Raw genomic sequence first — 576,716 nt, 5'->3', positions numbered from 1 at the left:
AAAAAGCAGATCCAATAGACCCTGGACAGAGCAGTTTCTGTGAACACCCAATAAGAACCAAAGGATAGGGAGACAAAGGACTCTGTAAGACCAAGGACTTAAAAAGGGACTCTAGCTGGGTCTATGTCCTCAGTAGAACGCAGTGTTTCAAAGTGTTCACTTTGAGACACACTCCAAGCCACATAGCATCCCTGTAGTCCGCTGGGACAGGGTATGTCTCTCTTATGTTAATAAGAGGTTTCATTCATGTTCTCTCAATGTTGCCACATTTAGCTCTGACAGGCAGGGGCACTGTTCTTCAGGCCCCTCACTGAATGTGCTGAGTGAAGGGAGATAGAGAGGGAGAAAGAGAGAGGGAGAGTCAGTGACAGAGAGAGAAAGGGAGAGAGTGACAGAAAGAGAGAAAGAGATATGAGAGTTTTTTAAAGTGTAGTCTGGAGCCAGCCGCAGTTGGCACTGGGGGAGAGCTTGATCGTCCCTCTGCCATTAAAGGTAAGATTTGCTGATGGTGTGTGTCCCTGCGGAGGGTAAAGATGCTATGAAGAATGTCAGTCTCTTAATGATCACTGTACCTGTCTGGTAAAAGGGGACCTTTAATATCTTTAACATCTTAAAAGACACGCTTTAATGTGCTCAACAGTGTTTCCACTACTCTTCATTCAACTGCCATTTCAGAGGACATTTACTCGGTTGAGATGAAATGGATGAACTTGATAAAAATATTTAATGGAGATTGGAGACAGGTTTTTATCAATACAAGCTCCGAGGCTCACCCTGCCTCACTATTACCTTCTGATGGTGCCTGGTTCAGAGTCAGACAGACAGGGGCCAGGGGAGAGTTAGACAGACAGGGTCTGGGGAGAGTTAGACAGACAGGGTCTGGGGAGAGTTAGACAGACAGGGTCTGGGGAGAGTTAGACAGACAGGGTCTGGGGAGAGTCAGACAGACAGGGTCTGGGGAGAGTCAGACAGACAGGGGCTAGTGGAGAGTCAGACAGACAGGGTCTGGGGAGAGTTAGACAGACAGGGTCTGGGGAGAGTCAGACAGACAGGGTCTGGGGAGAGTCAGACAGACAGGGTCTGGGGAGAGTCAGACAGACAGGGGCTAGTGGAGAGTCAGACAGACAGGGTCTGGGGAGAGTCAGAGAGACAGGGTCTGGGGAGAGTCAGACAGACAGGGTCTGGGGAGAGTCAGACAGACAGGGGCTAGTGGAGACTCAGACAGACAGGGGCTAGGGGAGAGTCAGACAGACAGGGTCTGGGAAGAGTCAGACAGACAGGGTCTGGGGAGAGTCAGACAGACAGGGTCTGGGAAGAGTCAGACAGACAGGGGCTAGGGGAGAATCGGACAGACAAGGGTTGGGGAACAGGAGTAATCGTGGTTAGGGGGGGAAATCGGAGTAAGGGAACAGGGATTGAACAGGGACTGGGGTGAGGGGAACAGAACAGGCCATCTGAGCGAGGCGTGACTGAGCATTCCCCAGTAGGTGCTTAGTATTCCGACACACCGTGTGAAAAATGAAGAAGCTGGTTAGAGATCACAGGGGCTGCTGCTTCCTGTGCCCAGTCTGCCTTCCAGACCTTCCTACCGGTTGTAAAGCGGATTAACCTCTCCCACTTCACAGCTGCCACAACGGCCACCCGCCCCCTCTCAACCACGCCATCGCCATAGCGACTCCGTGTCATCCCTGTGCCTCTTAATCCTCGGGGTCAGGGGGCAACGGTACGGCAAGGCAAGATGAGGGGAGATGAACACGTTATCTAACATGGCACCTCCTGTATCTAATGCTGGCGTCAATCTGTTAATTAATCAACACATTACAAACTATTACACTCAAGTAGAATAACAAGTGGTAGTTATCAGAAGCTTGAAGCTTGTGCTAATTGACACATAGGCATTCAAAAATGCAACGTTATAATGTTGTGTAGTAGGTAACAATTCCAGTTACATCAATGAATAAAAGCCACACAAATAAACAGCAGTTCCATGACCTTGCCGTCCCGAAGCATAAAAAGACATGCATAATGCTTAATTTACTGTCCCAGCACTAGGGGTCTGCCATTTCTCACATATTAATATTAGATTATACTTGTCGGCCACTTATGCCTCTGCTCTCTCCTCTCTCCTTGATTAATAGGAACACTTTGTAAATACAAATATTTCATAGCAGCCTTGTAAAGAGCTGGATCTCTGTCAACTCTTCCCCGTAAAGTAAGCACTTTTCCCCTTCCCCCTTCTTCCCCCCTTTTCTATAGTTCATTTGTGAAATAAACTCAATTACGTTTGTCAGTGGGGCAGGCCTGTAATGTCGGAGGCTCTTTGGAGGCTGTCAGAAAAGGTTTATAGATGACCAAGATGTCCTGTAATGTTGGCTTGTGTCCTCCTCCTCTCCTCCACTGCAGCATTCCCCCTCTTCTCTTCCTCTCACAACAACTGTCCTGCTCTTTCTCCCCAGTCTATGCTGTTGTCGGTGCACATCAAACGCGAGGGAGAGTCACCGGTGGTCTCCCCTCTCTCTTCTGAAGATGCCCACCACTCCGACAGATACCAGGTGAGCTGCCTGCTCTGTGCCCTGCCTGGAGAAACGGGGTGCATTCCAAATGGCAGTAGTACACTATGTAGGGAATAGGGTGCTAACTGGGACGTAAGCCAGGATGTTGCTCTTGGCCCACATATTAAGCATCATAATCCCATTTTCATATCCTGTCACATGACAAGAAATATGGATTAAAGCCACTATGAAATGTACCTCTGGGAAAATAAAAGGAAAAGTCGAAGGAAGAACAGCAATGGATGGACCACATACAAAAACTACCCTGCTACTCTCTGTTAGGGAGGTTAAACTGATTCACATTAGGCAAACTCATGCGGCGATGGTTGAGATGATGTTGAGGTGGTAATTTGTTGTTTTAGTGTTGAACACACAGCATTGACTCAGCCAATCATCTGGCTCTCACATCTTATCATGGAGTGGATCAGGCATCAGCCCAGCTGCCTACCTCCCTCTATCCTCCCTGCTTGTGTCCCAAATGGCACCCAATTCCCTTTATAGTGCACTACTTTTGACGGAGCCCATAGGTAGTGCACTGTATAGGGAATAAGGTGTCATTTGGAATGCAGCACCTCCCACTATCTCTTGCAAAGATTTGCCCAGGCTGTAATGTGTTTCCCTGTTCAGATAGGTAATCACCCACAATTTACCTCAAGCAATGCTCTTATGCTCCCTAAGCCTGGATGGTATCTCTTCTGGTCCACCACGTCCTTGACATGTCTCCCACCTCATTCTGCTGGAGGCTTCACCACTACAGATAGGCTTGCGTCCCAAAAAGCACCCTACTCCACACACAGTGCACTACTTTTGACCAGACCCCTATGGGCCCTGGTCAAATGTAGTGCACTATATAGGGAATAGGGTGCCGTATGGGACGCTGGCATAGATTAGTTAGGATTAAACTGCTTCATACAGCACAGTGTTTTAACCTAAGTTATAAGGTTATGATGGAGCTTTCATTTTTTTTACATCTCAAAGTTTGTTATTTCAAACTCATACGGCAGTGATTTATTATTTGGGTTAAGTGGCTTTTTCCCTTATACCATAAAGTAAGAGCTATGAAGTGTAAGACATCATATCCATACATTGACACGCCTATTAAAGGGGCTGTGGTGAAAGTATATATTTTCATTAGTAAAGCTGCTGCTGAAACCATTTCATGCAAACGATTAAACAGATGCTTTTCCCCACTTAAATGTTAGATTCTTTTCTCTTTTTTTGTAACATGAGCTATCATGTAGTTGTGTAAGCCATTTAGATAGTTTTCATCCAAAATGGCACCCTATTCCCTGTATAGTGTGCTATATTTGACCAGAGTCCTATGAGCCCTGGTCAAAAGTAATGCACTAAGTATGGAATAGGGTATAATTTGGGACGCTGCATAGTGGATCATCATATCATGGGCAGGTTGTATATGAGCACAACTCAAGTGTCAGTGTAAGAGGCCTCTCTGGTATATGATGGACGATCCACTCGCTAGGAGTTTGAACTTGTGCCCACACTCTGTGCCATTGTCAATGAGTGGGCATCCATCCATTGCCCTGACTGGCCCTGCTGGTGTCAGCACATAGCCTACCCACTCTGAAAGAGAGGGGAGAAGAAAGATAGGTGGTCCCATTTAACCCATATCGTAGTGGTATACACAATCACTGATCATGCTTGTCAGTTTCAAACAGGTTTAGATGGGGAGAATTCATAGCCTATTTTGTGTCACTTTCATATGATAAGAAAATGATTAAACACTAATTTTCATGAAATAAAATAAAAAGTTTTAACTATTAGTATTGTCTGCAAAAAAACTACGTTTAGATATGATGCATGGAACTAGTTTACCCTACAAGTTGCTTGAGACACACTTGAATCAATCTTAAAATCTAAAATCAAATTAACTTCCATTGAAGTCACTGTATTACGTACTGCTGCTCCCTAGTGGCCAATAGTGGAACAACATCGGGCGTCCTCTGAACTTTCACTCCTATGTTTAGTCACATGACACGCGTCAAGCCAACATGGCGACGGTGATTAACAAAGCGGCTTTGTAGGCGCCACATTCAATCCTTTGGCATCCTTATAAAATTATTGATACAAAAGTGTATTCATGGTGCGGTGTACTACCGAGAGGCTGAAATGATAGACGTGTAAAAGTGAGTTTGTCGGTTTGAAAAGGCTTTGAACAAAAACTTGCGACCCTGTTATGGAAGAGACGATACAGCCCATAAAAGAAGTACGTTTTTGTTTACTATCAAGCTTAAACTTGCAGGGCACTCTGTAGAATCCAAATCAATCCAGCCATGAACTGCTACTAATGTATCTATAAACAATATAAATTGAAAGGTCCATATCTAATGCATATTTTGTGTGTTTCCTTTCTTCCTACTTGTAGACATTTTTAAGAGTGCGAGCAAACAGGCAAACGCGGTTGAATGGTATGTATACATTTCCTTTTTCTTTTAAAGTACTAATTATTCTTCATAAACATCTTACACATTTGTATTTTTAAGTACATTTCTGGTACAATATCCTGTAGAATTACTTCAAAAATATTGATTAAGCCAGGTATATCTTAATCTGCAACTTCTCACAGCCAACTTGTATGCAATGACATGATTGGAGCCTAGTTTATCTTGGTGAAAATGGTGCCAATGGCTTGTGAAATTATTAAGGCTATTTCCTAAAACAAAACATTTCCTCATCAAATAATCTTCTGTTCATTTTTATTGAGTAGCCTATGATTGTCATAAAACATTTTTTTTATTTTTTTTTATACATTACACTACTGAAAAAAACAGATTGCTCAACCAATATCATCCGCACTACATTTGGTGGAATTGTCAATCAAAGTTGAAGCAGCAAGCAACTGGGGAGGCGAATGTGCATCTTCAGAGTGTGAGAACAGAGTCATAGCGTAGGTCTGGATGGACCGGCTGACAGTCAGTCCGTGGACCCTTGACCAGGCTGTGTTTGGTTTGACCATGCATTTCTACCCTGCATAGCCATAACCTTGGCTCTGCCATCGATATAACACATTATGGTTAAGTATAGCCAGAGGCCCATGTTGAACAAAGCCCTGTGTGGCCTTGCTGACAGCCCTTCACACTGTGGACCAGCTCCAGGCTGTAGCTTACATTACAGCTACAGAGCCAGGCCTGCCCCTTGTTGCCCAACTGAGTGTGATTTCAGGGCTGGCTGGTGGGGGGGTCGGGAGTCCTGGCTGCCGTTGTGTGTCTCCGTCCCTGCTGTTCCCTTGACCTAGCGCCTACACGAGCAGAGGATCTATTAACCCTTGACCTTCTTGATATGTTGACAGTCGATGACCTCTGCTGGTGCAGGCGCTACGCCAAGGAAAGTGTCAAAAATGCTCCCCTTGGACTGCACAATGGAGCCCCCCTTCCCCCCTGCTGCATTGGCCACGGTAAGAGCCTGCCCCCACGTCCTCTCCCAACACCCACTCTGTCAGCCAGCAGTCCCAGGCTCCCTCTCTGCCTCCATTGGCATTTGCACCATCCTCGGCAGCAGCCTCAGTGCTGCTATGAAAAGAAACGGTGCCGACTTTGTTTAAACTCAAGCCTCCATTAATGTCTATTACCTCTCATGTGGAACCTGAATGATTCTGAGGGGGGGGGGGGGGACGACTCGTGCCGGGCCTAATTAATCGTCCCTTTCTGTCTGCGTTTAATGAAGCCCTACTCGATTACCATCACCCGTTCCCTGGCCTGGGAGAGAGATTATTAGTCGCTGTCCCAATCTCCCCAAAGTTATGGCGCGTTGTCCTTCCTCTCACCGTCCCTCCTCAGGTCCCCCTTGGCCCCTTTCGCAATCACAGCCACCTAAAAATTAATGTCCCTGGACGCCATTTGCAGTTAAGAAAAAGCGACAAAGACTTACGGCGCATTGGCCACTGTTCTGCTGTGTTAAATTTCAAATTATGCAGTGGGGGGAGTTGTCGACTAGTGCTATAGAAGGATTGTTGAGTCACGTGACCTAGACCTACAGTAGACCATCCTTACCCGTCCTATGGAGAGAGGAAACCAAGTTCAGGCCTATCGTCTCCTAAAACAATGTTAGTTTCTATGAGGAGAGTAAATTACCATATCCTGTGAAAGAGGAGGAACCTTCTCAATGTTTAGCTTCTCCTCAAACACTGGTTGAAGAGAATAGATTGCCCTCTCTTTTTTGTCATCACGGCACGGTGTTAGAACATTAGACTGTAGTCTCCTAGGCATCTCTGAGTAAGAGTGCTGGTCTAGGATCAGGTTCCCCCTGACCATGTAATCTTATTCATTTTTTGTCTAAAAGGAAATACTGAGACACGTTATGAATCCTGACGTTAGACTAGTTGTGGCGCTGAGGAGGATTGTCACAGCGGCATCTCCACTCGCTGTTGTAATTCCTGATCTTCTGGTACCGGACACTGTGGCATCTTCTAAGAGACCTGGGGCGCATCGATTCCTCACCACTCCGCTGACCCACGTTATTGCCAGTGAGACAGCAAACTTCTCTGACATGTTGTGAATGCCAATAGCGTTCACCGCTGCTCTTCTGCCAAGCAGAGGAGAGACGCACATTACACAGCTGGAGGACAGAGGAGAGACGCACATTACACAGCTGGAGGACAGAGGAGAGACGCACATTACACAGCTGGAGGACAGAGGAGAGACACACAGTACACAGCTGGAGGACAGAGGAGAGACACACAGTACACAGCTGGAGGACAGAGGAGAGACACACAGTACACAGCTGGAGGACAGAGGAGAGACGCACAGTACACAGCTGGAGGACAGAGGAGAGACACACAGTACACAGCTGGAGGACAGAGGAGAGACACACAGTACACAGCTGGAGGACAGAGGAGAGACGCACATTACACAGCTGGAGGACAGAGGAGAGACACACAGTACACAGCTGGAGGACAGAGGAGAGACACACAGTACACAGCTGGAGGACAGAGGAGAGACGCACATTACACAGCTGGAGGACAGAGGAGAGACACACAGTACACAGCTGGAGGACAGAGGAGAGACACACAGTACACAGCTGGAGGACAGAGGAGAGACGCACATTACACAGCTGGAGGACAGAGGAGAGACACACATTACACAGCGGGAGGACAGAGGAGAGACACACAGTACACAGCTGGAGGACAGAGGAGAGACGCACAGTACACAGCTGGAGGACAGAGGAGAGACACACATTACACAGCGGGAGGACAGAGGAGAGACACACAGTACACAGCTGGAGGACAGAGGAGAGACACACAGTACACAGCTGGAGGACAGAGGAGAGACGCACAGTACACAGCTGGAGGACAGAGGAGAGACACACATTACACAGCGGGAGGACAGAGGAGAGACACACATTACACAGCGGGAGGACAGAGGAGAGACACACAGTACACAGCTGGAGGACAGAGGAGAGACGCACATTACACAGCTGGAGGACAGAGGAGAGACACACAGTACACAGCTGGAGGACAGAGGAGAGACGCACATTACACAGCTGGAGGACAGAGGAGAGACACACAGTACACAGCTGGAGGACAGAGGAGAGACGCACATTACACAGCTGGAGGACAGAGGAGAGACGCACATTACACAGCTGGAGGACAGAGGAGAGACGCACATTACACAGCTGGAGGACAGAGGAGAGACGCACATTACACAGCTGGAGGACAGAGGAGAGACACACAGTACACAGCTGGAGGACAGAGGAGAGACGCACAGTACACAGCTGGAGGACAGAGGAGAGACGCACATTACACAGCTGGAGGACAGAGGAGAGACACACAGTACACAGCTGGAGGACAGAGGAGAGACACACAGTACACAGCTGGAGGACAGAGGAGAGACACACAGTACACAGCTGGAGGACAGAGGAGAGACACACAGTACACAGCTGGAGGACAGAGGAGAGACACACAGTACACAGCTGGAGGACAGAGGAGAGACACACAGTACACAGCTGGAGGACAGAGGAGAGACACACAGTACACAGCTGGAGGACAGAGGAGAGACGCACAGTACACAGCTGGAGGACAGAGGAGAGACGCACATTACACAGCTGGAGGACAGAGGAGAGACACACAGTACACAGCTGGAGGACAGAGGAGAGACACACAGTACACAGCTGGAGGACAGAGGAGAGACACACAGTACACAGCTGGAGGACAGAGGAGAGACGCACAGTACACAGCTGGAGGACAGAGGAGAGACACACATTACACAGCGGGAGGACAGAGGAGAGACACACAGTACACAGCTGGAGGACAGAGGAGAGACACACAGTACACAGCTGGAGGACAGAGGAGAGACGCACAGTACACAGCTGGAGGACAGAGGAGAGACACACATTACACAGCGGGAGGACAGAGGAGAGACACACATTACACAGCGGGAGGACAGAGGAGAGACACACAGTACACAGCTGGAGGACAGAGGAGAGACGCACATTACACAGCTGGAGGACAGAGGAGAGACACACAGTACACAGCTGGAGGACAGAGGAGAGACGCACATTACACAGCTGGAGGACAGAGGAGAGACACACAGTACACAGCTGGAGGACAGAGGAGAGACGCACATTACACAGCTGGAGGACAGAGGAGAGACGCACATTACACAGCTGGAGGACAGAGGAGAGACGCACATTACACAGCTGGAGGACAGAGGAGAGACGCACATTACACAGCTGGAGGACAGAGGAGAGACGCACAGTACACAGCTGGAGGACAGAGGAGAGACGCACAGTACACAGCTGGAGGACAGAGGAGAGACGCACATTACACAGCTGGAGGACAGAGGAGAGACACACAGTACACAGCTGGAGGACAGAGGAGAGACACACAGTACACAGCTGGAGGACAGAGGAGAGACACACAGTACACAGCTGGAGGACAGAGGAGAGACACACAGTACACAGCTGGAGGACAGAGGAGAGACACACATTACACAGCTGGAGGACAGAGGAGAGACACACAGTACACAGCTGGAGGACAGAGGAGAGACACACAGTACACAGCGGGAGGACAGAGGAGAGACACACAGTACACAGCTGGAGGACAGAGGAGAGACGCACAGTACACAGCTGGAGGACAGAGGAGAGACGCACAGTACACAGCTGGAGGACAGAGGAGAGACGCACAGTACACAGCTGGAGGACAGAGGAGAGACGCACAGTACACAGCTGGAGGACAGAGGAGAGACGCACAGTACACAGCTGGAGGACAGAGGAGAGACGCACAGTACACAGCTGGAGGACAGAGGAGAGACACACAGTACACAGCTGGAGGACAGAGGAGAGACGCACAGTACACAGCTGGAGGACAGAGGAGAGACTCACAGTACACAGCTGGAGGACAGAGGAGAGACGCACAGTACACAGCTGGAGGACAGAGGAGAGACGCACAGTACACAGCTGGAGGACAGAGGAGAGACGCACAGTACACAGCTGGAGGACAGAGGAGATGGAAAACCCCCAATAGACTACCATGAATTTACAATGTATTTTTCGTCCATGTCAAATGCAATAGCGGTTGCCATATTGAAAGAGAGCCTGGTTGTGACAGAGGCATTCTGCTGGGCTGTATTGCCTGCTATGAGCCTGTTATCCACACTGACAGGGGGTTTAATTTGATCAAATAACTAATTAGGTTATATCAGATTCTAATCAAGAACATTCAGTTGATTTGTGTTTTTTGGGTTGCGTACTCTTTTACTGCATTTCAACCAATCATGTCATTGTAGCCACATCGCTGTCTGCTGAAGTCAATGGACCTACCCATGTGATATTTTAGTACGGCACTTAAAACAGGAATACAAAAACAAGTCCCAGATTGCTGTGTATTTTTTCATGATTCTAACCACCTCTTCCTCTGCTTCTTTGTGTTTCAGCCCGGATTGGGAAGATGAAGCGCCGGAAGCCAGAGGATGGGCAGGTATGTCCACTGTGCAGCGCGCCGCTGGCAGGGACTGAGGAGGAGATGAGTAGGCATGTGGAACAATGTCTGTTCAAGGTAGCCTCACGTCCCTACCCGTACCCTCAGCCTCGGGCCTCTAGTCAACCAATCACCATCTTTCTAGTCACTAGTCACCACCACGCTATCTAGTGTCTATCCACTCTGCTCTCCCTCTTTCCACTGGATCTGACAGAGCGTACACACTACTTAGAAATTACACAGACTCAGAACACATGGAAACAGTAGCCACCAGGGCTTCGTTGCCTGACAAGCTCTTATTTTACTTGTCCTCCAAGCACTGAATCTAGCTTACTCCAGTCTTAAAAAAGGAGCTTTCCTCTTTGCTCTATGCTGATGACTTGTAGTACCAGTTTGATGTTCAACAGAAATAATCATTACTCTAGGAAAACAGCTCTTTCCTGTCGAATAGTTAGCCCACCTCGCTCCCCTGTAGGAAAATCTTCTTCCTCCTCAGTCTCTGCTTCCTAAATAGAATAGATGGCAAGTGAGGCCTCCTGACCAGCACAGATTCATGCTCACTGTCATTGTAACCATTTCTTCTTTGCTCACAGAATAGGATCGATGTATTTATAGTAATCATGCTCTCATAAACTTGGCTGTAACGTTGGTCATGATGCTCCACTTGACCCCCTACTTTGGTGATGGTCTTTCCAAATCTTACAGATGTTTTACTAACACCAATTGTGCATCATAGCTAGTTTTGTATTAATCTATATTATTCAATATTTATATTTTAATGAATACAAAGATTACTGATCATTTTCTATTTAACATTTAGATTATTTCTGACAGGAGACTGTTTTTTCCACTCCAAGCCCTACCCTGTGTCTGGGTCAGTGTTGACAGTGTCTTTGTTCTCTCAGAGGGAGGGTGCGTTTGCTGAGGATGACTCTGCAGACATTGACGGAGAGAACGGGACCCGCTTCGAGGAGTACGAGTGGTGCGGCCAGAAGAGGGTCAGAGCTACCACCCTGCTGGAAGGAGGCTTCAGAGGTACACTATGCACTACCCGATCAAAAGTAATGCACTATAAAGGGAATAGGTGCCAATTGGGACGCAAATCAATTTTTCACTCTAAAAAAATCCGTCTACTTTGGTTCTTACATTAAAATGGCAAAACAGTTGTGCAACATTTGAGAAATAACAAAGTGTTTAGGGTAGTTGAAAGTATCCTAACGATAAGAGTCTTAAGCCAGTACACCAAAATGCCTTCCAGCACGCAACAGGACCCACTCTGAACAACATTCCCTGCTAGTCACAATTCTCCTTCAGTATAACAACAGGTTGACTCTGTGCATCATTGCCTTTTTAAAAGGACGTGGCTGGGTGCAGAGAGGCTAACATGCCCAGGGCTACAGCCAGACATGGTGGACAGCTTTGGCTCTGTTTACCAAATTACACCCTATTCCCTACTACATAGTGCACCCTATGGGTTCTGTACAAAAGTAGTGCACTGAATAGGGTGCCATTTGGGACACGCTACATCTGTCTCTCCAGCTGCAGTGTGGGGCCATGTGGCCCCGGTCCAGACGGGGGACAGCCCAGTCCGGTCCTGGCCCCAGCCCTTTAGGAGGGAAAGGAAAACACATTTAGCTGTGCAATTGACCCGTCTGAACCTGTGAGGAGTGGTGTGTGGAAGGGAAATGGGCCAGTGACCCCCAGGTTCCCCTCAGCCCAGCAATGCAATTATAGCCCTGTCCCTAAAGCTGCCCACTAGGGACCATGGCCTGCTCTCTCCTCCTACCCCCCCCCCCCTTAACTTATCTTATCTTATGGGAGGGCTAGAATTGAATATCAAATCGGTAATCATTGACAACAAGACATCAGTGGGATATTGACTGGAATGTTCAATAACCTGTAAGTTATGTATTTTTTATTTCCAAGTACAATACAGGGACTTTGAAATGTAGGCTGTGATTTAGATGCTGTAATGAATTGATCCAGCCTAGCCACTGTGTGCTCACCTAAATGATTTGTGAATATTTAGAAGGCCATTGGTCCATGGTCAATAGCTAGTGTAGTCCGCTTGATTGGACAAGTGTATGATTTGGCCATAGGTCAGCATTCATTATCTCATGTCCAACAGACAGGCCTTTGCTTCACTGCTAGAGAGAGCTATGAAAATGAATTGGCCACAGGTCCTCATGGTGTGAGTCTACAGATCACAGGAAAGCAAAGAGTCCTCATCTTCTCTAAGGGCCCCTTTAAAATTCTCAAAGTCCCCAAATTTCATCCAGGCGGTAAAACTGCATTACAAAGCCCAATAAGACGTGTGCCTTTTGGCCCCTCTCTCGCTACAAACCTGACCAGACAGACAGCCTACAGATCAATTTGATATCTTGATTGAACCTCCTGAGCAGGAGGCTGTCCGTCTGTCTGTCCATTCATCTAATGAGCAGCAGACCCCTTCTGGCCGGCTGTGATAGCCCGGCGTCCTGTGATGTGACACAGATAAGGGCTGGTCAAAGCCAGAGGTGCTTTCTGCTGCTCTTAGCCAGCCTGGGGAGACCACTTGAAAGCAACCCCCCGCACCCCCCTAGAAGCTCAGAAGGTGGATTTGCCTTGAAAGCTTTGCTGCAGTCAGCCTTGGTTCAATGGGCCCAGCCAGGCAGAATCCACCATCTACCCAGCCCAGGGGGGGTGGTTGATGCAGGGAGGAGAGACAGAGATGAGGGGCTTCAATGGGATAAGAGAGGCCTATCCTCTGTGAGCCACCAGCACCACCACCGCCACCTCTCTCGCTTTGAGGGGAGGGAAGAAAGGCAAAGGGAAGCCGTTTAAACACCACAGAGAAGTCGAGGACCAGGAGAGAGAGGGAGGAAAATCGAACAGGATCACTTTCTGCTTGAGACGTGTGGGGCCCAGCCCTCACGTGGTCCTCCTGTGTACATGGCTTATGAGGGCCTGGGAGAAAAGCACTAAAGGCTGATGTATTGAGGAAGAGGGTCAGATCTGATCCCAGCAGCCTGATAGTGAAGACCAAAGCTAAGTGAGCCGATCCTGGGAGAGAGGATTTGGGGCCGCTGACTGAAGATGACAGCGGGGACAGAAAGCACTCTCTGCTTTGTAAACAGGCTTCAAAGATGGTGGCCATCTCTCTCCCATCATCTCTCCAGACGTGTCCTGTAAATGCCAGAGAGATATGATGGATATGACCAGAGCCGACTGGGGAGGCCTGATCAGGGCTATAAGCACCATGGCAACCGGCTGTTATTGGTCAGACTGTCTCATGTTGATTGGTCCCTTGACCCTCCCTCGCCACTCGCTCAGAACCTTAGCTTTGTCTCTGTCTCATCTCCAGATGGTGGTGACATATGAAGATAGGTGTTCCGTGTCACAGTCACGTCTGTGTTACACAGGGAAGAACACATGTATTTGACATGTTCATGTCAATAAGATGCACAAGATTGGTTATGATAATGAGCGTGGAGGATATGCGAGGGACGGGTGCCATTTAGGTGCACCTGTGTAGTGTGTGTGTCAGTGTGCACGGACGTGTGTGTGTGTGTGTTAAGGGCTGGAAAGGGTCAGAAACTTTCCAGTAAATTTCCGGGAATTTTCCATGGGAAGTTAAGCCTGGGAATTTTGCTTAAATTCATCAAAAAAGTTAGCTTATAACAGTGAACCTTTTTTGTGGGATACAGAAGGCAATTCTAGGTCTTGTGGCATATTTTGGTTAAACTATCCCCAATTCAATTGAATTGCAACCCTCTGCATGCACAGTGCATTCTTCCATCACATGTACAGCTGATTCTCAAGATCTTACATTGTCTGAGCCAAGGACTACATGCTTTATGGTAATTTGATTACGATACTGGGTGGGTTGAATATATTTTATATGACATACATTATTTTTTGTTAACTTCTCTAGGGTAGGGGAAAGCATTCGGATTTTTGGATGAAATGCATGCCCAAATTAAACTGCCTGCTTCTCGGGCCCAGAAGATATGATATGCATATAACTGGTAGATTTGGATAGAAAACACTCTAAAGTTTCCAAAACTGTTGAAATAGTGTCTGTGAGTATAACAGAACTGATTTGGCAGGTGAAAACCTGAGAAAAATCCATTCATGAAGTAGATTTTTAAATAAAAAATTGTAGTTTTCTATTCAATGCCATTGCAGTATCCATTGACTTAGGACTCAAATTGCAGTTCCTATGCCTTCCACTAGATGTCAACAGTGTTTAGAAATTGTTTCAGGCTTGTATTTTGAAAAATGAGGAAGTAAGAGCAGTCTGAATGAGTGGACCCTAAAGTGTCACAGAGCTTTTTCATGCGCGAGACTTAGAGAGTGCCTTTCTTGTTTAGCTTTGAAATATTATTGATTATTTAGGCTAAAAACAACCTGAGAATTGAATATAAACATCGTTTGACATGTTTCTATGAACTTTACGGATACAATTTAGATTTTTTGTCTGCCTGTTTTGACTGCGTTTAAGCCTGTGGAATACTGAAGAAAACGCGCAAACAAAATGGAGATTTTGGGATATAAAGAGACTTTATTGAACAAAAGGAACATTTATTGAGTAAATGAATGTCTGCTGAGTGCAACCATATGAAGATCATCAAAGGTAAGGGATTAATTTTATCTCTTTCTGACTTGTGTAACTCTTCTACTTGGCTGGTTACTGTTTGTAATGATTTGTCTGCTGGGCTATGTTCTCAAATAATTGTACGGTATGCTTTCGCCATAAAGCATTTTTTAAATCTGACACCGTGGTTGGATTCACAAGAAGTTAGTCTTTAAACCTATGTAAAATATGTTTTTTCTGAATTTTTATATTGAGTATTTCTGTATTTGAATTTGGCGCCCAGCAGTTTCACTGGCTGTTGAAAGGTGGGACGCTAACGTCTCACGTACCCAAGAGATGTTAACTCGTAAAAGAGTAGCCTACAGCAAAGTGTGTTTAAATAATTTCTAACTTGTTAACAATTTCTGCTGGTTAGTTTTTGCTACCATGTGGGTTTTAGCTTGCTTGAGCCTGCTAACTGAGTGTTAATTCACCTGTTTCCATACATTTATTATAAAGGAGTTGTTTAATCTAACTGTTTAACTATTTATCTGTACATGGAATTGTATTTTTTATAAAAAAAATTACTCATTTTTTTCTAATCTTCACAGCAATCTAATCTAATCTTCATGCCACGGGCACTATCTGATGTGTGTAGACATTTCACTGCAGCTAATGTTGAAGGAAAAGCTGTGTACATTTGCAAATACTGTGCCAAATCATATGTGAAGAATGCAACAAAGATGTAGAATCATCTGGCCAAGTGCATAAAGAATTACTGATGAAGAGAATCAGAGAATTGCTAATGAATGTCCTGCTCAAGCTGTGTATGCAACTGGTTCACCTCTGATGCTCACAGGCAATGTATATTGGAAGAGATTTCTGAATGTTCTTCGCCCAGCATACACCCCTCCAACCAGACATGCTTTATCTACTCATTTGCTGGATGCAGAGTTCAGCAGAGTTCAAGTGAAGGTCAAGCAAATCATAGAGAAGGCAGACTATATTGCAATCATCTCTGATGGGTGGTCGAATGTTCGTGGGCAAGGAATAATTCATCCCGCAACAAGTATTCTACAAGAGCACAGACGCCAGGGACAACAGACACACCGGCCTCTACATTGCAGATGAGCTGAAGGCAGTCATCAATGACCTTGGACCACAGAACGTATATGCACTGGTGACAGAAAATGCTGTGAACATGAAGGCTGCTTGGTCTAAAGTGGAGGAGTCCTACCCTCACATCACACTCATTGGCTGTGCTGCTCATGCATTGAATCTGCTCCTCAAGGACATCATGGAACTGAAAACAATGGATATACTCTACAAGAAAGCCAAGGAAATGGTTAGGTATGTGAAGGGTCATCAAGTTAAAGCAGCAATCTACCTCACCAAGCAAAGTGAGAAGAATAAGAGCACCACATTGAAGCTGCCCAGCAACACCCGTTGGGGTGCTGTTGTCATCCTGTTTGACAGTCTCCTGGAGGGGAAGGAGTCTCAAGAAATGGCCATATCACAGTTTGCTGATATGGACACCCCTATCAAGGGGATCATCCTGGATGATGTATTTTGGGAGAGAGTGGTAAGCAGCCTGAAACTTCTGAAACCTATAGCAGTAGCCATTGCACGGATTGAGGGAGACAATGCCATCCTTTCTGATGTTCAGACTCTGCTTGCAGATGTAAGAGAAAAAATCCGTACTGCCCTGCCCACTTCACTGTTGCTCCAAGCCGAGGAAACTGCAGTTCTGAAATGAATCAAAAAGCGTGAATACTTCTGCCTGAAGCCTACACACGCCGCAGCGTACATTTTGGACCCCCAAGTATGCTGGCAAGAGCATCCTGTCTGGTGCAGAGATCAACAAGGCCTACGGTGTCATCACTACCGTGTCTCGCCACCTTGGCCTGGATGAGGGCAAGATTCTTGGCTGTCTGGAGAGGTACACTTCCAAGCAAGGGCTTTAGGATGGAGATGCAATATGGCAGTCGTGCCAACATTATTTCATCAGCCACCTGGTGGAAGGGACTTTGTGGATCTGAGGCTCTTTCCCCTGTTGCCTCCATCATCATCCAAATCCCACCAACATCAGCCACCTCAGAGCGCTTGTTTGGGAACACACACACCAAAGCACTCTACAGGCAGACCAATACAAGGGTTGAAAAATTGGTGACCATCTGGGCAAATTTGAGGCTTTTTGAGCCTGACAACGAGCCATCCTCAACAAGGTTGGAAAGTGACAGTGAAGATGAGGCCTCAGTCTTATGTTCAAGAGGTGGACATTGAGGATGTCCAGGGAGAAGACATGGAAGCCTGAGAGGAAGACAACCATGGCTTTAGTTTCTAGACTAAGTTTAGTTTCTAGACTGTGTTGAAAACGTTTTTGGGAGATGCGATGGATCATTGGGGATCATTCAATATTCCCTTTTGTTGTTCAGTGAAATCATCCCATGTGAAGAGTCATTTAATTAAAGATACAATTGGTAACTAAATTCTTTTTATTTCTATTGGAAGGATTTAATCATTTGCAATTATGTCTACTTATGATAAGGTAAAAGGTTTCTGTCTTGATATGGTAAATGTATCCAATGCAAAAAAAAACATCTACATTTAAATGGTAATAATATTCATTTACATATTTCTGTTAAATCCCATGTATTCCCGTTAATTCCAATATATTCCCATTAATTCACATGGAAAGTTTCCACCTCTGAATATTCCCCAAAATGTGCAACCCAAGTATTGATCCTAGATGATCTGCCAGGAGTAGGGGCAAAAAGGGAGTAGCCTATCCCCTGGGGTCGGAGAGAGAGATGGAGGGGGTGAGAGAGATGGAGGGAGAGAGGGAGCGCGTGCAACAGCGTGCATAATGTGACTGAAAGGCAGTTATAGTGGCGCTGACCTTTTCAGGGGAGATTAGATTGCCTGCCAAGACTGGTTAAAGGGAGAGATGGGGCCTGAACTGAGCTGAGCAGCATGACCAGGCTGGGCAACCCAACAGCATCTTTGCGTCCTAAATGGCATCCTATTCCCTATTTAGTTTTTGACCATGGCCCATGGGGCTCTGGTAAGAAGTAGTGCACTTTAATGGTGAATAGAGTGGCATTTGGGACACTACCTGTTACTTCAGACTGCTGTAGTCCTCCTCCTCTCTGCTCATGGGACATCAACCGGGTCGGACTTTGGGCAATCCAATTTCAGCCGGACGGTTTGGCTGCATGCCACTTGCTTTTACAGCATCCCCTCGTTTTAGTTTCTATCAGTCAACTATCAGTGTGATGGGGATCTTGTTTTCCCTACTTGTCTTTATAGTCTTCTTCCACACTTACCGCTGTGGTGAATTGAGATTGAATTGGATCGAATGCAGCAGTTGTAGGCAGCCCACACCTGTCGGTTCCAGTTGGGGGAAGTATATTTGAGAGAAATATTTCTCCATGTCCCACTGGGTTTAAGGCTAATCCTACCTAGTAACACTTAGCAGTGGAAAGTCCACTTCTTAGGGGCAACAGTGGCCCCGGCCTTGTCAGTGGGTGGGTCGGGAACAGTGAAAGCATCTAGAGCCTCTCTCCTCAGCCAGTGAGCCACCACACCACAGCCTTTTGAAAATCAATGCTGTGCTGCTCTGCCTCTGTCCCTCCCATCTCCTGGCCCCAATCCCAGCCATGCATTGCTAACTAGCCGCAGGATCCATACCCTGATCAATTGATTGGATTAACAGTGATTTCAGGTTCCTTCCAACCCTCTGCCACTTTCTCATCCCCAATGTGCCTGGCCAGCGGCCGCCATTAGTGGTCGGGACTGAGGGACTATCTATTTATTTATTTTAGCCTCTCCTACGTGTTGCCACTCGTTCACAGTAGATGAACTGCAAATGATGCCCTGCATTTCATTTATCTAATTTACGACCTTACCACCAGACCTGGCCCGGCCGCCATACCTCCCTTCCTCCCCTCCTTCCCAGCGGCCTTAGAGGCATCCCCCAGGTCCAGGTGGTTGACTGTGCTGTGGGAGAGACAAAGGCTTGGACTTGAAAAACACATTATTAGCCCATCCCTTGCTCTATAGTATTTCAATCATCTCAAAGTCCATGAATGGTGGTGGTCTATCTGGATAGGATAGGCTTCCATGCTGCCCGCTGGTCCCCGCCGTCTGGTAATACTTCCTCTGCCACCAGCAGCTGAACAGACATTTATGCACCACAGCCATTGTTCGCATATGCTCCACGCAACCACAGGGACCAAATAAAACTTAAAAGGTCCCTTTTTATGTGATCACTAAAAGCATGGGCACATTGTAAAAAGGGTTAGCCTTGGTGGCAGGCAGGGACAGAGTTTTATCCTCCTCGAGCAGCAGCTCCCTCAGCACAGAGCTTCCTCCAGCCTTCACAGAGGGAGGGGAGGAGGCTGCCTGCCTTCTGGGTCTCTGTGCTGGGTTGACTTTAGGACATCTATCCATGGCTCTACCTATGTCTCCACATGAGCCCAGTCTGTCTGTACCCCACCACAGCCCTATACCATCTCCTGTTCTGACACGTCAGCTGTCAGTGTCCAGTCCTAGACGAGTGAGAGACTCGGTCCCTGACCACTCAATCAGCCCCCAGCGCTGTGTGCGTCTCCGTGGCAGCACAGGCAGGGGGAGAGGCAAGTCCTAAGTGGAGCTGAAAGAGCCAGCAGTCAGGCAGGAGTTTGTCTGGTGGGCCGCTCATCACAGGGTTTATAGAGGTGCCAGTCAGATCTACCGCCAGTCAGTCAGCCCCCCCCAGACTGCCACGCTCTCATAACCAGATAACCATCCACTGGCAGCTGACAGACAGCTGACACAACCCAGTAAACCTCTTCCCTCTGTCTGCCGCTGACAGCCAACAACACTTTACAGGGAGGGAGGGAGGGGGAGATTGCAGCATCTCAACATGTCTATTTCAATCAGTTTGCTTTAGCAGCAGGTTAATAGCTAGCTCAGATCTTTCTTACCCTGCTGGTCTACATGTGTAGAGAGAGCGATAGGGAGACGGGGTCTGGAAGAAGGGCTTGCTGCTTTTGGAGCCCTGCTTTGCACTGTCATCCTGTCTGACATGACAGAACTGCCTGCTTCAGAGGTTGTGAAGTGTATATACAGTGTTTAAACGCATTTGTATTTCCCTCCACAATATTAAGGACGGTTGCATGGTCTGACAGAGCCTAGGCAATGACTCTGCCCCCCTCCCTCTCCCCTCCCTCCCTCTGCCCCCCTCCCTCTCCTCAGGAACAGGCTTTGCCATGTGTAGCACGAAGGAGAGCCACGACAGCGACGCCGACCTGGACGTGGATGGAGACGACACGCTAGAGTACGGCAAGGCCCAGTACACAGAGGCAGACATCATTCCCTGCTCCGGAGAGGACCAAGGAGAAGCCAAAGAACGGGAGGCCCTGCGCGGGGCGGTGTTGAAGTAGGTTCTCACTCCTACCACTCTACTGAAGTCCACTCTGGTCTACTCTACTGACTTGGGTTTTGTTTGTTTCTGCTCTTTCAGTGGTGGAATGCCGTCCAACAGAATAGCAGCAGAGTTCTCCAAATGGGCCAGTGATGGTGAGTTGAGGCTTGGAACAAGATATCATCTTCTGTTTTTATGGTTACCATATTGAAATCTTTTGACCGTATTGATTTAATGTCAAGGTCAGTTGTCATAGTTCCCCATCTCTCTCTGCAGAGATGCCCTCCACGAGCAATGGCGAGAGCAGCAAGCAGCAGCTGCCTCAGGACCCCAACGCCGCCTGCTCATCCTCCAATGCGCCCCGGACCTGTAAAAACAGCGAAATAGAGAAGTAAGAATCATCTCTCCATCCCGTCCTCCCCTCTCTTCTCAGCCCCAGAGCACACACACACACACCTGCCCAAGCCCTTTCCTATCTCGTTTCTATTACTCTCAAATTAGTTTTCTTTCCTTCCTGCGCCCGGCCGGTTCGGTCATAAATGATGCATTTTGTGTGGTCGTTTTTCCTCCTGCGGTGAGATAGCCGGTGAATCTGTGCTTTGACTCACTTCATCCACTGGTCTGATCACAGAGAGGCTCCAATGGTATTGATCCTCTCTCTGTAGCCGTGTGCTCCATCTGGGCCAGACACACAGCACCACGCAGGAATCCTAATTTCACCACATAAGCACACACACTACCTCCCTCCTGCTACCTACCTAGCAGCAGACCTCCTAGTAGAAGCCCAGCTCCAGTCTCTCCAGCCCCTCCCTGCCAAGCAGCAGATAAATGTGAATAACCTGTTCATGTGAAAGGGCAGCCCCTCTAATTCCCTCATCTCCATGTCCTCATCCATATTCCCCGACAAGCGGCGCCCAGAAAACAATTTCCACCAGCAGCAGCATGGCCGGCCCCTCTGAATGGGTAATTGGGGTCAGAGCAGCACAGCTAGTGGAGAGAGAGGGGGATTTTGGTTGATTGCTTGCTTCTGCATGTTTGGCATATTCCATGTTCTCCCCCTTTGCTCCTCTTGCTCCCCATTTTGTCTCAGTTGCTTCAGTTTCCCCCCACCCCTATCTTAAACATGGCCACAGGTCAAAACTGCAGTCTGCCACTGCCTTCCATCACAATCCCTCTCTCTCTCTTCCTTGCTGCCTTCACTTGTCCAAGCCTCAGAGACTGACTGACTTACTGACTACTTCTGACTCCTTCCTCACATCTCATTTGGCCATTTCCTTTCCTCAGTGTCCATTTCCCCTGCTGACTCTGACTGAGATAAATGATTGTTTTGGTTTCAACAAAGCAGCCAAACGGCTCCGTTTCTTATTCTCCCTCAGCCGCCATCGTCATCATTGACTTCCTGTGAAGGGCTCATGTTAAAATGCCTAGTAGTACGAGAGTAGCAAGTGTTTTCTAAATCCACACACACATGTTTATTTCCTCTTTCTCTTAGCGCCCGTAGTGTCACACACACACACACACACACACACACACACACTTCTCCACACACACACACACACACACTTTTCTACACACCCTCTTGTGTGTCTGAATTTAAATGAATCAATCAGGAGGAAGTTGCTCAGCTTAGAGTAGAGCTGGTCTAGCCACATATTAAATATCAGCCTGCTGCTGGAGATCTGAACTGGTGCATAAGCATAGCAGCTTGAGGTGTATTGATCTGGGTTGTATCCCAAATGGCACCCTATTCCCTTTATAGTGCACTGCTTTTGACTGGAGCACTATGGGCCCTGGTCAGAAGTGGTGTACTATAAAGGGAATGATGGCCCATTTGGGATGCAACCCTGATCTGGCCTCATCAGTACACTGTGATCACGTATCTGGCCCTATCCCTCCACCCCTCTTCCTGGGTGACTGTGTGTACCCAGGATGAATGTGTGTGTGCAGAGTGGGAGGATGAATTCATCAGCAGCACATCCTCTGGGGCAGTGTGGTTATGATCCGTCTGTGTGGCAGACAGACCGATGCAAACACAATGACTGTCTGAGGGTTAGGGATGGAAAGCCTTGTGTCCATAAGGATAACAGTGTTGGGGGTTTAGGCTTAAGTGAGTGTAGGAATAGCGAGTTGCTCTTTTTTTGTTGTGTGTGTGTCGGCATGAAGAAAGACAGGTGAGCGCTCCCTAAGTGGTGAAGCCAGGAGCATGACAGCTTAGGTTGATTCATCACTGTAACCCTGTTGAGGCTCCCTGCCTCCCCTCTTATACACACATACACACATGGTTCATCTCCTTCCCACACACACACACACACACACACATATATTCGTGACAGCCACCTCTCTGTGCCATTATGTGGTGGAGAGGGGCATTAGGTGTGTTAGGCGGGCAGGCCATAGATCACTCCCGCTGGTTGTCAGACAGAAGGAAGAGTAGGCCTAAGCCATGAGAAGGGCCTCCCGCCTGCCTCCTGAATTAGCTATCAGCTGCTCTGCTCCAGATGTGACACGCCCGTGTATTTAATATCGCAGGCCATGTTTCCACCAACCAGTCTGCTCTGGGGCACATACTCATTGGTTGGCACACTATTCCCTATATAGTGCACTACTTTTGATTGTGCCCAATGGGGAAAAAGAAAGTCAAACGTAGTGCACTATACACGGAATAGGGTGCCGTTTGGGACACCTCCACAGACAGTCACTCTCCAGCTGAACCTGTATTATTCCCAGATATTTCTTGTTTTTCTCCCTCCTTGCCGTTGTTTTCTACTTAAGCAATAAGGCACCTCAAGGGATGTGGTATATGGCCAATGTACCATGGCTAAGGACTGTTATTAGGCATGACGCATTGTGGAGTGCCTGGACACAGCCCTTAGCCGTGGTATATTGTCCATATACCACAAACCCCTGAGGTGCCTTATTGCTATTATGAACTGGTTACCAATGTAATTAAAGCAGTAAATATATTTGTTTTGTCATACCCGTGTATACGGTCTGATATACCACTGCTGACACCCGATCAGCTTTTAGGGCTCGACCCACCCAGTTTAGAAAAATCCTTATTTGATCAGGTTCCAGGGGATGTTTGGAGGATATTTTATTATACGCCGGAGGGGAATGATGTCATTCATCATAGAGAGAGGGTTGTTCTGGGAATTATAGTTTTTAACCATTCCTCCTCAGTGTCTGTTGGCTTACTGCAGGTATTCCCAAACTGGAGGGGGTTTTCTGACCATTTCAACTGATGGTTCATAATCATTTGGTGGGGATCAATAATTTTCAAACAGTACATTTATATTTTCCAACAGAGCTATGCATTTTGGCGCGTTTTTTTCTCTCGTCTGAGCAGCCTCGTTTCAAATATAATTAAACCATCTAGTGTTCAGCGAAATAACAACACAATGTCAAATACAGGTAGCCTAGTCAAATAATTAACATCCAATCACATTAACCGTTCCTCTCTGGTGGGAAACCTTCACTGTTGCGCAGACATTTAGAAACAAAACATGACAATTTGAAAAATAAGCCATGGGATTTTCTTGAGCAAGAATAACTACGTCTTTCGAGTAGTAAGACATGTATAAAAGCAGCAGATACCATTAATAAGAAAGGGCTAGAAGCGTCTTATATGGTGAGCTACCGAGTAGCTACGGCAGGCAAGCCCCATACTATTGTGGGGGACTTAATTCTTCCTGCTGCGGATTTGGCTGGGACAATGCTGGGGGAAACGTCCAAAAAAACTATCCAGACAATGCCTTCAACAAACAACACTGTTTCACAATGCATCAGTGACATGGCAGGAGATGTTTTGAAACAATTACTGCTTCGCATACAAGCCAGTGAGTTCTATGCATTACAGCTGGATGAGTCAACAGACGTGGCAGGCCTGGCACAACTCCTGGTATATGTCTGTTATGTTTATGGGGGGTCTATTAAGGAAGACATCCTCTTCTGCAAACCACTGGAAACCAGGACAACATGAGAGGATATTTTTAAAGTACTGGACAGCTTGTGACATCAAATGGAATTTGGTGGTCAAGATGTTGGTATCTGTACTGATGGCGTAAAAGCCATGACAGGGAGACATAATGGAGTGGTAACGTGCGTGCAAGCAGTTGCTCCAGGCGCCACTTGGGTACACTGCAGCATCCACAGAGAGGCTCTTGCTGCCAAGGAAATGCTTGACAGATGTTTTGGACTCTACAGTGAAAATTGTTCACTTTGTTAAGGCAAGGCCCCTGAACTCTCGTGTATTTTCTGCATTATGCAATGATGTGGGCAGCGACCATGTAATGCTTTTACAACATACAGAAGTGGTCTGGTTATCAAGGGGCAAAGTATTGACACTTTTTTTAAAATTGAGAGACAAGCTTAGTTTTCTTTACTGACCATAATTTTCACTTGTCTGACCGCTTGCATGATGACGAGTTTCTCACACGAATGACCTATCTGGGTGATGTTTTTTCTCGCCTGAATGATCTGAAACTAGGATAACAGGGACTCTCCGCAACTATATTCAATGTGGGGACAAAATTGAGGCTATGATTAAGAGCTCTTTTCTGTCTGCATTAACAAGGACAACATACAGGTCTTTCCATCATTGTTTGATTTTTTTTGTGTGCAAATGAAGTCAAGCTTATGGACAATGTCAAATGTGGTATGTATGGCGAAGCAACTGAGTGAGCTGGGTGCGCAATTACGCAGGTACTTTTCCGAAACGGACGACACAAACAACTGGATTCGTTATCCCTTTCATCCCCTGCTTCCAGTGCATTTATCGATATCTGAACAAGAGTGCCTCATCGAAATTGCAACAAGCGGTTCTGGGAAAATTTAATTTAATCAGAAGCCACTGCCAGATTTCTGGATTGGGCTGCGCTCAGAGTTTCTTGCCTTAGCAAATCCCGCTGTTAAGACACTGATGCCCTTTGCAACCACGTACCTATTTGGATTCTCGGCCCTAACTATTATGAAAACTACATACAGGCACAGACTGTGTGTGTAAAATTATTTAAGACGGAGAGACTCTCCAATACAACCCAACATTGCAGAGTTATGTGCATCCTGTCAAGCACACCCTTCTCATTAACCTGTGGTGAGTTATTCACCATTTTTGATGAACAAATAATGTTTTATATGTAAAATGGTTCAATAAATAGCAAAATTATTGATTATTATTATTTGTGCCCTGGTCCTATAAGAGCTCCTTGTCACTTCCCACAAGCCGGGTTGTTACAACTCACACATTCTTATGTTTAATAAATGTATTGTATAGTGTGTGTGTGTGGCAGGTTTACAATGATGGCAAAAAACAACATTTGAGAGTGCGCTGACCCTGGTGCTAGAGGGGGTACGCAGCTGGAGGTAGAATGTTTGAAGGGGTACGGACTATAAAAAGTTTTGGAACCACTGGCTTAGTGGGAGGAACAAGACCAGTATTATTAGTATTGTCACGGAAGAGAAAGAGATGTGGTAGTGATTTTATTGAAATACAAATAAATCATTAAATTACATTTTTTATTTATTTAACCTTTATTTAACTAGGCAAGTCAGTTAAGAACAAATTATTATTTACAATGACGGCCTAGGAACAGTGGGTTAACTGCCTTGTTCAGGTGCAGAACCACAGATTTTTACCTTGTCAGCTCGGGGATTTGATCTAGCAACCTTTCGGTTACTGGCCCAATGCTCTAACCACTAGGCTACCTGCCGCATGTTGTTCCATTTGGATCTTTCTGTTGGCATTCTATGAATTTTTGTGCCAAATTCTATAAGTAAAGAAATGGGCATGCAGTGTGACAGTTTTATGGGCAATTTCCTGATACGAAAGAAGTAGGTTTAATCTGAGAATCCCTTTAAGGAGACCAAATAAGGGATTGAATGATTTTAGAAGAACGAGGCTGAAATTCCCTCCTTGCTGTTTGCAAAATTCATGTATTTGTAGGGACTTTCTCAGCCCTCGTTCTCAAATGAAAATGAGGTTTGTCTCCTTTCGTTATGCTGATGCATTGTGTGTGTGTGTGTGTGTGTCGGTAGTGAAATCTCTGATCTCATCCCAGATGGGTAATGATCTCTTGGCATTGGGGTCGTCTCCAACCCCACTCGTTCCCAACAAGATAAATGACCTCTCCAATGCCGCCAATGTGATTGCTGCAAAATGTCATGCTCAACATGAAACAATGGCAGAGATTTCCGTGTAGCTTCGCAAGTAATTGAATCTGTCCTCAATTTCTAAGTGAGGACTCTACCTCACCTCCTCCCTCAGACCCTGTGAGAGAAAGAAGCCCTCCCCCTATAGCCATCTGAGACCTTCCTCACACACAAGGGCTGGAGCTGAAGAAATCAATTGTGACTTCAATGTTTTATCTGGTGTCAGTTTAGTTAAAGATGCACAATGCAGAAATCGCTCCGCCATTTCCTGGTTGCAAAAATGTGAATAGTTTGCTTAATTTCTTTTTGTGACTTTTTATTACGCTGATTAGATTCACGTGCTGGCGTGGACATTGCCTTAAGGGATTACACACACGACCCGATAATGTCAAAGTGGAATGATGTTCTTCTATAATTTTACAAATCAATTACAGATTAAAAGATGAAATGTCTTGAGTCAATAAGTGTTCAACCCCGTTGTTATGACAAGCCTAAAGAAGTTCAAGAGTAAAAATGTGCTTAAGTCATATAATAAGTTGCATGGACTCACTCTGTGTGCAATAATAGTGTTTACCATGATTTTGTAATGACTATCTCCGCTCTGTACCATACACATACAATTATCTTTAAGGTCCCTCAGTTGAGCAGTGAAATTCAACCACAAACACCTGGGAGGTTTTCCAATGGTTCGCAAAGAAGGGCACCTATTGGTAGATATAAAAAAATGTAAATGAAGAAAAAAAGACATTGAATATCCCTTTGAGCATGGTGAAGTTATTAATGACACTTTGGATGGTGTATCAATACACCCAGTCATTACAAAGATACAGGCGTCCTTCCTAACTCGGTTACCGGAGAGGACAGAAACAGCTCATGGATTTCACCATGAGACCATTGGTGACTTTAAACCATTACAGAGTTTAATGGCTGTGATAGGAGAAAACTGAGGATGGATCAACAACATTGTAGTTTCTCCACAATACTAACCTAATTTACAGAGTGAAAAGAAGGAAGCTTGTACAGAATAACAATATTCCAAAACATGCATCCTGCCTGCAATAAGGCACTAATGTAATGCTGCAAAAAATGTGGCAAAGGAATTAACTTTTTTCCCTGAATACAAAACGATATGTTTGGGGCAAATCCAATACAACACATTACTGAGTACTGCTCTCCATATTTTCAAGAATAGTGGTAGCTGAATCATGTTATGGGTATGCTTGTAATCGTTAAAGACGGGGCAGTTTTTCAGAATAAAAAAATAAACAGAATGGAGCTAAATACTGGAGGAAACCCTTTGGTCTGCTTTCCACCAGTCACTGAGATTAATTCACCTTTCAGCAGGACATTAACCTAAAACACAAGGCCAAATCTACACTGGAGTTACTTACCAAGAAGACGTGAATGTGCTTGAGCGGCTGAGTTAGATTTTCAAGCATATTTAAGTTAAAACTATGGCAAGACCTGAAAATGGTTTTCTAGCAGTGATTAACAACAAATAAGATTAATGTTGCATAATCCAGGCGTGGAAAGCTTTAGCTAGACTCACAGCTGTAATCGCTGCCAAAGGTGATTCTAACATGTATTGACTTGGTTTGAATACTTATCTTTACAAATGTTAAAATATTTCTTCCACTTTGACATTACTGAGTATTTTGTGTTGATCGTTCACAAAAATGACAATTAAATCAATTTTATTTTGTAACACAACAAAATGTGGAAAAAGTCAAGGGGTGTGAATACTTTCTGAAGGTGAATGGTGGTGGTTGTGGATTATTCCCCATTGTAAAAGGTTGTCAGTCCCCTGGGTCTCTCTTTCCGTCCTCCTCCCTCTCTCCTGAATCTAACTGAAATTACACCAGCCAGTAATGTGCTCAGGAGGCCCTCCCTACCTGCCTCCCTCCCTGCCTGAGAGATGAAAGGCGAGGATGTAGATGGACGCTAGATTAAGATAACGGGCTGATGGAGATGGATTGCAGGGGTGCAGTGGCCCAGGGAGCCTGGCAAGCCCGGCTAATGAAATGAGAAATGGGCACACGGCACAGCCTCCACCGCCTCCCGCAAACGTTCAGACTGAACACAGGACACTTAATGGGGAAGAAGGACAAGTTCTCCCTCGCTCTTTCTTTCTCGCTCTCTTTCTATATTTCTGGATCTTTCCAGCCTGTGGCAGTGAGAGGGGAGCATCTCAACTGAGATGACATATATGAACTGTTCTTTGTTTCCAGACTCTTTTTTTTTTTTTTTACTAGGTACTCTTGTATGTTCAGTGTGGAGAACTTTTGAAACAGTACCTCATAATATTTTAGTTTTCTGTTATGTTCTGTATGTTGTGCCTTTCTGAACACAACTCCAGTTTCTTTGTAGTTCTCGAAGATAGGCTATTTTGAAATATAGACGGTGTGATTTTCAATACGCCACTGCTTATAAGTTAAGTACAATTATAAGATATATAAGATGTCATAAATTATATGCAGCTCAGGGCTCAAGCTATGCATTTGGCTTGCTAACTTGCTAGCTAAGTGGCTAGTGGTCAAGATCAAACTTTTTAGTTGCAGCAAAAACAACAAAATAGCGCCCCTTGTGTGCACTTCCGGTAATAGCGTATACCCCAGTATGGTTCTGAAACAGTATGACGATATGAAAATATGGATACTGCCCAATATACACTGGAGTTGCTTACCAAGATGACATTGAATGTTCCTGAGTGGTCTAGTTACAGTTTTGACTTAAAACATCTTAAAATCTTTGGCACGACGTGAAAATGGCTGTCTAGCAATGATCAACAACCAACTTGACAGAGCTTGAAGAATTTCCAGAATAATGTGCAAATATTGTACAATCCAGTTGTGCAAAGCTCTTAGAGACTAACCCAGAAAGACACATAGCTGTCATCACTGCCAAAGGTGATTCTAACATGTATTGACTCCGGGGGTTGAATACTTATTTAATGAAGATGTTTTATTTTTTAATAGAATGTATAAAAAAATTTTAAAAAAAACGTTTTTACATAAATTGTGTAGAATGTGGACAAAAAATAGTTGCATTAAATCACTTTGAATCCCACTTTGTGACACAACAAAATTTGGAAAAAGTAAAGGGATGTGAGTACTTTCTGGAGGCACTGTTTGGGGAAAGTGGTATATAGATACTAATAGATGGTACAATCCAGTTTGCTAATGCCTGGTGTCCAGCTGGCCTGTCTGGCTGGGGTTGGGTTGGGGCTGGCCCACCTGATACAATCGTCAAATGGTTGATTATTTTCATCCCAGTGAGATCATCCAGTCCCTTCTGCCTAGAGTGTAGTAAACTAGGGGCACACAAAAACCCACATTCTATCGGCCATCCATCGCGCCAACGGCTCAGGCCTCTACATAAAGAAAGACTAAAACCCCCTTTTATTGCACGAGGGAATTAAGTAACTTTTAGAATGTGGTTTCTTATAAATCACCGGCTAAATTAATATTCATCGTCAAACCACGTTGTGCCTGAGAGCGAGAGAGGAGACGAGGGTTGTTCTTTTATAGGGAAAAGTTTTACTCAGTGCCGCCCAATGACAGTGTTGGTTGAGTAAACCACCACAGGGATTTATGATGCTGTTAAAGGGAAAACACCAGGCTACGGAGGACACCGCTACTGGGCCTTCTTTATAAGCAAGCACGCTAATCAAGGCTAAATGCCTTTTTACAAGCGCCCTGCTAATAAGAGGAGATTTTAAAGCTTTATGGCCATGGTGTTGCAGATTGGAGTCACAGGAGAGAATGACTGGCCTGGTCTCTCTCTTCTCTGGCTATCCTTTGCCAAGGTCTCTGTCCAGTCAAACAAGAGTTTCAAGTTGACTCGAGTCACAAGTGTCTTGTAATGGACTAACACCAGACATAGGAACATTTTAAGCTCTTGAAGTCACATTCAGCTCAACTCAAATGATGCTACCTTCCGATGAGAAAACAGCATTGGTGTGTGTATATCTAAAGACAAAAACAATGCTTTATTCAGTGTAGCTATCGGGCTAGGTAAGTTGAACTACGTTGTGTTGACAGTGGTCAGTCTAGCACAACTCCTGTACTGTCTCTGTGTTCCTCAGGGCAATCCACTCCTCATTGAAGAACCACACAGGGCCAGTAGTATAATAAATGAAGCTATAGATAGCCAAGGCACTGGGCCCTCCGACTGGCCAGTAATCGGAGTGGGGGAGCGCTGTGCCTTGCTGCGTGTCTCCCGCTGAGAGCTGGTCCAATGGTAAATCAATACTGTAGATCAGCGCTCCATCTGGCTGGAAAATGAGCGGATCACCATAAACATCTGGCCAGCGCCGTGTCCCGGCCAATCACTGGCGGACATATTGACTTAGTTATTGCTCGTTCATATGCTGCAGGACAGTGTTAAACGTACATTCTCCAGGCAGGGGCATTAATCAGGGGATATTTAGTGGAGGGCCTGAGAGGTGAGGAGGGGAGGGAGCTGTACATCCTGGGTCAGTCAGTGTAGGGATAGGACCTGGGAGGATACAGACCGATAGACAGATGTTAAATGGGGATGTGTCATGTACAGTATAAAGACAGCTCAGTGTCCTGACAAGGAAGGACTGAATATAAAGCTTGCCAGCGAGAAATAACTCTCAAAGCAATCAGATCCTGGGACTGAGGAAGAAGATTAAGAGTGATTACGTATTAAAATGGCCAACAAATACCTTGGCCTCTGGATTCCTGCAGTGCTGCTACCATAGAGACAAAACAAGGGATTCTGTGATGTAATGGTGAGCATCCTTTCTCTTTGAGTGTCACTGTGACCTGACCCAAGCCTCTTCCCGTTTGTTGCAGGATCACAGAGGGCTCGAAAGCCACCACGTTTGAAGCACTAAAGGCTCGTATCCGGGAACTGGAGAAACAGATCCTTCGAGGGGACAGATATAAGTGTCTCATCTGCATGGTAAGCAACCAACTTAGTCCTTTACCTTCTCTCTGTCCATCCGTGTGCTTTTCTCTCAGCCTCTAAGCATGTTTGCCATATCAGAGTGTTTGAACCCAGGCAACCTGCCCAGCCACTAGTTAAACAACTTTTGGTTGTGTCACAAATAACACCTTAGCCCCTATATAGTGCACTTCTTTTGAGTAGGGCCCTAATTGACACTCTATTCCCTATATAGTGCACTACTTTTGACTAGGGCCCATAGGGTATATGGGGTACCATTTAGGATGCAGCGTTGCAGTTTACAGGCATGGGCTTTGTATTGACATATTGTCTGGTGGTTGAAGTGATTCCTGCATGGCCTGAAAGTCAGCCATCTCTCCTCCACCTGATTGATTGTGTGTGTGTGTCAGAGAGATTCTGTTGCACCAACTGTCATATAGCTCTGAATCCCCAGCTGCAGGATGGCTTATTACCATCCGGCAGCTTTGAGGGGTTTTCTGACCATTTCAACTGATGGTTCATTATCATTTGGTGGGGATCAATAAGCAAACTTCTGTCTTTGGTTATTGATGTCACCATGGTGATTTGACATCCATCAATGCATCCGGTTCCTGGAGATTTGATTCTGTCCTGTCCCAAATGACTGCTCGGCCATCCGCTCCCCCTGGTCTATGTGAGAGAATCAGACAACATGGATTAAGAACAGAACACCACATACCTGAGCAACCCTTTCCTAAGTGTGAGTGTGTGTTGTGGTTGTACTTCCTCCATTGTCACTCATAGCCACACACACCCCCACCCCGCCATCTTCTAGTCTCACCTTGAGAATGAGTGAAGAGTGAAGAAGCCAGATTCCTCAGCTTTGGCAGCTCCTTCTCCTTCTCCCTTGCCCGGGCCCCACGACTCTTGACTCTGTGAAAAGCAAGCAATTACTGACGCCTGTCCCTCCTAAAGGTCGTCCCAGCCCCGGGGTGACGGAGAGGAGAGGGGAAGAGATGCATATTGATCACTCCTGCCCTCCAGCGACCACCGTAAAGCTCATTTGTCATTGCTGTCGTCTCCTCCCGTCACAAATCTCACTCAGCCAGGCTGAGGAGTGAAGACGCTTTTCCTCTTCTGCTCTGACGAACACGGCTGCTTGTTGACGGGATTTTGATTTTATTTTTTTTAAAGATGGGTGAGGAAATAGCCTCTGCAATAACCTGAAAGTCTAACCCACCAGCCAAGGTGGTGAAGAGTCATATTTGACTGCTAACACCTCATCACTCATTTTGAAAGACAAAATGTTGTGTGCTTGTAAGGCAGTAGAGTTGAGTATCTTTCTCTGCAGGAGTTTGTTTTGCAATCTGTTTGTGTTCTCTGAACACTTGTTAAAGAACCATACAGGCAGACTGAGTCCTTATCAATGGATCTCTACCACCACCTGCTGTTGCTTTAAGGAACTGGGCACTAAATGGATGCATTGGATTTCACATCACATCATCTTCACGTTCAGTGTTCTCTGTTCTGTTTCAATGCATTTCATAGAAACAACGTTCTGGCTTGTAATATGATAATCTATGACATGTGTTGGACATGGTACATGGTGCTGATTATTTTGCTCAGAGCCTGCTACAAGTCTCAAACACATCACACGAGCTGCAACAGAAACTTTAGTGGGTCTTTCTCTCCAGTGCCTAGTGCCGCCCAGGTTGTGTTTGAATGCATGTGTCGGTGTCCAGTGCGTCCGTACCTGTTTCTTTCCATGCTTTGTAGTCCGCCACATTCTAGTGCTCAGCGGTGCCCCCTCTGTACTTCCCTACAGAGGAAGAGATTCCAAACAGACAGGGCTGAAGACAAGAATCTGGGCCAATCGGGGCGGGCCCTCGCGGTAACAGCGCCCAATGAGAGGCGGGTTGCTGAGAGCTGTTCAAAGCCCCTCCCCCCGCTCAGCATTTACTGTTTGTATAGAGGCTACGTTATGGCCGGCGGCGGGATTAAACGGCTGCTCCCGCTCCGGAGGGTAAGGCTCTCTGTGCTCCCTTCCTACCCACCCTCCCTCGCCCCTCTGCCTGCCTGCCCTCTCACCCGGCTGGGCTGGCCACCCCCCTCTTCCATGCCTGTGCTTTGGTTTGGTGGCGTCGTTCGTCAGGGCCTGTCCAGTGTTGTACCGTGTGTGCCTGCGACCAGCGTTTGTCTATTTGTGTCAGTCCACACAGTTCTCCTTTAACCTCTTTATATTAATGCTCTCTTTCGCTCTCTCCCCCCTATGTGGCAGGACTCGTACACGATGCCCCTCACCTCCATCCAGTGCTGGCACGTCCACTGTGAGGAATGCTGGCTCAGGACTCTGGTGAGAACCCAATGCCAACCCAGCCTCCACAACACATCACAACACTGCTGTTGCATGGCAACACTACTTCATCACATTACAGCCACTGGTTTCATAGTGACTGAACTCTCTCTCGCTCTCTGGTACATTACGACAGGAACATGGTAACATAAAATGGTCCCCCTGAAATCGGTGGTTACCTAACCCCTGGGCAGGTCTCCTCAACCTTTATTGTGCAGTGCCCGGTTTCCCAATAGCAGTGGAACTTAGGCTTACGAGTGTTTTTTAACGATGCGTCTTTCCTACAACAGCTGAAGATGTAACATGAGTTTCCCAAAACACCACGTAGAGAGAATGGTCGCTAAGTGCGTTGTTGGAGCATGAGTTGATACTGTTGGGATCGAAAGAGAGTGCTGCTCTCAGATCAGCTTTCTCCATTCAAATCTTACCTTTAACATTCTAATTATTCCACAATACTGATGACGGATCAGCTCCTAGAGATATTACCACCTACAGCTGCAAATAGTCATGTAGCTTGTTCTAATGCTTACCCTATAATAATGCACTAAATCAGATTAATTTGGCACATTATTGAAATATATTGAAGCAAATTCAAGACAGTTTAGCCTACAATAAAACTAATTGTCTGAACATGACATTTATTTCAAAATGATTTTAAATATAAAGGCCTATGTAGCCTTCAGGCCAATTTTTTTTTTTTTTTTTTTTATACGTTCATCTCGGTTTTCCTCTTTTTAGCCTTCGCTTGCGCAATTGCAAAGACATTGGCAACGTTGTATTTGTAGTCAACTTCGTTTCCAAGTTATCGTCAGTTCCAGAGAGATAGTAAACAGCTTGATTGTATGTTTAGTGGAGATGTTCTGTGTATGAAGTGACGTGGGAGAGTGAAAAGGCATCTAAAAACACACTGAGCTGTTCTTAACTGGTCTGGGCCAAGCGCTAAATAACCAGCGTTTTCAACTAAAACTTTAATAACGATGGTTTTGGAAAACCGCTCAGAGATTTAACGATGTTCCTATGAAGGTTCTGACGATGAACTTAGCCTTAAGATGCTCTTGGGAAAGCGGGCCCAGTACGGTATGCCCAGCCAGGCAGAGAAACCTCCAGGACCACTGCTGTAGCCTTTGTTTTTGGGAGCATTTGTTGTTCCTGATGCACTATGACCTCTGCTCTCTCCTCCTCTCCTGTTTTTAGCTGCTCTCTCTCACCAGGAAAACGGATGGTGTTGTCCACTAACACGTTTTGCTTCTTCTACACACGGAAGCAATTCATAAGAAAATGCTTCCCAGCCACAGTTTAGCCCTCCTCTCTCCTTCACCAATATACAATATATTAAATCCGCTGCTGTGTTTTTTTTATTATCACAAAGCCCTGTGTGTGAAAGACAAAGGCGGTGGAGGAAGAAGGGCTGAGAAGGGGACCACGGAGGGTTGGTTAAGAAATGTGTGCCTGCTGCAGCAGCTTGTTCCTAATGTGGGTATTAAAATGTTGCCCGAAGACAGCAATAAAAGCGTTGCGCGGCAGGGCTCCCCGCGTCTTGATCAAAGTAAATGCATGTAATCTAGTTACCGTCGGGCATTTTTGGGGGGATTTAATAGAGCGCGGCAGCTGGTGTGCAATGTGAGAAGCCCACACCGTACACCAGGCTCATTAAGATCAGGTAACTCCTTTATTTTATATGAAGAAATGCAAGAAAGGCCGTAATTTCTTTGTGTAAAGAGGGGAGAGATGGAGAACCTGGTTCTCATTGGAGCCAGGGTGGAGGAGGGGGGGGGTTCTTAGTGGAAATTCAAGCAGTCTGGGTGAGGTGTACAACAATATACAAAGACGATACGGTATGGTAGCTCGTCTGTCTGTCTGCAAGGTGGTTAGGCACTAATTTAAAAGTTCAGAGCGATCTTTATTCACTTTTGAAATCAACCTGAAGGCTGTTAAGACATAACAAGAGAGCTTATCAGTTTGGGCTTGGTCCAAGACTCCCTAACAGTTTCTCTGAGTGCGTGTTACTGTTACGGAGACCAACTCCACTCAAGGCCCCTCCGCCCCTCTACTTAGCCTGGTCATCATTGGTCTACACATGAGCAGACCTGTTGGGAGCCACAAATCCTCTTTGCACCAGGGGGAGAGAGCTGTCCAGGGCTACCCGGGCCCCCCAGCTGCCCCTTGACTCTCGGTGGGAGAGTTGTCCAGGCCCCCTTGACTCTCGGTGGGAGAGTTGTCCAGGCCCCCTTGACTCTCGGTGGGAGAGTTGTCCAGGCCCCCTTGACTCTCGGTGGGAGAGTTGTCCAGGCCCCCTTGACTCTCGGTGGGAGAGTTGTCCAGGCCCCCTTGACTCTCGGTGGGAGAGTTGTCCAGGCCCCCTTGACTCTCGGTGGGAGAGTTGTCCAGGCCCCCTTGACTCTCGGTGGGAGAGTTGTCCAGGCCCCCTTGACTCTCGGTGGGAGAGTTGTCCAGGCCCCCCTGACTCTCGGTGGGAGAGTTGTCCAGGCCCCCTTGACTCCTGGTTCTGGCAGCATGGAGACTCCACTGTTTGCCAACAGCTGAATGTCTTGAGGAAAGATGTAACACTGTGTACTTACATACACACACACACAGGGCAAACCCAGCCCACCACATGAGTGTGTCAGGGCTCAGTGTATGAACTCTGCCCCCTAGTCCAGTAACTCAAACGATTTGCCCTCTGCATTCATTCCAGATAGATCTCATGTCAGTCTAGATCACCTGGGTTCATTCCAGATAGATCTCAGGTCAGTCTAGATCACCTGGGTTCATTCCAGATAGATCTCAGGTCAGTCTAGATCACCTGGGTTCATTCCAGATAGATCTCAGGTCAGTCTAGATCACCTGGGTTCATTCCAGATAGATCTCAGGTCAGTCTAGATCCCCTGGGTTCATTCCAGATAGATCTCAGGTCAGTCTAGATCACCTGGGTTCATTCCAGATAGATCTCAGGTCAGTCTAGATCACCTGGGTTCATTCCAGATAGATCTCAGGTCAGTCTAGATCCCCTGGGTTCATTCCAGATAGATCTCAGGTCAGTCTAGATCACCTGGGTTCATTCCAGATAGATCTCAGGTCAGTCTAGATCACCTGGGTTCATTCCAGATAGATCTCAGGTCAGTCTAGATCACCTGGGTTCATTCCAGATAGATCTCAGGTCAGTCTAGATCACCTGGGTTCATTCCAGATAGATCTCAGGTCAGTCTAGATCACCTGGGTTCATTCCAGATAGATCTCAGGTCAGTCTAGATCACCTGGGTTCATTCCAGATAGATCTCAGGTCAGTCTAGATCACCTGGGTTCATTCCAGATAGATCTCAGGTCAGTCTAGATCACCTGGGTTCATTCCAGATAGATCTCAGGTCAGTCTAGATCACCTGGGTTCATTCCAGATAGATCTCAGGTCAGTCTAGATCCCCTGGGTTCATTCCAGATAGATCTCAGGTCAGTCTAGATCCCCTGGGTTCATTCCAGATAGATCTCAGGTCAGTCTAGATCACCTGGGTTCATTCCAGATAGATCTCAGGTCAGTCTAGATCACCTGGGTTCATTCCAGATAGATCTCAGGTCAGTCTAGATCACCTGGGTTCATTCCAGATAGATCTCAGGTCAGTCTAGATCACCTGGGTTCATTCCAGATAGATCTCAGGTCAGTCTAGATCACCTGGGTTCATTCCAGATAGATCTCAGGTCAGTCTAGATCACCTGGGTTCATTCCAGATAGATCTCAGGTCAGTCTAGATCACCTGGGTTCATTCCAGATAGATCTTAGGTCAGTCAGCTAGTAGCTGTCACTCTACATCCACAGGTCCCAGTGTGCTGGAAGTTAACTCATGCTCGGAGCACACACACAGGTAGTAGGCTACACCTCTTCCTCACACATCAGTGTGGTTCCAGTAACTTTCCCCGTACCCCTCCTTCCTGTTAATGGGTCAGTGACAGGAGACCCGTGAGAGTTCAGTGACAGCAGGTATGTCCCATATCTTTTGTGTTTGAGCTGGTGTCAGCCCTTGTAGGGTGAGAGATTCAGCTAGATGAAATTTGGCAGGCTCAATCAAACTCTCAAAGCATTTGAAAGAAAATTATATTTGAACCCAGGGCTGATGCAGAGTGAGTGTTCAGGTAGAGACTATGCTTGGCACTTTGCATATTGTTAGGTTGCGTAGCAGCTCTGCCGCGGCAGATGCCCACACCCGTCTCTCTCCCCCACCCACACAGGGCACCACCACTAGGGTTGAATATATTCCCGTTACAAATGTTCCATCCCGAGAATAAATCACTTTTCAGTTTACCTCCAAAAACCGGAAGTGTCATTCAAAAGCATTATAAAGCATATTAATATACACTGCTCAAACAAATAAAGGGAACACTTAAACAACACAATGTAACTCCAAGTCAATCACACTTCTGTGAAATCAAACTGTCCACTTAGGAAGCAACACTGATTGACAATAAATTTCACATGCTGTTGTGCAAATGGAATAGACAACAGGTGGGAATTATAGGCAATTAGCAAGACACCCCCAATAAAGGAGTGGTTCTGCAGGTGGTGACCACAGACCACTTCTCAGTTCCTATGCTTCCTGGCTGATGTTTTGGTTACTTTTGAATGCTGGCGGTGCTCTCACTCTAGTGGTAGCATGAGACGGCGTCTACAACCCAGACAAGTGTCTCAGGTAGTGCAACTCATCCAGGATGGCACATCAATGCGAGCTGTGGCAAGAAGGTTTGCTGTGTCTGTCAGCGTAGTGTCCAGAGCATGGAGGCGCTACCAGGAGACAGGCCAGTACATCAGGAGACATGGAGGAGGCCGTAAGAGGGCAACAACCCAGCAGCAGGACCGCTACCTCCGCCTTTGTGCAAGGAGGAGCAGGAGGAGCACTGCCAGAGCCCTGCAAAATGACTTCCAGCGGGCCACAAATGTGCATGTGTCTGCTCAAACGGTCAGAAACAGACTCCATGTGAGTGATATGAGGGCCCGACGTCCACAGGTGGGGGTTGTGCTTACAGCCCAACACCGTGCAGGACGTTTGGCATTTGCCAGAGAACACCAAGATTGGCAAATTTGCCACTGGCGCCCTGTACTCTTCACAGATGAAAGCAGGTTCACACTGAGCATGTGACAGACGTGACAGTCTGGAGACGCCGTGGAGAACGTTCTACTGCCTGCAACATCCTCCAGCATGACCGGTTTGGCGGTGGGTCAGTCATGGTGTGGGGTGGCATTTCTTTGGGGGGCCGCACAGTCCGCCAGAGGCAGCCTGACTGCCATTAGGTACCGAGATGAGATCCTCAGACCCCTTGTGAGACCATATGCTGGTGCGGTTGGCCCTGGGTTCCTCCTAATGCAAGACAATGCTAGACCTCATGTGGCTGGAGTGTGTCAGCAGTTCCTGCAAGAGGAAGGCATTGATGCTATGGACTGGCACGCCCATTCCCCAGACCTGAATCCAATTGAGCACATCTGGGACATCATGTCTCGCTCCATCCACCGACGTCACGTTGCACCACAGACTGTCCAGGAGTTGGCGGATGCTTTAGTCCAGGTCTGGGAGGAGATCCCTCAGGAGACCATCCCGCATCTCATCAGGAGCATGCCCAGGCGTTGTAGGGAGTTTATACAGGCACGTGGATGCCACACACACTACTGAACCTCATTTTGACTTGTTTTAAGGACATTACATCAAAGTTGGATCAGCCTGTAGGGTGGTTTTCCACTTTGATTTTGAGGGTGACTCCAAATCCAGACCTCCATGGATTGATACATTTGATTTCCATTGATCATTTTTGTGTGATTTTGTTGTCAGCACATTCAACTATGTAAAGAAAAAAGTATTTAATTCATTCAGATCTAGGATGTGTTATTTTAGTGTTCCCTTTATTTTTTTGAGCAGTGTATATGGATTTGACTAGAGCTTTGATCAGCTTGAAAATTCAAACCTGATGCTACCTGAGCCTGATGAGTCATGTATTAAATACATTTTATGATCCCTACGTTAATGACAGTTAATGAGCCCAAGCCTAAAAAAGCTCAAATGATTGTGCCGTTATCCAATACATATATGATAGGCTACTGCACATTACCCACGACAGAAAAAGATAAAAGCCCATAGGTGTAGCTAGCTATATGCTCTCTATCGTAAATACATGAAACTAGCTCCAGTAGACTGATCTTTTTGAGTGTGAACTGTATTACAGTATTGTATTATTTGGACTAGAATTACGCATATCGTTCAAGCCATGATAAATCAGAAGAGAACATGTGATTCTGGTGCAGCAAATGCAGCCTACATAGTTACAAGTATAGGCTAGCAAATTTTATTTTATTTTCTACAGTACAGGTCAAAAGTTTGGACACACCTACTAATTCCAGAGTTTTTCTTTATTTTTACTATTCTCTACATTGTATAATAATAGTGAAGACATCAACACTATGAAATATCACATATGGAATCATGTAGTAACCAGAAAAGTGTTAAACAAATCAAAATATATTTTATATTTGAGGTTCTTCAAAGTAGCCACCCTTTGCCTTGACAGCTTTTCACACTCTTGGCATTCTCTCAACCAGCTTCATGAGGTAGTCACCTGGAATGCATTTCAATTAACAGGTGTGCCTTGTTAAAAAAAACAAGGTGACCCCAGAAAGACAGATAGAGATGGGTAAATTAGACCCGCATTTTGTCTTTATATTACTGTATCATAGGCCTAGCTGTCACAATAAAATCAGTTACCATGATGAGATGATACTGTAGGTCTACATGCATTGTGAAATGGGCTCCATCTTGAGATCCAGAGTTAGACAGCGCAAATAATTTAACAGTTCCATTTCACGCCATGCTGTTCATATAAATCATTTATTATAATTTACCGGTTTCTTGCAGTTATTTATCCCGGGGAAGGGGAGTGGTTTTGGATGGTAAATCCTAGTAAATCTTGTTTACCAGGTTTCCACCATTCTCTAACCACCACCACCTATTTTGGCACAGCGCGAGGAGACCACACAGCTTACCTTGCCCTGTTCTCAGCTTCTGCACCCGCTGCCTTTTTAATTACACCCACACAACACGGCTTTATAGGAGATGGCAGTGATTCAAAGTTGCAGAACAGAACAGAGCAGGAGTCCTGGAACAGGATGATGAGCAGGCTTTAATGATTCACGTGCTCCAATGTAGGCTGTCTGTCTGACTGGCGGGATGCATGCATAGGTCTCTACACTCTGTGGCTGGATGTGGGCTGCATGCCAGTATAGTTTGGTTAGCTACTCTTTTATGTGGTTTTATACCTGTTCTTTACTGATGTGGTTGTTTTGATCTATTACAGGACTATTTCTGTACTGTCAGTCAGTTTAAGTACCGCATTTCACCAGGGTTGTTTGACAAGCATTCTCTGTTTTACTCAAACCTTTAACTGCTCATATTGTGACCTAAACAATGACCTTTTTCTCTCTTTCTCTCCCACAGGGAAATAAGAAACTGTGCCCACAATGCAACACCATCACATCGCCAGGAGATCTAAGGCGCGTCTACTTGTGAAGAAGACTACGCCTGCCCTGACCGGCCTCCCCCTCCAACCCCCCCTCCCTCCGTGTTTTCTTCTTTTTATTTCCATTTGTTCTCACCGTTTGTGTTTTGGGGTTTGTGAAGCCCCCCCTCATAGCTTAAAGAGACAAGACTGATGTCTTGATTGACTCTTCCGATCAGGGGAGGATTGACTGATTGATCAACCAACCCGGTTGGGAACAGAACCGAACCCAGTTGCCCATTATCTCTGAGTGTTCTCAGAATGACAAATAAACCAACCACCCCTCTCTGGCTCCTCCACCCGCCTGCCTGCCCTCTAGTGGTGAGTGGTCCACTCCACAGTCAAATCCCCTCCACCCTGGCTCACACTTCTGGTTCTGTGTGTTTTCATCCTTTAGCTCTCAGGCAACCCAGCTGTACACTGTTGTGTTACTCATGGAGCCCTCCTCACTTGCTTGCCTCACCATCGTCTTACCATGCTGAAAGGTGTGTACAGGTGGGAGGAGGTGGTGCTGTAACTCCCCCCCATCACTGCTCGCTGTGTGTAGAAAGCCCATCTTGGTTCAAGCCATCAGGACAGCCATGCTAGATATTGAGCTGGCCGCCAGTCGTCGCACCCTGCTTGAAGGCCTGGTAAGGGGGAAAGGAAAACGATAAACTCTGAGCTTTCTACCAAACTGACAACCTCAGAACATCCAGAGGATCCTCTTCTTTTCAGACTCTTTTTTTCCCTTCTTCTTTTGTGGTGTTAAATCGTGAAGTCAACCAAATCCCAAGAATCAGTGCAAGCACATGTATAATAGTGTATGTTAGTTTACAGTGTTGTGTGTAAATGACATAGAGCTTACACTTGTATACATATGTGCACACATGCTTACACACATTCACACATATGCGCGCGCGCACACACACACACAAACTCACAAAAGTATATATTAATAAAGTCCAGTTTTTAGTTAGAGTTTTGAGGAAGGGTAGGGAGTGATGTTTAATCAATGTGAAAAAGAAAGCCCTCTGTATTTTTCAACCGATGTTGTCGTCTTGAGGTTGAAGTTGTATTTCATTGTACAGGAATAGATTTAAGTCACAATAATAATAATAAACTACTCAACTAGAAATTCAAGGTTTAGATGGTGTACATTTTTTTCTTCAACTATACAGTAAAAGCTAAAAGTTTTAAACCTAAAGAAAGGAGTATATGTTTTTTGATTTTATGTTTTAATGGAAAGGTTCACATCACTCTAACCCTAGACGAGGGGAAATGATGGCTTTAAATTGTTACGTAACTGCAACGCCGGTCAAATGAACAGCTGTTTTCTATATCACAACCGGGATCACAGTTGTTAACCTCCACCTCCGCTGCTTGTCCTCAGTTGACCAGCCTACCTGTTGATTATATCACATTACTGATCACTTAGGTTTTCTGTTTTGGCCTCCACTCTGATAAAGCCTCATAAGATGCGTCTCCAGAAATGTTTTTGAGTGTTGCTTCCATTGTGTGACCCAGCCAGGCTTCCAACCTGGCAACTCGTCAAGGCAGGTCCTTCCCAACTGTGAGGGAAGGCGCAGTGGGCCGACATGTTGTCCCAGCCCACAATGACTGCCCAAGCCCAGTTACTGAACACTTCCCCACAGCAAGGTGATGTGCTTTGTAGTTGTAAAACAATGTATCCTGTGATGTCTGTATTAATGTAAACTGACAAAAAAGAAAGAAGAATTGAAAGGTTTCTGACTGAATTCATACCCCTAACAGAACGCCAACAGATATATTACAGGGTTCAATTCCCTGTCACTGGGACGGATTTCCATCATAGAATCTTTTTTTCTTTGTATTTTTTCTCCAATAATGAATAGGACTGGAATTGGTCAAATTCCGAAATTATCCTCTTTTCCTAAATGCATGATGGTCATGACTTTTTTACATGAAAGGGGAGGTTAATTGGCCCCAGAAAGTCGATCTGAGATCGACTGAAGTTTCAGCCATGGGATTATTTTGTTGCTTTAACCCCTGTATATTAACACATGTACTGAACAGAAATGTTACATTTTCAGTGAAGGGGAACAATAGATGATGGCTTTAATCACATGCAAAGCGTTGGATATTTATTTCAGTCCAGACCTTCTGGTTTCCATTCACATCCATTTTCTTCACGGACTAGCGTTTTCAGAACTGTCTCCAGTTTAGTGTTTATTACGGGGGGGGGTTTAGGTCTAAGATTGTCTTTGATCATCTCCCTACATTGTGGATTTAGATGCTATTTTACAAGGATTATTTGAGTCATAGGGATGGCTGCAATGTAGACATACAGCAGATTTGTTTTCATAAAAGCAGTATACAACATCTTTAAAGTATTATTGTTCCTGTAAAAGGAATGTTCTGGAGCAACCTGTTAGAAGGGATGATCACAGGCTCGTAGAACTTCAAAGGATCTGTAGAACAATTCTACATTGTTACACAGATTTCCCCCCCCCCCCCCCCCCCCCAATACCTCTGTTCATTCATACAGTACGTGTGTGTGTATAGGTTTGTGTTCTAGTTTCACTTTGTAGTCACGTGTACAGGTAACCATGCATAGGCAAATGAACACTTAGAGCTGTGCAACAGTATTTGTGGGGCACCTTTGAACCCGTAATAGGATGTTTGAGCTTACTGCACTTGTGTGTCAAGACAAGTTGTGTGAATCTGCTTCACAACACTGTTAAGGGTTAAGGTCTTCTCTCACTTTGTGGTTCCTTCAACTGGAGATTTATTTCAACCTGCCCCAAAGATGACAAATTGCACAAGATGATTGTGTCAAATAATTTGTGTCTTGCATATTCTTGAAAATGGTACGTGTCTTTCCCGTTTGTAAACTACATTTGACATTAATTAAATGATTGTAAATCAGAAGTGTGCTGCCTCTTCACAGATCCCATCACTCACTGTACTCGTTGCACATTACTCTCTTTAGGTCCTGAATATGAATTAACATTAAAAACATCTATACTGAACAAAAATATAAACACAGTCAGCAACAATTTCAAAGCTTTACATGAGTTATAGTTCATATAAGGAAATCCAGTTAATTTAAATAAATTAGGCCCTAATCTATGGATTTCACATGATTGGTAATACAGATATGCATATGGTTACAGATGCCTTCAAGAAAAGCTAGAGGCGTGGATCAGAAAACCAGTCGGTATCTGGCGTGACCATTTGCCTCATCCAGGGCGACATGTCTCCTTCGCATAGAGTTGATCAGGCTGTTGATTGTGGCCTGTGGAATGTCCTACTCCTCTTCAATGGCTGTGTGAAGTTGCTGGATATTGGCGGGAACTGGAAGACATGTCTTACACGTCGATCCAGAGCATCCCAAACATGCTCAATGGGTGACATGTCTGGTGAGTATGCAGGCCATGGAAGAACTGGGACATTTTCAGCATCCAGGAATTGTGTACAGATCATTGCAACATGCGGCCGTGCATGATCATGCTGAAACATGAGGTGATGGCAGCGGATGAATGACAACGGGCCTCAGGATCTCATCACGGTATCTGTGCATTCAAATTGCGATCAATAAAATGCAATTGTGTTTGTTGTCTTTAGTTTCTACCTGCCCATACCATAACCCCACCGTCACCATGGGGCACTCTGTTCACAACATTGACATCAAACCACTCGCCCACATGACGGCATAAACGTGGTCTGCGGTGATAAGGCCAGTTGGACGTACTACCAAATTCTCTAAAAAGACGTTGGCGATGGCTTATGGAAGAGAAATTAACATTAAATTATCTGGCTAAAGCTCTGGTGGACATTCCTGCCGTCAGCATGCCAATTGCACTCTACCTCAACTTCAGACATCTGTGGCGATGTGTTGTGTGACATAGCTGCACATTTTAGAGTGGCCTTTTATTGTCCCCAGCACAAGGTGCACCTGTGTAATGATCATGCTGTTTTATCAGCTTCTTGATATGCCACACCTGTCAGGTGGATGGATTATCTTGGCAAAGAAGAAATGCTCACTAACAGGGATGTGAACAAATTTGTGCACAAAATTTGAGAGAAATACGCTTTTTGTGCGTATGGAAAATTCTGGAATCTTTTATTTCAGGTCATGAAACATGGGACCAACACTTTACATGTTGCCTTTATATTTTTGTTCAGTATAGTTAAACCAGGAGAATGTTTCATATGACATGATGAATGATCAGAATTTCTATGTTTCCCAACAGCCAAGCCAGTGATTAGCAATTCCTCTAGAATCAAGTTATTCAAAATTAGACTGCTGGAAATAGCAGCCTCCGTTGCCATCTAGAGGCAAAAGGTGTCCACTAACTCTAAAGTGTTTCTAACTCCCAAACCCCCTAATTATGGGTGCTCTCCAGATGGTGCGGCAGGCAGGCAGGCTGAGTCAAGGGAAAGTGTGTGTGCTTGTTAACATAACTAGAACAATCCAGCCAAGGAACACTGCCCATTCAGCAGAAACCTGTTACAGTAATTTGGTGAAATTACTACAAGATGATGACTGAAGGTAATACTTTCTCCTTGCCGCCGCTTAGATCCATGGCCAAACCTTGAATTCAACACATATTGCCTTTCTGATGCCGAGGTAAATAAAGGCACATCGAGTAAAAGCTAAACAATCCCTAAAATTCATGTAAGTGTTATCAGATGCTAATGAACTAGTGATAAATAAGTTGGAAAGGAGGCAGGGGTTCCAAAAAACTTCTTGTGGAACTTCACCTCGTACTCCTGCTGAAGGTTATGGAGCCCCAAAGTCAGGGTTTTTGCATCTAAATGGTAGCCTATTCCCTATATAGTGCACTACTTTTGACCAGAGCCCTATGGGCTATATAGTAGACTATATAGGGAACAGGGTCAGTGCCATTTGCCTGGTAGGTTGTAGGTGTTTACCAACCCCACAGTGAGCCTGAGTCTTCTTTCCTCATGGGTTTTATGACTGGGGCCTTGCCCAGAGAGAGGTTGACTGGCTATGGGCCTGTATATAGCAATCTGAGGTATGGTCAGTCTAAGACCATGGGAAATCAACACTCAATCTTACCCCAACAAGCAAGGAGAGGACAGGATGGGGTCAATCAGATTAGGGTTGACCAGTGGCTAAACACACGCTTAACACCCCCTGAGTGTGAAGTGTGTGGGGGTCAAAGTGGAGAAGGAGTGACCGCTAGGCTGGAGGGGAGGGCTTAGGGGTTTGGGGGCAGGAGGCCAGATTAAATGTGCCTATATGGTTGAATGAACGTTACAGAGCCTGTATCATTTACCCCCCTGCCCAGCATGTCAAGAGGTTGCAGGCCAGACACCCAACCAATCCATAACTGGTGCATTAGAGGAGCTGTGGCTGAGGGTCGGGTTACGGCTAGTCTTGGAGCCTGAGTGGCTCTGGACCCAGGAAGTGGGGGCTCCAAGTCAAGGCAGATCTATAGAAATTGCTTTTGGAGGTCAAAGCTTGTCCTGATGGGGGAGTATAGAATGTGGGGGCCATTATTGCTAGTTTACAAACATCTCCACAGACCGATCAATAGGACAGGCCTTCCCTGCTGTGTTCGGTAATTGCTCTATTGCATTGCCTGTCTGTACCAATGGTAATTTACACCTTCACGTGGGAATTTGACTTGGACCCCCTACCCTACCTCCCCCTACTAGCATCCTCCTCTTCCTCTGGCACTCAGCATATCGCTCCTGGTACATCTCATTCAATTAAGGGTCTGCTCTCCACCATGGCCTTTTTACAACATCGATCCAACCTAAGGTGGTTCATCGGAAAAGGATTTGGTCAGTCAGGGGATCTCTGTTTGGAGAAAAGGGAAGGGAGAGTGTTTGACATATTCCACATGGTGTTGTGTCCTTTTCTGTTTCCGATCATGGTGGTGCCAGAGATGTCTGACTTATCGCGAACTTGAGGCGCCTTCAGAAAGGGCCATTTGAACCAGTTAAGGCAGGTCAATCAGCTGATCAAACAGCCAATCTCTCCTATATACCACCTATCATTATCCTAATATTACGGGGGCAGTTATTGAATGGTTGTATGGGCTAATCACCTTGAATTTACTATCTTTTACACAGGTGTGCAGGTGTTTTTCATTTCAATAATCACCTTTTTCAGATATACGAACTCTCAAAAAAAGAAACAACTATTTCAAACAAGTGCAAAAAGAAACTCTTATCGTTTTCCCTTCTCCAGAGTAATTACAGGTAAAGAGAAAAAGCAGCCCATAGAAGCCAGCGTCTTTACTAAACCCTAGCTAGCGTGGTTGTCAATGTCTTCAGAGTCCTCTTCTCTGCCTAGCTAATCCCATAATTACAGTTTCGATAAATTGCTTTCATATCCATGAATGCTTAAGAGATTGGAGAATGACGTTATGTGGGTTTAGAGCGGGGATGTATTTTCAATAACAAGGCGAGGTGAGACTGCTACGGTGTGTGTTCATGTTCAGGATTACTGTCATCCGCTACGTGTGCAATGAGACATTAAGTCGAAGCCACCAGAGAAACCTAAAACCTCCATGTGGGAGTGCGCCAAAGTTACCTCCCTAATCTCTCCCTCACAAAGTTGTGACTGATTTACATTAGCTGCCTTCTAATGCTTCACAGCTATTGTGGTGATATTAAAAGTTAGCAATTTGGCTGCCCACACACACCCACATCCCACACAGTGTTGATGCCTAGTATGAAGTTATCACACTATTACATTTCCGTTATTCAGCCAACTTGGAATTTACTATCACTGTCCACATGGGGGCACTAAGAAGCAAGACACAATGTTTTTTCAAGGAGACAGTTCATGCCACATGTTTGATCAGGCTGTCAATGGTGGAAGTAGCCTACTGTAGGTTAAAAAAAACACCCTTTGAAATCAGATTGATGATCAATTAAATAGTAGCTGTTTTGATAATAAACTAATGTGATCGAAGAGATGGAGTTGTGAATACATTTACATTTTAGTCGTTTAGCAGATGCTCTTATCCAGAGCAATTTACAAGAGCAATTAGGGTTAAGGGCTCATTGACAGATCTGGGATTTGAACCAACTACCTTTCCGTTACTGGATCAACGCTCTTAACCGCGGAGTAGTTGGAGTAGTTGTGTTCTTGTTCAACTCAACTAACACAGGCATATGATAATAATAATGTTTTCACACTTACTTTAGTAAAACAACATCGAAAATTGAAGTATTATTTTCAGTCTATGTTAAATACAATAGAAAACATCGAATTGCAAAACCTTTACCTCACTTAATCTTCTGTCCAGAGTTCAAGTTAACCAGGCCAGGCCAGGGCAGTGTTATGTTATGTTATATTAACCTACTGCCTGGCCTGCCACTCCCCACATACACAGGAGCATGAACCTGCCACCCCCTGTCACCCTCAGCCACCCCCTGCCAAACCCCACAGCCACCCACGAGAGACAGGTTCCAGACAACGAAGGCCTTTGATTGGGCCCCCGCAATGAAGGCTGAGATGCTCTCACAATTATCAGAGACATTTCATCTTCTCCCCTCTGGCCCCTTCAACACACCGCCTTTCATCTCCAGTTGGCCTCAGGGGGAACACTGAGGGTTTTGTGTGTGGTGATGGGGGAGAGGGGATGGGGGTAGGGGAGAGCGGTGGAGGGGAATGGTAGGGGGTGGTCAAGGTTGCTGAGGGATTTCTTCGTACAGGTAGAGGTAGGAGGGAGAGAAAGGGGGGGGTTCTTAACGTAGTATCCACCTATTTTCCTATCTTGAAAGGGGGAGATGACAAATGGAGATCAGTGGGGTTGGGAGGGTGAAGGTGAGAGGGTTGGGGAGATGACCCCACACCGCTGACTGTGGCTGTACTTGGCCAACTGTGCGTGACGTTCAAACGTCATGGCTCTGCTGGAGAGAGAGAGAGAGAGAGAGAGAGAGAGAGAGTGAGAGAGAGAGCTAGAGAGAGAGAGAGCTAGAGAGGAAGAGAGAGAGAGAGAGCTAGAGATAGAGAAAGAGAGCTAGAGAGAGAGAGAGAAAGAGAGCTAGAGAGAGAGAAAGGGAGAGAGAGAGCTAGAGAGAGAGAAAGGGAGAGAGAGAGCTAGAGAGAGAGAAAGGGAGAGAGAGAGCTAGAGAGAGAGAACAGTCTATGGTTCCTTGTGGGCAGCTTTAGGTCTTAAAGGGAGAGTCAAGTTCATTCACTAGTTGTGTTCTAACATTATGACAGAAACATACTTCAGGTTAACGGCAATGTTAATGCTTCACAAGCACTCCTCTAAGGTTACAACAGACAGGATCAGAAAAACGCATATGAAGTAAAGGTAAATCTTTGCTCACTCTAATGTAAACAGTCAAAGCAGTTGGCCAAGGCAGTTAGTCCCCTTTAAGCCATGTGTAAATGACTGGAGTATTACCACTACACATTCTGTATTGGCAGAGTTGACTGTAGGCTAAATAAACCTGTTGTTTCTGAATGGAAGGTAAATTTACAACACCAGTCTGTTTCTACTCTTTCCTTAAGTTGCTGCATAAAGTCTTGATGGGATATTCCCCAGTAATTGGATGATAATACCTCTAACAGCACTAATCCGTGTGATAAGTCTGCCACTGGGACATGAGTTGGTTTAGAGGGAAGTGTCTTGTAAGTGGGCTATTGTTGTTGAGGCTTTTACAAGGCAGAGTAAACTTCGCACTCATACCCCAACACAGGAACACAATGCATGCTTAAGGAGGACTTAGGTTCGATAAAGTCCACTACAATGTGTTATCAGAGTTCTACAATGTTGTTTGACTAGAAAACACAGTGCTTTGTGCCAGCTCAAAGCTTAACATGCAAATGGATTAAATGAAGAAACACTCATTTCAATGCAGTGCTGTCTATGAGCACTAACCGGTCGAGAGTCTGTCTAGGGACAATGTAAAGCTGATTATGTAATGCATGCTTATAGAAGTGTTAACAAGAAGTATAGCATCAGTCAGAACCAGCTCTTTTAAGAACAGCTGCGAAAAGGTCTTGAGGTGCTGAAGAAACTTTAAAGATACCGGTGCCAAGTAATAGCCCTATCTATCTCAACATTTCTACTTTCTAGAATTCTATTTCTACTTAGAGTTACTGGGTAGCGGGTAGTTGGCTCATTACACTAACTACTTCAGGGAGTGACGTCCCTGCCATACATGAGTCACAGGCTCAGCTGGCGCCGGCTGTCATTAACAGGTATGGGCCCCCCCAGGGTTACGAGGGACCACTGCTATGGGTAAAATAGTATGCTATGGAAACAGGCTGTTTAGGGCTATTCACCCGCACAGTTGCCAGAACCGAAAACTACAAAGAAGAATCCATGATGGCAGAGTAAAACTCCTTTTACCATGGGCCTCTTTGAACATTTTGATGGTTGACCCTTCACCTCTAATCAAATAACTGTTTTGTCTCATGCGCCGGATACAACAGATGTAGACCTTACAGTAAAATGCTTACTTACAAGCTCTTTCCCAACAATGTTGAGTTAAATAAGAAAAGAATAACACATGAAAATTAAAACACACATGAATGAAGCTATATACAACGAGTGGCAATATAATATCGTTGTGCGAAGTAGTGAAAGTGGATACACTATATATACAAAGTATGTGGACACCCCTTCAAATTAGTGGATTCAGCTATTTCATCCACAACCATTGCTGACAGGTGTATAAAATTGAGCACACCGCCATGTGATCTCCATAGACAAACATTGGCAGTGGAATGGCCTTACTGAAGAGCTCAGTGACTTTCAACTTGGCACTGTCATAGGATGCCACCTTTCCAACAAGTCAGATTTCTACCCTGCTAGAACTTCCCAGGTCAACTGTAAGTGCTGTTATTGTGAAGTGGAAACATCTAGGAGCAACAACGGCTCAGCCACGAAGTGACAAGCCACCGAAGCTCACAGAACAGGACCGCCGAGTGCTGAAGCATGTAACGAGTAAAAATCGTCTGTCCTCGGTTGCAACACTCACTACCGAGTTCCAAACTGCCTCTGGAAGCAACGTCAGCACAATAACTGTTCGACGAGAACTTCATGAAATGGGTTTCCATGGCGGAGCAGCCACACACAAGCCTAAGATCCCCATGCGCAATGCCAATCGTTAGCTGGAGTGGTGTAAAGCTCACTGCCATTGGACTCTGGAGCAGTGGAAACGCGTTCTCTGGAGTGATGATTCACGCTTCACAATCTGGCAGTCCGACAGACTAATCTGAATTTGGCGGATGCTAGGAGAATGCTACCTACCCCAATGCATAGTGCCAACTGTAAAGTTTGGTGGAGGAGGAATAATGGTCTGGGGCTGTTTTTCATGGTTCGGACTAGGCTCATTAGTTCCATTGAAGGGAAATCTTAATGCTACATCATACAATGACATTCTAGACAATTCTGTGCTTCCAACTTTGTGGCAACAGTTTGAAGAAGGCCCTTTCCTGTTTCAGCATGACAATGCCCATGTGCACGAAGCGAGGTCCATACAGAAATGGTTTGTTGAGATTGGTGTGGAATAACTTGACTGCCGTGCACAGAGCCCCGACCTCAACCCAATCAAACACCTTTGGGAGGAAGCCAGGTCTAACCACCCAACATCAGTGCCCGACCTCACTAATGCTCTTGTGGCTGAATTGAAGCAAATCCCCACAGCAATGTTCCAACATCTAGTGTAAAGCCTTTCCAGAAGAGTGGAGGCTGTTATAGCAGCAAAGGGCGACCAACTCCATATTAATGCCCAGGATTTTGGAATGAGATGTTCGACGAGCCGGTGTCCACATACTTTTGGTCATGTAGCGCATGTCACCTCACCACTGGGCCAGTGGAATGGCTTATTGAGAAACCATCTATAGAAGCACCACCACTGTATCCACTTGACAGGCCAGAGATGTATAAAACAGGAAGGGGATTCCTCTGTGTGTTTTCTCCTGTATCTCCCATCTCCAGGATGACAACACACTAATCCGTCCAGTAAATATGAAGATAGAAGGACACCAGTGGGACACTGTTGACTCTTCCTTGTCCGTTATCCTCATAGGGGGCTATTGTTATCTGATGCATAGTCATAGGATAGACTGACACACTTGGCACCCTGGTGCTTATACCGCTGTTATGTTAGCTACAGTACTCTCATTTATTTACCTCTATTATGAAAAATATTACACACTCTACCTGGTTATTCAGTGGTTATTACTGAATATCATAGGAAATAATGTAAGTGAGGGGATTATTTTAGTTAATGTGGAGTTGTGAGGTAATGAATGCTTGAAATCCTAATTCCAAATCTACAAGCCTGTAATGGAGAGCAATAGAAACAGATGAAGATTAAAAGATTCCTGGCTGCTGTATTGGATGTTTGCATAAGGTTTAAAAGACCTACTAAAATGCAAATGTTGGTTTTGAGTTATGAATAGATGTTGTTTTAGGATAATTCAATGAGTCCAGTGGGTTTAGTTGTCAGCTGTCATTCTGTACATGCCTCTGGGTTATGCACTTATCATAATCTTTGGGACACAGGCTATGGCTTTTTATCAGCATGATACTGTACATTGGTGTACATTAGGTGTGTACATTAGTGTATGTTAGTGTACATTAGATATAGAATTGCAGCTGGAAGACAAGAAGTTCAAAGCCTGGAGTTGAACTAATCTTATCCTTCCTTGTGCTCTTCTCATGTTTATGTTTTATGACAGACAGGGCTCTAAATCAACAAGAGGTCGTTCAAAACGTACCTAGCTATAAAGGCCAGGACACTGTTACAGCCTGCACCCCTGTCTCTGTCTGTATGTCTGTCTATCTGCCTCCCTCCCTCCCTGCCTGCCTTTAGGGGGTGCCTCCACTGTCTCTTCTTCCTGGAGAGGGTCAGTCCTGGGATGGCACGCTGGCCACTGGAGAGGGTCAGTCCACGCTGGCCACTGGAGAGGAAATACTACAGTAGCTATGTTGGTCTATTGTATATATATATATACGCCTGGCACCTACTACCATACCCTGTTTAATTCTTATGGCTGCAATCCCGTTAACGGGAGGATATGACAACAGCCAGTGAAAGTGCAGGGCGCCAAATTCAAACAACAGAAATCTCATAATTAAAATTCCTCAAACATACAAGTATCTTATACCAGTTTTTTTTAGTTTTTTTTATCCCCTTTTCTCCCCAATTTTCGTGGTATCCAATCGCTAGTAATTACTATCTTGTCTCATCGCTACAACTCCCGTACGGGCTCGGGAGAGACGAAGGTCGAAAGCCATGCGTCCTCCGAAGCACAACCCAACCAAGCCGCACTGCTTCTTTAACACAGCGCGCCTCCAACCCGGAACCCGGAATCAATCTTTAGGATGTTGTTATCATAAATATTCAATAACGTTCCAACCGGAGAATTCCTTTGTCTGTAGAGAAGCAATGGAACGCAGGTCACTATCATGTGAAATGCGCTTGACCAGGACCTGGCTCTCTGCCAGACCACTGACTCAAACAGCTCCCATCCGGCTCCACATCACAGTAGAAGCCTCATTCAAGGTTCTACAGACTGTTGACATCTAGTGGAAGCCGTAGGAAGTGCAAACAGACCCATATCCCACTGTGTATTCAATAGGGGCTGGGTTGAAAATCGACCAACCTCAGATTTCTCACTTCCTGTTTGGATTTCTTCTCAGGTTTTTGCCTGCCATATGAGTTCTGTTATACTCACAGACATCATTCAAACAGTTTTAGACACTTCAGAGTATTTTCTATCCAATACTACTAATAATATGCATATATTAGCAACTGGGACTGAGGAGCGGGCCGTTTATTCTGGGCATCTCTGGGCACCTTTCATCCAAGCTACTCAATACTGCCCCTGCAGCCATAAGAAGTTAAGGTACTTAAATATTTTGTCTTGCCCATTTACCCTCTGAATGCAAGACATACACCAACCATGTCTCAGTTGTCTCAGGGCTTAAAAATCCTTCTTTAACCTGTCTCCACTTCATCTACACGAATTGACAGAATTGTCTAGAATGTCTTGTATGCTGTAGCATTAAGATTTCCCTTCACTGGAACTAAGGTGCCCAGCCCGAAAAACAGCCCACCTAACTTTACAGTTGGCACCATGCATTGTGGCAGGTAGCGTTCTCCTGGCATCCGCCAAACCTAGATTTATCCGTCAGACTGGTGAAGCGAGATTCATCACTCTAGAGAATGCGTTTCCACTGCTCCAGAGTCCAATGGCTTTACACACAGCCCCCACTCCACCATAGCCTTGGCCCACTTATGTGGCGCCTTTCAGCGGGCCCCGAATAGACGGGAGACTCCGGCAGCGCCGGATAGGCGCGCGACTCCGGTTGCGCCGGAGTGACAGGCAGCACCTGACTGACGGGCGGCTCAGGCAGCTCCTGACTGACGGGCGGCTCAGGCAGCTCCTGACTGACGGACGGCTCTGGCAACTCCTGACTGACGGGAGGCTCTGGCTGCTCCGGACAGGAGGGAGACTCTGGCTGCTCCGGACAGGAGGGTGACTCTGGCTGCTCCGGACAGGAGGGAGACTCTGGCTGCTCAGGACAGGAGGGAGACTCTGGCTGCTCCGGACTAGAGGGCGACGTTGGAGGCTCCGGACTAGAGGGCGACGTTGGAGGCGCCGGACTAGAGGGCGACGCTGGAGGCTCTGGACTAGAGGGCGTCGCTGGAGGCTCCGGACTAGAGGGCGTTGCTGGAGGCTCCGGACTAGAAGGCGTTGCTGGAGGCTCCGGACTGACGTCCTTCGTTGGAGGCCTCATGCCATGGATCCTCACTGGAGGCTTCATGCCATGGATCCTCACTGGAGGCTTCTTGCCATGGATCATCACTGGAGGCTTCGTGCCATGGATCATCACTGGAGGCTTCGTGCCATGGATTATCACTGGAGGCTTCTTGCCATGGATTATCACTGGAGGCTTTGTGCCATGGATTATCACTGGAGGCTTCTTGCCATGGATTATCACTGGAGGCTTTGTGCCATGGATTATCACAGGAGGTTTCTTGCCATGGATCATCACTGGAGGCTTCTTGCCATGGATTATCACTGGAGGCTTCTTGCCATGGATCACCACAGGAGTGGAGAGATACACAGGAGGCCTGGCTCTGGGAGAAGGCACAGGACTCACCAGGCTGGAGAGACATGCAGGAAGCCTTGTTCTTGGCCGAGGCACCGGATGCACTGGACCGTGGAGGCGCACTGGCGGTCTCGAGCGCAGAGCTAGCACCACTCGTCCTGGCTGGATCCCCCCTGTAGCCCGGCAAGTGCGGGGAGATGGAACAGGCCGCACTGGGCTGTGCTGGCGAACTGGAGACACCGTGCGTAGGGCTGGTGCAGTATACCCCGGGCCGAGGAGACGCACTGGAGATGCGCTGAGCCGCCATCATCCCTCCTGGCTCGATACCCACTCTAGCCCGGCCGATTCGAGGAGCTGTGATGTAGCGCACCGGGCTATGCGTGCGCACTGGGGACATCGTGCGCTCCTCCGCACAAGACGGTGCCTGCCCAGTCACTCTCTTGTCACGGTAAGCCACCCCCAATAAAAATTCTGGTGCTGCCTCTCGTGCCCGTTACCTCGCGCCAATTCCTCGTAGTGGCGCCGCTCCACTCTAGCTGCCTCCAGCTCCTCTTTCGGACGGCGATACTCCCCCGGCTGTGCCCAGGGTCCTTTGCCGTCCAAAATTTCCTCCCATATCCAGGAGTCCAGAACCCTCTGCTCCTGGTTACCACGCTGCTTGGTCCTTTTCTGGTGGGTGGTTCTGTAACAGATTTCCTCTTCGTCTGAGGAGGAGTAGCAAGGATTGGACCAATATGCAGCGCGGTAAGGGTCCATAATGAGAATATTTAATAAATCCACAGAACACTGAACAAAATAACAAAAGTACAAACAAACAACCGAAACAGTCCCCTATGGTGCAAACACTAACACAGGAAACAACCACCCACAAAACACAATAGAAAACAGGCTACCTAAATATGGCTCCTAATCAGCGACAACGACTGACACCTGCCTCTGATTGAGAACCATACTAGGCCAAACACATAGAAATATAACAACAGGACAAAACATAGAAAAACAACATAGAATGCCCACCCCAACTCACGCCCTGACCAACTAAAATAAAGACATAAAAAAGGAACTAAGGTCAGAACGTGACACCTTGATTATTTCCATGTTTTGTTACGTTCCAGCTTTATTCTAAAATTGATTAAATTGTTATCACTCATTAATCTACACACAATACCCCATAATGACTAAACAAAAACAGGTTTTAAGATTTTTTTGCACATTTTTTAAATAAAAAACTTAAATATCACATTTACATAAGTATTCAGACCCTTTACTCAGTACTTTGTTGAAGCACCTTTGGCAGCAATTACAGCGTAGAGGCTTCTTAGATATGACGCTACAATCTTGACACACCTGAATTTTGGGAGTTTCTCCCGTTCTTCTCTGCAGATTCTCTCAAGCTCTGTCAGGTTGGATGGGGAGCGTCGCTGCACAGCTATTTTCAGGTCTCTCCAGAGATGTTTGATTGGGTTCAAGTCCGGGCTCTGGTTCGGCCACTCAAGGACACAGAGACTTGTCCCGATGCCACTCCTGAATTGTCTTGGCTGTGTGCTTAGGATCGTTGTCCTGTTGGAAGGTGAACCTCCGTCTCAGACTGAGGTCCTGAGCGCTCTGGAGCAGGTTTTCAGCAAGGATCTCTCTGTAGTTTGCTCTGTTCATCTTTCCCTCAATCCTGACTAGTCTCCCAGTCCCTGCCACTGAAAAAAAATCGAAGCATGGTGCTTCCAACACCATGCTTCACTGTAGGGATGGTGCCAGGTTTTCTCCAGACGTGACGCTTGACATTCAGGCCAAAGTTCAATCTTGGTTTCATCAGACCAGAGAATCTTGTTTCTTATGGTCTGAGAGTCCTTTAGGTGCCGTTTGGCAAACTCCAGCCGGGCCGTAATCCGCCTTTTACTGAGGAGTGGCTTCCGACTGGCACCTCTACCATATTGACCTAATTGATGGATTGCTGCAGAGATGGTTGTCCTTCTGGAAGGTTCACCCATCTCCACAGAGGAACTCTGGAGCTCTGTCAGAGTGACCATCGGGTTCTTGGTCACCTCCCTAACCAAGGCCCTTCACCCCAGATTGCTCAGTTTGGCCTTGAGGCCAGTCCTATGATGAGTTTTGGTGGTTCCAAATTTCATCGATTTAAGAATGATGGAGGCCACTGTGTTCTTGGGGACCTTCAATGCTGCATGAAATTGTTTGGTACCCTTCCCCAGATCTGTGTGTAATGAACACGAGGGAGACAGAGAGCTCGTTTCAAGCGCAGGGCGCAGCAGGTGTGTAATGTTAAGGACCACAGGAGGAGGCAGGTAGCTGGGTCCAGGGGCAGGCAGAAGGTTATACACAGGGGGTCCAAAAAGGCAACAGTACAGGCAGGGAAAAGGCTAGTAACGTCGTCCGGGAGATCATGCAATAGGTTGATAACATGAAATCCGAGGCTAAAGTACAGGCAGGGAATAGGCAAAAGGAGTTGTTAGTGAGGCAGGCAAAAACTATCATACACGGGAGGAGTAAATTACGGGAAAAACAGAGCTCCGAAGAGAAGTGTGTCAAAAACAAACAATACCTCACAAAGATGGGCTGCAAAGAATTTAACTAAATAGTGTGTGATAAGGACATACATGTGTGTGAACAGGTGATTAGAATTCGGGTGATTGGGATCTGGAGAGTGACCTGCATTCAGGGGATCTATGTGTGTGAGAGTGTGAGCTGGAAAGTGGGCTGGAAAGTGAGCTGTGTTCAGGGAATCTATGTGTATGACAGTGTGAGTTGGAAGCAGACGTTACACTGTGCCTCGACACAATCCTGTCTCGGACGTCTATGGACATTTCCTTCGACCTCATGGCTTGGTTTTTGCTCTGACATGCACTGTCAACTGTGGGACCTTATATAGACAGGTGTGTGCCTTTCCAAATCATGTCCAATCAATTGAATTTACCACAAGTGGACTCCACTCAAGTTTTAGAAACATCTCAAGGAATCAATGGAAGCAGGATGCACCTGAACTCAATTTCTAGTTTAATTTTTTTATTTTTTATTTGACCTTTATTTAACTAGGCAAGTAGGTTAAGAACAAATTCTTATCTACAATGACGGCCTATACAGCGGACAAACCCTAACCCGGACGACGCTGGGACAAAGGTCTGAATACTCATAACAAAGGTCTGAATACTTATGTAAATAAGGTATTTGTTATTAATTAGATTTTTAATACATTTGCAATCATTTCTAAAAATCTGTTTTCACTTTGTCATTACGGGGTATAGTGTGTAGACTGATGAGGAAAAAAATTAATGTAATCCATTTTAGAATAAGGCTGTAATGTAAGAACATTTTGAAAAACGGAAGGGGTTTGAATACTTTCCGAATGCACTCTAGGCCTATTATAAATGTGTATTATTGTAGTGTCATCATCTTTATTGCAAAAAGAAATACAAACACACACATAGTTTTAAGCTACTTAGTCATTTGACAGAGGTAATGATCAGTCCATTGATCAGCACAGCAATTAATAAAACAGGACCATGATTGCAGATCAAGTGTTTCTTGTGTCAATATTACACAGGTAAGCTAATGCTTACACACCACCTGTTATATTGGACACCTACTAACCCCCCCCCCCCCCCCCCCCCCCCCCCAAAGTTGCTTATTAATTGTTTTTATCTTAATGACATGTATCGTTTAAATAATGTTTTAAGGAAATATAGGCAGGCACCACATTACTACAAGACAAACAGGCTCAATCAAGCCTGATCATCTTGTAAGTATAAAAGCAACGCTTTCAAATCCTTTAAAAAAAGTTTGAAAAGGTAGTGGAATGAGATTAGTGTGGTGTGTGAAGAATCCAATACTTTAACTCGTATGCCGTACAAATCACATTATTGTGGGAGCCCCTCCTCTAAGAGTATCAATTATGCTGTTTGAGAAGGTTTGAATCCTAAGCAACCTGCCTACACATTGTTTGAAGTACAATAGACCAACATAGCTACTGTAGTAGGTCAAAGCTGCTGGAAAACCTTGCTAGAGCATGGGTGGAGTAGACATTGTGGTGCTCATGTGAAAGACTAATGCCTACTTTTCACTGAAAACATAGTTTGTAATTGTCATATAGATAGACTGACACACGTGGCACCCTGGTGCTGTTATCTTAGCTACAGTAATTACATTTATTTACCTCTATTATGCAAAATATAATACACTCTAACTGATTATTCAGTGGTTATTACTGTTGTTATTAATATCAAAGGAGACAATGTAAGTGAGGGGATTATTTTAGTTAATGGGGAGTTGAACTCCCACCTCAATCTACGTGCCTGTAATAGCCACTGGAGGGCAATAGAAACAAATGGAAATTCCTGTTTGCTGCACCGAATGTCTGCATGAGGTTTAAAATACCTACTGTACTAATAGGCAAATGTTAGTTTTGAGTTGTCTCATGATAATTCAATGAATCCAATGGGTTTGTGTACATGCCTCTGGGTTATGCACTTATCAATCTTTGGGACACAGGCTATGGCTTTTTATCAGCATGATACTGTACATTGGTGTACATTAGGTGTGTACATTGGTGTATGTTAGTGTACATTAGATATAGAATTGCAGCTGGAAGACAGCAAGTTCAAAGCCTGGTCATAAGAGTCAATGAACTAATCTTGTCTTCCTCATCCTTCCTTGTGGGGGAATTTTTGTGGAGTTGTTAGATTACTTGTTAGATTACTTGTTACTGCACTGTTGGAACTAGAAGCACAAGCATTTCCCTACCCTCGCATTAACATATGCTAACCATGTGTATGTGACCAATACAATTTGATTTAATTTTGATCTGATTGATTTTGTGCTCTACTTATGTCAGTGTTTCATGGCAGACAGAGCACTAAATCAACAAGAGGTTGTACAAGATTTAGCTATAAAGGCCAGGACACTGTTACAGCCATCACCTCTGTCTGTCTGTCTGTCTGTCTGTCTGTCTGTCTGTCTGTCTGTCTGTCTGTCTGTCTGTCTGTCTGTCTGCCTGCCTCCCTCCCTCCCTCCCTCCCTCCCTCCCTCCCTCCCTCCCTCCCTCCCTCCCTGCCTCCCTCCCTCCCTCCCTCCCTCCCTCCCTCCATGCCTGCCTCCCTCCCCTCCCTCCCTATCTGCTGTAGGGGGTGCCTCCACTGTCTCTTCTTCCTGCTCTCTCTCACATTGAAAAGGACAGAGCTGGTTGCCTGAGGCACACCTAGATGGGACTGTACTCACCTGTGCAAACAGAGATAGGCAGGCAGTGCACTCTTAGAAAAAAAGGTGCTATCTCGAACCAAAAAGGGTTCTTCAACTGTCCCCATAGGAGAACACTTTGAAGAACCCATTTTGATTCCAGATAGAACCCTTTTGGGTTCCATGTAGAACCCTTTCCACAGAATCCTTTTGGAACCCTTTTTTTCTAAGAGTGTAGACTGGATTGATTGTGGCTGGGTTTGGAGTAGGAGCAACAAGGCCCTGTGTGTATGGAGAGATAGACCGGTTTTAAATCAGCCTAACTCATGTCTGACCTGACCTGTCACCACCTGGAAACCTGGATCCCAGTTTTACTTCCCCAAAAATGGGTTGCATCCCAAATTAGACCCTATTCCCTATGTAATGCAACACCTTTAACCAAGGCCCATTTGGGATGCAGCCATGATGTATTTCTATTTTATATTATTGATTAATAAATTCCTGAAGTCACCTTCAGTTCTACTTTAATATACAGTATACTGCAGAAGGTGATGGCACATAAGTTTTTGTGTTATTCAAATATTTGTTTACAATATTTTCGGGGTGACCTAGTGGTTAGAGCATTGGGCCAGTAACCGAAAGGTTGCTGGATCGAATACCCGAGCTGACAAGGTAAAAATCTGTCGTTCTGCCCCTGAAAAAGGCAGTTAACCCACTGTTCTCCGGTAGGCAGTCATTGTAAATAAGAATTTGTTCTTAACTGACTTGCCTAGTTAAATAAAGGTTAAATATTTAAAAAAAAAAATGAAATGGGGGTGTAGGATGTTTGTGTGTTGCTGTAACGTCTTCGTCCTCCTCGTCTGAGGAGTAAGAAATGTCGGACCAAGATGCAGCGTGGTGAGTATCCATTTTAATAGGAATACGTGAAACAAACAAAATAACAAATAAACGAACGAAGACGCAACAGTCCCGAAATAGTGAACACTAAACACAGGAACACACGAACAGGAACAATCACCCACAACCCACAATACAAAACAGGCTACCTAAATATGGCTCCCAATCAGAGACAACGACAAACACCTGCCTCTGATTGAGAACCATATCAGGCCAACACATAGAAATAGACAAACTAGACATACAACATAGAATGCCCACTCAGATCACACCCTGACCAAACAAAACATAGAAACATACAAAGCAAACTATGGTCAGGGCGTGACAGTTGCAGAATGCAATATAATGTCTGTTGAAGTTGTCACTCTACCGTGCAACTATATACATACATAACAAACAGATGAATAACAATAATTCTGTTGACTAAGAAATTACTAAATATATTCTCTCTTCAATAACCAGTCTGCATGCTAATAATATACTAAGACAAATCTTTGTCATAGTTTTTGTTTTCTTTGCAAATATTGCTTTTGAAATGATTCTGCTTTCATTTTCCCTCGTCTCCAGAATGTGGATGTGGATCTGAAGTCTCCTATGACAGGTAAGTTCAAATTCATTATTCAGCTGCAGGGAACATCTACTATGCCTAAAAGACATCCTATCAAAGAGTCTAATTTTAGTGTCTCTGTCTTTTTCCCTTCCCCCAGCTCTTTCTTTTTGTGATGAAAAACGGATTTGATGTAGCTGGACAATGAGTGTGCGATTTAGAGATTTCCTGTTTGAGAGTGTCAAATGATTTGTCCTGAGGCAGTGCTGTTTCAGAAGACTTTGTGTTCCGGTCGGAACAGTGGAAACCAGACGTCCTAAAGGTTCTTTAAGTCACCTGTTGAATACAGGGTTGCAAAGGCATTGTGGTGGGATTTCTACAGGTATCGCTGGCTCCTATGACCTCTGCAGTGTGAACAGTCTATTTGATATGACGCTCCCTTCTTCTATACAATATGTCCTGAAGAAAAAGTGCACATTGAAGCAGACAATAGCTTTAGTTCAGTTCGATAATGAAGGGGTTTCAAACAGCTATTTATGTTTCTCCTGTGATTTTAGACACATTCATGTTAAGTTACATCAGGCAGATAGCTGAGACTGACGATAATTCTCTATTAAATCCCTTTCATTTAAAATGGGATGTTTCGTTTGTTTGTGAACAGTTGCATTACAGCAACCAGGGTATTCAGAATGGAATGAAACATGAATCACTGGCATACTCAGTGAGGTAATTTTCTTTCACATGGTACGGTCTGCATGGAGGAACAGTACATTCGAGATGGATTGCCTTTTCGGGGGTTGAGCATTATATTATGGAACTCAGGCATTTTGTTTACTTCCATGTCAGAGTCGCTTGCTTGAGGAGTTCAGACAGGGCAGCTAAACAGACAGTAAGGAATCAGCACTAGGAAATGTTAAAGAGGGATTCTGGGCTTCTATCTGTCCAAACATGCCCTTAACATTTTAACAATGCTTTTACACCTGCGGAAGAAATCTATTATAAGTGTGTTGGAATGCTTCTTGCTGATCCAATGTGTGTATGTGTGCGTGCGCGCGCATGTGCCAATGTGTGTGTGTATACATACATTTGTGTACGTGTGCACGTGCCAGTCATTAACCTCCATCCCACAAACCGCATGTCTTCTTTGAGTGCATTAATCCTCTAAGGCACAATTCTGTATTATATCCGCAGGCGTGTGATACACAGAGATGAAAGGTTAGAGGAAGTCAATCAATTGAGCGATGGCCTTTCTCACTTTGCATCCTTCACATCATTACCCTGCCATTCAAGTCGGGTGCATTTGAAAGGAGATGCCTATTATTAGAGACATCAAAAAGGAAGGAACAAGGACTGGTTTAGCCAACCTGTCACTCTAGCTCCCTCAAGTTGAGCACCTGACTTTGTTGAACACCAGGAGACAAGTGAGAATCTCTCTCACATTGTGCCACATGCACATTGCTTTCTGTCTTTTGTCTCTATGCACGTGTAACAGTATTACTTCCATTCCACTCCTTGTCCCAACTGGGGCTTGAACCAGAGACCGTCTGTTCACATTGACAACAGTCACTCACAAAGCATTGTTACCTACAGTATAGCTCCCCGAAAGCCGCGGTCCATGCAGAGCAAGGAAAACAACTACTTCAAGGTCTCAGAGCGAGTGATGTCACCAATTGAAACGCTTCTAGCGTGCACTGCTAACTAGCTAGCCATTTCACACCGGTTGCACTCATTCCCCTTTGACCTCCTCCTTTTTCGCATGAACTCCAGCAGCTGGGCAGAGCCCAACTGAGTGATCCGGGTCAACAGCATCTATAGCCCTGTTTATACCTGTTCCTAACTTGCATACTTTGTCCTGATCTGTGCCCAAGTTGTTTGACAGGTGTCGACAACCAAAAGACACACTGTGATCTGACTGTGGTCTGGTCACAATGCAGACACAGTGGACAGATAACAGACACATTGTAGCCCTTTCCTACAGTCAAATTACCAATAGGTTGTTTTTTGGGGAGGGGGGGGGGTTTATGTCAAACTGTTTTATTATATTTCAGTCTTCTGTAATGTACTGTATATAAAGTGTAATATTGTGATGCAAACTCATAAGTGAATAGATTTAAACTCTGACATGGTACAGGTGTCTTCTTTTTTTCTAAGCCCATAACCATGTGTGTGAAGTATATACTTTTGTTTCCAGAATAGATTTAAGACTACCAAAAACCACTCTTCTGGGGTACTCCTCTTTACAACTTTGATCAAGTGTAGAGAGTCATGATAAACTGATTACAACAGACAAACAGTATGTAGCCTAAATCTCGATTGCCCTATTTTTATTTAAATTATTTTTATTTTTAATCCCAGCCCCCATCCCTGCAGGAGGCCTTTTGCCTTTTGGTAGGCTGTCATTGTAAGTACATTTGTTCTTAACTGACTTGCCTAGTTAAATAAAGGTTACATAAAATAAATGAAAAAGCTGTAGCTGGCTCCCTTCTGCTAGAGAGAATACGAGCAGCAAGAGATATGAATCAGTCATGCGGTCAAAATGATTGGCATGTACAGCATGCAGCTATCTGTCATAGGAAATAAGGTATATCTCTTGGTTTAATATGCTTAATCATCAGCTGGAGGGAATACTTGGAGAATACCATTCACAGTCCCTTCACACACACACCTCCAGTCTCTAGACTGCTTCGGGGTTTCTCTGCCCCACTTATGGAGTGAGGGTTATTACCCCAGCCAACCATTGCAAGTGTTTTGGCCATAGAAATAGAATCTAGATTCCAAGTACTGTAAGTAGGCCCTTTTTAAAGTATCTCGTTTTACACATTGATAAGATTTGTAAGAAGGATAGAGGAGCTCCTCCTATTACCCCTGATCAAAATACATACTTCTGAAACATCATTCCCAAAATAGGAACACCTGTTAACTAGGTGTCATCTTTTATCGCTTTCACATTATCATTGACTTATCAAGTTTCCAACCGTGAAGATGCCTTAAGATTGCACAGTATAGGTTACAGGCTATACATTTCAATGAATCTAGAATGTGACAGCAAAACCTCTTCCTCACACACTGCACTAGTAAGTGCACAGTATAATTGATGCAGGTGCCATTACACTGTTAAAAACAGGGTGCTTTGTGGGTCTATATAGAACCTTTTTCAGGACCATATTTCAAGTGAGTCATTGGACCCTTTTTGGTTCCATATAGCTAGTACAATTTATTCTGTGTAGCCTACAACTCAACTATGCACCCGATTGCTTCGACAATACTTTGTGACGAGTGGGATGAAAAGTTGTGTGGTGAAGAGGTTTGAGGGTTGACAGAGAGAAGGACAGGTGAACCACTTAACAGTAATTGTCCCAGAGCAGAGCTCATGTATATGTGGAGTGATTAATGCATGTAGTCCTCTGCTGAACACTACAGAGGACCTGCCTTCATCAGTGACACCATCAATCTTAAAACACAAACGTAAATAACTCAGGGAAAGTTGACATATAAAGTACCTGGCCCCATTTCTATCACCAAGTTACATACCATCTCTAATTATGACATCGCATACATGTACATGTCAGACGAGCCTATACATCATGATGATGTGGCAAGTGACACTTTGTTTCTTGAATGTCCAATATCTTGAAAACCTCACTGCTGACATGCAAAACATTTTGGGACTGTATTAACAGTGGACTAATAAAAAACACCAAAATATCGTTTTTTGTGTGGATTTTTCCTTTAAAGTATCACAGCCTGTTTTATATAAAGTCTAATATTGGGATGCAAACTAAACATTTAAAACATTTCAACTCTATATCTGACATGGCACAGGTGTCTTATTTTTGTAAACCCATAACCATGTGTGGGAGATGTATACTTTTGTTTCAAAGTAGATTTGTTTGACTACCAAGAAACACTCTGTGTGTCCCTGATTTAGGCCACTGCAGTAAAAGGCTTAAATATTGACATACATAACAGTATCCCGGAAGTATGTTATATCCTGAAAGAGCCAAACACTCAATGATCTGTACTTTGTGCAACTACTACAGACATATTATTCTGGCAAAAAGGAAGGTGATCTGTTCATGACTGTACAATGACCTGTGCGTGGATAGTTTTGTAGGTGACATCATGCCGATTACCTTTCAAACTCAATGAACTGTATCAGTGATATGGAACAATTAGCCTCTATCAGAAACAACAGGTTTGATATGGAACAATTAGCCTCTATCAGAAACAACAGGTTTGATATGGAACAATTAGCCTCTATCAGAAACAACAGGTTTGATATGGAACAATTAGCCTCTATCAGAAACAACAGGTTTGATATGGAACAATTAGCCTCTATCAGAAACAACAGGTTTGATATGGAACAATTAGCCTCTATCAGAAACAACAGGTTTGATATGGAACAATTAGCCTCTATCAGAAACAACAGGTTTGCCTTGAACTCTATGAAAAAAGAACTACCATTCAAGCAATGAGGCATGAGGTGTTGTGTGTAGTGTACTCTGCATTTAAATAACATGTGCTTGCGACATATTGTGATGTCATCCTACCAAAACCAAACAGTCCTGGTAATATCCCAGTAAAACCACCTCAAAATGAGAGGAAGAAAAAAAGAAATCAGATGACCTGTATTGCTGAACAGAAATAACCCAATGGTCTTGTCTAGTTATGTGCTTATAATTTGATGATAGTAGTGTCACTGCCCCTTGTGTCCTAAACTTTTTAATTTTTTGTTATCCTTCTGGCAGCAACCACCAGAGCTGTGGCATTGCAGAAGAATGCTCTACTAAAAACTACCACTGGGAGGCAGTATATTTCAGTTGTATTAAAACAAAACAGGCTTTATAATCCAATGTAGAATAAAAACTCTTGATCAAAATCTTAATGATTTATTTACATTGAAAGATTTATAGACATTATCACTATTTTATGTTGGCATGCTGTTATGCACCAACAGCTTAGAAATGTAAAAGAGTGATATTGTTATCATATATTTCACTTTATAGTATAATTGCTCTGTTATCAGGACATTGCTTGCCTGAGTGTCTCCCCTGTCTGTTGACTATGTGACTGTTGGAATTAAACAGCCGGCCGGATGTCTGACGGTAATCAGGTTGCTTTACTTTCCATAGAAATGTTACCTGACAGGCAGGTTTGTGTAAACTTCATGTCACAGTAAGTTCACTTATAACACAACGATTGGCACTGCCTCTGATGGTTGTTGCCTTGTGTCTTCCTTCTCTGAGAAAGGTACGAGCCAGCCAGGTACACGCTTAGGAAAAAAGTGCTATATAGAAGCGGCTGTCCTCATAGGAAAACCTCACAGGAAACCCCTTTGATCAACCCATTTTGGTTCCAGGTAGAACATTTTAGGTTCCAGGTAGAACCCCTTTACACCAAAAAGGGTTCTACCTGGAACCGAAAAGGGTTCTCCTATGGGAACAGCCGCAGAACCCTTTTAGAACCCTTTTTTCTAAGCGTGTATATGTGAACTTTGTGTATTATTGTGTATAATGTATTCTACCGTACCCATAAGATAAATACACAATGCTTGGTGCTGAGAAAAGGTATGTGCTAGCCAGGTATATGACAACTTTCCCTGAGTTATTTTATTTTCCAGAGATAGGGGTTACTGTCCAGTATATTGATCCTGTATCTCAGATGTTGGCTGTTGATTACACAACTGACTGAAATTTTCTGGAAACAAAAACAGCATTTCCTCTTCAGTCCTCATACTGTATACCCTTAATCATCAACTATGTTCTCTATCCACTCCTTATATCCCTGGAAGTCCTTATCACCGGATCTGTTGCCTGACGTTGGCAGTTATTTATCATCCACAAATTGAACGACAGTGACAGCAAGATGCAAAAGGACCTTTGCCAGTTTGTTTGAAATCAAGTGTTATTTATTATGAGCTGCTGTGCCATTTCTTCCTGTGTGTGTGCTAGCACTCCCTGGGGACGCGTCGTCACGTCTGCAGGTCCTTATCACACCATCGTGTTGTTCAAGGCCTATTGAATCATTCAGGGGCAATAATGGTATTATGGTTTCCGCTGCAACCGCCAACGAGACTCCGTCTGACGGAATCCAACACTCCAAGATCCTTGCAGAGAAAGTAAGAGACTGAGAGAGAAAGGTGATGGAGAGAGAGAGAGGTAACAGCAGGACAGAAAAAATTATAAAATAAGTTGAGATGGATATTAAAGCTGAGGGCAAACAAACTGACCACTTATCAGAATCTCAGATGTTTGTATCATTTTCATTTTTATGTGTGTACTGTAGAGTCATTTTGTCAGGCACGTGTGTATTGTACACCACTCTTTGCCTGGCTGAGTGTAAACTTTGAAGGGTCCGTCACAAGAGAAAGAATAAATGTACAAATTTTTCTTTATGAGAGAGAGAGAGAGAGAGATGGGGAGGGCGGACTCTTAGATATTAGATACAAAGGTGCCTCTGCCACTGGTGAAATGGGATCTAAACAGAAAATCACCAATGTAAATTGCGGTCTCAACTCAGTGCTTTGGAGTTGCGCAGTAGCGAAAACCTGAATTCCCTCTTTTCATTTTGTAAGCAGCCCGAGTCCCGCGGGGACCTCCGATACATGCTGTGGCCCATGCTCCAGCAACTCTGGAGAGATGCCACATACCTCCATGCCTTCTGGGTTCAGAGGCTCTCTCTTTGTCTATTCTCCCTCCTTTCTCTCTGCTTATCAAACGTACAGTGTATTCACACACTAGAAAGCATTTAAACACAAGTGCACACACCCATACACATATACATAACTAGGCAAACACATATACACACACATCTGATGTGAAAAATATCACATGAAAATCACTGTACTTCCAATCGCATGTTCTCGTGCACCAAATGTAGATTGACTTGTTTGTCAAACTCCATAAATCCTCTTAAGTATAGGGGGCAGTATTTTCGTTTTTGTCTAAAAAACGTACCCATTTGAAACTGCCTATTTCTCAGCCCCCAAAACTAGAATATGCATATAATTGTCAGATTAGGATAGAAAACACTCTAAAGTTTCCAAAACTTTCAAAATATTGTCTGTGAGTTTAAGAGAACTGATATTGCAGGTGAAAACCTGAGGAAAATCCAATCAGGAAGTGCCTCTTTTTTTGAAACATCTCTGTTCTTATGCATGCCTATCATCCATTTAAAGGGATATCAACCAGATTCATTTTTCTATGGCTTCCCTAAGGTGTCAACAGTTTTTAGACATAGGTTCAGGCTTTAATTTTGAAAAATGAGCGAGAACGATCACATTGCGTAAGTGGATGGGTGGGGGCTCTCAGAGTGAGTTTTGTGCAACAGAGAAAGGCGGCCATTGTTTCTCCCGGTCCTATTGAAAAACCAACACTCCCGGTTGATATATTATCTAATATATATTTGAAAAACAACCTGAGGATTGATTATAAAAAAACGTTTGACATGTTTCTGTGGACATTATGGATATTATTTGGAATTTTTGTCTTCGTTGTCGTGACCGCTCTTTCCTGTGGATTTCTGAGCATAACATGCCAAACGAACGGAGGTATTTGGATATAAAAATAATCTTTATGGAACAAAAGGAACATTTGTTGTCTAAGTGGGAGTCTCGTGAGTGAAAACATTCGAAGATCATCAAAGGTAAATGATTAATTTGATTGCTTTTCTGATTTTCGTGACCAAGTTACCTGATGCTAAGTGTACTTAATGTTTTGTCGAGCGATCGATAAACTTACACAAACGCTTGTATTGCTTTCGCATAATTTCAAAATCTGAGACGACAGGTGGATTAACAAAAGGCTAAACTGTGTTTTGCAATATTGCACTTGTGATTTCATGAATATGAATATTTTTTTGTAATATTATTTGACTGTGGCGCTATGCTATTCAGCGTTGCTGATGACAATTATCCCGATACCGGGATGGGTAGACCAAATGTAGATTGACTTGTTTGTCAAACTCCATAAGGGAGTCAACTAAATGAGTAACATGGTGATACCAATATTCCTGTCAATTGAGAGTGAATCGAATTCATAAAGCACATTGGGTAAATCTTTACATGACAGTGTACTTATTACTATGTAATTATTTCTGTAAAGGTTGAGCTGGGGTGTGGACATGAAGCCAGGTTACACTGTAGGCCTAAGGGTGGCAGTCTGTAATCCCAACATGTTTCAAGCGGACCACCATTGTCCCTATTCCCAAGAACTCCAAGGTAACCTGCCTAAATGACTATCACCCTGTAGCACTCACATCTGTAATTATGAAGTGCTTTGAGAGGCTGGTCAACACTATCATCCCATGACACAATCTCAATTGTACTTCACACTGCCCTCTCCCAGGGAAGTTAGAAACCAATATACACAGGCAGTTAAGAAAGCAAAGGCTAGCTTTTTCAAACAGAAATTTGCATCCTGTAGCACAAACTCCAAAAAGTTCTGGGACATTGTAAAGTCCATGGAGAGTAAGAGCACCTCCTTTCAGCTGCCCACTGCACTGAGGCTAGGAAACCCTGTCACCACCGATAAATATATGATAATCGAGAATTTAAAAAATAATTTTTCTACGGCTGGCCAAGCTTTCCACCTGGCTACCCGCTCTGCTCTGCACCCCCCACAGCAACTTGCCCAAGCCTCCCCCATTTCTCCTTCACCCAAATCCAGATAGCTGATGTTCTGAAAGAGTTGCAAAGTCTGGACCCCTACAAATCAGCTGGGGTAGACAATCTGGACCCTCTCCTTCTAAAATTATCCGCCGCAATTGTTGCAACCCCTATTACTAGCCTGTTCAACCTCTCTTTCATATCGTCTGAGATCACCAAAGATTGGAAAGCTGCCGCAGTCATCCCCCTCTTCAAAGGGGGAGACACTCTTGACCCAAACTGTTACAGACTTATATCTATCCTACCCTGCCTTTCCAAGGTCTTCGAAAGCCAAGTTAACAAACAGATCACCGACCATTTCGAATCCCACCATACCTTCTCCGCTATGCAATCTGGTTTCCGAGCTGGTCATGGGTGCACCTCAGCCACGCTCAAGGTCCTAAATGATATCATAACCGCCATCGATAAAACACAATACTGTGCAGCCGTATTCTTCGACCTGGCCAAGGCTTTCGACTCTGTCAATCACTGCATTCTTATCGGCAGACTCAACAGCCTTGGTTTCTCAAATGACTCGCTCGCCTGATTCACCAACTACTTCTCAGATAGAGTTCAGTGTGTCAAATCTGAGGGCCTGTTGTCCGGATCTCTGGCAGTCTCTATGGGGTTGCCACAGGGTTCAATTCTCAGGCCGACTCTTTTCTCTGTATACATCAATGATGTCGCTCTTGCTGCTGGTGATTCTCTGATCCACTTCTACGCAAACGACACCATTCTGTATACTTCTGGCCCTTCTTTGGACACTGTGTTAACTAACCTCCAGACGAGCTTTAATGCCATACAACTATCCTTCCGTGGCCTCTAACTGCTCTTAAATGCAAGTAAAACTAAATGCATGCTCTTCAGCCGATCGTTGCCAGCACCTGCCTGCCCGTCTAGCATCACTACTCTGGATGGTTCTGACTTAGAATATGTGGACAACTACAAATACCTAGGTGTCTGGTTAGACTGTAAACTCTCCTTCCAGACTCACATTAAGCATCTCCAATCCAAAATGAAATCTAGAATCGGCTTCCTATTTCGCAACAAAGCATTCTTCACTCATGCTGCCAAACATACCCTCGTAAAACTGACTATCCTACCGATCCTTGACTTCGGCGATGTCATTTACAAAATAGCCTCCAACACTCTACTCAGAAAATTGCATGGAGTCTATCACAGTGCCATCCGTTTTGTCACCAAAGCCCCATAAACTGCCTACTACTGCAACCTGTATGCTCTCGTTGGCTGGCCCTCGCTTCATATTTGTAGCACGTGCTCCAGCAGGTATATTTCACTGGCCACCCCCAAAGCCAACTCCTACTTTGGCCGCCTTTCCTTCCAGTTCTCTGCTGCCAATGACTGAAACAAATTGCAAATATCACTGAAGCTGGAGACTCATATCTCCCTCACTAATTCAGCTGTCGGAGCAGCTTACAGATCATTGTACCTGTACATAGCCCATCTGTAATTAGCCCACCCAACTACCTCATCCCCATATTGTTCTTTTTTTTCCTCCTTTGCACCCCAATATCTCTACTTGCACGTTCATCTTCTGCACATCTCACTCCAGTGTTTAATTGCTAAATTGTTATTATCTCGCCACTATGGCCTATTTATTGCCTTACCTCCCTAATCTTACTTCATTTGCACACACTGTATATAGACTTTTCTATTGTGGACTAATAAATATTCTATTGACTGTATGTTTGTTTATTCCATGTGTAAGTCTGTGTTGTTTGTGTCGCACTGCTTTTCTTTATCTTGGCCAGGTCACAGTTGTAAATGAGGCCTACCTGGTTAAATAAAGGTGAAATAAAAACTAAAAACATTTCAAACTTGGAGAGGGGAAATGACTATGTGAGAATACTGTACATAGACTACAGCTCAGCGTTCAACACCATAGTCCACTCCAAGCTCATCACCAAGCTCGGGACCCTGGGATGGAAAACACCTCCCTCTGCACCTGGACTTGCTGACGGCTCATCCCCAGGTGGTGATGGTAGGAAACAACACCTCCGCCATGTTGACCCTCAACACTGAGGCCCTTCAGGGGTGTGTGTTTAGGCCTTGTCCACGCATGACTGCGTGGCCATGCATGACTCCAACATCATCCTCAAGTTTGCTGACGACACGATGATGGTAGACCTGATCACTGATGGTGATGAGACAGCCTACAGGGAGGAGGTCAGTAACTTGGCAAGGACAACAACCTCTCCCTCAACGTCAGTAAGAACAAGGAGCTGATCGTAGACTACAGGGGAAAAAGGGGAGAGCACACCCCAATCCACATCGACGTTGCTGTAGTGTAGCGGGTCTAGAGTTTCAAGTTTCTTGGTGTATGCATTACTGAGGACTTAACATGGTCCAAACACCCGCACAGTCGTGAAGAGGACACAACAGCGCCTCTCCCCTTCAGGAGGATGAAAAGATTTAGCATGGGCTCTCGGATCCTCAAAACGTTCTACTGCTGCACCTTCGAGAGCATCTTGACTGATATGGCAAATGCACCGCCCTCAACCAAGTGCTACAGAGGGTGGTGTGGATGGCCAAGTACATCTATATCAGGTGGTGTCAGAGGAAGGTGTCACGCCCTGACCTTAGAGAGCCTTTTATGTCTCTATTTGGTTTGGCCAGGGTGTGATTTGGGATGGGCATTCTATGTTTTGTTTTCTATGATTTTGTGTTTCTATGTTTTGGCCGGGTATGGTTCTCAATCAGGGACAGCTGTCTATCGTTGTCTCTGATTGGGAACCATACTTAGGTAGCCCTTCTTCCCTCCTTTCGTTGTGTATAGTTGTCTTTGTTTGTGGCACTATAGCCCTTAAGCTTCACGGTTGTTTTTCGTTTATTGTTTTCTTGGCGTCATTCCAAAATAAAAAGTTATGTACGCTCACCACGCTGCGCTTTGGTCCACTTCTTCCTCCACCGACGACTGCGGTGACAGAAGGCCCAAAAAATTGCCAAAGACTTCAGCCACCCAAGCCATAAACCATTCACCGTCCAGCAAACAGACTGTTCAGGAGAAGAGAAAAATCCATTGCAAAATAATGATTTTTAGCTTATACAGTCAATGTAAATACATTTGACCAGTCATGCTTATCAGTCTATGGCTTCATTTACATCATTTAGTGGAATTTAATTGGCGCTTGTGTATTTTCATTGGTCGTTATGATTCTTATTTATCACATGTGCACAGCATACAGATACAGAGCCTAGTTTAACTGGAAAATATTTTGAAAACATACACTCATACACATATTATGAGGCATGTTTACCTTGCACCAAAGTAGCCTAGAGAAACTACGACCAAATGTGGAGACAATTATTTTATAAAGACTTTGAAACCAATAGCCCATTTCTCTCATGTTCTCATGTTGGGGCTTCCGAGTGGCGCAGTGGTCTAAGGCACTGCATCTCAGTGCTAGAGGTGTCCTTACAGACCCTGGTTTGATCCTGGCTGTGATCGGGAGTCCCATAGGGTGGCGCACAATTGGCCCAGTGTCATCCGGGTTAGGGGAGGGTTCGGCCGGGATAGACCGACATTGTAAATAAGGATTTGTTCTTAACTGACTTGACTAGTTGAATAAATAAAATTGTAAAAAATATTTGTTTTTAAATTAACTTTCTTTCATTGTCCAGTAGCCAAAAGACACAATCCTAGTCATATTAGTAACCCATGCAAGTTGTTGCATCTTTAGATCTTGTAAAGGCAGTCAATGTTGTTCTCCCCCTTAGACGAGAAGGAGCATGGATAGGACCAAGATGCGGATTGAGGGAAATAAGCCATCTTTTAATGACAACAGCAAACAAGACACTACAAAACTACAAAACAACAAATGTGACTAACCTTCAACCGTCCTGTGAGGGACACAGGAACAAACACCCACAAAACCCCAGTGAAACCCTGGCTGCCTTAGTATGACTCTCAATTAGAGACAAACGATACACACCTGTCTCTAATTGAGAATCATACCAGGCCGAACACAAAAACCAACCTAGAAATACAAAACATAGACTACCCACCCAACACTCACGCCCTGACCAATAAAGACATACAAAACAAGAGAAAACAGGTCAGGAACGTGACAGATCTCCCCTCTTTAAAAATGTCTAATATATTTTAATCTCTGTCTCATGAAACTGCTCACATGTTCGGTGTGCTCTCGACAACTGTGTTTCCCGTTAATTGCATTATGTAAGGAACATGCCTACTGCCTTGTGCGCATTACTGCGCTTATAATGTGAAAAATGTATAGTTTATCAACATTTTAAGCTGAACGTTCTGATCTGCTGCATCAGCCTCATTGCTTTTTTTGTAGCTAGGCCAACTAACTGTATGAATTTGGGATCTATCGTCCCAAAACTATCCCAGAGTTTGTTTGGAAGAATAGGCTATTTCTTTCCAGCACAGATTGACACACTGACCAATAGACTACTTTCTTTGAAAAAAAGGTGCTATCTTGAACCAAAAAGGTTTCTTCGGCTGTCCCAATGGGAGAACCCTTTGAAGAACCTTTAATATGGGGGATAGTAGATTGACAGAGATGAGTGATTTTGCTATTCATTACTGGTCTTGTAGGCTGAGGAAAAGTAAATGTGGACAAAAGTGCGCATCGGAATTCCTTAAGGAAGCCCTGTTACCCGCTACATACACACTCACTCACTCACACACACTACACTGACACTATCATATAAAACCCACACACATTCACATTCACTACTTACGCACAAACACATACACACGTGCATACTGACACAACACACACTCACATGAACACACACACACACATACAAACACACGTTCACACTCATCATATGCTGCTTCTACTCTGTTATTGTTATCTATTCTGATGCCTTGTCACTTTAACCTGCCTTTATGTACATACAGTATCTTCAGCAAATACCTCGTAACTCTGCACATTGATCTGGTACTGGTACTCCCTGTATATAGCCTCATTGTTGTGTACTGTATGTTATTCCTCTTACTAAGTTACTAGATCTTTTTTTACATTTAAATTAACACTAACTCTGCATCGTTGGGAAGCATTTCACGGTAAAGTCTACATCTGTTGTATTCGGCGCATGTGACAAAAAATTTGTTATTTGATTTCAGTGGTGTATATTCATGGATGCCAAGTGAAGCCAGGCTTCCCCAAATATTTTACCAATAAATAAATTACAATGATAAAATAATTCCTCTTTCTTCTCTCTATGTGTTTTAATAATTTTCTGTGAATTCGCAAGTGGCTGAATCTCACCAAAGAAATCATCAGAGCGAGGGAAACAGCGCCCCTCTGTCTCGGTATGTGTAGCCCATGTATCTGATGCTGTCTGGACCAAAAGAGTATAACATGTTGCCGCCATAGCCTTTGATTGATTGATGCCAGCAAGCATTTGGCCTCCTTTGGTAATTAAAAAAAATACAATTATTAACCATCAGCATTGAGCTGGGCTCAACTGTGGGTTGTCCCGGTGCAGAAAAACACCCCCAAAGGGAGGCCAGTTTGGATCTGGCTTCAGACCAATCAAATCACTTCCTTTGTAAAACCACATTTTCTGAAAACGTGTCTGTTTCTGGTCTGCTTGTGTTGATGTCCTGCAGTAGCTAGCTTGCTAAATTGGGCATTTCCTAAGCCATGGATAGGGATTTGGACTTGTGATTTTGACTTCGTTCTCTGTACAGGCCTATGATTATGACACCAATTCTGATCTAACCCATGAGTGAATATGTTGTGCCATTGGCCTGAGACAATTGAAATGCAATATGTAACCTAGATGTAGCTTCGTAGGCTCACATTAACTAACGTTAGCTAGCTAGCTAGCTAACTTAGCTGAATCATTGTTGCACATGTGAGAAAGTCAGGCTAGCAAGAATTTTAGCTAGGTAGCCTATGACAGCAAAAACTGAACGTATATTGAATGACAGCGCCATGAAAGAGAGGAGGGTGGCATTGGCATTCAACTAGTCTACAAGTAGGGTGAGTCAACAAAATATATATACAAAAGTATGTGGACACACCTTCAAATTAGTGGAATCGGCTATTTCAGCCACACCTGTTGCTGACAGGTGTATAAAATTGAGCTCACAACCATGCAATCTCCATAGACTAACATTGACAGTAGAATGGCCTTACTGAAGAGCTCAGTGGCTTTCAACGTGGCACCGTCATAGGAGGCCACCTTTCCAACAAGTCAGATCGTCAAATTTCTGCCATGGTAGAGCTGCCCTGGTCAACTGTAAGTGCTGTTATTGTGAAGTGGAAACGTCAAGGAGCAACAACTGCTCACCCGTGAAGTGGTAGGCCACACAAGCTCACAGAGCGGGACCGCCAAGTGCTGAAGCATGTAGCGCTTAAAAATCATTTGTTCACATTTCCACAAACTTCAAAGTGTTTCCTTTCAAACGATACCAAGAATATGCATATCCTTTCTTTAGGGCCTGAGCTACAGGCATTTAGATTTGGGTATGTCATTTTAGGCAAAAATTGGGGAAAAAAGGGCGGATCCTTAAGAGGTTTTAAGGGTTATGGCTAGGATTTGGGTTGAGCCGGGGTGTGGACATGAAGCTAGGTTAAGGGTTATGGCTAGGGTTTGGGTTGAGCCGGGGTGTGGACATGAAGCTAGGTTAAAGGATTATGCCTAGGGTTTGGGTTGAGCGTGTGGACATGAAGCTAGAGTAAGAGTTATGACTCACTTCCCTAGTCAGTATTTTTCATACTGCAAGTCACTTATCTAATGCCAGACCATATTTGTCCTATCTACAGGCAAGCCACTCTCAGTGTCTTAGCAAATGAGATGGCGCAAACCTTTGTCAGGGTTACTGTTATAGCTAGCTTAGCTATATGAAGAACGCACGTCTGCACGGTTTTACATTGTACATCACTCTGACGTTTAATGACCTGTCCCACTCATTCTGACCACCCATTCGTACATACAGCAACACACTATCATAAACCATAAGAAACGCACAGCACACCGTACAGTACATAACAGTTACAATATATCTGTCCTCTATTTATTTTGTATATTAGTTATGGTTGCTAATGATCAGCGTTCACCTTTCTGTCTTGAGGGCAAAGGTGTACAGTACAGTGTGATCCAAAACAATCAGCCTAAAAAGAGAAACCCCCAGTTCTATCAATCAATTATGATGTTCTTTACTGCAGATTAGATTGCAAATTGCATGATAACTACATCCTGGACCTATTTAATATTATATCATTGGTTCTTCCCCTGGTCTCAGTGCATTATGCAGGAGCAGGTGATTTGTTGTAACTCTACACTCTGTATGGTGTGATAATGTGATGTACAGTGCCTTTGGCGTATAGATAGCGAGGATCTGCTGTGTCTTCAGCCTTGTCACTTTCCCTTTTCAGTCAAATTGGAAATACCTCTCTACGTGCCCTGTCTTGCTTTGCGCATTAGATTCAGTTTGATCAATATCTCATCTAAATTGTATTTCTTCACCCAATGTTTTCGGTATAATGGAGAGTTTAAAAAAATGCTTTTGAGCAATAGCTTTTTACCAACTGAGGAACATTGCCAAGGTGTGGCCGTTTCTCTCACAGGCTGATACAGAGAGACTCATCCATGCTTTTGTTACAAGCAGGCTTGACTACTGTAATGCTCTCCTGTCTGGTCTACCCAAGAAAGCCATTGGTCAACTGCAAAACATACAGAATGCTGCAGCACGGGTACTGACCAAGACCAGACGTAGAGCACACATCACATCAGTTTTAAAGTCTCTGCACTGGCTCCCTGTGAGTTTAAGAATGAATTTTAACATTCTTCTATTGGTTTTTAAATCAATCCACGATTGTGCACCTCAATAGATGTCAGACATGCTTTTAAGTCATGTACCCAGTAATTCCCTCAGGTCCTCTGGCACTGGCCTTTTAACTGTTCCAAAGCCTAGAACCTAGCGGTATGGAGAGGCAGCCTTTAGTTATTATGCCCCCAGCCTCTGGAATAACCTGCCAGAAAACCTGAGGGGGCCGAAACTGTGGACATATTTAAAAGAGATCTTAAAACATCTTTTTAGCTTTGCTTTTCCTCAGGGTGCTTTTAGTTGTTCAGTTTGTGTCATTCTCTTGTTTTTTATCTTATGTTTGTTGTGTAGTAATTATTTCAGCTTTTATGTTCATAGTTTTTTATTTGTTTTTTTCTGTGAAGCGCATTGCGTTGCAGTCAATGTCTGAAATGTGCTGTTCTCACCGAACTCTCCTTTTTTGTCATTTTACCAGACTGATTTTGTCAACTTGAATTTATTTTTTGTAGGCGTCCATCAATATTATAAATCCATGTTCCGGAGTGAACAGGAATCCATGTATGTTCATGTGTACTCTCTTACAGTTAACCATACATTCAGGTAGTAGAAGGAAACTCCTTTTTAAGTTCATGGAAGAAATTAACAGGAAGCCCACTCAAGGTGCATTGGCAAACATTTAACACAAGCTTTTTGATCTCACCTCAGTAAGAGCTTCTTCTTTTTTTACAGTATAATTTGTGAATACATGTTGTGTTTCTTATTCCTATATTTACGGTCAAAGTTCAGTTTGCTGAGGGGGAATAAAGTGTTGATTCAGAGGCTGATTGTAGCAGGTTTGCACAGCTGTGAACTTGTGCATGTTGTAGTAATCAGAGGCTTTCTCCACCCTGCTGGTTGGTGCAGGTTGGACGCACAATATGCACTGATGTAGAATAGACTGTTTAATTGCTTTACTCTAAAACAATAGTGCGATCATTAACAAGAACAGTATCAAAACTTAGCATGCAATTTTGAGAAAGGGCTTTTGAGAACCAAGGTACTGTCTTTGCAGAACAAGACAAGCAAGGCATGTGACCAGTACAGTATCACTAATTTCTGCTTGATTTTGTTAGCAGATAATAAACTGTCAATCTATCGTCATAGAAACAACTGACCTGAAGTTAGCGAGGGAGCGTTCGGTTTGTAGAGAGTGGCATAGCGGTTCATGACTCACGACGAGCTCCACCCTCTTCTCCAACCTCAGCCCTGCTGTTTTCTGCCACTGGACGGACCAATGAGAAGACGAGACGACAATGTAGAGGTGTGTATGGGTGCAGAACAGTAAGGGTGGGGACCCTAAAAGGCAGCTTAAGTTTCCTTCGCGTGAGTCATCATCCTGTCAATAAGATCGGGTTTGGACTGAGAAACATACTACCGGTATAGGACTGTAAAACAACGAAGCAAGGTGACATAGCACTATAAAAATTCAACAATGGCTTTCTGTGTAAGTGTGGCAATAGTCTTCCATGCATTATTACATTCTCTTCAACAGCTGCAGCAGTTAATGAGCTGCTAATCAATGAAGACATAAGATGAGCATCACCATGGGACTACAGTACCTGTGGTACTAGACTGATCACAATCAAACGTGAGATAATGGTTCCATTTCTCATGCAATGAGGACTGCCAGACCCATTCCCACATTCACTCAATCCCTTGCACATGTCTTAATAACTAACTATTACTTGACTAATTTAGTGGCCATTTAGTGGCCATCCTCTATAAACAAGACTTATCCACCAGCCAAGAGAACCACACCTCGGAATGGGCCCAAGTATAGAGAGCAAGGAACTCCCATAAAGCTGGCTTTACTCCAAGCTAGCAAGTATACATTGCTAACTCCTGTTTATTCTACTATTTGAGAAGGTTCGTTTACACAAATTTCCTAGGTGGCAAAGGTCCAGATGGATATTGTCATTTATCGGCGTCGTAACAAACCCCCACCTCGGAACCCATGCCACCCCAAACTGTTCAAACTTTTCACACCCCTCTTGTTAGCAGAGAGAAACATGTTCAATTTTAAAGCACATTTTCTGCAATTCTACACATTACGCCATGGAGCAAAAGGAAAAATGTAGCAGTTTTAAAGCTAATTTCCTGCAATTCTACACATTTTCCATGTGCTGGACTAAGGGCATATTCAAGATTTCTGAACCCTTTGCACTATACAGCTACAGGTAGATTTCCGATGATATCTCAGAAAAGTCATGAACAACCCAACATCTCTCTCTCCCTCTCTCTCACTTTCTCTCTCTCTTTCTCTCACTTTTTCTCTCTCTCTCTCTCACTTTCTCTCTCTCCCTCTCTCCCTCTCCCTCTCTCCCTCTCTCCCTCTCTCCCTCTCCCTCTCTCCCTCTTTCTCTCTCTCTCTCTCTCTCTCACTTTCTCTCTCTCTCTCCCTCTCTCTCACTTTCTCTCTCTCTCTCTCACTTTCTCTCTCTCCCTCTCTCCCTCTCCCTCTCCCCCTCTCTCCCTCTCTCCCTCTCCCTCTCTCCCTCTTTCTCTCTCTCTCTCTCTCACTTTCTCTCTCTCTCTCCCTCTCTCTCACTTTCTCTCTCTCTCTCTCACTTTCTCTCTCTCCCTCTCTCTCTCTTTCTACTTATGGCACAACGAAAGACAAGTTGATGTCACTGGGGTTCAAATCAGGTGCTCCATCTACCTTTCATGTGTATTGTTAGTATACTTTGTGGTAGGCCATGGTTAGTCGTTATTTGAACGGCTGCTATGTGCTATGGCAAATCTGGAAACCTGATATCTATATCAACCCAAAGTGCCTCTAACAAGAGCCGTTTGGATCTGTTTGAACAGAGTAACCCATGACTGCTAAGTGTTTGATTTTGCTGAGTGTTTGTTTTCCAAATATTGTAATCAGATCTCAGCCCAAAAATTACCTTAAGGCTGTGTTCACACAGGCAGCCCAATTCTGATATTCTTTTCCACTAATTGGTCTTTTGATCAATCACATCAGATCTTTTCACATCATGTTAAAGGTCCTCAAAGCACACACATCCCTGCGTCGTTCCTCTTTTCAGTTCGCTGCAGCTAGCAACTGGAACGAGCTGCAAACAACACTCAGACTGGACAGTTTTATCTCCATTTCTTCATTGGGGTCCCGAGTGGCGCAGCGGTCTAAGGCACTGCATCTCAGTGCTAGAAACATCACTGCAGTCACCCTGGTTCAAATCCAGGCTGTATCATAACTGGTTGTGATTGGGAGTCCTGTAGGGCGTTGACGGTGTAGCCCGTCATTGTAAATAAGAATTTGTTCTTAACTGACTTGCCTGGTTAAATAAAAAAAAATGAAAGACTCAATCATGGACACACTTACTGACAGATGTGGCTGCTTTGTGTGATGTATTGTTGTCTCTACCTTCTTGCCCCTTGTGCTCAATAATGTTTGTACCATGTTTTGTGCTGCTACCATGTTGTGCTGCTGCCATGCTGTATTGCTACCATGTTGTTGTCATGTTGTGTTGCTACCATGCTGTGTTGTCATGTGTGGCTGCCATGCTATGTTGTTGTCTTAGGTCTCTCTTTATGTAGTGTTGAGGTGTCTCTCTTGTCATGAATTGTATTTTGTCCTATATATATATATATATATTTTTTTTTTTATCACAGCACTGTCCCCGCAGGAGGTATTTTGCCTTTTGGTAGGCAGTCATTGTAAATAAGAATTTGTTCTTAACTGACTTAGCTAGTTAAATAAAGATAAAGAAAAATATATTTTTCAGAGCTGATCTGATTAGTTAAAAGACTAATTAGTAAAAAACAATATCTGAATTGGGCTGCCTGTATAAACGTAGCCTATGTGTGTATATTTTGGGGGAACTGAATGAGTGTACAAAGATGTACTGGTGGTATAGATTGTAATTCAGGTAAGGTGTCTCAACAGTACCGAGCATAATCAACCAAGTCCCATGTACAGGCCAATACCTTTTCACGTACTACGCATGACTGTAAAAAGGAGGCTGAAGAAATTTGGCTTGTCACCTAAAACCCTGAAAAACAGATGCACAATCGAGAGTATCCTGTTGGGCTGTATCACCGCCTGGTATGGGAACTGCACCGCCCTCAACCGCAAGGCTCTCCAGAGGGTGGTGCGGTCTGCACAACGCAACACCAGGGGCAAACTACATGCGCTCCAAGACACCTACAGCACCCGATGTCACAGGAAGGCCAAAAAGATAATTAAGGACAACAACCACCCAAGCCACTGCCTGTTCACCCCGCTACCATCCAGAAGGCGCAGTCAGTACAGATGCATCAAAGCTGGGACCGAGAGACTGAAAAACAGCTTCTATCTCAAGACCATCAGACTGCTAAACAGCAATCACTAACTCAGAGAGGCTGCTGCCAACATAGAGACCCAATCACTGGCCACCTTAATAAATAGATCACTAGTCACTTTAAACAGTGCCGCGTTAATAATGTTAACATATCTTACATTACTCATCTTATATGTATATACTGTACCTTATACCATCTATTGCATCTTGCCTATGCCGCTCGACCATCGCTCATCCATATATTAATATCCACATATTCTTATTCCATCCCTTTAGATTTCAAATCAAATCAAATGTATTTATAAAGCTCTTACATCAGCTGATATCTCAAAGTGCTGTACAGACACCCAGCCTAAAACCCCAAACAGCAAGCAATGCAGGTGTAGAAGCACGGTGGCTAGGAAAAGCTCCCTAGAAAGGCCAGAACCTAAGAAGAAACCTAGAGAGGAACCAGGCTATGAGGGGTGGTCAGTCCTCTTCTGGCTGTGCCTGGTGGAGATTATAACAGAACATGGCCAAGATGTTCAAATGTTCATAGATGACCAGCAGGGTCAAATAGTAATAATCAGTGGTTGTCGAGGGTGCAACAGGTCAGCACCTCAGGAGTCAATGTCAGTTGGCTTTTCATAGCCGATCAGATTTGTGTGTATTAGGTAGTTGTTGGGGAATTGTTAGATTACTTGTTAGATATTACTGCACTGTCGGAACTAGAAGCACAAGCATTTCGCTACACTCGCATTAACATCTGCTAAGCATGTGTATGTGACCAATACAATTTGATTTGATTTGATTTGAAGCAATTGTGTCACTACCTGCATATTGTTGTTACAGCTTATTGTGGTGAACTCTTAGCCTCCTGACCTGTCTGTGTGAGGACTGAGGACTGCGGAGGTGGTGGATGATCATGTTCTTGTAGTAGTTCATGCGCCCCTAATGTGCCACTAGTTAATGGTCTCCAGAACAGAGGCATTTCCTCCTCTGATGCTTGCCTGCCCGCTAGGGGACCAGGTCCCCTTCCGTTAGCCTGCGTGTCTCCATCAGTTAACCTCAGATCTTTAACTACGTAACGCACGGCAACAGGGGGCTACTTTGTGGTCGTGTCTACTCTACCTCTGCATCCAGAGTTTATAGGCCACACAAAGCGAACAGAAAACAAGGGGTTTCCCCACTTTTCGACCCCGGTTACAGCAAGAAAAAAGGGAGGTGAAAACCCACAGCAAGCAATAGCCATATTTCTCCCATAACAGATTTCTAATTGAATTCCGTTGCAAAGGGACATCTAATGTGTTCAGAATTGACAGTACAGTTCCAGTAGTTGTGCAGCGCTACAACTTCAGATCCCAATACAATGAAATGGGCGAAGCTCTTTCTTGCAAAGTACAGAACGACTCACTATGATGACTGTGGAAACACAAGGGCCGCCCATTTCCGTCTCTGCCGAGACCTTTGGACTCCGTTAACGCTTTAGCAATCCCCTGGTCCTCGTGCATATGCCCCTGCAGACACATACTTCCTCACGCACCCTGTCAGCAGTGAGCAATCTAAGCCGAGTGTCAGTGTCAGCCTGTTAATGACATCAAAAGGGGAATGTTTGTCTTGGTACTTCGTGGTTTAGCTCCAGGCTAATGGGAAAATAAATGGTGCGGGTTGCTTGGAAATGTACCGTATCAACATGCTCCCCCAACACGTATACACTGTATTACTTTATTTGTCTATAAAGTATAATTTCTTGGATGCAATTATGGTGTAATCTGTGTTTCTTTTACGGAGAGCACATAGACAATGTGCATGTCTATACCTTCCTTTCTCTGCTGCAACTTCTCGAAACTTATGTGTGTGGGAGGGGTTGGGTAAAGCGGAACTGTCTTGTATGGATTATTAATCAAGTAATTTTCTTCCTTATTACCTAAACTGACGACAAAGTGATACAGTTAATATTATCAGGGAATTGGGCCTAAGTGGTACCAAATATGTACACAGAGTCAGTTTAGTCAGAGATTGTGAATGTTTCCGCTTTATGTGGCACCTTTCTGAGATTGCTTTTCTTTATGTAACCAAGTCATTTCTCTCTGGCCCCTGGCCATGTTAATAGGGTCTCTTAATGATATACTTGGTATGTGATGTTAGGTAAGGCTGGGGACTTACAGGCTGAGGAGTGTAAGCTAAGGGTCAGGCAGATTGACAGACATGGCTCGGAGGTAAAACTCAGAGACCAAAGCTGGCTTCCTCAACTCACTGCCTGCTGCAGAATTGTAATTACTACTGTCAGTAGTGTGAGGGCATGCAGGAAGCTGGGTGGTTTGGGAAGCTGATAGAGTAGATAAGGATCATGATTCCCATAGCAGGGGGTCAACTCTTATTGTAGCCTAGGCTACAAGAGATATGAGATATGAATCCATTTATAGCTGACACTTCCATTGTTTGTTCTATAGAATAAATCCATGTTGATTATTGTTACTATGTCTTCTGTAAGGAATTGGCCACATAAGGCTATGTTACACATACAGTACCAGTCAGAAGTTTGGACACACCTACTCATTCAAGGGTTTTTCTTTATTTATACTATTTTCTACATTGTAGAATAATAGTGAAGACATCAACACTATGAAATAGCATATATGGAATCATGTAGTAACCAAAAAAGTGTTAAACAAATCAAAATATATTTTTTATTTGAGATTTTTCAAAGTAGCCACCCTTTGCCTTGATGACAGCTTTGCACACTCTTAGCATACTCTTTATAAAAAAATGAAGAAAAACCCTTGAATGAGTAGGTGTGTCCAAACTTTTGACTGGAACTGTACATATCTTTTTTTTTAAAGGGGGTAATGCTAAGGGGGTAATGCTAACTATTGCTCTAAGTTGGGCTTTTTTCAAAAGGAGACATCCTTCATATTCTGATTTTTACACTACAATGGAGGTTATGTTACCAGGGCAGTGGTTAGAGGACCAGGGAAGTGGGTTCCCTCAACACTATAGCTCCGGTTCACTCTGAACATACATGAAATTGTCACTTTAGCTTAGTTACTGTATATAAGGCCTTTACTGCAGGGGGGTAAAAATGCAGTTTGACCAGACTCACAACCAGTTGATTTGATGGTGGAGGTATTTCTCCTTCACTATGGCAGCCCCAGGCCCTGACTGTGTACCCACTACCCTGCAGTCGATGAGTCCAGACATGGCCAGATCCTGATCTTTACCTGACTCTCGTGGGCCTCACTGCTGCTGCTGACGCCTTCAGGGATCCCCTGATTTCGCTTGTCCTCTGCCTCCATACAACACCTTTAAGTGGCCCCGTAGGCTGCCTTGGGACAGCTAAACCTTACCTTTACCTCTGTCTGTTTGGAAAGTTCAATCAAATCAAAGTGTTGACGGCCTCCTGAGTGGCGCAGCTGTCTAAGGCACTGCATCACTACAGATCCTGGTTGGATTCCAGGCTGTGTCGCAGACGGCCGTGATCGGGAGACCCATGAGGCGACGCACAATTGACCCAGGGTCGACCGGGATGTCCTTGTCCCATCGCGCTCTACCGACTCCTATGGTGGGCCGGTCGCAGTGCACACTGACACAGTCGCCACGTGTACGGTGTTTCCTCCGACACATTGGTGCGGCTGGCTTCCGGGTTAAGCGAGCATTGTGTCAAAAAGCAGTGCGGTTTGGCAGGGTCGTGTTTCGGATTGTGTACGACTCTCGACCTTTGCCTCTCCCGAGTCTGTACCGGAGTTGCAGCAATTGGACAAGACTGTAACTACCAATTGGAAATCATGAAATTGGGGAGAAAAAGGGCAAAAAAAAAGTATAAATAAAAATATATATAATTAAAGTGTTGACATTTGTTTGTGTATCACGTCAGGCTATGCTTGAATGGTGAGGACAGACCTGCTCATAAATTGTAATCTACATCAACTGTACATACAGGCTGGATAAAGAGATGTAATTAACATTTTAAAGGCCCAGTGCAGTCAAAAACTAGATTTGCCTGTGTCTTATATATACTTCCACACTATGAGGTTGGAATAGTACTCTGAAATTGTGAAAATAATGATAATGCCCTTTTAGTGTAAAATCTGATTGATAAGACTGAATTTCAGGCTGTTTTGGTGGTGTGGAGTTTTGGCCTGCCTGGTGACATTGCCAGGCGGTAAATTGGTTAATAGACCAATAATAAAGAGAGTTCCAAACCTCACTGCCAAAAACAGCTAGTTTTGCCCTCCCCAATCAGACCGCGCCAAAGCTAAATTCTTGCTTGAGAAATTACTCTTTACTAAGAAGCTATTCTTGTTTCTTTCTGACAATTTTCATTAAAAACAATCACAGTAAGGTACATAATTGTTACCGAGAAATTATTTGAAATTGAATTAAAAACGGCTGCATTGGACCTTTAATGTTAAATCATACATATTACTTGAAAATAGCTTTATCACACAGCTGACTATTAGCATTTCTACTCCATGCCTCTCCTACAATGTATCCCAGGAGGTGATAGTGGCTCTGGCCTGGCCTAGGCAGGAATGTATCAGGCAATAGTGCTGAGTTATTATAGTGTTGATGGGGGGGAAGTGCTCTCTGGTGCAAAGTTCTTCACTGCTAATCAGCTTATTTGCCAGAACCAGAGCCAGGTACTGTAAGCCTGGCTGGGACTGCCCTGCCCCTCTCTCTACAGACCTGACCCAGGCAGCTGGTGACGTGGAGACAGGGCAGGAAGGCAGGGCATCCCATCTTCCCCTGTCTGCCATCCAGGATGATGATGCTACACCTCAGCCTGAAACAACCACCGACAACCAGCTGTGAAAACACAGAGAAGAGCCAAAAGAGGAGCATGAGTTTAGCCTTTGTATCAACTTTGATCAGTCATTCTACTGACATGCTAAAATCAGTGTGACGTTCTCTATTTCCTAGGGCTTTCTAGAAAACTCTTGTTCATCTTAATACAAAGCGTGTGACCATACATAACACCCATACATTCAGAATCCCTCTTATCTCAAGCCTATGCTATGTGAGACACCTCATGATAGACATTTGAGATGTTCATTGTCTGACTCCTAAGCTCTTACCATCGGGGACCCAGCCCTTTTATGTACACAGTGCAGAACTCTTTGAACCTCTCTGTTTCGTTTTAGCACATCCTTCATTCACAGTGGGATTATTGAGAGTATTTGCTGTTGCTTTTTGGCTGTTTCTGTTACTATTGAAGAGTTGAAACTATAACTACTTGTTGTCATTTGCATGTGATTGGTGTGGTGGGGACTTGCTTTCATGTCCTTCTTGAGGGACATCTCTACCGCCTCTGATCTGGCGGATGCACTAAACATAAATGCTTTGTTTGTGAATTATGTCTGAGCGATGAAGTGTGCCCCTGTCTATCCGTCAATAAAGAAAACAAGAAAATTGTGCCATCTGGTTTACTTAATATAAGGAATTTGAAATGATTTATACTTTTACTTTTACTTTTGATACTTCAGTAAATTTGATCAATTACAGGTTCCAAATCTCCCAACCTCATAACTAGCTTCCAATAAGCCTTTTCAGGCTATCAATCAAGTTAATAGTTTGTCTAACTATCTTAGCTGGCATGCCTGCAGGCAAGTTTAATAGACCTTAGAAAAGCAAGCAAGTACTACATGTACTGAATAAGACTCACATTCCTTAAAATATTTACCCAGATTTTAGCTGAATTGCAGAGAAGAATATTTTGTTTCTTTAAAAAAAGAACCACCAGACAGGAGGATACAGACAGCTCAAGAGGTATGCTTAGATATACAGAAAGATTTACATATTACAGTATTTACATAGAATTAAGCATGGCTCTAGATTGCAGGAAAAAGCAAAAAATTCTCCACCATCCTCACCTACTCTGTGCCCCCTCAGATTTTGGGGGTGCATGATGCCCCTGCTACTTTTTCTTCCATAGAAACTCCACCTGTGTAAAGGGAGCTCCATTGCCAAATCCTGACTAATGAATAAAACATTTGCTTTTTCTGTGTAGCTCAGTTGCCAAGTCCTGACTAATGAATAAAATATTAGCTTAATCTGTGTAGCTCAGTTGCCAAGTCCTGACTAATGAATAAAATATTAACTTTCTCTGTGTAAAATATGAGTAATATTAAATGAATCATATTCGCATTCTTTATGTCTGATATGGCCCAGAGAGTACAGTCAAATTAAACCCACGTTTTAATATACAGATGTAGTTTATTTAGTAAAAATGTCTTATTTAGTAACATTGTCTTTGTCCCCACACATCACAAATCCTTATTCAGGTGCAATATACAAGACCAAACAGGCATAGAAGTAGTTGGAATCCAGTTGTGTGTGTTTGGAACTGGAGCAAGGCACCAACGGTGTTTGATAAGTTCCCCCGCTGTGCCCTCTTTAGCTCCTGGCAGAGCAGGCCAAAGGCTAGGGCTGGCCTGTGATTGTAGCCCCCCACGGAGCCTGAATGAGGGCCTGCCTTACTTCAATTACCTGCCCAGCCCCATGAAACACAAGGGTTTACAGCTCCAATCCAATTGAATCCCCGGGCAATAGAGGCCAGGGAGAAAGACAGCTAGCAGGTAGTAATGGCCGCTTAAATGGCAACAACATTCCTCAGTGTGCAGCCCCTCCTGACTCCTGTTCCAGGGGGAGATCCCAGGGAAGCCTGCTGGCACACTGCTGGGAAGCCCACAGAGCAGACAAGTGGCATCAATAGTCCCCAACCCAGTGGCCATCAATCATTAGGCTTCAATCAACCTCCTGGTCAGAAGTAGCTTGATAGCTCTCATATAGGCCTACTTCCTCTATTAGTCCTATCATGCTCCATTATGGTTTTGTAGGCCTAGTTCTACTGTATGTACAGTATGTCGGTAATCCATGTGCCACGTTACATATCATGAAATTAGTTCAATGTTAGTCATGATAAATGTGCATTATAGCCACTTTATATCAAGACGCATAAAGGTGAAGCTTTCTTATTTATTTTATTTAACCATTATTTAACAAGTCAGGCAAGTCAGTTAAGAACAAATGCTTATTTACAATGATGGCTTAGGTGACAAGTAATTGATGACACATCCAACAATTTGTTAATGGCATATAAAACGCAGATCTTTTATATTGCTTTACTGGGCTTAACCCCTATGACTCAGCCACCAACTAGCTCACCTGTAGTCAGTATCCAGCTGGCCTCACCCAGGTCTCAAGGCCTGAGACAGGGCACAGTCTATTCAGGATTAAGGAAACCTACAGGAAACCTTACAAACTCAGCCTGAACTTGCATAAGACTGATCTGCTTGACAGCTTGCCATTTAGGAACTTGTTCAAACCAATGACCCTACTTTTCTTCAATTCTATCCCCACTGTCCAACAGGATCTAATGTGATCTAGATTGTCCATTTGGCAGCAGCATTTGCATTGTTAATCTATGGCGTCGATAATGCATAGTTATTTTGGATCCTATTTCAGAACATGTAATTGGTCAGAATGGGTCTGAGTAAAGTAAAGGGTATTCTGCACTAGCTGATCCATATTTGGCACTTGGGTGTATTTACGTCACTAGCTGTTCCCCTAAGAACAGTGTGCTGGTAGTGGCATCAAAGGGAAATTACTGCTGCTCCTTTGGCTGTAAAACTCAGTGTTGTTTTTGGCTTCAATCTTTCCATCTGATCCACTGGAACATTGCCCGTTCCGTTATATTGGTACTTCTACACGTCGCATTTGAAGCTCAGTCATGGAAACATGTCGTCCCTGCCAGGATAGATGCAGGACTCCATGACTTCTTTAACTGATTTGTTTTGAACTCTTATCACAAGCGTGAACATTTACCAATGTGTGTGGCACTTCTGTTGACAGCATGTTATTTATTTAAAAGAAAAATAAGTTATTTTAGCGTCTCAAGAGGAATATCTGAGATCTGTATGTGGTTATGGAGTAATTATAACAATAAACTGAACCGCTCGACAGTTAACGTTGAATGGTTAGACAACATCAGTTTGCTTTTGTAACACATTCCATGATGTAATCACTAAACCGGTTGTGATTTTGACACGTAATAGACAGCAACACATTTCTAAACACATTTTAATCAACTTAACTGATTTAGGAATGTCTAAATTAACCAAAATTAAACATTACAATAGTTATCAAAATGTATATATTTCTGGAATAGAAAACAGAAAAAAATGCAAGTCATAAGTCCTAACAAGCACAAGTTATTCACTAACCAATCATTTTCTTTAGAACTTTCTGAAAACATTACACAATGTTAGTTTTGATATAAGAAATAGTACATTAAATTACACTAAGCATCAATGTGCATTTCTTAGTTTCCCTTTTAGACAGGTATAAAAGAGTGTTTGGCAGTGGTGCTGAGCACCTAGATAGAGACTCACCTGAGAGACTCACCTCTGTGTGTGTGCTGAAGCATCCAGGCAGGTTTGAAGGTCTGCAGGGGGTCGGTGCTGTAGTAAGGGACCCTGCGGAGAAGGGAGGAGGGCTCCTTATGACCCCCAGCAGGCAGCTCCACTCCCTGCCCCAACCCTGCTCTGCCCCAGGCCTGGGCCTACACCACCACCAACACACTGCACGGCAGGGGACACGTCCACTAGCCAGACCCAAACACCTGTGGGCAGGTAGCTGGGCTCTGGCCCCCTGCCCTCGGCCACACCATACACTCTGGCCTGTAATTTACTTAGCCCCTAAATTACCGATGCTGTCTGCCCTGGCGGCCGCAGGCAATGGTGATCACTCATGTTAGACTGACTGTTTTACATTCAATTTATATTTGATTCGACAACAACATTTTCAAACTGTAGAGTAGTGCACTTTATATAGTAATAGTCATATTTGGTGATACATTTACTGTAGCTACAGTAGCGTGACATTCAGTACAGCAATACTGTAAGTGGACCTCGTTTCAATATGAATAGCCATCTAAATCAATTGGGGTTGTAACAACTCAGACATTTTACTGATGCTATGATGTAGTGTTTAAACAGCTGTAAACTGGTTTTAAACTGTAAACCTGATTCCAATGGGGGCACATTAGAATACAGCCCCTTAAACTGTCCACTCGACCCACAGAGAGGGAGAGAGAGACGGACCTGGGCAGGTCTCTGTGAGCTCCACAGGAGGTCCTGGGATAGGAGCAGCTTGGACAGACCAGACTCAGCAAGGGGTAGCCTCACCTTTGAAGAAAGGGCCGGTAGATGAGGGCCACGCCAAGGAAGAAAGCTGTTATTTTCCTGCAGCTCTGATGAGATTCCTATCGGTACTCTAGTCTCCCCGGGAACAACTGAGGATGCTTTAGGGTATATTTGGGCGTTTGCTTTCAGTTGATTGATTCATCGTAAAGAATTGTGCACAGACACCCACTTAGGAACATGGCAATGATAGATGTACACGCACATACATGCTTACAAACAGAGTCATAACTGTTGGTATGGCCTGAGTCAGCTTTTTGTAGATCTTTCGATATAGGCCATGACAGAATAAGGCGTTTTCTGAAACACAGTGAGAATTGTTAATTGTTCTGACACACCTAACATGCCTAAAGACCCACAATGCAGGTAAATGCTGATAAGCAACACAATAAGCGCATGCCAGAATTATATTTTTGACTTATTTGCTGACACTTACCCCACCAGACATGCCACCAGGGGTCTTTTCATAGTTCCCAGATCCATCACAAATACAAGGAAACATACTGTTTTATACAGAGCCATGAGTGCATAGAACTCCTTTCCATTTCATATAGCGCAAGTGAACCGCAAACCTAGTTTCAAAAAACAAATAAAGCAACGCTTCTCCCCCATATGACCTACTTGTTGTGTGTACGTACTGAAATGTAACTGATAGATGCACACACACGCACACTACATGTTAAGGTTTTTAAATTAACTGTATGTAAACTGTAAAGTATTTTGTGTGTATTTTTTGTTACGCTAACGGAGATTCTAATGAATCAAATCAAATGTAAACCTTTGCTTTAATTTTAGCTTCACTCCATTTGATTGCATTTCGGGAAACAAAGTTTATGCACCATGTCACTTTGTTTTCTATTCTGACATGTGGATAAATGCCTCTGTAAATATTTACAGTTTATTGCTTGTTTCTGGGTATAGGTCTTTATCACCAAAGAGCAGTATGTGTGTCTATTCTGGGGCTCAGTGTGCGTGTGCAGGCTGACCTATGGCAGGTGTAATAACCACAGTTCAGTGGTAGGCCCTTAACCAGATAGAAAGGTGGGTTGACCTCTTCCATGGCCGCGCGAGTGGAGGGGCTTCCGATTTCCAAAGGGGCTGGAGAGAGTTACTGCTATGTGGTATGAAGCTAACAGTCTTCACTTTCCATAGCTCCCCCAGACCAATGGAAATATTATATTCATCCTACAGTAAATACTCTGTCAACAAGCCAGATAACTCCCTAACAGATTTATAGTGAACCATTTGTAAACAGAAGAAGTGTATTTGAAAATAATATTTTGAATGCATGTTCATCTACATAATACTGATAGTGAAGAGTGATAATTATGACAGCGTGTGAAGGAGGGTCGTCTTTTTTCTATAGGTTTTGTCATGGTCTGATGGGGGTTTATTATATCTGTGATTGGGGTATAATCTCACATTATAATTTCTGTGAAGGCCATTGATGAGTGCTTGTGTGTGTATCTGATTCAAACCAAAATATATCCAGGCTTTTACTTGGCTTCACAATTATTTAGAAATAATAACCCTTGAGTTTTGTCTCCCTAAAAAACCTGTGTCCCCTATATTTTGTAATTATATGATTGCTCCATCAAGTGGGTTTTTGCTGTGAGGGGCTGTTGTCACGATCGTGTGGTGGATTGACGGACCAAAATGCAGCTCTTGGAAAATAAGCCATCTTCTTTATTAACACACAACACGAAGATGAACACGACACAAAACACTTTAACAAAAACAACAAAACGACCGTGAAGCTACAAACGTTGTGCACAAACATACAGGCTACTAACGTTCTTACATAGACAATTACCCACAATTAATGAGAGCCTATGGCTACCCTAAATAAGGCTCCCAATCAGAGACAACCGACATCAGCTGTCTCTAATTGGGAACTCATTCAGGTAACCATAGACTCTTCTAGATCACTCACCAACATAGACAACGCTAGACATCTACACTAAACACAAAACCATATTTTACACCCCATAACCCCTTTACCAAATAAACATCAAAAACCAACAAAACATAAACATTACCCATGTCACACCCTGACCTAACTAAAATAATCAAGAAAACAAAGAATAATAAGGCCAGGGCGTGACATAACCCCCCCCTTGAGGCGCGAACTCCGGGCGCACCATACACAGTCTAGGGGAGGGTCTGGGTGGGCTCCCCTCCACGGTGGCGGCTCCGGCTCTGGTCGTAGTCCCCACGTCACCACAGTACCTAACCACCTCCTAGGCTTCCTCCAAACGACCCCCCTCCACCTTAACCCCATTGCATTCAGGGGCAGTTCCGGACTAAGGGGCAGTACCAGGGTAAGAGGCAGTACCAGGGTCAGGGGCAGTACTAGGGTCAGGGACAGTACCAGGGTCAGGGGCAGTACCAGGGTAAGGGGCAGCACCAGGGTAAGGGGCAGCACCAGGGTAAGGGGCAGCTCCAGGGTAAGGGGCAGCACCAGGGTAAGGGGCAGCTCCGGACTGAGGAATGGCAGCTCCGGACTGAGGGACTGCAGCTCCGGACTGAGGGACTGCAGCTCCGGACTGAGGGACGGCCCATGGCTGGCTAACTGATCTGGCTGCTCATGGCTGGCTGACGGATCTGGCTGCTCATGGCTGGCTGACTGATCTGGCTGCTCATGGCTAGCTGACTGATCTGGCTGCTCATGGCTAGCTGACGGATCTGGCTGCTCATGGCTAGCTGACGGATCTGGCTGCTCATGGCTAGCTGACGGATCTGGCTGCTCATGGCTAGCTGACGGATCTGGCTGCTCATGGCTAGCTGACGGATCTGGCTGCTCATGGCTAGCTGACGGATCTGGCTGCTCATGGCTAGCTGACGGATCTGGCTGCTCATGGCTAGCTGACGGATCTGGCTGCTCATGGCTAGCTGACGGATCTGGCTGCTCATGGCTAGCTGACGGATCTGGCTGCTCATGGCTGGCTGACGGATCTGGCTGCTCATGGCTGGCTGACTGATCTGGCTGCTCCTGTCTGGTTGGCGGCTCTGGCAAATCCTGTCTGGTTGGCGGCTCTGGCAGATCCTGTCTGGTTGGCGGCTCTGGCAGATCCTGTCTGACGTACGGCTCTAGCGGCTCCTGTCTGGCTGGCGGCTCTAGCGGCTCCTGTCTGGCAGACGGCTCAGTGGGCTCATGGCAGACGGGCGGCTTTGCAGGCTCATGGCAGACGGGCGGCTTTGCAGGCTCATTGCAGACGGATGGCTCAGATGGCGCTGGGGAGACGGATGGCTCAGATGGCGCTGGGGAGACGGATGGCTCAGATGGCGCTGGGGAGACGGATGGCTCAGATGGCGCTGGGGAGACGAGCAGTTCAGTCAACGCTGTGCAGACGGCAGACTCCTGCCGGCTGAGGCGCACTGTAGGCCTGGTGCGTGGTGCCGGGACTGGTGGCACCGGGCTGGGGACACGCATCTCAGGGCTAGTGCGGGGAGCAGGAACAGGGCATACTGGACCCTGGGGACGCACATTAGGCCTAGTGCGTGGGGCCGGAACTGGTGGTACCGGACTGGGGACACGCATCTCAGGGCTAATGCGGGGAGCAGCAACAGGATGCACAGGACTCTGGAGACGCACAAGAGGCTTAGTGCGTGGTGCCGGAATTGGTGATACCGGGCTGGAGACACGCACCATAGGACGAGTGCGTGGAGGAGGAACAGGGCTCTGGAGACACACTGGAAGCCTGTTACGTGGTGTAGGCACTGGTGGCACTGAACTGGGGCGGGGAGGTGGCGCCGGAAATACCGGACCGTGCAGGCGTATTGGCTCCCTTGAGCATTGAGCCTGACCAACCTTACCTGGTTGAATGCTCCCCGTTGCCCGACCAGTGCGGGAAGGTGGAATAACCCGCACCGGGCTATGTAGGCGAACCGGGGACACCATGCGTAAGGCTGGTGCCATGTAAACCGGCCCGAGGAGACGCACTGGTGGCCAGATATGTAGGGCCGGCTTCATGACATCCGGCTCAATACTCAATCTAGCCCTGCCAGTGCGGGGAGGTGGAATAACCCGCACCGGGCTATGCACACGTACAGGAGACACCGTGCGCTCTACTGCGTAACACGGTGTCTGCCCGTACTCTCGCTCTCCACGGTAATTACAGGGAGTAGGCGCAGGTTTCCTACCTGACTTCGCCACTCTCCCTTTAAGCCCCCCCCAAAGAAATTTTTTGGGTTTTCCCACAGGCTTCCTACCGCTTCGTCGTGCTGCCTCCATTCGCCGGTATCCCTCCTCGCACTGCGCCAGAGAATCCCAGGCGGGCTCCGGCACTCTCCCTGGGTTGATCGCCCACCTGTCGATCTCCTCCCACGTAGTGTAACCCAGATCCTTTGTAGGTTCCTTTTCCTGCCTCCGAGCTAGCTCCTCATATCGCCGCCTCTCTGCTTTCGCTGCCTCCAGCTCAGCTTTGGGGCGGTTATATTCTCCTGGTACCTCCCGGTCTAAAATTTCCTCCCATGTCCATAAATCCTTGTATTGCTCCTGTTGCCGCTGGTCATGCCGCTTGGTCCTATGGTGAGTAATTCTGTCACGATCGTGTGGTGGATTGACGGACCAAAATGCAGCTCTTGGAAAATAAGCCATCTTCTTTATTAACACACAACACGAAGATGAACACGACACAAAACACTTTAACAAAAACAACAAAACGACCGTGAAGCTACAAACGTTGTGCACAAACATACAGGCTACTAACGTTCTTACATAGACAATTACCCACAATTAATGAGAGCCTATGGCTACCCTAAATAAGGCTCCCAATCAGAGACAACCGACATCAGCTGTCTCTAATTGGGAACTCATTCAGGTAACCATAGACTCTTCTAGATCACTCACCAACATAGACAACGCTAGACATCTACACTAAACACAAAACCATATTTTACACCCCATAACCCCTTTACCAAATAAACATCAAAAACCAACAAAACATAAACATTACCCATGTCACACCCTGACCTAACTAAAATAATCAAGAAAACAAAGAATAATAAGGCCAGGGCGTGACAGCTGTATTCATTTTCATTCATTTCATTTTTTATGAACAGTATTGTTATCTGCAGGGGTGTTATGCACCCCAAAAATCTGAGGGGGCACAAAGTACATGAAGATGGCTCGGGGGTGGAAGTTGGAGAATTTGGCCTGAAACAGTTATTTCCTGCAATCTAAAGCCATAATCATTATGCTTAATTTTATGAACAAAAAAATATATGTTTATTTTTCTGCCTATGCCAGGTAAGACAGTTAGACAAGCTAGCTACTCTAACTTGATTGATAGCCTGAAATGGCTTATTAGTAGCTAGTTATGAGGGTGGGAGATTTGGGAATCTATCTGAGCTAGCTAAAGCCAACTTTTAAAAAATTGCTAGGTCTGTTAGTAGTTTTACAGAGAAACAACCACAACAAAAATTACTATTATTAAAACTAGACACACTGTACTTAGCTGTGTCAATACTACAATGTAAGGCCTGTCAGTATTACAATACCAGATTTAGGGCATGCAAGAATCTTATAATTGGGGTGATTTTTTATGAAAATAAATTGTTTGTCATGAAGCCTTTGGTTTTTAATCAGATAAAATGTGACTTGTATGTATCAGCAGCAGTGACTCACGATGGCCACAGACTCATAGAATGTTCCCCTGATCCTTCAAAGCTAAATCCTCGCTGCCCAGAGCTTCAGAATTCCACCACCTCCAAACAGAATGTTGTTTGATCTCTGCTGCTCCCCTAAGTATAGTGCTGCTTTAAATATGATGACACCGACTGAGAAAGTTTGAGAGTTTGAGACTGAGAGTTTCTGAAGCAGCTACAATTACACAGAACACAATGTGTCACCTATCATTGGAGCGGTGTCACTCTGGGAAAGTGACTGGTGAAAGGAGTCAAAGTTAAAAGGGATGTATGTTAGGGGAAGGCAACACCTCTGAGCAGCACTGTAACAAATTGCTCCATGTCTTCAGGGCACTCTTGTTGTTCTGCGGTCGAAGATGAAGTCTATTTGCAAAGGGTTTGTGGAAGCAATTGCATCAGGTGTTCATACTTTGTGTTACTTGACTATGATTCCCAAGTGTATTTTATACTTTCAAACAAACTATCTATGAGCCATATAGTCATGGCATAAGGCTAATTGAAATGTTTGAATTCAAATGGTGTATTATACCTCTGGGTCAAGTATAGGAAAAGAGTTTAGGTTAAAGTCAATGTTTCTACGGTAGTATCGCTGGAGGAAATATATTTTAACGTCTTTAAAACGGACACAAAGTCCATAAAGGAAGTTATAAACTGTGTGGATCCAGCCCTGAATTCTGATTGGCTGACAGCCATGCTATATCAGACCGTATACCACGGGTATGACAAAACATTTATTTTTACTGCTCTAATTATGTTGGTAACCAGTTTATAATAGCAATAAGGCACCTTTGGGGTTTGTGGTACATGGACAATATAACATGGTTAAGGGCTGTATCCAGGCATTCCGCATTGCGTTGTACATAAGAACAGCCCTTAGCTGTGGTATATTGCCATATACCACACCCCCTCAGGCCTCATTGCTTAATTATACCATGGAATTGTTGAATACTCATTTCTGATTGGCTTGAAGGGCATTCTAGAGTGTGCATCATTTCCCTATAGTGCATGGCAATAGATCTCGCCAGCTTGTAGTCCTAAAACCCGGAAATGAGTTACCTCTGGTTCGTTCAGCCATCCCTATGTGGAAAATGAATGGGGAAAGAATAGGGTTTTGTAATAAACACATAAAACAAGGTCTGAGGTTAACACAGGCTTAGGAGACCTTAAACGTCTTGTTCTATGAGATAATTCCAGCCAGTTAACATTACCTTTATGAATTATGAAGGCTTTATGTGCTTTATGTGCTTTATGTGCGTTTTTTTATTACACTGAACAAAAATATAAACGCAACATGTAAAGTGTTGGTCCCATGTTTCATGAGCTGAAATAAAAGATGCCAGAAATGTTCCATATGCACAAGAAGCTTATTTCTCAAAAATGTTGTGCACAAATTTGTTTACACCCCTGTTAGTGAGCATTTCTCCTTTGCCAAGATAATCCATCCACCTGACAGGTGTGGCATATCAAGAAACTGATTAAACAGCATGATCGTTACACAGGTGCACCTTGTGCTCGGGACAATAAAAGGCCACTCTAAAATGTGCAGTTTTGCCTCACAACACAATGCCACAGATGTCTCAAGTTTTGAGGGAGTGTGCAATTGGCATGCTAACTGCAGGAATGTCCACCAGAGCTGTTGCCAGATAATTGAATGTTAATTCCTCTACCATAAGCCACCTCCAATAGCGTTTTAGATCCTTTGGCAGTACGTTCAACCGGCCTCACAACCACAGTCCACGTGTGACCACGCCAGCCCAGGACCTCCACATCTTCACCTGCGGGATCGTCTGAGACCAGCCCCCGGACAGCTGATGAAACTGAGGAGTATTTCTATCTGTAATAAAGCCCTTTTGTGGGAAAAACTCATTTTGATTGGCTGGGCCTGGCTTCCCAGTGGGTGGGCCTATGACCTCCAAAGCCCACCCATGGCTGGGCCCCTGCCCAGTCATGTGAAATCCATAGATTAGAGCCTAGTGAATTTATTTCAATTGAATCTCCTTATATGTAAATGTAAATGTTATATGAACTGTAAGTCAGTAAAATCGTTGAAATTGTTGCATGTTCAAATCAAATCACATTTGCATTATATATTTGTGCAGTATACATAAATGCTTCACAATTCACAAAAAGTTAAGTTCGCTGATGAAGATGATCTCATAGAAGAAAACGTATAAGACCTTCTAAGCCTGTGTTTACCACAGACCTTATTTTCGGTGCGTATCCAACAAAAATGCCATTCATTTCTCCATAGGCTTTATCCAACGAATCATGGCAGAGTTAGTGCCTACAAAAAGACGCCATATCTATTTCTCTCTATAAACAACGGCTATGCGTTTGTTGGTTATTTATTTAACAATTTATTAACAATTTTCATAAATAGTTAGCTAGATGATATTTAAGAGGGCTGATGGTTTGGTTAGCTAGTAAGTCTGTTTGTTTGGTTACCGGGCAACTACTGTAGCTATCTAGAACACTTGCTAGCAACTTCAGTGCACGTTGAACACATTTCTACTGGCAAATGAACACACTACTATCGGCAAATGTGTGTTTTATAGCCGTGGTATAAGCGGGATAATCAACTCGGGGCTCTATGCGTTTTATAAAAAATAATGCAACTCCGCGGAAGGTGTGCATTATTTTCCATGGAACGCATAGCCCCACTTGGATTATCCCTTACATATCTGACTACCCATTCAGAAAGAAAGAACACATTGTCAACAAACAAGGATATGGTAAATATATCCTAGTCTTGCTAGCACTGTCCCATTCATTCAAGAGGAGATTCATAGCCTGTGAAAAATGGGCCATGGGCCATGAAAGTAAGGAAACTATCCTCAGAGGGAACAAGACCCTCTCAGGGGCCACAGTGTAATGTGAGGGAAACTTTCTTTCTCACAGCCTCAGAAACCAGCCTTACCTGGTTATCCTGCCCCAAAGCCCCTGGAGCAGTCTCTAAACCCACATCTCCACTCCTCACAGCATGGTCAAATCACCTCAGTGTCCTGTTACCATTTGATGTTTGAAGTTACAAAACAACAATGGTGGAAGAAAGGAGAGGACTAGCATTACAGTTTTCGTGTCCATGTGTTCGCTCTTAATTACCGTTTGTTTTAAAGGGGCTATGGTTTCAGGCACCAGGGAGTTCAAGCTGCTCAGCTCATAGAAAACTCATGTGTCACATTGCCTTGGGGTGGTGGCGATAGATGTCACATTGAAGCAGGGCTCCAGCCTCCAGCAGTAGGCCTACTGTGATTGGCTGGGCATCCAGGGACAATACACCAGGTCAGACTAAAGTAGCCATAAGTAGGTACCTCTGCTTCCTGTTTTTGGATGTGCTGTTCTGAGAAGAGACAGGGTGATTGAGAGAGGGTGATTACAATCATATCACACGTGTGCAGGGCACATTTGGAGCAAAGTCGCTTTATAAATTGGGGAGAACTTTCGATGGGTCATGCCAGGAAGCTAATGCTGAAGATAGATGCTATACCATCAGTGATAGTGGATCTTGCAAGCGCTGACCATAATGTACTTATCAGAGTTTGATGAGTCTGACACTGTATCCAACATTTTGAGGGGATCGGGGGGCTAACGTTAGATAATACAACTGTGTCTGTGGCTGCTTTGACTTGTGAACGGTATAAAGTACATTCGGAAAGTATTCAGACCCCTTCACTTTTTACTTTTATTTATTTATTTTATTTAACCTTTATTTAACTAGGCAAGTCAGTTAAGAACAAATTCTTATTTACAATGACGGCCTACCAAAAGGCAAAGACCTGCGGGGACGGGGGCTGGGTTTAAAAATTACTAATTAAAAAATGGTACAAACATTATTGGGCACAGACAACAGCACAAAGGGCAAGAAGGTAGAGACAACAATACATCACGCAAAGCAGCCACAACTGTCAGTAAGAGTGTCCATGATTGAGTCTTTGAATGAAGAGATTGAGATAAAACTGTCCAGTTTGAGTGGTTGTTGCAGCTCGTTCCAGTCGCTAGCTGCAGGGAACTGAAAAGACGACCGACCCAGGGATGTTTGTGCTTTGGGGACCTTTAACAGAATGTGACTGACAGAACGGGTGTTGCATGTGGAGGATGAGGGCTGCAGTAGATATCTCAGATAGGGGTGAGGGAGGGCTAAGAGGGTTTTATAAATAAGCATCAACCAGTGGGTCTTGCGACAGGTATAAAGAGATGACCAGTTTACAGAGGAGTATAGAGTGCAGTGATGTGTCCTATAAGGAGCATTGGCGGCAAATCTGATGGCCGAATGGTAAAGAACATCTAGCCGCTCGAGAGCACCCTTACCTGCTGATCTATAAATTATGTCTCCATAATGGGTAGGATGGTCACCTGAATCAGGGTTAGTTTGGCAGCTGGGGTGAAAGAGGAGCGATTACGATAGAGGAAACCAAGTCTAGATTTAACTTAACCTGCAGCTTTGATATGTGCTGAGATAAGAACAGTGTACTGTCTAGCCATACCCCCCAAGTACTTGTATGAGGTGACTATCTCAAGCTCTAAACCCTCACATATGTGAGGAGCTGGGCGTTCTTCTTACCAAACCACATGACCTTTGTTTCGGAGGTGTTCAGAACAAGGTTAAGGGTAGAGAAAGCTGGGAGGGGCCAGCTGAGTATAAGACTGTATCATCTGCATATACAGTAAATGGCTGACAGAGCTTCCTACTGCCTGAGCTATGTTGGTGATGTAAATTGAGAAGAGCGTGGGGCCTAGGATTGAGCCTTGGGGTACTCCCTTGGTAACAGGCAGTGGCTGAGACAGCAGATTTTCTGACTTTATACACTGCACTCTTTGAGAGAGGTAGTTAGCAAACCAGTCCCAAGACCCCTCAACATTGCTTAGATTCAAAGGCAATGGTGACATCATTGAGGACCTTCAAGGTTGCAGTGACACACCCATAACCTGAGCGGAAATCAGATTGCATACCAGAGAGAATACTATAGACATCAAGAAAGCCAGTCAATTGATAATTGACAAGTTGTTCCAACACTTTTGAGAAACAGGGCAAAATAGAAATTGGCCTATAACAGTTAGGATCAGTTTGATCTCCCCCTTTAAATAAAGGATGAACCGTGGCTGCCTTCCAAGCAATGGGAACCTCCCCAGAAAGGAGAGACAGGTAAAAAGATCAGAGATAGGCTTGGCGATGATAGGGGCAGCAACCTTAAAGAAGAAAGGGTCTAAACCATGACCCAGATTTTTTTGGGGTCAAGTTTCAGGAGCTCCTCTAGCACCTCGGACTCAGTGACTGCCTGCAGGGAGAAACTTTGTAGCGCGGCAGGGGAAAAAGAGGGAGAAGCATCGGGATAGTCGCATTAAAAGGGGTGGGAGATGAGGAAATGTTGGACGGGCAAGGAGAGACGTTACAGCCTTATTCTAAAATTGATTAAATATTTTATTCCCCTCATCAATCTACACACGATACCCCATAATGACAAAGCAAAAACAGATTTTTTTATATGTTTGCAAATTTATTCAAAATAGGAAACTGAAATATGACATTTACATAAGTATTCAGACATTTTACTCTGTTACTTTGTTGAAGCACCTTTGGCAACGATTACAGCATTGAGCCTTCTTGGGTACGGCGCTACAAGCTTGGCACATCTGTGTATTTGGGGAGTACCTCCCATTCTTCTCTGCAGATCCTATCAAGCTCTGTCAGGTTGGATGGGGAGTGTCACTGCACAGCTATTTTCAGGTCTCTCTAGAGATGTTTGATCGGGTTCAAGTCCAGGCTCTGGCTGGGCCACTCAATGACATTTAGAGACTTGTCCCGAAGCCACTCCTGCATTATCTTGGCTGTGTGCTTAGGGTCGTTGTCCTGTTGGAAGGTGAACATTTGCCCCAGACTGAGTTCCTGAGCGCTCTGGAGCAGGTTTTCATCAAGGATCTCTCTGTAATTTGCTCCGGTCATCTTTCCCTCGATCCTGACTAGTCTCCCCGTCCCTGGCGCTGAAATACATCCCCACAGCATGATGCTGCCACCACCATGCTTCACCGTAGGGATGTTGCCAGGTTTCCTCCAGACGTGATGCTTGGAATTCAGAACTAAGATTCAATCCTGGTTTCATCAGACTAGAGAATCTTGTTTCCATGGCCCGAGAGTCCTTTAGGTGCCTTTTGGCAAACTCCAAGTGGGCTGTCATGTGCCTTTTACTGAGGAGTGGCTTCCGTCTGGCCACTCTACCATAAAGGTCTGATTGGTGGAGTGGTGCAGAGATGGCTGTCCTTCTGGAAAGTTTTCTCTGGAGCTCTGGAGCTCTTTCAGAGTGACCATCACGTTCTTCGTCACCTCCCTGACCAAGGCCCTTCTCCCCCAATTGCTCAGGTTGGCCGGGCGGACAGCGTTTGGTGGTTCCAAACTTCTTCCATTTAAGAATGATGGAGGCCACTGTGTTCTTGGGGACCATCAATGCTGAATTCTTTTATTTTTTTATGTCAAATGATGTCTCATCATTATTTCCCATGTGTGTTCATGTTCATGTTAAACTGTAAACTTTATCAATATTTCTGCTATGCTGGCCTATTGTAAATGATCAAATAAATGTCTGATCAATACATGCAATTCTGAACATATTGTCATTTATAATGCTAATACAGAGGCACCAATAAATTGTCCAGTACACTTATTTTCTACTGTCTTCATGTACATTCCTTTATGTCTAAGCTTCTAAGGTGACTCAGGCTTTACTAACACTTGTGAAGAAGTGTATCAGGGAACTGTATTCTGTAATAAGTTACAAAACAATATAAATGGAATTGTGTATTGCTGCTGTTTGTCTGATATCCAACAGTCCATGATCAGCTCTGTTGACCATGAGAGCATTTTGCAGAGAAAATGGGTTAAGGCATACTATTTAGGCTCTCAATGACATGTGATCCATTGTTTACCTTGACATCAATGACATGTGGCCCATTGTTTACCTTGTTACCTGGCAACAACCACAAGGTTCAAAGAGCTGTCAGTCAAGGCGAGCTCATGCGTATACTGTAAGCTCCCCGCCCACTCAGCCTGCTCTTTCAGGCTTCCTGATAGTTAGAGATGAGAGAAGAGGTACAATTTCTTCAATTCTCCTTTTTCATCAATTAAGGCTCCCGAGTGGCGCAGCGGTCTAAGGCACTGCATCTCAGTGCAAGAGGTGTCACTACAGTCCCTGGTTTGAATCCAGTCTGAATCACATCCAACCATGATTGGGAGTCCCATAGGGCAGTGCACAATTGGCACAGCAATGATGTCCGGGTTTGGCCGAGGTAGGCCATCATTGTAAATAAGAATTTGTTCTTAACTGACTTGCCTAGTTAAATAAATCTGAGCATTTTAATAGTGTAACAATATTATGGGGGATGTTTTGGTCCTTCAAAGGCTATTTTTACTTGGGAAATAGGATGACTATTTTGGGACCTTTTAAGAAAGTTGAAGCTCATTTACTGCATTTCTATACAATCTGAAAACTCTCAAATGCTATTTGGAGAATAGCAAAAACAAGCCAAAATGACCCCAGCCATTATCACATTGGTTGATGTAGTTACAATTAGCTGCTACACATTAACTCACATGAACTCAGCACCAGACTAAAAACAAAAATTTAATACTTACAGAGGGAGCAGAAAAAGTATTTTATGAACATAAGCTAAACAAATAAGTTTGTTTTACATAACTTATTTTTTTGCAGTTTTACAGTCAATTCTATACATTTTGCAAGGACTTACTATGTAGGGTGTTCACCCATAAAATGATTAATTAATTCAAGGTTTAAATAAATATGTCTATGGAATGGAGAATTCAGTCAGAAGTCCAAACCCCATGTATCTACCATATATGTTTCAAAAGTTAGAGACAATTTTTTTAATGGAATGTCATCACAGGCATAATCAAAAAGTGGTCACTTACGCAATAAGGCCCGAAGGGGTGTGGCATATGGCCAATATACCACGGCTAAGGCATGTTCTTATGCACAACTCAACGTGGAATGTTAGCCATTAGCCGTGGTATATTGGCCATATATCACAAACCCCCGAGGTGCCTTACTGCTATTATAAACTGGTAACCAACATAATTAGAGCAGTAAAAATAAATGTTTTGTCATACCCATGGTATACGGTCTGATATACCACTGCTTTCAGCCAATCAGCATTCAGGATTTGAACCACCCAGTTTATAATGCTCAATAGAACTCTGTGGTGCTGCTCCATGGCGCCAACTTCGAATGTCAACTGACAAGCTAACAAGTGGCTGCAGTTTCGTGAGTGAAAATATCGTATTTTTCGAAATAAAATCTGCAGAAAACAAAACTAAATGTATATTTATTTACAAAGCTAACAGGCTGAATTTCAATATCCACCCTCTGTGAAGACAATCTGTTTTCCTGTTTTCATTGTGTATTTCTGAGTCTTTCCCTTTAAATTGTGATAGAAACGGCCCTCTCAACGTAACGGCCCTCTCTTTTGGTAATGTAGTACATATATATACAGTGCATTCGGAAAGTTCTCAGACCCCTTGACCTTTTCCAAATTGTGTTACGTTACACTATTATTCTGAAATTGATTAAATAAATGTTTTTCCTCATCAATCTACACACAATACCCCATTGTATTGAAAAAGTGAAAACAGTTTTTTAGAAATGCCTTGATGACAACTTTGCACACTCTTGGCATTCTCTCAACCAGCTTCATGATGAATGCTTTTCCAACAGTCTTGAAGGTGTTCCTCCATATACTGAGCACTTGTTGGATGCTTTTCCTTCACTCTGCGGTTCAACTCATCCCAAACCATCTCAATTGGGTTGAGTTCGAATGATTGTGGAGGCCAGGTCGTCTGATACAGCACTCCATCACTCTCCTTGGTCAAATAGCCCTTACACAGTCTGGAGGTGTGTCTTGGATTATTGTCCTGTTGAAAAACAAATGATAGTCCCTCTAAGCGCAAACCAGATGGGATGGCATATCGCTGCAGAATGCTGTGGTAGCCATGCTGGTTAAGTGTGCCTTGAATTCTAAAGAAATCATAGACAGTGTTACCAGCAAAGCACCCCCACACCATCACAACTCTTCCTCCAAGCTTCACGGTGGGAACCACACATGCAGAGATCATCCGTTCACCTACTCTGTGTCTCACAAAGACACAGCGGTTGGAACCAAAAATCTCAAATTTGGGTTCATCAGACCAAAGGACAGATTTCCACCGGTCTAATGTCCATTGCTCGTGTTTCTTGGCCCAAGCAAGTCTCTTCTTCTTATTCTTGTCCTTAAGTAGTGGTTTCTTTGCAGCAATTCAGCCATGAAGGCCTGATTCACGTAGTCTCCTCTGAACAGTCGATGTAGAGATGTTTGTGTTACTTAAACTCTGTGAAGCATTTATTTGGGCTGCAATCTGAGGTGCAGTTAATTGCTGATTTCCGAGGCTGGTAACTCTAATGAATTTATCCTCTGCAGCAGAGGTAACTCTGGGTCTTTCTTTCCTGTGGCGGTCCTCATGAGAGCCAGTTTCATCATAGCACTTGATGGTTTTTGCGACTGCACTTGAAGAAACTTTCAAAGTTCTTGAAATGTTCCATATTGACTGATCTTCATGTCTTAAAGTAATGATGGACTGTCATTTCTCTTTGCTTATTTGAGCTGTTCTTGCCATAATATGGACTTGGTCTTTTACCAAATAGGGCTATATTCTGTAAACCAACACTACCTTGTCACAACACAACTGATTAACTTTTAACAAGGCGCACCTGTTAATTGAAAATTGAAATGCATTCCAGGTGACTACCTCATGAAGCTGGTTGAGAGAATGCCAAGAGTATGCAAAGCTGTCATCAAGGCAAGGGGTAGCTACTTTTAAGAATCTCACATATAAAATATATTTTGATTTGTTTAACACTTTTTTTGGTTACTACATGATTCCATATGTGTTATGTCATAGTTTTGACGTCTTGACTATTATTCTACAATGTAGAAAATAGTTTTAAAAAATTAAGAAAAACCCTTGAATGAGTAGGTGTATCCAAACTTTTGACTGGTGTTGTATATAGTTAAAGTCAGATGTTTACATAAACCTTAGCCAAATACATTTAAACTCAGTTTTTCACAATTCCTGACATTTAATCCTAGTAAAAATTCCCTGTCTTAGGTCAGTTAGGATCACCACTTTATTTTAAGAATGTGAAATGTCAAAATAATAGTGGAGAGAATGATTTATATCAGCTTTCATTTCAGAAGTTTACATACACTCAATTAGTATTTGGTATCATTGCCTTTAAATTGTTTAACTTGGGTCAAACGTTTCGGGTAGCCTCCCATAAGCTTCCCTCAATAAGTTGGGTGAATCTTGGCCCATTCCTTCTGACAGTGCTGGTGTAACTGAGTCAGGTTTGTAGGCCTACTTGCTCGCACGCACTTTTTTAGTTCTGCCCACAAATTTTCTATAGGACTGAGATCAGGGCTTTGTGATGGCCACTCCAATACCTTGACTTTGTTGTCCTTAAGCCATTTTGCCACAACTTTGGAAGTATGCTTGGGATCCTTCTCTATTTGAAAGACCTAATTTGCAATCAAGCTTTAACTTCCTGACTGATGTCTTGAGATGTTGCTTCAATATATCCACATTATTTTCCATCCTCATGATGCAATCTATTTTGTGAAGTGCATCAGTCCCTCCTGCAGCAAAGCACCCCCACAACATAATGCTGCCACCCCCGTGCTTCACGGTTGGGATGGTGTTCTTCGGCTTGCAAGCCTCCCCCTTTTTCCTCCAAAGATAACGATGGTCATTATGGCCAAAAGTTCTATTTTTGTTTCATCAGACCAGAGGACATTTCTCCAAAAAGTACGATCTTTGTCCCCATGTGCAGTTGAAAACTGTAGTCTGGCATTTTTTATGGCGGTTTTGGAGCAGTGGCTTCTTCCTTGCTGAGCGGCCTTCCAGGTTATGTCAATATAGGATATACTGTGGATATAGATACTTCTGTACCTGTTTCCTCCCATATCTTTACAAGGTCCTTTGCTGTTGTTCTGGGATTGATTTTCACTTTTCACACCAAAAAACGTTAATCTCTAGGAGACAGAACACGTCTCCTTCCTGAGCGGTATGATGGCTGTGTGGTCCCATGGTGTTTATACTTGTGTACTATTGTTTGTACAGATGAACGTGGTACCTTCAGGCATTTGGAAATTGCTCCCAAGGATGAACCAGACTTGTGGAGGTCTACAATTTTCTCTCTTAGTTCTTGGCTGATTTCTTTTGATTTTCCCATGATGTCTAGCAAAGAAGCACTGAGTTTGAAGGTAGGCCTTGAAATACATCTACAGGTACACCTCCAATTGACTCAAATGATGTCAATTAGCCTATCAGAAGCTTCTAAAGCCATGACATCATTTTCTGGAATTTTCCAAGCTGTTTAAAGGCACAGTCAACTTAGTGTATGTAAACTTCTGACCCACTGGAATTGTGATACAGTGAATGATAAGTGAAATAATCTGTCTGTAAACAATTGTTGGAAAAATTACTTGTGTCATGCACAAAGTAGATGTCCTAACCGACTTGCCAAAACTATAGTTTGTTAACAGGAAATTTGTGGAGTGGTTGAAAAACTACTTTTAATGACTCCAAACTAAGTGTATGTAAACCTCCGACTTCAACTGTATACATTATATATAATTGTATTTTTACAGAACTCCGAACCTCGATGTCCTCATATGTAGCTTCGGCCCTGATGATGACTGATATTCTGATAATGCCTTGCTCAGGAACGTAGCTTTGATAAGATCTAATACTGTACTTTTGAAATGGTGAATGAATCATTGTCACTGAAGGAAAGAGAAGGGAAAGATAGTTTGCAGAAAGACCAGAGTTCTATATCTATTTTGAAAAAAAAATCATCTGGCAGTAACAAGCACACTATAGAAATTGATGAGAACCAAACAATAATTATATTTTGAGCAGAACACAACATGCTAGGATGACTCATTTTTGTCTGACATTTTCTTGGACCACCCAAAATTCACTGTGGATTTCTGACTTGAGTGTTCTCTGCTTATCCATATGCAGGTTTCACTGCTTTACTGAGAGAGTTCTGCCCAGTCTGTAATAATAGACACATGTCTTGAACACCTAATTCAAAGCCTTTGTCAGCTGCCTCAATGACTCACAACATTTCTATAACTCAAACTGTCATCCACCGCCCTCCAAAGAGAATCTCCAAGAAAGAGCCTCACAGGATCCACATCCTTTTAAGGCAGAACCTTACTCTCGGCTTCTGCCAAAGAAAATACACTATGTTTTTGCCAGTGGCTGTGAACATTGATAATGGGCTTGTTTAAAAAAATATATGTATAAAAAAATGTAACCTCTATTTAACTAGGCAAGTCAGTTAAAAACAAATTCTTATTTACATTGACGGCCTACACCGGCCAAACCCGGATGACGCTGGGCCAATTGTGCGCCGCCCTATGGGACTCCCAATCACAGCCGGTTGTGATACAGCCTGAATGCAGGTTTCATTATCTTGCCCTCATCCCCATCTGCCTAAATTGGATAATTAGATGTTGGTTTTTCTATTCATGTGGTCATGGTACGATCTTATCATGGGCGCCATTTCTGGAGAAGGACCTGTGGAATATGGCAATCTGCTTTCTGCTTTTCCATTGATTACACTGGCGAATTGTGTGGTCTGTGGTCCGGTATGGGAACTGGCATGGTGTCGCTCGGTGTGTGTTTGTGTAGGGGCTTAGTTCAGGTCCCAGTTGTGACATAAGTCTGTCACTTCTCATTTCTACATCCCTGGGGACAGCAAGGAGCCTCAGATCTGGTATACAATGAGGCAGGAACAGGGTACAGGGCTGGCTACAGGGCTGGCTGGCTACCGTTTTCCCAAACAATTATATGGTTTAGCAAGAAATGGGGACCTCTAGTTTTGTACAGTGCCTTTGGAAAGTATTCAAACCCCTTGACCCTTTCCACATTTTGTTACGTTACAGCCTTATTCTAAAATAGATGAAATATTATTTTTTTCAGCAATCTACACACAATACCCCACAATAACTGAAATACCTTATCACTATTCAGACTCTTTGCTATGAGACTCGAAATGAAGTTCAGGTACATCCTGTTTCCATTGATCATCCTTGAGATGTTTCTACAACTTGATTGGCATCAACCTGTGGTAAATTCATTTGATTTGACATGATTTGGAAAGGCACACAACTGTCTATATAAGGTCCCACAGTTGACAGTGCATGTCAGAGTAAAAACCAAGCCATGAGGTCGAAGTAATTTCCCGTAAAGCTCAGAGACAGGATTGTGTCGAGGCACAGATCTAGGGAAGGGTACCAAAGCATTGAAGGTCTCAAAGAACACAAACGGAGGAAGTTTGGAACCACCAAGACTCTTTCTAGAGCTGGCCGCCCGGCAAAACTGAGCAATCGGGGAAGAAGTGCCTTGGTCAGGGATCTGACCAAGAACCTGATGGTCACTCTGACAGAGCTCTAGACAACCATCTCTGCAGCACTCCACAGCACTCCACCAATCAGGCCTTTATGGTAGAGTGGCCAGACGGAAGCCACCCCTCAGTAGAAGTCACATGACAGCCCACTTGGAGTCTGCCAAAAGGCAAGATTCTCTGGTCTGATGAAACCAAGATTAAACTCTTTGGCCTGAATGCCAAGCATCATGTCTGGAGAAAACCTGGCACCATCCCTACGGTGAAGCATGGTGGTGGTAGCATCATGCTGTGCAGTGGCAGGGCCTGGGAGACTAGTCAGGATTGAGGCAAAGATGAATGGATTAAAGTACAGAGAGATCCTTGATGAAAACCTGCTCCAGAGCACTCACCTTCCAACAGGACAACGACTCTAAGCACACAGTCAAGACAAGGCAGAAATGGCTTCGGAAACAAGTCTCTGAATGTCCTTGAGCGGCCCAGCCAGGACTTGAACCCGATCGAACATCTCTGGAGAGACCTGAAAATAGCTGTACAGCAATGCTCCTCATCCACCCTGACAGAGCTTGAGAGGATCTGCAGAGAAGAATGGGAAGAACATAATCAAACAAAATGTACAATAGGTGTAATGCATTCATTTGAATATCTACTGAATTACCAGAATTTATGCAATTTGGACATGAATTTGATCCTCAGGCATGAAGAGTCTATCTGACATAATTTTTTCTCACCATCAAAAAGTATACACCATAAACTTTTGCTCCCAAAAATGTTGATTCATGATCTAGCATGGCTTTTGGTCTTCAATAAATGTGGTTCTGAGAGCGCATCTTTTCAATGCTACATCAAATGAATGTGCACAACTCATCATTCTATAAGTCATCTCTGCTCAACCCTTGAATAACATTGAAGTCGTGCAAATAGGCATCAACTATATTGCTATAGCATAGCAATAAGAAGTCAGTTTTGTACAGTGGCGCAACTTTGGTTTAGAAATGGGGGGGACATAATTATTATTATTATTATTATTTATTTTTTATCCAGTCAGATAAACACTCCAAACAGCCTACCCGACCGCTCAGAGGCGTACGCGTGGTCCTAAAGCACGCTCTTGCCTAATTGTGGATCACATTCCAATGATAAAACTGGGGCGGACAAAAATGCAATTTCAGAATGTGGGGTGGGACATGTCCCGTCCCCAGTGAAAGTTGTGCCCCTGATTTTGTACATTGACTGTGGTGCTCCATTCTGGCCTGATCTCTACCTCCATATCTGTAAAGAGGAAATTATATGCCCAGTACACAGCTTTAGAGTTGAAGAAGTTGCGCCAGGATGAGTATTTTTCTGGTGACATGTACAGACAACTATCTGATTTCTTCTGCTGCCTGATTGTTGTTTTGCATTCTCTTGTCATATGTTCAATTGTTTTCTGACTACAGAGATGTCTGGCATGCTGATGGGCCTACTGTTCCCTTTGAACGGCATCTAGTAATCCATACAGATATGTCTGAGGTGAAGGACTGTGACCTGATCCTTACCTCAGTCAGTATTGTCTTTTCAGGAACTGTTTTGGTGAGATAAACTATATGGTATGAAGCCACATGGCTCTTGAGGTGTATCAGCATGTTATGATAAACAGGACGTCCTTGTTAGTGAATGATGTTGCTACTGATATTTTTTTCTACGATGATTCAGATGGTCAGAGTAGAGGACCGATTTAGAATCCAAACTGTCACAACTGACATTCTACCAAGAAACAAGATAAACCACCAACAAGATTATTATGTTGTGGTAGATTGGTTAGGACCCATTTTAGATTCATCCGTAAGAAGGCTATGTAACAAACCGTTGGAACCACAGAGCCGGATCTACCGCATTTGTCTTTTCCTACTAGCACTGATAACTAGATGATAACTTCTTTATTGAGGAAAAATGTATGACTGTGAAATGTGGCTGTCTCACCTCGCTCCGAATAAGAGCATCTGCAAAATGACTAAAATATAAAATGACCTATTGTCCCCCTAGTCTCAGTACTGTCTTGCTAAGAAATACAGCAGGTTCTGCTGATGACAGCTTGGCATTAGAAGAACATCTTGTAGTTAGCTGGAGTGTGTGGCTGCTCCTGGTAATCGACGGTACAGCTATCGCTCGTACACAGGCTGGTCAGGCCAAAGGCAGGTGGAGATAGCGCTTCAGCACCAACGGAAACACAAGAGGGACTGCCAGATAAGGGGCTACGACCACTCTCCCCAGGCTCCAGGTCTATGTGATAGGCAGAGTGAATTCTCAGAAAGAATGACACTGCTCAGGGAAAAGCTTTGCGCTCCAACCTCTTTTCACTTGTTCTTTACGGACGAATGTGAAACACACTATGGTAGAGAGATCTACCATAAGAGCGGCTTTATAATCAGCAGCTGCTCTACAGAATTTGTTGAAGACAAACAATTATTCCCGTCCCCATTTTACTAATCTCTTTCCCCCAGGGGACTGTGTCCAAACTTCTTAGGTCTGGGGGAGTGGAGACTGAAACTCCAGTCACCAGAAACTCACACCCCCAGATGACATCTATACTTGTATGTCTGGTATTAACATCTTGGATTCAATAATGCCTATGCATAATGATGGACAACCACTACAGTGTCTTTAAAAAATCCACTCCTGTCCAGCATGTTCTAACTTCTGCACTTAGTCACGCTTTTCTGAGGAGTGTTTATGACCCAAAACTGTTTACAGACTGTTAGAGGAGGTTGGAGACAGAGAGACCAAGACAAACATTCTTATCTGTAGTGGACCCATTTACCTTTACATCTGTGTTACTCATGTCTGAGTCTTTAGCATGTCTATAGATAATGATACATTAGATGTATGGAAGAAAACATTCCTCCTATGGAGAAAACTGGAAGATTTCAGTGTACAAGACATAACTGTGGATGCCTTTAATGTTTTGTTTGAGAGAAGTTTCTCAGAACAAATTATTATTGAGTCTGTCATTTGAATCAACAGGTTATTAACATGTTCACATCACATTGTTAATGGCTGTGTTACATCAATCTTCCATAAGGTGACATGGCTTGGCCCTGATATGGGAGATGCCAGTCATATTTTATGGATGAGGAGATGATAGCTGTGAGCAGCACTATTATTCTGTTAATCTAGCCCTGGGCCAGACTTATCCTGTTCACCATTCCAATTAAGACTTTCATTAACTGGTCCAAATGATAGACTGGTGATCTCTGTGTTCCCGTGGAACAGGCTTGGCCTCTTTTAAGAAGTTTTCCTGCTTTTGTTAGATTGCAGTTGCATCACCAAAAACATTCTAATGTGAATTAGTTGTAGCCTAATAATTAGCTATATTTTAACGTGTGTTCTCTATTCTGTTGTGGGTCATGTTTTACATGAATTTTTTATAGATGCTACGTAGTAACAAATCATTTGAATTCCTTGGTGCAATTACATGCAAGCAGCAAATAGTAAATATACAAACGGAATATTCATGCACCTTATCAGAGCAGTTACCATGTACAGCTGAGTAACTTCATTCTGTACCAAAGAAGTTTTCAAGTAGTTGCATGTTATAAGGGCTACTGAATGCTGTCACGTCCTGTGTAGTTTTGTATGAGATATTCTGTAAAGTAACAGAAGCAAAAAATGAATAAAGACATCAAAGGAAATCGTTTTACAAGGTTTTATCAAAATTGTATCCAAAATGCTAACATAAATCATGTCTAACCAATGCCAGCTCTAATTACTAGTTTGAACATGAGGGGAGGAGCTTGTGTGTGACAAGTAACACTGAGCACTTGCACTTTCAAACACCTGAAGGGAATTCAGTTCTAAATCTCATAATCGGTTAAATAACAGGCTCATCTTCCTGTCAGCATTTCAAAGGCCAACAGATTGAATTTACAGTAGACTTGGTGAAAAGGGGAGGCATTAGATAATAACATTATGAAACAGCTTACTTCAGCAGAGCCATGCACAAGATTCAAACAGTACCCTACATCACAAAAGTATGTTACAAATTACCATATTCATAGATTACATAATGCCAACCCTACAATTTACACGTTTGCTATACAGCTCAACAAGTATTTGCATACAGACACGTTTCAGCTTTATAAACCAGATATAAATCAATCAAAAAAAGTCATGTATTTCCCTCCTGTTTGGCCATCACCATGTAGCCACTCAAGGGTGTGTATGTTTTCTACTGATAAGTCTATATTGCGCTCAACATACAAATTCACTTGAGAGAGTTGACAACTGTCATTCTCCTTGAATCTAGGTTGAATGAGTCATGTTCATTCCCGGGGCCTGGAGAACAGAGCACAGAGCAGAGCACATATTACCTGAGTAGGCTCTTTCTGTACCTGACAGCCTGCTCAGCCATGTCACATGCCCAAGACATGCCAGGGCATGGGCATTCACATGCTCTCACTCTATATCTTTAACATCACAAATAGTTTGGGCCAATGGGCAATAGGACCGGGTGTCAGGTTTTGAAATCAAAAGCCACATGAGTGTGAACATTGCCAGGTTTCGACTATGGGAGTTTTACACCCAGTGCTTTAACCTAAAAACCAACAGCTTGGCCCCGGGCAAAGACTGCAATTAATTTATTATAAGTATGGAGCGGCAGGTAGCCTAGGGTGGCAGGTAGCCTAGGTAGCCTTTTGGGGCGGCAGGTAGCCTAGTGGTTAGAGCATTGGGCCAGTAACCAAAAGGTTGCGAGAATATATCCCAGAGCTGACAAGGTCAAAATCTGTCATTCTGTCCCTGAACAAGGCAGTTAACCCACTGTTCCTAGGCTGTCGTTGTAAATACAAATTTGTTCTTAACTGACTTGCCTAGTTAAATAAAGGTTAAATCAAATTTTAAAAAATGTAAGTGTTTGTTGTAAAGACAATATTTGGCTTCTCAGATGATACCATGGCTTTTCTTCCAGTTTGTTCCTTCACCCAACGGCATTAGCTACCATACTGTAGAGTACCAAGACCACACACAGGATGCTCATTTGAGTGTCTTAACAAAAAGATAAATACTGTATAAAAAAATTGCTATTAACAATTGTAATGTTAAAAAGCTCTTTTCAGTGAATGATCAGTCTCTTGAGATTCTTGTGAATAATAGAAAGGCAATGACACACACATCTGATAAAATAGACATCCCAGAGTCTCTGTTGTGGATAAGGGCCTTGCTTTGTCCCACGACACTCAACATGACAATGGCAACCCCATTGACAACTGAGTATATGCATTGGTTTCACGGGGAACCGTATTAAACTAGTGAGGTGTTTGTCGACAAGGGTATGTAGAGTACTTATACTTACACCTGGTAGTCATTAGAATGGTCATGAGTATCACTGCAATAAACCCCACTGACTGTGATATATTGAATTTCTGTCACAACATCCCTTCAACACAGACAATTGAATGGAAATTACAATGGAAATGCAGATGAAGAACATAGGCTAAATATTTGAACATCTATTTTAAATGCCTCATCCAGTCATTGCGCTAACACTAGTTAGCAATTGCGCTAATTCACGTTAGCAACTTCCTTCAAACTGCAAGCACATACATAAAAATTGTATCCACAAGTTAATCTGAATCTGGGGATGTAGATAAAGGGCCTCATTGCCAAAATCCCAAACTATCCCTTTTCTATCCATGTTGCTCTCAGCTCAGTGGGCTAAGGAAATAATTGTGGGTGACAATGCCAGAAAGTCTATGTCCAATGATCATAATATTAGCATGTGGTACACTATCCACAAAGGTTTCAGCTTAGTCAGGTCAAGTGTGAATGGGTAACAGTTAGGGTAAAGCAGACAGAGAACAACCGAACCTGCAGCTATCACGGAGTCTCTCTGGGCGTCTGCCTATTAGCAGCCCAAAGGCTACCATGGCAACCTGCAGGATTATAGGATGGACCGGTTCCACCTGTTTGGTTCAGGAGCAGTGCCACAAGTCTGCTCTGATGAACTACCCAGGATTATTCTGTCAACTGTCAATATGAGTTTGTTTTATCCAGCAAGAGAGAGCCATTAATAGTGTACTTACAGCGCCTTCAGAACGTTTAATAGTGTACTTACAGCGCCTTCAGAACGTTTAATAGTGTACTTACAGCGCCTTCAGAACGTTTAATAGTGTACTTACAGCGCCTTCAGAACGTTTAATAGTGTACTTACAGCGCCTTCAGAACGTTTAATAGTGTACTTACAGCGCCTTCAGAACGTTTAATAGTGTACTTACAGCGCCTTCAGAACGTTTAATAGTGTACTTACAGCGCCTTCAGAACGTTTAATAGTGTACTTACAGCGCCTTCAGAACGTTTAATAGTGTACTTACAGCGCCTTCAGAACGTTTAATAGTGTACTTACAGCGCCTTCAGAGCGTTTAATAGTGTACTTACAGCGCCTTCAGAACGTTTAATAGTGTACTTACAGCGCCTTCAGAACGTTTAATAGTGTACTTACAGCGCCTTCAGAACGTTTAATAGTGTACTTACAGCGCCTTCAGAGCGTTTAATAGTGTACTTACAGCGCCTTCAGAACGTTTAATAGTGTACTTACAGCGCCTTCAGAACGTTTAATAGTGTACTTACAGCGCCTTCAGAACGTTTAATAGTGTACTTACAGCGCCTTCAGAACGTTTAATAGTGTACTTACAGCGCCTTCAGAACGTTTAATAGTGTACTTACAGCGCCTTCAGAACGTTTAATAGTGTACTTACAGCGCCTTCAGAACGTTTAATAGTGTACTTACAGCGCCTTCAGAACGTTTAATAGAGTACTTACAGCGCCTTCAGAGCGTTTAATAGTGTATTTACAGCGCTTTCAGAACGTTTAATAGTGTACTTACAGCGCCTTCAGAACGTTTAATAGTGTACTTACAGCGCCTTCAGAATGTTTAATAGTGTACTTACAGCGCCTTCAGAACGTTTAATAGTGTACTTACAGCGCCTTCAGAACGTTTAATAGTGTACTTACAGCGCCTTCAGAATGTTTAATAGTGTACTTACAGCGCCTTCAGAACGTTTAATAGTGTACTTACAGCGCCTTCAGAACGTTTAATAGTGTACTTACAGCGCCTTCAGAATGTTTAATAGTGTACTTACAGCGCCTTCAGAACGTTTAATAGTGTACTTACAGCGCCTTCAGAACGTTTAATAGTGTACTTACAGCGCCTTCAGAATGTTTAATAGTGTACTTACAGCGCCTTCAGAACGTTTAATAGTGTACTTACAGCGCCTTCAGAACGTTTAATAGTGTACTTACAGCGCCTTCAGAACGTTTAATAGTGTACTTACAGCGCCTTCAGAACGTTTAATAGTGTACTTACAGCGCCTTCAGAACGTTTAATAGTGTACTTACAGCGCCTTCAGAACGTTTAATAGTGTACTTACAGCGCCTTCAGAACGTTTAATAGAGTACTTACAGCGCCTTCAGAACGTTTAATAGTGTACTTACAGCGCCTTCAGAACGTTTAATAGTGTACTTACAGCGCCTTCAGAACGTTTAATAGAGTACTTACAGTGCCTTCAGAACGTTTAATAGTGTACTTACAGCGCCTTCAGAATGTTTAATAGTGTACTTACAGCGCCTTCAGAACGTTTAATAGTGTACTTACAGCACTTTCAGAACGTTTAATAGTGTACTTACAGTGCCTTCAGAACGTTTAATAGTGTACTTACAGCGCCTTCAGAACGTTTAATAGTGTACTTACAGCGCCTTCAGAACGTTTAATAGAGTACTTACAGCGCCTTCAGAGCGTTTAATAGTGTACTTACAGCGCCTTCAGAGCGTTTAATAGTGTACTTACAGCACTTTCAGAACGTTTAATAGTGTACTTACAGTGCCTTCAGAACGTTTAATAGTGTACTTACAGCGCCTTCAGAATGTTTAATAGTGTACTTACAGCGCCTTCAGAACGTTTAATAGTGTACTTACAGCGCCTTCAGAACGTTTAATAGTGTACTTACAGCGCCTTCAGAACGTTTAATAGTGTACTTACAGCGCCTTCAGAACGCTTAATAGTGTACTTACAGCGCCTTCAGAACGTTTAATAGTGTACTTACAGCGCCTTCCGAACGTTTAATAGTGTACTTACAGTGCCTTCAGAACATTTAAGTGTACTTACAGTGCCTTCAGAACATTTAATAGTGTACTTACAGCGCCTTCAGAACGTTTAATAGTGTACTTACAGTGCCTTCAGAGCGTTTAATAGTGTACTTACAGTGCCTTCAGAAGGTTTTCATACCCCTTGACTTATTTCACATGTTGTTGTGTTACAGCCTGATTTCGAAATGGATAACATTTATTTAATTTTCTCACCCATCTATACACAATACCCCATAATGACAATGTGAAAACATGTTTTTAGAAATATTTGCAAATGTATTGAAAATTAAATACAGAAATATTTGATTTACATAAGTATTCAGACCCATGAGTCAATACCTGTTAGAATCCTCTTTGGCAGCAATTACATCTGTGAGTCTTAAGAGTTTTGCACACCTGGATTGTACAATATTTGTACTTGCCATAGATTTTCAAGCTTATTTAAGTAAAAACTGTAACTAGGCCAATCAGGAACATTCAATGTCGTCTTGGCAAGAAACTCCAGTGTATATTTGGCCTTTTGTTTTAGGTTCTCCTGCTGAAAGGTGAATTTGTTTGTTGGAAAGCAGACTGAACCAGGTTTTCATTTAGGATTTTGCCTGTGCTTAGCTCAATTTTTTTTTTTTAAACCTCCCTTGCGGAAGACAAGCATACCCATAACAAGATGCAGCCATCACCTTGCTTGAAAATATTAAGAGTGGTACAAGGTGATGTGTTGTGTTGATTTCCCCCAAACATGACGCTTTGTATTCTGGACATAAGGTTAATTTCTTTGCCACATTTTTTGCAGTATTACATACTGACCAGACCAGACACGTCGCGTTCGCGAGCGTTGCAAAATAAATTTACACATACATGTTATTCAACCATTGCGCGAGAGTCTGTGTGGCAAGGCGCTAAAATAGAAGAAGTCCTGCCTCTCAAATCTCCTCATTGGTTTTTAGGAGCATATACCCACGTGGGGGATTGAAAGATTAACTGACGTCCACACTCCAGTCGGTTGTAGTAATGCACCATAAAGTTGATTGCCAACCGCCATATGAAGTCCAAAGAAGAAAAAGAAGCGAGTAGAGATGATGAGAAACTAATTCGGTTTACAGTTTTATCTGTGGATTAATTGTTGGAGTAGAGGACCTTGTGCATTTCAGGTAAAATAACAACCCATGTTCATATCCCAGGACAAATTACATCCCAGGACAAATTAGCTAGCAACAACAAGCTAGCTAGCTAAATTGCCATAAATGTTTAATGGTTTTCGAACGGTCTGTGGTTCAGAGTTTGTTTTGATATTTCAACATGTGTGTCCTGGTCATGTCTGGTGTGGGGGTATAAAATCAACATTCGCACGCGCGCGAGTGTTTTGGTCAGCATGTTACTTTAGTGCCGTATTGCAAACAGGATGCATGCTTTGGAATATTTTTTATTCTGTATAGGCTTCCTTCTTTTCACACTGTCATTTTGGTTAGTATTGTGGAGTAACTACAATTTTGTTGATCCATCCTCAAATTTCTCCTATCCCAGCCATTAAACTCTGTAACTGTAAAGTCACCATTGGCCTTATGGTGAAATCCCTGACCAGTTTCCTTCCTCTCCGGCAACTGAGTTAGGAAGGACACTTGTATCTTTGTAGTGACTGGGTGTATTGATACACCATCCAAAGTGAACTTAATAACAGCACCATGCTCAAAGGAATATTCACTGTCTACTTATTTTCATGTTTTACCCATCTACCAATAGGTACCCTTCTTTGTGAGGCATTGAAAAACCTCCCTGGTCTTTGTGGTTGAATCTGTATTTGAAATTCACTGCTCGACTGAGGGACCTTACAGATAATTGTATGTGTGGGCTACAGAGATGAGATAGTCATAAAAAAACAAGTTAAACACTATTATTGAACACATAGTGAGTCCATGCAACTTATTATGTGAGTTGTTAAGCACATTTTTATTCCTGAACTTATTTAGGCTTGCCATAACAAAAGGGCTAAATACTTTTTGACTCAAGACATTTCAGCTTTTCATTTTTTATTAATTTGTAAAAATGTCTAAAAATATAATTCCACTTTGACATTATGGGGTATTGTGTGTAGACCAGTGTCACAACATCTCAATATAATACATTTTGAATTCAGGCTGTAACACAACAAAATGTAGAAAAAGTCAACGGGTGAGAATACTTTCTGGAGGCTCTGTAGGGAATGTACAAAATAAAGAGCAAGGATATTACATAATGTCTATAGCCAAAGTTAATTGATTGTATCCAGACAACTGCAACACATTAGCTAATATCGAACTAAATGAACCTTCTGACTACCATTTCTAAACAATCATTCAGTAACACTAGTTTTTTTTAAATGGACATAGAGAGGATATCTCGTCAGTAGGCCTGGTGTGTGTTTTATAGCTCTTCGGTTTCCATTATTAGAAAGCCCTATCATTACAAATTGGTTTCTCTTTTGAGAAAAACAACTGAAAATGTACACCTTTTTCAGTACTGTAATATAATGCACAGTGCAGTGCAGCTGTAGAAACACACTCTCCTCAACCTCCAGGGCAATAACTGATAACCATCACACCAACCATCTCAGTTGCTACAGATGGGTCCGTTTTCAACTAGTAGCTGGCTTGTTCCATGAATAGATTACATTTTGCATCCCTTTTCAGTAGAAAACATGTTTTCTATGAAGTTGAACATGTGCTCTTTGTGACAGAATGTTAAAATTAGGAGAACATTTATATGTTTTACCAAGTAACACTACCCAAAATCAGTAGTGGCCGCTGATTGGCTGAATACCGGGCTTGAGGTGGTTGGAGTTGTCAACAAAGCACCATGACAGAAATATGATCGCAAGTTTTCAAACTACTGGTAGTTTCTTTGAGAAAATATATAAAGCGATCTGTACATTTGAACAACAGCATAAATACGCCTATTTCACTTTTCATGTCAAAAACCGATGGCCACTGCTGCACATGCAGCCACTGTTTTGAGCAGATTAGATTAAACTATTTAGAATGAGCAGCCAGCTCACGAATGAACGAGTGCACCAGGGAGAACGCAACAAGCATGCATACGCAATAAGTGAAAACATATTATCTAACTGGGGATAGCTAGTTAACATAATGTCACAAAGCATGATGCACTAGCCAATTAACTTTCTCCTGAGTTAGTCAGATATTAGTTTAGAAAGACTTGAAATTGGCATGGGAGCGAACTGGCTAGCAAGCTGCTTGTCAAAGATAACTAGATAATTTGACCCCCCAAAAAATCGACCAAACTATTTCTCAATGTTCCCAACAATTACTGTAGCAGGCTAATTCATTTGATGATGCTTTGTGATACACACACTTTTATACTGTTTTAGTCCACATAACATGTCGCCCTGTCACCTACAGTAGAACATGATGAACACCATGGAAAATAATACAACTGGTCATGCTTTTTTTGTCCTACTAGATCTGCAATGAAAAGGTTCTAGTGTATCTCTCTGTCCTTAGACTCTTGTTGGATGTAGTTGTCCTAAGCTCCCATGACTGTTATGATAATTTATTTACAATTTACTTTTTGTTTTAGCACCATCTGTACATGATAGAGTAGATCTAGTCTCACATGTGGAAGTAAGCCGTTTGGCATGAGAGACTCATTGGAGGGAGGAGATTAGAGCAGACCCCGAAGTTCTGACTGAACGGACGCACATTTGAGCATCTCAGAATTGCCCATTTACTTTGTGCTGTTATAATTTATACTTTGAAATCCTGTGATTTATTGGCAGTTTCACCTCATAGCAAATAGCTGGCAACACAATCCAAGCAATCTATGCACGGCTATGTGCCCACAGAGGCAGATCTGCTGCTGCTGGCAGTCACTGAGGGGCAGAGTAGTAAGTAACAGAACAGCTTGTTTTGAACAATAGCTTATAACAGGAAACTGTACACATTTACAACAACTTTATGAGCATTTTAAAGATAATCCATGAATTATGGAATATATACAGTTAAAGTCGGAAGTTTACATACACTTAGGTTGGAGTCATTAAAACTCGTTTTTCAACCGCTCCACAAATCTCTTGTTAACAAACTATAGTTTTGGCAAGTCAGTTAGGACATCTACTTTGTGCATGACACAAGTAATTTTTCCAACAATTGTTTACAGACAGATTATTTCACTTATCATTCACTGTATCACAATTCCAGTGGGTCAGAAGTTTACATACACTAAATTGATTGTGCCTTTAAACAGCTTGGAAAATTCAAGAAAATTATGTCATGGCTTTAGAAGCTTCTGATAGGCTAATTGACATCATTTGAGTCAATTGGAGGTGTACCTGTGGATGTATTTCAAGGCCAACCTTCAAACTCAGTGACTCTTTGCTTGACACCATGGGAAAATCAAAAGAAATCAGCCAAGACCTCAGAAAAAAAATTGTAGACCTCCACAAGTCTTGTTCATCCTTGGGAGCAATTTCCAAATGCCCGAAGGTACCACGTTCATCTGTACAAACAATAGTACGCAAGTATAAACAACATGGGACCACGCAGCCGTCATACCGCTCAGGAAGGAGACGTGTTCGGTCTCCTAGAGATTAACGTTTTTTGGTGTGAAAAGTGGAAATCAATCCCAGAACAACAGCAAAGAACCTTGTAAAGATATGGGAGGAAACAGGTACAATATATATCCAGAGTTAAACGAGTCCTATATCGACATAACCTGAAAGGCCGCTCAGCAAGGAAGAAGCCACTAATCCAAAACCACCATAAAAAAGCCAGACTATTGTTTGCAACTGCACGTGGGAACAAAGATCAAACTTTTTGGAGCAATGTCCTCTGGTCTGATGAAACAAAAATAGAACTGTTTGGCCATAATGACCATCGTCATGTTTGGAGGAAAAAGGGGGAGGCTTGCAAGCCGAAGAACCACATCCCAACCGTGAAGCACGTGGGTGGTAGCATCATGTTGTGGGGGTGCTTTGCTGCAGGAGGGACTGGTGCACTTCACAAAATAGATGGCATCATGAGGATGGAAAATTATGAGATGTTGCTTCAATATATCCACAAGACATCAATCAGGAAGTTGAAGCTTGGTCGCAAATGGGTCTTTCAAATGGAGAATGACCCCAAACATATTTCCAAAGTTGTGGCAAAATGGATTAAGGACAACAAAGTCAAGGTATTGGAGTGGCCATTACAAAGCCCTGACCTCAATCCTATAGAACATTTGTGGACAGAACTGAAAAGGCGTGTGCGAGCAAGGAGGCCTACAAACCTGACTCAGTTTCACCAGCTCTGTCAGGAGGAATGGGCCAAAATTCACCCAACTTATTGTGGGAAGCTACCCGAAACATTTGACCCAAGTTAAACAATTTAGGTAATGCTACCAAATACTAATTGAGTGTATGTAAACTTCTGAACCACTGGGAATGTGATGAAATAAATAAAAGCTGAAATAAATCATTCTCTCTACTTTTATTCTGACATTTCACATTCTTAAAATAAAGTGGTGATCTTCACTGACCTAAGACAGGGATTTTTTACTAGGATTACATTTCAGGAATTGTGGAAAAACTGAGTTTACATGTATTTGGCTAAGGTGTATGTAAACTTCTGACTTCAACTGTATACAGTACCAGTCAAAAGTTTGGACACACCTACTCATTCAAGGGTTTTTCTTTGTTTTTACTATTTTCTACATTGTAGAATAGTAGTGAAGATATCAAAACTATGAAATAGCACATATGGAATCATGTAGTAACCAAAAAAGTGTTAAACAAATATTTTTGAATTTAGATTCTTAAAAGTAGCCACCCTTTGCCTTGATGACAGCGTTTCACACTCTTGGCATTCTCTCAACCAGCTTCATTAGGAATGCTTTTCCAACAGTCTTGAAGGTGTTCCCACATATGCTGAGCACTTGTTGGCTGCTTTTCCTTCACTCTGCGGTCAAACTTATCCCAAACCATCTCAATTGGGTTGAGGTCGGGTGATTGTGGAGGCCAGGCCATCTGATGCAGCACTCCATCACTCTCCTTGGTCAAATAGCCCTTACACAGCCTGGAGGTGTGTTTTGTGTCCTGTTGAAAATCAAATGATAGTCCCACTAAGCGCTAACCAGATGGGATGGAGTATCGCTGCAGAATGCTGTGGTAGCCATGCTGGTTAAGTGTGCCTTGAATTCTAAATAAATCCCTGACAGTGTCACCAGTAAAGCACCTCCACACCATCACACCTTCTCCATGCTTCATGGTCGGAACCACACATGCGGAGATCATCCGCTCACCTGCTCTTTATCTCAGAAAGACACGGCGGTTGGAACCAAAAATCTCAAATTTGGACTTATCAGACCAAAGGACAGATTTCCACCGGTCTGTTTCTTGGACAAAGCAAGTCTCTTCTCATTATTGGTGTCCTTTAGTAGTGGTGTCCTTTAGCAATTCGGCCATGGAGGCCTGATTCACGCAGTCTCCTCTGAACAGTCGATGTTGAGATGTGTCTGTTACTTGTACTCTGGTGAGCATTTATTTGGGCTACAATCTGAGGCTGGTAACTCTAATGAACTTATCCTCTGCGGCAGAGGTATCTCTGGGTCTTCGTTTCCTGTGGCGGTCAACATGAGAGCCTATTTCATCATAGAGCTTGATGAAACTTTCAAAGTTATTGACATTTTATGGATTGACAGCTCTTCATGTCTTAAAGTAATGACAGACTGTCATTTCTCTTTGCTTATTTGATCTGTTCTTGTTATAATATGGACATGAACTTTTACCAAATAGGGCTATCTTCTGTATACCACCGCTACCTTGTCACAACACAACTGATTGGCTCAAATGCATTAAGAAGGAAAGAAATTCCACAAATTTACTTTTAACAAGGCACACCTGGTAATTGAAATGCATTCCAGGTTACCACCTCATGAAGCTGGTTGAGAGAATGCCAAGAGTGTGCAAAGCTGTCATCAAGGCAGTGGGTGGCTACTTTGAAGAATCTCAAATATAAAATCTATTTAGATTTGTTTAACACTTTTTTGGTTACCACATGATTCCCTATGTGTTATTTCATAGTTCTGAAGTATTCACTATTATTCTACAATGTAGAAAATAGTAAAAATAAAGAAAAGCTCTTGAATGAGTAGGTGTGTCCAAACTTTTGACTGGTACTGTATTTAGTTTTTTATAAAAACAATTTCCCTTTTTTTCCTTTTTTTTCCAGTCACAAGTGGGGCACCACCCTTAACACCCTAATGGTGGGCCACTGCTGTCCAAAATGTACTCTAGTCATGGAATGACCCAGCTACTGTATTTTAAGGATACTTATATTTTAGAACTATCCATGACAATAACACAAAATGGAACATTGTTGTTGTGCTGTGTGAGTTTTCTAAGGAAAGTGCCAAGTCTGCAGACAGACAAAAAGCTACTTGTTTAGATCCAGGTGTTATCTTTAGCGTCATAAGTGTTTTTTCCTGATGTATTTCAGTGTTTCCAACTGAAATCAGTGCAGTATTTTCATGGAGTCAAGAGGCCTAAGCAGAAAAAGAAAGTGGCTGAAGTGTCAAAAGCCAGATAGAGCATTGCATTTTAGCAGAGACTTCAGTTAGTGACACAATCTTTCTTTTGCGTGACTAAATTATTACTGCAGCAGTAGAATATGAAAAGCTGTAGAACAGATAGGAGAACAAATAATGTTTTTTCCAGGTATTTCCCCCATTGTTAGTAAGTAGGAGAGGAAGGAGACCTGAAACAGGTCCTATTGGGCTGTCTTTTTGACCCCAGACAGATGCAGACACACAGAGAGACGGTTTTGTGTCCCCAGACAACGGTTCATACAGAGCCGGCAAGGGCAATTACATCCCAGGACAAAGGACCCAAGAGGGGGATGAGTGACTGAGAACAGGACCCTGGCTGGGTCAGGGGCCACCAGGAGCCAGTGAAAGCAGCAGAATGTAAAACTCTGTGGAAAGAGATGGACATCCCTGCAAAATAACTGTGCAAAGAGACAGTGAAGGCCAAGTCAGCTTCAGTATCATTATATTGCCATACACCTCCACTCAACCTTCTCCACTCAAAATCCCAGAAATGTTCAATACGCACAAAAAGCTTATTTCTCTCAAATTGTGTGCACACATTTGTTTACATTCCTGTTAGTGAGCATTTCTCATATGCCAAGATAATCCATCTACATGACAGGTGTGGCATATCAAGAAACGGATTAAACAGCATGATCGTTACACAGGTGCACCTTGTCCTGGGGACAATAAAAGGCCATTCTAAAATGTGCAGTTTTGTCACACAACACAATGCCGCAGATGTCTCAAGTTTTGAGGGAGCGTGCAATTGGCATGCTGACTCCAGGAATGTCCGCCAAAGCTGTTGGCAGAGAATTTAATGTTAATTTCTCTTCCATAAACTGCCTCCAATGTCGTTTTAGAGAATTTGGCAGTACGTCTAACCAGATTCACAACCGCAGACCACGTGTAACCATGACAGCCCAGGACCTCCACATCTGGCTTCTTCACCTGCGGGATCATCTGACGGGGGTGCTGAGGAGAATTTCTGTCTGTAATAAAGCCATTTTGATTGGCTGGGCTTGGCTCCCCAGTGGGTGGGCCTGGCTGCCAAGTGGGTGGGCCCAAGCCTTCCAAGGCCCATCCATGGCTGCACCCCTGCCCAGTCATGTGAAATCCATAGATTAGGGCCTAATGAATTCATTTCAATTGACGGATTTCCTTATATGAACTGTAACTCAGTAAAATCTTTTAAATTATTGCATGTTGCGTTTATATTTTTGTTCAGTATAGATAGTTAGGGGTTTGATAAACAAAAATATGAAATGTACTAGATGTTCACAGAAAGCCAGCAGGTTCCAGCACAGTCCACACAACAGACTATTTAACAAAGCAGGCGTGTGCGCTCAGGAAGAGCTGAATTACTGATTACCAAGTCAGCCAACCGGCCACTTCCCAGCCAGTGTTATTGCTTTTCTTTTCCCATGATTATTCCAAGATTCTGTATTTGTTCCTACTTCCTCTCTCCTTGACCAATGGCCTCACCTCCTTTGATATATCAGAAAAGGTAGCGCTTCAATGTGGCTTTTTCATGTCATGCAAAGCAGCGTATTTATATTAGATAGCGTGGGTTTTCCCTCTGCTTCTGTGATGGAGGATAATTACTAGTGACTGGAGTCACCAGATTAGATTGTAATTGATTTGTCAAAGTGCCTGAGTGAAACTACAGGAAGACAAACAGAACAGTGGGAAAAGAGGGGGAAGAAGAAGAAATACAGACTACAGCGTGTCCCAACCACTTCTAGGTTTTTATTATCATGCATCAAAGAGAGAAAAGAAGGATGTAGGATGACCAACACAACACACCATGATGAAAGGCCCAACAACATTTTAAATATGTTCAAATTAAAATATATTTGAAAAGGTTTCCGAAGCAAAACAGGACAACAATCAGTAAAAATCTCTAATTGTGTGCTCTGTCCTGAGATTGTTGTGATATGGGGTATCTAGGCAGGCTGCTCTGCTTTGTCCACACACACAAACACACACACACAATAACACACGAACACACACCAGTAACCTGTGTCTGTTTCTCTCATTCTAGCAGACAGGTCTGTTGGCTCCTGGTTGGGACATTTAACCAGTCATGTGGTGATTGAGATCTCGTCTCAAGTCTTTTCTCCTCTGGCCTTTGTTATTGTCAAGTCTCCTTCAGGAGACAGAGAAGAGAAGCCTTCTAGGCTTGTTCAGACAGATAACATGGTCAGCAGGCTAAGAGAAGATTGAACAGGAAAGCGGGCAGTGATGGTGGGCACAAATATTTACTTGGTCACACGAACACACTTTTGTCCAAAGAGAGAGGTGTCTCTCCATTGTCCATGGATGGGGTAGAAAGAGTGATATGGCTGCCATGGACTGTACAGTAACCTTAACTACTGCTGTACGGGAATCAACCTCCATATTGCTGAGACAGTGTGATATTTGATTTGATTTTGAACAGACATGGTCCATCTGTCTTAGTTTGTGATGACTGACAGTCATGTGGTAGAGAGGGTGAACTAATTACAGGGCAGAATGTTGAGTGATTCAAAAAGAAAAGGTAGTCATCATCAATCAGAGAAGACGTGGAGTAGATTCTGCAGAATGTATGTGACTAAACCACAAAATATTTGATAAAGCCACAATGTGTAATCTTGACAGTTGTCTTTGAGTGTGAAACAGCTCTACAGTGCATTCAGAAAGTATTCAGACCCCTTGACTTTTTCCACATTTTGTTATGTTACAGCCTTATTCTAAAATGGATTTTTTTAAATCTACACAAAATACCCCATAATGACAAACCAAAAACAGGTTTTTAGAAATGCTTGCAAATTTATAAAAAATATAAATTGAAATATTACATTTACATAAGCATTCAGACCCTTTACTCTTTGTTGAAGGACCTTTGGTACTGATTACAGCCTCGATTCTTCTTGGGTAGGACGCTACAAGCTTGGCACACCCGTACTTGGGGAGTTTATCCCATTCTTCTCTGCAGATCCTATCAAGCTCTGTCAGGTTTGATGGTATGTGTCACTGCACAGCTATTTTCAGGTCTCTCCAGAGATGTTCCATAGGGTTCAAGTCTGGGCTCTGGCTGGGCCACTCAAGGACATTCAGAGATTTGTCCCGAAGCCACTCTTGCGTTGTCTTGGTTGTGTGCTTAGGATCGTTGTCCTGTTGGAAGGTGAACCTTCGCCCCAGTGTGAGGTCCTGAGCGCTCTGGAGCAGGTTTTCATCAAGGATCTCTCAGTACATTGCTCTGTTCATCTTTGCCTCGATCCTGACTAAAAATGAAAAACAATCCCCACAGCATGATTCTGCCACCACCATGCTTCACTGTCGGGATGGTGCCAGGTTTCCTCCAGTTCGTGACGCTTGGCATTCAGGACAAACAGTTCAATCTTGGTTTCATCAGACCAGAGAATCGTATTTCGCATGGTCTGAGAGTCCTTTAGGTGCCTTTTGGCAAACTCCAAGAGGGCTCTCATGTGCCTTCTACGGACGAGTGGCTTCCGTCTAGCCACTCTACCATAAAGGCTTGATTGGTGGAGTGCTGCAGAGATGGTTGTCCTTCTGGAAAGTTCTCCCATCTACACAGAGGAACTCTGGAGCTCTGTCAGAGTGACCATCGGGTTCTTGGTCACCTCCCTGACCAAGGCCCTTATCCTCCAATTGCTCAGTTGAGTCTCCAGCAAGAGTCTTGGTTGTTCCAAACTTCTTCCATTTAAGAATGATGGGGGCCATTGTATACTTCTTCAATGCTGGAAACATTTTTTGTGCCTCGACACAATCCTGTTTCGGAGCTCTACCGACAATTCCTTCGACCTCATGGCTTGGTTTTTGCTCCACATGCACTGTCAACTGTGGGACCTTACATACTGTAGACAGGTGTGTGCCTTTCCAAATCATGTCCAATCAATTGAATTTACCACAAGTGGACTCCAATCAAGTTGTGGAAAGATCTCAAGAATGATCAATGGAAACAGGATGCACCTGAGTCTCATAGCATTGGGTCTGAATACTTATGTAAATAAGATATTTCAGATTTTTATTTTTAATACACTTACAACAACAAAAAAATGTTTAACTGTTTTTGCTTTGTCATAATGGGATATTGTGTGTAGATTGGCGAGGAAAAACATTTATTTGATCCATTTTAGAATAAGGCTGTAACGTAACAAAATGTGGCAAAAGACAAGCGGTCTGAACACTTTCCGAATGCACTGTTCTTGCCATTTGAATTTAATTAATGCTATGATGCCTTTCTTTAAATCATATTTGTAAAACACATTGATCAGCAACAGATCCTGCATGATTAAAGAACCTTTTCACATATATTCATTAGTAGAAACATTACATCCATTCAATTTTCCAAATCTGGTCAAAATAAATGCATCATATACAAAGCCCATTGAAACTGTGCTTTGTGGTGTGAATGCAAAAACGCCAGTGTGTGGTGTGAATGCAGACTAGTCTGCAAAAAAATATTTATCTTTGGACATTAACCCATTTGTGTAAACAGTATGTATACTGTACATGTATGACCATATCATGGGTGTGGACCACTCACTGGCGCTTTTGTAAACTCAATAAAACGTCAACTACTTCCGAGTGCTGAAAGATCTGATTGAATGGTTGTTTGTCCATATTTTACAAATGTTTGCATTTAACTTTTTGTTTTTAGAGGCAAAAATATTTGTCTAGAGTATCTGTTTGTCAACTCCGTTAGTGGCTTGTCAATGCTATTACTGATGGCTAACCTCCATAAGATGTTTTTGGTCAAAATTCTGAAAAAAAGATTGTAATTACTGTTCTGCAACATATGCTTAAACGTTGAAGTATTTGCTATGCTAGACCTAATGGATAATGTTCGCTTTCTACATATTGTTTGTGTGTTCTAAATCTGGCAGGCCCCGGCGAAACTGCGCTATGCCACTGGGACCACAGCTGTGTGGAAACAAATCAGACTTTTCCACAACCTCTGTTATGTTATTTTGCAAGCTAAAATGTATAATCACAATAATAGGTCATTGTGAGATATGGTTTATGTTATTGAATAATTACAGTCCATAGAGAACAAGACGAGTTCTGTGTTGAGCTGCTTGCTAAATAACAAATGAAGTCCCATCATAGATTTCCTTGTGAGTAAAATGAAATGTATCCAAGAAGGTAGGCCATGGCACTGTCTGCCAAACTGAAATCTTCTTGTTTAGAAAACAGGAGGAGACTTACTCTCTTAGAACACGGAGAAATACAGAAGGAGAAACGTGACCAGCCATTCTTCTCTTCATTTCTATTTGTTCTAGATGTCTTGGGCTGATATTGTATTTGATCATACAAGTTAGGAATTAGCTTTCTATTTTTGTTCATTTACATCTAGAAATAAACCCTTTAGAATAGGCTGGTAGAAGTTATATCATGAACATCATCAACATTTGGTTTCGTTTTGGTTGATATTGAGCCGAAACACAAAAACGGTTATCTGCTGGTCATGACATGGTTGAGTCTGTATGACACCGTAAAAAATAAAGCACGTGGAGCGCATGTGTAGTAGGCGCGCAGAAGAGTGAAAGTGAAGGAAAAAAGTCCCGTTTTTCCTCAGGAAACTAACTCCATTTCCACTTGGCTCCAGACACAACCGTTACTCCGGAATCTGATTTGCGTAGGACATTTAAAAATAACGGGGTATAAAGGCATGGTCACACATAGGAGGAATTGGGCAGTCCACTCCACACATGAGCTCTAGATAGGTTATGGGTCTCTGGTTTAAAGATGATTCACACATATCTCTAACTCATAATGTTTTATTTAAATTAGAAACTCCTTATTGTATGTTTAATGTAGTCTATTTAAAATATATATATAGCGTGATGGTGCATGGCACTTGAACCACAATTTTAGCTGTTCAACAAAAGTGTCATATATCTTTTATGCAGCTGGTCACATGTTGAACATAAGACACTATTTGTTTAATTTCTCTTTAAACTGTTTATTTCCAGGTTAAAAAAAACATTATGCGATTCTTTATTATATTTATACAAATACCTAACATATTTGTACAATTCAACCTTGTCATCAGGGTGGCATGCCTCGCAGGAGATGTTTTAACCACCTGTAATGCTCTATGCGCCAAGCACCTTGATGTGCATGTTAATCAAGCCAACGAATGGGCTTGTTTACGTAAAGGTCATTAACACACGTGTACACTAACAGCTTTGTCTACCGTCAAGATTAACACATTGTTTCGATGGCCCTGTTAATGGCACAAGTTCACACATTTCTTAAATGTTAAACAACTAGTGGATCACGTTGAGACAAATTAATGGTATTAGGCCTAGCCATAGATTATCAAATCGTTGCAAGAAAATAAGGTCTGTCACAGAGGGGTGAATCGAAACTCTAGAAGTAGCTGGATATTTAACTTTCAAAATAATGCATTCATCAGTTGTTCCACTTAACTCAATGAGGCCTAGGATTGCTTCTTTTAAAACACTTGAAATATGTATTTTTGAGTGGTCTAATTTAGAAGACCATACTGTCATATTGAAGTTTAGAAACGTTAGAAACATGATTTCAGATCAATTATATCAGATAAACCCTCAGATTATTGAACTAATTACATAGCAGGTTCGCACAGGGTGAGTGTCGCCCCCTTCGGTTATACATGATGGAATCTTATGAGGAGCGGTTGGGTTTGTTTTGGCAAGGTCTCAAAAATACTTGGTTTTGAGTGGGAAAGCAAAGGGAACAATGATTCAAACGAATATCAATAAATATACATGTAGGACACATCTCCTTATAATATATAATATGGTTAGAATAATATTCTACTAGAATCATATTAATACATGGTTATTACCTGATTATTATTATTGATTAATCATTTATTTGAAATATGAGTGAAGATTTGCAGCTGTACAAGTTGTACTTCACAAATCATAATGACAAAATAAACTTGGCTTTGTAAAAATGTAATATCATGACAGCTTTATCTGCAGTAAAACTTACTGAAAAGAATGAGTGTTATATGCCCCATACAACCTTTCTTATATTTAATTAAGCCCAACATGCTATGGCTTTTACTAAATTATATTTTTATATTTTGTAAGACTTTAAAAATGCATTTCGCTAATTCAGACACTGGCATTTGGTGACAATACAGGACATGTAAAATAGTAGTTAGCCTACCTCAACACTTCACCCTATTGGTCGACAGGTGAGACACCCCCGCAAAGTCCTCCCAGTACTGGGCTATAACAAGCTGGCCCTAGTCATCAGGACTTACATCGTTTGACTTGGATCGCAACCCATCGTATCGTTAGGTGTTTGGGGGTAAATCTGACGGTTTCGTTTGGCTTACTGAATTTGGACAGGGGTAAAAGGTTGAATATAATAACATTTTGCAATGGCTCTCGCTGATGCGATGCTGCAGTCGATTACTACGTTTTCCAGCAGTCCGACTATGGAGGAGAAGCAGTCTGCAATTTTCCATGTAAGTGTAATTTTGTCTATGTCATTTCTTCAGCTGAAATTTGCTGAACATTTTTATGTAATTTGGACGATATGTATAGCCTAGTACACAAATAAAAATATACAACTGTTTCGGAAAGAGGTTCTTGACTGAAACTATGTTTGAATGCCAATTTCGTTTTATTTGCATTATAGGACTGGAAAGTTGATGGTGTCCATACCAGCACAACAGGTGACGATTTGAAATCCCAGATCGAAGTGGAGTTCAGTATTGTTGAATCACCTGCGGTGACCAGAGATGAAGATGATCTGGGGAAATTCTTGGATTTAGAGTTCATTTTATCCAACACCATTGGATCTGAAAGTGGAACCAATAACAACTTATCTTCTCAGCAGGCATACTCCTACTCACTGCCTGAGTCCCCGGAAAGCTGCAGCACAGGGCATGACAGTGACGGCTCTCAATTTACACCCAACGCATACGGCACCAGCAATTTCAACACAAGTCCCGGACACAGTCTGGTAGCCGAGCTGCTGACCCCCGAGATGAACTATCATAGCGACTCACTGCTAGACTACAGCCTGAAACAGCCTGCCACGGACAGGCCGGAGTATACTGAACTGCGTGCCTTGAACGCAGCCACTGCCACTGCAGTGCACTTTCAACTGACTAACTCTCATCCCATGGGATATAAAATAAAGACAGAAAACACTGAGCAGTCGTGCATGATGGCAGGTGACTTCGTGGGGCACACGTATGAACAGAAACACATGCGTCCCATGCACACAGGGTTCGCGCACCATCAACATACCGCTCACGGGTTTGCATCTCACGACATGCAACAGAGTATGTCCCGAGACGGGATGGGACGCAAAGACTGTCACTTGGCAGAGATTAGCTCTCATCACCAGCATTCTCACATGGCACACCCGCAACAGTATGCCCCATATCCACCACAGTACGCCCATCACCAAGGTGAGCAACAGTACGGGATGTTTAGAGAGCCCATGCGGGTGCACCATCCGTCCATGCCGGGGGTGATATTGACACCACCATCATCGCCACTTTTGGAGTTCTACGCACCAGAAGACAGCAAACCCAAACGGGGCCGCAGGTCTTGGGCGAGAAAACGCACCGCGACGCACAGCTGTGAATTCCCTGGATGTGGGAAGACTTACACCAAGAGTTCCCACCTAAAGGCTCACATGCGAACACACACAGGTAATTATATTTTTAATTTTATATTTTTTTGTTGATATCTGCTATGATGTAAAAAAAAAAATGTTAGGCCCATTTTTCTATTGATTTCACCCACAAAATGTAGCCTAACTGTATTTTCTTTGTTATCCATAGGCGAGAAACCATACCATTGCAATTGGGAAGGCTGCGGGTGGAAATTCGCGAGGTCTGACGAGCTGACGCGTCATTATAGAAAGCACACGGGTCACAGGCCTTTCCAGTGCCACTTGTGCGAGAGGGCATTCTCGCGCTCCGATCACCTTGCGCTGCACATGAAGAGGCACATGTAAACAGAGAAAGTTGGATCTGACTTCCTACGTTCTATTTGTGTATCATGGCGCATGACATGACATGTAAATGCTTGTACATATTATCATTGTATTCTAAATTATGGTAGTACAGTATTTAATTAAGGAAAAGGAGAGCCTTTTGTGCTTGCTCTTCTATTTATGAGTGTTGGTGACTGCTGATGGTTGCTATTTTGGATTTTGAATTAAAACACTGAACAAGGGCAGGACCCAATATGTCTTTACATACTGTACATGTTAATGCCCATCTATCACTTATGCCTACTGCATCATTTTGATACTTTCACATCAGGTCAGGGTTTTTCCTTTTTTGTTGTTTATTATAAGAAACACCATTATTTTTTCTATGGTTTTCTATTGTTTTTACAATAAAATGATGTACATTTAAAAACGGATAGTTTTTTTCTATTTAATAGTTTGAATGCTTTTTATGCTTCTCAAAGTGCTCTTAACTAAATCAGGCACTAAACATTGCTTTTCAATGTTTTATACATTTTGTTTAAATAATTATGCTAAAGTTGTATGGAAATATTGTCCGAAAACTGTACTAGATATACTTGAAGTTCTGGGCAAAATATTTTAAAAAGTATACTTGTAAATGCAATGCATTTTTATTCTTGGACAGCATCAAATTGTTTTTTACTCTGTAAGAGCAATACCTCTTAATTCGGATACTTTAAACTGCATCAAAGCAAATATAGTTTTGTAAAATCACCAAGACAAAGTGTTAAAAGAGCTCTGTGTTTTATGAAAATAAAATGATATGGAAATATATAATTGTTTTTCCTTTTTCATTTAACATGAATAGTGTTCACATTACAGTATCCAACAAAGGTCTGGCCCAGAAATGGATCTAGTATGAGTTCTAACATCCTTTTTGTAATAGTAACATGTAACACTTTTATTGACGCTTCCTAAGACGTGGTGGCCTAAGGAAATACTACAGAATGTGGCCTATACCGTAGATCTAAATATGTATCATTTACACCACAGACAGATTTGCATAGGCATAAAAGTTGTACCAATGTAGTTGTCCCAGTTAGATTTGGGTATGTCATTTTAGGCGAAAATTGAAAAAAACGGTCCGATCCTTAACACATGGGTATTGTTTTCTATTTTTCTCACATATTTGAATTCAAAATGAGGAAACCAAAATATATGTGGCTCTTTAGACTGATATCTTACAATCTTAGAAAAATAAGTGCCATCTAGAACCTAAAACGGTTCTTCTGCTGTCCCCATAGGAAAACCCTTTGAAGAACCCTTTTTCGTTCCATGTAGAACCCTTTTGGGTTCCACGTAGAACCCTCTGTGGAAAGGGTTCTACATGCGACCCAAAAGAGTTGTACCTGAAAGCAAAAAGAGTTTTACTTGGAACCAAAAAGGGTTCACCTATGGGGACAGCCAAAGAACCCTTTTGGAACCCTTTTTTCTAAGAGTGTATTGTCAGTTGAGGGCAGGTTCACATTTTCTCTGAGTAATACTAATAATACTCTATTATACAGCATTTCACGCCAAAATGTTTGTACTTGTTGCCTCAAGACATAAGTCATAAGACACTTAATTTATTTTTTGAATGTCAGCCCCATAAAGTACACTGCAATTGACGTTAATTTCAGTCTATAATCCCTGTGCTCAAATTCTGAGCACAGGGATTATAAGAACGGCAGGTTGGAACCTACTTCCCTGCTTCAGAACCACCTATGTAATTTAAAATTATTGCAAAACCAAATGAAGAGACGCCATAGCAACAGTTACGACTATATTTATAGTAATACACTGTAAATGCGTGTATTTTTGGGTGCCACTATCATGATTGGCTGAACAGAAGGCAAATGTCGCCCTCTCGTGTTCATTGTTCCAACCTCCATTTATTAGGCTACATTTAAAGTGAAAAATGCTTTAAATTCTATCACCTACCTCACGAGGGCGGTCTTGCACCATTACACTGATATAACCAAGCAGTAATACCTCCAGAATTCAATTGAGCCAAGTCAAAGCAAGGATATCCCTTTTTCCTTGGTCTTAGTATTCATGAAATGGAGTATACTTGTTAACTTTAATTTACAAAATTACATTAGCTCACACTTATCTAAATAGAAATACAAACACATGTCCTGACAAAAACTGATGATCTACACTGTAATATTATTGCAATTATAATATGGTCTCTTTATTCACGATTCATTCAGGATTATCCATAATCATGGTTGCATCCACATTAATGTAGAAAGGTTTAGAAACATATCCTATTCTTTTTTTACAATAAAAGTCACTCCAAAATGACACAATGCATTATTTACCATTCATTTCTATTGGGCTCAAAATAATCTGAAACACAACCAAAACAAACTGCAAAGTCACAAGTTTGTAAGCATTGTGTGCTAGGAATACGGGACCAAATTTTAAACTTTTCACTACTTTAATACACATACAAGTGAATTTGTCCCAATACATTTGGTCCCCTTAATGGAGGGACTATGTACAAAAAGTGCTGCAATTTCTAAACTGTTCACCCAGTCTGCACTTTAACCCTTATAGTCATTGTATCATTTTAAATCCAAAGTTCTGGAGTCAGAGCCAAAACAACAGAACATGTGTCACTGCCCCAATACTTTTGGAGCTCACTATACGGTGGGGCAAAAAAAGTATTTAGTCAGCCACCAATTGTGCAAGTTCTCCCACAAAGATGAGAGAGGCCTAGAATTTTCATCATAGGTACACTTCAACTATGACAGACAAAATGAGAAAAAAAAATCCAGAAAAATCACATTGTAGGATTTTTAATGAATTTATTTGCAAATTATGGTGGAAAATAAGTATTTGGTCAATAACAAAAGTTTATCTCAGTACTTTGTTATATATCCTTTGTTGGCAATGACAGAGGTCAAACGTTTTCTGTAAGTCTTCACAAGGTTTTCACACACTGTTGCTGGTATTTTGGCCCATTCCTCCATGCAGATCTCCTCTAGAGCAGTGATGTTTTGGGGCTGTTGCTGGGCAACACGGACTTTCAACTCCCTCCAAAGATTTTCTATGGGGTTGAGATCTGGAGACTGGCTAGGCCACACCAGGACCTTGAAATGCTTCTTACGAAGCCACTCCTTCGTTGCCCGGGCGGTGTGTTTGGGATCATTGTCATGCTGAAAGACCCAGCCACGTTTCATCTTCAATGCCCTTGCTGATGGAAGGAGGTTTTCACTCAAAATCTCACGATACATAGGCCCATTCATTCTTTCCTTTACACGGATCAGTCGTCTTGGTCCCTTTGCAGAAAAACAGCCCCAAAGCATGATGTTTCCACCCCTATGCTTCACAGTAGGTATGGTGTTCTTTGGATGCAACTCAGCATTCTTTGTCCTCCAAACACGACGAGTTGAGTTTTTACCAAAAAGTTATATTTTCGTTTCATCTGACCATATGACATTCTCCCAATCTTCTTCTGGATCATCCAAATGCTCTCTAGCAAACTTCAGACGGGCCTGGACATGTACTGGCTTAAGCAGGGGGACACATCTGGCACTGCAGGATTTGAGTCCCTGGCGGCGTAGTGTGTTACTGATGGTAGGCTCTGTTACTTTGGTCATAGCTCTCTGCAGGTCATTCACTAAAATCCTGTGTGGTTCTGGGATCTTTGCTCACCGTTCTTGTGATCATTTTGACCCCACGGGGTGAGATCTTGCGTGGAGCCCCAGATCGAGGGAGATTATCAGTGGTCTTGTATGTCTTCCATTTCCTAATAATTGCTCCCACAGTTGATTTCTTCAAACCAAGCTGCTTACCTATTGCAGATTCAGTCTTCCCAGCTTGGTGCAGGCCTAAAATTTTGTTTCTGGTGTCCTTTGACAGCTCTTTGGTCTTGGCCATAGTGGAGTTTGGAGTGTGACTGTTTGAGGTTGTGGACAGGTGTCTTTTATACTGATAACAAGTTCAAACAGGTGCCATTAATACAGGTAACGAGTGGAGGACATAGGAGCCTCTTAAAGAAGAAGTTACAGGTCTGTGAGAGCCAGAAATCTTGCTTGTTTGTAGGTGACCAAATACTTATTTTCCACCATAATTTGCAAATAAATTCATTAAAAATCCTACAATGTGATTTTTCTAGATTTTTTTCCTCATTTTGTCTGTCATAGTTGAAGTGTGGGAGAACTTGCACAATTGGTGGCTGACTAAATACTTTTTTGCCCCACTGTATATGGCCTATATTGAGCTGAATTATACCATCTGATATATGGGTGGTTCAACCTGGGTTTCACATGATTCCATATGTGTTATTTCATAGTTTTGAAGTCTTCACTATTATCCTACAATGTAGAAAATTGTACACATTTAGAAAATCCCTTGAATGAATAGGTGTTCTAAAACTTTTTACCAGTAGTGTATCTTGTCTGTATATACGAGAACACACGGGATTGCCCAGGTGGAGCTCCTGATCGACATGTTTACTTGGTGCATTGACTTGGTTGGAGCCTCTCCAGCGTGCTGATAATAAACAATGATTAATTTAAGAATGACTTTGAGTGTCCCTGTGTAGAATTTCCACGACAATTTGATGATTGATTCTGCCTACTGAGCTTTCCAGTGCGGGTCTGCGAGGAAAACCGGGGGTGCGTTTTATGAAGTGTGAGGGAAATTCCCGTCTGACCAAAAGTTGACAGACCCGACCAGACCCTTACTATGAGCTGACCAGGAGGAGACACATCATCCACGACAATTGAGGGGCATATCTTCTGATTTCAGTAACTCAATTTAAATGAATGTGTATAAAACCAATAAAACTAAAGATATAAATGGAGATGGGTACCACTAGTCCTAAGTCAAGTAATTGCACAAAGTGAATGTGGAAATGAGCGTATGAAAGAGGTGCGTGTCTGAATGGATACCCCAACCAGTTCTGTTAGCTGAGTTTTTCAATCTATAATGTTATCTACAGTTATTTGTATATGTATAGGAAGTATGCGGCAAGCTAGTCTTAGGAGAAGGCTAGAGTGAATGCAGGAGGCCCCACTGACAATTGTCTGTAGGCATTTATAAGAGAAGTGTCTACGTGGTCTGAGAATCACTGGCTAGTCTTAGAGAAGGCTAGAGTGAGGGCAGAGAGGCCCCACTGACAATTGTCTGTAGGCATTTATAAGAGAAGTGTCTACGTGGTCTGAGAATCACTGGCTAGTCTTAGAGAGGGCTAGAGTGAGGGCAGAGAGGCCCCACTGACAATTGTCTGTAGGCATTTATAAGAGAAGTGTCTACGTGATCGAGAACCACTGGAACCGTTGAAAATACATACATGAAGATTTATAATGTTATATAGGGATTCTGTATGGAGATTTTAAATAAGAAAGTATTATTTCTGAATATGAGCTATTCTATATAGAAATATACATACAGTATATCACAAAAGTGAGTACGCCCCTCACATTTTTGTAAATATTTGAGTATATTTTTTCATGTGACAACACTGAAGAAATGACACTTTGCTACATTGTAAAGTAGTGAGTGTACAGCTTGTATAACAGTGTACATTTGCTGTCCCCTCAAAATAACTCAACACACAGCAATTAATGTCTAAACCGCTGGCAACAAAAGAAAGTACACCCCTAAGTGAAAATGTCCAAATTGGGCCCAATTAGCCATTTTCCCTCCCCGGTGTCATGTGACTCTTTAGTGTTACAAGGTCTCAGGTGTGAATGGGGAGCAGGTGTGTTAAATTTGGTGTCATCGCTCTCACACTCCCTCATACTGACTGGTCACTGGAAGTTCAACATGGCACCTCATGGCAAAGAAATCTCTGAGGATCTGAAAAAAATATTTGGTGATCTACGTAAAGATGGCCTGGGCTATAAGAAGATTGCCAAGACCCTGAAACTGAGCTGCAGCACGGTGGCCAAGACCATACAGAGGTTTAACTGGACAGGTTCCACTCAGAACAGGCCTCGCCATGGTCGACCAAAGAAGTTGAGTGCACGTGCTTGGCGTCATATCCAGAGGTTGTCTTTGGGAAATAGACGTATGAGTGCTGCCAGCATTGCTGCAGAGGTTGAAGGGGTGGGGGGTCAGCCTGTCAGTGCTCAGACCATACGCCGTACACTGCATCAAATTGGTCTGCATGGCTGTGGTCCCAGAAGGAAGCCTCTTCTAAAGATGATGCACAAGAAAGCCCACAAACAGTTTGCTGAAGACAAGCAGACTAAGGACATGGATTACTGGAACCATGTCCTGTGGTCTGATGAGACCAAGATAAAAGTATTTGGTTCAGATGGTGTCAAGCGTGTCTGGCGGCAACCAGGTGAGGAGTACAAAGACAAGTGTGTCTTGCCTACAGTCAAGCATGGTGGTGGGAATGTCATGGTCTGGGGCTGCATGAGTGCTGCCGGCACTGGGGAGCTACAGTTCATTGAGGGAACCATGAATGCCAACATGTACTGTGATATACTGAAGCAGAGCATGATCCCCTCCCTTCGGAGACTGGGCCGCAGGGCAGTATTCCAACATGATAACGACACCAAACACACCTCCAAGACGACCACTGCCTTGCTAAAGAAGCTGAGGGTAAAGGTGATGGACTGGCCAAGCATGTCTCCAGACCTAAACCCTATTGAGCATCTGTGGGGCATCCTCAAACGGAAGGTGGAGGAGTGCAAGGTCTCTAACATCCACCAGCTCCGTGATGTCGTCATGGAGGAGTGGAAGAGGACTCAAGTGTCAACCTGTGAAGCTCTGGTGAACTCCATGCCCAAGAGGGTTAAGGCAGTGTTGGAAAATGATGGTGGCCACACAAAATATTGACACTTTGGGACCAATTTGGACATTTTCACTTAGGGGTGTACTCACTTTTGTTGCCAGCGGTTTAGACATTAATGGCTGTGTGTTGAGTTATTTGGAGGGGACAGCAAATGTACACTGTTATACAAGCTGTACACTCACTACTTTACATTGTAGTTCAGTGTTGTCACATGAAAAGATATACCCAAATATTTACAAAAATGTGAGGGGTGTACTCACTTTTGTGATATACTGTATGGTGCATAGGAAGTAACGACAGGAAAATGGTTGAAGTTGCACATGGAGTAATAAGGGAGATTACTGAGTGTTTGAGAAAAGTGAATGTGGATGTGAAACTTGTGTGAGTGTGGAAAGGACATGTTAAGTTGATTGAAATTTGGATATTAACTTTTTAAGGCTAGGGGGCAGTATCCTGAATTCCGGATGACTGACATAACCAAAGTAAACTGCCTGTTGCTCAGGCCCAGAAGCTAGAATATGCATATAATTGGTAGCATTGGATAGAAAACATTCTAAAGTTTCTAAAACTGTTAACATAATGTCTGTGAGTATAACAGAACAGATATGGCAGGCAAAAACCCGAGGAGAATCCACCCGGAATTTCTTTTTTTGAGGTCACAGGCCATTTCAATGCAATCCTATGGGATATTCAAAATATTTCCTCCCAGATTGCAGTTCCTATGGCTTCCACTAGATGTCAACAGTCTTTAGAAAGGGTTTCGGCTTGTTTTTTCAAAAACAAACGAGTAGTTGTAGTTTTTCCAAGGTGTCTCTCATTAGCAAAGTAGTCTTGTTGCGCGCATGAATGAGGTGTGCGCTCTTCATTATTTATCTTCCTCATTGAACATACTATTCTTTGTCCTAAATTCTATTGTTTATTTAGATATTAGAGTACCTGAGGATTAATTAGAAACATCGTTTGACTTGTTTTGACGAACTTTACTGGTAACTTTTAGGATTCGTTTGTATGCATGTTGAACGAGTGCTTACTGAATCAAGTGCGCCAACTAAATGGACATTTTTAGGATATAAAGAAGGACTTTATCGAGCAAAACAACCATTTTTTGTGTAGCTGGGACCCTTGGGATTGTAAACAGAGGAAGATCTTCAATGGTAAGTGATTTATTTTATCGCTATTTGGGATTTTGTGATGCCTGTGCTGGTTTGGAAAAGTATTTTGTTGTGGGGTGCTTTCCTCAGATAATCACATGGTATTCTTTCGCCGTAAAGCCTTTTTGAAATCTGACAATGTGGTTGGATTAACAAGAAGTTAAGCTTTAAAACAATGTAAGACACTTGTATTTTAATGAATGTTTAATATTACGATTTTTGTATTTTGAATTTCACGCTCTGCAATTTCACCAGCCCAATTAAACAACAGGTTTCATATTTTTGACTAGCTAATGTCCCAGGGACAGTTTGTACAGAACTTTATATCAATGCAACAGGCCAAAATGACAATGATTACAAATGCATTAAACTTGATTAAGTTTATTTTCTTTTTTCCAGGACTAATGGAATGTCCACTACCATGTTTATCAATGATTCTGAATCTCTCCCTTCGAAAGTCTTCCTGAGGCAGGTGCCTTAGGAGAGCAGTTATTGAAACTCTGTACTATACAGTATATTCATACCCGAATACAGCTGTTAATGGAGCTCCCAAATTAAGTAAAGCCTGGCCAATTTGTTTGTTTTTACACTACAACTTTTATCACACACACGCCAGCACCCACACACAACTCACCTTGATAAGAAATGTAGTCAAAAACCCAATGTAAACCTGATGCACTAAATATTTGAAATGTTTGAAATATCTTTAAATAATGGCAGAGGTACAGGGAAACAAACACTCATTTAATGGGGTTGAATGACCTCTGACCTATGTCCAGACTTCCTAGTGAGACCTGATCACCCTCACTAGAAAAACTAGAGACATTGGGTGAGATTTAAATGGGCTATGTAAAGACTAGATAATTAGGAAGAAGTTTATAATTTCTCAACAGTCCTATGTGTGATTCGGAACAAGAGAAGGAGAGAGGGAAAGCGCTGCCCCTGAATGAAGGACACCTGTCTCTAGTCTATTTTACTATTCCTTGAATAACCTTATGGGATACAATTAAGTTAAGATTGAGTCATCGAGGGTTGTAATATTTTTAACATTTTATTTAACAGGCAGTGTTGTTGTTCTTTGGACGCATGAATCACGATGTGAGTCGTGTCCAAAGGAGGAATTACCAGTCCCTTGCAGCCCTTTGGTAAATTGATTTTCTTCACATGCCTGCCTGTAAAATAAAAAAATATATGTTGGTAGTGGTTGAAAGTTACTCCAAATGGATTGAAGTTTTCCCCACCTCTAGTTTTATATGAAGAAGTGTATTGCTGTTGTGTTATTTGTTTTTGTCTTGCTTCTATACAAATCTCACCAGATTGGGTCTGCTGGATGGTTGGGATTTCTCCCTAAGGATTAGCTCTCTGACTCCCTAATCCTGTAACGTTGTAGTGAGATCGCCAAGATAATAGGGTATAAGTATAAGCTCATTTGGGGGGGAAATGGTTTCAACCGTGGGACGTTATTCTCTTTGACATTTGTCTTAGAAATTTGTATTAAGAATATTGGTAGCAGTAATAATTTGTCATACAGTGAATAATTTGTCATTTGTCATACAGTAAATAATAAGTCTGGATTTCCTGAATCAGAAATGCCCTAAACTAAACTGTTGTTCTGGTCTGTCCTCTCTCTCGGTTATGGCGAATGTGACCACAGATGGTATCTAGATGCATGGAAGGGATACTTTAGCTGAGAACAGTGTGAACCTCACCCCCTCTAACTGGTTGAAGTAATGCCGAAAATGGCGTTCAGTATGGTCCTTCACCACTTCTACCGTGAGACCTGAGTCCGAGCCAGCAACCTGTACACAGCATCCAGTTGAAGCTATCAACTGCATTTTCTCTCATTAATTTTCTCTCAGGAGAGCGGCATGCCCCAAAAATGCATTTTTTGGGGCAGCAATGCCTTCTCGAACTTGTGAACTTTCATGTGCCTTAATAACAAACTTGTATGCCATCTGTAAATACAAATACATTTTTTAAATTATGAGCCTAGTTGGTTTAGCAACAGAAAAAGTCAGCAACCTTCCCGTTAGCCATGATTGGCTGAGATAATGAGTGGGCTGGATATGCTTAGAGATGAGTTTGGATTGGTCTGCCATTTAGCACGCTTCTGTCTATTTGAGCTGGTCAGTATGTCTAGGTAATCCTGTCTAATGCAACTTATTTTTTTATTTATTGTGATGTAAAAATGCATAAGCCTAATGCCAAGTTAAAGTGTACTGTTAGCTAGCTAATGATCCGTGTATGCTCTCCACTTTCTGGAGGACCGAGTTTTGAAAATTAGTGGAATTCAAGTTTGATAGCTGAGGAGATGGAGAAAACACCTGTCTCTGGATTACATCTTCAAACTAAGGGCAACCATCTGACAGGAGACGTGCCCATCCATGATGTATACGGGTAAGGTAGTCTAGCTAGCTACATTTTCAGATATTACACATTTCTAATTTTGACAGAAAGTGGTTTCATTTCAAGTTAAAGGGTACTGTTAGCTAGCTAACGTTAGCTGGCTTGTTCGCTAACTAACATTACGTGTATGGTCTGATTATTCGTATCTCAGAGCCATTTGCTTGACTAGTTAGCCATTTGCTTGACTAGCTAGCTAACATTGAACCTGGTTGGTTAGCTACCTGCAGATTCATGCAGGATAGTAACGTCATGTGTTGGGATTATGGTTCATTGTTTAGCTAGCTAGCTAGCTACATGTCTTAACAAAACCTCTCTGGGATAGGGGGCGGTATTTTCACATCCGGATGAAAAGCGTGCCCAAAGTAAACTGCCTGCTACTCAGACCCAGAAGCTAGGATATGCATAGTATTAGTGGATTTGGATAGAAAACACTCTGAAGTTTCAGAAACTGTTTGAATAATGTCTGTGAGTGTAACAGAACTGATTTGGCAGGCAAAACCCCGAGCACAATCTATCCAGTTTTTTTTTTTTTTAGGTCAATCTGTTTTTCATTAGTTTTCTATGGCAAGTCTGTTTTAATATAAATATGCTTGCAGCTCCTATAGCTTCCACTACATGTCAACAGTCTTTAGTAATTGGTTGATGTTTTTCTTTAGAGAAAAAAAAATCCTTTCTGGGTGTACAGCCAAGTGGACTGTTTTGTTTGGGGCACGTGACCTGAAGCTCGGTCCACTTTCATTTTATCCGCTATTGAATGCAGTTTATCCCGTCTTAAATTTTATCGATTATTTACATTTTAAAATACCTAAAGTTGGATTAGGAAAGTTGTGTGAAATGTTTGGACAAAGTTTACAGGGAACTTATTAGATATTTTGTAGTCATGTTGGGCGAATTGGAACCAGTGTTTTTCTGAATCAAACGCGCCAAATAAATGGACATTTTGGAGATATAACGACGCAATTAATCGAACAAAAGGACCATTTGTGATGTTTATGGGACATATTGGAGTGCCAACAGAAGAAGCTCTTCAAAGGTAAGGCATGAATTATATCATTATTTCTGAGTTTTGTGTTGCGCCTGGCGGGCTGAAATATGATTGTCATGTGTTTGTTTGATGGGGTGCTGTCCTCAGATAATCGCATGGTTTGCTTTCGCCGTAAAGCCTTTTTGAAATCTGACACGGTGGCTGGATTAACAAGAAGTTAAGCTTTAATTTAGTGTATTGCACTTGAAAGTTAAATATTTCTAATAATTTTTGGTAATTTCGGGCTCTGCAATTTCACCGATGTTGTCAAATCGATCCCGCTAACGGGATTTGATCCATAAGAAGGTTTTAACAGACAGAACATGGGTAAAATAATCTAGCTAACTACATTTTCAGATATTACACATTTCAAATTTTGACATAAAGTCTAGCTAGCTAGATAATGTTAGCTGGCTGGCTTGCTAGCTAACGTTACGTGTATGATCTTATTAATCGTATCTCTGAGACATTTGCTTGACTAGCTATAGCCTAATGTTAGCTAACTAACATAGAACCTGGTTGGTTAGCTACCTGAAGATTAATGCAGGGTAGTAACATCATGAGTTGGGATTATGGTTCATTGTCTACCTAGCTAACATGTCTTAACCTGTTCTGGCTGCACGCTGAATATTGAAAAAACTGGAAAATATGTGCACATTTTCAAACGGCCTCCTAAGAAACTTTTTATTTTCCAATATGCATATATTTACTACTGTTGGATAGATAACAGTCTGTAGTTTCTAAAAAGGTTTGAATTGTTTCTCTAAGTCGAACAGAAATATTTTTACAGCCATTTTCCCAGCCGAATTGAGTTTCCCAAAATGCGATGTGTCTCTTTAAGACCTTCTCTATAAAAGGCCATTTGACTTAGGACCATAGGGACACGTCAGAGGCGTACCTCAGACTGTAATGCGGAAGTGAGAATTGAAAGGGGTCGAATATCTCGTCCCTGGACTGAATAACAGAACTTCTTGTGAGACATGCGCAGTTAAAATAAAAATCCGGGCGCGAAGGATAATTTGATCTCGGCTTCTGGAACAAGGTAGGTTACTTTGAATATGATGCCTGACTACGATATTATTTGCTACATGTCACAAAATCATCCTAAAGGTTGTTTTTTCAATATACTTTAATTATATTATTGCAATTTATTCTGGACTTTAGATGTGAAACGACGGAAGAATTTTTTGAAGAAACGCTTTCTGGCGCAGCAATGCTACCGTGCTAGCTAACCAAAGAGGGGAATCCTTCGTTCTGGAACCCAACTAAAGACTCTACTGGACATTGGACCCCGTTACAACATTCTGATGGAGTACCAAGAAAGATAAGACCCAATTTGGGATGCTTTTTCATATATATGTCGAACTGTTGAATGCTAACGCTGCTAACTATGCTAGGCTAGCGCTTGACTAGAATCAATGCTGCCTTATGCTAGCTTATGATGTTAGCTAATATAACGATATATTGTGTTTTCGCTGTAAAACACTTCAAAAATCGGAAATGTTGTCTGTATTCACAAGATATCTGTCTTTCATTAGTTATCCACCATATGTTTTTCTGAAATGTTTTATGAGGTGTAATTAGTAGCCGACGTTGGTGTATGTATTTTCTCTGGCTACTCCCGGCTGGATTCAGACTCTAGCTATGTGTTAGCATTTTTGGGTAGCATCAATGTAAAACAGATTTATAGCTAAAATATGCACTTTTTATGAACAAAACATAGATTTATTGTGTAACATGTTATATGACTGTCATCTGAGGTCGTTTTTTCTGGGCTCTTTAGGTTGGTTTTAGTTTATTTCGGTTGGTTGTGCATGCTACTTCAATCATAATTCATACTTCATAATCATAATTCATACGTGTCTGTCCACTTTTGTATTTGGTGGTGAGCTAACATAAATATATGTGGTGTTTTCTCTGTAAAACATTTAAAAAATCGGACATGTTGGCTGGATTGACAAGATGTTTATCTTTCAAATGCTGTATTGGACTTGTTAATGTGTAAAAGTTAAATATTTTTAAAAAATAGATTTTGAATTTCGCGCTCTGCAGCTGTTGTCATTTTTGGTCCGAGGTCGGGCTTGCACCCCAAACAGGTTTTAACAAAATACTTTCGTCTGAGTGTGCCAGAGCGCAGAATAACTGATGAATTTACGAACGCTCAACACCCCTTGAATATGGCCAATGTCAGTAAACGTTGGCAAAAAAGGTAATTAAATTGTTGCCAGCAGCACAGTTACAATCATCAACGCTCTGGATAACACAAAAACAGCCCAACCAGCTCTGCTAGGGTAAGTAAAATGGTCAGAGTGGGGTGTTCTCTTATTATGTGTCTGGAAGTAGCTAGCAAGCTAGCCAATGTTAGCCTGTTAGCATCGGCCAGAGCGTCTAGTGTGCGCTCTGAATGCTCAGAGAGCGAAAACGCTCTGAATTTACGAATGGACAATCTGACAGCACAGTTGTAGTCACCAACGCTCTAGATAACATAACAGCCTAACCAGCTCTGCTAGGGCGAGTAATGTTCAGTGAGCTGTTCTCTCATTTGTGTCTGGAAGTAGCTAGGAAGTTAGCTTGGGTGCTTGACTGAATTTTTTAAATATATTTTTATAAAAAATATAAATGTTGTATTATTATTATAAACAAAACAAACGCAAAAATATACAGAAATATACAAACAAGTGTACATAAACCTAACAGACAGGGGTATTACATATCGAGATACATTTTCAATTTGTCAAAAAGTTTTATGGTACGTATTGCTTTTTTGTTTTTACACTTACTGATAGAATTTAAATATTATTTTGAAATTATCTTAAACAATGTGAAGAGTGGTTTGTTCTCCGCCCACTTCATTTTATGGATAAAGAATCTGCCATAAAAAATAAACTAATTAACAATGAAAGTTAAATCAGGGTCCATATGTTTTGGATCAAAATAAAACACAATATCAGAGTCTTTCGTATTAACATTAATAGTAGTTTCTTTTGAAATAAAATCTTCTGACTCACTCCAAAATCTTCTGACATAAGAACAGTCCCAAAACAAAGAGTCTCTGGGTCATAACCACAAAATACAAATTTGTTATCAATAGCTATTTGAATCTGTGTATAATAAAGGTCTTTACAGGGGTGCTTGACTGCTGTTGTTAGTACAGAATACTCGGATCAACCCTTAAATAGACAGGGTGGGGCTAAAGCTGAAGAGGGTGTGAATGACGCTGAATGGGTGTAGACAAAGAAGGGCACTCCAGTGGTAGTACCAAAACTTTCAATGCCATTTTCTCAAAAGTGAGTTTACAAGTTTATCAACTTTCAAAGCAAAATTACTTTCCCATTGTTCCTCAACTGTAGTGTATGATATACCACTTGTTGCTCTGAGTCTCTACTTTTATCCAATGTAAAAAATATAATTTCAAATTTTGCTACATAAGACCGATTTGAGCCGGTCGGTCACATTTGGGGTATCTAGTTGATTGTGGTCTGCACACTGCAAAATGTATAGTACTTTAGGCTAGAAATGCATTGAGATAGTGATCTGTCATTTTTTTACAGTTTTTAATTTTAACTTTATTTAACTAGACAAGTCACTTCTACTTGCACACAATCCCGGATCCGGGAGCACCCCCATCAGTAAAAAAGCTGACTAGCATAGCCTAGCATAGCGTCACAAGTAAATACTAGCATCTAAATATCATTAAATCACAAGTCCAAGACACCAGATGAAAGATACACATCTTGTGAATCCAGCCATCATTTCATCATGATGCCATCATGATTTTTAAAATGTTTTACAGGGAAGACACAATATGTAAATCTATTAGCTAACCACGATAGCAAAAGACACAACTTTTTTTTCCCACCATTTTTTTCCTGCATAGGTAGCTATCACAATTTCGACCAAATAAAGATATAAATAGCCACTAACCAAGAAACAACTTAATCAGATGACAGTCTGATAACATATTTATTGTATAGCATATGTTTTGTTAGAAAAATGTGCATATTTCAGGTATAAATCATAGTTTACCATTGCAGCCACCATCACAACTCTCACAAAAGCAACTAGAATAACTACAGAGAGCAACGTGAATTACCGAAATACTCATCATAAAACATTTCTGAAAAATACACAGCGTACAGCAAATGAAAGACAAAGATCTTGTGAATCCAGCCAATATTTCAGATTTTTTAAGTGTTTTACAACGAAAACACAATATAGCATTATATTAGCTTACTACAATAGCCAACCACACAACAGCATTGATTCAGGCCAACAATAGCGATAACGAATAAACCAGCAAAAGATATTATTTTTTTCACTAACCTTCTCAAACTTCTTCAGATGACAGTCCTATAACATCATATTACACAATAGATATAGAGTTTGTTCAAAAATGTGCATATTTAGCGGCACAAATCGTGGTTATACAATGAGAATAGTAGCCAAGCTGCCAACAATATGTCGGGAGAAATCTTGGGAGAGGCACCTAATCTAATCAGTAACTAATCCTAAACTTGACTAAAAAATAGAGGTTGGACAGCAAATGAAAGATACATTAGTTCTTAATGAAATCGCCGTGTTAGATTTTTAAAATTAACGTTACTACGACATACAGCGTGCGTTAAAGCGAGACCGCACCAAAATTAATGGCGGAATAGTAGTTTGACATTTTTCAACAGAACAACGAATTAACATCATAAATACTTCTTACTTTTTGATGAGCTCCCATCAGAATCTTGGGCAAGTTGTCCTTTTTCCAAAAGAATCGTTGCTCGGTTGTATCGTTGCTCGGTCGTTGCTCGGTTGTCGCCTTCAACGTTGGAATTAGCAGTAAACATTAGCCATGTGGGCCAGACGTGTCCAACTCCCTAGAACGCAGCACAAATAAATACACCAAAATCGCAATATACTGATATTAACTGATATAACTCGGTTTAAAATAACAACATTATGATGTCTTTAACACCTATATCGAATAAAAACAGAGCCGGATATATCTAAGGGCTATAGCGGGAGCTTTCTAGAACGACATCCTGAGGTCCTTTTTGCGTCATGGCGAAGAGAAGAAAGGGAGGACACCACGTTGCCAGCCTATTTATAAGGCCTCAGATCTGCCTAGCAACTCCATTCCAATTCTCACTATTCGCTGACATCCAGGGGAAGGCGTATGCAGTGCATCTCAACCAATAGAATACATGCAAATTAATAAACCGACCTCAGAACAGCCTGCAGATTTCAGCATTCTCACATCCTCATAGGAAAATTGCTCCAACTCAAGTTCTGTTTTACTCACAGATATAATTCAAACGGTTTTAGAAACTAGAGAGTGTTTTCTATCCAATAGTAATAATAATATGCATATTGTACGAGCAAGAATTGAGTACGAGGCAGTTTAATTTGGGAACAAAATTATTACAAAGTGCAAACAGCACACCCTATTGAGAAAAGGTTTAAGAACAAATTATTTTTTTTCAATGACGGCCTAGGAACAGTGTGTTAACTACCTTGTTCATGGGCAGAACGACACATTTTTACCTTGTCAGCTCGGGATTCGATCTTGCAACATCTCAGTTACTAGTCCAATGCTCTAACCATTATGCTACCTGCCACCCCATTAACATGTCACTCGCAACAAAAGCTCCAGCTGACATGTCATTTAAATTTCCATAAATTAAATTGTGTATTGAAGCATATGTGTAACTGTATGAAGCGAAGGTCTTAAGCCATGGTTTTACAAGAATGATTGTACAACCCAAAATGAAGGGTTTGAAATTATGAAGTGTCTAGTTTTATATAACTCCTGATCGACACGTGTACTTGGCGCATTGAGTTGGTTGGAACCTCTCTAGTGCGCTGATAATAAGCAATGATTAATTTAAGATTGAATTTGAGTGTCCCTGTGTAGATTTTCCACGACACACCCCTCCCCTAATTGGAGTAAACTAATGACCAACAACAGTTAGGCTTCTACTTCCAGCTTTTACATACTATATATATTTTACGGGCACAATCTATTTTACAATAGTTATCTTTTGTTTGTTTTTACTCCTATCCTTCCGCTACCCTCAACCCCTCACATCTATTTCTGAAGACATTTCATTTTGATTTATATTTGCTATATATTTTTAACTGTGCTGTGATCGATTGACTATGACTTTTCAAATCACCCAGTAGTGCTATCTGCAGAGTTAGCTCCATGTAAATGTTACAATTCTTCAGCCATTTCTGGACCTGCAACCAAAAACAAACTACAAGTGGACAGTGCCAAAACATATTATTGAATGATTCTGTCTCTTTGCAGCAAAATCTGTAAAGCTGGGATGGTTGTATCCCCCATATACTGTACATAAAATTGTATTGGTTGCAAGAATTTTGTTTAATAATTTAAATAGAAAAATGGTAAGTTTTGAATCCGGCGTTGCTTTCCATATCAGTTTATAAACCATGTGCCAAGGAATCTGTATATCGAAAATCTCTTCCCAAGTAGTTTGCAATCTATATAGCACAGCTGTCAATTTTTTGGGTGCTTAAATGAAACTGATATACTTTTTTACTTATCACAATTTCTTCAACCAATTTTGGTCTTCAATGCAGGGCCGAAAGACAAGTTCCTTACTTTTCCCCCTTCCACATGCCTCTTACATTTTTGCGGTAATGCTGCAATTAGTTTGTTGTAATTTTGGTTAGAGAAGACATTCCCATACATTTTTGATAGCTGCATGTGTGACATAAGCCAACCACTTAGCTAGATATGTAACTAGCTACTAAATTAGCAAACCAAATTAACAACTGCAGAGCATTTAGCACATATTAGACAGTTAACTTAATAGTTCTAAGATAGCTAGCTGGCAAATATTGTTGTGAATTCCATACTAGATCACCTGGCGTGTACTGCACAAGAGTGAGTGACTCACATGGCTCAGGTCTCTCAACATTGTGTGCTTGTAAACAAACACCATGTGACTGGGGACTACTGGTAAACTCATAATGAAAAATGATGTGGCAGGTGAAATAAAGAACACATTCTTCTTTATCTCCTAATGTATTGCACAAGTTGACTGCAGGAATTTAATTAAAAAGTAGCTACAAAAATTAAAATGTATAAAAAAATGTAAAATAAATCATTTTGCCGGTATTGAAAAACCATACCGTGGCTATTTCCAAATACCCTGGTATATGTAATACAGTGCATTCGGAAAGTATTCAGACCCCTTGACTTTTTCCACATTTTGTTACGTTACAGCCGTAAAAGAAAATGGAGTCAATAAAAAAAAATCATCAATCTACACAAAATACCCCATAATGACAAAGCTAAAAAAGTATGTATTAAATTATACTAAAAAAATGTATTAAAAATACAAAAGAGAAATATCTTATTTACATAAGTATTCATACCTTTGCTATGAGACTCGAAATTCAGCTCAGGTGCATCCTGTTTACATTAATCATCCTTGAGATGTTTCTACAAATCATCCTTGAGATGTTTCTACAACTTGATTGGAGTCCACCTGTGGTATATTCAATTGATTGGACACCAAAGATGGCGCCGGAAGAAATGGCAGCCATTTTACGGGCACTTAGCCAATTGTGCTATTATGTGTTTCTTTTATAGCATTATTTTTAATTTATTTCGTACATAATGTTTCTGCCACCATATCTTACGGCAAAAATAGCTTCTTGATATCAGGACAGCGATCACTCACCTCGGATTAGACAAAGATTTTTTCTTCAACAAGCAGGACGCACAGGATGTACTTCAGACACCCGACAGGGCCAACATGCCTGTCATTGACAAGAGAAAGAGACGCAGGTATAGAGGACACAGACGAGGGGGGGGGGGGGGGGGGGGGGGGGGGGGGGGGGGCGGTCTGTGTATATTTGTACACAACAGCTGGTGCACGAGATCTAAGGAAGTCTCTGGATTTTGCTTGCCTAAAGTAGAGTATCTCATGATAAGCTGTAGACAACACTATTTGCCAAGAGAGTTTTCATCTATTTCTTACGTGGCCATTTATTTACCACCACAGCTGGATGCAGGCACTAAGACCGCACTCAGTCAGCTGTATAAGGAAATAAGCAAACAGGAAACCGCTCACCCAGAGGCGGCGCTCCTAGTGGTCGGAGACTTTAATGCAGGGAAACATAAATCAGTTTTACCTAATTTCTATCAGCATGTTAAATGCGTAACCAGAGGGAAAAAAATTCTAAATTATATCACCTTTACTCCACACACAGAGATGCATACAAAGCTCTCCCTCGCCCTCCATTTGGCAAATCTGACCATAATTCTATCCTCCTGATTCCGTCTTACAAACAAAAATTAAAGCAGGAAGCACCAGTGACTCTGTCTATAAAAAAGTGGACCGATGAAGCAGATGCTAAACTACAGGAATGTTTTGCTAGCACAGATTGGAATATGTTCCGGGATTCTTCCGATGGCATTGAGGAGTCCCCCACATCAGTCTCTGGCTTTATCAATAAGTGCACTGAGGACGTCGTTCCTACAGTGACTGTAGGTACATACCCCAGCCAGAAGCCATGGATTACAGGCAACATTCGCACTGAGCTAAAGGGTAGAGCTGCCGCTTCACGATGCGGGACACTAACCCGGAAGCTTATAAGAAATCCTGCTATGCCCTCCGATGAAGCATCAAACAGGCAAAGTGCCATAACAGGACTAAGATTTAATCGTACTACACATGCTCCGATGCTCGTCGGATGTGGCAGCGCCTGCAAACTATTACAGACTACAAAGTGAAGCACAGCTGCGAGCTGCCCAGTGACACGAGCCCACCAGATGAGCTAAATCACTTCTATGCTCGCTTAGAGGCTTGCATTAGAGATCATCAGCTGTTCCGGATGATTGTGTGATCACGCTCTCTGTAGCCGACGTGAGTAAGACCTTTAAACAGGTCAACATTCACAAGGCCGCTGGGCCAGACGGATTACCAGGACGTGTGCTCCGGGCATGTGCTGACCAACTGGCAGGTGTATTCACTGACATTTTCAACATGTCCCTGATTGAGTCTGTAATACCAACATGTTTCAAGCAGACCACCATAGTCCCTGTGCCCAAGAACACTAAGGTAAGCTGCCTAAATGACTACAGACCCGTAGCACTCACGTCCATAGCCATGAAGTGATTTGAAAGGCTGGTAATGGCTCAAATTAACACCATCATCCCAGAAACTCTAGACCCACTCCAATTTGCATACCGCTCAAACAGATCCACAGATGATGCAATCTCTATTGCACTCCACACTGCCCTTTCCCACCTGGACAAAAGGAACACCTATGTGAGAATGCTGTTCATTGACTACAGCTCAGCGTTCAACACCATAGTGCCCTCAAAGCTCATCACTAAGCTAAGTATCCTGGGACTAAACACCTCCCTCTGCAACTGGATCCTGTACTTCCTAACGGGCCGCCCCCAGGTGGTGAGGGTAGGTAGCAACACATCTGCCACGCGGATCCTCAACACTGGAGCCCCTCAGGGGTGCGTGCTCAGTCCCCTCCTCTACTCCTTGTTCACCAATGACTGCATGGTCAGGCACGAATCCAACACCATCATTAAGTTTGCAGACGACGCAACAGTGGTAGGCCTGATCACCAACAACGATGAGACAGCCTATAGGGAGGAGGTCAGAGACTTGGCCGGGTGGTGCAAGAATAACAACCTATCCCTCAACGTAATGTGGCGGATGAATCAGAGTTAGTTGGGTAACATAGATAATTAAGATGTTTTATTTGCATAATATGCTTATGGGAGATACTTGTCATTAGAATGTATCCTTTTGGACTATAGTGTTGGCAGTTGCACTTTTCCCTAAGCTGGGGCTCAGTCACTTGGGGCCCAGAGAGGGGAGAGGTCAGGCTTGCCTGGTGCTATGCGGAATATCAGAAAGGGAAGAGAACAGAATGGAACATTGTCTTAATATGTGAATGTGTCTTTAACTATTCTTAAACCATGTGAAGGGATGGAGTGATTAATGGGGAACCAATTACTTGTCTCCACAATGTCTGTGCGCCAGTCACTCCCTCCTTTTCCCATTGGGGGGAGGTGTATGGCAGTGTCTGGAAACATTGTATGTCCTCTATGATCTTACACTTATCCTGGGACAGTGTATGACCTAGAGGCTCACTCCCCTCAGTGAGCTTGTCCAGGAGTGGGGTCAAGAGGGGGTTTACTTGAGATGGGAGTATCTAGAGATGATAATTGATATATGCCATTGGATGAGTTGGTGTTTTTGTACTATGAAATACCAGGAACGAGATTAGAACCTTGTCTGAGGGACCAAACTGAACGATAATTTATAGCAAATGTTATCTGGCTAAGGGATTCTCCTTTCTCAAGAAAAAGTATTTATTTGTGAACAGTTCCTAAGATCTGTGGTTCGTCATGTAAGTTGAGAGGGGTGTATCTTGGCTATAAAAGATCTTTGTATTTTTCTGTAGTCACTTTTCAATGGTTCATTACAGATAGCGCATCATTGAAAGTCAAAAAGGCTATTGCAAAGCTTATTATTATTAAAGATGGAGTTTAAGTATAACTCTGACTGGTGTGTAGTTTGTAACTCTCCTCATTTGGTAAAGCAGAAATATGCCACCATAGTAATCAAGACAAAGGAGATGATTGTGGACTACAGGAGGAGGACCGGACACACTCCCATTCTCATTGATGGGGCTGTAGCGGAGCAGGTTGAGAGCTACAAGTTCCTTGGTGTCCACATCACCAACAAACTAGAATGGTCCAAACACACCAAGACAGTCATGAAGAGGGCACGACAAAACCTATTCCCCCTCAGGAGACTGAAAAGATCTGGCATGATCCTCAAAAGGTTCTACAGCTGCACCATCGAAAGCATCCTGACTGGTTGCATCACTGCCTGGTGCGGCAACTGCTCAGCCTCCAACCGCAAGGTACTACAGAGGGTAGTTCGTACGGCCCAGTACATCATTGGGGCTAAGCTGCCCGCCATCCAGGACCTCTACACCAGGCGGTGGCCCTAAAAATTGTAAAAGACCCAGCCACCCCAGTCATAGACTGTTTTCTCTGCTACCACACGCCAAGTCTAGGAACCAAAGGCTTCTCAACAGCTTTTACCCCAAAGCCATAAGCCTCCTGAACAGGTAATAAAATGGCTACCTGGACTATTTGCATTGTGTCCCACCCATTGACTCTGTGCCGGTACCACCTGTATATAGCCTCGCTACTGTTATTTTCACTGTCATTTTACAGTTTTTTTTATTTCTTTACCTATATATTGTTTACCTAATACCAATTTTTTACTTAAAAATTGCACTGTTGGTTAGGGCTTGTAAGTAAGCATTTCACTGTAAGGACTACACCTGTTGTATTTGGCGCACGTGACAAATAAACTTTGATTTAATTTGAATTGGAAAGGCACACACCTGTCTATATAAGGTCCCACAGATGATGACAGTGCATGTCAGATCAAAAACCAAGGCATGAGGTCGAAGGAATTGTCCTTCGAGCTCCAAGACGGGATTGTGTCGAGGCACAGATCTGGGGAAGGGTACCAAAACATTTCGGCAGCATTGAAGGTGCCCAAGAACACAGTGGCCTCCACTCTTAAATGGAAGAAGTTTGGAACCACCAAGACTCTTTCTAGAGCTGGCTGCCAGGCAAAACTGATCAATCGGGGGAGAAGGGCCTTGGTCAGGGAGGTGACCAAGAACCCGATGGTCACTCTGACAGAGCTCCTGAGTTCCTATGTGGGAGAACCTTCAAGAAGAACAACCATCTCTGTAGCACTCCACCAATCAGGCCTTTATGGTAGAGTGGCCAGACGGAAGCTACTCCTCAGTAAAAAGCACATGACAGCCCTCTTGGAATTTGCCAAAATGCACCTAAAGACTCTCAGACCATGAGCAACAAGATTCTCTGGTCTGATGAAACCAAGATTGAACTCTTTGTTCTGAATGCCAAGCGTCACATTTGGAGGAAACCTGGCACCATCCCGACAGTGAAGCATGGTGGTGGCAAAATCATGCTGTGGGGATTGTTTTTCATTTTTAGTCAGGATCGAGGCAAAGATGAATGGAGCAATGTACTGAGAGATCCTTGATGAAAACCTGCTCCAGAGCGCTCAGGACCTCAGACTTGGGCAAAGGTTCATCTTCCAACAGAACAATGATCCAAAACACACAGCCAAGACAATGCAGGAGTGGCTTCGGGACAAGTCTCTGAATGTCCTTGAGTAGCTCAGCCGGATTCCGGACTTGAACCTGATCAAACATCTCTGGAGAGACCTGAAAATAGCTGTGTAGCGACGCTCCCCATCCAACCTGACAGAGCTTGAGAGGATCTGCAGAGAAGAATGTGAGAAGCTCCCCAAATACAGGTGTGCCAAGCTTGTAGTGTCATACCCAAGAAGACTCGAGGCTTTAATCGCTGCCAAAGGTGCTTCAACAAAGTACTGAGTAAAGGGTCTGAATACTTATGTAAATGTGATATTGCAGTTTGTTATTTGTAATAAATTAGCAACAAAAATCTAAACTTGTTTTTGCTTTCATTATAGGGTATCGTGTTTCATCTATAATTTCATCCATTTTAGAATAAGGCTGCAATGTAACTAAATGTGGAAAAAGTCAAGGCGTCTGAATACTTTCTGAATGCACTGTATACGATATAACGCCCAAGCCTAGCTGGGACCTGCGCTTTTATATTGCTTTGCCTGGGGAGCAAAATCATGTTGTAATGTCATTGACATGGCACAATAGTAACCATGCCATTCCAATCACGTAAACTGGTAAAGTAAACAAAAATACCAACACTGCGGAATATAAAGTTGACAGAACGATGTGCTTATTTTATGAGTAAAATCAAGAAATTGTGCCCAAAATTGTAGGAGGAGATCCTCCCGAGTCATTTGTGTATTATAATATAGTAATATTAATATTATTTAGCTTTAAAACAGCAAAATGGCTATCCACCAGTGGTGAACCGTGACTATTGGAGCTAGGTCCTCAGCTGTGGAAAAAGATCTGACGTCATACATATAGATAGAGAACTCAGATGCCTGTGTATACAGAGCATGACTGAGACTTTTCTTTTGCAAATCTTTGTAGGAGAAGTAATTATTTGATGACAGAGTCAAACGGTCCTAAGCCACGCCTCGGCTGTGGCTCACAAAGAAACATTTGCTAAAACAAACAGTCACTTGAAATAGTGGCGGAATAAATTCAACCACACAACTACTCACATTGTTTCAAGACCACAGACAGTCTATGCTGTCAGAGAGAAACAAATTGCGCTGTATTTGATGTTCTATCTCCAGCATACAACAATAAAAAAATGCACCATAACACGAAATGTCATGTCCCCAGTACTTTCAATTGCAACATCATTACTGTTGTTTTTACCACACAACCAGTGATCTAAAGTTTAAATAATATTTTACACATTGTATTCAAATTTATATGAACAAGATAGCAACAAAAAGCAAGCTGTAGATTAAAACAAAAGGTCCACTCACCATTATGATAATCATTTAAAAGCGAAGTCCATTCTCATGTCCTTCTTTATGAAAAGGGCAATGGCAGGTTCATATAACTTGTCTTTTGATTTTAAATCCAAAATAAGTTATTTTTCGATTGAGATCATAGCCAGGGCTGACAGTCGGGGCTGTCTAGTGGTATTGCTGGAATATGTCTTGATCCTTTTTAGTGCATAAAATGTTCTTTCTACTGATGCAGTGGACACTGGAATTGACAAAACTAGACTGGAAAGCAGATACTATTGTTGCATACTATCAATTAGTCTCTGCTGCTGGAGAAAGTGGAGCAGATCAGCCGGGCTCTTGTGTCTTGCATCCCCTTGGAACTCCGGTCTCACTCACAGTATCCTCGTAGATGGAATCAAATTTTCCTTTTTCCCTCTCTGTGGTGTTGCAGAACAACACAGAGACACCACAAGCAGAACTGCATGTCAAACTCCCTGTTCTGCAAATATTCCAAATAGCACGTCGGAGTACGCAAATATGGAGTAGAACGCGGATAGCAGGAAGCAGAACTGGAAGCTTGTCAGGTGCATCATGTATCCATCTGCGCTGTGAACGGTGTCTTCATCAGAGTCATCGTGATGGTCTGCTATGTATTCAAAGAGTTCAATGAGTTCCGTCTTTTTTTCCTACACAGTGTAAACTAAGCGTGAGGAGAAGTTCCATCGTGTTGGCGCCACTCTGGGTAGTCTTCGCTGGCATATTTCATCCAGTAGTTTTGTTCGTTTGACAGATCTTGAGAAAAATGTTGCTAGGTCACCAAGATGAGAAAAAAATCTTGACTGACCACCGCAATCTGGAGTACATCTGGGCGGCGAGGAGACTGAACCCTCGCCAGGTAAGGTGGGCCATATTCTTTAACCGTTTTGTTTTCACTCTGTCCTACAGACCAGGTTCCCAGAACGCTAAGGCAGACGCACTGTCCCAGATGTATGACACAGAGGAGCGGTCCATGGATCACACTCCCATACTTCCGGCCTCTTGCCTGGTGGCACCGGTGGTGTGGGAGCTGGATGCGGACATCAAGCGGGCATTACGCACAGAGCCCACTACTCCCAGCTGGGCGCCTGTACGTTCCGTCTGCTGTCTGCGACCATTTGATCTATTGGGCCCACACGTCACCCTCCTCTGGTCATCCTGGCATTGGTTGGAGGGTGTGTTTCCTTAGTGGGAAGTACTGGTGATCCACCTTGGCCAAGGACATGAGGGTTTATGTTTCCTCCTGCTCAGTGTGCGCCCGGTGCAAGCCTCCCAGGCACCTGCCCAGAGGGAAGTTACCTGTTCCACAACGGCCGTAGTCGCACCTGTCGGTGGACTTCCTGACGGATCTTCCTCCCTCACAGGGCAACATCACGATCCTGGTTGTTGTGGATCAGTGTTCTGCCGTCTCCTCCCTTTGCCCGGTCTCCCTACGGCCCTACAGACTGCGGAGGTCCTGTTCACACACGTCTTCCGGCACTACGGGGTGCCTGAGGACATGGGGTCCCCAGTTCACGTCCAGGGTCTGGAGAGCATTCATAGAACGTCTGGGGGTCTCGGTCAACCTCACCTCAGGTTTTCACCCCGATAGTAACGGTCAGGTGGAGAGAGTAAACCAGGATGTGGGTAGGTTTCTGCAGTCGTATTGCCAGGACCAGCCGGGGGAGTGGGCGGCGTTCATCCCCTGGGCAGAGATGGCCCAAAACTCACTCCGCCACTCCTCCAGTAACCTCTCTCCTTTCCAGTGCGTACTGGGGTATCAGCCGGTTCTGGCACCTTGGCATCAGAGCCAGATCGAAGCTCCTGCGGTGGACGAATGGTTTAAGCGCTCGGAGGAGACCTGCGACGCCGCCCATGTTCACCTACAACGGGCCTGAGGCGGCAAAAGGCGAGCGCCGACCGCCACCGCAGCGAGGCCCCGGTGTTCGCACCGGGGGACCGGGTCTTGCTCTTGACCCGAAACCTGCCCCTCCGCCTGCCCTGCCGGAAGCTGGGCCCGCGGTAATTGGGGCCATTCATAGTCCTGAGGAGACTGAACGAGGTATGCTACAGGTTACAGCTTCCCCCAGATTACTGTATTAATCCCTCGTTCCACGTGTCTCTCCTCAGGCCGGTGGTGGCTGGTCCACTCCAGGAGTCTGAGGTGCGGGAGGTTCCTCCGCCCCCTCTGGACATCGGGGGGGGCCTGGCATATGCTGTTCGAGCCATCCTGGACTCGAGGCGTCGGACGAGGGGCCTTCAGTACTTCGTGGAGTGGGAGGGGTACGGTCCAGAGGGGAGATGCTGGGTGCCGGTGGAGGAAGTCTTGGACCCTTTGTTGCTGCGGTCAAAGTCAATGTCATTGGCTGTTGTCTTCTATTCAAAGCCTGAGGGCCTAGCCAATGAGCGTTGAGCACAGCCAGATTATTTCTACCAAGAGATGGCCAAAGAAAAATTCTGATTGGATATTTTTTTCTCTTGGATATTAACCCTTCTTTTTCCAACCCAAACTGAATAAATTCAATAGGAAGATCATTACAATTAAGACACAATTACAAATTATAATATATAAAAATATATACAGATTTATGGGGTGGCAGGTTGTCTAGCGGTTAGAGCATTGCATTGGTAACAGAAAGGTTGCAAGATCGAATCCCTGAGCTGACAAGCCAAAGATCTGTCATTCTTCCCCTGAACAAGGCACTGTTCCTAGGCCATCATTGAAAATAAGAATTTGTTCCTAACTGACTTGCCTAGTTAAATAAAGATAAATGTATTTTATTTATCCTTAGGCCCTCTCTGAGGGTGTAGAGGGCCCAGACTGCTCTCCACCCAATGTCAAAATGGGTAATTGCAGGAAATTTGCTGTAAAACAGAGATTGCTTTTGTTAATCCCTGCCCCTTTGCGAATTAGTAGGTAGAATTGCAGAAATCTTGCTTTAAAACGGTAACATTTTCTTTATGCCCCATGGCAAAATGTGTTGAATTGCAGGAAAGGAAATGGTCCCCACCTTCAATAGGGGGACTTAAAATGTTTTGCAGCGAGGTGGAGGGCACCCCAACCAAATACCTTTAACGGCCGCCAAAACGGCTAGAGCAAGCCCTGGAACGAAGCAAAGCTGCATTTTATAATTATTACAACAGGGAACAGGGCCTAGGTAATACAATGGGAAGCCTCTCTCTCTCCCCAGGTTTCGACTGTATTGTCGAAACCTGCCACTACGCAGCGCACTGCCTTCTCTGAAATCCCCCACGACTCAGCCTCCCGCCTGTTTTAACAACGAGGTAAAGCATTATCCATCGCTGAATTAGATTTCATCCTTTAGCCTACTCATTTTCTTAACCTCTTTTTCTGAATGAAATAGCTGTCTCTCTTCAATGACATGTGGATGCCATCATCATCATTTGAACACCACACCTGTCTCTCCACTGACATTGGCAAGACATCCTGTGAATGATACGTACATACATACATACATTGTAGACAGCTAACGTTATTATATTTGATATTATCCTGAGATTGTCATTAGCGTTGCTCATTCCATGATATAGGATGGCTAAATTACAATGCATAGTAGACTATTGCATAAGGTTTTCTGTTTCTTGCAGCCCGATTTAACACACAAAGGACCTATTTCGTTCTCAGCATGTGCACGCACGCAGGTTACAAAAGCATGTCAGAAAACCTACATGACCTAAAGTGTGATCCTGGTGAATGATAGTAGGCTATCGCTTATCATCATCATCATCATCATCATCATCATCATCATCATCATCATCATCATCATTTGTTGGAGGGGGGGGGGGGGGGGGGGCTAAAATTGATTTATTCCACCGTTTCAGTTCAGCCGGACAATCTTAGCCTAGGCTACTTTGTTGTGATCATTTACACCACAGGACAAGACATGTCCATTCTAACAGGTCGGTGAAGAACAAAGTAGCTTACTAGAAATGGGGTCTTGCATGGGACTTTGATTAAACAGGTTGTGGCGGCCATATAGATCATATTAAATGAATCATTTTAATTATCCTATTAGTATTATATGTAGGTGGCTGGATCAATGCACGTGCAGCAGCTCATAATTCAAGACCCCTTGTGGGCGTAGAAAATGATTGGGGAGAAAAAGGAGGAGGGACAGAAACTCCGCGAAGAGGAAGACTCCAGACAAGGTGATGCAACTCTGAAAATTCTGAATTGACACAACCTGCCACCAGATCTATACGACACCACGCTATGGTAAGCAATCAATGACACAAAACATTGCAATAAGATGATCATACATTATTATAGCTATCTTTCTTGGTACGTTCAGTAGTTTGAAAAGGAGCATCAATCAACTTTAATGTTAACCCACAGTAAAGACATGGGCACGTAACTTAGGCTAGCCATGTGTGGATGCTGAAATATATGATTTTTGCCTTGACTTTACTAAAGTTAATTAAAATTAGCTTGCTAGTTAGCTAGTTGTTTACTCTGAGAATGATACACATTTGGTAAGAAGGACGAGATAAATAGCAATGTCAACGCTAGCCCATACAGTGTTAGCTTATTCACTCCAGTTATAACAGGTTATCTGCAACTGGCTGTACTTGCTATTTGTAATATCACCGTTACTTCTTTTTGGATAAACTCATGCTACAGTTGTGCCTTGGTTACAGATATTTAAAACCAATTTCAACATTGCTACTCAACACGTGGCAGTGTCAGATAACGTTAACCGTAGGCTACTTCCCTAGTTGTTGTTATGACATCATGGAATGGATATGTTGACGATTCTCACAGCGTATTTTAACAGACATTAGATGCTGTGAGAATCATCAACATATCCATTCAATGATGTCAGGGCTTCATCAGTATAGAAGAAGTCTCTGTGGTTTCATAAAGTAACGTTGGACATTTCTCAACAAGTTAACTTAGTTTAAGAAGTCAACAAATATTAAAGGCACATTTTGCCGTTTCAACATCCTGACACTGTTTGGTAAACTGCGGGATTGGGTTTGGTCAGCCTGGGGAAATAGCGTAGCTCATCATCCTATAATTCATAGATCAAGCTGGTGTTATTAGACATATTTCGGGGCCTGTTTGTTTACACTCAAATTATAGGAAAACATAAACAATGGACTAATAGAGCCTGAGATCTTCCATTATGATAATATGATACAGTTATACTAAGCATGAGACATGTGTAAGTTATATTTAACTAATTTCACCCATTATAATCAATGTGTATCATTCCATGCGACTGCTGTAAATATTGGACTGTAGCTTTAACTTAACACCTGTAATCCCTATGAACATTTGTGGATTTCCCCTATTTAATGTGTTTGTTAGTAACAGTAACCTTTGGTTATTGTCAGTTGTTGTCTATAACCATACTCACTCTGATTCTTGTGTAAAAGCTGGGAATTAGACTATGTCTTTAAAAGTCTTGTGAGAATTTTAAAATGGCGAAACAATTATTTGGTTTATTAGTTCCTGAGTGACTGTTATTGTTATTAGTGGCAGTGTGATTTTTTCAAAAGACCTATTTCTTCCGTGCTGCTGCTGTGAAGTGGTGCTACCCCCAGAGGTCAATGTTGCCATTGCAAATGTGATGGTTGTAATGGTGTAATATCACTTGTCTCAGTATTTCAACAGGTTGGACCGAAACCAGTTTAAAATAATATTATGCATTCATGTCAGTTTTATGTATAGTATGAGTTTTTTCTTTTTTCATATTCTAAAAATAGGGTACTTTGTCAAGTACAGGTATGTAAACTACTACTATGGCTTATGAAGTCATCTAGGTTTCTTTCATTTAAATATCCACCCCAAACGCCGCCTTGTTTAACAGGATTATTTTCCAAACGTCAAAAATACTCTACATAAAACATTTGTAGTAGCCTAGTATAACTGCTACTATGGTTTGGAGATTTTGTTTTTACATTCATCACTTACACTGAGTGTACAAAACATTAGGAACACCTTCGTAATATTGAGTTGCACCCCCTTTTGCCCTCAGAACAGCCTCCATTCGCTGGTGTATGGAAAGAGTTCCACAGGGATGCTGGCACATGTTGACTCCAATGCTTCACACAGTTGTGTCAAGTTGGCTCAATGTCCTTTGGGTGGGGGACCATTCTTGATACACGCTGTTCAGTGTGAAAACCCCAGCAGTGTTACAGTTCTTGACTCACTCAAACCAGTACGCCTGGAACCTACTAGCATACCCCGCTCAAAGGCACTTAAATATTTTGTCTTGCCCATTCACCCTCTGAATGGCACACATACACAATCCAAGTCACAATTGTCAGGTGTTCCTAATGTTTTGGTCCAATCAACATTTTTGTTTTAACTGTTTGGACTAATGATTAGCCTACACCCCTGGGGTGTATTCATTACGGAAACTGTTCGAGAACCAAACTGACGCAAATGGAACGAAACGGGACCTACATTAATTTGTCTAATAGAAACTCTTGCTTGCGTTTTCCGTTTGGAGTAAACAGTTTGTTACAAAATGTTTTGCAACAGACTAAATTTTTTGCCACAGAATCGGCATGAAGAAGGATTTTTCAGCTTTGTGACATGGATGACAATTGAGACACGGATGTGTGCCATTGAGGGTTAATGGGCAAGACAAAATATTTAAGTGCCTTTGAACGGGTTATGGTAGTAGGTGCCAGGCGCACTGGTTTGTGTCAAGAACTACAACACTGCTGGGTTTTTCACACTCAACAGTTTCCCGTGTGTATCAAGAAGGGTCCACCACCCAAAGGACATCAAGCCGACTTGACAACTGTGGGAAGCATTGGAGTCAACATGGGCCAGCTTTCGAAACCTTGTAGAGTCCATGCCCCAACAAATTGAGGATATTCTGAGGGCAAAAGGAGGGGTGCAACTCAATATTAGGAAAGTGTTCTTAATATAGGCCTAAATCAAAGGCATGTGTGGTAGGCCTAGTAAGCTTGTAATACATACAGTTGAAGTCAGAAGTTTACATACACTTAGGTTGGAGACATTAAAACTTGTTTTTCAACCACTCCACAAATTTCTTGTTAACAAACTATAGTTTTGGCAAGTCGGTTAGGACATCTACTTTGTGCATCACACAAGTAATTTGTCCAACAATTGTTTACAGACAGATTATTTCACTTATAATTCACTGTATCACAATTCAGCCTTTCAGGTTATGTAGATATAGGACTTGTTTTACTGTGGATACAGATACTTTTGTACCTGTTTCCTCCAGCATCTTCACAAGGTCCTTTGCTGTTGTTCTGGGATTGATTTGCACTTTTCTCACCAAAGTACGTTAATCTCTAGGAGACAGAACGCGTCTCCTTCCTGAGCGGTATGACGGCTGCTTGGTCGAATGGTGTTTATACTTGTGTACTATTGTTTGTGTAGATGAACGTGGTACCTTCAGGCATTTGGAAATTACTCCCAAGGATGAACCAGACTTGTGGAGGTCTACAATATTTTTTCTGAGGTCTTGGCTGATTTCTTTTGATTTATCCATGATGTTGTTGGAATTGGCCAAACTTTGATCATTGAGATAGTAAATGAATGATAGGAAATGAAAGAGACTGGGTTATGTCAGAAGTTAATGGTTCTATGAAGAAAAACAATGGACATCTGTGGATTAGATGAAGGAACGTGTTGAGGTCAGAAGGTGAAGACAGATTCTCTTAAGGCAGTAATAAAGGTTTATCATCCTGTTACCCTCTTTATTAGCTTCTTGTGGAGCCATAAACTGTAAGGATTGGAGGAGGAGTGTCTTAAGTAGGATGTATATAAACTGTAATGGAGAGAAATGTTTGGCTGTCTGATTACAGCTGTACAGAACATTTGGGAATAATTAAACTTGGTTAAAGCTTCTCTAGTGTCCGTGAGTTATTTACTCTGAAAACCTGAACCTAACAGTGTCAAGCAAAGAGGCACTGAGTTTGAAGGTAGGCCTTGAAATACATCTACAGGTACACCTCCAATTGACTGAAATGATGTCAATTAGCCTATCAGAAGCTTCTAAAGCCATGACATAATTTTCTGGAATTTTCCAAGCTGTTTAAAGGCATAGGCAACTTAGTGTATGTAAACGTCTGACCCACTGGAATTGTGATACAGTGAATAATAAGTGAAATAATCTGCCTGCAAACAACTGTTGGAAAAATTACTTGTGTAATGCACAAAGTAGATGTCCTAACCGACTTTCCAAAACTATAGTTTGTTAACAAGAAATTTGTGGAGTGGTTGTAAAACGAGCTTTAATCACTCCAACCTAAGTGTATGTAAACTTCCGACTTCAACTCTGTATATATATATATATACAGTTGAAGTTGAAAGTTTACATACACTTAGGTTGACATTTAAAAAAAAATGTCCTCTGGTCTGATGAAACAAAAATTGAACTGTTTGGCCATAATGACCATCGTTATGTTTGGAGGAAAAAGGGGGAGGCTTGCATGCCGAAGAACACCATCCCGACCGTGAAGCACGGGGGTGGCAGCATCATGTTGTGGGGATGCTTTGCTGCAGGAGGGACTGGTGCACTTCACAAAATAGATGGCATCATGAGGATGGATATGTATGTGTATATATTGAAGCAAAATCTCAAGACATCAGTCAGGAAGTTAAAGCTTGGTCGCAACTGGGTCTTCCAAATAGACAATGACTCCAAGCATACTTCCAAAGTTGTGGCAAGATGGCTTAAGGACAACAAAGTCAAGTTATTGGAGTGGTCATCACAAAGCCCTGATCTCAGTCCTATAGAAAGTTTGTGGGCAGAACTGAAAAGCGTGTGCGAGCAAGGAGGCCTACAAACCTGACTCAGTTACACCAGCTCTGTCAGGAGGAATGGACCAAAATTCAGCCAACTTATTGTGGGAAGGTTGTGGATGGTTACCCAAAACGTTTGACCCAAGTTAAACAATTTAAAGGCAGTGCTACCAAATACTAATTGAGTGTATGTAAACTTCCGACCCACTGGGAATGTGATGAAAGAAAAAAAATCTGAAATAAATAATTCTCTCTACTATTATTCTGACATTTCACATTCTTAAAATAAAGTGGTGATCCTAATTGACCTAAGACAGGCAATTTTTACGAGGATTAAATGTCAGGAATTGTGAAAAACTGAGTTTAAAGGTATTTTGCTGAGGTGTATATAATCTTCTGACTTCAACTGTATATATATCATATATTTGTAATAATGACAATTACAACAATACTGAATGAACAATGAACCCTTTTATTTTAACTTAATATTGTCACGCCCTGACCTTAGAGATCCTTTTTATGTCTCTATTTTGGTTTGGTCAGGGCGTGAGTTGGGGTGGGCATTCTATGTTTTGTGTTTCTATATGTTTCTATTTCTTTGTGTTTGGCCGGGTGTGGTTCTTAATCAGAGGCAGCTGTCTATCGTTGTCTTTGATTGAGAACCATACTTAGGTACCCCTTTTTTCCACCTGTCTTGGTGGGAAGTTGACTTTGTTTAGGGCACATAGCCTTTAGCTTCACGGTTTGTTTTTGTAGTGTTTATTCTTTTGTTTTAAAATCCGGAAGCTATCATTTCGAAAACAAAACGTTTATTCTTTCAGTGAAATACGGAACCTTAACGTATTTTATCGAACGGGTGGCAACCCTAAGTCTAAATATTTCTGTTACGTTTCACAACCTTCAATGTTATGTCATAATTATGTACAATTCTGGCAAATTAGTTCGCAATGAGCCAGGCGGCCCAAACTGTTTCATATACCCTGACTCTGCGTGCAATGAACGCAAGAGAAGTGGCACAATTTCCCTAGTTAAAATTGCCTGCTAACATGAATTTCTTTTAACTAAATATGCAGGTTTAAAAAAAATAGACTTCTGTATTGATTTTAAGAAAGGTTTATGGTTTAGGGTTAGGTACTTTCGTGCAACGATTGTGCTTTTTTCGTGAATGTGCTTTTGTTAAAACATCACCCGTTTGGGGAAGTAGGCTGTGATTCAATGATAAATTTACAGCCACTGCATTGATTATATGCAACGCAGGACAAGCTAGTTAACCTAGTAATATCATCAACCATGTGTAGTTAACTAGTGATTATGTTAAGATTGATAGTTTTTATAAGATAAGTTTAATGCTAGCTAGCAACTTACCTTGGCTCCTTGCTGCACTCGCATAACAGGTGGTCAGCCTGCCATGCAGTTTCCTCGTGGAATGCAATATAATCGGCCATAATCGGCTTCCAAAAATGCAGAATATCGATGTTATGAAACTTGAAATCGGCCCTAACTAATCGGCCAATTAATCGGTCGACCTCTAGTATAAATGTGAGTTTCTGTGCCTCTGCTTCCACACACATTGTTTTCACCATATCGTTTGTGGCGGTAATATATAAGTAGGAATGGTTCAAATGGGAATGATTTTCCCATGATCTAAGGGCGCTCTCTGGTTTATATTTATCTTTTAGATTAGAATAATTTTCATTTGGATTTTTAAGGTTAACCACTTTACAATGATTTTCGCGATCCCGTTTTTCATATCAGGTGAGTCATGACCCCTAGTTTGGTAACTGCTGACATACAGTAGGGTCTCATGGTCCCCTTCTGTGTCTTCATCTGTTTCTTTCTTGTTAACCATTTCCCATCCTGGAGTCTGAGACCTTATAGGAATCTGTGGGAGAGAAGAGGCATAGCGTAGACACTACACATAACTCTACTATCATCATCATCATGATTTATACCATGTTATCCACTCTTACACTCTTAGAAAAAAAGGTGCTATCTAGAACCTAAAAGGGTTCTTCGACTGTACCCATAGGATAACCCTTTGAAGAACCCTTTTTGGTTCCAGGTAGAAACCTTTTGAGCAACCGTTAATAATGTAATTACAAACCCTTTATAAACTCTATACAAATAGAACCTTATTGAAAAGTGTTACCCGATTTTCTTGTCATTTGCTACCAATACATTTAACTATCACTTAATAAAACCGCTCAAAACTGATAACTATTGAACCAAAATTGTGTAGTGCCTAGTTTACGTATACATTTTGAGAACTGCTGAACACTACAAAAAATTGAGTCGAGCATGTCAATTACTCATTCAGTTGTAATGGTGTGCATGCAAATTTGCTACATTCTCCTCTATGCCAATCTACACCTATGATTTTAAAATCCTGTCTTGCAATGGATAAGAGTATCTGCGACTAACGGGTAAATGTTATGTATATGTAAAATTATAAATGTATCAATTGACAACAATTTAGGTTGGTATAGGGTTAGTTTAGATTTAAGCAATAAGGCCCAAGTGGGTGTGGTATATGGCTAATATACCTCAGCTAAGTGCTGTTTTATATGGCCAATATGCCCTTAGCCGTGGTATATTGGCCATGTACCACAAAACCCAGAGGGGCCTTATTGCTATTATAAACTGATTACCATCTTAATTAGAGCATTCAAAATAAATGTCTTGTCATATGCGTGGTATATGGTCTGATATTCCGTGGCTGTCAGTCAATCAGCATTCAGGGCTCGAACCACCCAGGTTATAATACAACTACTAAGCTGTTTCAGTAACCGCATCAACTATATTTTCTATCAACTTCTGGAAACATCTGTCTGGAAACACTTCTGGAAACATTTTGACCACTTTCCAAACAACTTAGACAAAAAAGAGCATATGAAATCTTAGTCTATAAATAACTTAAACCAATCAAGAGAGACAGCTGCTTTAGTAACCACATCAACTACTTAAATTAGGTTAACTTTCCGCTGTTGAATTTACTGCCTTGGAACTTTCAGAATTGTCAGAGGTAGAGCACAAGGAGGAGCACATTCTAAGACTGATTATGCCACACAGCTCACTCCAACCCACTAAAATAGCCCACTATAACAAACCTACACTCACTAAACACTACAATAGCTATCCCACATAGTATAGCTAACCCTACCTATCTACAGCAATCACTACTACTACTGCTGGGCTACAGTCACTATTTCCACTACAACGGCAGTCATTACGTCTATTGTTACTATCCAATTAAAGGCTACTATCCCACTGCTTATTATACAGTCAGTACTACACTAGCCTACATTTTTCAACACTAGCCTCTAAAAACTAACATAAATACTTTGACAGCTAAAGCTAGTCACACAATTTTACTTCATGTAAAATTACCCTTTCTAGTTTGTATCAGATCATTTGCATAATGCTGTTAGTTAGGCTATGACACGACACAAGTAGTCTGCTCTTACATAAGGCCAGGCCAATGTTCACGGTCACCGACAACCGTTGTAGGGGGGGCTTTTCCCTGTGGCTTTTCTCTGCAACTTCACTATTACTATTACACTTCGTTATTATCAGTAACATTTAATTATTATTCAAGTTATTACTTCTAAATATGAGTCTAGTATACAAATTAAGAAATGTCTGATTGGAGAGGAATTCCCCAAAAATACAGATTCCGATTTTGACCCACGAAACCATTCACACCAAGTCCGATAAGTTTTTCTCTCCACTTTTCCGAACAATTCGCATAACGGCACCAACACTGTGGTCATTCTCTGTAAAAATATTAGGTTAGAGGCTATACATCCTATAGGACGAATCATGAAAGGAGCTTGGCTACGTTTAATTCACTTGCACCCCATTGAATAAGAAGAAATGTAAAACTGGCATTTTAGGAAACTTTTTGAATGGACATAGAGAATTAGTGAACTCATACACACCCACCTAAAAAACCATGAAAGCCGCCTGCAGCGCTTCTCACTCAGAAACATAAGCAAATCACATTTGTCCTTTCCCAAAAATGTATTAAAAACCTTGCCTTAGCATCAACTCCTTTCTGTCGGATATAAAAAAATTGTCTACATAATAGGATGATACAAAATCAATGTAGCCTATCATATAAATTGAAAGGCAAAGTTTTAAGGGGGATGTATAGAAACAGCTGTGATAGGCATGAAGATGAAATTGACAACCATTAGAACATTGAAACACATGCACAACAACCTGTCCATAGCCTATTGATCAACCTGTCCATAGCCTATTGATCAACCTGTTCATAGCCTATTGATCAACCTGTCCATAGCCTATTGATCAACCTGTCCATAGCCTTTTGATCAACCTGTCCATAGCCTATTGATCAACCTGTCCATAGCCTATTGATCAACCTGTCCATAGCCTAATGATCAACCTGTCCATAGCCTATTGATCAACCTGTCCATAGCCTAATGATCAGCCTGTCTATAGCCTATTGATCAACCTGTCCATAGCCTAATGATCAACATGTCGATAGTCTAATGATCAGCCTGTCTATAGCCTATTGATCAACCTGTCCATAGCCTATTGATCAACCTGTCCATAGCCTATTGATCAACCTGTCCATAGCCTATTGATCAACCTGTCCATAGCCTACTGATCAACCTGTCCATAGCCTAATGATCAGCTGTTGATTTTAGTGAAGCAATGGGTGGTAATTCTGACACTACATTTTCTTTTGATTGCTTTATCTAAATCTGTGCAACCACTTACTGATAGGGGTAAACGCCGGCAGATATTTTTTTATTTTAGGGTTGCCTATAGCACAGGTAGTCGCCTAGATTCACTTTAGCAGGTCTATAATATGTAGCATAATATATAGACTATATGAAGGATGCATTCATATATTAATTCACTTCTAACTTAAATATCTCTCTGTCTTCACTGTTTCCTTCTTGCACAATTCACGCCACTCCACTGACCTATCTCTTTCTTCTCTTTCTAGCTCTTGAACAAGTGGCCTATTTATAGACAATGAACAGCAATATAGTTTGAAACATATTTTGAGCTATTTTTAAAAACAAATATAGGCCTATTTTAGGAGACAAGCATCGATCGATCCTCTTGCTTGCTGAAAGGCTATAAAATAGTGTTACGTCCGTCGTCGGAATGAGACCAAAGCGCAGCGTGGAAAGTGTTCATCGTACTTTATTTGAATGAACACCAAAAAACAACAGGGGACAAGGTCTTGTCCCCTGCCATAATCTCCTCCCATGTCCATGATGTCCTCCACTCACTTTTCTCCCGAGCCCAGGATCCCTGCTCCTCCTGTCCACGCTGCTTGGTCCTTTGGTGGTGGGATGTTCTGTTACGTCCGTCGTCGGAATGAGACCAAAGCGCAGCGTGGAAAGTGTTCATCGTACTTTATTCGGATGAACACCAATAAACAACAAAGGATAAACGAACGTAAAGTTCTGCAGGGCTCAACAGCTACTCTGCAAAAACAGCATCCCACAAACTAGGGTTGAAAACAGGCTGCCTAAGTATGATTCCCAATCAGAGACAACGATAGACAGCTGCCTCTGATTGGGAACCATACCCGGGTAACAAAGAAATAGAAATCTAGAATGCCCACCCAAATCACACCCTGACCTAACCAAATAGAGAAATAAAAAGGCTCTCTAAGGTCAGGGCGTGACAAATAGGCTACAGCATTGGCAATGCACTGGCAGGGAAGTTTGAATGGCGAGAGCGACGTGTAGCCTAGCTCTGGTGTGATGTGATAACATTGGTTACATTGATACCTTGCTGCACGGATGCATTGCAAGCGTAAAAAACAGGCAGAGAGAAATTAATTAATTTATTCACATCACGAATCCACAAACCTGTCAGTAACAGTGCATGGCCTGTTAGTGGCGGTGTCCCAGATAACAATTTCTATTGGTCAATATCGTATTTTTGCATGCAAAGACGCAAAAATCGAACCTGTTACGAATAAATAATTGATTGATTGTTGGAAAACAATATTCATTTATCGTATAAATATTTTTCTTCCAAATGTGTCGGACGAAAATAACGGACTTGGTGAGAAAGGGCCTTTCCAGAAAATAGGCCTTTTACAAGATTAAATCATGACAGGAGCGTTTGATTCTTATTAAAGAGAGAGAGTCCAGACAGGCTACTTTAGAAAACTTTCTGAATGGACATATAGGCCTATAGTGAGAATCTGTGAACTGACACGCACACCCGCGTAAAAGGATCCGTCAATCAAAGCCCCCAGTATGTCAGACTCAAGCAAATATTTCTCCTTTCCTTAAAACATATTAAAAAACCTATGCCTACCATAGGCTTTCTGAAAGTAAGGTATAAGATAATGAATTGACAAGGAATGTTTGAAAGGGAAAGAAAGCTATGCGATAGTATGAAGATGAAATTGACAATCATTAAAATAGAAACAAATACATGGAACATGTCCATAGCCTTTTTATCAGCGTTGATTAGTCTATAAATTAAGAAAAGATTCCGTATCAAATTACTTCTTGCCAGGCTGGATAGGATTGGTAGCATTGTCCATTTGGCACAACATTAGTGCATTATAGACCTCCGAGCCAGAACAACTTTGTCGGCTGCTGTTTAATAATTAATGAATAGTCAGACACATCCAACCTTTTTTAAAGGTGCACTTTTTGAAATTGCTACACCCTTTCCTGGTTGCAAAAATTATAATAGTTCGCCTAATTTCAGTTTCTGACAAAACAAGCAAGTATAGTGTAAAGAATCATTGTACCATCTTAACCACTGTGAAATATATTTTCCATTACCAAAAATATTGTATTTTCAGCAGTTTGAACCTGGTGTACAAAACCAAAAGTAAACCACACAAAAACAAAACTTAAGAACGGGAAACATAGAAATAGTGCACATAGAACAGATCTACCGCTTCATAGACTTGCTTTCAATGAGAATGACAGATCTATAACTCACATTTTATATGTGGATTTGGTCGGGTCGCTCTCAAAAGTTACATATTGCAGCTTTAAAAGAGACAAGCAAGCAATGAAAACATGCATTGTATAAAAGAAAGTCCACACATCAAACATTTTTTTTACTGAAGTGCCATAGCCTATGGGCTAGCGCTTCTACATCCCCACAAGTCTAGCAGATTAGCTGCTTGAGCATCAAACAACAGTTGGAATGAGGAGGAGATGTAGACAGACTACGTTAGCAAAACGATTTCTTATGATCACTAGTAAACAGTACCGCTATTAGGTCAAGTTTATCTACATGAAAATAAAGTTAATAAAAATGAATGAAAAATGAATGTAGGCCTATTTACAAGCATCTCGCTACACTCGCAATAACATCTGCCAATCATGTGTATGTGACCAATACAATTTGATTTAAACAAGTTTTAACTTATTTATGTTTCTCATGGTGGTCTTCATCCATAACCATCAGTTAGAAAGTTATTCAATTACCGTCACAGACATAGCTGCATTGAAATTCAACAATGCACTACATCAAAGCAGTGTGTAGCCTAGACCTACTGAGTAGACTACATTCCAGTTATCACAGTGTGTGAATGAGGAAAGTGTCTCTGTGACACTCACTTGTGCATTGTGGTAAGACGCTCAAGAGGAGGTATGGGTGAGAGACAGACAAACAGAAACAGCACATAGGCCCTAATGGAAATTTTCCAAAGCTCTATAATGAATCTGAAAGTAGATTGCTGTGTCCACTGTGTACTTTTGCTTTCATTGTTGTTTTCGGGAGGGTGTTAGCGGTGCATATCAAACAACTAACCAGGCGTATACAAGAGGACATTTCAGAATGCCAGCCATGCAGTATTTTGAGTAGCAGGGATTAGTGTTGCCACGTAGGGCTGTGGCGGTCACGACAATTCGTCAGCCCGGTGATTGTCAAAGAAATAACTGTCGGTCTTATGGTAATTGGCGTTAATTAACATAAACACATTTTGCATTTCCTGGCTTCCACACAAAGCCTACAAGCCACTGATGCAGACCTTTGGAACATCTACATTTTAAAAAGTCTAATACATCCATGTAATATAGCCTACACCTTCACAATGAATCCATTATTTATTTTAGACAGGTCTGAAGAAGCATGATATGAAGAAAATGTAGTCTATATTAGAAGAACAGAGTTGCATAGTTGTCCTGATCTGGCTATGCCAAATGGCTGTGGGCTACACTAGTTTCTTAGAATTCCATGGCATTATTTTATATTATTTTATAGTATGAAAAATACAATTGAACAAAGCTGAATAAAATAGAAAGGATATTTTCTCCAAATGATTTGAGAGAGTGCGCACATGAGGCTATTCTGTGTTCAGTGGTTAACAAAGAAATAGGTACTCCTATATGCTTAATTTAGAGTTATTAATGTAACTTTAGTTGTTCTACAAATGATGGGCTATATGTTTAGATTTGTAATACGTTGTAAAGCTGCATGATGCAACACTAGTGATGCTCTTCGTTTTTTTGTGCAGGCTGTACACACTTATCAGTCTCTCATTCACAATTTGACAAGCACTTGATATTGCCTCGAATTTCACGGCTGCATCCCTTTTGTGTGGCCGTAATGCACCCTTAAAAGATCCATGCCTTTTGTGGCCATTGTGCCCTTGGCCCGGTGTGCTGTGTTGTACCCTTCTCCCTGAGTGCTGCGCGCTCTGAAACACCTCTCACATGGGTCTGCATCACGTGATTGGGTTGTTCTCACAGGCTACAAGTGAAGACAGATATGGGACGCAACTGCGCGTGTCCTTCTACAATTCCGAGGTGCATATTGAACTGTCCACATTTACTTTTCGTCAGCCAACAAGATGAGTAGGTCTGACGAACAGCAAAATGTGTCAATGTCAGTCTACTAACCCCCATAGTACAAAAGTTGACCTATTCTGTGCGTGAAATAAATATTCCAAACATAGTCTGGGACTATTGTGGAATGCAATAGATCCCAAATGAATACAACCACTAGCATCAACAACAAAAAAATGCATTGTGGCTGACGCAACAGATTAGAACGTTTAGCTTTAAATGTTGATAAACTATTAGGTTATTTCTTCACATTATAAGCGCAGCAATGCACACATGGTAGTAGGCTATAAGCGCAAATGTTCCATTAGCGGAAAACACCAATATCAAAAGTGACCGCAAATGCAATTTTGCATGTAATGCTTTTATTATAAAGGTGCATTTTTATGGTGAAAATTATCTCCCCCAAACTTGAAACTCACACACTGTTTATGTATGTGTCACGTTCCTGACCTATTTCTGTTAGTTTGTTGTATGTGTTAGTTGGTCAGGACGTGAGTTTGGGTGGGCATTCTATGTTTTCTGTTTCTATGTTGGTTTAAGGGTTGCCTGGTATGGCTCTTAATTAGAGGCAGGTGTTTGTCGTTCCTCTAATTGAGAGTCATATTTAGGTAGGTTGTTTCACAGTGTTCGTTGTGGGTGGTTGTCTCCTGTGTCAGTGTTTGTCGCACCATACGGGACTGTTCGGTTTGTTTTTGTACATCGTCATTTTGTGTAGTCTATTTTCCCTGTTCGTGCGTTCTTCGTGTTTAATGTAAGTTCGTCGTCCAGGTCTGTCTACTCCGTTTGTTGTTTTGTTAGTTATAGTGAAGTTCGCGCCTTGGTTCCATCACTACTCCTCCTCTTCGGTTGAAGAGGAGGAGGACCACCGTGACAGTATGACAGTTAGGCTCTACACCCCTTGTAAAGCAGATTAATGTGCTTAATTTTAGTTTGGTCACTTTAGTTGTGACACAAACCGTATCAAACATATAGGCCTATGGGATAGGCTACATGAGGTGTGGGACTATGATTTGAAAAAGTCGTCAAAAAAAGTATTTATTTGTTGCCTTATGCTGGGCATAATTCACAAGTGATAGGCTAATATTGTCACCCATCACACTATTCTTGATGTAATCTTGTCTTTACATATATTATTTAGTATATGTGTGTATGTTGGCTACTAATGACTGTTTCATATGATACTACAACATTTTTCAGCCATACTGATCTTAAGAACCCGCTGCCGGCTGTTATATAATGTTTATAATTTTTTTTAAATAAATTCTGTTATGTTTTTTAGGCAACAGCAACTCTTCTCTTGTATGTGCCTGTTCAATAATGTCCACTTCACTTTCATGCACATATCACGTGTGGCAGCTGTAATCTGCCAGCTACATCCACTTCCAGCCATCACTCACCCGTGCTTCTCTCCGTCTGCTCTTCATGCACATCTATTCCATCAGCTTTTAAAATGTGAAGTTGGAGACCCTGATGAGTCTCCCGTTGTTAAATTTGTACATTTGATACATTGGAGAAGCGCGCAGAGCGAGAAAAGTTGATACATGGTATATCGTTTAATCCCTGTGTAAACATATAGGCCTAATGTAAGCCTAAACTATCAAAAATCTATCTCTTTCTGGTGCTCCTTAAATTCTGTTTGGTGCCCAGTGGTCTAAATCAAGGTCACACAGTGATTTTTGGTAGTCTTAAACAAATCTACTTTGAAAACAAAAGTATACATGTTACACACATGGTTATGGGCTTAAAAAAGGAGACACCTGTACCATGTCAGATATAGAGTTGATTCAATTTTACACTTTATATACAGTACCAATCAAAAGTTTGGACACACCTACTCATTCCAGGTGACTACCTCATGAAGCTGTTAGAGAGAATGCAAAGAGTGTGTTATTTCATAGTTTTGATGTCTTCACTATTATTTTAAAATGTAGAAAATAGTAAAAAATTTAGAAAAACCCTTGAATGAGTAGGTGTGTCCAAACCTTTGACTGGTACTGTATATCAGAGGGAGAGAGAGAGAGATTTCCTCTTACTGACACAATGGCATGTATATTACTTTCTGCCATTCCTCCAGCCAAATCACAGGAAGGCCTTTGCAAATAGGTAGGCCTTTGCAAATAGGTAGGCCTTTGCAAATAGGTAGGCCTTTGCAAATAGGTAGGCCTTTGCAAATAGGTAGGCCTTTGCCATTATATGCAGTATTCTATTATACAGTGAACAGTGGGAAGTTAAATGCAATATGTGTTGTATTGAGTAGAAGTGGGAATATCAGTGACAGGTTTTTTTGTGTAGCACATGCGCATCGCGTTTAAAAAACTGGAACAAGTATGGAACAAGACGCTATGCCACTGAAGTTTCCTCCCCGTGCTATCACAATACTATGTTGTTCAACAGCCATGTTTTGCTGGCCCATAATTGCATGTTTTTTGGCCATTTTTATCATCGTCATTCATGCTGGTATGAAATGATCGGCCTACCCTCATCTGATCTAGTCAAACATTTGAATTATCTGTCCTGCCTCTTCTGTTTGTATTGATTTGAGATTTTATGGCAATAATATGTTAATGTTGTCATTGGTTGAGTGAACTAGTGGAATGCAGGGGGATTTGCCCGAAACCACATCGACTCAATTTCAGAGTAATAACTCACGCATGGCTGTCAATTAGAGATATGCACCAAAATTCAGGGGCCTCACACAGATCTTAGGTTATTAGCAGTTACTAAGGTTAGATTCAAACTACAACTTACATAACTGTGTGGTAGCTAAAAACCTAAATGGACAGTGGGGAATTTACTTTACTTTTCCGCTGGACTGGTGGATAATCATTAACAGGTTATCTGATCGAAATTGGAACCACTATTTTTTTAAATTTTTAATTTTTATATTTCACCTTTATTTAATCAGGTAGGCCAGTAGAGAACAAGTTCTCATTTAAAACTGCGACCTGGCCAAGATAAAGCAAAGCAGTGCGACACAGACAACAACACAGAGTTACACATGGAATAACATGGAATAAACAATAAACAAGCCAATAACACAATAAACAAGTCAATGACACAGTAGAAAAAAAGAAAGTCTATATACAGTGTGTGCAAAAGGCATGAGGAGGTAGGCAATAAATAGGCCATAGTAGCGAAGAATTACAATTTAACAGATTAACACTGGAGTGATAAATGAGCAGATGATGATGTGCAAGTAGAGATACTGGTGTGCAAACGAGCAGAAAAGTAAATAAAAACAGTATGGGGATGCGGTAGGTAGATTGGGTGGGCTATTCACGGATGGACTATGTACAGCTGCAGCGATCGGTTAGCTGCTCAGATAGCAGATGTTTAAAGTTGGTGAGGGAAATATAAGTCTCCAGCTTCAGCGATTTTTGCAATTCGGTTGAAAAGCATGCATTTGGTTTTACTAGTGTTTAAGAGCAGTTGGAGGCCACGAAAGGAGTGTTGTATGGCATTGAAGATCGTTTGGAGGTTAGTTAGCACAGTGTCCAAGGAAGGGCCAGAAGTATACAGAATGGTGTTGTCTGCGTAGATGTGGATCAGGGAATCACCCGCAGCAAGAGCGACATCATTGATATATACAAAGAAAAGAAATCGGCCCAAGATTTGAACCCTGTGGTACCCCCATAGAGACTGCCAGAGGTCCGGACAACAGACCCTCCGATTTGACACACTGAACTTTGTCTGTAAAGTAGTTGGTGAACCAGGCAAAGCAGTCATTAGAGAAACCAAGGCTATTGAGTCTGCCGATAAGAATGTGGTGAAAGCCTTGGCCAGGTCGATGAAGACGGCTGCACAGTACTGTCTTTTATCGATTGCGGTTATGATATCGTTTAGTACCTTGAGCGTGGCTGAAGTGCACCCGTGACCGGCTCGGAAACCAGATTGCACAGCGGAGAAGGTACGGTTGGATTCGAAATGTCAGTGATCTGTTTATTAACTTGGCTTTCGAAGACTTTAGAGAGGCAGGGCAGGATATATATAGGTCAGGCTGGTAATAGGGGTTGCAACAATGGCGGCGGATAGTTTTAGAAAGAGGGGGTCCAGATTGTCTAGCCCAGCTGATTTGTACGGGTCCAGGTTTTGTAGCTCTTTCAGAACATCTGAAAGAGCTGCAAAACCAGATAGTTTGGCTATCTGGTTTTGGGTGAAAGAGAAGCTCAAAATGTACTTGTCACATGCGCCGAATACAACAGGTGTAGGTAGACCTTACAGTGAAATGCTTACTTACAAGCCCTTAACAAACAATGCAATTCTAAGAAAAATAAGTGTGAAGTAAAAAATAGATAAGTAAAAAAAAATGAATAAAATAAATATAACAAAAATAAAAGTTACAAATAATTAAAGGGCAGCAGGAAAATAACAATAGCGAGGCTATATACAGGGGGTACGGATACAGAGTCAATGTGCGGGGGCACCAGTTAGTCGAGGTAATTGTTTTCAATCAGAGCACGACGGTAAATGCCGTTGAGGCTGGCGGTGAAAACTGTCAGCCACCACGGTAGACGGGACATGCCACCAGAATTCAAATATTTCAACGTCTGAGCGTAGCGTTGTTTTCTACCGGATGTTGATTTGCACTGTTTGTTTACTGAAATCACCATAGCAACGCATACTGTCGTGCTTGCTTGCTTTTCCTGTCACCCTCTTTCTTGCTTTCTTGTCCTTTTATACCGACTGGTATGACGTTTTTTGCACCCCTCGTCTAAACGCAGCATAAGTGGTTTGTCAGTATTGAGGTCAATATTTGCCAGGTTCCAGTCTGACAACAAGCCCCTACATTACCCTAGCCCTTAAGAACAACCCCCCAGCAGTAACCACAGGAGGCAGTTCTGACTTAAGTTTGATCCTCTTGAGGTGGGTTGTGAAGATCTGCACCTACCACTTGCAGACACAGTTCCCAGTGATATCAACAATACAGTCAGTGCCCGTTACTGAGCCAAGGCCTTATTCCACTAATCCAGTGAAAAGATTAACCACGACTGGCCTAGCGCACGTGCTTCTGTGTGTGTGTGTGCTTGTGTGTGCTTCTGTGCACGTGTGGGGTGTTCAGTGCATGGAGGGCCCGTAGATGGTAGCAGAGATTATGGCCTTGAAAAGAGATTCCACATTCACAGCATTCACAGCATTCTCAGCAGCATTTGGCTAGAATGTCTGGCGTAGAAGGAGTTCACAAAGTGATCTTCGTATGTCATCACTGTTCATTCAACAATAGCTAATTAAACCACCCCTACCCGCATGGCCTGAAACTGACATTTCCAACTTGTTTATGTAACCCATTATTCTTTGTTGAGTAACATCTAAATGTTTGTTGTACCTCTTATACCACAAAAACATACATTAGATATATATACAGATACCATTATATATATATATATATATAGCCTTTTTATATAAAAAAAAAAAATATATATATATATATATATATATATATATATATATATATATATATATATAAAGGCTACATTAATTTCTCAGCTGAACAGATACCGTTACATTGTTCCATGAGTTTGGATGCTTCTTGATCATGCTGTAAGTAAATGCCAATGTACAGTTTGAGCATGTACCAACCTGTGTCTATGTCAGTCTGAGTTGTGGTTATTCATAGGTTACCTCAAGCTTCTGTTTACTTGAATAAACTCTGTCATACAGTAGATTCAGATTGATTCTTTACATTTCCACTCGTCCTCATCAAAGTTATGGCTCTTGCTCCTGTTTTACCCTCTTAGCCAATATTTAGTGTGTCTATTTTGAGATTGCCTTATTGTTAGTTGGACTGAAATGAGCTTGTATTTTGTTTTCAACCATTGCAAAGTAAACATTCCAAAGAGAATATGCTTGGCTTTATTACAGCCAAACATCCTTAGCAGAAACCGTAAACCCCAGAATAGTGAAATTCAATGCTTTGTGCAGCTCCACTAAACCACGAGGCTGACACTAGGCCTAGCTCGTATCTGTCTGTGCCTGGTGTAGTAGTGGGGTGTGTGGTGCTCCATAAACATAGTATTTACTGGCTTAATGCCAGTAAATACTATGATAATAACTTTAAGAAATTGTTTCTAGAATGTGTCTTTCCCAATTTCACACTTAGCTGGTTCAATTTGGTTTTAGTAAACTCCTTCAGGAGGTGTAAAAACACAATCCTAGGCAACACAGTGACTACGGTCTGGTTTTAATGATGGACTCTTTTGGCATAGAGAACCTACGTCACTTCCTACGTCACTACTTTATCCGCTGGAATAAAATGCAGAATAGTAGCTAGCAAGATGGAGATCACAGAAGTTATTTTTAATGAGTGCTGTTCGCAAGTGGCTAGTTGGCATCTAGTACCTTAACTAAAACCACTGCAAAGGTTTTGCGTGCAAACTTTGTTTTTGAATTGTGACCGTCTGGATGGCTGCCTTGGTATTTGTTGGGAGAGCCCTGATCCCCCCCCTTATTGATGTAGGCAGTGATGTAGTTCCTCTATGCCAAAAGAGTCCATCATTGAAACCAGACCCTAATCACTGTGTTGCCTAGGATCGGGTTTTCGAGACTAAGCAGAAAGTGCCATGGGCCTAGCCCAACAAGCAGCAGTGAGGAACTGTAGTGTGAGCCCCCAGTGCTATCTATAGGGTGGTGGGTGGGTGGAGGGCATGTGAGGAGGTGTAGTATCAGGTAGCTACAGAGACAGTAGGAGGAGGCCAATCTTACCATAGCAGATTGTCATTACTGCTTGTCCTGTAGTGATGAGGGAAAATCTATACAGTTACATATTGCAATATTAAGTATTGATTTATTTTTATTTTTAATTATGGGTAGCGTTAGTCGGCTGTACCTGGTTATAAACAAATGTGCTCATGCTCTCTGTCGTCTCCCTCAGACATATAATGAGTAATATGTGTGGAACATCCAATCGCAATAAAATCACATTGTCGAATCGCAATACATATAGAATTGTGGTAATCGCAATACATATCGCATCGACACCTAAGTGTTGTGATATTATCATATCGTGAGGTCCCTGGCAATTCCTAGGCTCATTATCCTGCCATTGCTTAGGATAGGAGTAGTGGAGTTGGAGTTCAGCTAACACCATTTAGCCTAAAATTGACCACTAAGAGGCTAAAGGACAAGGGCCAAGTGAGTTTTAGGACCTGTCGACTGGAGAAAGCCATTGTATGAATGAATCTGTTTGATGTTATGGCAGACATCCGCATGCATGTTTTACCCATTTCTTCTATAATCCCTGCCAAAGCCAATAATGATATCATTGTCGTTAGTATATATTATTGTAGCCTACTTCAAATGATTGGGTCTCAATTCGAAGACCATATCTGGATAATATGTATAAGCCACTTCTAGATCCATTTGTTTGGCAACAATAACTGGGTAGCATATCTATCTTTTTTATTATTATTATTATTATTATTATTATTATTTTTTTAAAATACATTTTATCCCCTTTTCTCCCCAATTTTCGTCATATCCAATCGCTAGTAATTACTATCTTGTCTCATTGCTACAACTCCCGAATGGGCTCGGGAGAGACGAAGGTCGAAAGCCACGCGTCCTCCGAAGCACAACCCAACCAAGCCGCACTGCTTCTTAACACAGCGCGCCTAAAACCCGGAAGCCAGCCGCACCAATGTGTCGGAGGAAACACCGTGCACCTGGCCCCCTTGGTTAGCGCGCACTGCGCCCGGCCCGCCACAGGAGTTGCTGGAGCGCGATGAGACAAGGATATCCCTACCGGCCAAACCCTCCCTAACCCGGACGACGCTAGCCCAATTGTGCGTCGCCCCACGGACCTCCCGGTTGCGGCCGGCTGCGACAGAGCCTGGGCTCGAACCCAGAGACTCTGGTGGCGCAGCTAGCACTGCAATGCAGTGCTCTAGACCACTGCGCCACCCGGGAGGCCAGCATATCTATCTTGACTGAGAACACATGAGGGCATCCAAACTGTCCACCGGACTTTGAATGCTTTAACATGATTGAATAGAGTTAACAGCACCACCCCGGAATGGCTATTCCTCAACAGTTGGGTGGCTAAGCATAATAAACATTCAGTTTGTGATAAAAGCACCAAATTTGGCACACGTTAATTCATTCAACATTCTCTCCCTTGTTTTGAGCCGGCATATCAGGAAATTGACCAAGAAGTTGTTCCTGTAAGTTGTGTGCTGTTTACTCCTTCATCATTGTTAATGCACAATATTTTCCGCATGTGATTCAAGCTGACTCAAATACAGCTGATTCAAATAACTAACTCATCATCAAGCTTTTTGAATTTTTGAATGTTATTTTTTTTTTTTTAAGGAGCAGATCAGCTATGATATTGCAGATTGTGGCTTCTATCAATGTAATTGTCTGCATCATTTCCAATCCCCCATATATTTTTTTCTATCTTTATTATTTGCCCCTAACCCTACCGCCCCTCCGTTAATTGGAGTTAACTAATTAACAACAATACTTAGGCTTCTACTTCCAGTTTATACATACTATATACATTTTACGGATACAGTAGATTTTGCATTCGATATCTTTTGTTTGTTTTTAGTCCCAGCCTTCAGCTACCCTCAACCCCTCCCATCTATCTCTGAAGACCATCCAGTTTTGATTTCTAGCTGCCATATATTTTTCCACTGTTCTGAGATGTTTTACAAAAGTTCTTAACCTTTCTATTATAATAATTTCTACAGATTGTATGTTAAAGATAAACATTCATCAAGCATTGACTATTTGAATCAGCTGTGTAGTGCTATGGCAAAAAACAAAATGTGACCCGTTTCAGGGAGCTAGGCGTATGTCACACGTCACTACTTCACAGGAGAGGCATTTGAAGCGTTATCAAAATGCTTTTTTGGGCAGAAATTATTTCGGGAACTTAAACTTTCATGTGTCTTAATAACAAACTTGTATATCATCTGTATATATGAATACAATTGTTAAATTACTAGCCAAGTTGGTTTAACCATTGAAAAAAGACAGGAACCTTCCCGCTAGCCATGATTGGATGAGATAATGAATGGGCTGTGCATGCCGAGAGATGAGTTTGGAATGGTCTGCCATGTAGCGTGCTTCTGTCTATAACATGAGATGCTCAGTATGTGTAGATAATCCTTGCTACCGCAGCTTTTTTGAAAGATATAACGTTAGCCATGGAGAAAAGTGTTTCTACCGCTCTCAACAACATTGCCGCCCTGAATTTAGCAGGCACTATCGACAAAGATCAATAGGAAAACGTTGTGATGGACTACTTTCTGCACACGGTCAGTATGAATCGGGGTGACTTGGGACCATGTAAACAAGCTGTACAAACAAAACGGAAACGACACAGGACGTCTTACTTATACATTTTCAGATATTATACATTTCACATGTTTCAGAAGTCAAAAGTGTTGAAGTGTACTGTTAGCCAGGTAGTAAATGTTAGCTTGCTGGCTCGCTAGCTAACGTTACGTGTATGATCTGCGTTTTGTATGATGATGAGCTAGGGCTAGGCAATATGGCCAAAATATTATATCACAGATTTAAAATAAAAAAATGGACAGTATTGATGGTATTTTCTGTTTTTGAATAATAAAAGTTCTACATTTGCTTTATGAGTAGTGAGTGATCCTAGGGTGGCAACACATACATTCTAAGTGATTTCAATGAGACTTTCTCCATTGTGATTGTTTTATACTGTTCAATTCAACTTCAACCAAAACAAATTTCAGCACTTGTATAATTACTGCATTTCTTGCACTCAATTGCAGTGGTGGAAAAAGCACCCAATTGTCATACTTGAGTAAAAGTAAAGATACGTTAATAGAAAATTACTCAAGTAAAAGTGAAAGTCACCCAGTAAAATACTACTTTAGTAAAAGTCTAAAAGTACTTGGTTTTAAATATACTTAAGTATCAAAAGTAAAAGTATAAATCATTTCAAATTCCTTGTATTAAGCAAATTAGATGGCACAATTTTCTTGTTTTTTAAATTTACGGATAGCCAGGGGCACACTCCAACACTCAGACATAATTTACAAACAAAGCATTTGTGTTTAGTGAGTCCTCCAGATCAGAGGCAGTAGATGACCAGGGATGTTCTCTTGACAAGTGCGTGAATTGGACCATTTTCCTGTCCTGCTAAGCATTCAAAATGTAACGAGTACTTTTAGGTGTCAGGGAAAATGTATGGAGTAAAAAGTACAGTATTTTCTTTAGGAAAGTATTGAAGTAAAAGTTGTCAAATTAAAATAAAATTAAAGTACAGATACCAAAAAACGTTACACACTGCTCAATTGAGATAATTTCCACACTGCCACGTTGGGCTGCACGATATGGGCTAATAATCTAGGACTCATTTTTAACCAAATGTTAGAATTGCGATTTGACTTAAGAATTAGAGCAAAACTGTTGGAATCATGGAAATAGAATGACTATTCTAATTCTATAGTTAGAATATAATAGTGGGCACTTTGAATACAGTGTTTGAGATGACAACAAATTAAAATGCCAGAGAGGAATTATTGTGACAGGACGGGAACTAAAGTGTTGATAAGTGTTTCCTAGGGGACCCTATAAGCTTTGGCTACATTGCATGTTTTCTCTTAGCTACTTCATGTAGCTAAAATATTTTTGCTTTGCGTATTCCTCTTTGATTTAGAAGATACTGTTGCACAAACAACATGCTGATTTAGGTCTACACCATCACTGGTATTATCAGGCTGTATTAGCTAGCTACGTTTGCTCTTACTCAGTACATTTATTAGCTAACTAGTTAGCTAGAGATAGGAGTGGTCGGGAGACACTGTGGCCCCATCCGACGACACCCCCGGACAGAGCCAAACAGGCAGGATATAACCCCACCCACCTTGTCAAAGCACAGCCCCCACACCACTAGAGGAATATCTTCAACCACCAACTTACCATCCTGAGACAAGGCCAAGTATAGCCCACAAAGATCTCCCCCACGGCACAAACCAAGGGGGGGGCGCCAACCCAGACAGGAAGATCACGTCAATGACTCAACCCACTCAAGTGACGCACACCTCCCAGGGACGGCATGGAAGAGCGCCAGTAAGCGAGTGACTAAGCCCCTGTTACAGGGTTAGAGGCAGAGAATCCCAGTGGAGAGCAGTCAGAGACAGCAAGGGCGGTTCGTTGCTCCAGTGCCTTTTCATTCACCTTTACACTCCTGGGCCGGACTACACTCAATCATAGGACCTAGATGAGTCTTCAATAAAGACTTAAAGGTTGAGACCGAGTCTGCGTCTCTCACATGGGTAGGCAGACCATTCCATAAAAATGGAGCTCTATAGGAGAAAGCCCTGCCTCCAGGTGTTTGTTTAGAAATTCTAGGGACACGTACGCTACGGTCTTGTGACCGTAACGTACGTGTTGGTATGTACGGCAGGACCAAATCAGGAAGATAGGTAGGAGCAAGCCCATGTAATGCTTTGTAGGTTAGCAGTAAAACCTTGAAATCAGCCCTTGCCTTAACAGGAAGCCAGTGTAGAGAAGCTAGCACTGGAGTAATATGATACAATTATTTGGTTCTTGTCAAGATTCTAGCAGCCGTGTTTAGCACTAACTGAAGTTTATTTAGTGCTTTATCCGGGTAGCCGGAAAGTAGAGCATTGCAGTAGTCTTACCTAGAAGTGACAAAAGCATAGATACATTTTTCAGCATAATTTTTGGACAGAAAGTTTCTAATTTTTGCAATGTTACATAGATGGAAAAAATCTGTCCTTGAAACAGTGTTGATATGTTCGTCAAAAGAGAGATCAGGGTCCAGAGTAATGCCGAGGTCCTTCACAGTTTTATTTGAGACGACTGTATAACCATCAAGATTAATTGTCAGATTCAACAGAAGATCTCTTTGTTTCTTGGGACCTAGAACAAACATCTCTGTTTTGTCCAAGTTTAAAAGTAGATAATTTGCAGCCATCCACTTCCTTATGTCTGAAACACAGGCTTCCAGCGTGGGCAATTTTTGGGCTTCACCAAGTTTCATCGAAATGTACAGCTGTGTCATCCGCATAGCAGTGAAAGTTAACATTATGTTTGTCAGAGGACAAATCATCCACAGAGACAAATTGATATCTTTCCGACAGATAAGATCTTAACAAGGCCAGAACTTGTCCGTGTAGACCCATTTGGGTTTTCAATCTCTCCAAAAGAATGTGGTGATCGATGGTATCAAAGGCAGCACTAAGGTCTAGGAGCACGAGGATAGATGCAGAGCCTCGGTCAAACGCCATTAAAAGGTCATTTACCACCTTCACAAGTGCAGTCTCAGTGCTATGATGAAGTCTAAAACCAGACTGAAGCGTTTCGTATACATTGTTTGTCTTCAGGAAGGCAGTGAGTTTGCTGCGCAACGGCTTTTAATTTTTTTTGTGCGAGGAATGGGAGATTCGATATAGGCCGATAGTTCTTTATATTTTCTGGGTCAAGGTTTGGCTTTTTCAAGAGAGGCTTTATTACTGCCACTTTTAGTGAGTTTGGTAGACATCCAGGGGATAGAGAGCCGTTTACTATGTTCAACATAGGAGGGTCAAGCACAGGAAGCAGCTCTTTCAGTAGTTTAGTTGGAATAGGGTCTAGCATGCAGCTTGAAGGTTTAGAGGCTATGATTATTTTGTGTCAAGACATATAGTACTAAAACACTTGAGTGTCCCCCTCGATCCTAGGTCCTGGCAGAGTTGTGCAGACTCGGGACAACTGAGATTTGGAGGAATACGCAGATTTAAAGAGGAGTCCGTAATTTGCTTTCTAATGATCATGATTTTTTCCTCAAAGAAGTTAATGAATTTATCACTGCTGAAGTGAAAGCCATCCTCTCTTGGGGAATGCTGCTTTTTAGTTATCTTTGCGACAGTATCAAAAAATACATTTTGGATTGTTCTTATTTTCCTCAATTAAGTTGGAAAAATAGGATGATCGAGCAGCACTGAGGGCTCTTGAAGACTTCAAGTTTGATGTGGCGCCATTTACGTTCCAATTTTCTGGAAGCTTGCTTCAGAGCTCGGGTATTTCTCATGACAAATGTTTTTAGTTTTTAGGGGTGCGACTGCATCTAGGGTATTGCACAAGGTTAAATTGAGTTCCTCAGTTAGGCGGTTAACTGATTTTTGTACTTTGATGTCCTTGGGTAGGCGGAGGGAGTCTGGAAGGGCATCAAGGAATCTTTGTTGTCCGAGAATTTATAGCATGACTTTTGATGATCCTTGGTTTGGGTCTGAGCAGATTATTTGTTACAATTGCAAACATAATAAAATGGTGATCCGATAGTCCAGGATTATGAGGAAAAACATTAAGATCCACAACATTTATTCCACGGGACAAAACTAGGTCCAGAGTATGACTGTGGCAATGAGTAGGTCTGGAGACATGTTGGACAAAACCCAATGAGTCGATGATGGCTCCGAAAGCCCTTTGGAGTGGGTCTGTGGACTTTTCCATGTGAATATTAAAGTCACCAAAAATTTGAATATTATCTGCCATGACTACAAGGTCCGATAGGAATTCTGGGAACTCCATGAGGAACGCTGTATATGGCCCAGGAGGCCTGTAAACAGTAGCTACAAAAAGGGATTGAGTAGGCTGCATAGATTTCATGACTAGAAGCTCAAAAGACGAAAACGCAGTTTTCTTTTTGTAAATTGAAATTTGCTATCGTAAATGTTAGCAACACCTCCGTCTTTGCGGGATGCACAGGGGATATGGTCACAAGTGTAACCAGGAGGTGAGGCCTCATTTAACACAGTAAATTCATCAGGCTTAAGCCATGTTTCAGTCAGGCCAGTCAAATCAAGATTATGATCAGTGATTAGTTCATTGACCATAACTGCCTTGGAGGTGAGGAATCTAACATTAAGTAGCCCTATTTTGAGATGTGAGGTATCACAATCTCTTTCAATAATGGCAGGAATGGAGGAGGTCTTTATTCCAGTGAGATTGCTAAGGCGAGCACCGCCATGTTTAGTTTTGCCCAACCTAAGTCGAGGCACAGACACAGTCTCAATGGGGATAGCTGAGCTGACTACACTGACTGTGCAAATGGTAGACTCCACTAAGCTGGCAGGCTGGCTAACAGCCTGCTGCCTGGCCTGCACCCTATTTCATTGTGGATCTAGGGGAGTTAAAGCCCTGTCTATGTTGGTAGATAAGATGAGAGCACCCCTCCAGCTAGGATGGAGTCCGTCACTCCTCAACAGGCCAGGCTTGGTCCTGTTTGTGGGTGAGTCCCAGAAAGAGGGACAATTATCTACAAATTCTATCTTTTGGGAGGGGCAGAAAACAGTTTTCAACCAGCGATTGAGTTGTGAGACTCTGCTGTAGAGCTCATCACTCCCCCTAACTGGGAGGGGGCCAGAGACAATTACTCGATGCCGACACATCTTTCTAGTTGATTTACACGCTGAAGCTATGTTGCGCTTGGTGACCTCTGACTGTTTCATCCTAACATCGTTGGTGCCGACGTGGATAACAATATCCCTATACTCTCTACACTCGCCAGTTTTAGCTTTAGCCAGCACCATCTTCAGATTAGCCTTAACGTCGGTAGCCCTGCCCCCTTGTAAACAGTGTATGATCGCTGGATGATTCATTTTAAGTCTAATACTGCGGGTAACAGAGTCGCCAATGGCTAGGGTTTTCAATTTGTCAGAGCTAATGGTGGGAGGCTTCGGCGTCTCAGACCCCGTAACGAGAGGAGTAGAGACCAGAGAAGGCTCCGGCCTCTGACTCCGACTCGCTGCTTAATGGGGAGAACCGGTTGAAAGTTTCTGTCAGCTGAATAAGCGACACCGGTTGAGCATTCTTATAGCATTTCCCTCCAGAAGCCATGAGAAAGTTGTCTGGCTGCGGGGAGTGTGCGGGGATTTATACTACTATTTGTACTTACTGGTGGCACAGACGCTGTTTCATCCTTTCCTACACTGAAATTACCCTTGCTTAACGATTGCGACAGAAGATGGGCTTGCAGCACAGTTATCCTCGCCGTAAGGCGATTGTTCTCCTGTATGTTATGAGTACAGTTACTGCAATTAGAAGGCACCATGTTAATGTTACTACTTAGCTTCGGCTGGTGGAGGTCCTGACGAACCACGTCCAGATAAAGCATCCGGAGTGAAAAAGTTGAATGAAAAAAGTAGAGCGAGGGAAAAACTAAAAATATAAAAGTAATTAAAAAGTAAAAAAACATCAAGTTGTCAGGTAGCAAAGTAAGGTTAGCAACAAAACGCACAGCAGCACCTAAACAAGTCTGCAAGTTGTGACCGGAAGTTGTGACACAGGCCGCTCAGCAAGGAATACCGGTATATTATAAAATACGGTATACCGCCTAGCCCTTTGATGAGCCAGGTGTGTCTCGGGGTGATTACAGCCATCTATTGTATTTCATGAACATGTCTAGACAATAGTGACCCATCCACTACATGTGGCTGGGGTGTGGTTATAGCATTTATTTCACATGACCCATCAATTTAGACGTGTGCCTGAGTAAGCATCATCTAATAATTATAAAATATCTTTATCTGTACACTTTCTATTTTTTGTATTGCTACTATGCAAATATGCAAGTAACTATTTGACTGTATTGTTTACACCTTCTGTATCCTGTGCATGTGACACACACAATTTTATTTTATATAGTGTCTCTTTACCAGAGATGGTAATGTAAAGAACAACATTACCTTCACCAAAGTCAGATTAGGATATAGGCGAAAGACTAGATAGTGTTTGTTTACCTAGAGTTTTTCCTTTATTTTTTTATTTTTTTTATTTAACCTTTATTTAACCAGGTAGGCAAATTGAGAACACGTTCTCATTTACAATTGCGACCTGGCCAAGATAAAGCAAAGCAGTTCGACACATACAACAACACATAGTTACACATGGAGTAAAAACAAACATATAGTCAATAATACAGTGAAAAAAATAAGTCTACAGTATATACAATGTGAGCAAGTGAGGTGAGATAAGGGGGGTGAAGGCAAACAGATATATGTATAAATAAATAAAAATATAAAAAGGCCATGGAGGCGAAGTGAGTACAACACAGCAAGTAAAATAAAAACTAAAAAAAACACTGGAATGGTTGGTTTGCAGTGGAAGAAAGTGCAAAGTAGAGACAGAAATAATGGGGTGCAAAGGAGCAAAATAAATTAATAAATAAATACAGTAGGTAAAGAGGTAGTTGTTTGGGCTAAATTGTAGATGGGTTATGTACAGGTGCAGTAATCTATGAGCTGCTCTGACAGCTGGTGCTTAAAGCTAGTGAGGGAGATAGGTGTTTCCAGTTTCAGAGATTTTTGTAGTTCGTTCCAGTCATTGGCAGCAGAGAACTGGAAGGAGAGGCGTCCAAAGGAAGAATTGGTTTTGGGGGTGACTAGAGAGATATACCTGCTGGAGCGCGTGCTACGGGTAGGTGCTGCTATGGTGACCAGCGAGCTGAGATAAGGGGGGACTTTACCTAGCAGGGTCTTGTAGATGACCTGGAACCAATGGGTTTGGCGACGAGTATGAAGCGAGGGCCAGCCAACGAGAGTGTACAGGTCGCAGTGGTGGGTAGTATATGGGGCTTTGGTGACAAAACGGATGGCACTGTGATAGACTGCATCCAATTTATTGAGTAGGGTTTTGGAGGCTATTTTGTAAATGACATCACCGAAGTCGAGGATTGGTAGGATGGTCAGTTTTACAAGGGTATGTTTGGCAGCATGAGTAAAGGATGCTTTGTTGCGGAATAGGAAGCCAATTCTAGATTTGACTTTGGATTGGAGATGTTTGATGTGGGTCTGGAAGGAGAGTTTACAGTCTAACCAGACACCTAGGTATTTGTAGTTGTCCACATATTCTAAGTCAGAGCCGTCCAAAGTAGTGATGTTGGACAGGCGGGCCGGAGCAGGCAGCGATCGGTTGAAGAGCATGCATTTGGTTTTACTTGTATTTAAGAGCAGTTGGAGGCCACGGAAGGAGAGTTGTATGGCATTGAAGCTCGCCTGGAGGGTTGTTAACACAGTGTCAAAAGAAGGGCCAGAAGTATACAGAATAGTGTCGTCTGCGTAGAGGTGGATCAGAGAATCACCAGCAGCAAGAGCGACATCATTGATGTAAACAGAGAAGAGAGTCGGTCCAAGAATTGAACCCTGTGGCACCCCCATAGAGACTGCCAGAGGCCCGGACAACAGACCCTCCGATTTGACACACTGAACTCTATCAGAGAAGTAGTTGGTGAACCAGGCGAGGCAATCATTAGAGAAACCAAGGCTGTCGAGTCTGCCAATGAGGATGTGGTGATTGACAGAGTCAAAAGCCTTGGCCAGGTCAATGAATACGGCTGCACAGTATTGTTTCCTATCGATGGCGGTTACGATATCGTTTATGACCTTGAGCGTGGCTGAGGTGCACCCATGACCAGCTCTGAAACCAGATTGCATAGCGGAGAAGGTGTGGTGTGATTCGAAATGGTCGGTAATCTGTTTGTTGACTTGGCTTTCGAAGACCTTAGAAAGGCAGGGTAGGATAGATATAGGTCTGTAGCAGTTAGGGTCAAGGGTGTCCCCCCCTTTGAAGAGGGGGATAACCGCAGCTGCTTTCCAATCTTTGGGTATCTCAGACGACACGAAAGAGAGGTTGAAGAGGCTAGTAATAGGGGTGGCAACAATTTCAGCAGATAGTTTTAGAAAGAAAGGGTCCAGATTATCTAGCCCGGCTGATTTGTAAGGGTCCAGATTTTGCAGCTCATTAAGAACATCAGCTGACTGTATTTGGGAGAAAGAGAAATGGGGAAGGCTTGGGCGAGTAGCAGAGGGGAGGGCAGTGCTGTTGTCCCGGGTAGGGGTAGCCAGGTGGAAAGCATGGCCAGCCGTAGAAAAATGCTTATTGAAATTCTCAATTATAGTGGATTTGTCGGTGGTGACAGTGTTTCCTATCTTCAGGGCGGTTGGAAGCTGGGAGGAGGTGTTCTTATTCTCCATGGACTTTACGGTGTCCCAGAACTTTTTTGAATTTGTGTTGCAGGAAGCAAATTTCTGCTTGAAAAAGCTAGCCTTGGCTGTTCTAACTGCCTGTGTATATTGGTTTCTGGCTTCCCTGAAAAGTTGCATATCACGGGGGCTGTTCGATGCTAATGCAGAACGCCATAGGATGTTTTTCTGTTGGTTAAGGGCAGTCAGGTCAGGAGAGAACCAAGGGCTATATCTGTTCCTGGTTCTACATTTCTTGAATGGGGCATGCTTATTCAAGATGGTGAGGAAGGCATTTTTAAAAAATGACCAGGCATCCTCTACTGACGGGATGAGATCAATATCCTTCCAGGATACCCCGGCCAGGTCAATTAGGAAGGCCTGCTCGCTGAAGTGTTTCAGGGAGCGTTTGACAGTGATGAGTGGAGGTCGTTTGACCGCTGACCCATTACGGATGCAGGCAATGAGGCAGTGATCGCTGAGATCTTGGTTAAAAACAGCAGAGGTGTATTTGGAGGGCAAGTTTGTTAGGATGATATCTATGAGGGTACCCGTGTTTACGGAATTAGGGTGGTACCTGGTAGGTTCATTAATAATTTGTGTGAGATTGAGGGCATCAAGCTTAGATTGTAGGGTGGCTGGGGTGTTGAGCATGTTCAAATTTAGGTCACCTAGCAGCACGAGCTCTGAAGATAGATGGGGGGCAATCAGTTCACATATAGTGTCCAGAGCACAGCTGGGGGCAGAGGGTGGTCTATAGCAGGCGGCAACGGTGAGAGACTTGTTTTTAGAGAGGTGGATTTTTAAAAGTAGAAGTTCAAATTGTTTGGGAACAGACCTGGATAGTATAACAGAACTCTGCAGGCAGTCTTTGCAGTAGATTGCAACACCGCCCCCTTTGGCCGTTCTATCTTGTCTGAAAATATTGTAATTGGGGATAAAAATGTCTGAATTTTTGGTGGTCTTTCTAAGCCAGGATTCAGACACGGCTAAAACATCCGGGTTGGTAGAGTGTGCTAAAGCAGTGAACAGAACAAACTTAGGGAGGAGGCTCCTAATGTTAACATGCATGAAGCCAAGGCTATTACGGTTACAGAAGTCATCAAAAGAGAGCGCCTGGGGAATAGGAGTGGAGCCAGGTACTGCAGGGCCTGGATTCACCTCTACATCACCAGAGGAACAGAGGAGAAGTAGGATAATGGTACGGCTAAAAGCTATGAGAATTGGTCGCCTAGAGCTACCAGAGCAGAGAGTAAAAGGAAGTTTCTGGGGGCGATAAAATAGTTTAAAGGAATAATGTACAGACAAAGGTATGGTAGGATGTGAATACAGTGGAGGTAAACCTAGGTATTGAGTGATGATGAGAGAGATCTTGTCTCTAGAAACATCATTGAAACCAGGTGATGTCATCGCATATGTGGGTGGTGGAACTGCAGGGTTGGATATGGTATAGAGAGCAGGGCTAGAATCTCTACAGTGAAATAAGCCAATAAACACTAACCAGAACAGCAATGGACAAGGCATATTTACATTAAGGAGAGGCAAGCTTAATCAAGTGATAAATAAGGGTCCAGTGAGTAGAGGTTGGTTGGGGTCGTGGCGATCCAGACAGCTGGCCGGGTATATGGCTATCGGTAGCAGCATAGGATGGAGGTCTGTTTGTAGATACCTCGTGCGTTTCCGTCGGTAGGTTCCGTGTAGTGGGGTTTTGTTCAGATAGCAGCCGATAAGACAGCTAACGATTAGCGGGCCTCAGATGAGCGTTCAGGTAACGCCGGGACGGAGGTGCCGGTTGGATAAATCCCTCGGGCAGATAACGTCGGCAGTCAGTCGTGAAGGCCCGGTGGGGTTCCGTATCTGCAGCAGCAACAAAGAAGCGGGTCCGGATGGTGATGGAACTCCTCAGCTGGCTAGCTCCAGCATGATTTGAGTTAGCTCCGGGGTCGACGTAAGCCAATAGTCACACGGTATGCAGCTAGCTAGCTGCGAAATCAAGGTGCACGTGTCCTGCTTACTGCAGGCTACTACTTTCACCACTTTTAGTCTTGAAATCTTTGGTTGTTTACTACACTACATCACTCACTCTGTAATATTTAGTATTAAAACTAACTATGCATGAGATTTTGTTGCAAGCAGAACACATCAGAGTAGGATTAGGTCTATACAGTGCCTTCGGAAAGTATTCAGACCCTTTGACTTTTTAAACATTTTGTTACGTTACATCCTTATTCTAAAATTGATGAAATAGTTTTTTCCCCTCATCAATCTACACACGATACCCCATAATGACAAAGCAAAAACAGCATTTTAGAAATGTTTGCTAATTTGTAAAGTAAAAAAAACATGAAATATTACATTTACATAAGTATTCAGACCCTTTACTCAGTACTTTGTTGAAGCACATTTGGCACTATTACAGCATCGAGTCTTCTTGGCTATGACGCTACAAGCTTGGCACTCCTGTATTTGGGGAATTTCTCCCATTCATCTCTGCAGATCCTCTCAAGCTCTGTCAGGTTAGATGGGGTGCATTGCTACACAGCTATTTTCAGGTCTCTCCGGAGATGTTCGATCGGGTTCATGTCTGGGCTCCACAGAAGAACTCTGGATCTCTATCAGAGTGACCATCAGGTTCTTGGTCACCTCCCTGAACAGGGTCTTCTCCCCAGTTTGGCTGTTTGGCTGGGTGGCCAGCTCTAGGAAGAGTCTTGGTGGTTCCAAACTTCTTCCACTTAAGAATGATGTGTTCTTGGGGACCTTCAATGCTGCAGAAATACTTTGGTACCCTTCCCCAGATCTGTGCCTTGACAGAATCCTGTTTTGGAACACTATGGACAATTCCTTCAACCTCATGACTTGTTTTTTTTTTTCAAATCCTTTGCAAATCATGTCCAATCAATTGAATTTACCACAGATGGACTCCAATGAAGTTTTAGAAATATCTCAAGGATGATCAATGGAAACAGGATGCACCTGAGCAAAATTTCGAGTCTCATAGCAAAGGGTCTGAATACTTATGTAAAAATATTTTTTTGTTTGTTATTTGTAAATAATGTGCAGAAATTCTTAACCTGTTTTGTCTTTGTCATTTTGGGTATTGTGTGTAGATTGCTACGGTATGAATTTAAAAAAATCTATTTTAGAAGTGTCTGAATACTTTCTGAAGGCACTGTATATCACGGTCACAAGGCATATATGAACTAACAGGTTATAGAGCAAACACTGCAATTAACACAACACATAGGTTGTAATATGGCTTCCCCAGTGATTTCTATCCATGCACCGCTACTGTATCAAAGCCAGAGTTACATTTGTTCATATCCTTTGCTAGTTAGTGAGTTATTAGCCTAGTTATAGATCATTTGAAGTCAGCAATGGGGGAGTGATTGCTTCTTACGAGAACACAAAATGTGTACATTTCTAGACATCTGTGAAAAGTGAGTCAGGTAAAGAGCTTTTTTTTGGTCTTAAAGGGGCGATGTTGTATTTTGAGACAGGCTTGAATAAGCTAAGTAGCCAATAGGCAGAAGTTAGCATAATTCGTCTGATTCTCTGTAATAATGTTATGGAATAATAATACATTTTATTTTGTAAAGTAGTTTCTTGCATCAAACAACACAACATTTTCAATCACCTCCTTGTCTGAAGGACAAGTGGAAACAGGTTTTTTCAAAAGTCTCATGGAATGTAGGCCTAAATTGAACACCACACATTGGCTGCTACTGTAGGCTGAATGATACAACAGCTATTTCCATGTAAAAATGTATGGGATGCATTTTCTCTGTTGTTTTTGATAGTAAGCCACTCTAGTAGGCCTACATTATGATCAAATAGCCTACTTAACCATTGTCTGATACTGTAACTCAAAGTGGGTACAGCCTCAGAGTTCACAGTAAACACACACTGGAAGTTGCACAGAATTTTCACAACGTTCAAGTTTGCGCTCAGCAGACCTGAAATTTGGTCAGGGCCGAATTTCTTCTGAGGGAACATTGGTGTGAACGATGCTGAATAGGTGTAGACAAAGAAGAGCTCTCCAGTAGGTGTACCAAAACATTCAAGGGCCAACCTTTCTCCAACGTCGTATAGACTACTCAAAGAAATGCATCAATTATTTGTACATACTCATTCTAGGAAATGGGTATTGAAATTGAGAACACAAAAAAGGGAAGGAGAAGAGACCTGTAATTTTCCACCAATAACTCACTTTCACTCCTCCCAGGGGTGGAGCAACACTCGTATGTGCTATACATACTACTAGAGCAGACCTGAGGGAAATGAACAGAACTGACTGAGCAGAGTGCATGGGATAGTTATAGGTTGGTCCACTCTGCAGACCAGTTAGTTCTTCATTGCTGAGGCCATCTTATCTAGTAGCTCCTTTGAATGCCAACACTGTCTGGTAAAACCCAAAGCCTGTTCTATCTTTGAGGGGAATTGCTCCTTCTGTGACGGTAAGACTTGGCTTTTAACCTAGTTTTATTTTTCTTGTTGCATTAACTTAACTATTTAACCCTGGGGCATGTTTGATTATTTTGTGTCTTACATTGGAATGGGAGCTACACATTGAGTGTACACAACATTAAGAACACCTGCCCTTTAGTGACCAGGTGAATACAGATGAAAGCTATAATCCCTTATTGATGTGACTTGTTAGATCCACTTCATTCAGTGTAGATGAAGGGGAGGAGATGGGTTAAACAAGGATTTTTAACTCGAGACAATTGAGACTTGGACTGTGTATGAGTGCCATTCAGGGGGTGAATGGGCCCGACAGGATTTAAGTGCCTTTGAACGGGGTATGATAGTAGGTGCCAGGCTCACCGGTTTGTGTCAAGAACTGTAACGCTACTGTTTTTTTCACGCTCAACAGTTTCCCGTGTGTATCAAGAATGGTCCACCACCCAAAGGACATCCAGCCAACTTGACACAACTGTGGGAAGCATTGGAGTCAACATGGACCAGCATCCCTGGGGAACGCTTTCATCACCTTGTAGAGTCCACGACCCGACGAATTGAAGCTGTTCTGAGGGCAAAAGGGGGTGCAACTCAATATTACGAAGGTGTTTGTTCCTAATGCTTTGTACACTCAGTGTACATCATTAATCCTAACACACTGTCGGGTCAACCGACTCCCAACACATTGATGCTGAAGATGATAAAGAGAGATTTTACCCAAGTTACAGAATGACACATTGGTTTTGTTACCGTCTAAGCAGTCCCTGGCACAGGTCCCACATGCTAACTTTTAAGCAAAAGTTTATCAAAAGCTAACTGTTGGGGTTCCCGAGTGGCGCAGCGGTCTAAGGCATTGCATCTCCGCGCAAGAGGCGTCACTACAGATACCCACTAAAGACACCCTATTCCAGGCTGTATCACAACCGGCTGTGATTGGGAGTCCCATAGGGCGGCGCACAATTGGCCCAGCGTTGTCCGGGTTTGGCCGGTGTAGGCCGTCATTGTAAATAAGAATGTGTTCTTAACTGACATGCCTAGTTAAATAAAGGTTAAATAAAAGTATAAAAAAGAAAATACATGCATTTGTTATACAAATCCCATTCAAGTCATGGGACTGATATTATCATTTTTTGCGCATCATGTCCAAATCTTCCGAAAGTATCAAAAATGTATTGAGAAGCTCAACAATCTCCTATAGATGTTTTGAGCATGATGAGCATGGATTGCTGTTATACCTTGTCCATAGACTGCTTCTAGGGTAAGGAAACCAATATGTCAAAAGATATAGATCATCCTAAATATGTTAAAAGGGCATTGTGTCATTGTACTTTTTTCCCCTTAGAATAAATAGGCATAACAGTTTTGTAATGCCCATATTTGACTCCTGGAAGGAAGCCTTTTTAAATGGTGTAATCATACCTAGTTACATTGTATTATCATGTACAGTGCCTGCAGAAAGTATTCACTACGGCTGTGGCGGTCATGAAATTTTGTCAGCTTGTTATTGTCATGCAAAAGCCTGCCGGCCTCATGGTAATTGACCGTTAATTAACATAAACATGTTTAGCATTTCCAGGGCTCCATGCTTACAAGCCACTGATGCGCCTTTGGAACATCTATATTTAAAAAAAAGTCGAATAAATACATTTTATATACTGTACACCATCACAATAAATTCATGATTTATTTTAGGCAGGTCTAAAGAAACATTATGATATGAAGAAAAGTTATTTCAGAAGGACAGAATATGAGTTGTCCTACTGTATGTTATCTGGCTATGCGCCATGCCACAAGCTGTAGGCTTGTTAATTTAGGAGATAAGATATGCGTGAAGTCCCATGCCTTTATTTTTATATTATATGATTTTATAGTAAGAAGAATAGAATTGAACTTAACTGAATAAAATAGAAAGGATATTTTTCCCATTCTGGAGCGAGTGCGCATATGACGTGCATGAAAGTTGAGCGTAAAAGTGATAATTTGAAACGTCCTATACGCTAGCTTTAGAGTTAGGTGTCAATTTTAGTTGTGAATGATACAAACCTTAGAATGACTTAGAAGTGAAATCATATATCGACTGCATGATGCGACGATAGGCTATTGATTTGAAAAATTATTTGTAAAAAGCTTGTGCTCTGTTCCTTGCCTCAGGCTGCACACGCTGTTTGCTCAAGTGATCATATTTTCATAGTGATCATATTTTCATATTTTCATATTTCCATTCTAAAATGGGTTAAAAATAAAATTCTCATCAGTCTACACACAATACCCCATAATGACAAAGCAAAAACAGTTTTTTAGACATTTTTGCGGTGGTGCATCTTCGCCCGAGCCTGAGGTCCTGAGCGCTCTGGGGCAGGTTTTCATCAAGGATCTCTTTGTACTTTTCTCTGTTCATCTTTTCCTTGATCCCGACTAGTCTCCCAGTCCCTGCCTCTGAAAAATATCCCCACAGCATGATGCTGCCACCACCATGCTTCACCGTACGGATGGTATTGGCCAGGTGATGAGCAGTGCCTGGTTTCCTCCAGATGTGACACTTGGCATTCAGACGAAAGTTTGATCTTGGTTTCATCAGACCAGATAATCTTGTTTCTGATGGTCTGAGACTCCTTTAGGTGCCTTTTGGCAAACTCCAAGCGGGCTGTCATGTGCCTTTTACTGATGAGTGTATACTACCCCTACCTTGTCACAACACAACTGATTGGCTCAAACGCATTAAGAGGGAAAGAAATTCCACAAATTAACTTTTAACAAGGCACACCTGTTAACTGAAATGCATTCCAGGTGACTACCTCATGAAGCTGGTTGAGAGAAGGCCAAGAGTGTGCAAAGCTGTCATCAAGGCAAAGGTTGACTATTTTGAAGAATCTCAAATATAAAATATAGTTTGATTTGGTTACTACGTAATTCATATTTGTTATTTTATAGTTCTGAAGTCTTCGCTATTATTCTACAATGTATAATATATTCAAAATAAAGAAAAACCCTTGAATGAGTCCGTGTGTCCATACTGGTACTGTATGTAAGTGTGATATTTCCGTTTTTATGTTTAATTTCATTTGCAAAAATGTTTTTGCTTTGTCATTATGGGGTATTATGGGGTATTGTGTGTAGATTGACGAGAAAAAAATAACAATTTAATACATTTTAGAATAAGGTTGTAACGTAACAAAATGTGGAAAAAGTCAAGGGGTCTGAATAGTTTCCGAATGCACTGTATCTCACTTTCTCCCAACATTCTCCCACATTTCATGTTGGCAACACAGGGAACCCAAACATGAGCAAAATACGGTACTATTAATACAGAAAGTATTGCCTCTTTTTCACAGCAACTACTTAACTTTTTCTCTGACATTGCAGTCAAACTAGGACCAAGAATAGTAGCCTGCCTCTGACTTGTAGCCCGCCCCTGAAACTTGCCCATACTGGTATATAAATTCATCAATATAACGCCAACCAACCTCTTTTGTACCATGTATCTTAATTGTTCATTACCATGTTATTTTCATGATCCACATCTATACCATTGTATAATGGTATAATGGCAGTACAATGGCAGTACCATGGAAGTACCATCATACTTCAAGGCCAAACCATTTCCATCGTTCTCACAGGCTACAAGTCAGCCACATCCGGGACGCAACTGCACGTGTCCGTATCTAATTCCCGAGGTGCATATTGAAGATATTGGAAGAACTGTTGAAATGTACTTTTCGTCAGCCAACAAGATGAGTAGGCCTAACAAACAACAAAAGCACTAGCCTATGTCAATATGCTATCACCCATAGTACAAAAGTCATCCTATTCTGTGCGAGAAATAAATATTCCAAACATAGTCTGGGACTGTTGCGGGATACGATAGATCACTTAATACGATAGATCAATTAATACAACCACACGCAACAGATCAGAACGTTTAGCTTAAAATGTTGATAAACTATTAGGTTATTTCTTCACATTATAAGCGCAGCAATGCACACATGGTAGTAGGCTATAAGCGCAAATGTTCCATTAGCGGAAAACACCAATATCAAAAGTGACCGCAAATGCAATTATGCATGTAATGCTTTTATTATAAAGGTGCATTTTTTGGCTCAAAATTATCTTCCCCAAACTTGAAACTCAGGCGCTGCTTATGTATGACAGTTAGGCTCTACACCCATTGTAATTAATGTGCTTAATTTTAAGAAGTTATTTGGCGACTTTAGTTGTGACACAAACCTTATCAAACATATAGGCCTATGGGATAGGCTACATGGACTACAGGAAAAGGAGGACCGAGCACGCCCCCATTCTCATCGACTGGGCTGTAGTGGAGCAGGTTGAGAGCTTCAAGTTCCTTGGCTTCCACATCACCAACAAACGAACATGGTCCAAGCACACCAAGACAGTCGTGAAGAGGGCATAACAAAACCTATTCCCCCTCAGTAGACTGAAAAGATTTGGCATCGGTCCTCAGATCCTCAAAAGGTCCAAGACGCTTCTATCCCCAAGCCATAAGACTCCTGAACGGCTAATCAAATGCTGCTGCTCTCTGTTATTATCTATGCATAGTCACTATAATAACTACCTACATGTACATATAACCTCAATTACCTTGAAACCGGTGCCCCCGCACACTGACTCTGTACCGGAACCCCCTGTATATAGCCCCGCTATTGTTATTTACTTGTGCTTTTTAATTATTAGTTATTCTTATCTCCTACTTTTTATATATATTTTTTATAATTTTTTGTATATTTACATTTTTTTTGTATTTTCTTAACTGCATTGTTGGTTAAGGGCTTGTAAGTAAACATTTCACTGTAAGGTCTACATGTAACGATGTACACTGAGAGTCAGTGAACAGCGCACCAACATGACAAACAGAAACAACGATAACTGGGGAAGAAACCAAAGGGAGTGACATATTAAGGTCAGATAATCAAGGAGGTGATGGAGTCCATGTGAGTGTCATTATGCGCGTAACGCTGGTGACAGGTGAGCGCCGTAACGAGCAGCCTGGTGACCTAGAGGCCGGAGAGGGAGCACACAGTGACAGTATCCCCTCCCAGATGCGCGGATGCCGACCAAGATGACGACCCCGGGGATCAGGAGCGGACCGGTCTCCTCTGCTAGGGTGCGGGAACCTGTCGATCCGGCTGAGGCGCGGGAGCATGACAACCTAGAGCGCCGGAGAGAGAGCATACGTGACAGCACCCCCTCCCCGACGTGTTCGGCTCCAGCCGCAGGACGCCAACCAAAGGGACGATCCCGGGGATCCGGAGCTGACCAGTCGCCTCCGCTGAGGCGCAGAAACCTGACGAACCCGGCTGAAGCGTGAGAGCCTGATGAGCCGGCTGAGACCTCCCCGGTTGCCTCGGTCGAGGCATGGGAACCTGTTCACCCGCTGAGGCATGGGAGCCTGTCGAACCCACTGAGGCATGGGAGCCTGTCGAAACCGCTGAGGCATGGGAGCCTGTCGAACCCACTGAGGCATGGGAGCCTGTCGAACCCACTGAGGCATGGGAGCCTGTCGAACCCGCTGAGGCATGGGAGCTTGTCGAACCCACTGAGGTATTGAAACCCGTCGGGCCCTCTGAGGCAGGGGAACCTGTCGATCCCGCTGAGGTATTGAAACCCGTCGGGCCCGCTGAGGCAGGGGAACCCGACAAACCGCCTGAGGCCTCCCAGAAAGCTCTGGTTCAGACACCCGGACCCGACATCACCTCCAACACCAAAGCAAAACAAAAAAAACAGTCTCTGATGCTTCCCTTTGTTGAGTCGTCATTCTGTAACGATGTACGCTGATAGTCGGGAAGCAAGTTCAGGGAGTGAATACGTTTAATAAATAAACAAATAGCGCACCAACATGACACAGAAACAGAAACAACGACGACTGGGGAAGAAACCAAAGGGAGTGACATATAAAGGGCAGGTAATCAAGGAGGCGATGGAGTCCAGGTGTGCGCCATAACGAGCAGCCTGGTGACCTAGAGGCCGGAGAGGGACACACGTGACACTACACCTGTTGTATTTGTAGCATGTGACAAATAAAATTTGATTTGACATGGGGTGTGCGACTGATTTGAAAATGTTGCTAAAAAAAGGCTTTGTTTCTTATGCTGAGCATCATTCACAAGTGATAATTTATCATTCACAAGTGATAGGCTGATATTGTCACCCATCAGACTATTCTTGATTTAGTCTTGTCTTTACATATACTAAATAATATATGTGTGACATTTGTTTTGATTTAGAATGGACCATTATCATGCACCTGTATCGAAACAGGGGCAGTGGAAAAAATACATGTCATCTATGCACTTAAATAGCAAGTGGAGGATGCTTTTCCCCGTGGTTCATTTTCATGCCAGCCAGGTAGGCGATACTCCTGTTGTAAATATAAGCAATGTGCATAATATTAGGAATGTTGAGTAATACATATCGTAGGCCTAGCCTGTAGAAAGCTGATGGGATCCTCCTCTTTTTATTAGCGGTTTTCTCCCACGATTGCATGGCCTATAGAAATGTTGTGCAACATGAGCTCATGGGCTCTCAGGAAGTGTTTGATTAGATTTTCGAAACACATTTGCATTGATGTCAGAGTGATTAGAGGGACAATAGAGTGTTGATTACCATGCAGTTAGCAAGTTTGGTAATTTAAATAGAGCAGCATCAGAGCTTAGAGAAGTCTAATGACTAAACGGGCATGTGGAATTTGACTGCCTTCATGACTCGTGACCGCCGGGGTGGCGGTAATACGGTCACCGCAACAGCCCTATGCTTAAACTCTAATATGCATATGGGTGTTTTGACTTCTTCATCATCATCTTAGAAAGCGTTGTCCATTTCATTGTGTTAGGCTTTGAAACAACAACCACAATGAACATGTTTTCCACTCAGTTTCAACCTGTTTTAGAACTTCTTTCTTCAAATTGACCAATCACAGTGAGGTGAGTTTTTAAAAGTATGATAGGCCTACTGTTTTGATGATAACATAACAGTAGTATTAATGTCAGAGTGGTTAGAGGGACAATAGAGCCCTGAGTACCAGGCCATTAGCACCTGATGGTTGTTAGCAAGTTAGCAAGTACTACCAACGCATGTCCAGTGTATTAAGAGAAGATTACTGTGACTCAACGTTCAAGTTAAATTTTACTGCGGTCATGACTCATGACTGCCGGTGCGGCGGTAACACGTTGGCAACACTGCAACAGCCCTAATGTTCATACCCCATTTTTTTTATCCATATTTAGTTTTGTTACAGCCTGAATTTAAAATGTATTAACATTTTATTTTGTCACTGATCTACACAGTACCGCATAATCTCATAGTGGAATTTTGTTTGTCTAAATTTTTTTAAATTAATACAAAATTGAATGCGAAAATGTTTTGAGTCAATAAGTATTCAACCACTTTGTTACGGCAAGCCTAAATAAGTTCAGGAGAAAAATGTGCTTCACAAATCGCATAATAAATTATAAATTAGGCCGTGGATGGTGTATCAATACACCCAGTCAATAAAAAGATACAGGCATCCTTCCTGACTCAGTTGCCAGAGAGGAGGGAACTGCTCATGGATTTCACCTTGAGGCCAGTGGGGATTTTAAAACAATTACATAGTTTAATGGTTGTGATACGAGAACTGAGGATGGATCAACAACATTGTAGTTCTTCCACAATACTAACCTAATTGACAGAATGAAAAGAAGGAAGCCTGTACAGAATAAAACATATTACAAAACATGCATCCTGTTTGCAACAAGGCACTTAAGTATACAACGCGTTATGTTTGGGGCAAATCCAACACATCACTGAGTACCACTTTTCATATTTTCAAGCATGGTGGTTGCTGCATCATGTTATGGGTATGCTTGTCATTGGCAAGGACTAGCGAGTTGTTTAGGATAAAAATCAATGGATTATAGCTATAAGCACAGGCAAAATCCTGCTTTCCAACAGACACAAATTCACCTTTGAGCAGGACAATAACCTAAAATAAAAGGCCAAATCTACACTGGAGTTGCTTATCAAGACAATATTGAATGTTCATGAGTGGCCTAGTTACAATTTTGACTTAAATCGACTTGAAAATCTATTGGCAGACTTGAAAATGGCTGTGTAGCAATGATAAACAATGAACTTAACAGAGCTTGAAGAATTTAAAAAAGATTATATAAAAAAAAAAATGTTATTTTAATTTTATATAGGATTTTATGAAGAATAATATTGTACAATCCAGGTGCGCAAAGCTCTTAGAGACTTACCCCAAAAGACTCAGGTGTAATCACCACCAAAGGTGCTTCTACAAAGTATTGACTTATCAATTAAATGATCTAATATGTTTTCACCATGTCATTATGGGGTATTGTGTGTAGAGAAAATATATTTAATCCATTTTGAATTCAGGTTGTAACACAACAAAATGTGCAATAAATCAAAGTGTATGAATACTTTCTGAAGGCACTGTATGTATGATATTAATTATTGTTGTGTAATTAAATTAAAAATGGTGAATTTTAGCTTTAGGGAATGTTAATGAATTTCCCCATGGAATTAATTAGCTTATAGGATAAACAGCATCTTCCCCTAATACAGAGAGTAATTGATTTCCATGTGCTCCAAATGTAAAAAAGTGTTTCTGACTTGAACAATTTTACCATTGTCACATAATTGAATGAAAGAGAAGAATGCAGACATCAAATTTCAATTCAATTTATACTGGGAAGTCATTAAACACTGTTAGTTTCCCATGTTCTTGGGTTCATTTCGATTACTGCTCTCTGCACTTGTTGTGCAATGTGCAGTCAATGACAAGTCTGAGCTTTTTCTCTAACAGTCGACTAATCTGTTTGTACACTAGCACATTGTTTCAGCGATTAGTTTTCAGAAAAATTTCAATCTAGTTTTCTCTCCAATCTGTGGCATATATCAGCATCCTCACCACTGGTGCATTTGGTCAGCTAAAGACAAGTGTCTTCAACCATTAGAAAGGGAGGGAGTCTTTTACCCAGTGATGAAATTTATGTTTGAAATTGGGAAAGGAACTAAAAGTGTTGCCTCCACCCCCCTCCTTGTCACATGTCCCTTTCACAGCATAGAAAAGTTCCTGGATTAGTGGAGAATTAATACAAAGGAGAGACGCCACTTCAGCTTCGGTCGGAAACAAGGGAATCGAGAGAGCAACGGGGCGACGTCGCACGCGAGCCGCTGTTACTGCAACATACCAGTGTCCAGAAGAAGACGAGTCCCCAAAAAGAGACGCGCAGCAGCACGGACTTAGACTACATCCTCACGGAAGAGAAAGAGGTCCCTCTGCTTGAAAGCGCTCCTGACTGAAGCATGGAGGAAAAGCAGTTTTCGGGGATTCTGGTGAGTTGAAGTTTTTGTTTATTGTATTTCTATTTAGTCTTTCCCCCTCCCTCCCATAGTCATCTCCTCACACACCCCGTCATAGACTGAGGTGAGTAGGACGCCACACAAGTGTCTGGTGGGAAGACTAGAGGAGTCTTGTTTAGGACTGGTAAAATAACTTGTGGAGGCTTCTCTTCTTTAAGGGTGGCAAATCACACTTGAGCTACAGTATTGTTTTGTCAATGATGAGGAATAGCAGTGTGCAGCTGTTGCCCAGCAATTGAACATTAGTTGACCTTATGCTGCTGATCATGTATCCCTTTGTGACTTGGTCACTGGTCTAGCCCTATAGACCAAGGATCAGATGACAACTGGAAAGACCTATAGTCTACCTAACAAAATGTAGGCTAATGAAATAAAAACATGTCGACTGTTTTTGTTGCTTTGTTCACAATACTGTCAAGGCCAGTAGTGAAGTAAAGTTTGTGTTATTTCCCAAGTTTTCTGTTAATTTCTCTCTGTAGCCCTATTGCCACTTAAAATTTGTAGTCCACACTGAAATGTCAGTAAACACTACAATTTCTGGGGGGGTACTTAATTTTCTCTGAAATATAGTTTTTCTAATGTAATGATTTTGGGTTATAGTGCCACATTTATAATGTTTGTGGGAGATAATCCAATGTTTACTTTAAAGACTAAATTACATCCAGTTAAAATATAGAATTATTTTGGTAAAGGAAAAATAAATCATGTTTCATACCAAAAATAAAATGTTATTGCATATCAACCAAATATCTGGTTAGTGACTTGAAATGTCCTTTAGATAATATATAGTATGTACTTGGGTTAAAGTAATTAAATAGCACTTTCATTTGAATTAAATGTTTTTTTGTGTGTGAAGAATTATCCTTTTGGTTTAGCCTATCATTTGAAGCCATAGAATAGGCCTATTTATCAAGTCGACAAGGTGTTACCTGTACTTGATCAATGAGATTTTCCAAGATTCTTGCTTGAATTCAGCCAAACATTCCTAAGTGTCCTGTCTATTGTTTTATGTATTTTGTATGTGTTTAATGTTTGTATAACTTGTATGAAATTTGTTTTTGACTATCCCTAATATTTCATTCCATGCCTTTATCCCTTTCGATTTTGACTACTGAGAACACTGGGGAACACTGGGGATAGTGGCTAGCAGCCACCCCTGGCCACAGTATTAGTACTGAAGTTACTGGACCTTGGGTGGCTTTACCCAACCGGACCCCTTGGGTGGCTTTACCCAACCGGACCCCTTGGGTGGCTTTACCCAACCGGACCCCTTGGGTGGCTTTACCCAACCGGACCCCTTGGGTGGCTTTACCCAACCGGACCCATGTGTCTGTCAAGCAGGTATACTGCAGGCTGATTGTTTGACTTGGCCGAGGTGGCTTTCGCAGCAGCCACTTCTGTAATTGTCTGGACAGTGTGTCCCTGGCTGAGGGCCACAGAGAAACTCTCCACTGAACTCAAATACAGCTTACTCACCACTTTAAAACTGCCTTAACTGTAATACATTACACATCTTGCTAGGTTAAATGAAATGATTAATTCATTTAATTGTAGAGGTTATGATGTAATTTTCCAGGAAACTAGCGTAACTTGATAAATCATACACAAAATACATATTTTGAAAAAATTTACAGGCTCTTGCAGGTTGTTCCAAGGTTATGCAGTTGAAAGACAATTTGATATAGAGTTAGCTTATAGAATAAGCAAATAAAGATCGCAAGTAGTCACAAATTATTTGTATTGTATTTCATAAGTGAGTCCTACTAGTCCTAGTCATCAAACCACACTGTAAATATTTTTCGGCCAAGACGTCAATAACAACATCACATGTTCTTCACAAGAACATTTTCAAATTTCACACTGCTGTTAGTAAAACAGAGAAATGGACAGAGAGAGATAGTAAAACCTCTCTTATCTGGACAGGAAAAAAACATACGAGTAAGGTCAAACCTTGAGGTTTAAACGTGAAGTCAAAAGTAGAAAGAGACAAAATCCCTCAACAAAGAAAATCCCTCCAAAAATCCCTCCCCTCTTGTGATTGGTTCCCCCCTGCTCCGGTCCCCATTGCTGAGTCTGTTGTCTTCCACTGAGAGACAGTGATGCTAATCATTTCACAGGACCGAGCTCTTCTCCCGCCATCAATAACTGCCACGGCTCCCCTACATACAGTGTATTATATTAATTGCCTCCATCTTTAGATTTTGACATGATGTATTACTGATTTATAATGTTTTGTTCTTATACATAACCTACAGTAAATGACGTTTTAGTACTTGTATACTTATTTTCACTTACTGCTAAAATTGCTCTTTCTTTCTAGTTTTCTATCTATTTGAGAGCTTACTTGCCATGGACATGCTGCATATTCTGCTTGGGATTGTGCATTAGAAACCCAAGTCTGACTCTTTCCAACCTTTCTAAGAGAGGCATTATCTTCTGAATTGCTCTCCTGCATCTTTTATAGCGTATGGACTCACTTTCCCTGAATTGGCAGCCGGATGAGGTTTTGGTGCACCGTTTTACGAGACAGCTAGCTGTCTTATGCATTGAGAGAGGATATGTTGGGGAAGGGACACGCATCACGTGTCGTTGTGCCTCTTCTGTAAGCGTCTAAGACAGTGTTTGCCCTCTCCAGTCCTCCAGTACCCCCAACAGTATACATTTTTGTTGTAGCACCAGACGAGCACACCTGATTCAACTTGTCAACTAATCATCAAGCCTTCAATTAGTTGAATCACGTGAGTTTATCGGGGGCTACAACAGAAATGTGTGCTGTTGGGGGTCCTGGAGGACTGGAGTTAGGAAACACTTCTCTAAGAAAGCGAAGAGAAAGAATGCATGTGAAACAGACATTGAAAACATATGTGCCCGGTAATGACGGGGGTATTTCTGCTTGCCTGTCAGATACGAAAGACTAAAGATCAGTAGCAGAGCGACTGTTAACGGTGGTGACTTCTTGCACCCCCCTCCCCTGGGTACTAGGGTAGTGCTGCAGTGAGTTGCATTTCCCATGGGCTGCCTGCTAATGTGGGCTTCTTTGAAGGGTCCCGCAGGACAGGAGCCATTTCTGCCATGTTAAGAACCATTCTGCCATGAAATGATTTACAGTAGGTTAGCTGCAGACTAAGAGATACAAAAATGTCTGTTCCTTAGCAATGAAAAAGGGGAAAAAATAAGTATATTGCGAATATTGATGTAGTTTGTCTTTTATGTTTCTTACTTGTTAACATTCTCACCTTGGAAAACTGGCAAGACATTTAGTGTAGTATTGAGGTGTTGAGGATCTAAACGACTTGTATGTTGTACATAATTGCCTTGCCATGTGAAGTTTGTGTAAAGACAACGGGTGGCAAGCATAAGTTCGTCTGTCCGTCAAGTCTTCAGTCTGCTTAAAGCTTTTCCTTCCCTTCTTATGTAAGGAGGACCATATTGAGCCGTCAGTCATTCACTTGAATTAGCTTGAGTGTTCACATCTTTGTAACTGTGCAACTGTGCTGCCTTCAGGGGCATGGGAACAGATGTGACGGAGCAAAGGGGAAGTCAAAACATGATTTCTGTTTGTTTGAGCCTCTGACTGTACAGTGCAGTGCACCAAGAAGCAGAGCCAGGGAAAATGCAGCCACTGTGGCGAAGGTACAATGGGGGGACAAGGGCCACCAAATGCCAAACACGTCCACTGCTGCGCTTCCTTTAAAAAGTTTCCCCAACCAAAGGGCCCATTGAGTTTCGGCCTTTAGATTTCATTTGAAGAAACCACTCAGGCTGAAAATGTAGTTTTTTCCTACTTTTCTTCCTCTCTCTTCTGTTTAATGGCAGCCCCCTCCAAATAAAGGATAAACAAAGTTAAAAGAAAAAGGGAGAGACCCACTTTCGCTGGCTACTGTGTGAAATTATGGACAGCAGTTGAGCATTGTGTTCCCTCGAGGCCTCTTAAATCTTCTCATCTCTTTTATTATTATTATTTTCAACGGTCCAATTGAGGTCCTTCAAAAGGCTTTTCACCCCATATTTAGGTAATTTGTTGCGCTTGAACTCCACCTGCTCTGCCCCTTGTCTCGTGAATGGGAGATATAGGCATGGGACGAAGGCGGGTCTGCTGTTCTCAGGGCTCCCTCACAGGAACACCGCCTTCATATTATGTATCACTTTGATTCCGTCCATGTCCAAGGCCCCCCGAAAGCATCTCCAAATGTTTTCTCTTTCTTGCTCAAATTCCATTGCACTAGTTTTGCAGCGGCAATATGTGCATACACATGTAGCCTAATATATTAATTATTTCTCCAAAAAGGTATTGTTTTGAAGTAATTTACTAATACAACTAATTATTCTGTTGAGTTGTTATCATGACTTGACAAAGACAAGTCTTCCTTTTTAGCACATAGCAAAACATTTCATTTTGAAATGATTAGAATTAAGCTTTTTTGTCTCCTTTTAAATTTTTCACATGTTCACTAACCCACATTATCTCCCTTACACATGTCCGTTACTAGAAATCTGGCATCATTTCAAATACTAGATAAAATCCTACAACCACCCTGGACCAGTTCTGTTTACCTAGCTAGATAAAGGGCCTTCATTCACCCTAGCATGTATGCAAACAAATGTCAATTCTACTTTTGAGCCCGTGTGAATATATATATATTTTTTAATGTAGCCTAACTCTTGAAAAAGCACCTGTACTAACCTTGTGGTAGCTATTTCGGACAAAAATTATATTTGGAGTTAGTTTTTTCCCTATAAAGCCCTCTTAATTTTGATCACTTCTCAAAAAAGTCAGGTCGACAACAATTTCTGCTGCTGCTCTTCTAATTTGCTCATTGGTTAATCCACGTGAGGTGAACTAAAGTCACATGTACCTCACTTTCATCCCCAGCAATGGTCCCATATGTTTGTCAAAATGTGTATGTTGTGTGCTTTATCTGGCCCGATTTGTTCCCCAGCTACTCCACTGAGCCCCATTCTCCCTGGAGGCAATCTGAGCTACACGCTATTTATAAAGAATTAACAGCTGGGGCCCTTCCAGCTAAATTACGGAGGGGAGATATTATCATGAAAACTTCATGTTAACCCAAGCGTTAGAGATTGCTCTCCTGTGTCCCTGAAAGCTGCCAGGCTAAGCAGAACTCGCTCTTCTAACTGGAAGAAATGCTTAGGACGTTGTTTTCCGACCATAGCTTAATGAATTTGTCCTTTTGTTGTCCTGACAAAGACTGTCAGATGCGCCAAAAAAAAGGGAAGTTTCTGACCTCTCTGCTTTCTGTCCTCCACGTTACCTAGTCTGTCCGGCGAGAGAGATTCCCCAGAGCTATTTTCAGTCACTTTTCTGTTTTTCAGTCTGAACTGTTGAGAAAATGTAGGGTTATCCTAATTTTCCTTGTACCAAGCCTTCACGCACCCCATCACTTAGGTGAAACTAATCAGAGGTGATGAGCTATTAAGTAAATTGCAATAATGGACAGAAATCTAAATGCAGGTGGATTTAATAGGACCAAACATCATTACCATGTCCACGGGAGAGCTGAATATCTCTGAGCACTGCGCTGGGTACTAGATGTATCACTGAAGAAGACTAGACCGAGAGATCCATCATACCAATCTACTGAGAGGCCTCTATGATAATATTGGGAATGATTACTAAAAGCTTCCCTGTGACCCTGTCTACACCTGTATTAAAATGTGTAGTGTATCAGATTCTGTACAGTGAGATCAGATAACACTCAATAGTTATTTTGATCCCAATAGTTAGACTATTGTTACCTCTGGGCAAAAAACAAATCACTATTGCTAAAACATTTAAAATGAGGAGAATGGTAAGAATGATTCCTACATTTTGAGCAAGGGCAGCTCAGTGTTTCCCTATATTCATTGCCAAAAAATATGATTATGGGGAGGGGAAATACTTTTTGGGATGGTAAAACGTTTTCAGTGTAAACTTAAACGACTAAAGCCAGATATAAAATATGTAGAAAAGATAATGGTTCTATATATTTTTAAATAAGATAATCTTTGAGAACTAACAATTACTATCTAAATCACTACCCAAATGTCATGGCATGGGGCCCCTATTGATTTTCTTATCATGTTTGAGTCATAAGCCATGGCAAAATGTGTAGAGTTGCAGGAAATTAGCTTTAAAATTGCAATTTCTTCTCATCCCCATGACAACATGTGTACAATTGCATCAAACTATCTTTAAAACTGTAACATTTTCTCTCCGCCCCATGCCAAAATATGTAGAATTGCAGGAAATGATGTCTCTGCGCCAAGAGGAGGGCCTTTAAAATGTAGGATTGGAGACCGCACCATTGGCCATGGCCACTACGACGCACCCCAGTTGTGTATGTTTCACTCAAAACTGAATGAGATTGCTCACAAATGGATTTTCTATGTGTGTGCTTTCCTATTATTTCAAATCAATCAGCAACAAGCTTTGTGTGTCAAGCGGTGGGGTAACAGTCATGTTGGTTTGCGCTTGCTTTTGCAATATTTGTGTGTGCGTGTCTGCGTCAGTATCTCTAGTCTGCAAACCAACTGAGTGAGAATACGATCCGGAAACCGCACATCAATAGGGCAGTAAGTTGCGAAAGTGACATGTTTGGTCAGCAGTAGTAATTTAGCCCACACTGAAGTCCCTTGTTTGGCTTGTCAATAGAGGCAGCGCGCTTTGAATAGGAATGAGTCCCAAAAGGCGGCTCATTTCAAACCGTCCTGGAACCATTCTGTGTCACTTCAGTGATTTGTTTTGTTTGAATAAGATTGAGATGTTGTTGTGTAATAATAGAGGGATTTTCTATCTTATACCTGATATAACGCTAGCCATACCCTTCCAAGAAGTAGTTAAAAAATGCTTGCAGATGTGATGGGCTAGACTAGAACTCAGATGTTCTCAACAAATGAAATTGGCATGTGGTGAGATCTACTCTCTGATAGGAGCGTAGTAGGAAATAAAGACTGCAAGTTAAGAATTTAAATGGAACACCCAGTGTTAATCCACACACTGCCCGCCCCCCCCTCTGTCACTCTCTCTCTCTCCCGCACGCTCTGCCTCTATTAGGACTGTGGCCTACTCCTGCTCTCTATAGCAACTGGGCTTTTCTCAGGCTGCCGGGCTGCCTCATTGATGGGCTGTGCACAGCCAGACGATCCTTCCTTAATTCTTGCATGCCTTAGTCGGAAGTTGTCCCGTCCCAATGGCCCCCCTCACCCTGCCCCCTCGCCACTACCATATTCAGTATCATTAGTATGAGGAGTGTAGTGATGATGATGATGGTGAGTTCTCAGGGAGGTCCCGGTCTCCCTGTCTCGTTTGGGGGACCTATGTAGCCTATGTATTCTTAGCAGCAGGGTTGTGTGTGATGGGCAGCGTATGACCCAGGTATGACTGACGCCCAGTAGGGAGGTGCCATGAAAGGTTTAGTTTTACCTGTTAACCCCAATCCTCTGTGGAGTCAGAAGGTTGAACTATGCTGGAACAGTCCACATTTACTTTTCCTCTGCAAACAAAATTAGTAATGAATACAAAAATCCAACACCCTATAGTTGACTAGTTTATCTATTGATCTAGTCGGCTTGTTGTTGTGTGTTCTATACTAAATAAATATTCCTCTCGAGGCACGTTCAAGTTATGAGTACCGTAGTCAGTCAATGCACAATAAGTCTTGCAATCGCCGGGAAAACAGCAGTTTTGATGGACTTTGTTAAAAAGAAGAGTATCCCAGGGGAATTGTGACAGGAAGTGGTTTCTGTGAGAAGTACAGGCAGTGTTACCCTGGATGGCAGTTTACCCCAAACTACCCTTACAGGTCGGCCTACATTATATTAACTGTGTTTAAGCAAGTTTTTGGGACATACAATTCATCAATAGGATGCTAACTAATTAAAAGATCACCCTAGCCCACTAGGGTAAGTGCAGATAGGCTACCCCTTGTTTGAGACTTTATTTATTTCTAGCCACTATGCTGCATCAGTTGGGCTACAGGTGATAATGCTTATTGCTGATAGCATACCTGATAATATGGACCATGCATAGGTTGTAAAGTGCATTCGGAAAGTATTCAGACCCCTTGACTTTTTTCACATTTTGTTACGTTACAGCCTTATTCTAAAATGGATTAAATAAAACATTTTCCTCATCAATCTACACACAATACTCCGTAATGACAAAGCGAAAACAGAAATATCTTATTTACGTAAGTATTCAGACTCTTTGCTATGAGACTCGAAATTGTTTCCATTGATCATCCTTGAGATGTCTCTACAACTTGATTGGAGTCCACCTGTGGTAAATTCAATTGATTGGACATGATTTGGAAAGGCATACACCTGTCAATATAAGGTCCCACAGTTGACAATATATGTCAGAGCAAAAACCAAGCCATGAGTTTGAAGGAATTGTGTCGAGGCACAGATCTGGGATGCTGCAGAAAATGTCTGCAGCATTGAAGGTCCCCAAGAACGCAGTGGACTCTTAAATGGAAGAAGTTTGGAACCACCAAGACTCTTCCTAGAGCTTGAACCATTGCGGGAGAAGGGTCTTGGTCAGTGAAGTAACCAAGAACCTGATGGTCACTCTGACAGAGCTCCAGAGATCCTCTGTGGAGATATGAGAACCTTCCAGAAGGACAGTCATCTCTGCAGCTCTCCACCAATCAGGCCTTTATGGTAGAGTTGCAAGACGGAAGCAACTTCTTAGTAAAAGGCACATGATAGCCCGCTTGGAATTTGCCAAAGGGTACCTAAAGGACTCTCAGACCATGAGAAACAAGATTCTCCAGTCTGATGAAACCAAGTTTGAACTCTTTGGCCAGATTGCCAAGCGTCACGTCTGGAGGAAACCTGGCTCCATCCCTACGGTGAAGCATGGTGGTGGCAGCATCATGCTGTGGAGACGTTTTTCAGCGGCAGGGACTGAGAGTTTAGTCAGGATCGAGGGATAGATGGAACGAAGTACAGATGAAAACCTGTTCCAGGCGCTTAGGACCTCAGACTGGGACAAAGGTTCACCTTCCAACAGGACAACGACCCTAAGCACACAGCCAATACAATGCAGGAGTGGCTTCGGGACAAGTCATTGAATGTCCGTGAGTGGCCTAGCCAGAGCCCGGACTTGAACCCGATCGAACATCTCTGGAGAGACCTGAAAATAACTACAGCTACGCTCCCCATCCAACCTGACAGAGCTTGAGAGGATCCGCAGAGAACAATGGGGGAAACTCCTCAAATAGAGTTGTGTCAAGCTTGTAACGTCATACACAAGAAGACTTTAGGCTGTAATCGCTGCCAAAGGTGCATCAACAAAGCACTGAGTAGAGGGTCTGAATAATTACTTCCACTCCACCATAAAGGCCTGATTGGTGGAGTGCTGCAGAGATGGTTGTCCTTCTGGAAAGTTCTCCCATCTACACAGAGGAACTCTGGAGCTCTGCCAGAGTGACCATTGGGTTCTTGGTCACCTCCCTGACCAAGGCCCTTATCTCCTGATTGCTCAGTTTGGCCAGAAATAATATTTCTGTTATTTATCTTTAATACATTTGCAAAAATGTCTAAAAACCTGTTTTTGGTTTGTCATTATGGGCTATTGTGTGTAGATTGATGAGGAAAAAAACAATTAAATTAATTTTAGAGTAAGGTTGTAATGTAACATAATGTGGAAAAAGGGAAGGGGTCTGAATACTTTGCGAATGCACTGTAAGCATGGTCCAATATGTTAAAATAATTTCAACAAATAACTTTACCAATATGGTGTCAGCATTGTTTTATTTCAATTCATTTTTTCCACCCACTGCTACACATTTTTCTAGAGGAAACACTGGCCCATGCCATTACAATGAGAAATCATTATGTGTGAATGTTAGTTTCAAATTTTCTATTTACATTCCTGCAGTAAAAGATTTGAACAGATCCGGGCAATTACAGAGCATGGCATCTGTGGTGTCTAATTGGAGCTAAATAGCAGACATAAAAGGACAATTAGGAAAACAGGTTCCTCAACATGTCAACTGGCTTTTATAGTAAGTAATCTTGTCTCTTTTCCTGGTCATAGTCACCCCTCTACACAGCTCTCTCCGTTCAACTATTGATAAGCGTCAGGAAAAATAGTGCATCGCAAAATCCTCATTAATTCTGACCTATTCTGGGTCTGACTAATAGGAGTTGGCTGTGTCCCCTGTAGAGTTTTTAATGACCTACAGTGTCAAACTCCCCCACTGCCACGCTCGTGGCTGCCTGGGCCTCATATGGAAGCCCAGAGGAGCTCTACATGTGTGTCATTTATTCCACTATCCCCCGCACACACCACACACTCGCTTGTCTGCAGACCTTTACTACTAAAGAGCATGCAGAAAGTGTGCTGTCGCCTAGCTCAGGGTTTCCCAAACTCTGTCCTGGGGCCCCCACTGGGTGCACATTTTGTTGTTTTCTGTAGCACTACACAGTTGGTTCAAATACTTATGACTTATTTATGCTTTATTACTAGCCTAACTTGCCCCTTTATGTTGTTCAATTCAAAAGCAATGTATCTGCTAATCTAATTTTAAATGTTGTAAATTACATTTGACTAATAGTAGCGTAATTGTTGGAATATTAGTTTTTCTCTTTAAAAAAGCTATATAGCACAACTACTTTATTATATGAGCCAACTTTGTTTACTTCCCTTTTTAAACTGATGTGTGTACATCATCATTTCCTCCAATGAGGGTATGGCAATTTGCCTTTATGCAACCTCGTAATGTAATGCAACGTCATGTTCCAACGCTGATAGAGAAACCAGTACCTTCTGTCTTGGCTAGCCAAATAACAGCGGGCACCGTAATAACTGTTCAAATAGCAAAAAAATTAGGGGGGGGGGGCATATTTTCTCTTCAGCTACACTCCTGACTGCATGTCCTGCCATAGAAATAGAATGAATAGATTGGTATCCCCATTCAACTCAATGATGACATAATGGGTGGACTGGCATGCATTGCAAGTGTAACTATAGGAGCAAAGCAGGAAGTAAAATATGTGCTAAAATATGTGCAGAGTTGATTCAACTCAACTGAAAAATAAAAACATATCCAAAGCATGAGCCACATCAGTTATCATCATTTGAATGAACATTCTACATTACCATGGAAATTATTGCATCACAATACCAGGCAGCCATAGATGTGGTAAAGGACTCAATAGAACGTAGATATTCTATTACCAGATTGGCGCACATTCAACAAATCTGATTTACCAAAGTGGATATTTGTCAAATCCATCAAGATTTATGTATTATAACAGGCACACAATCTGGTCACTTACGTCCGATTTGAATATATTTGTGACTGCTAAATGTTAACTCCTGTTCGTATAAGCTGGTTGGCATAGCTAGTATACAGAAATCGGTAGTGATAGTCTAATTCATTTTAAAATGTAATCCAGTTGATTGGTAACGATGACATGAACATGTGTTGGGGTTGACATCCATAAAAGCATTATACTCCGATTTTTACCTCAACATAGTGTAAAATACATATAAACAATAGCCTAAATGTAGGCTAATTTTCCTGGGGGGCAAAAAGGAGACTCAATATATTTTCCCCATGGCCCTTTCCCCCACGTATTTCCATGGCAATTACTTTGTTTTGGTTGAGTTCGATTTACCTATTTATCTATTGCAAGTGTACCCATGAGTTTACCAGTCAAATTGCCAGGGTTAGTTATTTTATTTTCATGATGTCTTCATCCATAACCGTCGGGTACACGGTTATACGATAATTGTGCCAGCCCTACTCATGGAGTCTATCCACTGAAGCGGTTGCCACCATTGTCCCCCACTATCAAACATCCATTAGGATCCATGCCAGGTGTCTGTCAACTTTTGACACCACTAACAGGATACTCTTTGGAGGACTTGGCCAAAAGCAGAGTTTTGAAAGGCCTCCTTTGTAACACATTTTGGCATTTTGTTGAACCCTTCCTTACATTGTGATGCAATTCTAGTTCTCTCACTTAATGCTGTCTTTGTCACGTATCGGTTGGCCATACATTGTCAAGAGCACAAATAATATGGTATCTTTGGACCTCTGAATAAAGAGGAAGAGCATGAATTAAAAATGGGTGGGGGGGACCCTGCAAGCATGTTGTAGGCAGTGAGAGAGGTATGTGCCCCTGTGCCTTTTGCACTACATACAGGAAGGAATTGGCAATGTCAAGGGACAAGGATTTGAGAGTCAAGTGTTCATGAATGAGAGTGTTGGTGGTCTGGGTGCAGCTGCCTTGAAAACAAGTGGAAGAAATGGAGAGACAGCAAGGGTAGTGAGTCCAGTGGAAGCACACGGCTCCTCACTTTTTCTTTAATCTCTTGAGGAAGGTTTGGCAGGAGCCCTGACTCCAGGCAGCTAAACCAGCAGCTCCCCTCGCTCTGTATGCAGCCAAGGTGCTGGAATGACAACAACCCATTCATTGTGGAGGTAGAGGCAAAAGCTGTGGATCTCTCCTGTCTTTTTGGGAATGGGAGGGGGGCATTTTCCTGAAATCCTGAAGTAGAACAGAAAGGGGACACAGAGAGGGAGGGCAATAAAAGCGAGAGAGGGGAAGGAAGGGAGGGTGAGTGAGAGTGTGGAGGGAGAGAGAGCGCTACCATGCCGAATGATTGAGAGAGGCGGAGAGGAAACAGAACTCCATCAGATGAAATGAGGTGAAAATAATTCAGGCATTAATCAACCCAGGGCAAAAAGAGGCTGTTCTCTCCCCCCCTCCCCTCTTTCTGCGGAACCGAAAGGAAAGGTGTGAATGAAGAACTCAGGAGTGGAAACGAGAGAACCACTGGGCACTATCAAACCATGTCAGACTCCAACAGCAATGCAGCCTGTACAGCTGACCAGGTCAGTTTCTTTTTACTAATTCTTTTTATCTTTTGACCTATTTGATACACAGATGTATGTGATACCAATGATCTCGAGCAAAATGTTGTAATTTTGTCGACTCGTGGAGAAAACCTTAGACAGTTAACTGTTTTTAAAAAAAAATGGATTGGATTTTTTAGATTAGACGGAGAGAGTGAGTTTATCCAAACTATCAAAGCAGCAATTGTGTGGAGCTGCCCGGACGACGGTACAAGGTCCTGAAAGAATTGAATGAATCAAGAAGACCTATTGTCTGGACCGCCTTATTTTTCGGCGATCATTCAGGGGGTCTGTGACGACTCAATAGCCCCCATACCACGTGAGAAGGGGGATACAGCTCTTTAAAAACCAGACCACGTGTGGCTGGACTGAAAAGTTTTTATAACTAATTGCAGTGGGAAGTTCTGGTGGTGCTGGCTGAGGGGTGTGTGATAAAGTTTCTAAGGAAGTGGGCAGGCTAACTGTGTGAAAGAGTGACAGAGTGGGAAAGGGAAAAGTGTTCTAAAAGGGGGGGTTGGCTCATATTTATGTTTTTTCTCTCTTCCTTTGCCACTCTCTTTAGTGGCCAAGGAACTTGTCAGTTAAACAATTCCACCAAAAGATTTGTTTAAAATAAAATATATACATATCCGTTATGGCACTTTGTTCTTTGCCGATTTATGCGGAGCGCCAAGTCTTGTCACATCTTTTGGTTGGCCGCTGTGAAGACTGAGCCTCCTAGAGATCAGTAGCAAACACAAAGAAACGGGCCGCTGAGATCATTGCACATACTTTTAAAGAAACATTTCTATGAAGATAAAAAAATGGCGTTGCTTGCGGTAGGTAAAGCTTTAATTTAGCCCTATTTTTTCAGAGATATATATTTTGTTTGTACGTGTGTATGACCCTGTTTTGGTGTGTGTGTGTGTGAAGTTAATGTAATGCAAATTTGTCAAAGCCATGCATCTAAATGAATGTACCGTGCTCCTAGAAGTGTAGGAGCACTTAAAGGGTTGACAAGGAGTCATCTAGATTTCTCATCTGTAGAACAATTCTTCATTTACAATGGAAAGAAAAATGTTGCTTGTTGCACCACAAAGTTGTCAAGCCAATATTCATTGATATAACTCTCTTAAAAGGCCCATGGCCTGTTAGGTATAACGCTTATCTATTTGGTCTAATTTTAGGCTTGGCTGTTCTCAATGTATCTTTTTTTGTTCTGCTTGCTGATACTGAACATCCTATCCATTTTTCTAGTGTGTCCACAAACAGTCCATTTAGAACGTTGAGTTCCCTATGCCCTGTTTGCAGACTGTTCTTATCGTTCACTTTCATTGAGCGCCTCGCCTCCCGTCGCCCCCTTATTAGGATGGATACAGATTTGAGTGAAAGCTTTCTTATCTATGTAGGGCGAAACAGCCTCTATTTACACAGATGAATGGATGGCCCTTGGTGCATGTGACAAAGGATGCAATCAATGTTTGTGCAGTTATTTCCTTGAATGATGCAATGTCCCTCTGATTCAGTCCTGGTATGTGACATGCTCTAGAATCTATTTGATATTGTGTTCTTCAGAAGGTTCAGGTTTCAGATAGCATTAACATCAGAGTCTACCTGGTGATGTATTTCTGCTGGAAAATGTATGTGTCACATTGCTATAGACATATTCCTAAAAGTGTATATAGACCACATACTGTTTGATTGGTGAATTGCCTACAAAGCCGTTGGCGATTGTTGACGTTTTATGTTGAAGTTATACTGAGAAGTCTCATTGAATAAGTTACAGTAGTTGTTAGAGGTGAACTACTGCTGGCCTGTGTCGACTGGTTTATCTGACAGGATGATGGGTCACAGAGAGAGCTCTAGGATCAGGTGCACCTGACACGGCAGACCCTTCAGACAGACAGACAGAGCCTTGTCGCTTTGTATAGGACAGCTACCTACCTACCTACCTACCGCACAGCCACGCTCCCCTGACTGACTATCATGTGTCATAAGTGACTCTCTATGTACCAAAGGGGATGTGACTTTTTCTATTGCTGTACTTTTATGGTATAGGCTACTGCTGTCCTCTGTATCTCAGTTGGTAGATAATGGCTCTTGCAACGCTTGGATAGTGGGTTCGATTCCTGGGACTACCCATAGGTAAAAGGTTTATGCACGCAAGACTGTAAATCACTTTGGATTAAACCATCTGCTAAATAGCATATATTATTATAAAACCATTTTTTCAGCGGATATCCCATTTCCTTATTCATAAAGGAGCCGGTCTAGCCTACATGAATTCTCTGCAGTAGTTTGACCCCGCTGTTAGGAATACAATTGTCTAAGGTCATCTGTGATTATAAAGCATGCTTGAGTGATAATTGAAGTAATAAGAACTTCAGAAGGATGTGGTAATTGTGTGTCAGACTAATTGACTTAGTCTGACAGCCTTTCACAATGAGGAAAAATGTAATGGCACTCTAACGTCATCCCTTGGTTTCCTAAAGACAGTTTGGTGTCATTTGATGGTGATATTGCTTGAAATCTGCTTGTGTTGCCGGGTACGGAGTCATGACAGATTGTAGTTTGGGCATAGGCTCAACTTGCAAGATTTATACATTGATTTTGATGTAAACATTTGCCCTCAAATTTAATCCTTATGTATTTGTCTTTCTTTTTTCTTTACTGAATTGTAGTGGGCTGATTTTGTGCCTTGAAGTAAGTGCCTAGATATAGCCTAGATATCACGACACAGAAGTCTCTTTAAATTGTCCGAACAGTTTTCGATTGGACAAGAACATATTGCAGTTGAAAACATAGCTTGAAATGATTGACCCAAATGATTTCACTATACATAAACAGATTTGCTAGATCATGAAAGGCAGTGCCAGAAAGCTAATGAGAGTTGCAGAGTTAAAAAGCAGATATTTTTTTCCCTTGGAGGCTTTAGAGCAGATTACTGTTGTTCCTAAATCTGGGTATGGCTCTGTTATGTTATTGTACTGCATATTTAACTTCAATACCCTGCAGAGCAGTTTGGCTGCAATGTTAGACTAATTCTGTAACACTGTAATAAGATGATTAACTCCTGTAAAAAATATCCCTCCTCATTCAAATATGTTCTTTCACCAATTGCTTCTTATTCTAGAGGATAAATGAATGAATTAAGAGGATTCTCTGAAACGATGGGATTGATTTAAAATACCAACAGTACTATTTAAGCAATGGGTGTTAAATTATCTAAATTAGTGGCTTTCGCTTTTGAAACACATCCGACTCCAATTGAACATTCATTTCCCCATTTTTCCCGGCCTATTTTCAGCCCTTCCAACTGGGTGCAGGTGGTGTTGAGAGGGCCAGTATATGGAGCGGAAGTCAGTGGTTGGAGTGTTTACACGCAGGGAGAGATCGAGGGCAGACAGCAGAGGGGCGAGTGCACAGACATATGTGTGCTCGGGGCCTCTGGCTCTCCCAGTGCTGTGGGCTCTGTCTCCAGCCATGTTGTGCTCCTGGACCCACAGCTGGCAGCAAGGAGAGCAGAGGCAGCTAGCCCCACACTGCAGTACAACACAGCCTGGCTGGCTGGGTGCAGCCTGGCCGTGCTGCAGACCATTGTTGGGTGTTCTATACTCTTCACTGATGTATAGAAACGATCTAATAATTCACTGCTATTGAGTTTCCTTCTATGTAAGAAATAGTAGGTTGGTTTTGGGCATTTTCAAACATAACATAACTTTTCTCAGTGTGGTCATCTACCTAGCATGACAACGATAAACAATATACAACAATAGCAGTGATTGATATGTCTGGTAATTGGTGTTAAATAATTTAGCTGAGTACAGACATCTAGGCCTAGTTCTTAAGATGGTCATAACATTCCTGAACTACGAACTACACTGACCTGTCACATTCCACCAAGAATATAGATTATTGTAAACATTAAAAGTGCAATATGCAGAAATCACTCTGCCATTTCCTGGTTGATAGAATTCTAATAGTTTGCCTAATGTCTGTTTATGTGACAAAACATGCAATGTGGAGAATCATTGTACCATCTAAATTGCTGTGAAATATATTTTTAATAACCAAAAATCGTGTATATTCAGCTGTTTGAAGCTGGTGTACAAAACCTGAAATAAAAGACGCAAAAACTAAACTTAAGAGTGAGAAGCATAGAAATAGCACACAGAACAGATATACCGCTTTTTAGACTTACTTTCAATGAGAAGATCTATAACAAACATTTCTATGTGAATTTGGTCGGGTCATCCAGAAAGTTACATATTGCAGCTTTAACCACCCGTGAATCATCTTATTGGGTGTCAAACCCCATACACTACATGGCCAAAAGTACGTGGACACCACTTCAAATGAATGAGTTCAGCGATTTCAGCCACACCCACTGCTCACAGGTGTATAAAATCGACCACACAGCCATGCAATCTCCATAGACAAACATTGGCAGTATAATGGCCCGTACTGAAGAGCTCAGTGACTTTCAACGTGGTACCGTCATAGGATGCTACCTTTCCAACAAGTCAGTTTGTCAAATTTCTGCCCTGCTAGAGCTGTGGAAAGTGGAAACGTCTATAAGCAACAATGGCTCAGCCACGAACCGGTAGGCCACACACGCTCACAGAACAGGACCACCGAGTGCTGAAGTGCGTAAAAACCATCTGTCCTTGGTTGCAACACTCACTACCGAGTTGCAAACTGCCTCTGGAAACAATGTCAGCACAATATACTGTTTGTCGGGAGATTCATGAAATGGTCGAGCAACTTTCCATGGCCGAGCAGCTGCACACAAGCCTAAGATCACCATGCGCAATGCCAAGCATCGGCTGGAGTGGTGTAAAGCTTGCCGTCATTGGACTCTGGAGCAGTGGAAACGCATTCTCTGGAGTGATGATTCACCCTTCACCATCTGGCAGTCCGATGGACAAATCTGGGTTTGGCAGGTGCCAGGAAAACGCTACCTGTTCCAGTGCATAGTGCCAACTGTAAAGTTTGGTGGAGGAGGAATAATGGTCTGGGGCTGTTTTTCATGGTTCGGGTTAGGCCTCTTAGCTCCAGTAAAGGGAAATCTTAACACATACAATGACATTCTAGACGATTCTGTACTTTACTCAACTTTGTTCCAACAGTTTGGTGAAGGCCCTTTCTTATTTCAGCATGACAATGCCCCTGTGCACAGTGAGGTCCATACAGAAATGGTTTGTCAAGATTGGTGTGGAAGAACTTGACTGGCCTGCACAGAGCCCTGACCTCAACCCCATCTAACACCTTTGGCATGAATTGGAACGCCGACTGCGAGCCAGGCCTAATCGCCCAACATCAGTGCCCGACCTCACTAATGCTCTTGTGGCTGAATGGATGCAAGTCCCTGCAGCAATGTTCCAACACCTAGTGGAAAGCCTTCCCAGAAGAGTGGAGGCTGTTTTAGCAGCAAAGGGGGGACCAACTCCATATTAATGCCCATGCTTATAGAATGAGATGTTCGACGAGCATACTCTAACAGTGAGGGACTCTTCCTATTTTTTTGTGGAATATAACAGACTTCGTTTGAAAAGGCCATATGGGACTCCTTTTGTCTCCACTGGATGTTGTGAAGTGGATTCAGTTACTAGTTGGGTGTCATTCCATTCTAAGCATTGATGTTTTGAGTGGTTGATTAGCCTGGATGTCAGTGAGTGCATTTCCTCTGGATGACTTGCTGGCAAGGGGTCTGTGCTAAAAGTGCTATGGCTGCCGACGACAGCTGCATGATGAAAGGGATTTATCACTCTTTACTCTGTTTACCACAGAGGACCATCATCAAAACATAGGTCTTTCCGATTAGATGGTCCAGTGCTTATTCAAATCCCGTATTTGGTGCAGACATTAAAGAAGAAGGTTTACTAGGTTCAAGAGAAGTGTGTCAGTGTGTTAAGTGTGTGAGAGCTAGGTGACTAGAAGGTTGGTTGTACGGCTCTATTTCCTCAGGCTCCAGACCTTTGAAGGAATTGGGTGCGTCCAAAATGACACCCTGTTCCCTATATAGTGCACTTCTTTTGACCAGTGCCCATAGGGAACAGGGTGCCATTTGGGACACAGAAACTGGCAGGTCAGGTTCAGTGTGAATGGCCTAGGAACTTGAAATAGAGTACTCTAGCATACAGTAGAGTCTTATGACTTCTCTACCACAGCTCAGTGTCTTGATCTACGGTGCAGTGTTGTTAATGACATGATAGACCATGCCCTGGAGACAGGGAGCACTGCTTGGAAGAAGCAAATTAGTCCTCAGATTTAGGATTGTCACGAATGGAAGGAAAAAGCATGGAAAGGGAAGTCTCCATCTCCTCAAAACCTGCTTTTTGGGTTGAATGCTCATCTCTCTCAACCAAACATCTTAAAAACAGATTGTGCAACACATCTAGGATGTAGTTGGCTGAAGATATTTTTGAAAAGTCATTGGTGCAGATGTTGATAGGCCCAGCACACTCTCAAAGTTATGTTAGACTTCCAGTCATCTCATTGAGAAGTTCTCTATAAGTCAGCATAATTAGTCTAGTTGATGTGCTTACCTGCATGTTATTGTCTATTGGGTACTGGCTGAACTAAATATCTGTGGTTTTCTTTAAAATTATAAACTGACCTCCCCTGCTCCCAGCGTACTAATCCAAACCTTGTGTACGTGATGAAGGGAGGCTGTAAGGACCTGATGCTAACAGACTTTGAGGATGTTTATGTCCTTCTTATCATACCGTCTTACAGTATTGCATGACATTTTCTTCTCTTGTTTAAGGAGAGAAAAAACTGGGTCAATTTATGTAATCCTGAAATTCTTGAGAGTACTGTTATAGTGATGAAGACTCTTTAAATTGCCTCACCCTGCCTTGAATTGAATTGGTCAGCCTTTAAGTTTTTGTCAAATACTACTGTGAATGTAGTCTGCCTTGTCTACATTGTCAGTTTTCTGGAATAACATGAGATGTCTGTTTTAAAGTGTACTGTAGCTCAAAGCTATACAGTCAAATGATGACCAAAGAACAATGCTCATTCATGGTTGAGCAGTGTGGCCAGTTACATGTAGCTACCTGCTTTGTCAACCGCCATGGAGTTCAAAGTATTGCTGGGTGAATTGTCATAAAAAGGAGTTTATGATATATTTGATGTCAACTGAATATTTTTGTTAGGGAGAGAGAGGGATGGATTTGGGGATGAGGTGGGATAAGGTGTGTGTTTGTATATACAGTATGTGTGTGATTAATGGATTCTCTAAGTGTATGTGCGGTTGGTTATCTCTGTGTGACTGTGGGAGCGAGGTGGAGGTGAACAGCTTGCTTTGGCCAATAGCTCCGTAGGCAGTCTCCCGCATCACTTAACGGCCATGCCCAGTGCACAGTAATTTAATTATCTAGTTAAGCGATCCGCGTGGCTGAAGCGAGACCTGGTTGTCTGCACAAATTAACGCTAACAGTTTTTTCTATAGGAGCGTCTATAGCTCTCAGCCATGCAATCCTTTGTTTCATCTGCAAAATCCATCCAGTTATTGGATTTGAACATGAGTCTGACAACCCGAGACTAGTGGCAACTTAACTACTAACATTGTCAACTGTCAAGGCAATTACTCATAGCTATTAATTAGCCTAATGCTGTCTTGCATTTTTAAATCAACCCCTCCCTCCCCAAAAAATCTAAATGCAACAAACATGATGTAGTTGCTAGTCACTGGCTGTTTTGCCCAGAACTTGGTTCCTGACTTGGAAACCACTCCTACTGCGCCCCAGACTCCTAGGCAAGGGTAGCTAGATGCAGCATGGAGCCCTAGGGTGTATTCACTAGGAACCAAACAGAACCAAACGGAATGAAATGGGAAGGGACGTTTTCCATTTGGAGTAAACGGTTTCTGTTGCAAAATATTTTTGACTAATGGTTACACCACTGGTAGACCCTCCCTAAGTATAAGTCAGATACTCACGTTGCTCAGCCACTGACTGACTGACCCAAGTGGCTTTTGCATCAGTGTTGGGAAGTCCATTGGTGTGTAAGGGGTATGTGACGAAACAGTTACTATGGAACTTTTTAAGGTAAGGCTATTGCAGTGTTTTTGGAATGTAGGCCCATTTTTTGGGGATGTACTTAACAATTGGGGATGTACTTAACATAACAATTCACTGTGTATTGTGGGATTTGTATTTATCCATTCAGTTTGTATTTTTAATTTTTTTGCTGTTTCTATCTCATTGGGATTTTTGTGATTGGATATTTAATTGAATTATATAGTTGTTTATTAAAGTTAAGTAGATTTGGGTTGGTACAGATTATTTGCCTAATAATTTGCATATTGCTTGTTTTTATTTTCAAATTTGATGTGTTGCTTTTGTGGAGAAAACTGTTAAACTGTCAATCAAAATATTTGATTTAATGTTTTTATATCAACATATTAAAAATGTATATCTACAATTTGAAATTCAATCAAAATTCGGTATGACCAAGATATGACTTTCAAGAACTTTTAAAGCACACTTTCTCAGATATTCTAAACAAAGTCCTAGTTTAATGATTGAAAGGGATGTTTTGCTGTCCATGATGCAGTAGCCTATAGGATCAGGTCTTCCAGCCAGCTACCCAGGGGATCTTGATGTGATTGTGACTGTAAGCAGTGCTTGAGTGATGTAACCCAGAGATGACCCCTGCTTCTGGGAGGCCATCAAAGCACCCCATTTGCTGTGACTGGGCCCAATTTTCTCCTGTCTTTCCTGACAACTCACCATTACACCTAATTAATCAACCATGGAAAGTAGGTATTCACACCATGCCCAATGGGATCTGGAGGAATGTGGCCCTCCGCTAGCCGGGTGAGAAGCCACAGTCTCGCTGTCTTTAGTTGAATTACTTTCACCTCACATACATTTTATAATGCTGCCTTTGAGGACATTGAGGATCCAGGTCTATTTAATCACAGTTGAGTACAACTGAACCCACCTGTGTTTATTCCCAAGGTGAAGTTAGTTAGTTAGCTAGGGTATCTACGTGTGCCACTTTAAAATATTGGTATTGGAATGACTGTATTAGTCACTCTTGGTTGACTTTGATTTGAAGTTCGATAACAACCTGGTCTTTTATCAGCTTTAATTATTTTCAAATGACATTCAAACTCCGATAGAATGGATGGTAGAAAGGGTGTTAGGCTACTGAGTTTCCAATGTTAGAGTTGTTGGGAGGGTGTTCTATTGATGGAAGTCTTCCCTTCTGATCAATAATGGGATTTAAAAAAAAAAAACTTTTTATTGAAAAAGTTTCAAACCAACATGTTTCCTTGTTGTTTTTAAACTTATTTTTTAAATATAACTTTTTCTAAATGCATTTTAGATTTGGCCTAGCTATATGAAGGCCAAATCACACAGGGAGGCGTCCTTCAACTGCGTGATATTTTTGTGCGAGAGTAGCAAGCTTCAATTCACATACACTGTGTAGCTTATGCCAACGTACAGCGCATTCGGAAAGTATTCAGACCCCTTGACTTTTTCCACATTTTGTTACATTAAAGCTTTATTATAAAATGGATTAAATTGTTTTTTCCCTTTCGTCAATCTGCACACAATACCTGATGATGACAAAGCAAAAACAGGTTTTTAGACATTTCTGCACAAAAAAATAAGAAATCACATTTCCGTAAGTATTCAGACCCTTTTACTCAGTACTTTGTTGAAGCGCCTTTAGCAGCGATTACAGCCTCGAGTCTTCTTGGATATGAAGCTACAATCTTGGCACACCTGTATTTGGGGAGATTCTCCCGTTCTTCTCTGCAGGTCCTCTCAAGCTCTGTCAGGTTGGATAGTGAACGTTGCAGCACAGGTATTTTCAGCTCTCCAGAGATCTTCAATCTGGTTCAAGTCCAGGCTCTGGCTGGGCCTCTCAAGGACATTCAGAGACTTGTCCCGAAGCCACTCCTGCGTTGTCTTGGATGTGTGCTTATGGTCATTGTCCTGTTGGAAGGTGAACCTTCGCCCCAGTCTGAGGTCCTGAGCACTCTGGGGCAGGTTTTCATCAAGGATCTCTCAGTACTTTGCTCTGTTCACCTTTCCCTTGAATCCTGACTAGTTTCTCAGTCCCTGCCACTGAAAAACATCCCCACAGCATGATGCTGCTACCACCACCATGCTTCACTGTAGGGATGGAGACAGTTTTCCTCCAGACGTGACGCTTGGCATTCAAGCCAAATAGTTCAATCTTGGTTTCATCAGACCAGAGAATCTGTTTCTGATGGTCTGAGAGTCTATAGGTGCCTTTTGACAAACTCCAAGTGGGATGTCATGTGCTTTTACTGAGGAGAGGCTTCCGTCTGGCCACTCTACCATAAAGGCCTGATTGGTGGAGTGCTGCAGAGATGGTTGTGCTTCTGGAAGGTTTTCCCATCTCCACCGAGGAACTCTGGAGCTCTGTCGGAGTGGCCATTGGGTTCTTGGTCACCTCCCTGACCAAGGCCCTTCTTCCTCGATTGCTCAGTTTGTCCGGGAGGCCAGCTCTAGGAAGAGTCTTAGTGGTTCCAAATTTCTCCCATTAAAGAATGATGGAGGCCACTGTGTTCTTGGGGACCTTCAATGCTGCAGAAATGTTTTGGTACCCGTCCCCAGATCTGTGCCTCGACACAATCCTGTTTTGGAACTCTACGGAGAATTCCTTCGACCTCATGGCTTGTTTCTTTTTCAAATCCTTTCCAAATCATGTCCAATCAATGGAATTTACCACAGATGGACTCCAATGAAGTTTTAGAAATATCTCAAGGATGATCAATAGAAACAGGATTCCTTCTACCTCATGGCTTGGGTTTTGCTCTGACATGCACTGTCAGTTGTGGGACCTTTATATAGACAGGGGTGTGCCTTTCAAGTCTCATAGCAAAGGGTCTGAATACTTATGTAAATAAAATAAAAATCAATAAAAAAAAATCAGTCTGTTTTTGCTTCATCATTAGAGGGTATTGTGTCTAGATTGATGAGGAAAATGTTTTATCAAATGTAAATGTAGGCTACATGTACACGGTAGCCTAGTGGTTAGAGCATTGGACTAGTAACCGAAAGGTTGCAAATTCTAATCCCCTAGCTGACAAGGTACAAATTTGTTTTTCAGCCCCTGAACAGGCAGCTAACCCACTGTTCCTAGGCCGTCATTGAAAATAAGAATATTTTCTTAACTGACTTGCCTAGTTAAATAAAGGTTAAAAAAATGTACAGTAGTACAGTCTTGTTTTATGCATTCTTATTCAGCTCTTTGGCATAGGTCTTGTAAATATGTAAATATGACTCCTCAGTAAAAGACACATGTCATCCCAATTGGAGTTTGCCGAAAGGAACCTAAAGGACTAGTGGTACAACGGATCACAAAACTCACGGTTTGGATTGGATCACTGTTTTGAGTCACGGATCGGATCATTTTTCGGATCAGCAAAAAAAAAGGGAGACAAATATAACTTTGCTTTCCATTTATTACACAAAGAACACTTAAAGCAAGGAACTTTTCAATGTTTAAATAAAATCTTAAAATAAAATATTCAATACTCAATTGTTAATTAAAGTGCAATATGAGGCATGATACCTTCTTCCTTTGAACAATAGTGAATGTAAAAATAGCCTGAAAAATAACATAATCAAAAACAAGTAAAAAAAATAACATAATCAAAAACAAGTAAAAAAAGAAACCAGCAAACCAGCTTATTGTCGAAGTTGAAGTCGGAAGTTTACATACACTTAGGTTGGAGTCATTAAAACTCGTTTTACAGCCACTCCACAAATTTCTTGTTAATTCTTACGGCTGAAATCCTTTTAACGGGATCGATATGACAACAGCCAGTGAAAGTGCAGGGCGCCAAATTCAAACAACAGAAATCTCATAATTAAAGTACCTCAAACATACATTCATTATACACCATTTTAAAGATAAACTTGTTGTTAATCCCACCATAGTGTCCGATTTCAAAAAGGCTTTACGACAAAACCATACCATGCGATTATGTTAGGTCAGCACCTAGTCACAGAAAAACACAGCCATTTTTCCAGCCAAAGAGAAGAGTCACAAAAAGCAGAAATAGAGATAAAATTAATCACTAACCTTTGATGATCTTCATCAGATGACACTCATAGGACTTCATGTTACACAATGCATGTATGTTTTGTTCGATAAAGTTCATATTCATATCCACAACTCTCAGTTTACATTGACGCGTTATGTTCAATAATGTTTTGCTTCCAAAACATCCAGTGATTTTGCAGAGAGCCACATCAATTTACAGAAATACTCATAATAAACATTGATAAAGGATACAAGTGTTATGCATGGAATTATAGATAAACTTCTCCTGAATGCAACCGCTGTGTCAGATTTCAAAAAAGCTTAATGGAAAAAGCACACCATGCATTAATCTGAGTATAGCGCTCATAGACCAAAACAAGCCATACAGATACCTGCCATGTTGTGGAGTCAATAGAAGTCAGAAATAACATTATAAATATTCACTTATCTCTGATGATCTTCATCAGAATGCACTCCCAGGAATCCCAGTTCCACAATAAATGTTTGTTTTGTTCGATAAAGTCCATAATTTATGTCCAAATACCTCCTTTTTGTTCGCACGTTTAGTTCACAAATCCAAATTCATGAGGCGCGAGCACTAGGTCCAGACGAAAAGTCAAAAAGTTCCATTACAGTTCGTAGAAACATGTCAAACGATGTATAGAATCAATCTTTAGGATGTTTAACATAAATCTTCAATAATGTTCCAACCGGAGAATTCCTTTGTCTTTAGAAATGCAATGGAACGCAGCTAACTCTCACGGCTACGCGCGAGACTGAGCTCATGGCACTCTGCCAGACATCTTACTCAATCAGCTCTTATTCTCTCCTTATTCACAGTAGAAGCCTGAAACAAGGTTCTAAAGACTGTTGACATCTAGTGGAAGCCTTAGGAAGTGCAATCGGACCAAATGTTACACTGTACATTGGATAGGCAAAGACTTGAAAACCTACAAACCTCAGATTTCCCACTTCCTGGTTGGATTTTTTCTCAGGTTTTTGCTTGCCATATGAGTTCTGTTATACTCACAGACATCATTCAAACACTTTTAGACACTTCAGAGTGTTTTCTATCCAAATATACTAATACTTTGCATATCTTAGCTTCTGGGCCTGAGTAGCAGGCAGTTTACTCTGGGCATCTTATTCATCCAAGCTACTCAATACTTCCCCCCAGCCATAAGAAGTTAACAAACTATAGTTTTGGCAAGTCGGTTAGGACATCCACTTTGTGCATGACACAAGTAATTTTTCCAACAATTGTTTAGACAGATTATTTCACTAATCGTTCACTGTATCACAATTCCAGTGGGTCAGAAGTTTACATACACTAAGTTGACTGTGCATTTAAACAGCTTGGACAATTCCAGAAAATTATGTCATGACTTTAGAAGCTTCTGATAGGCTAATTGACATAATTTGAGTCAATTGGAGGTGTACCTGTGGATGTATTTCAAGGCTTACCTTCAAACCCAGTGCCTCTTTGCTTGACATCATGGGAAAATCAAAAGAAATCAGCAAAATTGTAGACCTCCACAAGTTTGGTTCATTCTTGGGAGCAATTTCCAAACTCCTGAAGGTACCACGTTCATCTGTACAAACAATAGTATGCAAGTATAAACACCATGGGACCACGCAGCCTTCATACCGCTAAGGAAGGAGATGCGTTCTGTCTCCTAGAGATGAACATACTTTGGTGTGAAAAGTGCAAATCAATCCCAGAACAACAGCAAAGGACCTTGTGAAGATGCTGGAGGAAACCAGTACAAAAGTATCTATATCCACAGTAAAATGAGTCGTATATCGACATAACCTGAAAGGCCGCTCAGCAAGGAAACAAAAATAGAACTGTTTGGCCATAATGACCATTGTTAAGTTTGGAGGAAAAAGAAGGTATTGGAGTGGCCATCACAAAGCCCTGACCTCAATCCTATAGACAATTTGTGGGGAGAACTGAAAAAGCGTGTGCGAGCAAGGAGGCCTACAAACTTGACTCAGTTACACCAGCTCTGTCAGGAGGAATGGGCCAAAATTCACCCAACTTATTGTGAGAAGCTTGTGGAAGGCTACCCGAAACGTTTGACCCAAGTTAAACAATTTGAAGGCAATGCTACGAAATACTAATTGAGTGTATGTAATCTTCTGACCTACTAGAAATGGGGTGAAAGAAATAAAAGCTGAAAGAAATCATTCTATCTACTATTATTCTGACATTTCACATTCTTAAAATTAAGTGTCTTTGCAGTCACTATGTCCCCTGCCATGGAGAACACTCTCTCGCTGGGATCTGAAGTGCCAGGTACAGCCAGGTAGCATCTTGCCGTCATGGCATTGTGAGGGTATTTCCACACATTGCTTTTCCACCATGCCAGTGGATCACCGTCCACTGGAATGCCGCTTGCTGCCTTGTAGGATACCACCTCCTCTTTGATGGTGTTGGCAAACGTCTTGCCTGTGTCCTTGCTCGCAAAGGTCTCCCCGAAAAGCTCCTTCGTGGCCAAATTATTTTGTGGAGGAGATGCCTCTGATCTGTGACTTGACCCTGCAGAAAAAATGACTTGATCTATTAAACAAACTAATATTTAATATAACTATAATTGTGGCAATAACATTTTAATAAAAGCCATTATTATTCAAAATCAAAAATGGATGATTCTAATAGCAATATTATAGACTAAGATTAGACTGCACTATATTTATTATTTAAGTAATTCACTCTTATTTTTTGTTTACCTCTTCAGTGGCCACGGTCTCAGTGGTGAGATCACTGTATGTCCTCCGGTGTAGGGCAGGTTCTAGGTGAGACAGGGACTTGAACCTTGGATCCAGTGCAGTAGATCTATGAAGGTAGTCCTGGACATTAGGGGGGTATCTGGGGTTCAGGTCCTCTCTAATGGCAGCCTTGACATCTCTAGTGAGGGTGCTGTCTTCCTCACTTGGGGCCATGGATAGTAGGATCCTTGTTTTCAGAGGTAGGATCATGGACACAGACGGTGCAGGTTCAGTGCTCAATAGGGTTGTAACTGGTTTGAGAGGTTTGAGCACCTGGAGGACCTCCTCTGCCACGTTCACGTCATCATCAGACAAGGTGACGATGTCTTTATTTTTTCCCAGGGTCTTGTCTATCAGTGCAGAGTATACAGCTGCCTGCTGCTCAAGATAGCTCTCCAACATGTCATAAGTGGAGTTCCATCTTGTTGTGACATGGTGTATGAGCTTGTTGGTCTGTAGCTGTAACATTTCTTGCTTGGTCTTAAGCACATGAGCGGCTGTTGTGCTTCGGTGGAAAAAGGAAACCACTTTCCTGATCCTCCCAAGGAGGCGGTCGATCTGGTTCACTGAGATTCCCCTCTGGGATGCTAAATTGATCACATGTGCAAAGCAAGCTATCTGCTAGCACCGGACTTCGCATCTCCCACTCCTCTGTGGTGAAGTGAGCAGTCATAGTCACGTAGCTTTCCGTTGCCCTGGAGGTCCACCCGTATGTGGTGAGGGCAACAGAGGATGCCTTGGATAATTTGTCGACAATTTTTTAATTTTCCTGTTCATAAAGATTTGGCACGATCTTCATACTGAAGTGGGTGTGCCAGGGGATTTCGTAGCGTGGCTCAAGCACTTGCACCATATGTTTAAACCCTTTGTTTTTCACAACAGAGTATGGCCTCATGTCTGCAGCGATAAACATCCCAAAAAATTTGGTGATGGCTTCAGCCCGGTCTGATTCTGCAGCAAAGGGCTTAAATGCAGCGGTGAGAAGTTGTCTCTTGGCTGAGTTGGCTCCCGTCACTGACACACCAGGGTGATGACGCTTTAAATGTGTGGCCATGCTCGATGTATTTCCATGATCATACGGCTTTCTTGTGGCACAATGCCTACACACAGTAATGGTGGTGGTGTCCACCCCCCTTCTTCCGTCATCATATTTGACAGGGAAGCCAAAATGCTCCCATACATGAGACTTAAATGAAGTGGGAGGCTTTTCCAGTTCTTCAGCTCCTCCGCTAGCCATGGCTGTCACTGCTCTTTCTTCTTTGCTTTTTGCAACGCGAGCATCCAGGATTGATTTGTTGGGATTCAACATGCCCCGTTCACGTGAACAGAACACACAACTGCTTAACAAAATAATCAAATCAACCTCCTGGCTTCAGAGTAAAACACAGCGTCTGTCTTGTCTTTATCTTTTCACTGCATCGAGATTTAGGGAATTATTACTTTAAAAAGTTACAGCGGCAGTAAAACTGTATTCCACAGTATGATGGTTAAACTCTGCAATTGATCCGTGGTTCACATGCGTGCCGAACCGTGGGGGGGATCCGTACGGATCGTAGTATGGATCAACTACGATCCGTTACACCACTATAAAGGACTCTCAAACCATGAGAAACAAGATTCTCTGTTCTGATGAAACCAAGATTGAACTCTTTGGCCTCAATGCCAAGTGTCACGTCTGGAGGAAACCTGGCGCTATCCCTATGGTGAAGCATGGTGGTGGCAGCATCATGGTGTGGGGGTGTTTTACAGTGGCAGGGACTGGGAGACTAGTCAGGATCGAAGGAAAGATGAACGGAGCAAAGTACAGAGAGATCCTTGATGAAAACCTGCTCCAGAGCGCTCAGGACCTCAGACTGGGGACGAAGATTCACCTTCCAACAGGACAACGACCCTAAGCACACAGCCAAGACAGCGCAGGAGTGGCTTCGGAACAAATCTCTGAATCTCTTTGAATGGCCCAGCCAGAGCCCGGACTTGAACCCGATCGAACATCTCTGGAGAGACCTGAAAATAGCTGTGTAGCAACGCTCCCTATCCAACCTGGCAGAGCTTGAAATGATCTGTAGAGAAGAATGTAAGAAACTCCCCAAATACAGGTGTGCCAAGCTTGTAGCGTCTTACCAAAGAAGACTCAAGGCTGTAATCGATACCAAAGGGGTTTCAACAAAGCACTGAGTAAAGAGTCTGAATACTTATGTAAATGTGGTACTTCCGTTTTATTTATTTTTAAAGAAATTAGCAAAAAATTCTGGTTTTTTTTTGTTATACCCATTTTAGAATAAGGCTGTAACGTAAGAAAATTTGGAAAAAGTCAAGGGGTCTGAATATCTTCAGAATGCACTGTACATACAGGCAGATTTGTTGGTTTGTCAGTATTGTTCATTCAGTTATGGTCAGGAGTCTACAGTCCCCAATAATAGTGGTGGAACAGGAGGTAACTAGCTGTGTGAATCAGGTGCTGGGGTACATGTGCAGAAGTGTGTTAAGGTCTTTTGGTGTGTGTGTGTGTGTGTGTGTGTGTGTGTGTGTGTGTGTGTGTGTGTGTGTGTGTGTGTGTGTGTGTGTGTGTGTGTGTGTGTGTGTGTGTGTGTGTGTGTGTGTGTGTGCGCGGCATATGTGTACTCAGCTATGATAAGTGAACATGCACAATCTCCCCCCATCTACAGTGCAACATGGAATTGTGCAGTGCTATAAAATCTCTCATACATAGTGATGTAAAACGCTATGTTTTGTTTTCGTTCTCAGTCTCCTCTTCCCCTTTTCCGCCCCTTGCTGATCTTGTATTAAATGAAAATGAGTTGAATCCTTAAACTGTAGTTCACAGCCTATCACTCAGTCATTCGGGCCAGTCCTTCAAATAGTTATTGGCACAACAAACAAAGTTTAGGTAAAATGTGTTATGTCTCACTCCCAGGCAAGTAAACAGTTCAATTTTGGGGAATAGTGTTGCTCATCGAGGCGCAGTGGGCTACATAATGACTTGTGATGGTTGCATGCCTAGTGAGGATGCAGGCAGGGGTTGTCAGTAAATGCCAGGGAGCTCTGGGCCGCCAGCCGGCCTTGTAGGCTGGAGCTTTACAATAACAGACACAATTCTGGCTTTTCCTGTTGGCAGTATGGCATGCAAATCAGGTCTCATCTACTATACTGTGTGTACTGTAGTAGCAAGCTGCTTCTCTGGGACTCTGGTCAGGCCCTAGGTTGGTCTTACACTCAAGTGAAGATGGAGCATGTCTATCACCATGACAGGGTCACAGCTGTCATTGGCCATGCTTTGTAAAGTGTGTGCCACTGTCCATCAAATTAGCTGGAATGGTAGAGTGCATTGGTCGGTGTGTGTTTTAGTCATGTTTAAGTTATTAGCGTGTATTAGCATGACAAGCCAAAAAGCCATGTTAGCACCAACTGACCCATAATCAGACCGACTCATTTGAGAGCTAGCCCAGTAGTCATTTCAGAACTATCACCTGAGTGTATACACTGCATTTGGAAAGTATTCAGACCCCTTCCCTTTTTCCACATTTTGTTACGTTACAGCCCTTTTCAAAAATGAATTAAATACATGTTTTTCCTGATCAATCTACACACAATACCCCATAATGACAAAGCGAAGAAAGGTTTCTAATTTTTTTTGCAAATGTATTAAAAATAAATAACAGAAATATTATTTCTGGCCAAACTGAGCAATCAGGAGATAAGGGCCTTGGTCAGGGAGGTGACCAAGAACCCGATGGTCACTCTGGCAGAGCTCCAGAGTTCTTCTGTGGATATATGAGAACCTTCCAGAAGGACAACCATATCTGCAGCACTCCACCAATCAGGCCTTTATGGTGGAGTGGCAAGATGGAAGCCACTCCTTAGTAAAAGGCACACAACAGCCTGCTTGGAGTTTGCCAAAAGGCACCCGAAGGAGTCTCAGGCCATGAGAAACAAGATTCTCTAGTCTGATGAAACCAAGATTGAACTCTTTGGCCTGAATGCCAAGTGTCACGTCTGGTGGAAACCTGGCACCATCCCTTCAGTGAAGCATGGTGGTGGCAGCATCATGCTGTAGGGATGTTTTTCAGCGGTAAGGACTGGGAGACTAGTCAGGATCAAGGGAAAGGTGAATGGAGCAAAGTACAGAGAGATCCTTGATGAAAACCTGCTCCAGAGTGCTCAGGACCTCAGACTAGGCGAAGGTTCCCCTTTTAACAGGACAATGACCCTAAGCATAACAGCCAAGACAATGTAGGAGTGGGTTTCGGGACAAGTCTCTGAATGTCCTTGAGTGGCCCAGCCAGAGCCCGGACTGAACCTGATCGAACATCTTGGAGAGACCTGAAAATAGCTGTGGAGTGAATCTCTCCATCCAACCTGGCAGAGCTTGAGAGGATCTGCAGAGAAGAATGGGAGAAACTCCCCAAATACTGGTGTGCCAAGCTTGTAGCGTCATACCCAAGAAGACTCGAGGCTGTTATAACCTAAATACTTATGTAAATGTGATATTTTTATTTTTTATAAATGAGCAAAAAATTCTAAACTTTGTCATTATGGGGTAGTGTGCGTAGATTGATGGGGAGGACAATTTAATGAATTTTAGAATAAAGCTATAACATAAGAAAATGTGGAAAAAGTCAAGGGGTCTGAATACTTTCCAAATGCAGCGATAAACATATTTGCCCAAGTCTTAGCACTGAATGTGAATCGTCTTTACATAGACTTTGAGCACACTCACCCTTTCTCCATTCCTTGCACAATTCAAGTCTGTCTGTCTTTCTCTGTCCCTCTCCTCCTCCCGATATCTCTCTCTCTCTCTCTCTCTCTCTCTCTCTCTCTCTCTCTCTCTCTCTCTCTCTCTCTCTCTCTCTCTCTCTCTCTCTCTCTCTCTCTCTCTCTCTCTCTCTCTCTCTCTCTCTCTCTCTGTCCCTCCACCCCCCTCCCTATTCTTTCCCTCTCTCTCTCATGGGGTGCACCTGTGTGCAGTGCGCTGGAAGGAGGCAGGCCAGGCAGGACATTGGGAGTTAGGCTGGGGCCGGGGCCACTGATTTGGAAGGGCCCCTCAGAGAGAAGAAGAGAGAGAGCGAGAGAGAGAAGAGAATGTGTGCAGCTTACGTAAAGGGCAGATGGGCCCAGCTGGGCGTGCGGTGTGGATGGGATGGGATGGGAAGAGATGGGGCTCAGTGTGTGGATCTGAATCGGGCGGTCTGTCACCCCATTGCCTATTTAGTGCTCTGCTTTTGACCAGGCCCCATAGGGTGTATAGAATAAGGTGACATTTTGGGCACAGCCTAACAGCCAGGTCAGAGAGACAGCCTGGAGAGAGAATCGGAACAGATAGTGAAGTGGACAGGTGTTGGAATGGTGCAAATCCTAGAAATAACGTTATCTCTATAGTTTACAAATAATGCCTCATGTATGGAATCAAGTCAATGCATCAATGCTTGGATAAGCCTATGTAGAGCATTTTAAGTCAAAAGTTTTTATGTTTTATGTGCTGAGTATGTTACTATGAGTGAACTAATCTCAGCAAAAAAAGAAACGTCCCTTTTTCAGGACCCTGTCTTTCAAAGATAATTCGTAAAAATCCAAATAACTTCACAGATCTTCATTGTAAAGGGTTTAAATACTGTTTCCCATGCATGTTCTATGAACCATAAACAATTAATGAACATGCACCTGTGGAACGGTTGTTAAGACACCAACAGCTTACAGACGGGAGGCAATTAAAGTCACAGTTATGAAAAATTAGAACACTAAAGAGGCCTTTCTACAGACTCTGAAAAACACCAAAAGAAAGATGCCCAGGGTCCCTGCTCATCTGCGTGAACGTGCCTTAGGCATGCTGCAAGGAGGCATGAGGACTGCAGATGTGGCCAGGGCAATACATTTCAGTGAGACGCCTAAGACAGCGCTACAGGAAGACAGGACAGACAGCTGATCGTCCTCGCAGTGGCAGACCACGTGTAACAACACCTGCACAGGATCAGTACATCTGAAGATCACACCTGCGGGACAGGTACAGGATGGCACAACAACAACTGCCCGAGTTACACCAGGAACGCACAATCCCTCCATCAGTGCTCAGACTGTCCGCAATAGGCTGAGAGAGGCTGGACTGAGGGCTTGTAGGCCTGTTGTAAGGTAGTTCCTCACCAGACATCACCGGCAACAACGTCACCTATGGGCACAAACCCACCGTCGCTGGACCAGACAGGACTGGCAAAAAGTGGTCTTCACTGACGAGTCGCAGTTTTATCTCACCAGGGGTGATGGTTGGATTTGCGTTTATCGTCGAAGGAATGAGCGTTACACCGAGGCCTGTACTCTGGAGCGGGATCGATTTGGAGGTGGAGGGTCCGTCATGGTCTGGCGCGTTACAGGGAAGACATCCTCCTCCCTCATGTGGTATCCTTCCTGCAGGCTCATCTTGACATGACCCTCCAGTATGACAATGACACCAGCCATACTGCTCGTTCTGTGCGTGATTTCCTGCAAGACAGGAATGTCAGTGTTCTGCCATGGCCAGCGAAGAGCCCGGATCTCAATCCCATTGAGCACGTCTGGGACCTGTTGGATCAGAGGGTGAGGGCTAGGGCCATTCCCCCCAGAAATGTCTTGGAACTTGCAGATGCCTTGGTGGAAGAGTGGGGTAACATCTCACTGCAAGAACTGGCAAATCTGGTGCAGTCCATGAGGAGGAGATGCACTGCAGTACTTAATGCAGCTGGTGGCCACACCAGATACTGACTGTTACTTTTGATTTTGGCCCCCCTTTATTCAGGGACACATTATTCCATTTCTATTAGTCACATGTCTGTGGAACTTGTTCAGTTTATGTCTCAGTTGTTGAATCTTGTTATGTTCAAACTAATATTTACACATGTTAAGTTTGCTGAAAATAAACGCAGTTGACAGTGAGAGGATGTTTCTTTTTTTGCTGAGTTAATGAGTTGCATCATGTGTTGACAGACTTGGCTTCTCACAGGTGGGAGAGCTGGAGGTGGGAGGCCAGCCGGTCAGCAGGCAACATGTAGCAACCCAGTCTGTCTGCCATGTTGTGTGGGTTGGCTGGACTCTCATTCCACCCTGGGCCCTCTCAGCTGTACAGCTGCCCTGCCCTCACCTCGCACTGAGCAGGTGTGCTCCTCTTCCAGACGCTCAGCAGTTAAAACACACTTACACGCACACACACACACCACACGCATACAGGCATCACACAGAGGAGAGCAGCCTCCACACACACTTTCCCACGCACCCGCACAGGTGCACACGTCTCACACACTCAATGGCCAGCCAGAGGAAAATTAAGGACAGTTTGGCTGTAATAATGTTATTGATATGCAAGAATTTTGTTTGGTGATATTGTATTATTTATCCCCCCTTTCGTTTACAGTTCAACACAGAGGAGTTGGGGATTCTTGTGAAAAAGGTTAACTTTGTTTTAAATGTAACATTTGGGTGCAACCAGACTCCAAACATCACTAGGGGGCAATCACGAAAATATGGGATTTTTCTGTTGTTTTGTTTGTCTTTTGATGATGAATAAGTTGTCTGCCTGCGTGAGGCCGACTCTGTTGGGAGCAATGGCCCGGGGAGCTCAGCAAGTAGGCTCAGATGGTGCCGTTAGACCGTGTGTGTGTGTTTTTGTTCCTCGTGCGTGTAAGTGTGTACTTAGCTTTTCATATCCCTCTGACTGCACATAATATCCAACAGTGCACTCCAGGAGACACCAAAACCAAAAACCCACAGCAATCCAAACCTTTGTCATATTTATGATTAAATTAGTATAACATTTACCTGAATGAGTTGTATTGAAACTATGACATGTTGAATAGTTATTAATGGTTCTGTGGTGGGAGGGAACATGTGTTGCTCTGGCTGTGTGAGTTCGTTAGTCAGATGAACATAGCAGTCTCAGTAGTGAACTTTTGGGGTTAGTGAGGAGGTCGGGTCAGAACGAGGACCATCTGACACCAACAGATGGAGGGAAGAAAATGCAAATCAGGACGACAAGACCAAATGTTGATTTTGGACACACAACAAACGGTTATTTCAGTTTAAATCAAGTTTGCACCAATGCACCCACCTCGACTACAGAGTTCTAACATGCAATGTAGAACTAGGCCTGTAACTGGACAAAAGGGAAGAAGTACTCTAGAATTAAATAATTTGTGCATTTTGCCATCCACAGTGTTCGCCTCACTACTGGACATGCCACCAAGACTTTTTGTTGGTGTTGGGCATCTACACTGCAGCATAGTGACTAGTCACTAGTATAGTAGCCTATTTCACACTGGTTTGTGTTCAATATTGGTGCAAAGTGCACCTCGGAACTGTCCATTCAGCTAAATGTAGGTAGTTGACCGAGTAGGCTTATTCCTTGAGTTGTGTCTCATTAAGTGAATCGCCTACCCACTCCAGCCTGGAGGTAGACTAAATACAGGTCTCCCTTAACGTTCAAATATCTCTAACGTTCTTCTCTCTTTGTGTTCTAGAATGGAGCTGTTCCAGGGGAACCCGTGAAGACAGATAAGAACTCCAGGAGAGGGAACTGGGGGAACCAGATAGAGTTTATCCTCACCAGCGTGGGCTATGCCGTAGGCCTGGGAAACGTATGGAGGTTCCCCTACCTCTGCTACAGAAATGGAGGAGGTACGTCTTCACACTCACAACACACTGATTATATAGTAGTAATGACAGCAATACATTCTAGTTTATCCACATACACTTTGCCGTGTTTTGAAAAGCAGTCAAAGTAGCAGGTTGTCAAGTCTAAGTTTACGTTCCTCACATTGTGTCAAATGGATCCAAGTCATTCTTGGCTTCATTCCCCCTCAATTCAAATGTTTTCACTCCTACAGTTGTCTTTAGTCTTCTATACATTTTGTGTTCAGGGATCGCCATAGAAGGGCACACAGATGCAGTAGCCTGTGCATTAGGTCACACAATCACATAGCTGAGTATAGAGCCAAGGGGACTGGTGTAGCTCAAGGCTCTGCAGTAATAACACCACAGTAGACTATCAGCTTGCTAAGCCCTGGGCTACGTCCCAAAAGGCACCCCATTCCCAATATTGTGCACTACTTTTGACCAAGGCTCATAATTAAAAAGAATGCTCTGGTCAAAAGTTGTGCACTATAGGGAATAGGGAGGTATTTGTGTCGCAGACATCCTGCTCCTCAATCTCCAGTCTTTCCTTTAACATATGATTTCAGACTACAGTCCCAGAGGACAGGTTATTCCCCAGACCCATTGTCCCCAGTGGCCCCCCCGTTAAACCAGTCAAGCAGACAGAGGATTGCTGCCTGGCTTAGCATCACCCTCTGTTTGATGCTCCCTCACCTCATTCACCTCTTCTGGCTGGCATAGACATAAACATCTCTCCTTCCAATCTGACCCCTCACTGCATTACATTGCAGAAATAGGATATTGTCATGGGATGCCAACTTTTCTATATGAGCTAGGCACTTTTTCTATTCTAGACACAAACATGACCTTAACATTTGACTGCTCATTCACTGAGCATTGCATAGCAAAAATATGATATTGTCAATGTCTGGGGATGACAACTTTTATATTTATGAAAAATAATTATATTCTAGACACAAACATGACCTTCAAATCCATCCACTCACTCACAGAGCATTAAGTAGCAGAAATAGGATATAGTCACAGCATGGAATTGTAACGGCTGGTGCTCTCCTCATCCTCGGATGAGGTGAGGAGAGAAGGATCTTCAGACCAAAACGCAGCTTGCGGGAAATAAGCCATCTTTTTATTTATAACAACGATGAAGATGGCAACACGAAAACAAACACTTTAACAAACTTACAAAATAAGAAAACGACGTAGAACGAAACCTGAACATAAACTTACATAACTAAACATAAACTCACGTACAGGAAACAGACGACATCGAAACGAAACAAGCAAACGCTACAGTCCCATGTGGCACGAACATACATACTGACACGGAAGACAATCACCCACAACGAACACTGTGACAACGCCTACCTAAATATGACTCTTAATTAGAGGAACGCCAAACACCTGCCTCTAATTAAGAGCCATACCAGGTAACCCAAAACCAACACAGAAACAGAAAACATAGAATGCCCACCCAACCTCACGTCCTGACCAAAACACACATAACAACTAACATAAATAGGTCAGGAACGTGACATTACCCCCCCCACAAGGTGCGAACTCCGGACGCACCAGCACAAAGTCTAGGGGAGGGTCTGGGTGGGCATCTAACCACGGTGGTGGCTCAGGCTCCGGGCGCGGTTCCCACCCCACCATAATCCATCCTAGCTTCCTCCCTCCAAGAATGTCCACCCTCTTTTTTCCCCCACAAAATCCTCTTAATAACATACCTAATAAGGACAACACCGGAACAGAGAGATAAATCAAGACAGAGGGATAGATAAGAATATAGAGGTAGATGAAGATAGAGAGGGAGATCAGGATAGAGGGGCAACTCCGGACTGAAAGGCAGCTCCGGACAGAGAGACAGCTCTGGACTGATGGGCAGTTCTGGGTATCTAGCCTTTTCAGGCTGAAGGGCAGCTCATGGCTGACTGACGAATCTCGACGCTCATGGCTGGCTGACGGCTCTCGACGCTCATGGCAGGCTGACGGCTCTCGACGCTCATGGCAGGCTGACGGCTCTCGACGCTCATGGCAGGCTGACGGCTCTCGACGCTCATGGCAGGCTGACGGCTCTCGACGCTCATGGCAGGCTGACGGCTCTCGACGCTCATGGCAGGCTGACGGCTCTCGACGCTCATGGCAGGCTGACGGCTCTCGACGCTCATGGCAGGCTGACGGCTCTCGACGCTCATGGCGCTCTGACGGCTCTGGCTGCTCATGGCGCTCTGACGGCTCTGGCTGCTCATGGCGCTCTGACGGCTCTGGCTGCTCATGGCGCTCTGACGGCTCTGGCTGCTCATGGCTCTCTGACGGCTCTGGCTGCTCATGGCTCTGACGGCTCTGGCTGCTCATGGCTCTCTGACGGCTCTGGCTGCTCATGGCTCGCTGGCGGCTCTGGCAGATCCTGTCTGGTTGGCGGCTCTGGCAGATCCTGTCTGGTTGGCGGCTCTGGCAGATCCTGTCTGGTTGGCGGCTCTGGCAGATCCTGTCTGGTTGGCGGCTCTGGCAGATCCTGTCTGGCTGACGGCTCTAGCGGCTCCTGTCTGGCTGACGGCTCTAGCGGCTCCTGTCTGGCTGACGGCTCTGTAGGCTCATGGCAGACGGGCGGCTTTGCAGGCTCATGGCAGACGGGCGGCGTTGCAGGCTCCTGGCAGACGGATGGCTCAGACGGCGCTGGGGAGACGGATGGCTCAGATGGCGCTGGGGAGACGGATGGCTCAGATGGCGCTGGGGAGACGGATGGCTCAGATGGCGCTGGGGAGACGGATGGCTCAGATGGCGCTGGGGAGACGGATGGCTCTGGCCGGATACGGTGCACTGTAGACCTGGTGCGTGGTGCCGGAACTGGAGGCACCGGGCTAAGGATAAGCACCTTCCTACTAGTGCGGGGAGCAGGGACAGGGCACACTGTATTCTCAAAGCCCACTCTATAACTGATGCGTGGTACCGGCACTGCTGACGCCGGGCTGAGGACAAGCACATCAGGATTAGTAGGGGGAGAAGATACAGTTTGTACAGGGCTCTGGAGACGCACTGGTAGCTTAGTGCGTGGGGCCGGAACTGGAGGCACCGGGCTAGATACACGCACTACAGGGAGAGTGCGTGGAGGAGGAACAGGACTCAGGATACGCACTGGTAGCCTAGTGCGTAGTGTAGACACTGTAGGTACTAGGCTGGGGCGGGGAGGTGGTGCCGGAAATACCGGACCGTGGAGGCGTACTGGCACTCTTGAGCATTGATCCTGCCCAACCTTACCTGGTTGAATACTCCCGGTTGCCCGACCAGTGCGGGGAGGTGGAATAACCCGCACCGGGCTATGTAGGCGAACCGGAGAAACCATGCGTAAGGCCGGTGCCATGTATGCCGGCCCGAGGAGACGCACTGGAGACCAGACGCGTTGAGCCGGCCTCATGACACCTGGCTCAATACTCAATCTAGCCCTACCAGTGCGGGGAGGTGGAATAACCCGCACTGGGCTATGCACTCGTACAGGAGACACCGTGCGCTCTACTGCGTAACACGGCGCCTGCCCGTACTCCCGCTCTCCACGGTAAGCCTGGGAAGTGGGCGCAGGTCTCCTACCTGCCCTTGGCCCACTACCTCCTAGCCCCCCCCCAAGAAATTTTTGGGAATTACTTACGGGCTTTTCGGGCTTCCGTGCCAGACGCGTTCCCTCATAGCTCCGGTTCCTCTCTCCGGTAGCCTCTGCACTCCCCAGTGCCTCCAGCTGCTCCCAAGGCTTTTCGGGCTTCCAGCCACGTCTCCTTGCTGCCTCCTCAAACCACCGCTCCTGGGCTTTAGCTGCCTCCCTCTCTTCCTGAGAACGGCGATTTTCTCCTGCCTTAGCCCAGGGACCTTCTCCATTCATTATCTGCTCCCATGTCCAGAAATCCTTGTTTTTCTCCTGTCCCTTACTCCGTTTATTTTTTCCTTGCCGCTTGGTCTTAGCGTGGTGGGTGATTCTGTAACGGCGATCCTCCTCCTCTCCCTCTTCGGAAAAGGAGGAGGTGTATTGAGGGAGCCAAGGCGCAGCAGGTTGTGAATACATAATGAATTTAATGACAAGACGAAAAACGAACACGAACTACACTTGAAATGATACAAAATAACAAACGACGTAGACTGACCTAAACATGAGAACTTACATAGACACGAAGAACGCACGAATAAGAAACAGACTACATAAACCGAACAAACCGTATACAGTTCCGTATGGTGCAAACATAACACAAACACGGAAGACAATCACCCACAACGAACACTGTGACAACGCCTACCTAAATATGACTCTTAATTAGAGGAACGCCAAACACCTGCCTCTAATTAAGAGCCATACCAGGTAACCCAAAACCAACACAGAAACAGAAAACATAGAATGCCCACCCAACCTCACGTCCTGACCAAAACACACATAACAACTAACATAAATAGGTCAGGAACGTGACAGGAATAGCAATTTTTCTGTATATTGATTTATTTTTCATTCGAATGACCATTAGGTAAGCCATTGGTTGTGAGCAATAATAAACATATGCATACTTACAATAAGTAAAAATGTAAAGATTCAAATAACACAAAGCTGAATTCTAGTCAATTTCATACAAATGTTTTGGCTTGACTAACTGTTGACCTGACCCACATGTTATTGTTGTTTTCCAGGAGCCTTCATGTTCCCCTACTTCATAATGCTTGTGTTCTGTGGGATCCCTCTGTTCTTCCTGGAGCTCTCCTTCGGACAGTTCGCCAGCCAGGGATGCCTGGGGGTCTGGAGGATCAGCCCCATGTTCAAAGGTGAGCCAGTTAACAACTACTGCTGCCGTTGGTCAGTCATGTTCAAAGGTGAGCCAGTTAACAACTACTGCTGCCGTTGGTCAGTCATGTTCAAAGGTGAGCCAGTTAACAACCACTGCTGCCGTTGGTCAGTCATGTTCAAAGGTGAGCCAGTTAACAACCACTGCTGCCGTTGGTCAGTCATGTTCAAAGGTGAGCCAGTTAACAACTACTGCTGCCGTTGGTCAGTCATGTTCAAAGGTGAGCCAGTTAACAACCACTGCTGCCGTTGGTCAGTCATGTTCAAAGGTGAGCCAGTTAACAACTACTGCTGCCGTTGGTCAGTCATGTTCAAAGGTGAGCCAGTTAACAACCACTGCTGCCGTTGGTCAGTCATGTTCAAAGGTGAGCCAGTTAACAACCACTGCTGCCGTTGGTCAGTCATGTTCAAAGGCGAGCCAACAACCACTGCTGCCGTTGGTGATTGGCATTACGTCATTGCTATTGGTCAGTGGCATCCAACTAATCACTGACTGTATCTCATGCTTAGGAAACTGAAAGGTGAAAAATAAATGGCAACATCTATTGTCTGCTTGGAATGCTTAATGTCATTTTTTTTAAAAACATGACTTCAGTCAGAGAAATCCATTCACCTCTTCAGCTCCTGGTATCATTCTAATGTTGTTTCAATCCCTCTCCCGCATCAGGTGTGGGCTACGGGATGATGGTGGTGTCCACCTACATCGGTATCTACTACAACGTGGTGATCTGCATCGCCTTCTACTATTTCTTCTCCTCCATGACCAACCTGCTGCCGTGGACCTACTGCAACAACCCCTGGAACACGCCCACCTGCAACGGTGTGGTGACGCCCACGGGCATCAACAACACCCTGGCCAATGTCACCCACAGCCTGGTCAGCAAGGCCGCTGAGGTCGCCGTGGAGGTGGTCAATAAGACCAAGAGGACCAGCCCCAGCGAGGAGTACTGGAAGTAAGAATCCGGACCGGAGTCAGTTATTCATCTTTATTTGAATCCCAAAAGATCTTGTTCTAGATTAGGGCTGTGACGATACTTGTATCGCAATATTTTTTCCCATGGCAAAAATGAAAACACAAAGCAGACCAAACTATTTGGTCCTTTAAAAAACCTGCTGAATGTAAAATACTGTGTGCTTTAGCTTGGAAAGTAAATACATGTGACTCTGGATGACAACATAATGTTTGTTTCCAATATTAGGGCTGTTTTCCTTGAAAGGTTAATTCGTGTTTTGTTTTCTCGCGATACTGGTATCGTCCCGGCCCTATTCTAGATCTGTTGAGTGCTGGAAGTAAGGCCTGAGTGTGGAGTTGAAAAATTCCCATGTTTTCCAGAAATCCTGGATGGAGAATTCCAGATTTCCTGCTTATTCCTTTCTTATTCCAGGAATTTCCAACTGGGATTTCTATAAAACCTGGGAATTTGAGCAGTTACTGTCATTTTTCAACCCTACAGTACCTGAGTGGGAAGGTGTGGGAATTGCTGACTCTGACTCAGGTGTACTAGATTAAAGAGACGGGAGTGGATGCTGCAAGGGTTAATACACACTATTACTCCTAGATACATGTATGTTCAGTAAAGCAGCACCCAACGTGTTTTGACACAAAGTATGTTTGACTATGGGTTAACAAAAGAGGGTTTGTGTATTTCTGTAAAGGAATGTTTGAGATGCTAGATACTTCAGTTGATTTAAACGAGACCAGTCAGAAGAAAAACAAGCAGGCAGGCATGTTTGCCTTGCTAATCCGGGCCTACGATTAATCATCCAGCCTTCAACAAACATTACTCATAGTTCACTGTGTCTGAAGTACACACCATTAGATCTTTAGTATATTGTCCTAGAAAATATTATTATCTGGATTCTTACTACATGGGGAATAGTGTAGCTTTTTTATGCCCCTAGCAGTGAGAATAGGGCCCATTCAAAGGAAACAGTGTGGTTGGTTAATGACTTTCTAAATGTTTTGTGCTTAACTTTCCGCACCGGGTGGTGCTGTCTATCAGTATATCATGAAAGGAGTTGTTGTTCCTGTCAGCTGTCAGTAAAGATAATCCATTGTCTTGGCACCAAGTGGTTTTAGGTCGAGCTGCTGCTGCATTGAAATATGGGCTTCGCTCATTGTGATGCCAGGGTACATCCGAACAATGCTTCTTCTCTATCGTTCTGGAATTAACGTATAGACATTATTTGTCCCTGCGGCACTAACTATTTATGCCACGTTTCTCTATCCAGACGTTGTTGTTGTGAATAGACACTGTGATACATTTTTTCTCTTCCCCACAGACACTATGTGCTGAAGATCTCAGACGACATCGGGAATTTCGGGGAAGTCCGTCTCCCTATTCTGGGATGTCTGGCCGTGTCCTGGGTGGTGGTCTTCCTCTGTCTCATCAGAGGAGTCAAGTCTTCAGGCAAGGTGAGGTGTCTCTCTCTCTTGCTCTCTCTCTCTCGCTCTCTCTCTCACCTACAAATGTCATTGTTTGGCCCAGTAGTTTTTCCTGGTCAAATAACTTAGTCTATAGACTTGATTGATTGATATAGTCAGGAAGAACTCCTGGTCATAGTGTATAATTTACACACATTAGGGAATCTTCTCACTCATTCTTCTCCTCTCGATGGTCCCCAGGTGGTGTACTTCACAGCGACGTTCCCCTACGTGGTGCTGACCATCCTGTTCATCCGAGGCATCACCCTGGAGGGAGCTGTCACCGGCATCAAGTACTACCTAACCCCACAGTGGCATAAGATCCTTGACGCTAAGGTGTGGTTAATCATATAGAAATAACATAGTTATAAGTCCTGGAATTCTTTGCCATTACTGTAGTTAAGTACTACTTTATATGAGTTGTAAACAGTTACTGTTTATTACTGGTATAATAGCTCTGTAGCTCTTCATAGCGTAGGGTTATTGGCTTTCTCATAACACAGCTGTTGAAAGAGACTGCTTGATCAGATGTAATATGCCTCAGATATTAAATAAGGTTGTTCTTCAGTGGTTGTACTGACACGTGTTTGTCCGTCTGTCCAGGTGTGGGGAGACGCTGCCTCTCAGATCTTCTACTCTCTGGGCTGTGCATGGGGAGGGCTCATCACTATGGCCTCCTACAACAAGTTCCACAACAACTGCTACAGGTACTCAACTCTTCCTTTCCCCTCCCTGTTCCCCCCTAAACTCTCCACTTTACTACCAAATAAACCCTGTGCGCATCCCAAATGGCATCCTATTGGGCCCTGGTCAGAAGTAGTGCACTATTTATAAATATATAGGTCCATTATATTTTATACAAACTTTATATCTGTTTTAGTCATTTAAGTTTACATTTCAAGCGTTTTTCATCCTGAAAATGTATTTTTAAAAACTATTTGGATTTAGGCAACCGAAAAAATGCTTCGGCGGCCTGCCCAAGGATTACAAGGGCAGACAAATCCCTGGAGTTGTGTAAGCGGTTACACTATTGCAGTTCTTCGTGCTCAGTTGGAGTGAATCAGGAAGAGTCTTTGTTGCCTCTCTGGGTGCGATCACGCTACAGTGTCAGCAGAGATTAACAGAAATGGTGCAGAATAGAGGAGGGCAGCTACAAATTGCAAGAATTGACTGAGTATGGTGTGATGGTGTGTACTGCATGCCACTGTACTGTAGGTGGAGGACAGAGGCATCACACTGAGAGAGTGAAGGAGACAAAATTATGTCATTTTTTGACTGCTGTTAAGCCTGCGGTTGCATTGTTAACTTTGTAGTTTACGGTAGTCTAACTCAAAACTCTCTTGGAAACTGGAAGAGGTTTTCTCTGCTCTATAACACCACCATGTGGTTGAAGGGCAGAAGTGATGGACAGTATACTATAAATCAGGGGTTCTTAATTAAACTCTTTCAGCCTGGGACCCAAATTAGAAATACTGTGTTTTCCTGGGACCCAAGCTTAGGCAAATATGCAACTATACATAAATATCAGTACATTTCATTGCCCTTATGCCTAAAACAAATGTAATACAGACAGAACCAAATAACAATTGAATGAATTACCCATATAAATAGCTATTCATGTTTTAATTTTCCCATTAAAAACACTTACATATCTGTCTAGGTTGGAACTGTTGCTGTTAAAATACAATAAATCATTTTCATTCTGAACTGGAATAAACTGATTGATCACATCACACAGATGAATAACAGAACACACACACAGTCCTAATGAGAGGTGTGTAGCTGGCGGAAGTTTTCAACAAGCACGTCTATTCTGGGCTCAGTTTTTGACAGTGCAACACTGAGGTCATGCTCAGCATTGAGACTGTTTCTGTACTTGTTTTTAAGTAATCCAGAGTTGAGAACCCTGACTCACATAGGTATGTGGTGCCAAACTGGACCAGAACATCTACTGCTTTCTCAGTCAGGCAAGAGACAGCTTCCTGCTGTAGATAAGGAATCCAGAACTGTGTGAGTGTGTTTGTCTCAAAAAGCATATTGCTTCAATCAGTTTATTCCAGTTCAGAATAAAACATATTACTTGTATTTTAACAGCAACAGTTCCAACCTGGACTTGTTTTCAACAATAATTTCTACAGTAAGATGTACAGTAGGCCTGATCATTTTTCATCATCTGTACTTTTATTTAGGATTGCACTATCAGTAGCTAGCTAGCTTGCTTTGGCTAACGTCAGCTATTAGCTGTGCACAAGGCCAGGGGATTATTTGAAAGAGAAACTCACATCTACTACTATGAGAGATAGTAACGTTACTTTCTTATTTCTGCTTATCATCACCTGTTCTAAAATTACAACAATGCCTTGCTAGCTTACTTACTTTTCCACTGTCAAAGCAGTTTCCTGAAGCATTCTGCCCTGTTCTGAAATAACTCCCTGGGTTTACCGTCATGCTGTGGATGTTTGGTCAGGACGTGTTGTTTTATTAATTTCTTTGTTTTGAGAGACTTATTACTAAACACTTCCCTGTACAAAACACATTGTGGGCGCTCCAAGATATTTCTCAAAGTTTGTATGCAAGAGAGAGAAACTCATCGCTGTTTTTGCGTTCCATGACTATTGAGCTCGGTCAGTCCATTTGATGACAGCGGTGAGGGATGGCGAGTGGGATTGACAAGTCAGTGGCTAACATATGGGATCAATATCATGCCAAATGTATTCACAAATGTAAATCACTTTCCACAAATGTAAATAACCAATCCACAAATGTAAATCACTTTGACTTACATTTGTGGATTGGTGATTTACATTTGTAAATACATTTGACATGATATTGATCCCATACTAACAGCGCATCTGCTGCTGAACGACAGCGCTGCAGTGTGTGGGTCGCGGAGTGATCTTCAAGAAAATTGCAGAAAAAATATCTGGTACATCACGAAGCACACCGGCATCTCCCTCTCCCAATCGCGCAGCTGCCAAACTGAGCAGAGACCGCTGCTAAGCAGAGAGCCCACTGAACAGAGAGCTCAGGTGCACTTGACCAAATCAATTCCAGTAATTCATGAAATAATTATACATTTACTCTGACACGTCGCAACCCACCATTAACAGGAAGTGGGTCGCGACCCATACTTTAAAATTGTCTGCAAATCAATGATAGAGTAGTAAGTACTGTAATGAACAAACCCACCACCTGTAAGCAGGAAACATATTTCACACATCTCTTTCTCTCTCTTCAGTATTTATCACTATTTGTTATTATGCAATTAAGATGTAGACTGTTTAGTATGAATTTGAACTGGAAATATGTATGAGGGTGAAATGCACCGCATCTTAGTGGACCGATAGAACTTAATGCTGGTTAATGTGATATACTAATAATCTTCTCTTCCTGTTTTTTGTTCTTTGATTGGTTACCCATACAGGGACAGCATCATCATCAGCATCACCAACTGTGCCACCAGCGTGTATGCAGGCTTCGTCATCTTCTCCATCCTGGGCTTCATGGCCCACCACCTGAACGTGGATGTATCTGAGGTGGCCGACCACGGCCCCGGACTGGCCTTCGTGGCCTACCCAGAGGCCCTCACTCTACTGCCCATCTCCCCCCTCTGGTCCCTGCTCTTCTTCTTCATGCTCATCCTGCTGGGCCTTGGGACGCAGGTGAGTCTGTCAACCACCATGATATCCTGGCTTTGTCCCAAATGGCACCCTATTACCGTTTGGCTCTGGTCAAAAGTAGTGCACTATGTAGGGAATAGGGTAACACTGTTTATTCTCTCTGACATCATTGCATGCATGTCTAGGATCAAAAGGCACTTTTGTACATTTACATTACATTTAAGTCATTTAGCAGACGCTCTTATCCAGAGCGACTTACAAATTGGTGCATTCACCTTATGACATCCAGTGGAACAGCCACTTTACAATAGTGCATCTAAATCTTTTAAGGGGGGGGGGGGGGGCAGAAGGATTGCTTTATCCTATCCTAGGTATTCCTTGAAGAGGTGGGGTTTCAGGTGTCTCCGGAAGGTGGTGATTGACTCCGCTGTCCTGGCGTCGTGAGGGAGTTTGTTCCACCATTGGGGTGCCAGAGCAGCGAACAGTTTTGACTGGGCTGAGCGGGAACTGTACTTCCTCAGTGGTAGGGAGGCGAGCAGGCCAGAGGTGGATGAACGCAGTGCCCTTGTTTGGGTGTAGGGCCTGATCAGAGCCTGAAGGTACTGAGGTGCCGTTCCCCTCACAGCTCCGTAGGCAAGCACCATGGTCTTGTAGCGGATGCGAGCTTCAACTGGAAGCCAGTGGAGAGAGCGGAGGAGCGGGGTGACGTGAGAGAACTTGGGAAGGTTGAACACCAGACGGGCTGCGGCGTTCTGGATGAGTTGTAGGGGTTTAATGGCACAGGCAGGGAGCCCAGCCAACAGCGAGTTGCAGTAATCCAGACGGGAGATGACAAGTGCCTGGATTAGGACCTGCGCCGCTTCCTGTGTGAGGCAGGGTCGTACTCTGCGGATGTTGTAGAGCATGAACCTACAGGAACGGGCCATCGCCTTGATGTTAGTTGAGAACGACAGGGTGTTGTCCAGGATCACGCCAAGGTTCTTAGCGCTCTGGGAGGAGGACACAATGGAGTTGTCAACCGTGATGGCGAGATCATGGAACGGGCAGTCCTTCCCCGGGAGGAAGAGCAGCTCCGTCTTGCCGAGGTTCAGCTTGAGGTGGTGATCCGTCATCCACACTGATATGTCTGCCAGACATGCAGAGATGCGATTCGCCACCTGGTCATCAGAAGGGGGAAAGGAGAAGTACACTGCTGCTACTCGCTGTTTATTATCTATGCATAGTCACTTCACCCCCACCTACATGTACATATTACCTCAACTAGCCTGTACTCCCGCACACTGACTCGGTACCGGTGCCCCCTCTATATAGCCTCGTTATTGTTATTCTTATTGTGTTACTTTTTATTTTAGTCTACTTGGTAAATATTTTCTTAACTCTTCTTGAACTGCACTGTTGGTTAAGGGCTTTTAAGTAAGCATTTCACGGTAAAGTCTAAACTTGTATAGCAGAATATGTTTTTTCTTTACATTGATGTGCAACTCTCCTCACCTCCGCTTCATCAACAAAACAATAACAATGGCTGTGGGGCAGACAGTCATTGGGGCTCAACTAGATTTTTTTTTATGTTGGAGAAAGTGGCTTTTTGAGAGCAGTAGATATAAAAGTCACTGCTGAGTGTTGACCTGTCAGTGTGTATCCCGGTGTGCAGTTCTGCCTGCTGGAGACCCTGGTGACGGCCATCGTGGATGAGATCGGTACTGACTGGATCATTAGGAACAAGACGGTGGTCACAGGAGGAGTGGCTATAGTGGGCTTCCTGCTGGGGGTGCCGCTCACCACACAGGTAATGGACTGGAGATGTTTACACACACAAACATACACATGCATGTGTACACACACATAAACACACACTTAATTATCCAGGCACAAATATTCAGGATGTATACTGATGTTGTGTTCTCTATCTGTGTGTAACCGATGTGAAATGGCTAGCTAGTTAGCGGTGGTGCACGCTAATAGCGTTTCAATCGGTGACGTCACTCGCTTTGAGACCTTGAAGTAGTGGTTCCCCTTGCTCTGCAAGGGCCGCGGCTTTTGTGGAGCGATGGGTAACGATGCTTCGTGGGTGACTGTTGTTGATGTGTGCAGAGGGTCCCTGGTTCACGCCCGGGTCGGGGCGAGGGGACGGACTAAAGTTAAACTGTTACATGTGCTCTCATGTATTTAGGCTGGGATCTACTGGCTACTGCTCATGGATAACTACGCTGCTAGTTTCTCTCTGGTTATCATCTCCTGCATCATGTGCATCTGCATCATGTACGTCTATGGTGAGTCCAACTGTCTTTCCTTGATTATAAATGCCTATCGTCCACAATGATCTGCCAACGCTATTGGTGAAAGCTAATCAAACTGACTGGAATGGAATGACTGACAACATGCTGTACTGTTTGTGTTCAGGACACAAGAAATACTTCAAGGATGTTGAGATGATGCTGGGTTTCCCCCCTCCCATCTTCTTCCGGGTCTGCTGGAGATTCGTGTCGCCCATCATCATATCTGTAAGATAGTAGCTACCACCCAGTGCCTCCTTGTTGACATGTTTTAGAGGCTTGACCTGCTCTGCATTCCATTCCATTCTGCATTCCATTCCATTCTGCATTCCATTCGAGGATTGTCTAATCCTCGCTAATCTGTATTGCTCAACAAAATCTGTCATGCAAAACACCTGCCAGAATACCAGAATGACCTAAGACACACACAAGTGATCGATGAAGATATGTACTGTATGAGGGTTGAAATAGGGTATATTCTGCTCAAATTAATGACTTGACCCTGGTGACCCCTCTCCTCTCTTTGCGTTTGCAGTTCATCCTGATCTTCACAGTGATCCAGTACAAGCCCATCACCTACAATGACTACGTGTACCCCGGCTGGTCCCTAGCCATCGGCTTCCTTATGGCCATGTCCTCCGTCACATGTATACCCGTCTATGCTCTCTACAAGATCTCTAAGTCTGAGGGAACAACATTTTTGGAGGTAAAATCCACAGGATCTCTGTTTAGAGCTTTGTCTGACTTTAGTATTGGAAGCAGATGTTGTTTGCACTAGTAGTGGAAGTGTTTTAGTTTTTCCTGTTGAATTAAAAAATAAATATATTTGGCACATGTTGCCGAAAGTCTTTGAACTGAAAGAAATGAAGGATAGTAAAAAAGAACCCGATTTGGTGTTATTCCAGAACTTTCTCACCTACTTTACCTGCCTTTAATTAGCAATAAATAATAAACCTGTGTCCCTCCCATCACATTGACCTCTGAACCTTTGCCCCTTACAGCGGTTGAAGAATTCATGCAAGGCGGACATAAAGTGGGGCCCGGCCCTGAGTGAGCACCGGATAGGCCACTACGCCGCCCCAGGCTCAGAGGGAGAAGTGGAGGTGCGTCCCCTGAAAGAAGAGCTGAAGGAGAAGGAGGATGAGAAGAGGGATGAGATCAGCCTCACCATCCAGGGCAGCAACGGCTCCACAGCACACAACACTACCCCCAGCGCATAGAGGCCCCCCCTGGGCCAACTCCAGCCCCCTCCCAACCACCCCTCACCCTTTCCCACCGCACTGTGGAGAAAACCCGCTCGCTGGAGACCTTTACATATTGTAAGGGCTTATTATTTCTAACCTCTAGAGAAATTGGTCATCATTCAAAAGAATTTTATTTCTTGTTTCAACATAATTTCACAATGCAGTTTCTTGTAAACACGTTATTTGTTCTCTTCTTCATATTATGCAGGAGTTGAAGTAGAAATACACACTGTAAAGAAATCCACTCGGAATTGGCAACTTTTCTAGCGACAGTTCTGGCGGTTTTAAAGCTGGAGACCAAATGTTCTCTGGGTAGGTGTAGACACATGGCACCACTCTAGGGACTGATCCTTCCCTTCTGTTGTTTTATCTACGGTATAGCTTTTGGCTCTCAGTACCCTCTAATACATGATAGTCTCCACTACTCAGACTGTTACGTATGCTGCTTTAGGGTTACCCAGAACAACTCATATTGGAGTAAGCCAATGGGTATTTAGCTACTCCTAAATATTGTATTTGAACAACACAGTAAAGCCATTCTACTTCCAATGTTGTAAACAACTAACATACATTACAGCACCAACTCCCCAAACACACACAGTGTTGGTCTCCAGCTTTCTGAACACGTACCCTGACTGACGCCCATGATTTCCCGATGCCCATTCTCAGGGTCCCAAAATGATTTACTACTTACTGAACAAGTTCAATACCTGAGTACATTTTATTTTATTATGGTAGGCTTTACATAAAAGAGGGAGCTAAGAAAAAGACAACCATAACATGTTCACACACAAAAACAAATGGGTGGATGGATGCAACTGAGTACAATGAAGTGCCATCTCTCTTTTAGTCTTCCAGGTATTTCCGTGGGAAATGCATCTCAAGATGTGGCATCTCACTTGTGAAGGGAACGTTTCATTGACGACAGAAGCAGCTACAGATGTAGGATCTTAATTTGACCCATTTTTAACACCAGGAAAATAATCATGCCACAACAGAGTGATCAAATGAAGGTCCTACATCTGTAGCATAACAAGGAGGGAGGACACAGTGGTGTTGCGTCCTAGCCTCTGTTACTCACAAGTAGGATTTGTTCCAACAAGGCATGTTACCAAAAACATGTTAAACATGCATGAACTTTAATATCTCGGTGGCATAGCTGGAGTATGTGTCTTTGTTAACTTTTTCAAAACTGAGAGACTTGCATCAGCAGGTGTCTTTGCAGAGGAAAATATGTGTATTTACAGGCGTTTTAAAGCTCTGAGCCAAGTAGTGGTGTGATTGGATGTGGAAACAGGAAGGAGAGAAGCCATTGGTTGGCCTGGAGATGGAGTTTGTCTCCACAAGATAAAAAAAAAAACATCAGTTACTGAATTATGTAGTTTATATGTAGTTGTATCGTTCTGTCAATAGAATTATCTTATTTTATCTTTCATTATTGTAAAGTAACATAGTAAATAATTATAAGGAAGACATGTTTATTTTGTAAAGAAGCTACAGTATCTTAAGAAATAACAATAATGTTTACCATTCCTCATCCATGACTTGATTTTTATTGGTAATTGATTTATTTTAGGGGTTGGCGTGGGAGGGAGATGTATTTCAGTCACTTTGTGGCAGGATGCTGTGGGGTTGTGCTCGCACAGATTGCTGGAATTGGCAATTGTCAAGAAGTCCCATCTCTCTATCCAATTCAATGCATTCGTCTCCGCTCTGTTACGTTGCATCTGTGTTGTAGTGAGGCAAAGACCTGTTTGTGGTAACATTGTGAATCCACTGGGTCCTTGCCTGGCCTGCACTGATGGAGAGAGGTAGTCTGGCAATGCAGCTGCTTAAGTGCTAGAGCATCGCATCTTAGTGAAACTTCAGATTTTTTATTTCGTCTTTAACCAGTACGTCACTGTATATAATATTCAACATCTCTGTCTGACTGCATAAATCCAGTTTCTGCTGTCGAATATATGACTGAGTTGTTCTCCTTCCATTTTACTTCAGTTTCTCCGTGTTAAAAGTGTCATGACAGTTAGCTATCCAGACACTCAGGGGAGTAGGTAGTTACTTAGTGGTGAAAGTCTTTGGTTATTTGGTTCCAATTGGCCTCTTATTGCCTATGTAGGGCACTAGGGCTCTGGTCAAAAGTAGTGCACTATAAAGGGAATAGGGTGCCATTTGGGACGTACCCAAACTCGTTGGTTATTTGAACTAACACAAAAAGCACACCAGTAGGTTAGATGCTGCCCAACAGACTCAAGCTTTACTTCAGATGACAACAGACTAGTGTGTTCTCCTATGATGCTGACAGAAGCACAGTACGGCCACACGAATCAACCTGTTCTAAAGCAGAGTAGGAGTGGTCCTGGAATAGCACAGGATATTAATAATGATGATGGTTTTAACTGATGTGCTCTATACACTATGGATACATATCATTTTGGTAGTAAGGAGTTTACAGCAGGTGTAAATTGTTGAGCTGAAGTGGGTTAGTACATAATGGCCCTGATGACAGGATTTGATAACAGAATGAAATGGTGTATGATTATTCTAGACATGCCGGCTCAGGTCAGGTTGCCTCTGGATACTTCCAGGGAGTCCTCGAGGACTTTTATTTCTTCTTCCTCCTGTTACTGTTAAACTGTTGACTTGTAGTCCTCTTATTTATTAGCTACAGTAGCTAGTAAGTTAAGGATAACCACCATGCTATTGCAACCGTTTGGTCTCTGCTGTACACCGAACTCTTTTCCTCTATCAGATACTTGTACAGTCATGTAAAAACTGGTGTTTGTGTGTTTATTTGTTTTTATTTGGGGGTAGACAGGATTTTTTCTTGTAGTAAAAGTAGCCGATGTTAAGTGTAATATGTATTTGTGTGTAGTCGATACCTTACTACTGAGTACTGTTCTTAGATCAGGATAGTGTCAGTATTGATGTCATGTAATTGTAATCAATCAGTAACTATCAATTTTGTCATGTAACAAAACACAATCTACCTTTTAAGAGATCTTTTGTTTTTTTACTAAAAAATACATATATTTTATTGTCACAATTGAATCATCCATGTTCAGTGACACTACCTTTATTGTGTTCTAAAAGCCAGCTGATATCAAAAGTATTGCCAAACAAAAGCTTGGGTTGAAACTTGAAATTTGCATTTTACAGTATGTTCTGTTGGAGGTACATGACGGTTGGGGAAAGTATATAATAACAGTATTAATCCATTTTACATAGTAATAATGCCAATAGTATTAAGCCAACACCGTGGTACTATACTGCAGCGACATCCGGTTACAATATAGCGACTGTGCTGTAAAATCCTTTGTGTAAAGAGACTGGCCTTTTCAATTTGATGGAGTATTTTACATGTGCATATGCGGCAAAAAAAGATTACAGAAATCAAACACCAAAATCGGTAACATTGTAACAGCAATAAATATGACATTAGATCAAAATATCAATGTATTGGGGAAGTGTTTTAGAATATAAACTAATTGAACAATAAGGAATGGGTTCAACCAAATGTCTCATATCCAGAGTAAGAATCTTATCTTATTCTTCCCTTTTTGCACTGGGATTATTATTTCATTAACTTGGCATTTGGTGAGATCTTTCCTTCTAAATTAATATAAGCAGGTAGTGAAAAATGTATACTCAAGGACACATAAGATGAATATTCATATTTTTTGGACATTGTTTTTCATCTCATTTATAAATCGCTGTAGTAAGTCATCTATATATGGGATGTAAGAAATGAATACGTTAGCCAATTCTGAAAACTGATAGTTGGCCTCTACTGTACTAAAACTGTGATTTATCATCTCTGTGGTTTTCTACGATCACCAAGGAGATCTCTTGAATTTCTAACTCATAAACATGTTTTTACACGTTTTTTTCAGCACTTTAAATCAAGTCATTTGTGTTTATAACATATTTAACCATACAAACTTCCATTTTGAAATAAGGCCTTTACAGTGGTCTGCACAAGCTGCTGTGTCAACATGTCAGCAGAGAAGACACAATGTTATGCCAATTCTATCATAGTGGAGAATAAAGCACAAATGAAATGAACACAGTACTGGTACTTTATCATTTTTATCTAACCATGTCTCTTGAACCTTAGGGCCAAAATCCATTGAATTGTCTTAGTCATGTCAGCTGTATATCGTAAAATGTTCCATTACAAATGGTAAATAAAATCTATTTTAAAGATCACTCAAGTGTAGTTCATGTCCCATTTGTGTTTTGTCTTTCTGAACAGGCTATGGCTTTTGTTAGATGGGAGAAAGTAGATTGTTAATAAACCATGTATTACAGGCATATGAACATTTATTTATCCAAATACAGTCGCATTTATTTACTTCAAAATACATTCAATAAATGGTTAAATTAGGTAGATCAAATTTGACTCATTTCGAAAGCATCCAACCATATTGTGTCATGTGTTCACTTTCAGGTCTTCTATCAGTCTCTAGAAAAGGACAATATAACATCCCTGTGTCTTGGCTCATTGTGGAAGACTAGGGTTACTGTATTACTTTATATTAAAGAGATTACGACATCCCTTTTACAAGTATGAGTATTATTGAGCTCTGATGAGAGACTTGTCTCCTTTTAGGACCAGACTGCAGGTAGAAAATACATGACAGTATCAGAGACTCACTATCCTCTTATTCTGTAGTAAAGAGTTCAGTTTGCGAGGAGCTAACCAGCCTGTCCCCCTGCTGCGGCAGACACAGGTGCCTGGCCCCACTCGGTCCTCTGCTGGCTGGCCTCTGCACTGCGGGGGGAGCAGGGTGGAACATGCTTACGGGGCTCATCTGATCACAGCTCCCTTTGCTCCCCGGAAGCTGTGTGGAGGAGCCTAGAGGACTGTGTCCACCAGGGAACAACAAGGGCCAGCTGTTCACTGAGTCTGTACTAGCAGAGGGGACCAGGGGCGGTAGGTAGCTGTCCCTGTCTTGAGCGGTGGTGGTGGGTTCTCTATTGCAGAGGTGGGAAGCCTCAGAGCTCTGGCTGTGAGTCCTTGGATGTTTATGTTCAGAGGGTTATACTTTCACCAGATACTGTAAGTGATGACCTTGGGCTAGATTCTATAAGATCCGCGCTAGCCTAGTGGCACTGTGTTAGAGTGCTCAAATCCACAAGCGGCTCCCGGCATTATACCTAAAGCAGAAATTGCCATTGGCTGCACATAGTCGCATTATTAGAAATCCCATGCAGCCTTGTTAACAAATTCAAACATTGGAATGTGAGACGTAATCTACACCTCGATTAGGCTGATAGAAATCCTCGTTATTTTGTTGAATGATTTTCAATTTGAGCGTCATTATCTTTATATACAGTTGAAGTCGGAAGTATATATACACTTATGTTGGAGTCATTAAAACTAGTTTTTCAACCACTCCACAAATTTCTTGTAAACAAACTATAGTTTTGGCAAGTCGGTTAGGACATGTACTTGTACATGAAACAAGTAATTTTTCCAACAATTGTTTGCAGACAGATCATTTCACTTATAAATCCCTGTATCACAATTCCAGTGGGCCAGAAGTTTACATTCACTAAGTTGACTGTGCCTTTAAACAGCTTGGAAAATTCCAGAAAATGATGTCATGGCCTTAGAAGCTTCTGATGGGCTAATTGACATAATTTCAGTCAATTGGATGTGTACCTGTGGATGTATTTCAAAGCCTACCTTCAAACTCGGTGCCTCTTTGCTTGACATCATGGGAAAATCAAAAGAAATCAGCCAAATTTGTAGACCTCCACAAGTCAGGTTCATCCTTGGGAGCAATTTTCAAATGCCTGAAGGTACCACGTTCATCTGTACAAACAATAGTACGCAAGTATAAACACCATGGAACCACGCAGCTGTCATACCGCTCAGGAAGGAGACGCGTTCTGTCTCCTAGAGATGAACGTACTTTGGTGCGAAAAGTGCAAATCAATCCCAAAGGACCTTGTGAAGATGCTTGAGGAAACAGGTACAAAAGTATCTTTATCCACAGTAAAACAAGTCCTATATCGACATAACCTGAAAGGCCGCTCAGCAAGGAAGAAGCCACTGCTCCAAAACCGCCATAAAAAAGCCAGACTACGGTTTGCAACTGCACAGGGGGACAAAGATTTACTCGTACTTTTTGGAGAAATGTCCTCTGATCTGATGAAAAAAAAATATATAACTGTTTGGCCATAATGACCATCGTTATGTTTGGAGGAAAAAGGAGGAGGCTTGCAAGCCGAAAAACAGCATCCCAACCGTGAAGCACAGGGGTGGCAGCATCATGTTGTGGGGGTGCTTTGCTGCTGGTGCACTTCAGTATATCCACATAAGGAAAATTATGTGGATATACTGAAGCAACACCTCAAGATATCAGTCAGGAAGTTAAAGCTTGGTCACAAATGGGTCTTCCAAATGGACAATGACCCCAAGCATACTTCCAAAGTTGTGGCAAAATGGCTTAAGGACAACAATGTCAAGGTATTGGAGTGGCCATCACAAAGCCCTGACCTCAATCCTATAGAAAATTTGTGGGCACAACTGAAAAAGCATATGCGAGCAAGGAGGCCTACAAACCTGACTCAGTTGCACCAGCTCTGTCAGGAGGAATGGGCCAAAATTCACCCAACTTATTGTGGGAAGCTTGTGGAAGTCTACCCGAAACGTTTGATCCAAGTTAAACAATTTATAGGCAATGCTACCAAATACTAATTGAGTATATGTAAACTTCTGGCCCACTGGTAATGTGATGAAAAAAATAAAAGCTGAAATAAATCATTCTCTCTACTATTATTCTGACATTTTACATTCTTAAAATAAAGTGGTGATCCCAACTGGCCTAAGATAGGGAATTTTTACTAGATTAAACGTCAGGAATTGTGAAAAACTGAGTTTAAATGTATTTGGCTAAGGTGTATGTAAACTTCCGACTTCAACTGTATATAGCCTACACTTTCTCATTCTAAACTTTTAACGCCAGTGGGATGGGTGTGGCTTCAAGACAATGACTGCAAGAGGAGCTGCTCACCAATTTGACGACTCCCAACGCAGTTTCCTACCTCCGACACCACCAAAACATCAGCTTTGCAGGTGTCGGCTATCGCTGGTTAGTGCTTGATCTGACTGAATTTCGGCCCTTGTCTGGGAAGTATGCATGTTACCCTTATCAGACAAATAATCAAAGTGACATGCCTTGGGCTTGATAGCAGAAAGCCCCTGAAAACCTGTAAATCCACAGAAGTGGTAAAACAGGTATTTTGGATCTGTTAAAAAGGAGAGCATAGAGCAGACTATAGGCCTGTTTGAAATAAGCACCAGGATCCAAAGCCCAAGATAACGGAACACTGAGAGGTTACACCTGTTGATGGAGTGATGTAGTTCAATTACCACTCTAAAGTGACATCTATTAACCATAATCTTTTTCACTCAATTATTTGTGTGCAATGTTTTTCAATATTTGTAGCAGATGAGAACTTGACAACACTGGAAAAAAGGAGAAGTATTTTTGCAACAATAAACCACTAGATGGTAGTGAGGATCAATTGATCTGATTTTGTTCCAGATATAGGAGAACATGTCAGTCAGTCATTTATGTCAGATCAATACAAGAAGAAAGAAAAGCAACCAACTGTGTTTTTTAGGAGTTTTATTTATAGGAAGTGTTTTTTAGGAAGTTTTTTTTGGTAAGTGTTTTTTTAGGAAGTGTTCATTGAATAAATGTATGTCGTTCTGTCCTTGTTATTTGTCTATTAATGTTCTGTATTATGTAACGTTTTGTGTTTTGTGTGGAGCCCATGAAGAGTAACTGCTGCTTTAGCAGTAGCTAATGGGGTTCCTAATAAAATACTAACGTCAAAAGACTTAGGACACGTTACCAATTTATTTGCCTGGCTACACAGACTCCTTGCTCTGGCCAAACGCTACGCCACGCCCAAGGACATTAGTTTCTTCTCAGCAATGAGTCTGGATCTGAGTAACTCCTGACCCTTCACCGAATGCGAACCCATTCGGAGCCGTCTGATTGGTCCAGAAGCTGATGGGTTGGGCCAGAGCCAGAACACACGTGGGTAAAGTGGTGGTTTGAAAATTGATCATTGGCTTTGATACTCTGATTGGTTAGAGAAGATCCAATCACTAATGACTTTGTTTTGTACAACAGCCCTCTTGCCCCTCGCCACCACAAACGGCTTCAATGATGGCAGTCTCAGACTAAAGTATGTAGCGAACAACAGATCAGCGGAATAATTTAGTGTGAGTCGTCAGGCTACCAATTTATACCTCCAAAAATCCCAGTTGGAGGATTCCTGAATTTTCCTGCTTTTTACATCTTGATTCCAGCCAGGATTTCTGGAAAATTCCAACCAGGATTTCGGGAATGTTCCAACCAGGATATCGGGAAAATCTGGGAATGTTGGTAAAGGTATCGTATTTATCCCACCCTAATACTGTATGACTGTACTGTAACTGTATCACCCACCTGTTACAGTGGGCTCTGGAGCCTCAGTGACATCACGCTGTGTCTGGTGTTCCTGTTCTACTGTACATTGGAGTCATGTACCCTGTTACGTTCCCCAGTTTCTATGTTCTGTTTTGTATTTGAGTGTGTGTTTCAGGAGGTGGCTTCCGGAAGTACTCCCCAACCAGCTGATTGGTCTACCCCAGGCTAATTGGTGATTGGAGCTGACCCCGCCCCCTCGTCAAGAAGCAGCTGACACTAATCACCATTGCCACCTGAAGATAAAAGCCAGTGTTCTGCCCAAGAGAGGAGAGATTGAGAGAGAGGAGATGAGATTTGGAGTAGAGATTTGGAGATTGAGAAATTAGATTGTGATATAGTGTTGGTATAGTATCAGAAAGTTTGGTATGTACTGTTGTTGTTGGTAGCAGTTTTTCTATGTCCTGTGTTTGAGTGTTTGTGAAATCATTAATAATTACTCTGTTTCATTTGTTCCCAGGGGGGAAGGAGAAGGCACTTTTGTGGCCTGCTGGAGGTCATTTTGAAGGGCGCTGGCAGTGCACCTCCTTGCACAAGGGCGGAGGTAGCGGTCCTGCTGCTGGGTTGTTGCCCTCCTACGGCCTCCTCCACGTCTCCTGATGTACTGGCCTGTCTCCTGGTAGCGCCTGCATGCTCTGGACACTACGCTGACAGACACAGCAAACCTTTTTGCCACAGTTCGCATTGATGTGCCATCCTGGATGAACTGCACTACCTGAGCCACTTGTGTGGGTTGTAGACTACGTCTCATGCTACCACTAGAGTGAGAGCACCGCCAGCATTCAAAAGTGACCAAAGCATCAGCCAGGAAGCATAGGTACTGAGAAGTGGTCTGTGGTCACCACCTGCAGAATCACTCCTGTTTTGGGGGGTGTCTTGCTAATTGCCTATAATTTCCACCTTTTGTCTATTCCATTTGCACAACAGCATGTGAAATTTATTGTCAATCAGTGTTGCTTCCTAAGTGGACAGTTTGATTTCACAGAACTGTGATTGACTTGGAGTTACATTGTGTTGTTTAAGTGTTCCCTTTATTTTTTTGAGCAGTGTATATCCAGACTCAGGACATAAACCACAGCTCCAACCAACAGGCTCTTTTCTCTGCTGGCAGCCGGGTCATATCTGTCCTGGTTTTACAATACCACTGGTAATGGATGATCATTAGCTAGAAGTCCCACCCACCCACCCACAAGCCCTGCTATTTGCTTTGAGGTATTTACGTAAAGTCTCACTGTCTGCCACTGGCATACCACGGAGCTATGCCTCGTCTCGACTCCCCACTGTGTAGCTAACGGAGGGGTGCCTAGCGCCGCCAGCTGATCGTCTTGGTTTTTTGAAATGCAAACAAACAGAAGTGAAGAGTGATCTAGTTACAGAGGAGGGTATTAATTTTAGATGTGAGGTCTGACTGATGGAAGGGTGGTTAGACTATCCTGGCGCAGGCTGCTACCAAGGGAGATGGAATACCAGACTGGTTCTGCATCCCTAATGGCACTCTATTTCCTATGTAGTGCACTACTTTTGACCAGGGCCTATTGGGGGAATAGGGTGATATTTGGGATGGGGACTGGGAGCTACACAGCCCACTGCTTCTCAATGGAGTGTTGACTCAAAACCCAAACTCTGCTTCGCAGAAACGGCTGCCCTTTTACTCTGAAAATAAAACAGCCTATTTTTTTCAGTGTGGTGCAGTGGTAAAATGATAACTCTCCACACCTCCTTCTCAGTCTATTCTTTCTCCTACTTAAAGCAGTGTTATATGGGCTCTATTTGGGACCATGCCTACTAGTCTACAAACTTCCAAAGCTTGACAATAATGAGATATTGCGGTAATTTAGTCATTACCGTGGACTGCCTGACTGCTAAAATTGCAGATTCCTTTCCTGGTCCACGGCCAAGTCTATGAATTAATTCCAACAACCCCCATTCGAGGAAATGGGACATTATACCTATGTTTGTAAAAATGGATGATTGATTGCTGCATGCTAAATGTGAATGAGATCATACAGTACCCTGGCTTGGTTCTGACTGACTAGACTATGTTTCTGGCTGTAATGGGAAATTATTTGAATAATTGTCCTCCACAAGGAAATCTGAGAGGGAATTGTGGATCTCTCTCCGCCAGTTAGTACGTTCATACATTAGTCACACTGTTATATCTCAGCCAAAATGTATTTTGACTAAACTTGCCATAGATATCTGGCATTTATAAAATTACACTGATTGGCCAAATGGCAAACTTTGAAAGGTCACACCTCTCACCCCGTTTCACCTAAAGTCATGAAATTCAGTGCATACTGTAGGTCCCTCTCCTCACAAGGAACACATTTGCGTCAGGGACCCATAAGGTCTGCCATGATGGATTTTCCGCCATTTTGAATTTTGTGAAGAACACTTAAAAAGCTACTTTTCTGGCACCAGATGACCGATCTGCACAAAACTTGACTTGTGGTATCTATGGACAAAGGTTCATAGAGGTCCAGCGCAATATTTTCCAGATTAGTACCAAAAACAATATGGCTGCTATTGACCATGAACATTCACGTGGTCATGGTCTGGCACATAAATGCATATAAATCAGTCCAGGATATTCGTATTGTAACAAAATTCAGGAAACATGTTGCAAACACTGTCAAGACTCAACATGTGCAAGAACATTTATATCGGGGGTGCTATAGTAATCATTACGTTAGTCACATGTGATATCTCAGACACCACTGGCCCGATTTTGACAAAACTTGGATGAATGATGTTGTCACGCCTGCTCCCGCTCTCCCTCTCTGGCGCTCGAGGGCGCCAGGCTGCCCTTCATTACGCACACCTGTCACCATCATTACGCACAGTTGCGCAATATTGGACTCACCTGGACTCCATTACTTTTTTGATTACCCCCTCTATTTCAGTCAGCTCCTCAGTTTGTTCCTGTGTCAGCATTGATGCCATTATTTTTCCCCTGTCCACACGCTATTCCTGTTCTGTTTCATGTCTATTGTTTATTAAATGTTTTTTAAACTCCCTGTACCAGCTTCTCGTCTCCAGCGTCAATCCTCACATATGTGTCTTGCCATAGAGATGCATAATTTACAAAATTACACTGATTGGCCCAAGGGTGGGTGCTGCATCATTCGTGGGGGATGACATGTTTACTTTTGCCTTGTTATTTTCCTGTATTTCAGTCTATAATGATCTGTTGTAACAAAGTACTGATGTTTCTACCTTTGACCTGTTTAACTGACAGTATCAAACGTCTGCCAGTGTTGAATGTGATGGTTAAAGTTTGATGCCAGACTGAGCTGAGGTCACACTGATAATGTATCTGTGACACTGTGATTCTGTAGCAGCTGAGGTTGTGACTTCCTACAAGTTGGGATGGTGTTTACAGAACATTCAGTGCTATGTGATTAATATAGAAGGGCCTTCTCAGAGGAGGACATTTTCTTTGCTGAATTCTTGTAATAAACCAGATGGATTTTTGATTGATATTATCTACGACCGCTATCCTTTCTATTTACCTGAAAATCTCCTTTACACTGGCTAATAATTTTGCCTTTGAATTGCACTTTACGTACTACAAAAATGCTGGTAGCAGAAACAGAAACATCCCTAACAGACACTGTGCAATCCCATCCTAGTCCCTACATCTCAGGAGACGTGTCCTGCGTGTCATAGTGGGTTGGAGATGTGTGACATGGCACATAAAAAGATGGCTTCCCCATCTGTTGGGCAGGGAACACCTACATCTGGTGTTCCGTTCTCTCTCCTTCAGTGCCAGAGGAGCACGACAGAGGGGCAGCCAGCCCAGCCCCAGAGTATAGAGACTAGACTACTCAGTACAGTAGGAACTTGGACTGATTGAAAGAGGATCAATCTTGTGCAGCAGTGTGTTTGGCCAGATCCCTGGAAAGACTTAGTGCCTCTGGCCTCAGCAGTAACCTTAGATTGAGGCTTTGCAGACTGGGCGTATACAAGGAATAATATGCAGATTGCCAACAGCGGTTGAAGGCTGAAGGTAATCAGGTCCATCTGAAGGGGGCTTGGTGATGACTGTCCTAGGTCAACAACAGGTCACATTGGTTCTCGCTGTGTTAACCAGGCGGCTGTACGTGTCGGTGGCAGTCAGCTCTTGGCTTTTAGAGGAGCGAAAGGCTTGTTCTCTCTGTGGGGTCTTTCACATATTATATTCTATTTTTCATGGCCTTGTCTATAGCTCAGACCCGAGGTGTAAGCTGTTGAAGGCTTATTTAAGGACATCCCAAAGAAAAAGCTGACAGAAAAGAACTGACCTTTTTACTTCCAAGTCTTCAGTGTATTCTGCATCTCAGTCCAAGCACATAATGTACTGCAAGTGCAGTATATTTTCTGAGAGCACAGACAACATTTTAACTGGAACAATAGTGTGAATTTCCAAAATAGCAACCTCTCTGGTATTTTGATTGGAATCAAACCCAATTCTTACCTGCAGAAACTGCACTTGGCTTTTCAGCACCTCGCACTCTTCAGTCAGAACTGATCTGGTAGTGAGGAGAGAATACCATTTTTAGGTTAAACTCTAAAACCCTTGCATTTCTTGACCTTTTACAAATGATAATAGATTTTAACACCTTTTAGTAAAAGTATTAAACTAAAGAAAATTGCATAGTGTTAAACACAAACCAATTCAAATGTATACATAGCATGATATCAAGGTGTAATTTTTCAGGAAGTTGGCTGCCGGTTTTCATCGAATACCGCCTTGAATCCTGAACGGTCAGCCAAATGCATAACAGCATGTACTACGTCCATATCTATTACACAACTTTTCTTATGGTATTGAGGGAGCCGTGGCCTATTTTTCGGTTATGTAACTATTGTAGACTTAATTCCCTTCTTTCTTTTTTAGAAGCAAAGGAATCTTCTGCATGCTGAGGTCTGGTATTCATTTTCTTACAATGGGGGCTTTTGTTCTGTGCAGGGATGGAGAGGAGAGGGCTGGCTGGCCTCCACCCTCCGCCCTCCATCCCCTCCTACTCTCCCCCAGCTCCCCACCAAGGCAGGCCCAGTGTTTGCAATCCCCTCCAGGCCTGGTTGGGTAGGGAGCTCCAGATGCCTGGCTCTTTCTGCCACAAGGCCAGGGGGAAAGGGAACCAGGTTGGAGGACACAGGCGGGAGAGAGGAGAGCAAGACAGGAGAACAGTGGAGAGGAGAGAGGAATGTCATCTACAGTGAATAGATCCCTGCCCTCTCCTATGACCAGGAGAAGGCAGAGATCTATTCACTGTAGATGACAGGACAGGAATACACTATAATGGAGAGAAGGAGAAAAGAGGAAGGTAGAAAGAGACAAAGCAGGGTGGTATCCTAGTATCGTAAAGCTACCGCCTTTCTCTTTACTGTAATGCCATGTTTGTACAATGATGAGGACATGTCTGGTCTGTCCAAACAGGCAGATTTAGAGAGGGCCAGAGTGGCAGAAGTCTGAAGAGAAATCTGACTCTGCACAGAGGAATGTGTGAAGAGGAAAAGGGGTCCCATTCCCACAGTCCCACAGCTGTATTCATTTCATTACAGCACTTCGCTGACTGTGGCTCACATTTACCCCATGGCTCATGGTCTTTTCTGCCTGAGACTCTTCATGGATGCAGACTAAGGTCTTGCAGTCACATATTCTGCAGAATTTCAAATGGCTGCAGTTTATAGGGTGCATTACATAAACATTAGTCTGTAATTGACATTTTTGGAAATGTTGCTCAGTCACTTACTTGATGTGGGCCACAACATCATCTATGTGGGTGACATTCAGCTTGTGTCTCACGCCATCAATGTCATCTTGGCTGGTAGTAGAGCTGTCTGAGCTCTGGGAACAGGACCTGTCGGACCAGAAATGCATGTCTAAGGTGCATCCACATGACTAGAAATACACAATGACAATGTATGTTTGCAACTGTCCTTTTCCCTCTTGTGTTGTAGCAGTTGTATTACAGTATGTGAATGTATGTATGTGAATGTACCTCTTAACAGTCAGACTAACCTTTCTGCATGTTGGCTCTGGCTGAATTGTATTCCACTAGAGGGAGGCCTACTATTCACAGTGTCACAACGGTTGTTATGGACACCCAAGGCGTAATTCACCACACTAGGACTGTACTGGAATATGTCTGCATCTCCATCCCTAAAAATCAATAGATACACACAAATAACCCCCAACGTAGTGTGAAGGAGTCAGAGTGGAGGGAATAAGATGACAAAGGAAAGACAGAAATAGTGAGCCAATAATCTGGCCCCCCAGTTTTGACCCGTTGGTGCAACACAAAGTGAGTGTTGTATGTCTGTCAACCCTGACGGGCCGGTCGGCGAGCAGGCCTGTCCTGCTTTCTGAAATCCTCTGTCTTAATCTTAAGACTACCATGCTGAAAATATTAAAGCAGTGGAGCAGAGAGAGAGATGGGGAGAAAGAGAGAGAGATGGGGAGAGAGAGGGAGAGATGGAGAGAGAGATGGGGGGAGAGAGAGAGAGAGAGAGAGAGAGAGAGAGAGAGAGAGAGAGAGAGAGAGAGAGAGAGAGAGAGAGAGAGAGAGAGAGAGAGAGAGAGAGAGAGAGAGAGAGAGAGAGAGAGAGAGAGAGAGAGAGAGAGAATAAATGATAATGGTACAACAGCAGCGGTCCTACAGCCTCCAAGAGTCACCAGCCATGGAACAAGGCCTGTTGAATGAGGGGTGAGGGGGGTGAGGAGAACACCCCAGCAGTGTCAAAGTAGGGATATTTTGTTACTAGGCTGAGGGATTTAAATCAGGAGGCTGGCGCAGAGTGGACACTCCCATTTAGCTGCACCTGCCGAAACTCTTTTGATCTCCAGGAAAAAGGCTGTTGCAGATGCTGGCCAAGGATGCCCAACCCTTTTTTAAATCACAAAGGGTTGCGTAATTACGGAGAAATACTGCTCAATCCAAGTGGAAAATAGGAAGATAGGCTACTCCCCCATGAAATTAAGGACCGGAAAAGCTTACAGAATGCATCCTCCCTTTTTGGTCAAAGCCAACATCTAGGCTATGGCCTGTTGTGGATAGCTAACTGACCCATATATCAGCAAACTTGATTATCGATGGAATACAAAATACTGACTGTATTGAAGCTTGCAGCTCTTGAGTCCTATTCCTGAGTCTTACACCACAGTGCACAACTTCTGGTGAACAAGACCGTGTGGAGGGTGAGTAGAGGTAAGAATCCCATTTCAGTGGCAGGCTGCTAGTGGAGCTACCGGGTCTAGCTGTAATGACAGGAACAGAGGCAACATTGTGAGGCAGTGTAGTACATTTCACTAAGTAGCTTACTCCCAGAGAGAGGAGGAGCCCTGATCTCAGCTAACAAAGATGGCATAGACGCCCGCCGCAACATCAACAACCACACCAGACCATTCAAAAACTCCTCCTGTCCTGGAAGATTGATAAACTACAGATGTAAAATAAGTTACACCACAACCACAGACACTTTTAACATTTCTCACTTCCCAGCTCCTCCCGCTCCAATTGTTATGCTAGTTCCGTTCAGAGATTTAGGACCTCCTTGGGCCTGTTTTCAGAAAGCCTATTTATTCAGAGTACCTTTACTCAATGGGCATTCAGCGTACCCCCTATTTCTCTCCATAATGGGACAGGTGCAGCTGCACTGAGGACGCCGACCACAAATAACTAAGTCAATGGCATGGAGAGAGGACCACACAATGGGACAGGTGATCTGAAAAGTTGCCAACCAGCTCCATTAAATCAGTTCACTTTCAAAGCAAGATTAATCTTAGCTGCTAAAGTCAGACACCCTTGTTCATCAAACCCCTCAGATGTAGGGTATTTAGTCAACTCAACAGTTTCCTGCTTTGGGTAGGATCGATTGATCAAGGATAAAGAGAAAGCTCCAAACCTGGAGCGATATTAAAGGGAAATGATCCAGCAGCTTTGTCCTGAAAGCAGATCAGCTGATTTACAGTGAGGCCCTTAATTTGCTAATCAAAGAGAGGGGGATCATGGAGGATATACACACAGACTATATTCCAAAGGGTACCCTATGCCCTACATAGTGCACTACTGAGCCCTATGGGCCCTGGTCAAATGTAGTGCACTATATAGGGAATAGGGTGCCATTTGGGCCACAAACACAAACACAGGGCAGAGGCAGAGACCAACAGGACCAACCAGCAGGCAGCAGCGTGGTTGGCACTTGGCAGGGGTTCAAAGCAGAACGTAGTATCAGGGATAACATGGTACTGATACCCAAAGTCTTAGCATTACCTTGTTGATTTGTCCACAGGACGTCTGGATGTGCCGACAGAGTTTGTTTGAAGTGGGTTTAAGATGAAATAATTCCTGAATGATACACATTCCTAGACTATTCCTAGTATACCCTTTAATAGTCCCATAGTCTTAGCTAAATCTGATCTGATTTAAAGTAACAATAAAGCTATGAATGACAGTTTTTGTGAGATAGCCACTGCCAATACATTTCTAACTGGTGCATCATATTTATTGGATACAATCTTCAGTGATTTGTGTTTTTCCTGAATGGCAACAAAAACTCCAATTATAGGGGAAGAGTTGAGGCGGAGCTACATTCTTCAGAGCCTCCAACCAGTTGCTAAGGGACGGACACGCCTCCCCTTCAAATAGGTACCTGTAAATTACTGCCTTTTGTCGGACAAACGGGCTCATCCGGATGCAGGCCTAGTGTTGGGTGGGCAGTATTAAAATAGGGCCCCCATTTGGGGGGGATCTGGGTGATTTGTTGCTTAGGAGATTATGAAACCTCAAATTCTGCCTTGTGCTTTTACAATTAGGACCATAACATTTACAGCCATTTTGGAACCTTACTATCTTCTTAGATCTAATTATTACCAAACCATTTGTAACTGACTGAAAACACAGTAAGCATTTAAAGATATCATTGTTGAAGAAAACTAAAGGTACAACGTGTGAAACAAGGGTCCTGACCCCTAGGCCCAACCCTTTCCCAGTGGAAATAAAAGTCTGAATGCTTTTACTGGGGTCAGAACATTTATCACCTGGAACTAATAAAAAAACAGGCAGGGAGGGAGAGACAGGGAGAAGAAACCTGGTCTGGGAAACGAGATCCACAGACATCCCAACAATGTTGGTCCTCTCTCAGATGAATGAAAATGTAAACATATATTTTTTTCTCTCAAAATTCAACCATTAGGCAATCATGGCGTAAGAAGAAGTGTTGGTGTTTGACAATTTGATAAATGCTTTATCAATTCCAAACTGAATAGAAAACTAGAAGAGGAAGGGAAAGGAAAGCCAAAAGGTTTATGGTAGTAGTTTCTTCCAAAACGTTTTATTGTTGCTGATATTCAAACAAGTTGTCACCAATGATTAATAGGCTACGTTGTATTAATATGTTGGTGTTACATAGTTCTTAAGTAACTGCATTGTAATTGCATAGTATTGGCCTATGTCCCAAAATGGCTCCCTATTCCCTACATAGGGCACTACTTTTGACCAGAGCGCTATGGGCCCTGGTCATAAGTAATGGACTCTATAGGGAAAAGAGTTCCATTTGGAACACAGGCATGGAGTTCAGTCATCATACAAGAGTCTTCTCCTCACCTGCCCTCCAAGGCTGCTCTCTCTCTCACGGTCCCCAGCAGCAGTTGGATCTCAGCTTTCAGCAGCTCCTTGATGGCAGGGGGGTCAGCCAGGGGGGAGTGAGGTGTCTTCAGCCTGTTACCCAGTTTATGGCGCACCGTCTGCCAAATCTGCTGCCACATAGTGACCTGGAAGTAGGAAAAATGGGGATACATGGGTTAGGACATCAGGAGACAATGCTGTGTAACTTTAGGCTTATAATGAGTGATGAGTCATTATGAATGATGAGATATCAGAAAGACCTGTGAAATGTACATGACATTCAATTGAGACCCTGGCCCATCTTATAATATAAGTGTTCTATTTAATAACGTGCCCTGGCCACTGTTGTGCATAGAATTACTGCATGTGTTTTTCACTTGGCTGGTTTCCCCCAACAAGTTTGCACACTATTCTTTAAAAACACTACCTTCAGGGAAAAACTATTAAAGGGGCTACTGCTGAAGAAAAGTATTGTGGTGAAACTATTATGGAACTGTAGCCAGACAGGAGAAAAAAAAGTGAAAGTGCTATGAAACTGTAGCCAGACAGAAGAAAAAAAAAGTGAGTGATATGAAACTGTAGCCAGACAGGAAAAAAAGTGAAAGTGTTATGAAACTGTAGCCAGACAGAAGAAAAAAAAGTGAAAGTGTTATGAAACTGTAGCCAGACAGAAGAAAAAAGTGAAAGTGCTATGAAACTGTAGCCAGACAGAAGAAAACAAAGTGAAAGTGCTATGAAACTCTAGCCAGACAGAAGAAAAAAAAGTGAAAGTGATATGAAACTGTAGCCAGACAGGAAAAAAAAGTGAAAGTACTATGAAACTGTAGCCAGACAGGGAAAAAAAGTGAAAGTGTTATGAAACTGTAGCCAGACAGAAGAAAAAAAAGTGAAAGTGCTATGAAACTGTAGCCAGACAGAAGAAGAAAAAGTGAAAGTGTTATGAAACTGTAGCCAGACAGAAGAAAAAAAGTGAAAGCGCTATGAAACTGTAGCCAGACAGGGAAAAAAAGTGAAAGTGCTATGAAACTGTAGCCAGACAGGGAAAAAAAGTGAAAGTGCTATGAAACTATAGTCAGACAGAAGAAAAAAAAGTGAAAGTGATATGAAACTGTAGCCAGACAGGAAAAAAAAGTGAAAGTGCTATGAAACTGTAGCCAGACAGGGAAAAAAAGTGAAAGTGTTATGAAACTGTAGCCAGACAGAAGAAAAAAAAGTGAAAGTGTTATAAAACTGTAGCCAGACAGAAGGAAAAAAAGTGAAAGTGTTATGAAACTGTAGCCAGACAGAAGAAAAAAAGTGAAAGTGCTATGAAACTGTAGCCAGACAGGAAACAAAAGTGAAAGTGCTATGAAACTATAGTCAGACAGAAGAAAAAAAAGTGAAAGTGCTATGAAACTGTAGCCAGACAGAAGAAAAAAAGTGAAAGTGCTATGAAACTGTAGCCAGACAGAAGAAAAAAAGTGAAAGTGTTATGAAACTGTAGCCAGACAGAAGAAAAAAAAGGGAAAGTGTTATGAAACTGTAGCCAGACAGAAGAAAAAAAAGTGAAAGTGCTATGAAACTGTAGCGACAGAAGAAAAACAAGTGAAAGTGTTATGAAACTGTAGTCAGACATCAACAAATAAAGAGGAAAGAGAAAAAGTCAAGCAAATATTCTGGCTGATGAAGTTTAAAGTCTGGAGTCTATTACATTTTTTTTGCACCTGGTCCCTGACATTCAGTGTCTATGCTCCATGGAAAGGCCAGCTTCAAAGCCCACTGCTGTCCAGAGGAGAACGTTTAAACATGGTCGTTCCCTGTGTCTTTCAATCTGGCTGTGCCCTCGCATACGCACACACACATACACACACACACACACACGCTACCACTATGTCTAGCTGAACTCCGGCCAGGCAGCCACACACTGCTTCCCATAAAGCCCCAGCAAGCCATTCTCTATGCAGGTGTTTATGGAGTCAGCCCCCAGGATGCTAACAACAGTAACAAGCTGTTCATTGCTTAATTCATCTCCAAGTGAAACCCATCAGATGACATGGGGAAGGAATTACAGTGTGGTTAACCTGAGTTGTTGACTCATTGTTGTTGTTGTTGTAACTTCACAATGGAGATTGAAGATGTTAAATGTGGAACGTGATAAACATTTGAAATAGGCTAATCTAATAATATATTTTTCATGCTAGCCATCCACAAACCAAACATTGACTTAATCCTATGCAATATCCAGTTGCACAGGCATTACTAATGTCCGGAGAATATATGGTAGCTCAAAGCCACATGGTTTGGCAGAGATCCAAGGAAACGTGCCCTGGCCTCCTCATATCCTGTGTTAAACTTAAAAGGAACTGCTGCAGACAATGGTGACCTAGATGGAGAGAAGGCCAGTCTGGGTAGTATTATTATGATTCTCATCTAGAGATTTAACGCTGAGGGAAAGAATTCATTTACTACAGGGTAGAAAGCAACAACAACAACAAAATACTGAAGGAAATGTAAGGTTGGTTGAGTGAATAGGGCTCACATGCTTTTTTAACTAGAAGTCCTTCCTTCTCTACCTACATGTACAAATGACCACGACTAACCTGTACCCCTGCACATTGACTCGGTACCGGTAGCCTCGTTATTGTTATTTTATTGTTACTTTTTACTTTAGTTCACTTAGTAAATATTTTCTTAACTCTATTTCTTGAACTACAGTGTTGGTTAAGGGCTTGTAAGCATGTGACAAATACAACCAGTCGGCGCATAGAAATTATGTCATGCATATGCTCATAATAATCTTATCAACAAGACAGGGTTGGCTCTTAACCCCTAAATTGGCCCATAAGCTAATTTAAGGGCCTGTGTCATTTTTCTTCTATTACGCAACTATTCCTGGGGTCTCCTTCATTAGATGTTTGTCCTGTAGAGTGTGACTGTATTTACACTACTGAACTGATCTAATATGGACATTTAAAACATTGCCCCTAGCAGAACATAACTGTAGGATGACATCATTGGGGAGAGTTAAGGCTGGAGACCCAGACAGGAAATGGGTGGTTTCATACATATTTATTTTTCCTTTTTGAATATGAACCCTATATTATCTACTTCAATTGAAGTTACTCCTGCATTGCTAATGGGGTAGTAATTCCCGAGCCAGCCTGGTATAATATTATGCAAATTACTCATAGCCTGTTGACCTGTTGTATGTTACTTGATAACATTTTCAGACGGAGTAGTTGGCTTCAGAATAAACCGTTTAAAGCAGTAGGTGGCCCGTGGGCCAAATACGTCCCGTGGGTGATTTTATTTGCCTCTACCCCCCCCCGCCCCCCCCCCCCCCCCCCCCGACTTTTCTGCGAAAAATAAAAAATAAAAGTTGGTACTGGGCTGTACGCACTACCGGTGATCAGGCCTACAGTACCACCGTTGTGTCATCAGCAAACTTAATGATGATGTTGGAATCGTGCTTGGCCACGCAGTCATGGGTGGACAGGGAGTACAGGAGGGGACTAAGCACACACCACTGAGGACCCCGATGTTGAAGATCAGCGTGGCCGATGTGTTGTTACCTACCCTTACCAACTGGGGAGCGGTCCGTCAGTAAGTCCAGGATCCAGTTGCAGCGGGAGGTGTTTAGTCCTAGGGTCCTTAGCTTAGTGATGAGCTTTGTGGGCACTATGGTGTTGAACACTGAGCTATAGTCAATGAACAGTATTCTCACATAGGTGTTCCTTTTGTCCAGGCTGGAAAGGGCAGTGTGGAGTGCGATTGAGACCGCATCATCTGTGGATCTGTTGGGGCAGTATGCAAATTGGAGTGGGCCTAAGGTTTCCGGGATGATGGTGATGATGTGAGCCATGACCAGCCTTTCAAAGCACTTCATGGCTACCGACGTGAGTGCTACGGGGGCGGTAGTCATTTAGGCAGGTTACCTTCACTTTCTTTGTCAAATACTATATCTGTTTGGGATTGTTGCTGTTAATTTGCAGTGTACAAATTATTTATATCTATGTTCTGACCCCCCAACCATCAGCTCAAGAAAAAAATTGTCCCACGGCTAAATGTAATTGGGGACCCCTGGTGTGAAGAAAGTCTCGAGCCACGGTGTGAGTGAGTTGTTTTGGAACAATCTGAGGACCTTGTCTTGAATAGCTGCATGCAAAGCCTCACTTAACTAGAGCTCCTTGTGTTTTACACAACATCTCATTCTACATTGTAGATTCTATCTAAAGCTTGCATGTCTTGTTGCGATTACTTGCTGTAATTGTGGCATGTTCACAGTTTAATGTAATCTATTTAAAGTACTAATGCATAGCATTTGCCAACTATATAATATTATCTAGTAGTTACTTCTATCTTGAGTTGTTAGGAGAGTTTATTGAGTCAAGGGAACTTACTCAAGTGATTTCCAGTCCACCCTTATTGTTTTGGCCAAATGTAATGTGTCAGCTATTGCTGATTGCTACCTAAAGACAGATATTTGAACAATGCAGGACCATGGTCAGTTATTCCTCCAACATGAACAGCACCCTTAAAGTGACAACCAGAAGTTGAAACAATAACAATGCTCTCACCCACCACTGTTTCGGTAAAAAGCTGAGGGATGGGGATGGATATGTGTAACCACTCTCAAATTCAAATTCATAGACAGAGCTATGGATGCAAGGAGTGACCATCCATGATATCAAAAGTATAGATTTAACCATCTTTTAAAGCTATACAGTTTTTACTTACATTTACTTTGTTTGCAAACATTTGATTAAAACAAGTTTATATTCTGGGTTCTAGTGGGGTATGACAGTTGAACTAGCTGAAGTCATATGAGGCATTTAATAATCAATGGATATAGCTAGCTATATCATTCATGTATAAGTTTAAAAATGTATGTAGCAACTGCAGATTGTCCCTTTAAAATGGCTTGGTCCTCACCTCAGTATGAATCTCTGTGTACATGTCAATCAAAGCATCTCCAAACATGCCCCGGATGTCTGGGGGCTCTGGCGCCGGGACTTGCTCCACGATAAGATTCCACACCGAGAGTGGGCATAGCTTTCGGATTCTTCCATGAAGACACCTAGGAGTTTAAACGGTCTAACAGAGGGGAGAATTGAAACTAGTCATTGACATATGTCTGGTCTAGAAGTAATTTGCTTCATAATAATAATTTGCCGGTTTTGCCAGCAGTAGCAGAAGAGTGCTCGTCGTGGGTTGTCTGTCTCATTTGGCTACTGTAGATAGCTAAGTCAGTTAACGTTATAGTTAGTTGTTAGATAGTATCTCAGTAACATTAATTGAATAATTTCATGCACATTATATTTGTGCTTAAATTTTACATTTTAAAACTTGAGAGAAATGTGAGCTAACCTGCTAGTTAGTAAATCAAAGACTAAACTTACCTTGTTGTTGCTTCCTGTATCCAGTGTAAACATTCTTGTATCCAAGGCAGGCATATCGCCAAATCAGTATCCCTCCACCACTGCTTAGAATCAACTATTTCTGGTGTAAATAAAATGTTCAATAGTTTAATTTTGTCCCCTGGAAAATCCATGGGAACATTATTTCAGCTTCATATTATAGTCTACAGTTTTATTGTTGTACTTTGTTATTGCATTAACCTGGTTGAATACAAAGTCAAACCAGATGTATTTTCTATAATAACCACACATTAATATCTTATTTCATACAAAGGAACGATAACAAAAAGAGAGCAATGTTAGTTAATCTTATCTCAATGGCAGTTTAAATATTGTGTCTAGCTAACGAATATCAGTAGCCATAGTTATTTATGTAGGGGAAAACCCGTTCTCATAATTTTGACCATAGTGAGTAGGTTATAGCTCACAGGCAATTTACTGGGGGACGGACCAGAGTCTAAGCACTAAACTGGGTAGTCACGTGTAAATTGAAACATAACCCCCGTAGAGGCGTAATAACTTTCCCTCTCTTTGCACGTTTCAGCTTCGGATCTGTGCGAGACCGGCTGGGCAATCGAGAATAAAGCCTCAATTGTAGGCTAGATGCACATCTGAAAATGTTATGAGGATTTTATATTCTTCAACAATGTGGCAGAAACTGCTAAATGACCATAAACACTAAAGCACATTTTGTATTTTTTTTTAAAATCCTGGACACTGGAACAAACACAGTCTCTTTCGTCTTGTTTTGGATATTTTTTGGGTCATGAAAATGGTTTCAAATCAGCACTATTCGATGGGGGTTATGCATTCCGTGTTGTCTCTACTGTTCTGTGTTCAGTTCGGTCTGTCTTTCTCTGTGGCTGGACATGAGAACACCTGTGATGCGAACGGCAGCGTCTACTATGTGGGAGAATGGTACTTTCTAGAATCGGACCACTGCACGCAGTGTGAATGCACCACAGAGGGCTCGTCTTGTGCACGGACGGAGTGTACCTCTTTGCCGGCCGCTTGCATCCATGTCAGCCACTATCCTACTGACTGCTGTCCAAGATGTGAGAAAATAGGCTGCGAGTACCGGGGAGTGGTGTACGAGCTGGGACAAAACTTCCAGGTAGGCTACAGCAAGCACAACCCCCTACTTGGCACGATATGATCAAGTTAAACTTTACCTGGAATGAATAAACATAATATGTATGTGATGTCATTTACTTCTCAAATGTCTATTGAGTTGACTAATATTGATTCTTCTCTTACTATAATAAGCGTTGTGCTTCCTCCTGAAATCGTCTCTCCAAAGTCTCTCTGTGCGCAATTACGCGTCAGCAATTTTGGATATATTTTTTTCAAAAGTAACGTATTTGACTCATTGTTAACATGTCTCTTAATATATCACTGCATACGCGTCTTATGACAAGCAGCACATTTCATTTTCTTTCTTTTCAGAAACATCTCTGGGCGTCGGACTGTTTCTGGCATTGTATGCAGATCAATTTTCGAATATGGCTAAATTGCGCTTCCCTGTGGTTTGTTGTTGAACTACTAACTGCTATGAAATCTTGTTTTTTCAAGTTTCAAATCAAATGTTATTTGTCACATGCGACGAATACAATAGGTGAATACCTTACTGTGAAATGCTTACTTACAAGCCCTTAACCAACAATGCAGTTCAAGAAATAGAGTTAAGAAAATATTTACTAATAAACTAAAGTAAAAAAATAAAAATAAAATAACACTATAATAACAATAACGAGGCTATATACAGCGGGTACGGGTACCCCCTGTATATAGCCTCGTTTGATACAGTAGCAGATGAAACTTTTACTGACAGGGATTTTAACTGGTGAAGATACTGCCACATGGAGGCAGTATGATACTTTTGAATGCTACACTTACAACAAGTCTATTCAAATGTGACAGTGCATATGTAAATTGAGAGAACAGATATAGATACAAATCCCCCTTTTGATATTGAGGTTCTTCTGGAGGCTCATTGGAAACATTTTGATAATCTCCTTCGTAGTCCTCAACCATACTATAGAATGAGTTGTTCAGTTATGTTTGCTGTTTGTTTTCTTCTTCTAATTAAATCTGTGTTTCTTGTTTCTGATTATGTTGCTGTGCTAGTGATTACGTACAGCTTTGTTGTCTGTTCATGTAGTCAGTAGAGTCATTAGCCACAGTTCAACCCCCTTGAAGAATAAACTCAGCCCTCTGATTTGTTTCATTTAATTCAATGGATAGTGGAGACCAAATCCAACCAAGCTAAGCAGTATTTTAAGACCCCCTAAGTCAGTGAATTAGAATATGAAACAACTCTGGCAACAGAAAGCCACGCAGAGAGATTTACCTGTGGCTCATTGTCCTCTTGATGAAGTTATTATATAGGCCTCTGACACAGTACTGGAGGAGCTCAGAGACATTTGAGTTTTCTTCTTCCACTTCATTTAACCCACCCTCTGTATCTGAACCTCAGATATGCAGATAAACATCCAATACCATGACAGGGGAAAACATCTGGCAACAGTTTAAATGAATTGTATACCATAAAGCATATACTACACATATATAAGCACATCTTAAACATGGCATTATGGTTATATGTCAGACTTCTCTTTTTCAGATATATCTTGAAATGGGCTATAGGCTAGCATCTACACTAATGCTTATAGCTCAGGAAAACCAACATGCTGTCACAGTTAAATTTGTCACAGTTAAACTAAAAGCACCTGCATAAGTCAATCTTATCGTTGTAGAATCAATCGATTGCCCTGTCTCTTTGAATGAGCACTTTCTTCTGTCCAACTGCTCATGTCTAACAGTGATATCTGCCAGTGGCAGTCTAAAGAACACTAGGAGGCCTATGTACTGTATGTGGTTGCATCCCAAATGTCACAACATTCCCCTTTGGGCTCTGGTCAAAAGTAGTGCACTATAAAGGGAATAGGGTGCCATTTGGGATGAAACCTCTGTCTCTGACAGCCTGTGTTTTGTTCTGTGTGATTGGCAGCCCAACGAGTGCGAGCAGTGTACCTGTGACAGTGACGGCATCGCCCGCTGCCTGGTGGCAGACTGCGCCCCCCCACCCTGCGTCAACCCTATTTATACCAAAGGGAAGTGCTGCCCAGAGTGCCCAGAGGGTAAGTAAACTGACCTGTATACATCTCATGGATATTTATGACATAGAACCCCCCGCCATACTCAGCAGAACCACCTTGTTAAAAAATCCTGGGGAGAACCCTGAGAAGTATTTTGTTCCATTCTATTTGAGCCAAAGGGAGATGAGAGAGGGCTAGAGACAGGGAAGATGATGTTCTGACTCCTCACATTGTCTATTCTCTTCATAATTTACTCCTTAGAGTGATGCATGCCGTTAGTTTTGTCACATTACTGTTGTCAGCACCACAAGCAACAATACATGAAGGTGATCATTTATCCAAACAAATGGAAGTAGAGGTAGTGGGGGGCAGAATGAGCAATATATGCATGAAGTAATCTGCTTCACGCACCATTACCAATGACTGATTCTCTCTCTCCTGTTCTGCTGAGACACTCATTAGCTTTTAAAAGGAAGTTTATCGAGTTGGAAAATAGCCAAATGAACATGCATTCATTGTTTGAGTTTAGGTGGTCTATGACTGCGTAATTAATAGTATAGTGTTTTTTCAAAAACAGTACTTCGGAGGTAATCAATATTTATTGTCTGAAATTCAACTGATCATAAAAATACCCTCTCCTCTTTATGGTAGAGGTGACCGTTTATCCTCATAGAAAGAGAAGCGCATTGGAAAATATCACAACCATATAGCAAGTTAACAGAAATTTTTGTGTGTGTGTGATTCCCCAGGGCCCAACTGCTATGTGGATTCAACCCGGAGCCAGGTGATTCCAGGAGGTGAACCACTGTGGGTGGACTCCTGCACCAAGTGCCGCTGCCACGACTCAGGTGATGCTGGCTACTGGGAGGGCAACCGCTTGGCCACCTGTTCCCGCGTACGCAACTGCACCTCTGGAGAGACTAGCCAGAAGAACTGATTAAGTAGGACCAGTCATTTGCCCCGGTATAGGGTGAAGTTGCCCCTAGACACTGATCTTGGGTCAGTTTTGAATTTTCCCCCACTATTGGAGGAGAGGGAGCTGATCCTAGAACTGTACCTAGAGGAAACTTCTCCCCAGAGAGATTTGCCCCTGAATGTTTGGGGGTTATCAGCAGGACGGTGTTGGGCTAGTAACTGAAAGATCGCTGGTTCGAAATACCCCAAATAACTGGTCGATGTAACCTTGAGCAAGGCACTTCTCCCTAATTTTCTCCATAGGCACTATATTATGGCTGACCCTGTAAAACAACACATTTAACACTTATCCGGTGTATGTGACAATAAAATATATTTGTACATTTTTACTGACATGTACTGTAGCATGCATCACAAACATTTTTACAGCAGAAAAATCCAACTGTAACTACTATGTGAATGTATTTTTCGCTCTCTTGTCTAAACCTATTCCAAAGAGACTGGAGTTGTTTTGCTGGCATTATATTGCAATATTCATGTTCATGTATTATCAATAAATGAACGTGTCAAGAGGCAGTTCACTCTCAAATCGAAGTTTGTCTGAGGTTTTCAGACTTGGTCTAATGTTAAGATGAGTACACGTCCCACACCATCTGCTGTCAAGATCCAACAATAAGCCTCAAACTCAAATATTTCCCATTCATTTAAGATGGAAGCCTTTATCTGTTAGGGACCATCTCATGATTCTCTTCTTGATATTAGACCACTTTTGAGATCTAAAAACACATCTGAATAACTTTGAATTTGGAGTGAACTATCTTTTTAACATTCCTTGCCCAAAACATTTCCTAATATAGTTGAAGGAGGGGGCAGTTTGACCCAACTGATTCTGAAGAACTCTGCTTTTGTGTGTGTACTCTAAACAAGGATTAAGCAGGTGAAGTAGCCACATATTTCTACACTAGTACAAATGTTTCAATGTGGTGTAGATGATAGGGACTATCCTACATTTTGGGATGTTATACTTCTCTAGTAGTGTTATTAGAAGATTTTGACCAACTTCAATGGATATTAATTCAGGTATACCTGCTCCATCTTATTTGAATTGATCATGAAGGAAACATTAAATATATGAAAATAATTGAGAGGTTCTGAAAGCTAAAGGCTGGTGTAAGCAACATTACATTTTCTGAATGAATGCTATAGGTTTGTAAACTATAAGCTACTCACTATCAGAATGTCAGAGATTCTGTTCACTTTCTTCCTTTACGTCCGTTCTTAAGGGACCATTGCATGAAAACCATTAAAGGCAAGAAACCGTTCTTCTTGTGTATGTTGTTGTGTAGCATATTGGTCTGTGCAGGCATGGATAGGATGCCAACATCCAAGCTTTGTCATTTCAGGCAAGGCTCTCATTACACTTCTCTAGTCGACTCTCCTAATACCGTGTCTCTTGATTATGTTATTGAAGATGTTGTATGTTGTTTATCTTTTATCCATATCTTTAGGAATTCCCTCCATCTTTCATAAAAAAAAGCTATGTAAACAGTAAGTGAAAACAAAGTGTCCTTGTATGTCCATTAACTATACTGTCCACTACAGTGTGCTGCCATTGTTGTGTAGAAGGATGTTTATTTATTACACACTGGATGTCTTGTCACTAAGGGGATGCCAGCGGTTCATTGTTTGGGGACAGCGCTCCCCCTCAACAATAACTGTTACGTTTTCTGTTCAAATTAGTTATGGGGTAGATTTATCTCTGAGACAGTATGAACATAATTTAACACTACCTAGAAATGATCCTTTCTTTGTAATGCATCAACTGATGGGAGCGGGGTTTGGTCAACACTGCCATTAGTAGATCATTCTAAAAACGTGCGCTACATTACTAGAATTCGGCTAATGCAAACAATTTCCACCCAAGGCGTAGGATCCCCTTAGCCAGTTTCTGTCTAATATCTAACAAAGTAGTTTAGCGTTTTAATTTGAGCTGCATTGCAATGTGATGGTATTTCTGAACCTCCCTCTGAAGGAACATTAGTGGCTCAACTATTATAATCAGTTATTTGTGTTTTGTTTTGCATGGATTTTTCATGACTGCTACCAGTTCCACTCTGCCTTTGGAACCAGGAGAAGGTTCTATCACTCTATTCTCTTCAGTCTCAGTACATTTTCGATTACTACTCAAATCAAATCAAATCAAAATGTATTTGTCACATACACATGGTTAGCAGATGTTAATGCGAGTGTAGCGAAATGCTTGTGCTTCTAGTTCCGACCGTGCAGTAATATCTAACAAGTAATCTGACAATTTCACAACAACTACCTTATGCACACAAGTGTAAAGGAATAAATAAGAATATGTACATATGGATGAGCGATGACCGAACGGCATAGGCAAGATGCAGTAGATGGTATAGAGTATATACATATGAGATGAGTAATGTAGGGTATGTAAACATTATATAAACTGGCATTGTTTAAAGTGACTAGTGATACATTTATTACATACATTTTTTATATTATTAAAGTTGCTAGAGATTTGAGACAGTATGTTGGCAGCAGCCACTCAATGTTAGTGATGGCTGTTTAACAGTCTGATGGCCTTGAGATATAAGCTGTTTTTCAGTCTCTCAGTCCCAGCTTTGATTCACCTATACTGACCTCGCCTTCTGGATGATAGCGGGGTGAACAGGCAGTGGCTCGGGTTGTTGTTGTCCTTGATGATCTTTTTGGCCTTCCTGTGACATCGGGTGGTGTATTTGTCCTGGAGGGCAGGTAGTTTGCCCCCGGTGATGCGTTGTGCAGACCTCACTACCCTCTGGAGAGCCTTACGGTTGTGAGCGGAGCAGTTGCCGTACCAGGCGATGATACAGCCCGACAGGATGCTCTCGATTGTGCATCTGTAAAAGTTTGTGAGTATTTTTGGTGACAAGCCAAATTTCTTCAGCCTCCTGAGGTTGAAGAGACGCTGTTGCGCCTTCTTCACCACGCTGTATGTGTGGGTGGACCATTTCAGTTTGTCCGTGAGGAACTTAAAACTTTCCACCTTCTCCACTATTGTCCCGTCAATGTGGATAGGGGGGTGCTCCCTCTGCTGTTTCCTGAAGTTCACAATCATCTCCTTTGTTTTGTTGACGTTGAGTGTGAAACACACCAGCCAGCTGGTCTGCACATGCTCTGAGGATGCGGCCGGGGATGCTGTCTGGGCCGGCAGCCTTGCGAGGGTTAACACGTTTAAATGTTTTACTTACTTTGGCTGCGGTGAAGGAGATCGGATCCCAGTAAGTGACCCAAAACAACGGCGCCGCAAAAGGGGCAGATGGAGCGGTCTTCTGGTCAGGCTCCGTAGACGGGCACATCGCTCACGAGTATACTACTCGCCAATGTCCAGTCTCTTGACAACAAGGTAGACGAAATTCGAGCATGGGTTGCCTTCCAGAGAGACAGAGGTTGTAACATTCTCTGTTTCCCGGAAATATGCCTCACTCGGGATACCCTATCAGAGTCGGTACAGCCACCCGGTTTCTTCACGCATCGCGCCGACAGAAACAAACATCTCTCTGGTAAGAAGAAGGGCGGGGGTGTATGCCTTATAATTAACGAGTCGTGGTGTGATCATAACAACATACAGGAACTCAAGTCCTTTTGTTCACCTGACCTAGAATTCCTTACAATCAAATGCCGACCGCATTATCTACCAAGAGAATTATCTTCGATTATAATCACAGCCGTGTATATCCCCCCCCAAGCAGACACCTCGACGGCTCTGAAAGAACTTCATTGAACTCTATGTAAACTGGGAACCACATATCCAGAGGCTGCATTTATTGTAGCTGGGGATTTTGACAAGGCTAATCTGAAAACATGGCTACCTAAATTTTATCAGCATATCGAATGCGCGACCCGGGCTGGCAAAATTCTGGATCATTGCTACTCTAACTTCCGCGATGCATACAAAGCCCGCCCTCACCCTCCTTTCGGCAAATCTGACCACGACTCCAATTTGTTTCTCCCAGCATATAGACAGAAACTAAAACAGGAAACGCCCGTGCACAGGTTTTTTCAACGCTGGTCCGACCAATCTGATTCAACGCTTCAAGATTGCTTCGATCACGTGGACTGGGATATATTCTGAGTAGCCTCAGACAATAACATTGATGAATATGCTGATTCGGTGAGTGAGTTTATTAGCAAGTGCATCAGTGATGTTGTACCCACGGTGACTATTAAAACCTTCCCCAACCAGAAACCGTGGATTGATGGCAGCATTCGTGCAAAACTGAAAGCGCGAACCACTGCTTTTTATCATGGCAAGGCGACCAGAAACATGACCAAATACAAACAGTGTAGCTATTCCCTCCACAAGGCAATCAAACAAGCTAAGCGTCAGTATAGAGACAAAGTAGAGTCGCAATTCAACGGCTCAGACACGAGACGTATGTGGCAGGGTCTACTGTCAATTAAGGATTACAAAAAGGAAAACAGCCCCATCGTGGACACCGACGCCTTGCTCCCAGACAAACTAAACTTCTTTGCTCGCTTTGAGGACAATACAGTGCCACTGACACAGCCTCATAGACAGATATCTATTACAGGTTTCTTTGAATGCCATGGCAACTGGACACAATGGAGGGGGAAAAAAAGTATCAGCCCCCTCATCAGGATGGGTACATCCCAACGGTACCCTATTCCCTACATAGTGCACTACTCTTAACCAGAGTCCTATGGGCCCTGTTGAAAAGTAGTGCACTATAAAGGGAATAGGGTGCCATTTAGGACACAATTGACGACTCAGGTGAAACATATTTTCTCATCTGGCAAGGAAAAACAAACCAATCATGTGAGTGTATCTCATTTACCATCAGATTTATTGATTGTATAGAAAAAGTTGGTTTGATATAACATTATGCATTCTATATAAGATATAACATTTTCAACATTCAATATACAAAACCTAGATACAGTGCATCTTTAAAAATGCACTCCAGCTTGAAGGCCCGAGGCAGTCAGTAGGCGATGTTCTCCAATGCCCTCATCCTATCCTGTTTCTCTTTCAGTTACCCACCACTTCCTTGAAATGACTGCTCTGACAGTGAGGGAAAATATTGCTCAATGGGCATTAGGTTGAAACGTATAAGTAGAAGGGGAAAGCCATGCAGTGTCTGCCAACAGATGGATAAAGAGAACTTCAGACGCACTCCAAAGGGTGGACAGTACCTTAGTATGCCACATGTCTGCTTTTCTTATTCAAGGATGCATCAAACACATGGTCAATGAAGAAAGCTGATGCCCCGCAATTATCAATTTCCAGGACAAAATTGAATACAATAATAGTTGACTGCGGGGAGGGAGGGTGCAGAGGGATGCGTCCCATATGGCACCCACTTTCCTATATGGGCCCTGGTCAAAAGTAGTGCACTAGATAAGGAATAGGGTGCCATTTGGGATGCAAACGAGGAGCGGTGCTTTATCACTGGTTTATAGCTGGCGAGTTGTGTGGGAGAGACACAGTCCTGGGCAGGATGTCTCTAAGCTTGTGCTGAAAGGTCCCCCTGTCAACACCATCATATCAAATCTGTATTATACAGTACCTACAATGTGAGACCACAGTCACTATAAGTGGGGTAGTGGGGCAGAATACAGACAATAGGCCAAACAAGATAATATGATGGATATACCAATATGATTTATGACTAAATGGATATAATAGTACCAATAGGATGGATTATTCCTGTACTAGCCTACTTGGGCATGATCTCCATATAGATATCAAGTTAACAGAACCGACTGAGTTCTATTGGACGTTTTCTCTGTTCACAACACAAATGATATGGTAATGCCTGTTCATGTACCTGTAATACATGATAACTAGCTCTTGATGTCTGATACAAGTCTGATATGTACAGAAATCACATCCTGTAGTCTACTGTAAAGTAAACCAAATATCCACCAATTGTACAGTAAGATCTTTGACTGAAGCTCTGATAAAAAGCCCAGTCTGTAGACCTAACCAGACGATTTGACAATCACTGGCAAAAACATTGTTTTTATCAAAGCATTTCATTTAATGAAACCATTGACTAAAACTTCAGTACCAAATATGTTCAGGGTTGTGTGCTACTGCATCAATAGTAAGCTCATTCTGCTAAGCAGATTTTAGGTAATGATGCTAGCTATATATAAAAGCTTCTTCCCACAGTTCCAAGTAGTATATTTAGCCTTTAGGAAAATGATTCCCTCAACATGGAACATAAAAGCAGGAGCTTGGCAGGATGATGAATCATACTATACTGGGACCATAGGCAGTAATATGTCAAAATCCTATGGTCCACAGCCATCAGAAAGCAGTACATACACAGCATTCACCCATTTGACAGAAGTAATGACATCCAGAATACAGTAGCGTAAATGTACATTGGTCTCCAGTGTAGAATGAGGAGTAGAGTATTCTCTTTCCGAGGTGCTCTCACACCAGTAGTAGTGCACTCAAAAATGAAAAGGCAGCAGAATGAGAGATGAGAGAGAGAGAGAGAGAGAGAGAGAGAGAGAGAGAGAGAGAGAGAGAGAGAGAGAGAGAGAGAGAGAGAGAGAGAGAGAGAGAGAAGAGATGATTGTTGAAGTCCTCCTGATATTTCTATAGAGGAGCAGTGTGCTTCAGACACAGCTGTCTGTGTATTCATCAGATGGTCAAGTACAGAAAAACACTGTGGTGTTCACACAGACACACACGGAGAAAGGGAGAAAGGGATGGTAGAGCCAGGGAGTGAAATAAAAGGAAATGGAGGGTGTTGTAAAAAAACAAAAAAGAAGGGAAATGCACTCAATGCACTTGAAAAGGCTCTCTAAAATAAACAGAGGGGAAACGGGTTGGTTGGGGCATCTCAAATACTCACTGTCTCAAGCCAGGCCAAGAAAACCATTGATAGTACAAAAGAGAGATTTCCACATCACTTCACACAACAGAATGCAGCATTCCTTATCATTGCCCCTCATAACAATTTTGAAGGCATCAGTTTGGTTTTTAGGCAGTACACAAAGGAAAAGGAGAAGAAAATGAGAGAAGAAAAAGCTTACTGACGTTAAAAGGCTTTTATATACTGGTGGTGTTAATAGCGAAATGATGGTTTTCCATTTATTCGAAGTACTCAATAAATAACCAACTTCAGTTCTGTTCTTATCACCTCAGTGCTTCAGTGTCTCTGACTTTGAATGGATGAAATTAATGCTACAATGCAAATATTCACCATACTAGACAGTCCTTACAGTATTCACAATTTAAACCACTAGGTTATCGATGCCTTATCATTTTCTTTTCCAAAAACGTGGATGGCATTTTGAAATAGAAATTAAAGAAAAAAGTGGAGCAAAGAGTCTTTTATTTGAGCAATAGATGATCCTCTTCTAAAACTGTCTGGGACACATTGTCATACAGCAAACGTTTACACTTTCATCAGTATCTAATGAAACCTTCTCTTTGCGTGAGAACACGTCAACAAAATAGTCTCTAATAATCACCTGTCAGAACCATGCCAGAAGTCCATCTTCTCTTCTATTTGCTGGACCTTTCTCCTCCACAAACAGGTCAAAACTAGTTCCTTGAATAGCCATATCCATCCACTACCAGGAGGTCTTTATTCATTTTATTCACTCAACCTTGATTCTCTCCACAGAAGGTCACACCTCTGTCTTAATAAAAAGTGTTGGTGCACATTGTCACTCTCCTCCAGCACCGTTTTTCAACGTCAGAGACATGGGAAATGGGGAAAGCCTGCATTGGATGCAGGGACAGACAGTACACATTCATGTTGCGCCGATATAGTGTTCTGATTGACAGATTCTCACAGAGAGATCAGGGCAGTTCTTCTTGGTTCTGCTCATGTAACTCTGAATCCCAAACCCAACCCCCAGCATATCAACAACCCAATATAATATGACTCCTCTTGAACCCCCGTTGCTTTGTGTTATCAGGACCGAGACACCAGTAGCACTGGACTTATTGCTGTGTGTTTCATGTACAGTGTGTGCATTTCCAGAACAGCACTGTCGCCAGGGGAAAGAATCTGAATCTAATCTAATATATCCTCTGTCCTCATCTATTCCTGAGAGCTAGTCAGTCAGTCAGGGTCCCAGCCATGTTGTAGGCCTGCCGTAACCGTCGAGCCGTTGGCAGGGTGGGAGGGCAACAAGTGTGTACCAGTATCCCCACACAGACTGGGCTGTGAGAGGCCAGGGCAGACTCCTAGCGCAGGTCGGTGGGGGGTATCTGAGTCAGGCTGAGGGAGGTAGAGGAGGAGATGAAGGCTCTCTGCTGTGTATTATAGTTCTCTCCCCCATCTCCCTTCCTCCTCCTCCATGTCAAGGCCGGGGCTCTCTATCTGTCTAGCCCCTGAAAGGCCGGGGCTCTCTATCTGTCTAGCCCCTGAAAGGCCGGGGCTCTCTATCTGTCTAGCCCCTGAAAGGCCGGGGCGGGGGCTTGCCGATCTCCACAGAGATGTTGGTATAGAGAGGGTACTTCTTAAACTGGAGCACGCGGTACGTTAAAGTGCTGATCCCGTCTCTCTTCATAGTGTTCTTGGTATTCTGGATCTTGTTGAATCTGGAGAAGATTTAAAAATCATTATTATTACTGGGAAATGTTTTCAGTGTAGCAAACAGTGAAATATTATTGCATGTTTTACTTTTTTTATCACAATCATCATGGCTAACATTTTGATTTTGCATGTTTCTTGTTAATCCCATATTGGCCAACAGGTGGTGCTATGAGCATGTACTGGAACTCAGAGGACAAATACAGGAATCATCCATCTGTAACAGTCATCCATTGTCCAATGCCAAGGCTACAATACCCCATGGTTTTCTCAGATTTCCTGTTACTGTTTGAGAAGAGGCAGGGATTCAGAGTACATAAACTGCTTCAGTAGCCAACAGTGCATATCCAATCTTCAAAGAGCAGTGAATGGATCAAACAAGATGTATTTTTATGTGCTTGGACATAAACCCACTACGACACAATCCAAGTCAACCTAAGAAGAACCCTGCAGCAGCACCTTGTCACTTACAGCTAAACAGAGATTTCTCTACACGCAGATCTTGTCAGGAATCTAAATTAAAGCTAAATTACTTTTAGACTAAGAGAGAAAGGAGGGGGTAGCGAGAGACAGAGAGAGTGAGAGGAAGGGAGAAAGAGAGGGGGAGGGAGAGAGAGATTTATCTATAAATCTATCAAGAGGAGAGAGGATTAAAGGCAATAGCCTGAATGTGCTCTACTACTATACTTTATCATAGTCTCTCAATGATCTCACAATGAAATCGGAGATATTCTCACATATTACAAAAATATGGACTGTAAAAGCATGCAACTTTCAGAGTAAGCTTCCCCTATTCATGTTTTGGTATCAACTTATATCGGCAAGGCATCAGCCATAAAAAGCCATAAAACCACTATTTTAGCATGAGATGATGATTCATAATGCATGTTTGATGACGATGCTACTCTGTGGAAGGAGGAAGCCTTGTATTCATTGAGTTAATATGCATGAATCCACGGTGTAAGGCAGTGCCAACTAATCTTTTGGAATAATGATGAATGGTAGTCTTTCTTCTTTTGGCAAGCCTTATGTCTCATTATTATGCCTAAACCACATCTCCTACTTCCTACTGACCAAACAGAGCAGAATGGGTGGCAGTAACAGAGCTGTAGAGGTGGTCAACATGAATCATCAAAAACATGCGCTTTGGTAAACAGTAAACACTGGTCGTGGTAGGAGATTAGAACCACTCGCTCCTGGATACGCTGAAGAATGCCCTGGAATGTCTGGTGGGTAAGACTGGGTTTGCAACGGAAGCTGCATAATTATGGTAAACTAGGCTAATTTGTTGACCTAAGAAACATTTTTGGAGGCATAATGCGTTTTCCTACGAGGACAGATACAACATAATAATTAGAGTGCAAGGATAGAATAATTAGTTTTTTTCAGGAAATAGTCTAATCCAGGTTTTTAGGACAGCGATTTGACACTTAATGCTCTTCTTGTGCAGCCTTTCTCTAAGTACTACACACATCATGAGTATATGGGCATATTAGGACCTTTTAATTAAAGGGGCAGTGCAGTCAAAAACATTATTTTCTTCGTGGAAGAATGGTGTCGCATCCCTCCAATAGAGTTCAAGACACTAGTAGAATCTATGCCAAGGTGCATTGAAGCTTTTCTGGCTCGTGGTGGCCAAACGCCCTGTTAAGACTCTTTATGTTGGAGTTTCCTTTATTTAGGAAGTTACCTGTATATTGCCACACTATGAGGTTGGAATGACACTATGAAATTGTGAAAATTATGATCATGAACTTTTAGTGTAAGATCTGTTTGAAAAGACAGCCTGAAATGTCAGCTTGTTTGGCTGGGTGGGGTTTCAGTTAATAGACCAATAACGAAGAGAGTTTGCCCTCCTCTATGCCAATAACAGCTAGTTTTCACGTTACACATCCCTCCCACTCCAATTAGGCCCCTCGCTCTGACCACTCCCAGACTGTCCAAGACTTCTTTGAAAAATTGCATTTTGCTAAGATGCTATTTTTGTTTCTTTTTGACCATTTTAATTGAAAACAATCACAGTAAGGTATTTAATTGTCACCCAGAAATTCTTTGATATTGAGATAACAAAGTCTGCTTTGGACCTTTAAAGCATCAGCGACCTTAATAACTTAACTCCAGTGAACCCGGGCTAAAGGCCCTAACCATAAAATCTGCCGCTCTGCCCTTGAGCAAGGCAGTTAACCAACCAACAACACCTACTCCCCGGGCGCCGATGACATGGACGTCAATTAAGGCAGCCCCCTGCACCTCTCTGATTCAGATGCGGAAGACACATTTCCCTTTCCCAATACGCTGTTAGAATTTTGAGAAGCGCTCTCTCTCTAAAAGGTTTGGCTATAAAAGCCCAGACCCTTCAAGGCCTTTCTACTTCCCTCTATTTTAAAACCCAAATGTATTATTTTACAAATCAAAACACTTCAAATAATCCCCAAAGTATTTTAATGAGGAACAAACATTTTTTGGGGGGAGGTTTCCCTAATTGGGGTTTCTCTGTCTATCTTTCCTCTTCAAGGCATTTATTAATTATTTATTGGCCCAAAATAAATTGTGTCCATGACAACTTTCGCAAAAGCCGAGGCTCATGGATCAGAATCAAGTCAGGCTGGAGAATAAAGTGCTGGAAATGTCAGTCAAAGGATGATGGTCAGTCTCTCTCTCTCACACTCTCTCTCTCTACTGTATCTACGTTTATCTATCTATCTATTGTATCTGTCTGTCTCTCTCTCTATCCATCACACAGCGAGTCAGCGACAGATTCCTTAAAATTAGTCTCTGATGTATTGGTTGTCATAAAGCCAATGGGACTGGATGTAAACCCTGCTCTTGTTGTCTATAGAACTCAACTAGTGTCAATTCAGCAAGTAATAACTCTGACCCATATTAGAGTAGCCTAGGTGACATGACACACTTTAATTTCTACAAAAACAAGCCTTGTAATTAATTTCTGATAGCATGTCCTATACTAAATGACCCAAGACTATACATACATCACAGTGTGTTCATGCAGGACAGCTACATATCTTAGAAATATGTTATAAGCGATGGTACATATTAGGCACATGTTAGGTTCAAGGCACCCTATTTCCTATAGTGAACTACTTTAGACCAGGCCATGTGGTGGTGCACTATAAAGGGAATAGGGTGCCATTCCGATTCATGTTGATTGGGATTGCATGGTAAGTACTTAGATCAGTATCTATCAACCCATCCACCTGCCACAAGCCAAACAGACAACAGCAAGCTTCCCTGGCTATGTCAGCACAGCAAACCCCTCTTACATCAACATGTTTCAATTCATTAGGCACAGCAACAACAACTAATTCATTTTCCCATGGAAATTTGTTTATTAGGCTCTCGTGCTAGCTATTGCAGGATCTCTTCATTGGTTCATTATTAGTATTGTCTGAGGCACTCATCAAAATGAGCGTTGTCTTCTGTGGCTGTTATCTTCACACACTGGAAATCATAGGGAGTGGGAGTTCATGGAAAACAAATAGAACCAAGATCAGGCTGAGGATTAAATGGCCTCCGCATGGTTATTTAGCCTTCAGAGCATGGTAAGAGCCAGCAACGGGGCTGGATGTGATCAATAACAGTCTGTAACTTCTACAGTGCGTGAACTCATGCTATGCAATAATAATGTTTTACAAATTGCAGCTCAGCTCTGTAGGGATCTGGGGTTTGGCAGCTATCACAACTAACAGCGCTGCATATAGCCATGCAGTTATCGATCTGCTCTTTTTAGAGTCATTGATGGGCTGTCTATTCATGTATGAAAGAGCCCTCTTAGCAGTGAATAAACAATGATAATCCATTTCTATGATAAGTGTTATGAGTTGTTATTTTCCAGCCAAATCTATGGGATATGACATGGGGGATTCATCTTAGAGCAGCCTTATAACCGCGAGCTGGTATTATGTGTTGAGTGTGAGACAACCTTTATCAAAAAGACAACTTTGGTAACCGAGCAAACAATAACTACAGTACCTGTACTTTCTGTACCTTCAGGGAAAAGATCCATAGGAAAAGTCTGATCCCAGATCTGTTTTATGCTGTCTTGACAACTCCTATGTCATTGTCGGCAAGACAGCACAAACAGATCTGGAACCAGGCTTGTGTCTAGAGAGGAAAATATAGAAATCAAATACAAACCTTTGTGGGTTGGGTTCATTGTGCTTGTCTCTTTCATGTTTGATCATTCTGTATCGGCCGATCCGGACGTCCGGTCGAACCACCTTCATCCCGTTGAGGGTGATCCTACAACAGAGTCATGGTTTAGAAAGGATCAGAGTTTTCATCCCAAACGGCACCCTATTCCCTACATAGTGCACTACTTTTGACCAGAGCCCTATTGACACTGGTCAAAAGCAGTGCACTACATAGGAAATAGGTTTCCAATTGGGAAGCAACCATAATCACACTTACAGCCATAGAAATATAAGTCATAACTGCTCCAAAACCGCTGTAGCAATGCCAGCCATGACCAGACACTGTCATAGCAATCTCAAGTTAAGCTTTAGCTGTAATGCGACAAAAATGGGTTCAAGCAAGGCACTGACTGTAGACAACCAGTAAAACTAAAGCCTATTCTAGAATTAGAGGGAGGAAAATAAGAAATTACTGTATATTCCTTTACGCAGTGATATGGAACCTTGTGTGTGTTTGGATGTTTACAATGTTTAGTTCCCAAGATGGGATGAAATGGTTTTATTTCTCTCTGTAATACTCTGATTCATGCTGGATCTCCTGTGTTATTGGTGCAGCCAACCTTGATATTACTGTTTGTATCTGTGGGCCTCGCTCTTACTGACTGACAAACAACCAGCAAAACACATTGCTTCTGCATCCTGCCATCAAAGCCTCATTAGAACATATGAGAAGAAAATGCCAAGCGAGTCAAAAAAACATTTATGAATACAAATTCAGTAGAACATATTGAAGAAAACCCAGACTCTTCCCATTAAGTGTCTGTTAGCGTTCCTGAAGGGACCAGCCAAAGCAGCCTTGCTAACCGTCTTGGAAAACAAAGGCATTTGTTTGAGTAAAATGCTGCTTCCAGCTGCTTGACTGCTTGAACAATCGGGTCATTATAATCTCCCCATTTGGCTCTTTATCTGTGTGGAGCCCCTGGAGACAACAATCGGTCATGTGAGCATCCCGTTGCTCCAGCTTAAGCAATAGGCTGGCTGCTGCTTCTCTCTCTGGACCTTCCTCTTCCTTCCTAGTACATGATGGAGATCAATAACATAAACAGTGTCTGTCTGTCTGTTTCCGTGTGTTAGGGCTTGTGGGTTTTTTCTTCCATTAACACCAGCGAGGAGGCCTGGTAATGCATAATGCAGAGAGTTGATTTGATAATCTCCTTGTGTATTCCTGACCCAGAAACAACATCACTAAGGATTAATTGAGGGAAATATAGAAAAAAAACAGTCCGCATCCCAAATGGCACCCTATTCCAAATATAGTGCACACATTTTGACCAGGACTCACATTGCTCTGTTCAAAAGTAGTGCACTCTGTAGGGAATAGAGTGACACTTCGGATGCAACCTACTATTTGTAACCAGAATAGGTATGTACACTTTACCTCGCTCATTTAGAGCTTGGTAAAAGCTACTAGAACTAAATGGCCAACTGGGTCTGTGTCAAGTACTGTACACCTACATGATTATCATCCACTTCAGGCCAGTTACATACTAGCTGGAAACTGAACTATTCAGTGACTTCTTTGGCTTTAAGACATTCTGTAGTGTTAACCGTGGTTTCAAGGTATCAGGTGGAAAAAGCTCCAACCAACTGCAGTGATTTCAAGGATATAAGAGGGCAGGTAGAGGAATGGGCACAGAGCTCAGTCTCAGCTCTATCTCCCAATCAATGGTTAGCCTCGCCTGGGTAATCCATGTGTGAGTTAATCAATACCATGGTACTTAGTTTGTACTGTAAGCTGAAGATATTGGGCCTGAAGGACTACCCTAGAGTTCAATTAAGACAAGTGTCTGGATGTACTTTCAAAATCATTTATTTCACTCGATTCTTTCTAACAAAACAAATGTACAGACATCAGCAGGAGGTTAGGCATACATCCTTTTTGACCATTTCTTTACTTTAGGACAAGTTGAGGAGAAAGAATTCTAACACGTTCCGGGAACATCTTTCACCAGAAACCTTTATCGATTGTAAGATGTGAATGTATTGTAGGATGTAGTGAGATGAGATGTACTGTATGAGATAACATGGCTGTCTGACAGGTTTCTTTGTCATCATTTACTGTTCTGTTTGGTAATACGCCACGGGACTCCACGTGGTGCTGCTGCGCCCTTCCATCCATTAGCCTGACTTCTTTCCTCCATGTTTTAACATCCTGCTGTCTCAGCCCAGCGAGCACACAAAATTGGCTCAATCGTATTGAACAGCGTTGTGTGCCAAGGATCTGTGGGCTCTTTCATTCCGAACCAGATTCCTTGAACTCCATCAAACCTTTTGAAACCAATCAGAGGGGGAATGATGAAGAGAGAGCATTGAGCGATATAATATAATAATATAATCAAAAGCATATCTGGAAGAAAATAGAGAGGAAAAAAATCCAGTCTTTGACCTTGCACAACAAAACTCTGAAAACGCTGAAGATTATTTTCAGATGCGTTGTTCATTCCTCTTAGGCACAATGAGATAAGATTATCGTTGTTGAAGAGTAAGATATCTGTTGTCCTAGATTTACATTGCCCTTGGTAACAAAGTAGTATTCAGGCTCAGAGAGGAGGAGAAACAGTATGATTACATTGTCAGTTTTGTGTACGGTTGACAGTGGAGGCTGCTGAGGGGAGGACAGCTCATAATAATGGCTGGAATGGAGTGTAACGGATGGAATAGAGAGAATAGAATGGTATTGAAAACATGAAAACCATGTGTTTGATACTATTCCCTTCACACCCTTCCGCCGATTATTATAAGCAGTCCTCCCCTCAGCAGCAAAATGGTTGCTCTCTCGCAATGCATACAGTACATACATTGCAATGCTTGTCCCTTCGTTGACTTCCTTACTATTCTCACATTGCCACTGATATCATTCACTCTCTATGTAACTGTTAAATATTACAAGAATTATAAGAATTAACAAGAAATCATTGTTTTCCTGAGGTCCAGTGGTAGTATTGATATAACTGTCTGGACAGCTAATTTGGACTCGCGTGCACTTCTGATTGGATTAAGAATGTCGCCATCTTTTTTTCATTTCTCAACAGTCTTTCTTAATTGCATTAGACTCTTGGAGTCGAGGGGAATTGGAATATGCGGCATCCCCTCATTTCACTCTGTCAGAGCCGAAATGAGAGGGGTGCTGAGAAAGAAGCCAGTGGGGAGAGACGAGGAGATGAGAGGAGCGAAGCTGAAATCGCTCATGTTGGATTGAGAGTGTGTTTGCACTGTCTGTGATGGTCTTGCTGACTGTGGTGGTTCTATCTCTCTGCTGCCTGCCAACTCTCTGTCCACTCCCTCCTGTCTCCCTCTAATTAGAAATAGCCACACGAGGGCAATAGAGAAATGAGAGTCCTGCCAGGCCTGGCATTTTTCTCCTCTATCTCCCTCCCTCTTTTACAGACAGACCAAATGTAGACTTGATAGTCTGCCCATGTTTAAATAGAAAATATCACAATTTGAAATAGGCTATGACTTGGGATTGTATATTTCTTGAGTAATCTTCCTTGAAATTGTCTCTCCTCTATCTGTCTGTTGGCATCAGTATCATCTAGGTGTATATTTAGGTCAGGGAGAGCCTGTCTGTCTGTCTGTCTGTCTGTCTGTCTGTCTGTCTGTCTGTCTGTCTGTCTGTCTGTCTGTCTGTCACCAGAGACAGTCAGTCACCTAGCTTAGCAGTAGAAGTAAATATGAGGGAACTAACTGTCCCTCCAGGGCCTTGTGTTTCACTGCACAGATGCTGACAGTCAAGGATTTGCCCATCCAAGACACTGGATGGATCTGCTACTCTTCAGTTGTACGTACATGCCCAGGAGGGGTGACAAAGACAGAGCTTTTTAAGTTTCCTTCCATTCCGGTTGCTGGTCTCAGGGTGAATGGGCTCTAAGGGAAGCAGGGAAAACAGTGTCATCTATCTGTTTCTCCACTACTGCCAACATCACCTCCAGCTATTTCTGTCTACCCTTCCGTCCTTCACTCAATGAAACTGTATAGTGAGGACCTTCAACAAAGTTCAAGGTAGCCCATCAAAAAGGCTTGAAAATCAAAATTTTTCCCCCAGACATATTTATGAAGAGGTACGATTGTTAAAAAGGGGTCATCGTTGTTGGAGAAGTTAGCACTGTCTGTAACGTATTCCCTCCAAGCAAATCATAAGGGATTTTTCCCAGCAGGTTCTGACAGCATGGCACAGAACCAAAAACACTACAATAAATGAGGAACTCCCCACAATATTTTGTTGTCCTGCTTGCAACCTTAAATCAATTATGCAGTTCACACAAGGTTGTGTGTGCATTACCGCACCTCACCACTAATAGTGCTATATTACCACTGCAGTTACAGTATAGCCTATGGAACTAACCAAGATATGATGTTAAAAAAACATCAAATGCAAATATCACAAAATACACTTTGAACTCTTAACATATTGTAGAGCAGAGTGCACAATGATTCATGAAAAAAAACAAATCTAGTTTAGTCTCCAGTCCTTACTGCTCTAAGGAGAGATTCTTGGTGACTGTCCTCTTCTGAACTACAGTGTGTCAACACACTACTCCCCTTAATCACTCTAATCCCAGTAAGCCTCCCTCTCATTGCTGGAAGATCTGTTGTGTTATATCACAATGTGTGTGAGGCATCAGCTATTATTACCATCTGGGATTGTGTGGCCAGTCTGCCAGTGCTAGGCCTGCTGAACCCACTGAATCGTACAGTCATTAAAGGAAGCACTCTCTCGCTCTTTCTCTCTCTACAAGTCATAAGTTAGCCTACATAGAGGATGTGATTTTAACACTAGAAAATCCTGCCAATGACCAGTCATTTTGACTGTAACGTTCTAACAGTCTAATAAATACATGTATGTTATCAGGAAAATAATTTATGAAGGTCCTGGTGAATATTAGAATATGAAGAAAAAAACATATGTAAAAGAACACAAGAGCATTTTCATTAGTTGATGTTACTGTAGGCCATGGAACATTAACTAGATTCAGCGGCGGGACGATTTTTTCTTGAGCGGATGGTCGGGGGGCCTGAGCATAATCACAAATAATTTGTACACTGCAAATTGACCGCAAGAATCCCAAACAGATATAGTATTTGACTAAAACATAACCACAATTCAAGTGTTCAATTTATCACAAAGAAACTATTATAATTTTGTCAGGTCTTAAGAAACATTATGGAATTAAGAAAATGTATTTCAAAAGAACAGAATAGCATATTTTAAGTTGTATTATGTTATTAGTCTTTGATTAGTAGCCTGGGCTATATGCTGCTGCATATAGCATAGCCCACGTGTGGAGTGCATCGAACAGCTGTTATTCTTGGAAAAAGTTATTTTTTTAAATAGAACTCATCTCTTCAATTTTATATTTTGCAAAGGTAAGTGTTTTGGAAACGTCGAAATCGGACCTTTCTCTCCAAGGTCATTATAGTTTCGTTTTTTTATACTCATTTTTATTTATTTTTGATTTTATTTTGAATTTTGTTTAGTTTCAATTCGTTTTCAGACTTGATTTGCTAGTTGTTATTTAGATTCAGTTGTATAAAAATATTTATAATTCGTTTTAACATGATATCGTTTCAGTTTTAGTTTTAGTTTTAGCGACAGAAATCATGAGTGGGCCAAGCTAGAAGCAGTTTGTCTTGCATAGTTGTCTTGTGTTTGTTATGTCAATTCTTGCAACAGTAATAATAAGGTGATGGGTCAGGTTATAGGTTAAGTTAGGTTTAAAGTGGCAATCAGCAGTTGCTACATCCATTTTTGGAAGTATAAATTAATGATATGTACCCATTGATTCTTGAAGAATATAACTTAGAAATGCTTCATGAGCGTAGTTCATGTGTCGTTCCCCATCAGAACCCAAAACATAAGCTTGTTTTACTCCAATGTTTGTATTAAAAAAAAGTAAACAGACACTGTAAAGCCTCAAAACATGGGGCTCTACTCCATCTGTATCGCTGAAGCATTACAGATGATAAGATAGAAAGGTAAAGGTAATTTCCGATTGAGTCGACATCTGCAGCGTTTACCGTGAATTCAGTCTACGAACATTGCCTTTAAATTTCAATCATGCTGCGACGCTGAACTTCCGCGATATAGATTGAATACAGCCCATGTTTAAATCTTTTTTTTACATCATAGTGGGTTAGTCCTTGCAACAATACTTCTGTCTATGATTTATTAGAGTGGTTACATATTTTTTAATTTTATTTAACCTTTATTTAACTAGGAAAATCAGTTAAGAACAAATTCTTATTTACAATGATGGCCTACCAAAAGGCCTCCTGCAGGGAAGGTGGCTGAGATAAAAAAAAAATAAATAAATACAAATATATGAAAAAACACACATCACGACATGAGAGACACATTTTTCCAGCCCCATCCCTCAGCTTTTACAGAAACAATAGCGGGGATTACACTTTGTTATTGTTTCAATTGCTGATTGGCCCTTTCAATTATAAACTCATTCTCAATGTGGCTTGGATTTAAAAGGAATAGCGCTGACTCTGGTGCAATAAATATCTTGCCCATGTTTACACCAATCCAATGCCTTTTCACCTCAGTAGGACATGTAAGAAGACTCAAATTAGCTACCTAGCCAATACTTTACCTGTTAGCTAGTGACAGTAATGTAGACTCGTGTATTCCATACCTTGGAGCATCGTAAGCTAGGCAAGCAAACCGTCTGTCTCGAGAAACTAATAGTGATGCATAAACTGTCCCTATTTGTAACATCGCCATCTCCTGGCAGTATTTACCCACCAGAATCAGTAGCTTTAAAACCCCCCAAAAGCATTAAAACCCCATTACATTTTTGCCCAAAGTTAAAAATCTAAAAACTAAAACTGAACATAATTCATGATGGTTTTATTGAATTTTAGTTTGGTTTGGAGTCAAAGATAATAGTTTCAGTATAGTTTTAGTTTTTCAAACATTTTTTTTAATTATTTTATTTTATTTGACTAAATACATTTTTTATAATTAGTTTCTGTTTTAGCTTCAGTTTACTATAATAACCTTGTTTCTCACTTTCTCTATATAGAAATAAAATGTCTTACCTGCTTGTGACTGTAGGAGGATTTTAAATTGTCACTTTTTGGCGCTCCGTTTCGCTGCCCCTGTGCAATTCCAAGCTGCACTAGACCATCTCTTCAATTTGACAATTGATAATATTGTCACCAGACTACTGTCAATTCCATCTTGTCTTTAGGCTAATTCTATTGTTATACTGTATGTGCGAAGTTCGTTTCAATATGGTTAAGATGTAGTTTTTATGGGCCATCAGCTAACTGCCGATGAATGAGGGGCAGGGGGGGACACGTCCTCTTAAAACTGCTTTTAATACAAATTATGTAATTCTCTAACACAACATACGTGTGTTAAATAGACTCATTCAGGAAAAGTCAAGGGTGGAGGGGGCATGATTTTTCTATTTTAAATTCATATACAATCAAAATGACTGCCTCGGTGCTTCTAGTGTTAGAGAGAAGAGTGCTGTCACTGACATCCCTTCACTCCGGCACCCATGGACCTCCGATCAACAGACTGTGGGCACGGCCGCATAGCACTGAACAGGGACATGGACTCCCACGAGCTGTGATTGTGTTGGCAGGCCACAATTTGGGCGAAGATGCCGTGTATTGTTGCAGCGAACCCAGGGGAAGGAGCCAGTGGAACAAGAGAAAGAGAGACACTAGCAACAGACCCCATCACTCACACATCACCATCTCCCTGGGTGCCTGGGGAAGAGACCTTCACCACTACCCCAGTCACAGACCAGTTTGAGGCTGCAACCCAAATGGCACCCTATTCCCTATATAGTGCACTACTTTTGACCAGAGCCCTAGGTTGCCATTTGGGACGCAGTCGGAGTCTACTCACTGCTGCACGCTAGCCTAACACCAGGCATCACCATCAGTCCCTGCCTGGCCATGAGACCCAGTGTATATTCAGGGGCATTTCAAATTGCTTTATATAAAACAGCTTTAAAACAAGTGAGCCTTGAAAAGGTTCTGGATTTCAATGAAAGACAACCATCATGCTCTTTTTATATGCTTATTTTGGTGTCTACAACGTTGACTTTAGCCTTTCACACTCATGTATTGGGTGCAGCATGGGGTAGGATAAATTCCCAGCGCATTTCACATCATCTACTGGAAGAAATTGGTCTGTTGAAGGAAGCATCTCTGGGGAAATCTTAATGGATCAACTCTACTGCAGCTACTATCAAGCGATGAAAGTTTTTACTCCCCCAACATCCTCCCTCCAATCATGTCTTTTCTTCAGATGCGAGGGCTTGGGGCAGACACACACAAAGAAAGATTCCTTTTATCGCATAATGCACATCCTGCCAGCCTCTATCTGTGATGCAGTAATCACCCGTATACCGTCCCACGGAAAGGGGCCAATTCCAAACACTCTATTTACCTATTTTGTGTTTTGTGTTATCACTTTGGGAACAGAGTTGGGTTCGTAGATGGAATGGTGGAAGTCACATATCTCGCGAGCTAGAGGGAAGATGATAGATGACATGAAAGAGTGATCTATTCTCCTCTAAAACAAGTGTCAGTAAAATGAAAAACTGCTGCTCTATCATTTGACAAAAACGTATACTATGAAATCAGGACCGTCTGCAAGCAGCACTGAGAGATAACGTGGTCGGGATGAACAATGATTTTCTGTCTTGACATCCAAGAAAAAAATCTACTTCAATGATAAAGTCAAATGACAGGCCAAGCATACATTCTGCGTTTAACAAGACATGTAGCTGTGCCCACTTCACTCTTGTAATATATCATCTGTGCCTTTAAAATGTTATCAGCATTAAATAATTCAAAGCTTCTAAAGTACAGGCACTTTGTAGCAATGTCTAATACTGGCGCAATGACCTTGGTAGTAAAGTTTTTCTGCCTAATATACAAACTACTGAATCAGCTACATGTATAATCGAAATGTCAAATAAAATGGCTGCATTCATTTTCTGGTATGGTGCTAGGATTGATGGGAGTTTTTATAAATGTATTTTTCTGCCCTGCAGTCTTACCTGTTATAGATGTCGTCATCTTCTCCTCCCCAGCCCCAGTACTCGTTGGGGAAGCCATTGATCTTGAGAAACTGTTTTTTGCTCAGCCCGGAAACCCCGCCAAAGTACCCCGCATAAGGAAGCCTGCAAGAGAAAAGAACTGTCAAAGAATTGAGGCAGTTGTCAGTTTTGAATTTCACGACGGATCCTGGCATTTCAAAACAACAAGCCTGTCAAATATGGATACTCTGCTGTATTGCATTCAAGACAAGTGAAAATTAGAACAAGACATGTATTCATGCATTTCATGTGCATAGTGTAACAATGGAACAGTATAAACAAAATACAAGTACATTAACAATATATTGCTTCTACAGATAGCTTTTTTTAAGAAGTTGGGAACAATCGCATGATGTGAAGCACTATTATTTACGCACATGACTTAGAGCTAACAATATATTGGGAAAGGGAGAAAGAGACTTAATTCCCTATGGGCCCTGGTCAAAAGTAGTGCACTCTATAAGGAATAGGGTTCCATTTGGGACTCACAGAGCCTTTCTACAGAGCCCCACTGTAATGTTCCAGTACAGTGCTGAAGGTTAGCAGTGGCATGTCGGGTCCCTGAAGTCTGCCTCAGGCCAGTGGTGATTGGTGTGCGACAGGCAGTTTCATGTTTAAAGACGACAAGCACAACACTAATGAGGCCATCTGCTTTAGCAGCAGCCTTCACACAAACAGTGTGGAGAGAGAATCCTTCTGTTTGTGTGTGTGTGTGTGTGTGTGTGTGTGTGTGTGTGTGTGTGTGTGTGTGTGTGTGTGTGTGTGTGTGTGTGTGTGTGTGTGTGTGTGTGTGTGTGTGTGTGTGTGTGTGTGTGTGTGTGTGTGTGTGTGTGTGTGTGTGCACTACCATTCAAAAGTTTGGGGTCACTTAGAAATGCCCTTGTTTTTGAAAGAAAAGCACATTTTTGTCGATTAAAAAAGCATAAAATTGATCATAAATACAGTGTAGACATTGTTAATATTGTAAATGACTATTGTAGCTGGAAACAGCAGATTTTTTATGGAATATCTACATAGGCGTACATAGGCTGATTATCAGCAACCATCACTCCTGTGTTCCAATGGCATGTTGTGTTAGCTAATCCAAGTTTATCATTTTAAAAGGCTAATTGATCATTAGAAAACCATTTTGCAATTATGTTAGCACAGTTGAAAACTGTTGTATTGATTAAAGAAGCAATAAAACTGGCCTTCTTTAGACTAGTTGAGTATCTGGAGCATCAGCTTTTGTGGGTTTGATTACAGGCTCAAAATGTCCAGAAACAAAGACTTTCTTCTGAAACTTGTCAGTCTATTCTTGTTCTGAGAAATGAAGGCTATTCCATGTGAGAAATTTCCAAGAAACTGAAGATCTGGTACAACGCTATGTACTACTCCGTTCACAGAACAGCGCAAACTGGCTCTAACCAGAATAGAAAGAGGAGTGGGAGGCCCCATTGCAACAACTGAGCATCTACAAGTACATTAGAGTGTCTAGTTTGAGAAACAGACGCCTCACAAGAGGCTATATAGAGGGGGTACTGGTACCGAGTTAATGTGCGGGGAGTACAGGTTAGTCGTGGTAATCTGTACATGTAGGTAGGGGTAAAGTGACTATGCATAGATAATAAACAGTGAGTAGCAGCAGTATAAAAACAAAAGGGGTGGGGGGATCAATGCAAATAGTCTGGGTGGCCATTTGATTAATTGTTCAGTAGTCTTATGGCTTGGGGGTAGAAGCTGTTGAGGAGCCTTTTGGACCTAGACTTGACGCTTCGGTACCGCTTGCTGTGCAGTAGCAGAGAAAACAGTCTATAACTTGGGTGACTGGAGTCTTTGACAATTTTTTGGGCCTTCCTCGGACACCACCTAGTATATAGGTCCTGGTTGGCAGGAAGCTTGGCCCCAGTGATGTACTGGGCTGTACGCACTACCCTCTGTAGCGCCTCTGTAGATGCCGACCAGTTGACATACCAGGCGGTGATGCAACTGGTCAGAATGCTCTCAATGGTGCCGCTGTATAACTTTTTGAGGATCTGGGCAGGTTTTGGCTGGGTTTCCCTTTGTAGTCTGTAATAATTTGCAAGCCCTGCCACATCCGACGAGCATCAGAGCCAGTGTAGTAGGATTCATTCTTAGTCTTGTATTGATGCTTTGCCTCTTTGATGGTTTGTCTGAGGGCATAGAAGGATTTCTTATAAGCGTCCGGATTAGAGTTCCACTACTTGAAAGCGGCAGCTCTAGCCTTTAGCTCGGTGCAGATGTTGCCTGTAATCCATGGCTTCCGGTTGGGATATGTATGCACGGTCACTGTGGGGATGACATCGTCAATGTACTTATTGATGAAGCCGGTGACTGAGATGGTATACTCCTCAAAGCCATTGAATGAATCCCAGAACATATTCCAATCTGTGCTAGCAAAACAGTCCTGTAGCGTAGCATCTGCGTCATCTGACCACTTACGTATTGAGCGAGTCACAGGTACTTCCTGCTCTAGTTTTTGCTTGTAAGCAGGAATCAGGGGGATAGAATTATGGTCAGATTTTCCAAATAGAGTACGAGGGAGAGCTTTGTATGCGTCTCTGTGTGTGGAGTAAAGGTGGTCTAGAGTATTTTTTCCTCTGGTTGCACATGTGACATGCTGGTAGAAATTAGGTATCTGTAAATGTGCATGTACACTGTTGCCCATCTACTGTTGCTAGCCCCAAATCTGCTTCACTGATTTCTGCTCTCGTAAAAGCCTGGGATTTCTGAACATTAACACTAGAAGCTTATTACCTAAAAATTGATTAATTGAAAGTGTGGGTTCCCAGCTCAAATTCAGATGTGTTGGTCATTACTGAGACGTGGTTAAGGAAGAGTGTTTTGAAAACTGATGTTAACCTTTCTGGTTATAACCTTTTCGGCAAGACAGATCTTCCAAAGGTGGGGGAGTGGCAAACTTTACCAAGGATCACCTTCAGTGCTTGATTGTCTCCACCAAGTCTGTCCCCAAACACTTTTATTGGCAAGTTTTAAGCATTAAACTTTCAAATAGCTCTTTGTTGACTGTTGCTGGGTGCTATTGTCCTTCATCAGTACCGGCCTGTACCCTACCTGCCCTAAGCTCTCTCCTGGCCCCTTACACTAAGTCTGAATTTGTACACTAAGTCTGAATTTGTCCTACTAGGTGACCTAACCTAGGACATGCTTTAACCACTGGGACATGCTTAAAGTCCTAAAGCAATGGGACTCCCTAAATCTCTCTCAGATTATTACCAATCCCACATGGTATGACTCCAAAAACCCAGAAAAGGCTACTCTCCACGATGTTATCGTCACAAATAATCCTGATAGGTATCAGTCTGGTATTTTCTGTAATGACCTTAGTGATCACTATTTTACAGCCTGTGTTCGTAATGGCAGCTCAGTGAAACGGCCTGTCCTGATTTGTCATAGATGCTTGGTAAAAAAACTTTAATGAGCAAGCCTTCCTTCATAAAATGGCCTCTGTAAAATAGTATAGAATCAGTTTGATCCCCTCTGTCGAAGACGCTTGGACCTTTTTTGACATTTTCAGTGGTATTGTTATATAACCCCAAGAAGTTCTGGTTAAAATGGTTAAAGACCTGGAGAATAAACCCTCCCCAGCTGCCCATGTCCCATAAAACTTCTTGTCAATAGGGGGCGCTGTTTTCACTTTGGAAAAAATCATGCCCAAATTAAACTGCCTCGCACTCTATTCTAGATCGTACAATATGCATATTATTATTACTATTGGATAGAAAACACTCTCAAGTTTCTAAAATTGTTTGAATTATATCTGTGAGTAAAACAGAACTCATTTTGCAGCAAACTTCCAGACAGGAAGTGAAAAATCTGAAAACGAGGCTCTGTTTCAGGGCCTGCCTATTCAATTACCTAATATTTATCGATATGCATGCACTTCATACGCCTTCCACTAGATGTCAACAGGCAGTGGAAGGTGGAATGGGGTGTCTAGCGTGATCTGAGGTCGAACAAGAGCTCTTGGAATGACGTGTCCAGAATTTCCTTTGTCTACCAAGGCGCGGGAAGTACCTCCATATTGTCTTATGATAAGCGTTCGGTATACACGGCTAATATATCCGGCTCTGTTTTTATTTGATACATATTAGAAAAACATCATAAAGTAGGTTTTTTCAACCGAGTTTCAGTTTATTCAACGTTTATTGGGACTTTTGGAGTTTTCCGTTCTTTGCGTCGAGAGAAACTGGGAACGTCATCAACATTGGCTATCATTGTGGCACGAATTCGACAGGAGAAAAGGACATTCTAAAACCAAACAACGATTTATCCTCGACCTAGGACTCCTTGTACAAGATTATGATGGAAGCTCAACAAAAGTAAGAACAATTTATGATGTTATTTCGTATTTCTGTGGAAAATGTTATTCCTATTCTCTGCCGTTTTGGCGGGCGCTGTCTCACAATAACGATAGCTGTTTGTTATGGTAAAGTTATTTTAAAAAATCTAACACGGCGGTTGCATTAAGAACTAGTGTATCTTTAATTTGCCATACAACAAGTATTTTTATGTAAAGTTTATGATGAGTTCTTTGGTCAGATTAGGTGAGTGTCCAAAATAGCTCCGGACATTCTGGTGAATCGATGCTACATATTCACAATGTATAACCACGGTTTGCAGCTCTAAATATGCACATTTTCGAACAAAACATAAGTGTATTGTATAACTTGATGTTATAAGACTGTCATCTGATGAAGATGGTCAAGGTTAGTGATTAATTTTATATATTTTGCTGGTTTTTGCGAATGCTATCTATGCGGTGAATAAATGCGCTTGTGTGTTTGGCTATTGTGGTAAGCTAATATAATGCTATATTGTGTTTTCGCTGTAAAACACTTAAAAAAATCGGAAATATTGGCTGGATTCACAAGATGTTTATCTTTCATTTGCTGTCCACCATGTATTTTTCATAAATGTTTTATGATGAGTATTTAGGTATTTCACGTTGCTCTCTGTAATTATTCTGGCTGCTTTGGTGATATTTTTGATGGTAGCTGCAATGTAAAACTATGATTTATACCTCAAATATGCACATTTTCGAACAAAACATAAATGTATTGTATAACATGTTATAAGACTGTCATCTGATGAAGTTGTTTCTTGGTTAGTAACTAATTATATCTATATTTGGTCGGTTTTGTGATAGCTACCTATGCGGTAGAAACATGGTGAAAATATGCGGTTGAGTCTTTGGCTATTGTGGTTAGCTAATAGAAATACATATTGTGTTTTCGCTGTAAAACATTTTAAAAATCGGAAATGATGGCTGGATTCACAAGATGTTTATCTTTCATTTGCTGTATTGTACTTGTGATTTCATGATATTTATATGCTATTATTTACTTGTGGCGCTGTGCTAGGCTATGCTAGTCAGCTTTTACTGATGAGGATGCTCCCGGATCCGGGATGGGTGTTAAGTAAAGGTTAATGTTAATGATGTGGTTGTTACTAAAAATAACCACATGGCTGAGCTCTTTAATCACCACTTCATTAAGTCAGGATTCCTATTTGACACAGCCATGCCTCCTTGCCTGTCCAACACTTCCTCATCTCCCACCCCTTCTAGTGCGACTAGCCCTGATGCTCCTCCCTCTTTCCCCCTGCTACAAAGTTTCTCTCTGCAGGTGGTCACTGAGTCCGAGGTGCTAAAGGAACTCCTTAAACTTGACCCCAAAAAATCATCTGGGTCAGATGGTTTAGAGTCTAAACTTTAGACCCTTCTTAAAAGTTGCTGCCCCTATCATCGCCAAGCCTATTTCTGACGTTTTTAACCTGTCTCTCCTCTCTGGGTTCCCATTGCTTGGAAGGCAACCACGGTTCGTCCTTTATTTAAAGGGGGAGATCAAGCTGATCTTAACTGTTATAAGCCTACTTCTATTTTGCCCTGTTTATCAAAAGTGTTGGGGAAAATAACTTGCCAATAATCAACTGACTGGCTTTCTTGATGACCATAGTATTCTCTCGGGTATGCAATCTGGTTTCCGCTCAGATTATGGATGTGTCACTGCAACTTTGAAGGTCCTCAATGATATCACCATTGCCCTTCATTCTAAGCAATGTTGTGCTGCTATTTTTATTTACTTGGCAAAGCTTTTGATACAGTAGACCATTCCATTATTGTGGGCCGGCTAATGAGTATTGGTGTCTCTGAGGGGTCTTTGGCCTGGTTTGCTAACTACCTCTTACAAAGAGTGCAGTGTATAAAGTCAGAACATCTGCTGTCTCAGCCACTGCCTGTCACCAAGGCGTTACCCCAAGGTTCGATCCTAGGCCCCACGCTCTTCTCAATTTACATCAACAACATAGCTCAGGCAGTAGGAAGCTCTCTCATCCATTGATATGTCTTATACTCAGCTGGCCCCTCCCCAGATTTCCTGTTAAACGCTCTACAACAAAGCTGTCTTAGTGTCCAACAAGCTTTCTCTGCCCTTAACCTTGTTCTGAACACCTTCAAAACAAAGGTAATTTGGTTTGTTAAGAAGAATGCCCCTCTCCCCACAGGTGTGATTACTACCTCTGAGGGTTTAGAGCTTGAGGTAGTCACCGAGTACAAGTACTTGGGAGTATGGCTTGATGGTACACTTTCCTTCTCTCAGCACATATCAAAGCTGCAGGCTAAAGTTAAATCTAGACTTGGTTTGCTCTATTGTAATCGCTCCTCTTTCATCCCAGCTGCCAAACTAACCCTGATTCAGATGACCATCCTACCCATGCTAAATTACGGAGACGTAATTTATAGATCGGCAGGAAAGGGTGCTCTCGAGCGGCTAGATGTTCTTTACCATTCGGCCATCAGATTTGCCACCAATTCTCCTTATAGGACACATCACTGCCCTCTATACTCCTCTGTAAACTGGTCATCTCTGTATACCAGTTGCAAGACCCACTGGTTGATGCTTTTTTATAAAACCCTCTTAGGCCTCACTCCCTCCCCATCTGAGATATCTACTGCAGCCCTCATCCTCCACATACAACACCCATTCTACCAGTTACATTCTGTTAAAATACTTATGTCATGCAATAAAATGCAAATTAATTACTTAAAAATCATACAATGTGATTTTATGGATTCCGTCTCTCACAGTTGAAGTGTACCTATGATAAAAATTACAGACCTCTACATGTTTTGTAAGTAGGAAAACCTGCAAAATCGGCAGTGTGTCAAATACTTGTTCTACCCACTGTATATATATATATTTATTTTAAAGATATATATTTTTAATCCCAGCCCCCGTCCCCGTCCCCGCAGGAGGCCTTTTGCCTTTTGGTAAGCCGTCATTGTAAATAATAATAATAGTTTGTTCTTAACTGACTTGCCTAGTTAAATAAAGGTTAAATAAAGGATCAAATGGATTGAAGTTTGTCTGCATTAAAGTCCCCGGCCACTAGGAGCGCCGCTTCTGGATGAGCATTTTATTGTTTGCTTATGGCCTTATACAGCTCGTTGAGTGCTGTCTTAGTGCCCGCGTTTGTGGTGGTAAACAGACGGCTAAGAAAAATAAGGATGAAAATTCTCTTGGTAGATAGTGTGGTCTACAGCTTATCATGAGGTACTCTACCTCAGGCAAGCAATACCTCGAGACTACCTTAATATTAGACATTGCGTACCAGCTGTTATTGACAAAAAGACACACAACCCCAACCCTCGTATTACCGGACGTAGCTGTACTGGAAAACCCAGACAACTATATATTATCCGTGTTGCTCAGCCACGACTCGATGAAAGATAAGATTTTACAGTTTTTAATGTCCCGTTGGTAGGATAGTCTCGAACGGAGCTCAGCCAGTTTATTCTCCAGTGATTGCACGTTGGCTAATAGAACAGATGGTAGAGGCGGGTTACCCACTCGCAGGCGAATTCTCACAAGGCACCCTGATCTCCACCCTCTGTATTTCCTTCTTTTTTCATGTGAATGACAGGGATTTGGGCCTTGTCTGGGAGCAACATTATATCCTTTGCTTCAGACTCATTAAAGCAATAGCTTTGTCCAGGTCGAGGTGAGTAATCTCTGTTCTGATATCCAGAAACTCTTTTCGGTCATAAGAGATGGTAGCATCAACATTATGCACAAAATAAGTTATAAACAATGTGAAAAAACCTCACAAAATAGCACAAGTTGTTAGGAGCCCGTAAAACAGCAGCAATACCCTCCAGCGCCATTCTTAAAAAAAAAAAGTATATTATCCTATAGTTGCTTCATGCAGCCCATACTGTATACGTTTTGATTTCTAAGTCTTTCTAGTGTTTGTATCATGCACTCTAACATTGCCAAATAACTCTAAAACTACTGTATAGGACCTGTTTCAAATGATCACTTTTACGCTCAACATAGCCACTTCATATGTGCATTTGCTCCGTAATGTGAAAAATATCCTTTCTATTTTACTCAGCTAAGTTCAATTATACTCTTCTTAGTATAAAAATAATATAATACAAAAGAATCGCACCGGACTGATAACATATCTTGTCAGCTAAAAGAACAAGTCTACAACCTATGGCATGGCACATAACCAGATAGCATACAGTATGCCAACTCATATTCTGTTCTTCTGAAATTTTCTTCATATCATAATGTTTCTTTAAACCTCCCTAAAATAAATAATGGATGTATTGTGATGTGTATATTAAATATATATTTTTTAACTTTTTTAAATGTAGATGCTCCAAAGGCGCATCAATGGCTTGTATGCTTGGAGGGCTGGAGATGCTCAACATGTTTATGTTAATTAATGGTCAGTTACCATGAGACCAGCAGTCTTTTTTTGCATAACAATGGCTGACAAAATGTGTACAGGTACCCCCTGTATATAGTCTCCACATTGACTCTGTACAGGTACCGCCTGTATATAGTCTCCACATTGACTCTGTACAGGTACCCCCTGTATATAGCCTCCACATTGACTCTGTACAGGTACCCCCTGTATATAGCCTCCACATTGACTCTGTACAGGTACCCCCTGTATATAGCTCTGCTATTGTTATTTACTGCTGCTCTTTAATTATTTGTTATTGTTATCTCTTACTTTTATTTTGTATTTTTTTTAAACTGCATTGTTGGTTAAGGGCTTTTAAGTAAGCATTTCACTGTAAGGTCTACCTACACCTGTTGTATTCGGCGCATGTGACAAATACAATTTGATTTGATTAGAAAGTGACATGATTGGGTTGCCCTTTGGCCCATACACAAAGACAAACATTTTTACATCACAGTGCAATAAGCAAGTTGACTGGAATCCAATGAAAGGCAAAGTGAAAGTTCATTTCAAACTCAGTCAAAAGAACCGGAGACAGTACTTTTGCTTTTACTTTTGGTGAATTTCGCCATTATATTCAGCAAAACAGGTCGCATCATCCTGTAAAAATCATGTGTGCAGTCCCAAAACAATATCTTCAAACTTTTATATAAGAACTATCCATTTAAAAGCATCTACATTACCAAATCAATAAACATAAGATGCTAGGAGTTGAGAATATAGGCTTGAAAAACGAATAACAGATTTCACTCAGAGTAAATATACGTGTGAGTGACAGTACACAATACAGTTGACCTACCTGAAGCCAAACTTGTCCATAGCGATGGCAAAGTGTCTTGGCTGGTCGTAACAGTGGTAGAGGTTACGGTCGTCCATAGGGATGAGGTCCACATCGCTGAAGATGAAGCAGTCGTACTCTGCATCCTTCAGGGCCTCGGTGTAGCCCACGTTCAGGAGCTTGGCTCTGTTGAAGGTGTCCTCACCAAGCTGCAAGATAACATAGAAAAAACCCTGGTCAGAAACTGATGGACATATTGAGATCTACTGTAGCGGGATTAAGTTACATTTGCCATAGTTCAAGCAAAAATGTCATATTTGATAGACTTAACATATCGGGTTCTGAAGGTGGTATTTGCAAGCCTAAATAGCAAGCTTGTGCTAATGTAACTCTCAGATCATTGTGTGCATAAACACAGCATATTGACAAAGAAACATGTTGTGAAGAACCCCACAGGAAGAATGGCCCACATCAGATATCCGACAACTAAGATTAAACTATGCTACGTAAAAAATACTGCATCACAACTTGCTTCCCTTATTTTGATAACAGAACCAATCACAGTGCCTCAGGTAAAGTAACTGTAACGTTCGTCTTGTGGTGAATGAACGGACCAAGGCGCAGCGGGTGACGAATACATACTGATTTATTAAATGAAAGACGAAAACACTAAAGAACACTAAAGAACAAACTACAAAACAATAAACGAAGGCAACAGACCTGAAACAAACGGACTTACATATAGACGAAGAACGCACGAACAGACTACCTAAAACGAACGAACAAACGAAACAGTCCCATGTGGAATACACAGACACAGGAACAATCACCCACAAACAAACAGTGAGAACAACCTACCTTAATATGGTTCTCAATCAGAGGAAACATCAAACACCTGCCTCTAATTGAGAACCATACCAGGCAACACATTAACCCAACATAGAAAACACATAACATAGACTACCCACCCCAACTCACGCCCTGACCAACTAAACACACACAAAACAACAGAAAACAGGTCAGGAACGTGACAGTAACGTATCAGTTTTAACATTTGAACTCATAATGTAGTTCAACACGTAATCCCTTGTAATCCTGTAATACCTGAGATTCAACCAAATAATCCACAGGTAAAATGTTAAGGTTACTTGCGTAACCCCTGTTCTCTGATAATAGAGTGAGGTGTCTCACAATGGGAATTAGCTGGATAAGCAAACAGCGTCTGTCGTAGACAGACAAATCGTGTGGCAAAAGAGGGGGGACCCTGCTCAATATAAACAGAGAGGAAGAGGCTAAGCGAGAGGTTTTACCCTGCCAAAAACTGTCCATGAAAATGTTTTTTGTTTGAAGGTCAATGTGTGTCGAATTTGGTCAACAACATTTTTTATTGGAAATTTGCTACATGAGGTTTATTTGATTGAATAAAAGTTTCATAATGCTTAGGTTGTTAATGAATACACTGATATAAGTGGACGCACATGGCAACTTTTATTTAAAAAAAAATGATATCAGAGATGTGCCTGTTTTCATTAAGATAAGAGGACTCATCAAGGATCTAACACGTTTTAGCATGGGCATTGCCATTGAGGGCTTCCACCATTTTAAAGTGGTCAACTGGGTGGGGATTCCTATGAGTTGGGAGCAATCAGCCAATGAAGAAGAATACAATTGTCTACTTTAAAATCGAGATAGCCTCAATGGCACTATAATGGCACAGATACAAAGATGAGTCCTCTATCTATCTCTATGGCCTGTTGTTCACACGTGTCTGCCCTCTCATTGGCTAGAATGGTCCCACCTGATCTCGCCTCCCGTCTGCCTTCATCTTTGAGGACATGTATTTCCATTGTTAGAGCGAGTGGTCACTTGAGTATCTTGTCAATATAAAATACAATCTTTGATATAAGGCTCCAGGGGCCCGCACTCTGGTCATTCATGTCCCTCTTCCTTGAGGTCTTGCGAGCACTCTATTGTATGGGACCAAATTCTAAACTTTCGACTACTTTAGTACAATATAAGTGAATTTATCCAAATACTTATGACTATTTGACACTTCAAATGGGGGAACTAGATACAAAGAACTTTTATTTCTAAACGGTAAATCAGATACGTATGAAAATACCCCCCCACAAAGTGACATTATGTACGGCCGCCTCATATAAAACATTTGCCAAAATGTAAATGAGTGTAGACACATTTAAAAAATGTAGCTTGACTGTCCAAATAAATACGGAGGGGAGTGTATATTGGCTTTATGCAAATCGTTATCATTTTAATTGTTTATTAACTGTAGCCTTTATTCTTTATCCGAAAAACATACTGCACATCATTAAAAAGTAGGAGACTAAAACAATCTGTTTCAAAAAGTTTCTCATTACACTTCCTGCCGGGGAGATGATGCATTGACTATCTTCTGCAGCCTCTGGTTCCAATCAATACTTATGTTAATTTTAATATTTTCAAAGGCACAAAGAAGAGAACATTAGAGACTTCAATATGTGGCTTTATCAGACCGACGAAGACAGATAAGGTAATATATCTATAAAAAAAACAAATTGTCTTTTTTCTCTCCAGTTGGTGAGCTCATTAAACATTATTGGAGTCATTTTTATTGCTTTAATAAGATGTGTTCCCCCTGAACCATCAGGCATCGCTAGCAAATGGAGCTGTACATCTTGTGTAATCACACGGCTGTGAAGAAAGTTCACATCCATAATAGGGACGATATGTTGACAACTACACACCCACCATTACGCCACCACAGAATAAGAGAGCTGGTGTTAGGATGATAGGATCAGGAGACATGGGTATGAAAACAGATGGTTTGAGAAGTTGAATGGGACCTGCTAATTAAGAGGTCTCATCCATCGGCACAACAGAAGATGGAAGACATTATTCTGGGTTATTCTTGAAATATTCATCCTCCATGCCTCTCAGCTTCAGGATTTTGACGTTAGGCTAATTATTGTGTTTAAACTTCACCAACAGATATGTCTGCTCTAGTTGTGTTGCCAATCTACAACAAGACAGTATCCTTCCAAGGATGATGTGAAAGGATTCCATAACCACTTCCGTCATCATGAAGTGCTTTGAGAGACTAGTCAAGGACCATATCACCTCCACCCTACCTGACACCCTAGACCCACTCCAATTTGCTTACCGCCCCAATAGGTCCACAGTCACACTGCCCTAACCCATCTGGACAAGAGGAATACCTATGTAAGAATGCTGTTCATCGACTACAGCTCAGCATTTAGCACCATGGTACCCTCCAAACTCGTCATTAGGCTCTAGACCCTGGGTTTCGACCCCGCCCTGTGCAACTGGGTCCTGGACTTCCTGACGGGCCGCCCCCAGGTGGTGAGGGTAGGTAACAACATCTCCACCCCGCTGATCCTCAACCCTGGGGCCCCACAAGGGTGCGTTCTCAGCCCTCTCCTGTACTCCCTGTTCACCCATGACTGAGTGGCCATGCACGCCTCCAACTCAATCATCAAGTTTGCAGACGACACTACAGTGGTAGGCTTGATTACCAACAACGACGAGACGGCCTACAGGGAGGAGGTGAGGGCCCTCGAAGTGTGGTGTCAGGAAAATAACCTCACACTCAGTGTCAACAAAACAAAGGAGATGATCGTGGACTTCAGGAAACAGCAGAGGGAGCAGCCCCCTATCCACATCGATGGGACAGTAGTGGAGAAGGTGGAAAGTTTTAAGTTCCTCGGCGTACACATCACGGACAAACTGAAATGGTCCACCCACACAGACAGCGTGGTGAAGAAGGCTCAGCAGCGCCTCTTCAACTTCAGGAGGCTGAAGAAATTCGGCTTGTCACCAAAAACACTCACAAACTTTTACAGATGCACAAACGAGAGCATTCTGTCACTGCCTGGTACGGCAACTGCTCCGCCACAACCGTAAGGCTCTCCAGAGGGTAGTGAGGTCTGCACAACGCATAACCGGGGGCAAACTACCTACCCTCCAGGACACCTACAACACTCGATGTCACAGGAAGGCCAAAAAGATCATCAAGGACAACAACCACCCGAGCCGCGGGGACCAAGAGACTGAAAAACAGCTTCTATCTCAAGGCCATCAGACTGTTAAACAGCCATCCCTAACATTGAGTGGCTGCTGCCAACATACTGACTCATCTCTAGCCACTTTAATAGTGACAAAATTGATGTAATAAAAGTATCACTAGCCACTTTAAACAATGCTACTTTATTTAATGTTTACATACCCTACATTACTCATCTCATATGTATATACTGTACTCTATACCATCTACTGCATCTTGCCTATTTCGTTCGGCCATCGCTCATTCATATATTTTTATGTACATATTTGTATTCATTCCTTTACATTTGTGTGTATAAGGTAGTTGTTGTGAAATTGTTAGGTTAGATTACTTGTTAGATATTACTGCATGGTCGGAACTAGAAGCACAAGCATTTCACTACACTCGCATTAATATCTGCTAACCAAGTGTATGTGACAAATAGAATTTGATCTTTCCCTAATATCTTATAGTATTGCCCTGCCTGCTACTCATAGACCTGGTGTCTCGTCTCTCTGGTAGCTATCACAGTTCTGCCAATCTCCCTGTAAATGGCCTGTGAGAGGCAATTAACCCCATTATCTTTATCTGATAATCAACAGGATAACACATCAGGGCTCTCCCTCTATAGCGCCACTGTGTTGCCACGCTGACGCCATCCAGTCTCCCCCAGCTGGCTGACCGACCGCAGTCACACTCAGACGTACCTGGGCAGTTGCTATGGAGACAGATTAGGAGCAACGCTTAGACCCAGCGCCGCCTGGCTCATCCTGAGTGATTGTATTCAGCGTTGTCGGACAGACTGCCGTGTGTCGAGTTTATCAGTCCCCAGCAGACTGACCCTATCACCCACTGCTGCTATCAATGCAGGGTGAGGGAGGCCACCAGTGAGAACTAAACTAGATTGAGGGCTGTCACCTGCTGACTGTCTGTGTGTCTGTGAGTGTGCCTGTGTAGGGGGGTGGGTCCGTGTGTGTGTGTGTGCAGCACAGGCCGGTGGCACCTTAATTGGAGAGACGGGCTCATAGTAATGGCTGGAAAGGAATAATTGGAATGGTATCAAACGCATGTGTTTGACTCCCTTCCGTTAACTCCATTCCAGCCATTATTATGAGTTGTCATCCCCTCAGCAGCCTCTTGTGGTGTCTGTTCGTGTGTGAATGGGGGGGGGGGGGGGGGGGGTGCATGTGTGTGTGTAAGGAAACAAGTGGCATAATAAGGTGAAGCATCAGATAAAACTCTGTTTTCAGATGATACGGGAGTGCCAAGTGTAAGCCATAAGACTGCTAAACAGATAATCAATTGGCTACCTGTACTATTTGCATTGCCCCCCATTTTTGTACATATTACCTCAATTACCTCAACTAACATGTACCTCCGCACATTGACGCGGTACCGGTACCCACTGTATATAGCCTTGTTATTGTAATTATTTTGTGTTGAACAGGCTAGTGTTGAACAGGCTAGTAACAGGGGTTGCAACAATTTCGGCGGATCATTTTAGAAAGAGAGGGTCCAGATTGTCAAGCCCAGCTGATTTGTAGGGATCCAGATTTTGCAGCTCTTTCAGAACATCTGCTGTCTGGATTTGGGTGAAGGAGAAGCGGGGGGGCTTGGGTAAGTTGCTGCACGGGGTGCAGAGCTGTTGGCCGGGGTAGGGGTAGGGGTAGCCACGTGGAAAGCATGGCCAGCCGTAGGAAAATGCATATTGAAATGATCGATTATCATAGATTTATCGGTGGTGACAGTGTTTCCTAGCCTCAGTGCAGTGGGCAGCTGGGAGGAAGTGCTCTTATTCTCCATGGACCTTACAGTGTCCCAAAACTTTTTGGAATTAGTGCTACAGGATGCAAATTTCTGTTTGAAAAAGCTAGCCTTAGCTTTCCTAACTGACTGTGTATATTGGTTCCTGACTTCCCTGAAAAGTTACATATCGCGGGGGCTATTCAATGCTAATGCAGAACTAGATGTCTAGGTGGCTAGATGTCCTTTGGGTGGTGGACCATTCTTGATTCGCACGGGAAACTGTTAATCCAGCAGCATTGCAGTTCATGTCTGGCACCTACTACCATACCCTGTTCAAAGGCACTTAAATATTTTGTCTTGCCCATTCACCCTCTGAATGGCACACATACAAAATCCATATCTCAATTGTCTCAATTGCTTAAAAATCCTCCATGCTTAAAAATTCTATAACCGGTCTCCTCCCCTTCATCTACACTGATTGAAGTGGATTTAACAAGTGACATCAATAAGAGATCATAGCTTTCACCTGGATCCATCTGGTCATGGAAAGAGCAGGTGTTTCTGATTTTTTGCATACTTGGTGTATGCTGTCATGTCACACAATTCTACAGTATGCTTGTTTGGCTTGACATACTGTAGCATTCAAACCTCGCAGTTCATCGTACAAAACATAAAACATGCATTAAAGAGACTGTGGCTGTGTACTGTGCAGTCTCTTTAATGCATGTTTTATGTTTTGTACGATGAACTGCGAGGTTTGAATGCTACGGTATGTCAAGCAATTTGATATTGACTTTCATGTTGGAATGTCCCAGATACTACTTGCAGTACTAGTGTCTCTACTGTACACTGAGTGTACAAAACATTATGCACGCACCACTTTCCCTTTTTTATTTCTTTGAATTTTTTACTAAGTTATTTTTTAAATTTAATTTCACCAATTTGGACTATTTTGTGTATGTCCATTACAAATGACAGGTTGTAACACAACAAAATAGGAAAAACGCCAAGGGGGATGAATACTTTTGCAAGGCACTGTAAGTAGAAAGTGACTATGCATAGACAATAAACAGAGAGTAGCAGCAGCATAAAAGAGGGGTCTGGGTAGCCCTTTGATTAGCTGTTCAGGAGTCTTATGGCTTGGGGGTAGAAGCTGTTAAGAGGCCTTTTGGACCTCGACTTGGCGCTCCGGTACCGCTTGCCGTGCGGTGACTTGGGTGGCTGGAGTCTTTGATAATCTTTAGGGCCTTCCTCTGACACCGCCTGATATAGAGGTCCTGGATGGCAGGAAGCTTGGCCCCTGTGATGTACTGGGCTGTACGCACTACCCTCTGTAGTGCCTTGCGGTCGGAGGCGAGCAGTTGCCGTAACAGGCAGTGATGCAACCAGTCAGGATGCTCTCGATGGTGCAGCTGTAGAACCTTTTGAGGATCTGAGGACCCATGCCAAATCTTTTCAGTCTCCTGAGGGGGAATAGGCGTTGTCGTTCCCTCTTCACGACTGCCTTAGTGTGTTTGGACCATAATAGTTTGTTGGTGATGTGGACACCAAGGAACTTGAAGCTCTCAACCTGTTCCACTACAGCCCTGTCGATGAGAATGGGGGCGTGCTCGGTCCTACTTTTTCTGTAGTCCACAATAATCTCCTTCGTCTTGATCATGTTGAGGGAGAGGTTGTTGTCCTTGCACCACATGGTCATGTCTCTGACCACCTCCCTATAGGCTGTCTCATCGTTGTCGGTGATCAAGCCTACCACTGTTGTGTCATCGGCAAACTTGATGATGGTGTTGGAGTCGTGCCTGGCCGTACAGTCATGAGTGAACAGGGAGTACAGGAGGGTACTGAGCACGCACCCCTGAGGGGCCCCCGTGTTGAGTATCAGCGTGGCCAATGCGTTGTTCCCTACCCTTACCATCTGGGGGCGGCCCATCAGGAAGTCCAGGATCCAGTTTCAGATGGAGGTGTTAAGTCCCAGGGTCCTTAAGATAGGTTTGATGGTGTAACAGTTTTAACTTTACGTCTGTCCCCTCGCCCCGACACGGGCGCGAACCAGGGACCCTCTGCACACATCAACAATGGTAGCCCACGAAGCGTCGTTACCCATCGCTCCACAAAAGCCGCGGCCCTTGCAGAGCAAGGGGCAACACTACTTCTAGGTTTCAGAGCAAGTGACGTAACTGATTGAAACGCTGTTAGCGCGTACCCGCTAACTAGCTAGCCATTTCACATCCGTTACACTCACCCCCCTTTCAACCTCCTCCTTTTCCGCAGCAACCGGTGATCCGGGTCAACAGCATCAATGTAACAGTATAACTTTAAACCGTCCCCTCGCCCCGACCTCGGGCGCAAACCAGCGACCCTCTGCACACATCAACAACTGACACCCACGAAGCGTCGTTACCCATCGCTCCACAAAAGCCGCGGCCCTTGCAGAGCAAGGGGCAACACTACTTCTAGGTTTCAGAGCAAGTGACGTAACTGATTGAAACTCTGTTAGCGCGTACCCGCTAACTAACTAGCCATTTCACATCCGTTACAATGGCATGTGTCACTCAGATCAGCACACATCTCTAGTCATCCAGGGAGTGACAGAACTGTCCTTCAATCCCTGTGTGGTTCTCAAATGGCTTCTGCCTACATGTCCCAAAATTAGACTGAGACCAGCACCACTCAGGCCATGGGGAACAGGTGGAAACTGCCACATCGCAAAGCCAGGAGTCACAGGAGTCAGATGAGCCAAATGATCACGGCGGTGGAAAGAGATAATGTACTGGACCACTCCCAACAGGTTGACAGGCTGAGCCAAGACGTTCTAACTTGTTGCATTATTAGGAGGATGTTCCATGTTAACCGAGCCAGAACAAGATGCCTGTGGTTGAGTCTGGTAGTAGGTGATGCTTGGCTGAGTCACACTTAGTGTTGATGGCTTCAAAATGTATTTGTATTAGGAGCAATGGGGCACCAGCTGCCTCCTAATAATACTGACTGAGGCTCCTCCAATCCCCGTCACTGTGAGTTATACCCCTGTTCTTTTGAGTTGCTGCGAAGAGAATAAGGTTGTGCCCCAAATGGCACTCTATGACCCTATTCCCTATATAATGCACTACTTTTGACCAGGGCCTACAAAGGTATTAAAGGGCATATTATTAAACCTAAGTTGGGATGCAACCTAAGTTCATAAATAGGCTTAGACTGTTTAAACATGCGCAACAAGCCTTGTTAATTTGATTCCGATGCATCTGTCCGGATGCATCAAGTATGAATAGCATGCAAAGACCGCTTATTCTCCCATTTACTTTTAGGGCGACTCTCCACATGCGAGCATGCCACAAAACATTTGGAAATATCATACCAACATTCCACAAAGGACCCACATTTTTTCCCTGCTGTATTATTGGTATAGGCTACAAGAGAGATATTAAATGAAATAAAGCACTTGCCTACATCAGCAAATAATTCATTTTTTGGTTTTAGGTATGTGTGACAACCTTACAAGGGTCTAGCCTAGCTTTATTGACCTCTGATAGTCAATTGAACATGAAAAGGCTTCACCTTCATCAGAGAAACCAGCTAACATCCCCTTTGAGAACAAATTAAAGTATACTGTAGATGTAACATTATTGTCATCACATATACCATTTCATTACCAACAGCAACATTATACATTGACTAAAGTATCATGAAAGAGCATATTATACTCCTCGGGAAGCGAGAGAGTGAAAAGTACCTTATCACATAGATTGATGCTTTTTTTGCATGGCATTGTTGATTAATTAATTCATTCATTCTGTATACTTCTGGCCCTTCTTTGGACACTATGTTAACTAACTTTCAGACGGGCTTCAACGCCATACATCTTTCCTTCCGTGGCCTCAAACTGCTCTTAAATGCAAGTAAAACTAAATGCATGCTCTTCAACCGATCGCTACAGCACCTGCCCGCCCGTCCAGCATCACTACTCTGGACGGTTCTGACTTAGAATATGTGGACATCTACAAATACCTAGGTGTCTCGTTGGATTGTAAACTCTCCTTCCAGACTCACATTAAGCATCTCCAATCCAAAATTAAATCTAGAATCGTCTTCCTATTTTGCAACAAAGCATTCTTCACTCATGCTGCCAAACATACCATTGTAAAACTGACTATTCTACCGATCCTTGACTTCGGCGATGTCATTTACAAAATAGCCTCCAACACTCTACTCAGCAAATTGGATGCAGTCTATCACAGTGCCATCCGTTTTGTCACCAAAGCCCCATATACTGCCCACCACTGCGACCTGTATGCTCTCGTTGGCTGGCCCTCGCTTCATATTCGTCACCAAACATCTCAGCTCACTGGTCACCATAGCAGCACCCACCCGTAGCACGCGCTCCAGCGGGTATATCTCACTGGTCACCCCCAAAGCCAATTCCTTCCTTTGGCCGCCTTTCCTTCCAGTTCTCTGCTGCCAATGACTGGAACGAACTGCAAAAATCACTGAAGCTGGAGACTCATATTTCCCTCACTAACTTTAAGTACCAGCTGTCAGAGCAGCTCACAGATCACTGCACCTGTACATAGCCATTTGTAAATAGCCCATCCAACTACCTCATCCCCATACTGTTATTTTTAATTTTTTGCTCCTTTGCACCCCAGTATTTCTACTTGCACATTCATCTTCTGCACATCTATCACTCCAGTGTTTAATTGCTAAATTGTAATTATTTTGCCACTATGGCCTATTTATTGCCTTAACTCCCTTACCTTACCTCATTTGCACACACTGAATATAGACTCTTTTCTACTGTGTTATTGACTATGTTTGTTAATTCCATGTGTAACTCTGTTGTTGTTTGTGTCACACTGTTTTGCTTTATCTTGGCCAGGTCGCAGTTGTAAATGAGAACTTGTTCTCAACTAGCCTACCTGGTTAAATAAAAGTGAAAAAAAAATAAATAAAAAGACAACATTTTACAATTTAAAAAAAAATACGGGCACAGGACAAGATACTCTTGAGAAGTACACAGCATAACAGTTGTCAAGCGTCTACCATTCCCACTGGACATGTGATCTGAATATCAATCTAAACTAATTCAACCTATAAGTTATAACTGGCCTGGTTTGATATCTTAACTTCTACTGCCTCAGAAACCCGGATCCGGGAGCACCCCCCACCCCCCACACACTGTTTAGCATAGCTAGCATAGCTTCACAAGTAGATAGTAGCATCTAAATATCATTAAATCACAAGTCCAAGACACCAGATGAAAGATACAGATCTTGTGAATAAAGCCACCATTTCCGATTTTTAAAATGTTTTACAGGGAAGACACAATATGTAAAGATGTACATCTATTACCTAAAAACACATTAGCATAATCCACCATCTTTTATTTGTCCACCAACACCAGTAGCCATCACCAATTCGGCTAAACTAAGATATTTATAGCCCCTAACCAACAAAAAAACTCATTAGATGACAGTCTGATAACATATTTATGGTATGGGATAGGTTTTGTTAGAAAAAAGTGCATATTTCAGGTAGCTGCCATAGGTTACAATTGCACCCACCGTCACAAATGGACTAGAATAATTACAATGAGCAACGTGTTTACCTAACTACTAATCATCAAACATTTCGTAAAAATACACAGCATACACGAATCGAAAGACACAGATCCTGTGAATACAGACAATATTTCAGATTTTCTAAGTGTCTTACAGCGAAAACACAATAAATCGTTATATTAGCGTAGCACATAGCACATAGCAGCCCAGCATTGATTCTAGCCAAAGTGAGCGATAAAAGTCAACATCGCCAAAAGATATTAATTTTTTCACTAACCTTCTCAGAATTCTTCCGATGACACTCCTGTAACATCATTTTACAATATACATATACAGTTTGTTCGAAAAGGTGCATATTTAGCCATACAAAACCGTGGTTACACAATGAAAATAGTAGCAAAACAAGCCTGAAAATGTCGGTCGCCATCTTTCAGAGTGATCTGGTTTAATTAATAGCTAATCATATACTTGACTAAAAAATACAGGGTTTACAGGAATCGAAAGACAAATTAGTTCTTAATGCAACCGCTGATTTACATTTTTAAAATTATCCTTACTTTTCAATACAGGGTTCGCCAAGTGAAGCTATACCAAACAAAATGGCGAAATGTGCGTTTAAAATATTTCGACAGAAACACGATTTATCATATTAAATATTGCTTACTTTGAGGTGTTCTTCCATCAGATTCTTGGGCAATGTATCCTTTCTATGTTATAAACGTCTTTTGGTCGATAGATGTCCTCTGTCCTTCGAAATGTCCACCACCAACGACCGACACCCCAAAACGTGTCCAAAGTTTCAGAGTGCACAACAAATAAATTCCTCTAAAATCGCACTAAACGGATATAAATTGCTATAAAACGGTTCAAATTAACTACATTTTGATGTTTTTAACACCTAAAACGAGTGAAAACATGACCGGAGAAATATTGCTGGTTAGAAAACGATTTGGAACGAGGCAGGTCCGATGCCCTTCACGCTTCAGGCGCACGACGAGAAAGGGCGGTCTCTATACATTTTGGTCTTTTATACTGGCTGTGAATATCCCATCGATTCCATTGAAAGCGTGATGACGTACAGACACCCAGAGGAAGACGTAGGCAGTGTCGGTTTCTTCATAGCATTCACTGTCGCCTTAAAAACAGACCCCAGATCAGAGGTAAAAAAAATTGAAATCTGAACCCTGTCATGAAAAGTGCTGTAGAAATTGTTCTGTACAACTCAGAGACAAAATTTCAACTTCTATAGAAACTAGAAGGTGTTTTCTATCCAATAATAACAATAATATGCATATTGTACGATCAAGAATTTAGCACGAGGCAGTTTAATTTGGAGACACAAATATGCTAATGCGGAACAGCACCCCCTATAGTTCCAAGAGGTTAACAGCCATCAGCAGCTTTGAGCAGGACTTATGGCTCAACTCATCCACTGTAGTGTGATTAATACGCCACAGCCTCCACTGGGGAGCACCCTATTCCCTACATGGTGCACTACTTTTGACCAGAAAAGTAGTGCACTATACAGGGAATAGGGTGCCATTTGGGACATAACCTTGGTTATCAACTGGTGCAGTGGGGTATCGATAAGGCTTTTACTGGGCAGAGTGAACATAAATCACCTATTTTGAAATAAATGCGGTTGAGATGTAACAAAGAGATAGTGCTAGTATGATGTATTAGGGATTTTAAAGCTGTAGATTATTCATGGCCATACATACAATGCATGTTGTTGAGACAGCAGCAGGTTCAGGGTGTGGGGTGAGCGGAGAGGAACATGCTGTATCATCAGGAGATAAACCCCACTCGCCATAACCTCAGAGTGAAGTATGGAAATGTGTGTGCATATGACTCAGAGCGTATCGTCTAATAACAATGCCCTTGCCATGGTTTACATAGAAGTCACACAACATTTGACATTTTAGTCATTTAGTAGACACTCTTATTCAGAGTGACTTACAGGAGCAATTTGGGTTAAGTACATTGCTAAAGGGCACAGACAGATGTTTCACCTAATCGGCTGGGGGATTCGAACCAGCAACCTTTCAGTTACTGGCCCAGCACTTTTAACAGCTAGGCTACCTGCTGCCTAACTGCTGCTACTGAGACCTTATGTAGTCTGAGCCCTGGTCAAACGAAGTGCACTATAAATGAATTAGGGTGTCATTTAGGATGCATCCTATCTCTCAGGATGCAATGGACACAAGTATAGATTAGGCTTAATCTCTACCAATACAGCAGCAATGATGTCTTGTCATCTAGAGAGGGGATGAACAACCAGTGATGTTACTCAAATAAGTCCTTCATTTCAGATTCACAGAGCATTGCCAACGCCACAGACTCGTATCACACGCTAAGTCAAAGTTTGGCTTCAAGCAGGGTTAGGCCAACCAAATATGATGTTAGGCCAACCAACCATGATGCTAGGCCAACCAAACATGATGCTAGGCCAACCACACATGATTTCTTCCAGGATGGAAGGTGGAGAGAGGTGATGTGAGAGGTGATTGACTCCTGTCTGTGGTGGATGGACGGCTTGTTGTTAATCCACTGGAGTGTTCACAATCAACCATGATGTCCCCTGAGACATTAACAACTACTCCGTTCTACTGTAGCATGTAGCCTAGATAGATGCTTCTGATGACATGGGAGTATCTCTCTGCTGTCTTTCCGTTCGACAAAGATCCCTTCAAAGGGATTTCCTCCCTCTCTGTTCCATTTTCATTTTAGAACAGAGTGTACCTGTAGCACAGATCCTCATGAGACATGAACATCTCTGGATCAACTACAGTACTGTTGGCACTTGAATAATAGGCTTCGGCACCCTATTCCCTATATAGAGCACTACTTTTGATCAGGCTTTGGCCAAAGGTAGTGCACTATTTTGGGATAGGATGACATTTGGGAGCCCTGATGCTAGTACTGTAGTATTCCCTTTGTTAATGAGAAGACCTCCCATAAGACCTTTCATAAGGCCTGCCCATTCATTCCCCTTCACATACAGATGTAGGGGCTTCATTTGATCACCCTGTTGCAGGAGAACTTTCCGTCAATGCAGGAAATGTTAAACGTGTAGTGCATTTGAAGTTTTAAAAGGATTCTGAAGTTTGTAATTTCCACTTGTATGAAAAATGTATAAATTATAATCCACAAAATAATTCAAATTTCCTCTTGCTGCAGGATTATTTCCCTGCTGTAGAAAACTGGCTCAAATGAAGATCTTACATCTTGTAGATAGGAGAAATTAAAAAGGACTGCCATTCTCTTAGATTAACCTTTTAATGGTAGGTTTAACTGTAAAAAGGGATGTCGCTATCCCCCACACTGACTCACATTCATTCTGGTAACAATTGTAGCACTCTTTTCACTTCAGTAAACTGGAGATATGACCTTACAAATGAACTGACTGTGGTTGGAAAATGTGTAACCTTCCTCCTTGTGCCTTGTAGGCTATGTACTGTAGCATAATTAGAAAGGCAGCTACATGTCTGAAAATAATCACCTGGCGAGCAGCAGTCTTTGCGGGACCACATACAGTAGTACTATCAGAATGATACGAATGTTAAAGAGTAATGTACTTCAACTTGGTCCTGGTGGTGAGTGTTGGAGCATGATCATGAGCATTCAGAACTACCACGTCCATTAGTCCAAGAGCATCTGTCTCATCATGGAATCATAATTCCATTAACGACTCTAGAGAACCTTGTAAGAAATCATGTTCATCAGCATATCCTGATGTGTTCCATGAAAATTAATAGAAAAAGGATAGAAATTAAAGGATAGAAAACCACGAAACATCTAAGTCTAGTCAAATGGTACGCTGGTGTATACCTGTAAAAAACTGAATTTGAACTACACTGCTCAAAAAAATTAAGGGAATACTTAAACAACACAATGTAACTCCAAGTCAATCACACTTCTGTGAAATCAAACTGTCCACTTAGGAAGCAACACTGATTGACAATAAGTTTCACATGCTGTTGTGCAAATGGAATAGACAAAAGGTGGAAATTATAGGCAATTAGCAAGACACCCCCCAAAACAGGAGTGATTCTGCAGGTGGTGACCACAGACCACTTCTCAGTTCCTATGCTTCCTGGCTGATGTTTTGGTCACTTTTGAATGCTGGCGGTGCTCTCACTCTAGTGGTAGCATGAGACGGAGTCTACAACCCACACAAGTGGCTCAGGTAGTGCAGTTCATCCAGGATGGCACATCAATGCGAACTGTGGCAAAAAGGTTTGCGGTGTCTGTCAGCGTAGTGTCCAGAGCATGGAGGCCCTACCAGGAGACAGGCCAGTACATCAGGAGACGTGGAGGAGGCCGTAGGAGGGCAACAACCCAGCAGCAGGACCGGTACCTCCGCCTTAGTGCAAGGAGGTGCACTGCCAGAGCCCTGCAAAATGACCTCCAGCAGGCCACAAATGTGCATGTGTCAGCATATGGTCTCACAAGGGGTCTGAGGATCTCATCTCGGTACCTAATGGCAGTCAGGCTACCTCTGGCGAGCACATGGAGGGCTGTGCGGCCCCACAAAGAAATGCCACCCCACACCATGACTGACCCATCGCCAAACCGGTCATGCTGGAGGATGTTGCAGGCAGCAGAACGTTCTCCACGGCGTCTCCAGACTCTGTCACGTCTGTCACATGTGCTCATGTGCTCAGTGTGAACCTGCTTTCATCTGTGAAGAGCACAGGGCGCCAGTGGCGAATTTGCCAATCTTGGTGTTCTCTGGCAAATGCCAAACGTCCTGCACGGTGTTGGGCTGTAAGCACAACCCCCAACTGTGGACGTCGGGCCCTCATACCACCCTCATGGAGTCTGTTTCTGACCGTTTGAGCAGACACATGCACATTTGTGGCCTGCTGGAGGTCATTTTGCAAGGCGCTGGCAGTGCACCTCCTTGCACAAAGGCGGAGGTAGCGGTCCTGCTGCTGGGTTGTTGCCCTCCTACGGCCTCCTCCACGTCTCCTGATGTACTGGCCTGTCTCCTGGTAGCGCCTGCATGCTCTGGGCACTACGATGACAGACACAGCAAACCTTTTTGCCACAGTTCGCATTGATGTGCCATCCTGGATGAACTGCACTACCTGAGCCACTTGTGTGGGTTGTAGACTCCGTCTCATGCTACCACTAGAGTGAGAGCACCGCCAGCATTCAAAAGTGACCAAAACATCAGCCAGGAAGCATAGGAACTGAGAAGTGGTCTGTGGTCACCACCTGCAGAATCACTCCTGTTTTGGGGGGTGTCTTGCTAATTGCCTATAATTTCCACCTTTTGTCTTTTCCATTTGCACAACAGCATGTGAAATTTATTGTCAATCAGTGTTGCTTCCTAAGTGGACAGTTTGATTTCACAGAAGTTTGATTGACTTGGAGTTACATTGTGTTATTTAAGTGTTCCCTTTATATTTTTGAGCAGTGTATATCAAAATGTATCTACCTTATGACTCTGAATTCAATATTGTACTGTTTATTGAATGTTTGAGCCGGTGTATTTTTGTTTTTGGATTTACTCTGACTGGCAACATTTTTGGCAAGGATACAGCATGGGTTATATACTCTGGGTTCATACAGCAACCGTCATAAAATATTGGACATGTGAACATGAAGCTATTGATGCATTTCCTCTGGGGTTGTGGGGTTGAGGAAAGCGTAGAAGGATTTTGTTCTGTTTTCTATTTCATTGCTTTGTAAATTGATTTCACCTGTATTGTGTCCATTCTCAGCTTTGAGGACTTCTCTGGTAATCTAGCTCAGGTCAGTGTATTATTAAAGCCCACCAGAAGCTGACCTCAATTTCATATAGCTTTAAAGGTCAAACACTATTTAGAACAAACCATGGCTGTGTCCCAAATGACACCATATTGCCATTCCTTACATAGTGCACTACTTTTGACCAAAGCCCTTTTTAGTGCACTATAAAGGGAATAGGGTGCCCTTTTGGATTCAGCCCATCTCCTGGTGTAGTCTGTCTATAGCAACTCTCAGTATGGACAGTTCAGCTAGGTTAACCCCCTACTTCGCATTCTGTCCACTCACAGTAGACAACCTCACTGTCAGAATGGTAAGGCATGTTTTGCCACGCCATAGAGAGAAGAAATTTGTCAATTAAAGAATAAGTCCTTAATTTCCTAAATTGACTTAATTCTGCTCCAGCCAGTAGTAATATGATTGTGTATTTAAACTCTGGTGTTACACTGAATACAAAAACAGACACGCACACACAAACATTCAATTTAATAAATGGATGTCATGACCATATTCTAATTCCCAATTCTATGGGCATGACTCCACTTCTATCAGAGATTCTCAAGCATATCTATACATAAATGACATGGATTCATGTATGGTATATTTCATTAGTATAATTTAAAGGGTGACTGCCTTTAAAAAACAACAAATCCCTTTGAAAACGGCCTGTATGGCATCGATACAAGTCAGAAACAGTTATTCTAGTGTCAAAATTGACTGAAAATTGTAAATAGGATAATTTTGGTCATAAAGTCAGTCTCATCTAAAACTGAGTTTGGAACATCCGTGCGTCACAACAGTTAAATGAAGGTTGGGTTTTGATTTGACGATGTCCATTTGCCCACTAACATGGGGTGAACAGCTGCGGAGGTTGTGTTCTATCCAATAGCATAGACAGTGAGACAGACCTGCTCAGCAGCTCCGACTTTGTTTACATAAGACAACATGTCGTACATTTTTTTACTTGAGAAATACTGCACCAAAAACCTTAGTTAGATGTAAAATTGCGCAACTAAAACATATATCGGCAAAAACATCAAAATTAATGGCAGATTTCTTGAGTTATCTTAGATTCATTCTGAGGAGTTTGAAGAAGTGAAACAGGCTACAGTGTCTCATGGGGGACAAACATCATTAACCAAACTGAATCGGTCAGAAAACACACCAAGACTGATATCACGTTTTTCTAAAGAGCAAAAGAAGAGCAAAAGTGCCAATCAGCATGTTCAGTGGCTCTTTACCAACTAAGACCCAAAGTACTACTAAGGAGATAAAGAAAGGAGATCCATCCGTTACAGACACTAGGTTTTCATGAATTGCATTAATATGACAACAACAAAAAACTAGACGATTGTATTCTAGAGTTTTGAGCTTGTTATATGTGTTCTGTGTTGTGGAATAGATACAAATCCTGGGTCATTAAGACCAGACTTCGGATTATTGTAAGACTAAGATGAATTGAACCCTTAACATGGCTCCCCTAGAGCGTACTGGGGCTCCAGATAGTATTGCTGTTTTCAAATCTACCATTAACATCGCAGGTAAATACTTCTAAAATACCTCCATAAACTTGAATCATTAATGCAGCTGTCTAGACAGAGATTATGGAGAACAAATACATGGACAAGGCTGTTTCTTTACCTTTAAAATAAGTTTCTGGTGAGTTTTAGTGGCAATACAGTCATTCTTTGTAGCTCCTTGAGTGTACAGACATCTGTCCTTGATAGCTAGGGTGAATGTGTGATGTGAATACAAAAAAGTATGAATCCCATGTAGCCTAGACTAAAAGCAGACATGTAATTGTTCCATTGAATATTGAAGGTTAAAGTCAGTATTTGAAAAGAGATGCTATTCTATTCTGCAGTAAAGCAAAAATATTTATTGAACTGAACTACCAAACCACACAGTCAAGAGCAAATGTAGCCAATACTGAGATCATAACAGAGTTCCAACTGTATTGGGAGTTATCATCACCATCAAGTCCAACAGACTCCCTACAATCACAGTCACTCATTCCTGACAGTCATTTTCCATTACTGCTTGATATTTGTTCTCATTCCAGGGCTACCGACCATCAACACAACAGTTTCGGTATAGCAGACCAGATACTGGAGGTGTCCCAAACAGCCCTGGTCAAAAGAAGTGCATGATAAAAGGAAATAGGCTTCCATTTGGGACAAAGATCCTGAGAGCATGATGAGTAAGGAGAATGGAATACAGGGCTCTCCTCTCATATCCTCTCCATCTCTCCTCTGTTGGTGCATGGTGGATTAGGAAGGCTGTGTTGGATCCAGTGGGAGAGGAGCCTTGTCCGTCCCTGACTGGCACTCCGATAAGCTCTGAAGCTGACGTTGTGGAGAGGAGAGGAGAGGAGAGGAGAGGGGAGGGGAGGGGAGGAGAGGAGAGGAGAGGAGAGGAGAGGAGAGGAGAGGAGAGGAGAGGAGAGGAGAGGAGAGGAGAGGAGAGGAGGGGAGGGGAGGGGAGGGGAGGGGAGGGGAGGGGAGGGGAGAAGGGAGATACATCGATAGATACACCATCCTCAGTGTAATTAATAACTTCACCATGATCAAAGGGATATTCAATGTCTGCTTGAATATTCTATAAACCAATAGGTATCCTTCTTTGCGAGGCATTGGTAAACCTCCCTGCTCTTTTGGTTGAATCTGTGTTTGAAATTCATTGCTCGATTGAGGGACCTTACTGATAATTGTGTAGGGTACAGTGATGAGGCAGTCATTCAAAAAGCATGATAAACACTATTATTGCACACAGAGTGAGCCCATGCAATTTATTATGTGACTTGTTAATCACATATTTACTCCTGAACTTATTTAGACTTAACATAACAAAGGGGTTGAATATTTATTGACTCAAGACATTTCAGCTTTTTATTGAGAAAAACATGATTCCACTTTGACATTATGGGGTATTTTGTGTAGGCCAGTGACAACAGAATCTCAATTTAATCAATTTTAAATTCAGGCTGTAACACATCAAAATGTGGAAAATGTCAAGGGGTTTGAATACTTTCTAAAGGCACTGTAGATCTGTCACAATCTGTTCAGACTATGTTTTAAAATATAAACCACTCGATAGGTACAGTACTAGGCAGGGGCGCAACTTTCAATGGAGACGGGGACATGTCCCCCCCCACATTCTGAAATTGCATTTTTGTCCCGCACAGTTTTATCATTAGAATGTGATACAAAACGAATGCAACTGTGTGCTTTAGGACCATGCAGACGCCTCTTGACGGGTAGGCATTTTGGAGTGATAATCCGACTGGATAAAAAATAATAATAATTATGTCCCCCCACTTCTAAAACTAAAGATGTGCCCTTGGTACTAGGTAGGTTTGTCACAGTCTGTTAAGGCAATGTTTTAAAATGTAATCAAGTAGTAGTCGTAGTAGTAGTCGAAAAACAATGAGTTTCTCTACAATGAAGTGATTTAGATTGTATAGTTGAGAAACAAACTGTGTAATTTAATATTAAGGGACCAGAGAGGTCACTGAGGTGGGAGAGGAGAATGCTAAAGATCGAACATCTTGACAAGATGGACTTTGTGGTGGTCATTTTAATTGTTCATGAGGCAGACAGAGCTTGAGCCCTGAAAGCAGAAACTGTGAAGGAAGGTCCTAGTATCTGATACTACACCAATCAATATTTTCACTGAGAACTGAAAAGCTCTATTGACAGGAGAGCTTTTTCCTCACAGATTAGATATGGAGATTTGTCTCCCACCTTTACCATGAATTAGAATTTCTGACTCCACCAATATACATTCAGTATACACATACAGGTATTATAGCAAGAAATATTTAGGACCCTGTGCCTCGACTCAATCCTGTCTCAGAGCTCTACGGGCAATTCCTTCGACCTCATGGCTTGGTTTTTGCTCTGACATGCACTGTCAACTGTGGGACCTTAAATAGACAGGTGTGTGTCTTTCTAAATCTTGGACTCCAATCAAGTTGTAGAAACATCCCAAGGATGATCAATAGAAGCAGGATGCACCTGAGCTCAACTTTGAGTCTCAGAGCAAAGGGTCTGGATATTTACGTAAATAAGTTATTTCTGTTTTTCTAAAAACCTGTTTTCACTTTGTCATTATGGGGTATTGTGTGTAGATTGCTGAGGAAAACAATTATTTAATACATTTTAGAACAAGGCCGTAACGTAACAAAATGTGGAAAACGGGAAGGGGTCTGAATACTTTCAGAATGCACTGTATCTCACTGAGGTTCTACTGTCCTCAAGCTTTAGCTGTGGTGCAGAAATACAAATCTGCCCCATGCCAGAGAGAGAGAGAGAGCGCGAGCGACGAAGATGACCTCCCAGCAAAGCACACTGTGCTAGAGATTAGAGAGAATAGAGAGAGGAAGGAAGAGCACGAGACTCACCTTCCAACAACACAAAACAAAGACCGCAGAAGTACCAGCCAGTATGAAATGTTAAATCTAGCCTATTCTTGGAATTAAACTCCACAACCATCGGCATTACAGGGGCATAGCATAATATGTTTCCTTCCATTATGTTTTATTTATGACAGGCACAATAGATTACCAATTGAGGAGGGATTCAATGCCTCGTCATTGAAAGAGTGAGAGAATTGGTGGGTGTATTACAGAATCCATTAAGTTCACCCCCGGCTTACACAAAGCCACAGCACCATCAGCATGTTATGGTTTTCTGCTGTCACTCCGAGTGGCACATATCCTGCCTCTGATAAGGCAGCTGGGCTGGCGGATAACAACAGGCGACCCAGATTACATTAACATGATAAATTGGAGGCTAGAACAATGAATCACCTTGGAATAAGACATTTTCACCAGGTTTTACTGCGATTTGTCACTGTCATGGAAATAAGTCAGGATTTCTCTCTGCTCTTTTGAAGTGAGGCTGTTAGAGAGAGAGAGAGAGAGAGAGAGAGAGAGAGAGAGAGAGAGAGAGAGCGAGAGAGAGAGAGAGAGAGAGAGCGAGAGAGAGAGAGAGAGAGAGAGAGAGAGAGAGAGAGAGAGAGAGAGAGATTGAATATAACAAAAGAGGAACTGTATAAATACCATGACATTTCACCACAGCGGGAAAGAGAGAACACAATTTGTGGTGCAAACGGACAGGATTCATGAAGTAATTTCTGTAGTTAGCTAGATGGACTATGCATCTAATTACTTAGGCTACATCATGGCCTAATCCTTTGAATGTAGTTTCTATTTTACTCTGTTTATCGCTTGACTACCGCATCTAATGGTATCCACATGTAGTCATCTCTAAGATTCCTGGTCACACAATAAAATCGTTGTCTTGAGACTACCGCTTTATGATAACCTACCATTTTCATTGAGTTGTTAGTCCATTTATTTTGTGGTTGACTAAACCTTGAGGACAGTGGGGTTTTTTCCCCCTCTCTGCGTTCTGCCTTTAATGGGAGGAAGTGGTAAATAACACACTGTGACTGGATCTTAATGGACACCTAAGTGCTCGGCCAATAAAGTAAAACCTCCATTACCTCTTCAATAATGCACCATATACTCAGCTCTCTTTAGTACCTTTTCGAAGCACATTTTTATTTATTTTATTTAACCTTTATTTTGACAGGCTGTCATGCTGAGACCAAGGTATCTTTTACAGATGAGCCCTGTAATTACACAAAATATACATATTAATCAATACACTATGACAAGCAAAACAGAGATACAAAATACTATCATAGAAAACAAAGATATTCTTCAATTAATAGGTTCTCATTTACCGTCTGATTTGCCCCGAAGCAGGGTTCCCATCTGGAGGCTCATGGGGAATTTTATTTGTCCCTCTAAATTGACTGAGCCCCCCCCAAAAAAATGTTTTTATTTTTATTGTTGGACATAAAACACTGTAAAAACACCAGCAAATCAGCTCCAATTGATTTTCTCTGTTCTAGAGATATAAAAGTTATCGTATACCATGGTTTGAAATAATATTTTTTTTGTCAAATTTTATATCTGTTTGGGCTTCTTGCGGTCAATTTGCGCTCTACAAATTATTTGTAATTATGTTCCGGCCCCCTGACCATCCGCTCAAGAAAAAATCGTCCTGCGGCTGTATCTAGTTTTTAATCCCATCCCTAGAGGCAACAAATCATCAAATTTTAGAGAGTTTTGGAGATTATTCGACAAGGTGCAAAAAAAAAAAAAATAGATTTAAAAGTGATCTCCAGAGTTAGCCATCCCTGAGACTGGGTCTGGTAGCTCGTACGTCTGTAGGTGAACAATGAAGTAAGGTACGGCGGACATTTGTGCAAGCGTGTTTTATAAACCAAATGAGTGCAATGCATCGATCTAGGAGACTTCAAAGTGGCCAGCCTACATTCTGATACAGAAACCAGTGATGTGTACTGAACCTATCACCCGCTGTGATAAACTGCGTCCAAAGTCTTCAATACAGTGGCAGCTGCATTCATATATACGATATCGGAATAATCTATAACAAGTATGAATGTTGACTGAATTATTTGTTTTCTGCTATTTAACAAAAGGCATAAGCTATTCCTATAAAGCAATCCCATTTTAATTCATAACTTTTTAACTAACTCATCAATATACTTTTTGAAATATAGCTACCAGAATATTTATAACCGGGACACGATCAATGTGGGCACCAATGTACATATGCATAAATCACCAGATAATTTTTTGGGGTACCAACATACATCATCATCGAGTCCTTGGCCTTTTCTCTTCTTTTTAAAATAGAGTCAGTGACAGACATCCGCAGCCTTCAGTGCAGTAATATTGTGCTTACTCCTCAAAGCCCAACAATCATTCTAAATGTTTGTTCTCTGTCATCTTTGAGAGTTATTCCCCTATTTCCTTCTCCAAGCAAGGTTAAGGGCTGTGCAGAGAAACGAGCAGAAGTTTGCATCTTAAGCCTTCATGAATATTTAATTGCAACACATGCTAGCGCGATCTCAGCACCACTTTGCACCCGGGATCTAATGGCTGTCTGCTCGTTTGGTCGGAGAATATTACGCAAGTACCAGGCACTACACCGTCTGCTCTGCAAAACAGTACAAGTGTTTTTTTAGAACACACAGGATACATAGTCACAGAGGGCAGAAACAGAGTTGTTCATAAAATCAATATCCTATTCTTGGTCAATTGCACAAACCTCCTTTTTTGCTTGTTCTACTCATACCAGTGGAGTGTGCCCGATGAAGAGCGTATTGCAACCCTACGCTGGGTTATTCTACCTAAGGAAGAAAAGGTACCAATAGATGGAGGTAGCCTTTCTTTAGTCTGAGCGGTTTATGAAGATTTCTTAACTCTGCCTGCAAACCTTCCTTGCAGATCAGAAAATTATGATTACCTCTTAAGGGGGGGGCTTGAGTTTCTATAATACTTGGTTGAAGGAACGAGACCTAAATGCTCATCAAAGGTAGATACTAGAGTCAAAATAATTCACACTTTTTGCAATAAGCTTCCATTCTTTTAACATGCTAAAAGAAAGATGTAGGATCTAAATTTGATCACTCTTTTGTTGCTGATCATTTTCCTGCACTTCAGCTTCGTGATTTACATAAATTCACTGAAAGTCCACACTAACACACGGTTATTTTAACAGTATTGCACTTTTCATGTAGCCTACTAATAGCCTAAGCACCGATCAAGCAACATTATGGACTAAACGTTCAAATTATTTTTGCCGCAATGAGTGTACAAAACATTAGGAACTCTCTCCACCAGGTGAATCCAGGTGAAAGGTATGATCCCTTATTGATGTCACCAGTTAAATCCAATTAAATCAGTGTAGATGAAGGGGAGGAAACAGGTTAAAGAAGGATTTTTAAGCCTTAAGACAATTGAAACAGGGATTGTGTATGTGTGCCATTCAGAGGGTGAATGGGCAATACAAAAGATTTAAGTTCCTTTGAACGGGGTATGGTAGCAGGTGCCAGGCGCACCGGTTTGAGTGAGTCATGAAGTGCAACGCTGCTGGGATTTTCACACTCAGCATTTTCCCGTGTGTATCAAGAATGGTCCACCACCCAAAGGACAGCCAGCCCAAATATTAGGAAGGTCTTCTTAATGTTTTGTACAATAAGTGTAGGTCAAATAAAGCTGCATTTAATTAGGAAACTGATACTAAGTAATCTGCCTCTGAGGACACCACTATTTCAGATGTGAGAGATTGATAATCATGAGGTGTATAGGCTATAGCCTCAGCTTAGATAACATAGAGGACAGCATACATAAAGCCCTCAGCAAATTGCAGAACTTTGTGTGATTATACGAACCATTATTTGCATTATTTGCAAACCATGCAGTTAGTTAAAGTACAGACTGCGACTGATCCACAATGGGGAACATGCTGTCTATGGAGTTGGGGAATTGAATGATATAATTTAAGTGACTTCTAATACAAGTTTTCAAATGTATCTCATAAGACCTCTGGCCAAGGCTCAAAGCCATCTCCATGTCACGACTAGGACAAGCAGCATCATCTGACCCTTACACACACACACACACACACACACACACACACACACACACACACACACACGAACACGAACACGAACACGAACCGAACATGTGTGCTCGCATACGCCCTTAAAAGACCTTCAGGTAAAAATCAGCAATAGAACTGTTTGTCCATTTTGAGATGCCATAGTCAGTATACTTCCTCATAATTGTCAGAATTAATCGAAGATAACTCAAGAAATATGCCATTAATGTTGACGTTGTTGCCGAGAGATGTTTGGTGCAGAATTTCTCATAACATTTTTTTGCATGAAAACGAGTCATCTCTCGTTGAATGACAACAGACTTTATTGAAGAATCTCTACTGTTGACCAATCACCAATGAAGGGGCATAGACTTCGGGCTATTGTGTGTCTGAACAACCGGAAAAACGCTTACCGAAGTCCAAAACAAACAAAAATGTCACAAATTGTCGTCATAATACACAGTACGCACAAACTCTTCCAAACTGTTTCGGCTGGGAAGCATGCGGACGCCTTCACTCTCACATACCTCCCAACCAGACAGTACTGCTTACAGGTTTCCAGGAATCATTTCACTGCTTACAGGTTTCCAGGAATCATTTCACTGCTTACAGGTTTCCAGGAATCATTTCACTGCTTACAGGTTTCCAGGAATCATTTCACTGCTACTCCAACCATGAAGTGTTTCTAATTAGTTTATCAATTATAATTTTGTTGATAATGGATGTACCTAGCATATGTTAAAAACATAGCCAGCTATGTGTCTTCTTTTTTTGTTGTCCCCCCAGTCTGGGCCTCCTTCCAAGCATAATGGGGCGACAAGCAAACATCTGCAGCAGATACAGTAGACCCAGACGTCCAGCACCACGGACACCGTGTCCAGCCGCCCACGCAGAACATAACAGGCCTTATTGCTGGCTGTCCTTGGTAATGTATGAATACACTACTGAGTCTCTAACTGAGAGCAGGTAGAAGTCCACTGGGAGGGACATGTATCCCCGTCTGACTCTGTCAGGCTTTAAACCCATTGGTTTTCCCACTGGTCAATTTAGGCTGCATATGATGCCATCAAGTCACCACATCCCTAAGCTCATTGCACAGTAATGGGATTGAAACACTTTGCTGCACCACTCTAACGCCAATGGTGCTTTTACCTGTGTCTGCATCTCCTGGAAGGGTTCACATGTTCAGAATCAGATTAGGAGAAGAGCAGAGTAGACCTCTTTTCTACTGAGCAACATAGCAGGTTAGTACTGATGCTGCTGGCCTGGGGTATGGTGGGTGGAGAAGCTATATGTCTGTCTCTGGCTCATTTCACTCAAAAGATGGTTCATAGAACATCGTAGCTGATTAAACTCAACTCTACGATATACAATGGAGTTCAGCCGCGAGTCATTCTTTTTGTAAATAAAAAAGTGGCATATTTTAGCACCCAAAGAATAGACGTCAGAGCTCCAGTCCGCCCACACTCGTCGCTACTCAACTCCATTGTAAATCGTGGCGTTGAGTTTAAAGGACATGGCAGACATTATCTGCAAGCATGAATAAACTGGGAAATGATCACGTCTTTCTCCCTAACTCCCTCCCCACAGCTCTGAGTAAAATGCTCCAACTTACAATTATTTAACACTCTGGTGAGCATGATATATTAAGTGTCCTCCTCTGGGAGAAGAGAGGAGGGGAAGATACAGCAGCAGCAAAAAGGTGTGGATGGGACTACTGCATCAAAATCCCATCTCTTCTAGATCTGGTCTCTCTGGTCTCTTGGTGCCTTTTTGATTGTCAAGGCTTCTCTCCCTCCTCTGGTTGTGTTGTTTTGGGAGGGAGTAGATTCCACTGCAGCCACAGTGTGAAGCTCCTATTATAGCAACAATTATAGAGCACCACTCACTATCTGACTGAGCCACATGGAGAGAGTTAACCTGGGAAATAAAACTGCCATGATGCGTAGGTGTACAGTATGGACATAGTATTTCACAGCTCTCTCAGGCTCAATACTAAGCTTAGTCACAATTAGGGCTGTGGTGGTCATTACATTTTGTCAACCCGTGATTGTCATGCAAATAACTGCCGGTCTCACGGTAATTGACTGTTAATTAACATAAACACGTTTAGCGTCTCCGGCTTCAATGCATAGCCTACAAGCCACTGATGTAGACCTTTTGAACATCATCATTATGAGAAGTCTAATAAATCCATTTAACATAGCCTACACCATCACAATAAATACATTTATTTTAGGTAGGTCTAAAGAAACATGGTATGAAGACAATTTTGCCTATTTCAGAAGAACAGAATAGCATATTCTGAGTCGTCCTTATGTTAGGCACTGATCTTGCTATGCCATATGGCTGTGGGCTACACTGGTTCATTTAGCAAGCAAGATTTGCTTATAATTCCTGTGACATATTTTTCCCAAGGGAGTGCGCAAATGTGGCTATTCTGTGTTGAGTGGTTAACAAATAAACAGGTCCTCCTATATGCTTAATGTAGAGTTATTTATACAACTTCAGTTGTGATACAAACGTGAGGTTATATGTTTTGATTTCTAATATATTCTAAGGCTGTATGATGCGACTCTAATGATGATTCAAAAAAGTCACTGGAAAGGCATGCGCTCTGCTCTGTTTATTGCGCAGGCTGCACACACTTCATCATTCTCTCATTCACAATTTGACAAGCACTTGATAATATTCTCACCCTTCTGACTGTTCTGGTCTTTACATATAGCCTACTAATATATGGGCTTCCGAGTGGTGCAGCGGTCTAAGGCACTGCATCTCAGTGCAAGAGGCGTGACTACAGTCCCTGGTTTGAATCCAGGCTGTATCACATCCGGCCGTGATTGGGAGTCCCATAGGGCGGCGCACAATTGGCCCAGCGTTGTCCGGGTTTGGCCGTCATTGCAAATAAGAATTTGTTCTTAATTGACTTGCATTGTAAAAAAAAAAAACTAGGTGTAATAATTTTGTATTTAGAATAGCACACAAACATGTCATCTGTAGCCTGTGCTCGAATAGCAAATGGAGGTTACGTTAAGCAGATTAATGTGCTTAATTTTAGAATTGAGCAATAAATATAGCAGCACGAGAAAGCTGGGAGCCTCTTTTAAATAGTGGCCAGTGAAAACGCGATTGGCTTATTGTTTGCGTAATGGCTTATAAGAACACGTTTCACAGCTCTGTACGCTATGGGCTTATCAACCCTGTTTCAAGGGTCCTAGGCTTACAAGCTATGTTTTGAGTTATTTGGCCACTTTAGTTGTAATACAAACCAAAAACATATACTGTAGGCCTATGGGCTAGGCTACATGATGCATGTGACTATGATTTGAATAAGTTAACAAATATGCATGTGCTGTTTCTTGTCTTAGAATGCACACCCTGGGCATCGTTCACAAGTGATAATATTCCTACCCATCAGACCATTCTCAATTTAATATTGTCTTTAGCACAGGCTACAGATGACATGTTTACATATACTAAATAATACATGTGTGAAATTAGTTTTTATTTAGAATGGGCCATTATCATGCACCTGTCGAAACAGGGGCAGGGCAACAAAAAAAAAAGACAATCTGTATGCACTTGAATAGCGAACAGTGTCACGCTCTGATCTGTTTCACCTGTCCTTGTCTCCACCCCCCTCCAGCTGTCGCCCATCTTCCCCATTTATCCCCTGGGTATTTATACCTGTGTTTTCTGTCTGTCTGGGCGAGTTCGTCTTGTTTGTTCAAGTCAACCAGTGTTTTGTCTCAGCTTCTGCTTTTCTCCAGTCTCTCTTTTTCTCATCCTCCTGGTTTTGAACCTTGCCTGTCCTGAGCCTGCCTGCTGTCCTGTGCGCCTACTCTGGATTACCAACCTCTGCATGACCCTGGGCCCATGATCCACTACGCTGGATTATCAACCCCTGCCTGCCTTGACCGGCCGTTTGATTGCCCCTGTTATTACAATAAACATTGTTACTTCAACACAGTCTGCACTTGGGTCTTACCTGAAACGTGATAGTACGAACTGGCCATGACTGACCCAGCAGACTTGGACCAGCTCCGCAATGCCATCTCCTCCCAAGGAGCTCTCATTGGTAGACACAAGGAGAGCTGACCTAGCATGACCTAGCATTGGACGCTTTGCAGGAGCAATTCCGTGGCTTGCTTACTAGCCTACCATGACGGTAACCGCCCAGCCCCTCAGTAACCCAGCTGGTAGCAGCGCCGGCACCCCGGTGTCTTTGTCCCCTAGAGGATCCGAGCTTACTCAAGTTCCTCCAAGAGCCTCCGAAGACTGCCGACTTGCCCCTTCCCGAGCCGATGTAGCTCGGCAGGACTTGGCTGTCTCCAGCCGAATGCATATTCAGATTTAACACTCAGAGTTGTCTGTATTGCGATACTGCTGGTCATTATGTGTCTACCTGGCCCTTCAAGAGACCTAGCTCATTGGTAGGAATGAGTACTCTGGTGGGTCTTAACTTCTTATGGCTGCAGGGGGCGTATTGAAAAACTGGAAAATATGTGCACATTTTCAAACGGCCTCTTAATCAATTTTTGCTCTTACAATTTGCATATATTTACTACTATTGGATAGAAAACAGTCTCTAGTTTCTAAAAACGTTTGAATTATTTCTCTAAGTGGAATAGAACTATTTTTACAGCCCATTTCCTATCCGGAATTGAGATTTCCAAATGCGAGGTCTCTCTTCAAGACCTTGTCTATAAAAGGGCATGTCACTTAGGACTGTAGAAACACGTCATACGCCTTCCTCTGAGTGTCATGCGGAAGTGAGAGCAGAAAGGACTTGAATATCTCGTCCAGGGACTGAACACAACATCTTGGAGTGAGACCTGCGCACTTTATTTTTTTTTCCTGGGCACGAAGTAGAACCTGGACTCGGCTCCTGGACAACGCTCGTTAAAGGTGAATATGATCTCTGGCTTCGATATTATTTGATACATGTCACAATATCATCCTAAAGTATGTTTTTTCAATATAGTTTAATTATATTATTGAAATTTATTCTGGACTTTAGACGTGATGCTTTGGAAGAATTGTTTGAAGAAAGAGAGGTTAGCGCCGCACGGCCAGTGTGCTTGCTAATTCAAGAGGGAAATAGTTCGTTCTGGATTCCAAACAAAGACTGTACTGGACAATGGACCCCTTTACAACATTCTGATGGAAGATCAACAAATTTGGGATGCTTTTGGGATGCTTTTCATATATCTGTCGAACTGTGCTATGCTACCGTTTGACTAGAATCAATGCTGCCGTGTGCTAGCTAATGTAGTAAGCTAATATAACGATATATTGTGTTTTCGCTGTAAAACACTTCAAAAATCGGAAATATTGGCTCTATTCACACGATCTTTGTCTTTCATTAGCTATCCACCATATATTTTTCTGAAATGTTTTATGATGTATAATTAGTAGTTGACGTTGGTGTCTGTATTTTCTCTGGCTACTCCCGTGCGATTTCAGACTGTAGCTATGATGGGAGCAGTAATGTAAAACTGATTTATAACTAAAATATGCACATTTTTTGAACAAAACATAGATTTATTGTGTAACATGTTATAGGACTGTTATCTGAGGTATTTTTTTCTAGGTTATTTAGGTTGGTTCTAGGTTAGTTAGGTTGGCTTGTGCATGCTACTTGCATCCTACTTGTGCTGTGAAAAATGTCTGTCCTCTTTTTTATTTGGTGGTGAGCTAACATAAATATATGTGGTGTTTTCTCTGTAAAACATTTAAAAAATCGGACATGTTGGCTGGATTGACAAGATGTTTATCTTTCAAATGCTGTATTGGACTTGTTAATGTGTGAAAGTTAAATATAAAAAAAAATAGATTTTGAATTTCGCGCCCTGCACTTGAAGTGGCTGTTGTCATATTGATCCCGACTGGGGGCTTGCAGCCCAAACAGGTTTTAAGCCGGATGCGCAGGCACACCGCTATAGCCCCGCAGCCATACCCCCGGAAGCCGAGACCTTTCCCCCTTGCTCCAAAATGAATAGCCCCTCTGCTGTTCGTCATCTGTTGCCCCGTAACTTCCAAATACTTCCTACTTTTCATGTGTCTAGATCTAAACCCATGTCTCCTGTTTCCAGGCCCACCCCTCCCCCATCTCATTGACGGCCAACTGGCTTACAGGGTGAGATGTCTCCTGGAGGTTTGACTGCGGGGCAGGGGATTCCAGTACCTGGTTGACTGGGAGGGTTATGGCCTGGAGGAAAGGTGCTGGGTCTCCGCTAGGGACATCCTGGACCCAGGCCTTATCTCTAAATTCCAACGCCGACACCCCGCTCAACTAGGTATGCGTCCAGGTAGGACGCCAGGTGGCGTCCCTAGAGGGGGTACTGTCACACCTTGATCTGTTTCACCTGTCCTTGTGCTTGTCCCCACCCCCCTCCAAGTGTTGCCCATCTTCTCCACTTATCCCCTGGGAATTTATACCTGTGTTTTCTGTCTGTCTGGGTGAGTTTGTCTTGTTTGTTCAAGTCAACCAGTGTTTTCTCAGCTTCTGCTTTTCCCAGTCTCTCTTTTTCCAGTCCTCCTGGTTTTGACCCTTGCCTGTCCTGACTCTGAGCCTGCCTGCCATCCTGTGCCGTTGCCCCTACTCTGGAATACCAACCTCTGCCTGACCTGACCCTGTCGCCTGCATGCCGCGCTGTACCTTGGCCCCACTACACTGGATTATCGACCCCTTATCGACTTTTCCGGCGGTTCATTTTCATGCCAGCCAGGTAGGCTACTCCGGTTTTAAAGCGAAGCAATTTGCTTAATATTAGGAAAGTTCAGAAATAAATATAGTAGGCCTAGCCTATAGAAAGCTGATGGGATCCTCTTTTTAATAGAGGCCATCAAAACTCTCTTTTCTCACTTAATTGCATAGCCTATTGAAATGTTGCGCAACATGGGTTTATAAATCAAATCAAAGTTTAGTTGTCACGTGCGCCAAATACAACAGGTGTAGTAGACCGTACAGTGAAATGTTTACTTACAGGCCCTAACCAATAGTGCAAAAAAGGTATTAGGTGAACAATAGGTAGGTAAAGAAATAAAACAGCAATAAAGACAGGCTATATACAGTAGTGAGGCTATAAAAGTATTGAGGCTACATACAGACACCGGTTAGTCAGGCTGATTGAGGTAGTATGTACATGTAGATATGGTTAAAGTGACTATGCATATATGATGAACAGAGTATCAGTAGCGTAAAATAGGGGGTTGGCGAGTGGTGGGTGGGACACAATGCAGATAGCCCAGAGCACTGGTTGGTCGGCCCAATTGAGGTAGTATGTACATGAATGTATAGTTGAAGTGACTATGCATATATGATAATCATACTAGCAGCAGCGTAAAAAGGGGGGTTGGGGGGGCACACAATGCAAATAGTCTGGTTAGCCATTTGATTACCTGTTCAGGAGTCTTGTGGCTTGGGGGTAAAAACTGTTGAAGCCTTTTTGTCCTAGACTTGGCACTTCGGTACCGCTTGCCATGCGGTAGTAGAGAGAACAGTCTATGAATGGGGTGGATGGGATATTTGACAATTTATAGGGCCTTCCTTACAACGCCTGGTGTAGAGGTCCTGGATGGCAGGCAGCTTAGCCCCAGTGATGTACTGGGCCGTACGCACTACCCTCTGTAGTGGTCAGAGGCCGAGCAATTGCCGTACCAGGCAGTGATGCAACCAATCAGGATGCTCTCTATGTTGCAGCTGTAGAACCGTTTAAGGATCTCAGGACCCATGCCAAATCTTTTTAGTTTCCTGAGGGGGAATAGGCTTTGTCGTGCCCTCTTCACGACTGTCTTGGTGTGTTTGGACCATTCTAGTTTGTTGTTGATGTGGACACCAAGGAACTTGAAGCTCTCAACCTGCTCCATTACAGCTCCTTCGATGAGAATGGGGGCATGCTCGGTCCTCCTTTTCCTGTAGTCCACAATCATCTCCTTATTCTTGGATACGTTGAGGGATAGGTTGTTTTTCTGGCACCACCTGGTCAGGCCTCTGACCTCCTCCCTATAGGCTGTCTCGTCGTTGTCGGTGATCAGGCCTACCACTGTTGTGTCGTCTGCAAACTTAATGATGGTATAGGAACACTTTCCTTCCATGCATCAACCAGCTAAGAGGAGCTGGCTCTCCCTATGTTACAGGTGATTCTATTCCACTCAAACTCTGAATGCCAGGGCTCTCATGAGGTGTTCTATTTGGTTTTTGATTGCATTTCCATTGACAATAGAGTGATTAGAGGGACAATAAAGCGCTGAGTACCGACCATTACCGACTGGTCGTTAGCAAGTTTGGTAGGCTACTAGTGACCATCAGTGGCATCAGAGCGTAGTTTTGGAGAAGCCTAGTTACCGTGACTCAACGGTCACATGGAATTTGGCTGCGGTCAATGACTCGTGACCGCCAGTGTGGCGGTAATACGGTCACCGTAACAGCCCTAGTTACAATGCTAATGTAATGGTGTTGCACAAAGACCAAAGTCAGATATATCACCAAACACTCATTTGGAGGGACATGTATTGCAGTTATAGGCTGTATATAACAAGGCACAACCATTAGATGCAACTACCAACAAATTAATGTAATTAACAGAAAAAATGTATACAAATCAAGGCTATTCCCTGCGGCTGCCATTTGGTGTCTTGGTGAGTCAATCCTCTGTCATCGTTTCTAATGGAAATTAACTCTACGTGGAACTGATGTTATATTTCATATAAATATGCTTCTTGGATAATATTATGTGCTTCAAGCATCTGACAGTTCAAATGGTGACACGCAATTCCATTTATAAGGCCAGATAAGATATGCCTCAAATTTAGTCCAAAGCCCAATAGGCAGGGCAGGACACTCTTATTTACAGGTCTAGAACCCTGTTCTGCTCATCATCCAAACTTTTACTACAGTAGATATTCAGTGAGAATATACCAGATGGAAATCAAAGGAGGAAACAGAAGCATTGCACACACACGTGCGCACACACAAACACACACATGCACGCACGCACATACACACCACACATAGTTGTCCGCTTCCTAGATCCCATTGCAGAATAAAAACAAGCGCTGCATTAATGATAGAGAAGGCAAAGTCTCTGACATGGATAATAACGACGGCCAGGGCAGTCCTGGAGAAGATATGATAGAATGGGACATACAACAAGAGACACATTGGGCTAAGTTGAGCTGAGCAGGCGGAGCAAAACTGCTTGTTCCACGGAGGGAGTGATTAGGACTTCGCGCTGCACCCACAGGACTGACTGACGGAAGACATCAGAGCTCATTACCCCGCATTCTCCCCCTACGTGGTGGAGACTTGTCGTGGACACTTCCATTCTCCCATGGTGAACATGGGTGGGCATGGAAGGGTTGGGCCATTAGAACTAGTTGAATCATCATGCTTAGTCCTAATAAGATGGTCCTTTGCACCCTCGTGTAGCTCTTTGGGAATAAATATGTCACTCAATAAAGTATGGAAAAGCAGAATGCATTGGCTTATTGGCCAAATTCATCTCATATTTGTACATAGTAGTAATTCAAAGATCTGTCTACCTTTGGTTACAGAGTCAGTACCCAGAGGTCTTCCATTATTAACATCAAGTCCCTTTAACTGTTCCAGGACTCAGTTCCTTGTTTGGCTAATAGCAATTTGTGGTAAAAGGTAGGTCCAGGTTAGAGGCAGCTGATCCTGAGTCAGTCTTTAATGACATGCTATATGGTATAACAAATGTATAAGGCCCCATACTACGTAAAGGCAGCCAGACTAATGGCAGTTTTTCCTGAAGACCTGCTTTCCACTGACCTGGGTGATGATATAGATGGCGTAGTCGATCTTCTGCCGTCGTAGGATGGGGTGCAGGTAGTGCAACCAGTACTTGAGGTGGTTTTCTCTGTGTCTGAATGGGATAATGATAGCCACCTTCTGTTTGGCACGGCAGTCCGGTGGGGTGTACTTGCCCCCCTCCGTCACGTTTGGGTTCTCCTTCTGCACCCGTTCCATTGTCATCTGGGAGGCGAACTCGATCAGGAGGCGGCCCACTGCAGAGAGAAAGGGGGAATACATGGTCAACATCAAAGCAGCCAAACAGCCGACCAATCAGCATGTTACTGGTCCTTAGCCATCTTTTAGAAGAAATTGTGTTCGACTAAATACAATGTTATTTTACAGAAAACAAAGTAACAACCAACTTTCAACATGCTTATAGGGAGGGGCACTCAACATGCTGACACAAATGACTGATGATTGTGGAAGCTGTTTTGTGCGGCATTTGATATCATTGATTATAACATATTGCTAAAAACACATACAGTTGAAGTCGGAAGTTTACATACACTTCGGTTGGAGTCATGAAAACTCGTTTTTCAACTACTTCAAAAATGTCTTGTTATTTAACAAACTATAGTTTTAGCAAGTCGGTTAGGACATCTACTTTGTGCATGACACAAGTAATTTTTCCAACAATTGTTTACAGACAGATTATTTCACTTATAATTCACTGTATCACAATTCCAGGTGGTCAGACGTTTACATATATTGACTGTGCCTTTAAACAGCTTGAAAATTCCAGGAAATGTCATGGCTTTAGAAGCTTCTGATAGGCTAATTGACATAATTTGAGTCAATTGGAAGTGTACCTGTGGATGTATTTCAAGGCCTACCTTAAAACTCAGTGCCTCTTTGCTTGACATCATGGGAAAATGAAAATAAATCAGTCAAGACCTCAGAAAAAAGATTGTAGACCTCCACAAGTCTGGTTCATCCTTGGGAGCAATTTCCAAACGCCTGAAGGTACCACGTTCATCTGTACAAACAATAGTACGGAAGTATAAACACCATGGGACCACGCAGCCGTCATACCGCTCAGGAAGGAGATGCGTTCTGTCTCCTAGAGATGAACATACTTTGGTGCGAAAAGTGCAACTCAATCCCAGAACAACAGCAAAGGACCTTGTGAAGATGCTGGAGGAAACAGGTACAAAAATATCTATATCCACAGTAAAACGAGTCCTATATCGACAAAACCTGAAAGGCCGCTCAGCAAGGAAGAAGCCACTGCTCCAAAACCGCCATAAAAAGCCAGACTACAGTTTGCAACTGCACATGGGGACAAAGGTCGTACTTTTTGGAGAAATGTCCTCTGGTCTGATGAAACAAAAATAGAACTGTTTGGCCATAATGACCATAGTTATGTTTGGAGGGAAAATTTGGAGGCTTGCAAGCCGAAGAACACCATTCCAACTGTGAAGCACGGAGGTGGCAGCATCATGTTGTTGGGGTGCTTTGCTGCAGGAGGAACTGGTGCACTTCACAAAATAGATGGCATTATCAGGAAGGAAAATTATGTGGATATATTGAAGCAAAATCTCAAGACATCAGCCAGGAAGTTAAAGCTTGGTCGCAACTGGGTCTTCCAAATGGACAATGACCTCAAGCACATTTCCTAAGTTGTGGCAAAATGGCTTAAGGACAACAAAGTCAAGGTATTGGAGTGACCAAAAAAAAAAACTGATCTCGATCCTAAAAGATTTGGGAGCACAGAGGCCTACAAACCTGACTCAGTTACACCAGCTTTGTCAGTAGAAATGGGCCAAAATTCACCCAACTTATTGTGGAAAGCTTGTGGAAGGCTACCCGGAATTTTTGACCCAAGTTAAACAATTTAAAGGCAATGCTACCAAATACTAATTAAGTGTATGTAAACTTCTGACCCACTGGGATTGTGATGAAAGAAATAAAAGCTGAAATAAAATCATTCTCTACTATTATTCTGACATTTCACATTCTTAAAATAAAGTGGTGATCCTAACTGACCTAATACAGGGAATTTGTACTACGATTAAATGTCAGGAATTGTGAAAAACTGAGTTTAAATGTATTTGGCTAAGGTGTATGTAAACTTCCGACTTCAACTGTAGGTTTTATGGATTTATATCCTCTGCCTAATCATAGATTGAGAGTTACCTATCTAATAGAACACAGAGGGTTATCTTTAATGGAAGCCTCTTTAATGGAAGCCTCCCGGCAGTCCTACAATCTAAGCTTGATGCCCTCAATCTCACACAAGTCATCAAGGAACCTACCTGGTACAACCCTAAATCCGTAAACATGGGCACCCTAATAGACATTATCCTGACCAACTTGCCCTCCAAATACACCTCTGCTGTATTCAATCAAGATCTTAGCGCTCACTGTCTCATCGCCTGTATCCGCTACGGGTTCGCGGTCAAACGACCACCCCTCATCACTGTCAAACGCTCCCTAAAACACTTCTGCGAGCAGGCCTTTCTAATCGACCTGGCCCGGGTACCCTGGAAGGATATTGACCTCATCCCGTCAGTTGAGGATGCCTGGTCATTCTTTAAAAGTTACTTCCTCACCATATTAGACAAGCATGCTCCGTTCAAAAAATGCAGAACTAAGAACAGATATAGCCCTTGGTTCACTCCAGATCTGACTGCCCTCGACCAGCACAAAAACATCCTGTGGCGAACTGCAATAGCATCGAAGAGCCCCCGCGATATGCAACTGTTCAGAGAAGTCAGGAACCAATACACGCAGTCAGTCAGGAAAGCAAAGGCCAGCTTTTTCAAGCAGAAATTTGCATCCTGTAGCTCTAACTCCAAAAAGTTCTGGGATACTGTAAAGTCCATGGAGAACAAGAGCACCACCTCCCAGCTGCCCACTGCACTGAGGCTAGGTAACACGGTCACCACCGAAAAATCTGTGATAATTGAAAACTTCAACAAGCATTTCTCAATGGCTGGCCATGTCTTCGTCCTGGCGACTCCAACCTTGGCCAACAGCCCCGCCCCCCCCCCGCTGCTACTCGCCCAAGCCTCCCCAGCTTCTCCTTTACCCATATCCAGAGAGTAGATGTTCTGAAAGAGCTGGAAAACCTGGACCCATACAAATCAGCTGGGCTTGACAATCTGGACCCCCTATTTCTGAAACTGTCCGCCACCATTGTCGCACCCCCTATTACCAGCCTGTTCAACCTCTCCTTTGTATCATCTGAGATCCCCAAGGATTGGAATTATTATTAATGACCTTCCACTGACCTTCAATAAACCCTGTGTGTCTATCTATGCTGGCGACTCAACTGTATACACTTCGACAGTAAAATACATAACTAACACCCTTAACATAGAGCTCCAGTCAGTTTTAGAATGGGTAACTAGCAATAGGCTGATGCTAAATACACTACATGGCCAAAAGTATGGGGACACCTGCTTGTTGAACATCTCATTCCAAAATCATGGACATTAATATGGAGTTGGTTTGCTGCTATAACAGCCTCCACTTTTCTTGGAATGATTTTCACTAGATGTTGGAACATTGCTGCGGGGACTTGATTCCATTCAGCCACAAGAGCATTAGTGAGGTCGGGCACTGATGTTGGGCGATTAGGCCCGCATTCGGCATTCCAATTCATTCCAAAGGTATTCGATGGGGTTGAGGTCAGGGCTCTGTGCAGGCCAGTCAAGTTTTTCCACACCGATCTCAACAAACCATTTCTGTATAGACCTCGCTTTGTGCACGGGGGCATTGTCATGCTGAAACAGGAAAGGGCCTTCCCCAAACTGTTGCCACAAAGTTGGAAGCACAGAATTGTCTAGAATGTCATTATATGCTGTTGCGTTAAGATTTCCCTTCACTGGAACTAAGGGGCCTAGCCGGTAGCGTTCTCCTGTCATCAGCCAAACACAAATTCGTCAGTCGGACTGCCAGATGGTGAAGCATGATTTATCACTCCATTGAAAGCGTTTCCACTGCTCTAGAGTCCAATGGCGCCGAGCTTTACACCACTCCAGCCGACATTTGGCATTGCGCATGGTGATCAACTACTCGGCCACAGAAACACTTTTCATGAAGCTCCCGAAGACCAGTTCTTGTGCTGATGTTGCTTACAGAGGCAGTTTGTAACTCGGTAGTGAGTGTTGCAACCGAGGACAGACAATTTTTATGCGCTACGTGCTTCTGCACTCGGCGGTCCCATTCTGTGAGCTTTTGTGGCCTACCACTTTGCGGCTGAGCCGTTGTTGCTCCTAGACTTTTCCACTTCACAATAACAGCACTTATAGTTGACCGGTGCATCTCTAGCAGGGCAGAAATTTGACGAACTGACTTGCTGGAAAGGTGGCATCCTATGACGGTGCCACGTTGAAAGTCACTGAGCTCTTCAGTACAGGCCATTCTAACGCCAATGTTTGTCTATGGCCATTGTATGGCTGTGTGCTCGATTTTGTACACCTGTCAGCAACGGGTGTGGCTGAAATACCTGAGTCCACTCATTTGAAGGGATGTCCACCTACTTTTGGCCATGTAGTGTATCTAAAAAAAAATGGGGGACAAATCACTCAATCAACCCTAAACCTCATATAGATGTTTAATTAAATATTGTGGCGATTGAGAAAGTTGAGTAGACTAAACTGCTGGATGTAACCCTAGATAGCAAGCTGTCATGATTAAAACATAAAGACTCAATGGTTGCTAAAATGGGAAGAGTTCTGTCCATGATGAGGCATTTTTCTGCTTTCTTGCCATCTCAGTCAACCAGACAGGTCCTCCAGTTCCTTGTTTTGTCATACCTGGATTACTGCCCAGTTGTGTGGCCAGGTGCGGAAAATAAGGACATAGGCAAATTGCAGTTGGTCCAGAACAGAGCAGCATGTTTTGCACTTAGATGTTCACTGAAGGTGAATGTCAATAACATGCATGTCAATCTCTCCTGGCTCAAAGTTGAGGAGAGATGGACCGCATCGCTATTGGTCTTTGTGCAAGGTGTTGATGTGTTGAAGGTACCAAACTGTCAGTTCAAGCAGTTGGAACACAGTTCGGACAATCATCGGTACCACACAAGACATCAAATCGAATCAAATGTTATTTGTCACATGCTTCGTAAACAACAGGTGTAGATTAACAGTGAAATGCTTACTTACGGGTCCTTTTCCAACAATGCAGAGAGAAAAATATAGAAAATATTAACACATGGAATAAATACACAAAGAGTAACGATAACTTGGCTATATACACAGAGTACCTGTACCAAGTCGATGTGCAGGGGTACGAGATAATTGACGTAAATATGTACATATTATAGATAGGGGTAAAGTGACTTGGAAACACGATAGATAACAGTAGCAGCATCAAATGTGATGAGTTAAAAGAGTTAATGCAAAGAGAGTCAATGCAGACAGTCCAGGGAGCTATTTGGTTATTATTTAGCAGTCTTATGGCTTGGGGGTAGAAACTGTTCAGGGTCCTGTTGGTTCCAGACTTGGTGCATCGGTACCGCTTGCCGTATGGTAGTAGAGAGAACAGTCTATTGCTGGAGTCTGACAATTTTTAAGGCCTTCCTCTGACACTGTCTGGTATAGAGGTCCTGGATGCCAGGGAGCTCGGTTCCAGTGATGTACTGGGCCGTATGCACTACCCTCTGAAGTGTCTTGTGAGTCTTTGTTGTGTTTTGATTCCTGTTTGGAGCCCAGGAAGAGTAGTTGCTGCCTCGGCAGCAGCTATTTGGGGATCCAAATAATTACTAAATACTAAAAGCAAACTGCTTGGTATACCAAGCAGTTGCCATACCAAGCGGTGATGCAGCCAGTCAAGATGCTCTCAATGGTGCAGCTGTAGACCTTTTTGAGGGTCTGAGGGCCCATGCCAAATATTTTCCGCCTCCTGAGGGGAAAGCATGCAACCAGAGGTCTCTTCACAGTCCCCAGGTCCAGAACGGAGGCTGGGAAACACACAGTATTGACTACATGGAACTCTCTGCTACCCCAGGTAACTCAAGATGGCAATAAAACCAGATTCAAGAAACATATAAAAGAACACCTTACAGAGGCCTCCCCGAGTGGCGCAGCGGTCTAAGGCACTGCATGGCTCCCGAGTGGTGCAGCGGTCTAAGGCACTGCATGGCTCCCGAGTGGTGCAGCGGTCTAAGGCACTGCATGGCTCCCGAGTGGCGCAGCGGTCTAAGGCACTGCATGGCTCCCGAGTGGCGCAGCGGTCTAAGGCACTGCATGGCTCCCGAGTGGTGCAGAGGTCTAAGGCACTGCAACTCAGTGCTAGACGTGTCATTCCAGATCCTGGTTCAACTCCAGGCTGCATCACAACCGGCCGTGATTGGGAGTCCCATAGAGCGGCGCACAATTGTCCCAGCGTCGTCCGGGTTAGGGTTTGGCCAGGGTAGGTATTCATTGTAAATAAGAATTTGTTCTTAACTGACTTGCCTACTTAAATAAAGGTTACATTTAAAAAAACTACAGACCCGGGTTTGACCCCAGGCTGTGTCACAACCGGCTGTGACCGGGAGTCCCATAGGGCGGCACACAATTGGCTCAGTGTAGTAAGGGAACTGTTTGGCCACGGGGGGCTTTACTTGGCTCATCACGCTCTAGTGACTCCTTGTGGTGGGCTGGGCTTCTGCAGGCTGACTTCCGGTCGTCAGTTGGACTGTGTTTCCGCCGACACATTGTTGCGGCTGGCTTCAGGGTTAAGCGGGCGGGTGTTAAGACGCACGGTTTGGCGGGTCATGTTTCGCATGACATGACCTTCACCTCTCCCGAGCCTGTTGGGGATTTGCAGGATTGAGACAAGATCAAGGATATCGTGAAAAAGGGGGTAAAATACAAAATATATATATATATAACTTACGGCATGATGGGGACTATGAAGAGACACAGGTATTTTGCATTGTATTATGTATTGTATTATATGTGATATGTGATTTTATTTGTTGTGTTTTAATTTGGGATCCTAATAACTACTAAACACTAAAAGCAAACTGTGTATGTATAAATAAACATTTGCAGCAAGGTAAAGCATGATGTTGCCTCTAATGAAAACAGTATCCACAGCTTTGAAATGATAACACCTAAGACACTAAAAATAAAAAGACACGAGCTGCATCCCAAATGGCACTCCCTATGGGCTCTGGTCAAAAGTAGTGCACTATATAGGGAATACGGTGCCATTTGGGATACAGCCATGAAAAGCAATTATGCCCATCTAGAGCCACAACAACAACAATACACTTGGAGGGGTATAATGCAAAGCAGGATCAATGAGTCAGCTAACTTGCCTAAATATTTTGAAATAACTTGAAATGGGCATCGTCTAATTGATTCAACCAAAAATACATCTATGTTTACCTTTTTTAATGAACCAGAAAATCTTATAGTAGTTATTTTTGGTTGTTTATCAAAGTTAGCTGGCTAACTCATTGATCCTGCTTTGTAGTATACCTCTCGGGTCTTATCATTCTAATGATCTGTCTGCAACATCAAACCATTCCTTTATCTTCTCTGGACCCCAGAGTGAACGCTACCACAACTCTCTCATATCATGAGATAATCCATTCATAATTAATGTATGTACTATGTGCTGAAAAGACCAATCAATGATGCATTAGAAGAGAGTGTGATTGAAACTAACTGAATTATGTGGCTCATATAGACAGACATTCCATATGACCTCTGAGTCATCGACAAGGCAAGGTAAGTTAGATACCAATCTGTATCATTCTAGCATGTAACCTGTTAAGCCTGAATCCACTGACTAACATACAGGCTGTGTCTACAATGGCACCCTATTACCTTATATAGTTCACTACTCCATAGGGGTCTGGTAAAACAAATAGTGCACTACACAGAGACTAAGGTGCCATTTGGGATACACAGCACAGCAAGCCCTCATCCCAGGTATGCTCCCCCTCCCTCCTCATATTTCTCACTTCGTGCCCTCCCCTAATCCACTCGTTAGTGTTAGGGAATGACTCATTAATATGTGTAAAGTGGACATAGTAGGAGTGGATCTGAACTCCACTAATGGGAAGATAATTGGAACATGCTGCACACACAGTCAGTGCTCTGCACACACACACACACACACTTCGCTCTGCACACACACAGTCACACACACACACACACACACACTTCACTCTGCACACACACAGTCACACACACATCCACTTCGAGCAATGTGGCTTTTTTTGGTGGTGTTGAGTTATTGATGATATGCCCCTGGTATTCTACGAGGACATTGTTTTCCTCAACAGCACTATTATTGCTGTAACATCACCAGTATCTTAAGAAATGCTTGGTTAGATAATATTGAGAAAATATGGAGATTGGATTTCATAGGCATACATAAACAGCATGCACTCTCAAAAAAGGGGTACGGTCAAGGTACATTAAGATTTGAGCATGTCCACTGCCAGTTTAGAAGTTTTTTATAAAGGCTTACATAAGAGAATGTGACAATAAAAAGTTATTGTAGCAACCTTAACACAACACCTAGCGAATTTGTCAGGAGGTTTGGACCTGCTGGTGTAGCAGTTAAGGTGTTGGCTTGACAGTCGCTGGACCTGGGTTCGAGTCCCGTTTGGGGCTCCCCCTGAATTAGCTACATGTATGTTAGAAGTGGGATTGCGCCTGTGAGGCCATCAAAGAGGCGTGTACACGTGAGTAGGGTTGCAAAGTTACCAATAATTTACCAAAGTTACTGGAATCTTCAGTCATTTTGGTAATTAACAGAAAATCTATGGCAATCTATCGTAACTTTGGTCATTTATACTTGAATAACTTTTTTAAAAAGTATGATATATATATAGTATTATATAATATGTGTCCATATTGTCCATCAGTTTCTAGTAGACTGACCATATGGTCCAAGAGAAAACAGCCTAATTAATGAAAAAGCATCTAATCAACAATGGCATTACTTTAAATTGACTCCGCAACTCTTCCAAATTATTAACTGTGTTCACAACTGTCACCAGTTTGCCGTCAAAACATTGACAACAAATAGATACTGACATAGTAAAATGAAAAAAAGTGTGTAAAAAAAATATAAAGGATATTTCATGCTGAAACCCTCATTTAAACACCAATGTAGTCACTGGATGGATGTTTTATAATTAGCATAATGTTTTACAGCTTTGTCATTACATTTTTTAAATCATATTATTTATACTGAACAAAAATACAAACGCAACAATTTCAACGATTTTACTGAGTTACAGTTCATTTAAGGAAATCACTCAATTGAAATGCATTCATTAGGCCCTAATTTATGAATGTCACATGACTGGGCAGGGATTCAGCCATTGGTGGGCCTGGGAGGGCATAGGCCCACCCACATAGCAGCCAGGCCCACCCACTGGGGAGCCAGGCCCAGCCAATCACAATGAGTTTTTCCCCACAAAAGGGTTTTATTACAGATAGAAATACTCCTCAGTTTCATCAGCTGTCTGGGTGTTTAGTCTCAGACGCTCCCGCAGGTGAAGAAGCCGGATGCGGATGTCCTGGGCAGGCATGGTTACACGTGGTCTGCGGCTGTGAGGCTGGTTGGACGTTCTGCCAAATTATCTAAAATGACATTGGAGGCGGCTTATGGTAGAGAAACTAACATTCAATTCTCTGGCAATAACTCTGGTGAACATTCCTGCAGTCAGCATGCCAATTGCACGCTCTCTCAAAACTTGAGACATCTGTGGTATTGTGTTGTGTGACAAAACTGCACATTTTAGAGTGGCCTTTTATTGTCCCGAGCATAAGGTGCACCCGTGTAATGATCATGCTGTTTAATCAGCTTCTTTATATGCTACACATGTCAGGTGGATGTATTATCTTGGCAAAGGAGAATTGCTCACCAACAGGGATGTAAACAAATTTGTGCAAAACATTTGAGAGAAATAAGCTTTTTGCGCGTATGGAAAATTTCAGGGAATTATTATTTCAGCTCATGAAACATGGGACCAACACTTTATATGTTGCGTTAAAATTTTTGCTCATTATAATTATTTCATACATTTTACATGTGATAAGGCCACACAGAGGGCCAGAGATGATTACAGACACTTGTGATAATCTGAAGTAGCCAAAAGGGCCACTAGATGTATTGTGACAGATTACATAAAATCCTTGAAAGATACAATTGTTGTAGTTTACTGGTAAACTTTGAATGTTTCCAGTAATATACCTTCCCTTTGCAACCCTACACGTTAGGGACTGGAAATAGAGAAGAGGCACATTTTTGCCACTTAAAAATAACAACTGGCTTTGTCACTGTGGTGGTACCTTTTCTTTGTAATATCTTATTTTGCTTTTTTGCTTCTTTTAAATGTATTTTTTACAAAAAAAAAAAACATAGACAAAAAATCTAAAACAACTTAACGTCCACAAACATTAATGACATCACATTTCTAAAACCCATATTCCCACCGTATCCACACCCAATGTTGTTTCTAATACTTGTAAGACCCCATATGACTTCAAATGGTGTTATGTTGTTTCTGTCTGTAGCTGGATAAAATATATATATATTTAAATAAGAAATAATTTGATTCTTCCATTCTCTTAACGTTGGAGTCTAATTTGACTTTCAGTATTTGAGTACTAGCTTCTTCAATATAAGTTAATATTATTTTTGTATCTCATCGCACCCCCATATTCCATGTCTTGAAATATGCAGATAGACATATAAAAAGCAAACTTACATTGTAAAACTTCTAACAGCCAGCTTTCTAACTCTGCCCATAACTTTTAGACTTTATAGCACTCCCGGAAGGTATGAATTATTGAGTCATTGTTAGTTTTACACTTAAAACATGACTCTGCCGTTGTGCTGTAGAATTTTGTCCCTTGTATAATAAATTCAAAAACCTGAGTGTACAAAACAATAAGAACACCCTCCTAATATTGAGTTCCACAGGGATGCTGGCCCATGTTGACTCTAATGCTTCCCACAGTTGTGTCAAGTTGGCTGGCTGTCCTTTGGGTGGTGGACCATTCTTGATACACACGGGAAACTGCGACTGAAGCATTGCAGTTCTTGATGCAAACTGGTGCGCCTGGAACCTACTACCATACCCCGTTCAAAGGCAATTACATGTTTTTGTCTTACCAATTAACCCTCTGAATGGCACACATACACAACCCATGTCTCAGTTGTCTAAAGGCTTAAAAATCATTATTTAACCTGTCTCATCCCCTTCATCTACACTGATTGAAGTGGATTTAATAAGTGACATCAATGAGGGATTATAGCAGTCTATGTCGTGGAAAGAGTGTTTTGTACACTCAGTGTACATTAGTTTATACTGGATTAAGGGTATATTTTCATGAACTGTAATTTAGCCAATCAATCTGAATTCTAAAAAGCTATGCAAGGATTGTTCCATAGGGTTGTGTTTTTAAGGAGGGATATTGGTTCTTGTAGAATCTGGTTCATTTTCTTCCATGTTGTTATAGTGTTCTTAACTAAGAAATTGTTACCGAGAGGTGACTTAGCAGCAGCACGGGATCGGGACCAGCAAAGTCGAGGATCGGGACACTGAATAGGGAAGTTGTAGCTCGAGGAAAGCGGACATTGAACTACAGCAAAGGGAAGTTAAAACTGTCACTATTGGATTTAGACTTAACTTCATTCATAGAACGAGATAGTAGCAGTGTGAACGGACAGTGCCGGTGTGAGTTGGCAAGAATAACGATTAGCCACAGTAGCAGACCGTGCAGTTAATGCAAATACAGCAATTCTGGAAACTCATGAGTAGGAGCATATCGCAAGCTCTGACTATAGAAGCAGATTACTAACTAATTCTAGCTGAAGATATTTCGTTTGGTTACTGATGAGAGAAGCAGACTTGTGATTTCACAGTGACTGTAAGAGAAAGAACATTATTCTCTCATGGGAGAAAAGAGTTCCATGAAGGGAGCTGAAAGGGCATTGTCTTTGAAGACAGTTTAGCGCTTGAGTCGCTGAGTTGAAACAAAATCAACTACTTTATTTTATTGACAATTTTAATTGTGACTTACTTTCAGGTTATCTAATAATCAATGGTTGATTATCTACAAGGTAATGGGTTGGATGACAGTTTGAATATTTCCCCAACTAGTGTCAAACTATTTGGGTACTGGTTATTGAGGGTTACTGAGTGTGAGAAATACTTTGTTATGCCTTCTTGAATATTGTTGAATACTGTATGTGGTTTTGAAACTACTGTTTCTTTTTGAGTATTTAATGCTGTTGGTTGGAAAAATCAGTCCACTGCTCTTTATTATTTTCATTGAGTGTTATCAGTCTGAAGCTATATCACTGTGATAGAGTGTATACATTGACTATTGAGGCACCATACTGTTTCTTGTGTTTGGAGTGTTGACTATCAAGACTCTGGACTCTACCACTACTCCTAGTGGATGAACATTGTTTATGTGAAACATGCTATAATTCTAAAGGAAGAATAGAAAAGACTGATGGGTGGAATTAAACCAAATAACTAAACGTTTATCTGTACTCACCACATGGATTTATTAATAGAGACCATACTATTGCACTCTTGCACATGTGCTTCATCAATATGTACCCATTGTTCCTCTTTAGTGAATTAATTTAACAATATGTTGCAAGTAAAAGCCTTGGGTGGCGAGTTGATGAGTTGAATTCCAAATCTGGAATGTTAAAACCACTCTCAGATTTAGGGACATGTAAAACTTTCCTATTTATTCCATGAATTTTATTTGCCCATATGAAGTCTGTTATGGCAGAGTATACTTTTTTAAAGAATGTCTTTGGGGGGGGGGGGGGGGGGGTAATTAGTATTACCAAAAATGTATATTAAAAACTTTGGAAGTAATGCCATTCTGAAGAGTTTTATTCTACCAGTAAAATGTATGGGGAGATTATCAATTTAATTCGCTTTTTTTGTTGTCACTTATTAAGCATCCTATTATTTAATATTTTTTTGTGGTCCACTTAAAACTTCTTATGGCTGCAAGGCAAAGTGTTGAGTAGCCAGTGAAATCGTGCCCATTTCAAACGGCCTCCTACTCAAATCTTGCTCGTACAATATGAATATTATTATTCTTTTTGGATAGAAAACACTTTCTAGTTTCTAAAAGAGTTGGAATTATTTCACTGAGTGAAACAGAAGTACTTCTGCAGCACTTTTCCTGACCAGGAAGTAAAATGTCAGAAATCGATGCTCTTCTCAATTTGATGCCTATACATGGTCTTAACACTTAGGAGTCTGCTGACAATCTATACGCCTTCCTATTTTTGTAAAGAGGATGTCAGAGAAGAAATTTTTCTGCTCATCTTGTTCTGTGGTGGAAAAAAAACGATTTCTTTGTCCTGACCGTCCACTTCCGGTACTCTGGAGGAAGTGGGATGGACTTCTGTTTTGCCTTGGTAACGAACGGCTAACGTCTCCGTCTCGAATTTTTTTGCTACATGTGACCATATCATCGTAATGTATGTGTTTTCAATATAGTTTAATCAGATTATTGAAACTTTATTCGGGAGTTTTGCCGTGTTCTGTCCTCTGACTGTGTTTACGTTGGAGGAATTTATGCCACTACGCTACTGCCAATGCTAATTGAAGAGGGACATTTGCCATTCTGAATCGAAACAACGACTCATCTGGACAGAGTACACGTTCTTCAACATTCTGATGAAAGATCAGCAAAAGTAAGACCCATTTTATGATGTTATTTCATATATCTGTCGTGCATGTGAATTGGCCGTGGGCGCCCAATTATTTCTGTCTATTGTAGCTACGCTAATATAGCGATACATTTTGTTTGCGCTGTAAAACATTTAATAAATCGGAAATATTGTTTGGAATCACAAGATGCCTGTCTTTCAATTGCTGCAGACTATGTATTTTTCAGAAATGTTTTATGATGAGTAATTAGCTATTTGACGTTGGTGTCTGTAAATATTATGGCTGCTTTTGGTGCAGTTTCGGATTGTAGCTGAAATGTAAACTATGGTTTATACACGAAATATGCAAATTTTTCCAACAAAACATATGCTATACAATAAATATGTTATCAGACTGTCATCTGATGAATTTGTTTCTTGGTTAGTGGCTATTTATATCTTTATTTGGTCGAATTTGTGATAGCACCTGATGGAGTAAGAAACTGATGGAGTTAGAAAAAGTTGTCTTTTGCTAACGTGGTTAGCTAATAGATTTACATATTTTGTCTTCCCTGTAAAACATTTTAAAAATCGGACATGTTGGCTTGATTCACAAGATGTGCACCTTTCATCTGGTGTCTTGGACTTGTTAATGTGTGAAAGTTAAATATTAAAAAAAAATAGATTTTGAATTTCGCGCCGTGCACTTTGAGCTGGATGTTGTCATAAGTGTACCGGTGTCGGGCTGCCCCCGTAAAAGGTTAAAGGATTTCTGTAGATCATGAGTTTTTTTCTTTTCCCTATTACCATTATTTCATTTTTTCCCATGTTAATTTTAGAGTATTCCAAAAATGTTTTAAACAAGGTGGGCATTGAGTTTCCAATATTAGTCAAGTACATCAGAAGATTGTCGGGAAATAATATACACTGCTCAAAAAAATTAGGGGAACACTTAAACAACACAATGTAACTCCAAGTCAATCACACTTCTGTGAAATCAAACTGTCCACTTAGGAAGCAACACTGATTGACAATAAATTTCACATGCTGTTGTGCAAATGGAATAGACAAAAGGTGGAAATTATAGGCAATTAGCAAGACACCCCCAATAAAGGAGTGGTACTGCAGGTGGTGACCACAGACCACTTCTCAGTTCCTATGCTTCCTGGCTGATGTTTTTGTCACTTTTGAATGCTGGCGGTGCTTTCACTCTAGTGGTAGCATGAGACGGAGTCTACAACCCACACAAGTGGCTCAGGTAGTGCAGCTCATCCAGGATGGCACATCAATGCGAGCTGTGGCAAGGTTTGCTGTGTCTGTCAGCGTAGTGTCCAGAGCATGGAGGCGCTACCAGGAGACAGGCCAGTACATCAGGAGATGTGGAGGAGGCCGTAGGAGGGCAACAACCCAGCAGCAGGACCGCTACCTCCGCCTTTGTGCAAGGATTAGGAGGAGCACTGCGAGAGCCCTGCAAAATGACCTCCAGCAGGCCACAAATGTGCATGTGTCTGCTCAAACGGTCAGAAACAGACTCCATGAGGGTGGTATGAGGGCCCGACGTCCACAGGTGGGGGTTGTGCTTACAGCCCAACACCGTGCAGGACGTTTGGCATTTGCCAGAGATCACCAAGATTTGCAAATTCGCCACTGGCACCCTGTGCTCTTCACAGATGAAAGCAGGTTCACACGCACATGTGACAGACGTGACAGAGTCTGGAGACGCCATGGAGAATGTTCTGCTGCCTGCAACATCCTCCAGCATGACCGGTTTGGCGGTGGGTCAGTCATGGTGTGGGGTGGCATTTCTTTGGGGGGCCGCACAGCCCTACATGGGCTCACCAGAGGTAGCCTGACTGCCATTAGGTACCGAGATGAGATCCTCAGACCCCTTGTGAGACCATATGCTGGTGCGGTTGGTCCTGGGTTCTTTCAAATGCAAGACAATGCTAGACCTCATGTGGCTGGAGTGTGTCAGCAGTTCCTGCAAGAAGAAGGCATTGATGCTATGGACTGGCCCGCCCGTTCCCCAGACCTGAATCCAATTGAGCACATCTGGGACAACATGTCTCGCTCCATCCACCAACGCTACGTTGCACCACAGACTGTCCAGGAGTTGGCGATGCTTTAGTCCAGGTCTGGGAGGAGATCCCTCAGGAGACCATCCGCCACCTCATCAGGAGCATGCCCAGGCGTTGTAGGGAGGTCATACAGGCACGTGGAGGCCACACACACTACTGAGCCTCATTTTGACTTGTTTTAAGGACATTACATCAAAGTTGGATCAGCCTGTAGTGTGGTTTTCCACTTTAATTTTGAGTGTGACTCCAAATCCAGACCTCATGGGTTGATAAATTTGATTTCCATTGATAATTTTTGTGTGATTTTGTAGTCAGCACATTCAACTATGTAAAGAAAAAAGTATTTAATAAGAATGTTTCATTCATTCAGATCTAGGATGTGTTATTTTAGTGTTCCCTTTATTTTTTTGAGCAGTGTATATTGATACTTGTTACGTTTGGGTCCAGTCTAATTATTTCTGCAAGCTTTCAATTGCCAGGGCAAACAGGAGGGGGGAGAGGGAACATCCCTGTCTCGTACCCCTTTCTAAAGTAGTTTAATCAGATAATGTATTATTTGTGTATATTTTTGCTTTAGGATGTTTTTATAATATTTTTATGAAATGTATTATTTCAGCTGGAAAGTTGAGTGCCTCCAAAATTTTGATTAGAAAAGACCATTCAAGACGGTCAAAAGCCTTTTCGGCATCGACAGACATTATTCAGTCCCTCCAGGATTCTGTGATTGGTTGATTTTGCATTAAATTATACAATCAGCGCATATTATGCGAGAGCTCGCAATTTTGACCAATTCCCGCACTTTTAGTGCAGAAAAGGGTCCAATCAAAAGCGGGTTCGTAATTTTTTTTATTTATTACATTTTACCCCTTTTTCTCCCCAATTTTCGTGGTATCCAATCGCTAGTAATTACTATCTTGTCTCATCGCTACAACTCCCGTACGGGCTCGGGAGAGACGAAGGTCGAAAGCCATGCGTCCTCCGAAGCACAACCCAACCAAGCCAGAAAGCCGGAAGCCAGCTTGGCCCCAGTGATGTACTGGGCTGTTCGCACTACCCTCTGTAGAGCCTTACGGTCAGATGCCGAGCAGTTGCCATACCAGGCGGTGATGCAACCAGGCAGGATGCTCTCGATGGTGCAGCTGTAGAACCTTTTGAGGATCTGGGGACCCATGCCAAATCTTTTCAGTCTCCTGAGGGAGGAAAAGGTTTTGTCGTGCCCTCTTCGACTGTCTTTCTATGTTTGGACCTAGATGGTTCATTGGTGATGTGGGCACCAAGGAACTTGAAACTCTCGACCCGCTCCACTACAGCCCCGTCGATGTTAATGGGGGCCTGTTTGGCCCGCCTTTTCCTGTAGTCCACGATCAGATCCTTTTGTCTTGCTCAATCTGAGGGAGAGGTTGTTGTCCTGGCACTACAATGAACGGCAGTACAATGAACGGAAATCAATCTCATTTGCCAACAAAAATAACAACTAAAGACCGTACAAAACATTTTCCAAATGTTTTTGGAAACAAGAGAAAGTCGATAATCAACAGTCACTTCGGATCCGCAAAGCATATGAGAATGTCAGAACAGTTCCAGCGGCAATTCACCATGACTGAAATGTTAGCAGGGAAGACTGTGGCAAGCACTGAAAGAATCAAGTTGAGTGGCGGTTTACTCAAACTTTTACTCCGCTAACCTTGGCTTTAGAAGGATGGTCGGCACTCTGCTAAATGGAGAGCGCTGCTCAAAGCACTGAGTGCAATTTGTCAGCTTTGCCGTTTTAAACTCTCTGTAAAACTTAATACAGATCACGAAAACACGATACATTTTTTTGAAATGGTAATACCGTTTTAAAAGTGCATATCAACCACAATACTCTATTTTTATGTTTTCTGTTCTTTATCTCCCTTAAGACCCTTTCAGAAAAAAATCACAATCTGAAGTATTTTTTTAGACAATTTATGCAAAAAAAATATCGATCCTCAAATTGAAAGCAATTGATCAGCTTTGAATCTATTTTGGGGTTTTTTGAGAGTGGGAATGGGAGGTGCATCATGTTGATAGCAAGCCCCAAGCCTGATGGAGAGGAGAGGTGTGTGTGTGTGAGTGAATTATGACAGAGCTGTTTGTTCAGGAAAATAAACAAAATTGAACACTTTAGATGTTTCTAATTGTTTTTGTATTCTGCTTAAAATCTTCCTAAAAATGAGCACACATTACTTTTTATTGCATTATATGAAATTAACGTGAAAAAACCATTGCGAAATGTATCGCAGAATTTCAGAAATGCTGCCGCAATATCAAGCATTTTTGAATGCAGAAATCAGAAGAAAAAAAAATTGCGAAATCCTGGAGGGGCTGATTATTGATAAATGTACATCTTGTTTTTTTGCGGATTGTATTATACTAAAACATGTTCTTGTATTTGTTTTTAAGTGTCTATTTTTAATAAACCCTGTTTGGTTAATAAAGTCTGGTAATACTTTTGCCAGTCTGTTGCTTATGAGTTTTGTTATTATTTTATTAACACAATTTAATCAATTTATGGGTCTGTAATCGGCAAGGGACTCTCCAGATTTTCCTGGTTTTAATATAACTTAAATAACTGTTTTTAGGGAAGTGTCTGATGCTCCCCCGTCCCGACCCCTCGGATTGAACCCACCTCCACTCTTGCCAATAACCACCATTGGATCTTAACTATAATGGCAAACAAGGAATAATAATGACTTGACCTCCTCTCTTAATTTGGCCAGAGCTCTTATTCATTTTACAGCAGGTTTGCAAGTCACAAAAATAAATAAAATTACATTTTAGTATAGATAAATACTTCTGGCTCTTTTTCCCAATCCAAGCTTGTCTCTCTCCACCTCCCAGTTTACCACCCGACCCTTGCCCAGCCAAGCTTGTCACAACCTCCCATCCTTGCCCACCCTTACCCACCCAAGCCAAGTTTGTCCCAACCTCCTGTCTTTTTCAACCCTCCCTTCATTTCAGACACATTTACACCCATCCATACATCGACTTACTCATCCATTCTCCTTCATTCACATACATAGACCTGTTAATGGTATTTATATGTTTAAATTAATGATTAGAATATTCCACCCTGAAACCATATAATTGTATGAAATTGATTAGAATCATCAAATTATTATTAATGATGTGTGTAGTTTTAGTCAGTAAAATTATAATAAATTACGTGTGTAGTTTTAGTCAGAATTAGGGTAAAACAATATATCTGTACAATATGTCTTTATAGTATCTTAAACACAGACTGTCTGAGCAAAATTCGGTGCCGACCTTGGCTATTGGCCACTGAGAGATTTGGGAGAGGGCAGGGAGTGCTTCTCACGGTCCCTAATCTTGGGTGAGGACAGGGAGTGCGTCTCACGGTCCCTAATCTTGGGTGAGGACAGGGAGTGCTTCTCACGGTCTCCCTAATCTTTGTCGGCTGGGTAGTGATACAGTATGTGCGTAGGATACCTACTGTTTGGGTGTATGTATGTGTGTATGATATCTACTGTTTATGTGGAAGTATGTGCGCCGCTATAAAATGGATGTCTTTGTATTGTGGACGTCAGAACGTTCTCGTGAATAAACATTTGACTATTGTAGGCTGGGCCTCTGTCTGTTTTCATTTCAACCAGTATCTTACAAATTCTGGGTTGCAGACTGAGTAGTTAATTGAAGTTCAGTTTATGAACATTGAGAACATAATTCTCTTAACAATTTGGTCCTTAGAGCCAGATCCCAATACCTGTCCCTGCTGTCCGAAGACACCACGCTGAAAAACCGTGCACGGTCGTTGACCCGTCAATTAAAGACCTGTCCCCTGACATTGGGGTTCCATAACAGGCCGGTATATATCTAAGGTCGGCAGAGACGGTGACGGGATCCAACCAACATTGCTTTTCCCAGTCTTCAAGACGAAGGTCAGTAATCTTTATTTATGAATTTGGGGAAATTATTTAAGATATCTTTGATTTGATGTTCTAAATACTTAGAATATATCAATAATAGGAGCTTGGTTATTCTAAACAGATTCACTAGGATGCTTTTACTTTGTGTATTAACCAAAATCGACTGAGGGAACAGGTCCGCAATGACCTGAGGTACATGTCCATTACCATAAATAAAAATAGCTTAATAATATAGGTCTGTGCGGAATGGCCGAATGGTTATTTGAGGGATGGCCGAGAGGTTATTAGCAAGGGATATAAATAGGTGCTGTGAGAGAGGACGGTGATTTTGTGCAAATAGGATAACTTAAATGGTTAATTAACATATGGTAAATTAACCATAGATCCAATTCAAAAAACATACCTAAATAAAGTCCTAAATTGAAGAGGCGAGGATATAAAATAGGTTTGGTGAGATAGGACGGTAATTCTATGCGAACAAGATACCTCAAATGGTAAATTAACAAAAGTGAATTAACCATAGATCCGATTCAATAGACAATACTGACATAAAGTCCCAAAAAATGGAGAAAGAAGGGAAACCTAATATAGCGGGGTGAGATACGAGATATTAACGTCAAAAGAACAAGGAACAACAGAAAAATAGGCTGCTGACTAGGGATTTACGACCCCTGGAAAATAGCTTATAGGTTGTATACGGGTGAGACCTAATGTCCGATCGAAAGACCCCTCTATAGATAAAAGCACACATAGGTTAAGAGATAGCAAAATACACATAGAGTGTGAGCCCACACATAGGGAGTAGTGACATACACATCAATAGTGAGACACATAGGAGTAATTTAATCAGAATTTTAAAAGCACACACATAGAATAAGGAGATATATATATGTATCAGTCAAAAGTCATAAGGAACAACTAAGAATAAGTAGAACTTATAGTCGTATAAAGTGTGAGATCTAAATAATATATCAGGATTCATACAAATAATTATTGTAAAATTCTAGGAAAAAATGAACAGGAGGAATTTATCAACATAGGTTAAGGATAATAACGGTAAAAAGCACATACACATAGATTGTAAGAAGGAGCATAATAACAATAACAATAATAGTAATTGAATAAACATGGGTAGTAAATCCTCTAAGGGAATCCCGGAATTAACAGGAGATGAGAAAGATATGCAGGGAAAAGATAAGAGGAACATCTATTTTGGCCCGAAATTGAGGAAAAAGTATGAATTTGACGGACGTTTAAATATAGAAAAACTGGAATCAATGAGTAAACAAATAAATAGGGTTTGTGGGGACAAGGTAGAAGAGCAACAGACAGAAGGGCTCGACACCGCTCGTATTTGGCTGGCTGAAGCTAGAAAAAGAGCGGAGGGGGCCAAGAAAAAGAGAGCTACTAAGGAGGAAGAGGCACAGAAAGGAGGACAGGATTTAGCAACCTTATTGAGAAAGTGGATAGAGGTAGAAAAGGGTGGAGGTGAGAAAAGACAAAGAACTCTGAAGAGAGAAGACAGAGGGGGACCTAAATGTTACAACTGTAGCAAGCCAGAACATTTGGCTAAGGAGTGTGAGGAACCATGCATGCACTGCGATAACGTGGGCCACAATCACAGAGACTGTAGAAAGAACAGAAAGGATAGGAGAGAGGGTCAAAGGCAAGAACAGAGAGAAAAAGGTCAGGCGCCTACAGCCAGACTCAGGAGGAATAGAAAAGAAAGAAGCAGATCACCTCGAGATAATTGTAGACAAACATAAAGGAGGCCTTAAGGGGAAGGGACCCAAGAGAGAAGGGAAAAAATGGACAGGATCAGACGATAGAAAATGTTTCAATTGCGATGAGACAGGACATTTTGCCCGGGAGTGTAAGGCTCCCCGTAAACATTGTGACCGAGTAGGACACAACCACTATTGGTATGTTTTGCCTGGAAAGATACGGTCGCTAGTGTTTGGATAAGATATAAACTGAACGTTTTAATAGCTTGTTTGGTTCAAATTGAAAGAAGGGATAAATTGAACTTTTTAATAGATTGTTTAGGTTAAATTGAAAGACTAATTCATTACGTTGTCTTGCCCAAATGGTCTGCTGGAATAACCTATTGAGAATGGAGTGGTATTTCAATTACTGAATCATAGAAGAGACAGTTACCTAAATCTAATGAATTCTAAATAATAGCGGAGAGATAATTGCGATAGAGTTGTGCCCATCGAAATGTGTTTTTATTCTTATGGATTGACTGATGTCGGATAAAAGTTTTGTGATAGTTTCTGGTTATTGATTCTTGGTTTGATTGTTTAGGTAACACCAGTGAATTGGAACAGAAAGTTAATGTATTCTAACATTATAATCTGTTTACATTACGTGGAACAATGTCAGGTCAGTAAAGTGGACTGTTTGCAGACAGACTAAATGGGTTTTAATGTTGTCAAGCAAGCTTGGGCAGAACTAGTCAAGTAGTAGGGGAATTTCAGAGATTTGAAGTAAAGTACTGTATCCAAGGGTAACGCATGTTCAATTAAGTACATATAACCATTAAGGAAATTTAAAACTAATGATTGGAGGGAGTACAATGGAATTATCATTATTATTAGGTTTTGTTTGTAGTCAACGTTTGGGTTTCTGAATCGGGGTAGTATAATGAATGCTGACCAAGTGGTTTTTTTCTGGGAAAAGGAGTGCTTCATTGTCTCTCTTCGGAAATGTTTTCTGGGGGCTGTAATCTTGAAGGGAGCGAGTGAGATAGAGGCATATTTCTACTAAATTGAAAAGGTCTGGAAATGTTTTGTTTGTTTTTAACCTAGGGGGTTGAGGAGATTTCCATTTTTCCTAGAGACAATATCTTAAAGGGGTACACACACATGGAATTTTAGAAGTTTTATTTTCTGAGTTTTAATTAAACACGTGAATTATTTTGATAAAGGAATGTTCTGGGAACCTGGGATACAACATGTAGAAAATGTTTGATGGTTTTTCTTTAATTTGTCTAATATAGTAAGAAACACTACGGTGAAAGGGTGGTATGACTTTTGACCTCTATCATGGCTTTCCTTTGTTGTCTGATCAGCCTCATGGGAGGGCCATTTGGATAATGAATTTAAGGTCATTTGTAAAACTGATTTTAAGGTGGCTTAAGTAATGTTTAGAAATCTAGCGAAGTTTTATTTTCCTTTAGGGAGTCAGCTGTTGTATGCAGTGTAAGAAAATTGACACTTAGAGATTACTACCATAGACATGTGATTTTTCTAAAATCCATGAGTTCAGACAGGGAGACAGTGAGACATTTAGTCAATATTTGGAAACAACCCATATTTGATACTGACTGTTATAAGAAAGAGCGACAGACAGATAGTAGAAAAGGCAGATGGAGAAGGGCCCGCCCTATGCTGGGACCTAAGGTGACCTTGATAGCTTGGGAGTATTAGGAAGGGGGGGGGCAGGAAAAGAGCAAGACAGAGGGAGATTGAGAGAAGACTGGGAGTGAGGTGCAGGAGACCTGGAGAGTTACGAAGGTTAGAATCTCATAATAAGCCAGGATTGAGAGAAGACAGAAGTGACACAGAATAATTAGAAGACGTTGAAAAGATACCCCAATTCCCACTCATAACCTTACCCAATCCCAGAGCTGGGGATTGAGCATAACCAGACACGATAGAAGTCTATAGGGCATGGAGACAGAGGGATGTAGCAAGGGCATTAGAAGGAGTCGCACATCCTAAAACATGAATAGGGGGATTCAGAAGAGTTTTGGTACAAGGATAAGTTGCCCATACTACCTAAGTCATTGTTTAGGTATGCAGCAATATTGATACATGGGCAGAGCCATGTATCAACCGGAGGGATGGTACAGGTAATTAGACAACACTTTGTAGCATAAGGATGGTAGAGCAGGTTAGGAAAGACGTTGTGGCCTACGTGATAACGAACTACTTAAAAACATTTTTTTTATAATAGATAAATATAGCAAATGGGTAGAAGAGTTCCCAACTTACTTGGTGGACACGATTATGGTAACAAAAAAATTAGGTCAAGATATTATCCCTAGAGTTGGGATACTAGGATCTATTTCTTTAAATAATGGATGACAGTTTAGCTAATCAGGTAGAACAAATAGAAGGCCAGAGTAAGGGACCAGAACAGGTAGATATAGAAGTTGAAGATATACTAGCAGAACACATGAGAAGACTGTTTGTTAACCAAACCCGTATGTCCAAGATTTTGTGTCCAACAGGTGAATTACAGGAGAAGGTGATTCACTCAATCCAACCAGGAGACTGGGTGTGGATCCAGTCCCTGAGGAGAATAGACTGTAAGCAGCCCCGTTGGGAAGGCCAATACCAGGTTCTGTTAACCTGTTTGGGCTGCAAGGGGCAGTATTGAGTAGCCAGAAAAAATGTGCCCATTTCAGACGGCCTCGTACTCAATTCTTGCTCGTACAATATGCATATTATTATTACTATTGGATAGAAAACACTTTCTAGTTTCTAAAACCGTTTGAATTATATCTGTGAGTCAAACAGAACTCATTTGGCACAAACTTCCTGACCAGGAAGTGGAAAGTCTGAAATCGAGGCTCTGTTTTTCTTCCTGCCTATACATGGGGATGAAACATAAGAGTCTACGTGCACTTCATAGACCTTCCCCTGGATGTCAAGAGGCTGTGAGAGAAGAAATTTCGTGTTTATCTTGGTCTGAAGTGGAATACAGGCTCTTTGTATGACGTGTCCCTCATTTCCGGTACTCTGAGGAGCGCGGTGGACAGTGGGATTGCCTTCTGTTTAGCTGCCGTTATGGACGACTACTATCTCCGGCTTTGATTTGATCTGATACATGTGACCATATCATCGTAAAGTATGTTTTTTCAATATAGTTTAATCAGATTATTGAAATTTTTTCGGGAGTTTTGCCGTGTTCCGTTCTCTGACTTTGTTGACGATGGAGAGATCCGTGCCACTTGGCTAGCACGCGTGCTAAATGAAGAGGGAAAGTGTCCGTTCTAATTCCAAACAACGACTGTTCTGGACAAAGGACACCTTGTCCAACATTCTGATGAAAGATCAGCAAAAGTAAGAAACATTTTATGATGCTATTTCATATATCTGTCGAACATGTTGTACTAGTCGTGGGCGGCCAACGTTTGGGTACTCTAGCTATACCGAAGCTGCATATCGTAATTAAGTTATTTTTTAGAATTCTAACACTGCGATTTCATTAAGAACTAATGGATCTATCATTTCCTATACAACATGTATTTTTTAGTTATGTTTATGAATAGCTATTTGGTCAGAATATGTGTGTCAGAAAGTGTCAGGAAAAATCCGGACGTAGTGGGAAAAAGTAGCTAAGTTAGCACACGTTGTAACCATTGATTTCAGCTCTAAATATGCACATTTTCGAACAAAACATAAGTGTATGTATAACCTGATGTTATAGGACTGTCATCTGAGGAAGAAAATCAAGGTTAGTCAAAAATTATATATCTTTTGCTTGTTTGTTACGATCGGTTACTTTTGCTACTGGGAAATGGCATGTGTTTCTGGCTATTGTGGTAAGCAAATATAACGCTATATTGTGTTTTCGCTGTAAAACACTTGATAAATCGGAAATATTGTCTGGAATCACAAGATGCCTGTCTTTCAATTGCTGTACACTATGTATTTTTCAGAAATGTTTTATGATGAGTATTTAGTTATTTGGCGTTGGTGTCTGCAATTTTTCTGTCTGCTTTCGGTGCAATTTCTGATTGTAGCTGCAATGTAAACTATGATTTATACCTGAAATATGCACATTTTTCGAACAAAACATAGATTTATTGTATAACATGTTATAAGACTGTCATCTGATGAAGTTGTTTGTTGGTTAGTTTGGTTGGTTCTTGGTTAGTTAGATTGGCTTTGTGCATGCTACCTGTGCTGTGAAAAATGTCTGTCCTCCTTTGTATTTGGTGGTGAGCTAACATAAATATACGTGGTGTTTTCGCTGTAAAACATTTAAAAAATCGGACATGTTGGCTGGATTCACAAGATGTGTACCTTTCATATGCTGTATTGGACTTGTTAATGTGTGAAAGTTAAATATTTATCTGCAGCCAGATTTCCTATCCCGACTGTTCATCACTGTGTGTGCTCCTAGAAGTATGAGTATGGGGTGGTACCTAGCAGACCGACTAAGGGCAGGAGAGGGTTGGCGGCTTGGTCATCTTTCTGATACATCCAGATCCACCACCTACCGGTACTAATTATATGACGCCATTGTCATTGATAAGAAGTAAAAGATAAACTATATAATACACTGATGAGTGACTTACAGAATAAGGAGTCAAAGAAGATCAAGATGTAGGATTTAAGGTAAACATTAAACAATTCCCTAGGAAAGCAATTAACTTTACAGGGATTGGGTTGGCCAGATTGAAGTACTCGGCCAACCCACCTCAGTTCACTTCAACTCCTGGTGAGTACCAGTGTTATAGATACAAGAATGGCACCGAGAACTTAGATGATTTTAATGGCTGAAAGGTAATCGTTAATGTGACTGACTTAGGTTTGGAAGTACAGGAGACAATTCTTAACCTCACAGCACCTATAACTGATGTAGCGTGGGCTCGGACCAGCAAAGGACGCATACGACAGAAACTACCAAAAAGGGTGGTTAGGAACTTGCGCCCCGGGGTTATTGGTCCAACCAGTTCGAGTTAGTCATCAGAAGCCAGTTATAGGAGGCTAAAGAAGGCACAGGAGGAGTTTTAACCAGGATGGGAGTCTAGATGGATGCTATTGGCATCCTCAGGGAAGTCCCAGATGAATCAAATAGGTGAAGGCTTTACCACTACATTATTTTGGTGGTTGACAATAAATAAAAATGTGGATTGGATTAATGACATCTATTATAATCAACAGAGATTTGTGAATGATACTGGGGATGCAGTGAAGGGGTTCCCTGACCAATTATCCGCCACCTCCCTCATGACCTGGTAAAATAGACTGACTCTCGATATGTTAATTGGCAGAAAAGGGCGGGGTATGTAGAATGATTGGGGTTCATTGCTGTACGTTTATTTTTTAATAACACAGCTCCAGATGGATCAGTGACCAAGGCCCTGGCTGGTTTAACTTCTTATGGTTGCAATCCCGTTAACGTGATCGATATGACAACCAGTGAAAGTGCAGGACGCCAAATTCAAACAGACATCTCATAATTAAAATTCCTCAAACATACATGTATCTAATACCATTTTAAAGGTAATCTTGATGTTAATCCCACCAAAGTGTCCAATTTCAAATAGGCTTTACAGCGAAAGCACCACAAACGATTATGTTAGGTCACCGCCAAGTCACAGAAAAATTCAGCCATTTTTCCAGTCACAAAAAAGAGGAGTCACAAAAAGCACAAATAGAGATAAAATTAATCACTAACCTTTGATGATCTTCATCAGATGACACTCATAGGACTTCATGTTACACAATACATGTATATTTTGTTTGATAAAGTTCGTATTTATATAAAAAATCTGAGTTTACATTGGCGCGTTACGTTCACTAGTTCCAAAAACATCCAGTGATTTTGCATAGCCACATACATTTTACAGAAATACTCATCATAAATGTTGATGAAGATACAACTGTTACACATGGAATTATAGATATACCTCTCCTTAACCTGTCTAGCCCCGGGGTTCCGCTAGCGGAACCCCCCCCCACATTCCACAGAAAAGGCAGCGCGCGAAATTCAAAAAATATTCTTTTGAAATATTTAACTTTCACACATTAACAAGTCCAATACAGCAAATGAAAGATAAACATCTTGTGAATCCAGCCAACATGTCCGATTTTTAAATGTTTTACAGCGAAAACACCACGTATATTTATGTTAGCTCACCACCAAATACAAAAAAGCACAGACATTTCTTTCACAGCACAGGTAGCCTGCACAAAACCCCCAAATAGAGATTGAATTAGTCACTAACCAAGAAACAACTTCATCAGATGACAGTCTTATAACATGTTATACAATAAATCTATGTTTTGTTAGAAAAATTTGCATATTTCAGGTATAAATCATAGTTTTACATTGCAGCTACAATCACAAATTGCACCGAAGCAGCAAGAATAACTACAGAGAGCAACGTGAAATACCTAAATACTCATCATAAAACATTTATGAAATTTATGACAGCAAATGAAAGATAAACATCTTGTGAATCCAGCCAATATTTCAGATTTTTTAAGTGTTTTACAGCGAAAACACAATATAGCATTATATTAGCATACCACAATAGCCAACCACACAACCGCATTCATTCACCGCAAAGGTAGCGATCGCAAAAAAACAGCAAAATATATAAAATTATTCACTAACCTTGACAAACTTCATCAGATGACAGTCCTATAACATCATGTTACACAATACATATATGTTTTGTTCGAAAATGTGCATATTTAGCGGTACAAATTGTGGTTTTACAATGTGATTACGTAGCCAAACTGCACAAAATTATCTGGATATATTTCTGACACTCACCTAATCTAATCAAAGAACTCATCATAAACTTTACTAAAAAATACATGTTGTACAGCAAATGAAAGATACACTAGTTCTTAAAGCAATCGCCGTGTTAGAATTCTAAAAATACATTTAGTACGACATACAGCTTACATTATAGCGAGACAGCGCCTGCAATGAGGGCGGAAAATAGTACTAAACATTTTCCACAGAAATACGAAATAACATCATAAATGGTTCCTACTTTTGCTGAGCTTCCATCAGAATCTTGTACAAGGAGTCATTTGTCCAGAATAAATCGTTGTTTGGTTTTAGAATGTCCTCTTCTCCTGTCGAATTAGCAACCAAAGCTAGCCAAGTGGCGCGAAGTTGTCCATCTTCACCAAAGGCAGAGAACGGAAAACGCCAAAACTCCCGATAAACGTTCAATAATCTGATAAAACTATATTGAAAAAACATACTTTACGATGATATTATCACATGTATCAAATAAAATCAAAGCCGGAGATATTAGCCGTCTATACCGAAAGCTTTTCAGAAGGCAATCCAGGGTTCCTTCCCGCGCCTTGCTGAACAAAGGAAATTTGGGGTCACGTCATTCCAAGAGCTCTTGTTCAACCTCAGATCAAGCTAGACACCCCATTTCACCTCCCACTGCCTGTTGACATCTAGTGGAAGGCGTATGAAGTGCATGTATATCCATAGATTTCAAGCAAATGAATAGGAAGGCCCTGGAACAGAGCCTCAATTTCAGATTTTTCACTTCCTGTCTGGAAGTGAAATATATAATTCAAACGGTTTTAGAAACTTGAGAGTGTTTTCTATCCAATAGTAATAATAATATGCATATTGTACGATCTATAATAGTGTACGAGGCCGTTTAAATTGGGCACGATTTTTTCCCAAAGTGAAAATAGCGCCCCCTATCCCAAAGAAGTTAATGCAACCGCTGTGTCAGATTTCAAAAGAACTTTACGGAAAAAGCAAACCATACAATAATCTGAGAACGGCACTCAGGAAAAAAAATGTATCCGCCATGTTGGAGTCAACAGAAATCAGAAATAACTATTATAAATATTACCTTACCTTTGATGATCTTCATCAGAATGCACTCCCAGGAATCCTAGTTCCACAATAAATGTTTGATTTGTTCGATAATGTCCATTATTTATGTTCAAGTAGCTACTTTTGTTAGGGCGTTTAGTACACAAATGTAAAAGCTCGTGCAGGTCCAGCCGAACGTTGGACGAAAAGTTCAAAAAGTTATATTACAGGTCGTAGAAACATTTCAAACTAAGTATAGAATCAATCTTTAGGATGTTTTTATCATAAATCTTCAATAATGTTCCAACCGGAGAATTCCATTGTCTGTAGAAAAGCCATGGAACGCAGGTCGCTATCATGTGAAATGCGCGTGACCAGGACGTGGCTCTCTGCCAGACCACTGACTCAAAGAGCTCTCATCCGGCCCCACATCACAGTAGAAGCCTCATTCAAGTTTCAAAAGACGGTTGACATCTAGTGGAAGACTTAGGAAGTGCAACATAACCAATATCCCACTGTGTATTCAATAGGGGCTGGGTTGATAATCGACCAACCTCAGATTTCCCAGTTCCTGTTTGGATTTCTTCTCAGGTTTTTGCCTGCCATATGAGTTATGTTATACTCACATACATCATTCAAACAGTTTTAGAAACTTCAGAGTGTTTTCTATCCAATACTAATAATAGTATGCATATATTAGCAACTGGGACTGAGGAGCAGGCCGTTTACTCTGGGCACCTCTGGGCACCTTTCATCCAAGCTACTCAATACTGCCCCTGCAGCCATAAGAAGTTAACCACATTAGCTCACGAATTAGCAGAGAACTCCGGGCTGGATAATTCTTTAACAAAGTGTGTTTGGGAAATGGAAAAATTTCATAATCACTGTGTTGTTGGCAACTTTCACCTGTATGAGTGTTTTGGTTCTGTGTGGATGTTGTTTGGTTCCATGTGTGAGAGGTTTGATCACCAGGACTCTGGAGAGGTCAATGACGCAACAGATGGTGAGGTACGGACCGATTCCGAGCTCCGGCCAGTGGGATGACGAATACAGGCCTCCAGGCCTAGGAGATGGCTCCATTTCTTTTAACTACGAGGAGCCAATGTTGGATGAGACTATTTTTAATGTTTAGACTGTTTTTATGAATATTGTAATAAAAATCCTAACAGGAAGCGTTATGATTGGATATAGGCCTATAACAGTCATTGATGAATATTGAATGTACATACATGAATTGGTTTGGATTATTCTTGTATACCATTCATGTTTCCATATAGTGTTTGAGGTATCAGGGTGTATTATTTGGTCATTAAGGGCGGATTGTTAATGGAATTTCTATGTTTAAATTAATGATTAGAATATTCCACCCTGAAACCAGATAATTGTATGAAATTGATTAATCATAAAATTATTATTAATGATGTGTGTAGTTTTAGTCAGTAAAATTATAATAAATGATGTGTGTAGTTTTAGTCAGAATTAGGGTAAAACAATATATCTGTACAATATGTCTTTATAGTATCTTAAACACAGACTGTCTGAGCAAAACTCGGTGCCGACCTTGGCTATTGGCCACTGAGAGATTTGGGAGAGGGCAGGGAGTACTTCTCACGGTCCCTAATCTTGGGTGAGGACAGGGAGTGCTTCTCACGGTCCCTAATCTTGGGTGAGGACAGGGAGTGCTTCTCACGGTCCCTAATCTTGGGTGAGGACAGGGAGTGCTTCTCACGGTCCCTAATCTTGGGTGAGGACAGGGAGTGCTTCTCACGGTATCCCTAATCTTTGTCGGCTGGGTAGTGATACAGTATGTGTGTAGGATACCTACTGTTCGTGTGTATGTATGTGCGTATGATATCTGCTGTTTGTGTGGAAGTATGTGCGCCGCTATAAAATGGATGTCTTTGTATTGTGGACTTCAGAACGTTCTCGTGAATAAACATTTGACTATTGTAGGCTGGGCCTCTGTCTGTTTTCATTTCAACCAGTATCTTACAAATTCTGGGTTGCAGACTGAGTAGTTAATTGAAGTTCAGTTTATGAACATTGAGAACATAGTTCTCTTAACAAGACCCTATGCATCTGCCATTTTCTCCTGCTCTTCTACACATATTCATATTCACTCACCTTCACACTCCCATTCATATGCACAAAACACACACACCCAAACACACCCATAAAATTGTTATTGACATGTATGCTATATTTCCTCTTTTGTACTGTCTTTTCAGTGTTGTAACGGCGTTCCTCCTCCTCTTCATCCGAAGAGGAGGAGCAGGGATTGAACCAAAATGCAGCTTCTTGATATGACATGATTTATTAAATTAAAGACGAAAAAACACGAAAACACTTTAACAAACTACAAAACAACAAACGACGTAGACGCACCTGAACATAAGAACTTACATGACACGAAGAACGCATGAAACAGGAACAGACTACATAAACCGAACAAACGAACCGAAAACAGTCCCGTGTGGCGCAACGTACATAGACACAGACACAGGAGACAACCACCCACAAACAAACAGTGTGAAAACACCTACCTTAATATGGCTCTCAATCAGAGGAAATGAAAACCACCTGCCTCTAATTGAGAGCCATATCAGGTCACCCTATTACCAACATAGAAACACATAACATAGACTACCCACCCAAACTCACGCCCTGACCGTCAAACACATACAAAATAACAGAAAACCGGTCAGGAACGTGACAAGTGTGTATTCCTTGCGTTTTATCTCAGCCTATCATACAGGTCCTGAAGTAATCAAATTAACTGGCCGTGAATTATTATTTACATTTACTTTTACACCTTTTTCTCCCCAACCTTGTCCCATCGCTGCAACTCCCCTACAGACTTGGGAGAGGCTAAGGTCAAGAGCCATGTGTCCTCTGAAACACAACCCTGCCAAGCTTGAAGATTACCATGCGAGGGTATTTAGCGTTCTTTTGTTTCAATTCATCTTCTAAAGTTTACTTGTTTCCAGAAGGCCAATTTTCTAAAGGAACGCTTTTGTACCTGTGAACTTTATGTAAGAAAGGTACTATATTGTCACTAAGGCACACATATAGCTCTGTTAAGGTGTGAACTGCAAGGGTACAATTAGTTACCTATAACTAATGGTACAATGGATGTGTCTTACAGGGTACCACTACAGTGCCAAGCGTTTGTGTAACGGTTGTCCTCCTCCTCTTCGTCCGAAGAGGAGGAGCAGGGATTGGACCAAAGCGCAGCGTATGTTGAATCCATAATAACGTTTATTAAAGAAAAATGACGAAGACACGAAAACACTTCAACAAACTACAAAATAACAAACGAAGTCAACAGACCTGAACAAAACGAACTTACATATACACGAAGAACACATGAACAGGTACAGACGACACAAACGAACGAACAAACGAAACAGTCCGGTGTGGTGCACAGACACAGACACGGAAGACAACCACCCACCAAATAAACAGTGTGAACAGCCTACCTTTATATGGTTCTCAATCAGAGGAAACGTCAAACACCTGTCCCTGATTGAGAACCATATAAGGCTAATTTCCAATGACCTAAACATAGAAACACAAAACATAGAATGCCCACCCCAACTCACGCCCTGACCAACTAAACACATATAAAAATAACAGAAAACAGGACAGGAACGTGACAGTTTGTACCCCTTTAAGTACAATTCTGTACCTTTTTTTCCTGAGATTGTGCAGTATAAACCAACAACATACTTAACAAAAATAGACCTACATTACACCCCAGTACTGCACATTCTATAAGATCGAGCACATGGAACAGGTCAAATGAATAATACAGTACAAACATAAAGAGATCTCAACATCTTCAGTGAATGGGAGGACTTGGTAATTGGGATCTGCACTGATACTGGCTAATTATGTGATTACAAAGCCTGCTGTAAATTATAATCACAGTACATTATTACGCTATCTGGGACGTGGTCTGTACTTTGGGAGATCTCCTGATCTCAGAATAATAATGTGGAAGTAGTAAAGACACAAACTTAGCTTGCATCAAAACTGATCCAAATATGGTAGCAGGTAGCCTATAGTTTACCACACACTATACAGAAGACTATATAGCCACACTTGACGAGGCACTATTCTAGGATGCACGGTGTGCAAAAATTGGACTTTGTAATTGTAAAGAAACGAGGGCAAGATTGCTTACAGGAGTTGAATGTGTGGCATCTATTTGCAGCAGCCGTCCTTTGCTGCTTTTCCTCGGATACAGACTTGTGATATTGAAATTACTTGTGGGAAGCATATTTTGGCTTTAATTTAGTTTTAATATCTGATGAGGCCTCATTTTCTCTGGCCGTGCTTGTTTCTCTCCCTCCCTCATAGTCCTGTAGTCTCCATGACAATATACACGTTCAGATGTTTGAATCTTATTACTTCTCTTTCCTTCTCCTCAACGATCCCATTAACAGTGCCCCCTCAGAGCGCTTCCGTACACACCATCCTGTAATTGCCCATTCTTCAGACAGAGAGCAGAGCAGCAGCAGAGATTGAAAAGGGCACTTTTTATGAGATGCAGAGGTCAGCCACCTAATTAGCAGCCCTCTCGGCCTTTCCATAAATTCACCATACCACCGCTGTTCTCTGTTGCTGTCGCCACCGTGTTCCTATTCATTCTCTATCTCTCCAACCGATGGCCCCTTTGAAGAGATCCCACTACAAAGGAAGATTGGATCCAACAACTTTTAATTAGCTGCTTTATGTGAGAAAAGACATGCAGTCAAGAAATCTGTAGAGTTACGGGAGCAATTAGGGTTAAGTGCCTTGCTCAAGGGCACATCGACAGATTTGTTTTCCCCTATTCGGCTCGGGGATTCGAACCAGCTACCTTTCGGTTACTGGCCCAAGGCTCTTAACTGCTAGGCTACCTGCCGCCACACAGAGAGGAAAATACAGTACAAACACTGCCATAACCTGGCAGCTCCCAATTCAATACACATAGCCTTGAAAAGGTAATCACAAGCTGAGAAATAGGAGGCAGGAGAGCACTGGTTCCTGGGCACATCTGTTGATGTGCCCTTGAGCAAGGCACTTAACCCTAATTGCTCCCTCAAGTCGCTCTGGATAAGAGTTTCTTCTAAATGACCTGCAGGTTAATAAGGCTCTATCGATACAGACACAGTAGATAGACAGGGTTTGGTTTTGAGACAGAGCCAGTTCCCTGCTTCTCCTGTCGTACAGACCGTATCTCCTGAAAGCCAGCCAGGCAATAAGCACCATTACCACCATGACTGTTCTGTTGTTGGGGCTCTAAATTGAGTGGGCTGACAGATTCGCTGCGTCTCTCTCTCTGGACAGAGGGAGCAGCGGATTATAGTATCATCCACAGCCACTGGGGAAAAGCCTCAACCCCAGTGAAATAGATATCAACCTAGGCCTTTGTTTAGTTCTTCTAAACAAAGCTTAAAACCCCAAACAGCAAGCAATGCAGATGTAGAAGCACGGTGGCTAGGAAAAACTCCCTAGAAAAGGAGTACTGTACTGTACCTGCCCCCTTCCTGTGCCCATTGTCCCCTTTCTCCCTCCTCTTATTCTCCTGTGCGGTGGCGTGCTGAGGGTTGAGGTGGTCTGAGAGCCTGGAGCCATGCTCTTATATAACACCCACACAAATAATGTAGTGTGAAAGACAACCGCTGCGTGAGCAGAGGGAAACAAATCCTGCCTGAACACTACAGTGCTGCTGTTGAGTGCATGGCTCCTACCATTACTACTTTAAGAGGGACAGGAATAGGGGCTGGGAAAAGGGACAGGGGGGGGGGGGGGGGGGGGGGGTCAGGGGGGGGGAACACACTGGTTGAATCAATGTTGTTTCCACATAATTTCAATGAAATTACGTTGAACCAATGTGGAATAGACGTTGAATTGACGTCTGTGCCCAGGGGGTTGGGGCCATTATAAATACAGGGACAGGGGCTGCTGGAAGCTGTTTTTTTTCTATCTTTCAAGGAGATTAGTTGTATCTGGAAATCTCCTTTACCCACATCGAGACACAAGCAGGACAATCCAACCATACCTCTGCAAATCAAATCGTATTGGTTGTATACACAAATTTGCTATGTTATTGCAGGTGCAGTAAAAAAATAGTTTTTCTAGTTCCAACAGTGCAGTAATACCAAGCAATAAAACATTTAAACAGCAAGTAAACATTATTAAAGTGAACAGTGCACTCAGAACAGCATCAATTCATCGGGGCATGGACTCTACAAGGTGTTGACAGTGTTCCACAGGGATGCTGGCCCATTTTTTTCTCCAATACTTCCCACAGTTGTCAAGTTGTCTGGATGTCCTTTGGGTGGTGGACCATTCTTGATACACACGTGAAATGGTTGAGCGTGTTCTTGTCAGAAAACCAGTGCCCCTAGGACCTACTACCATACCATGTTTAAGACACTTAAATCTTTTGTCTTGCCCATTTACCCTTTGAATGGCACACATACACAATCCATGTCTCAATTCCAAATCAAAATGTATTTGTCATGTGCGCAGAATACAACCGGTGCAGACCTTACAGTGAAATGCTTACTTACAGGCCCTAACCAACAGTGCAGTGTTTAAGTAAAAAAAATAGGTATTAGGTAAACAATAGATAAGTAAAACAAATTATAAACAACCACGTTACAAAGATCATGAAAAATAACAGCAAGGCTACAACAGTAGCGAGGCTACAGTTGAAGTCAGAAGTTTACATACACTTAGGTTGGAGTCATTAAAACTCGTTTTTAAACCACTCCACACATTTCTTGTTAACAAACTATAGTTTTGGCAAGTCGGTTAGGACATCTACTTTGTGCATGACACAAGTAATTTTTCCAACAATTGTTTACAGACAGATTATTTCACTTATAATTCACTGGAATTCACTATATCACAATTCCAGTGGGTCAGAAGTTTACATACACTAAGTTGACTGTGCCTTTAAACAGCTTGGAAAATTCCAGAAAAGTATGTCATGGCTTTAGAAGCTTCTGATAGGCTAATTGACATCATTTGAGTCAATTGGAGGTGTACCTGTGGATGTATTTTAAGGCCTACCTTCAAACTCAGTGACTCTTTGCTTGACATCACGGGAAAATCAAAAGAAATCAGCCAAGACCTCAGAAAAAATATTGTAGACCTAAACAAGTCTGGTTCATTATTGGGAGCAATTTCCAGATGCCTGAAGGTACCACATTTATCTGTACAAACAATAGTACGCAAGTATAAACACCATTGGACCACACAGCCGTCATACCGCTCAGGAAGGAGCCGTCATACCGCTCAGGAAGTATGTTCATCTCCTAGAGATGAACATACTTTGGTGCGAAAAGTGCAAATCAATCCCAGAATAACAGCAAAGGAAACAGGTACAAAAGTATCTATGTCCACAGTAAAACGAGTCCTATATCGACATAACCTGAAAGGCTGCTCAGCAAGGAAGAAGCCACTGCTCCGAAACCGCCATAAAAAAGCCAGGCTACGGTTTGCAACTGCACATGGGGACAAAGATTGTACCTTTTGGAGAAATGTCCTCTTGTCTGATGAAACAAAAATAGAACTGTTTGGCCATAATGACCATCGCTATGTTTGGAGTAAAAAGGGGGATGTTTGCAAGCCGAAGAACACCATACCAACCGTGAAGCACGGGGGTGGCAGCATCATGTTGTGGGGGTGCTTTGCTGCAGGAGAGACTGGTACACTTCACAAAATAGGTGGCATAATGAGGATGGAAAATTATTGAAGCAATATCTCAAGACATCAGTCAGGAAGTCAAAGCTTGGTCACAAATGTGTCTTTCAAATGGACAATGACCCCAAGCATACTTCCAAAGTTGTGGCAAGATGGCTTAAAGACAACAAAGTCAAGGTATTGGGAGTGGCCATCACAAAGCCCTGACCTCCATCACAGAAAATGTATGGACAGAACTGAAAAGCGTGTGCGAGCAAGGAGGCCTACAAACCTGACTCTGTTACACCAGCTCTGTCAGGAGGAATGGGACAAAATTCACCCAACTTATTGTGGGAAGTTTGTGGAAGGCTACCCGAAACGTTTGACACAAGTTAAACAATTTCAAAGGCAATGCTACCAAATAGTAATTGAGTGTATGTAAACTTCTGACCCACTGGGAATGTGATGAAAGAAATAAAAGCTGAAATAAGTAATTCTATCTATTATTATTCTGACATTTCACATTCTTAAAATAAAGTGGTGATCCTAACTGACCTAAGACAGGGAATTTTTACGAGGATTAAATGTCAGGAATTGTGAATTTCTGTGTTTAAGTGTATTTGGCTAAGGTGTATGTAAACTTCAGACTTCAACTGTATATACAGGCACCGGTTAGTCGGGCTAATTGAGGTAGTATATACATGTACATATTGTTAAAGTGACTATGCATATATGATAAACAGAGAGTAACAGCAGCATAAAATAGGGGTTGGGGGGGTGGGACAATGCAAATAGTCCGGGTAGCCATTTGATTACATGTTCAGGAGTCTTATGGCTTGTGGGTAAAAGCTGTTGAGAAGCCTTTTGGTCCTAGACTTGGTGCTCCGGTACCGCTTGCCATGCGGTAGTAGAGAGAACAGTCTATGACTGGGCTGGCTGGGGTCCTTGACAATTTTTAGGGCCCTCGCTTCATACTCGTCGCCAAACCCACTGGCTCCAGGTCATCTCCAAGTCTTTGCTAGGTAAAGCCCCGCCTTATCTCTGCTCACTGGTCACCAGAGCAGCACCCACCCGTAGCATGCACTCCAGCAGGTATATCTCACTGGTCACCCCCAAAGCCAATTCCTGCTTTGGCCGCCTTTCCTTCCAGTTCTCTGCTGCCAATGACTGGAACTAACTGCAAAAATCACTGAAGCTGGAGACTCATATTTCCCTCACCTAACTTTAACAGAGCAGCTCACAGATCACTGCACCTGTACATAGCCCATCTGTTAATAGCCCATCCAACTACCTCATCCCCATACTGTATTTATTTATTTGTTTTGCTCCTTTGCAACCCAGTATCTCTTCTTGCACATGCATCTTCTGCACATCTATCACTTCAGTGTTTAATTGGTATATTGTAATAACTTCGCCACCATGGCCTATTTATTGCTTTACCTCCCTTATCTTACCTCATTTGCACACACTGTATATAGACTTTTTCTACTGTATTATTGATTGTATGTTTGTTTATTCCATGTGTAACGCTGTGTTGTTATATGTGTCGAACTGCTTTGCTTTATCTTGGCCAGGTCGCAGTTGTAAATGAGAACTTGTTCTCAACTAGCCTACCTGGTTAAACTTTTGGTGAAATAAAAAAATAAAACGCCTGGTGTAGAGGTCCTGGATGGCAGGCAGCTTAGCCCCAGTGATATACTCGGCCGTACGCACTATCCTCTGTAGTGCCTGCGGTCGGAGGCTGAGCAGTTGCCGCACCAGACAGTGATGTAACCAGTCAGGATGCTCACGGTGTTGCAGCTGTAGAACGTTATGAGGATCTGAGTACCCGTGCCAGATCTTTTTAGTTTCCTGAGGGGGAATAGGCTTTGTCGTGCTCTCTTCACGACTGTCTTGGTGTGTTTGGACCATTCTAGTTTGTTGGTGATGTAGACACCAAGGAACTTGAACCTCTCAACCTGCTCCACTACAGCCCTGTCGATGAGAATGGGGGCATGCTCGGTACTCCTTTTCCTGTAGTCCACAATCATCTCCTTTGTCTTGATTATGTTGAGGGATAGGTTGTTATTCTGGCACCACCCAGCCAGGTCTCTGACCTCCTCCCTATAGGCTGTCTCGTCATTGTCGGTGATCAGGCTGTTGTGTCGTCTGCAAACTTAATGGTCTTGGTGTCGTGCCTGGCCACGCAGTTGTGGGTAAACAGGGAGTATAGGAGGGGACTGAGCACGCACCCCTGAGGGGCTCCAGTGTTGAGGATCAATGTGGTGGATGTGTTGCTACCTACCCTCACCACCTGGGGGCGGCCCGTCAGGAAGTCCAGGATCCAGTTGCAGAGGGAGGTGTTTAGTCCCAGGATCCTTTGCTTAGTGATGAGCTTTGAGGGTACTATGGTGTTGATCGCTGAGCTGCCGTCAATGAATAGCATTCTCACGTAGGTGTTCCTTTTGTCCAGGGTGGAAAGGGCAGTGTGGAGTGCAATTGAGATTGCATCATCTGTGGATCTGTTTGGGCGGTATGAAAATTGGAGTGGGTCTAGGATTTCTGGGATAATGGAGTTAAAACCTTTTCTCAATAGGGGGCGCTGTTGGGACTTTGTAATAATTACGTTCCCAAATTAAACTGCCTCGTACTCAATTCTTGCTCGTACAATATGCATAGTATCATTACTATTGGATAGAAAACCCTCTCTAGTTTCTAAAACCGTTTGAATTATTTCTCTGAGTGAAACAGAACTCATTCTGCAGCACATTTCCTGTCAGGAAGTGAGATTTCTGAAATCGAGGTCCCTGTTCTGAGGTCAGTTTATAAGTCCCCATGCAAGCTACGGGGCTACATGCACTGCATACGCCTTCCTCTAGATGTCAGTAAGCGGTGAGAATTTGAATGGGCTGGATTGCACAATCTGGGACACTATAAAGGCTCATGGAACGGAAGTACCGTTCTTTTCAACGGGGCGCTTGGCGCAAGAGGGACATCACAATGGCATCCTGAAAAGCTTTCGTTTTAGCAGTTCTGTATCTCCGGCTCTGATTTAATTTGATTTTTGTCTTAAAAACTTCAAAAGGTAGTTAATTTAAACCGACTTATAGCAGTTTATATCAGTTTAATGGGATTTTCTGGGGTTTCTTTGTCACACGCTATCAGGAGTTGGACACCTCTCAGGTGGAGGGCTAGCATTAGCTGCTATTTCTACAGGAGAAGAGGACATCTTTCAACCAAAAGACGATTGTTCTGGAGAAAGGACACCTTGCCCAAGATTCTGATGGAAGCTCAGCTAATAGTAAGCAGTCTTTATGCTGTTAATTCGTATTTATGTTGACAAATGTCAAATAATAATTCCGGCATGAATTTCGGTGCGGTCTGGCTTTAGCGCACGCTGTATGTTGAAGTAACGTTAATTTTAAAAATGTAACACAGCGATTGCATTAAGAACTAATTTGGCTTTGATTTGCTGTCCAACCTGTATTTTTTAGTCAAGTTTTGGATTAGTTACTGATTAGAATAGGTGCCTCTCCAAAGATTTCTCCCGACATTTTCTGGGCAGCTTGGCAACTTTTCTCATTGTATAACCACAATTTGTGCCACTAAATATGCACATTTTCGAACAAACTCTATATGCATTGTGTAATATGATGTTATAGGACTGTCAGCTGAAGAATCCTGAGAAGGTTAGTGAAAAAATGTATATATTTTGGTGGTTTATACGATATCGTTATTTTTGGCTTGAATCAATGCTGTTGTGATGTTTGCTATTGTGGTAAGCTAATATAACGCTATATTGTGTTTTCGCTGTAAAACACTTAGAAAATCTGAAATATTGGCTGGATTCACAAGATCTGTGTCTTTCATTTGCTGTACGCTGTGTATTTTTAAGAAATGTTTTATGATGAGTAATTAGGTAATACACGATGGTCTCTGTAGTTATTCTAGTTGCTTTGGTGAGAGTTGTGATGGTGGCTGCAATGGTAAACTATGATTTATACCTGAAATATGCACATTTTTCTAACAAAACATATGCTATACAATAAATATGTTATCAGACTGTCATCTGAGGAAGTTGTTTCTTGGTTAGTGGCTATTTATATCTTTATTTGGTCGAAATTGTGATAGCTACCTATGCAGGAAAAAAATGGTGGACAAAAAAAGTTGTGTCTTTTGCTTTCGTGGTTAGCTAATAGATTTACATATTGTGTCTCCCTGTAAAACATTTTAAAAATCAGAAATGATGGCTGGATTCACAAGATGTGTATCTTTCATCTGGTGTCATGGACTTGTGATTTAATGATATTTAGATGCTACTATTTACTTGTGACGCTATGCTAGGCTATGCTAGTCAGCTTTTTTACTGGTGGGGGTGCTCCTGGACCCGGGATTGGGAGGAAGTAGAAGTTAATGTGAGCCATTACCAGCCTTTCAAAGCACTTCATGGCTACGGACATGAGTGCTACAGATCTGTAGTCATTTGGGCAGGTTGCCTTGGTGATCTTGGGTCTGCTTGAAACATGTTGGTATTACAGACTCAATCAGGGACATGTTGAAAATGTCAGTGAAGACACTTGCCAGTTGGTCAGCACATTCCCGGAGCACACGTCCTGGTTATCCGTCTGGCCCCGCGGCCTTGTGAATGTTGACCTGTTTAGAGGTCTTACTCACGTCGGCTATGGAGAGCGTGATCACACAGTCGTCCGGAACAGCTGATGCTCTCATGCATGCCTCAGTGTTGCTTGCCTCGAAGCGAGCATAGAAGTGATTTAGCTCGTCTGGTAGGCTCGTGTCACTTGGCATCTCGCGGCTGTGCTTCACTTTGTAGTCTGTAATGCCCACACATAAGATGAGCGTCGGAGCCGGTGTAGTACGATTCAATCTTAGCCCTGTATTGACGCTTTGCCTGTTTGATGGTTCGTCGGAGGGCATAGCAGGATTTCTTATAAGCTTCAGGGTTAGAGTCCCGCACCTTGAAAGCGGTAGGTCTACCCTTTAGCTCAGTGCGAATGTTGCCTGTGATCCATGGATTCTGGTTGGGGTATGTACGTACAGTCACTGTGGGGACGACGCCATTGATGCACTTATTGATAAAGCCAGTGACTGATGTGCTGTACTCCTCAATGCCATCGGAAGAATCCCAGAACATGTTCCAGTCTGTGCTAGCAAAACAGTCCTGTAGTTTAGCATCTGCTTGATCTGACCGCTTTTTAATAGACTGAGTCACTGGTGCTTCCTGTTTTAATTTTTTGCTTGTAAGCAGGTATCAGGAGGATAGAATTGTGGTCAGATTTACCAAATGGAGGGCGAGGGAGAGCTTTGTATGCGTCTCTGTATGTCACACCCTGACCTTAGAGATCCTTTTTATGTCTCTTTTTTGGTTTGGTCAGGGCATGAGTTGGGGTGGGCATTCTATATTTTGTGTTTCTATGATTTTCTATTTCTATGTTTTGGCATGTGTATGGTTCCCAATCAGGGACAGCTGTCTATCGTTGTCTCTGATTGGGAACCATACTTAGGTAGCTCTTTTTTCCACCTGTGTTTGTGGGAAGTTGACTTTTGTTTAGGGCACATAGCCTGTAGCTTCACGGTTTGTTTTTGTAGTGTTTGTTGTTTTGTTCGGCGTCATTTTATCAAATAAAGAGAAAATGTACGCTCACCACGCTGCACCTTGGTCCTCTGCTTTCAACAGCCGTGACACTGTGTGTAGAGTACCGATGATCTCAATTTTTTTTCCTCTGGTTGCACATTTAACATGTTGATAGAAATTAGGTAAAACTGATTTAAGTTTCCCTGCATTAGTCCCCGGCCACTAGGAGCACCGCCCCTGGGTGAGCGGTTTCCTATTTGCTTATTTCCTTATACAGCTGACTGAGTGCTGTCTTAGTGCCAGCATCCGTCTGCTGTGGTAAATAAACAGCCAAGAAAAGTATTGATGAAAACTCTCTTGGCAAATAGTGTGGTATACAGCTTATCATAAGATACTCTACTTCAGGCGAGCAAAATCTAGAGACTTTCTTAGATTTCGTGCACCAGCTGTTGTTTACAAATATGCACAGACCGCCCCCCTCGTCTTACCTGAGTGTACTGTTCTATCTAGCCAGTGCAGCGTATATACAGCTAGCTGAATATCCATAAAGTATAAAGTATGTCATCATTCAGCCACGATTCCGTGAAACATAAGATGTTACAGTTTCGGATGTCCCGTTGGTAGGATATTCGTGACCGTACCTCGTCTAATTGTCCAATGATTGTATGTTGACGAGTAATACGAGGTACGGTCAGACGAGGTACGGTCACGAATTCCCACTTGCCGTCTGCGGAGCCTTACGAGGCACCCCGCTCTGTGTCCTCTGTACCCGCGTCCCTTTCTCTTGCCAATGACAGGCATGTTGGCCTTGTCGGGTGTTCGAAGTACATCCTGGGCATCCTGCTTGTTGAAGAAAAAAAATTGTCTAATCCGAGGTGAGTGATCGCTGTCCTGATATCCAGAAGCTCTTTTTTGTTGTAAGATACGGTGGCAGAAACATTATGTACAAAATAAGTTACAAATAACGTGAGAAAAAACACATAGCACAATTGGTTAGCCTGTAAAACTGTTGCCATTTCTTCTGCGGCCATTTTATAATTTGTCTAGAGGCTTAAAACATTTTCTTTAACCTGTCTCCTCCCCTTCATCTAAACTGATTGAAGGGATTTTAACAAGTGACATCACTAAGGGATCATAGTTTTCACCTGGATTCACCTGGTCATGGTGTCCTTAATGTTTTGTACACTCAGTGTATGTACATTGGGCAGCAGTCTCTAAGGCTAGTAGCAGTGACTAAGGTTCAGGGCAGGGTACTGGGCGGAGGCCGGCTTGTGGTGACTGTTTAACAGTCTGATGGCTTGGAGATAGAAGCTGTTGCTCAGTCTCTCTGCAAAACTTCATTTCTCCAAATTCAGATTAGATTTTTGTTCAGTACCAGAGGGGGATCATGGGTAGTGAGGCCAGAGTTTAGACAACTAGGCCCAGACTACCAGTTCTATGGGTCAATAGTACACTGGTAAGCAGTGCCCACAAGGGCCCGGTTGGCGTTAGTGCTAGACTATTGTCACGAGGGTAGATCTCTGATTGTAGAGGGACATCCTGTCGGTATGGTGCAGGTTGGGACAGATGAAGCATGGCAGAGGGGGAGGAGTGACGGGATGGAGGGATGGCAGGAGAAGCAGATGGAGGAAGGATGTAACAATGCTGCACCCTTGCAGCCGGGGAACCAGAGGATAGACAGAATGAGAAAAAGAGGGCAGAGGAGGACAGAGGAGTGTGTGATAAATGTGTTGTTTTGGCTACGCCTGATTAGACAGCTGAATTGTGACCTGTGGCGGGCAGATCTGGCCGTGCCAGGCAGTGCCTCTGGGACAGGCTTTTCACATACTAATCTGCCCTGACCCCCAGGCCCTTACAAGGCCAACGACAGGCGGGCAGCAGGGCACAGTGGCCAGTAGATAACCCCCAACAGTAGCTTCCCTCCTAACAACACCCATAATGATACCAGGGCAACACATGTCATGTGGACTGGAGCTGGGGGGTAGACAGGATGGGTTCTACTGGGATGATGGTTGTCTGCACTGACTACAGTACAACCACCATTCAAATGATACTCATGGAAGTGGAGGCTGATACATTGGATTCTAATAATGTAAGTTTAATACTCTTTATCCCGACCAACATTTATATTTACCTCAATCCAAGAGCCAAACTGTTCTCGCACTTTTCTTTAACCTCTATCACTTTCCCAAAATCCCCTCTTCCAACCAACCGCCTATCAGACCGTGGTTTTTAATGCAAGACTGTGCTTAAGGGTATTCAAAGTTAGAATAGTCCCAAAATGACTGACTACTTCAAAGGCTCCGTGTTTAGAAACAAACTCCCGCGGTGGCGGGCCTGGAGTATTGGGTTATGGAGAGCTTGCCAACATAGTATTGGTCTAAGGGGCATTGCCATTCACGTAAAATTGTGTGTCTATGCCTAATGTGGGATGCAGTAAAATATCAGGACAAAGTACTCTACCAGAAAATATGTAATGAGAGAGAGAGACATCCATCCATCCAACAAACAAACAAACACTCGGGGGCAAGTGGCAGACACGTCTGAGACATGAGGTGATATCCACCTGCTCACCAGGATGTAAATTGACAGACTGGCTCTTCCATGGTGGAGTCTGAGGCACCTGGGGTCTATCACCACAATCTCCGTCTGTCTCTATAGAAGTCTGCTCTGCATCTCAAATGTCACCCTTCCCCCTATATAGTGCACTACTTTTGACAAGGGCCCATAGGGCTCTGGTCAAATGTAGTGCACTATATAGGAAAATAGGCTGACATTTGGGACGCATCCCTGCTCCCCCATCTCCCTCACTCCCCAGCCAGTCCAAAGCCAACGATCCCTGAACCACTCAAATACTGCAACAGCAGGTGCAATTTCATCAAAATAGGCCATAACTGTCAGCATCATGGAAAATGATGACGCCCATCTGTTAACTACAGTGTGTGTTATTTTGCAAGAATTGATTGTGGTACGTTTGAGGTAGGCTAAACACTATTATTACGTCTGATCCTTTCTTTCAGCGTTTGTTGGAAAGTGTCATGACACGTCAATGAAGGTGTAACGGCACTTTTCTCTTCGTGACTTGGCCTCATGAGAATAAGCATCAGCTGAGTGTCTGATTCACAAAGATCCTATTACATTTCTATAGGTAATTCTATAGTCTGAGTAATGTAATTTACTAAAAAGAGAGAGGAAGTCAGACTCAGTGGAGGGTAGGACCATCCTCCTCAGTGAATTTCAAAAAAATAAAAAAGGTAAAACACTGAAAATGTTATCCTTTTTAGATAAAACTATACTAAATATATTCACGTCACCAAATAATTGATTAAAACACACTGTTTTGAAATGAAGGTCTACAGTAGCCTCAACAGCACTCTGGAGCATAGTACCATGGTGTAGCTGGAGTTCTCACCCCCTTCCATAGACTTACACAGTAATTATCACAACTTCCGGAGGACGTCCTCCAACCTATCAGAGCTTAATTTCTTCAAAAATGAAGGAGGAGCAAGAGAGAGAAAGAGGGAGTGTCTTTTTTTTCAGTTTCCCTTACTTAGCTAGCAAATGCAGCTGGCTGGTTTAGTTACTCAAACACCCGGCTCAAACAGAGGGATGCTATGTTAGCTAGCTGGCTATGACAGTAGTTCTATTAGCTATGTTGACTAGGACGTTACTTTAGCTAATATGGTGACAACGATGTAGGCTGTGTGTAGCGGTTATGACATGGTTTGGCTTGGAAAGGTTTTTTAGCCTGGTCACATACAGCTGATGTGTTGTTCATTGAAGTCCACAAACAAAGGGAAAAGGTGAGAGGAGTAGAGTGCATTAAGGCGAGAAGGAATACAAAGTGGCTACTATGAAAGTGAACTGTGTTTATGCATGATCAGGGGTGCATTCGTTCTGCCGATTCTGTTAAAATGTTTCTTAAACGGAAGCAAACGAAACGGGGATAAAAATACCTGAATTGATCAAATGGAAACTCCCGTTTGCAACTGTTGGACTAATGATTACATCATAGATAAGCTGGATGCAGGCAAGAGTGTGCAAGGGGGTATTGAATGTGTCACTGTCTGTCCATGTGTCACTGTCTGTCATATCAAATGTTTCTCTCAACCTACGTTGTAAACTTTCATTCATAGGCTAGGTTGTAGCAACCTTATCATGAGTATAGGGAGAATTTGAGTATCATGTAGTAGCCTAAACCTATCAATGTTACATGGAACTGGGTGAATGGGATATAAATGACAGTCATCCAACATGCTGTAATAGAAATAAGGCCATGCTCATGATTTTTTTTTATCCTCCTCATAAACGGCACTGGTCAGAATGATAGCGGACTGGGCTGTAATAATCATTAATGGCTGACTAGCTGTTGTTCCACACTGAATTTATGACTTTCTAGAGTAATAAGAACAGACAAGATGTTGTGATTTGCTTCCAATTTGAGAGAGCACTCATGCACACGCACACACGCACACACACGCACGCACACACACCAAACATTTAAATGACAGCGCAAACAACATTATGAAAACACTGCCTAATGGGAAATATAGCTATTCAAATATATATGTTTCAGGAGAAACATTGATTTCATTAATACAACTCAGCCTGGAAGAAAGCTAATTGAAAAACCCAACAGCTAATGTTTCCTTGTTTATGCATACCCAACGTGGTACATATCTCAGGGTAATTCTTATTATTCTATACGTAAATCTGTGACACTCCATTTAGTATATGTTACGTTACGTAAGGCTACATTATGAATGGAATAGCGGTTGTACAATATCATCTGAATTAGAGGACGTATAGCAGGTATCATCAACTAGATTCAGCCATGGGCCAATTTTTTCTTGAGCAGAAGGTCAGGGGGCCCAAATATAATTACTAATCATTTGTTGACTGCAAATTGACCGCAAGAAGCCCAAACAGATATAATATTTTAGTAAAACAATCATTTCAAACCTTGCTTACATTTGTATACAATCATATATCTCTCTCTATGATTTCCAAAATAAAAATTCTGACGTATAGTATCATACGTCTAACACGATCTTACAACAGCATACAAATTGGATAATGTAACTAATCATATATCTTGGAGGACATATAGTATTGTACGTTTTTATCTGAGACCAGAGTGCCTTTTGAGTCGTAACAACAAAGGAGAAGCTGGTTGAGAGAATGCCAATGGTGTGCAAAGCTGTCATGAAGGCAAAGGGTGGCTACTTTGAAGAATCTTAAATATAAAATATATTTTGATTTGTTTAACACTTTTTTGTTTACTACATGATTCCATATGTGTTCTTTAATAGTGTTGATATCTTCACTATTATTCTACAATGTAGAAAATAGTAAAAATAAATTAAAGCCCTGGAATGAGTAGGCGTGTCCAAACTTTTGACTGCCACTGTACATTTAATTTGAACACATTCCAGCACATATTGATGTGGATGGTGGTGATGATGACAACAATGATGATGATAATGGTAATGATGATTATGGCCATAACCAACATTAGTTCCCGAAACACGTATTTGATTTGAGAATACTGTACATTGACAAGCAATATGTCAGTAAGCAGAAATGTAAAAACGGATGTGGATAGAGGTGATTATGATAATGAGTGATGATTATTACAATGACAATGATGATGATGACGATGAGCATCTGACAAGCAGTGAATCTTGCCATCACAAATAAATATTTGTCCTAGCCATATTGAGAATACTGTATGTTTACAGGGAATTTGTCAGTAACCATAAATGTGGAATAGGCTAAAGACGGCGATTAGGCTAGAGAGGCCGGCGAGGGATGTAAGCCCAGGTGCATTCTGGGATTGAACCCTCGCCATGGGCCCTAATTCAGCTCCATCCTGCATTAATTGAGTTTTTGCATTTCTCTACGATAAAACCCTGGCAACCGGATTCCAGCTTCTCTATGGCCAGTGATACAGATTTGATTTCCAAACAGGCCGGAGCCCGGGCTACAAAAGAGACAGCTGAAAGAGACTAAGGGGATATAGAAGGCTCCTTTTGCTTCAGACCGCCAGCTGCCTTCCCCCCAGTCAACATGCTCTTTCATGTGGAGCCACAGAGAGAGAATGTGTGTGAGACACAGAGACACAGAGAGACACAAAGACAGAGAGCGATAGGGATGGAGAGAGAAAGGGAGAGAGCCATGGACACATAATGCAGACAGGCCCCAGAGAGAGATAGAGAGAGAGGGAGAGAGGCTAGAGCTATATCCACCTCTATAGGTAACCTAACCGGATCTCAGCATCAACACATCCCTTTGATATGATGCTGTACTGTCCAACTGGACAAGGCCATTCATTCATCCTTGATTAGATGGCTGTGAAAAGTTGAGTTTTTTCCTACATGAAAAGATCCTTTGACCGTTTGCAGTCAAATCCCTCTGAAAAAGGCAACAATTAGTTGTAAGCATCTTAACATAATAGGAAGACTGGTCTCTCAGGTAGCCAACATGAATGTGTTTTAAACAGTGGCGTCATTTCGGGTGAGTTATAATGTTGAAGCTCATTTACTGCATATATACACAATTTAAAAACTCTAAAATGCTATTTGGAGAACAGCAAAAACAAGCTACATTTACTCTAGCCATTATCACCTTGGCTACTTTAGCTTCATTCCCCTAAAGCTTCTTTGTGATAGGGGGCAGCATTTTCACTTTTGGATGACATAGTGAACTGCCTCCTACTCTGTCCCAGATGCTAACATATGCATATTATTATTACTATTGGATATAAAACACTCTGAAGTTTCTAAAACTGTTTGAATGATGTCTGTGAGTATAACAGAACTCATATGGCAGGCAAAAACCTGAGAAAAAATCCAAACAGGAAGTGAGAATTCTGAGGCTGGTCGATGTTCAAATCATCGCCTATTCAATTCCCTGTAAGATATGGATCTGTTTGCACTTCATACGCCTTCCACTAGATGTCAACAATCTGTAGAACGTGGAATGAAGCCTCTACTGTGATGTTGAGCCGGATGGGAGGTGTTTCAGTCATTGCTCTGGCAGAATGCCAGTTCCTGGTCACGCGCGTTCCAAACGATATCGTCTTGCTTTCCATAACTTCTAGAGACACAAAGGAATTCTCCGGTTGGAACGTTATTGGATAGTTATGATAACAACATCCTGAAGATTGATTCTCTACTTAGTTTGACCAGTTTATTCGACCTGTTATATAACTTTTTGAAGTTTTTGTCCGAGTTCGCCTGCATCTGCGCGAGCATTTGGACATGTGGACTAAACGTGCTAGCAAAAGTAGCTACTTAGACATAAGTAATGGACATTATCGAACAAAACAACGATTTATTGTGGAACTAGGATTCCTGGAAGTGCATTCTGATGAAGATCATCAAAGGTAAGGGAATATTTATGATGTCATTTCGTATTTCTGTTGACTCCAACATGGCGGAGAAATGTTGTTATATCTGAGCGCCGTCTCAGATTATTGCATGGTGTGCTTTTTCCGTAAAGTTTTTTTGAAATCTGACACAGCGGTTGCATTAAGAACAAGTGTATCTTTAATTCTATGTAAAACATGTATCTTTCATCAAAGTTTATGATGAGTATTTCTGTTATTTGACGTGGCTCTCTGCAATTTCTCCGGATATTTTGGAGGCATTTCTGAACATGGCGCCAATGTAAACCGAGATTTGTGGATATAAATATGCACATTATAGAACAAAACATAAATGTATTGTGTAACATGATGTCCTATGAGTGTCATCTGATGAAGATCATCAAAGGCTAGTGATTAATTTTATCTCTATTTCTGCTTTTTGTGACTACTATCTTTTGCTGGGAAAATGGCTGTGTTTTTCTGTGGCTATGTACTGAGCTAACATAATCGTTTGGTGTGCTTTCGCCATAAATCCTTTTTGAAATCAGACATGTTGGCTGGATTCACAACATGTGTAGTTTTAATTTGGTGCCATTCATGTGTGATTTCATGAAAGATTGATCTTTATAGTAATATATTTGAATTTGGAGCGCTACATTTTTTCTGGCTTTTGGCCAAGTGGGACGCTACCGTCCCACATATCCCAGAGATGTCCCCTAAGAAGTCAAACAGCAGTTACTTAGCCATCTACAGTCATCTTCCACCTCCGGACTTATAAAAGAAAGTCGCGCTGTTCACTGCAGCTGCATCAGCTCGATGAGCTCTAAAGCCAGCCAGCCCCGAGAAGGAGTCTGCATGGTCTTAAAACCTGCCAGCTATTACCTCTAAATTGCATTTGCCTTTTATTCAGGATTGGAATGATTTTTGTAGCCTATTTGAAATTGTTGCTGTAGAGCTAGGGTATAGCGACTGCCATACCCAATTGACAACCCTGTTTTCAAAGCGGATTAAAACATTCTGGTTTAGATGCAGTGTTCAGGTGGTAAATAAATCCCAAACTGGCTCTTACTGGCAGGAAATTAAGTTAATAACATAACTGAGATGCTGACTCAGATAACATAAAGCACTATTCAAACGGCATTTATTGCAAATACCACAGGGAATGCTGAAACTCTAAGAGAGGTGGCGGACATTGATAGAAGGAGAAAATGCATTATAAAAGACATCAAACCCATTTCCATATTCAGGTGAGTGACAATCAAACAACTGCCATCCACAATAACACACGACTTAAAATAACAAAATTGGAGTTATTAGCCGATGGTGAGACTATTATGCTTATATAGACCAAAAGTGTGTTGGGTTAGGGTCCCAGGCAAAGCCCTGCAAATAATAACCTCTGACAATGCTTAGTTTATATCAGCTTAACTGAAACATTTTGGGAACAATATTGGAATGTGCAGTGGTGTGTAGATTGATAAAAAGCAGGACAAACATACTCAGATTGACACAAAATGAGAGCAGCAGACTGGAAAGAAAGAGGGTCGTAAAGAAGGAAAAACACAGGAAGTGATGAAGTGGCCGTACACTCATCTCCTCAGCTCTGCCTCTCCTCTGGCTGGGTAGGTACTTCTCTCTCAGGGCTGGCTGTGAAACTATACAGCTTCTTTCTTGTGATCTCCTCTCTTTCCCGACAATCTCTATCCAGCCCAGGAGCAAACCTCTGTGAAATTGTGTTGTTTCCTCTCACTACATCTAGAGCACCACAGAGCGAATGCTGCCTGCAACCCCCTTACTTAACGTAGCAGTAGTAAAAAGACGGCTGAGTGGAGTCCCCACATCCGTTTTTCAGGAGAAACAGACTTAGTTTGGAAATACTGTATCCCTGAAAACCGGAAACATCAGCTTTCTACCGACCCTGCGGAGAGTGGCAAACCCCTAACTTTAATGTTAAAGACAGTAAAATGAAAAGGTTGGCATTACAAATGGAACCCTATTCCCTATTTAGTGCACTACTTTTGACCAGGTCCCATAGGGCTCCACACAATGACTGACTACAGAGTGGACCAAGGACAAACAAAACGAATAAAGAGTGATGGTGACTAGGCTGTTTGATTACGATATATTTCACAACTATGACCAGGGGTTAAAGAAAGGCGGTACCGGCAAAATAAATAGAGTGGGTACCCCATATCGGCAAAACATTTAATTATCACAAGAATTAAAACAAAATATCAATAAAACTGTAGGCTATTACACCATGATTAATCATTACCGCATGTCAGAGGCATGAACAATGTGCGAATGGACTTGAAAACGGGTGGTATAGCCTACGCTCCAAAATGTGATGTGGTTAGACTAGAACACTGACATTTTGCCAAAGCAGAGATGAGTGACTAACACCGAGACACGCGAGGATAGCAGTGGACACAAATTCTGGCCTAATGACAATCGCCAAAGGTCATTACACTTTTTGATGTTTTGTGTAACAGATATCTCTTTCCATTCACCACTGTTTGGAGGCTGGAGATATGTTATGAGTGGATAAACGTGCACAGGTAGCCTGGTAAAGGAGCACTTTGAAGTGATTGTCTGATGATCAGATGAAAACACCATGAAAAGATAATACATTTTAAAAGTTAAATGGCATATCTTTACGACTAGGCCCACAGAGATCCTACTGAATTAGTTACGCGCAAGCGCGTGCACATATAGCAGGTCCCGTTCCGGGAAGAAATGTACTCTACTTTCACCCCTGACTATGACTAACATAGCTATAACCTATAGCCAATACTGTCAAACACTTGTCTAACTGCAGAATACAGTATTACGGTTGTAGTGATAGGTCAGTGTGCTTAGGCATGTTTGTACTGTTCTTTCCCTATAAACCCCTTAAATGGTATCTGAGTGAGTTGGATATCATACATTATTTTACAGCATTTCCCTCCTTCACTCTGAAGTTAAGCTCCCTCAGTGGAGGCACGGCACTCAGATGGTAAATTGGCACCAGAGGCTGAGATTAAGACAAGCCATTAGAAACGCATACAACTTTATCAGCTATTTGGGCTTCATCTTACCTCCTCCCAGCCCTATCACAAGTGACAACAAAGTCAGTTGGAGGGGAAACAGCTAGTTTTATTAGGGAAGAGTAGTGTCATTAGTGTAAGATATAAGGCCAGCACCAGTCCTAAAGCAGTGATATGAGGATTTACAGAATGCTGTACTGCATCTTTCCTTACAGAATATTCAGAGCCAGACTGCCATGTCCGGAAGCTAAAACGCTTCTAATTAATACTTAGTGAGGCATCATTTGGCAAAGTTTAAAACATAATCCCAATTCCTCAGAGGAGGAAATGGCTTTCTACACTTCAGCTGTACTATTTTGCATCGCATGATCTTTTTTCCTGACACCTTTGAGGTGGCAAGAAAAGCTAGGAGTTATAACCAACCAAGAAAAGTCAGAAGGCAGCTCTTTACCGCCTTCTTACAGCAGACTGCTTCTTCAGTGGACAGCAGTCTTGTCAAACTCCTGAGTAATCAGGAATAACGCCATTAACATACTGTAACACTTCAATATCCTCAAGCAGAGGTGGGACCAAGTCACTATTATTCGAGTCACAAGCAAGTCTCAAGTCACAAGGTTCGAGTCTCAAGTCGAGTCCCAAGTAGAATGGGTCAAGTCCAAGTTGTGCATTATAAGAGCCGAAGTCGAATTCAAGTCGAATCACAAGTTTAAGTCAAGTCTCAAGTCAAGTAAAAACAAAATCTATACATGCAACAACTTGTTCAACTACAAAACTTTGTCTATTTATTGAGTCTACCAGACAGCCCTTTTCATTCTTTTGTTTAATTGTAAAATAGAGACATGTAGCAGTCATAAGGCAATGACACCAGCAGAAGGCAAGGCAGGTTGACAAGCTCAGAGTGTACATTTATTTACAGATCTTGTTGATCCATATCATACAAAATATACAAGTAGCTTTACCAAATTTACATGGGCAATAGCCCAAAATAAATAGCCTGTATCAGGCTGTCCTATCTGAACGGACACTGGTAGAGGGCAAGACTGTACAGCCTCCCCTTGAGAAACCAAATGGAACCTGTCTAACAGGAGCTCACACAGGTACTGTAGGCCTACATAATATAAGCACTTGGTCCCCAGGCCCATACAATTACAACCAATAAACTGCTTATCTTCTTAAGTGTAGGGGGCAGTATTTTCGTTTTTGGCTAAAAAACGTACCCATTTGAAACTGCCTATTTCTCAGCCCCCGAAACTAGAATATGCATATAATTGTCAGATTAGGATAGAAAACACTCTAAAGTTTCCAAAACTGTCAAAATGTTGTCTGTGAGTTTAACAGAACTGATACTGCAGGCTAAAACCTGAGGAAAATCCAATCAGGAAGTGCCTCTGTTGTTGAAACCTCTCTGTTCTTATGCATCCCTATCACCCATTTAAAGGGATATCAACCAGATTCCTTTTCTATGGCTTCCCTAAGGTGTCAACAGCCTTTAGACATAGTTTCAGGCTTTTATTTTGAAAAATGAGCGAGAACGATCACATTGCGTAAGTGGATTGGTGGGGGCTCTCAGAGTGAGTTGTGCGCAACAGAGAAAAGTGGCCATTGTTACTCCCTGTCCTATTGAAAAACCAACACTCCCGGTTGATATATTATTGAATAGATATTTGAAAAACAACCTGAAGATTGATTATAAAAAACGTTTGACATGTTTCCGTGGACATTATGGATATTATCTGGAATTTTTGTCTGCGTTGTCGTGACCACTTTTTCCTGTGGATTCCTCAGCATAACGCGCCAAAAGAACGGAGGTATTTGGATATAAAAATATCTTTATGGAACAAAAGGAACATATGTTGTCTAACTGGGAGTCTCGTGAGTGAAAACATCCGAAGATCATCAAAGGTAAACGATTAATTTGATTGCTTTTCTGATTTTCGTGACCAAGTTACCTGATGCTAAGTGTACTTAATGTTTTGTCGAGCGATCGATAAACTTACACAAACGCTTGTATTGCTTTCGCTGTAAAGCATAATTTCAAAATCTGAGACGACAGGTGGATTAACCTCTAACGAGCCTCTACCCCGGATCCGGGAGCACCCCCCCCCCCCCCCCCCCCCCCCCACACTGATTAGCATCGCTAGCATAGCGTCACAATTAAATAGTAGCATCTAAATATCATTAAATCACAAGTCCAAGACACCTAATGAAAGATACAGATCCTGTGAATAAAGCCACCATTTCAGATTTTTAAAATGTTTTACAGGGAAGACAAAATATGTAAATCTATTAGCTAACCACGTTAGCAAAAGACACCACTTTTCTAACTCCATCAGTTTCTTACTCCATCAGGTGCTATCACCAATTCGGCTAAACTAAGATATTGATAGCCACTAACCAAGAAAAAACTCATCAGATGACAGTCTGATAACATATTTATGGTATAGGATAGGTTTTGTTAGAAAAATGTGCATATTTCAGGTAGATTTCATAGTTTACAATTGCACCCACCGTCACAAATGGACTAGAATAAATAAATAGAGCAACGTGTATTACCTAATTACTAATCATCAAACATTTCGTAAAAATACACAGCATACACTAATCGAAAGACACAGATCCTGTGAATACCGACAATATTTCAGATTTTCTAAGTGTCTTACAGCAAAAACACAATAAATCGTTATATTAGCATACCACATGTTCAAACATTACCAGAGCATAGATTCTAGCCAAAGAGAGCGATAACGTCAACATTGCCAAAATATATACATTTTTTCACTAACCTTCTCAGAATTCTTCCGATGACACTCCTGTAACATCATATTACACAATCCATATAGAGTTTGATCGAAAATGTGCATATTTAGCGGCACAAATCGTGCTTACACAATGGAAATACTGTCCAACTACTCAAGCAATCTGCCCGGCAGCATCATGATAATGCAACTATTTTTATCGAAAACTATTCATAAACTTGACTAAAAAAATACAGGTTGGCCATGAAATGAAAGATGCATTAGTTATTAATGCAACCGCTAAGTTAGATTTTTAAAATTAACGTTACTAGACATACAGTGTGCGTTACAGACAGACTAGTGCCACAATAACGGCGTCACTATTTACCGTTATTGAGTTTACATTTTTCCACATAAAAATGGAATAACATCATAAATAGCTCTTACTTTTCGACGAGCTTCCATCGGAATCTTGGCCAAGTGGTACTTTTGTCCAAAAGAATCGTTGCTTGGTTGTAAAACGTTGCATTCAACTTCTGATATAGCAGCTAACTATAGCTAACAATTGCTAACATTAGCTAACGTGTCCAAATCCTCATTACGCAATACTGAGGAAATTCCGAAAAATAGCAATATACTCGCATAATCTGATATAACTCGGTTTCAAATAGCTTCGTTATGATGTTTCTAACACCTATATCAAATTAAATTACAGACTGATATATCTAAAGTTCATTACTGAGCGTTTGAAAATGGCATCCCGAGGTCTCTCTCTGCGTTCAACGTCGAAAAGAAGGCGTACCTCACTCCTTGGTGTTTTATAACCTCTGAGAGCTACGTAGGAAGCCCATTCCACTTCTCATTGGTTACTGACATCCAGGGAAAGGCGGGTGCAGTTCGTGTCGTTCCATAGGATATACACACCCCTTTAAACTGAACTGAGATCAGAGATTCGCTCTCAGACCTTCGCAAAACCTGTCATGGATTTCGCTGTAGAAAGAGTTCTGTTCCACTCAGAGACATAATTCAAACGGCTATAGAAACTAGATAGTGTTTTCTATCCAATGATAACAATAATATGCATATTGTACGATCAAGAATTGAGTAGGAAGCCGTTTCATCTGTAGAGACAATTATGCTAATGTAACAGTATAACTTTAAACCGTCCCCTCGCCCCGACCCGGGCGCGAACCAGGGACCCTCTGCACACATCAATAACAGTCACCCACGAAGCAGCGTTACCCATCGCTCCACAAAAGCCACGGCTCTTGCAAAGCAAGGGGCAACACTACTTAAGTCTCAGAGCAAGTGACGTAACTGATTGAAATGCTACTAGCGCGTACCCGCTAACTAGCTAGCCATTTCACATCCGTTACACTAATTTGAAACAGCACCCCCTATAGTCGCAAGAAGTTAACAAAAGGCTAAGCTGTGTTCTGCAATATTGCACTTGTGATTTCATGAATATGAATATTTTCTAGTAATATTATTTGACTGTGGCGCTATGCTATTCAGCTTTGCTGATGACAATTATCCCGGATCCGGGATGGGTGGTTCAGAAATGTTATACAATGTAAAAGGCAATTTCCACATCTATTGTTACATTCGTCTTAATCAGACCTAATGTTATATCAACAACACGCAACAATAATTTTCTCTTATTCAAAGTTCTGACTCCAAAGTGTGGAGTGCAGGCCACGTAGCGTTAACCTGTCTAGGATCAGCGTGGCGCTAGCGGCACCCCCCCCCCCCCACTGAAAAACCAGTGCCGCGAAATTCAAAAAAATTTTTTTTTTTAAATATTTAACTTTCACACATTAAAGTCCAATACAGCTAATGAAAGACACAGATCTTGTGAATCCAGTCAACATGTCCGATTTTTAAAATGTTTTACAGGGAAGACACAATATGTAAAGATGTACATCTATTACCTAAAAACACATTAGCATAATCCACCATCTTTTATTTGTCCACCAACACCAGTAGCCATCACCTATTCGGCTAAACTAAGATATTTATAGCCCCTAACCAACAAAAAAACTCATTAGATGACAGTCTGATAACATATTTATGGTATGGGATAGGTTTTGTTAGAAAAAAGTGCATATTTCAGGTAGATGGCATAGGTTACAATTGCACCCACCGTCACAAATGGAATAGAAAAACTACTTAGAGCAACGTGTTTACCTACTTACTAATCATCAAACATTTCGTAAAAATACACAGCATACACGAATCGAAAGACACAGATCCTGTGAATACAGACAATATTTCAGATTTTCTAAGTGTCTTACAGCGAAAACACAATAAATCGTTATATTAGCATAGCACATACCACATAGCAGCCCAGCATTGATTCTAGCCAAAGTGAGCGATAAAAGTCAACATCGCCAAAAGATATTAATTTTTTCACTAACCTTCTCAGAATTCTTCCGATGACACTCCTGTAACATCACATTACAACATGCATATACAGTTTGATCGAAAATGTTTATATTTAGCCACCAAAATCATGGTTAGACAATGTGAAATGTAGCTCAGTTGGTCAGAAAATTTCCTTGCGCCACTTAGACAGTGATCTACTCTTATACATAAATACTCATAAACGTGACTAAAAAATATAGGGTGGACAGGGATTGATAGACAATTTAATTCTTAATACAATTGCGTTATTACATTTTTTAATTTATCCTTACTTTTCAATACAGTTTGCGCCAAGCGAAGCTACGTCAAAAAACATGGCGTCCTAAGCCACTAAAATGTTTCGACAGAAACACGATTTATCATAATAAAAATGTCCTACCTTGAGCTGTTCTTCCATCAGTATCTTGGGCAAAGGATCCTTTCTTGGGAGGAATCGTCTTTTGGTGGAAAGCTGTCCTCTTGCCATGTGGAAATGCCAACTGCGTTCGGGATGAACTGAAAGCGTGCCCACCTATTCACAGCGTTAAAGAAATAAATGTCCCAAAATCGCACTAAACGGATATAAATTGCTATAAAACGCTTTAAATTAACTACCTTATGATGTTTTTAACTCCTATAACGAGTGAAAAGATGACCGGAGAAATATAACAGGCTAAACTAACGCTTGGAACAGGAGAGGGTCGGTGTCCTCCACGCGCGTGACGCACCAACAAAAGACTTGCTAGCTACAGGGTTTTTTGATTTATAGGGCCTGTGAACGCGCAATCGACCCCATTGGAATCGTCATCACGTAAAGGCATCCAGGGGAAGACGTAAGAAGTGTCCGTACAGTCATAGCAATGACAGTGCCCTTTTAACTGACTTCAGAACAGTGGCCAACATTTCTGAAATCTGAATCCATGTCAGGGAAATTGCTGTAGAATGGGCTCTGTTCCACTTAGAGACAAAATTTCAACTCCTATAGAAACTATAGACTGTTTTCTATCCAATAATAATAATAATATGCATATTGTACGATCAAGGATTTTGTGGGAAGCCGTTTCAAAAATTACCCAATTAGCATAAATAGTCTAAACAGCGCCCCCATCCCCAACAGGTTAATGAATACTCAGGGGGAAAAGGTGTTGATTCACGCGCAGAGCGCTGCAGATGTTTATTAGGCCTTCGCAGGAATCGTGGTCGCAGGCAATGGTCAAGCAGGTAGGCAGTCAAAAACAAACAATAACTCCCAACCATACAAACATAAAGAACTGAACTGAATAGGGAGCTGATTAGACCAATTGAGAAACGAACACAGGTGAAATCAATTACCAAAAATGAAAGACAGAGCTACGTTCCAGAACACAAAGAAACAGGGCTATGTTCAAGAACACAAAGAAAAAGAACACAAAGTTGACTAAGAAAAGAAAAGCAGAACCAGTAGCCTATTTCTATGCGCACTGAGGTGAGCATGCTCCTATTACGCGCATCCAAATTGACATAGACAATAGGACACAGACACATGGAACTCTGACATAACCCAGGAAATATGAACAAAGGAAACCATACATTGAATAAAAAGTATTTTGCGAACATTCATGTGCACAATAAACATTGTGCCCACTCAGAGCAGGGTAAGAAATGGTTGGCTATAAAATGAAAATGTATTTTAGGTCTATCAAACATGAAACACAAATAACTACGTGTTGGAATAAAGGTACGGGAATGGAATGATAAAACGCTAGCAATTATTGTAGTATTAAATGGAATGTAGATTTACCACATAGGACCTATTCATTAAACGTGTAAAAGCAACAGGAAACATTTTTAAACAAGAGAAAAAAGCACTCTCCACTCCTATGGTGCATCTTCGCCAAAGTAATAACTCATTTTAACAAAAACATACAAATGCAAGCTTCAAAGTAAATTAGCAGTTTCAAGCAATTGTTACATACCAAAAGACCAGTAGGCATATGCTAGTAATTGTTGCCCCATTGTTGGTGAGCAGTTCATATTCTTGATCGCCAAACAATTTTTGGAGCTGCATATTTATTTATTATATCAAGTTATTTTAAGTTATTTTATTTTCTATCAAATTGAGTCTCAAGTAATACAATTTATGAGTCGAGTCTAAGTCATGTGACTCAAGTCCACAACTCTGTCTGAAAGTGTTTTGAATTGTAGGGCACCCAGACTCATTAGACTCATTGTAGGGCACCCACCAGAGTGAAAAATAGAAGCCAAACACTCATGACAAGTTCAAGAAAAGTGAAAAGCACAGCCTTGATTACCTTCGATTGTTTGCCATCACACTGGCACAGTACGCTAAACAGTAGCTGGTAGCTACAATGAAAGACCACTACCTGTTCATTAACTTCTAGAGCTTGAAAATATTAGTCAAACAACATTGCAAAAAGGACAAATATAGCCAAGTATGGCATACGGAGAGAGAGATGATAATGGGTTGACAGTAACATAGGAGACTGTGGTTCTCTCCCAAAGACAGTTGGCTGAATCAACCAACCAGTCTCTGTCTAATTGGGGCAGAGGACATAAGGTTTGTACCCTCAGCGGGCCAATCCCTATAAGCCCATGGCCACGGCAGACAGGCAAGCAGCGATGGAGGTTGAACTGGACCACATACAAGCCCTGTACCTTGCCAGCTGGATGGGTATCTGAACAGAAGGGCCTGTACCAGCAAATAGCTTGACTGCCGGCCCCAAACTGGACCTTTGATACAAGCAGCAATTCTGGAAATGAATCCAATGCAGCATGTTTTATAAAGAAGACTGAGGAGAGAGTGCTGTTTGTCATTGAGTCAGGATAAAAAAATATACTGTACGACTATCCTTGTGTGTGATTGAAGTAGACGGCCATAGGCTAACGGATCGCGTTTACAGCATGTACTATACATGTCCAATAGCAAGAACAGTGCTATTCTCTGTAATTACATATCACCTTTAATGTCACGTTTCTAATCTCTAATATCTAACAGTCAATGTTTTCAGATTAATTAGATGGAAGACATCAGGAGCACTCAATAACATTTCATGATTACAAGCAGCGACATTAAGGAACCTCAACTTCATTTTTTTTTTTCATTTTGTAAGTGACTTGACGCCATAGCCTTTTTCTTGTTTGGCGCCTGCCACCAGGAATTCTCTAACTAGTGCATCACTGCTACTTATTCAATGTGTGAATTAAGAGGCTGCCAGTGCAGTTTTTATTGTACAGTGTGGCTTTAGTACTGTCTGAACATGAGCAATACCATGGATACTGCTGCTGCAGGGTTACTGCTGCTGGGTTCCTCAACCTGCTACGTTCCAAATGGCACCCTATTCCCTGTATAGTGCACTACTTTTGACCAGAGCCCTATGCAATTTCAGATGCATCCGTTGACCTACTTATACCAGGAAATGCACTACATGGCCAAAAGTGCGGCTCGTCGAACATCTCAGTACAAAATCAGGGGCATTAATATGGAGTTGGTCCCCCCTTTGCTGCTATAACAGCCTCCACTTTTCTTGGAATACTTTTCACTAGATGTTGGAACATTGCTGCGGGGACTTGCTTCCAATCAGCTACAAGCATTAGTGAGGTCGGCACTGATGTTGGGCGATTAGGCCCGCATTCGGCATTCCAATTCATCCCAAAAGTGTTTGATTGGGTTGAGGTCAGGGCTCTGTGCAGGCTAGCCAAGTTATTCCACACCAATCTCGACAAACCCTTGCTTTGTGCACAGGGACATTGTCATGCTGAAACAGGAAAGGGCCTTCCCCAAACGGTTGCCACAAAGTTGGAAGCACAGAGTCGTCTAGAATGTCATTGTATGCTGTAGCACTAAGATTTCCCTTCACTTGAACTAAGGGGCCTAAACCGAACCATGAAAAACAGCCCCAGACCATTATTTGACGAACTGACTTGTTGGAAAGATGGCATACTATGACGGTGCCACGTTGAAAGCCACTGAGCTCTTCAGTAAGGCCCTTTTACTGCCAATGTTTGTCTATGGAGATTAGATGGCTGTGTGCTAGATTTTATACACCTGTCAGCAACGGGTGTGGCTGAAATAGCCAAATCCACTCATTTGACGGGGTGTCCACATACTTTTGTATATACAGTTGAAGTCGGAAGTTTACATACACTTAGGTTGGAGTTATTAAAACTCGTTATTCAACCACTCCACACATTTCTTGTTAACAAACTATAGTTTTGACAAGTCGGTTAGGACATCTACTTTGTGAATGACACAAGTAATTTTTCCAAAAATTGTTTACAGACAGATTATTTCACTTATAATTCACTGTATCACAATTCCAGTGGGTCAGAAGTTTACATACACTAAGTTGAAAATGCCTTTAAACAGCTTGGAAAATTCCAGAAAAGGATGTTATGGCATTAGAAGCGTCTGATAGGCTAATTGACATCATTTGAGTCAATTGTAGGTGTACCTGTGGATGTATTTCAAGGCCTACCTTCAAGCTCAGTGCATCTTTGCTTGACATCATGGGAAAATCAAAATAAATCAGCCAAGACCTCAGAAAAAAAATGTAGACCTCCACAAGACTGGTTCATCCTTGGGAGCAATTTCCAAATGCCTGAATGTACCACGTTCATCTGTACAAACAATAGTACGCAAGTATAAACACCATGGGACTGAGCTAACTCAGGGCAGATCGACAAAAATGTACATAAGTCATGCAATTTGGTATGGCCAGTGTTCTTACTCTTGCAATGATGCAAAGTTTCCGGCTTTTTACAGCTCATCTGTTTTCTGGCAATCATTAGAGTCAAACCATTTGATCTATCTAAGTTCTTTGGATACACCCTGAGACATACAGTATATCTCTATCTGTGGTTCTGGATACACCACGAGAGGTCTCGCTTCTACAGTGATTTTCCGCATTTTTGTTTTTACTTTTTCGTCTTGCAGTTATTCCCCATTCTGTCCACATTCTGCTGTGCTATTCTAATTGCCAACCTTCATAGCCTTCATCCCAGTCTACCAAAAGATCCAGATTATGTACAATATGAGCTGGCCTTTGAACTGGTGGATGTCTTTCACTAGACTCTCTCAATCTACTGTAATTACTGTAAACTGTTCAGCTGGAGCTAAAATTAACAAGCTCTGGCAATATTGCATCCTGAGCGCTTGGAACAACAGCCACTAAAAACGTTTGCCCATTACTTTGATTGTGACTAAGGCAATATAGGGAGGGAATCTTTTGTCTAAGCTTCTTTCTTATGCTTAGCGAAAACAACAAATCACAACAATCGTCTAAATTGTGCTGGCTTTGTTTGAAAGGCACAAATGAAATGGGGCAGCTTGAAATGGGAGAAATGTCTCTAGAGCATCTGTATGGGTTTTGTTTGTTTAATTTGTCTCTAGCTCTACGATTCTCGACAGCACCCTCAGACATTCAGCCACTTTAACATAATCAACAAAAGATATTCTTCAGATTCAACCTTCAATAACATTTCAGTCTTGATCAGAAAGAAAAAGTACCCAGTTACAAAATATACCCAAGGTAAAAAAGTATTTAATTCCTCACTTTCAAATGGCCCTAAATTTAATCCAATCTAAGGTTTTAATCGAGCAATGTTGTTGAAACCATGATTATGTTTGTCCTTAAGCAGCTAATCAAGTGTTGTTACATGTTTTAAACTGCATTAATTCCAATTAAATTAATCCTCCACAGCCTGGGTCTGTCACAAATGTTGCTCATGATTACAGAAACAGCATTTAAAATGTAAATACCTTCTGTCAACCATATTAATGACTAATTTTCAGATTAAACAATATTCCAAAAGTCAAAGACAACTGTCAAGCAACCGTCAGGGATTATCCGTTGCAAACATCATTGGTCTATGTTGGATTAGCCAAGACAAGGCACAGAAGAGGCACAGCATAATTTTAGCATGTACTGAACATTTTGGGGCGGTTGGTACAATATGCCTGCCTGCTTTATTTTTCACCTTTGGTCTGTTCACTCAGGGCCAACGATTCACACGCACACTGCTGTCAAGGCAAGATGGCTCCGCAACGAGGATAAATAATGACAGATTTGATACAGGACGAGATGAGGGATTACAACTAAATTTAGACATGGGTTGAAAAAGACCACTTGTTTCAGTGAAGAGCCTTACATGACTCAAACGGTTACGTCTTCATATCTACAGTAAAAAATGTAATGCATAAAAAAAAACTGTTCTTCTCTATTACATGGCCAATTGGGAAAACTTTAACAAACAACCACAATTTATTCAGCATTTAAATAAAGATTTTCTGTAATTTATGGAGCTCATCTCACTGACTGGTAACTGATGAGTAAATACTAACAACTGTGTTGAACATTGATTCCTTAGTTCTCCTGGTATTGCACCACAGAGAGTCCTATATGGACACGTCAGAATGTAATTGGAGGAGCTGAGGAGTTGTAATTGGGACTCTGGACTCCTGAATGAAGGAGTCAAAGGTTCAAGTCTCAAGTGGGTCTCTGCTAGACAGTAGACACTATATAGATTGAAAAGTTCAGCTGTGATTCAGCCACTGATAGTACTGTAAATTCGACTTTCAAGGAGGTTTGTCTGAGGCACTGTACAGCAATAGTGTTATTTTAATTGGTTGGAATTCTGAGTTATTCCAATGCATATTACTGTACCGCCTTTCAGCCCTACACACACACAAAGTATCAGTGGTGGAAAAAGTACTCAATTGTCATACTTGAGAAAAAGTAAAGATACCCGAATAGAAAATGACTCAAGTAAAAGTGAAAGACACCCAGTAAAATACTACTTGAGTAAAAGTCTAAAAGTATTTGGTTTTAAAGATACTTAAGTATCAAAAGTAAATGGAATTTTATTTTTATTTATTTTTTTACCTTTATTTAACTAGGCAAGTCAGTTAAGAACAAATTCTTATTTTCAATGACGGCCTAGGAACAGTGGGTTAACTGCCTGTTCAGGGGCAGAACGACAGATTTGTACCTTGTCAGCTCAGGGATTTGAACTTTCAACCTTCCAGTTACTAGTCCAACGCTCTAACCACTAGGCTACGCTGCCGCTAAAATGTACTTAAGTATCAAAAGCAAACCAGACGGTACAATTTTATTTTACATTTTTATTGACGGATAGCCAGGGGCACACTCCAACACATATAATTTACAAACAAATAATTTGTGTTTAGTGAGTCCAACAGATCAGAGGCAGTAGGGATGACGAGGGATGATCTCTTGACAAGTGTGTGAATCGGACCACTTTCCTGTCAACATATAATGAGTACTTTTGGGTGTCAGGGAAAATGTATGGAGTAAAAATTACATTATTTTCTTCAGGAATGTAGTGAAGTAAAAGTAGAAGTTGGCAAAAATGTAACGTAAAGTACAGATACTCCAGAAAACGACTTAAGTAGCGCTTTAAAGTATTTTTACGTAAACTTTACACCACTGCAAAGTATACAACATTATAAATCAATCAGGGCATTTATTTTCTTTCAAAGGAAAATACTGTTTACATTTTTGCTAGAACTCTGAGTAGATCTGTCAGTAAGATATGCCCATGATAGACAACACCCTGTGTAGAGGATAACATGATGAATATTAATTACTGTTTTGACCTAATACATCATGGCTCATCAGCCCTGCAAAGAAAAAATCATTTCACGAAGACAACTGTCTTTGGGGATATCATTGGATACAAACATTGAACACTAACATCCACATCATTGGTCTGTGTAGTCCACTACAGTGCCTTAATTACATAACGCAGATACTAGATGAAATAGCTGTAAATCCTCTAATATGCTCCACCCGGCCGGTCCACTCAGGCCCTGTGTCTTTGTTGCTCCATATGACTTTCTAAACGCTTCTATTTCCCCACAGGGCCTGAAACTGATACAGGCATTCTGCCTTTTCTCACATTAGGACTGACTCCGTTCTCCCTTCCCTCACCCACTCTCATATCCCTTCTCTGTATGCGTCCCAAATGACACCCTATTCCCTGGCTTTATAGTGCACTACTGTTGACCAGAGCCATATGCACTATGAAAGGAATAGGCCAAAAGAAGTGCACTATAAAAAGGTATAGGGTGCTATTTGGGATACAGTTTCTGTCTTTATTGTTACGTCCTGTTGGCCAGAGGCAGCATGAATCCTCCAATGGAGACCATCCCTGGCGCACATGATGCACATTTAATTTGTCGGAGTAGGATAGAAGAGAAGAGAGGCGAGGTCTGTGGGGTCAGGGCTTAGTGTGTGTGTGTGTGTGTGCGTGCGTGCGTGCGTGCGTGTTTGTGAGAGATACACACTGCAGGGCCAAAAGACTCTCCAACCCCTATCCATCAGAGACCACTGTAACACCAGTAATCCTTTTAACTAATCCATATTAAATCTTTCAATATGGTAATCCGCTAGACATGATGCCCAATGGCACTTATCAGTAAACATTTCACTTATACACCCTTATGACATGAATAATTGATTCCAATGGAAAATCATTGCAGTATCCAGGGATAATGACTATTAACTATTGATGTGGTAAGGGGCTGTGGTGGCAGTACCTAGCTACAATACGGTATATTATGATTCTACACATCACAGACAAACTGAAATGGTCCACCCACACAGACAGTGTGGTTAAGAAAGCGCAACAGTGCCTCTTCTCAGGAGGCTGAAGAAATGTGGCTTTTCACCCAAAACCCTGACTAACTTTTACAGATCCACAATCGAGAGCATCCTGTCGGGCTGCATCACAACCTAGTACGGCAACTGCACCGCCCTCAACTGCAAGGCTCTCCAGAGGGTGGTGCGTTCTGCACAACACATCACCGGGGGCAAACTACCTGCCCTCCAGGACACCTATAGCACCAGATGTCACAGGAAGACAAAAAAGATAATCAAGGACATCAACCACCCGAGCCACTGCCCGTTCACACCACTATCATCCAGAAGGCGAGGTCAGTACAGGTGCATCAAAGCTGGGACCAAGAGACTGAAAAACAGCTTCTATCTCAAGGCCATCAGACTGTTAAACAGCAATCACTAACTCAGAGAAGCTGCTGCTTACATTGAGACACAATCACTGTCCACTTTAACAAATGGATCACTAGTCACTTTAAACAATGCCACTTTAAATAATGCCACTTTAATAATGTTTACATATCTTATATTACTCATATGATATGTATATACTGTATTTTATACCATCTACTGTACCTTGCCTATGCCGCTCGGCCATCGCTCTTCCACATATTTATATGTACATATTCTTTTTAGATTTGTATTTATTATGTAGTTGTTGGGGAATTGTTAGATTACTTGTTAGATATTGCTGCACTGTAGGAACCAGAAGCACAAGCATTTCGCTACACTCGCATTAACATCTGCTAACCATGTCTATGTAACAAATAAAATTTGATTTGATTTATAAACTAGATGGTTCGAGCCCTGAATGCTAATTGGCTGACAGCCGTGGTATATGGTCTGGGTATGACAAAACATTTTATTTTTACTGCTCTAATTATATTGGTACCAGTTTATATTAGCAATAAGGCACCTCGGGGGTTTGTGGTATAAGGCCACACCCCCTTGGGCCTTATTGCTTAACTATATAATAAGCCCAACATGAATGTACTGTGTGCTGACACTGATGTGAGATACATTGTTAAAATACAGAACCTTCGTCATGTCATGATCATGTCCTGAACCTATAGCAGAGCAACACTAGTAAGTCCAGTAACTATAAAGAGATATGTAGGCCGTCCACACCAAGTAAAACTATAACGATAAAAAAAACTAAATCGTTCTAATTGAAGTGAACAGGAGTGTTCACACTACAACGATAACTACAAAAAGAGTGGAGAACGATAACGAGCTATCGTTTAGATCACTTTCTGAGCTATTTTTTGCATGAGACTGCGTGGAGAGGAGAGAAGGCAGAGCACATGGTAAACTTGCCTGAATAAATGAGCATGTGTGTGCATATTGGTGGCCACGTTAATTATAGGACCAATCGGGAGAATGAAGATCCACAAACAGAGCATGAGACAGCGCACAGACATTTTTTCCGATAGTATATGTTAATGTCGATATATCCTGACAAAATACACACTATGACTGGCCTGCTAATATACCTTTCTGGACCTTGTAAACTGTTGAATAGACCATTAACTCATCCAAATGGTTGCATAATAAGGCTGTATGCAGTTATTTCGGCATGAAGCATTCAATACAGGACGTTTGAGCGGTTATTCAAATGAGCCTACATCACTACAGTTTACAGCCCAAGACAATAATTGTGTACACATTAATAACAATAATACTTTCCTCATTGCACTGTGTTGTTGTAGCCTAGGTAGAATAATGTTATTGTCTAAAAAGGTAGGCCTAATCAATAGTGGAGCTTTGCATGTCCGTGACTGAAGAGCGCAGCCGGGAGGAACGCACTATGACAGATTCCTAATAGAAACCATACTATTTAACTAATGAATGACATAACATTGAGCTAATATTTAGCTTCTCACTTCATCTACACATCTCTAGCCTCTCTTCCAGTTGTTCCTGTGCGCTATTCCTCTTCACGTGAAAGCCCAGGAAAAGCTATAGGCTACAAAATGTATAGGACATGTATTTATTTATTTCAGCCTTTTTTTATACTAATACCCTGACTACACCGTTCGCGTCACGTGCGCGAGCGTTGCAAAATACATTTAGGAATCTATGTTATTCAATTATTGCACCCACACTGCTCGCGCACGTCAACGAGTGTCTGCGATGCCAAGGGCTAAAATAGAAGTCCTTTCTATTTCTGACGCAGATCGCGCTGCAAGTCCTGCCTCTCCCATCTCCTCATTGGTTTATAGAAGCAGGTACCCACGTGCCATCTCCTCATTGGTTATACCCACGTGGGTGATTGAAAGACGAACTGTTGCCTGTTGTCGTGGTAATACTATGAAAGTTTAGATGCCAATCACCATATAAGTTCAATGATGAAAAAGCCTGGAAGAAGGAGAGATGACTAGAAACGATTCGGTTGACCGTTTTATGTGTTGATTAATTGTCGGAGTAGAGGACCTTGTGCATTTCAGGTAAAATAACAACTCAATGTTTATATCCCAGGACAAATTAGCTAGCAACAGCAAGCTAGCTAAATAGGACAAATTAGCTAGCAAGTGCAAGCTAGCTAGCTAAATTGCCATAGATGTTTAATGCTTTTCGACCTGTCCCCAAATTAATGTCATTGGTTCAGAGTTTGTTTTGATATTTTAACCTGCGTGTTGTGATCGCGTTTGGTGTAGGGGGACAAAATAGATTTATGCACGATGGCGCTCGCGCGCAGCCGGTTTGGGTTCCGTGTAAGCCTAATAGGTTTCCGTTGAGAGAAGTAGGCTTGCTCTTGCTAATTGCTGAATGTATAATAGGGCTAGGCCAAATGAACTGTTGCACAAGACAGGCAGAGAGATGAGCACAATGAAAAAGAGGATCCAAACGAATTGACAACCATTAGAAAAATGGAAATCACTTGAATTGCTACATTTAAATATGAGTTTTTATGTTATTTTTCATTATGTGTACATTGAAGTATTATTTTCAGTTGTCACTATGACAATGAACACCCTGAATCACTGATGAATGGTCTATGTTATCACCTGATTAACAGGTCTACAGTGTGCAGTAGGATGCGTTGATCAGCTGATTGACATGTGTACTGTAAGAAAGATAAACGGTCCATTGGTGATTATAGTTATCGTCATAGTTATCCTTGGTGTGGATGGCCCTTAAACCTTACCTTTTCAGCTGTTATATATCAGTCTGCAGTGTCCCTTCATTCTGAGGCATATTGTCACTCAAACAATTCTTCATTTTATGTTAATATATAAAAAATGTAAAAAAATTTAATTGAGGTTTCTATTTTTAGCTATTTGCCTGACTAACAGTTCCAAGTCCAACAGGATTGTTTAATTGGAAAGGGAATATCTGCTGTCACATGATGGGAAAATAAACTGCTTATTACTGTATGTCTTTCCTCTTGTCTCCTAAAGCCATCTAGTTTTGACAACATTTGACATTGAGGACATTTTACATTGAGGATACAGTGATATTACATTTTATTTGACTTTCATAACCTTTTTCCAGCTACCTTGACAGTTTGTTGAAACTACACTAATCAGACAGTTGATGAGAATTGATCAAAGCTGCCACTCTGTCAAACTATGTCCTGTGGCATGCTACAGCCAATTTGACTGACTTAGAATTATAGCTCTCAACCAAAGATAAAAACATAGATTTTACAACACTCTGATGAAGCAATACTGCAGATGAATCATGCGAGGTAGGGGAGGGTAGGTAATTGCTATATTTGATTCAGGATATATACAATATGAAACAATATCTATATTCTCAAACCAAAAATATCCACATAGGAATCCTTGGTCATAAATGAACAAAATAAATTGATCATGGTCAATAATGGCAAGCTAACATAATGTGGACTTCTAAAATGTCAGAGCACAGCAACATCAAACTGCAATCATACCATCTGTACAGTCTATTATTTATAGTTCATGACCATCCAGCTAAGCTTATTGTATTAACAGGTCCAGGGTTAATCCAATAGGGCTGTCTCAAATCCTCTGATCTTTTTCATGTGCAATGTACGTACAGGTTAAAACTGTCATTCTGCATACCTCAACATGCACTAGAGACAATACATCAGAAATTAATAGATCATTTATAAAGCCAAGCAAATGTCTCTACAATTCCTCTTTTTGAGAACAATACACATGCAATATGGCATTCTATATGAAGTTATGCAAGCAGCAAGATGAACATCCACAACATCACACCTGCCCTGACCCACCTGCTCACACCCCCATCTACAGCGTCCCCATCACTCTCTGCCACATGGCCTGAACCTGCACCATTTTGTTTCTCTCAGTCGCCCACGCACTGTCAACATTTAGATAATAAATAATTGTATCTCTCCATTGTGTTACCAATGGAGGATTGGTTGATTTCCAGTTTTTAAGTATACGATTTTTCAAGATGATTGAGGAGAAAAGTATCATCCAACCCATCGGGTATCTCACTGCACCCTCATATGCCATGTCTTCAAATATGCAGACAGGCAGATTAAAAGTGCATTTACAGTGTAATATTTCTGACAGCCAACTTTCTTATTCCGACCATAACTTTTGGACTTTATAGCATTCCCAGAAGACATTGATTAGTGACTCATTGTTAGTTTTACACTTAACACATGACTCTGCCGTTGTGCTGTAGAATTTGTGTAATAAATGATATACATTAGTTTATACTGGATTAAGCGTATTTTTCGTTAAATATAATTTCGTTAGTTACATTTCAACAATACCTCCATCTTGTGCCAATATATACTGAACAAAAATATAAACGCAACATGCAACAATTTCAAAGATTTTACTGAGTTACAGTTCATATAAGGAAATCAGTCAATTGAAATAAATAAATTAGGCCCGAATCTATGGATTTCACATGACTGGGCAGGGATGCAGCCATGGGTGGGCCTTGGAGGGCATAGGCCCGCCCACTGGGGAGCCAGGCCCAGCCAATCAGAATGAGTTTTTCCCCACAAAAGTGTAAGTTCTTTTTAAGTCTTCGTTCCAACTGTTTAGATTTTTTTCTAAGAGATTGTCAGTTGGATAGGCTATCCGCAAGGTTTTTAATATATTATCTATCATATGAATATCCTTTTCTGACTCAAATTGTCACGATCGTTACAAGGAGTGGACCAAGATGCAGTGTGGTATGTTTCCATCCTTTAATATTGGAAATGAAAACTTCAAAGAACAAAACAACAAAAGAAACGTGAAGCTATAAATAATGCTCACTGGCAACTATACATAGACAAGATCCCACACAGCACAAAGGGGAAATGGCTGCCTAAATATGATCCCCAATCAGAGACAACGATAAACATCTGCCTCTGATTGGGAATCATACCTGGCCAACATAGATGTATAATTACCTAGATGACACACCCTAGTCACACCCCGACCTAACCAACATAGAGAATAACAGGCTCTCTATGGTCAGGGAGTGACACAAATATGATTCCCTTAAGATTGCTCTGATGTCCAAGAGATTTAAAATCTCAATTTCTTGATATGAAACTTTTAAGTTGCATTTATATGAAAATATCTACATTGGTCAGTCCAAAATTGCTTTTTTTTTTTTTTTTAATCCCCTTTTCTCCCCAATTTTTCGTGGTATCCAATCACTAGTAATTACTATCTTGTCTCATCACTACAACTCCCGTACGGGCTCGGGAGAGACGAAGGTCGAAAGTCATGCGTCCTCCGAAGCACAAGAAGCCGCACTGCTTCTTTAACACAGCGCGCCTCCAACTCGGAAGCCAGCCGCACCAATGTGTCGGAGGAAACACCGTGCACCTGGCCCCCTTGGTTAGCACGCACTGCGCCCAGCCCGCCACAGGAGTCGCTGGAGCGCGATGAGACAAGGAAATCCCTACCGGCCAAACCCTCCCTTACCCGGACGACGCTAGCCCAATTGTGCGTCGCCCCCACGGACCTCCCGGTCGCGGCCGGCTGCGACAGAGCCTGGGGGCGAACCCAGAGACTCTGGTGGCGCAGTTAGCACTGCGATGCAGTGCTCTAGACCACTGCGCCACCCGGGAGGCCCTCCAAAATTGCTTTTTAATTCTGCCAAGGAAATAAATTTCCTTTTAACAAGTCATTTATGTGGACCAATTTATCTGTGAATTCTGAAAGGTTATCCAAGGATTGTTTCATAAGGATGTGGTTTTAGAGAGTGATATTGGTTCTTGTAGAATACGTTTCATATTGTTGTAGTGTTCTTAACTATGAAGTTGTTAAATGTTCTTAGCTTTATCCTTTGAAAATAGACACGTAAAAATATTCTGGGGATGAGAATGCGCATCATTAATATGTACCCATTGTTCCTCTTTAGTGAATTTAACTATATGTCGCAAGTTAAAGCCTTGGGTGGCGGGTTGATACAATTCCAAGTCAGGAAGGTTAAAACCACCCTCAGACTTAGGAAGAAGTAAAACGTTCCTTTTATCCCAGGATAGTAAGAGTAGTAGTAAAGATACTCTATGTGGAGACCTTTGTTAAAATTTTGTAACCAATCCAATTGTCTGGCTTTCCCTTCTGTTGCTGTGGCTTGGTGAAAGAGAGACGACGAGAGAGACTAAAACAATTCTGTAGCCTTGCAGATGACAATGTCATGCCTTTGTTTTGTCATGGATCATTTAGAGAGCAAGCGGTTCAACTAGTTAGGCCAGGCACATCTTAATGGTTTCCTGAGAGTGGAGGAGGAACGGGGGGGATGGAAGCTATTTCCAATCCCCCCAAGACACACAAACCCAGAGCCTTGTTTTGGTGTTCATTGATTCTGTATCCACTATTTTCCACGAGACACTGACCTGATGTGACAATCTTAATACCGACGCCCCATTAAATATCTGGATACATATACAGTATATCACAAAAGTGAGTACACCCCTCACATTTTTGTAAATATTTGGGTATATCCTTTCATGTGACAACACTGAAGAAAGGACACTTTGCTACAATGTAAAGTAGTGAGTGTACAGCTTGTATAACAGTGTACATTTGCTGTCCCCTCAAAATAACTCAACACACAGCCATTAATGTCTAAACCGCTGGCAACAAAAGTGAGTACACCCCTAAGTGAAAATGTCCAAATTGGTCCCAAAGTGTCAATATTTTGTGTGGCCACCATCATTTTCCAGCACTGCCTTAACCCTCTTGGGCACGGAGTTCACCAGAGCTTCACAGGTTGACACTTGAGTCCTCTTCCACTCCTCCATGACGACATCACGGAGCTGGTGGATGTTAGAGAGCTTGCACTCCTTCACCTTCCGTTTGAGGATGCCCCACAGATGCTCAATAGGGTTTAGGTCTGGAGACATGCTTGGCCAGTCCATCACCTTTACCCTCAGCTTCTTTAGCAAGGCAGTGGTCGTCTTGGAGGTGTGTTTGGGGTCATTATCATGTTGGAATACTGCCCTGCGGCCCAGTCTCCGAAGGGAGGGGATCATGCTCTGCTTCAGTATGTCACAGTACATGTTGGCATTCATGGTTCCCTCAATGAACTGTAGCTCCCCAGTGCCGGCAGCACTCATGCAGCCCCAGACCATGACATTCCCACCACCATGCTTGACTGTAGGCAAGACACACTTGTCTTTGTACTCCTCACCTGGTTGCCGCCAGACACGCTTGACACCATCTGAACCAAATACGTTTATCTTGGTCTCATCAGACCACAGGACATGGTTCCAGTAATCCATGTCCTTAGTCTGCTTGTCTTCAGCAAACTGTTTGCGGGCTTTCTTGTGCATCATCTTTAGAAGAGGCTTCCTTCTGGGACGACAGCCATGCAGACCAATTTGATGCAGTGTACGGCGTATGGTCTGAGCACTGACAGGCTGACCCCCCACCCCTTCAACCTCTGCAGCAATGCTGGCAGCACTCATACGTCTATTTCCCAAAGACAACCTCTGGATATGACGCCAAGCACGTGCACTCAACTTCTTTGGTCGACCATGGCGAGGCCTGTTCTGAGAGGAACCTGTCCAGTTAAACCTCTGTATGGTCTTGGCCACCGTGCTGCAGCTCAGTTTCAGGGTCTTGGCAATCTTCTTATAGCCCAGGCCATCTTTATGTAGATCAACAAATATTTTTTTCAGATCCTCAGAGAGTTCTTTGCCATGAGGTGCCATGTTGAACTTCCAGTGACCAGTCAGTATGAGGGAGTGTGAGAGCGATGACACCAAATTTAACACACCTGCTCCCCATTCACACCTGAGACCTTGTAACACTAAAGAGTCACATGACACCGGGGAGGGAAAATGGCTAATTGGGCCCAATTTGGACATTTTCACTTAGGGGTGTACTCACTTTTGTTGCCAGCGGTTTAGACATTAATGGCTGTGTGTTGAGTTATTTTGAGGGGACAGCAAATGTACACTGTTATACAAGCTGTACACTCACTACTTTACAATGTAGCAAAGTGTCATTTCTTCAGTGTTGTCACATGAAAAGATACACTCAAATATTTACAAAAATGTGAGGGGCGTACTCACTTTTGTGATATACTGTATTTACTGAATCCTTGGCTGTGATAGGATGATGATAGGAAACCTCAACTCATGTATATGCAGTTAAAGCACCTGCTATGCTGTTATGGTGTCCAGAGCACATTAGTGTCATTGTCAGGGTCATTGTGGATGTCTCGCTGGGTAATTGACAGTCACAGTATTATTGAACACATTGCAGTTTGAGTGGAGTTAATAAACTGTTCACTTTCAGAGCTCAGTCGTTTTCTTTTATGGTACATATGTCATAACATGACCCGCTTCCGAATTCACCGTCTGGGCTGAGATCGATGATGGTCTAAGTTTGCTCCAGGAAGCCCTTAAAAACCGGTACAGTATTTACTCATACGGAATGTGAATGGAAGGAATAGATGAATAGATGAAACATTGACTTCTGGTGGAACTCATAACAGCCCCATACATCCACTATTCTTGTTCTAGGATGAGAGGGCAACCTAAACGGAGACCACACTCCTAAAAACACAGTGTTCTTTCTAGCCACCCAGAACATACTATTGTCCTTAACAAAAACGTGCAGCCCCCTTTTCAACATTACCGTATTAAACTTATATGAGGGTGCTCATTAAATATACTGCATCGTGAACTGAATATTCACTGAGCATTCAGAAGGTAGCAGGCGGGAGGCTGGGGGGGTTGAGGGGTAGAGGATAGCAGGCGAGAGGCTGGGGGGTTAAGGGGTGGAAGGTAGCAGGCGAGAGGCTGGGGGGTTAAGGGGTGGAAGGTAGAAGGTGGGAGGCTGGGGGGTTAAGGGGTGGAAGGTAGCAGGCGAGAGGCTGGGGGGTTAAGGGGTGGAATGTAGCAGGCGAGAGGCTGGGGGGTTAAGGGGTGGAAGGTAGAAGGTGGGAGGCTGGGGGGTTAAGGGGTGGAAGGTAGAAGGTGGGAGGCTGGGGGGTTAAGGGGTGGAAGGTAGCAGGCGAGAGGCTGGGGGGTTAAGGGGTGGAATGTAGCAGGCGAGAGGCTGGGGGGTTAAGGGGTGGAATGTAGCAGGCGAGAGGCTGGGGGGTTAAGGGGTGGAAGGTAGAAGGTGGGAGGCTGGGGGGTTAAGGGGTGGAAGGTAGCAGGCGAGAGGCTGGGGGGTTAAGGGGTGGAAGGTAGAAGGTGAGAGGCTGGGGGGGTTGAGGGGTGGAAGGTAACAGGTGGGAGGCTGGGGGGTTAAGGGGTGGAAGGTAGAAGGTGAGAGGCTGGGGGGTTAAGGGGTGGAAGGTTGCAGGCGAGAGGCTGGGGGGTTAAGGGTTGGAAGGTAGCAGGCGAGAGGCTGGGGGGTTAAGGGGTGGAAGGTAGCAGGCGAGAGGCTGGGGGGTTACGGGGTGGAAGGTAGCAGGTAGCAGGTGAGAGGCTGGGGGGTTAAGGGGTGGAAGGTAGCAGGCGAGAGGCTGGGGGGTTAAGGGGTGGAAGGTAACAGGTGGGAGGCTGGGGGGTTAAGGGGTAGAAGGTAGCAGGTAGCAGGTGAGAGGCTGGGGGGTTAAGGGGTGGAAGGTAGCAGGCGAGAGGCTGGGGGGTTAAGGGGTGAAAGGTAGCAGGCGAGAGGCTGGGGGGTTAAGGGGTGGAAGGTAGAAGGTGAGAGGCTGGGGGGTTAAGGGGTGGAAGGTAGCAGGCGAGAGGCTGGGGGGTTAAGGGGTGGAAGGTAGAAGGTAGAAGGTGAGAGGCTGGGGGGGTTAAGGGGTGGAAGGTAGAAGGTGGGAGGCTGGGGGGTTAAGGGGTGGAAGGTAGAAGGTGAGAGGCTGGGGGGGTTAAGGGGTGGAAGGTAGAAGGTGAGAGGCTGGGGGTTTAAGGGGTGGAAGGTAGAAGGTGGGAGGCTGGGGGGTTAAGGGGTGGAAGGTAGAAGGTGGGAGGCTGGGGGGTTAAGGGGTGGAAGGTAGCAGGCGAGAGGCTGGGGGGTTGAGGGGTGGAAGGTAGAAGGTGGGAGGCTGGGGGGTTAAGGGGTGGAAGGTAGAAGGCGAGAGGCTGGGGGGGTTGAGGGGTGGAAGGCGAGAGGCTTGGGGCGTTGAGTGGTGGTGAGGGGTAGAAGGTGGGAGGCTGGGGGGTTAAGGGGTGGAAGGTAGAAGGCGAGAGGCTGGGGGGGTTGAGGGGTGGAAGGCGAGAGGCTTGGGGCGTTGAGTGGTGGTGAGGGTTAGAGGTAGCAGGTGGGGAGGATGGGGGGATTAAGGGGAGGAAAGGAAGCAGGTGGGAGGCTGGGGGGTTAAGGGGTAGAAGGTGGGAGGCTGGGGGCTTAAGTGATGATGCTCAGCAGCTATTTATACCTTCCTTCCTTATTGAGAGAAGCCCTCTTCCTCAGAGCTACCCTGCCCTACCCCAGCCCCAGACAGGGAAACACATAAATAAATGCAAAACCCCAGTGTCACACCACCATTAATACGGGAAAAGACTCAAATTAAAACAGTGGGGGAAAAGAGGATGAAAGAGGCAGGAGAAGTTTGAGGATGAATAAGTAAAGAGAGTGTTCTCCTTTTCCTGTCTGAAGCGCAAAGGAGCAGTGCATACAGTGCATACAGCAGAAAGTCACTTACTGTATACTGTACTTTACTGTGACGGGAGGTACCATCACTAATGGGGTCACTATAACCTATACTGAGAGCTTTAGTGGTGAATCTACTGTATGAGTGTATATATGCTGGATATGGTGCCATGCACTGAACCCCAAAGTAATGCAGTATGCCAACTTTTGGCCTGGAAGCTAAATTCAGATGTAAAGCCTTAAAGATTTGAAAACCACTACTGTGTAAGCACAGAAAAAGTCCATTATTTTATTTGGATTTGATGGAAGCAGGTAAACATTCCGGTACAACGGTGTCCTTTCTCAAAGCAGTGTAATAGCTTCGTTCAACTGACTTCCCAGTAGATAGGCTATATATCACCCCCAGACCTGGTAATTACTGTACGTGCTAAGCAAACAGCCATCCATAGCATCAACTTTACCCGCTCTCTCTCTGAGCTGTGCTCCTCCTTCAGAAAGCAACACTTCCACAGCAGTGTGATCCCACCAGGAGAAACCCGAATGAAAAGCCAGGGAAAAGGAGCTGTCTCCTCTGTTGGGGCGAAGTGAAGACATTTTACATTTACATTTAAGTCATTTAGCAGACGCTCTTATCCAGAGCGACTTATAAATTGGTGCATTCACCTTATGATATCCAGTGGAACAACCACTTTACAATAGTGCATCTAACTCTTTTAAGGGGGGGGGGGGGGGGGTTAGAAGGATTACTTTATCTTATCCTAGGTATTCCTTAAAGAGGTGGGGTTTCAGGTGTCTCCGGAAGGTGGTGATTGACTCCGCTGACCTGGCGTCGTGAGGGAGTTTGTTCCACCATTGGGGTGCCAGAGCAGCGAACAGTTTTGACTGGGCTGAGCAGGACCCAGCAGCATGCTACATTGTGGTTGGTCCAGCGCCCAGCGGCACTACGACTGGTCTTAGTATTAGTACAGCAGGGAAGTATGACCTCTTTCTACACAGATCAGTGGTTCTGAGCTTCTGAAGACAGGAGGAGCAGACCAAGTTATTATGACAATAACCTCAGCACAAAGGCTCATTGAGGATACTGTAGGTGTGTGTTCAAGTTCAGTTTTTAACCTAAAGTAGACAACTCACTCTTTCCCATCTATTCCAAACTATGACAACATATGAGTTAAGGGGTTTTGACGGCGTTATCGAGAAAAAGATAAATTAATCAACCTATGGGTTGGACACCAACCCTAACATGGGCTAAACAACACCAGCACTGCACTGAGTGGGTACTATTACAGCATTCATAAAACACTGCTCTCTCTATAACTCTGTGGTCCAAATATTCCAATATACTGCCACCATGACAGATATTTCCTTCCTCGTGGAGAAAAGACGTTTTGCCATTACAATTTATTAATTTGGTTGTTAGGGGTTGTGGAGATTACAGACCCGTATTGACAGCTGACTTACTGCCATTAATTCCTCCTCGCCCACAAGAGAGAGAGAGAGAAATAAGAGTGTGAGAGACAGGGAGAGGGAGATGGAGGAAGAGAAAGCTGAGTTGGGGTAGGGGATGGGCGTCCATTCCAATACAAGTAGCACCTGTCAGCTGGGTTGGGAGGCTGGAGTCTCCCATATCTCCCCTGGCCAAGGCCTCCTCTCCCTGGGGCCTCCATCCCTCCCTCTACACTCAACCACCATCTATCTATATGCACCAGGCTGTGACTAAAACAGAGGTATTCTGCACCCAGGCACCTACTCCACTGAGAGGAGAGGCAGGGAGGCAGCTAGCTACCTGGGCTGGCCATGATGCACAACACCATGCAGCCTCCTCTCACTCCATGCTAGGGAAAGAGCAGGCAGTCACAACATTATATCAAATCTAATTCAATAGAAATAGTCAAATTAGAGGGCTGGTAATACAATGCCTGATGTACCCTATGAATAGTTGATTCAAATGAATCTGGCTAATGAACCCTTATTCTGATTTGGGAAATTGGTTGACGACAACATATTCTTTCTCCATCCAAAAATGTAGGCTATCAACTGGACTTGTAGAGATAAACATATTTATTGATTTGAAATGGTTGGTTCAATTACCATAATTTGCATAAACAGTAATCATTTCTGTATTCAGGCCCAAACTATAGATCCATGATACTTGGTCAACAGAAGCATCCGGTATCAAAGTGTGAGAACACTTTCCGAATATGCTGAGCTCAGCAAGAACACAGTTCAGCCACAACTTGATAAGCCAATCATCTTGTTCATTTTTTCCACTTTGAGCCTGTCATAGTGGGGTCATTAAAACAAACCATCCAGAAAACAGTAGATAAGATACTTAAGCCTAACTACTGCAGTTTCTCCAGGCACACATTTCTGTAGGAAAGTGATCATCTGAGAGAAGCTGAGGTAAACCGACAAGAACAACACAGCTCGATGCTTGCATCTATCCAGCTGGACATAACATGAGGTAACGAAGGAAAGTCAATGTTGGAACTCTCTTCTTTGCAATGACATACATATGGATTGCGGTTAAGCCCATGCTTTGTAACAGGCTTTAGAGCAAGTCCATCAACCACTCATTGAGGTCGGGTGGGGGGGGGTGTGTGCGTGCTTACGGGGATGTTTGCGCTAATGCGTGCTTGTCTGCGGAGTGAATGGCAACCCCTCAGAAGTGCTGATGTGGCTCCCAAAGACATCCCAGTTAACAACCGAAAACTCAGTGGAAACCTCAACCCAAATAAATAATAGGGAAGAGAATGCATAGGAGTGGAAGGTCATGAGATAAAGAGTTGGTTCCCCACAACTCCTTCTCCAGCTCTACTTAAAACTCATTAGCAGGAGCTGCGTGGCAAAGGCCTGGTGCTCACATGCATATATGATTGCATAATGAACAGGAAAGGCCTCACAATGACATTGTCGTGAATATGAAGGAATTATTCCTAAGGTAACTGGTATTGCAATAGCTTTAAATTAAGTATGCTGGAAGCCTGAAAGCATAGGAATAACTCAAACGCCACACAACTATATCTTAGTTGACTGTGTTTTCCTGTATTTGAAAGAATACTGTTGTGTTTGTCAGTTATACTTTGATTTGGACTACAGGTGTTTCTTTAAATATTACAGGGGAGAGTGCTGATATGAAATCCATTGTATGTTTCACCCGGGCGGGACAGAAAATCCTACAGAAACACTAGCTTTTACAGTAATTGGAGTAAACATTCCATCCACCACGTTTTAGAATGGAAAGTGGTTGCCAGAGAGAGTCTGCTGCTCGAAGACATGCAGGTCTCTATTCCTCTATTCATCTATTTTTCAGATTACTACACACTATACTAATTAGAGTAATTAACTGTTGCCAAATCCACTTTTTCAGGTTGAATAATGATTATGAGCTGTAATTAGTTTGCTGGCCTGGTTAAAGCCACAGTAGGACAATGTAAAAAGTATGACTATCACAGACCCAGGTTCGATCCCAGGCTGTGTCACAGTCGGCCGTGACCGGGAGACCAATGAGGCGGCGCACAATTGGCCCAGAGTCATCCGGGTTAGGGGAGGGTTTGGCCGGCCGGGATTTACTTGTCCCATCGTGTTCTAGCGACTCCTTGTGGCGGGCCGGGAGCCTGCAAGCTGACCTCCGTCGCCAGCTGGATGGTGTTTCTTCTGACACATTGGTGCGGCTGGCTTCCGGGTTAAGCAAGCAGTGTATCAAGAAGCAGTGCATCTTGGCAGGGTCATGTTTCGGAGGACGTATGGCTCTCGACCTTCGCCTCTTCTGAGTTGCAGGGATGGGACAAGACTGTAACTACCAATTGGAGAGAAAATGGGGTAAAAGTACAAAGAAATTAAACACATAAATACAAAATTAAACATGACTATCGCCCTGTAGCACTCACATCTGTAGCCATGAAATTCTTTGAAAGGCTGGTCATGGCTCACATCAACAACGTCATCCCAGAAACCCTGGATCCACTCCAATTCGCATACCGCCCCAACAGATCCACAGATGACACAATCACTATTGCACTCCACACTGCCCTTTCCCACCTGGACAAAAGGAACACCTACGTGAGAATTAGGGCTGACCCCATTTAGTCGACTGGTCAATTGTTTGGTCGATAGTTTGTTGGTTGACCAAGATTTCTTTAGTCGATCAGTAGCAAAAATAAATAAAAAATTCATGGTGTACAAGAAACCTGTCTGATTCGCGCCTGTCTGAGTGGACTAATCCATTATGGAGGCTGTGGGGATGGCACAGTCCATCAGTCTGTGCTACTGAAATTACATATGGTTATATTATGTAAGAACAATGGTGCAACACTAATAAAAATAATATGACTTTATAACAAATGCATTTTCTCCCGCGTTGGATAGTGGTTGCTGTCCGGGGTTCTGAAACACATCAGTGCGCTGTTGAATTGGCATCTTTTCCTAGACCATGTTGCTATGTGCACATTAGCAAAGTTATCCAGCATATTGGTGTTCTGAACAATGGAGGAGGAGGAGGCAGCAGCCCTTGCCTTAATTGACAAAGAAAAGTGAGGAGAGAAGGAATTCCAACTTAATTAGGTCTATAATCAATAGCCTAAGTGTTAAATGAGCCTGTCTTTATAAATCATCCATGTACAGTACATGTATACTGTATCTACAGAAATACGACAGATCCTGCTTCTGTTGCCTGTTTGAGTGTTTGTTTAATAGCCTACTGGTTCCATGAGCACCAAGCCTCACGCAAACACAACATGTCGAATAAACAATTTCCCAAATTCAACTGTTTTTAATCTTTGCTTTGCTGTAATAAAGGCTTTACACTCTTTTTTTCATTAGAACAGCCTCTCTGGTATTATTTATAATTTATTTAGTGTTGTTTACACTGTTCCAAATTGTCTGAAAAACAATATTTATAATAATAATAACAACACTGTTCCCCGGGCGCCAGAGTCGTGGATGTAGATTATGGCAGGCCCACGCACCTCTCTGATTCAGAAGGGTTGGGTTAAATGCAGAAGACACATTTCAGTTGAATGCATTCAGTTGTACAACTGACTAGGTATCCCCCCTTCCCTTAGTAACAACAACCCTCCTTTTTCTTGATCTCCTTCTTATTGTTATTATTACTATTATTATTATGATCATCATTATAATAATAAGTTTGATGATCATAATAATAAGTCATGTAATTATCATTAGTAGGCTTAGTACAGCAGCCTTGGGTCCCGTGTGGCTCAATTCGTAGAGCATGGCGCTTGCAAAGCCAGAGTTGTGGGTTTGAGTCCCATTGGGGAGCATTCTGAAAATGTATGAAAAATGTATGCAATCACTCCTGTAAATCGCTCTGTACTAATGACTAAAATGTAAATGTTGTATAACCACTATCGAACTGTAGGCCTAAGAGCAGTTCTTCGGACTCCCTCTAGTCATTTGAGTGTCTTAATTATTTAATTAAAGCATCAGAAAAGCTCAGTGCATATAGTCGATTTGAGTAATAGGACAGACCACCTTTTTTTTGTCGGGGACAGCCCTAGTGAGAATGCTGTTCATTGACTACAGCTCAGCGTTTAACACCATAGTGCCCTCCAAGCTCATCACTAAGCTAAGGACCGTGGGACTGAACACCTCCCTATGCAACTGGATCACTCAACACAGGGGCCCTTCAGGGGTGCGTGCTTAGTCCCATCGTGTACTCCCTGTTCACGCACGACTCCAACACCATCCTTAAGTTTGCCAATGACATGGCGGTAGTAGGCCTGATCACCGACAACGATGAGACGGCCTATAGGGAGGAGGTCAGAGACACAACAACCTCTCCCTCAACGTGAGCAAGACAAAGGAGCTGATCGCGGACTACAGGAAAAGGAGGGCCGAGCACGCCCCCATTCACATCAACAGGGCTGTAGTGGAGCGGGTCGAAAGCTTCACAGTCTTGAAAAGGGCACGATAACGCATATTCCCCTTCAGGAGGCTGAAAAGATTTGGCGTGGGACCTCAGATCCTCAAAAGGTTATACAGCTGCACCATCGAGAGCATCCTGACTGGTTGCATCACCGCTTGGTTTAATAAGTTCTCGGAATCAGACTGCCAGGCTCAACAGAGGATAGTGCGTACGGCCCAGTACATCACTGGGGCCGAGCTTCCTTCCATCCAGGACCTCAATACCAGGCGTTGTCAGAGATAAGGCCCGAAAATTGTCAGACTCCAGCCACCCAAGTCATAGACTGTTCTCTCTGCTACTGCATGGCAAGCGGTACCGGAGTGCCAAGTCTGGGACCAAAAGGCTCCTGAACAGAATCTACCCCCAACCCATAACACTGCTGAACAGTTAATCATTTGGCTACCTGAACTATTTGCATTGGCCCCCTTAATTTATTTTGATTTAATACCATTTTTTCACTGACTCTTGCATAGGCTCGATGTACACTCACTGGACTCTAACTACACACTCACACATACTACACTGACATTTCAACACACACATGCATTTTGACGCCACACACACACATAAACATACATTCACATTCCTTCCCACTCTTCACATACGCTGCTGCTAACTCTATGTTTATTATCTATGCATAGTCACTTTACCCCTACCTACATGCACGTATTACCTCAATTACCTCGACTAACCCGTACCCCTGCACATTGACTCTGTACCGGTACCTCCTGTATATAGCCTCGTTATTGTTCTTTTGTGTAACTATTTTTCCTTTAGAAAATGTTTCTTACTTTATTTAAACTCTGCATTGTTGGTTAAGGGTTCGCAAGTAAGCATTTCACGGTAAGGTTTTGTTGTATTCGGCACGTTACAAATACCATTGTATTATATTTGATACTGGTACCGCGTGTATACATCCAAGTTATCGTTACTCATTGTGTATTTATTATTACTTCTATTATTTCTCCATTTCTTTCTCTCTGCATTGCAAGTTAGTAAGAACTTCACTGTTAGTCTACACCTGTTGTTTATGAAGCATTTAACAAATCAAATTTGAATTGATTTGAGTATGGTTTGGGTCGGTACCCTAATGTGAAAAACGTACTACTTCATTAGTCATTAGTGCAAAGGGGGATCATCACCTACCCAGACCAGGGGGTATCTCCGGGCATGGTGGTATAGGTTTGGCAGTTGGTGGTGTGTGGTTTCCCTCAGGTCGTACGCTGGGCAGCAGCTGGTCTGCGGTGGCCAGGTAGCTGGCGAAGGTGGCGTTGGGCCGGCTGAGGTTGTAGTAGTAGTGGTGTCCGTTGCGGCTGGAGTTGCGGCCGTTGTTGAAGCGGCTGAAGATCTGATCGAAGCGCTGGCTGTAGACGTCGAAGTAGAGGATCATCATGATGACAAAGTGCACCATGCAGAGCAGCAGGACAGCCTTGCAGATGCGTTCCAGGGTCCGGCCTAACATCAGCCGAGTCATGGTTGAGCCTGCCGCCCCTGCCGCACAGTCTAGGGCATCCGCTCGGTTGGTCACTCCCCTGGGCCTGGGCTGGCCTGGACAAATGCTGCACGCTGCCTCACTCTATCACCTGTGGGAGGGCCAGGGAACAACATTACATTATGTTCACACTAAATTTATATTTTGTTGCCATTTAAGTAAATTAGGCCCAACACAGGAAATGAGAAGCAAATCACAGTATCTGTATATGTCATGTACATGTTTCCAAGAAAATAAACATCAAGGAATAAAACAAAAGCAACCTACTCCACCCAACAACATGATTTGAAAAACATTTATAATAAAATGGCTTGACTGGACTCTCCGTTCTTTCCCCTGGCAGGATCACAGGTGGAAACATCACGGGGAAAGCACCAGATATCAAAGATAACCTAGCAGATAGATAGATTACCCAGGTGCAATGTGGTGGGAGGGCGGTGGGATGGAACGCCACTGTCAATGTCAGACTCAACTCTATCTCACCAGGCTGGGTCTCACTCATTGATTTTCTCACAGACGAGCACACAAAAACAATACAGTGTGTTTGATGAGGGGTTTTTAGATGGCGTATAGACGTAGGATCTTAATTTGATCACCCTGTTGTTGCAGGAAATGCCCTGCACAGCAGGAAAGCAAACTTGTTGTGTAATCGAGGTTTAAAAATGCTTCTAAAGTTTAATTTCCACTTGCCCTAATTTCCATTTGCCCCAACTAAAAATGTATCAACAAAAATGTTAATTAATTAAAATCCACACAATAATTCACATTTCCTGTTGCTGCAGGAGTATTTTCCTGCTGCGAGAAACTGGTCAAATGAAGGTAGCCTACCTGTTAGGTCAGTAACCAAAAGGTCGCTAGTTCGAATTACCCAGCCAACAAGGTGAAAAATCTGCCAATGTGTCCTTCAGAGCAAGGCACTAAACCTAATTGCTCCAGGGTCGCCATTGATAATGGCTGACCCTGGCCGTGACCCGTCTCTCCGAAGGTGTCTCTGGGGAAGTTGGGATATGCAAAAAAATACATTTCCATTTTACACATACGTATAATACACACTTGTGCATGTGTAAAACAGATCAAATCTAAGCACCCACCAAATTATGAATTATTTGACTGACCTGTGTAGTTCTAAGTTCTGTGGTAAACTGACTTGACGAAGAGCCTCTGTATTTCAATTTGAATGGCAAATGCTGTTTCAAAGTACAATTTTCTACATGCAATAGTCCAGTATAAATACTAAAATATTAATTAGAAAGAGACTGACCTCATGGAGGACAAGGCTAGTTGGTGAAAGCTTTAGATGCCTTTTCAGCTCTACATTAATACTCAATTATGACAGATGCTGCACCACACTGTTAACCAGCATGACGTCAAAAACAGATTATATACTGGGTGGTTCGAGCCGTGAATGCTGATTGGCTGACAGCCGTGGCATATCATACCGTAAACCACAGGTATGACAAAACATGTATTTTTACTGTTCTAATTATGTTGGTAACCAGTCTATCATAGCAATAAGGCACCTCAGGGGGTTGTGGTATATGGCCATTATACTACGGCTAAGGGTTGTATCCAGGCACTCTGCGTTGTGTCTTGCTTAAGAACAGCACTTAGCCGTGGTATATTGGCCATATACCACACCCCCTCAGGCCTTATTGCTTAATTCGCCTTTTGAAAGCCTACACACCAGTTTATCAGTTTGCTCACTAACATTAAAGACAAGCCAACATAATTCAAGTCTAACATGAAAAAATGTACACAGTGGCCTGTATGTGCAGTGCAAACCAGGCCTTAGCATTGGAGAATATCAACATGGGACCAAGATGCTTGTTTAGAAACGGCTGGTGTCTAGTGAATATTTAATTCCATATTGGACACTAAATCCCTTGGACACTAAACTTATCCCTTGGACACTAAATGGATGCTGAGAACTCTTTTAGATTAAACCGACACACCAATAAAGTAAAGTCCTGGAAATATGGTGGCAATAAATGTGTACAGCATGTATGTTCAAATTTTAATAGTGTGCTGGCTCTTGATGTGGCGCCCAGTTAATCTGTCAGTGCATAATTCATTATGGGCTAGTTAGTCTCTACCAGACCCATCTCCCTGTGACAGCTATATTAAGACTAAACTAAGCCATAAACAACACAATGATAATGGCCAGTATAAGTTGTATACCACTTTATTGGCATCGGCATATTTGGCAGCGTATTTTCAATCCCTCTCATTTTTGTTTGTGGTGTCACCTCCGCTCTGCATACATTACTGTAATCAGTCACAGCTGTCTTAGGCCTATACAGTAATGTTACAATGGATGTGTTTCAACTTTAGAACAGGGGTGGTTGATTTTGCTTTTTTTTTTTTATTATTATTTTGGCTTAAAAAAACACTACAGGCCACAGTTGAAAGTCTAAAACTGTATAGAAAGTATGTAGAAATGATAATGGGCCTATATATTTTGAAATAACTGCCCTTTATCTGGCCCGCAAATTGATTTTGTTGAACAAATCAGTCAAAAGAAAATCTGTGCAGCCCTACGTTGAACCCTTCATGGATGTGGAATTTCCCAATGTGGCCCTCGAGCCCAACATTTTGCCCAACCCTGCTTTAGAACAAGCCTTAACAAAGAGCAGTAGCCCCAAATCAACTGATTTGCCAATATTAGGTGAGTCATCACTTGCAGAGTTTCTTGCGATCCAACGCAAACCAAGGATTTGTGGCTGACTTCTTAGTAAAGAGACATATAGACTAACAATACTCAGTGGTGACAATGTTTTATGTAACATTACATAATGATTTAAAGCAAAGGCAAATCCTGAGCAGCAGAGAGATGGTTAAGTAGTAGATATTTAGAGTATAGCCTTTAAGCAGTAGCAATTCACTGTTTAATCGTTTTTGTCAACACAGCTGGGGAAATGCTGATGCAGAAAGAAGAACTAATAGATGAGTGACTATGTTCTTTCTGTCTTTATATTATTTTTCAAATGGTAATGAGAGGTTGTCAGACAGAGAAATGTGTTACATCATCCCTGCTGTGATGGAGATCTCCAAACGCTGCGTTGTAAAGGGGAAACACCTGGGTAGGACCCTAGCCTAGCTTCTCTTTGCTCTACTCTAAGGCCACGGGCCCTAGTGCAACCCACCAACCAGCCCTCATGGCCTCATCAAATATGCATTAGACATGCTACACTTGATAACATTGGGCAAAACTGTAGCCTTCGAGCATTTCTTGCTTGACACCTCAATAACATGCAAACCATGCAGTGCTAGTGTGTTTTACCAAATGTATAAATCTGTCTAACAATCAATCTAAAACTTAGGCTAATCATTCAAAAAAAGCTTTAACGTTGTGTCATATGCCAGTTTCCAACAAACAAGTCCCCATGCATTTATGCATTGTCTTGACTGTATGCTTAGGGTTGTTGTCCTGTTGGAAGGTGAACCTTCGTTCCAGTCTAAGGTCCTGAGCGCTCTGGAGCAGGTTTTCATCAAGGATCTTTGCTCTGTTCATCTTTGCCTCTATCCTGACTAGCTTCCCAGTCCCTGCTGCTGAAAAACATCCCCACAGCATGATGCTACCACCACCACCATGCTTCACCGTAAGGATGGTGCCAGGCGTGACATTTGGCATTCAGGCCAAAGTGTTTAATCTTGGTTTCATCAGACCAGATAATATTGTTTCTCATGGTCTGAGAGTCTTTAGGTGCATTTTGTCTCCAAGCAGGCTGTCATGTGTGTTTTACTGAGGAGAGGCTTCCGTCTTGGCCACTCTACCATAAAAGCCTGATTGGTGGAGTGCTGCAGAGACGGTTGTCCTTCTGGAAGGTTCTCCCATCTCAACAAAGGCACTCTGGAGCTCTTTCAGTATCACCATCAGGTTCTGGAGGTGACACTGACCAAGGCCCTTCGCCCCTGATTGCTCAGTTTGGCCGGGTGGCCAGCTCTAGGAAGCGTCTTGGTGGTTCCAAAACGTCCTGCATTTAAGAATGTTGGAGGCCACTGTGTTCTTGGGGACCTTCAATGCTGCAAAAATGTTTTGGTACCCTTACCCAGATCTGTGCCTCAACACAATCCTGTCTCGGAGCTCTACGGACAATTCCTTCGACCTCATGGCTTGGTTTTTTCTTTGACATGCACTGTCAACTGTGGGACCTTATATAGTCTGGCGTGTGTCTTTCCAAATCATGTCCAATCAATTGAATTTACCACAGGTGGACTCCAATCAAGTTGTAGAAACATCTCAAGGATGACCAATGGAAACAGGATGCACCTGAGCTCAATTTTGAGTCTCATAGCAAAGGGTCTGAATAGTTATGTAAATAAGGTATTTATGTTTTCTAGTTGAAATACATTTGCAAAAATCTCTCAACCTGTTATCACTTTGTTATTGTGTGTAGATTGCTGAGGATTTTTTTATTCAATCAATTTTAGAATAAGGCTGTAACGTAACAAAATGTGGAAAAAGTCAAGGGGTCCGAATACCTTCCGAAGGCACTGTATATGTGTCGTGTGACATTGAGGACTGATTAGCATGTTTATATCATAGTGAAGACAGTAGCAATGCTGTAATGTTTTGTATTAATTATCATACTCGTGGGAAGTAGTTTAGGGGTGGAGGGGCTTTATCTGTTCTCTAATAAAGGCTGATTAAAGGTCCAGTGCATTAGTTTTGTGAAAAAAGTTTTGTTTAAAAAATATATATAATAATAAATACACTGCTCAAAAAAATTAAGGGAACACTTAAACAACACAATGTAACTCCAAGTCAATCACACTTTTGTGAAATCAAACTGTCCACTTAGGAAGCAACACTGATTGACAATAAATTTCACATGCTGTTGTGCAAATGGAATAGACAAAAGGTGGAAATTATAGGCAATTAGCAAGACACCCCCAAAAAAGGAATGGTTCTGCAGGTGGTGACCACAGACCACTTCTCATTTCCTATGCTTCCTGGCTGATGTTTTGGTCACTTTTGGTGCTTTCACTCTAGTGGTAGCATGAGACGGAGTCTACAACCCACACAAGTGGCTCAGGTAGTGCAGTTCATCCAGGATGGCACATCAATGCGAACTGTGGCAAAAAGGTTTGCTGTGTCTGTCAGCGTAGTGTCCAGAGCATGGAGGCGCTACCAGGAGACAGGCCAGTACATCAGGAGACATGGAGGAGGCCGTAGGAGGGCAACAACCCAGCAGCAGGACCGCTACCTCCACCTTTGTGCAAGGAGGTGCACTGCCAGCGCCCTGCAAAATGACCTCCAGCAGGCCACAAGTGTGCATTTTACCACTTCGCGGCTGAGCCATTGCTGCTCCTAGACGTTTACACTTCAAAATAACAACACAGTTGAACGGGGCAGGGCAGAAATTTGACGAAATGACTTGGTGGAAAGGTGGCATCCTTTGACGTTGCCACATTGAAAGTCACTGAGCTCTTCAGGTAAGGCCATTCTACTGCCAATGTTTGTCTATGGAGATTACATGGCTGTGCGCTCAATTTTATACGTCCGTCAGCAACGGGTGTGACTGAAATAGCCGAATCCACAAATTTTTAAGTGTTGTCCACATACTTTTGTAAATATAATGTATGTTTTACAATGGTGGGGGAGTGCCAAGATGGACGTGTGGTGGCTTTAACACAGCGCCCCCTGTCAGTCATCTAGTGTATATATTCACAGTGCCTTCTGAAAGTAATCATACCCCTGGATTTATTCAAAATGTTGTTGTATTAAAGCCTGAATTCAAAATGGATTGCATATTTTTTTTTCACCCATCTACACACAATATCCCATAATGACAAAATGAAAACATGTTTTTAGAACATTTGCACATTAGAACATTTGCACATTTATTGAAAATTAAATACAGAAATATCTAATTTACATAAGTATTCACACCCCTGAGTCAATACTTAGTAGGAGCACCTTTGGCATTGATTGCACCAGGAGGCTGCTGAGGTGAGGACAGCTCATAATAATGGCTGGAACAGAGTAAATGGAATGGCATGTGGGTGATGTATTTGATACCATTCCACTTATTCCACTCCAGCCATTACTACTAGCCCATCGTTGCCAATTAAGGTGCCACCAACCTCCTGTGGATTACACATGTGAGTCTTTCTGGGTAAGTCTCTAAGAGCTTTCCACACCTGGATTATGCAACATTTGCAGTATTAGTTTTGTGCCTTGCTGCAAACAGGATGCATGTTTTGGAATATTTTTATTCTGTACAGGCTTCCTTCTTTTCCCTCTGTCAATTAGATTACTAGTGTGGAGTAACTACAATGCTGTTGATCCATCCTCAGTTCTCCTATCCCAGCCATTAAACTTGAACTGTTTTAACGTTACCACTGGTCTCATGGTGAAATCACTGCACTGTTTCTTTCCTCACCGGCAACTGAGTTAGGAAGGACGCCTGTATCTTTGTAGTGACTGGGTGTATTGATACACCATCGAAAGTGTAATTAATAACTTCACCATTCTCAAAGGGATATTACAAATGTTTACCCATCTACCAATAGGTGCCCTTCTTTGCGAGGCATTGGAAAACCTCCCTGGTCTTTGTAGTTGAATCTGTGTTTGAAATGCACTGCTCGACTGAGGGACCTCACAGATAATTGTATGTGTGGGGGACATAGATGAGGTAGTCTCATTCAAAAATCATGTTAAACACTATTATTGCACACAGAGTGAGTCCATGCATTATTATGTGACTTGTTAAGCACATTTTTACTTCTTGCAATAAGAAAGGGCTTGAATACTTATTGATTGAAGTCATTTCAGCTTTTCATTTTGCATTAATTTGTAAAAATGTTGAAAAACATCATTCCATTTTGACATTATGGGATATTGCGTGTAGGGCAGTGACAAAACATATACATTTAATCAATTTTAAATTCAGGCTGTAGCACAACAAAATATGGAAAAAGTCAATGGGTGTGAATACTTACTGAAGACACTGTAAATCATTGTACACATTGCAGTGTAATTGAAAATGTGTTGGCAGGAGTCATGCCTAAACACAAGGATTGACACTGATTTGGTAACACATCAAAACACACGCACTGCAGAGGAGATCTGAGTCACTCAAAATACCATGAGTAGATTTGATCGAAATGTCCACATACTCCTGATTGCATTAGATCTCTAGATTTATAAAGAAGATTGTTGAAAATTGATTCCACCATTATGCAGTGAATCACCACCTGATATGGGTGTGGATAGAATAGAATAGTGCGTGTTGGTTTACAAAACGTGCAAAGTACAAAATGCAAAGGGGAATGGGGCCTATTATTCTAATGAATAACACGTTGCATTTGAGCTATTATTTCAGTGTAATAACGTGCTTCAATGATATGCCACCAATGTATATCAGCTCATAGACTTACATCAGCATTCTGCATTCATACAGGCATACAAAAACAAACATTAAGTAAATCAACACCTCACAAGGCGAGACATCCCGCTAAAACACATTTTCCAGAACATCTAATAAGACTATTGCTCCAAATTGGCATAGCTTTGGGTAAAATGTAACATTACATTGTTGGCTCAAGGCCCATAGAATCAGTCCTACAAGAGTCAAAGGTGTTGCTTGTCAAAAGACTAAGAGACTAAAGACTAGATAAACAAAGACAGTACGGGGTGTGAAGGGCAAACTGTGTGTCACTGCCCTCTTGCCTAGAATGGCATTATGCTCATGCTAACCACTCTGAGAAAGGAACACCCCTCACCTTCTGACTGGCACACACACAGATTCCTCTCTGTTGCTCCCCCGGGGGGAGAATTAGGCCTACCTTGCACAGCATAGAAGTTGTAAACTTACAGCCCTGTACAAACAAGAGATATTTAATTATATATATTTTATTTCTGGAAAGGAAAGTTGTGTGGATACTTGGGCTTGAGGTATTACTAGGAGTTTGTAAAGAAAAAGGGTTTCTTTACAAACCAAACAATAACTATCATAGCACATATTTTTTAAGTGCCATGCCGTCATTAATAATTTGGTTTGAAAAAAGTGTCCATGGTGGCCAATACCAATACACTGACTCAGAATAATAAAACAAAATCATTCTTCTTCACCAGCACCCTCATCTCAACACAGATTAACAGAGGGGTAAAGAGAGTGATGCCATTTAAGGGGAACAACTCTTAATAATCCATGTTGTGTAACATCACAAACAGACATGTTCTCACAGCTGGAGGAGAGGATCCCAGATATCAGACTTCACACTCCTGCCCGATTACCACCAACACTGTGGAGCAGAGCACATGCACAGTTCAGTCTACTGACCCTTGTCAGAAACACTGCATGTTTCACATTTCAACTAATGGAAAACAGATAGACACTCTTGTCAGGGAAGGTCTGTGATGCTTCTACTATCAAATCCCAATCAAATATTATTCATAGACTACATGCCAAATATTCAAGCCAGAAATGAAATAAATATCTGACTACTAAACAAGGTTATTTATGCATCAACCAAGCTCTACCATTGTACAGTCATGGCCAAAAGTTTTTAGAATGACACAAATATAACTTTCCACAAAGTTTGCTGCTTCAGTGTCTTTAGATATTTTTGTCAGATGTTACTATGGAATACTGAAGTATAATTACAAGCATTTCATAAGTGTCAAAAGCTTTTATTGACATGGACAACATGAAGTTGATGCAAAGAGTCAATATTTCCAGTGTTGACCCGTCTTTTTCAAGACCTCTGCAATCCACCCTGGCATGCTGTCAATTAACTTCTGGGCCACATCCTGACTGATGGCAGCCCATTCTTGCATAATCAATGCTTGGAATTTGTCAGAATTTGTGGGTTTTTGTTTGTCCACCCGCCTCTTGAGGATTGACCACAAGTTCTCAATGGGATTAAGGACTGGGGAGTTTCCTGGCCATGGACCCAAAATATTGATGTTTTGTTCCCCATGCCACTTAGTTATCACTTTTTGCCTTATGGCAAAAAGTGCTGGAAAAGGCATTGTTCATGCTGGAAAAGGCATTGTTCGTCAACAAACTGTTCCTGGATGGTTGGGAGAAGTTGCTCTCCGAGGATGTGTTGGTACCATTCTTTATTCATGGCTGTGTTCTTAGGCAAAATTGTGAGCGAGCCCACTCCCTTGGCTGAGAAGCAACCCCACACATGAATGGTCTCGGAATGCTTTACTGTTGGCATGACACAGGACTGATGGTAGTGCTCACCTTGTCTTCTCCGGACAAGCTTTTTTTCCGGATGCCCCAAACAATCGGAAGAGGGATTCATCAGAGAAAATGACTTTACCCCAGGCCTCAGCAGTCCAATCCCTGTACCTTTTGCAGAATATTTGTCTGTCCCTGGTGTTTTTCCTGGAGAGAAGTGGCTTCTTTGCTGCCCTTCTTGACACCAGGCCATCCTCCAAAAGTCTTTGCCTCCCTGTGCTTGCAGATGCACTCACACCTACCTGCTGCCATTCCTGAGCAAGCTATGTACTGGTGGTGCCGCGATCCCGCAGCTGAATCAACTTTAGGAGACGGTCCTGGCACTTGCTGGACTTTCTTGGGTGCCCTGAAGCCTTCTTTAAAACAATTGAACCGCTCTCCTTGAAGTTCTGGGTTCTGGGATGATCTGATAAATGGTTGATTTAGGTGCAATCTTACTGGCAGCAATATCCTTGCTTGTGAATCCCTTTTTGTGCAAAGCAATGATGACGGCACGTGTTTCCTTGCAGGTAACCATGGTTGACAGAGGAAGAACAATGATTCCAAGCACCACCCTCCTTTTGAAGCTTCCAGTCCGTTATTTGAACTCAATCAGCATGACAGAGTGATCTCCAGCCTTGTCCTTGTCAACACTCACACCTGTGTTAACGAGAGTATCACTGACATGATGTCAGCTGGTCCTTTTGTGGCAGGGCTGAAATGCAGTGGAAATGTTTTTTGTTAATTTGCATGGCAAAGAGGGACTTTGCAATTAATTGCAATTCATCTGATCACTCTTTATAACATTCTGGAATATATGCAAATTGCCATCATACACACTGAGGCAGCAGACTTTGTGAAAATGTACATTCCCAAAACTGTTGGCCACGACTGTACTAGAACATTCCCATGATTCCCATTGTAAGCATTTCTACCATAATTCTATTGAGATTGCTATCTTCACAGTGTATAGCTAGCCTATTTCAATACATAGCCTACACAGAAGGCCTCGTGGCCATGCTCCAGAGTTGCTAAGCTCTAAAGTCTCTCCACCATCAAATATAGGTTTGCCTTGCCTCTCTCTCTCTGCTTCCTCAGATCGAGCTGCTCATTTGGCTCCAGAGCCCAAAAATAAATGAAGTGCTTGGATGGAGGGAAGGTTTTATTGGGACAGCCTGGGATTCAGGGTAGGTTTTGGGCAGTTTTGATTCTCTGTTAAACACTACAGCAACAAACTAAAATCTACTACAACACTGATAGGGGATATTATGGGCTGTATGTCTATAATTAACTAAAAAAAGTTTCTTTACAAACCAAACAATAACTATCATAGCACATATTTTTTAAGTGCCATGCCGTATTTAATAATTTGGTTTGAAAAAATTGGGCTTTGCAATACAATGCAATTAATGATTACTCCTATCTGTATTGTATACTATCCTTAATTTAAAGTGAACCTCTCGCTCTCAGACTGTAGTTTAATCAATGTATGCAAGGACACATCCTTCGAGATTTTGAATGAAACTCACAATTTACAGCTCTGAATAGGCTGGTTTTTAGACAAAACACAAAGTCAATGCATAGAGCAAAGCAGTCCTCTCCAACTGCCACCTTTGTTGCTCAGGTCTGGTTGTTCCCATGACAACAAAACTCAACATTGAATTAACCTGAAAGAATAGAACACTCCTTCGCAAACAAACTGTCAGGAACAATCAACATTTCAATTGTAGGCATCCTTATTCTTTACACGTAAGTCAAATGTAATTCAATGAAACTTTAAACGTGCACGGTCATTAGTTCAAGTATGCTAAGGGTCTATCAAACACAGAACTAAATTCTTACACAACTGGATATTTGGCTATCCAGTTGTGTAAGAAACAAGTGGCGTTAAGTGAATGGCAGTCCCAAGGAAGTAGTGACTCCTCACCTGCTTTCACAGACTGGTCACATAAACTAGACGTAACATAGTACACGGAAATACAGGACCCTCAAATTAGTATGACATCTTACGTTTGTTATGGTTACATAAGATAGGATGGTTCATCCTTGGGAGCAATTTCCAAATGCCTGAAGGTACCACGTTCATCTGTACAAACAATAGTATGCAAGTATAAACACCATGGGACCACGCAGCCATCATACCGCTCAGGAAGGAGACGTGTTCTGTCCTAGAGATTAACGTACTTTGGTGCGAAAAGTGCAAATCAGTCCCAGAACAACAGCAAAGGACCTTGTAAAGATGCTGGAGGAAACAGGTACAAAAGTATCTATATCCACAGTAAAACGAGTCCTATATCGACAAACCTGAAAGGCCGCTCAGCAAGGAAGAAGCCACTGCTCCAAAACCGCCATAAAAAAGCCAGACTACGGTTTGCAACTGCACATGGGGACAAAGATCGTACTTTTTGAAGAAATGTCCTCTGGTCTGATGAAACAAAAATAGAACTGTTTGTCCATAATGACCATCGTTATGTTTGGAGGAAAAAGGGGGATGTTTGCAAGCCGAAGAACACCATCCCAACTGTGAAGCACGGGGGTGGCAGCATCATGTTGCTTTGCTGCAGGAGGGACTGGTCCACTTCACAAAATAGTTGGCATCATGAGAAAGGAAAATGATGTGGATATATTGAAGCAACATCTCAAGACATTGGTCAGGAAGTTAAAGCTTGGTCGCAAATGGGTCTTCCAAATGGACAATGACCCCAAGTATACTTCCAAAGTTGTGGCAAAATGGCTTAAGGACAACAACGTCAAGGTATTGGAGTGGCCATCACAAAGCCCTGACCTCAATCCTATAGAAAATTTGTGGGCAGAACTGAAAAGGTGTGTGAGAGCAAGGAGGCCTACAAACCTGACTCGTTTACACCAGCTCTGTAAGGAGGAATGGGCCTAAATTCACCCAACTTATTGTGTGAAGCTTGTTGAAGGCTACCCGAAATGTTTGACCGAAGTTAAACAATTTAAATGCAATGCTACCAAATACTAATTGAGTGTAAGTAAACTTCTGACCCACTGGGAATGTGATGAAAGAAATAAAAGCTGAAATAAATCCTTCTCTCTGCTATTATTCTGACATTTCACATTCTTAAAATAAAGTGGTGATCCTAACTGACCTAAGACAGGGAATTTGTACTAGGATTAAATGTCAGGAATTGTGGAAAACTGAGTTTAAATGTATTTGGTTAAGGTGTATGCAAACTTCCGACTTCAGCTGTATCATACGTTTTGCAAATTAGTAGCATATTGTACAAATTGTAATTCGTTACATATCATACAAAATGGATGATGGACATCAAAAAATTAATACATATCATACGAAACGTAACTTATCATACAAAACGAGGAGTCTCAGATTTACGTACAGAATAATACAAAACGCTCTGTGACCATGTTGGCTTTGGCCACCCTGGAGGGTGGGCTCTCAGGCTATGGACCATTACTATACACAAAGACCACTGCAACAGGGTGCACAAACCAAAATCAGATAGTGCTCAACATATTATTCCTGATTATTTTGTGATTTGTTTATGATCCGGAGGGATATAATTGGAGCAAAGTAGCCCAACTGTGCAAAACACCTTTCCACCACTGTTATTGTGGGTTCCATTCATTTATCCTGAGCCCTGAAAAGTTCATCATGACCCTGTCATTGACTGACTGAAGTGAGGTCAGTGAAACCACTTGTACAAAGTAAGAGTTCAGTGAAGTGAATGCATCCATGATCAGTTTTTCCCTACAAACACTATCGCATCAATGCACATAATGACACAGAAGCATTTCTAAATGGGTACATTTGACATGGAAAACTAAGCTGAGGATACATAGCATTGATGTGAAAACCAGTTTCTGATCAAGATATAGTGATCTCTACGTACACTATGTAGGCTATATAGCTTGTAGCCAAAAACTTCAGCAAACAATGTAGGCTGCATCTTGATCTCACTTGAGTTTAACTGTAGCCTATAGAGCTAAATGAAAAACGCCGTATAGGAAATAGCTCTGTATTTCGTGAGTTATTATGTAGATAGTAAATAGTCATTTGAGCAACTTGTCAACATCTTCTAACTAACTAGATACCAGTTGGCAGAATGAGAGCCACACTGCATGCTGCCCGGATGGATCGTTCCATCGCTGATCAAAGGACCTTTCGGCTTGTTGAAATAATGTCGAACATTTGGATCACTTGAAAAAAGGGATGTTGCAAATGCATGTAGAATGGCGGGTCTAGCAGCAGCATGCTTCAGCAAAATGTGCATGACAACAAAGCAAATTGTCTAATAAAACATCAATAACCACCAGTAAACATATACATGTTGATAAATGCAGATGTATAGGATAAGAAAGAAGAATCCAAATGGCAGGCTAAATGTAAAAATACAAGAAAAACTAAAGAACGAAATATCATGATGAACAAATGAAATATAATTTATTCTTACCTTAAGGTAGCAAGCAATCCTCCTCTCCTATGAATGCATGGTCTTTGTTGTTGCAGCAACCTTTTATATGAAATCTGTAAATGTCATTTAAAAAAATGTAATAACAAAAAGTCCTCACGAAAACCTGCTCTCTGTCGTTAAAAGGCACATAATATCCACTTAATAAAGCCTGGAGTGCGTTTTATTTATTTCTGATTATATAAATCGGTCATTTCATTTTTCGTGCACACATTGATCAAAACGTTTTGCCATATAACAGACATGGGAAATATGAATGCCTCATTGTTTGATTATTTACGGAGGGAAAATATAGGGTAGTAAATCTTCTACCTTCCTAATTCCGACAGTCCGTTACGTTTAAATGTGGCTATGAAGACAAAAAAGGAGTCTATAGCAGTTTTCTCTCGCCGAAGATTATCTATTATATTGACAAGATGGTCGACTGGCCGCTCTAACAATGGAAATATATGTCCACAAAGGCGAAATGCAGGCGGGAGGAGGCGAGATCAGGTGGGAACATTCTAGCCAATGAGAGGGCAGATACGCGTGTGAACAAGTCACAATTTTTTTTAAATCCAAATGTCACGCGCATAACACTTTAATCGGTACACTCATAACAACCTAAGCATGATCAAACTTTAATTCAATCAAATAAGCCTCACCTATCAAAATAGCAATTCCCTTTTACCTTCAACAAACGCTACACTCATTGCCCCCCTATTCAAAAACTCCCCAACTTGGTCTGCTTAACTCTCATTTTCGCGCGGACAGATTTTGGGCGCAGTCGAGCCTCTCTTTTCGTCTTCCTCTCTGGTCTCGCGCTCTTCAGTACGGGATCTCTGATAGTCTAAACACCCGCGTATTCTGCCACCAGAGGGAGTTAACTAGGTCCTATTATTGCATTGCACATCTCTAGTAGTCGGCAGTTAAAAGATAGGACAACAGTAAATGTAAATAATTACCTCACTTGTGAGGTACAACTTGATATTTCTAAAGCCAAGAAAAGTAATTGAATTAATATGCCAAATGTAGCTGCCCCCACTTTTTCAAATGTTGTAAATGAGCTTTAAGGGAGAGGCATACGCTGTGATAGGTCCCCGGTAAATATAAAAATACTTATCTAGCGCCATCTAGTGGGTAAAAATATCTACAGAGTTGGACAGGGACATAAATAATATAACAGAACCACACAAAAGAAGAAACTACTTAACTTTACTGTACAGCCAGAAATGGATTGGTCACCCCCCGCCCCTCTCTAGGTGTCTTCCCTTAGGGAGTTTTTCCTGGCCACTAGGCCCCATTTCTGTAAAGCAATGTGACAACAGCTGATGTAGAAAGGGCTTTATAAAATACATTTGATTAATTTGATTGAACGATCAGGTTGGAATATTTATTCTTTCAAGGACAATTATGAAGTAAAGAGGACCCACTTTTACATGTCAAAACAATGGATTCACCACATCAACATATTAAACACTCACTGAAGTATGATCTAGAAAACTTCATTTACATTAGGAATGACACCACTACAGTAGGTGGCCAACCAAGGACATAGAGGGCCTCAATGTAAGCCATGTGCATTCATGGCCATCTCAAGCAGCATACCTTTAAACCAACAACAGTTGGACTTACAATCCAAATGTTATCCATTCAAGTTAAACCATTCAGCACTGAACTCTCCAAGACCAGGATGGCCAACCCGAGTATTACACCAAAGGTCCATTTAGAAATGCTCAAAAGTAATGAACAAAGCTGAATCAATGTATGAAACCCACACCAAATACTATTTCAAATGATCTTTTTGGGCCTTTTGCCATAGGGACCAGCCAAACAATCTTTCATCTCCATGTGTAACAGTATAACTTTAAACCGTCCCCTCGCCCCGACACGGGCGCGAACCAGGGACCCTCTGCACACATCGACAACAGTCACCCACGAAGCAGCGTTACCCATCGCTCCACAAAAGCCACGGCCCTTGCAAAGCAAGGGGCAACACTACTTAAGTCTCAGAGCAAGTGACGTAACTGATTGAAATGCTACTAGCGCGCACCCGCTAACTAGCTAGCCATTTCACATCCGTTACACTCACCCCCCTTTCAACCTCCTCCTTTTCCGCAGCAACCAGTGATCCGGGTCAACAGCATCAATGTAACAGTATAACTTTAAACCGTCCCCTCGCCCCGACACGGGCGCGAACCAGGGACCCTCTGCACACATCGACAACAGTCACCCACGAAGCAGCGTTCGTTACCCATCGCTCCACAAAGGCCGAGGCCCTTGCAAAGCAAGGGGCAACACTACTTAAGTCTCAGAGCAAGTGACGTAACTGATTGAAATGCTACTAGCGCGCACCCGCTAACTAGCTAGCCATTTCACATCCGTTACACATGGATAAATACCATTAACTTTTACATACATTTTTAATATAATAAATAGATACATACATGTACGGTTGGTGAGGACAGGATCGAACACTCAGTTGGAGACCCCCATAAGTATACAGTCATAAATGCATCCCTATTACTTATACTGCACTACTTTTGACCAGGGCCCAAAGGGCTCACTTGGGACAAACCCATGGTCACAGCAAGTTGGACGTTTTGAACATTAAATTGGAAGTCAGCTTATGACAGACTATAGGGTTATTTTTAAGTTAAGGGCTCAAGCTAATTGTTTTATCAGTAACACCGTAACTCATTGGACAAAAAAAAAACTAAAGACAAACAAAATCACAACTAAGTAAAAGGCCAACTGGTCTGGGAAAGTTCTTATCGATGTTCTGCTCGAGTACCATCTCTCCAAAAGAGTATGCATATCAGCCCATTCACAGCAGTCGAAAGACAAGGAGCTCAGATCATTCAAGCTCAAAATGACCAAAAAAACAGAAGGAAAGCAGAAAATGCACACGCAGTGTTTCCCCTAAGATTTTTCAGCAGTGGTGGCAGAAGTAGTGGGTGGGGGGTCTTCAGCAGCGGCGGAAGAGGTAGTGGGAGCAGGGTGTCGTCTTGGGGTTATATATCTACATTACAAAATCTCTACGGTGCGCCGCTGCTAAATGAATAAAGGGGAAACACTGACACGGGAAAAATGGTCTTGAGGAAAACATCTACATTTCACTCTCCACAGATGGATAGTTTACAGGGGATTACAGACCTGAGAAGGAGAAAACAGACATTATCTATGGTCACTTGAAATCAGATAATACTTATATTCATCAGCAACAGTTCACTCACCGTGGATAAAGACCACTTGCATCAGAATGGTAAACACCCCCATGCTTCAAAGAAACAGACATGTGCCCTTTATATATACTGTACACACAACAATTTACAATTCAAATGTTTAACCAATCAGGACTGAAGAGTGCCTACCAAAATGTTATGCATACATCAAAACAAAAGACTGAATAATGACAGCCGACCACTGTCAAACGACCAACAACAATTACTATTTCAGTGTAATATCTCCTTGGCGCACCCTTGTCCCCACACATACTGATTCATTCTGTGTTACTACAGAAAAGGTTACTTACACCAGTCATGGGAAAATATACTGTAACTGAAACAAGTGGAAAAACATGGATTACATCAGTCATAAATATAATCATTTGCTTTGTTATACATTACGACTTTTGCATACAAACAGTTCAAACACATTTTTACAGGCATTCAATACAAATTACGACATTGCTGAAATGTTTCACTTCCATGTAATGAACAGAACAGCTCTTTACGGAACAGCAAGCATGTCCACCACCAGAGAAACCATATGCGTGCCAAACCAAACTTGGGTACCTTAGATGTTAAATAGTGGCATTCCATGATTTGCTCACGGGTAACAAATCCTATACTGTACAGATGTTAATGAAATCAAATATATTTTGATAAAATGTCCCTACTACGAAGTACATTCCCTAAATGTCTAGTGGCCCTTTCAATTGTGATAGATTTGATACAAGATTAATTATACCACTATACTATGAAGACCAATTGTATTCAAAAGGGACAGGGTTTTGTCTTAAACACCTGCAGTTTAATCTAACCATTTGGCTGCATTCCTTTAAGACAAAATGGTGCAAATATGTCACTCTTCAGCAAATTATGGTTAAAAACAATCAGACAAAAAATACATTTAAATAATTTACTATGTATTTACACAATTCATCTGCTTGTCCAGCCTTGTCTTCCATTGATCTTGTCATCTTGAATCTTCTAGTCACCCATTTTTACTTTCGACGTCTACAAGAAAAGACATTTGATCAAGTATATAACAATAAAACAGCAAACCTATACTTGGTTGATGCAATCAGCTACTGAACATGATAGAATATTATGCTATTCAACCAATCAGGGGGAGAAAGAAAACCATGTCAAAAGAATGTCAGTTACCTGCAAGATGGCCACAATCACTCCAAATAGCCCAATTGCACTGCCGAAGATTTCCACAATAAGGATTTTAACAAAAAGGCTGCCGTTCTGAGCATCTGCCAGGGCGGCCCCACTACCAACGATGCCAACACAGATGCCACAGAAGAGGTTGGAGAATCCCACAGTAAGACCAGCGCCAAACATGGAGTATCCTGTTAGGAGAGAACGCAATCACAAGAGCACAGCATTTCCTTCAGCTGTATTTTATCATTGCACTGTTTAACTAAGCCAATGGCAAGACGTGCCTACTTTACTTGTGCCTGCCTTTATCCTATTGGAATTTAAGGACTGGTTCCAATCAAAACCTCGCCTGAGCACCAGTGTGTTTGTGCTATCATGCCAACTCGTTGTCATGCCAAACAATGCTGTGAATTTCAATCTTAACAATGAAGTTGGCTAGAGCAGACAGATCTGGGACGAGGCTAAGCAACACCCACCAACCATTAATTTCTTACCTGCTTGGTAGTTCCTTGCCCCAATGGTCTCTGGTGTAGTGCCACTAAAGCTCTATAAAAAGAGATGTAAAGAAATAATTAAATTTGTGCTCTCTACTACTACAGTATCACACACCAGGGAGATTCAGAGCTCTACTCCAAGATGTCCTATGTAAAAGGCTACAATTAGGAGCCACAAGTTCAGTCCCAAATAGCACCTTATTCGATATATACAGTCGTGCACTGTCTGACATGGGACCATTGGGCTCTCGTCAAAAGTAGTACACTCGGGAATAGGGTGCCATTTGGAATGCAATCACCATAATCACTAGTGAAAATTTAAAAAGGGCAAAAATGATAATCAAATCTCTTGCTTACCTCAGCCATGTTACTTATAACGATTGCCATGATGATCCCATAGATGGCTACGGCCTCACAGAAGATAATGCTTTGGATGGGAGGAGACAACCACAGCATTAAACACAGAAGTATATTGATCAGAAAGATGCAACCCCAATACAGTAGGCACATACAGATATACAAGTTTTATGCCTACACAGAAAGCATACAAGGCCTGTTTCTTAGATCCAGACATTGACTAAAAAGCATTTTCCATTGACCGTGCTCTTTAGTCCAGGACTAGGTTTAATCTGGGTCTGTGAAACCGGTTCACGACACAGATTCTACATTTTAGTCATTCAGCCGACGCTCTTATCCAGAGCAACTTACAGTTAATGCATTCATCTTAAAAGCCCAATGGAGCTGTTTTTATCCCAATAGCAAATCATTTCTGGGTAACAATTAAGTACCTTACTGTGTAGGCTTGAGTGGTAGACCATATAGCAGGGTATTTGGAAATAGTGCCGGTATAGTTTTTCTATACCTTCAAAACCATTTATTTGAAGTCTTAATACATGAATATTTGTGGCTACTTTTTAAGTAAATACCTGCAGTCAACTTGTTCAATATGTTAGGAGACAAAGAAGATTGTGTTCTTTATTTCACCTGTCACATAATTTTTCATTATGAAGTTTACCAGTAGTCCCCAGTCACGTGGTGTTTGTTTACAAGCACACAATGTCTAGAGCCCCGTGTGTGTCACTCACTGTTGTGCAGCACATTCCAGGTGATCTAGTTACAGTATAGAAATCACAACTAAATGTTTACCTGCTAGATATCTTAAAATACTTAGTTAACTGTCTAAAATGTGTTAAATGCTCCGCAGTTGTGCATTTGGTTTGCTAATTTAGTAGCTAGTTAAGCACTTAGCTACATGGCCATCTTCTTCCAAAATCAAGCTTCGCTTGGTAAAAGCAGAGGATCCCCTCCTGGATCAAGAGCCTTATGGCCTAATATTTGTTTTGTAAATGCAGCAAACTGAGTAGCATTTTTGAGTTACTTGTTTAACTTTATGGGCTGGGATGTCTGTCCTGCAAATACTTAGGTCAGAGACTATACATTTTCGCAATGCGTTCATAAGCATTCTCTATGGGATTTTACTTGTAAGCATTGCTAACCTTCTCATTTCAAAAGCTCTGTAGGGTTTAAAAATGGCACCCTTGTGTTCAGTGCCAGTACTACCGAATATATCTTCAAGATGCACAAATCTCTCTGCCATTTCCTGGTTGCCTAAATTCAAATAGTTCACAATTTCAGTTTGTGACAAAACAAGCAGTCATTGTTGTAGAGAATCATTGTACCATCTAAACCACTGAAATATATTTTCCAGAACCAAAAAAGTGTATATTCAGCTGTTTAAAGCTGGTGTACAAAACCAAAAGTAATAGATGCAAAAACAAAACTTCAGAACAGGAAGCACAGAAAAAGCACATATAGAACAGGTCTAGCCCTTCTTAGACTTGCTTAAAAAAATATAACTCACATTTCTATGTGAATTTGGTCAGGTCACCCAAAAAGTCACATATTGGAGCTTTAAAACGGTCAAAAAGAAAGACAAAATGCTTCTTAGCAAGTGCAAGTTCTCAAACAATATTTTTGATAGGACTGTCTTTAAGTGGTCTGAGTGGGGAGGGGAAATAGAAAATTAGCTGTTATTGGGGGAGGGGGGGACTGGTTCCATTCTCTTTTTAATAGCCTACCTGACCAGATTCTTTGTTTTAATCCGTGGTGCTTTTACACCACCTCCTATGATACTGGAACCTGTGATGTAAATGCCCCTGTAAAACAAGGACACAATTCAGTATAAACATGAACAGAATATGCCATACAAGAGAAGAAATATAGCCTAGATGGAACGGGGAATAGGATGGGGACAAGACACTAGTTGCTCTTTCAATTTTCAAGTCTAATTTAACAACTTCTCTATTCCAAATTCAAAATGGGACAATCTCTTCTGAAGAAACACTCAGGGGGAAATTAAGAGTACTCACCAAGCAGCTCCAACAACAGAGAGCGAGATGGCCAAGCCAATCCCAAGGTTCGCCCACATGAAAGGCGAGGTTTCTGTCAAAAACCTGTGGGAGGGAGAGAGCACAATTTCACCATGTAAATCAAACGTTCCATGCTCTAGTCTAGGCTAAGATTTCTGGGGGGGGAGGGCACCACCCGACTGTTTTCTGAAATGTTACCACCAGTAATCAGCACTAGGCTCAGAATATAAAACAGATGTATATTCATACGTCTATGATATGATGTTCTAAGACAAGGGATTGTGTGTCATACTAACCATGCCACATCGAACCGGAATCCAAGGTCGAAGATCGTATAGCAAATACCTGAAAAAGCACCAATCCAGGTTATGCGTTGAAAAGTATGCAAACATTTTAATTTGTTTATGCATTTGTGTGTGTTGCAGTACAATTCAGTAACAGTACACACAAAGCCACAGAACAAAAATGTGTCAGAAATGATTAAGTGTCAGAAGATAAGTGTGATAGCTCACCCCCACATGACAAGTGTTTCAGTTCCCATTTTCCTTACTCTAGCAGCCAAGCAAGTGACCTAGATAACTATGTCAACTATAAATGATGTAACTAAAAGTTTTCTATACTTAACAGTATGCTTTTAAAGTTTTAGTGCAGGGTAGCCTTATGCAGTCTAACATTAGCTAACTATCTGCCTCTAGTCTGATTAATCAGGCTGTACTACACAATTAATTTGGTGTACATACGGCCTGAAGTTAATGGCTACCAAATCGTGTAAATGTTCCTTACAAGGCAGAATGTCGAATAAAATGACTGTACATTTAAAACTTACTCTACCTGTTACGTTCATGTGACTATTTTGTTTCAAATTTCGAGCAGTTGAAGGACACCCGGTAGAGTAAGTTTAAATGTAATTTTATTAAACATTCTTGCCTGTAAAGAACATTAACCCGACTTCGCATGCATTAGCGTCAGGCTGTCTATACACCAATGAATTGTGTATTACACTCTGATTAATTAGACTACTGACTCTGCAGTGATATGCTAGCTAACGTTACTTCTATACACGTTTAGTCGAATTCTTGCAAACGAATAGCTAAATAATCTACCTTTTGGACGACAGTGCCAAAGGTGCACAACATATAATTCAAGGAAGTTAGTTAGCTCTATTTGTCAGGCAGGCTAACTATTACCTAGTTAGCACATCACTGCAGACCCAGATTAGTTTACGCCGTTGCCGCTAGCTATCGAAACAGGCTTACGTTAGCTGGCAATCAATACGGTCTGTGAAGCACGATACAGACATATACAATCAAATGAATGAAAGGAATATATTTACAAAATGCATTATATATTTGCCATCATCATTACCCTAGCTAGCAAATGTAGCTAAAACGTTCTTACCGACGATGAGAATGGTACTCCAGAAGGCCAAAGTGACCCCGGTGTAAAGAATGGCGTGTCCGTTCATGATCACCCAAACCACGATATTTTCCGGACTATCTCACTATGCTACCTTCAGTTTTGTCTTTGCAATTGACGTCGAACCGTCTGAATAACCCGAAATCCTTCAATTGAGGAAGGGAAATCTATCCATCAAAAGGGAAGGGATGCAGTCAGCTGATCGAGCTTGACTTGAGCATGTGACCGTGACAACAAACGTAATTCCACTTCCTTCTTCTTCGTGCCAGTTTCCGCGGGAGCTCCCAAGCACAGACGTAGGATCAGTTGTACATTTTAACTTTGTATTACTTTTTCATTCATTGGTCATAACGCAAAACCGACCGTAGACCAGCACTTGGGCAATCTACACACTGTAGGCTACGGTTATTTATTATATATATATATATTTTTTAGGCTACGGTTATTCTCTTGTATTTTATTGTTGCGATTTCTTTCGCGTTTCTAAGAAAATGTAGTTCCGCAAGTAGAATAAACTGTACAGAGGCATTGTAGAAACATAACATAGCATGTTGATCTCATGATGTAAGCTAAATTCCAAAATACAAACTTGAGTTCCTGGTTTGTCTTTCAACTTTCTCAAATGTAGAATTATTTCCCAGCAAATATGTTGGTATATATACTATGGCTTCACCTCTCTCTCTGTTTCCAGTTAGCAAAGACTGTATAGAAATAGTACGGTGTAGGTGTTTGTAATTCAGCTCCTTGCAGTGGTAGACAATGACCACATGATGGCGCTACATCACTGTTTAAATGTGCACATGACTGGTGACAAGACCCTAAAATGAAACGTTCTGTTCAGAAATGAAGAAGCCGCAAAAAGTGACGCATTATTATTTGCACATTTCAAGTTCAGTCTGGAATCAGGAATATTGGCTATTTGAGCGATGGACCTATTATCTAGGCCTACGTAAAAAAAAAAAACGAATTGTTCTTATCTTTCAATATCATATTTTAGTCATTTAGCAGACATTCCTATCCAGAGCGACTTACAGTAGTGAGCTCATACATTTTCATAATGGTCTCCCATGAGAATCTAACCTACAACTTGGTGTTGCAAGCACCATGCTCTACCAGCTGAGCTCACTGCGCGAGACAGATGTACAGGGACTGTCACTCCCAGAAAAACAAGTCAGACAAAGAAAGGGTAGTGTAGACCTACTTACAGAGCATGCAGATCTTTTCACATTTCAACCCTTCAGGCAGATCATGCACAATTATTCAGGGGTTGTTGGAAATGTCAATAGTTTACACATTAAAAAATTTGTAATTCATCTACAAACACATTCATATTCCACTAAATATGAAGAAAATTAGTTTTTATGAATAAAGTGCCAATTTAAAGAATTCAGGGGAAATCAAGGCCATTACAAGGTGCAAATTAAGGTAAAATTGTTTCCTGGTGACTACTAACTAGTCTTGATCAGAGCCATATCTTGGTGTAGTGCACTGTATGGAATAGGGTGCCATTTGGGACGTACACAGTATCTTCATCTACTGATCCGACAACTTGCACAGTACAGTGCATGCAGACTGATAAATCCCTATATAGCCCAAACCAACACACCCATCTGACGTCAAAACTAACGACCGGTATCTCTTCTTTCTTTTCTTTCCAAAACACTTGACCATGCTGTCTCTGACCAACTCTCGTTATCTCTCTCAGAATTATCTTCTTGACCCTAACCAGTCAGGCTTCAAGGCGGCTCACTCAACTGAGACCGCTCTCCTCTGTCACATAGGCTCTCCGCTCTGCCAAAGCTGCAGTGGCGATTTTAGCATGTAAATCTTTGTGGGGCAAAAACCAAAAAAAGGTAAGATGCATGCCAGCAAAACCACTACACAACACAACACAACACTAAATACATTAATTGCACTATAACGGTGACAAACGGTTCCCACAAACTGTTGGGCCTACATAAAGCTGTCCCAACAGCAGTCCTAACATCTTACCACTGCTACACCTGGCTATTAACGGAGCCTTGTCTGGCAGCGAAACAGTTCATTCAGCCTCATTTACTGCCTTTAAAAAAAAATAGCTTATATGGCTGACGTGCTTAAATAAATGTGGTTTCTAATGACAATTGAGATGTACAAACTATGGCATAAGGGGACGACAAGCGGATAAGAGGCAATCCGTAATTTAAATTAAAACATTAATGAGCGAGCTAGGGCGGACGAAGTCAATAAAACTATTTGTTTAGCACTTTTGAAATGTACAGCGACAAAATTCAGAACATGGGCTGTTCTTACAGTGCTCTCCCTGTGCACAAAGTCAGAACCGTTGGATAAATAAAGGGGGCATATAAGCAGACAATGAAAGCTATTACAATGTAACGGCTCTCGTTGGTGGTATGAAAAGTGGACCAAGGCGCAGCGTGGTATATGTTCATGATTCCTTTTATTTCAAAAACACTCAAACAAAATAACAAACGTGAAAACGAAAGGGCACAGTTCTGTCAGGCAGAAACACTAAACATAAAACAATATCCCAAAACCTAATGGTGGGAGAAAGGGCATCCTAAGTATGATCCCCAATCAGAGACAATGATAGACAGCTGCCTCTGATTGGGAAACTCACTCAGCCAAAAACAAAGAAACAGAAAACATAGAATGCCCACCCAAATCACACCTAGACCTAACCAAATAGAGAAATAAAAAGGCTCTCTAAGGTCAGGGCGTGATATACAATATTCGATTATTACATTTCTCTAAAACAGGTTATAGGCTACTTATAGGCTACATGTGCACCACCAAGTCAGAACAGTAGGTGAAATTAAGAGGGGTAAATAGACCAAATTATTAGGGTGAGGCACATGGGCTACTAACATCTTACTTCACAACATACACTTAGTATTACTTTCTTAGCTACAATATACATATCTCCCTGGCATATTACATCATTTATGCAGCATCATACAATACATTTTTGGATTCACCTTGTGATGTGCTCACTTGAACAGGAAGGTGGCGCGGCGGTCCTTCGTGGGCAAATTTTGCCATCAAAGTCTGTTATTCTCTGGATTTATGGTGCTTTCTAAACAAGTGGGAACTCGGGGGAAAAACAAGGTTGAATCATGATGACGTCATATGATCTTCAGGTTGTAGCTCTAGAAAGAGGGCCAGATGAACAATTCTGAGTTGGATGACCGTTCAAAATGTATTTTCATTGTTGTCTTGAACTCACTGAAGTCAAGTTTTTGCAGTTCCAAGTTAACAATTGTTTTGAGCGCGACACAAATCATGCTTCATTGACAGCATAGCCAATGTTGAATGTTTATCATTTTAAACTTGGAAAAGAGCCCCTTAATCCCAGATTTGGGACAACACAGCCACCCTACTGAAGAGCAGGCTCGTGATTGCTTTCCAATGCCTGTAGTTAGCCAATATTACTGATTCCTTCAAAACCACAAATTTTTGAATTTGCGATTTCCAACATGTTGTGTAATGTTTATGTCCAATGAGCACCAATATGTTTTATCTATAATTTCTCTTCATTATTTCTCTTCATATGACAAGGGTTAAAAATTATTTGCCAGTAGATTGTCGACTTGATTCATGATGATGACTGCTAGCTAAGATTTAGAAATGATGATGTTGACATCAGTCCAAATAAAGCTACTGTACATATAACGTGATTTGACGTCATTTTATCTGTGGCCAATGACCTTGAGCCTTCTTGGGTGGGCACTTCTAATGTAACTCTATGGCAGCACCCATGGGGCTAGAATATCTTAACATAGTGTCCCCATGAGTGACAGAACACTGACCCAATCACGGCGCAACGCTCCGTATTTTCCGGCTGGCTTGCCCCACCACCACCACAGAAAGCACTGAGCTAGGCTGAAACACCTGTATTTTGGAGCTGCCTTACTCAAGAAAACAAAAAAGAAACCATGTTTGTATGCGGCTTTATTAACTCAATGATATATAGATTTTTTTTACATTGTTCGCAAACTGATATGTGACACGTATTAATGCCAAAATAACATGCAAACAGGCAAGCCCCCCAAAAACATACATTATATATATATTATATATTTTAAATTTATTTTTTGCTAAAAATGTGGGGCTCAAAACAGGTGGGGCTCTACCCCACCTGCCCTGAATGACGGGTCGCCACTGCAAAGCTGACTCTCCTCTGTTCTCATCCTCCTAGATCTATCTGCTGCCTTTGACACCGTGAAGCATCAGATCCTCCTCTCATCTCTGGTTCTAAACACTCCTGGATTGCATCCTACCTGGCAGGTCGCTCCTACCAGGTGGCGTGGAGAGAATCTGTGTCTGTACTACGTGCTCTCATTACTGGCGTCCCCCCAGGGCTCTGTTCTAGATCCTCTCCTCTTCTCTTTACACCAAGTCACTTGGCTCCATCATATCCTCACATGGTCTCTTCTGTCATTGCTATGAGGATGACATTGAACTACTCTCCTTCTGCCCTTCTGACACCCAGGTGGGGACACGCATCTCTGCTTGCCTGGCAGACATCAGCTTGGATGTCAGCCCACCACCTCAAGCTCAACTTCAACAAAATAGAGCTGCTTTTCCTCCCAGGAAAGGCCTGCCAGCTGCAAGTCCTCTACTGTTGTCAATGTGTGCAGAGGGTCCCTGGTTCAAGCCCAGGTTGGAGCGAGGAGAACGACGGAAGCAATACTGTTACACTTATTTATTTGGGGGGGGGGGGGGGGGGGGGGGGGTAGATTAGCATTAAAATTACAGATAGATTGTGGCATCATTTCCAATCCCCCATATATATATTTTTGTAAACATACTGTGCCTTTGGAAAATATTCAGACCCCTTGACCTTTTCCACATTTTGTTAGATTACAGGCTTATTCTAAAATATATTAAATAGTTTTTGTTCCTCATCAATCTACACGCAATACCCCATAATGACAAAGCAAAAACAGTGGTTTTACATAACTTTACTCAGTACTTTGTTGAAGCACCTTTGGCAATGATTACTGACTCAAGTCTTCTTGGGTATGACGGTACAAGCTTGGCACACCTGTATTTAGGGAGTTTCTCTCATTCTTCTCTGCAGATCCTCTCAAGCTCTGTCAGGTTGGATGGGGAGCGTCGCTGCACAGCTATTTTCAGGTCTTTCCAGAGATGTTTGATCAGGTTCAAATCCGGGCTCTGGCCTGGGCCACTCAAGGACATTCAGAGACATGTCCCGAAGTCACTTCTGCATTGTCTTGGCTGTGTGCTTATGGTCGTTGTCCTGTTGGAAGGTGAACCTTTGTCCCAGTCTGAGGTCCTGAGCGCTCTGGAGCAGGTTTTCATCAGGGATCTCTCTGTACTTTGCTCTGTTCATCTTTCCCTTGATCCTGACTAGTCTCCCAGTCACTGCCGCTGAAAAACATCCCCACAGCGGAAGGCTATGGGGATGTGTGTGGAAGGCTACCAGAAATGTTTGAACCAAGTTAAACAATTTAAAGGCAATGCTACCAAATACTAATTGAGTGTATGTAAACTTCTGACCCACTGGAATTGTGATACAGTGAATTATAAGTGAAATAATCTGTCTGTAAACAATTGTTGGGAAAATTACTTCTGTCATGCACAAAGTACATGTCCTAACTGACTTGCCAAAACTATAGTTTGTTAACAAGAAATTTGTGGAGCGGTTGAAAAAGGAGTTTTAATGACTCCCACCTAAGTGTATGTAAACTTTCGACTTCAACTGTATGTACAGTTGAAGTCGGAAGTTTACATACACCTTAGCCAAATACATTTAAACTCAGTTTTTCACAATTCCTGACATTTAATCCTAGTAAAAATTCCCTGTCTTACATCAGGTAGAATCACCACTTTATTTTAAGAATGGGAAATGTCAGAATAATAGTAGAGAGAATAATGTATTTAAGCTTTTATTTCTTTCATCACATTCCCAGTGGGTCAGAAGTTTACATACACTCAATTAGTATTTGGTAGCATTGCCATTAAATTGTTTTACTTGGGTCAAACATTTCTGGTAGCCTTCCACACGCTTCCCACAATAAGTTGGGTGAATTTTGGCCCATTCCTCCTGACAGAGCTGGTGCAACTGAGTCAGGTTTGTAGGCCTACTTGCTCTCACACACTTTTTCAGTTCTGCCAACAAATTTTCTATAGGATTGAGGTCAGGGCTTTGTGATGGCCACTCCAATACTTTGACTTTGTTGTCCTTAAGCCATTTTGCCACAACTTTGGAAGTCTGCTTGAGGTCATTGTCCATTTGGAAGACCCATTTGCGGCCAAGCTATAACTTCCTGACGGATGTCATGAGATGTTGCTTCAATATATCCACATACTGTTCCATCCTCATGATGCCATCTTTTTGGGGAATTGCACAGGTCCCTCCTGCAGCAAAGCACCCCCACAACATGATGCTGACACCCCCGTGCTTCACGGTTGGGATGGTTTTTTTTTCGGCTTGCAAGTCTCCCCCTTTTCCCCCCAAACATAACAGTGGTCATTATGGCCGAACAGTTCTATTTTTGTTTCATCAAACCAGAGAACATTTCTCCAAAAAGTACGATCTTTGTCCCCATGTGCAGTTGCAAACCGTAGTCTGTATTTTTTATGGCGTTTTTGGAGCAGTGGCTTCTTCCTTGCTGAGCGGCATTTCAGGTTATGTCGATATAGAACTCGTTTTACTGTTGATATACACTGCTCAAAAAAATAAAGGGAACGCTTAAACAACACAATGTAACTCCAAGTCAATCACACTTCTGTGAAATCAAACTGTCCACTTAGGAAGCAACACTGATTGACAATAAATTTCACATGCTGTTGTGCAAATGGAATAGACAAAAGGTGGAAATTATAGGCAATTAGCAAGACAACCCCCAAAACAGGAGTGATTCTCTAGGTGGTGACCACAGACCACTTCTCAGTTCCTATGCTTCCTGGCTGATGTTTTGGTCACTTTTGAATGCTGGCGGTGCTCTCACTCTAGTAGTAGCATGAGACGGAGTCTACAACCCACACAAGTGGCTCAGGTAGTGCAGTTCATCCAGGATGGCACATCAATGCGAACTGTGGCAAAAAGGTTTGCTGTGTCTGTCAGCGTAGTGTCCAAAGCATGCAGGCGCTACCAGGAGACAGGCCAGTACATCAGGAGACGTGGAGGAGGCCGTAGGAGGGCAACAACCCAGCAGCAGGACCGGTACCTCCGCCTTAGTGCAAGGAGGTGCACTGCCAGCGCCCTGCAAAATGACCTCCAGCAGGCCACTGCTGATTTATTTTGATTTTCCCATGATGTCAAGCAAAGATGCACTGAGCTTGAAGGTAGGCCTTGAAATACATCCACAGGTACACCTCCAATTGACTCAAATGATGTCAATTAGCCTATCAGAAGCTTCTAAAGCCATGACATAATTTTCTGGAATTTTCCAAGCTTTTTAAAGGCACAGTCAACTTAGTGTATGTAAACTTCTGACCCACTGGAATTGTGATACAGTGAATTATAAGTGACATAATCTGTAAACAGTTGTTGGAAAAATTACTTGTGTCATGTGCAAAGTAGATATCCTATCTGACTTGCCAAAACTATAGTTTTTTAACAAGACATTTGTGGAGTGGTTGAAAAACAAGTTTTAATGACTCCAACCTAAGTGTATGTAAACTTCCGACTTCAACTGTAAATAAGGTATTTCTGTTTTATAGTTTTAATACATTTGAAAACATTTCTAAAAACCTGTTTACACTTTGTCATGATGGGGTATTGTGTGTAGATTGATGAGGGAAACAAATAATTCAATTCATTTTAGAATAAGGCTGTAACGTAACAAAATGTGGAAAAAGAGAAGGGGTCTGAATACTTTCTGAATGCACTGTACATACAATGCTGTTACACTTGCCTACGGAGCAGCAAGGAGAACTGAATCTCCTTACCTTCAGGCTATGCTCAACCCCTCATCCCAACCCGGGCACTCCATTCCACCACCTCTGGTCTCTTGGCCCTCCCACCCCTACAGGAGGGCATCTCCTACTCAGCCCAGTCAAAGCTCTTCTCTGTCCTGGCACTCCAATGGTGGAACCAGCTTCCCCCTAGTCAGGACAGAGGAGTTCCGTCTGAAACCCTACATCTTTGAAGAGTATCTTAAATAACTCACGGCTCCCCCGATGATGGTAACTTTGAATGATTAGGTGCAAAGTAGGCATAGACATTTTCTGACCTTTAATATAACCAGCTAGTTGATTGAAAACCTGTTCCTTACAACAATGGCTAAGAAAAGACTTACGGTGGGAGAAGTCAAATGAGACAATTAGAAGTGCCATTGCTAGAAAAATAAGCATTTCACTGCACCTGCGATAACATCCCCAAGCAAGAGGACACGTGTGGAGAGTGGGGAGAGGTTCACAGATATGGATGTTGACTTGTTGAAATCCATCAATGAAAGGCTTGCCAAACTTGATATCTTGGATATACTACGAGAGGACATCAATGCATTATGTACCAGTCTAGAATTCAGCCAATGCCAGATTGATGATCTAAGCACTGTAGACTCTATTCATGGTAAGGTGGAGGTGGTGCAAAGAGAGAACAACTTAAAGAAACCTTGCTTGATGTACAGTGTCAATCAATGCGGGACAATCTAATTCTTCCAGGGATACCGGAGAATGACAACAGCAGAAGCTGTGAGGGCACTGTCCGAGACTTTATGTCAATTCAACTGAAACTGCCCACAGATGTCGTGCATTATGTCACTTTAGAGTCTATAGAATGGTTAAGGCCTCTGGGAATAGGCCACAGGCTAGTATTGCATGTTCTGAACATCTTAAGCAAAAGGAAATGGTTAAGAGCAGGGGCAGAGAACTCAGAAACACTGATTTTGGAATGAATGATCACTTCCCTACGGACATCAATGAAAGGAGAAAGAACTCTGTTTTCGATCATGAAGAGAAAAGCATTGCCTGAATTAACGAGTCTCCTTGGTGATGGATAAACTTTACATCAATGGGCAACTCTAGAGTAACTCCCTGGCTATTTTAATCCAACTGTATCGGGACTCTAGAGTAACTCCCTGGCTATTTTAATTCAATGTTCAAATCTGAGTTTGTGTGTTGTAGTGTATCATGACAACTTCAACTATAACAAAGGCATGATCTATTGATCTTTACTGGACACGGAAAGTGTTGCATATAGCTCATGTTAATGTACTATGTAGCTTTCTTAACAAAATACATTATGTTTTTAATAACTTGGTCAAACATAAATAATTTTCATATTTTAGCTTTGACCAAAACGCATTTGGATGACTCTGTAAATGATGGGCAAATAAACATTCATGGATATAGTCTACTTAGAAGGGATAGGAATAGGAATGGGGGGGGGGGGGGGGGGGGTGTAGCACTGTACATTCAGAATCATATACCTTTTAAGAGGAGGGATGACCTTACTTCTTATTGCTGAGATCCCGCTAACGGGATCGATATGACAACAGCCAGTGAAAGTGCAGGGCGCCAAATTCAAACAACAGAAATCTCATAATTAAAATTCTTCAAACATACAAGTATCTTATACCATTTTAAAGGTAATCTTGTTGTTAATCCCACCACAGTGTCCGATTTCAAAAAGGCTTTACAGCGAAAGCACCACAAACGATTATGTTAGGTCACTGCCAAATCACAGAATAACACAGCCATTTTTCCAACCAAAGACAGGAGTCACAAAAAGCAGAAATATAGATAAAATGAATCACTAACCTTTGATGATCTTCATCAGATGACACTCATAGGACTTGATGTTACACAATACATGTATGTTTTGTTCGGTAAAGTTCATATTTATATTTTAAAAATCTCAGTATACATTGGTGCATTATGTTCAGTAGTTCCAAAAACATCCGGTGATTTTGCAGAGAGCCACATCAATTTACAGAAATACTCATAATAAAGGTTGATCATAGATACAAGTGTTATACATGGAATTTTAGATCCACTTCTCCTTAATGCAACCGCTGTGTCAGATTTCAAAAAAGCTTTACGGAAAAAGCAAACCATGCAATAATCTGAGTACGGCGCTCAGAGCCCATACCAGCCAAAAAGATATCTGCCATATTGTGCAGTCAACAGAAGTCAGAAATAACATGATAAATATTTACTTACCTTTGTTGATCTTCATCACAATGCACTCCCAGGAATCCCAGTTCCACAATAAATGTTTTTTTTTGTTCGATAATGTTCATTATTTATGTCCAAATAGCTACTTTTGTTAGCGCGTTTTGTAAACAAATCCAAAGTCACGAAGCGCGTTCACTAGGAGAAGACGAAATGTCAAAAGTTAAGTTACAGTCCGTTGAAACATGTCAAACGATGTATAGAATCAATCTTTAGGATGTTTTTATCATAAATCTTCAATAATGTTCCAACCGGAGAATTCCTTTGTCTTCAGAAATGCGATGGAACGCAAGCTACCTCTCACGTGAACGAGCGTTGCGAGCCTGTGGAACTCTGCCAGACCACTGACTCGAAGAGCCCTTATGAGCCCCTCCTTTACAGTAGAAGCCTCAAACAAGTTTCTAAAGACTGTTGACATCTAGTGGAAGCCTTAGGAAGTGCAACATGACCAATATCTCACTGTATCTTCAATAGGGAATGAGTTGAAAAACGACCAACCTCAGATTTCCCACTTCCTGGTTGGATTTTTTCTCAGGTTTTTGCCTGCCACATGAATTCTGTTATGCTCACAGACATCATTCAAACAGTTTTAGAAACTTCAGAGTTTCTATCCAAATATACTAATGACATGCATATATTAGCAACTGGGACTGAGTAGCAGGCCGTTTACTCTGGGCACCTCTGGGCACCTTATTCATCCAAGCTACTCAATACTGCCCCCAGCCATATGAAGTTAATGTATGTCAATTAGAGGCAATATGGGCTGAAGTACATCTGCCTCACCAGGCACACATTTTGGTAGGATGTGTGTATAGACCTCCTAGCTCTAAAGTGTCCTATCTGGATGACTTATGCACTGGGTTTGACCAGACCACAGATAGTAACATAGATGTATTTATCTTGGGTGATTTTAATATAAATAGGAAGGATCATAATAATTAAAATATAACTAAATTAATGAGATATGCCAAGAACTGTGGTTTGAAACAAATGGTTAATGAAACTACTAGATCATCAACTAAGTTGGGTCACTGTTCAGACACATGCATTGATCTGTGAGATGGCACCGGAGCAGAAGGCAGATGTTTTACGTGCCGCCAACCGGTTGTGTTTTTTAGTTTGTTTATCTGTGTTGTTTGTAACTTATTTTTTTACTAATTTTGTACATAATGTTGCCGCTACCGTCTCTTATGACCGAAAATAACTTCTAGACATCAGGACTGCGATTATTCAACACAATCTAGCAGAATCCTTTTTCTTCTTTCACGACTCTGACGAGCCTGTATTCCTGTACTCCCTGTTCACTCATGACTGCACAGCCAGGCACGTCTCCAACGCCATCATTCAATTTGCCGATGACACAACAGTGGTAGGCCTGATCATCGACAACAACGAGACAGCCTATAGGGAGGAGGTCAGAGACCTAGCCGTGGGGTGCCAGGACAACAACCTCTCCCTCAACGTGATCAAGACAAAGGAGATGATTGTGGACTACAGGAAAAAGAGGACCAAGCACACTCCCATTCTCATTGATAGGGCTGTAGTGAAGCAGGTTGAGAGCTTCAAGTTCCTTGGTGTCCACATCACCAACAAACTAGAATAGGCCAAACACACCAAGACAGTCGTGAAAAATGCACGACAAAACCTATTCCCCCTCAGGAGACTGAAAATATTTGGTATTGGTCCTCAGATCCTCAAAAGGTTCTACAGCTGCACCATCGAGTGCATCCTGACTGGTTGCATCACTGCCTGGTATGGCAACTGCTCGGTCTCAGACCGCAAGGCACTACAGAGGGTATTGTGAACGGCCCAGTACATCACAGGGGCCAAGCTTCCTGCCATCCAGGACCTCTATACCAGGCGGTGTCAGAGGAAGGCCATAAAGTTTGTTGAAGACTCCAGCCACTCTAGTCATAGACTGTTCTCTCTGCCGGGGTGTGGGTGTACTATTTTTTCATTTTAGTAGAGCATTTGATTTAGTGGATCATGAAATCATTTTGACAAAATGATTGCATTATGGGTTTAAGGATGCATCATTGAATTGGGAAACAGTCATATTTAACTGACAGGAAACAGTCCACCTATATCAATTGGTCGTTTTCTTCCCCTCATGCTTTAAACTGTGGAATACCGCAGGGCAGCTGCTTTGGGCCACTTCTTTACTTAATATATACCAACGACCTTCCTTATGCCTTATCTGAAACTCAAGCTACTATATTTTCAGATGATACTACAACTTATACAGCAAGACAATGGGTTCAACGGGTACAGCAAGCTCTACAAGTAGATCTGGGAAATATCAGGGATTGGATTTGCCGGAACAAACTTGTTTTGAACACCAAGAAAACCATGGTCTGTTCCACAAGGAAAAGGCCAACACAGCATGGGATGCAATTAAGTATGGGGGGAGTACGAATTGAGGAAGTGGTAGAAACCAAACCACTAGGGGTGTAGCTAGACAACTGCTTATCATGGTTGTCTCAAATAAGTAATCTATGTAAAAAAAAAAAATTGCTGCATGCATGATCAGAAGGATAGCTAAACAATAAAATTTCCAGTAAAAATTCTTAAGTTAACAACCCAAGCATTAATTGAGAGTCAGGTGAACTACTGTTCTGTGGTCTGGAGAAATGCATCAGCAAGTGAATATAGGAGGCTGCAGATTGCACAGAACAAAGTAGCAAGGATTGTTTTAAGGTGGAGATATGGTTATTCTGTTGTAGTCATGCTCAATGCTCTTGCTTGGTTTTCAATCTACAAGATTATTGGAAAAAACATGCTTATTTAATTTCCCCATGTACACCATTTAAAACGGCCAACCTCTATTCACAACAGTTGGTAAGAGACAGACATTCAGTAAATGGGGGCGGCAAGTAGCCTAGTGGTTAGAGGATTGGGCCAGTAATCGAAAGGTCGCTAGATTGAATTCCCGAGCTGACAAGGTAAAAATCTGTCGTTCTGCCCCTGAACAAGGCAGTTATTAACCCACTGTTCCCCGGTAGGCCGTCAATGTAAATAAGAATTTGTTCTTAACTGACTTTCCTAGTTAAATAAAGGTTAAACAAAAAAATAATAAATACATAAATAAATACTAGGAACAGATTGTTCACCATCTATGTGTTATCCAGACAGAAAAGAGAAATAGGCAAAATAACATTTCCATTTAGAGCAATAAAGAAATGGAATAACTTGTCTGAGCAAACCAGGAACCTTTCAATATATAAATTCAAACAATATTTTAGAATCATTTAAATAAAATAAATTGGAAGGTTGTGTGGGACTATCTATCTTTTCAGACTGTTTTTTATCTGGTCAATATGTCAGTGTACTGTGTCTGTTTGTAACAGTTTACTTTTTTAAATTTTTAAATTTCACCTTTATTTAACCAGGTAGGCTAGTTGAGAACAAGTTCTCATTTACAACTGCGACCTGGCCAAGATAAAGCAAAGCAGTGTGAACAGACAACAACACAGAGTTACACATGGAGTAAACAATAAACAAGTCAATAACACAGTAGGGGGGAAAAATTTGTCTATATACATTATGTCCAAAAGGCATGAGGTAGGCAATAAATAGGCCATAGGAGCAAATAATTACAATTTAGCAGATTAACACTGAAGTGAGAATTCATCAGATGATCATGTGCAAGTAGAGATACTGGTGTGCAAAAGAACAGAAAAGTAAATAAATAAAAACTGTATGGGGATGAGGTAGGTAAATTGGGTGGGCTGTTTACAGATGGACTATGTGTAACGGCTTTCCTCTTCCGCTTCATCAGAAGAGGAGGAGCAGGGATTGAACCAAAATGCAGCTGAGTTTGTAGACATGATTTATTAAAGAAAAACACGAACTCGACTATACACTAACAAAACAAATAAACGGTGTAGACAGACCTAGACGACGAACTTACATAAAACATGAAGAACGCACGAATAGAGAAAATAAGCTACACAAAATGAACGATGAACAAACAAACCGAAAACAGTCCCGTGTGGCGCAACGACATACACAAACACAGGAGACAATCACCCACAACGAACACTGTGAAAACACCTACCTAAATATGACTCTTAATTAGAGGAACGCCAAACACCTGCCTCTAATTAAGAGCCATACCAGGCAACCCATAAACCAACATAGAAACAGAAAACATAGAATGCCCACCCAACCTCACGTCCTGACCAACTAACACATATAACAAACTAACAGAAATAGGTCAGGAACGTGACATAACCCCCCCCATAAGGTGCAAACTCCGGGCGCACCAGCACAAAGTCTAGGGGAGGGTCTGGGTGGGCATCTGACCACGGTGGTGGCTCAGGCTCCGGGCGAGGTCCCCACCCCACCATAGTCAATCCCAGCTTCCATCTCCCCCTATGAATGTCCACCCTCATCTTACCCCCACAAAATCCTTTTGGTAACATCCACAACCGGGGCAGCACCGGGACAGAGGGATAGATCAAGACAGAGGGATAGATCAAGACAGAGGGATAGATCAGGATAGAGAGGTAGCTTAGGATAGAGAGGTAAATCAGGATAGAGGGGCAACTCCGGACTGAAAGGCAGCTCCGGACAGAGAGACAGCTCTGGACTGAGGGGCAGTTCTGGGTAAATAGCCGCTCCGGGCTAAGGGACAGCTCATGACTGGCTAACGGCTCTGGACGCTCATGGCTGGCTGACGGCTCTCGACGCTCATGGCTGGCTGACGGCTCTCGACGCTCATGGCTCGCTGACGGCTCTCGACGCTCATGGCTCGCTGACGGCTCTGGACGCTCATGGCTCACTGACGGCTCTGGCAGATCCTGTCTGGTTGGCGGCTCTGGCAGATCCTGTCTGGTTGGCGGCTCTGGCAGATCCTGCCTGGTTGGCGGCTCTGGCAGATCCTGTCTGGTTGGCGGCTCTGGCAGATCCTGTCTGGTTGGCGGCTCTGGCAGATCCTGACTGATAACTGGCTCTAGTGGCTCCTGACTGACTATCGGCTCTGACGGCTCGGGACAGACGGGCGGCTCTAATGGCTCAGGACAGACGGATGGCTCAGACGGCGCTGGGGAGACGGATGGCTCAGACGGCGCTGGGGAGACGGATGGCTCAGACGGCGCTGGGGAGACGGATGGCTCGGATGGCGCTGGGGAGACGGATGGCTCAGATGGCGCTGCGGAGACGGATGGCTCAGACTGCACCTGTCTGGCGGAAGGCTCTGGCTGCTCCTGTCTGGCGGAAGGCTCTGTAGGCTCATGGCAGACGGGCAGCTTTGCAGGCTCATGGCAGACAGGCAGTTCATGCACCGTTAGGCAGACGGCAGACTCTGGCCGGCTGAGACGCACTGTAGGCTTGGTGCGTGGTGCCGTAACTGGAGGCACCTGACTGAGGACACGCACTTCAAGCCTAGTGCGGGGAGCAGGGACAGGGCACACTGGACTCTCAAAGCGTGCTATATTCCTGGTGCGTGGTACCGGCACTGGTGGCACCGGGCTGAGTGCACGCACATCAGGACGAGTACGGGGAGAAACAACAGTGTGCACAGGACTTAGGAGACGCACATGTGGCTTAGTGCGCGGTGCCGGAACTGGAGGCACTAGGCTGGAGACACGCACCATAGGGAGAGTGCGTGGAGGAGGCACAGGGCTCTGAAAAAGCACTGGAAGCCTGGTGCGTGGTGTAGGCACTGGTGGTACTGGGCTGGGGCGGGAAGGTAGTGCCGGAAATACCGGACCATGAAGGCGTACTGGCTCCCTTGAGCACCGAGCCTGCCCAACCTTACCTGGTTGAATGCTCCCCGTCGCCCGACCAGTGCGGGGAGGTGGAATAACCCGCACCGGGCTATGTAGGCGAACCGGGGACACCATGCATAAGGCTGGTGCCATGTAAGCCGGCCCGAGGAGACGCACTGGAGACCAGACGCGTTGAGCCGGCCTCATGACACCTGGCTCAATGCCCAATCTAGCCCTACCAGTGCGGGGAGGTGGAATAACCCGCACTGGGCTATGCACTCGTACAGGAGACACCGTGCGCTCTACTGCGTAACATGGCGCCTGCCCGTACTCCCGCTCTCCACGGTAAGCCTGGGAAGTGGGCGCAGGTCTTCTACCTGCCCTTGGCCCACTACCTCTTAGCCCCCCCCCAATAAATTTTTGGGGTCTCCTCTCGGACTTCCAGCCACGTCTCCTTGCTGCCTCCTCATACCAACGCTCTTGGGCTCTCGCTGCTTCCATCTCCTCACGAGCGCGGCGATATTCTCCCGACTGTGCCCATGGACCTTTCCCGTCCAATATTTCCTCCCAAGTCCATGATACCTGTGTAAAATCCTGCTCGACTTCGCGCCGCTTGGTTCTGGATCGGTGGGTGATTCTGTAACGGCTTTCCTCTTCCTCTTCATCAGAAGAGGAGGAGCAGGGATTGAACCAAAATGCAGCTGAGTTTGTAGACATGATTTATTAAACAAAAACACGAACTCGACTATACACTAACAAAACAAATAAACGGTGTAGACAGACCTAGACGACGAACTTACATAAAACATGAAGAACGCACGAATAGAGAAAATAAGCTACACAAAATGAGCGATGAACAAACAAACCGAAAACAGTCCCGTGTGGCGCAACGACATACACAAACACAGGAGACAATCACCCACAACGAACACTGTGAAAACACCTACCTAAATATGACTCTTAATTAGAGGAACGCCAAACACCTGCCTCTAATTAAGAGCCATACCAGGCAACCCATAAACCAACATAGAAACAGAAAACATAGAATGCCCACCCAACCTCACGTCCTGACCAACTAACACATATAACAAACTAACAGAAATAGGTCAGGAACGTGACACTATGTACAGCTGCAGCGATCGGTTAGCTGCTCAGATAGCAGATGTTTAAAGTTGGTGAGGGAAATAAAAGTCTCCAACTTCAGCGATTTTTGCAATTCGTTCCAGTCACAGGCAGCAGAGAACTGGAAGGAAAGGCAGTGTGTTATATGTGAAAATGTGATAGTATTATACATTTTATTTGAATGTTTAAGGATTCTTGGAAGATAAGCAACCTACAAAGCATTACATGGGCTTGCTCCTACCTATCTCTCCGGTTTGGTCCTACCGTACATACCTACACGTACGCTACGGTCACAAGAGCTAGGCCTCCTTACTGTCCCTAGAATTTCTAAGCAAACAGCTGGAGGCAGGGCTTGCTCCTATAGAGCTCAATTTTTATGGAATGGTCTGCCTATCCATGTGAGAGATGCAGACTCGGTCTCGACCTTTAAGTCTTTATTGAAGACTCATCACTTCAGTAGGTCCTATGATTGCGTGTAGTCTGGCCCAGGAGTGTGAAGGTGAACGGAAAGGCTCTGGAGCACTGAACCGCCCTTGCTGTCTCTGCCTGGCTGGTTCCCCTCTCTCTACTGGGATTCTCTGCCTCACACCCTATTACAGGGGCTGAGAAACTGGCTTACTGGTGCTCTTCCATGCTCTCCCTAAGAGGGGTGCGCCACTTGAGTGGGTTGAGTCACTGACGTGATCTTCCTGTCCGGGTTGCCGCCCCCCCTTGGGTTCATGCCGTGGGGAAGATCTCCGTGGGCTATACTTGGCCTTGTCTCAGGATAGTAAGTTGGTGGTTGAAGATATCCCTCTAGTGGTGTGGGGTCTGGCTTTGGCAAAGTGGGTGGGGTTATATCCTGCCTGTTTGGCCCTGTCCGGGGGTATCATCGGACGGGGCCACTGTGTCTCCCGACCCCTCCTGTCTCAGCCGTATTTATGCTGCAATAGTTTGTATCGGGGGGCTAGGGTCAGTCTGTTATATCTGGAGTATTTCTCCTGTCTTATCCGGTGTATTGTGTGAATTTAAGTATGCTCTCTCTAATTCTCTCTTTTTTTGCTCTCTCTCACTCTCTCTCAGAGGACCTGAGCCCTAAGACCATGCCTCAGGACTACCTGGCCTGATGACTCCTTGCAGTCCCCAGTCCACCTGGTCGTGCTGCTGCTCTAGTTTCAACTGTTCTGCCTGCGGCTATGGAACCCTGACCTTTTCACCGGACATGCTACCTTGTCCCAGACCTGCTGTTTTCAACGCTCTAGTGTCAGCAGGAGCGGAAGAGATACTATGAATGATCGGCTATGAAATGCCAACTGACATTTAATCCTGAGGTGACCTGACCTGTTACACCCTCTACAACCACTGTGATTATTATTATTGTTTGACCCTGCTGGTCATTTATGAACATTTGAACATCTTGGCCATGTTCTGTTATAATCTCCACCCGGCACAGCCAGAAGAGGACTGGCCACCCCTCATAGCCTGGTTCCTCTCTAGGTTTCTTCCTAGGTTCCGGCCTTTCTAGGGAGTTTTTCCTTGCCACCGTGCTTCTACACCTGCATTGCTTGCTGTTTGGGGTTTTGGGCTGGGTTTCTGTACAGCACTTTGTGACATCAGCTGATGTAGAAGGGCTTCATAAATACATTTGATTGATTGATCACCTCAAGGAGACTAAAATATGTTTTATATGTATACATATATATACACTACCTGTCAAACATTTTAGAACGCCTATTCATTCAAGGGCTTTTCTTTATTTTGACTATTTTCTACATTGTAGAATAATAGTGGAAATCAAAACTATGAATGAACACATATGGAATCATGTAGTAACCAAAAAGGTGTTAAACAAATCAAAACATATTTCATATTCGAGATTCTTCAAAGTAGCCTCCTTGATGACAGCTTTGCACACTTTTGGCATTCTCTCAACCAGCTTCATGAGGTAGTCACCTGGAATGCATTTCAATTAACAGGTGTGCCTTGTTAAAGTTAAATTGTGGAATTTCTTTCCTTCTTAATGCATTTGAGCCAATCAGTTGTGTTGTGACAAGGTAGGGGTGGTATACAGAAGATAGCCCTATTTGGTAAAAGACCAAGTCCATATTATGGCAAGAACAGCTGAAATAAGCAAAGAGAAATGACAGTCCATCATTACTTTAAGACATGAAGGTCAGTCAATCGGGAACATTTCAAGAACTTTGAAAGTTTCTTCAAGTGCAGTTGCAAAACCATCAAGCACTATGATGAAACTGGCTCTCATGAGGACCGCCACAGGAAAGGAAGACCCAGAGTTACCTCTGCTGCAGAGGATAACTTTATTAGAGTTACCAGCCTCAGAAATTGCAGCCCAAATACATGCTTCAAAGAGTTCAAGTAACAGAAACATCTTAACATCAGCTGTTCAGAGGAGACTGCGTGAATCAGGCCTTCATGGTCAAATTGCTGCAAAGAAACCACTAGCAATTTTCTATTGGAAATACTTACTTAGCCTACTTACTAAAAAACATTGTAAATGCGTCACTGCTTTGGAAATTACATGTTATCCAATTTTTTTTCCATGTTTACTCATTTCATAATCCTGGTATTTAATTGAACTGCTGGCTAAGGTAATGGTTCACTAATGGTTCTTCTATTCATTGAACTTTCTTTAGACCTCTTCTTTCCTTGTCATGAAGGGCTCTGTTTCAATGTGATGCTCAATCATTTTGGTGGCATAGGCACCAAACTCACTCTCACAGAATATGGTTGTGTTAAACATCACTGATGGAAAACTTATCCAATGACATGCCCATATCATATTTTGTCTCCATTTATTTGCTGTTCACTGATCCTGAATGGCTTAATTTCCTGGTTACGAAGGATTATCACAGTTCAGTCCCCATTTGTATTTTGACTGACCAACCATGGACTGAGTACAGACGAGCAGATGATGCAGTGCATTTTAAACCGACTCTGCTACAATGGGAGGACTTGACCCTGGTTTGTTTAACCTATTGACATTCAGGTCTTGTGTATTACTTATTTGGTGAGGTACGACTACAGACATACGAGTGTATTTGTCACACCCTGGCCTTTGTTATATTGATTTTCTTTATTAGTTTAGTTAGGTCAGGGTGTGACATGGGTGATGCTTGTGTGTTTTGTCTAGTTTAGGGTGTGTGTATTGTTTAGTGGGTTTTGTAGAATGTATGGGGTTGTGTTCAGTGTAGGTGTTTAGGAAAGTCTATGGTTGCCTGGTTTGGTTCTCAATCAGAGACAGCTGTTTATTGTTGTTTCTGATTGGGAGCCATATTTAAGGCAGCCATAGGCTTTAGGTGTTTGTGGGTAATTGTCTATGTTTAACGTTTGTAGCTTGTGTATGCACTAACGTTTGTAGCTTCACGGTCGTTTGTTGTTTTGTTTTGATTAAGTATTCGTGTTACGTCTTCGTCATCTATTAAAAGATGTACTTTTCACACGCTGCGTTTTGGTCCTCTCTTCCACGTCAAGACGATCATGACAGTATTGCCTGAGAGGGAACAATATCAGTCAATGCGTTGTTGATCTAGCACTTTTATCCTTAAGGATGCAGTCCGGGATCTTAAGCACTTAAACGTTAAATCAAATATTGTATGAATTGCAAAAACATACACAGTAACAGTCAAGAAACACAATCAATGGACAATAGACCAGTGAAAATCTGTCCTTTGGTCTGAGTCCAAAGTAGAGATTTTTGGTTCCAACCGTGTCTTTGTGAGACACAGAGTAGGTGAATGGATTATCTCCGCATGTGTTGTTCCCACCTTGAAGCATGGAGGAGGAGGTGTGATGGTTTGGGGGTGCTTTGCTGATGACGCGGTCAGTGATTTATTTAGAATTCAAGGCACACTTAACCAGCATGCCTACCAAAGCATTCTGAAGTGATACACCATCCTATCTGGTTTGCGCTTAGTAGGACTATCATTTGTCTTTCAACAGGATATTGATCCAACACACCTCCTGGCTGTGTAAGGGCTATTTGACCAAGAAGGAGAGTGACGGAGTGCTGCATCAGATGACCTGGCCCCCACAATCACCCGACCTCAACATAATTGTTATGGTTTGGGATGAGTTGGACCGCAGAGTGAAGGAAAAGCAGCCAACAAGTGCTCAGCATATGTGGGAACTCCTTCAAGACTGTTGGGAAAGCATTCCAGATGAAGCTGGTTGAGAGAATGCCAAGAGTGTGCAAAGCTGTCATCAAGGCAAAGGGTGGCTACTTTGAAGAATCTCAAATATAAAATATACTTTTTCTTTGCTACTACGTGATTCCATGTGTTATTTCATAATTTGTAAATATTCATTATTATTCTACAATGTAGAAAATAGTAAAAATAAAGAAAAATCATTGACTGAGTAGGTGTGTCCTAACTTTTGACTGGTACTGTATATACATATTTTTTTTTACAAACATTTAATTCATTTCATTGCCCATTCTCAGTTCAACCTGCATAGCTTGATAGATCAATGGAAATTGCTTACCATAAGAGAAAAAAGAGACATCTTGAATTGGAATCAGTACATAGGTGAGATTTATTCATTCAGAGCACAGTACTCAAACTCAGATGCATATAGCGAAAAATAATATGACATTTTGCAGATGAAAGTCAATGAGTGTCATGGCCAAACCAACATTATAGACTGCTTATGGAACAACAACAAAAACAAAGAAAGCAGCCTGTGTGGAGGAACATCACGTGTTATGTAGATACTTATCAACAGATGAAGAGTGAACACCAGGATTCAGATGTACAGTAACGGTAGCTAGGTTAATGACAGAGCAATTGATGCCAGCTAGCTAACATTACGTTCTCTTCCAAGTCATCACGTATTGTTAGCGTCTCAGTGTGTTCTGTTATCAATCTGTGATGTAAGATTCAATCATTGATGCATGAGCTCCCATGTGCCACAAAAATCAGTGGGTAATTTACCTTTGTGAATGCTACCCCAAGCCCATCACACTGCAATTTGTCATTGAGAGAACATGTCCCTTCTAGACTAATTAACATATTCTGAACATAGGCAGTAAACCTATTCATTCCATTTTCCAACCAAATATATAATTTGACTATTCTCACCTAACAACAATTTTATTTTATTCCTCAGAAGTGGTGTAGGCCTGCACGCAGTTACATATAAAATACAAACTAGCCAGGCCTAGAAAAGGGCAACATTTACAAGTGAATGCATGGCATAGCTGACATTATACCCTTGTACAGCAGAAAAGACCAGCTTAAATAAAGATAAAATATTAGCGCTGAAATCTTATAAGAAAAACAGCCCATACGTCAGCTACTTTTTTTTCAAGTTTCTCTTTTATTATATGAAATACTTGAATCGAAGTTTCTAGTACACACATTCTGTGAGAAAAAATGTTTCCCTTTAAAACTTGTCATTTTAAGATGAACCTTTCCACTTCCAACAACTTTTATTTCTGGATGACAAATTTGTTATGACACATCAGCATTCAGTATTCTACCGGTAGAATGGGATACATTTCCAGGTTGTACCCATTGAAAGTTAATTACAGCCTTTTTCAGCTTGGTCCAGCACTATTGAGTTTGGTCTTCTAGAATCTATTGTGCTTTCAATACTGTACATGGGGAGAAGACACATCCTGGGAACAGAACAATTTGATTGGAACAAACTATAAACAAAAATAATTAATAATGTTTACAACCCAATGTGCTGCAGACCAGTTATCATTGTTCCGAGTCCAGCCGGTCTGGCCCTCTCCCTGACCAAGGCTACTGAGGCTTTCACCTGGCTGTGACCGACTGATGAACTCCACACAGACATTTATCACACACTTTTACATGATTAAGTTGTTTATTTAATTAGTTGTTTATTTATATGGACTGTACACTGCAATTCAGCTCTAAGCTGCCAATGTTGTTCACCTTGACAATAAACTAAAACATTGTGAATGGTATAGTTATGGTATAGTACTTTCTGCTTTCGAATCATCAGACATACAGTGGGTAATTTAATTTTACAATACACTTTTGCAACCATACCCATATGCCTATTGCATTGTTAGTGGAGTAGAGAGGTTATTTCTTGGTTATTTCTTATTTCTAGAGCGGCTATTTCTTTCTTGATCAAGACCTTTCTTCGGCAGATAGATAACGTTGATGTATGACGATTCCTGGCAACCATGTTCAAAGACCACCGCATTAATTCTTCCGACAACAGTCGAGTTGCTACCCCAAATTGCATGATAACAGTGTAACGGTCGTCTTTCGGTGAGAGAGTGGACCAAGGCGCAGCGGGTGATGAATACATAATGATTTATTTGACAAGACGAACACTGACACGAAATACACTTGATAATTTACAAAATAACAACAAACGACGACAGACCTGAACTAACGAACTTACATAAACACGAAGAACGCATGAACCAGGTACAGACTACATAAACGAACGAACAAACCGAAAACAGTCCCGTGTGGTGCAACATTCACAGACACAGAAGACAACCACCCACAACAAACAATGTGAAACAACCTACCTATATATGGTTCTCAATCAGAGGAAAACGTAAACCACCTGCCTCTGATTGAGAGCCATACAAGGTCAATTAACACTGACACTAAACATAGATTCACAAAACATAGAATGCCCACCCCAACTCACGTCCTGACCAAATAAACACATACAAAAATAACAGAAAACAGGTCAGGAACGTGACAAACAGTGCCTAAAACTAGATTCATCTCCACGGTCATTTTCTGTGGATTATTTCGCTGCTCTAACAAGGCAGTAAAGACAACGGGGGAAATATGTTTACAGATTCCCCGCAACCATGAAACACCAATGAGATAAGACTCAAGAACTGTCAGAAACGCGAAGAAACCTTTTTGCCCATCAAGACCTGAACCCAGACAGCTGTCGGGGTATGCTACGATCATTTCATTACTGGTAAATCAAGTCTGATCGATTTCGAGTTTATTTGAACTGTTATGCAACACTAAATTAACCAAAATTAGCTAGCTAAATAGTTTGTAGTCTAGCTAGGATTAGCGTGTGTTGAGTGAGTTTCAAATTTTGGGGAAGCAATTTTTCACCACAAAAAGGCACCTTTATAACAAATGATTGCATGCCTATATCATTGCATTTGCAGACTAATGTAAGCCTACTGTTCCTAATGTGATGAGTAGATTGGATAGTGATAATTTAGGCTATTAATAAATGCGTAGTGACATAGGCTATATCAGATAAATGTATTTCCTTTGCACAGGGAAAATGTGGCCTTTGATAAGTGTGATGCAATTATACACTTTATATGACCGGAGACATTAGCAGAATATTTTTTAATACGATAGTAGCCTAGGACACCTCTACTGACACTGACAACATTTCAATAAAAACGAAGTTGTCTTGAATGCAACCATTTCATTTAACAAATGCTGGATACCTTCTACCCATGACCATGAAAAGGGGAGAAGCAAATTATACAATATGACGTTCATATCTCGTGGAGGAGGACATGGTCCAAAACAACTCCATTGGTGATTAAATATTCACATGATAACCCATTAATCATTTGCTGAGAACTTTATTCATAAGAGGAGGGAAAATGTATCTACATTACAACATTGGACAAAGACCTCAATGGGATAGGACAACCTGCTGTGTTGACTATTGTGTGTTCCAGGCCAACAATAGATTTCATCTTTATATGACACTAAAACCCCTGAATGAATTAAACACAATCAAACAATTTAAGAGCCCTGGTGGTATAGGCGACCCAAATAAGTGTTATTCTAACATCTGGTGTGCTTCTAATTTGTTTATGTACTGTAGGTTCACCAGCTGACCTATATCAAGACACCCATGTCAACTGAATTCCCACTGTGAAGATGAGCAATGCTGCAGCAGCATGAGTTTCTACTTCTACTACTTTGTCATTTTCCAGATATGAAAGACTTCCCTCAGTTATATGAGATGGTAGTTATATGCTGTGCTTTACTCAATCTGAATGATTCTGTTGTGCAATTTGAGTAGAGCACCTGTTTTAACTAGGCAAGCCAGTTAAGAACAAATTCTTATTTACAATGACGGCCTAGGAACTGCCTTGTTCAGGGGCAGAACGACATATTTTTACCTTGTCAGCTCGGGGATTCGATCTAGCAACCTTTCACCTTGTCGTCATGACAAAAGTGCCCCCTTAAACCATATATTTAAAAAAATATATGAAACGTGTAAAATACTATTGCTTATGATATTGTAAACATACTGTACTTTAATAATAGGCTATTGTATGGGTGAAATAAAAAAGTAATGTCATCTCTGCTTTGCCTAGCCCATTGAATAAAAAAGTATTTCTTATAGCCCAACAATTTTTTTAATTTACAATTTAAACACATGTAGCATAGACTGTGTAATTGTTGTGGTAGTCTTATGCAAACTATCTTCATTATCACAGTGGCACTAGCAGACTTCTCGTAGAAAAGTATCTGGCATTGAACTTGGTGGTAGTAGTTGTATGTTTGAATAGAAGGATCCCATCATCTCCTACTTCCAGACGTTTCACCACCTAGATTACAAGGGTTGGATTTGCACTAAACAATTTCATGTCAGCACAAGGCATATACCAAATCTAGTATAATGATTAGCCTCATACTTTGTCTACTGGTATTGGTTTTAAATTGAGAACATATAGCTAAACAATGTGCGAGTTAAGCTGTTGTCTACTTCAGATGCACAAAGTCAAGAGGTGCATTGCAAATGCCTATAAGGCTAATGCCATCATACTGTAGGGCAGTGGTTCCCAACTCCGGTCCCCTAGTACCCCCAACAGTACAGTTTTATTGTAGCCCCGGACAAACACACCTATTTCAACTTGTCAACTAATCATCAGGCCCTCTGAGTTGAATCAGGTATGTTTTTCCGGGGCTACAGAAAAAATATGTGCTGTTGGGGGGTACTCAAGGACTGAAGTTGGGAACCATTGCTGTAGGCCTATGGCTGCATTGGCATTGCATTCCATTATCAGCTGCAAGATGGGTTCACATGGCTGATATCCTTAAAAAATTATGACAATCAAATAAAACTAATTGGAGAGCTTATGACTGAACAAAAAGGTCATGTTCATTTGAGAATACAACACAGAAACAGACATTGGAGACTAATTCCCTTCCTCTCTTTATTGCAAGATTGTGATGTGATTAATCAACATTGACACTAGTTTAAATACTTAACTTCAAAGAATCAACACTCATATCATTTAAAAGTGTACAAGTAAGCTAATTCATATGTAAAGTTGAGACATTTTAGTAACAAATAGGTTGTTGTTACTAAATAATAATTTCAAGTGAAACAAAAAGGTCAATACCAGAGGTGGCCAACCTCACTCCACTGATCCCTGATCTACTGGGTGAGCAGACTTCCATTCCAGCTCAGCAATAGCACACTTGAAAATTAACTAATTAGGTTTGATACATTGAATCAGGTGTGTTAATGCTGGGCTGGAACAGAACCGTGCACAATCACCAGGGTTGGCCTGTTCCAGTTGTAATAGGTTTATACATTGTGTGACTTAAACTGTATTTTTGTTCACAACATGTGCTAATATAGGTACACATATAATCCATGGTATACAAGGATATACCCTTATTCTATTGGGACATTCATTGGGACCTCTTCATCTGCAGACAGGGTTTCCCAGCTCTGTATCTTAGGACAGAAAACGTCATAAAGAAATCTTATACTCAAATTAGACAGCACTGAATATTATGTTGCTATATCTCTCTGTCCTTAGTTTTTCTCACTAGGGACTGAAACTGGAGAATATTTTCATAATGTCCTCCCACAAAAGTACCTGCCCTATCCAGAGTAGCCTACCATCCCTTCTCTGACAGATCGAACTGATAGCTAATACTTTCACCCTCTTCCATGGCTGTTAGCTAGCTACTGCTACCTAGCTACAAATGCATTTAGAGTTACAACGGTAAATACATCAAGATAGCTAGCTAACATGAAATTCGCTAACTGGTGATATTCAATTTACTTAGCTAGCTAACTTATACATTATGTGAAGTTAGCAGCTCATTCGAGTTAGCCTGCACACAAAGTTTATGTAGCAAGCCAATAATATATGGCTTTTGATCATTGTCGAAATATATTTATTTACTTGAATACGTTCTCCCACTGCGTCCGTTTTCTGGGTCCTTACAAAAACGAAATAATGGGCAATCTTCAAGAAGTTTCCGGTGGTAGCAAAATGCAGCCAGCCATGTGTACGATTGGAGAACTTCCAACATGGCGCTGGTGCGGTTGCTAGGTGATTTGTGACGCAACTGCAAGCCCTTTATAGTGCATGATTGTATCCTTCCTGCAGCTGTCTCCTTAGTCTTATTCAAAGCCTGGCCTTTGGGAATTGAAAGTCATTTTGATAGATAACACTGTAGTCTTATATAACATGTCCATAACAAGTATGTGGGTAAAAGCGTGTGTGGTGTTAAGAGGTCAGCAAAGAGTCACTATGTGTCATTTGAAAAACCCTGTGTGTCGAAATCGTTAGCAAGCCCTCAGCAGAACATGACGTTGACAGCCTGTGTAACAATCGTCCTGGGAAGAAGGTGACCAAAACACAGCGTGGTAAGTGTTCATGTTATAAATTTTATCAAAACTGAACACTAAACAAAATAACAACAAGGAAGAACAAAAACGAAACAGTTCTGTCAGGTATTACACAAAACAACAGAAAACAACTACCTACAAACACAGGTGGGAAAAGGATACCTAAGTATGGTTCTCAATCAGAGACAACGATAGACAGCTGTCTCTGATTGAGAACCACACCCGGCCAAACACATAGAACACAACATAGAATGCCCACCCCAACTCACGCCCTGACCAACCAAAATAGAGACATAAAAAGGATCTCTAAGGTCAGGGCGTGACAGTCTGATAGGTTATATGGCTATCTATTGTAATGACCTGACTAGATCATAAAGGAACAATTGTCCAGATGTAACAGTATAACTTTACGTCGTCCCCTCGCCCCGACACGGGCGCGAACCAGGGACCCTCTGCACACATCAACAACGGTCGCCCACGAAGCGTCATTACCCATCGCTCCACAAAGGCCGCGGCCCTTGCAGAGCAAGGGGAAACCCTACTTTAGTCTCAGAGCAAGTGACGTAACTGATTGAAATGCTACTAGCGCGTACCCGCTAACTAGCTAGCCATTTCACATCCGTTACACAGACAGAGGGTTGAGTTTACGAATTGACGGTTTATTAACCCAACTTTACACAGGCTACTGTTTGGCCGTAGCCCACGCCAAATAAACGAAAGATACCCCACACGCCAACCGTGACCTTCTCTTGTGCAAGCCCAGACGTAAGAGAGAGAACAATGGCTAAACCTGGTCTTAACTTCCAATGCTCCATCCCCCTGCCCAACCCCCCTCCACGCCACTCCGCCAACCACCAGGATGCCCGTCATCAGAACATTCCAGCCATCCCCGTGATTGGCAGATAGCAGGTTGATTGGTATGTTGGACCCCACGAACACTGATAAGTACAACACAACCCACTAATAGCCTACCACATAACACACCGCTGTCTGTGCGGGTCGCTACACTATGTTAAATGATTTGATAAAGGCTTTGAATAAGGCATTGGATTCAATGGATGACATTTCTATGAAAATATCCCTCCCATGTAGTCTATCTGTCATCATTACTCATGTGTATATGTTTGTTTTCTTACATTAGCTTGCTGAATAGAAAAATGCATTAGTGGACTACTCAGCACTAATACCACCAAGGCAGAAAACACAAGTCTCTTCAAATGTAATTCTTCAAGGCTTTTTGTCAGTTATGTAAGTACTAATGATCAATATGGTTGGGGTTTTTAAGTCAACAATCTCAGTATTTTTGGTCTACACACCACTGTACATCACTGTAGGCCTACATACAGTGCATTCGGAACGTATTCAGACCCCTTGACTTTATCCACATTTTGTTACGTTACAGCCTTATTCTAAAATTGATTAAATTAATTATTTCCTCATCAATCTACACACAATACCCAATAAGGACAAAGTGAAAACAGGTTTTTGGCCCGTTTTTGGACATTTTTTTGGGACAATTTGGTAAAAATAAAAAACAGAAATACCTTATTTACATAGGTTTTCAGACCCTTTGCTATTAGACTCGAAATTGAGCTCAGGTGCATCCTGTTTTCATTGATCATTCTTGAGATGTTTCTACAACTTGATTGGGCTCCACCTGTGGTAATTAAATTTATTGAACATGATTTGGAAAGGCACACATCTGTCTATTTAAGGTCCCACAGTTGACAGTGTATGTGTACCAAGCCATGAGGTCAACGGAATTGTCCTTAGAGCTCCGAGACAGGATTGTGTCGAGACACAGATCTGGGGAAGGGTACCAAACAATTTCTGCTGCATTGAAGGTCCCCAAGAACACAGTGGCCTCCATTGTTTTTAAATGGAAGGAGTTTGGAACCACCAAAACTCTTCCTAGAGCTGTCCACCTGGCCAAACTGAGCAATTGGGGGAGAAGGGCCTTGGTCAGGGAGGTGACCAAGAACCTGATGGTCACTCTGACAGAGCTCCAGAGTTCCTCTGGGAGATGGGAGAGCCTTCCAGAAGGACAACCATCTCTGCAGCACTCCACCAATCAGGCCTTTATGGTAGAGTGGCCAGATGGAAGCCACTCCTCAGTAAAAGGCACATAACAGCCAAAGGCCACGTAAAGGACTCTCAGACCATGAGAAACAAGATTCTCTGGTCTGATGAAACCAAGATTGAACTCTTTGGCCTGAATGCCAAGCGTCACGTCTGGAGGAAACCTGGCACCATCCCTACGGTGAAGCATGGTGGTGGCAGCATCATGCTGTGGGGAAACTAGTCAGGATCGAGGGAAAGATGAACTGAGTAAAGCACAGAGAGATCCTTGATGAAAACCTGTTCCAGAGCACTCAGAACCTCAGACTGGGACAAAGGTTCACCTTCCAACAGGACAACAACCCTAAGCACACAGCCAAGACAACGCAGGAGTGGCTTTGGGACAAGTCTCTGAATAGCCCAGCCAAAGCCCAGACTTGAACCGATCTAACATCTCTGGAGAGACCTGAAACTAGCTGTGCAGTGACACTCCACATCCAACCTGACAGAGCTTAAGAGGATCTGCAGAGGAGAATCTCCACAAATATTTGTATTTATTTATTTAATAAACCTTAATTTAAGTAGGCAAGTCAAATTCTTATTTACAATGACAGCCTAGGAACATTGGGTTAGCTGCCTTGTTCAGGGGCAGAACAACATATATTATTACCTTGTCAGTTCGGGGATTCGATCTAGCAACCTTTTGGTTACTGGCACATCGCTCTAACCACTAGACTACCTGCCGCCCCGTGTGCCAAGCTTGTAGCATCATACCCAAGAAGACTCGAGGCTGTAATCACTGACAAAGGTGCTTCAACAAAGCACTGTGTGAAGGGTCTGAATACTTATACTTATGTAAATGTTATATTAAATTTTTTGTATTTTATATACATTTGGAAAAATTTCAGAAAATCAGTTTTTGCTTTGTCCTTGTGGGGTATTGCGTGTAGATTGATGAGGGAAAAAACTATGTATTAAAATTTAGAATAAGACTATAACGTAACAAAATGTGGAAAAAGTCAGGGGGTCTGAATACTTTCCAAATGCACTGTACATACGATTACTATCTCGCTTTAAAAAATTATCTGTTTTTGACACAAAGAACAACTGTCAGGAGCGTTCTAGATCTTCTACAGTAAATGGCCCGTTGGTTGTTTCTAATATTACACATAGTGATTAAAAAGCAATGTGTGTGGTAGTGAACTGGTTTTAGGTGATGTTATGTTCCATTATGGTGCCTTCTCATGCGGAAGGCTTAGTCGTGATAATCTTCATAATAATTTACATTTGAATAAACAGGACCATTTCAGGTTTTCTGGAGGAAGATGCTTCTAAGGAGCTTTTGTATGAAGACTCAAAGATGATACTGTCTTAAAGAGTAGTTCAATTTTTTACATTTATCGACCGGAAAGATATATCCATATTTTGTTTTGTTATGTCTTGACATCTCATTTTGTCTAGTATTCAGCCCAACTAAGCAGCTTCAATTGCTGGAGAACACTGAATCCAGCAAATATCTATTTGAGGATCAACCATCCATCAATTCTTGAGTAAGAAGTATCTTCACTGTATGATGCTGAATAGTCTTGTTGATACATTTCAATGTAAAACAAATTATTTTAAACATTAACACTACAATTCAAATGGCTGCTGCAGTTGTGGCTATTTCCAGTGATGCAAAAATTGATGTCAAGGAAAATGAGACCTGGTTAAAGATGAGTTAAACTTTTTTGGGTATTTTACCCCTTTTTCTCCACATTTGGTAGTTAAAGTCTTGTCCCATAGACTTGGGAGAGTGTAAGGTTTTGAGCCATGCGTCCTGTGAAACACAACCCTGCGAAGCTGCACTACTTCTTGACACACTGCTCACTTAACCCGGAAGCCAGCTGCACTGTGTCAAAGGGCACACTGTCCAGATGGCAACCAAAGTCAGCTTGCAGGTACCCACCCATGGGTCTCTCGGTCACGGCCAGCTGTGACACAGCCTGGGATCGAACCCGGGTCGACCCCAGTGACGCCTCAAGCACTGCAATGTAGTGCTTTAGACCACTGCGCCACTCGGGAGGCCCTTGTTTTACCTATTTTTATCATGGAGAGAGAAATCCTGACTAAGGAGGAAGCCATAGCCAACCCCATTAAGGAGGAGGAGCTCTACCACAGTCTCATACAGGAAATTCATCCAAACCACTTGAGGTCAGTACACTTGAGGTCAGTCTGCCTAATTAGCCATCCAGACTGAAATTATTGATGAATGGTGGCACATGAATGATTGAAATCATCTAGATTTGAGTAGCCTATATTATCTGGTTCAGAGAAGGACATTCTGTATATATGAGAATAACCTCTGTCACTGACATGGCTTTTCAAGAGAATGAGCAATCTGCAGATAATCTCATTTTAATGTAAACTCTTGATACATGTCCCAAACAAAACTCGCCTTGGAGACAGAAATTCAGTTCCCTTAACCCAGCTATTAGAAACCATTTTACCATGAATCTTATTCAAAACGTTAATCGGGCAAACATTCTCTGTGACCCTTCTTCAAAGCCTAAATGAATATAAGGAGGTCATCTGAATATTCATAGCATTATTTCTAAGAGTGAACAGGTGGAACATTTACTGTTTCTCTGAGACATGGCTGAATAAATCTAATCCTATTTCTGCCTTTAATGTTCCTGGATATTCCATATTCAGGAGGGACAGGGGAGAGGGCAGAGGGGGTGGATTGCTTATATACATGAAAGATAACTTTACATGCAATCATATCATATGGAAACATGCCAATGACCTTGAATGTATGGGGCTGAATGTCTTCCTCTCCCCTCATATGTCTCTCACTATTTTTGGATTTTGGATTTATGCTTAAAGAATGTGATCATAAGAAGGAGATCATCTTCATGAGTGATTTCAATAAAACTGGGAAAACAAAACTTGCAGGAAAAATCTCAGAAAATCTCAGACCATTTCAACTTGTCAAATAATACAAGGATCAACCAGAGTAACACAGACATCCCAGACTCAAATTGATCTGGTGTTCACTAACAGACTAACTGATCGAATAACTAAGTCCATTAACTTACTAACTGGCATATCTGACCACAATGTTACATTGGTGGTTAGAAAGCTCACTAAATAGCAATGGTGGGAAAAGTACCCAATTTTCATACTTAAGTAAAAGTAAAGATACCCTAAAAGAAATTACTGAAGTAAAAGTGAAAGTCACCCACCCAGTAAAATACTACTTGAGTAAAAGTCTCAAAGTATTTGGTTTTAAATGTACTTAAGTATCAAAAGTAAAAGTATAAATAATTTAAAATGTGTTATATTTAGCACAGTTCAACACTCGGACATAATTGACAAAAAAAGCATTTGTGTTTAGTGAGTCTGCCAGATCAGAGGTAGTAGGGATAACCAGGGATGTTCTCTTGATAAGTGTGTGAATTAGACAATTGTCCTGTCCTGCTTAGCATTCAAAATGTAACAAGTACTTTTGGGTGTCAGGGAAAATGTAAGGAGTAAAAAATACATTATTTTCCTCAGGAATGTAGGGGAGTAAAAGTAAAAGTTGTCAAAAATATAAATAGTAAAGTAAAGTACAGATACCCCAAAAAACTACTTAAGTACTTTACACCACTGCTAAAAAGAAATTTAAGAACCATATCAATGTGCAACACTACGATAAACAAATCACGAGAAGTGAGCAGAATAACTACGATGCAGCTATAAGTCAAAATGACTGGTCTGATCTGTTAAGCAATGAAGACCCAGAGGCTGGATACAGAACATTTCTGTCAGCTATTGACAAAGTGAATACCTCTTTAACCTGGAAATTTCAACATCAGCCAAGATGTAAAACCTCTCCACCATGGCTCAATGAGGACCTCCTGAGGCAGATGAGAGAACAGGATCATTCCTTGAAAAAAGCACTGAAGTCTGGTCAGAATGATGACAGATGTATATTTACATCACTGAGAAATAAGGTGATAAGGAATATTAAAAAAAAAGCAAAGGCAGAGTTTTTCTTCAGTGATCAATGAATTTAAAAGAAATGGCAAAGTGATTTGGGAGAATCTCAACAAACTAACAGGGAGAGGAGCTGAAAAGTCCAAAAACATCCTGAATTAAAGGTTAATGGGATTCTAATTCAAGACTCCATTTTCATACCCATCAATTTTAAAAATGTTTTTGTTGACTCTGTCAAGGAACTGGCTCAAAGATTTTTAACCAAGAGCACAGTTCTCACTCCCATGGTTAATAATAAACCAATATTCACAATTCCTGAAATCGCAGCATCAGCAATGGACAGTATTATAAGCTTCTTCGGAAGCTCTACAAACAAAATATGTATTTGGATCATGACACTGTATTCCGGAAGACACAAATATTATCTGATTGCCCCTATTGTACATCTAGTCAAAAGACCGATGCTGGAGATTAGAAGCAGGTACGGGGAGTTGAACATTTAATGCGGAACAGACAGGTAACAAGACAGGAACAGCGTCAGCACACGGGTAACAACGACATACGAACATTAATGCTGAAGCAAGGAACAGAGCGGGGAACCAGACATATATAGGGAAGGTAATGACAGAGGTGATAGAGTCCAGGTGAGTCCAATAATCGCTGATGCATGTGACGGGGGAAGGCAGATGTGCGCAATGATGGTGGCAGGAGTGCGCAGTGCTGGGGAGCCTGGCATCCTCGAGCGCCAGGGGGGAAGAGCGGGAGCAGGCGTGACATCTAGTTAATCTGCCCATCAAATATGAGTTCTTCCCCAATGCTTGGAAGTCTGCTGCAGTGATACCTGTTTTAAAATCTGGTGACCCAACACTGGTGGAAAATTACCAATCTATAAGCATTCTTGCAGTGCTATCAAAAGTAGCTGAAAGATGGGTGGCTGATCATCTGACTGATCACCTCATTCAGGGCAACTCCATAAATCAAATGCCATTTGGATTCAGAATTAACCATTCTACCGACACAGCCAATTGCTATTTTCTGCTTTAAATCCAAACTAGAAATAGGTGGTGAAGTCGGAGCAGTCTTTTTGGATCTTAAAAAGGCCTTTGATACTGTCAATCATGAGGTTCTCTTATCCAAACTATCATCCCTTAATGTGTCCATTGAAGCCATTATTCGGATGTATTCCTATCTGACAAATAGAATCCAAAGGGTTCGTCTGGGGGACATTCAGTCAGATTATTTTTACTAGGTTTTATACATTTTTGCAAATTTATTACAAAAAAATGTAAACGGAAATATCACATTTACATAAGTATTCAGACCCTTCACTCAGTACTTTGTTGAAGTACCTTTGGCAGTGATTACAGCCTCGAGTCTTCTTGGTTATGACTCTACAAGCTTGGCACACCTGCATTTGAGGAGTTTCTCCAATTCTTCTCTGCAGATCCTCTCAAGCTCTGACAGGTTGGATGGGGAGTGTCGGTCCATAGCTATTTTCAGCTCTCTCCAGAGATGTCTGATCGGGTTCAAGTTCGGCCTCTGGCTGGGCCACTCAAGGACATTCAGAGACTTGTCCCAAAGCCACTCCTCGTTGTCCAGTTGGAATGTGAACCTTTGCCCCAGTCTGAGGTCCTGAGTGCTCTGGAGCAGGTTTTCATCAAGGATCTCTCTGTACTTTGCTCTGTTTATTTTTCCCTAGATCCTGACTAGTCTCCTAGTCACTGCTGCTGAAAAACATCCCACAGCATGATGCTGCCACCACCATGCTTCACCATTGGGATGGTGCCTGGTTTCTTCCAGACACGACACTTGGCATTCAGGCCAAAGAGTTCAATCTTGGTTTCATCAGACCAGAGAATCTTGTTTGTCATGGTCTGAGAGTCTTTAGGTGCCGTTTGGCAAACGCCAAGAAGGCTGTCATGTGCCTTTTACTGACGAGTGGCTTCTGTCTGGCCACTCTACCATAAAGGCCCTTCTCCCCTGATTGCTCAGTTTGGCCTGGCGGCCAGCTCTAGGAAGAGTCTGGTGGTTCCAAACTCTTTCCATTTAAGAATGATGGAGGCCACAGTGTTCTTGGGGACCTTCAATGTTGCAGACATTATTTGGTACCCTTCCCCAGTTCTGTGCCTCGGAACAATATGTCTCAGGGCTCTACAAACAATTCCTTCAACCTCATGGCCTGGTTTTTGCTCTGACATACACTGTCAACTGTGGAACCTTATATAGACAGGTGTGTACTTTTTCCAAATCATGTCCAATCAATTGAATTTACCACAGATGGACTCTCAAGGATGATCAATGGAAACAGGATGCACCTGAGCTCAATTTCGAGTCTCATAGCAAAGGGTCTGAATACTTATGTAAATAAGGTATTTCTGTTTTAGTTTTTAATGCATTAGCAAACATTTCCAAAAACCTGTTTCCCTTTTTCATTATGGGGTATTGTGTGTAGATTTCTGTGGATTTTTTGTTTTTAATCCATTTTAGAATAAGGCTGAAACGTAACAAAATGTGGAACATTTCAAGAGGTCAGAATACTTTCCGAAGGCACTGTATGCATGCTATGATTTTCTCACATCTGAGATATTGCCTCACATGCTAGTCACAAGCAGACAAACAAACACTTAAGACAATACAAACCAAACGGTTACCACCATTGTCACATCATTCACAAACATCATTTATTCAGTCTGGACAGCTTTAAGCAGTATGTAGATGCAAGCCTTGTCTTTAAGATCCTGCATGGTCTTGCCCCTCCACCCCTATGCCGGCATATCATGCTCAAGGAAAGCCCCTCCAGGATAACAAGGGCAGTAACTAGAGTGGACTGCGTTGTCCCTTTTCAACACAGTAACCTCGGTCAATCGGCCTTCTCTGTTACAACTGCAATATACTGGAATGCAATGCCTATGGACTTGAGAAACTGCGCTGATTATTGTACCTTTATATTTAAATTGAAAATATGGCTCAAATCTATCCAAACCTGTACACTTGAGTTATCTATGGTTCCTCATATGTAAGAAAACATTTGATGATAGTGTTTTTATTACAAATAAGTTGTTGTTGTTATAATGATATGTAATGTAATATGTAATGTATTGTATGTTGTATTGTTTTAGTGAGTATGTGTATTGTGGCTGTGTAATGGTCCTTACCTGCCCTGGGACTGCAGGTGCAAATTATCTTTTGGCTAACGCCCATCACATTAACATGGATGTTGCATTATTGTAATATTGATGTCGACTAATGTGCACCGTCCCTATAAATAAATACAGTCAGGTGTATTACAATGAATATGGCTTATTATGTAAGGTAGAACCGCCATTTCCTCCACTGTACTTTACTCCAATGTACTGTATTTTACTGTACTGCATCTGTCGGTTTATTTGTGAAAGCTTTTTTCCCCAACATTGCTTTCTCAAGTTAAGATTTGAACCTAAAGATAAAATGTGCGAATGCCTGTTAATTATACAAATTGCTATTCCATCTGTTTAAACTCTTAGGCAGTGAATTCGGCTATACAATTATAACAATGTTTCATTTCAACTTCTTCTTCACTTTAGGGAAACATTTAAACCATTAATAATATGCTGTTTTAATTGCTTATACTGTATTAATGCACTGCAGCACTCTCTCTGCCTTCCTTCCATATTTATTTTGTGATTGGCGTGGTCTCAGGGCAATTCGTATTATTCTGTACGGAAATATGTGAGACGGCATTAAGTATTCAAGGTTATGTTATATTATGTAACGGATTTCCTCTTCGTCTGAAGAGGAGTAGCAAGGATCGGACCAATGTGCAGCGTGGTAAGTGTCCATAATGAGAAATTTAATAAATCAACAGAACACTTAACAAAAGTACAAACAAACAACCGAAACAGTCCCGTATGGTGCAGGTACAGACACAGGAAACAACCGCCCACAAAACACAAAGGAAAACAGGCTACCTAAATATGGCTCCCAATCAGAGACAACGACTGACACCTGCCTCTGATTGGGAACCATACTAGGCCAAACACATAGAAATATAACCATAGAACAAAACATAGAAAAACAACATAGAATGCCCACCCCAACTCACGCTCTGACCAAACTAAAATAAAGACATAAAAAAGGAACTAAAGTCAAAACGTGACACATTATGAATGGAATAGCGGTCATACCATATCATACAACTTATAGGATGTATACTGTAGTATCGTATGTCTTACCCAGTCGTACAATAGCATAAGAATTGTATGAAGTAACTTATGATACATCTTGGAGGATGTATAGTATTATACATCTTTCTCTGAGACCGGTCTGCTTGTTGCTTTGTAATAACAAAGGAGAATTACAGGGATACTTTACATTGGTGGTTAGGTGAACTAACAAAAAAGGTTAGAATAATTTACGTGTAAGGTTAGGGGGACTAAAACAACAAAGGAATTTAAATAGCAGGTCAGGGGAAGTGGGTATGCTTAGAATAAGGGTTAGGGGAAGGCTTAGCAAAAATGGTACAGTTGTCCCTGACGTGACTCGAACATGCAGCCTTGCTAGAATTGCTAGGCGGTTGCAGATTACGCCCACCCATTCTCCCTACTTTTGTTTCTGGCTAAAGTAACTAGACTATTTTTCTTCTTCTTCTTCTGTGGGTTTTATAGCGGACTACAACCCCCAAATATGTACTGCCACCACCAACTGAGCTAGAGCATTAGTAGGTATCATATGTCTTGTAGGTGCTCAGAAATGCTTAAAGTATATTTCGTATGGCTCTGAGGCCAGGCTGGGATGACATGACAAAAAAACACAAACCAACAGACATTAAACAAATAGAGAGCAAATAGTAATGGCGTCTTTTTGTAGGCACTAACGGAGGCTAACTCCGCCATGGCTCGTAGGCCAAAGCCTATGGGGAAATGAATGGGTTTTTGGATAAACACCGAAAATAAGGTCTGTGGTAAACACAGGTTTATACATTTTGTTCTATGAGATCATTTTCATCAGCTAACATACATTTTTGTGAATTTTTAAGTGGTTTAGATGGTACAATGATTCTCTACACTATCCATTGCTTGTTTTGTCATAAACTTAAATTAGGCAAACTATTAGAATTTTAGCAACCAGGAAATGAAGGAGCATTATCTGCATATTGCACCTTTTAATATTGTCTGATTTTGCACCATGCAGTCAAGGGATTGACTGTTCAAGTTGAGCTATGTCCATGAATGAGGAAATCCATTGCTCATGTCATGTGGCAAAGTGCGTGGGGCTTGCCATCGTAAGGCAACCATTCTCATGGCTGTTAGGCCAGCATGCCAACATTAAGTCATCATTAAGCAGTTGGAATTAGAAAGACATGGGATGGGTTTAGACAAAGTGCTTGATATTAAAGCCACAGATTGCCGAAAGGAAAAAAACTATTCCTTCCATCTTTCTCAAGTCTTTTTCTGCAGACCAAGTAAAGATCAAGCTGGGATAAAGTTGCATAATGATCAGAGCTGCAATTATGGGATGTAACACCACTCTCTGAAATGTTTCTCTCTCTGAGATAGATCAACTCTCCAGGTGCTACCCAAACTATTGTTTTTCTTTTCTTATAGTGGTTATTACGTTGACGATCTGACATTGTTTCAAAGGTACAAATTCAACATATTTTTACATGTTGGTTACCATGATGATATAATCCTGTTGTTGAAATTTTACACTCAAAACAACACTTTCTGTTGATGACTTTTTGCAAATCCAATGTATTTTCAACATAGATTCCACGTCACAATAGGTTGACAGATTCCGTTGAAACAACGTTGATTTAACCAGTTTGTTCCCAGTAGGATGAAACATTTCTTATCTGTTTGCAAAAGGCTTATATGAAAATGGAAAAGTTACGTTTTCATTGCATTTCCTCTAGTTAAGTGGCACCGAATAACATTCCCAATATGAGATCTGTTGATCAGGCCTTCTTGTACTAACATGCTTTGTGTTTATTTAGGGACGGCTACTGACATCAGAAGCGCATCGCAGATGCAGTTTGTACATCATGTTTTGTCCTCTGACTGCACCTGCTTAAATGTTAAGAACATGAGGACGCTGAATAGTAATTTTCTATTGGAAATACTTACTTAGCCTACTTACTAAAAAACAGATTCTAAATGCGTCACTGCTTTGGAAATTACATGTTATCCAATTTTTTTCCATGTTTACTCATTTCATAATCCTGGTATTCAATTGAACTGCTGGCTAAGGTAATGGTTCACTAATGGTTCTTCTATTCATTGAACTTTCTTTAGACCTCTTCTTTCCTTGTCATGAAGGGCTCTGTTTCAATGTGATGCTCAATCATTTTGGTGGCATAGGCACCAAACTCACTCTCACAGAATATGGTTGTGTTAAACATCACTGATGGAAAACTTATCCAATGACATGCCCATATCATATTTTGTCTCCATTTATTTGCTGTTCACTGATCCTGAATGGCTTAATTTCCTGGTTACGAAGGATTATCACAGTTCAGTCCCCATTTGTATTTTGACTGACCAACCATGGACTGAGTACAGACGAGCAGATGATGCAGTGCATTTTAAACCGACTCTGCTACAATGGGAGGACTTGACCCTGGTTTGTTTAACCTATTGACATTCAGGTCTTGTGTATTACTTATTATTACTTATTTGGGGAGGTACGACTACAGACATACATGAGTGTATTGCCCGATGGGGAACAATATCAGTCGATGCTTTGTTGATCTAGCACTATCAACCTTAAAGATGCAGTCCGGGATCTTAAGCACATATATATTAAATCAAATATTGTATGAATTGCAAAAATATTTACAGTAATAGTCAAACATATGAATCATGTAGTAACCAAAAAAGTGTTAATCAAATATATTTTATATTTGAGATTCTTCAAAGTAGCCACCCTTTGTCTTGATGACAGCTTTGCACACACTTGGCATTCTCTCAACCAGCTTCATGAGGTAGTCACCTGGAATGCATTTCAATTAACAGGTGTGCCTTGTTAATAAAAGTTTATTTGTGGAATTTATTTCCTTCTTAATGTGTTTGAGCCAATCAGTTGTGTTGTGACAAGGTAGAGGTGGTATACAGAAGATAGCCCTATTTGGTAAAAGAAAATCCAGAAAATTTCGAGAACTTTGAAAGTTTCTTCAAGTGCAGTTGCAAAAACCATCAAGCGCTATGATGAAACTGGCTCTCATGAGGACCGCCACGGGAAAGGAAGACCCAGAGTTACCTCTGCTGCAGAGGATATGTTCATTAGAGTTAACTGCACCTCAGATTGCAGCCCAAATAAAAGTAACAGACACATCTCAACATTAACTGTTCAGAGGAGACTGCGTGAATCATGCTTTCATGGTCGAATTGCTGCAAAGAAACCACCACTAAAGGACACCATTAAGAAGAAGAGACTTGCTTGGGCCAAGAAACACGAGCAATAGACATCAGACCAGTGGAAATCTGTCCTTTGGTCTGATGAGTTCAAATTTGCGATTTTTGATTCCAACCGTGTCTTTATGAGACGCAAAGTAGGTGAACGGATGATCTCCGCATGTGTGGTTCCCACCGTGAAGCATGGAGGAGGAGGTGTGATGGTGCTTTACTGGTGACACTCTGTGATTTATTTAGAATTCAAGGCACACTTAACCAGCATGGCTACCACAGCATTCTGCTGTGATACGCCATCCCATCTGGTTTGGGCTTAGTGGGACTATAATTTGTTTTTCAACAGGACAATCACCCAAAACACACCTCCAGGCTGTATAAGGGCTATTGGACCAAGAAGGAGAGTGAGGGAGTGCTGCATCAGATGACCTGGCCTCCACAATCACCCAACCTCAACCCAATTGAGATGGTTTGGGATGAGTTGGACCACAGAGTGAAGGAAAAGCAGCCAACAAGTGCTCAGCATATGTGGGAACTCCTTCAAGACTGTTGGAAAAGCATTCCTCATGAAGCTGGTTGAGAGAATGCCAAGAGTGTGCAACGCTGTTATCAAGGCAAAGGGTGGCTACTTTGAAGAATCTCAAATATAAAATATATTTTGATTTGTTTAACACTCTTTTGGCTATTACATGATTATATAGGTATTATTTCACATTTTTGATGTCTTCACTATTATTCTACAATGTAGAAAATACTATGAATAAATAAAAACCCTTGAATGAGTAGGTGTGTCCAAACTTTTGACTGGTACTGTATTGTTTTAGGACGTAACATATCATAAGAAATGGTTAACATTGTACACAATTGTGCACAATTATTTTGCTTCAAGAGCACTACTTTCAAAACTGCTGGCTGAAGTTATACAAAAGCTCTGGAGCATCACTGTTATTCAAGGACATCACACATGCTTTTGGCGCTCTTCAAATTTAGTCAACAAACACACCATTATCCATGATTCAAGACACATACCCACTTAAATTAGTTGCTAAGAGACTGCATCAGGCTTCCCACACACATTCTTTTACACATTATCAGAGTTTTCACTTCACTTTTGCTCTACTGTATCTCATTATATTTGTCAATACAATATATGTCTATTATATGCTGTGAAACTGTGTTTATAGTTTGGGTTTTAAACAAACAAAGCCAATTCAATGTTGCTCGAGAGACATCATCTTTGAACAACATGCTGATTGGTGATTGTTATGCAACAGGATGAGCAATGTCAACCCTTATACATGATAGGGCAAAATATGCCTCCCCAGTCCCCAGTCCCCAGTCCCCAGTCCCCAGTCCCCAGTCCCCACAATCACAAATCTTACGTATCCAACATAAGAGAAATGTTCTTGTCCTTATGTCCATGTCAAAACTATTAGATTATTCATTCCCTGTCTTTGAAAACATTCATATTTTGGGCATATGAGAAACTGAACACAAAGTGGAATTAAAGAGAAAAGCAACACCTTTTTAAGGAATAAAAATAATAAACATCTTCGAGAAGTCCCTACATTTTCAGCATCAGAAAGCACAGAAGAGAATTGTAATTTCAGTGGACTTCCTGAATTGACTGGAATTGAAATGGAATTTAACATTGAAAATGTTATTAGAGCTATACAATAGGTCACTAAACAGCTCAAGGAAACAAAATAATGTAAGTTACGTAAGCATGCATATGTTGACTATGGTTCTGAAGCCCCTAATTACACAGTATACAGTGTATTTATTAGATTTAGTCAAAGTCAGAACCTGCCGGAAGCAGCTGTTGTGTTTCTGTCAGTGATAAAATACTGTGGATGGTCAACAGGCAAATGGAATGTATGGTATGGTATGGTATGGTATGGTATGGACGGTACGATACGGTACGGTACGGTAAGGTATGGTACGGTACGGTACGGTAAGGTACGGTACGGTACGGTACGGTATGGTATGGATGGTATGGTATGGTATGGTATGGTATGGTATGGTATGGTATGGTATGGTATGGTATGGATGGTATGGTATGGTATGGGATGGTATGGTATGGTATGGTATGGTAAGGTATGGTATGGGATGGTATGGTATGGTATGGTATGGGATGGTATCGGATGGTATGAATGGTATGGTATGGGATGGTATGGGATGGGATGGTATGGTATGGTATGGATGTATGGTATGGTATGGGATGGTATGGATGGTATGGGATGGGATGGTATGGTATGGTATGGGATGGGATGGTATGGTATGGTATGGATGGTATGGATGGTATGGTATGGTATGGATGGTATGGTATGGTACGGATGGCATGGATGGTATGGTATGGTATGGTATGGTATGGATGGTATGGTATGGTATGGTATGGTACGGATGGTATGGTATGATACGGATGGTATGGTATGGTATGGTATGGTACGGATGGTATGGTATGGTATGATATGGTATGGTATGGTATGGTATGGGATGGTATGGTATGGTATGGTATGGTAGGGTATGGATGGTATGGTATGGTATGGTATGGTATGGTATGGTATGGTATGGTATGGTATGGTATGGTACGGATGGTATGGTATGGTATGGTATGGGATGGTATGGTATGGTATGGTATGGTATGGTATGGTATGGTATGGATGATCATTCATGGAAAATAATAGCAAATGTCAAATTCAGTCATGCCATTATTGTTCTTGTTTCTTTACTCCTGAGCTTTTGTATAAAATAATTGCACTTTCTTTTTTCAAAACCAACTTGCCTTTAACCAATTGTATTATATGTTTTAGCAATCTATCTGAAGAATCCCTACCTACAGTAATTCCCTGACAAATAGGCCAGAGTCTTCTTGCTGTAGCTAGCTACATTGACGGTGGGTTGTGAACCCCAGGTAGCCTTGTTAACACATATGCTGTGCTCCCTGTATCTTAAAGTTCAACCACCTACTGCCTTCCAAATGTCGACAAGCATCAGGGGCAAATCGCCAGAGAGCATGTACAATTTTCCTTTGGTACGGAGCTTAACCTGGCTGGAGGGAGAAGCCATGTGGTTACTGTAGCCTATCATATGGCTTGAGGTTGTATTTGATCAGCACTTGTCTTGAAAAAAGAATGCACAACTCAATGCATATTTCATGATGACACACTATATCAATATAACATGACAAACCCTGTGGTAATATACAGTACAAATGCTAATTTCTATGTATGCACTGTACATGTATATTTACTATCATTGTTCACAGGTAAATCTCTAATCGCAAGCAGAAAGAATATAGAAAGGCTCCTAGGCACTAAATTGCAGAGCACCGTCACTACCTCAATCTGAATACTATTCAACAGTAAGTGCTGCTTATCCACTATTGCACTGTATTTCTTAGAGGTTACTGTCATGATTAGCAATATATCATTTTTAAGAGATTGAAAACTGAGATTTAGGATTAACTGTGTGTTTAATCCACTCCAAAATCTAATGCCACGTTTGAATCGATTATCATTGGAAGTGTTATCTTAATACATTGAGATTTTCATTCCAATTGAAGAGGCTGAACCTGTGCCATCTTATCTTTTGTCACGCCCTGGCCTTATTATTCTTTGTTTTCTTTATTATTTTAGTTAGGTCAGGGTGTGACATGGGGAATGTTTATGTTTTGTTGTTTTGGGTGTTTATTTGGTAAAGGGGTTAATGGGTGTAGTATATGGTTTTGTGTTGAGTGTAGATGTTTAGCATTGTCTATGTAGAACGTTTGTAGCCTGTATGTATGTGCACAACGTTTGTAGCTTCACGGTCGTTTTGTTGTTTTGTTAGTTTGTATAGAGTTTTGTGTCGTGTTCATCTTCGTAGTGTTAATAAAAGAAGATGGCTTATTTTCCAACTGCTGCATTTTGGTCCGTCAATCCGCCACACGATCGTGACAGAATTACCCACCTTAGGACCAAGCGGCATGGAAGGCGGCAACAGGACCTACCTACACAGGATTTCTGGAGATGGGAGGACGAATTGGAAGGAAAGGGACCTTGGGCTCAACCTGGAGAATATCGCCTCCCTCGTGAAGAGCTAGAGGCAGCGAAAGCCGAGAGGAGGCGATATGAGGAGGCAGCACGGAAGCAAGGCTGGAGACCCGTGAGTAATACCCAAAAATTTCTTGGGGAGGGGCTCATGGGGAATGTGGCGAGTCCAGATGGGAGAACTGCGTCAACTTCCCGTGCTTCCTCTAAGAGGGAACCTGAGCCAGTCGGGCTGAGATTGGAGGGGAGCAATGGGAATGATGCAGAGACTGTTAAGGATTTATTGGGGAGGTTGGAAGAGAGTGAGATGAGGGAGCTGCTGTGTTGGTGCGTGAGGCACAAGATCCGCCCGACAGAGCGTGTGCGGGATGTGAGGTTACCTGAGTCAGCTCTCCATGCTCGTCCTGATGTGCGTGCTACCTGTCTGGAAAGGACAGTCCCACGAACCAGGCCTCCTGTACGCCTCCCTAGTCCTGCACCTCCTATATTAGCCCTATGTACTAACTCTCCTGTGACGGTCCCCAGCCCAGTACAACCAGTGCCTCCTCCACGCACTAGCCTTATGGTGCGTGTCTCCAGCCCTTTACCACCAGTGCCTAAATTACGCACCAAGCCTCCTGTGTGTACCCAGAGTCCTGTGCGTCCTGTTGCTGCTCCCCGCATTAGCCCTGAGATGCGTGTCCCCAGTCCGGTACCACCAGTTCCGGCCCCACGCACTAGGCCTAATGTGCGTCCCCAGGGTCCAGTATGCCCTGTTCCTGCTCCCCGCATTAGCCCTGAGATGCGTGTCCCCAGTCCGGTGCCACCAGTCCCGGCACCACGCACCAGGCCTACAGTGCGCCTCAGCCGGCAGGAGTCTGCCGTCTGCACAGCGATGACTGAACTGCCCGTCTGCCAAGCGCCATCTGAGCCATCCGTCTCCCCAGCGCCATCTGAGCCATCCGTCTCCCCAGCGCCATCTGAGCCATCCGTCTCCCCAGCGCCATCTGAGCCATCCGTCTCCCCAGCGCCATCTGAGCCATCCGTCTGCAATGAGCCTGCAAAGCCGCCCGTCTGCCATGAGCCTGCAAAGCCGCCCGTCTGCCATGAGCCTACTGAGCCGTCCGCCAGACAGGAGCCGCTAGAGCCGCCAGCCAGACAGGAGCCGCTAGAGCCGTCCGTCAGACAGGATCTGCCAGAGCCGCCAACCAGACAGGATCTGCCAGAGCCGCCAACCAGACAGGATCTGCCAGAGCCGCCAACCAGACAGGATCTGCCAGAGCCGCCAACCAGACAGGATCTGCCAGAGCCGCCAACCAGACAGGATCTGCCAGAGCAGTCAGCCAGCCATGAGCAGCCAGATCCGTCAGCTAGCCATGAGCAGCCAGATCCGTCAGCTAGCCATGAGCAGCCAGATCCGTCAGCTAGCCATGAGCAGCCAGATCCGTCAGCTAGCCATGAGCAGCCAGATCCGTCAGCTAGCCATGAGCAGCCAGATCCGTCAGCTAGCCATGAGCAGCCAGATCCGTCAGCTAGCCATGAGCAGCCAGATCCGTCAGCTAGCCATGAGCAGCCAGATCCGTCAGCTAGCCATGAGCAGCCAGATCCGTCAGCTAGCCATGAGCAGCCAGATCCGTCAGCCAGCCATGAGCAGCCAGATCCGTCAGCCAGCCATGAGCAGCCAGATCCGTCAGCCAGCCATGAGCAGCCAGATCAGTTAGCCAGCCATGAGCAGCCAGATCCGTTAGCCAGCCATGAGCAGCCAGATCTGTCAGCCAGCCATGGGCCGTCCCTCAGTCCGGAGCTGCAGTCCCTCAGTCCGGAGCTGCAGTCCCTCAGTCCGGAGCTGCCATTCATCAGTCCGGAGCTGCCCCTTACCCTGGAGCTGCCCCTTACCCTGGTGCTGCCCCTTACCCTGGTGCTGCCCCTTACCCTGGTGCTGCCCCTTACCCTGGTGCTGCCCCTTACCCTGGTACTGCCCCTTACCCTGGTACTGCCCCTGATCCTGGTACTGCCCCTTACCCTGGTACTGGACCTTAGTCCGGAGCTGTCCCTTAGTCCGGAACTGCCCCTTAATACAATGGGGTTAATGTGGAGGGGGGTCGTTTGGAGGAAGCCTAGGAGGTGGTTAGGTACTGTGGTGACGTGGGGACCGCGACCAGAGCCGGAGCCGCCACCGTGGAGGGAAGCCCACCCAGACCCTCCCCTAGACTGTGTATGGTGCGCCCGGAGTTCGCGCCTCAAGGGGGGGGTTATGTCACGCCCTGGCCTTATTATTCTTTGTTTTCTTTATTATTTTAGTTAGGTCAGGGTGTGACATGGGGAATGTTTATGTTTTGTTGTTTTGGGTGTTTATTTGGTAAAGGGGTTAATGGGTGTAGTATATGGTTTTGTGTTGAGTGTAGATGTTTAGCATTGTCTATGTAGAACGTTTGTAGCCTGTATGTATGTGCACAACGTTTGTAGCTTCACGGTCGTTTTGTTGTTTTGTTAGTTTGTATAGAGTTTTGTGTCGTGTTCATCTTCGTAGTGTTAATAAAAGAAGATGGCTTATTTTCCAACTGCTGCATTTTGGTCCGTCAATCCGCCACACGATCGTGACATCTTTAAATAATCATTTCACGGTTTATGTTATTTGAATGTACCACCATGTTTACATAACTACATTAAATAGTACCTGTAACAATAGTAAAAAATAACTGCTTACATAGACTTACATACAATATTGTATGATAAGGCAGCGTCTGACAGCATTGAATGCAGATGGTATGAGGTACCAAATTCCAGATAGGGAAAATGTTGCTAGGAGACCTGACATCAGCTATTTATTCCACAATCAGGCAGTATGCCACGTGTGTCCCTGCTCAGTATAAAGCCAGTGGGATCTCATCCTGGAATAGAAGTAGGTTTAGGAGGCAGCTTCTGCAACGAAGTTAGAAAAGTGTGAGCTCAACAGAGGTCTACCCTACTGTCAGACCCATTCTAACCATAGAAAGATCCAAGAACTCATCACCACCTGAACCATTATTCACTTGATCATGACGCCCCAATGTTATCTGGACAGATCAATTTCCTTCTCAGTAGTTAAAATGAATTTATTATACACAAGTTATCACCCCAAGGCTACATTTGAAGAGCATTGACTTCTTTTCACACATCAAGATGTTCCCTCCCGACGTGTGGAATTCTACGGACCTGATGTGGTTCAATACGTCTGAGTTGAATGCTTCTCTGGAGGATCTGGAGGAGAGGGACCACCCGTTCCTGACAGACGCCTGGCTGGTGCCTCTCTTCTTCGCCCTCATCATGCTGGTGGGGCTAATTGGGAACTCGCTGGTCATCTATGTCATCTCCAAACACAGGCAGATGAGGACAGCCACCAACTTCTACATAGGTGAGCAAGACTAAGGGGTTTCCCTTACAGTTACAAAGGCTTTTCCACTTATAACACAGTCACTGAACCTCATTGTTCTTGTGGATTGTCATGAACTGGGAAGAAACGTGTTCTTTGTGTGTGACTGTCACAGTCAATGTTATGTAAAGTATGTGGATCCGAGAAATAGTTTATTTCCACTGTAAACTAGGACTAATGACTGTATAATCTTGCAGCCTTAATTACTGTATTTTTTAAAATGACGACTGTACATGCATATTGTGGATAGTAACCTTATCCATTGTGTCTGTAGAATGCATCTATACAATACAGTACTGTAGCCTATACTAACAAACAACATATGAAAGGGATCATGTCTCTAAACTAAATAACAGGTCTTGTTTGACATTGGAAATGCATGTGTGGAGTGGAGATGTGCAAAATCAATGGATTTTGAAATATTATCAATTGACCAAGAAGGTGGACAGCACATATATTTGTGCTCATAAATAACAATGATGGTATCAACGTGTGTGTGTGTGTGTGTGTGTGTGTGTGTGTGTGTGTGTGTGTGTGTGTGTGTGTGTGTGTGTGTGTGTGTGTGTGTGTGTGTGTGTGTGTGTGTGTGTGTGTGTGTGTGTGTGTGTGTGTGTGTGTGTGTGTGTGCGTGCGTGCGTGCGTGCGTGCGTGCGTGCGTGTGTGTGTGTGTGTGTGTGTGTGTGTGTGTGTGTGTGAAATGACTGACTGATATCTCCCTGGCCAGCTACACTGGAACCTGTTTTTAATATTTAATCATATTGGTTTACTACTTCCACCTCCTGTGGACAACAGCTCCAATGTTTTCTCTCGCCTCTCAGTTGTTGCTATAAATGATGCAAGTCTATTCAGAAGAGAGCACCATTTTAAACAACTTTGATACAATAAATCTATTTTATTACAGCTATACAACTAATCTCAAAGGAACATAAGTCCTATTGTGGCAGATGTCCTCACTATACCCCTGCGGGTCCTGTCCACCTGTATTACTAATAAGACCTCTTCTACATGTCAGTGAAAGAGTAATATCCCCCATCATTTCAAAACAAAATACTGCAGTATCTTGTGAGAAATTTCTCCCACGTTTCATATAATCCCCCCCCCCCCCCCCAATGTGTATTTGGCTTTCGTAATTTGGTGAAATCAATTGGCTCTTTGAAGCCCATGCCAAAATACACTGATTTGGTGACATGCCTTTGAATTTTACAAAGCAAGTAATTTATTCAAATTAATAACTTTGACTCACAGGTTCAAATGGTTCTTTTATGTTGCAACAGTTTGTTCATCAGAAAGAAATGAATGAGTTGCCTCCTAACTGAGCTTATTTCCACAGTTAACCTGGCTGCCACAGACATCATCTTCCTGGTGTGTTGTGTCCCGTTCACAGCCACTCTCTACCCGCTCCCTGGATGGATATTTGGGAACTTCATGTGTAAATTTGTTGCTTTTCTACAGCAGGTAAATCATTTGAAGAAAACACATTGCCTCTGGTCACAGACTTATATCTGTTTTTATATTTGCATATTAATTATGGCTTTTCTCACCACAATGTAATTCGGGTATCATTGCCCTCAATTGGATCCCTGAGGTACTGTCTAGTCCTATTAGTCTGAAAAATTGACTGTACCCAATTAAATTACGTAACTGCAATATTGAATTTGCAGTGTCATTTCATTTATCCGGTAGAGGGTAGAGGTTCATGGTAATTTGTCAACAATGTATGGGCAACTTTGTATTTTTAAATGCAATTTGAGTACCAATATGTGTATTTTTTCATATTAAAACAATCCGTTTGAAACTCCCAATAAATCAAAATTCAAGGCTTATCTGAGCATCATTCACTGTGGCCCTACTCCATTTGGCGAGACCTCATTGGTTAAGACTGGTTGGTTATGACTCATGACATGTAAGGGATTTATGCAGGTGAATGATGAATCACTGTCTATATAAAGAATGTCCTTTTTCCATTTGAAAAAAAATAGACGATCAGTCCATCAGGCTTCTTGCGATTAACTACAGCTTCAATCAAGCAGGTTCGGAAGATTAAAACTAATCTGTTGGGTTGGCAAGTGACTAAAGCTCTGAGCATACTGTAGATGGACTCCTTGGCTCCAATCTCAGAAGTCATCAAATCTCAGATGTCACGAGTGTTTCAATTTCACCACAGTAAGGAGAGGGATGATTACTTGTCAGTACACTGCACAACGTGTCTCTAGACTCTGAAGCAGTCAAGTCTTTATTGTCAAGTGCACAAGTATGGTGAAATGCCTTTCTTGCCAGCTCTTTCCCATCAATGAAGTAAGTCAATCAAAAATAACTTTAAATGCATAGTGCAAGGTGCAAAAATAGAATTATGATAGAGCAAGGCAGAAGAGAGGTGTCAGCATCATGCAGTATGCTATAGTCAGTGCTCTCTCATCTTCACCACATGAACCATCAGCCACCAGGGGGATCTTGTGAGCTTTGATAATACCTTATGTCAATACCACACATCCTCTCAGTAAACCATGGCTTTCACTGACATTGGCATAAGTCAGTTATTAAGCCACAGGATGTGATCAACACATTTCATTGAACTGAACTCCATTGACACAGAACTTGCCATTGGAAATCTATCTGAAACGTGTCAATTTAAAGCACGGTTCCCCAACTGCTTTAAAAATAAATATATATATTGCTGGACATAAAAGCCTAAATATACCAGGATATCAGCTCCAAGTGATTTTAATTTTGGAAATCTGTTCCCAAGTATTCCCATGCATAATAGAAAGACACGTGATCGTATACAAATGATTGTGTTTCAGTCAAATATTATACCTATTTGGGCGGTCAACTTGCAGTGTACAAATTATTTGTCATTATGTTCCAGACCATCCACTCAAGACAAAATCGTCCCGCAGCTGAATCTAGATGATAATCTTTTGATATGTCAGAATTTTTTTTACCCATCAATTAAAACATATACAGTTGAAGTCGGAAGTTTACATACACTTAGGTTGGTGTCATTAAAACTCGTTTTTCAACCACTCCATAAACTTCTTGTTAACTCACTATAGTTTTGGAAAGTCGGTTAGGACATCTACTTTGTGCATGACACAAGTAATTTTTCCAACAATTGTTTACAGACAGTTTATTTCACTTATAATTCACTGTATCACAATTCCACTGAGTCAGAAGTTTACATACACTAAGTTGACTGTGCCTTTAAACAGCTTGGAAAATTCCAGAAAATTATGTCATGACTTTAGAAGCTTCTGATAGGCTAATTGACATAATTTGAGTCAATTGGAAGTGTACCTGTGGATGTATTTCAAGGCCTACCTTCAAACGCAGTGCATCTTTGCTTGACATCATGGGAAAATCAAAAGAAATCAGCAAAGACCTCAGAAAAAAATTGTAGACCTCCACAAGTCTGGTTCATCCTTGGGAGCAATTTCCAAACGCCTGAAGGTACCACGTTCATCTGTACAAACAATAGTACGAAAGTATAAACACCATGGGTCCACGCAGCCGTCATACCGCTCAGGAAGGAGACACCTTCTGTCTCCTAGAGATGAATGTACTTTGGTGAGAAAAGTGCAAATCAATCCCAGAACAACAGCAAAGGATCTTTAAGATGCTGGATGATACAACTACAAAAGTATCTATATCCACAGTAAAACGAGTCCTATATCGACATAACCTGAAAGGCCGCTCAGCAAGGAAGATGCCACTTCTCCAAAACCACCATAAAAAAGCCAGACTAGGGTTTGTAACTGCACATGGGGACAAAGATCGTACTTTTTGTAGAAATGGTCTCTGGTCTGATGAAACAAAAATAGAACTGTTTGGCCATAATGACCCTCGTTATGTTTGGAGGATAAAGGGGGAGGCTTGTAAGCCGAAGAACACCATCCCAACCGTGAAGCACGGGGGTAGCAACATCATGTTGTGGGGGTGCTTCGCTGCAGGAGGGATTGGTGCACTTCACAAAATAGATGGCATCATGAGGGAGGAAAATTATGTGGATATAGTGAAGAAACATCTCAAGACATCAGTCAGGAAGTTAAAGCTTGGTAACAAATGGGTCTTCCAAATGGACAATGACCCCAAGCATACTTCTAAAGTTGTGGCAAAATGGCTTAAGGACAACTAAGTCAAGGTATTGGAGTGGCCGTCACAAAGCCCTGACCTCAAACCTTCAGAAAATTTGTGGACAGAACTGAAAAAGCGTGTGCGAGCAAGGAGGCTTACAAACCTGATTCAGTTACACCAGCTCTGTCAGGAGGAATGGGCCAAAATTCACCCAACTTATTGTGTGAAGCTTGTGGAAGGCTACCCGAAACATTTGACCAAAGTTAAACAATTTAAAGGCAATGTTACCAAATACTAAATGGGTGTATGTGAACTTCTGACCCACTGGGAATGTGATGAAAGAAATAAACGCTGAAATAAATCATTCTACTATTATTCTGACATTTCACATTCTTAAAATTAATTGGTGATCCTAACTGACCTAAAACAGGGAATTTTTACTAGGATTAAATGTCAAGAGTTGTGAAAAACTGAGTTTAAATGTAGTTGGCTAAGGTGTATATCAACTTCCGACTTCAACTTTATATATAATTTACTTGGCCCTATTACTCTTCCATATCTTGAAAACTTGATTGCTGACATGCAATTTTTTTTCTCCAGACTATATCATTTTGGGACTATTTTGAGGAGTGACAAACAGTCACATTTAATTTAATAAAGAAATGACATAGTTGCAAAAGCAGTCTTATGTGAAGGTTAGAAAATGACTGATGCTCAACAAAACTTCTACACAGATTCTAGTCCTCTGTTTAGATTTGTATTTTCATCAAAAGGACCAACTCTCTCTATGATGTATATTTTTGGTAGACTAATTGATAACTCACTCCCCCACATATACATATATCACTGCTGCTGTACAGTGTGTATGTGGGAGGATTCATTAAATCAGACTTTGTGAACCCATTTTAATATCCGTTGTAATTCTTAGCTTTATTTTTTTAAATATATGTTTACTATTTTCTTAAATCCTTTTTACTTGTTCAACCCACGCGCAGTGCTCCTCTTCGTTCAAGAGACTCATCGTTCAAGAGACTCACTTGTCTTCGGATCAATGATGTACACCTGTTCAGTCTCTCTTTCGCACTTCAGTGAGAAACAAGGGCGCTGGATAGATTTCAAGTAGTGTAGTTACTGAACTGGGTCACAAATCCTACTCTCCAACAACATTATGCTGTTTAGAACCTGCTCATCTGTTATCACAGATGGTAACCAACTGTCAGAGGCATCATGCAACCATTAGCATTTTTTTATGGGGAAAAGATTTCAAGCTCAACATTATTTTATGAATTATGTGTGAAAGAAACTTTATGGTTTATATTTTTATCCTAGAAATGGGACAAAACTTATGGGCATGACACCTAACCCAGGAGAATGAGTTAATAATGATTTGAGATAATGTCTTTCTAAAGTTACATTTTCTCATTATGCTCATCATTTTCATTCCTTCCCAGTGTGATGGCAGGCAGGTGCCATTTATTTAAATTTACATACATTTTACAGCATGTCTCTTATGTAAAATTGTTAATATTGTTTCACCTGTGAACAACCCAGAATGAAAGTCATTATTTTGTTATTCTTTTTTCTTAGGTGACTGTTCAGGCTACATGCATCACCCTCACTGCCATTAGTGGGGATCGCTGCTATGTCACAGTATACCCTCTAAAGTCCCTACGCCATCGCACTCCACGAGTCGCCATGATCGTTAGCATCTGTATATGGATCGGTAAGTCACATGCATGAACCAATTGCAAACCATTGATTTTGGCTCAAAGCATCATGAACACGTCTACATTTTCTATAAAGTTAAACTAATTCAATGTTTGTCTTTTTTAAAGGTTCCTTCATTCTATCCACCCCAATCTTCATGTACCAGAGAATTGAGGAGGGCTACTGGTATGGACCGAGACACTACTGCATGGAGAGGTTTCCCTCTAAGACCCAGGAGAGGGCTTTCATCCTGTACCAGTTCATAGCTGCCTACCTACTACCTGTCATTACCATCTCCTTCTGCTACACACTCATGTTGAAGAGGGTGGGCCAGCCGTCCGTTGAGCCAGTAGACAATAATTACCAGGTATGGAGAGACTATTACTTTGGGTGTTTCTTTATGACTTAGTTTAAAACATCAATAGGTGCACTCCTTTGTCAAGGTTACACAATGAAAGCATGAGTTCATATTTGGATCCCTTCCAATTTGCAGGTATAATACAGTATGTCATTAAAAACCCTCAGCCGGTGACCATGTTTTGAACTACATACAGTATAGGTCATTTCGAAGCCCGTCACAGTAGTAGTGAGTTAACTTCAACATTTCTACTACAGGTCCACCTGTTGTCTGAGAGGACCGTCACTCTGAGGAGTAAGATCTCCAAGATGGTGGTGGTGATTGTCCTCCTATTCACCATCTGCTGGGGGCCTATCCAACTCTTCGCCCTGTTCCAGTCCTTCTACCCCAACTACAGGGTCAACTACACTACCTATAAGATCAAGACCTGGGCTAACTGCATGTCCTACGCTAACTCCTCCATCAACCCAATCATTTATGGCTTCATGGGAGACAGTTTCCGCAAGTCCTTCAAAAAGACTTTCCACTTCCTGTTCAAACACAAAGTGAGAGACAGCAGTGTCACGTCACGCACGGCTAATGCAGAAATCAAGTTAGTTGCTGCAGAGGAAGGCAACAACGAAGGGAAATGAGCCCTGGGCTGAGTGAGCTGCTGGGGGCAAAGCTGTTGGGGATTCAGTTCACATTGGCACACAAACAGAAAAGCACATGATAGACTGCTGCGAATGCACCCATTCAGAAGGCAATGACCCCCTGCTGGGAGCAGCATTTTAAAATGGCATTTGATGTGTTGTTTGCAATTCTACAAAAGCTGACTGATCCTGCTCTGTTCTGATATCACAGACAATGAAAGGACATTGTAAAAAATATATAATGTTCACCACCTAGGCAGAATGCTCAGAATAATATGAAAATAATACAATTAAAACAATAAAAGTTATTGGAATGAAATTATATGAAATCTAATAGACACTATGGTTACAAGAGCAGTCCAAGGTGACCTCAAAATGGGTTTGTAGACATTTTGTTATCAGATGTGCACAGGTTGTTAACACGTTGTTATCATTAACTCATCTCAAAGCTGTGAAGTGATTGCACCCGATTTATATTTTTCAATGGAGAGATTTATGATGGTAGCTAGGAATTTCACATGAATGGCGTTACAAACCACTCAGGAGTTAAATTCCAGGCCAGTTCAATGGGTGTACAGCCAACAGTGATGTGTAGGAGCTTGCTCAGGTAGGGGCATAGTCAATGAGGCGTGGTGAGTGTTTACTTTACTACTATGTTCCAGACACACACTTACACCTCCCTTTACACACAGTGCACAGGTGGCGGGGGCCAGCCCTATCATACTTTCACTGGCCATCCCTACATTCCCACAGCATTATCTTATGCGACTTATAGTCACCCGATCGTTTCCTTTGACAGCGACGCTGTAAAAAAGGACACAATCTGTGACTGACTTGTCCTAACAGTGCCTCCTCCCAATGTGCCGTGACTGTCTGTCCTTGTTTGAATTGCGGATCGAAACATCTGTACTGTTGGAAGTATCTGTGTTCTATCTGGCACTATTTTAGCATTGAGTTAAAAAGTTCACTTGAAAAAAGTGTTTAGAAAGGTGGGAAGATAAACAGAACTAAAGCACTTGGAAACAACGGAAAACTTTGAACAGATTTAGATTGAATTCTGTACAGAATGTTTTACTGCATACACACTTGAATGCAGTTTAGTCCATGTTTGATTGTAACGCTCCCTGTGAAAATATGTATTGTCTTCAGGCATTTCAGATGTCTGTACATTTTGTTTTGGTAATCACTCCACTTAAGTGTTTTCGAAAAGCCTTTATTATAGACTTTCCCTACAGTATTTGCACTATCTTTATTTATTATTAATATATTGATCTTACCGCTTTAGCTCTATGAATCATGTAACATTCCCTGTATTTTAAATGCCTAACTACTGTAGGCCTACATGAATATGTACACTACTGTGGATTTAACCACTGTGTTTGATTATTCATTTACTTTTAAGCTTTTTTGTGTGTAATCAGAAATGTGAAAAGTACATATCATTACCTTTGTTACTAACACAGAATTGTACATTATTATACTTTTTTTAATTAGAAATGTTGCAGGATAAAATCTCTTGATGCACCATCTCCTTTTCAAGTGTCCCCCAAAAAATAAAAAATAAAAATAATAATAATAATTAGTAATATGTAAACTACTGTCTAATAATAATAATGACATAATAATAATACATACAGACATATTTATAAATATCTGTTTGTTCATAACATTTGAAAAAGGGCTTTCTTAAATTCACTGTGTGATTTAAATGCCCTGATTTCTATAGGTAAATGACTCCAGTCAGTTGGGTCTTTGTATGTGAAAGATCTTACTCTAACCTCATGATGAACCCTTGGAATGTGTAATTGCTGCTGTTGTCTAAAGGAGTAGTGTGAGTCTTGCAAAGTTAGGCGTTCCTACAGGGAAATGTATCAATGCAGTTGTCTTCTGTTTGGGAGTGACAGACAATTTACTGATTCATACATGATGTGTCTTATAACGGCATCCAAGAATCAATGTGCAAAGATTGTGATGAATCTAATTCACAGGGTAAGGTATTGGTTGTGTTTTGATAGATGATGTTGCCATAGTCTAAGATAGGTAGCAGCAGTTGGGATAAGGTTTTTCTAATGGATACAGTAAAACAAATATTGTGTAGTAACCCAAGCGTATAGATAATTGTTTTTCTAATATAATCAACATGCTTTCCAAAAGATCATTCAGAATCTTCCAAATCCAGATATTTCAAACAATCACATTCAAGCATTGTTCCATCACTTGCATGCATTTTGAAATGGCCAGCTGTGGAATTAATTCTTTGACGTTTACCAAACAGCAGGATATAGGACTTTGTTTGATTTAAAACCACATTTTTTGCTAGAAAACATTGTTGTAAAGTGTTACTAGCAACTCTCCAAGATGATTTTATCTGGAAATGATTTGAACCTGATGTATAGAGTACTGTATCCTCATCACATAAGTGAACATTTGAGGCAATTCATTTGTGAATATACAGAATTGTACATTGAGGCGGCAGGTACCCTAGTGGTTAGAGCATTGGGCCAGTAACTGAAAGGTTGCTGAATCGAATCCCTGAGCTGACAAGGTACAAATCTGTTGTTTTGCCCCTGAACAAAGCAGTTTTCCCACTGTTCCCCGGTAGGCCGTCATTGTAAATAAGAATTTGTTCTGAACGGACTTGCCTAGTTAAATAAAGGTTCAATTTAAAAAAAAATAATAATAACAATATATATAGAGGAAAGGAGGGGCAATACTGTCACGGCTGTCGTAGGGAGGAGACCAAGGCGCAGCGTGGTATGCGTACATTCTCTTTATTATAAAAATGAACACTGAACAAAACTAACAAAACGAACCGTGAAGTTATACAAAGAGTGCTGAACAGGCAACTACACATAGACAAGAACCCACAAAACCAAAAGGGAAAATGGCAACCTAAATATGATCCCCAACGATAAACAGCTGCCTCTGATTGGGAACCAATTCAGGCCACCATAGACCTATATATACCTAGACATATCAAAACCCCTAGATATACAAAAAACCCTAGACAATACAAAAACAAGCATACCCACCCTCGTCACACCCTGACCTAACCAAAATAATAAAGAAAACATAGATAACTAAGGTCAGGACGTGACAAATACTGAGCTTTGAGGTACACCTTTTGAGGTATACCTTTTTTTGAGGTACGCATTTTGTACAGCAAATACAAACAAGCAGAAAATAATGTACTGTAGGTTTAACACTGTTATTTGTTCATTTGTTGCCCATAGTTTGCAACTTTGCATACAGTATACTGTACATAATAAAATTGATTTCTGTGTGTATTTTATTGCAAGATAACCAATGGAAGCTTTCCCTGGGCCCATTTGTAACAGACCCAATATCTTCTTATGTCTCGCTAGATTTGATTACCTACCGCTTCAAAACCATTGAAAGGATATACAGTTGAAGTCGGAAGTTTACATACACCTTAGCCAAATACATTTAAACTCAGTTTTTCACAATTCCTGACAGCTAATCCTACTAAATATTCCATGTCTTAGGTCAGTTAGGATCACCACTTTATTTTAAGAATGTTAAATGTCAGAATAATAGTAGAGAGAATTATTTATTTCAGCTTTTATTTCTTTCATCACATTCCCAGTAGGTCAGAAGTTTACATACACTCATTTAGTATTTGGTAGTGTTGCCTTTAAATTGTTTAAATTGGGTGAAACATTTTAGGTAGCCTTCCACAAGCTCCCCACAATAAGTTGGGTGAACTTTGTCCCATTCCTCCTGACAGAGCTGGTGTAACCGAGTCAGCTTTGTAGGCCTACTGTCTCTCACACACTTTTTCAGTTCTGCCCACACATGTTCTATAGGTTTCAGGTCAGGGCTTTGTGATGGCCACTCCAATACCTTAACTTTGTTGTCTTTAAGCCATTTTGCCACAACTTTGGAAGTATGCTTGGGGTATTTGTCCATTTGGAAGACACATTTGCGGCCAAGCTTTAACTGCCTGACTGATGTCTAGAAATGTTGCTTCACTATATCCACATAATTTTCCTCCCTCATGATGCCATCTATTTTGTGAAGTGCACCAGTCCCTCCTGCAGCAAAGCACCCCCACAACATGATGCTGCCACTCCCGTGCTTCACGGTTGGGATGGTGTTCTTCGGCTTGCAAGTCTCCCCCTTTCTCCTCCAAACATTACGATGGTCAATATGGCCAAACAGTTCTATTTTTGTTTCACCAGACTAGAGGACATTTCTCCAAAAAGTACGATCTTCGTCCACATGTGCAGTTGCAAACCGTAGTCTGGGTTTTTTATGGTGGTTTTGGAGAAATGGCTTCTTCCTTGATGAGTGGCCTTTCAGGTTATGTAGATATAGGACTTGTTTTACTGTTGATATAGATACTTTTGTACCTGTTTCCTCCAGCATCTTCACAAGGTCCTTTGCTGTTGTTCTAGAATTGATTTGCACTTTTCGCACCAAAGTACATTCGTCTCTAGGAGACAGAACGCGTCTCTTTCCTGAGCGGTATGATGGCTGCGTGGTCCCATGGTGTTTTTACTTGCGTACTATTGTTTGTACAGATGAACGTGGTACCTTCAGGCGTTTGGAAATTGCTCCCAAGGATGAACCAGACTTGTGGAGGTCTACAATTTTTTTCTGAGGTCTTGGCTGATTTCTTTTGATTTCCCCATAATGTCAAGCAAAGAGTTTGAAGGTAGGCCTTGAAATACATCCACAGGTACACTTCCAATTGACTCAAATTATGTCAATTAGCCTATAAGAAGCTTCTAAAGCCATGACATCATTTTCTGGAATTTTCCAAGCTGTTTAAAGGCACAACTTAGTGTATGTAAACTTCTGACCCACTGGAATTGTGATACAGTGAATTATAAGTGAAATAATCTGTCTGTAAACAATTGTTGGAAAAATTACTTGTGTCATGCACAAAGTAGATGTCCTAACCGACTTGCCAAAACTATAGTTTGTTAACAAAACATTTGTGGAGTGGTTGAAAAACGAGTTTCAACTGTATGTACTAAACAGATACCTGCAGATAATGTAAGACTGACATAAGCAGACAACGAAATGTCAAACAACTGACTGAAAAGGTCACGTTTCCTCTTGACCTGACTACCTTGATAGCATTGTTACGTACCCGTTTTGGCCTTGCAGTCCTCTTATTGATAATCGTTATCCTGTTCAGTGACTTTATTATATCATAGGTAAAACATATTGTATGTACTGTAACTCCCCAGTAAGACAGCCCACCAATATCTCATGACTGATTTGTGATCAGTTCCACTATGACTCGACAAGGAGGCACATTCAGAGGGGTTGGGTTAAATGCGGAAGACACATTTCAGTTGAATGCATTCAGTTGTACAACTGACTAGATATCCCCCTTTCCCTTTCTTTAGTCTTCATATAAGCAGAGAAAACAATAAATTTAAAAAGTATACACCAAGCACTCTCCCTACTTGCTCGCACAAGTTCTCGACATTCTTTTTGGCTGACAGACCGTTTGGCTACTCCCAACACTGACTGCCGGCTGGTATTGTTATTTTCACGAGACACAGGAAATATGCACGACATGCCGCACCTCTCAGGTCATGCCCCACAGGTCATGCACTTAACAGATAAGCCCTCTAGAGTGTCATCCAATCTGGACGATAGGGGTAGCATGCCAGGTGTGGCAGCATAGCAAGGGAAGCAGCAGAGCAGTTCTAGCCGGGTACGATGCTAATGTAACAGGATCTGAGAATCATCACCTTTAAATCAAATCCAACCAAATGTTATTTGTCACATGCACTGAATACAACGGGTGTATACTTGACCTTGAAATGCTTGCTTGCGAGCCCCTTCCTAACGATGCAGAGTTAAAAAATAAAAGTAGTAACACAAGATGAATAAAATACACAAGAATGGAGCTAAACTCAGTAAAAAAAGAAACGTCCCTTTTTCAGGACCCTGTCTTTCAACGATAATTCGTAAAAATCCAAATAACTTCACAGATCTTCGTTGTAAAGGGGTTAAACACTGTTTCCGTGCTTCCCGCAATTAATGAACATGCACCTGTGGTACAGTCGTTAAGACACTAACAGCTTACAGACGGTAGGCAATTAAGGTCACAGTTATGAAAACTTAGGACACTAAAGAGGCCTTTCTACTGACTCTGAAAAACACCAAAAGAAAGATACCCAGGGTCCCTGCTCATCTGCTTGAATGTGCCTTAGGCATGCTGCAAGGAGGCTTGAGGACTGCAGATGTGGCCAGGGCAATAAATTGCAATGTCTGTAATGTGAGACACCTACGACAGCGCTACAGGGAGACAGGATGGACAGCTGATTGTCCTCGCAGTGGCAGACCACGTGTAACAACACCTGCACAGGATCGGTACATCCGATCAGTACATCGGTACATCCGGGTCAGGTACAGGATACAGGACAACAACTGCCCGAGTTACACCAAGAACACACAATCTTTCCATCAGTGCTCAGACTGTCCACAATAGGCTGACAGAGGCTGGAATGAGGGCTTGTAGGGCTGTTGTAAGGCAGGTCCTCACCAGACATCACCGGCAACAACGTCGCCTATGGGCACAAACCCACCATCGCTGGACCAGACAGGACTGGCAAAAAGTGCTCTTCACTGATGAGTCGCGGTTTTGTCTCACCAGGGGTGATGGTCAGATTCGTGTTTATCGTCGAAGGAATCAGCGTTACACCGAGGCCTGTACTCTGGAGCAGGATCGATTTGGAGGTGGAGGGTCCGTCATGGTCTGGGGCGGTGTGTCACAGCATCATCGGACTGAGCTTGTTGTCATTGCAGATAATCTCAACGCTGTGTGTTACAGGGAAGACATCCTCTTCCCTCATGTGGTACCCTTCCTACAGGCTCATCCTGACATGACCCTCAATTATGACAATGCTACTAGCCATACTTCTGTGCGTGATTCCTGCAAGTGGAGAAAGTCAGTGTTCTGCCATGGCCAGCGAAGAGCCCGAATCTCAATCCCATTGTGCACGTCTGGGACCTGTTTGATCGAAGGGTGAGGACTAGGGCCATTCCCTCCCAGAAATGTCCCGGAACTTGCAGGTGCCTTGGTGGAAGAGTAGGGTAACATCTCACAGCAAGAACTGGCAAATCTGGCACAATCCATGAGGAGGAGATGCGCTGCAGTACTTAATGCAGCTGGTGGCCACACCAGATACTGACTGTTACTTTTGATTTTGACCCCCCCTTTGTTCAGGGACACATTATTCCATTTCTGTTAGTCACATGTCTGTGGAACTTGTTCAGTTTATGTCTCAGTTGTTGAATCTTGTTATGTTCTTACAAATATTTACACATGTTAAGTTTGCTGAAAATAAACGCAGTTGACAATGAGAGTTAATTTTCTCCCTGTTTACATACAGGGAGTACCAGTACCAGATCAATGTGGAGCTATATACAGGGAGTACCAGTACCAGATCAATGTGGAGCTATATACAGGGAGAACCAGTACCAGATCAATGTGCAGGGGTACGAGGTGTTTGAGGTAGATATGTACATGAAGGCAGGGTAAAGTGACTAGGCATCAGGATAGGTAATAATACTAGTAAAATAGAGAACAAGAGTAGCAGCAGCATATGATGAGTGTAAAAGTGTGTGTGTATGTGTATTTGTGTTGTGTCGGTATGCGTGTTTGTGTTATGTGTGTGTGTGCGTGTATGTGTATGTATGTAGTGAATGTGAAAGTGTGTGGGTTTTACGTGAGAGTGTCAATGTAGTGTGTGTATATAGTGTGTATATACGGCAGGTAGCCTGGCGGGTAGGAACGTTGGGCCAGTAACTGAAAGGTTGCTGGATCGAATCCATGAGATGACAAGGTAAAAATCTGTCGTTCTGCCCCTGAGCAAGGCAGTTGACCCATTGTTCCCCGGGCGCCAAAGACGTGGATGTTGATTAAGGCAGCCCCCCGCACCTCTCTGATTTAGAGGGGTTGGGTTAAATGCGGAAGACACATTTCAGTTGAATGCATTCAGTTGTACAACTGACTAGGTATCACCCTTTCCCTATATAGTCTTGTGAGTGTGCATAGAGACAGTGCAAGATAGGGCCAGTGCAGATAGTCCGGGTAACCATTTAATAAACTATTTAGCTTTAGTCGTTCTATGTGGAAATAGAACCCAGAATAACATGTGTCATTTTTGGTATATCAACAACAAAAAAGGTTAAATAAAAAAATATACATTACCAGTCAAACGTTTGAACACACCTACTCATTCAAGGGTTTTTCTTTTATTTTGTATATTTTCTCCATTGTAGAATAATAGTGAAGACATCAAAACTATGAAATAACACATATGGAATCATGGAGCAAACAAAAAAGTGTTAAACAAATCAAAATAGATTCTTCAAAGTAGCCACCTCTTGCTTTGATGACAGCTTTGCACACTCTTTGCATTTTCAACCAGCTTCACCTGGAATGCTTTTCCAACAGTCTTGAAGGAGTTCCCACATATGCTGAGCACTTGTTGGCTGCTTTTCCTTCACTCTGCAGTCCAACTCATCCCAAACCATCTCAATTGGGTTGAGGTCGGGTGATTGTGGAGGCCAGATCATCTGATGTAGCCCTCCATCACTCTCCTTCTTGGTCAAATAGCCCTTATACAGCCTGGAGGAGGTGTGTTGGGTCATTGTCCTGTTGAAAAACAAATTATAGTCCAACTAAGTGCTAACCAGATGGGGTGGTGTATCACTGCAGAATGCTGTGGTAGCCATGCAGGTTAAGTGTTCCTTGAAATCTAAATAAATCACAGACAGTATCACCAGCAAAGCACCCCCACACCATCACACCTTCTCCTCCATGCTTCATGGTGGGAACCACACATGCGGAGATCATCCGTTCACCTACTCTGTGTCTCACAAAGACACGGCGGTTGGAACCATAAATCTCAAATTTGGACTCCTCAGACCAAAGGACAGATTTCCACCGGTCTAATGTCTATTACTCATGTTTCTTGGCCCAAGAAAGTCTCTTCTTATTATTGGTGTCCTTTAGTAGTGGTTCGACCATGAAGGCCTGATTCACGCAGTCTCCTCTTAACAGTTGATGTTGAGATGTGTCTGTTACTTGAACTCTGTGAAGCATTTATTTGGGCTGCAATCTGAGGTGCAGTTAACTCCAATGAACTTATCCTCTGCAGCAGAGTTAACTCTGGGTCTTCGTTACCTGTGGCGGTCCTCATGAGAGCCAGTTTCATCATAGTGCTTGATGGTTTTTGCGACTGCACTTGAAGAAACCTTCAAAGTTCTCAACATTTTCCTGGATTGACTGAACTTCATGTCTTAAAGTAATGATGGACTGTCGTTTCTCTTTGCTTATTTGAGCTATTCTTGCCATAATATGGACTTGGTCTTTAACCAAATAGGGCTATCTTCTGTATACCACCCCTAACTTGTCACAACACAACTAATTGGCTCAAACGCATTAAGAAGGAAAGAAGTTCCACAAATGAACTTTTAACAAGGCACACCTGTTAATTGAAATGCATTCCAGGTGACTACCTCATGAAGCTGGTTGCGAGAATGCCAAGCGTGTGCAAAGCCTCCATCAAGGCAAAGGGTGGCTACTTTAAAGAATCTCAAATATAAAATACATTTTGATTTGTTTAACACTTATTTGGTTACTACATGATTCCATATGTTTTATTTCCTAGTTTTGATGTGTTCACTACTATTCTACAATGTAGAAAACAGTAATAATAAAGAAAAACCCTGGAATGAGTAGATGTGTCCAAACTTTTGACTGGTACTGTGTATCTAAGAATGGGATTTGGAAGAATGTGTGATTCCCACAGGAAATTAAACTTTTCTTTTGAAGGGTAAGAAGAGGAATAGTGAAAATGGGTGGAGAGTAGTCGTCTCCCTAAGGATCACAGAACTGAGGGAAGCAGTTCAGGTCTGACAGCAATAGCCAGTAGCCTAAATGAAATAGTTGGAAATGTATTTTTGAAGTCAAACTGTGACAGGTATTGCACTCCCTGCTAGCGATGCATGTTCAACAGACAGGACTACAGTATAATTTCCACCCATAGCGTTCCACCAACTGGGCACCCACTGGTTTAACGAAATGACATTGAACCAATGTGGAATGGACGTTGAAATGACATCTGTACCCAGTGGGCAGCCTCACTGTGTGTTCTGCAGCAAATAAAGAGACACTCAAGTCATTCTAAGTAAACACTGACAGAGTAATGCAGGTGGGAAGATGAAACTCTTGTTGATGATGACAGTGGTGCTGTTCAGGGGCAAAATTATGATGATTCTGCAGTGAAAATATTGATATTGTTGCTATGGGGACTCCACAGCCAACAGTTGTTCTATATATATTTGTGGATGGACAAACAGCGTGTTTAGCATTTACCGGGCAAACAAATGTCAACACACTCATCTAATCAACCATCTAAAATAAATCAATAAAGATTCAGATAATAAATGGTTCAAAGTGTGACACTGAAGTAGAAATACCATGAAATGAAACAATGCTGACAGCAATCAGAGACAATAGGCATTTTGTGACACTAATAGATTTCCTGGTTTTGTGACTAGACGATTACCCAGAACTCTATGGCATAGCTACTCTACGTGTACTGTAGGAACATTGGCAGATACACCTGAGAATGTGATTGTAAGTAATGGATTGACCAGTTCAACTCTGGACATTACGGCATTTCCCAGAAGCCTTTGTAGTTACTGACTACAGTCAAAACATAAGTCAAAGTGCATTACCCTTGGCACTCTACAATGGCAATTGGGCATATTTATATTTAATGACATGTGAACTAGGTCCTTAAGAGAGAGATATCCTCATTCAGGGTGACAGACAGACCATGAATTTAGGGACAAATAAGTTCATTGTCTTCTTTCCTGGGGCTTCCTGAGGAGGGAGGCAGAGAGCCAAAGTAACTTTGGGACATTGCCCAGTGTTGAACAGCAGTAAATCACTTGGAGAAATAATAGGCACAAAATGACCTGCTGAGGAGGCTAATCTACCGTAGGGGGTTTTCTTGGCAAAACAATGTTCTTCTTCGAGAGAAAAACACACGTTTTATTCATTTTTTTTTGTGTTTTTAAAAGAGAGTTGGCTTATCTTGGGGACTGGCTCTAACTGGGAGAGAGACAGACAGTGCTGAGAGGACTTGTGTGGATATCACTCACTGCTGCTGTGCTGGCCCCAAAACCCACAACAGACTGATAAGGCCCCAGTTGGATTGGGGGCCCTGTGTAGAGTAATAGACGTAGAATGAGAAGCGTCACACTCCTACTGTTCCTACTGTTTTTAGAATGGAGACTTGGACTAAAAATGTGGTTTGCTTTTTATTTTCATGACCACCCCCTTTCTCAAACAGCAGCCGGCAAATATGTAGTCTAACAGGGAGGAAAAACATTGTCAGACTCAGAGCTGGAAAGAGGAAAGGCAGCGTTGCAGCACAAAGAGCCCATTCTAACGGTGCGGGTGCCCCTCCACCCTGTGTCACAGTCAGAACACAGGCAGGAAACCAGTGTGCCTCTGGCACTGTGCGGGCCAGGCGGTGGAGGGCAGGGAGGGGCGTCTGGGGGCCCCTGGCTGGCTGCTGGCTGTGGCAGATTTAATGAAACTCTATAGTGAGGTTGTTTCAAAATAAACTCACCCAGCCATGTGGACATAAACAGAACAATGTATATATGGGGGAGGGGAAATGCTTGTGTTTATTTCTCCTGTTTATCTGGGCTGAAATTAATATTGTGCCCCGAAATATGAGCTGGACTCCATTTGGGCATTGTGTCTCTTAGTTTCTACACATGCCTGCTGAGTACTGGCCTATTAAAATTGTGGTTAGAGCCATTCTGGTCTGATTAGCACCATCATTGTTATTACTAGTGGTAGTAAATTTACGCTGGTGTGACCAAGCTAATGAACCAACTGGGGGAAGTGTGAAATGTGAATAGTGCTGGTCGTATCATGCCAATCGCTGACCCTGTTAATTTCTTCCACTGCGACTTTGTCAGTGGCTCTGTGTTTGGGACACATTGCCTTACCTTACTGTGTATTTGCAGCCCGGAGGTGGGCCGCCAAGCCACCTGGAGCAGGTATTATTAATGTGGGTGCCAGGAGACACTTAAAGTGCAGCCGCTCTGTCTAGCACAAACACGCCTGTCTGGGTGGAGATCACACATGGACACCTGCCTGACACACACACTGACGGCTCAGCCAGGGAGTCGGGCAGGGACGTTCCAACAACAGAATAGGGAGAGATCTTGCTACCCTGTGTCGGTGCCACTCCTGAAAAACTCCCCCTCATCACACTCTCTCTTTCCACTTGTTCTTTCATGTTTCAAACAGAGAGAGAACCACTGGAATGAAGGGCCGTGTTCAATTCACCTGGGAGGTGGCTAATTGCCACAGCATCAACCGGATACATTGCCTTCACTTACAATCGAACAATGAACTTGGCTGGCCATTCTCTGTAAGAACTAGCATTACCTCTCAGAACATGCTGAGTTTTGAACAAACGATGATAGCAGCATTTTGAATGAAAAACAATTACTGTAGAGTAGAATGTAGAGTATGTCAGACTAGACGCCCACAGAGAGTAAAGTGAGTTTTAAGCTTGTTGGGTAGTTCAATATGTCCGAGTTAATTAAGAGGCTGGTATATGGTACCAGTAATTCTCTTGAGACTAACTCTGAAATGACCCAGGCCCAAACGCAGTGACTAGGCCCCAATAGTATTGCACTGTTCACTTGGAAAGATTACGACATTTTCATCCCCCAGTGGATGTATTTGTTCCTTTCTCAAGTGTGGTACAAGTCTTTGGGTGTGTCCCAAATGGCATCCTATTCCCTTTATAGTACACTACTTTTGACCAGGGGCAATTGGGCTCTGGTCAAAAGTAATGAGCTATATAGAGAATAGAGTGCCATTCGGGATGCAATCTTTGACTTCCTGGTGCATTACAGTAACAAAACACTGAACATAGGACAGATATGAACTAAAACGGAAAACATGGCGCTGTCGAGGAAATGAGATAATTCTATATTTGGTAACGATTCAAGATGTTATAACATGAATTTTGAAAGACATAATTAAATGTAGCAAGTAATGCAAGTATGCCTGAATGTAACTTCATACCTTCTATTTGCTTACACACACAATATTAATTAAAACACTTTTAGTGTGATATCTGCCACAACCCAATCAAATTCTGTATTACTGTATTAAAGTGTAAAAAAATATAGTCAAACAATATTTAATTACTTGCTACAATGTCACACAGCAGATTGTTCTAATTAATTGCTTTTTATTGAAGATATCTACTGTACTAAAGAGCATGTAAATCTCTTTATTTTCAAAACCTAATAAAATAAAATAATGAAATGTATACAACTGAACTTGGTTAATTTAATGACAAATAAATACCATATGAAAATAGAAAAGTATCAAAATTATTTTAGACAGTTAATTACAAATTATGTGTAATGACAAGACCAAGTATTAAAAACATAGGCCTAACTAAAATCATCCATAATTAAAAAACTTTTAAAATTTCTGAATTAATACTTAATAGTTCTAAATTAATAATTGATTTATTAAATATGCTAATAGTGAGGCATTTTGATACATTTCTAATATTGAGTAGGAAGGCTTTCCACAGTGGCGCAGCGGTCTAAGGCACTTTTTATTTTTTATTTTTTTTATTTTTTATTTTTTTTCACCTTTATTTAACCAGGTAGGCTAGTTGAGAACAAGTTCTCATTTGCAACTGCGACCTGGCCAAGATAAAGCATAGCAGTGTGAACAGACAACAACACAGAGTTACACATGGAGTAAACAATAGACAAGTCAATAACATGGTAGAAAAAAGAGAATCTATATACAATGTGTGCAAAAGGTATGAGGTAGGCAATAAATCGAATAATTACAATTTAGCAGATTAACACTGGAGTGATAAATCATCAGATGATCATGTGCAAGAAGAGATACTGGTGTGCAAAAGAGCAGAAAAGTAAATAAATAAAAGCAGTATGGGGGTGAGGTATCGCAGTGCTGGAGGCGTGCCTACAGCATTACTCTCCACCTCTGTACCATGTCATAAGGTCATTGCACAAAACGTAACGTAATAAAACAAGCTACTGCCATGTCCCAACTAATCCCGGTCGATTCATGGAAATAACTAAACTGTTCAGACTGAGCTAAGTCAAGAAATATATATTCCTGCTAATGTGAAAGAATGGAACCAGTTAAATGTGTACCTTGAAGTGCACTGCGTTATTCTTGCATTTGGAGTCTGTTAAAAACAGTGCAGTGTGAGTGATAAGCGAGTGAGCTCGTTAACTCAGTAAGAGGTAGGCCTACAAACTAATGGTAAAACAGTAGTGGGGTTGTTCCACGAAAAGACTGCCTTTTGCATCCCTTTGATATTTGAAGTAGAAACTGTACACCAATATTGAATTATAAAAGCCTGTTATATTAAATGAAATATAAACCACATGGGGAATTCCATAAATCTGATTTTTCATATGAAAAAAGGCTTGCTAAAATGCAAAAATTCAGCATTTTGACATGTCCCTACATCAACCCCGTGTCACTTCTAGGAAGATTTTAACCCACTTAGTCCCCAAATTCCTACAAGTTTTACCATCATTGTAAAGCCCTAGTTATTTTGTTTCTTTAACAAAGTAATTTATGTAGATTATTATTTATTTCATGTGATTAGTGATTCATTTAGATCTGTCCCTCATTTTAAGGTCAACCCTGTTACGTGAACTGAAATCTCATTTTAATATGGTGCAACTATTCCTTTAAAAAACGTTTTTTTCAAAAGAAACATTGAGCATCTAATATTCAAATCCTAGTGTAAAAGCAGGTGAGCTGGTTCTACTCTTTTTGGCCACATTCTGGTGTTTTGTGGTGAAAGACGGAGCGGGTTAAGCATAACACGTCAACCCTGTTACCCATCAGGGGTGTATAGTACTTAAGTAAAAATACTTAAATTGTAGTTTTGGGGGGTATCTGTACTTTACTTTACTATTTATACTTTTGACAACTTTTACTTTTACTTCACTACATCCCTAAAGAAAATATTGTACTTTTTACTCCATACGTTTTCCCTGACAACCCAAAGTACTTGTTACATTTTGAATGCTTAGCAGGACACTTATCAGAGAACACCTGGTCATCCCTACTGCCTCTGGTGGACTTACTAAACACAAATGCATCTTTTGTAAATAATGTCTGAGTGTTGGAGTGTGCCCCTGGCTATCCGTACATTTTAAAAACAAGAAAATGGTGCTGTCTGCTTTACTTAATATAAGGAATTTGAAATGAATTATACTTTTATTTTTACATTTGACACTTAAGTATATTTAACAATTACATTTACTTTTGATACTTAAGTATATTTAAAACAAAATACTTAAATACTTTTACTCAAGTAGTATTTACTGGGGTACTTTCACTTTTACTTGATTAACTTTCTATTAAGGTAACTATACTTTTACTAAAGTATGAGGATTGTGTACTATTTCCATGACTGTTACCCATAGATAGAGGGGCTTGAAATGTTTAAGCAATTTCATTTTTTTGTGAAGCTAGTGTTCAATTGCCACTCCCTGTTGCACACCACAAGCTTCCATTCCCCCAGTCACGAGGGGATTTATGGCTAATTTAAGATGAAATCATCAAACCTGTTATGGTCAAGCCTGTTACTTTATTTGGCACTTAATTAATAGGCACTTAGAGGGACACCGATTCAGTAGAGTTTTAATAGGCACTTACTATAGTATTTTTTTTATTTTATTTAACCTCATGAGATGGGAAAACATTTTTATGAAGTTAAACATGTGCCCTTTATGAGAGAACGTAAAAATTTGGTGAAATTCAACATATTTTTTCATATATTTTTTTTTTTACAATTTACTCTTCTCAAAAGGCAACAAATTGGTGGAACGACCCAGTGGTGAAAGAAAAGACAACCTGATTGAATCTGAAATCTGTAGAATGGAACAACCATCATTCAATACACAGAATGTACAGGCAAGCAAGTCCATTCTCGAGCTTGTGTTGGTGTGTATAGCCACAACAAGTCAAAAGGTTACTCAGCGCAAATACATGCGGGGGTGGATTCATTACAGTTTCATGGAAATTGTAATCTTCTTTAATACGAGGATGGAAATAAAATAAGATTATAGCCTATTGCAAAGTCCCCTTTCCATGGAGTCATTCATTATCATTTCTGAGCGTGGATTACATCTTGAGCACCCAGTATGTACGAAGAAGACGGCTTATTTGCTGAACAGAAACAGGAGCGCCACTTTAACCTGAACGCAAAGCATGTTTATTCAGTCAACACAATTATTCAGAATTATTGTTAAGAGGGAAATCGTAAAATGTTAAGATGCCAAAGCGGCATGACTTGAATAGCACTGCGCTTCTCATGCATATGACAGTGTAACGGATGTGAAATGGCTAGCTAGTTAGCGGGTACGCGCTAGTAGCATTTCAATCAGTTACGTCACTTGCTCTGAGACTTTAAGTAGGGTTGCCGTGGCCTTTGTGGAGCGATGGGTAACGACGCTTCATGGGTGGTTGTTGATGTGTGCAGAGGGTCCCTGGTTCGCGCCCGTGTCGGGGCGAGGGGACGGTTTAAAGTTATACTGTTACATTGATGCTGTTGATCCGGGTCACGGCACCACTGTAACAGTACTCTTCTTGCGTTGTGTACAATCAATCCTCGACACGAACTCCAACGTGTAGCTCCAGTCATTTCGATGACGTGCAATTTTGTGCTGTTCCTACCAGGTACATTGTTAAAGATATTATATTGTAATTGTATTATTTTGGTAACTACATGTCCCAGTGAACAAGCACCAAACCAGCGTGCGTGAGTGCAGAGTTGGATGGTGAGCCGTGCATTGCATGACGTGCAATTTTGTGCTGTTCCTACCAGAATAAATCTCCATGACTGGTGCTACACGTTGGAGTTCGTGTCGAGGATTGATTGTACACAACGCAAGAAGAGTACTGTTACAACAACACAGTTCTGAGAGTGGTTAATTTTCTGTTGGCAAGACAAAAAGGCACTGCAGTCTCTCTTTCAAAACATTGTCACCCAAAACATTCCTCCACCTAAACTTGACATCTCACTTCACCCAGACTGAGACCTGGAGCAGGCATTGAAACACAGTATATGGGCAATTACATTATATCAATTATCTCTGGTTTCAGAAACACGGTATATGGGCAATTACATGATATCAATTATCTCTGGTTTCAGAAACACGGTATATGGGCAATTACATTATATCAATTATCTCTGGTTTCAGAAACACAGTATATGGGCAATTACATGATATCAATTATCTCTGGTTTCAGAAACATGGTATATGGGCAATTACATTATATCAATTATCTCTGGTTTCAGAAACACAGTATATGGGCAATTACATGATATCAATTATCTCTGGTTTCAGAACCACTGTATATGGGCAATTACATGATATCAATTATCTCTGTTTTCAGAAACACTGGAGAACAAGATGATCTATATATTTTCTTCACCTTGAGAGCGACAGAGCATCACCCTTCATTTGAGCTCTTATTTATTGGCAATTGCCAAACAAGCCCCCTGGAATAGCAGGAGTGGTCACACCATTCCTCTTTGTTTTCATCTTCCTGTGTGACTCACGGCAGCATTGTGGCACACTCAACAAGTGCCTCATTACCAGCTACATGTTGACATATACGTCCTGCTTCAAATTGACCTTTATTTTACTACTCACGGTGTAGCTGGTACAGGACTAGGGTTTTCTCACTCTCAATTGGAATAGATCTGTCACTTTCCAAGTGTTTCATAAAACCCCCAATGGCAACTTAACCTCCATGTTCCAAATGTATTTTGACTTGTATTTTTGCGTAGGGTGGCTTTTATTACGGTGGTGGTGGTGGTGGATGCAGAGGCGGAGGGGGAAGCATATCTATTGGAACTAAAGGAAGATCCCAGCAGGCCTCAGCCCTGTGCTGTGAGTCATTCACCTTGAACAAGAACATAGCTGATCACTGAGTCACCATGGGTTACACCCCTCCAACATAGCCCCAGCCCAGTCACACAACCAGTTCTCTCTCTAACAGGCTCCACTCTCTCACAGTCACATACCAAGCTACCCCACTCCATGTTAAAACAAATCAATGGCCTTTTAGTGGAATCATAAGCCACCGTATCATTCAATATTGTATTCTGAGTGTATTTTAAGGTCCAAATATAATAGAAAGCCAGGTTGTAATACTAGACCCAACACTGCAAATGCGATTGCAAATGCACACACTGCAAATGCGATTGCAAATGCACACACTGCAAATGCACACACTGCAAATGCACACACTGCAAATGCACACACTGCAAATGCGATTGCAAATGCACACACTGCAAATGCACACACTGCAAATGCACACACTGCAAGACATGTTTCCGTATCATCAGGCACTTATGATCAAATCCATCATGTACTCTATGTACTGTACGCCTGCCACTAGGCCTATATATCAGGATTTCAATATAAACGGCATATTGATGTTGTTTCCGTTAGCAATTTCAATCTGTAATGCAGCCAACATCCTATATACTGTACTGCCTATATACTGTAGGTACTCAGCTGTTTCTCTGAAAGCTTTTTTTGCTACAGTCATCACCTGGACTCAATACAAACTGTACAGTCTCTGATTGCAATGTGTGGAGACACATATCAGTCTTGAATCACCTTCTGATTTCCATCTGAATATACAAATAGAAACACTGAAAACAGCACAAATCCTTGAACCGCCTGCCTTGTCAAACACACAGTTTTAATTGCCAACCACAGTTTGGAAAATAATAATATTCAAAATTGCTTTTTGGATATCCCTGTCAAGATGCAACCATCAAGTCATTACAGAACTTCCTACTAACCGTATTCATATCCAAGTTCACAAGATGCCTTCATACTGTATAAAACAATTAATTAAAAGTATTGGTGGATTCGTTTTTTTACTTGGAAACTCCAGCAGGTCTTTTCTTTGACATCTATGTGGAGCAATACGAGCACCAGACCCACAAGACATTGAAACAATTCCATCCTGAACCAAGTTTTCCACATGATGGATGTGGCTATTCCAGTAAGAGACTGGCATCACTCGCATATTTTCCATTTTACAGACTTCGAGGAATTAAGGAGGGAGAGAAATGCAATGACGTGATTTAAGGGTGTGGACAACGGGTGATAAATGTGTTTTTAAGTCACTAACTGTCACTCCTATTAAGTTGTCTCTTTAGTTTTTACTGAGAATATTGTCTGACAAAATAATGACACTTCTGTAATATATATCAATATACATTTTCTAGACCTTTGTAAAACCCATTTAACAGATGCAATACATTGAAGCTGAATACAACATTAGGATAGCTGTATAGTAAAGTGTGATAACATTTCATAACTGTTGGCTTTGGTATTCCACAAGGAATTTTTATATTTAAAAATATCAATAGTGGACAATGTGGTTCTTTGTGATATATTTTAATTTAGAGATCACATGCTTGTGAATCATCAAGCCTGGGTAACACACTTACTTAAGCAGAACATCATTTATTCCATGAGAGCCGTGTTTTCTGTGCCAAAGACCCAAAATTGAGGTCTGACCAGAAGTTTCCTCTGCTTAGTTGCACTCTTTGACGCGCTGCAAATGAATGATTCTGGGAACTATTATAGAGTCCGAGAAGCACGAGGCTAGGATGAGGAGTTAGCACTACCAAGTAAGTCAGTTCCACCTTTGTGTTCTGTGCTCTGAGACACAGAATCACTATGTGGCACATGGCTATTACCTGGTGTAACAGTTCAGTCAACGTCAAACAGAGTTTAGCATTGGCATGCCAGTTAATGGAGTTTAAATTTTTTTTATCATGAGAATCATAGTAAAGGGAAAGGGGATACCTAATCAGTTGTACAACTGAATGTATTCAACTGAAATGTGTCTTCCGCATTTAACCCAACTTAATCGACGTCCATGTCATCAACGCCTAGGGAACAGTTGTTATTGGGGGTTAACTGCCTTGCTCAAGGGCAGAAAGACAGATTTTCAACTTGTCAGATCGGGGATTTGATCCAACAACCTTCCGGTTACTGGCCCAACGCTCCTACCCGTCAACGTATCCAATTCTACCCAGTTTAACAGATCAGAGAAAAACCCAATTTTGTACATGCAGCTCTAATGTTTACAATGTTCTTGTCAGAACCAATGTTCCAACATCAAGGGTGTGCTGGCACCAGGAATACAATTTGCCTGTGTGTCTGGGGCGGATCTCCTCTACCTCCCTGTAATGAGAGCTGACTTGAGGAAGAGTACTGCGCTCTGGCTAACGTTACCCTGAGGAACTCTATACCATTCATTATGCATCGACAATAAAGATGAAACAGTTAACTGCCTCTGCGGGGTTGGCACTCTCATGACCACCCAAATGAACGCCGATATCCTGAGTTTTGCAGCTGGTGCACTGTAATCTTAATGATGATAATGGCAATTTCTCATACTATGGGCAGGTTTCCTGGACACCGATTAAGCATAGGCTTGGACTAAAAAGCAATTTTAATGAAGATTCTCCAGTCCATGACTAGGCTTGATCTCTGCCAGGGAAACCACCTAGAGATCCACTCTGAAAACAGACAACTATCATACAATACCATACCGTGATAAGTGGACCCACTCTGACAGCTTGCTACTAATCCACTGACAGAGAACATGACATGGGTCCATCCCAAATGGCACCCTATTCCATATATAGTGCACTAATTGTGATGGGGGCCTATAGGGCTTTTGGACGCAGACCATGTGTTTACAATAAGCCAGGTAGTGCTAATGAAAACCAGGTAGTATGTTATTTTACCCGCTACTCCTCCACTGTCTGACACATTTGGAAGTGATAATTTATCCCAGTAACCTAGTGAACCTAACCTATCCGCCTGCCACACACAGTAGGCCAGAAATGTCACTGTTCAGACAGCCCTATGGGTAGTGCACTATAAAGGGAATACGGTGTCATTTGGGACGCATAGAGAGAACAATGTGGCTCTAAAAGGAGGAAGGGTGGACATGCTTCATTCAGGTCAGAGAGGCCATCTCAGGTCATTAGGCCTGTCCCTGTGCACAGATAGACATCTTAACATGTCATCTGAAAGCCCCTCAAGCCCACTCTGTTGAGTGTTGAGTTGTTATACCGTTTCTATACTACTATGATCTCCCACTGTCTCCCCTGTGTCTTCTCTAAACTTTTAACCCACATTTGATTCCATGTCTGTTCTGAAAGTCTCAGTCAGTCACCGCTTGATCCCCGGTCCAAACCACACGGTGACTCATGGGGGAAATGAGTGAGCGGTGAGTGGACAGAAACCGATATTAAGTCGGGGGAACGATTTGTGGGTGAGATTCAAAGAAAGAGAAAATGAACTGTAGTACTGGAGAAACGGTTCAGCGAGGAGCCTGGAACGATAAATTGGAGCTGTCAGATGATCATGGTGGTCTGACAAAAATCGCATTTTAATTTAGCTTAGGTTTTTGGGAGAACCTTCAGTATCCTGTGAGGGTATCATATTATGAAGGATAAATGCTGGTGGTGGATCGTTAAAACAAGCTTTATTTTCATTCACATTAAATGAAAAATACATATATTTATTATTCATAAGATAATTACTTACTACTGTATAAGGCACATTATTTTCAATGGCCTTTGTTGGTTTCATATTATACACTTCAAGGTTTTCATTAAATAGTGAATTCATATTTCTTTATACGATACGCAGTGTAGAAAGAATGGCATACTACAAGATCACATTATATCTTGTTATTTGAATATTATCCACAGAACATCTCCAGAAACTTCACATTTAAATAGTCCTGACTAAAATGTATTTTGTAATTCATTTAGAATTAACAATAACTTTCTGTTAAAGTGTGTTACGTTCCAGTGTGTGCTTTTCTATATGGTTATTTTTCCTCTGTCTGTAACTATATGTTTACCAATTTTCTTTTTAAAATATTAATTGAAAGCAGTAACTACCCTCAATGTTCTCTGAACATTTAATAACTCTAGGACCAAGAAAATGTATTTAAAATAGCTTCTGAAGTTTCATAATTCTATGTTCGTTAATGGGAAAATATAGTAATTTTTTCCTGAAAAGTGTTTTGGCGATGAGGTTTTCATCAGACAGCGACGAGAGGCTACTGCAAATTAACTGTAAACCTAAAGCCCTGTTTACACTCTCGCAATCAATACGTTCTCATTTCATCACAAAGGAAGCTAGGCGTAATAGGTCAGGGACATTAGTGAAGAGGGAGAGAGAGAGAGTTGTCCTTCAACACTGGGCTTTGTGCCTTAATCACAAAGGAAAGAAAGCAGGCGAGACACCAGTCACTTTAGACTAGTTTTTACACCGGATGTCATATAACTTTAATGTACACAACATTGCTTTGTTCACCTTGCCAGGTTGAGATGTTCAGCTGTAGAGACTAGTCTACGCATTTCAGCTGGCCAAACAAAGGTAAAAGGTACTTATTAAAGGACTACGTGATTCATCATTCTAACTAAAAGGTGATACTACTAAGCGACACACTTTAAACAAATATGACCTATAGACTCTCTGAGCTATAATAGCTAGCTGATATACGAGCTATAGCTGATCAATGGAGTATTAAGAATCACAATCTTGTCGGTTGCCTTAGTGACCAGATCATTATGATGAATGCCTTCTGTACAGCGACAGCGTGGGCGTTCCACTTTGAAGTCAGTCTCTGTGCTCCTTATGAAATTAGGCCATTGTCTGAGGGGTCAACGGAGGTAGAGGCCTATGACTAACTAACTGAGGATGCACAGCTCCACAGAAGCACACACCATCTGGCCATTATCAGTGAGAGCGATGGCCTGTTGATAACGAGGCCCAGCTGTCTGCCATGCCAGACCAGAGGAGGCTCGGGTCTGGGACTGAGTGTGGGAAAACAACATGGTTGTAGCAGCCCTGCCGCGCTTTGCTCTGCTCGGTCCGGGACATGGACAGTGGCCATAACAATAGTCTACTTACAGTGTAGCCCATACCAGCCAGCCATAAAGAGTTGCCTGCCCCAGGGGCATGACTCATGGTTTAAGCCTTCCTGCCTGTGACATGGCCAAAGGAAATCAGATCCACATGCCGAGATATATCCATAGACACATGGCGGCAGGCTCACACGGCAGGCTCACACAACACACAGACCCTCAGCCCGCTCCTCTACGCTGAACAGTCTGTGCCACAGACAATGTCACCAGCGAAACTTGCTATATGCCCTTTTGGCTTGATGTTTTTGCTTAATATATTCCAATTAGTTTATTCCAATGTAAAATGTCCCTGATCTGGGTCGGGTGCATTTCAAAGAGGTGATCTGGGATGAATGCATTTTAATTTGATGACGATAGTTGCAGTACAATTCCTGGAAGAGAGATTGCCCAACTGAGTCACGACAACAGATTCTTTTCCTGATACATCTCCATTGACGTAATAACATCGGATCGAGGTTGTCAATGCCAACAAGGGAACAAAACAAAGAATGAGGTGTTCTTTCTAGTCACACTCTGGCTGGTTTCATCCCCAGAGAGAACAGGCAAATTACAAGAACTTTTGACTCTGGACTCTGGGTTCTGGACAGTGTCATCCTTGAAATTGGTCCATTTCATCGCTATTGTCATATTGGATATTAACTTAGTGCTGTGAGACTTTCCTCTTCATCTTCCCGCTCTCGCTGTACACAATGATCTTTAGACAAATTACATTGAACAACACAAAGTCTTCCACAGACTAACAGTACTGCAATCATTAAATACAAAATGGCAGCTATTTTAGAGAGTATATTCAATGCAGAGGCACAATGATACTTATTAGATTAATGCACCCTTTAGTTAAAACAGAATTATTATTTTTTTGTTCATGCAGAATGTAACCCGAACAAGTCACCAGGATAATTTCTGAGTAGAAAATCAATCTTCCATGAACACTGTGGATTGAATTTGAATCTGGTGTACACTGGGGTGAACTGAAGACTAACCAGTGTAAAAACAAGTTGCTTGTAATGCAGGATTGAGGCAGAGGGGTCCTTCACCTGTAAAGGTTGCCCTTTACCCACGCCTTTACCCACAATGTACGTGTAGATGCACAATTTGAGAGCCTCCATAAAATATCAAAGAAGTATAACTCGAGGCAGCGAGGATGAAACAAATTAAGTGCAACGCCCGGCTATATCACATTAACAATCATCCAATAAATGCTGTCTTCAAAAGGTATGTCCACTAATCTCTGGTCATTTATTTGGCAGAGTATTACATTCCAATGGAATCTATTAAAACTAAAAGCACATAAATCGAAGACAATTTAGAGGATGAATGATGATCAACTACAGCTGCCATGTCTGGTTTTGTCATTTGTCATGAATTATAAGGAACAAAGGGACTAGACCTACATTGACTAGACCTATAAGTTTATCTTAACGAGGCCTATAATCAATTTATTTTTCTGTGGTTGACATAATCACAGAATATATACCTCAACGGTGGGGGATTATTAGCAGATATGGTGAAGATATGGTTACATTAAATTGTTCTACATTCTCATTAAATTATAATACCGTATAGCCTATGTTTTCTACTAATCAATAAGTTTATCTTCAACCTCTGGGTTCAAACATCATCTTGAAGAATGCAGACAGTGTGGTTATGCAGTTCATGAATATTCCTGAGTTGCTTGAATTAATTTATTAATGAAGCACATGATTTTTTCAGATCTAGATTTGTATGGAGAATGCGTTAGAACCAATCTTGATATATTGTTTGCTTTTAACAAAGTCACCACAAACTACAATAAATCTATATAATACAACACAAGAATAAGAACATCAGGAATTTTGACATTTGCAAATAAAACACAAGAGATCTGTTACCTTAAGTTGAAGTTATGTTCAAACTATTATATTAACAAACTAAGATCTTCTACATTAATTATCCATTACCATTTGAAACCATTTGAAACCTAGCTGATGTTGAAGTGTGAGCCAGAAACATTGTACTACAATGGAGGTAGTATTCTGTCAGCCAGGGAAGTCAAGGGTAAATTGGTCCAAGTTTAAAGTCGTCAACCCCTGCTATTGTTTGTTCAGCATGGTCTCTTTAACTTGACATGTGCCCTCATGTGAATTATTGGGTTTGCATTTTCCTCACAGTCTTATATTACAACTATAACTTCTCCCACAATAGACAGATAATCAATCAATCAATATACTGTATTTTTTATAAAGGCCTTTTGTACATCAGCAGTTGTCACAAAGTGCTATACAGATACCCAGCCCAAAACCCCAAAGAGCAAGTCAGGGTAGCGTCAGCTGGGCGTGGCTAAGACAAATGACACGTCATTCATTGCAATCTTCACCATAATGTTGAAACTTGTCCACTCAGTTTAGCTGCTAATTCCTGACTTCTGCATTAAGGTTGAATATGTCCTTTGAGTAGATGGCAAACAAGGCATTTTTTTCTTCATATAGCTGATAGTGAAGCAAATACTACAAAGGTGTGTATTGTAAACACATCTTTTGATTTATTCCCTCACAGATTCAACATGCATTCTTTATTCATTTTGGTACACTGGATTAGCCAGAAAACAACCACAGTGACATTACATCTGGAAGTAAAACCTCTCAAATGTGTCTCCATACTGTACCATAGAATGTTTATGCAATGTTTACACATCATTCGTAGCTATATATTAGCATAGACAGCTGCAGTAACTTCAAAATGATATTAAATCTATTTTTATGACAAAGCGAATTGGACCTCAATATAAACAAAAATAGTCATAGCGGGCTTTGTGGACTGCGGTTGTACACGTCTGCTGGAGCACACAAGCCTCTGTTTAATTGTTTCCATATTGCCAGTCTGCCTTGAAGTTTGATTTTACATTTGACCTCTGCCTTACAATTCACATAATGGAACGTCTACTGTGCTGTGTGTGCACTCAGGCCATGTAAACTCAAGCAGCCTCATTTTGTTTATTTATATAGTGCGTCTGAGCATAAGAGACTGTTGTGATTCTGATAAAGAGCAGCAGTGTGTATCCATGCAGTATAGTTCATTCATTTAGAAATGCTAACGCAAAGATGAATGCCAATGAACTCTTAATTAATGGGTCAAGTCATGCAGATGTGGATGGCAGGCTAAACTGAATAGAAGGGGGGAGGAATGGATGCTCAACTCAACCCACATAAAAAAACATACTATATTATACTACGGTATAATTACTATAGTATTCACTGTAGTGTTTTTCAGACTTTACTGTAGTATTCACTGTAGTCCACAAAAATAATGCAGTGAATACTGTAGTATACTGTAGTATTTACAGTTAAGTATAGTATAAATAATGTAGTAAAAGAAAACAATAGTATATACTATAGTATTTACTGTAGTGTTTTTGCGGATTGTACTATAGTATTTACTGTAGTGTTTTTGCGGACTGTAGTATACTGTAATCTAATCAAATTTTATTGGTCACATTCACATGGTTATCAGATGTTATTGCGAGTATAGCAAAATGCTTGTGCTTCTAGTGCTAGTAGTATTTACTGTAGTGTTTTTGCAGACATTACTCTAGTATTTACTATAGTGTTTTTGTTTTATTATTTTTTACATAGAAATAGAGGCTTTCTCCTTTAGGAAACCTACTGAAGAAACACTAAAAGAACAAACCTTCCATAATCTATAAGTAGGTAGAACTGGGGTCTGAATGGATAGTTCAGAGCTTCTGCTCTTTTCTATAAACCTGTAGGGAACATTATATATGGTCTATAGTTGGCATGTAGGTTTCTCAGTTATTGGTGGCACAAATTGCGATATGGAGGGAAATGGGCAGGGTATATGCAAATGAAATACTGTAGTACTTACTGTATAATTAAAAAGTGTAGTGTTTTGGCGGACTGTAGTGTTTTTGCGGACATTACTATAGTATTTACAACATTCTATAGTAAGTACTACACATGATCGAGGGAATCTACAGTTAGAATTATTTAGTAAGTACTGTAGTATTCTATAGTAAACTGTAATATTTTTTCATTTGGAAAGCAACTCTAAAATGGAATATCTGATGTTAGCGCAGGCAGCCAGTCGTCCATTTGCATGTTACTTCAGACCAACCTACAGTAATGTTACCCATTAAAGTAAAATTAGGGGGACTCACATGACCCCATACGCTTGATATCCTAGCTGCTACACTGGTCTTAAGTTATCCGCTTAGTTTGAAACTTCAAAGAGACGTCGGAGCATAAGCGCATATTCATCTCTAATTGGGAACAGGATTTATTGAGACTACACTAGTCCCATAACAGCCCGGACTTCGTCTCTGACGCTATTTTAATGTTACCATGATTTCATTTCACAAGCAGTAAGGCCTCCAAATGACACATTGGAAATCGGTTTTGCAAAAAACTGATTCTGCTGTGACCAGGGGCCTCCATCGCAGGGCCCCATGTAGGATCAGTACTGCAACTGTCCCAGTAGCACTGTGTGGTAACAGAACCTCCCTGCTAGTCCGATCAATGTAACAGTTACTAAAAACAGCCATACTAACAATCCTCCTAATAAAATAATCCATAATAATATTGATGGATATGCATGATAATAAAGTCTATCACAGAAGTCTGTGAACATAGGGGATAACACATTCATAGAGTGTATCATCAAGTTTAATTTCTTTGAGTAAAGACAGTGTCAGACACATCAAAAGTTTGTGCTTCTTGTTTATTTCAGAACATTTAGATATCCCACAGCGGTGTGAGATACTGTAGATCACATCATGGCCACAGAAAAATATGTTTTCTCTTTTCTTGCTTTTTCAAAATGACATTTGAACAAAGAGTGCAGTTGTCTGAGCAGCAGTCCTTCCTTGGGAGGGGCTAGGCTAACTGACAGTTGCCAAATCTCCCGCCAACGCAGGGTGGGGTCTGTTCAGGGCTATGAATCATACTGTACATCCATGCACGCACGCACGCACGCACGCACGCACGCACGCACGCACGCACGCACACACACACACACACACACACACACACACACACACACACACACACACACACACACACACACACACTGACAGCATGCACGACTTCCTTAGCTCTGAGTTTCCTATACAGTGAGATTCAGGTGAAGTGTTCCCTGTGTTGGTCTGGCAGTCTGTGTCTGGCTGCCTGTCTCAAGTCAAAGATAGGGAATGCGTAGGCAGCCTTTGTTTTCACTTGCCTTCTGGGCAACCTGCCGGACCAAATCCCACATTTTATAGTTTGGTTCTAGACCCCTCCTTTGTCAACCTGTTCTTACATCAATTTGTTTGGTGTTGTCTATTTAAGTCAAATCATTCAGACAAACAGTTATTTGGGATTATAAATGCCTATTCAGGACATCATTTCAACTAGATAAAGTCATAGAATGCAGCGTCAGGTTGACTTTGAAAGAACATTTAGTTGTTTATTGTGTAGGCTACGTCAAGCTTTCTTTGTTGCCACAGTATTGTGTACCGGAAAGAACATGCAAAGCAATATGCATCCCAGATAATGGGAAAAAAATGTATCCTGATTTGATTGATTAATGTAGCGCTGTTCCCTAGCAACATAACATTATGCTGTAAATAGAAACTAGTGGACAAATACTGATACCCCTCATATGCTCCAGACTACACCTTCAGTTTGGTAGCATTTGTAAATGATTAGTCTTGGGGGGTAAGATAACAGGCTTGGATGTCCTTTTCATAACAATAGACTGTATTGTCACACATCCTTTTCATGCTCACAGACAACACTTGAAGGTCATGTTAATTTGGCACTCATTACCCCAAAGAAACACAACGTTTGTTTACAAACTACAAATCCCTCATTTCATATGATGGATTCCACACAGCCCTTATTACAGAGAGTAAAACACGTGTAGCAATGAGATTACACAGCAGACACAAAAATGGTAGAGCAAGTTGTGCCATAGAAATGGTGTGCTTCTTTGTCCTAAAGAGATCCATATGTATGAAGCGGGAGGAATGCTACATGCTGCCCACTTCACAGAGGAAAGAGGTGCAGCTGGTTGTCATCAATGACGGGAATCAGGATGAAGAGAACCCTCAACTACAGGCCCATGTGTCTACACACACACCAACACCACACACGGAAAGGCAGACATAATTGTATATTCAATTACCACTAGACACTATGACCTGAGACCATATATCTCTATAATCCACGGTGTTTAAAGCCAGAGCTCACCACACACCTACTTATGTATTTAAAATAGAACCTCTAGCTGAATAAAATAAACATCCTGAAAATCACCACTGCGTCATAATCTTCTTTTCAAAACATAACCTACTACATGGCTATTTGAGGGTTCGGCTGAGCAGAAAACAGGAGTTTCCTCCCTCCTCTGGGGTTATTTAAGGAAAACTCAGTGTTTCCCCTCCTCTCCATGCAGTTCTGGGTGTGGTTTTGAAACTTCTATGAATGATGTGTATGCCTTTGACTCAGTCCTTAACTTAAAGAGGGGAGGAGGAGCGTACTAGTTGGAGCACAGTTTGAGCTTGGGGTTGCATTGGAGCTAAGGAGCAACTTGTATGATCTGCTGTATTCTCTGTTTAAGCAATGGCTTTAGGATCATCACACTAAGGGCATATAAAGACAATTGGGCTTTAAATCAATCAGAAGTGAAAGCTGGCAGTACTTTTGTGTGAGTAAGACAGTGCTTTTCTTCAATCTTGACATTTCTAGTTTGTGTCTAATGTAGAAATGAATTCTTATAGCAACAGTCTAACTACGTAAAATAACTTCAAGATGTGTGTTGCAAATGGAAACTATGATCATATGATATATGCTACAGTATATACTAATTTTCAGTAAGTACTTGGAGGACTTTTTGATCCTTCAGAGCGGTTTGGGTCTCCAGCATGTGTAATGTGCATTCGGTTCTCCCTTGTATTTCCTCTGTAGACCCATACAGGGAATGAATGAAATGTTATCCGCTTTCAGTCGACTTTGTACTATTTTTTACATGAATTAAGATAACCTTTTAGATAAACCTATGGTATAACTGATGTAGTACCATATAGGTTTTGAAAACACCTATTATATACTGTATATGACCTGTGGAGGGAAGAGATTCAATAGCAATTCAGTGTTTTTCTTTAGACTTTGAAAGAATGCAAATGTCAATCTGAAGATTAATGCTACATTGAATCAAAGCCAGAAACTTTAGGATTTGACAGTCCCCAATTAATATCTCTACTTATTATTTTATCCTCAAAGGTTAGTTGAGTTATCAATAAAAATATACCAAAAAAGAAAATACTTTTGTCAGTATTCAACATAATGCTGTTGTTTCCCTGTGTACTTTGGACAAGACCACACTTTTTGTTTAGTACTAACAATGGCCTGGAAATTCTATGGGACAAATTTTGTTTCAATGTGCTGCAGATGTACTTGAAATGGGATCCACAACGACTGTAATTTATTTTGCTTTGTGATGGTTGCAATCAGGGAAAGAATTGTACCAACATATCTCTTTTAGTGCACCTCATTCAGAGGATCCCAATCCTTTTTGTATTGAAGAAAGAAGTCTCATACACCTCCTATATTCAGTATGTGTGCCAAAGTCCTTTTTTGTTATAGCATGCATATTGCTTTAAATCAGACAATTTTGCATGTAGCCACATCTAACAATATTGCTAGAATCAATTAGATGTGTTTACGTGAATGTAAACCTCCCCTGCTTCGTTGCTTATATGGCTCTCCTTAAAAATGAATCAAATATGAGAGGAGGAAGGAGGGAGAAATAAACAACTAACACAGGCTTCAGAAGTTAGAAGCTGTATAATGAATAAGAAAGACGGGCCATGTGCCTTGCCTTCCAGCTCTCTCTCTCTCTCTCTCTCTCTCTCTCTCTCTCTCTCTCTCTCTCTCTCTCTCTCTCTCTCTCTCTCTCTTCCCTTTCTCTCTGGGCTGGGTGTTGGTACAGAGGGAGGAAGTAAGCCGACTTTTCTACCTAACATCACTGAATGATTAGAACAACACTTTGGTTCCCTGTGCTGACAGTTGCTGGCCAGTTGGCCATTATACTATAGCAGGGTTCTGGGGTTCTTCAGCTAGCATGATATATCTTACAGAGATTCTCCAGCAACAGTATTTCACTGGAAGAAAATACAACTTACCTACTGTACATACTCTTACTGACTGAAGAGATATATTTTAAAAGACACTGTCCAGAATAAATGTCTTTATGTATATATACCACTACCAAAACAAATATTATTATGGTCACAGTATATGGTTATATACTCACTGAGCTCTGCTCTGAAATCTAACTTCATGTATTATTAATATGTCAATGGAGATATATCTGAACCATAGAGAGTGAACACGGCCTGTACCAAACCATTATGTTCCCGGTATTATTTTCAATGAGTTCTTATTGGTGGAAAGCCTTGAAATCTATACTTCAACTGGGCTCATAATAACTTTTTACATTTCATTGTAAGAATCAGGAAATTACACAAATTATCAATATTGAAAATTAATTGATTGAAAGGGAACCAATTCTACAAAAGGCGTCATATTATGGCACAATGTGTAAATGTAATCATACAATATCAGATTATTTTGAAAGAAAATCATTGATGGTCATGAGTAAATGGATATAAAACATAGCATATTGAACAGAATAAATACATGATAAAAAATTACATATCCTCTATCATATTTTTATTTAGATACGGCTTATTTATTATTTGTTTAATCCTAAATAGAAAGAGATAATACATGTATATGTAATTGCATGGTGTTACAGGTGGAATATAGATTTTGTATACTTGATTATCCATCTGTCACGGTTTAATATGGCCTAATGTATAAATCTGATACTAGATTTCATTTTGGATGACAAATCTACAGAATAATCAGATCTTATATTGAGCTAATAAAAAAAAGAAGAAGTTATGAAATAGAAGCATATAGTATATTACAAACTATACATGTATAACTATATAGAATAAAGTTAACAATACCAACACTGTCTAACCCTTACTCTTTACATCAAAGTTACGTTAGCTTCCAAGGACACCATTCCATGCAAAATTATGAAGTAAGCAATATATTGCAGAGATATTTTAGAAGGGAACGCCAAAGAGAGAGAGTGAGAGAGAGAATGAAAGGAGACAGATAAGAGAGGTCGGTAGAGAGATAAAAGTCGATTAGGTGGACAAAGGGAAAGAAGAAAAGAAAGGTCAATTACAGGCGAGGAGCTAGCGTGAGAGGTTTTGTTCTCCAAATCTTGTTTACAGGAAGTCCGCCAAGGTTTAACAGATGGGTGCATTCACAGAAATACATTTTATTGCATTTTTCCAAGCCTCATAAAGTCTCCAAATTCTGCCTACCTTAATACGTGTGGGAAAACAGCATTGTTGCTGCTACTTGTCTTACCGCATCTATTCGGAAAGTGATATATGTGGGTACTCATGACAGGTTCATTGCAAATTATCACTGTCGCTTTAATTTTTACATTTATTAATGACACAAAATGTGTAATTTCTATAGAGTTGAGTTTTCCTCTATTTTGTTTGGGCTGCCATGAAAGCTCAGTCATGTCATGCAACACCCAATTGGAAAAGCATGTACACACTTCATCTATTTTATTTCTCTCAAATCTTTTGCATTTTGACTACTTTCTTTGGCAGTGGTAGGCTCTGTTTCGCTTACTTTGGCCTGAGCCTGGTTTGATTCAAGTTTGTGTCCTTAAGTGTTCACTTTGGTCTGAGCCTGGTTTGATTCAAGTTTGTGTCCTTAAGTGTTCACGTTGGTCTGAGCCTGGTTTGATTCAAGTTTGTGTCCTTAAGTGTTCACCTGAACATACTCACTGGGTCCATGTTGTGAAGTAAATAAAGTTAAGGGTTATTTTGCTTCCTGGGGTTAACGTTCTGTAATACATTTAGTGACTGAAGAGATTTCCGTGGAAGTAATTTGGCAAATGCTGCTAACCTCAACATAATTATTTTTTGTTTACTCCACACACAAATGTAAAACATCCTAGGGAGTTTGAAATAAATAACTTTGTGCTTGTTTTTTTTAATGTTTCTGATGATTATGATGATGATCACTACACTGAGTAGACAGGGGTGTTATCTATGAGTGATTAGTGTACATCAAACAATTAATGGAATTATTAGGGGTTCACACAAAGATATGAAACCTATTGTTATTCTTAGATTTTTTTTCTTCTAATTTGGCACACAGAAACGAATGTAAAAAATATTTTATGTGTCCACTTAAACCCCTTAAATCCACTCCACAGTAGCCTATCAACTTAAAACTTGTCATCGCAATAATAATTGACGTCCCTAAGATAAACCACACTGAATTTGCACACTTCACATATGTAATGCTAATGCTCAAAATGATCTTCTCCTTATGAACCATACGTCAGATTCACTCCACATCTTGTATTTAGACTCATGATTGCACATGAAGGAAGATAGTTCCTACAGATAGAGTGCTTGCTTTGTTATCCAACTTACCAAAAGTATGTGGACACCTGCTCATAGGAATATCTTATTCCAAAATCTTGGGCATTAATATGGAGTTGGTCCCCATTTTCTGCTATAACAGTCTCCACTTTTCTGGGAAGGCTTTCAACTAGATTGCTGTGGGGACATGCTTCCATTCAGTCACAAGAGCATTGGTGAAGTAGGACACTGATGTTGGGCGATTAACTCTAGCTCGTTGTCGGCGTTCCAATTCGTCCCAAAGGTGTTCGATGGGGTTGAGGTCAGGGCTCTATGCAGGCCAGTCAAGTTCTTCCACACGATCTCGACAAATTATGTCTGTATGGACCTTACTATGTGCATGGGCGCATTGATCTAAAGCTTGTGTGCAGCTGCTCGGCTATTTATTTTTATTTTTATGAAGCTCCCGACGAACAGTTATATTGCTGACGTTGCTTCCAGTGGCAGTTTGGAACTCAGTAGTGAGTGTTGCAACTGAGGACAATTGATTTTTAGACACTACAGCACTCGGCGGTTCCAGTCGGTGAGCTTGTGTGGCCTACCACTTTGCGGCTGAGCCGTTGTTGCTCCTATACGTTTCCACTTCACATGCATGTTCACGCCTAATCTGTTTCACCTGTCTTTGTGCTTGTCTCCCCCCCTTCCAGGTGTCGCCCATCTTCCCCATTATCCCCTGTGTACTTATACCCGTGTTTTCTGTTTGTCTGTTGCCAGTTCGCCTTGTTTGTCAAGCTTACCAGCGTTCGTCCGGTCCGCTCCTGTCTTTTCTCAGCCTCTCTTTTTCTTGTCGTCCTGGATTTTGACCCTTACCTGTCCTGACCCTTGTACCCTCCCGCCTGACCCTGCCTGCCGTCCTGCACCTTTGCTCCACCTCTGGATTACTGAACTCTGCCTGTCCCTAACCCTAAGCCTGCCTGCCGTCCTGTACCTTTGCTCCTACTCTGGATTACTGAACTCTGCCTGTCCCTAACCCTGAGCCTGCCTGTCATCCTGTACCTTTGCTCCTACTCTGGATTACTGAACTCTGCCTGTCCCTAACCCTGAGCCTGCCTGTCATCCTGTACCTTTGCTCCACCTCTGGATTACTGAACTCTCCCTAACCCTGAGCCTGCCTGTCATCCTGTACCTTTGCTCCTACTCTGGATTTTCGACCCCTGCCTGCCTTGACCTGTCGTTTGCCTGCACCTGTGGTTACAATAAACATTGTTACTTCACACAGTCTGCACTTGGGTCTTAACTTGATTCCTGATATTAAAAGCACTTACAGTTGACCGGGCAGCTCTAACAAGGCAGAAATTTGATGAACTGACTTGTTCGAAAGGTACCATCTTAGGACGGTGGCATGTTAAAAGTCACTCAGCTCTTCAGTAAGGCCATTCTACTGCCAATGTTTGTCTATGGAGACTGCATGGCTATGTGCTCGATTCTATACACCTGTCAGCAACGCGTGTGTCTGAAATAGCCGAATCCACTCATTTGAAGGGTTGTCGACATACTTTTGTGTATATATAGTGTATCTTGTGTCATCCTGTGAACCCCTTCATTGCTGCACGCAGTTTTTATTTTGTATTTTTTTGAATACATAATAATTAGAACCATTGTTTTTGTATTGTTAAATCTTTGTAACAAGGATGGTAATATGATCATATTGTTCTGACAACATCCACTTATGTTTTCTGTTGCAAGTTCTATCAAATGTTTTTGCTATTAACAAATTCTGAAGTTTCAGATGTTTTAGGTTTGATAAATGTACAAACAGGTATAACACTTGTGATTTGTATGAACATAAGGTTGATGAATAGCAATGCACTTTCTTTCTAGTGCCATTTACTCTCAGTAAAGAAGAAGAAAAAACGAAAGAAAAAATGACTGTTTTGCTCTGAATTATAATTATAATAGTGTCGGGAACCTCGCAGTTCACTTTGAATGACAGGTATTTCCATGTTAACATAATTTCAAGTTATTGCTATCATGTTGATTTGAGTAGAAAATGTGAAATAGGTGCCATTTAGTATCTCCTATTTCTACTGGAGGTTTGTCTGCCATTTTAGTGGTCTAGTTGGGTGGTTGTTATCTAGCTGTAGGTGATTTTGGCCTGGCAGTCAGGACAGGTCCCTACACTCCCTAGTCGAGCCCGAGGCCTAGTGTTTGAGCCTCTTTGTTCTCTTGTCTCCAACTGAAGATATCAGTGCTGTTGTTTGCCTATGTCATGGCTCCTCTGAGTGACCCACACCTACCCTGCCAAACAGCCAAAGGCCCACTCTGATCTGCTCACTCCCTATGTCCCGTCTGGGCACAAAGTCAACTAGATCTGCAGCATCAGCCTAGGTCCTGGGAAACCCGCCCACACTTTCCCAATATGCAATGACTCCTTTGTCCGCTGCTGTGTTTCCTCTCCGGCAAGGACACTAATGGCTTCTGACTACGGGCCAGACCAATCACGTGCTGTCCTGTCCTCTGGCCTGCCCCCAGAGTAGATTAGTCGTCTAGACACAACAGCTGAGACTGTGAAAATAATGGGCAATGAAGGAGTATGGTTCTAGCACTTTCTAGCACTACTTAAAGACTAGGAGACGAACTCCATGATTGTCTGGCAGTCAGTGGCAGTAGGACTGTAATGCATGAACAAATCTGTGTTGAGTGTTGGATTCTAATGCTGGAAAGTGAGGTGCCAATGACTGGTCTCAAATGGAAGTGATTTAGCCTAGAGAGAGAGCTTTTGCAATTCTAGACATGTTTCAGACATCAATCTTAAAAGCGGGTACTATGGGGAAAGAACATTTTTTCATCCAACTTTCATCTAGGAATCTGAAAGCACTCTTAGCCATAGTGTTCATTTCCCAGAAAAATGTGTCAGCAGACAATTTCCATTTTGATCTAGATAGCATTTCGTTGTCAGTGATTTAGAGGGCCTGGCCAAGTACAAACTATCCCCGAACATAAGAGTACGACATCAGAAGTTCCCAGAGTAGGTGAGTTCATTAAAGCAGACTAAAGCTTGTTAGAATGTATGGGGAAGTTTGTACAGTATAAATGTAAGTGTTCTTCGTGAAACTAATATATTATGAAGTGGTGTTCACAGCACAGGGCTGATCTTCATACAGACATTGGGGAGGGATCCTACCAAGGCCATTATCACAAGGCTTTGTGATCTGTCCATAGACTTAGAGCAGCGATACTCTCCAATTTTGTGGACAGGCTTATGAAGTCAAGTAAAATCTTGACATGTTTTGACAATCGACTTTTAGAAGTTGAAATAAGTTATAATTGACTTGTGGTGAAAATAAACTTGCAATTTATTTTATTTATTTTTATTTTTTATTTTACCGTTATTTTACCAGTTAAGTTGACTGAGAACACGTTCTCATTTGCAGCAACGACCTGGGGAATAGTTACAGGGGAGAGGAGGGGGATGAATGAGCCAATTGTAAATAATAATAAATAGGTCTCCGTAATACATATACACAGTTGAAGTCGGAAGTTCATATACACCTTAGCCAAATACATTTAAACTCAGTTTTTCACAATTCCTGACATTTAATCCTAGTAAAACGTCCCTGTCTTAGGTCAGTTAGGATCACCACTTTCATTGAATAATGCAAAATGTCAGAATAATAGTACAGAAAATTATTTATTTCAGCTTTTATTTCTTTCATCACATTCCCAGTGGGTCAGAAGTTTACATACACTCAATTAGTATTTGGTAGCATTGCCTTTAAATTGTTTAACATGGGTCAGATGTTTTGGGTAGGCTTCCACTAGCTTCCCACAATAAGTTGGGTGAATTTTGGCACATTCCTCCTGACAGAGCTGGTGTAACGGAGTCAGGTTTGTAGGCCTACTTGCCCGCACACGCTTTTTCAGTTCTGCCCACAAATTTTCTATAGGATTGAGGTCAGGGCTTTGTGATGGCCACTCCAATACCTTGACTTTGTTAACCTTAAGCCATTTTGCCTCAACTTTGGAAGTATGCTTGGGGACATTGTCCATTTGGAAGACCCATTTGCGACCAAGCTTTAACTTCCTGACTGATGTCTTGAGATGTTTCTTCACTATATCCACATAATTTTCCATCCTCATGACGTCATCTATTTTGTGAAGTGCACCAGTCTCTCCTGCAGCAAAGCACCCCCACAACATGATGTTGCCACCCCCGTGCTTCACGGTTGGGATGGTGTTTTTCGACTTGCAAGCCTCCCCCGTTATCCTTCAAACATAACAATGGGCATTATGGCCAAACAGTTCTATTTTTGTTTCATCAGACCAGAGGACATCAATCCAAAAAGTATGCTTTTTGTCCCCATGTGCAGTTGCAAACCGTAGTCTGGCTTTTTTATGGCGTTTTTGGAGCAGTGGCTTCTTCCTTGCTGAGCGGCATTTCAGGTTATGTCGATATAGAACACATTTTGTGTCATTACCGACCTCTCTTATCTGTCTCCTTTCATTCTCTGTTGATATATATACTTTTGTACCTGTTTCCTCCAGCATCTTCACAAGGTCCTTTGCTGTTGGATGAACCAGACTTGTGGAGGTCTACAATTTTTTTCTGAGGTCTTGGCTGATTTCTTTTGATTTCCCCATAATGTCAAGCAAAGAGTTTGAAGGTAGGCTTTGAAATACATCCACAGGTACACTTCCAATTGACTCAAATTATGTCAATTAGCCTATCAGACGCTTCTAAAGCCATGACATAATTTTCTGGAATTTTCTAAGCTGTTTAAAAGGCACAGTCAACTTAGTGTATGTTAACCTCTGACCCTCTGGAATTGTGATACAGTGAATTATAAGTGAAATAATCTGTCTGTAAACAATTGTTGGAAAAATTACTTGTGTCATGCACAAAGTAGATGTCCTAACTGACTTGCCAAAACTATAGTTTGTTAACAAGAAATGTGTGGAGTGGTTGAAAAACGAGTTTTAATGACTACAACCTAAGTGTATGTAAACTTCCGACTTCAACTGTATTTTTTATCTGTCATATAATACATCTGAAAGTCGTTAAATTTAAAATCTGTTCTTTCTTACTTAGCCCCCCCCCCCTCCCCTCCCAGTTTGAGATGGTCACTGCTGTTAGCCTATATAAAGTCAATCCACCACAAAGTTCAAATGAAAACATTTTCCATTTCACCCATTATTAGCCCCGGGAGCGGTCAGTCAGTGACGACCAGTGAAGTGTGAAAAGCCAAGAGCAGCGGAAAGAGATAACCGCACGCTGTAAACGATACAGGAAGATTAGTGTTTATTCTGGATTGGACAGTCGTATTTCCTGTCCAAGAAATTACTGTGATGGAATAAATATTTTTAGATGCCATGTTTTGCCCTTTGATTATATTTTTGGACTGCTTGTCCACTGTTAGGGAGAAGAGGTCCCCTGCTTCTGAGCTGTGTGAGAAGTAGGGCAAACCTTTAGTCTCAGTCCATCAGAAATAGCCACTGCTGCTCTCTCTGTATCAAGAGGTCCATGTAGATGACTGTAGCCCCTGTAATTCTATCTATCTGAGTATTTTATACTCATCTAGGTTATTTTGTGTATTTTCTGTGGCAAAGTGAATATACTCAAATTGATTTAGTCAAATTGAGTTAGTTGTGAGAAAATGTAGTAGTTATTGTGATTCTCTATTCAATCACATATATTTATACAGCACCTTTTTACATCAGCAGATGTCACATAAACCCAGCCTAAAACTCCAAACAATGCAGATGTAGGACCATGGTGGCTAGGAAAAACTCCCTAGAAAGGCAGGACCCTAGGAAGAAACCTAGAGAGAAATCAGGCTCTGAGGGGTGGCCAGTCCTCTTATGGCTGTGCCTGGGTGAAGATTATAAGAGTACATGATAAAGGCCAGATCATTCTTCAAGATGTTCAAAGATTACCAAAAGGGTGAAATAATAATCACAGTGGTTTTAGAGGGTGCAACAGGTCATCACCTCAGGAGGAAATGAGACTGTGTTTTCCATATATAAATAGAATGGTTGTCCATGCACAGCACTAGTACTCATCTCTGGTCGTCCTCTGAAGATGCAGTGTATGTTATTTGTCCTTCTGCAAATGTCCACAATCATTTTTCCACCTGGAGAGATGGGTGAAGTCGATGTCAATAGACATCAATTATGGATAGGCTCTATTGCACAACAACAACAACACCCTACATATATTGCAGTTACTGATACTTTGTTTAATCTACTGAGTCGTATAGGTCTCACTGGGACAAATGTGTAATGATTGAAGGATGGCAAATTATTCTCCCTTTATTTTTTTATTATTATTTTTTATCTCTGGATTAATTATTTTCTTTCGCTGTCTTTACAGTAATGATCTCAGAGTTTTAGAAAACTTCCAACATCCTAAAGGTGAGTATGTTTCAACGTGTAGTGAGCTGGACATGAACTTATAAATGTTGTTGTGGTTGATTCCGTAATGACGTGCTAGGTAGTATCTAATTACTATCTAATGAGTAGCTATTGCATGTAAGCTCATTTAAATGTATGTAGTGCAGTGAGGACCACAATGGAAACAAGTCTTTTGACTTTTTGTGTACATAATCCTCTGAAATGTTGGTACATGTATTTGTTGCCTGGTGTGGCTTCTTTATGTATTTTTAAATAAAAACATAAAGTGTCACACATACATCTAAATGACATAATCATTCAGTTAGCATCATTTGTACTGTATGTATGACTGTGAATATGCAAAATAAGTGAAATAACAGTACTGGTCATATGGTTATCAGAAAGCACGTGGCCAAAGCATGTGGACAGTATAACTACATCCAGTCCAGTGCGCGGTTCTAAACAGGCATGGAGTGTGTGTTTGATCAGGTGCATCAGTGAATGTGAGCCCCCCTCCTACAGAACTGTTCCTCTGTCTGCTATCTGCCTGTCTATATGTCAGTCTCTCTGTCTTTCCATCAGCCTATCTGTATGTCTCTTCCCCCCCCCCCCCATCTCTCTCTCCCCCTCTCTCTTTTTCTCCATCCTACATGGGGCAGCCAGTGGGATTCCTGGCAGAGTGATTTGGTATTGTGTCATAAAATCACATTGCCAGGGATTTCCAACCAGCTGCATGCCACCCACTTCAACATCATCCCCATCCAGGAGCCTGTTGTCTTCCTCAACCTTTGTCCACCGTCTCCAAGCTACATTTTCTGTCAGAAGCTCACCCGGGATGAGGATCATCACACTACTGAGGCCAATGACTCTCATTGTCAGGATGTACTGTCGATAACGGCCTCTTACTTTTCTCAGCATTTTAGTAATTTCACAGACTAGCATTATTTTCTACAAATTTGAAATGTTCCATAACATCTAATTGTGGTTTCCCAGTCCCTTGCTCAGTCTCAACACCCCGCTCAGAATTGGTAAATACACTGTAGCACTTTATTCAGGCGGGGATAAACCAACAAGGATATTGTCCATAAGCCATTGTCACCAAATATCTCCACAAGTGAATGTAACTCAATGGTGATCCATATCTGAAAGCTTGTACTTTTTTAGAATAAGAAGAAGAAAAAACGGCAAACGGAAAAATGGATACACAAGAGAAATGGAGGACATCTGGATCTAGTGATACAGGATTCAGAGTTTCCTGAGGTGCAGGACTTAGCCAGCTTTGTGAACAGATCTGTGAAAGCCCATGTTCACAGTGGCTAAGTTCCGCTCCTCAGAGGCCATCTCTCATCAGCAGTGAAGTGAAACCCTGGAAATGATGGAGGGGCGAGCAAACACTGTGGGGAGGGGAGGGGGCAGGCCAGGGTCTCATACAGGAAGGAAACACAGGAAAGTCCCATTGGGAAAACCAGTAACAGTCTAATTGTCCCATTGGGAAAACCAGTAACAATCTAATTGTGAACCATACTCCCATTTTCAATCAGGTTGGTCAAGTCGAGGGGCACGGTCAAAGACGTTCTAAATAGCTCTGGAATTTAGAGTGATAACACTCTTCATCAGGCTGTGTCTTGGTTGTGTTTCGAAGTGGTTTATTTTTCAGCACAGCCTATTTATCCCAGCATGTGCAATGTATTTGTAACTTCTAAGGAAATGAAATATGTCATTGCATTATTATTTTTTGCAGTAAGACCTACCCAGTGCTTGTGTAATTTTGAGACTCATTATTAACTACACATGTTGTATAAATAATCGACTGTGACATTGCGGATGTAAGCATTATAATCATGACAACTGCTTGCTGGAATGACTAGTCCATCAGATCACACATGGACTCAGCTGTATGTATGTATATGGACAAAGGAACTGTCCATAATAACTCCCACCACTTTGTAGGTGTGCCTCCCTGTGGTGAAAATGGAGCATTGCGAGTTACGGGGCTCAACCTCCTGTGCCTACTGAGCTGATAACAGTTTGATTTAATGAGCACTGGCTCAGTTCAGCAGAAACCGGAGTTATGCCTATTAACAAAATTAAACATCAACATAATGCGTTTACATAATAATGATAATCAACCAACAGAAAGCAATCAGCAATCAAGGCAGAGAGAAGAAGTTGGTTCACCCCAGTCATCCACTAGATGACCCGAGACCATGGAGGAATACTGCTCCTGTCATTTGTCCTCTAAACAGATTACAGGAGCAGAGTTTTTCCAGATGTATTTTCTACTGGAGCGTCTAGTTTTCTACATCTTGACTTCTACATCTATTTGTGAAATGTTTTTTTCTCTGTGTAAGAAAGGCCCAATAAAACAACCAGTCTATGCACTAAGATAAGATTGTATGGTTCTAAAAATAAACTAGTATACATCAAAACTTTGCCGCCCCCTCTTTTTGCTTCTCAAAAGGTTATCATAGAGAAGGCCTCTAAAAGAATCATCAACGAAAATTAAGTTGAGACATATGCCATCCTTCTGTCTTATTTAAGATGATGTTTGATAGTATTAGTGCTCCTTTTTATCCAACGTCATGCTATACACTCTTAGAAAAAAAGGTTCTAAAAGGGTTCTTAGGCTGTCCCCATAGGAGAACCCTTTTTGATTCCAGGCAGAACCATTTTTGGTTTCAGGTAAAACCCTTTTGGGTTCCATGTAGAACTCTCTGTGGAAAGGGTTCTAAATGAAACCCAAAAGGGTTCTACCTGGAACCAAAAAGGGTTATTCAAAGGGTTCTCCTATGGGGACAGCTGAAGAACCCTTTTAGGTTCTAGATAGCACCTTTTTTTATAAGAGTGTACGGACAGACGGAGTGCACTGCTGTCTGACTCCTAATCTGTCGGCACAACGTGGTCTCAGAGTATTATTCTGTACGTAAATAAGAGACACTCCATTTAGTATGATATGTTTCGTATGGTATGTATTAATCCACCATCCATTTAGTATGATATGTTTCGTATGGTATGTATTAATCCACCATCCATTTAGTATGATATGTTTCGTATGGTATGTATTAATCCACCATCCATTTAGTATGATATGTTTCGTATGGTATGTATTAATCCACCATCCATTTCGTATGATATGTTTCGTATGGTATGTATTAATCCACCATCCATTTAGTATGATATGTTTCGTATGGTATGTATTAATCCACAATCCATTTCGTATGATATGTTACAAATTCCAATTTGTTGTGACTAAAGTTAACTAGGTAGCTATGTGGCTAACGTTAGCTAGCTCTAGGGGTTAGGGTTAGGAGTTAAGGTTAGGGTTAAGGTTAGGAGTTAGGTTAAAGGGTTAAGGTTAGGTAAGGATTAGCTAAAAGGGTTTAGGTTAGGGTTAGGGGAAGGGTTAGCTAACATGCTAAGTAGTTGCAAAGTAGCTACATAACTAAAGTTATGAGATTCGAAATGCAGCCTTTGGGTTGCTACACGTTCGCGTTATACACCCCACTCCCCCAACCCTTTCACTTTTGCCTTAAGTAACCTTCTATCTTATGTAACCATACCAAACATAACATATCATACTAATTTAAATGTCCCGGATTTACGTTTACTATGCTACGTCTAGCCTGAGACAAGTCTGGTCGGCATCATGACACATAAAGAGGCGTGTTTAGTTTTACAGAGGGGTTAGATTCATCACAGCTGTCTTAACCTCCACACAGTTACATAATGTCAGTTATGAGGCGGCCGGGCTGCGTGAGACTGGATCATATTTTCCTCATCTTCTCCTCATGCTCTGAGAAAAACTAGGGATTGTTGCCTCTTTGTTGTCATGATATGCAAGATTGGAGCCAATTTTCTGTCTTCAAGTAGAGTAAAAGAACAAACAAGTGCTGTACACATACAGTACATACTGTATGGCCGCTCTATGATAACAGTTCATATAGATTGCTGTGACAAGACTCCGAACCATGTTAAATTCAAAGCTATCTCCTCAGTGTCTTAAATGCAAAACTGATACAGGCACCCTAACACATTGTTTATGGTCATGTACCAAAATACAACGATACTGGTCTGGTGTTCTGCAAGAAATTGAAAAGATCCTAGGGGTTGATCTAGAATTGGACCCAGTTTCGTTACTGTTAGGTCTCCCTAGTAGGCATGTTACTTTTGTGAGTAAGAGGAGGCTTTACAACATCCTTACCTTTGCTGCAAGGAAAAACATCCTTTTACGGTGGATTAGTGATAAGGTTCCTTCTATTAAAGATTGCCATAAGATACTTTTTGAATGGGTGCCTCTGGAATATCTGACATGTACATTGCATTCTAAAACAGATCAGTTCTACAAAGTGTGGGAACCCTATCTAAATTACCTAGAACCTGAGGTATCAGCTATTATGCTGCAAGGATTCTCTTAGAATGGTGGTGATCTATGTATTCAGAATTACACTATGTTCCATGTGTGGAACCTAACTTCTTAGTTTAAACCGAGCTTTTTTTGTTTAATTTCTGTTTGTAAGTTTGTTTAAAATGTGTGTATTGAGAGACGCAATGATGGGGATAGGGTGGGAGAAGCGGGGGGAGGAGGATGGTGTGCGTATGTGTGTATATGTATATGTGTATATATATATGTATGCGCAGGTATGTGTAGGCGGGTGCTGTTTTTCTTTGTTGTTTTTTTTTGCCTGGTCTCTGTTGTTGTATCTCTTTAATATGGGTGAAAATTGTGAAATTCCAATAAAAATACTGTTAAAAAAAATAAATTCAAAGCTATACCTCATGTCCAATACATGATAGATTTTTTCACATAGTATTACAGTAGGGGAGGAGACAGATCATGATGAACCACTAATAAATATGTCATAGTTGGACCTCAGAAGACAACCGTGCCAAAAGTGAAGGGCTTATCTGTGATTTACAATTACCTAATAACCCGTCTACCTGGAGATATTGACATGTAACATTTCACTTTGCTTGACACAATGCCTACGGGTGAACTTTCTGAAGGAGCCTTCATGAACAATTATACTCTTTCTCATTTACTGTAGATGTATGGTCGTGTGAGAGGATAAGTCTAACAGAGGAAGTACTGACATTGGCTTTTTTTTAAACTTTTGGGGCAGTGGGGAAATACTGATGATCATACTGATAGATTGCATATGTCTTTAGTTCAGTAGTTATCATCTAGGCCATACGTGTGCTAGGACAGATTTAATTATCAGACTCACCGGTCGCCACAGAGCATCAGTGACATCACTTTGGCAGAATGATCTTCATTTTTTCACAGGGGCCTCAATGTCTAGTCAATATTCTGTACCTGTATTAGAAATGAAATGCATTCAATTTAAAGTGATTGATGTTGTTTACAGCAAACTGTATCTAAAATGCAAGGCTTAAAAGGACAAAGAAATGGTAAATAGGGATATAAATCCTTGCCATAATGTGGAAATCCTTTTTTGTGTGCATGTTAGACTAAACATTGTTTTGACCTGTGTGACTATGCTCTGACCCAAATCAGTATTGCTCTATCCTGTTTTTGTCAGGTTACGATGTAGGGATAAAGTATTCTCTATCCAGTAATTCATGTGTAATTACTGTGTCAGATATTTTTCTGTGTGAATACCTGCGGCAGGTAGGCACACATCTTACCATTAGCTTGCTATTAGTTTTACTGTTTCACATGATCTCACATCAGATTTCCACAGACCTAGCTTCTGTCACAGGCTTTCACCTAGGCATCCGAGACTAAAATAGACCAGACGTTTTGAAATGTAGCTTGAATAACAGTATTTTGCACATTTACATCAAAATGAAGGTAATGTATAATTAAGCAATAAGGCCCATGGGGGTGTGATATATGGCCAATATACCACGGCTAAGAGCTGTCCTTATGCACGACGCAATGTGGTGTGCCTGGATACAGGTCTTAGCTGTGGTATATTGGCCATATACCACAAATTCCTGAGGTGCCTTATTGCTATTATAAGCTGGTTACCAATGTTATTAGAGCAGTAAAAATACATGTTTTGTCATACGCGTGGTATATGGTCTGATACAACACTGCTGTCAGACAATCAGCATTCAGGGTTTTAACCACCCAGTTTATAAATGTTAATATAACCATGTACTGAATGTACTTTAGGATCTCTCTATTTCTAATAGACATCCTCACTCACTAGGCAACCACATCCAGTCTGATTTTAAAGTGCCTTTAAAAAGGCCGTTGCTGTAACGGCTGTCTAATTCTTCCTCGGATGAGGAGAAGGAGTAAGGGTCGGACCAAAACACAGCGTTGTATGATGGCATACTGATTTATTTAAATAAAGACGAAACACGAAGAACACTTGAATTGATTACAAAATAACAAACGACGTAGACTGACCTGAACATAAGAACTTACATAAACACGAAGAACGCATGAAACAGGAACAGACTACCCAAACGAACGAACAAACGAAACAGTCCCGTGTGGTAGACACAGACACAGGAACAATCACCCACAAACAAAGAGTGAGAACAGCCTACCTTAATATGGTTCTCAATCAGAGGAAACGTCAAACACCTGCCTCTAATTGAGAACCATATCAGGCAACACATTTAACCCAACATAGAAACACATAACATAGAATGCCCACCCCAACTCACGCCCTGACCAACTAAACACATACAAAAACAAGGAAAACAGGTCAGGAACGTGACAGTTGCGTAATCTTTAAAAGCCACACATTTCAGGTAGAACACGCACGCACATACTTGCATTAAAAGCTTTTCCTTTCAGATTCATTCAAAAAGTATTATTTTATTCCTTTAAGTCTGTGAAATAGTGTCCAACAGTCCATGAGTCATGGAATGTGTACAAGGAAGAGATGTGTATAAGAGAGAGTGGTTGGGGGATCATTGTCTCATGTGTCTTCCAAACGGATCTGTACATAAGCATGATCCTGCAATTTTCATTGCCTCTAATGCCCTCTTTTTGTGGCGTGTAAAGACATAGTTCAATATTTTGTTTATGCAAATATTTAGCCTAAGATACAATTAAGGTTGGATAAAACTGACAGCTAAAATGATGGGGATACGATTTATCTTGCTTTTTAACAAGTGTACTTCCCCTTTCCCTGACTGGAATCTTATCATTCTCCTCAAAGATATTATGTTTTGTTCATACTCTTAACCATCGACTGAAATTTATTCCAGTGCTTCAATAATCTGCGGGCCTAGGTCAATTAAGAACTTACACTTTGTCAGAACATGGTGTGCTTCAGTGAGTTGGCCCAACTAATCACTTAAGCCTCCATAACATTATAGAAGGAGTTTTTGGCAGCTGTATTAGGCCTGGTGCCCATTTAGACACATAACCTCTTTTGATCTATCATAAGACAGAACTGTAATGAAGAACAAGTGCCGTCTTTCTTGGTCACAAAAGTGCACTAAAATGAGATTAAGATTCATGACATCACTCTTCTGCATGGGCAATCAAAAATATTCTACTTCTTGTGTGTACTTATGTCAATGAAAAGAGCCTGAGCAGAACCCCTTGGGTTTCTACTGTTTTGTGTGAAAATGCTTTTTCATAGCATCATTTTGGCATAGCGTGCTGGGACTAAACCCATTATAAGACACAGCAGTGAGTCCAAATTAGCTGTTTTTGTTCGCAGGGTTTTGTACGGTTTATTCACACCTCTTTGGGCATCAGGGTGATTCATCGTCTGCGTTGAAAATGGCACCCTATTCCTTATGTAGTGCACTACTTTTTAACCTGAGACCTATGGGCCCTGGGCAAAAGTAGCGCACTACATAGTGAATAGGGTGGTATTTGCAACGCAACCATTCTCTCTCAGTTTAGGCTCTACCCAAGAAAACATACTCCCTCCTCAGCAGGAGGAGGCAAGGGTAATTTCAGTGTAGGAAAGGATGAAACAGTGTCTGTGCCACCAGTATGTACAGATAGTAGTATAAATCCCCTCGCACAGTCCCCGCAGCCGGACAACTTTCTCATGGCTTCTGGAGGGAAATGCTGTAGGAATGCTCAACCGGTGTCGCTCATTCAGCTGACAGAAACTTTCAACCGGTTTTCCCCATTAAGAAGCGAGTCGGCGTCTGAGCCTTCTCTTGTCTCTACTCCTCCCGTTACGGGGTCTGAGACGCCGAAGCTTCCCACCATTAGCTCTGAAAAATTGAAAACCCTAGTCATTGGCGACTCCATTACCCGCAGTATTAGACTTAAAACGAATCATCCAGCGATCATACACTGTTTACCAGGGGGCAGGGCTACCGACGTTAAGGCTAATCTGAAGATGGTGCTGGCTAAAGCTAAAACTGGCGAGTGTAGAGAGTATAGAGATATTGCTATCCACGTCGGCACCAACGATGTTAGGATGAAACAGTCAGAGGTCACCGAGCGCAACATAGCTTCAGCGTGTAAATCAGCTAGAAAGATGTGTCGGCATCGAGTAATTGTCTCTGGCCCCCTCCCAGTTAGGGGGAGTGATGAGCTCTACAGCAGAGTCTCACAACTCAATCGCTGGTTGAAAACTGTTTTCTGCCCCTCCCAAAAGATAGAATTTGTAGATAATTGGCCCTCTTTCTGGGACTCACTCACAAACAGGACCAAGCCTGGCCTGCTGAGGAGTGACGGACTCCATCCTAGCTGGAGGGTGCTCTCATCTTATCTACCAACATAGACAGGGCTTTAACTCCTCTAGCTCCACAATGAAATAGGGTGCAGGCCAGGCAGCAGGCTGTTAGCCAGACTGCCAGCTTAGTGGAGTCTGCCACTAGCATAGTCAGTGTAGTCAGCTCAGCTATCCCCATTGAGACTGTGTCTGTGCCTCGACCTAGGTTGGACCTTAAACTAAACATGGCGGTGTTCGCCTTAGCAATCTCACTAGGATAAAGACCTCTTCCATTCCTGCCATTATTGAAAGAGATCGTGATACCTCACATCTCAAAATAGGGCTACTTAATGTTAGATCCCTCACTTCAAAGGCAGTTATAGTCAATGAACTAATCACTGATCATAATCTTGATGTGATTGGCCTGACTGAAACATGACTTAAGCCTGATGAATTTACTGTGTTAAATGAGGCCTCACCTCCTGGTTACACTAGTGACCATATCCCCGTGCATCCCGCAAAGGCGGAGGTGTTGCTAACATTTACGATAGCAAATTTCAATTTACAAAAAAAAAAGACGTTTTCGTCTTTTGAGCTTCTAGTCATGAAATCTATGCAGCCTACTCAATCCCTTTTTTATAGCTACTGTTTACAGGCCTCCTGGGCCATATACAGCGTTCCTCACTGAGTTCCCTGAATTCCTATCGGACCTTGTAGTCATAGCAGATAATATTCTAATTTTTTGGTGTTTTTAATATTCACATGGAAAAGTCCACAGACCCACTCCAAAAGGCTTTCGGAGTCAGCCATCATCGACTCAGTGGGTTTTGTCCAACATGTCTCTGGACCTACTCACTGCCACAGTCATACTCTGGACCTAGTTTTGTCCCATGGAATAAATGTTGTAGATCTTAATGTTTTCCTCATAATCCTGGACTATCGGACCACCATTTTATTACGTTTGCAATCGCAACAAATAATCTGTTCAGACCCCAACCAAGGAGCATCAAAAGTCGTGCTATAAATTCTCAGACAACACAAAGATTCCTTGATGCCCTTCCAGACTCTTTCTGCCTACCCAAGGATGTCAGAGGACAAAAATCAGTTAACCACCTAACTGAGGAACTCAATTTAACCTTGCGCAATACCCTAGATGCAGTTGCACCCCTAAAAACTAAAAACATTTGTCATAAGAAACTAGCTCCCTGGTATACAGAAAATACCCAAGCTCTGAAGCAAGCTTCCAGGAAATTGGAACGGAAATGGCGCCACACCAAACTGGCAGTCTTCCGACTAGCTTGGAAAGACAGTACCGTGCAGTATCGAAGAGCCCTCACTGCTGCTCGATCATCCTATTTTTCCAACTTAATTGAGGAAAATAAGAATATTCCAAAATTTATTTTTGATACTGTCGCAAAGCTAACTAAAAAGCAGCATTCCCCAAGTGAGGATGGCTTTCACTTCAGCAGTAATAAATTCATGAACTTCTTTGAGGAAAAGATCATGATCATTAGAAAGCAAATTACGGACTCCTCTTTAAATCTGCGTATTCCTCCAAAGCTCAGCTGTCCTGAGTCGGCACAACTTTGCCAGGACCTAGGATCAAGAGAGACACTTAAGTGTTTTAGTACTATATCTCTTGACACAATGATGAAAATAATCATGGCCTCTAAACCTTCAAGCAGCATACTGGACCCTATTCCAACTAAACTACTTAAAGAGCTGCTTCATGTGCTTGGCCCTCCTATGTTGAACATAATAAACGGCTCTCTATCCACCGGATGTGTACCAAACTCACTAAAAGTCGCAGTAATAAAGCCTCTCTTGAAAAAGCCAAACCTTGACCCAGAAAATATAAAAAACTATCGGCCTATATCGAATCTTCCGTTCCTCTCAAAAAAAATTGAAAAAGCTGTTGCGCAGCAACTCACTGCCTTCCTGAAGACAAACAATGTATACGAAATGCTTCAGTCTGGTTTTAGACCCCATCATAGCACTGAGACTGCACTTGTGAAGGTGGTAAATTACCTTTTAATGGTGTCAGACCGAGGCTCTGCATCTGTCCTCGTGCTACTAGACCTTAGTGCTGCCTTTGATACCATCGATCACCACATTCTTTTGGAGAGATTGGAAACTCAAATTGGTCTACACGGACAAGTTCTGGCCTGGTTTAGATCTTATCTGTCGGAAAGATATCAGTTTGTCTCTATGAATGGTTTGTCCTCTGACAAATCAACTGTACATTTCGGTGTTCCTCAAGGTTCCGTTTTAGGACCACTATTGTTTTCACTATATATTTTACCTCTTGGGGATGTCATTCGAAAACATAATGTTAACTTTCACTGCTATGCGGATGACACACAGCTGTACATTTCAATGAAACATGGTGAAGCCCCAAAATTGCCCTCGCTAGAAGCCTGTGTTTCAGACATAAGGAAGTGGATGGCTGAAAAGGTTCTACTTTTAAACTCTGACAAAACAGAGATGCTTGTTCTAGGTCCCAAGAAACAAAGAGATCTTCTGTTAAATCTGACAATTAATCTTGATGGTTGTAAAGTTGTATCAAATAAAACTGTGAAGGACCTCGGCGTTACTCTGGACCCTGATCTCTCTTATGACGAACATATCAAGACTGTTTCAAGGACAGCTTTTTTCCATCTACGTAACATTGCAAAAATCAGAAAATTTCTGTCCAAAAATGATGCAGAAAAATGTATCCATGCTTTTATTACTTCTAGGTTAGACGACTGCAATGCTCTACTGTCCGGCTACCCGGATAAAGCACTAAATAAACTTCAGTTAGTGCTAAATACGGCTGCTAGAATCCTGACTAGAACCAAAAAATGTGATCATATTACTCAAGTGCTAGCCTCCCTACACTGGCTTCCTGTTAAGGCAAGGGCTGATTTCAAGGTTTTACTGTTAACCTACAAAGCGTTACATGGGCTTGCTCCTACCTATCTTTCCGAGTTGGTCCTGCCGTACATACCTACACGTACGCTACGGTCACAAGAAGCAGGCCTCCTAATTGTCCCTAGAATTTCTAAGCAAACAGCTGGAGGCAGGGCTTTCTCCTATTGATCTAAATGTTTATGGAATGGTCTGCCTACCCATGTGAGAGACGCAGACTCGGTCTCAACCTTTAAGTCTTTATTGAAGACCCATCTCTTCAGTAGGTCCTATGATTGAGTGTAGTCTGGCCAAGGAGTGTGAAGGTGAACGGAAAGGCTCTGGAGCAACGAACCGCCCTTGCTGTCTCTGCCTGGCCGGTTCCCTCTCTCCACTGGGATTCTCTGCCTCTAACCCTATTACAGGGGCTGAGTCACTGGCTTACTGGTGCTCTTTCATGCCGTCCCTAGGAGGGGTGCGCCACTTGAGTGGGTTGAGTCACTGACGTGATCTTCCTGTCTGGGTTGGCGCCCCCCCTTGGGTTGTGCCGTGGCTGAGATCTTTGTGGGCTATTCTCGGCCTTGTCTCAGGGTAGTAAGTTGGTGGTTGAAGATATCCCTCTAGTGGTGTGGGGGCTGTGCCTTGGAAAAGTGGGTGGGGTTATATCCTTCCTGTTTGGCCCTGTCTGGGGGTATCATCGGATGGGGCCACAGTGTCTCCTGACCCCTCCTGTCTCAGCCTCCAGTATTTATGCTGCATTAGTTTATGTGTTGGGGGGCTAGGGTCAGTTTGTTATATCTGGAGTACTTCTGTCTTATGCGGTGTCCTGTGTGATTTTAAGTATGCTCTCTCTAATTCTCTCTTTCTCTCTTTCTTTCTCTCTCTCGGAGGACCTGAGCCCTATGACCATTCCTCAGGACGACCTGACATGATGACTCCTTGCTGTCCCCAGTCCACCTGGCCGTGCTGCTGCTCCAATTTCAACTGTTCTGCCTGCGGCTATGGAACCCTGACCTGTTCACCGGACGTGCTACCTGTCCCAGACCTGCTGTTTTCAACTCTCTAGAGACCGCAGGAGCGGTAGAGATACTCTTAATGATCGGCTATGAAAAGCCAACTGACATTTACTCCTGAGGTGCTGCACCCTCGACAACTACTGTGATTATTATTATTTATGAACATTTGAACATCTTGGCCATGTTCTGTTATAATCTCCACCCGGCACAGCCAGAAGAGGACTGGCCACCCCTCATAGCCTGGTTCCTCTCTAGGTTTCTTCCTAGGTTTTGGCCTTTCTATGGAGTTTTTCCTAGCCACCGTGCTTCTACACCTGCATTGCTTGCTGTTTGGAGTTTTAGGCTGGGTTTCTGTACAGCACTTTGAGATATCAGCTGATGTACAAAGGGCTATATAAATACATTTGATTTGATTTGAGTGGTGAAGCATCAACCCCTGAGAAATGATGTTGCACAACACTTGTTACACCTATAGCATGACATTTATTTATTTATTAATACATTTTTTTAACCTTTATTTAAATAGCTTAGTCAGTTAAGAATACATTCTTATTTACAATGACGGCCTACCCCGGCCAACCCTAACCCAGACAATGCTGGGCCAATTGTGCGCTGCCCTATGGGACTCCCAATCACGGCCAGCTTGGAATCGAACCAAGGTCTGTAGTGTCTTAGACCGCTGCGCCACTCGGGAGCCCGTTACCTCACAGAATACAACACTTCCTTATTCACCACGTTTTGCTACAAACAACAATATTCATGTTTTAGTAGTCATTCATGTATCTTTCATTCTTCTGAAGATAGAATTTTATCGATTTTCCAGTTAACTTGAAGTACTAGTAGACTAGAGGAAGTGAAGTGGTCATACACTACACTAACTAGCTTGAATATTTCAAAGTGACATTTCAATGGGTGTGGTCATTTCTCTAGATATCCTTTATACCTGGACTATACGCCTGAATCAGTAAGAGAGTGACTCACACACACACACACACACACACACACACACACACACACACACACACACACACACACACTCACACTCACACACACACACACACACACACACACACACACACACACACACACACACACACAGACACACACACACACACACGCACACACGCACGCACACATGCACACACACACACCCTGCCAAGGCCAACGTAGATGCCTACTCCAAATGGCATGACGGGAACAACAGATCTTGGATGTGACCACACATTACTGCTGTTACTTAGGCTTTCTTTCCATGACTGCACTGACGTCCTGGCACATCCTCTCAGACTGTGCTCACACCCTGTGCTCACACACAACCCACAGCCATCATAGCATCCCAAATGAAAAACACTACATCTTATGCATGGACTGTTTCGGACTGACTGACTAGAGTGAGTGAGTGTGTGTGTTTGTGTGTGTGTGTGTGTGTGTGTGTGTGTGTGTGTGTGTGTGTGTGTGTGTGTGTGTGTGTGTGTGTGTGTGTGTGTGTGTGTGTGTGTGTGTGTGTGTGTGTGTGTGTGTGTGTGTGTGTGTGTGTGTGTGTGTTCAGACTGCAATGAAAGAAGTAGACTTTTTGATGTTGCTTCATAATCAGGGACTCTAAATCTTTCATCACTGTCATCTAGAAAAAACAGCAAAGGTGGTGGCAGAGGTGGGATTTTAGTAACATAATCTTCTCTTGGATCTTTAGAAAGATATTGTGCTAGACAAAGAAAAGTTAGAAACTTTTAACATTTTATTATTATATAGAATTAAGATGCCATGACAACTTTCCATGGATGACGATCATTAATTCTAATCAGAGAGACACTCTGATTAGGGTTTGGCAGAAGCAGTGTAAATATTTGCCTGTGACTGAGTTACAGATCACACACACATCTACAGGTCATTAGTGAACGATACACAAATCTACTATAACATAAATGCAACTTACTTCATTTACAGTCATTATCATTAGTTTTATGAATGGCAAGGAATAAAACAGGGCTCCATTTGTTGAATATGAGATTCATCAACCTCATGTTATTTATTTGTGTATTCAGTGAATTTGGTTTGCATTAGAGAGTGTGTGCTCCAGGTTCAGCTGCAGACATGGAATTATGTGGTTTCTGACAATAAAAGCAATGCATTAACAAGTCTGGGGGCTGCATGCAATGTTTTTATTGGACACACTTGCAATCACCTGCACTAAATTTGTTTACCTCCACCTTACCCAACAACCTAGACCCACTACAGTTTGCATATCGCCCCAACAGATCCACGGACGACGCAATCGCCATTGCACGGCCCACTGCTCTAACCCACCTGGACAAGAGAAATACCTATGTAAGAATCCTGTCATCGACTACAGCTCAGCCTTCAACACCAAGCTCACCACTAAGCTTAGGGCCCTGGGTCTGAACCCTCCTTGTGCACTAGGTCCTGGACTTCCGGACGGGCTGACCCCAAGTGGTGAAGGTAGGCAACAACACCTCCGCCACGCTGATCCTCAACACAGGGGCCCCTGTACTTCCTGTTCACCCATGACTATGTGGCCACGCACGTCCCCAACTCAATCATCAAGTTTGCTGATGACACGACAGTGGTAAGCCTGATTACCAACAATGACGAGACAGCCTACAGGGAGGAGGTGAGAGCACTGGTGAAGTGGTACCAGGAAAATAAATTCTCCCTCAAAGTCAACAAAACGAAGGAGCTGATCATGGACTACAGGAGACAGCAGAGAGAGCCCGCCCCCATCCACACTGACGGGGCCGCAGTGGAGAGGGTCAAAAGCTTCAAGTTCCTCAGCGTGCACATCACTGACGACCTGAAATGGTACCTTCACCCAGGACTCAACCACAGGAGGTTGAAGAAATTTGCCTTGGCCCATAAGACCTTCACAAACCTCTACAGATGCACCACTGAGAGCATCCTGTCGTGCTGTATCACCACCTGGTATGGCAATTGCACTGTCCTCAACTGCAGGTCTCTCCAGAGGGTGGCGTCTTCAGCCCAATGCATCATCAGGGGCACACTGCCTGCCCTCCAGGACATCTACAGCACCCGATGTCACAGGAAGGCCAAGAAGATAATCACGGACCTCAGCCACCCGAGCCACAACCTGTTCACCCAGCTACCATCCAGAAGGAGGAGACAGTACAAAGTACAGGTGCATCAAAGCTGGGACCAGCTTTTATCTCAAGAAGTTAAACAGTTACCACTAGCCAGTCTCCGCCCAGTACCCTGCCCTGAACCTTAGTCACTGTTAGTAGCCGGCTACCACGCAGTACTCTACCCTGCACCTTAGAGACTGATTTTCCCTATATACATAGTCATTGAACACTGGTAACTTTAATAATGTTTACATACTGTTTACCCACTTTATATGTATATACTGTATTCTAGTCATGGCTTATCCTATATAATTACTGTAACTACTGCTGTACAAACCTTTTCAATTCATATACTGTCCATACTGTCTATACACACCATTATATATACAGTCAAAAGTTGTCACACATACTCATTCAAGGGTTTTTCTTTATTTGTACTATTTACTACATTGTAGAATAATAGTGAAGACATCAACACTATGAAATAACACATATGCAATCATGTAGTAACCAAACAAGTGTTAAACAAATCTAAATATATTTTATATTCTTCAAAGTAGCTACCCTTTGCCTTGATGACATCTTTGCACACTTTTGGCATTCTCTCAACCAGCTTCCTGAGGTAGCCACCTGGAATGCCATTTCAATTAACAGGTGTGCCTTGTTAAAAGTTCATTTGTGGAATTTCTTTCCTTCTTAATGCATTTGAGCCAATCAGTTGTGTTGTGACAAGGTAGGGGTGGTATACAGAAGATAGCTCTACTTGGTAGAAGACCAAGTCCATATTATGGCAAGAACAGCTCAAATAAGCAAAGAGAAACGACAGTTCATCATTACTTTAAGACATGAAGGTCAGTCAATACGGAACATTTCAAGAACTTTGAAAGTTTCTTCAAGTGCAGTCGCAAAAACCATCAAGCGCTATGATGAAACTGGCTCTCATGAGGACCGCCACAGGAAAGAAAGACCCAGAGTTACCTCTGCTGCAAAGGATAAGTTCATTAGAGTTACCAGCCTCAGAAATTACAGCCAAAATAAATGCTTCAGAGTTCAAGTAACTGACATGTCTCAAAATCAACTGTTCAGAGGAGACTATGTGAATCAGGCTTTCGTGGTCAAATTGCTGCAAAGAAACCACTACTAAAGGACACCAATAAGAAGAAGAGACTTGCTTGGGCCAAGAAACACGAGCAATAGACATAAGATCAGTAGAAATCGGATGATCTCCGTATGTGTGGTTCCCACCGTGAAGCACGGAGGAGGAGGTGTGATCGTGCTTTGCTGGTGACACTGTCAGTGATTTATTTAGAATTCAAGGCACACTTAACCAGCATGGCTACCACAGCATTCTGCAGTGATACGCCATCCCATCTGGTTTGCCCTTAGTGGGATAATCATTTGTTTATCAACAGGACAATGACCCAAAACACACCTCCAGGCTGTGTATGTCACGAACATCATCAGGGAAATGACCGGACCAAGGTGCAGCGTTGTGAGCGTACATTTTTCTTTATTAAGAATGTCGCCAACAAAACAAGAAACACCAAAAACGAATGTGAAGCTTACTAGGGCTTTACAGGCCACTAACAAAGACAACTACCCACAACTAAGGTGGAAAAAACAGGCTGCCTAAGTATGATTCCCAATCAGAGACAACGATAGACAGCTGTCCCTGATTGAGAACCATACCCGGCCAAAAGATAGAAACAGAAAACATAGAAATAAAGAAACTAGAATGCCCACCCTAGTCACACCCTGGCCTAACCAAAATAGAGAATAAAAGCCCCTCTATGGCCAGGGCGTGACAGTGTAAGGGCTATTTAACCAAGAATAAGAGTGATGGAGTGCTGCCTGGCCTCCACAATCCCCCGACTTCAACCCAATTGGAATGGTTTGGGATGAGTTGGACGGCAGAGTGAAGGAAAAGCAGGAAACAAGTGCTCAGCATATGTGGGAACTTCTTCGAGACTGTTGGAAAAGCATTCCATGTTAAGCTGGTTGAGAGAATGCCAAGAGTGTGCAAAGCTGTCATCAAGGCAAAGGGTGGCTACTTTGAAGAATATAAAATATATTTTGATTTGTTTAACACTTATTTGGTTACTATATGATTCCATGTATGTTATTTCATAGTTTGATGTCTTCACTATTATTCTACAATGAAGAAAGTGGTATAAATTAAGAAAAACCCTGGGATGACTAAGTGTATCCAAACTTTTGACTGGTACTGTATACATACAGTATATACACTGCTCAAAAAAATAAAGGGAACACTTAAACAACACAATGTAACTCCAAGTCAATCACACTTCTGTGAAATCAAACTGTCCACTTAGGAAGCAACACTGATTGACAATACATTTCACATGCTGTTGTGCAAATGGAATAGACAAAAGGTGGAAATTATAGGCAATTAGCAAGACACCCCCCAAAACAGGAGTGAATCTGCAGGTGGTGACCACAGACCACTTCTCAGTTCCTATGCTTCCTGGCTGATGTTTTGGTCACTTTTGAATGCTGGCAGTGCTCTCACTCTAGTGGTAGCATGAGACGGAGTCTACAACCCACACAAGTGGCTCAGGTAGTGCAGTTCATCCAGGATGGCACATCAATGCGAACTGTGGCAAAAAGGTTTGCTGTGTCTGTCAGCGTAGTGTCCAGAGCATGCAGGCGCTACCAGGAGACAGGCCAGTACATCAGGAGACGTGGAGGAGGCCGTAGGAGGGCAACAACCCAGCAGCAGGACCGCTACCTCCGCCTTTGTGCAAGGAGGTGCACTGCCAGCGCCCTGCAAAATGACCTCCAAGTGTTCCCTTTATTTTTTTGAGCAGTGTATATAGCAAACAAAAACTAAAAAATATAAATGCAACATGCTGGTTCTGATATTTCTTAATTTTTAACTTTTGGATTATGTGTCTATTGTTTTATATTGTTGGCCGCCACATGTCTATTCTGGCCAGGCTATGTTGTGATTGAGTCTAATCTACCAATAATCTAGACTCATTAGGTTTTCATCCATTAGTTGAACTCAGGGAAATATGTTTTCATGGTCTGTAACCTGGCCAATCTGTATTAGCAAATCAGTTTAAACACTTTTTAGGCCTAATGCAAAACCGAATGACTCATTTAGCCTTTTCAAAGCCCCCTACAAATGAAAGAGCAAACTGTTAGTTTTTTACCAAATTGTCCAATGACTGTATTTTCCCACAAGCTGGGTTAAATGGCAGATAAAGTAACTATTGCTCTTCCCGTAAAATTGTGTCACTTATCCTCCATCCACACAAATCAAGGTAATGATGTCCTCAGTCAGGTCCCAGGAACATCTTGGGGGGCAGGCTGGGCATCGAAATAAATGGTGGAAGCTCAAATCATTGATTACACTAAATACCATAATGAGTCACAGTAACAAATTGTTGAATTTTATTCGAGAGTCATAATATATTAGGGTGACCACATTTAAAATACCAAAATGCAGGACAACAGGATGTTATTGTGGGACATTCGCCAGACAGTTTAGCCTACATTAATACAAGTATTTGGCAGTTTTGGGCGGATGATACTTTTTGTGGACTATTCAGCTAACCATCCTAAAATCTCAAAAGAAATTAGGTGGTGTTTTTATGTTATGTTGAATGCTGATGAATCATTACATGATCTTCCAAGACTGATTCAAATTAAATCACATTTTATTTATCACATGCGCCGAATACAACACTGGATCTTACCTGTGTACAAGCCCTTGAATATAACTTTCCTAAACGAGCACAATGCACCATTGTGAGAAGTGGCGGATAACACTGTATACATTCATTGGTCATTTCAGAGGTTAAAAAAAACATGCCATGTAGCTGGCCGGCAGCTAGATGTTCCAAGGTGGTAGCTAGCTACTGCCACACTGTGGTT

General features: G+C 42.1%; 8 protein-coding genes across 21 annotated transcripts in view; 5 read left to right on the top strand and 3 right to left on the bottom strand.

The window, feature by feature from the left end:
- Positions 1–42,480, top strand: part of LOC129824037 (E3 ubiquitin-protein ligase RNF220-like) — a 184,150-nt gene extending 141,670 nt beyond the window's left edge. The window contains exons 5-16 of one of the 7 annotated variants that reach the window (XM_055883310.1): positions 2,457–2,552; positions 4,936–4,978; positions 5,860–5,964; positions 10,439–10,560; positions 11,388–11,517; positions 20,276–20,459; positions 20,544–20,599; positions 20,721–20,835; positions 31,412–31,520; positions 33,307–33,504; positions 33,760–33,834; positions 41,298–42,480. In XM_055883310.1, coding sequence (XP_055739285.1) covers positions 2,457–2,552; positions 4,936–4,978; positions 5,860–5,964; positions 10,439–10,560; positions 11,388–11,517; positions 20,276–20,459; positions 20,544–20,599; positions 20,721–20,835; positions 31,412–31,520; positions 33,307–33,504; positions 33,760–33,834; positions 41,298–41,369 — 1,305 coding nt within the window. In that variant the 3' untranslated portion in view covers positions 41,370–42,480. The remainder of the gene's footprint in view (positions 1–2,456; positions 2,553–4,935; positions 4,979–5,859; positions 5,965–10,438; positions 10,561–11,387; positions 11,518–20,275; positions 20,460–20,543; positions 20,600–20,720; positions 20,836–31,411; positions 31,521–33,306; positions 33,505–33,759; positions 33,835–41,297) is intronic. The other 6 variants (XM_055883311.1, XM_055883312.1, XM_055883313.1 and 3 more) reach the window with 6 other exon arrangements.
- A 91,480-nt stretch (positions 42,481–133,960) lies between these two features.
- On the top strand, positions 133,961–136,484 carry LOC129824035 (Krueppel-like factor 4). Its single transcript, XM_055883309.1, has 3 exons — positions 133,961–134,181; positions 134,355–135,381; positions 135,514–136,484. Exons 1-3 carry the CDS (start codon positions 134,095–134,097, stop codon positions 135,687–135,689), a joined length of 1,290 nt encoding a protein of 429 aa, XP_055739284.1. The 5' UTR covers positions 133,961–134,094; the 3' UTR covers positions 135,690–136,484.
- A 27,256-nt stretch (positions 136,485–163,740) lies between these two features.
- On the top strand, positions 163,741–264,734 carry LOC129824034 (sodium- and chloride-dependent glycine transporter 1-like). 3 transcript variants are annotated; one of them, XM_055883307.1, is made up of 15 exons: positions 163,741–163,793; positions 164,546–164,745; positions 209,558–209,833; positions 246,000–246,156; positions 250,816–250,947; positions 251,634–251,919; positions 253,250–253,382; positions 253,593–253,727; positions 253,995–254,098; positions 256,816–257,053; positions 258,663–258,797; positions 259,182–259,281; positions 259,412–259,512; positions 259,820–259,990; positions 260,286–264,734. In XM_055883307.1, the coding sequence occupies exons 3-15, from the start codon at positions 209,804–209,806 to the stop codon at positions 260,502–260,504; spliced, it is 1,941 nt and encodes a 646-aa protein (XP_055739282.1). In that variant the 5' UTR covers positions 163,741–163,793; positions 164,546–164,745; positions 209,558–209,803; the 3' UTR covers positions 260,505–264,734. The 3 variants fall into 3 exon arrangements, with proteins under 3 accessions (XP_055739282.1, XP_055739281.1, XP_055739283.1); XM_055883306.1 differs by lacking the exons at positions 163,741–163,793; positions 164,546–164,745; positions 209,558–209,833 and adding an exon at positions 222,419–222,711; XM_055883308.1 differs by lacking the exons at positions 163,741–163,793; positions 164,546–164,745; positions 209,558–209,833 and adding an exon at positions 223,250–223,550.
- A 455-nt stretch (positions 264,735–265,189) lies between these two features.
- On the bottom strand, positions 265,190–284,039 carry LOC129824602 (coiled-coil domain-containing protein 24-like). Its single transcript, XM_055884287.1, is given in 7 exon segments — positions 265,190–265,544; positions 274,756–274,863; positions 275,025–275,165; positions 278,608–278,774; positions 283,540–283,656; positions 283,659–283,684; positions 283,979–284,039. Coding segments are annotated over 7 exon segments (975 nt in total).
- Positions 284,040–284,456: 417 nt separating this feature from the next.
- On the top strand, positions 284,457–289,359 carry LOC129824033 (von Willebrand factor C domain-containing protein 2-like). Its single transcript, XM_055883305.1, has 3 exons — positions 284,457–285,138; positions 287,035–287,164; positions 287,872–289,359. Exons 1-3 carry the CDS (start codon positions 284,791–284,793, stop codon positions 288,057–288,059), a joined length of 666 nt encoding a protein of 221 aa, XP_055739280.1. The 5' UTR covers positions 284,457–284,790; the 3' UTR covers positions 288,060–289,359.
- Positions 289,360–292,881: 3,522 nt separating this feature from the next.
- b4galt2 (UDP-Gal:betaGlcNAc beta 1,4- galactosyltransferase, polypeptide 2) lies at positions 292,882–454,270 on the bottom strand. Of its 4 annotated transcripts, XM_055883301.1 has the most exons (9): positions 453,776–453,924; positions 453,446–453,519; positions 448,025–448,083; positions 439,488–439,924; positions 354,864–355,099; positions 319,488–319,675; positions 309,872–309,994; positions 300,784–300,888; positions 292,882–296,636 (listed from the first exon to the last, which is right to left on the bottom strand). In XM_055883301.1, exons 4-9 carry the CDS (start codon positions 439,813–439,815, stop codon positions 296,486–296,488), a joined length of 1,131 nt encoding a protein of 376 aa, XP_055739276.1. In that variant the 5' UTR covers positions 439,816–439,924; positions 448,025–448,083; positions 453,446–453,519; positions 453,776–453,924; the 3' UTR covers positions 292,882–296,485. The 4 variants fall into 4 exon arrangements, with proteins under 4 accessions (XP_055739276.1, XP_055739274.1, XP_055739275.1 ...); XM_055883299.1 differs by lacking the exons at positions 448,025–448,083; positions 453,776–453,924 and adding an exon at positions 454,108–454,270; XM_055883300.1 differs by lacking the exon at positions 448,025–448,083.
- A 551-nt stretch (positions 454,271–454,821) lies between these two features.
- On the bottom strand, positions 454,822–462,349 carry LOC129824032 (V-type proton ATPase 21 kDa proteolipid subunit c''). Of its 3 annotated transcripts, none has more exons than XR_008754708.1 (9): positions 462,095–462,349; positions 460,993–461,041; positions 460,697–460,780; positions 460,406–460,483; positions 458,685–458,754; positions 458,328–458,379; positions 457,834–458,024; positions 456,679–457,683; positions 454,822–456,598 (listed from the first exon to the last, which is right to left on the bottom strand). XR_008754708.1 is itself a non-coding variant. In XM_055883304.1 (8 exons), exons 1-8 carry the CDS (start codon positions 462,159–462,161, stop codon positions 457,657–457,659), a joined length of 618 nt encoding a protein of 205 aa, XP_055739279.1. In that variant the 5' UTR covers positions 462,162–462,349; the 3' UTR covers positions 454,822–457,656. The 3 variants fall into 3 exon arrangements, 1 of the variants encoding a protein (XP_055739279.1); XR_008754709.1 differs by having other exon boundaries at positions 454,822–457,003; positions 457,601–457,683; XM_055883304.1 differs by having other exon boundaries at positions 454,822–457,683.
- Positions 462,350–510,011: 47,662 nt separating this feature from the next.
- Positions 510,012–519,546, top strand: LOC129824030 (G-protein coupled receptor 54-like). The gene is made up of 5 exons (XM_055883298.1): positions 510,012–510,488; positions 511,837–511,961; positions 516,165–516,300; positions 516,413–516,651; positions 516,900–519,546. The coding sequence occupies exons 1-5, from the start codon at positions 510,257–510,259 to the stop codon at positions 517,272–517,274; spliced, it is 1,107 nt and encodes a 368-aa protein (XP_055739273.1). The 5' UTR covers positions 510,012–510,256; the 3' UTR covers positions 517,275–519,546.
- The last annotated feature ends 57,170 nt before the right edge of the window (positions 519,547–576,716 follow it).

The sequence above is a fragment of the Salvelinus fontinalis genome, chromosome 26 (genome assembly GCF_029448725.1).
Source record: "Salvelinus fontinalis isolate EN_2023a chromosome 26, ASM2944872v1, whole genome shotgun sequence".
In the NCBI taxonomy this organism is placed as follows: Eukaryota; Metazoa; Chordata; class Actinopteri; order Salmoniformes; family Salmonidae; genus Salvelinus; species Salvelinus fontinalis.
This window is presented reverse-complemented; position numbering and strand designations above follow the sequence as displayed.

Bases quoted from the DNA above. Each gene is read 5' to 3' on its own strand.
- LOC129824035 (XM_055883309.1), top strand. From the start codon at position 134,095: ATGGCTCTCGCTGATGCGATGCTGCAGTCGATTACTACGTTTTCCAGC. The intron at 134,182-134,354 runs GTAAGTGTAATT...TTTGCATTATAG, and splicing joins AGCAGTCTGCAATTTTCCAT to GACTGGAAAGTTGATGGTGT. The intron at 135,382-135,513 runs GTAATTATATTT...TGTTATCCATAG, and splicing joins TCACATGCGAACACACACAG to GCGAGAAACCATACCATTGC.
- LOC129824034 (XM_055883306.1), top strand. From the start codon at position 222,670: ATGTCAGACTCCAACAGCAATGCAGCCTGTACAGCTGACCAG. The intron at 222,712-245,999 runs GTCAGTTTCTTT...TTTGTGTTCTAG, and splicing joins CAGCCTGTACAGCTGACCAG to AATGGAGCTGTTCCAGGGGA. The intron at 259,991-260,285 runs GTAAAATCCACA...TGCCCCTTACAG, and splicing joins AGGGAACAACATTTTTGGAG to CGGTTGAAGAATTCATGCAA.
- LOC129824033 (XM_055883305.1), top strand. From the start codon at position 284,791: ATGAAAATGGTTTCAAATCAGCACTATTCGATGGGGGTTATGCATTCC. The intron at 285,139-287,034 runs GTAGGCTACAGC...TGTGATTGGCAG, and splicing joins AGCTGGGACAAAACTTCCAG to CCCAACGAGTGCGAGCAGTG. The intron at 287,165-287,871 runs GTAAGTAAACTG...GTGATTCCCCAG, and splicing joins CTGCCCAGAGTGCCCAGAGG to GGCCCAACTGCTATGTGGAT.
- b4galt2 (XM_055883299.1), bottom strand. From the start codon at position 439,815: ATGACTCGGCTGATGTTAGGCCGGACCCTGGAACGCATCTGCAAGGCT. The intron at 355,100-439,487 runs GTAGGTGATGAT...TTCTCTCTGCAG, and splicing joins GGAGATACCCCCTGGTCTGG to TGGGCCGCCTCCTGATCGAG. The intron at 309,995-319,487 runs GTAGGTCAACTG...TTTCTCTTGCAG, and splicing joins ATGGACAAGTTTGGCTTCAG to GCTTCCTTATGCGGGGTACT.
- LOC129824032 (XM_055883304.1), bottom strand. From the start codon at position 462,161: ATGAACGGACACGCCATTCTTTACACCGGGGTCACTTTGGCCTTCTGG. The intron at 458,380-458,684 runs GTAAGCAAGAGA...CTCTTTTTATAG, and splicing joins TTATAAGTAACATGGCTGAG to AGCTTTAGTGGCACTACACC. The intron at 457,684-457,833 runs GTAACTGACATT...CTTTTCTTGTAG, and splicing joins TGATTGTGGCCATCTTGCAG to ACGTCGAAAGTAAAAATGGG.
- LOC129824030 (XM_055883298.1), top strand. From the start codon at position 510,257: ATGTTCCCTCCCGACGTGTGGAATTCTACGGACCTGATGTGGTTCAAT. The intron at 510,489-511,836 runs GTGAGCAAGACT...TTATTTCCACAG, and splicing joins AGCCACCAACTTCTACATAG to TTAACCTGGCTGCCACAGAC. The intron at 516,301-516,412 runs GTAAGTCACATG...TCTTTTTTAAAG, and splicing joins TAGCATCTGTATATGGATCG to GTTCCTTCATTCTATCCACC.